The 539,681-nt window shown below is 43.1% G+C and overlaps 14 protein-coding genes and 2 long non-coding RNA genes across 34 annotated transcripts; 8 read left to right on the top strand and 8 right to left on the bottom strand.

The window, feature by feature from the left end:
* Nucleotides 1–137,182: 137,182 nt before the first annotated feature.
* CDH5 (cadherin 5) lies at nt 137,183–168,635 on the top strand. 3 transcript variants are annotated; one of them, XM_028739659.2, is made up of 13 exons: nt 137,187–137,386; nt 152,747–152,931; nt 154,170–154,369; nt 156,946–157,234; nt 158,691–158,807; nt 159,710–159,877; nt 160,884–161,071; nt 162,044–162,297; nt 162,763–162,893; nt 163,915–164,039; nt 165,380–165,488; nt 165,963–166,208; nt 166,460–168,635. In XM_028739659.2, the coding sequence occupies exons 2-13, from the start codon at nt 152,925–152,927 to the stop codon at nt 166,966–166,968; spliced, it is 2,343 nt and encodes a 780-aa protein (XP_028595492.2). In that variant the 5' UTR covers nt 137,187–137,386; nt 152,747–152,924; the 3' UTR covers nt 166,969–168,635. The 3 variants fall into 3 exon arrangements, with proteins under 3 accessions (XP_028595495.2, XP_028595492.2, XP_028595493.2); XM_028739662.2 differs by lacking the exon at nt 165,963–166,208 and having other exon boundaries at nt 137,183–137,386; XM_028739660.2 differs by lacking the exon at nt 152,747–152,931 and having other exon boundaries at nt 137,188–137,386.
* An 11,388-nt stretch (nt 168,636–180,023) lies between these two features.
* Nucleotides 180,024–226,548, top strand: BEAN1 (brain expressed associated with NEDD4 1). Of its 2 annotated transcripts, none has more exons than XM_028739663.2 (6): nt 180,024–180,328; nt 194,597–194,672; nt 198,833–198,952; nt 215,099–215,308; nt 216,085–216,217; nt 223,163–226,548. In XM_028739663.2, the coding sequence occupies exons 2-6, from the start codon at nt 194,666–194,668 to the stop codon at nt 223,515–223,517; spliced, it is 825 nt and encodes a 274-aa protein (XP_028595496.2). In that variant the 5' UTR covers nt 180,024–180,328; nt 194,597–194,665; the 3' UTR covers nt 223,518–226,548. The 2 variants fall into 2 exon arrangements, with proteins under 2 accessions (XP_028595496.2, XP_028595497.2); XM_028739664.2 differs by lacking the exon at nt 180,024–180,328 and adding an exon at nt 182,622–182,705.
* A 3,941-nt stretch (nt 226,549–230,489) lies between these two features.
* Nucleotides 230,490–235,419, top strand: LOC114601986 (uncharacterized). The gene is made up of 2 exons (XM_028739665.2): nt 230,490–231,025; nt 233,281–235,419. Exons 1-2 carry the CDS (start codon nt 230,693–230,695, stop codon nt 234,715–234,717), a joined length of 1,770 nt encoding a protein of 589 aa, XP_028595498.2. The 5' UTR covers nt 230,490–230,692; the 3' UTR covers nt 234,718–235,419.
* A 5,900-nt stretch (nt 235,420–241,319) lies between these two features.
* Nucleotides 241,320–256,858, bottom strand: TK2 (thymidine kinase 2). 2 transcript variants are annotated; one of them, XM_028739667.2, is made up of 10 exons: nt 256,577–256,857; nt 253,015–253,052; nt 251,051–251,125; nt 249,288–249,341; nt 248,225–248,314; nt 247,097–247,170; nt 244,489–244,577; nt 243,574–243,653; nt 242,276–242,356; nt 241,320–241,991 (listed from the first exon to the last, which is right to left on the bottom strand). In XM_028739667.2, exons 1-10 carry the CDS (start codon nt 256,749–256,751, stop codon nt 241,893–241,895), a joined length of 855 nt encoding a protein of 284 aa, XP_028595500.2. In that variant the 5' UTR covers nt 256,752–256,857; the 3' UTR covers nt 241,320–241,892. The 2 variants fall into 2 exon arrangements, with proteins under 2 accessions (XP_028595500.2, XP_028595501.2); XM_028739668.2 differs by lacking the exon at nt 242,276–242,356 and having other exon boundaries at nt 256,577–256,858.
* A 1,253-nt stretch (nt 256,859–258,111) lies between these two features.
* Nucleotides 258,112–265,325, top strand: CKLF (chemokine like factor). The gene is made up of 4 exons (XM_028739669.2): nt 258,112–258,405; nt 260,126–260,284; nt 263,030–263,125; nt 264,777–265,325. Exons 1-4 carry the CDS (start codon nt 258,343–258,345, stop codon nt 264,882–264,884), a joined length of 426 nt encoding a protein of 141 aa, XP_028595502.2. The 5' UTR covers nt 258,112–258,342; the 3' UTR covers nt 264,885–265,325.
* Nucleotides 265,326–267,596: 2,271 nt separating this feature from the next.
* CMTM3 (CKLF like MARVEL transmembrane domain containing 3) lies at nt 267,597–291,907 on the top strand. Its single transcript, XM_028739670.2, has 5 exons — nt 267,597–267,980; nt 276,569–276,724; nt 279,175–279,270; nt 280,517–280,637; nt 281,019–291,907. Exons 1-5 carry the CDS (start codon nt 267,858–267,860, stop codon nt 281,045–281,047), a joined length of 525 nt encoding a protein of 174 aa, XP_028595503.1. The 5' UTR covers nt 267,597–267,857; the 3' UTR covers nt 281,048–291,907.
* CMTM4 (CKLF like MARVEL transmembrane domain containing 4) lies at nt 284,470–321,283 on the bottom strand. Its single transcript, XM_028739687.2, has 4 exons — nt 320,608–321,283; nt 301,536–301,712; nt 294,512–294,610; nt 284,470–292,146 (listed from the first exon to the last, which is right to left on the bottom strand). Exons 1-4 carry the CDS (start codon nt 320,791–320,793, stop codon nt 291,973–291,975), a joined length of 636 nt encoding a protein of 211 aa, XP_028595520.1. The 5' UTR covers nt 320,794–321,283; the 3' UTR covers nt 284,470–291,972.
* Nucleotides 321,284–326,292: 5,009 nt separating this feature from the next.
* DYNC1LI2 (dynein cytoplasmic 1 light intermediate chain 2) lies at nt 326,293–348,341 on the bottom strand. Of its 2 annotated transcripts, none has more exons than XM_028739686.2 (13): nt 348,187–348,341; nt 343,618–343,691; nt 342,997–343,113; nt 341,573–341,803; nt 337,745–337,908; nt 336,959–337,052; nt 336,030–336,165; nt 334,827–334,938; nt 332,728–332,787; nt 332,127–332,168; nt 330,934–331,051; nt 329,982–330,098; nt 326,293–329,497 (listed from the first exon to the last, which is right to left on the bottom strand). In XM_028739686.2, the coding sequence occupies exons 1-13, from the start codon at nt 348,315–348,317 to the stop codon at nt 329,391–329,393; spliced, it is 1,503 nt and encodes a 500-aa protein (XP_028595519.1). In that variant the 5' UTR covers nt 348,318–348,341; the 3' UTR covers nt 326,293–329,390. The 2 variants fall into 2 exon arrangements, with proteins under 2 accessions (XP_028595519.1, XP_077787845.1); XM_077931719.1 differs by having other exon boundaries at nt 343,614–343,691; nt 348,187–348,201.
* A 3,056-nt stretch (nt 348,342–351,397) lies between these two features.
* TERB1 (telomere repeat binding bouquet formation protein 1) lies at nt 351,398–374,866 on the bottom strand. 10 transcript variants are annotated; one of them, XM_028739677.2, is made up of 19 exons: nt 372,304–374,862; nt 369,771–369,869; nt 369,214–369,324; nt 368,990–369,118; nt 367,388–367,519; nt 364,291–364,351; nt 364,083–364,195; nt 363,849–363,971; nt 362,607–362,750; nt 362,056–362,187; nt 361,198–361,323; nt 360,606–360,769; nt 359,066–359,433; nt 358,537–358,601; nt 356,203–356,283; nt 355,363–355,533; nt 354,431–354,543; nt 353,861–354,070; nt 351,398–351,744 (listed from the first exon to the last, which is right to left on the bottom strand). In XM_028739677.2, exons 2-19 carry the CDS (start codon nt 369,802–369,804, stop codon nt 351,718–351,720), a joined length of 2,304 nt encoding a protein of 767 aa, XP_028595510.2. In that variant the 5' UTR covers nt 369,805–369,869; nt 372,304–374,862; the 3' UTR covers nt 351,398–351,717. The 10 variants fall into 10 exon arrangements, with proteins under 10 accessions (XP_028595510.2, XP_028595515.2, XP_028595511.2 ...); XM_028739678.2 differs by lacking the exon at nt 351,398–351,744 and adding an exon at nt 351,961–352,425; XM_028739682.2 differs by lacking the exon at nt 353,861–354,070 and having other exon boundaries at nt 351,399–351,744; nt 372,304–374,860.
* A 1,417-nt stretch (nt 374,867–376,283) lies between these two features.
* On the bottom strand, nt 376,284–392,337 carry NAE1 (NEDD8 activating enzyme E1 subunit 1). Its single transcript, XM_028739683.2, has 20 exons — nt 392,199–392,337; nt 390,751–390,854; nt 390,605–390,665; nt 389,992–390,022; nt 388,537–388,608; nt 387,773–387,852; nt 386,801–386,910; nt 386,047–386,156; nt 385,294–385,356; nt 384,349–384,412; nt 383,169–383,260; nt 383,012–383,071; nt 382,796–382,929; nt 381,877–381,952; nt 380,444–380,483; nt 379,800–379,886; nt 377,944–378,036; nt 377,530–377,644; nt 377,395–377,444; nt 376,284–376,742 (listed from the first exon to the last, which is right to left on the bottom strand). The coding sequence occupies exons 1-20, from the start codon at nt 392,264–392,266 to the stop codon at nt 376,633–376,635; spliced, it is 1,620 nt and encodes a 539-aa protein (XP_028595516.2). The 5' UTR covers nt 392,267–392,337; the 3' UTR covers nt 376,284–376,632.
* Nucleotides 392,338–392,415: 78 nt separating this feature from the next.
* Nucleotides 392,416–393,386, top strand: LOC114601996 (uncharacterized). Its single transcript, XR_003707849.2, has 2 exons — nt 392,416–392,531; nt 392,861–393,386. It is a non-coding gene; the product is annotated as an uncharacterized LOC114601996 (long non-coding RNA).
* Nucleotides 393,387–396,695: 3,309 nt separating this feature from the next.
* Nucleotides 396,696–409,065, top strand: CA7 (carbonic anhydrase 7). Its single transcript, XM_028741649.2, has 7 exons — nt 396,696–396,783; nt 399,106–399,303; nt 402,435–402,553; nt 402,945–403,040; nt 404,584–404,646; nt 406,101–406,256; nt 406,701–409,065. Exons 1-7 carry the CDS (start codon nt 396,744–396,746, stop codon nt 406,821–406,823), a joined length of 795 nt encoding a protein of 264 aa, XP_028597482.2. The 5' UTR covers nt 396,696–396,743; the 3' UTR covers nt 406,824–409,065.
* A 14,827-nt stretch (nt 409,066–423,892) lies between these two features.
* PDP2 (pyruvate dehydrogenase phosphatase catalytic subunit 2) lies at nt 423,893–434,472 on the top strand. Of its 3 annotated transcripts, XM_028739690.2 has the most exons (4): nt 423,893–424,059; nt 425,137–425,228; nt 428,210–428,275; nt 430,244–434,472. In XM_028739690.2, the coding sequence occupies exons 1-4, from the start codon at nt 424,015–424,017 to the stop codon at nt 431,898–431,900; spliced, it is 1,860 nt and encodes a 619-aa protein (XP_028595523.2). In that variant the 5' UTR covers nt 423,893–424,014; the 3' UTR covers nt 431,901–434,472. The 3 variants fall into 3 exon arrangements, with proteins under 3 accessions (XP_028595523.2, XP_028595531.2, XP_028595527.2); XM_028739698.2 differs by lacking the exon at nt 425,137–425,228 and having other exon boundaries at nt 424,036–424,059; XM_028739694.2 differs by lacking the exons at nt 423,893–424,059; nt 425,137–425,228 and adding an exon at nt 424,103–424,907.
* Nucleotides 434,473–450,740: 16,268 nt separating this feature from the next.
* LOC144328422 (uncharacterized) lies at nt 450,741–459,959 on the bottom strand. Its single transcript, XR_013393650.1, has 4 exons — nt 459,212–459,959; nt 457,128–457,228; nt 454,953–455,072; nt 450,741–450,977 (listed from the first exon to the last, which is right to left on the bottom strand). It is a non-coding gene; the product is annotated as an uncharacterized LOC144328422 (long non-coding RNA).
* A 4,014-nt stretch (nt 459,960–463,973) lies between these two features.
* Nucleotides 463,974–493,686, bottom strand: RRAD (RRAD, Ras related glycolysis inhibitor and calcium channel regulator). Of its 2 annotated transcripts, none has more exons than XM_077931721.1 (5): nt 493,540–493,686; nt 492,267–492,662; nt 489,417–489,490; nt 488,052–488,256; nt 463,974–464,179 (listed from the first exon to the last, which is right to left on the bottom strand). In XM_077931721.1, exons 2-5 carry the CDS (start codon nt 492,652–492,654, stop codon nt 463,989–463,991), a joined length of 858 nt encoding a protein of 285 aa, XP_077787847.1. In that variant the 5' UTR covers nt 492,655–492,662; nt 493,540–493,686; the 3' UTR covers nt 463,974–463,988. The 2 variants fall into 2 exon arrangements, with proteins under 2 accessions (XP_077787847.1, XP_028595532.1); XM_028739699.2 differs by lacking the exon at nt 463,974–464,179 and adding an exon at nt 486,075–486,987.
* A 17,939-nt stretch (nt 493,687–511,625) lies between these two features.
* Nucleotides 511,626–526,762, bottom strand: TPPP3 (tubulin polymerization promoting protein family member 3). Of its 2 annotated transcripts, XM_028739700.2 has the most exons (6): nt 526,615–526,761; nt 525,440–525,526; nt 524,009–524,089; nt 517,720–517,913; nt 514,090–514,243; nt 511,626–512,384 (listed from the first exon to the last, which is right to left on the bottom strand). In XM_028739700.2, the coding sequence occupies exons 4-6, from the start codon at nt 517,905–517,907 to the stop codon at nt 512,196–512,198; spliced, it is 531 nt and encodes a 176-aa protein (XP_028595533.2). In that variant the 5' UTR covers nt 517,908–517,913; nt 524,009–524,089; nt 525,440–525,526; nt 526,615–526,761; the 3' UTR covers nt 511,626–512,195. The 2 variants fall into 2 exon arrangements, with proteins under 2 accessions (XP_028595533.2, XP_028595534.2); XM_028739701.2 differs by lacking the exon at nt 524,009–524,089 and having other exon boundaries at nt 526,615–526,762.
* Between the last annotated feature and the right edge of the window lie 12,919 nt (nt 526,763–539,681).

Here is a 539,681-nt window from a genome sequence, read left to right as displayed (position 1 = left end):
CAACCCTCCTCACAGTGACAATGCCATGTTCCCTCAGCAGTATTGGAGACTAAGGGAGAGGTAAGCAGAGGAAGGCGGGCATCCCAAGAGAGCCTCTGAGGAGCAGTCAAGATAGACCAGGGCATAGTCTTGCTCTGCAGCAGCAGCCTGACACTTCTCTCCTCCTTGGCTTCTGATGCAATTTGTGCAAGCTGTAATGGGAAAGGGCATGTTGTGGGAGAGCTGTGAGGGGGGTTGGCAAGGTTAAAAGGCGTCGGGAGATATTGAGGGGGAAGGATTGGGAATGAAGTTATATATACGGTAAATAGTCTGAAATCAATGGTGGTTAAGCAGCTGCTGAAATAAAGTAACTAAAGACAGAATTTCTTTCCACTTTTTAAAAAAGGTAAGCTTACAGACCCAGAAAGGTCTGGACAAAACCCTCTCAGGAGGTCCCAAAAACAGATCACTGAAGGTGCCTTGTGAATCATTGAGGGAAGGGTCTTCTTTGTCTTATTAGGTGATTGCCAATATACTGTTCTGAGCCAAAGGCTGTCAATGAAGATGTGAAGATCCTAGATAAATATGTCACATCAGGTCTTACCGTACAGCCAGGTGGATAATGCACATCCCACTAGATATTGGTAGTCTACAACTTGCATCATCCCTGACTAAGCTGATGGAAGTCAGAGCCCAACAACAACTGGTGGGCACCATGTTGGCTATCCTCATGTTGGACTAGAACCAGGGAGGCCCAGCTTCAAGCCCACACTTGGCCCCTCATACTGGGTGTCCTTGGGTCAGTCACTTTGCTCCTCTTCTCGGTGTAACACACTTTGCAGGGTTGCTGTAGTGTAATCACGGGAGACTAGAATCCCATATGCCTCTCCAAGTTCCTGGTAGAGAAAGTGGAATAAAAATTTGGGTACCAACTTTATCACATTGTTGCATATTGAATTGAGGTGGAAGGGTCATAGAAGCAGACAGGTGAAGGCTCTTTAGGTAGGATGGAAGAAGAGGCGGAAAAATATTTATGAGATTAGAGAAACTTCTACATCATGTAATAAGCACTGGGCCTGGTATTCGGTCTCTGTTGTAGTTTATTATGCCACACATTTTTAAAGGTTGCTTCTTTCCAGATTTCCTTCTTAACTATCACTAAATATTACATTGTGCTGGGAAATGGGATTTTAGCAGCCATGAACACAGCTAAGCGCACTGACACCCCTCTGATTTGGTTCCCCCACCCACCCTCTTTTGCACTTCTAAAGAGCTTTGAGATCCACTGGGATGAAAGGGGCTCTCTAAATGCAAGCCACGGCTCCGGTCTCTGGCTCCTAAACCCTCGCTGCTTACAAGTGAAGTTGCCCTAATGATTAACCGGCAGTACCATGCTCATTTCTGTCAAAAGCCTTGCAGCATCACAAAGACAGGATTACGGTTTCATTCCATGATCAAACAGGAAGGTGAACTTGATTGCAAGACCAAGGGAAGGAGAGGGGGAATGGGGGGGGGGAGCCCTCACTCAGAGTGAGTTGCAAATCTCTCTAGACCATAGCAAGAGGATACCAGATACTGAGATTTTATAGGTATGCATATGGAAATCAATCCTACAACATAACTGAGATCTGTTAAGTATAGTAAAGGTAAAGGGACCCCTGACCATTAGCTCCAGTCGTGACCGACTCTGGGGTTGTGGCGCTCATCTTGCTCCATTGGCCGAGGGAGCCGGCATACAGGCTCCGGGTCATGTGGCCAGCATGACTAAGCCGCTTCTGGTGAACCGGAGCAGTACATGGAAATGCCGTTTACCTTCCCGCCGGAGCGGTACCTATTTATCTACTTGCACTTTGACGTGCTTTCGAACTGCTAGGTGGGCAGGAGCAGGGACCGAGCAACGGGAGCTCACCCCGTCGCTGGGATTCGAACCGCCAACCTTCTGATCAGCAAGTCCTAGGCTCTGTGGTTTAACCCACAGCGCCACCCGCGTTCCTTAGCTAAGTATAGTAGCTAAGGCTAAATTCACATGTCCATAACTTGATTTTCCATAGAGCGGAGAAGGAAGTGTGCATGTGTTTTCATTGGTTGCATGTGAGACTGAGTGAGAGAAAGAGGTGTCTTCTTAGATGCTCGATAAGACCTGATTTAGTTTTAATAAGCAGCAGCTCTTGTCAATACATTGCAGGTTGAGTGGAGGAACCAATCCCATACTGTGTACTGTGTCCAGGAAATCCTGTTGACTTCCTATATCTCAATATATGCCATTACAGTAAGAGCTAGAGTTCACTTCTTCTTCTTTTCCCCTCTGAAAGTTGGCCTAAATTTACATCAATATGTATAAATTAGCATATGTAAAATATATGCAAATTTGTAGTAGGGACCTCTACCCCAAGTCTTTTAAGTACCTAGAAATACCCCACACTGGGGGTCTCAGGCAAGGATGTGTGTCTTCATCACCCACCTGCTTCTTTTAACTGGAGATACCAAGGATGAAACCTGGGACCATGCGCACACAAACTGTGGACTCTGTGCCTTAAGTATTGTCCTGTCTCCTTTGTGGATACTTGGAATCTGTACTGTCAGCCACAGGAATTCTCAGTCTCTTTATTGCTACTGTGGCAGACTCACCTTTCACCATGAACTGTTGTCACTGTTGTAGTTTTTATCAGACTGTCACCTGCTGGACAATCATGTCTTCTTTTTAGTATTGTGCAAGTCTTATTTGTCTTGTATCGTTTCATTTTAAGCTGGTCCAAGTCTGCCCAGAGGAAAATGTTGTTGAAATAAATAAACAAAATGGACGCTGACTTCGGTGCTAGCAATAATTGTTGAAAAGCAGGGAGTGAAGGAAACAGACATAATCAATCAAACATAATATTTCTTTTCTAAACTGCATATGAATGGCTTTTAAACTTCCAAGCAGTGAATTGCCACGAGAGTCCTGCTCCCATCTATATTTACAAGTAAACAGTCGGCACCAGCCTATTAGATCTCTCATCTGTGTCCTTCTAGCTGGATCAAGCAGTGAAGGGAGAACAAATTTTTCATGGGTGATGTCACCTCCATAGACTCCAGATACCTAAATGCTCACCCAGAGATGTTCTGCAAAGCCGCGGAAACCACTTATGGTGGCACAGTGATCCTTCAGATAAATGTGTGCCCTTTTCTGCGCACTCAGTAGATGCTGTATAAAAAGGTTTAAATTGGTTTTAAAGTTCTGCCTAATTTAACACCTACTGCAGAATGCAACTTTGACTGCCCTTACGGTTAAGAAAAACAGAAGTGTTGCTAAGCCCAGAGGGCATTCTTGTACATCTTGCATACAGTTGGATTATAAAAGAAGGAAAGAATAAATGGGGAAATGAATTGCATATTTGTGGATTAAGGTGTCCAAAGACCAAGAAGGACAGAGCTCCTGTACCTTTCATTCTTTTGCAGAAGTGACAGGTTGGCAGGTGCAGTTTGTTGTGCAGAAGAGGGATAATAAACACAGATATAAGATTCAGAAATTACTTAGCAACAGAATAACATAAGGCTTCGTTAGAAGCTTGATTTGACTCAGGGGGGTACTGGCAATACAGTTCAACTCAGGAGGGGGAGAAAAGACCCTGGATATCATTCTTAATCTACCATGGGGCTCAAGTAACCAGTGCTAAAGCTATGTTATGCAAAGCAAATTACCTTTATGGTACATTGCATCTTCCCTTATCCACTCCACTCCCATCACTTTTAAAAATATACTGCGCAGGACATAAAAATCTATGAAAAGTACAAACTAGTTACAGATTCTGAAAGAAAGCTGTTTCTTGTCCATGCTGCTGTTTGAACAAGTGTCTCTGTTTATATGCTGAGACAGGAAACATAACAACTCGACTCAGTTCTTCCGTACCGTCTCACTCATGTTGCTGGCGATCCCATATATCATCAAGAAAACATTAATCCATTTAAGATGCCCAGGGTGAAATTCTGGCTAATATACAGACAAATGAGAATGGACAACAAAATCTACAGACTTGGTTAAAGGTTGCATTTGAATCTTCTGCAGTCCAAAAATCTTAATGAAAAAAGCACTTGAAATCGAGCATCACTTTAATGCAACACAAATGGCACTCAGGCAATCCAGTTGGGGTCCCAAGGTGCCTCCCCATGAGAAGGGCTTTGGAAGTGCCAGTCAAAGCAAACAAGAAAGGCTTTGAGTTCTCTCTTTCTCTCTCTCTTTTTTTAAAAAACACAGAGATGGATTGAGCATGAAGAACTGCCAAAGGCAATGAATTTCAGATCGGAAGGGGAGAGGGAGCTAAAAGCAAAGTATCCAAAACAGGATCTCAAGTTTCTGAAACCAGGAAAAAGTATTCTATGATAAACTGTAATGCAGGGAACTTCAGGCCCGGGGGCCAAATAAGGCCCTCCAGGTCTCTCTATCTGGCCCTCAAGATTCTCCTCCAGCCACACACCCTGCCAAGCACCTCCGTTCACCAATTCTGTTTTGCACCCTCCTTGAACGTTTTTGCCTAGCTGGAATGTGTGCTTGAACACCTCTAGTTTGGCTGTATTTTTTTCTGCTCTAGGAAACACTTAAACTGAAGAAGAAGAAGAAGAAGAAGAAGAAGAAGAAGAAGAAGAAGAAGAAGAAGAGTTGTTGTTGTTGTTGTTGTTGTTGTTGTTGTTGTTGTTGTTGTTGTTTGGATTTGATATCCCGCTTTATCACTACCCTAAGGAGTCTCAAAGCGGCTAACATTCTCATTTCCCTTCCTCCCCCACAACAAACACTCTGTGAGGTGAGTGGGGCTGAGAGACTTCAGAGAAGTGTGACTAGCCCAAGGTCACCCAGCAGCTGCATGTGGAGGAGCAGGGAAGCGAACCCAGTTCACCAGATTACGAGTCCACCGCTCTTAACCACTAATTTTTCTCTGCCATACAGCGGATAAAAGTGAAAGAGCCCTGTTCTTCCTCAGTGCCGACACTAAACTGTGCAAGAACTCAAGTTAAATGAGTTTTAAAACCAGTTATATTACTGTAGGCCTATTGGTCTTAGGCTGGCAATGCTTAGGGGAGCAGGGTCAAAACAGATTGAAGATTTACAGTGAGCTGGGTTCAGATGCTCATGCTTGGGTAAATTCAAGATTGAATTGTTAAAAAGCAAGCAAGGTGTTCTAAAAGCATTTGTTGTCACTATTTATTATTTATACCCTATAATAACTACAGCAATGTTATCAGGACAGATCAAAGAGCCACCTTTCTCTCTTTTATTTTTAGCTAAAAGGATTTGAGCCTTTGACATGTCCTCATGTACTTTGAATGTACTCATCTTTGTGTGTGGAGCACTACCAGCAACCCACGCCCCAAGCTCCCCACAATGGCATTTTTCTAAAACATACACAGAGGATAACACTGGTCTACACTGTAGGGTTGTCATAAACTACACTCTCGGCACCATAATATTGGTGCACCAATACTGGGATACTTTGCAGGGCTGAGACAACCTGTGATTTCTCAACCACAATACTTCCTGCAATACAGATACACTAATGATTTGTATTTACATTAGCAGAGTGGGTTTTTTTAAATGTTCACAAACTCAGGGGGGAAATTGCATGAAATTAAACCTGAAATAGAATGAGCATCAGCTCCTGTTTTCACTCCTACTTTTTTCTTTTGAGCAGACATGCTGTTGTAAAGTCAAAACTACACTAAAATCCTGGGTTTCTCAGTTACTTTCTCTGGTCAACTATCTACCATGGAAGAAGAAGAAACCCCTTCAGAATGAACCAGTAAGTCCTTTTTCCATTGTTTGAATCTAGAGAGAAATTCTACAGTGACACATCCACCAAAGAAGATCCCAAAGAATGAAGCAACAATTCAATTCTCTGGAGAAGAGATGTCCTAGGTCTTTCTGGAACCCTTTCTGGGGTCCTCCCTCAGGGTTGTATGACCCTCAGGTTGAATCACAGCTTTGACTTCACTCATTGGCTGAAAATACTGAACAGTGGGAACAATCTCACAAAGGAATTGGGTTGCATAGCACATTTTGCCTCATAGCTTTTGTTCTAAAGGGACTAGAGACGCCCATATCTCACACAAAAGGGGAGAAGCTCAGAGTCTGGACCATCTACTGGCTCTAGGACCAACATGTGTGAAACCCGTACAGCTTGCTGGGTGGGCCAGAGCTGCTTTGCTAGCTTCCTGGCAGGTAAGGAGGTTGGTGCAGTGCAGCCAGACCAGTGTAGCCAATCCAGGGTTCCTACCAAAGTGTTAGCACCATGCTGACTTCCCCACCACCTTGACCCTGCCTCCCATTAGGCAACAGTGACCCACCTGCTGAGAAGCTAGCGTAGCCCCCAGCAAGTCAGTTCTAGGACCCCCTATAGCCCTCCCTCTCAATAGCCCTATTCATCATTTACCTCCATCCTCCATTCTAAGCCATTGAAGATATATTGGCCGAGTCATCTCAGAGTCTCTTTGCCAAAATAAATAAATAAAAGGAAACCAGTGCCAGTGACTTGCCTTACAGCAGGTTGTTGCAAGGAGAAACAAGCAAAGACATGTGCATTGCTTTGAACCTTTAGAAGCAATGTGCAAAGGAATAAGAAAACAACTTCAAAACAATGAAGGGAAACCTTGATGCCATTTGCAGTATGGATTTCAGCAGTAATAATCCCAGCAAGGGGTAAAGGCCCCTCTTTGGTTTCTCCATGATAAGATTTATGTACACCTACAATCAAACTAGAGTGACTACTTATATACATTACCAAAACAGAGGAAATGTGCCCATTGAGAAGGGACAAAGGAGGACATGGGTTTACACAAATTTTGCACATAGAAACATGTGTGTATAGAGGTAAATATATTTATTTGTTTTTACTTATTTAGCAGAATTTGTATAGCACTTAACTGTAAATAAAACTTCCAAGCAACTTACAAAAAATATAAAGTATACATTAAAATTGTCAATCAAATTCAGTGTTAAAAACAAGTTTATAAAAAAAAGCAAACTGAATAAAATCAGCAGTTAAAAATATACATTCTAAACTCAAGTTACAGATAGACTTTATATGTCTGGGTAAACATAACTACACATAGAAGATTTTAGCAAGCACCAAAAAGAAAACTGCAGAATATGCCTGCCTGATGTCATATATGGGGTAATATGAACCTTCAGATAAACTGTTCCCAAGCTGTTAATGGATGTATACACTAATTATAGCCTAATAGTCCCCTTGAAGTTGGCTCAGTTAACACATTGAAAGCCAGCAAGGATGTTGTACGCCAGGCATCCCCAACCTGCAGCCCTCCAGAGTTTTGGCCTTCAACTCCCATGATCCCTAGCTAACAGGACCAGTGATCAGGAATGATGGGAATTGTAGTCCAAAACATCTGGAGGGCCAAAGGTTGGGGATGCCTGTTGTAGGCTGACAAGGTCTCACTCCCATCAGCTGTCATGCTGCAACACTATGCACTAACTGCAGTTTCAAGACCAAGCACAAGGGAAGCCCTCACATAGAATGCACTGAAGTGATCCAAAATACTATAATTTAAATAGAAAAACAATAATCTCACCTAGTGTGGAAGATTGAGAGCAGGTGATCTATGTGCCTGCTCAGCCTGCTGAGCAACAGTTGCTAAATGTTGATGGACAACTTCAAGAGCCTTCCAGCTCTCCCTTCTTAAGGTTATTTATCTTTAAACCAAACTTTTTTTGTATTGGACAGCCCTCAAAACAGAGGTCACCTTCAAACAGAGGACTGTCCCCTGTAAAGTAGGACACATATCCACTCTAACCAAAACACACACAGCAGTGAATGGCAACAATATTTGTCATTAGTTTTTTTATACCTCACAGTAAGCAACCACAATATTATCAACACAGATTTGATTGACATTTTTGGTATACATAGGAAATTTAGGCAATAACCACATATTACTCCAATCAAACAAGACAGAACTGTGTACACAAAGGTCCCAATGCATATTTCTGTCCATATCAGGATGTTCATCCAAGTCCCACTGATCTGACTGAGTGACTCTTTTGAGTAAATGAAGTTGCACACTCAAGTTTTGACCCACGAGCAGTGGAATGTAACTTATAGTGCATGACTAACAGGTGAGAAGTTGTCAAGAGCCACTGAGCTGGCCAGAAACATAGGTACTCCTAAGAAATGAATGAATGAGAGTGGAACCAACATTTTTTTAGAACATCTATTTGAGATTTTTCTCATTCCTTAGGAAAAATACACTTTGCCAAATTTTCTTCAGATATTCTCTACATTTTTTGTGCCTGCCACCACCACCACCCCACACACAAAATGCCCAGACATGACTCTAGGTCTGAGACATTGTAGAAGATGCAAAATGGTGGTTAGGCTGCCAACACAGTTGCTGTGTAATGTTAAGGGATCTGCTCCAAGTAAAACATAAACAGAGATGGTCCATTTCAATAGTCACCCCATATTCTCTGTCAACTAATAGGCTGGAGAATTTTAAGAGGCTGTTCTCTCACATGTCTAGTCTCGATATAGCGCGCGCACACACACACACACACACACATCCTCCAGATAGCATTCCTTCTTGCTGATAATAAATGGCAACATAAGAGTTCTGGAATTGAGCAAAATCCAATATTCACTGTGAATAATATAATTTGTTCTGCCTATGACAATGGAAATGTTTTTCATTATAGTATATTGTTCTTGGATGGTTACAATTTAGATTAATTAATGGAGCACTATTCCATTTTCTATTCTTTTGTTTAAAAGCAGCCCATAGATTAACATATCGCTCATGAATATTCAGTTGTTCACTCACCCCTAAAAACATCTTTAAAAATTAACCAGTTGGAGTTTCTTCTTCCTGTGTTGGCAATTAAGCATGCTGATAGGGTAAATCCTGACCTTGAAGATGGCTGTGCTATCACAGGACAGCTGCATTAACTACATTCAAAACAGGAAAAAAACATGCCTGTGATGTGAACAGTGACCTTTCACCTTGCAAGGCTTTAACGTTCTTTTAAAAATAATTGGAGAAGCTGAGCATCTAATGGGTATGGAAAAGGTGTGAGCACACGAAAAGGCCACAGCCAAACTGAAATCTTTTAAATATGAAAATCATTCTGAATTGCAGAGGATTTTCAGCATAGTTTTTGTTTATGAGCTTTATATATACATATGAGGGACACTGGTGGTGCTGTGGGTTAAACCACAGAGCCTAGGACTTGCTAATCAGAAGGTCGGTGGTTCAAATCCCCGCGACGGGGTGAGCTCCCGTTGCTCGGTCCCTGCTCCTGCCAACCTAGCAGTTTGAAAGCACCTCAAAGTGCAAGTAGATAAATAGGTACCGCTCCAGCGGGAAGGTAAACGGCGTTTCCGTGTGCTGCTCTGGTTCACCAGAAGCGGCTTAGTCATGCTGGCCCCATGACCCGGAAGCTGTACGCCAGCTCCCTCGGCCAATAAAGTGAGATGAGCACCGCAACCCCAGAGTCGGTCACAACTGGACCTAATGGCCAGGGGTCCCTTTACCTTTACCTTTATCTACAGATGAAGCTTCAGGGTATTGAATGTAATGTACTGAGGTCCCTGGGAGGGTCCCTACACCTCCTTCTTTAAGATGGCACCACAGGAGGTTACGGAATAAGCCACACCTGATAGGCATCTTCTTGTTCCTTTCATTGCCACTTAGAGTAAACCCACCCTAAAATATCTGAAACAATCAGTAACTGCTACCACCAACTGAATTAAAGAGCAATAGGGCTCTTATGTATTACAAAGGAGAGATCTAACAGGAGTATCAAGTTGTAATTCCATCAACAGGGCCATGGCTCAGTGGCAGAGCACAGTGTATGGGAAACAAGCAAGGAAGAACCAGCTGCACAAATATAAGATGGGGGGGGGGCACTTGTCTTCCTACTAGTACAAGTGAAAAGGATCTAGGGGTCTTGGTGGACCACAAGCTTAACATGAGTCAACAGTGTGATGCAGCAGCAAAAAAAAAAAGCTAATGCTATTCTAGGCAGAAGTTTAGTGGAGGTTGTTAAGCAGAGGTTGGATGGCCAACTGTCTTCGATCCTTTAGTTGAGATTCTTGCATTGTAGGGGATTGGACTAGATGACCCTTGGGGTCCCTTCCAACTTTACAATACTATGATTCTTTGCATGCAAAGAAAGACTCCGGTTCAACCAATGGCATCTCCATGTAGGGTTGGGAAAGATAACTTAGATGGATGTGCATATAAATGTGCATATTTTAGGTTAAAATACATAATGAAATGTGCTTTTCTTCAATACTTCTAAAATAATGCAAATTTGTGTGGATACTTTTTTCTTTAAAAAGATTCATATGAAAACAGATATGGCACCTAATAGACTGGTCTTAACAGCCCTTCCAATTACTACCCTAGAAAGGCTGGTCCTGGTATTAGCCAAGTAAGCAATAAACTGTTTACTAGCCTACAGTTTGAACAAACTAACTCACCCCGTATATGTTTCTAAGGGAAATAATTTCTATGTGGAAATATTTGTTTTATGAGTATCCATAATTCCACCATTCCTTATTATGAAGGATCTTTTCCTGAATGTAAAGTCTTTATTTTTATCTGTATTTCTTGTACTCTAGTCTACTGATCACCCTGCACCTGAGGTTATAATTACAGCTTTGCAGAGACTGCAGCTGACTGCAAGGGGAGGGGGAGGAGGAGGATGCTATCAGAAAATTGTGAATTCAGGTGAGCACTATCAGCAGGGAGCCTTACATACGTAGAAACAAAAGCCCCGTTGTTATGCAAATGTTCCTGTTTAATGAGCAAATGAAAAGGATATATGACACCACTGAACTTCCTTATTCTTTTTTTACATTCTTTCAGGGGTGCTGTTGCGCAAATTAGAGCATTTATAAGTTACCAGGCAATGTGAAAGATTGTGACCTCTGGGTTTCCCATCCCTTCTATGCTTGAACCTCCCTCTGCTGAATAAAGAGCACAGTTTGACAGTAAATATGGGCAGCAAATATCAGACATACCAACAGGTTGCTGGACTACCAAAGTCATCATTTGCTGTTTGTGCTTGTTGGACATGGTTGGTAACAGCAGCAGCAACCGTTGCAAAGAAGTTCTGCAATGATGAACAAGCTTAGGATCTCCCTCTGGGACAAGAGAGAGGCAAAGTTCACTGAACTGCATATAGGAATGAACCTCATTGCTTGTTTGTAATGCATTACTTTGTTATTTTGTAACATTTCTCTTATTGTAACTAGTATTTAAGGCTGTTCTGCAGTAAAGCTTTAAGGTGCATTCTTGTGGTGGAGAGAATTCATTTCTACACAAGGTCCAGATCAGGGATTCTGCTGAACAACTGGAAGAAGGAAGGTGTAAGGGGAAGCCTAATGTATTCTGACCTCTTAAACCACACCCCAGCCACAGCTGGTGGCAGTGAAGGAGCTTCAGAGACTACTTACTTACTTACTTACTTACTTACTTACTCACAAGTAGATGGACTCTCCTGGGTCTGTACACTCATGCTGTGTCATCATACTTATATTGTGTCATCACACTTCAACCTGAACCCAAATATTTTCTCCATGACACATTCAAGGGCTGGTGGAGATGTGCTCCACCTCCTCCTCTGACAGTTCCAGGGGCCTTCCATCGGATACCAGCCCAGAAGGCCCCTCAAGGGAATCCTCAGCACTAGACTCATGGGGCCCTGCCTGCTCCTCAAGATCATCAACCTGTGGGGTGTCCAGTTTGTCCTCTAAGGGCCCTGTGCCTGGTAGAAGTTCAAGGCTAGATATATTGTCCTTCACGTCAGGGAACAACATGTCTTGAGCCAACCCTGCTTGGTAGCAAAAGTTCTAAGACCAGGAAACCAGATATAAAAGAAGACTGGGTTCCTTATTCTTTATGTTTAGTAGTTGTGAAGAAATGCATATTTTACTACTCACTCCTGTGTGACAAGCTGTTAACTGGGGAAGAAGAAGAAAATGGCACCCCCCCCCCTTTATACAGCTATTAAAGATATAGGATCCCTGAAAACCTTTGCATTTGGTCACCCTAAAATGGAGGAGGAAGTGCACATGTGGTGAGGCAAATAAAGTGAGTACCCTGTTGCAGTTTAGGATTACAGATGAGTCCTAATTCTGAAAAGGTTGAAGGCTACAAGCCATAAAAGAGTAGGGACGATGATCTCTCAGGGATTAGTTATATAGAAAGGGAAACACTGAGGGGAAATCACTCCACAGCCCCTTCTTTGTGGTGGGATTAGCTGGAAAGGTTAGACTGTGCATTATCAAGTATCACTCTAATGATGTATCAGTGCATGGATTTTATCAAAGTAATCTCGAGATAATAAGGCATTATGCAGGTTTGATGCACACCAGGTCAGCCAAAAGCTGCACTTGCAGATAAAGGGAGTGAGAGCATACTGGAGCCACACGCCAGAGCTTTAAAAATCCATTAATTTTTCAATGATTCTGAGACTTAAAATGAAGATAAGATATGCTCTTCTACATATTAAACTACAAACCTAACTTATCAGACCATTTATTGTTTTTTTTCCACAACTGATGTGGATGAAAATAAGTTATTGACAACTGTCATGATCCACAAGTGTGTCCACCACCAAGGAGGGGTACTGGCCGAAACAAAGTTCCTGATTCCCCAGGCAGGAAAGACATGGGAGTGGGGCAAGGCAAAGTAAGGTAAGACAAAAAATGTGACCTTATCCAGGTGTGGATTCAAGTTCACAGGCAGAGCTTTTGCATCAGAAGACATCTAAGTCTGCTCTTTTAATTTGGGTGGGGGAGAGAAGTGTTTTGGATTAATAGTTAAATGTCAAACATGTGAAGGATTAGGCTGCTGGTAGGAAAGCTCTTACTCCATATGCTGTTCTGAGGCCTGTCCACCATGGCAGATATGGAAGGAGTCAGGACTACTTCAAAATCAGTCTTATACGGTAACATTAGCCTATCAGAATCATGCATTGGTTCAGAGCATGGTCAGAGCTGCTTCCCTGAAAGTCAGAGAAAGAAGGAGCATCACATACAGCCACCATGAGCACAAATCATGAATGCACAATAAAAAGGACATCTGGAACAGCCCAGAGAAGTAAATCCTGGGTTGGGTGAACAAGTAGTCTGATGAGATAAAAGTATCTGTTTTGTTTCCCACAATGGGATAAAAGCAGCTGAAGGGGGGGGGGGATTTGGAGGTGGAAAATTGGCAGGGAGGGTTAAGTTGCTCCTTCCTCCGCTGTGGCCTCCTGTTGGAGATGGCAGCCTTGATGACTGCTTTAGGTTAAAAAGCAAAGCAAAAAACATTGGAGCAAGGGAAAACTATGCATGATTACCACCATGTGTCATTTGAACCTGTTTAGAAGAGACGGTAACGGGGTGTTCCTGGAGGATTTGGCATCCAGCCTAGCTGAAGAATTGCATTTCAGATCCTTTGCACTTCTTCCTGGCTGCTGCTTTTCCTATTTTGTTTTTATTACTGTGGGGTATTCTGCTTTTATCTTTGTTTCCTTGAAAGGTCACCCAGGAAAGTGAATACAAACTACCTTTGCATTTTACTTTATTTTTGCCTCCTCCCTTATTCTCCAAAGCAAGCAGGCATAATAAGATTACATTTAACTATTTGCATAACACTTTTGTTCACCAGCTCAGAGAGGCTGGGGAGAAAACAGACTCTTCAAAACTCTTCTCTTCTTTTTTTTCTTTTCTTTCTTTTTTTTAAAGAAAAAAGTCCATTGGATCTATTTTCTTTTATTTATTCCAAAATCGGTGGTTCTGTTGTGAGCATTAAGTCAACTGTCACACTAAAGTAAAAAATCTTCATCTGACTTTGATAGCCTATTCTGCAATACCTTGTCCTTCTGCATTTAGCATTCTGCACCAGTTAGAAGGATAGGAGAACACCTTAAAGCAGGAGTGGTGAACCTGGAGAAAGGGGCTGTGATGTAGGGAGAGATGAAAGGGCCAGATAGTAAGGTCTGGGGGCCATATTTGACCTCTGGGCCTGTGGTTCCCCTGCTTTGAAGACTAACGAATTTATTATGGCATAGTCATTTCTAGACTGCCATCTACTCCATCAGATGTATCAAGAGCATCCTCAATTGCATGTAGAATTGGGGAGGATGCTGGTTTGCTCCACATTTTGGAGACAACCTTCCAAGTTTTCTCCCCTCAAACCCACACAGGTCAGAACTTTGATCTGAATATTAAGCCATTTAATCAATGGACTGAATAGTGCAAGGGTCTGCACTGTACTTATGAGGTCATCTGAGGGCCATATTTCTTTTGATTCAATTACCCAGAAAGTGGCAGTGCATTACTGGGAGCAAAATACCTGTGGCCCTCCTGAAGTGGATTCAAATTGCTAGCCTCAGGCCAGCATGGCCAATTGTTAGGGAATATGAGAGTTGTAGTACAGACTCATGTGGATTCCCACAGGTTCCTCAGACTTGTTTTAGTGAATGCACCCTTACGAATCTTTGGGCTTGTGAAGACCTCCTTGCCTCTTTCATGCATGAGAGGAGAAGATATAAAACATTCACTTTGGGACAAACCATGGTTTCCTGAGTTCATGCATAACAGGAAACTGAGGGTTGCTCTAAAGCGAAAGCAGTAGATTTGATCATTGAACATGAAGGAAGAGGGGATCGTGAGGCCTAAGCAAGCTCATTTGCTATCATCTGAAAAGGGACATAGTCAAACAGTGAAATTTTGCCCCATGTTACAGATTAGGGTTAAGGGTGGGTTCCCAGTCTGAAAAGGTTGAAGGCAAAATGGAATCAAAGATGTATAGCTGTACAGTATTTTCCTTCCTCCCTTTTCTTTCCTTTTCTGTGCCTACTGATGTTGGTCACACCTGTCTGAATGCACAGCCTAACTCTTTTTATACTCTCTGGATCTTCTTGGCAAGAATTGTGATTCTTCCCAGATCTGACATAAAGCAGATTGGTTTCATAATAGCATTGAATATTAAGTACAATTCTGGCTAGACATCTAAATTGCCAAAGGGACTAGGAGACACCAAAGAGCATGCCAGACTGGCAAACAGAATATATGCAGAGTAGCCCTCTGGAGCAGAATAAAATACTTAATGCAGAAGAAGCAAAAAAGAAAAGAAAAGCAACCACAGAAGGTTAAGTATAACCACAGCACAACAGTAGACGGGATAAATGGCACTTTTGACAGGCAGTATATTTGGAGAAATGAGACAATTAGACTGTAGTGAGTGAGTGATTAGCTGTTTGGAATAAAACAGAAGTTGGCTTTCACTGGTGGCACCGATATTGTGAAATGCACTCCCTGCACCCGGTGGGTGTTGCTAGAGACCCCCTCAGTACAGTGGTACCTCGGGTTAAGTACTTAATTCGTTCCGGAGGTCCGTTCTTAACCTGAAAGTGTTCTTAACCTGAAGTACCACTTTAGCTAATGGGGCCTCCTGCTGCTGCTGCGCTGCCAGAGCACGATTTCTGTTCTCATCCTGAAGCAAAGTTCTTAACCTGAAGCACTATTTCTGGGTTAGCGGAGTCTGTAACCTGAAGCGTATGTAACCCAAGGTACCACTGTATTGGCATTCCACCAGCTCTTGAAGACATACCTGTTTAGGCAAGCATTCCCCTGAACTGGAAGATCCTGATCTAATTGTTTTAATTGTTCTGTAAACTGTTTTAATTGCTATGCTTCTTAGTGGACTTGGTTAATTGTAAATTTTAATTATGTATGGATTTTATAATTGATTTTGTGCTTTTAAACTGCTTACAAGCCATCGTAGCATTAAGCTGTAGAGATGATAGATGATAGATAGATGATAGATAGATAGATAGATAGATAGATAGATAGATGATAGATGATAGATGATAGATAGATAGATAGATAGATAGATAGATAGATAGATAGATGATAGATAGATAGATAGATGATAGATAGATAGATAGATAGATAGATAGATAGATAGATAGATAGATGATAGATAGATAGATAGATAGATAGATAGATAGATAGATAGATAGATGATAGATATTTTCTTACAGTACTTGGCCAATTGACACTGATCTACATTTGAAGAACACCCTCCCTATTCACCCAGGCATTTGATGCCTGATGGAACTCATCAACCTGGGAAGGTAGTCCATCTAGGAGAAGGAAAGCTCTGGTGCTAAACCTCTGCTGCCTTGCAGGTTATCTCCAGGAGAAGAAAAGGCTAAGGAGTAAACCGTGCATAAATCCAGAGTGGAGTCCCTAAGACAGTTGCATGGTGCCTTGTACCCCTTCTTCCAGCAACTCCTGCAGCCAGGCTGGTGCCAAACATATAGCTCTACTTTCCCTTGGACCACATCAGTGAGGCTGACAAGGGTCTTGTCATCTGGGCAGCCCAGGACCTCCATACACACTGCCCAGGCTTGCGCCCTGGGGAGGTCATTTCAGTGCTGCTAATGCGGTGGTTTGACTTCACCTCCAGAAGCACACTCCATTGTCTCTCAGCACAGATGGATGCCAACAACTGCTCCTGGCCTACAGGTATGTGAGTGCTTTAAATGTTCATCATTGTTTTTAATTGTTTTAAATATGTCCCCCCCCCCCTTATACCATTTTACTACTTCACTGTTTATCACCCTGGGGTCCTTTAATAGGAAGGGTAGGTTGCATTTTTTTAACAACAGAAGCAATTTTCCCTGAAGGTTATTTATAGATGGCCTAAAGAGGCTGTAACCCTCATGCATGCTTACTTGGAAGCAAGCTCCATTGAACTCAGTGGGATGTTCAGCATGCAGAAGATGGTGCTGCAGATTATTCTGCTATCCTGTATCCTCAAAATCAGGTCCTACTTCCAATGCTCATTGCTTTGCCCAATGAGATTTATGAATGCAAGTCACATTCTACAATGAGGTAGTCTTCCTAGTTACCCATGCTCCCCTTCCCCCTTCTCTTTCAAATTGCTTTCAGTGGAAATCTCCATAACAATACCCTAATTGCCCATATATTTATTCAGACTGGACATTCTTCATTATTGCATTTTCTTGCTTGTGCAATTAAAACAATTAGCACTGCCCTGGTTTATTTTCCTCTTCCTCAAAGGAAAGCTGAACTGGCATTTATTCCTAAAATATTGCAACATATGTACATGTCTACCTATAGGATTATATCAACTAAGTGCTACTCAAACCCATTGAAATTAATAGACCTTAGTCAGAAGTGTTAATTTAAATGGGCCTACTCTGAAACTGGGACGCGGGTGGCGCTGTGGGTTAAACCACAGAGCCTAGGACTTGCCGATCAGAAGGTTGGCAGTTCGAATCCCCGTGACGGGGTGAGCTCCCGTTGCTTGGTCCCTGCTCCTGCCAACCTAGCAGTTCGAAAGCACGTCAAAGTGCAAGTAGCTAAATAGGCAGGAAGGTAAACGGCGTTTCCGTACGCTGCTCTGGTTCGCCAGAAGCGGCTTAGTCATGCTGGCCACATGACCCAGAAGCTGTATGCCGGCTCCCTTGGCCAATAAAGCGAGATGAGCACCACAACCCCAGAGTCAGCCATGACTGGACCTAATGGTCAGGGGTACCTTTACCTTTACTCTGAAACTAACACTGAACACCACCCATAGCAACAGACTTATTTGGGTGTTCAATCCCTCATGAGATTTAAATCACATAAAGGGGAAGGCTTACTGGCCTTGCCCCCACATCCCATCCCTATTGTGCTTGAGATGAATGTCTGAAGCAGGAAGCCTGTTCTCTGTGCATTCATCAACCTGATGCCCTCCAGATGTGCTTGACTAACTCGCATCAGCTTCAGCCAACACAGCCCCCCATGAAATTTATAAACTTGCATGATCAGGATTGTGAAGCCCAATGGCAGCATGCAGTGCTTTTTTTCTGGGGGGACGCAGGCGTACGCATACCCCTAAGCATTTTGTGAATGTAAGTTTTGTCTCATTGAGGGGCAGTATTTCAATATTAGTAGGAAAATGAGAGTACCCCTAAACATTTTTTTAGAAAAAAAAAACACTGGGGGCATGGTACAGCATTCTACACCTGGTTTGGGGAATTATTATTATTATTATTATTATTATTACCCTCTCAAATTGTAAGATCCATAAATTATGGAAATTCAGATGGCACGGTGCGCTAGAAGCTTTAATTTCCTAATAACATTGGCTGGTTAGGATAACAAGAGTGTTAACTGCTAATTAGGTTACAGAGTGGATATAATAACAACACAGAAAATGTTGATGTGTTCATGGATTCTACACAGTCCTTTGATACCTATTACTTAAATTAGCTATGGTCACTTGTATCCCAAATTAGCTAATAAATCACAGCCTATTTGTGGTCTGCAAAGCGTACACAATTATAAAACGCTCTTGGTTTTACAGCATATATTCCGGAGCTGAGCAGTAAAACAAAGTCAGTCAGACTTCAGCTGTCTGAGTGGGCATCTCCATTCTACAGTAATTCCTGCTTCATTTGGCTTTATAGCTTCACACATTTTATCTACACTGAAAGGCTATCTCAGTGAGAACATGCACTGTTTTCTGATATAAATTTAGCTCAGTTCTTCCTAAAATATACAGCCACTTTGAAGGTCACTGAGTTCACAGTCCCACCCTTCTCCAAACATGATTTAGCCTGTGAAACACCCAGCCTGGATCCAGCCCCAAATCAATTAAGAGGCAGGGGTAACATTTAATTAGTTTTTTTTTTAAAAAAACAACAACTAATGAAATGCATGGTCAGGAGGAGAAGTGGGAAGGAGAAGATGCTAGTCCCATTCCCCGCTCCTGGACCAAAAGCAAGACGGTTAAATCCTGTGAGGAACATTCTGGCAAGGCAGACCCCTACAGACTTCCTGCCCATGTCCCACCCCCTGATCACTCCAGACAGCCTCACCTGAGCCAATCCAGTGCTGTCTCAACCCCTCCAGATTGGCCCAGTTTGGCTCAGGCCTCAACCAAATCCAATGCACAGCCCTAGAGTCCTATCTGAGGGGCCTTGAATCAAAGAACCTTTGGATTTGATAAGATTCTGTGGGGTCAGGATCAACCTAATACATTTTGCTATCTGATACGAAGTACAGGATGGTTTGTGTTCCTCTCACATTCCATGTACTATGTACCAACCAGACAGGCAATGGGATTTATTTACTTTGAGCATTTGTACGCTACTCTTCAGATGAAACGGCCCCTAGAGTGGCTTTCGTATAATCAATTAAAATAAGGCAGTCCCTGCTTGCAGGCTTGCAATCTTAAAAAAATAAAAATACAAAGGACAGGGAGGGAAGAGAGAAAACTCAAACAGTTGTTCTTATAATGACCAGTTGACACAGTTCAGGAGTAGGAGGTTCCTGATACAGCTGGTCTTTCAGCAAAGCTGATGGAATGAGCTCTGCTTTCTGCCTCTCCCACTGATAGAATCTGCCTACAACAATAGCAGCAGGATACCCTTTTCCACTTGAGGGAAACTGGCTAGCTTAGAGGATGCAGATCAGGCTGTATGGTAAGACAGGTAACTCTGTCTGCCAACAATGTACCACTGCTCCCCACTCCTGGATGGGCTGGGTTTCATGTGGTGCTTAAGGTACCACCTTTCCTTCAAGGATGGGAACCATTTGGCCTTGGTGTCAGAGGCTGAACTCACCTTTCTTAGCTTTGTCACAGCATCCCAGCTCCTCACTCCCAGGTGGAAGGCTTGGTGTACATCTAGGGCTTGGTGAGCTCCTGCTCCCCAGCTAGGACACGACCCTGATAGGCTAGAGCTCCCTGTTGAAGATAGCCCTGTTCTTTCGGGTAGAGAATTCCTCCTAGTAGTTAAGCAATTAATAGGCAGTATTCTTCCTTTATTTTGACAGGGAGACCATTGAGGCTGAAAGATAATAACTTCCTGACAACCACACAGATCATGAGTCCACCACAGGGGTACGCCTTTGAACTTGGCTGTGAAGGTCAAGTTCAAGATTTCACACATTTTAACATGGTGCAAAACTGAGCTACCACATCACCCCAACCAGCAGTGCCCTGATACTGGCATGCAGTGCATTGTTCCAGCTTGCTTGCCACATGTCACAAAAATGTTTTGGGAGTAAAGCACGATGCGCATTCGACTTGAATGTTGTATTCATATTGCTTTTTGTGAATTAGATATGATATCATCCGAAGGGCACGGGATTTATTTTTGAAGAAGAGCCTGTGGATACTTATTGGTCTGTGATTTTGTTATCATCGGCTACAAATACTGCAGGGAATGGTTCTCTCCCAACTGTTTTTATTCCTTTTTAGCAGAAATACATTGCACCAGTGGCAGAGGACACGATTATGCGACAGCAATGAATGAAGCCATAATTCTGTTTACCAGATATTACTTACACTAGGAGAACAATTGAGTGTGATCATTGAAAGTGACCATGGGGATTACTGGGAGACATTTACTTGAGCACTTTTATTACATTTTCTTTATAAGTCTTTATTGAGCCAAGGCATACGACAATAAAACTGGATTATGTTTTTATCTTCTATTTCAGTATAGAGTTATAAGGTTAAATATTAATAGTTTTTTTCTCACCAGCCTTAAAATATCTAATTATCACTAAGCAACATTTATTATATTTGGAGGGGCTTATCTCATATTTTGCTGATTTTTTTATTTAGAAAATACACTACTCTAGCTATAACCACACTACTGGCATGTTCTGTGATGTACACTAGTAGTTTTTAAGCTGTGCTCAGGGCAAGCATTCTTGGACAGCTCTCTTGATCCCCTAACTCTTGCAGGACCATTGTTGGTGCCTGCCCTTGGGGCACCTTGGAATAACAGAATTGTAGAGTTGTAGAATTGGAATGGACCCCATACAATGCAGGCTCTCAACTAAAGCATCCATGGCCACCCAATCATTGCTGAAAAACCCCCAAATCTTAAAATTATTGAAATGCTCCAGCCATCAAGTGGGTCTGAAAGCGACCATTTAAATCTCCCACAATGCAGTTTCATTCTGACTCGTTGTTAGAAATTTAATGGATGCTTGTTAAGTTAGCATATGCAAATACCATACAAACCTGTGTGCAAACCTCTGTCCTCTTTTTGGTTGTTGTTGTTGTTGTTGTTGTTGTTGTTGTTGTTGTTGTTAGGGTGATGGCTACCCTGGCAGAAACTCCTCCTTAATTCTTTTGTTTGTTGCCCAACTGTGCACACATCTACACACATGCACAGATAATTTTCTCCAGTAAAGTGGCAGAGGCTTTACTCTGTCAGAAATCCAGAAAGGCTAAGGACACCCCAGCAAGGTGGAACCCCAAAACATGGAAATCTCAAACACAGAGACAACTGTTCCTTAGCCTGATTGCGCCTGTGTGAAAAGAGTTGTGAACTCCTGGTACACACGCCATGTGTGAACGAATAGAACTTTTTGCCATTTTGTGTTGGGTTTGGAGTTGTAAAACTTGGGTTGTATGATGGTTGCTTTTTCCTTTAAAGGTTCTTCTGCATAGGAGGGTCAAAAGTTAAAGGTACATGGGGATGTTTTGCTCCAGAAGGACAAAGGAAACTTCCAATTAAGGGGACATAGAAACTTAACCAAGATACTGTTCTCCTCCTGATTGGTTAAAAGGTTGGGAGGGGAAGTGAAAATATTGACTGTAGGTTAAGCTAGGAAATAGGATACTAAGAAAGTTATGGAGTCAAAAACCAAGGAGTTAGAGTTGAAAAGCTGCAAGTAAATAAGGAGAGACAATAATTTCCATCTCTCCCTAAAGGGCAGTACTACGTTTGTGTGTTAATTGATTGGTACCGCCACCCCTATTCAGCATTCAGCAGGTAGCAGACACCACCAGGCTCCAGGATCAACAAAACAAGCAGCCTCACAAGATGCTCAGCAATAGTGCTTCAGTTCACTTTCCTGCCTGCACTAAATGCCCATTGCAATTCAAATCAAAAAGACCAGACCTACCAGAAGCCAAGCAAATTAAGGACAGCATGGAGTAACTGGGAAAAGGTGCACCCAAGGCCAGCTAAGGAACACCCCAAAACTTCTTATTCATCTCTCAAGGGCTTAGCCAAGGATGGGAGGGCAAATGCTACCAATAAAGAAGAGGGTAAGCTCAGGGTGGCATTGCCGATAAAAAGTGCCTGCCAGTTCCCAAGCTGATTGGCTCAACAGACTCACATGTTCTCTTTCCTTCATACCCTTCGTCCTTCACAGGGTGTGGGGGGGTCTGCTCCCATCAGAAGGACAGGAATGGCATTCTATGTTCAGTCTCTGGAAACATCGGACTCTTGAACCTGTTCCAGTACATTTCGTTAAGAGAGCCTAGCAAATGATTTAAATTAGTTCCAAACACAACTAGTTTGCCTTCAGCTCTTGAGATAATTAGTGTCAAAATATTTAGCACCCTATCATTCAATACCTATAACATATGCTGCAAGACTGGCATCAATAATTAAAAAGTAGCTGCAACTTTACAGTATTGTGTGTGCGCGTATGCTTTCTACAGCAATTGGCTTGGATTTCTTGTTGTTTTACAAGCAAATTGCTCATTAGAAGCAAATGCTGTGTGTCCATAAATTTATGCACTAGGGACTGGAGAGTACATCTTGTGCCAGATTTTGAAATCTGGCATCCATAATGTTTGTGGCTCATGTTTAAGGGGGTGGGACACAAATCATTTGTAAAATATAATTTAGCCGAGGCAGGGGGGAGAGAGAGAGAGAGGCCAGGCAAGCCTCTTTCACCCAAGTAATGGCTGGATGTGCCACCTGCTTTCTCTCATCCCAGGTAAGCTTTTTTGAGGGTGGGACAGGGGAAAGGAATCAGCCTGGGGGTAGGGAAGGAAGGAAGCTGAAAAGTGCCCAATCACCCACCCAGAAGGATTGCAATTCATTTCAGATCCCACAGCTTGCTGCTTTTCATAAACAGTCTTTCCCTGCTTGTTTCCTGACCTCCAGCCCCCACACTGGAGCTGTTTTTTTCTAATTACAGTTGATTATTATTATTATTATTATTATTATTATTATTATTATTATTTTCTATCCCGCCCATCTGGCTGGGTTTCCCCAGCCACTCTGGGCGGCTTTCAACAGAACATTCAAAACAGAATAAAACTTCAAACATTAAAAACTAAAAAGGGCTGCCTTTAGGTGTCTTCTAAAAGTTGGATAGTTGTTTATTTCCTTGACATCTGATGGGAGGGAGTTCCACAGGGTGGGTGCCACTACCGAGAAGGCCCTCTGCCTGGTTCCCTGTAACCTCACTTTTTGCAGTGAGGGAATCGCCAGAAGGTCCTTGGCGCTGGACCTCAGTGTCCGGGTAGAATGATGGGGGTGGAGACGCTCCTTCAGGTATACTGGGCCGAGGCTGTTAAGGGCTTTAAGGGTCAGCACCAACACTTTGAAGTGTGCTTGGAAATGCACTGGGAGCCAATGTAGGTCTTTCAAGACCGGTGTTATATGGTCTCAGCGGCCATTCCCAATCACCAGTCTAACTGCTGCATTCTGGATTAGTTGCAGTTTCCGGGTCACCTTCAAAGGTAGCCCCACGTAGAGCACATTGCAGTAGTCCAAAGAAAAGATTTATGAGAATGGATTTTAAGTTATGGATTATTAAAAGTAATAGTTAGGATAACAACTGTAAGATTAAGAGATGAGTTTTGAAAATCATTAGACGTTGTTGATGGAAGTCTCAGGCTAAAATAGCCAAAATGTTGTATAAGATGAGATGAGATGTTCTGTTTGGAAAATATATGTAAAAACTAATAAAATGTATATTTTTAAAAAAGCAACAAGTCATCTCTACCTAGGCTCAGCTACTCGTGACATAGGATGCTGCATTGTCAATAGCCACTTACCACATCATTGCAGCTACGCATATCCATAAGGCATTAGGCTGTGATTTTTAACTAATATGGAGGGAAAGCCTCCCAGCTCAATGGCTATGAGATCTATTGATTGATTATCTCTGTGATTAGCATGTTCTTTCCTAATATGACCTATTATGCTCTATGGAAGTTCCTCAGGGTAATTCAGTTGTAGGTTAGGTTTACTGAATTTATGAGAAACTTCCCACAACAGAAAGACCCAAAGTGGATTGCAACAAGAATACAACATAGTTTATAAACTGCATATTAAAAACATAGTCAGGAGTCAAAACATCCCATCATTGGCGCTGCCTTAGGGCCCAGGAAAACAAAAAAGTACTTTCCTGGTGCCAAAACAACGAGATTTTTTAAAGCATTTTGTGAGAAGCTAACAATAGATTCACATTTGCTCACTTGCAAAATTACTATTTGTGATCAGATCAGACGAATCTTTATTTGAATCTTTATTTGAAACTACAAGAAAGAAGATTCCACCTAAACATTAGGAAGAACTTCCTGACAGTAAGAGCTGTTCGACAGTGGAATTTGCTGCCAAGGAGTGTGGTGGAGTCTCCTTCTTTGGAGGTCTTTAAGCAGAGGCTTGACAACCATATGTCAGGAGTGCTCTGATGGTGTTTCCTGCTTGGCAGGGGGTTGGACTCGATGGCCCTTGTGGTCTCTTCCAACTCTATGATTCTATGATTCTATGATTCTATGATTCTATGAATCAGCCACTAGCCATAGCAATGAAATAAAATACAATGTACTGAAGATAGAGGTAAAGGCTTAGCTATACAAAATACATTGTACTATTTGTGATCTTCTGCCATCATCCAAGAAGGAAAAGAAAATGCAAGTGAGAAGTAGACTTTGGGGAGGGGAGGAATGGTTCCATTCTAATTTTTATGAGAATCTGCCTAATTCGCATTCGATATAAAATTTATATATTACTTGATTGTAAAAAACAACAACCTCAAAAAAGTTTACAAAAATTACAGAACAATGAAATTATCAGTAAAAAAACCCCAACCAGTTAAAAACAACAATTTAAAACCTTCAAAGAATCATTAAAGTCAACGATAAATTTAAAAACACATGACAGCATTTTATTATTGTAATATGTGTGAATCACTTAGTCATTTTGTTATTTTAAGCAGTATATAAGCTTTAAAAATGAAATGACATTAACATTATGTGATGTTTCTCCAACCTTTGGAAGTATGAAATGTTGGTTTGGATGATTCTGGGCTGGCACAGAGATGCAGTGGAAAATATTTTCCCCTACTTAGTTCAAAATAGATGGCCCTGAATTATGCCTCCACAGAACTGTTTTAAATTGCTGCTTTCCTTCAAGACTTGAAACCCTTCTTCTTCTAGTTAGTGCTTCAAAGATCTTTTGGAGGTCTATATGGGCCACCTACTATTCCTCTAGAGTAAATGTTCTCCCTTTTATTACAAAAGACATTTTCTTTAAGTTAATAATAATAATAAAAACCTTCCCATACAAAGGGGCAGTAAGGTTTTTTTCCTTCAAAGGGATGAGTTCTTTGGCAATCCCTTTAGAAATCAAAAAGAAATTGCTGTAACTGATCTCTCTTTTCTGCTCCTGAGCCTCAAGCGCAGCTGCCAGTTCCCAATACAATTGGTCTTCTTGCAGTTATGTTAACAGCATTCATGACAGAGGAAAGCAAGAAAGAAGGGAGGGGGCGGTGGAAGAGGGAGAGAGCCAAGGCAATGCTGTAATGCCGCATGAGTTTAAAGACAGGCACACCATGATGCAGTGTTTTGTTTGGAACACAGGTAAGAGCAAGAGACTCAAGGGCGGGGCTAGATCAAGACAATTCCCAAGGCAAAATGGCAGAGGATGGGCTGAATATTCCACTCTGAGATAGATAAAGTAAGCCAGAAATAGGCCACATCCACATAACACATTTAAAACACTCATATACTACTTTGGCATGGGTTTCCCCCAAAGAATCTTGGGAATGGTAGTTTGTTAAGGGTGCTGACTCCTTATTCCCCTCACAGAGCTTAAATTGTCAGAGTGGTTTTACAATCCATCCCTTTTCCCAGAGAACTCTGGGAATGATTTACCTGTGAGGGGAACAGGGATCTCCAACAACTCTCAACACCCATAGCAAACTGCAGTCCCCAGGATTCTTTGACAGACACCATTACTATTGAAGTGACATCATAATGCTTTAAATTTAAGGTGCAGATGTGACCATAGTTTCTAGGCCCAATTCAAAGTGCTCGTTTTGACCTATAAAGCCTTAATAGCTCAAGACTACAATACCTCAAGGACCGTCTGCTCCCATATGAACCGAGCTGGACCCTGCAATCATCATCTGAGGCCCTTTTTTGGGTGTCTCCCTCACGAGGTGGCAACATGGGGATGGGTCTTTTCTTCAGTGGCGTGTTTTGCTTTTGTTTTATTACATACTTTTTATTATGTAGTTTGCATTTTTATGTTGTGAACCACTCTGTGCTCTTCAGAAGGTATACAAATTTAACTAACAACAACAACAACTGTTGTAGCATAATGGCTAAGAGTGTGTATTGTCAGGAGCTCGTCCTACACTCGAGTAGGACCCTGGCAGAGACACATGCCCGACTGGCATGTTCTCTCCCTCCTGGTCGATCATTCGGGACTTCAAAAGCTTTCTTCAGCCCGAACATCACAGCGACCGATGCCAACAGACATCGGCACACTTAGGGATCTGCAGAGTCTTCGCAGTTTGCGTGACAGACCCCAGCAACTCAGCATTTTGGCTAATCTACTTTATTTACATATAAACACACACAGAGCACTGCAACATGGCTCCCTCTCTCTCTAGCATCAGACAGCAAAGAGAAAAAACAAAGGACAATAGTCCCACTTCACAGAACACAGTAACACCAACATCCTGCCTCCGTCACTTCCCACTCTGTGGAGTCAGAACATATACCGTCATGTGAAAGACAACAATCCTATGGCTGAAATCACAGAGCAGGAATTCTAACATGTATCAGGTGTTTTGCCAACCCTCTAAAGCAGGGATAGGGAAGCTCTTTTCAGCCTAATGGCTGCTTTATCCTCTGGGCAACATTCTGGAAGGACACATACCGATGGTGGGTGGGCCCAGAGGCTAAAGTGTGTGGAACTACATTTTACTTTTGTATTGCATTCTTACACACCCTCTCTATCCTTCATCCAGACAAGCAAAAGGTGTTATCAGAATTCAAGAATGCATTGCAGCCAAGCAAAAACACTTAAGGGAGGCGTGAAGAAAAGCTGGTGAAAGGTATGACCTGGAAAGAGGGAATGTGGCTAGGGATGGAATGTGTCCTGAAGAGAGTTCTGAAGGCTGGCTAGAGAGTCCTGGGGGACCACATTCCACTCCCAGGCCTGAGGTTCCCCACCTCTCCTCTATGGTGCGACAAGGTTCCTCTCATCATACTACACTAGGGAGCTGTCCAGCAGAGCAAGAATAGAACCAAGGCAATATCCGTTTAAGGAATCATCATATTAGGAGCTGGGTAGAAGGAAATGTTTAAAAGATGACCCTGTTACTTCACTCGTTTCTGGAGCATCGGTTTCGGTTGCTTCTCCAGAATAGGGCACAGGTAGGAAAGTTATTGTTCTCATTAGCGCTGATTGCAAATCCTGTTGGAATCAGCTGCACTCAGCACGAATCATCCATTTGGTGCTGACTACAAACTCTCTTCGCAGCCCAAATTGAGTTCAAGCCGGGATGCAAAGGAAGGAACTGGAAGCACACTTGAGAGTGCACTCCCAATTATTTCCTTTGAAGATGGGTCACCTGGCATCATAGTAATGTCAGCCAATTGACAGGTGGGCAGCCCCACCCATCTGTCAAAGTGACCCATAGAGCAGTGTTTCCCAACCTTGTGCCTCCAGCTGTTTTTGGACTACAATTCCCATCATCCCTTGCCACTGGTCTTGCTAGTCAGGGATGATGCGAGTTGTAGTTCAAAAACAGCTGGAGGCACAAGGTTGGGAAACACTGCCATAGAGGGTGGGGGAGCAGAGGATCCACCCCACCTGCTGGACATTGTTCACCTCTGGTGTGTATGAAATGATGATACAAACTGAAGGGGAAAGTTTTCTATGAAGCTAACCTGTACAGGAAGTTGCATCCAATTAGTGGAGCTATTCCTATCCCAGCATTGCCTGGGGTAAGTGGTTACAATCAATACCAGGTTCTTCAACTTATAATGTTTGGTTCCATGTTCTCTATCCATTGATTTACCTTTGATGCCTCAATCAAACTGTTGTTTATAACAACAGCAACTGTAGCTAATCTCTCAGAAATAATCAGATTAATCACAGTAAGCAGTACAGAAACCTTGTTTTGACTGCTTCTACCTCTTCAGGGACAACAAACTTCATTTTCAATGTGAGAGAGGGAGAAATATTTGGTTTTGTCTTTTGAGTTTTGTCTTCTTCAAAGTCCTTCATTATATGTTCAATATGCAAGGTTCCACCGCAACCACAATCACTTGAGAGATTTGCAGTGGATATGGAACTCTTAGCCATATTTCTTAACTTTTTTAAAAAAAACCCTAAATATTATTAAAAATAGGCATACAATGCTCCAAAAATCACATAAACATTTTGACCAGCTTATTCAATTCCATAGGTAAATGCTATACATTGTAAACCATTATTTCTAAGATGTCATTTGGCACCTCTTCCAGCCCTTCAATTTGATGATTCTTTTATTCCAAATCTTCTCTTTAAAAAAATGAAATGGGGGGCGGGAATCTTTTCAGCAACTTCCAAGACAAAGACATTCACATCTTAAGTTCTCTTTTTAGGCAAGGAGAACTAAAGCAAAGCAAAGGGAGCCACCTTGAGCCATAAGGATGGCGAATCCTCCAAAATCCCAATTTGGACATTACCAACTCTAGTTTTGTACTGTTTTTGATTTTGGAACCAATCTAGGTCACTGCTCTTACAATGACTCTTAAGAACAGAAGACATGCAACAGCACTCACCCCTCCTATTGTTTCCAGCAACTGATATACAGAAACATACTGTGTGCAATAGTGGAAGCAGAATATAGCCATCAGGATTAGAACCCTTTTTTTTTTAGGGTTCTGTGTCCACACCTGCCAATGAAGAGATGGCTGCCAAAGGGATTGCAGGGTTTAAAACAGGCTCAAGAAACTGTGGCCTCTCAGTTGTTGTTTTACTTAATCATCAATCAGTCCTAGCCATCATGGACAACAGTAAGTGAAGTTCTGAAGTGCAGCAACATCTGGAGAACCATAGGTTTTCCATCTCTGGTTTAGAAATTAGAGTGAGTTCAAAGGGGGCAGAAGTTCAAAAAACTCCCTCCTCCAGTCTCAGCCCTTCCCTATTGATTCCTACCCAGCCAGATTCTAAACACATGCTCGCGGAGTAAAGTAGGAGAAAGCAGGTGGGAAGAAGGTTGCAGGAGAAAAGCAGGGGGTAAGGGCGAAGGGAAGTGTGTTCATTTAACCTGATTCCTTCCCCACTGCACATCACCACATCTCTCAGAGCTTTAGAAGCAACATGGTGCAAGCCTATCTTACATTGTGTCCAATTATGCCTCCACACACAGGGAAACAAATCAAGAAAGCCAGCAATGCTGCTCCACGTTTTGGAAGTCCCAATCTCTCTTTCTTTTTGTGGTTTTCTCTGCTTCCCCAGTCCAGTCTTGGCTCAGCATGCCTTTTGAAACCAGACAAGGCTTGTCTCTTGCATTAGCAGAGATCAATCTTGAGTTGAGAAATCCATTCTTGGAATTGACCTTTTGAAGTGGCAGCCATGGAGTCTTCAGGGAAACCTCTCTTGGTTCCAGAGCTCTGAATTCAGCCCAATCATTCAACGACATGATCGAGGGCACAGAAAGAGCAAAAAATCCAATTGCCGTTCAGGGTGCCGGCAACTATTAAGCTTAGCGAGCACGGCTAAAGCTTCAGTTGTGCTTTTGACTGCAGAGCTGATAAATAACTTTCCAAGTGTAATTAATAATCACAACAGCCTGTCCAGAAAATGGAAAATGAGAAGGTCAAGGGCAATGATTAATCCAAAATATCCCCTAATGTACCAGACTCCTGTGGTCATTTTAGCACATGTTCAAAATGGTGATGTGCTCATTCAGACTTCCAATTGCCTTAAAGCAAGAGTACAGAGCTTATGCGCCCCCCTCTGATGTTTTATATTACACACATCAACCTCAGCTAGCATGACCAATGGAGATGGGAAGAGCTGTGGTCCAGGGGTAGAGCATCTGATCTGCATGCAGAAAGCCCCAGGTTCAATTCACTGCATCTCCAGGTGGATCTGGAAGATACCTCTGTCTGAAATCCTGGAGTACTGGTTCCAATCATTATAAACAATACTGAGCCAGATGGATCCTAATGGTCCGACTCGGTATGAGGCAGTTTTCTGTGTTCACGACATGAAAGAAGATGCAGTTCAGAAATATTCTTATTACTCTATGAACAATAATCTGTGTATTGGGGGACTCACCCAGCACTGCATTAGTAGAAGGCAAGAACAGGGCATCTCAGAAGTGTTTCTCAGAAGTGCCCCTCCATTTTCGTTGCTGTTGTTGAATGGGTGAAGGAGGGACCAGCCCTTTCCCACCATGTCCACTAGATCCACCCTCCTCACTTTCATTCATCTGGCAGCAGGTCTGAACAGGGACCTTATGCACCTACTGTACATGTGTAGACCCTGTGCAATCAAGGTTTCTGACGGCATGATTGAGAGCCTGCACCTATAATACTTAGTACGAACCTTCCCAAATCACTTTGCCCAAGAAACTGTGGTAGTGTGAATCCCCTTACTACCGTATTCTTTTCAATGAAACTTTGCTTTTTCTTGCTCCCTCACTGTCTTTCTCATTTTCCCAAATTTCAAGCCTTCTTCCTGTGATTTTTTTTCTTCTTCCCTGCCTCTTTCTGTGTTAATTCTTATTTTCTCTTCCCTCTTTCATTTCATTTCATTCATTTTGGGGATGGGCAGTATGCTGGCTGCTTGGGCGGGGGTCAGAGCTTAGAATAAACCCCACTTACACTCAGGGACGTGGACTTATAAAAAATATTGGGGGGGGGGGAAGCTCATGAATAATAAATAAGCTCATGAATATGCAAATAAAGTGGCGCCGCCTCCTCGTGAGCGAATAGGGGAGAGCGTGCTGCGCCTATTAATCAGCTCCAAAGGAAATTGGGTGGAGCTTTTGCTCGGGAGGGAGGGCAGGAGGCATGCAGCCCGCCCCCCCTGTGCATTTTGGGCTGGGGGAGGGGCGGCGATGGCGCTCTGCTGGAGGGGCGCCGGAGATTATTGGGGGGGCGGAGCCCCCCCAAACGAATTTTTGAGGGGGCTCGGGCCCCCTCAAGCCCCATGGAGTCGGCGCCTATGCTTACACTCCCATATTTTATCCACCCAATGCACACATAAGAGTGTAATAAGATGGTGACTTACAGTGCCATCCTATGCTTGTCTACTCAGAAGCAAGTCCCGTTTTGTTCAATGGGACTTCTAGATAAGTTGATACAGAATTTCACAGGATTCAATCCCACAGACATGCTTATTTGGGGCTGAGGAGCTCAATGGGGCTTACTTCTGAGTAATCCTCTACACACTTTGGAGTAAGAACCGCTGAATTTAATGGATCGGACTCCTAAATATATATGTATATATATATATGCATCGGGGACGCGGGTGGCGCTGTGGGTAAAAGCCTCAGCGCCTAGGGCTTGCCGATCGAAAGGTCGGCGGTTCGAATCCCCGCGGCGGGTTGCGCTCCCGCTGCTCGTTCCCAGCGCCTGCCAACCTAGCAGTTCGAAAGCACCCCCGGGTGCAGGTAGATAAATAGGGACCGCTTTATAGCGGGAAGGTAAACGGCGTTTCCGTGTGCAGCTCTGGCTCGCCAGAGCAGTGATGTCACGCTGGCCACGTGACCCGGAAGTGTCTCCGGACAGCGCTGGCCCCCGGCCTCTAGAGTGAGATGGGCGCACAACCCTAGAGTCTGTCAAGACTGGCACGGGCAGGGGTACCTTTACCTTTACCTATATATGCATAATTAACCAAGTAATGTGGAGAGGCAGGGTTTAAACTCTAATCCCTACACTAGCTGTCCTCAGAAAGTTATTTACACTCTCAACCATTTATTTGGAAACCTGAAAGTTTAACTTAACTGGGAAGCTTAACTGGCACTGACTGAGCTCAATCACTGAGCTCAATTTCTCTCACTTTCCTTCTCCCTCCCTCTGGCTTCCTTCCTTCCTTCCCTCTCGCTTTCCTTCTCCCTCCCTGAGATATCCGTGCCCCCTCCTGCTTCCAGGCAAGCTCCGATAGGTAGCCTAAAGCCTCCCTTCACAGCTGAGAGATCCCCCACCCCACTCCTGCTTGCACGCAAGTAGGAGTTGGGATCAGGGCTGCTCTGATAGGCAGCATGAAGCCTCCCTTCACAGCACTGGGGTCAGGGAAGGGGGAGGCAGCCCGGAAGCTGCGTCTTAGAGCCCCTGCACCACCATCATATGGGGACTTCCCATTGCCTTGGCCACCTCCTCCTCCCCCCTCCTTCCCATTCCCCCTCCTTCCTTTATGATCTTTCTGCAAGACCTGGACGTTCAAGAATGGAAGGGTGTGGGTGGGTGTGCATGTGCGTGTTTTGGGTTTTTTTGCATTGCACAGAGTTCACTTCTCCGCCCCCCCCCCCAAATCAGACTTCAGGATTTTGGTTTATTATTTCATTACATGATCGACGCTCGCCCTCCTCCTCCCCAGCTGCTGCTGCTGCCGCCGCCGCTGCCGCCAACACATTCCTTTCCAAGCCCCCCTCCCCTCGTCGTGCCTTTTTCCTCTTTAATAATCATCATCTCGCCCGCTCTCGCCCTCCCCTCCCCCACATGGTTAACTGTTAGGGGGAACTCTGTGCTGGGGGAAAGGAGAGAGGAGGGGAGCGTCTGGGTTTGGGAGAGGATGCACGCTGGGGAGAGGGGCGAGGAAGAGACGACGGCGGGATGGACGACGGCGGGGAAGAAAGAGATGACGGTATTTGCAAAGCGCAAGTTCCCCGAGAGCGCCAAAAGAAGGGAACAGTCCAACTTTGCTCCCGAAAAGCTCCCGCTGGAAAATTCCCGCACAGAAAAAAAGGGGGGGAGGAAACAGAAAAAGAGAAAGTGCGGGGGGAAGCAAACCACCTCCATGGGCGGGCAGCAGTTTGCCCCGCCCCGGTGCAATTTAGCCTTCGTTCGCCACTGTCTCATCCTGGCGCCCTGCCACCGCGTAGAGACGTACCTGAGTCCCGGACTCCCGCTGATGGGCGCCCCTGATGGGCGCGTGCCGTGGCGTAGGGCACCACTAACCCTAATGGGTAATACGCCCCTGGTTTGACCATACTGCGGGAGGCAATGGAAGACAGGAGTGCCTGGCGTGCTCTGGTCCATGGGGTCACGAAGAGTCGGACACGACTAAACGACAACAACAACAAATATATATACTGAAAGCGACCTATATGCTAACCTTTCAGGCTTTCTGCTGAATGCAGATGGTCAAGAAGATAGTAGACATGGCCCTGATACCCCTCATTATGTTCTGGAAACATGCTGAAAGCCACCTTTGAAAAAGATTAGATTCCCTTCCATAACAGCCTGCCAGGGAAGGATCAGGGAGAAGCTGCCATGACCAAAAGCTCCCATATATCCCCTGCCTCTTTGCAGAGCAGGTCTGCCAGCTGCAAATGAAAACTGTGTCTGCTGGGAGGAAGGTGTCTCTGGTTCTGACCCTCCCTGGAACTTTATAATTTCCATCCAGATTCGTGTGCCCCAAGCAGATTCTGATGTGCTCCTTATTGAGAGAGACTAAACCATGTGAATATCTGAGGGTTATGAGTACTATAACCTGAAAACCACCCTGATATTGATGTTCTAAAGTGACGTACCTCACATTGCAAAACCCAGGTTCAAATTCCCTCTCAGCTATGACGCTCACCTGGTGACCTAAGTCCAGTCACACCGTCTCAGCCTACACTACCTCACAGGGTTGCTGTGAAGATACATTGAAAGGCATGAACCTGATATGCCACCTGAGTTCCTTAGAGAGAAGACAGGTGAAAATAACACATAAGCATAAGGTACTGCCAAAGAAAATGAAGAGAGATGCCAGACGGTATATGTAATCTTTGGTGTAATAGCAACCTCCCAGAAGGTCTTTGAGAGATCACTGTCAGAAGAATACCAGGCAAGATGAAAGAGAATGAAAGTAGCCAGAATGACATAATGGGAACTGGTGGGGAGGCCACCCAAGAGATGTGCAATCAGTTGGAGGGAAGGAAAGCTCCAGTTTAATTGCATTTTATTATTTTATGATAGTGTCCTTCGGGATCTTTTTGCATCAGATGGTAAGGCTGAAATAAAAGCAAATGAGTAATCCACGTCCGCAGTGGGGCTTGAAGCCCAGTCTTCCATCATCACAGCCTAACTGGTGTACTTAATAGAACTGGAAGGGACTTTGGTGGCCATTTACTTCAACCCCTACTCCATGCAAGATCTGCAATGCAATCTACAGCACCCCTGACAGATTGCCATCCAGTCTCTGTTTAAATGCCTCCCTCGAAGGAAAGCCCATGATATCCTGCAGATGTCTGTTGCCCTGCTGAACACCTCTTGCCATTAGGAAGCATCTTCTAATGTTTTTTTCTGCCCCCCCCCCCCATCATTCTGCTTCCCTTCGGGCAAGGCAGAATGTGTCGCATGCAGTTTTCCCTCCATTTGCAGTGTGCTTCAATTGGAAAATTAGAAGAAAGTAGGTGCAATCCAACAGTGTCAACAAAGTTGTCTTGCTGTTGAGCTCTTCAGCAATGCCGGAGATGCTCTTGACAGACTAAGACTTGGGAGAGCAGGGTTCAGATTCCTACTCAGTCATGGGCCTGCCACTGACTCTCAGTCTAACCGACTTCACAAGGTGATTACGTAAATGTGGAAGGGGAGATCTATTTATGCCACCTTGTGCTGTTTGGGGGAGCAGTGGGATAAAAAAGCATTAAATAAACCAACAAATAAATAAATTACCAAATTACAGACAATCAGTTTCAGTGTGCTGGGCACATTTACACCACTTGTTACTTTTTTCCAGGATGATGAGGAACCATGAATGAGTATTCTTTGGGTACCGCTCTATTCTGCCTTGGTCAGACCACACCTGGAATACTGTGTTGAGCTGTTTGGCTTCGGTCAGTCAACCAGCTACAAATCCACCTAACAGTTACCTCATTCAACCCGTATTTTACCAGCTTCCTCGTAAGAATATCATGGGGGGCTTTGTCGAAAGGCACACCACTCCTGGGGGCTTCTGGGAGTACTATTGGTGGTTCACTGCCACTTTTGTCCTTATGGGCCAGCTACGTACACCTTCTCCCAGGTTCATTCCCTGGAGCCAGTATTGTGCAGTGGTTAGATTGCTGGACTAGGACCTAGGAGACCAGAGTTCAAATCCCCACTCAGACATGGAGCTCACTGGGCAACCTTGGACCAGTCACTGCCTCTCAGCCTAACCTATCTCACAGGGTTGTTGTGGGGATTAAATGAGGAGGGCAATAACCATGTTCCTTGGGAGAGAGAGAAAAGTGAATATAAATGCAACAAGTAAATAAACTCCAGTTAAAAAGGTCAAGTATCAAAAGATGACAAAGACTTTGGCCTGAGACTAGAGCCACTATCAGTCAGAGTTGACACTAGTGGGCCAGATGATGTGGTATGAGATACTACCCTGTGTTCCTGCCAGAGAACAGTTAGTTAGATAGTTATTTATGAATTCACTTCTTGGTGGGGAGGAAAGGAGAGAGACAAATATCCTTCCTTCTAGGGCACAAAATCCCTTATGAGGAATGGCACTCCTAGAAAAATCACTGTGGTAACTTGTCTTCCTGGAATCCTGTTTCCTGCAGAAAGTAAAGGGGGAGAAGACAGTTAAGATTATCTGTCAACTACCTCACAACTTAAAGGAGACAGCAGTTGTGGGAGCAAAGTCAGTGCTAAGAGGGAAAGTGTTTTCTCTTGAAGATTTGTTGCACGACAGTTAAAATAAATGTGCTTCTAAATGCCATTTGAAAAACCGTGTGACACACCCTTCATCATAAAACTGGCGTGGTATGGCCAGGGAGAAAAGTGGGAGTGAGAATGCGTTTGGCAATTCTGCTACCTTTCTTTCCCAAAGCCATACACTCAGCGCCATCTCTCTCTCCGTATGACAAACCTCCATCTGTTATTTACCAGTTTTCACTGCCATCTCTTTCCCAATGGAACTTGGGAAGGAAAGGCTGGTGACCAGGTTGAAAATTCTGTTAGTGGTCTTAGCTAATAAAATTATTATTGTTGTGATTATGATTATTACTCTCCCTTTCAAAGAGTCACGGTTCCTAGAGTTCTCTAGGAATAGGGAACAACTATGAAGCCCTAAATTCAATGGTCGAATGGTCAATCCTTCTTCATAGGGAACTCTGGGAATTGTAGCTTTCTGAGGGGAATATGGGATTTCGTAACAATTCCCAGCACCCTTAAGAAAGTTTCCAAGGTTCTTTGGAGGAGCCATGCTGCTTAAAGTGGTAGGATACTGCTTTAAATGGGCCCCCTGGCTGTAAAGGCAAGCCCTTCCTCACCCACAGATTCTGAGAATTTGCCCACCCACCCTGAATATTGCCAGTTTTCCCCAAGACACCTTTTGGGGGAAGTGTGTGATTTATGGGAGGTTATTAGGTTCTTACATTTAAGCTCAGGAACAGGAAACCTCAAGCTTGGGGCCTCCAGACCTCTCCATCTGGCCCTTAGAAATCTCCCTATACCATACTCCCTACCCAGGCACAGCCCCAAACCCAACCCACAACCTTCACTGCCCCTGCTTCGCAGCCTCCTTGAGGGTCTTTTGCCTAGCTGAAACACAATGTGATAATGCCTCTTGCTTGGCTGGATGAGGCCTGAAGAAGGGTGTGTGTAGAAAGTAGCCTACTGTAAAATTCATGTTCTTCCTTTATCCACTTTTGCCTCTGGCCCCGCCCACTACTGGCATGTGATTCTCAGAAAGCTCCCAAAAGGGAATGTGGCCCTTGGGTCAGAAAAAAAGGTTTCCCATCTCTGCTTTATAATGTGTGTGTGTGTGTGTGTGTGTATTTCTCTATATAGGTTGTAATGAACAATGAATTCTTTGTGCATGGAAAACAGCTGAGCTTAATACCTTACAGATCTCTCAAAGAGACGTCTGTCTGCTCCCAAATGAATTTTTCCAAAGCGTTGTTCTCCTTTTCGGGCTGTATGCTTTAGAAGCCTCCTGTGGGTTGGAGGAAGTCAGAATGAATTTACACTTTTCCCTACTCCCACCAACCCTCCTCCCTCTTTGTGAGCTTGACAATTATCCCTTTTTATTAGAGAGTGTGGCTGTGATTTAGAGAATATGATCCTGTTTAATACAAGTGAATTTCATGATAAAAGCTCTTCAGGTAACCGAGGCATAACACACACAAAAAGAATAGCTCTTTTCTTTGAATATACAAGCCTTTCTTCCCTACAAGAACATTGTCACTTTATCTTAGTACCTGCAAGATTTGCTCCCATGTCACAATGACTATCTTTCCTCTCTTACATGCTCTTGTGGCTTTTAGAAAGGAAACAAAACCTTATCACTCTAAGAACTACCCAGATTGCATAGGTGGGGGGGGGGAGTTATAGAATGGACTTTTGGGGTGGGGATGGCAAAGTGAGGATACAGTGCCGTTCCAAATGTGACTATAAAGCCTTTGGATTTGTTGTTGTTGTAGTCTCTCTTTTTTTTTTTTAATGCATACTTTTTTATTAGTTTATACCAAAACAAACAGAAATAAAAAAGTTCAACATCTTATTTTCACAGATTTTTAGCTTTTTGACTTCCTTCAGCCTCTCCACAAATCATCCATAATCTTCTTTTATGAAGTTACGCATTTCCTATTTTATATTGACATTGTTTACCTCAATTCTTCCATTTCTCTTTAGACAATACTCCTATCTTTTCACAGAGCTCCTTTCAACCCCACTAGCGTTATCTGTCCTTCACTTGTATTTTCCAGGTAATCTGCAAATTTGCCCCAGTCATCAATGAACCTTTGGTCTTTTAAATATCTAATTTTCCCCGTGTTGTAGTCTCATTAAAGAGCGAAATTTTGCACTTCTGAAATTTCCTCACTGCAACATCTGAGAAGTGTAACACAAACAGATATTACATTTCAGACGTTGAAAGTACAACTGTCCCTGCCAGGGGTTTTTTTCAGGGAGGGAGGCATTCATGATGAGTTACAGCACCTCTTTTTCTAGAAAAAAATAGCACTGCTCAGACCATGTCCCCCCAGACATCAATTCTGTCTTTGAAATCCCAAAAATGCCCAGAGAAATCCAGGTGTATGGCAGCCCGAAAGAAGGCATAGTGTATTCTTGGAGGATCAAACTTATTCTCTCCTCATGCTCCCACCTCCCAGCATGGCAACAAGGAAGAATTTGGAAGCTTTCGCTTCCATTTTTTATTAACCACCGCATCTTGTGTTAATTTGTCTGAAACAAACCAACTTCAAAGTGTGGTTTATGAAGCTGCCTTCTTTCAACAAACCATAGTTAAGATAAGCACAGTTTAGGGCTTGCACCTAACACTAAACTGTGGTTAACTGGTGATAACTGTAGCATCCACAATGCATTCACTGTAGAAATGATGATGTGAGAAGTTGGGGGAGGGGGGAATCACAACAACTGGTTTGCCCCTGACCCTTAATTATTTATCACAAATTATGCTCAGGCTGTTATGCACATCAAACAACACTACTCATAGCCACATATTGCACAGTTGAAGACTACATCAATCAAGGTGTGCTCATGCAAGATTCTGTTTACAAGGTCCAGTCAGTGCATGGAATGTTGTGACCTGCAGACATGATCCCATCCTCCTTCCACATATTCACCATGGCCATCAGTCATAGAGGCTTTAGTTGAGATTGCAGGGAGTTGGACTAGATGACCATAGGGGTCCCTTCCAACTCTACAATTCCAGGATGGTATGATTTCTATCCTGTTCCACTGCCTGCACAGCTAATTTGATTTACTTAGATCTAATTTGATGTAAGGCAGGGACAGCTAATGTCAAGCCCTCCAGATATTGTTTGGGCTACAACTCTCATCATCCCTGACCATTATCCATGCTGGCTGAGGCTGATACAAGCTGTAGTCCAGCAACATCTGGAGAGCAGCACATTGACTACCCCTGACTTAAGTTACAGGTGTGTCTCCATCCAAGCTATTCTCAAGATCCGTATACTGTTTGTGTTTGGGAGGTCAAAGTCATGCATGTAATTTTAGCAAATCACCAATCTTCCCTGAGTTCTCTCTCTCTCTCTCTCTCTCTCTCTCTCTCTCTCTCTCCAATAGCTTCATCTGCAAAGTGGAATTTTACAAAGAGCAGAACAATCGAAAAAAGGAAGAAAACCAACTCTACAAAGTTCATGCTGCCTGAATTTAATTGGAACCATTCCTCCCTGCACTATTTATCAACAAAGAATCCTGTTTCCCACTACTCAGCATGTAGCCAGTGCCACTTACTGGAGTTTAAATGTTCAAGGAGTGAGCACTGCCAAAAATGACCGCATTACCCAGATACTTTCCTGCATCTCATTAACAGAGTTTTCATGTGAAGGGGGAAAAAAGAGCAACGTTTGATTTTTTTTTCAACTTGGACACAGGATGGGATTGCAATAATAATGGCTGTCAAAGGCATGAAATGCCCACAAGGATTTGGTCAGAGACGTTACAGATGGAAATATCTACATGTCCTGCCAAAATACCCACAAGTAATCTTTTTAAAGTTTAGAACCTCTCTGTCTTGCTGTGTGTGGGATACAATAGTTCCTAATATCTGGCACGGGGAGAGGAAAGCCTCCAGGATACACTGGGGTGGGTGGCTTAGAGCATTGGGGGGATTTCTTTCAAAATCTTTCAATATAGTGCTCCTTTGTCTGAAAGAACGCTACAGTATTCCAATCTAATAAGCCAAAACCACAGTTAGCTAAACTGTGTCTCAACCCTTTTTGTGGGGAAAGGAGGGGGAGTACTTCGCAGCAACAGACTTCTTTTCTGTGTTCTTCATGAATTAGTTCATAAGAACCCAGCCACACTGGAAAAGAAGGGACTTGGGTTTGGGTGGAGATTTTTTTAATCGGGTAGGTGGAATCAGACCTAGAACTAGGGTGGAGAACGTTCAGATGGTCATTTTCCCTTCTGGGAAGGACCAGAGGCAAAAGACTTCTGTTTGTTTTTATGAGGTCAGTGAGATCAGACCTTAAACTTGGAACCTTTTTGAGACTGGGGGTCCCATTCCCTTCTGGGTTTCCTTCCAAGGGGCACATGATAGCTGTAGATGTGGCCAGAAGCAAAAGGCTTAGTCCTGGTGAGGTTGGCAGGAAGATGGCGTAAGATATAGAATAAAGCCTATGGAACAAGATTTAATGCTTTAAGTTAACCCTAAGACTGGGACACACACACCCCTTCCACTTTCCTGAAAATATTCTACCCCAGGAAAAATAGAGGGGTTATTTTCTGCTGCTTTCGGTTGGAGTAGGCTTCCTCTGAAATTTTCAAGAGAGGGGTTGCGCAACTGACCTTACTGCATCTCACCAGGAAGCTTTGCAGAGAACCTCATGTTGCTTCCAGCCAGCCATACTTCTCAGAATGCCTTGGGGTCAGTGTGGTGTAAAGTGACATGATGTGCTGCTGTCAATGGCGACTAACCCTGATTGCTATGTTCTACCTCCACTGTCAGAAGCACTATGACTGTGGAAGGATGTGTGGGTCTAGAACTGGCCTCCACAGTCACTTATGGACTCCCTTTTTAAAAAACTTGTTTATGGAAGACAATCTTACTTGGCTGCGAGTGATCACCAAAGAAGAAGAAGAAGAAGAAGAAGAAGAAGAAGAAGAAGAAGAAGAAGAAGAAGAAGAAGAAGAAGAAGAAGAAGAAGCAGCAGCAGCTTGCAGGAAACTGTAGGAAGGGAATGTGCTCTTGTGCTCATGTCCTGTTTGTGGTCTTCCTAAGGGCTTCTAGTTGGCTCTTGTGAGAACAGGCTGGTGGACTGGACAGGCCATTGGACTCCAGCAGGCTTGCCTTATTTTCTTATGACACTGAGCCCAAGGTATTCACAGTGCTGGATCTACATACAGCCCCGGGACCCCCAAGCCAGAAATGCTTAAGGAATGTAAGCCTTGAAAAAATGCCAGAAATGTGTGGCAACCTTTGTTGCTGCTGTAAGAATGCTGGTTTTACCCCTTTAAATATTTTTAAGCAGACTCCTCTCTGCTTATAATGGAAGATTTTTATACCTGAATAATGCATCTTCTTCTAACATAAAGGAACGGCATGGGGTATCTAGCTGTTTTAATAATCCCCCTGAGGGCACAACATTTTCTTTTCCCAATTGATTCTTTTTGTCCATTCTACCCACACAACTGCAGTTCAGACAATTCCCTTTAAAAAAAAAAAAAAAAAAAAAAAACCATCTGTTTTCACTTCTATTGGCAAAATAGAAAGCCTTTGGGGTCATTTGTTTATTACTGAAGGCGCTCTTGAAATTCACAATTTTGCTGAGAGCACCAATCATCTAAGAACTATGGAAATATCCAACAATTCACACAGTAAAGAACTGATTGCTTACGTATCAGGCAAAGTGTCAACATACTAAGAGTGAAGACAGATAGGCAATATCAAGGCTGCATACACGCTATACATTTAAAGCACATTTCACCTGAAGAATCCAGAGAACTAGTTTGTATTCTTTGGAATATGTTTTAAATGTATGGTGTGTACACAGCCCAAGTATGGAAGAATTGGTTGAACACTTATCTTGTCAATGTCTACTCAGACGTAAGCAGCACTTAATTCAGTGGGAGTTACATCCAGGTAAAACGTGCACTGGACTGCAGCCTTTGTCCATCATATATTGTTGATGAGCAACTCAGAAATCTCTCATTTGAGTCTCATTTCTGATTATGTCCAGATTGAATTGTGGAATATATTCCTCATTATATGCTGTGAAGTTCAATTTCAGTGCAAGCTTGTTGTACATTTCTCTATCATTACTGAAGTGGAGACAGTATTGGTTGGATTTGCAGGAGAGAGGAAAAATTGATTATTGACTGGCAAACTCCAGTAAGAACATCATTAGATTAACTTCAGCTAATGCAGAGTCAGCCACTAAATCTTGCCAAAAAAAAAGTCTCGATATTTACACAATTGACTTTGGACTTGACCTGTGTGATGACTGATAAGCTCTTGTTAATGCTTTATTGATAGAAATGCTTTTGCTTATTTGTTTATTTATTTATTTATTTATTTATGAATATTTAATTCTTATCTATAGCTCAGGAACTGTTGTATAAATGTACCATTTCCTTTCGGTTATGTCCTGCAACACATACACAACAAATTACTATGAAATTTATCAACGGTTGCAAAATATATGTGTGATTATCTACTGAGAGAAGCATATAAAGAAGGGCCAGGCTTGGCTTGAAGATGAATAGGTGTATAGGGCAGCTGCATACTTAGACATTCCCATTCCCTAACATCTCCTTCCGTTCAACCATGTTCTGACATCTCAACATGAAACATTTCTCTTCTTTTGCCCTGCATTGATTGTGTTGGAAGTAAAACAGCAGGGATCATTCAGTTTGTAACTTAAGGGTTAACTCTGTTATCAGTAAGTCTGCCAACCAAGGCTGTGTGTAGAGGTGTTGCCATTTCCTCCAAGAGAGCAAAGGATCATTGGCCTCTTCTACCTCCCAGAGCAGTTCAGGAGAACTAATCCCATGCTCCATTGCAGAAAATCATTCACTTAGGCTGCAATCCTAAAACCATGTAGGGTAATCAGCATTCACCAAAAGCTGTATGTTGAAGATATCAGATGCACCTCTGTGGGGAAGGAGTTTCACAACTTCAGTTTGCAAACACATACACACACACACACACACACACACACACACATATACAGAGAAAAAGATAGCTCCATCTGAACATTCATATCCATTTTTGTGCATATTTTTTCTTCATTGTATGCATTTTTACACGCAGTTTTTTCCCCTAACAAACATTTTTGCAATCAATGAACATTGCTTTACCAAATAGAATGCATTTGGGGGGGCACCACAAATTCCAAAAGATAGTAGTGCTTTGGTCAGTTTATTAGCTCAGGAAGGGCAAGTTAGGTAGGTTTGCATCAAAATATGAATGGGACAAAAAATTTCCTCGGCCCTAACTTCCACCAATGGTACACTCCTTCAAAAAAATAGAATCACTTAAAATAAAATCCCCTGAAAATTCAGCTCTGCAGCTATTCAAGACCTGGCAGCTCTTGACCCCTAAAGAGCGAAAGCTGTTCTGCATACATAACAAAAGAGTCTGAAACAGTCAATTGGAGTGCTTTAATTTCTGATGTAGTAAATAATTTCAACATTTAGCAAAAAAAAATGCGGGGTCGGGGGAGTGAGAGAACCATACGAGCTCTTAATATCTCCCATCATGTCTTTTCAACCTCTTGCTCTCCTAGCAAGAAGGGCCTTTGGGTGGGAGAGAGATGAAACCTAACTAACAGCAACCAGTTAGAAGTAAATGAATCAAAACCATTGATCAATAATGGATGAATTCACTGGCTGGAAAGATTTCCAATACAGGCTCTGGGGGCAGAGGGGCAGCATGGGCAATGGACAATGAGCACTGCCTGTTTCTTCTTGCTGACCAAAGTGAAAACTGAAAAGGCATTTTTTAATAATAATAAAAAAAATGTGTGCAGGCATGCTAAAGAGAAGCCTCTTAAGCAAGTTCAGCTATCCCCATTTGGAGTATGTTTGGTCCTAGCTGGCATTTAATTAGCATCCTGCCATTTGACAAGGTGAAATGCATCCCCCCCCCTTCCCACTATAGCAAACAGAGGGCTTAGACTCCAAAGACTCTTTAAACTCAGGCATGGGTTGTTTTGGCGGCTTCCTCCCTGCGGCAAAACCAGTCGAGACATCAAAGGGTGGAACGTCTCTCTCTCCAAGTGATATAAAACAAATAATTTGGAAACAGTTATACTCTGTGAGATTAAATGGCCCTGGATGGCAAATTAATTCTTTCAAGCGACAAAGTGACAGGATCCCTCACTTTCTTTGTACTCAACCTCAGCAGTCACAGGTCTGACAAGGCCCTACCCTCTCAGGAAGCTATAAAACACAATGATGGATTTTGGCATGTTTGTATAGATGGCATGCATGCAAATGATGTGTTTGTTTAGAAGCACTTCCTACTTGTTTGAACTCAGCATTAAAAATAAATACATCCTTATGTAACTTAAGGAAAAACGTTTTAATACCAAGCAAAATAACTCAGCGGGGGACTTTCTGTCATCTGCACTAGGGATCCCAGATCAAAATCTCGGCTGTGACACTTGGGAGAGAAAGTGTCTGAAATAAAGAACATTCATTACGGTTCTATTTAAAAAGTGATTCAAGAAGAACAGAAGAAGAGTCTGACTGGCGCAGAACAAAACATGGGTAAGGACCGTAGCTAAGTGGGAGAGCGTATTCTAGACAAACAGAAGATCCCAGGTTCAATTCTTCACATCTCCAATTAGGGCTGGAAAAGATGCCAGTCTGAAACCTTGGAGAGCCACTTCCAGGAACTGTAGACAATCCTGAGATGGATGGGCCTGGGAATAGGCCTCTTCCCTAAACGTAGCAGCAGCCACACACTCCAAAGCAACAAGTTCTGCCATAGTTTATAGTCTCAACTTTTTCACCCTCCAAAAGAGAAATCAATCACCTCAAGAAGTTACCTCCAGGAAGTCCCGAAGCAGAACTTGAGGGCAACAGTCTCTCCCATTGTGGCTCAGTGGCGTAGCGTGGGGGGTGCAGGGGGGGCCGGCTGCACCGGGCGCAACATCTGGGGTTAGGGCAAACCCTCAGGTTAGGGGGCGCAAATCCACGGGTTAGGGGGCGCAAATTACTTGCCTTGCCCCAGGTGCTGACAACCCACGCTACGCCACTGTTGTGGCTTCCCAGTAACTAGCGTTCAGTGGCACAATGCTGCTGAGCATGGAGATGGCATCCAGCCATCACAGGTAGATCAATCCTTCATGGCATTGTCTAGTCATCTAAGCCAGTAGCCATATTGTGGCAATGAATTCTGCAAAGCAATTCTGCACTGTGATAAGAATAGCCCTGCTTGATGACACTAAGAGGCCCATCTCGTCTAGCATCCTGTTCTCACAACAGCCAATCAGATGCCTATGGGAAACCCACAAGCAGGACCTGAACGCAATAACTCTCTCTCCCCACTTGTGATTCCCAGCACCTGGTATTCAGAGGCATGCCACCTAGAAACTGGAGGAAGCACATAGCCATTATAGCTAATAGCCATTGGTATCCTCCATGAATTCATCTAATTCCCCATTTAAAATCATCCAGGATGTGGGTCTTGTGATAGTGAATTCTGTAGTTTACCTAGATGCTGTGTGACACAGTACGTCCAAAAAGCAACTTGCAAAAACCCACACTGTAGGGAGGAAGAACTTAAATAACAGCCTGATTGCTGTTTGGGCACTCCTGCCCATGTGTTCCCCAAGACCCCTTCCTTCCCCACAGGAGAGCCCATCTCATGTCTTCTCCCAAGTGAAAGCTATATGGCAAATTAAGCTTCAGTGTGAGGAAAATTTTATGAATTTGGGAGGGTAGCAAGGATTTTTTTCTTTCCTCTGTTGAACAACAGCCCCCAACTAAAAGCCTTCCACAGTCTTCAGCCAAGACTGGGAAGAGGACACTTCTGAGAAAAATCCTACATCATGAAACTTCTGAACCAGATCGCTACCCCGAAGGGCACCAAATATTTATCCATTGACACCATTGCGAGACCACCTATCAACCCAAGTCTTCTGGGTGGCTTCCCAAGAAACCAATAGTACACAGAGATACAGCACATTAAATAAATAATCAATCCCACTACATATGTCTTTAAAACTCAGAACCAGCGTAATGAAACATTACCAAAACAGCTTAGAAATAGACTAACATAAAATTAATATGAAACCCCACCTTAAAAACAGAAGAAGAAAAAGTCTCTTCTGACTACACTAAAGAAAAAAGGCATGTGAGAATTTAAATTTAATTTAAATTTTAAAAGGGGTCTTCACCACCACCACTTTGCAGGGGACAAATGGCCCCATGAATGGGGATATTCCACACACTTTTCATTTCTCTTCTATGAAGTACAGCAAAACTCTGTTTTTATATGGTATTTGTTGCTTTCCTAATAAGGAGCTTTCGAATACAACTGATTTGGCACTGGTGTACATGTGTAAGTCGAATTTGACATTTGCCAATCAGAAGCACATTCTTCTGAGCCTGCCATCAGCTGCTATTTGAGGGAACATTGTGCGGTAATTGTTTTAAATGCTGACAGTTTTAATGGGGGCCGACATGTTGCCATCCTACCAGTTATATTATTAGTGTCGGCAAGGAGCCATTTAGACTTCAACAGTTATTTTGCCATTCAGTTCTTGCTCTTTGTTTCTGGATGGATGGACAGTAAGCTGTAAACACATTTCTGCAATGCTGTCTTAACACAATTACAGTGTGCAGCCTTGACTGGCTGCATGGGGTGGGGGTACTGTTATTTGTTGAAAGCAGAACTCCGGAGGTAGAATCTTAGCTGGTGGCAGTCAGAAACCAACGCAGAAAGTCAATCATTGTGAACTGTCTATGGGGAATTAAAAATGAACTGCTGCGTTGTTGTTTTTCTTCTCTCTCTTAAAAAAAAGAAGAGAGATCTTGCCAATTCACTGCATTTATATATCTCACTTCAATTCAGTCTGAACCATTACGGATGGGCAACTCTGTCAATCTTGGTTTCACTCACATTCTCACTTTTCTGAGAAGTGCAATTCTCTACACTTCCACATCAGTGTGCTTTTCTTTTTCTTCAAAAAAGTTGTCATGAAAATTCATCAGCACGTTATTGTAATTTACCCCCTAATATACACATTTTTGTATGTGGTATGCATTTTTTTGCAAAGCAATGCCCCCCTAATACATTTTATATGTTATTTCCACTAATATATACAATTTTATGCATGTTCCACCCTAGTGTATACAGTTTTGTACATGATCCTTTAGAAACTGCCTTGCAAAATCCAGAGAAGTATGAATTTTGAGAGATGGCTGTGTTTTGGTTCCTGTATTGTTTCTGGAAGTGCAAATTTGGTAGGTTCTCCCCCATCTCTAACCACAACACAAGATTAGAAATCACTGGATTTGGCTCCAGCAATCTGTGACCTGGTATTGCTAAATCAAGTAGTCCTGTGACCACGGCCAGGGGCGTCAAAAGGTGGGTGTGGGGGTTGCGTTCTGGCCCGAGTGTCATGCCTAGGTAGGGTGACAAAATCCCCCTGGGAGAATGTGCATGGCAGTACTCACACCCCCAGTGGGCGAATTTTAGCGATTGGCGCAATCATTGTCATGCAAATCCGCCCTCTGATCGCGCAAATACACCCAGCGATCAACATGGCACCCCCCTGCGGGCAGTGCTCGCACCTCCCGGTGGGTGGCACTCACATCCCCAGCAGGAGGTTTTATGCGATCGGTGGTTAGATGTTCGCGATCGGCGGCCGGGCGTATTTGTGCGATCAGTGGGCAAATTTTCACGATGACATTTGTGCCAATCACAGAAATCTGCCTGGGTACCCTCCCTTAAAAAAGCTCAACAACTCTGGGCAACGTTCCCAAAATTGCAATGTGGGGGGGGTGACAAAAAAAATTTCGCACCGGGTGCCACCTGACCTTGCTACACCTCTGACCATGGCCACATCAAAGGAGTGGCTTACACACCAAGGTGGGGACAAAACGAGAAGAAAATTAGAGTGGTATGGATGGTACAGCCCAGCACTCTGAAGAGGATGCAAATTGCCAACTCCCCTAGTCATCAGTAAAGGGAAGAATGTACTTTAGTTAAATGCTTGAGTGTACACATCATTTTATGGTTCCCCCTTAAGGTCTTTCATCTTCTAAAATGGAGATTCAAAGACTTGGTCCATCTACAAATACCTCTTAGCATGTATAAAAAGTCACCTGCACCTGATTCTGAAAACTTCAAGATCAGGCTCAACTCCATCAAAAGAAGAGGGGAAGAAATGACATCTCGCCTTTTCAGCCTAACATAAATAAAAGCTGACATTTTATTTCAAGCGCAAGTCATCATTTCTGCAGATGAAGGCACACAGAAGGAAGAGGAACATAACTGTCCAGCTGGCTTATTTTTGATGTTTGCTCTGCTTCCTCAGAGCAAATTCTAGATCCAGCTTGCCATAAATGAATGATGAAAGGCCTAATAGTGAACTGGAACCACCATACAAATATATACAGGCAAGAAGCTTAAGTAAATACTTAGTTTAAAATCATGTCCCTCTTTGCCTACCATGTTACTTCATGTCCTGTATTCTAGTGCACAAACTCTGTGGGCCCCTCCAGACTGATATTTCCTTGTGAGTTATTCTGCAACATGCTCTTTAAACAATAACAGTGCACTAGTGATGAATTTATTCTGTGTTAGTTTATTCTGCAACATTTGCGTGCTGAGGTCACCCAAATCATCCCTACCCCCAATAACTCACACATCACACATAATTTTTGTTTAAGGTTTTTGGCATAATTTTGGCCACAACTTTTATTATCATACAAAATTGTGAGTGGTTGCGTAGGCATTGGTTATGACTAGCTATCCCCCCCGCCTTGGGGGATAGCACTGACTCCCGGATTCCAGCGTAAGTCAGTGTGGAGGAACAAGCAGGGCAACTGGGGCTGCGTTACAGACCCTTCAGTTCCTCCCTGCCTGCGCCTTGGGGTCTTACACGGCCCGCACCCGATTCCAGGGGTTTGGACAAGGGGATGGTAAGCCCCAGAATTCCTTTAACGGAATTCCCATTCCGCAGCAGCATTGGAGGGGTAGGCACAGCCAATCCATACCCCTCCACCAACCAATTTAACCAATGCCTAACCGCCAACCTTACAAGTTGTGACGATTTGCTATGTAGTAGGCAAAACCCAATTGGCACACACTAATCAGCCAAAAGGAAAAATTCCTACTAGGCCCCCGCACCAAGGCGGACGACCCCATGACAGGCAATAGCAAGGTCAGAGCGAAGCCCAACAAGGGAGGGCGGGCGGGTGATCCGGTGTCCACAGCGAAAGAGAAAGGAACAAGCTGTGGACCCAGTATAAATAACCTCTGACTCCACCCCTTAATTGGCAACATCAAATTTACCCCAGTAACAACAATCACCAATCAATTCAATTCCCTTGCAACAGCCTGGCTGGCAACTGAGGATGTTTTGTCTGGCCCCATCCGCAACACGTGCTCTCTCTTTAATGAGAACACACTTTCCCCTATGCTACTGCATTTCTGCTTTCCAGGGGGGCTACAATGCAACAAAAGTGAAACAAAAAATAAATCAGGATATTTGTAATATAAAAAGTCCTGGGATTTCATCAGGACATTACATGATAAACACTGATTGGAAATGAAGCAGTTTGGCCATCCCAAAATGATTCCAAAACACACAGTATTGAAAACAGAACATGTGTGATTGGTCCAGTAGCATCATGAGTGTGCAATAAAAAGGATATTTACAGGGGACCTATAGATGCTTATACAGGAACTCTTGCTCAGCTCCCATTCCTTTCAACACAGTTTGCATGGAAGAATTTCCAGGTCAATTGCGTCTAGTGCATACTTTTCTCTGGCCAGTCCAGAATAGTCTTCTGATAGTGATCCAAGCCATGTACCATGTTTGAAAGGCTAAAGGAGCATAAACAAGTATCCTTGGTGGTTTCTCCCCAACTTTGGATCTGCAATCCTTCAGAGATTGTACAACTTGTAAAAAAAAAAACTCTATCTGGCGTGGTTTTATTACATATGTAATATTGCATGAACCTGGTTATAGGCCTCCAAGAACATTGGTGATTTGTGGAATGATGCCTTTGCTTAAAAACTGAAATGACTTTAAAGTTAAATATAATTACATCTGGTCCAAGGGGGGTGTTGTAAAAAGAAAACAAAAAAGTCAGCTGTGTCTGGATCATTGTTTATGACTGATATATATTGCAAATAAAGAAAAACACAATGATAAAAAAGATGGGCAAGGATTTTGAGCCACACATAAGCAATGATTCTGTTGCTTTAAAGAACAGAGCTATCCAACATCTTGAGAATCTATTGTTTGCCTCATGCCAAGGTAATAAAGATTATGAGCTCTTCAGTTAAGTTTGGGCGGCGTATTAATATACCTCACAAAGCAGCATGATTGCTTTTATGCTTCAAATGCTCTTGAAGACATGTGCGTTTATGTATCCTATTGTTTCCTTTAATAATCTCCTAAGGAAGAACTGTTAGGTCCTTGTGCTAGAATGAAAGGCTGGGCATCAGTGTATAAGTAGAACATATCTAATATTTACCAGCATTATTTAACAAATACAACACTTTTAAAAATAGTGCAATTTGCTGCATTAGTGGCTAAATGTGGCTAAATGTCCACAAGTCCTAGTGATTAAGAATGCAGCAGATTGCACAGATGCTAATTAAAATAACTAAGCTCTATTTCTTTTTCCTAACCCTTTCACGTTTTTTTAATCTTGATATTAGTCTAACGTTATCGAAAGTAAGTAGCCATGAGTGAATTTCCCCAGGCTTTAATTGAACTGTATCAGATTAACCCAAACAATAACATAACATAAAGAAGTAGCTTAATTAGAGACAGTCAGAAGAGTCAAACCTCATCATGCCCCTACCCATTGATCCCCCATGACTCTCTAGCCCTCCCCTCTACGAGCATCTCCATTCCTCTCACCATTTTCATATCCCAGTTCATTTCTGGGCCCCATTCCAGGTTCTCACACTAGCATTTAAAGCCCTAAACAACTTAGGTCCCAAGATAGCTGAGACTGCCTCCTTCCCTCCATACCATCTTGGGTGTTAAGATGAACAGAAGGGCCCCATTTGGTAGTTGTGGGGTGGCCCAAGAGACTAATTTGTTTCGATTGCTTTTAATTTTTGAATTTTATATGGTGGTAACCTGCTCTGGGCCCTGCTAGTGAAGAGCAGGAAGGAAGAAGGAGGAGGAGGAGGAGGAGGAGGAGGAGGAGGAGGAGGAGGAGGAGGAGGAGGAGAAGAAGAAGAAGAAGAAGAAGAAGAAGAAGAAGAAGAAGAGGAAGAAGAAGAAGAAAACACAAATATGAGACTAAGGCTTCAATACTGTACCCACACCTGTGGAAGTTAGTCTCCCTGAATTCCATGTGACTTTCTCCTGAGTAGACATAGATGGGTTTAAAGCATCCCCTCCCAAGAATCCTGGGAATTATAGTTTACTCCTCACAGAAACTACAATTCACAAACCTTTTAAAAAACTAGACTTCTCAGGATTCTTAGGGGAGGCTATAGCGGTATGATATGCATGCAGCCATACACTGACTCGTGCTGTAAATACAAAAGCAATCACCCACAAACTCATGATGTTTTCCAGTGTGGTTCAGGTTAGCTCCTCTCATCTTCACCCTATCCTGGATGTTGACTGTACCAATCAATCAAATCAATTACTCACATCAAATTGAATGCAAATTAACGTAATTGTCTATTAACGCAAGTAGCATCACAGACAGAACTCATTTTGATTCTCATTGTGCTTTTCAGTATCGCAAACTGGGTGTTAAGCCTTGTCAGCCTGCAACGTCTTTTCGGGAGAGCAGTGACACAGATGCTGCCCCCAAATTGAAATGCCAAGCAGCAAGAAGGCTAAGAAACCCCAAGAGGTTTCTGCCACATTTAACTCAAGCCATTGGTATTCTGCTTAAATGCTCTTAAATGTAACAAACAGAATGGGTGATGGCAGCTAACCCAAGTTAATAGGCCAAGTGTCCATCAGGACGTCTCTATTCCTCTGGCACTCACATTTGTCCCATGGTTTTCCTAACCTACATCCTCCAACACACACCACAAATCACATTTCAAAAAAGACCACCTTTTTACTCTCAAATAGATAAAGATCTCCATTCAGCTGTGTTGCCAATTGATCCTTGGCACGAGGTGGAGAACCATTCCTAAGAGATATCGCAAGGGACCCTTTGCCCGTGCACCTTTGGCAGCAAAGTAGCCCAAAGAGCCATTGAGAAGGATGGAAGGCTGGTGCATGGAAGTAATAGCAAGCAGGAAGTGGCAGAATGAAATGGGTGAATGAGCACCTCCCATTCTAGCGCATTAAGGGAATAACAGAAGTGGGAGAGCAAGAGCAGAATACAGATGAAGACGACAGACAGGTGGCTCATGAGAAGCCAAATTGCTCTGTGATTTGATCTAATGGGCAAGTGACAGGTGCAGGAGAACAGCAAACGGGTTCAGGAACCAGTCTGATGAACTTGGAAGAGGGAGGATTGGGCAGCGGCAATATTTAAGTCTTTATGTACAATGGATTTCTTTTCACGAAACATACAGCGCACCCAAAGATTCTAATAGGAGAGGTGTTCCCATGTTACATTCAACGAGTGTACAGTCTGTGTACCTATGTACACAAAAAGTCAAGCTGCCCTCTTATTCACATGTAGCATTCAATGAGTGTGCAGTCTGTGTACACAGAAGTTGAGCTGTACAAATCAACAGATCTTTCAGACACACACGAAAAGCCTGCTGGATCAAGTCAATGGACCATCTAGGGCAGCATCTTGTTTTCACAGTGGCAAACCAGATGCTTGTGGGAAACCCGCAAGCAGGATTCACGTGCAAGAGCACTCTCCCCTCCTGTGGTTTCCAGCAACTGATTTTCATTACTGCCTCCAGCTGTGAGGCCATAGCACAACCATCATGGTTGGTAGCCATCGATAGCCCTCTCCTCCATGAATTTGTCTCTACACAGTTACATGTGTGTAGAGACACTACACTTATTCCTGTGTTCAGCGTAATGTGTGAAGAAGCCTAATGCATCTTCAAAAGATACTCAATATTGAGCTTGTTTTATCTATGAAATGTATCCACTTTATCCCTTGAAAACTGGGAGGCTTACAGCTTACGCTGGGCAACTGAGTTAAAGCAGAAGGGACGGGATCTTCCCAAGAAACCAATTATGCATCAGCATTCCTTTGCTTGTTGTTTTGACTCCATCTGTCCAAGCACCTTACAAAATGTCAAGGCAAAGACTTGTGGCAGTGCCTTCCACCACAATACCTCCTTGAAATTTTAACAGCACAATGCTTTACACCTCCACATGTAATATTCCTGCAGGGTAATCATACAATCATTATAAACACACACACAGCCTCACAGCCTAACTCGCAGCACCCAAGGAATAAGTCTGCTTTGTCAGCTCCTGACACTGCCTAATACTGAGGCCATCCAGCTCAGCATTACCTTCACTGGCTAGTGGCAGGGAGGCTCCAGGATTTCAGACCAAAGTCTCCCAGCCTTACCTGAAGTTTCAGAGATTGAACCTGGGACCTTTTGCATGCTCTGCCACTGAGCTATGACCCTTTCCTGAAGGACATAAAATCTCCATGTTGCAGATAGTAAATAGATCACTTGCCCATTAGATCAGTTTGAAGCAACTGGAAGCATCAGAACTGACTGCTGTGTCCAGGCCCATGGAAATATTATTCAAACTTTTACTGGCAAAACTTTCTTCAAAACAGAATTGAAACATCAAAAATATCCGTACAATATCCTGTACTGTCCAGCTCAGGCTCAGCATCTTACAAAATATGAAATAATCCAAACAGATCTGTAAGCAAAGGTCTTCCTCTCTCTCTCTCTCTCTCTCTCTCTCTCTCTCTCTCTCCTTCTCTCTCTCTCCAGCCTGCTTTCCAGCTGTGAGGCTGTTTGCTCTTGGAGAGCCATTATTACATGCTTTGTTCTCTGTTGAGTTCAGAGGAAGACTAACAGCAACCACCCTTTCAAGATGGCAAATTTGCAACTCAATACCTTCATCATATGATCAAAGGTTCACTCTCAGTACAGAATATAGAAATAATCAAGAGGTAATCATTAACTAGTTACAGCTCAGAGTCCTTTAGAAAAAAGTGTCCATTGGTGGGGGGAGGGACAATGTTAGCAATACACATTTAGCCATTTTCCATTTTAAACCTTCATTAATACATATACATTTTTCATTTCTGTGTGAATTAAACCATTATACTTAACACTCCATGCTTACATGGCCACAACCTGCACTCAATATAAAGGGACAACACTCTTGCCCAGGACAATTTCCATTTTAAGCTACAGTTCAAAATGAAGAGTAGTAAGCCTCAAAAAGAGTCCAGAAGTTCTTGTAGGCAGCTCTCTCATGGAAGACGGAGCTGCACTTTGGCACCTCTCAATGCAAAGTTCAATCTCTCTGGACAATTCAACTGGACAGCTGGAAGCTGGTTCAGCTTATCCTCTGTAAGTAAATGATGCAGAATCCCTGTTCTTGCATATCCACAGCAGAGGAAAGCAGTTCATTTCTGTCCGAGTCTGAGTTTCCTCTTCCCCCACCCCCATTTGGTATCAAGACAGACAATAATATAGTATTTAGACTTCACTGAAACAAAAACTGACAACATGCTATACAGCAATTGCCTGCCATGCTCTCTTTCTCTAACCACCCTTATGGTCTTCCACACTCCAATTTAGAAGCACTATAAAACCTGTCATAGTTGATGAGAAGTGCCACAAAGCTGCAGTATCAGCAACTTGTATCATCAATTGGAATGCTGGCAAATCCACAGTGGGACACCTTAACTGTCAAGCTGTGGGCTGATTCCCCCCACCCTTTTCCGGATTTATTGTCAGAGAGTGTGTGTGTTTAAGACTTCCGTGCATAGCTCAAAACTTTGTGTGTGTGTGCATATGTACTCCTCTACTGGATGTAAGAACTTAAGAAGATCCCTTCTGAATCAGTGCAAAGCCTCTCTTAGTCCAAAAACTGATGAATCAATCAATTTAAGTTTCTCACATTTTCTCATTTCTCCAACCTTAAATTCATGTTCTCCCTATTTCTGCATCAGTTATTTGGTGATTATTATTTTTTTAACTGCTCAAAAAAAATTGTCAGCATTTCAGTGCACATTTTGCAAGCAATTTCCCCGATATAATGCATTTTTTAATGTTGTTTTCACTAAAACATGCATTTCTATGCACACTCTCCCCTAACATATGCATTTATGTACACGCTGATTGAAAAACTAGGTTGCAAAATTCAGAGGACTATGAATTTCGAAGGATAGCTGTATTGCGGTTCATATTTTGTTTCAGATAATGTAAATGAGGTAGTTTCATATTGAAATGTGAACCAAATTGAATTTCTCCCTCATACCCAGCCTCCTGTCTCTCACAGTGAGCCATTTGCACATCCCCACCAATCCATACATCAGGAGATAGTGGGCCACCAGCAGCCACCTTTCTGGGGGGTAGCAGCTATCCATTCCCCGCCACAAAATACTCCTCAGAGGGGGCAGTCTAGTAAATCTAAAAAGACAACAGGAACATAGGAAATTGCATTATACCAAGCCAGAGACTTGGTCTATCTAGTACAATATTGTCCACACTGATAGGCAGCAGCTCTAAAGGGTTTCAGAACTTCAGGGGTTCGAAGTTTAAGACAAACTAAAAAAAAAAAAAATGAAGCAGGAATGGAGGAGAAATTTCCAGAGGGAAATACTAATCCTAGAGGAAGAGCAGAAGACAGACAGACAGACAGACAGACAGACAGACATCAAAATGCAACTTTAATTGGGATTATACACGTTGCCAAATTTTGCAATACAGCCTTGGTTTAAAAAAGTGTGCCCCAAAATGCATATTTTGCAGGAGGGAAATGCATACAAAGATACATATTTTCAGAAGAAGAATGCATTCAATTTAAATGCATTTTTATGCATTTTAAAAACTGCAAAAAAGTGGGAAAGAACAAACCTGTTAAAGAACACGTGTGAAGTTGAGTTGAAACAGAAAGAGGACTTATAGCAGTGAGGCAGGGGGAGCCTGTGGCTCTCCAAATATTGCTGGACTGAAACTCCCATCATTCCTGGCCATTGGCCATGCTGGCTGGTGACAGGAGCTGCAGTCCAACAATCTCAGGAGAGCCACAAGCGCTCTCTTCTCTCTCTCTCTCTCTCACACACACACACACACACACACACACACACACGAGAGAGAGAGAGAGAGAGAGAGAGAGAGAGAGAGAGTGTGTCTCATTTGAAGGTGATACAAGTGTTAGACAGCCTATTCCTAAAACTTTGGAGTAGACAAGAAATATATTGAGATGAAACACAGCAATCCTAGCTGGGACAAATTCTTTGAAAAGTGTTGATCACTGAGGAATAAATCAGCTCAATAGTAACTTGCTAATGATGGCCATCTGCAAATCCTACCCAGCAAAGAAAAATGAGAGCACTATCAGCAGTGATACTTGTAAGGTGGAATGGTTTGGTTGACCAGATTTTTCTTTTTCTGAAGATCTAATTTCAATCCAATAAAATGATGGCCTCTTTGAACTCAATTACCATATCCATACCTCCTTTTGACCTCAAGGGAATAGTGTGCTATTAGAGTTTGGTATTACATCCTCCATTGCATAGATTCCCTCCCCTCCCCCTTTTATTATTATTTTTTTTACAAAAGCCTTCCCCTTTGGAAAACTTAAACTGGCCATATTTAGCAGCTGTTTGCTCTAGCTGACCTTAATTTAATCTAGTTTTTACAGAGGTATTGCTTGGGGGGGGGGGTTAAACATTCTTGTTGCTAACCATACTCCTTCTAATTCTGGGCCCCTGAGAGTTTCCCAGCTCACAGAGGGGAAATTCACTTAGTGAAGCGCCATTGGAGTTATCATTTTATATATATGCATATAATTGATTTGTAATTATCATCAGGGAGGCAACACTAGTGCTAACCTAATTGTAAAATATATCGTTCCTTTCAAGTCTTAATGTATCGCCTCGAGTGAGCCTCACTTAGGCTCCGACAGACTACAGTAAATAGACTGACAGCAGGAAGCCAGGGAAATAGAGTTCCCCACCTCTCAGCACAATAAAAGATGTTCTCTTTTAGACTATTGTTCAGTCCATTAGTGTAATGCCTGGATGTTTTTCTCACAGTGGGATGCAGACCAGGTGTCAGGGCTTCAAAGCAAGACCATATTTTGCAATAAAACCCAACTTGCTGTAAATTTTCTACCATCTGTTCGTCTCTGCAATAAAGAGAATTGCTGTCTCATCTGCATTTTCTTCTTGGTTTCTCATATACATGCAACATTCGTTTACCCCCAAAGTTTAGTAACAGATCGTCCAAACCCCACAACACCAATTGAAGGAGTGAGTTATTTGGGCTTGTTGCCTTGACTTATGAACATTCTGATGTACTCCATTTATCAAAGTACTGATAGATAAAATCTGCATTCTGCAATCATAGATTGAGGTTACCCCCTGGCTGCCAGTTACTGAATAAGGACAGGCAGGAGGGAGGCAACGGCGCTGGTAGAGATGGGAGGGAGGGAGGAGTTGAGCTTACCATTTGCCTCAGCAGAGGAGGAGGAGGAGGAGGGAGGAGAAAGCAAGGCAGGAATAGCAGCATTTTTCCTTGGAATAAGACACAGTCGCTTACAGTATTATTAGGGCCATGTGGCAACCATAAGGCATGATGCTGATGCTCCTGCTGTGACGATCCACCAGCAGACCAGATCGCCCAACTTCTGGGTGGCACAACGTCTAAATGCCAGTTGCCAAGAGTGGGGTATCTGTTGCCTCAGAGCCCTGCTTGGCCACCAGGAGACGCAGAAATGCCAGACAGATCTGAGCAGATGCTCTGGTGGGTGGTCTTTGTTTTTATTTTTATACTGTGAAATAATTTTGCCCTGAGACCTGCGGTATAGGGCAGCATACAACTTTAATAAATAATAGTAAAAAAATAAGGAACATTTGAGACTATGTGTGAATGCCTCATGTACTCTAAGCCATGGTACAGCAGCTTAGAGTGTCTTTATTTCAACCCAGAATAAAACTTTGTAATTTCAGAATTATGGCACAGCAGCTACAGCTGAGACCAAAAATGTTTCCTTTAGGTTCTTTATCAATATGAAAGCTCTAAAAGGAATGTTCGCTCATTAGCATACCATGCAAACTCCAACAAAAACATAGCCTATCCCCATATTTCTGTGATTCAGATTCACAGGTTGCAGGCGTCCTTAGACCTAATATCTCTACTTAGTCATTCATTCAAAATGTTTATATGTTACCTTACTGCTTGACAACAAACTTCCAAAGCAATTGACAGTAAATTAAAATACAATAACCATGAAGCATTTGTTTAGTTTTTAAGGGCAATGGTAACTTTGAGAAATGATTATTTAAAATATCCTATTGCCTGTCTGTTGGTTTTCTAAAGCTTGTATATAAAATGAGAATGCATATTTTCACTCATTGGGAGAGTATATGGTTAATTTGGAGTCCTAGCAAGTGCTCCAAAGCTCATAAAACATGGAAGCATAGGCATCCAGTCACTGCTGATGTGATTAACTGCACATCTCTTCCTGGGGTCGGGAAACTTAAAAGTTCTAAACTTCCTTGAGCAGGTATCTCAAGGGGAGGAGTGCATGATTGACAAGGGAGGTCTTTAAAAACAGATAGACAGCCAAAAGGTAGATAGACCAAGGGGTGCACAACCCTAGTAAATATATAGTGTAGGTACAAGGCAGAAAGTTAAGTACAAGGCACAGTGCCGGTAGAAAAACATGGTTCCAGCAGCTCTTTAAGTTAGGAACTGAAGCTTTTGCACTGAAGCTGCTGGAACCACACTCTGTTGGGAAAACAGGGTGTTCCTTGTGAAGAAGACCTTACTCATGAGGATACATTGACTCTCAAAGAGTCTATCCCTGAAATCTGCCACTTCTCCTTATAGGGCAAGTTTCCATCTGCTTTTGGTGTTGCCATCACTCAAGAAGGCTCCATGCCCATTCAGTCTCAGTTTATGAAGCTGAACTATCTTGACAAGCCCTAGCCGCCTTATCTGGGAGTCCTGACTCATCCTATTGCTGAGTGTTGGGCTGGAGCCTGGGTTCAAATACCCACTTAACTCAAAAAGCTTATTTAGTGATCTGGGGAAAGTAACTATTTCTTAGCCTAACCTACCTTAAAAGTTATTATTATGAGAAAAGGGGCTAGGGGTATGGACAGCACCTTGAGCTCCTTAGAGGAACATGGGTAGGACAAAAAAATGTTATGAATAAAAGCCAGTGTTCACTGTCAGTTTTTAAAAAGCTAGAAGAGAAATTGACAGCATATTTCCCTGCAAAAAGAATACCCAAGCCACTCAAAGCTAAGGAATAGCTTACAAAAAAGGGGGGTGGATTATAGTCCAGTAGTTTTGCTGGGATAAACAAGAAGGCCTCACACCAAGAGTCAATGATTCACTGATGTATCATTAAAAATCCACTACACCTACACATCAATTGTGTTGCCTCCAGATATTTCCTGACCCAAACAGCTGGCTCTCTTCCTACATGCTTTTAAAAGAAAATACTTGGCTGCAAGCCTCCTCCCCTCGATACCTAACCAAATATCTAAAACAGAACATCCATTCACAGAAAAGTATTGATAACATTTCACTCAGGGGATCCAGTTAGGGAATGTCATTGTCTACTTTCCATCTTTCAAACCGCATGTGATTGTACTGCAGAAAGACCTTACATAAAGACAGGAAGGTGCTATTATTACATTGAAAATGGGCCTATATACTAGCCAAGCTCCCCAGTCCAAAGGCACAAGTCCCTTTGCCTCGTCAGCAACAAGAAAAGCAAATGTTGCTGATAATGTTGCTCAAATGGTCGTTAAAAATTACAAAGCTGGAGGAAGGCACTGTCCTGTGCCCAGTTCTCATTGAGAGAGTAAACCTAACTCTAGGGAAGGAAGATCTAAGGTTTTAAGGCGTGCTTTACTTTGAAATAAAATTTTATGAAAATGTTATATTGCTGGTATTTAACACCATCAAAACTAGCAAAAATGCATAGAAATAGCTCAAGCAGTTGTTGGAGATGCGGTGAGGCAGAAGGCACATTGTTACATATGTGGTGAAAGTGCAGGAAAGTAAAGGAATTTTGGGAGATAATTAATAACAAACTTTAAAAGGTATTTAAAATCTACTTTACAAAAAAAAAAACAACCCGAAGCCTTCCTACTAGGCATGATAGGCACAGACATCCCAAAAATATGAGCTAGCTAGAAACTGGAAGGGAGACACAATCCTGACCAAACTGGAGTGGGAAGCAAAACTGCTGGAATACACAGAGTTGGCACAAATGACGGGGAAACTAAGAGACCACATGGAATAAACATTCAGGAGAGAGTGGGACTTGTATAGAAAATATCTCCGTGAGAATTGTAAAATATGACTTTCATTGGCAGGTCTAGAATGACTGCTACAGAAATATAGAAAACTACAGGAAAATAAAATAATGGAGATTGATTTAGACTGATAAAAGTGTGACATGTTAAAGCATTTAGGATCCACAATGGGGTGATGGGAAGTCGTTATAGAAATTGTGTATAAGGGGGGATAAAACTAAGAATATGGGAATGTGTACTTTACTTTTTTTGAATGTATGCTTTCTTTTTGAATTATCTAATTTTCTCTTTCCAAAACAATGTTCCAATCAAAGTACAGTCACCTTTCAAAAGTCATACTTATTCTGCATTTTGCAGTGCAGTTCTGCAGCCAAGTAAAGTGTCCAAAAAAGCATATACTATGTTAAAATGTGCATGTAAATGCATATGTCAATGGATACAACATAGAAAATGCATTACATCAGGAGAAATTGCTTCACAAATGTGTGTCTTAGGCAAAATTCCTTCCAAATGCTGAAAATTAGGAGAAATTTGCACTAAAGTGCTGGTGAATTTTTATGAGGACTTTTTTAAAAAATCACAAAACGGGTGTGGAAATGTGAAGAACTGAACTTAAGATTGGAAAAATGTGAAACTGAGTGAAACTGAAATTGATAAATTCATAGACTCCTAAATATGAGGCAGTACAAAGACTTCAAAATAGCATTCAGTAATTACAATGTGCAAAATAAGGCAAGCTGCGCATGGCATGTTCCCTTTGCTTTTAAGCGCATATGCACTTAATGGCAAGATGCTTCCACCCATCACTCACTCACTGAGTTCTGGAGACTCAGATCCTGCTTGGGACATTCCCAGTGGATTCTTTTGCCCACTGTGGGAAGCAGTTTGCTAGAAGAGATAGGCCTTTGATCTGATCCAGGAGGACAAGAAAAGTTTTTCTCCCTCTTTCATAATATTAGAACCTAGGCCCATGCACTGAAGCTGAGCAATGGGAGATTAAGGACAGACAAAAGAAAGTACAGTGCTACCTCGGGTTACGTTCTGGAGGTCCATTATTAACCTGAAACTGTTCTTAACCTGAGGTACCACTTTAGCTAATGGGGCCTCCCACTGCCGCTGCCGCCGCACGGTTTCTGTTCTAATCCTGAAACAAAGTTCTTAACCTGAAGCACTATTTCTGGGTTAAAGGAGTCTGTAACCTGAAGTGCCTAGGACTTGCCAATGGTCGGCGGTTCGAATCCCCGCGGCGGGGTGAGCTCCCGTCGTTTGGTCCCAGCTCCTGCCCACCTAGCAGTTCGAAAGCACCCCCAAGTGCAAGTAGATAAATAGGTACCGCTTTATAGCAGGAAGGTAAACGGCATTTCCGTGCGCTGCGCTGGTGCTGGCTCGCCAGAGCAGCTTCGTCACGCTGGCCACGTGACCCGGAAGTGTCTTCGGACAGCGCTGGCCCCCGGCCTCTTAAGCGAGATGAGCACGCAACCCCAGACTCGGACACGACTGGCCCGTACGGGCAGGGGTACCTTTACCTTTACCTTTACCATTAACCTGAGGCGTCTGTAACCTGAAGTGTCTGTGACCCAAGGTACCACTGCACTTCATCAAATAGCACATAGTTAAACTGTGGAACTTGCTCCCACCAAAAGGAGTGGTGGCCACCAATTTGGATGGGTTCAAAGGAGAGTTAGACAGGTCTGTGGAGAATAAGGCTACCAATGACTACCAGTCAGTAAACTCCTGAATGCCATCTGCTCGAGATCACAAGTGAGAGATTTCTATTGCCCCCATGTCCTGCTTGTGGGTTTCCCAGAGGCAACTGACTGTCTCCTGTGAGAACAGGAGTCTGATCCAGCAGGAATGATCTTATCTGAGGTTTCAGGGAGGATACCTGAGCATTGTTCTGGGAACTGACATTGTGTGTACCTGGGAGAGTGCATGTGTAGACCAGACCTTAATTGTCACACATACAAAACTAAAAAGCCAAAAATGCTTTAACTTTTCCTCATAGTGGAGGTGCTTTATAAATGTCCCACTAGCCTCAAATTCAATAGAACTTACAAGAGCTTTCAGCTAACGTTCCACTGGGACCGAAAGAAATCAGGAGGGACAGCCTGAGCAGTGATAGACAGCGAGAGAGACAGAGCCAGGAATTATATTTTTCCTTCTTTCCATAAGCCACCTCCATAACATAAAATATTTGCGGCTGATGGAATGTCAGGTATTATGTTCCTACACAGAAAATTACATCAGTACTCACAAATACGCTATCCCCCAGCACAACCGCAACACACTACAAATAGAACATCAAGGCTGCACACACGTACAAAAAAGGGGGGGACGCACTTACACACATACCCAGCAAATCATGTTGCAAAGCTGCTGCCCCCAGTACAACTGGGAAGATTTCAGAACCTAAAGTCATCATCTGTCATTCATGAATATTTTATCGCGTATAGATCTCTGAAGGAATTTTATTACTGCTCCATTCCAAGTAATAGATTAGGCCAGATAGTGCTCAAAAAAGGGCTTGCACTGGTGCTCTGAGAAATGGCAGGAGACCCGACAGCCTATTATCTGAATTCTAAACTCTGCAATGTGTTCAAGAGGCACGTTGTGAAGGCCTAACAAGGCAATGTAAGCACATGGATTTGTAGCTATCTCAATTATGGTTGTAGGAAAACCCACCACAGGGATGGCAAAATGGCTTTTACTGTTGCTGTTGAATAGAAGAAAGGATGCTTCAGGAACCCAAAATAATTTCTGTCTGAGTCAAGCTTGCTGTGAAGATGATTATGATTATGATGATGATGATGATGATGTGTCTTTATCTGCCTGTCTGTCCCATTTGATTAGTGACACATGCTACTGCAATCTCCATGTGATTGTCCCATGTGGTGATCCACTGAACTTCATGGGGCAGCAAAGAACTCCCAGACTGACTCCACTCACCCAGGCTCACTATTATCTCTTAGGGCAGAAAGGAGTAGCAAAGGGCTTCCTTTTGGGCCAAAGGTTTTCTGAGCAACAAGGTCTACCTGAGCTCTTATGTAGGGATTAGGGAATCTCTCGGCCTCCAGATGCTGCTGGACCAGAACTCCCATCTTTCCTGAACATTGGCATGGTTGGTTGAGGGTGATGGCAGGTGGAGTCTAACAAAATCTGGAGGGCCACATGTTCCCCATGCCTACTGTGTTTCTGGTCTTGCCCCTTTGACCTGACTTGAGCCTTCTGGGTTGCCATTTGATCCTGATTGCTCTTTGGTCCTGAGTCCTGGCCAGTGACTCTTTAGGATTCCAGACAGGAGTTTTTCCCCCAGCCCTGCCTGGAGATGCTGAGAATTGAATCTGGGACTCTTGGCATGTCAACACTTCCTCCAAACTTCTCTCTCCCATCAAGACACATACATGATAATCTGGTGAGAGCACAGTGAAGAAAGGAAGGAGATCTTTCTCTTGTAGGCCCTGGTATGCTCTTTGGGTATGAACACCAAGAATGCTGTGAACTGCAGTTTTCCTAAAAGTATTGTTACAAGAAAACTCAGTTCCAAACCAGAAAATATGCAACTCAGTGACATCACTTCCTGACAGTAAATCCCATGGAATTTATGGGACTTTCTTCCAAGTAAACATGAATAGGATTGAGGTGTAAATCCTCTCCCATGTTGTACCTTCATCCAAATATTTTTTAAGGATTTTCAACACAATGTGGACAACAACAACAACAACAACAACAACAACAACAACAACAACAAACTCTGCCAATCTGAAAATGCCATAGCCTTGTCTCGGCAGCCCCAAGATCCAATGTGCTCAGAATAAAAAGCAAGATAGAGATGTAATTGCTTTGCCTGTTACAACTCACTTGTGCATCATAGATTTTTTAATATCCTGCAAAACACATGTACTGTGGAAAGGAACCAGGTGAGAGCCATAAACACATGTAGTGTTATTTTTCTTTATGATAGATACTAATGGGGAGCTCGAAATGAAGGCTTAGGTTTTTAAATAATAATCAATTGCAGCCTTCCTGCTTTTGTTTATTTACCATGAGAACAACTCTGGAATGGCCGCATTGCAGGGCTATGTATAAGTTATTGTTAGCCATAAAGGGAATGGCTGGGCAATCAAAAGCATCCATTCACCCCCACATTTGTAGTCTTGTCTGCCTCTGATGCCTCCCTCTTTGCTAGTGCAAGTTTGGTTCCCCTACTGATAACATTATAGGGCCTTTCAAATGTTAAGTATTGGCATAATTCTACTGCAACTGAAAACAACCAAGATTTTTGGAGGGGAGAGTGAGTTGCTCAAGGCCTTGGGCAATTCACTTGCTATAGTAGAAAAAGCAAGCAAAGAGGAAGAGGGATGTTGGAGAAGTCCAAAGGGAATGAGAATAGCTGATCTTCACTGATTTGTCCCATGTCCAGAATGGAAATCAATCCAGTAAACCTGATCAGTATTTGCTGCTTTAGCTGCTTTCACCCCACAAACAATACTTTTACATTGTGTTTCCTTTGCATTGAATGAATGTGGTAGAATAATGCAATTACCACATAATTTACATACATAATGTAGGTTACATAATTTTGCCACAGCTAACAATGGGACAAATAACCTGGTTTGGAAGATGGCCTGCAGCAGAGTGGAAACAGTGCTGCATGTGAAAAATACAGGTTAGGGTGAAAAATGCTGCCTTCTTACCTCCCTACATATGCCCCTAATATGCTTAATATGTTGTTCTCAGGAAACTCAAGAGTTCTTCAGATGTTCTAGTCATCTGCAAAACCAACAGACAGTGAAAATCATCAGCCAGGAGCCTTCTCTACTCATGAAGACTCCCAGCATATTTTAGAATCTGAGAGCAAGGGCAGGGAGCCTTAGGTCTGACAGCCAAAGGTGGTCCTCCAAACCTCTCTATCTGGTCCCTGAGACACTCTCTATGCTACACCTCCTTCTCAACCATACACCATCACTGCAGGACACAGCTCTCAACTACTCTCCTCCCCACCTGCAAGTGCTTTTGCCTGGCTAAAATGTGTCCATGATCTCTGATAATGCCTGTCTGTATGGAGAACAGGTGTGTGTGAATGTGTACAGAAACTAGTCAACCATACGAAAGTAAAATTTGCATTTGTTGCTCTGCCCACTTTTGCTTCTTGCCCTGCCTGGATAAATATAGAAGGTAGCTACACTTTAATGCTGCAAGGGATGGTGTTTTAAACTCTGCAAACTAATTGTTTAAGGGAGGATAAGCAGTAAAATAATACATCCTATCCTGCCCACAAATCCATCCAACATTCATTGCTAGAGAAAAATCCCTTCATTTGCTTGCATAGATAAAGGCCGACTTATTGATCATGGCTGCCTTTCAAATTGCATTTGTAGCAAAGTGCCATTCTATAATGATGCTACATTATTAAATTAGGGATTTTAGAGGTCTGAACAATACCTGTAAGGGGAAAAAATAGATCTATCTCAAGTTGTAATAAATGGAATTAAATCCACTAAGTTAATTCAGAGATATTAGCTATGGGAATGTCTCTCAAACTTAGTTCTGAGGACACAAACTTAATTTGATAAATCTGTTGTGAAGCAAACAATTTGTGGGTTTCAGACAGGTTTTCTACAGATCCTTACTGGGATATGATTAATTAACTAAGCCCGAGTGGTCTAGGACAGTTATAAGCTGAATCTGTACTGCAGATCTGAGAGAAATGGGGACAACACACTTATCAGTACAGATCAGGCCCATTGTGGTAGATTCTTGATCACATCAGGGGCGTAGGAAGGGGAGGCAGTGGGGGAGGTCGGCCCCGGGTGCCATCCCTGAGAGGATCGCCCTGCCCCCTGGGCGGATTGCCCCACCCCTGGGTGCCCAAGCAGCTAGCTCCGCCGCTGGATCACACCAGGTCCAAGAATCACATGGCCGTTAGTCCTGTTTCATTCATTTAGTCAGGCAGTAAATACGGAGTCTTTTCAATGATGGCAACTATCCTGTGAAATTTCATTCTGAGAGATGTGCCTGTGCACCTATGTTTTTTTTAATCCAGTTCAGTAATTTGAAAAACTCATCTGTTTTTGTCTTGCATTTAATTGAAGCTTTTATTGTACATGCTTCTAATGGTACTCTCAGGAGTTTGCTAACTCAGCTGTTGCATGTATAGCTGTTGTTGACAACTCAACCCAGGTTCAAGGTTTGTCCAAGGCAGAGACAAAGCCACTCCTGGGGGTTGCGAGGCACAACACAATTCTCCCTAGCCAAGGTAGAGCCGAAGTTCTAGTTCCTTGGAAAAGAGGTAACCAGAGGTTACCTCTCCTGAGCAGTACAGCATAAGAGTCTCCTACTCGACTCTGCTTCTACACAGAAACGGAAGAAACAACACTCAGTAACTCCACCCGGTTACACTGAGAACTAGCAGAGACTTCCTGTCTCATGTTTAGGGACATCACATGATGTCAACAATGTAGCTGCCTGCTCGCAGCTGGTGGGAACTGAAATCCCAATAGATATCTCTCCCAAACTTTACTGCATTGGGTTTATTTAACCTGCATTAGATTTACACAGGCCCTCTGTCTTACCCAATAGCAGTGTGTACTAAGTCATCCTTTTGCTTTTCACAAAAACATATTGCATGGGTAACCACCTTAATAAAAATATTTTGTGTCATGGATTCACGAAGTGCTTTGGTCAGTTCAGATTCCAAGCTGTTCCTTAACCATAATGGATGTCTTAAAGATTTCACATAAATTACTGTCTTCATTTAGCTTCAGATAATCAAAGAGTATAGCATGAAATCATTTTGCAAAATTGGTCACGTTGAATAGTCATCATCAACCAGTCCTCTGATGGGTTGCAGTCCAATAAGCTCAGAATGATTTAGTTCAGGCCAATAGACTGATGAACAGCAATGTGCAGGAACCAACATTTTTGGGGTATTAAATGTGATACCTCTAGTAATTTAATAATCCATCTGTGTACTGGACTTAGATCAAGGGGACCTGGGTTCAAACCTCTACTCAACCATGGAGCTCATTGTGTGATGCTAGCCTACTCACCAATGAAATTTGAGCAAGCCATTGTAGCTAAGACAATTTATGTTTAGATCTTACATTTCTACTTTGGAATTTAAGGTGACATAAGATTCCCAGGTGGTATTTCAGAGCCAGATCTGCTTAGCTTCAACAACTGCTTCTTGTACCTTTAGATAAGAGATAGTGAATCTATGGTTGTCTTCCAGCTCTAATCATCCTTCTCCACTGGACATGCGGTCTGAGGCTGATGGGAGTTGGAGTCCAATAGCACCTGGAGGACCACAGAATCCCCATCAGTGCTTTAGGTCATACCCTTGAACCATGGATAGCACTGCCCCTATTTATTGACCCAGAAATCCTATCAGAGCATATAATTAAGTAACCCTCCTTCAACCAAACAGAGGTTGCCAGTACTTGCATGCACCGAATGTCAGAAAACTGAGCATCTCTGTCCCTTGTTTTCTTACCTTTTGGTATATCTTGTACAGTGGACCCTTGGGTTACGCTACCTTCGGGTAATGTAATCTTCGGGTTGTGAAGGCGGCAAACCCAGAACGTGGCAAACTTCATGCATGCACAGAAGCGGTCCTCCGGTTGTGAAATTTTCGGGATTTGGCTGGGCCTCCAGAACAGATCCCGTTCGTAATCGGAGGTACCACTGTATATTTTTGAGCTTTTTTGTTACAGAAATCTTTAGAAATAAAAAGGTGTGGAGGTTCAAGGAAATAAAGCATACCCACTTTTTATTTACTCTGCTCATTTACAGCTGGTGAGCCAAACTTTCTTGGCTACAACATGCCTCAGCATGAGTACAGAAAAACTATAGTTTTTCTGACATATTGGCTCAAACACTAAACAACAAATGAAACTGCATGACAAGAATGAAATGACTTGCTTTTATGTTACTGTCGGATGAGGGAGCAGCTGGATTTATATGTGTGTGTTTTTAAAATGAGTCTGAGCCTATTGCCAGCATCTTTGCAGGAAGGATGGATAGATAAATGGACTTTCATATATTGTGAGCTAGTTTCCACAGTACAATGTGCACCAGTGGAGAACTGTACAGAGTACAATTCTGGTGTTCTTTGCACCAGGCACCATCTGCTGGAGCATTTGCCAGTGCTTTAAGCTTGGCGGGTTGGAGAACAATTCTGCTCAGCATCATCTGACACATGGTACCTTTGTTAGGTACACTAGCCTCAAACAGTGAGTGGCCCCAGCTTACCCACTGACTTTCATGGCTCAGCAGGGATGTGAACCCAGGCCTCCCCAGCCAAAGTCCAGCATGCTAATCATGTCATTCCCCCTTGTGAACTCACTATGCCATAACTCTTGGATGGAGACAGCTGCCAGGTGGATACAGGTTCTTCTTTGACTTTCATGATGAGCTCTTGCACTTCAAAATGTATCACTACACCACTGTTACCTTGGTGTATCAGCTATAATGGCACCAGTAGATATATTACCCCTGTGTGGTACTCACAGTGACAGCAAAATCATGTCCCAAGGTTCATGTTTGCACATTTCAGCTGGTTTCTGCTCGGCACATCTGCCTTTAGAAGCCATTTCTTTCTGTGGTGAAAGCTTGTTGTTTCAGTTGTGTTTTCAGCCTGCTGAAGTAATGCAGCAAAGCCATATAAAGCAGCAAGGGCATTTACATCATGGGGTGAAGCCTGAAAACTACCAGATTTCACTGCAACTAATCTAACCCAGGCGTGGAAACACTGCAGAGAGCAGCTTGAACTATATCTGGATCTTGTCTTGGAGGGGCATGAACAAAAGTTACACAAAAAGGTTTCTTCTTATATGAGAAATGGAGCAAGAGTATGCAAGCCGAATTCTGCACCAACAGCAGTTTTCAAACCATCTTCAAATGCAGCCCCACATATAACACATTGCAGTAATCCAACCAGAGCATAGACAACTGATGTCCAGATAGAAGTGCAGCTGGACCACCAGTTGAAGTTGATGGAAGACACTCCATGCCACAAAGGCTACTTGAGCCTCAATAAGCAGAAATGGATCCCGTCCTTCCTCCCAAAGGAGCCCAGGGATCCAGAACATGAATCACATATATTATTTATCCACTTGCTTACATTTCTATCTCAACTTTCCACCAAGGAGTTCTAGGTGATTTACATAGTTCTTCCCATCTCCATTTTATCAACAACTCTCTGGGTTAGGTTAGTCTGAGAGTCAGTGGGTGGCCCAAGGGTACCCAGTAAGCTGATTGGGGATTTGAACCCCCAGGTTGTAGTCCAACATGCAAATCACACTGACTCTCATAATCTTTCCCCTGTTGCCTGTTTTCCCACTTTAAAAATACTCCCCCCCCCCCGACTACAATATTTGAGAGGCAAATATTGATGGTGGGAGATGATTTAGACTGGGAAAACAAGCATCACAGAAAGGTTCAAGCATATACATTTGCCTGCTTTAGCCTACTTCAAGGTTCTATAGCACTGAAGACACAGTTTCTGATTTTGTGTGGCCTAGCACTTTGACTTTCCTCAGGGGCTACGTCATTAGTTGTTTGCACCAGGCAATCCTATTGTCCTTAATTTTCCTCAGCTGGCAAACTGAGACCATGGACCTTTGGAAGCATAAATGGCTTCATCACCTGAACATCAGGGTTTTGTTTGGGTGAAGGGAATACTGGAACTCTCCTGCTGTCCAGATGCTAACTGCTCCTGGGGCCTTCAGGGACCCTGCTCTCCTTTCTTATGGTTCTTTATCTTTAAACACACACACACAGCATCCACACTCACTCCACTGCTCCCCATTGCGCCATCTCACACCTGCTTTGAATTAAAAGAAAAACCTGCAGGGGTAAAGTTGCACTCATCTGCATCTAACCTTTAATTTGGTTCTAAGAATAAAGGCAAAGCCAGATCTCAAAATAGAGGGAAGGAAGTCAGCCTTAAGATATGGCATCTGTATTCCCAGCTAACATGTTTCTCAAAGGAAGAGGTCAGGGTTCGGACTTCTGAGAGTCCTGCCGTATCTTCAGATGCTATCTGCAGAAAATGGCTACAGCCTGCCTACCAGCTTACTCACATTATGTAGATTTTACATCTTTAGATAGCCAGTTTTCCCTTTTCAAGCAAAATGTGTTCCATGCTTTGTTTACCGCTGTGCTTTTCCACAGTGAGAAGATTTGTGTGCCATCCGCCCTCTGCACACCCTCCTGTTGCTTAGAAAGGGCTTTTGCATGCAAGTATTGCATTTCAATAAAAGTCAGATCATTCTCTGCCCAAGACAAATTGCAATTGCCAGAAAGCCTTGCATAGGGTTGTTTTTTTCCCCTTTTCTTTTTTTCCAATTTCAGCTTGAGTTTTTGTATGACAAATCCTAGGCTGATAGCCTCTTTCCCTGCACAAAATATATGGCGCTGGCTATAAGTCTTTAAAAGCCTTGATGTATTCCACCCCATTAGTTTTTATGGTTGAATTTATGTTGTATTACAAAGAGATGTGCTGAACTGCCTGAAACTACAGATTTGCCAAACTATCCAAAAATACTTAAAAGAACAAGCACATACACACAAAAGAGAAAAGATAAAGTTGCAATCCTGGCCAGCCTATAGGCACCTAGTCCATTTTGCCACTCTTGTCACTGGCAATAATAATTATTTTATTTTATTTTAAGTGCTGTAAAACACATCCAACTGAACCCGACTTTAAATCACACTTTGGCTGGGTGCTTAGAGAACTATTGATTTGAAAATGCAGCAAGTGCACACCAGTGACTGATACAGCCTGACACAGTCTGGCCTGCCCCATCACTCACAGAGATTCCATCCTTTTGGTGCCTTACAATATGCAATTCAACAATCCCCTCTGTGCTGGCTCAAAGAGAGGAAAGGGGAGAGGGAGAGACAACCTCTGCATAAATGCTTTAGCATGTCAAAGCCAGCTCACAAAGGAGTTGTTCTCCCCTCCAAGAAGCAGCTTCATTAGCAGCATAATAGATCATCTACCCTTATACTGGTTTCAAATACTGTCAAATTAGGTTTATCTTCTGAACAGCTCATTCAAAATGAACATTGCTAGTCGCCTGAGCCCTTACATGATTATAATTAAAAGGGCAATGAGAGGTACACCTCTAGAGGAGAAACACCAGAAATTAAAGTCGGCTTCAGAGTGATTGCAGCCTGGACAGCTCCATGCATAATAGAAATTACAGGGCAGAAACCTGCAAGTCTGTAGTGTTCCTCATGATGTGTGGCAACCATGTTCATCTTGTCTTCAACATGGGCCACAAGGAGTCATGTCTTTACTTGGGTCTATGAGGAGTAGAACATAGCATTATAAAAAGATGAATAGTCCCTTAGATATTTGTTTAAAACGTTTCAATTGTATACTGTCTAAATCCTGTATTAACCACCCCCAGAGTATTCTGATGGTATCAATAAATGTTCCAAATAAATCTACATCAGGCTTCCTCAACCTCGGCCCTCCAGATGTTTTGAGACTGCAATTCCCATCATCCCTGACCACTGGTCCTGCTAGCTAGGGATCATAGCTAGGGGACACCAGAGCACAAGTGGCCTAGCTAGGGGACACCAGAGCACAAGTGGCCTAAAAGTATGATTCCTATAACTTCCGTAACTTGTGAAACATTCACATGGATCTCACTAACATGCCTTGCTACATTCACAGATCTGTCGGAGCTCATCCTCTGGGCGATCAGAATGCGGGGCCATAGCTGACTGGCAGAGCAGCTGTTTTGCATGCAGAAGGTTCCTGGCTCCATCACCTGGAAAACTTAGAGAACCATCACCAGTCAGCATAGATAGTACTGAACTAGATGGATCTATGTGCCAGCTTCCTTTGTGCCTAAATTGTTAATAAAGTGTCTCTTCCAAATTACTATATGGAACCTGGAACATCATGTTGAAGACAACTATGGTAACAGGAGTGAACTACATTGTGTGAAGATACTGAATAGTTGAGGGCTGCACATGCTTTACCTCTCTCACAGGAGGCAGCTGAGGAATGGAGTAGGGTAAAGTTTAAAACTTTTTTTTTCCCTTTCCGTGTCTCTCCCTTCTCATTGTACCCAAAGAATGTACCCACTGAGGCTATAAGGTTCCCTTCCCCTTCAGCTCTTTGATACCATTACTCTCAACCCTCAAGGTGTATTCTCTTCCCTATATGTATAGCTTCTCTTTTCATAACATGAAAGAGAAAGCCTTGTGCATGCAGAACTGTGGGTCATGGCAGTGTTTGTAGATGGCAACTCCCTGGTCTCAAAATGGTATATAACCATCATAATTCAGATTGAAAGTCACCTGTAAAGAGATACCCAAGGTCCATTATCAAACAGCCAAATATGCTGGCCAGATGCTTCGGCTGGAAGACAATTGCATATTCATTCCCTTTTCTTGAGATGTATATTTTTACCGTGTCATAAACAGTTTTCCGCAACTCTACATCATGGTGTTCAGATTCACTCCAAATTCAGCCTGTTCAGGCTTCAGAAAATGAACTTTTAACAAGTAGCAAATTAAAATGTCAAGACCAATCATACCGGAGCCTTGTTTACAAGATGGTTATTATTTTGGTTTCCAAGGCCTAGAAGGTTTGTCTTTTCGGGAATTAGCCAGCTACTGTTATCACATAAAGAAACTGCACCCGATAACATTCTCTGGCTTTCTGACATCTCAATTTAAATTGCAATCTTCCTCGACCAGGCCACTGTGCTTCCCAATTCTGAAGCCTTTCAGAATCAATTTCAATAAAAATGTGCCGCTCGGTGCTGGAGGCGAAGCATGGGACTAGGCACCCTCCTAACAGATATTTATTCGTTTAGGCCAGCCGATGTGAGGTGGGAGGAATGACCTTCACGTTCTGCATTCAGCACAAGAAACCGTGATCTCCACAGAAGATGCTTTTCCCTGAACTCAGTAAGCTTTGCAGGATCCTAAGCCCTACTTTCTCTAGTTTTAAGAGCACAAACACAATCCACAAACATTAAAAAGACTAAGCTTTCGTAGAATTTTCATTAGGGGTGAGTTTCCTCTTCCAATTCCACAACAGAAATAATTCAGAGGATCCAGATTATTTTGCTAAATGCCCTCCAAATGTTCAGCAACATTTGGTTCCAGAGGCTATGGAACCTGTATTTAAATGTTTGACTATGGGCATTCCTTGCTTGCTAAAGTGGCCTTGTGTTCCACAGAAGAGGACAGGCTTCTACTTGAAAGGCTGTTAAAGCACAGTTCTCTGTTTAAAATGATCATTTGAAGCCCATTGGTACCAACTGGGTGGAAAGCAGGGAGCGCACCAGTAGGTGGAGCCAGAGCCAATGACAGGCAGAGCCAACTAATTCTTCCTCCTTGCTGCCAAGTTCTGCACAGGAAGCAGGGCCATCTTACCTGTATGCACTAGGGGTGCGGGGCACCCGGTCTCCGGTCTCTCAGGGGCACCAGGCTGAGAGTCCAGGGCCCAAAAGTTGAGTCCAGGAAAGAGCCCACCCGTCGGTCAGGTTCTTCTGCTGTGGCGGGCTCTTCTGCTGTGGGCGGCTTTACGCCGCGAGTTCGAGGGCGACTGAACCAGCGAGACACTGAGGTGGCTGGCTGACTCTGCCCTCCTGCGCCCCTGGGACTGGGCAACTAGGGGGGCGGATCTTTGCACCCCAGCGCTGCATATGCTTAAGACAGCCCTGACAGGAAGCACTGAGACTAAGTAGAAGGAAGTTGACAGTCAGCTATACATACCTAGACTGGATGATACCAAGAGGGCTGGCTGCAGGCAAAATGAGCTTGGTGAGGCAGTGCCCCCATTTGACCTAATAGACCAGCCTCTACTGATTTGAAGGACTGTCCAATCCAAGTCAAGTTAAATATAAAGAAATGAGATTAGGTAGCACCTGCACAGCAGGGCCTCCCTTTCCAATTTTGTAAGGTTTTTGTTTTTTTGTCCTTTGGAAGGCTCCAGTTTCCCCCTCACCCATGCTAAACCCTGATGCTCAGATGGTGCAGCCATCTAGCTTTCCAAAGATCCATGGTCTATCAGGGTGCATGTTTGCTAGTTGGGGGAAATTATGGACAAAACGATTGCTTGGTACAACAACTAATGAAGCAGCCCCTAGGCATATATTTTGAACTGTCAGCTCAGATGCTATGAAAACCCAGAATTAGGCTAAATAGTTTCATCTTTATCTTATTTATTTGAAACAGCCTACCTCAACCAAATGCCCACAATATGTTTTGGACAGCAACTTCCATCAGCCCCAGTCAGCGTGGTCAGGGTGAGGAAAACTTCTCAAATGCTTAGGGTCGAATCTGCATCCCTGGCATCCTAAAAAGGTAATCAGTTATCCCAGCTAGTGACACCTCCCTGCAGCATGCAAGTAAGGGTGGGGGGACAGAAACGCTGCCTAAACCTATAACCACTTACACAGAGCATCATACAAAGTGAGATTAGTGAACTTCAGTGGTTAATGCTAGAGGATATCAATGTAATGGACGTCTATGAAACTAGGCAGGATGACCCGATCGATAGTGAATCTCACTGGTCTGCATCTATGACCTTGGGAGCTCACAGTACTTAAACAAAACAAAAATCAAAGGGCAGCTAGAATTAAGAGCCTGTGGAATTGGGATTCATTTTTAAAAATCTGATTGCATTTCTTAGGACTTCAATAACCGCTGCAGATGGTTTCCCCACTACAAAAAATAATTGTCTACCCATTTGATTTTGTGTTATATTTAAGATTCCCAGGTGTGCAGACATGATTTTCATAGTTTCTTTGGTTCATACCTTGGAATGTTAACTCCATTCCAGTTTAGTTTCAGGTCTGGTTTTGAGATTGAAACAGCCTTGTGACCCTGTTAGAGGACTTTGTACTTGTTAGATAAATCAATATAGTGTGGCTTCAGGATAAAGCAGGGCCGGCCGGCCCATGAAGTGAGCTGAGGCAGCTGCCTCAGGCAGCAGAATAGCAAAAGGTAGCATGCCCTGCTGCCTCCACTGCCAGTGAAGCAGCAAAATATTGCAATATGCTACAAGATCTTGCTGGAACCTGCCATCACCACCACCACTTTGTGGTGCTGAGGAATTTTGGTTCTGCTCAATGGATGTTAGCCTATATAGGAACACATGAAGCTGCCTTATACAGAGTGAGACCATTGGTCCATATAGTTCACTATTGTCTACCCTGACTGGGAGTGGGGACTGGGATAGGGGACAATTCCCAGTCTTACCTGGAGATACCAGGAATCAATCCTGGTAGCCAGATGCTGTGCCGCTGAGCTATTGTCCTTCCCCTTCAAGGATCAATCTTGTTCCCCTTATGCTCTTTAATACCTACGTGACACTGCTGAAGAAAGTGTTGGGCTGCAAAGTCATCAGAATGCCAGTGGCATCTAGCTCTAGTGCTCATTTCAGAGGCAGTTCTTGAGTGAATGGGGGCTAACAAGTTAGTGTTAAATCCAGGCAAGACAAAGGTGCTGTGAGTCGGAAGGTCACCATTTCCAGTGGGTGGTTTCTACTTGGTCTTCGATGAGGTTTCACTTCCCGTGAAGATGAAGTACACAGTTTGAGAGCTTGGGTAGTAGCAGTACAGTTGTACATTGGTTCTCGAACGCCTTGGTACTCGTACATTTTGGCTCCCGAATACTACAAACCTAGAAGTGAGTGTTCCAGTTTGCAAATGTTTTTTGGATGCCAAACATCTGATGCTGCTTCCGCAGCTTCCAATTGAGTGCAGTAAGCTCCTGAAGCAAATCGGAAGCCACACCTTGGTTGTCGAACGTTTTCGGAAGTCAAATGTCCTTCCAGAATGGATTATGTTTGAAAACCAAGGTATTACTGTAGTGCATTCCATCAATTTTGGCCAATGTGGCAAATTGGGACATAAATGGAGAAGTTGCACTTGGCCATAATAATCTATGCCCTAGTCACTTCTAGGCTTGACTACTCTAAAACTGTGCATTCTTTCTGGGCTGGATATGTAGTTGTTATTATCACTAGTTCCATTAATGTTGAGGTTATATTGGGAAGTTTTGTACTGTACTTTTCTTACCACTGTTTATTTTTAATTGTTTTGTTTTATTTTATATAGCAAATAAAACCAGCAACAATAACAATTTACTACTGCTCATTTTTACTTGTGCGTAAGATGCCCTGAGACAGTTCTGCTCATAAAGGTGACCTATAAAAACCTTTAGATAAATAAACGTTGCAAGCCGATTATTGATCCAATAGTTTTTCTCCACTGACTGAAGAAATTTATTAAATTTAATTTCAGCTGACTAATTCCTATGTTGTAGTAACTGCCAGCTGAACCAAAATTAAACAAAAATTATTTACCAACTATACTGATACTCTGCCAAAATTGGGTAAATATTGGGGATGGAGATATCCAAAGGTATTCAGGCAGAGGCTTCGGGGGGGGGGTTAATGGCCACATTGCAAATTTCTGCTGAGACAACTAATTGGGGGGAAAGCCTTGAGTTTGAGCAAAAGTTTGGTGTGCAATAAAGTGAGGCTTGTATAGTGATGGGAAATTACATTTTGGGTTACATTTGTGATGCCTGTTATGATGATCTTGCATTTAAAAAAGCTTCAAAATGATAGAGGGCTTAATAACCTATACTTGGAAGGCAGAACGTTGAGTGCTGTGTAGGACCTATTTCATGATATTCACTCTACAAGGCATTCTGCTTTGCACAAGGGGATTGCTGTTATTATTTTACAAGGAGAAAATAATGAAGACTGGGAAATTTTAAGGAAGCAAATATCTGGACCATGTACCACCTGGGTTCCCTGTGGTGAGTGCCTGAGGGCCCTGCTCTTGCCACCTACCATCTGGCCTGGGGCGGGGCCTGAAGCCTCATAAGGACTGTGTGCTGCTTGTTGCTGCTGCCCAGGAAGACTCCCCTGAGTGAGTGCCTGAGGGCCCTGCTCTTGCCACTTACCATCTGGCCTGGGGCGGGGCCTAAAGCCTCATAAGGACTGCTTGCTGCTTGCTGCCACTGCCCAGGAAGACTCCCCTGTGGTGAGTGCTTGAGGGCCCTGCTCTTGCCACTTACCATCTGGCCTGGGGCGGGGCCTGAAGCCTCATAAGGACTGCGTGCTGCTTGCTGCCGCTGCCCAGGAAGACTCTCCTGCGTGAGTGCCTGAGGGCCCTGCTCCTTCTTGCCACTTACCACCTGGCCCAGGGAGGGCCTGACAGGCCTCGCAAGGACTGCTCCTGCCACTTACTATCTGACCCAGGGTGGGGCCTCACAAGGATGGTTGTTGCCACTGATGCTGCTCCTGCCCAGGAGGACCTGGTGGGGTGCAGAGTGTGTTTTTTTAAACATGTTTTAACATGTTTTAAAATTTCCCTTTTCCTTTAGATTTTTTATATATGGGGGTGGGATGGATGTGTGGGTGGCTTGGGAATTTGTTAGATTTTGTTGATTTTGTAATTTTTGCAGTTGTTACTTGTATTGTTTTATTGTTTTATGGGTTGTTTTTGTTTTTTGTTTTTATTGTTTTAAGGTTTTATTGTTTTAGGCTGCAAAAGAATAACACTAATTGCCATCAATGGAGGCTACTATGAGGCCTGGGATTGCTACCGTGGAAGGGCGAGGGAGGTATGGCGGTGGGGGCAGATGTTATAGGCGAAGGGGATTGAGATATGGATACGCTCGTACCCCTTCCAATCTGCGCCCCATCCCGAGGGACGAGGGTAGGGTGAGCAAGGATTACTCACCTCCGTCACTGGTGCTGTGCAATCCCAGGTCTATAGGCAATAAAACCGCCACCCTGCGAGATTTCTTTATCTCGCAGGGGGTCGACCTGGCTTGTGTGACGGAGACCTGGGTGCACGAAGGGGCAACAGTTACCTTACGAGAGATGGCGCCCCCGGGTTTCTCCGTCCTCCACCAGTCGCGGACTGTGGGCCGGGGGGGAGGGGTGGCATTATTAATCCAGGAAAATTGTCCTTTCAGGGCTCTACCACCACCATCGATCCCTGGCATTGAATGTGTTGGCCTAGTGTGGGGCTCCGAGAAGAGCTTGGCTGTCTGGCTGGTGTACCGGCCACCTAGCGCACCAGCAGCCACCCTGTCAGGCCTATTGGAGGCGGTGGCCGGCTGGGCCTTGGAGTTCCCTAACCTATTGGTATTGGGGGACTTTAACATCCATGCTGATGCCACTCCCTCCTCACAGGCTCTGGACCTGGTATCTTCCATGGCGACACTAGGGCTCTCCCAGTTTGTTTCGGGCCCCACACATCAAGCAGGCCACACGCTGGATTTGATCTTTGGCGTAGGTATAGATGTGATCATGTCTCCTTCAATGAAGGTGCCATGGTCTGATCACTACGCTCTGAAAGCCAGGATTGACTTTCCACCCCCACCCTGCTTAGGTGGCGAGCCGATTTGGGCTCGACCGCAGAGGCTGATGGACCCTGATAGATTCCGCCAAGCCTTGCGGGACCTTGCTCCCCCTGGCGACTCATTGACTGAGCTTGTTGAGGGCTGGAATACCCAGCTCCTGGCAGCCATCGATGAGATCGCACCTAAGTGCCCTCTGCGACCCCGCAGAAACCGGGCTCCATGGTTTACCGAGGAGCTCCGGAAAATGAAGCGGGACCTCAGACGGCTAGAGCGAGTATGGCGGGGTGCCCGTGACGGAGCCTCAAGAACATCTTATAGGGCTTTAATGAAAACCTACGAGATGGCGGTGAAGGCTGCTAAGAAGTCATACTTCTCGGCCTCCATTGCATCCGCTAGCTCTCGCCCAGCGCAATTATTTAGTATAATCAGGTCTTTAACGTCCCTTGAGGGACAGCCAAATTTAAATAACAATTTGACACATAGCTGTGAGGCATTTGCGAGCTTTTTTGCAGAGAAGGTCTTGTTGCTCCGCCATGACCTCCCTGCCAATTTGGATACAATAAAGGAACTGGAGGCCCCTCGACTGTCCTCGGGTCCAGTATTGGACCACTTCGACTGGATATCCCCAGCCGATGTGGACAGACTCCTCCGAGCTGGAAAGCCCACCACTTGTCCTCTTGACCCGTGCCCGTCTTGGCTGATTAGAGCGTGTCCAGACGAGGTGCGGGCCCTCCTGGGGGATATCATCAATTTGTCCCTTGGCACGGGGACATTCCCAGGGGAACTGAAGGAGGCAGTGGTGCGCCCGCTCTTAAAGAAAACATCATTAGATCCTTTAGATCTATCCAATTACCGCCCGGTTTCGAATCTTCCGTTCCTGGGTAAGGTGATTGAGAGAGCGGTTGCTGAACAGCTTGGTGGGTTTCTGGATGAAACATCAGCTCTGGATCCATTCCAGTCCGGCTTCCGCGCTGGTCATGGGACCGAGACGGCTCTGGTTGCCCTAACAGATGATCTTCGTAGACAGCTGGATCGAGGCGGGTCGGGGCTGCTGATTCTTCTAGATCTGTCAGCAGCTTTCGACATGGTCGATCATGAACTTCTGGACCACCGCCTTGCCGACGTGGGGATCCAGGGCACAGTCCTTCAATGGCTGCGCTCGTTTCTCTCTGGTCGGGGACAGAGGGTGGCGCTTGGGGGGGAATTGTCATCGCGCCACTCCTTGGTATGTGGAGTACCTCAGGGTGCGATACTCTCCCCGATGCTTTTCAACATCTTTATGCGCCCCCTCGCCCAGCTTGTTCGGAGTTTTGGGCTGGGTTGCCATCAGTATGCTGATGACACCCAACTCTATCTGTTGATGGATGGCCATCCTGACTCGGCCCCAGACACACTGACCAGATGTTTGGAAGCTGTGGCTGGATGGTTACGTGGGAGCCGGTTGAAGCTAAATCCTTCGAAGACAGAGGTCCTGTGGCTGGGACGGGGCGATATGGGATTGGGGGGGCAACTCCCATCTCTTGCGGGGGCGCAATTAGTGCCAGCACCGTCCGTTAAGAGTTTGGGTGTAATCTTCGACACCTCCCTTTCCATGGAGGCGCAGATTGCAGCTATAACAAAGGCGGCATTTTTCCATCTCCGCCAAGCTAAGCAGTTGGCTCCTTACCTCTCTCGCCCTGACCTAGCCACTGTGATCCACACGACGGTCACCTCCAGACTGGATTATTGTAACTCGCTCTACGTGGGGCTGCCCTTGAGACTGACCCAGAAACTCCAGCGGGTGCAGAATGCTGCAGCGAGACTCCTTACGAGGTCTTCGCTGCAAGATCACATTCACCCGGTGCTATACCAGCTGCACTGGCTCCCGGTGGAGTACAGGATCAGGTTTAAGGTGCTGGTTTTAACCTTAAAAGCCCTATACGGCTTAGGACCCTCGTACCTACGGGACCGCCTCTCCTGGTATGCCCCACAGAGAAACTTACGGTCTTCAAATAAAAACATCTTGAAGGTCCCAGGCCACAGAGAAGTTAGGCTGGCCTCAACGAGAGCCAGGGCCTTTTCGGCTGTGGCTCCGATCTGGTGGATCACTCTGTCACAAGAGACCAGGGCCCTGTGGGACTTGACATCTTTCCGCAGGGCCTGCAAGACAGAGCTGTTCCACCAGGCCTTTGGCAAGGGCACAGCCTGACTCCCTCCTTCGGCAATCTTCGCGGAGCTCTGGCCCAATGGCTGCCAGTGGCTTGAATTAATTAATTTTAGAATGAATGATTTTAGAGTGTTGTTTATGTTGTATTTTTGTACTGTTTTATTGTTGTTAGCCGCCCTGAGCCCGGCTAAGGCTGGGGAGGGCGGGATATAAATAAAAATTATTATTATTATTATTATTTATTGCGTAATTGAAATATTTCTTGTTGACTTAATTCCCAAAGGATTCAACCTGCAATGAGGAATATGTTCAACTTAATGTCATGTCCCATAAGATAACAGAATATTTTTTATTTATGAGCATTGTACAAATATATCTACCAGAAGTATGCATCAGATTCAAACAAATCTCAAATCCTGAGCCAAAATGGGGTGCATCAAAAGGAAGTTGGGCTATTCAGAGGTAAAGCAAGATATGTGAAAGGCAATACAAGTCCAAACAGGGTCTGCTGAAGCTCACTGTGGTGCCTCAGCAGTCCATTAAAAAAAGGAAAGGGGGGGGGGGACCTGGTATGAAATTGTCTGGCAAACAGCCATTATGGAAACGTCACAAAAACTGAAGGTTGCAAGAGGGGGGAACATAATGTTTACACTGTATGGTATAACTTTTTTAAAAAATATACAAATGAAGCAGCACATGTATGAGAAGTACCTAAAGCATATTTAAGGTAAAGGTAAAGGTACCCCTGCCCATACGGGCCAGTCTTGACAGACTCTAGGGTTGTGCGCCCATCTCACTCAAGAGGCCGGGGGCCAGCGCTGTCCACAGACACTTCCGGGTCACGTGGCCAACGTGACATCGCTGCTCTGGCGAGCCAGAGCCGCACACGGAAACGGTGTTTACTTTCCCGCTTGTAAGCGGTCCCTATTTATCTACTTGCACCCGGGGGTGCTTTCGAACTGCTAGGTTGGCAGGCGCTGGGACCGAACGACGGGAGCGCACCCCACCGCGGGGATTCGAACCACCGACCTTTCGATCGGCAAGCCCTAGGCGCTGAGGCTTTTACCCACAGCGCCACCTGCGTCCCTGTAAAGCATATTTAGCTCACTCCTAAAAAAATTTAGCTCTGATTATTCTGTGTTCCCAAGTTGATTTATGGAAGAATCCATTGAATTGGTTTGCTGTAACCACCTCATTATGTACTGTAAAATAATTGTTTTGTATTTACCCCCCTAGTGATTTTCATCAGTCATGTTTTATGATTTATGTTTGTACCATTTTGCAACAGAAAATTTTATATACGAAAACATATATATATATATATATATATATATATACACACACACACACACACACACACACACACACACACACCACTCACCCCCAGTCATGTAAAAATCTGAAAGGGTACCTAATGAGGAGTTGAGTGCCCCATCTTCCCCTATTTAGAAGAGGGGGGTCACAAAGTGTGGTAGGTAGCCAATGCTAGTACTACTCAGAGCAGGCCTGCTGAAATTGAACCTAAATTACTCAGCCTTGTTCATTTCAACAGGTCTACTCTGAGTAGGACAAACATCAGATACAACCCCAAGTTTCTTCTGTTATAAGAGGTAGGTTTTGTGACTCATCCCTAAACCTTCTTCTTTTGTGGGACATTATACCTACCCATCCAAGTGTTCTTTTGGACACTGAACCCCATCCCCCAATGGCCAGATTAATTTTCAGGGTCGGCAGCAGCCCTCCGCTTGCCAGTCTCTAGTTGCAATTTACCCATTCTACCTGGACAGACAGAAAGGAAAAAGTCTGCATTGTGAAGGCTGAAAGCTGCTGCTTACAGTTTAGATTTCATACTGTTTGCACATTTGTTCTTAAGCAACTGGGGAAAAAATATCTCCCACCTCACCCTAAATAAATAAATAAATAAATAAATGGGGTGGCTTATCATGCTGAAAGCTAAGACTCACAAAGCAATTGCATATTATTATTATTAGTTTTCGTAAATGGGAATCTATTACATTTTACAAGTTCTGTTTCAGAGTCAACCCATTTGAAAAGCTGTCAAAACTCAAAATGTGATAATAAGTTATTATTATCTACCCAGCGGGTGGTGCCAAGATACTTGCAAAGGAGAGAGAAAGTATGGGGTAATTGTAGGATCTCTGTTATCTTTATCCTTTAAAAAGGGAGAATAGCTATTAAGATCTGGGTTTTCGAACAATAAAGCTCCCCACAGTTCGGCTGTGGCCCACTTTAAAGTAAAATGCAGCTAATCGTAGGTAATGCTTTAAAATTCAACAGTATTTTAAATAATCCTTTGTCTAGACATCAAACATCTCAGCATTGTACCCTGTAAAGCTGATGGATTTCTAGTTAAAGATTAAAACTTTAACAAACAAATAAATAAATAAATAAACACTGGCCACAGTTCAAAGAAATATCTCCAGTGATGCTGGAAGGTTAAAGCTATAGTATACTGTATTCATCTAAACCTCCAAAATCTGTAGTTTAACAGCTAAAGCAGTTAAAGGGCAGCTTAACAGTTAAAGCAGAACAAAGACCCATACAAAAAGGCTTCACGTGAGTTTCTTCCACAACCAGGTGCCAAAAATGTTTTTAAAAACCACTGTATTCACGGCCCCTCCAGGAAAAAAAATCAACTCAGCCTTAGCTAGTTAAGTTCTTTGATAAATCGCTACTTTTTTCATTTGCCCTGAAAGCCACACATATACCCACCCATAAGATGAAACCTAAGATCATTTACAGAGCACAAGGGGGGTCTCCATATGAAGCAGCAAGCCAGGGCAGTTTTTGAGGATTTAAAGTTTTCTGCCATTATATTTTATGGCAAACATTACTCGTCCCTTACTTTGTTTTGAATTAAACGCGACAACTAATATATCCTGTCCAAAAAAGTTGTGCCATTATAGATTGGAAGAGGGGTACGGGAAGAGGAAGCGGCAGGGGGAAAGTGTATACAGTATATTTCTTCAGGGTCATAACAAACTTTCTGAGTTGATCGTGTATCAGGAATGCCAGTTATAAACTTGTCAAGGCTGTTGCACAACCCGCACTGTGAAAAACAGGGAAAGCACGATAATTCATTTCACCAAGAGGTTCAACGGCGACACATGGCGTCCCCTTTATTTTTAACTCTGTCTGTGCTACATCCTGAACGACACACCAGAGAGTCAATTTAGCAGGGCGTCCAAAAGTGTGGGATGTCTGCCTGCAGGGAGAGAAGTGCGGGTGGGGGGAGCTGGGAAAAAAATAAGTTATAACAATCAATAAAAGTTGACAGCAGGAATAAACCAAAACCAAACTGACAAATCTCATATTCATGGCACTCTCGTAAGTTCTTATGAGGAGAGGCAATACCTGCTAAAATGGAACAGGAGCTCTCATCAAAATGAAATAGAGCAAATGACATCAGGCAGCACATGGTCGGAAGTAGGGCAGGTGGCTCGGAAGAACTTTTGTCAATACAAGTCACTCCCGTCACCTCTCACAGACTGTTTGTGGCAGTGAGTGGGACGGAGAGTAGCTAGGAAAATCCACTCACAGAACAGCAGCCTTTGGGTTTCATCTCGGGGTTGGCGCAGAACATTTCACCGCCTGAGGTGAAGCAGCAAATGGTGCCCTTCCCCCTCCAAGTCCAAGGCCAGATAAGTTATTTTGCAACTTGAGTAAGGGCCCCTCCAGGCATATCTGTCCTTGTGCATCTGTGACTATTTGCATGCATGATGCTATCAAGGTGGTTACACGTGATTCCCCTTTCAGTGCCATTTGTGTCTGCAAACAAATTTAGGTGGTCACGCTGCTTCATTTCCAGTCAGTGCATAACCTGTAACTTCCTGCTGAAATCCTGTAGCTTTTCTATACAAGTGTTTTCATGTGTTTTTTGTCCCACTTTCATTGTGCTATAGCAGACAGCCCTGGTGTGATAGCACTAGGGAAGCAACACAGAACAAAACACAGCAGAATAAATTCACCGCTAATGCACTATTATGGTATTAAGAGCATGTGGCAGAACAAACCTACAATAAAATACCAGTCTGCAGGGGCTCTAAAAGCAACTTGTTTCTTGCCTTTCATGACACCCAAAATCAGTTGCCTGAGGTGACTCCCTTACTCTGCCTAATGACCAAGTTGGCCCTGCTTTAACTTTGGCACACATTAGCTGGAAGAATTACCACCAAGAAAGTTATTCTGTGAGCACAACTAGGGACCAAAACAAGTTTATTATTCATTCCTTCTCTCCAAGAGAACTCTGGGAACTACAGTGCCAGAAAAGAAGGAGAAATCTCTAAGAGAAACTTCAGGACAAATGCTTACTCCTGGCCCTTCCATATCTGATGGTCTACACATGGCTCCACAACATTATATAATGTTAATCTGATCTAAAGGTCCCAAATATGAAATCTTGAATGGCTGGGTGAATGTGAACCCATGTTTGTCAGGATTTACTTACCTTATGAAACAGTTACATAATGAAAACCAACTAGCACTATTTTCTCACTGGGTTTAATGAAGTCTCACAATTCTGCCCCTGCTCTCCCCCCCCCCCCCTCGCTTTCTTTACATGTGAGCCAAGATAACATAAAGTATGGCACATAATCTATGCTCATTATGTACTGGATCCCATATTCCCTACACAATCAAAACTTCTATTGATTTCAAAAACAGGATTCTCACAACATCAGATCTCCAGTGTGCAGGTATTAATCAAATAAGGATCTTTACCCAAGTTATATTAATCAAATCTTTAACAATCATAGCATGACATAGTCTCTCAAGGAAGGCCATGAAGCACAACTGATTAAGTAAAAAGCTGAATGTTAAATGATGGTGGGGGGGTTTCACACAGTGGGTCTCTGGTGCATCTCCCCCTCAAAGGACAAGCCAATGGTGTTCAGACCCACTATACTTTCTAATTGAGATATCCGACACTTGGAGTCTGGATAATGAGTAACCGCAAATATATTGCAGAGGTCTGCACTCAAGTGAATGAGTGAGAGTCTCCTGTGCCAGAAAATCAGTTCAGCGATAACAAGAATGCTCGAGTGATTTTTAGGCAATTCTGTTCAGCATGGGCTTTTCAACCAGTCAGGGATGGATATTACACAGATGAAAGGAGTTGTCAATGCTTGGTTGAAAATGCAGAACACCATTCAGATTTTAGTGGCAATAATAGCACACAAAACAGGCCGCAGAATGGCCAATCTTGTGTTTGCAGGGAAGCATCTGCATATGGAAAGCAATTTACTTCTGTTATCAAGCCATGCTTTATTCCAAATTAATAGAAGACCATGAACCATGACAGTAAAGTCATTGCCCAGAATTGCTTGGTCTCTGAGCGCACACACACACACTAACCGCACGGCAGGGTTTAAATTTCAAGGTAGGACCAGTAGGGCCAAGCCATTCCACCACATTTCCAGTATAGAGGCTACCCATCACTTGAGATGTTGAAGAATTCTGGCGAAAACAGAAATGGGAATGGGAATTGCTGGTGTTCGCTTTTTCATCCAAAAACCAGAACAGAAATCAATCCGGTGAACAGTCAGTATTTGCTGTTCTTGTTGCTTTCTGTCCACAAATGATACATCATCGATTATGTACCTCCATCCTCCATTTGCGATTTGTTTCCTTTGCACTGAAATGAATGGAGTGAAATTATGTAATGACAGCACGATTTACATCATTTATATAATTAACTAAATTGCATAATCACCACAATGGACAGTGAGGCAAATAACATAGTTTCTGGCAGATGAATCGCAGCAGAAAGAAGACAATGGTGCATATGATGAATATAGAGCGGAACAGAAAGCAAAGCCCTACCTATCTCTTTCACCAGTTCTGCTGACTCCCATTGGTTAATAAAATGATATAACTAGTATCAATATAAGGGATCAACATTTTGCTCCTTTTCTTTCCTCTGTGTTTTCAATGTTTTTCTTGTGCTGTTCTTCAGTCCCTACCACCTGAGCTTAAGGCATTACGGAAAGGGCTGTGCTAGGAACAAGATGGAGATTTGGCATTGTGTTTCATTCAGCTGCTGTTTGTTTACACTATCTAGGACAGGTAAGTTTTGAAGAAATAACATTTGTTTACACATCTTTTCTTGGGAACCATTTACAGATATATATAGTGTGTGTGTGTGTGTGTGTGTGTGTGTGTGTGTGTGTGTATTCTTGCCAAATACAGATTTTTCTATCCATTTAATCACTGTTTTATAGCATTATGCTTTAAAAATAAATAAATAGCAGTAAGATCCAACAGGGCGAATTATATGCTGATTCTTTGTTAAAGTAAGCATCTGGTAAGTACACTCCTGCCAAGACATGCTTTAAGAAAAATAAAAAGATCTTTTGGATCATAATTTCATTTTTCAAGCTTTCCTTCTTCCTATGCTGCCAGCTGCAAAAATACAATGTCTTCCATACCCAGGAGACTGTCAGTCCTCTCTCCATCTCTAGAAGCCTCCCACTATTGTGCACTGTCCATAGGTGAAAGGGCCACCCAAGAAATCAAAGCAAATTTAACCACTGCTACCAGGACTAGGAAGGGATGCGGGTGGCGCTGTGGGTTAAACCACAGAACCTAGGACTTGCTGATCAGAAGGTCGGCGGTTCGAATTCCCACGACAGGGTGAGCTCCCGTTGCTCGGTCCCTGCTCCTGCCCACCTAGCAGTTCGAAAGCACGTCAAAGTGCAAGTAGATAAATAGGTACCACTCCGGCAGGAAGGTAAACGGAATTTCCATGCGCTGCTCTGGTTCACCAGACAGAAGCGGCTTATTCATGCTGGCCACATGACCCGGCCAATAAAGCGAGATGAGCACCGCAACCCCAGAGTTGGCCACGACTGGACCTAATGGTCAGGGGTCCCTTTACCTTTACCAGGACTAGAATCAGAAACCTTTGGATTTGTGTGTAAGTGTACTGGTATGCAGAGTCACCAGGGCTGCTGTTCAGAGCATCTTTCTGAACTGACCCTAACAAGAAGGGCTAAAAAAGGACGTCCTATTTGAGTCAGGACTTCCTGTCTTCAGTGGATTTTAGTTTGCTCCTTGGTTCCAACTCCTGGCCCCTTTCTTCAGATCCGATTCCTGAAATTATACTACTGGTTACTGTTTCTTGTGTTCATTTTGTCACATTTCTCCATTAAGTTGAGGGGGTTTTTAAGCAGTGTTTTTTCAGGGGATACTCAAGTAGCAGCATCTCTTTTTGTTGTTGTTAAAAAGTGTGGCACTTACTGTAGCAACTTCATGGTGAGTACGGGCACCTATTTTTCTAGAAAAAAAGCACTGGGTTTAAGTCCTCATGAAAATTTGTCAGCATTTTAGTGCACATTTCTCTTAATATGCACATTTCTGCAAAAAGACAGTGCATTTGTGTATGTTAGTTTCACCAATATATTCATTTTTAAGCACACACCCCTAATAAAAACACTTACTAAAACATATTTGGTGGGGGCAGGGAGTTAGACAGCTACAACAAAATTTGCAGAAACAAGTATTTCAATGGGTAGTTGTGTTTTGATCAGTGTATTGTTTTGTGAAATGCAAATTAAGTAGGTCTGCATTAAGATGTGAAGCAATCCAAATTTCACCCCATCCCAACCTAATTCCTTAGCTCCCATGAGGGATTTTTGACCAAATGGTCCCAGAAACCAGCTTGAAATCCTCGTACTTTGACCAGCTGTTCCCTTTGTGTAGTGTGTAAGGAATCACACATGACACTTCCCAAAGGAAACCGGTGTCCCTAAAGGCAGGCCAGAACATCCTGCAGCTCAGGAAAGGGAAAGCAAATCTGATTGATGTCAAAGGGCAGTAAGTGAAGAAATACAGATCTTTAAGACAAAGCTACAAAAGCTGGTCACATGCAGACTGAATTCTCCTCCAACAAACAACCCACTGCAGCTTCCACTTACAGAGTTCATAATTGTTCTGGGAGGTGCATTACGAAGTAATCAAAATGATAACAATTCTCAAAAATTACAGTGGGTTGTAGGGAAAGATTAAACAGCTTGGTCTTATTCTCCCCGGGAAACAAGAGACTTAGCAAACACTGAATTAACATTTTTTAATATTGTGAAAGGGAATTAATAAGCACTAACCACAAGGGAGAAATGTCAGGCATTAGAACTATAAGCAACAGGCATTCTGCAGTTGTTTGGGAAGAGGAGTCTTTTCGTTTTCTCCACATGGGTGGACTATATCTAAAGGTAAAAGTAGGACATTCGTGAAACAATGCATGTCACTTGACTTCTCAGTCCTTTGCTCACTGCTAGTGATGGGAGAACCCCAACCCACCATGGGGTTGATTTGTAATTGGCTCATGCTAGGGCCTCGGTTTGTAGGCAGTGGTCCAGAGTCAAGAGTTCAGAACTAAGAGCTAGGACCAAAGAGCAATCAGGATCTGAAAGCAAACCAGAAGATGGGACTGGGCAACAAGCCAGGAATCAGAACCAAAGTGCAATTGGGGTCAGAGGGGAAACCAGAAGACAGGCTCAGAAAACAAGTTGGAAGGCTAGAAGAAGCTGGAGTACAGAACAGAGGGAGAATCAGTTCAAAAACACAAGGTACGCTCTCGCACACGTAGACCTTGTTACTCAAGGTAAGGCTTCCTGTCCAGGGGGAGTCAATGGTCAGCCAGAGTGGGTGGGCCAGGCCAGATTTTTCCTTAAGAGCTACATGGCTCACCACATGGTACCCTGGTCAACAGAAGTGAAGTTTTCAAATGATTATTGTGTTTTGACCAGTAACTTCTGAAACCAGCAAGGACTTCTCACCTCTATTATCAGCTTCAAGCCAACAAGATCACTGTCCTCTACGTGTTACTCAGAAGAAGAGGAGAGAGCAAGCATGGTGGCAGGGGCCTGCAAGGCCAGGCATTAAGCCACTCGCCCCTAAAGCCATGCAGCCCTTCCCTCCTATCTCTGTGCTGGCCATTATTTCTGCAACTTCCAAGGAACACACTTTGGAAATCACACAGCTCCAAAATAAAGTTCTCTTAGTGTGTAATCCAAAGCTCTTTGAAAGCACTGGGAACCCTTGGGTTTCAATTGTGAGACTGATTTCTCCAAAACAGTGCCTCTGAAGTGGCCTTAGTGGGGATTTTGATTAGGCTTTAATTAAGGAATTAATTAGTTTGGGAATTTTTTTCTCGGAGCCTTCTGAACATTCTGTTCCCTTGTGCCATTTTGAACCCACATGGCTTTGATAGACTTGAAGCTTATCTCTTAAGTCTATATGCTATACATCTGAGTGGCATTCATGGAAATACCTGCCGGTGAGAACATAAACCTATCAAAGATTTTTAAAAAACCAAGAATGTGCTTTTGAATGGCCAGGCTTTAATTGAATTTCAGGCCTAGTTTGTGACTGTGTTTCATTGTGTATGTGCCGTAAAAATGAACTGAGCCAAACAGAAGTATTTCTATTGGGGGGGGGGGTGTTAAATATAAATATATATATATCACTTTATCTTGATGTAGGAATTGGAGATCTTTAACCAACCCTTGTGGGGATTTTTCCTAGAGATTTATGGAACCCATTTCCCCAAATTAAAATTGAAGATTCAGATATTCATTTAATATTATCCCAACAGCAATTCTGTTGCCAAGTACTTCTAGTAATGAAGAGTAACTGCTTTCTTGGTTTGATCTCTGCGTTTAAGGCAGCTCATCCTTGGCAGAATATTGGCTGCTGCACTCTGAAACATGAGCAGGAGTATGGAGAGGTGGGGAGGCGCTGTCTTAAATTTCGAATGCATTCTGTTGGCTTGTTCTTATTTTATTTTTTGCACTTGATAAACCAGCAAAGCACTTGAAGCCGCATTCAATAAAAACAAGATATGGGGGAAAAAATCATTTAAAAAAGAGCATAAGCAGCAGAACACCAAAAGGAGCCTGATAAATAAATAACAAATAATAAATAATAATTGTATTACTACCCTTCATGCAAAGATTCACAACATAAAAATACAAAATGAGAAGACAGAATACATAATAAAACAAAAACAAACCAATACCTGCCTCCCACCAACACATTGTGTGAGAGAATGGTTGTGTGGGTGTGGGTGTGTACAGAATGCATCAAAATTAAGGTCTACTTAAATAAAGATGTTTTCACTAGCTCTCAAAAAATCAAAAAGGAGTAGGCTAGGTGGGCCTCCTGGAAGAGGGAGTTCGGAAGTCTCAATAAGGCTCTGTCATGTGACCAACAACCAGTGGTAGCTGGTGCATATTGGTACTGGTAGTTAGTAATGGTGGGCAGACTTTCCTGTACGAAACCAAGCCCACCACCACTAGTGACCCCAAAATGCGTGGATGCAGGGCTAGGTTTAATGGTGAGGCCCATTTGTGGACTGAAAACAACAAGAACAGCAAACACCAACTGTATTCACTGAATTGATTTCCATTGGTTACAAGTATGTGTCTGAACCCACATGCGTGTCCAGCACTCACATGTATTCATACACACACATGCTGACACACAGTCACACACATAATGCCATAAGGGGAAAAAGAAATGGGAGATCATACAATGCATCCGTATATCGCCCACCCTATAAATAATATTATTTATAAATAAACAATAATAACAAACATTAACTATACAGTGTTACCTTGGTACTCGAACGTAATCTGTTCTGGGAGTCCGTTTGACTCCCAAAACCATTCGAAAACCAAGGTGTGACTTCCGATTGGCTGCGGGAGCTCCCTACACTCAGTTGGAAGCTGTGTCAGACGTTTGGCTTCCAAAAAACGTTTGCAAACCAGAACACTTACTTCTGGGTTTGCAGCGTTCAGGAGCCGACTTGTTCAGTAGCCAAGCCATTCGAGTACCAAGGTACCACTGTACTCAAATAATAAACAAAAAATACTCTGACCCACCAATTAGCAGATAAACAACTACCTCCCCACTTTTAGCCTCCCTGCGGCACCCAAAAATCTGGAGCCCAGCAGTGGGTGAGTCCAGCATCTTTTTCCAGGGATGTCTAGCATCTCTTCTATTTGCATGTACCATGGGTTGCTTTTTTTAATAATGCAAATAGCATCCTTGGTGAGGACTGATAATTACCAAAATCTCAATAGGGACAAAGAGGAAATGTAACCCTTTCGTCTCCTTGATAAGGCTCAGAAAGTATTGTCTCCCCTAAAACAGCTATTTGCATTGGGAATACACACATACACACTCACTTATTCCATGAAGTACTAAAATATTATTTCCCTTGCATGGAGGTACAGTGATCTGGAAAGCTCCAGATGTTGATTTTCTCTCTGTTTGCCATGCATTTGTTTATGCTGTAATGTAGTAAACTGTAAAGATCTGTAGAAATTTAATATCTGGCTTCCTCTGTACTGTACTAGCCTAACTTCCCTTAGGCTATTAATAATTGTGATCCATTCTGATGGATTATTATTTTTCCTGATTTTTTCATCCTGGCTTGCCAATTGTATTTTATTATTCATTTTACAGCTTCTACTTGTCAATACTGTGTTTTATTTTGTGACGGCATGTTCTTGGTTATGCCATTAAACCCACACCTGTGCTTCTTTCTGATGGCTTTGTACTAGAAAGAACCTGGGGAGCCTTGTTTGATTAGAATTGTGTGCTTTGGTTCCAATTTGCTTCTTTTCTTTGTTCTCATATACATCAGAAAGCAATGACCTTTCTGTAGAACAGCCTTCCTCAACCTGAAGCCCTCCAGACAATTTCAGCGTCAACTCTCTCATCCTGGACCATTGGCCACAGTGGTTCAGGCTGATGGGACTTATAGTTAGGGGTGGGCAAATCTGTCAATTTCACTTTCTCATTTTTCCAATCCTAAATTCAATACTCCACATTTCCACATCAGTTTGTGATTTTTTTTTAATGTTCTCATCAGCATTTCAGTGCGAATTTCTCCATATATATAATTTCTGCAAACCAATTTCCCCTCACATATAATGCACTTTGTATGTTACTTTCCCTAATAATGCATTTTATGTACACTTTGCCCCAGTATATTTCTTTTGTACACATTCCTTGGCTGGAGAACTGCACCTATTGAAAGCATCAGTCCACCTACCTCAGTATCATCTACCTTGCTGGTAGTGACTTTCCAGGGTTTCAAGCAGAAGTCTTTCCTATCCCTACCTGGGGATGTCAGAGAATAAACCTGGGACCTTCTGCATGCACACTCAGCAACATCTCTTCCCCTGTTCAGTTCATATTCTGCAACAGAAATGCCTTGGTGTAGTATAGCCCATACATTCTTTCCCCCCAGACAATGGCCATCTGTTTGGGAACAGCTTTCCCCAAAGGCCTGCTTGTTAAAAACAACTTTTCTGGAGTCAGGATGCCGGCGAGAATTACTTCCAGCCAAATTTCTGTGGGTCTGCATTGTTAGGGAAACCTATTATGGAGTATTTAAAATGACTGCCGGAATGTAATAAAGTGCAGTGGCTTTCCTCGCTATCATCACTATCTTGGGTGCCAGTGTTAATGAAAGGCTATCACACCTTCAACTCTTAATTCTCACATCCTGTTGTTTTGGGGGGCGGGGGGCGGACTCCAGTCAGCAGCTCTTTCCCCCTTAATGATTTCAGCAATTCCATCCCCTGCCTGAAGCCTTCCTCCCACTTCAAATAAATAAATAACCAATAAAAACCTTCAGGCTTGTTCATAGCAAAAGCAGGCATAAGCTTAACTAGTTTGGCAACAGGGAATAGAGAACATACACTCCAAATGTCCCCGATTACAAGGGACAGTTTCTATTTTCTAGTCCCTATCCATCATAGATCGCGACCCCTGTTTCTCTCTTTGGCAATTGCCTTAATATTTTGCTAACAGAGGCAAAAATTTAGCCCAGGCATCCCCAAACTCGGCCCTCCAGATGTTTTTTGGGACTACAATTCCCAGCATCCCTGACAACTGGTCCTGTTAGCTAGGGATGATGGGAGTTGTAGTCCCAAAACATCTGGAGGGCCAAGTTTGGGGTGCCTGGTTTAGCCCATCCCCAGGATCTCTAAGAGTTAAACATCTGAGTACAGTTCTCTATTTGAAGCGTTATCTGGTCTAGTCTCAAGGAGACAAACATGGATCTCCTCCTCCTCATTCACCTGCCCTCATTTCCATATGTTTTCTCTGCAATCTGGGCCTCTGGCTAACATTTCTTAGGAACATGAGTAGTTGCCTTATACTAGCTCAGTACAGTGGTACCTCGGGTTAAGAACTTAATTCGTTCTGGAGGTCCGTTCTTAACTTGAAACTGTTCTCAACCTGAAGCACCACTTTAGCTAATGGGGCCTCCTGCTGCTACCGCACTGCTGCCCCACAATTTCTGTTCTCATCCTGAAGCAAAGTTCTTAACCCGAGGTACTATTTCTGGGTTAGCGGAGTCTGTAACCTGAAGCGTCTGTAACCCAAGGTATCACTGTATTTTTCATATATCTGGTTATGGGAGTTTCTGACTATGGAATTGCCAGGTCTTTCCAACGCTACCTGGAGATGCCAGGTTTTGAACCCGGCACCCAGGGCAGGCAAGTCAGATGCTCTTGCACTGAGCCGCAGCCCTTCCAAATAACAGGGATGTGTATGAACATAGGAATCTGCCTCGTTTCAGGTCAGCCCACTGGTTCCCACCCCCACCCCCCGACCATATGAAAATTGCTGGTGGTCTTGGCAGACCAATTACTGCTTTTTCTGCCTGTTGTAGCAATTGTATTGTGCTGTGATTTTTAATTGTATTTTTTCCAAAAAATCAAATTGTAATCCAATAGAATAAAATAATCAATAAAGCTCAATATGAATAATTAATACCAACATGCCATGGACCTCATGAATGGAACTCATGGTCCACCGGTCTTTGGACCATGTTTTGAGAACACCTGGTCTATACTGACTGACAGCAGCTCTCCAGAGTTTCAGACAGGAATTTTCCAAGGCTTACCTAGAGATGCTGGGACTTGAGCTTGGGACCTAATTTATGCAAAGCCTGCATTCTGCTGTTGAGCTGTGGCCTCTCTTTCTCCTCCTTGCAAATCAGTCCATAAGCTGCTTCCATTTCACTCTAGTATCTTCTCTGCAGAAAAGGTGGGCTGCCCTTCCAATCATTTTAGCTGCAAAGCTAGTCCAACTGCTAGTGTCTATTCCTCTCCTCTACCCGTCCCCCCAGCCTCCTTCTCCATTTCTTAAACAAAGCAAACACTTAAATAAGCCACCCATGAGAAATTCCTTGCAGATGATTTCCAGAGATCCCACACAATGATTTGAGGGCATCCAGTCTCCTCAAACTTATCTTGGCTAAAAATATAGATGATCAGCATGTTTCGGCCTTGATATATGGCAGAGCTGACAACCTAAAATAAGACATTTTCCCCCAGCGTGAAAATAATACAAGGATTTATGTTGACATCATGCAATGCTTTCCCTATCACAGAGATGATCCTTTTGCCTGGCATAGATTCAGCGAATACGCATTTCAGCTTTGACATAAGGCTGCGTATATAACCAGCCTCTCTATGCATGTTACCATGAACTATGTTTTTCCCCCACTGGGATTCAGAACTATGAATACCTGCAGAGGAAATGTTATCTCTCCTTTAAAAAACAACAAAAAAGCATTTCAATGCTTTGCTGCAGATTAAGAGAGACATCTTATCCCTGAACATCTGAATTCAAAAAACTATGCTGAGGCAAGTAATTATTGAGGGTTCAGATCTTGAACCTAAGTCATCCAATTCTACAATAGTTGCTCAAATCCTGGTCAATCAAGCATATGGACCTCCAAAAGGAATGCCCTGCTATTATCCTAAGTAAGATAATAGGAAATGGCCTTGTAACAAGTCAGGCCATTGTTGGGATAGCTAACACAATGCCCTTCTGGATGTTGTTGGGCAGGCATAGGCAAACTTCGGCCCTCCAGATGTTTGGGACTAAAATTCCCATCATCCCAAGCTATCAGGACCAGTGGTCAGGGATGATGGGAGTTGCAGTCCTATGACACCAGGATGGCATCAGTTCTCCAAAGTTTCCAAGTTTCCAGACCCTGCCTGGAGGTCTAACAGTCTATATTTCCATGCTTCGCTTTACTGCATATTTTATTATTTTAAATCTCTGCTGAGGTTCTCTCACCAAAAGGTACTTGCCCCACACTTGGATTCTGGCATCCAGGGAATTCTTTATTTTTTCCTTGAACAAACAAAATTAATATTGGATATTTATTAGTTCATAATCCACACTTTCATAACAATACATGAGATGGTATACAACATGCAAAGTATAATAAAATCAGTAAAAGTATCCATAAAAACTATTTAAAACAGCAATAAATACTGATTAAAAGGAGAAATGCATATGGTGCAGGCATGTCTAATCAATACTGTTTTCAGAAGACATCTAGGAAGACAGGGGTCGTTCCTCCTGAACATCTACTGGTTCTACCACACTTAACAATGGCTTGGTCCCTGGCAAAGGCCAATCAAACCTCAGGGACTTGGGGAAACCACCAGAAGTGCCCCAACAGAGGAGCTCAGTGATTTAGATGGAGCATAATGGCATATAGTATAAATTGTGCAGACTAGTCATCACTGCTCTGAGACCCTTCCTGCTTCCTCTTGGCATTCTGACCATCTCTCACCTCTTTCTGGATAGATTTTGGGACAAATTCTGAAGCTTGCACCCAATATCTCTGTCACCTCACATACTTCATTTGGCTTTGATACTGTATTTGAACTTCCAATGGGGTCCCTGACTTTCCCTTGAACCTATGCTCCAGCAATCCAGCTTTCCCGTAGACAGTTCTAGATCCTGCAAAAGCCACCCTGTAAGGTATGAATAAGCTGCTCCCATGCAAAGCTGAAAGCTAGACAAATGATAGGCAAAAGATATACATGTTGCAACTGTTGGATATTATGACATGCTCAGCTTTCAAGATGATGTCATGCTGCAGAACACTATTTGGGACGCAAGCATTATAACCTCCACACATCAGGTTTATAATATGTCCACCCCACTCAAGACCACAAAGCCTTGGACAGCCACTTTGCTATATACAGTGTGGCCAAAATCAACATTTAATTTTAGTGAATCACTGTGGGGAGTTACCTTTTTATCAAGGGTAGATGGTGACCATAGGGACTGGTAGGGCATAAGGCAGGCCCCCATATTACATATTCGTTGCCAGACCAGGTGACCACTGCCAAACGTGCCAAGCCCCACACCTACCTGCACATCTAAAATATAACAAAACATTTTGCTGCTGGAAAAGTTATGAAGCAAGAGAAAAGGAACCAACCAAGGATGAATTACATTTTGGAGGCCCTCCAGGTGACAAACAAGTTATGCGCTGTGCATTCAAGGCCCAGATGGATTTCCTAAAAGCTGAGAGTTCTTTATATGCTGGAAGGACTATTTTTACTCCTTACATATTGAGCAGACAGTCATAAGCCCACATGTTGATCTGAAGAGAGAACACAATCTGTGATAATCAGCTCATTGGTATTCTTACAGCTATCCACTGCCCTCTATCACTGCGTACCCTCTATCTACTGAATTCCATCGGGGATCAAGAGCCCATGTGCAGCCTTTGTTTGGAGGCTGAATCAACTGGAAAGAGAAAACCAGTTGGAAAAGAGAGCTCCAGTTATATAAAAGAAGATGTGGGGGATGTGAACAGATAGGATTGACTGTTTAAAGCAGAAAACAAGAAAACAGAGGCTGCCAAAAACAGGACTGCTCTCTTAGGTCCCATCCACACTCTTTATTTAAAGCACTATTATACCACTTGAACAGTCATGAAGAATCCTGGGAAATGTAGTTTGTTAAGGATGCTGGGAATTACAGTTCTGTAAAGTCAGCACTAACAACAAACTTCAATTCCCAGGATTCTCTGCAGCTGTTAAAGTGGTATAATGGCACGTGTGTGATGTGGATGGGATGCTAATGGCAGTGAAATAGTTCTGAATAGTGGTGCAGTTAGGTAAGTTTTAAACTCTGGACTTAATGGTCTTGGGTGGTACCTCACCTACTTCATATTAAGCAGAGCTTTAGACTTCTGTGCTGGTTGTACCATTCCACCTGAAGCTTTAAAAAAAAAGTGCTGCTCAGCTTCCATGGGGCGTTACCTTTTTATTTGTTGTGGCTATTGAGATTGGAAGGCTGTAGGACAAGAGGTCAATAGTAGGTGAAGCCAGAGCAGGCACAACCACAATGGCAGGCACCACCACAGCCAATGATAGGCAGAACCAATTAATTCTAGTTTAACCCCCCCCCCCCTCCTCTCTGCTGAGTTCTGTGAGGGCAACACCAAAAATAAGGATGAGGAAGCCAAAAGCCAGTGCCCTCTACACCGGTTGTAAGCAAGAAGACAAGAGGGAGATAGAGCGTTGACAGGCAGTGCCTCACTCAATCTAATAGAGCAGCCTCTACTGCTTTTTATGTCCTGAGAAGAGCTACAATATACAATAGCACTATACTGTACACTTCTAAATGCCAGCTTTCAAGGAAGGCAACAGGGACAAACTGTTGCCTTCTTGCCTTGCTTATAAACTTCCCAGAAGCACCTGGCTGGACACTGATGGAAGCAGAATGCAGGACTACACAAACCAGACTTCCCAGCCTGGTATTCTCCAAATGCTTTGGGCTACAACTCCTGTTGCCTCTTCATGGTCACTGCTGCCAGACAGTGGGCAGCTCATAGCAGCTGCTGGAGAGTATCCTGAACCCCTGGCCTACCAGGCAGCAAGTCAGTATGTCAAGTCCCCAACCCAAGGTCAATCCACATGTCCAAAGCATAGTCCGGCAGAGATCGTGGAGCATCCAAGCTGAGACACATCAACATCAGCAGTTGAGCAGGCACAACACCTCAGCTCTGCTGCCCTTTTGTACTTTGCATGCTGACTGCAGCATCTGGGCTTGATGAGGTATGTGACCCTCACCTGTTCCAAGCTTACTCCAGCTGAGGAATCACACACCTCCTCCCAGAACCAACAAGAACCAACTAGTGGGCCCACTTGGGAAACAGGGGCTCCTCTGGTTCTGGTGATGGGTCCTGCTGCTCTGGTTCCTGTGCACTGACCCCCATCCCCTTGACATCCTCCATCACCCCATGAGTATTTCCCACACCAATCTCTCCTTCCCCATCCCCAGCATTCCCTGGTGTGTCTCAGTCCTGGCTACGCCCCTCGCCAGAATCTTCTTCTTCCTCCCCAGTGTCCAGCAAGTTCATAATAGAGAGCGGGTGAGGAGGAAGAGAGTCTGCCACCGCCAAGGCCTTCCACATGTGATGCACTGGCCTTGAGGTGTAGGCAGAGGGCAGAGCCACCCTGGGGGGAAAGAAAGTGGGGGTGAAGTGGAGCACAAGGAGGTTTTGCCTGCTGTGTCCCGTTGGTGTAGTGGTGGTGGAAATGCTCTGCAGGGGGGCACTAAAAATGGGAGGGTTGGGGAGGGTCAGTTGGGGGGGAGGGAGAACTGTCCCTATTTTCATCTGAGGAATGTTGGAGGGTATGTGCTATACTATACAGTGCTACCTCTGGTTACGTACTTAATTCGTTCCAGAGGTCTGTTCTTAACCTGAAACTGTTCTTAACCTGAAGCACCACGTTATCTAATGGGCCCTCCCGCTGCTGCTGCGCCACCACCGCACAATTCCTGTTCTCATCCTGAAGCAAAGTTCTTAATATTTCTGGGTTAGCAGAGTCTGTAAGCTGAAGTGTATGTAACCTGAAGTGTATGTGAGGAACCACTGTACTGCATTAAAAGTTTAAATGTTTATTTGATTGCCCTTGAATCTTCCCATCACTCTTGTCATCCTCTTTGATGGCCTAGGGCAGTGTTTCCCAACCTTGTGCCTCCAGCTGTTTTTGGACTACAATTCCCATCATCCCTTGCCACTGGTCTTGCTAGTCAGGGATGATGGGAGTTGTAGTTCAAAAACAGCTGGAGGCACAAGGTTGGGAAACACTGGCCTAGGGGAATGTGTGGAGAGATGAAAATTCACGTTGCACATATTGTATTCCTTTACTTCTGTAATCTATTTTAAAACACAAAAAAATAAAGATTGGGGTTTTTAAGAGAGGGAACATGTGTGTGAGAGAAGTGACAGTTCTTCAGTAGATACTCTAGGAAGAAACCAATTCTCTCAACCCATTTCAGCCTAGGTTCAACTCCGGATTTGTGACAAAATGGGCTTTCATTGCCCTGATGGATGACCATCTTAGGGAAAGGACAAATGTAATCCTTTTGTTCTTTGTTGATATCTCAAGAATTTTGATACCCTTGACCAGGGTACCTTCCTGGAGCACCTCTGTGAGTTATGAGTTAATGGCATTGTTTCACAGTGGTTCCACTCCAACTTAAGGGGCCAGGTTCAGAAAATAGTATGAAGGAGGATCAAGTGTCTTCCTTCTGGCATTTTCATTAGGATTTTCTTGAGCGGGGGGGGGGGGGATATCAACTTGAAGTAGAGAATGGAATTTAAGTTTAGGAAAATGAGAAACTGACAGATTTGCCCATCCTTACTTTCAGTTGAGTTTAGCCTCTGGTTCCTGCCTTTCAAACCAGAGTCCTGTTGTCAAAGGATGCTCTATTGTATAAACAAGTCCATATCATCTGCAGCTCCCAGAATTATGATCCAGATATCAGAAAAAAATTAATTTGTAGCAGAGCATTCTTCATGAAAAGAAAAGGCAAACCAGAGCTTAAGCAACTTTATTTTGATTCAGAAACATTCTCCAAATCCATTTGGAATGTTTATTTAAGAGGAAACTCTGCTAGCAATTAGAAACTGAGCACAGCATTAACTAACGTTCCCGAATCAGATTTCTAGCATAACCCATAATATCTACCCTTAGCTATGCAGATCTCTTGATACTAACAACATAGTTTTCTCAGGAAGAACTCCTTAAAATTCCTTGGGATTTAGTTACATCCCTTTCTTGAGTAATAGAAAACACAAAACTTAGTCACTACCCTACAAACATTAGTGCTTTGGAGGGGGGAGAGTGATATAAACCACAGGTCAAGAGTTCAAGCCTGAAGCACAACTGGGAATGTTCCATGTGTACATAATTGGCTCCAGACTCTGAGTGCTGGTTCAAAGTATATTTTCTTTCCTGCCCAACATCAACAGGTCTCATTTCCATTCATTTGGGATTCCAGACATTCACAGCAGCTGATACCCAACGAATCCAGCAAAATCAAGTCTCTAGCTGCTAAAACAGCCAACAAAGCATTTTGTGTTGACACAAATTCTATTGGGTTGGTCATCGCAAACATCAAGTGTCCAATTAACCATGGAACCCTCCGGGCAACCTATTTGTTGAGCATTACAAAAACTTATGGGGAGGTTAGATTATATCCAATCTTTGTTGAGCATTCATTCCAAAATTGGCTTGTGGGGTGATTACACAACAATGAGCATTCATAGTGTTTTGCTTGCAGAGTGGCTATACATCTTTCCAGTAATCCTTTGTTTGTCTCATGCTTTTCAATGCATTTCCCTGTCACTTTCCAAACCGCAAAAAGTCTGTTTGCATACTTTAAGTGGCTGTGCCACTTTAATCCACTTTAATGATGCAAACCTACTTTATTTGTAAACGATCAAATAGCTTCCACAAAAGTCAGCAGTTCGGAGGCTGCCTGCGTTGCCAATGTAAAAGAGACTAGCTTTCTTGCAGTTGCACAGCAATAGCACGTAGTCAACAAGCACATAATGGGTGTGAACTATTGTTTACAATAGGTATGAAAAATTGTTAATTTTTCAGCACATTAAAAATAGCAAATTTAAGAAAGAAGAAAAAAGGAAGGAAAACCAAAGGACGAAAACCCTTTAGGATAAGTAATCATCAGTACATCCTAAAATTAAACATATAAGTTGATACAAGTTATCCAAACATTCACACAAAGTTGGTGTTTATAGGAAATATGTTCAAATTTAACAAAGGTGGTAAGGTCCTCAGACTACTGAGTAATAGAGAGTTAGTGTTTATCTTTACAGGCTCAAAGTGTAAGTCTCTTAGCTGCCATGCGGGCCCACAAAATCCACTTTTGTTATTCACAGTTAACATAATATATATACTACTTGATTATAAATAGAACCTCTAGGTCTGGTACTCCACAAATGGCAAAGATTTCTGCCTAACGCTCCCAATCAAGTTCTCTATACTCATTCTGTGCAGATTTATGAGCTTGACTGGGTTAAATATATATACACAGATGCCTAGATGTGCATAGTTTAAAATGCTCTTTGTGCAACAAAACATGTTATAGTATAAACTTTTAAGGAAAGAAAATGGAAGCCGATTGCTCATTGCTCATGTTGCTTTTAGGAGAGAGGCACATAGATATGTATCAAAGCGGCATGAGATGTATCAGAGGTAAGGAGGTGCATCTTAAAACCCTAAATTCAAATGAGCCTACAACCAGGGACATGAGATGAGTACTCAGGAGCTCAATCTGTCCCATTAGTTTTTGGTGCTTCTGAAAACGCCGAGGATCCCATTACTTCGCTCTTGTTTTCCCCTGGTCCTGTTTTTAACCCAGTCCTGTGGACACAGGAACGCTGAGTTAGCTGCTAAAGGGGGCAGTTGTAGTCTGTACACCCAGCCCTGCATGGCATTCTGTACACACAGAATCACAAAAGCAAGCTGCACCCATCTCTTCCCGTGCTGAAGATCCCATTATGCTCATAAACTCATTTTAACCACAGTCTCGCTTTTTAAAGAAAATGTTAATATGAATCACATGTTAAGTCAGCTAGACTCCAAATGGCCAGCAGTGATATTTGAGCTCACTTAAAAGCAGCCTCAGCACATAAAACTCTCCAGGTGTCAAAAGATGATCAAATAAGCACACCCCAGAAAGCTGTAATTAAAACAAGGAACATGATCCAGCTAAGAGAGTCATAAAGCAACCTGGGGGGAAATGTATATGAATGAATGCATCAGAAAAGAATTTTTCAGCTGCGATAGTTGGCCATGCGACGCGCAGAGCTCTCATAACCTGAGGTTGCATATAATCTTAGATGGAAGTATAAAGTATGCTTGAGAAATGAGTGGTTCCAGTTTGAATGTGGAAGTTAAATGGAAGGAGAGAATGCAACAGGCAGTATTAGCATTTCGGTCTGATTGCAAAGTTTCCTACAGACGACCTTGAGAACATCTAAAGTCACCTACAGATACCTCCTTCACCAGAGCATTTTGATCATTGTTTGTCCTATCTCTGCCTGGGACTCATGCAGATCTTTATAATAATACTGTACTATTTTTAAAATCCTTCCGAAGATGCATTGGCCTCAGAGTTAGGCATCCAGCATGTCCTTTTCCATTTACACAGTAGCTTAGACACAAACCAGGAGCACTAAGCACCAAGTACAATAAATCACACTCGAAGGACGTAAAACAATTTATCTGTCATTTTACATCACCAGTTAGAGGCATACATTTTTGTTTCCAGCTGAAAATCTCTATATGTACACACTGCTTAAATCAAAACTGCCGAGTGAATTTGGCCACGTTTTCTCGAAGAAAAAAATGTCTGCAAGCATTTTGGAGACGGGGTGAAAATCAGATTGTTAAACTGCATTTTGTTCCCATTTATAAAATGCTACAGTTTGACACTGTCATACATTTAGAAATTTGGGGGCTGATGGATTGAGGAAGGGACTCCCAATACTTTGCTGTCAACACTTTCCCAGCTTGTGAAGCGGTAAAACATGAACTCTATAACTCTACTGCCCTCTGCTGATACTTTGGGCATTTTTCTACCCTGTGCATATTAATAATGATAATTAAGCAAGAAACCTGGTTTTTTAATATATATCAGTGTCTTATGTTGCTAAAACATATCAAACCATAGTCTGATAAAATCAAAGCCGGACTCCACTATAAAATATATTAACATACTATACTGCAAAACTATTGATTTTTAAAGTGTAGGAAATGTTCAGATTGGGGTTTGAATGTAACTCTGAGAGCGAGAGAACTTAATAGGCTGCACCCTCTGATACCACCTCTCTAAGTGTCCCTGCATTGCATTTAGACCTTGGGCATACAGCTGGTGCAATCAATAATGACTTTAGCAGTAATAATAATACTGCTGATTTAAATAATGATGATGATGATGATGCTTACTAGTAGGGGGCTGAAACTAAATATATCAGCGCACCCTCCCTCCCTGCAAGAATGCTCCTATTCAGAATTTGACTCAGCCATGTTTAACAGAGGCAGATGCTTCAGATAGCAGTTTGCCAAAGTGCTCTCTGAAGTACCTTACCACCTCTGTTAAATCTCATTGCTGCTGTGTTTAACAAAGGGGTGTGTGTGCTTCAGACAGTGTTTTGGCAAAGCACTCCCTTCTCCTTTAAGCAGTTTTGGTGGTTCACCTGCCACCTGCCACTTTCCTGGGCCACAAACTGCATCATGACAACAGCCTTACATTGTTATGTATATAGGATGGGGGGAATAGGTGGTCCGATCATCTATGTTTCATAGGTTTTTCACAAATATGTTCATATTTCATGGACAACCAGTAACCACTAAACCTTACAATCCAGTTGTAAAAACAACATAAAGCTCTCTTCAATCATTCACCCCTTATGCAATGAGAGCAGTCGCTCACTGGCCCTGTCCTCCCTCATCAAGTTCCTTGCCAGCCTCAGCCCTCACTGTCTACACATTGGACACATATGTGCGTAGATAGGCTCCCAACACCGCTTAGAACCTTCATATTTATTCCCAACCCATTGGGGGAAAACTATTGTTGGAAAATACTGATTGACTCTGAACTTGTGTCAGTACTGGAAAGCTATAGCTTGACTTAGCAGTACAGGAGTGAATTCTCCTATTCACACAGTATCTCTTCACTCCTTTGATTTAGTGTGTGTGTGTGTGTGTGTGTGTGTGTGTGTGTGTGTGTGTTTCCCCCATTCATATTAACACATAGGCGACAACCCTGCCAAATGTGCAAAAACCATACTAGCACTACAAATTAATGCCTGCAAATGCGTGCAGCACCATGAGGGGAGAAAACGAGGACACGGAACACAGCTGTCACAAAAGCAGGCTGCAGTCTAGAGAGTCGAGCTATACTCATACAAGCGGCTGCAACAAGCTTAAAACAAAAGAGCTGCAAATGAAAGGGTTGTCAGCTTTTAATTACGAAAATGGACAGGAAATCAGCACCCTTCTTGCAGTCACCCACAGTTGTTGAGTCAAAAAATGTTGCCCAGACATTTGATGGTTGAGAACTTCACTGTACTCCCAGCTGCCCTGGACTCCTTTGGTAGGAAGGATGAAACATCCATTTAGACAGACAGACAGACAGACAGACAGACAGACAGACAGACAGACAGACAGGATAAATGCACTCAAAAATCATCAAAGATTTTTCTCTGTGGGTTCATGGCAGGCATGGGAAACCTCAGGCCCAGGGACCAAAACGTGACCCTCTCTAGTCTCTCTGCCTGGCCCTGGGGACTCTCCAGGCCTATTTTGCACCCTCCCTGACTGGAATGCATCTGTGAACTCTGATATTTTCTCACGAGCTCGAAGCACAGGGGAAACAGAGCAGATCATCCACCTGCTGTTCCTGTTCTGGACTTCCACACATCCGTTGGTCTTTTGTGAACAGGGAGCCTATCTACATATAATTGGTATGCATGTACACTCCAAATAAATTTACAAGGGAAAGTGCAAACTGGGGGCAGGCAAGGAAAGCCACCAAGATCCTGTTCCCTCTTTCATGCACTCATGGTACATGCTTCTGGGTCATACTGAAAGGCCTTGAATTCACAGCCCATGTTCCCACAGCTGTCTACCAAGAGACAGAAGGAGGCCCTCATTACCCAGCAGAAGACTGGTGAAAAGACAATAATGATATGTACAAGAACATCTATGAAGAAACTGATTATTGGCTTTATTGATGCACTTGGAACATTTATGTTCTACCTAAGGGGAAACTACTCAAGTGCTGCATATCAGGAGATCAGATAACTTATCTGTTTAAAAGTGCAACCTTTTTGGCCATCATTGCTAGCACTTAACCTTCTCCTCTGCCATAAAGTATATATTCAACCCTACTACAATTGGAAACAAGGCACAGGCAGTGGAGATAATGTGAAGCTTTAAAGTAGCAGGGGAGGACACCATACCACTGATGTTACGCTCCCCTGCCAAAAAAAAAGCTCCTCCAAAATTTTCTGTCCCTGAAAAATCAGCAAAATGCCTATGTCTGAATTATCAGAATGGATATGTCTATTTCTGACGTGTACCAATTTCACATGTGTGTTCATTCAGAATTTTATCCCAGTATATGCATTTTGGTACATTTTTGGAGCCAACAATTATATAGCAAAATTATTGGCCTATTGTTCCATCTGATTCAGTATTGTCTACATGGACTGGTAGCAGGACTTCAGGGTTTCATAAGAACATAAAATATGCCTACTGGATCAAGCCAGCATTCTGTTCTCACATTGGCTGACCAGATGCCTGTGACATGGGCACAACAGCACTCTGCCCACCTGTGATTCCCAGCAACGGGTATTCAGAGGCACGGCCCTTGTTACTCTCCCCATTACACCACACTGGCCACTCCATGCAGCATTCAGTTTCTGGACCATGACAATAAATATTGCCTTTGAAGAAGTTGAAACTCAAATCCAGTGCCTGGACAGAAACTTACTAGCTGACTAGGGACCAGAGGGCAGCATATACAGTTCCCACAGCTACCAAAGTCCAAAACAGCTAAATATCTCCTTCTACAAGAGCCCATGGCTCATAGGGGCAACTCAGCAGTGTCCCAATAAAAGGCTAAGTCAGGCACACTTGCAGAACCTTGGAGAACACCCAATGCCCTGCTGAGATAGCTTTACCAGTTGTCGTCTGGCAAGTCCCAGACTCTAGCTGAAGCTTTGTATACATACCTGTGGTTCAGTAAGCCCTGCCTCTCTTGCAGAACTGGCTGGCTGTGAAAGGGACATCATCTTAGTCTACAGCCTTTGGTTCCTGCAGGCCTGGGAAGATAAGGGTCCTATGGTAGGGTCATCCTCTAAAACAGAGGAGGATACCCAGGCTGTGTCCTCCTGTCAGGAGGGTTCCAAAGGTGGTCCTGGCAATTCTCCTTCCACCCACCACCACACCGCAAAGACAAAGATGGTGCTTCATCCTCCCCTGAGTCCTCTGTTGCACAGTTCATGGTTTCTGGGTTGTGGGTCATAGCTTCAAGCTAGTACAGTGGAACCTTGGTTCCTGAACAGCTTAGTTACCTGGAAGAAAGTGTTCCAATTTCTGAACGTTTTTTGGAAGACAAACGTCCAGCGTGGCTTTTGATTGGCTGCAAGAGCTTCCTGCACTCAAGCAGAAGTTGCATCTTGGTTTTGGAACAGTTTTGGGAGTCAAACGGACTCCCGGAACGGATTAAGTTTGAGAACCAAGGTACTATTGTACAGCCTTTTCCATGTTAAAATGTAAAATTAGAGTGTAACTAGTATTTTGCCACTTTCTTTCAGGTACAGTGGGACCTTAGTTCTCAAACGTAATCCGTTCTGGAAGTCTGTTCCAAAACCAAAGCGTTCTAAAACCAAGGTGTGCTTTCCCATAGAAAGTAATGCAAATTGGATTTATCCGTTCCAGACTTTTAAAAACAACCCCTAAAACAGCAATTTAACATGAAATTTACTATCCAACAAGACCATTGATCCATAAAATGAAAACAATAAACCATGTACTGAAGTCACACAATCAATCAATCAATTAGTAGCTGAACTGGGTTCCACACAGTCACACACCCAAAAGAAGAGCCGCAAAAACAAAAACGCAAAATAAATAGCAAAAAAAGACAGACCTCAGTGTAACACTCAAATCAACAGCGTAACACTCGAAATAGAAGTGTGGCACTCAAAACAGAGCATGTTCGGCTTCCGAAAAAAGTTCGCAAACCGGAACACTTACTTCCGGGTTTGCAGTGTTTGGGTTCCAAGTTGTTTGAGTACCAAGGTACCACTGTACTTATAAGCCAATGCTTTATGCTTGTCTCTGCATTCCTTCCACTTTTCTTCCTTTGCATTGCCAAACACAAATTATTGTTATGATTCTTTTTTTTCCCCTCCCTCACTTCATTTTTGGAAGGAGCTCAAATTAATGCAGGTATTTTGCTTAGCAGTTGCTGCAGTGTAAACTTCCGATGAGCCTTTTTACACCAATAACATCTCTGTTTGTGCACAACGATTAATGTCAACACAGCTCTGTGGATTGTGTTTGTTAATTAACTGCCACTGTAGAGCTAGTAGGCAGAGTACAAAACAAGGTGTTCCTAATAGTTATTGCTTTCCCCTTTAAAGAAAAAAAATCCAACATTCTTTGGCAGTTTTATTATTCCTATGCATTGTTTAGTTTTAATCATTAGCAACAACACTCCACAACTCGGTGTTTGGGGCCTTGTTTTCTTTCACCAGAGCTGAACTAAACAAGTGTGTGTGTGGCCACTTTCTGGCTGTCTCTGTTTTGCAGATGGGATTCAATTGTATTCCAGGAAAACTAGGCTGGGCAATAAAAATGGATTTGGTGCTCTTGTGCAACAAATCTGAATAATAATAAAAACAAATCGTGAGGTTGTAGCCCACATTAGCCATAATAATAATATTATAATAATAATTTATTATTTATATCCCACCCATCTGGCTGGGTTTCCCCAGCCACTCTGGGCAGCTTCCAACAAAAGATTAAAAATACATTAAAACATCAGTCATTAAAAACTTTCATAAACAAGGTTGCCTTCAGATGTCTTCTAAATGTCTGATAGTTGTTTATTTCTTTGACATCTGATGGGAGGGCGTTCCACAGGGCACGCGCCACTACCGAGAAGGCCCTCTGCCTGGTTCCCTGTAACTTCGCTTCTCGCAGTGAGGAAACTGTCAGAACTGCCAGAAGGCCCTCGGCGCTGGACCTCAAAACTAGGCCCATTGAAATTATTGGACAATGTATAGTCTCATTCATTTCACAGTTCACAGTTGCCTGGCTGAAACCCATAGTCTTTTAGGATGAATGCTTAGTGAACAGGACATCTGGAACAGTGCTGTATGATCCTCTCTCATGAAGGTGGCTCAAAATGCATCTATCCAGGGTCAATAAGTTGCCTACAGAGGGGGCCATAACTCTCTGGCAGATTATGATGATTCCATTTTATATCCCACCTTTCATTCAGGGGGCTCAAGGTGGCATGAACAATTAACGTCTCCTCCATCTTATTCTCACAACAGCCCTGTGAGAGGCTGAGAGGCCGTGACTGGCCCAAGGACAGCCAGAGAGTTTCATGACTGTTGGGAGGTTTGAACCCTGGTCTCCCAGTTCCTAGTCCAACATTCTAACCACTATGCCACACTGGTGAACATACAGTTTGCTCTGCCAAGTTCAATTGATAGCCTCTCCAATTCAAAAAGGATGGAAGACCACTATTCAGGGGCAGAAAACCTGCTTTGCATGCAGATGGTCCAAAGTTCAATCTCTGGTGAAAAGCACGGATGTAAACACCTCTCAGTGCACATATGTGCCAGTTGTCTCTAATTGCTGGGGATGATTCCATATTTCTGGTACAGTGGTGCCCCGCAAGACGAATGCCTCGCAAGATGAAAAACTCGCTAGACGAAAGGGTTTTCCGCTTTTTGAGTCGTTCCGCAAGATGAATTTCCCTATGGGCTTCTTTCGCAAGACGAAATGTCTTGCGAGTTCTTGCGAGTTTGTTTCCTTTTTCTTAAAGCCGCTAAGCCGTTAATAGCCGCTAAGCCGCTAAGCCGCTAAGCCGCTAATAACCGTGCTTCGCAAGACGAAAAAACCGCAAGACGAAGAGACTCGCGGAATGGATTAATTTCGTCTTGCGAGGCACGACTGTACTGGCACCTGGACAAACTGTATTTGCATTTTGCCTACTTGGGGAGCAGCTGTAGCAATCAGGACTGGAGCCCCGTGATCCCAGTTTCAAAGAGAAACTCCTTCTTCAACCTGTAAGTTAACAAAGTCCCACACTGGGTACAAGTTGAGGCTTCTGCTGAGCTGCTCCGTCACTCTCTTTGGGTTGGAGATATGAAAATACATCCTTAATTGTAACTCTGTATTCACTTGATGTTTTTGGAGTACCATTCATTATTGGAGTACTGCTTGTAATGCCTTGTAATAGCGGGTACATTGTGACAAATACATTTGTTGTACTTTGTTTGCTACGTATTGTGTTCGGCCTGAACCCCTCTCTTTTCTATTAGTGCATGCTTTCGTAGGTTCCTTCATTTTGGGGCAAAGTCTGGCAGCTTTGTATCTTCAACAGCTTTCAGCACTGTACTTTCCTGTAATAACTTGCCAGCTTAATAAGGGTGCTGTGGAGAGGATCCTTGCATAAATCACTGCAAAAAAGCAGATAATATAATGTCATACTGCCCTCTGCTGAACCCAGTAATATCCAAGTTGTTTTTGCATGTCTTATTGTCACCAGTCTACACTGATTGCGTGGTTGGTTCAGTTTATACTGTTCTGCTCATCTCACTTGCCTGAGTGGTGCTTACCTGGAATCGCACAGTGCTTACCTGTTCCTTGTTTCCCTTTGGAAGGGAGTCACTGGAGGCTTCTTGGCATTTGGTAATATATGACTTTAATTTGGCTGTGTTTTTGAAGGTTCTCTCAGTTCACATCAGTTGGAGACCCAAGAGGCCTGCACAGTGAGGATGCTGCCTAGAACACTCCCCAGAATCCTCTGCAACACAGAGTGGTATGATGGCAAATCATTCCCTCTATTTATTATCAGTGTTCACCAGGCTTACAGGTATCCCACAGCTTGCAGAAGTACAAAATATATTTAGCAAAAAGCAGGGAGATCCCCAGGACAGCCCACTGAGGAATGAAAATACTACCGTGGTCATGGAATGATGCCTGCTGGGGGGAAACAGAAAGCTGGAGAGGGATAGGATGACAGGAATCCTATACAACTGGGTCAACTGAAGAGCAAATACAGTGGTACCTCGGATTACAGACGCTTCAGGTTACAGACTCTGCTAACCCAGAAATAGTACCTCAGGTTAAGAACTTTGCTTCAGGATGGGAATAGAAATTGCACAGCAGCGGCGCAGCAGCAGCAGAAGTCCCCATTAGCTAAAGTGGTTAAGAACAGTTTCAGGTTAAGAACGGACCTCCAGAACGAATTAAGTTCTTAACCCGAGGTACCACTGTATGTCAGTTTCAGTTTCTCATTTTACCAGTCTTAAGTTCAGTGCACCACAGGCCCATATCTGTTTACAAAACAAACAAACAAAAATAAAGTTATTATGAAAATTCATCAGAATTTTAGAGTGCATTTCTCCTAATGTACACATTTTCTGCAAAGCATTTCCCCTTAATATACTGCATTTTTTGTACACTATTTGCAGTAATACATGCATTTTTATAGCATATGATTTTTTTTGTACACAGGATCTGGCTGGAGACGTATATTGCAAAATTTGTTTAAGTGCAAATTTAGGACAGCTGTGTTTCAGCCTCCATATTGTTTTGGAAAGTGTGGATTAGGTATGTTTGCCTTTAAATGCAAACTTAATCTTTTTTTTTTTTCATCTCTACCCCAGAGAAAACTTTCAAAAACTCTTTGTGACACACCTGAGTTCCCTGGTGTGTATGCAGGGGTTCCACAAAAGCCAACGTTGATAGGAAAAATGGCTCCCTGAAGACAGAAAGTTTTAAAATGCACTGCTGTGGACAAACAAGAAGTGAAGTGGTGTTACAATGCACAAGGAGAAGAATGAGGAACACAATATGTTCCTGTTTACAGTCCTTAGAATTTCACTGTTCACTTTTTTGGGTGGGAGGGGTTTGCAATCTTTACATGAGCAGACTTTGTTCATGTACAGCTAAAAGGACAGGATATATTCTGAGCTATTTACAGATTTACAACTACTTCATCCTCATTTTTACAGCTGTGCATTCCACAAAACGAGCCCCAGTCTCCAACAAATCTGTTGTGGTTAAGCCCTTTGAAGGCAATCCCTCCCTCCCTTTCTCTCAGCTGAGCCATATATCTGAGCAGGTAAAAGTGTACACACATTTAAACACTTAGCAAACATCAGCTCTAATCAGAGACATAGCGCTCAGAACAGACAACACCAGTAAATGTCATTAAAACTCTTTTTATAGCTTCGTCTGGTACATATTCCCTTTATTGTCAATTACTGTCCATGGTTGACATGTGGTATCTTTTCACCTGAAGCAAAACAATAATAATGCCATGCGCGCACACACACATGTGTGTGGGAGCATTCTTATTATTTTTTTAACCATGTGGAGTCAGAGCAACCTTCTGCTTTGGCAGACCATGTTCCCCTATTTCTGACAAGAGATTTTATTTTTATTTTTCTGATTTATTTTTAGAGTGTCTTTCAGCTGATGTTTTCAGGGTGGTTTACAAAAGATACCAACAAATAAAACATAAAAATCACAAAATGGCAGCAATTAGGGATAGAATTCTCTGAGAACCTTGATTTCAGGCTTATTGAGCTTTATCCACATGGATTTTGTTCTAATTCCTGTCTCAGTTCTTGATCTTGATGAGAAACTAAGGGTTGTCTGCTATTTTACCAGTGCTGCTAAAAATAGGAGAAAATCTTGAATAGTATATGCATGCATTATTTCACATGCATTATTAGAAGTATAATACACCCCATGTTTCCTAAAATAACCTGAACATAACCAGATGAAACATGTAACAGCTTAAAAACACCTCTTTATTAATGCATACAGAATTATGTTGCAGAAGTAGAGTGCTGTATGGGACTTAATTCTTGTACAGCGGTACCTCGGGTTACATACACTTCAGGTTACATACACTTCAGGTTACAGACTCCGCTAACCCAGAAATAGTGCTTCAGGTTAAGAACTTTGCTTCAGGATGAGAACAGAAATCGTGCTCCGGCGGCACAGCAGCAGCAGGAGGCCCCATTAGCTAAAGTGGTGCTTCAGATTAAGAACAGTTTCAGGTTAAGTACAGACCTCTGGAACGAATTAAGTACTTAACCCGAGGTACCACTGTACACATATGAAGTTGTATCCAACTAAGTTCTACTTGGAGTAAATCCATTGGAATTAGTGGAATGAAAAAAATGGAAGCCGTGTTACATGTAACATACAAGTACAAGGTGGAACAAAAAAATGACATCTCCTTACATCCCTCAACTGGACCCTGTGCCTATGAATCAGCTCCTAAAGCAATTGTTCAATTAGTTTAAAGTTGTTCTGAGCTTCATTCTCTGTGAATCACTATCCAAAGTCCCCACTCGCAGAAAAACTTTATCCAAAAAAAACTCCTCAAAAAGTTGGAGGGAAGAAATATGGGAAGTGATCTGTGCTAATACAGTACATAGTGTAATCTCTCTTTCCCCGTTCTGCATCTTTGAAAATAAAAATGTAGAGATGAAGGCACCCTGAGGCAACCTAACTTGCACAGCTTGCATTTTTCCAAGCAAGCTACAGCTTCACAGTGACCTTGGAGATATCTTTTCAGCTGAATGAACTTCTCTCCATCGTTCTCCCTTCCTTGCTCAGGGTGAGGACATCCTTCTTTCATTAAAATACTGTCTTCCACGCCATCTTCTTCTGCTTTGATTCTTATTCTGCTCTCAACCTTGAACATGTCCACTTTTGATTTCTTTGTTTCTTCCCAGAGAAGAACACAAGAATTGCTGCCTTTTTCTTTTTCCTGTAATGTTGTGACTGCAATGGCACATCAGATATTTTCTCTGATGCATTTGCAGTGCAACGGGATATCTTCATTAGCAATGGTGTGGAGAATTTTTGGAGGTTCAGGGAGCTTTCTGGATCAGGACTCTTAGTGCACGGTGGCGGGTGGGGGCTGCTTTTACACTCTGCTCCCCACTGCAGTTCCAGACCAGCTCAGTTGGGCTGTTGACATGAAATGTGCATGAGAAAAAGCCCCCATTACTTTAAAGAAGCCAATTTCATGATTAAGAAAGTTGTGCAGGCTTATTTTAATGTCAGGCCCAAAGGAAATGTACATACATTTCTAACTTATGGCTGGGATCATTGAGGAACTTCTGAATGGAGGGGGCGGAACAGTGAAATCTTTTCCTTTTTTCTGCCTGCTACAAATGTGAGTTTCTGTGCAGAACACTGTTTAGACAGCTCTAAAGTCAAAAATTCATTAGCTAATTGTTGAAGTGAGATAACAAGGTGCTAAACTGCTGAGTTGGTTCAGGTTGCCAGTCTCCAATGTTATTTTTTCCCTTCAAAGTGTTAATATGTACTTAAATATAATTTACCCTGTCAAGTAAACTGTCTTGGCACAACGAAATGTGCATATTCTTTTTACTGTGGTTAAATGTTGTCGTATATGCCCATCAAGTGGGATGCGGGTGGCACTGTGGGTTAAACCACAGAGCCTAGGACTTGCTGATCAGAAGGTCGGTGGTTTGAATCCCCGTGACGGGGTGAGCTCCTGTTGCTCGGTCCCTGCTCCTGCCAACCTAGCAGTTTGAAAGCACGTCAAAATGCAAGTAGATAAATAGGTACCACTCTGGCGGGAAGGTAAACGGCATTTCCGTGCGCTGCTCTGGTTCACCAGAAGTGGCTTGGTCATGCTGGCCACATGACCCAGAAGCTGTACGCTGGCTCCCTCGGCCAATAAAGTGAGATGAGCGCCGCAACCCCAGAGTCGGCCACAACTGGACCTAATGGTCAGGGGTCCCTTTACCTTTACCTATGCCCATCAAGCTGGTCCCTAATAAGTAGTGCACCAACATACCTATGACAAAAGCTATGCGTGGCCCTAACTGCATACCGTACTTCTGCCCTTGAGTCAGTAGTAGCCTGCAGGGAGGGAGGCAGCACACCTGACCTCCTGGCATCAGAGATACTGCTATTTATTTAGAAGGAGAGGGGCAAGACATCCAGCATGTGAAACCCAATCCATATCAGAACCCTAGAGTGGGAGGTGCAGACGGGGTTTTAACCGTTTGTCTCTCACTGCAGTCCTGATTCAGATCTGAGGGGGACTGCATCTGAAATATATACATTGCAAATAAAGTCTCATTCATGTCAATGTGGCCTTTTTTATGTTTTGCAATGCAAATTGCATGCATTGTTCCCCCTCCACAAATCCAGATCAGGGCCACAATGGAGGGGCCAAAGGGTTGAATTTCCCATATCCCCTCTCATGCCAGGGTTCTGATACAGACCAGGGCACATGAGGGAAATTAGTAGAAGACCCTCTGCACTCAAGAGCCAACTGCACATTAAGGTCATGTGTCACTTAGAAATCATACTCAGCCCTGTGTTCCATCACAACTTCTAAGGTCCATCAGGATCACTATGGCCACAGTCATGAACTACATTTAAAGTACAGAACTACAATACTGTACTTCAAGGGACGCAGGTGGCGCTGTGGGTAAAAGCCTCAGCGCCTAGGGCTTGCCGATCGAAAGGTCGGCGGTTCGAATCCCCGCGGCGGGGTGCGCTCCCGTTGTTCGGTCCCAGCGCCTGCCAACCTAGCAGTTCGAAAGCACCCCCGGGTGCAAGTAGATAAATAGGGACCGCTTACTAGCGGGAAGGTAAACGGCGTTTCTGTGTGCGGTTCTGGCTCACCAGAGCAGCTTCGTCACGCTGGCCACGTGACCCGGAAGTGTCTCCGGACAGCGCTGGCCCCCGGCCTCTTGAGTGAGATGGGCGCACAACCCTAGAGTCTGTCAAGACTGGCCCGTACGGGCAGGGGTACCTTTTTTTTACTGCAATACCACTTTTAATACTCATGGCTTCCCTCAAAGAACCTGGTGACTAGTTTGATAAGGATGCTGAGAATCCCTATTCCCCTCACAGAACTACAATTCCCTGAGTTCCCTGGGAAGAGGGATTGGTTGTTAAACCTTCCGCCGCTTTTTATTTATTTGTATTTAGAACATATTTATAAACCGCTTAATAATAAAACTCCAAACAGTGTACCTAAAACAATATAAAATTAACATCAATGAAGCTCTCATGAAATCAGCAAATGTTAAAAACTAGGATACATTATTGAAATGATGTATCTGGAGAGGCTTGTTGAAATGAAAATGATTTTTGCAGGCATCTAAAATGGTATAGTGAGGTGTCATCCCTAATGCCAATTTTGTATTATTATTATTTTATTCTCTGGCATTTCAAGGCTTTCTTTGCTATTCATTATACATTTCAGCTCCCTTTTTATTGTTTAATTGCCACTTGAGTTCCCTGCCTTTCCATTTTTTTCACCTTTTGCACAATGCACAGAGATGCTATTGATCATCTAGCCAGTTTAGTAAATACATAACTGTGATTGCGAACAGAGGTGTTCTGGAACAGTTGCCTTCAACCTTTTCACACCTTTAACCCAAACGTGCATTTGAGGATTCACTTCTTAATTTCCTACCATGTATTTGGTAATGCTGCTGTCATGACCCACCTTACATTAGGCTGAGACCCAGTAGTGTATCCTGTTGAAGAGGATGGGCTCTCCTTACTGCAGGCTAGTTGCCGAGAGATGGTAGACAGTGGCCTCTGAGGCATAGCTGCCAACTTACAGATTTGAAAATAAGGGACCAGCAGCCTCAAAAATAAGGGATCAGCATCCAAAATAAGGGATTTTCAGGGCACAGGTATGTCCCCAGGCAATGTGGCCGATTTGATCGGCACAAGGCATGCAAGCTCCACTCCCCAGTCGTTCTTAGACTCCTTATTGGGTGAGCAACGCAGCCAAGCAACACAGTTGGAGCCTCCCTCCTCCCTGGCCGGCAGGGAGGGAGGGAGAGGAGCTTCTTCCTTTGAAACCCAGGAAATTTAAGGGACATCATCAATAAGGGACAGCAGCGGGACACGGCGCTGGGATAAGGGAGTTTCCCGCCAAATAAGGGACAGTTGACAGCTATGCTCTGAGGACATAGAAAGTTGTTGGAGAAATAATTACTGGGATTGCTACACTCTAAGGGACATTCCCAAGTTGTTTGGGACTGCCAAGTCCTCTTTTGCTCCATGCTTTCCACCATGAATAGGCTGCTTACTCCAGTCCCAGGACTCAGCTACATTAGTAAAGAAAAAGCGCATTATATGAGTTACGACACTATGACACCAGATGGCACTGTGGAGTCCTGTCTTTCGCCAAAGGGAATTCCCCTTTATGAAGTTTACAACACGTTTGAGTGAATCGCTTTTTTTGATGTGTCTAGATCCAGCCCCAATTGCCTCCAGCCCCAAACCCCAGCATAAATGCAGGCCCTTGATCCTTCATACCAGGGAGTGGTGATCTCTTTCTCACTCATTTCAAGAGCATTCTGCTGTTATTTATCCAGCCTAGTTTTAGCACATGCTTTTAGGAAAACGCTGCAGGGTGTTGATTCAGTTCTCTTTTGGAGCACTCCGCTGCTGCATGTCTCGCAAAACTCCCAAGGACCAGATCAAGCCAACCTTTGGGGCTTCCAACTGTCTCTTGCAGCATTAAGTAAGTGAAGGGAGTGAGCATTATTAATTCACTCGTGGCTGCCGTTGCAGATCCATTTTCACTTAGCTCTTGAAGTCAATGTAAGTCATGCAGCTAAAATCCTTCTCATGGCTTAGAAACTCCACAACACCCCATAGTCTAAATTACCTTGGCTCTCTGCCAGCCGCTTTAAATAAAGGAAAACTGCCGAATACATTAGCACCGTAGAGCCCCATGCTTCTTGTTTACCATGGAGGCTGAGCGCATCATTTGCTTCAGCTGCACACAATTTATTTTTATTTTTTATTTTTCTTAGGTCTGCTTATTAAGGATGCTAGTAACACTCCCAGCGGGACTAGCAGATATTACCTTTCATACTTCACAAAACAAAAACACAGCCGTTTCAATGGCTGTATTCATTGTTTCCAAAGGTCTTAACACTACCAAATCCTTCAAAGCCACAAGGCCAGGCCTGGACAACTTGTAAGCTCTGGAGCAGAACATAGTCTATTAGCCATGAATGACAGCCCAGCGTAGGTTTGATAAGCCCTCTGGTTCGGCTGACAGCAGGGCCAGCCCTGTCCCAAAGGCACACTATGCAATTGCATTGCGGGGGGGGGGGGGGCAGAATGCCAAGTGTATCTGCTGCATAAGTGACTGCATTCCATTCAGGGCAACCTTTTAGTGACTGCGTTCCATTCAGGGCTACATACTAGTGATGGGCAAGGCCAGAGGCCAGAGGGAACAGAGCAATGAATGTAAACTTCACCTTTGTACATTAGACTCATTTCTACACACACTTGCACACCCCTCTCTATTCTCCAGCCAGACAAGCAACAGGCATTGTCAGAGTTCAAAGACACATTGCAGCCAGGGCTGGTGAGGGGTGTGGCCTGGGGAGAGTCCCAAGGGCCAGAAAGAGAGGCTGAGAAGGTCTTCTTCGGCCCCTGGGGCCTGAGGCTGCCAACCCCAAGGAAGTGAATACCTCACCTACTTTTAAGTTTAAAGTCCCAAATACCTTGGGACATAAATACCTGAAGGAGTATTTCCTCCCACACCAGTTTGCCTAAGAGGTAAGCTATTCTAATGAGGTTCTTCTCCAAGTAGCCCTAGCTGGTGAAGCGTGTTGTGTATGTACAAAGAAAAGGGCCTTGTCTGTGGTGGCACCCCACTTTTGAATACCCTTCCCTGGGGAATTCAGCTGCTGCTACTACAACCTTTTCTGCACCAAGTAACAATATCAACCCAGCTATTTTGAACTTGTGTTATGAACTCTGTTTCCTTAATCATTTTGTGGTTTTGCATCTCAGTTTCGTTGATTTTTATGGAGGATGTTGTGCTCTGCAGGAGCGACCAGTGAAGACTGGTGGTGCCATGGATCTGGTCTCCTGGAAGCCGCATTGCTGCTGTGTACCAGGAAGGTGTGGAGGTGGGACAGGGAGGTAACAAGGTGAGGATGGTGGAGACATTTCTGGTTGGTTCCACAAGTGTGGCTGTACCACCCCAACCTCACCACCAACCTGCCCCCGGCCACCCCATTCTGATAAGTGGCTGTGACACTGGTGCCAGGTGGAGAGGTCCACTTGGCACTGCATCACCAGCAACCACTCCTTATGTTATTACATTGGTTTTTATATTTTTGTGCACTGCTCTGGGATGCATTTGTATATAGACTTGGGTTTAGATTTCTTTAAAAAATCAAAAGCAGCCACCAGGATGCCCCAGTTTTCCTGGAATGTGAGTTAATAGGACAAATATATATTGAATCTCAGTGATATATATATATATATATATATATGCAGGTTTTGGTGTCCTCGGGTATCTTCCCGTGTAAAAGATGGGGTGTCTTTTACACGGGAAGACACCCGAGGACACCAAAACCTGCATTCCTGTACCCGTGAAAATCTACGAAAGCAAATATATATATATATATATATATATATATGCAGGTTTTGGTGTCCTCGGGTGTCTTCCCGTGTAAAAGATGGGGTGTCTTTTACACGGGAAGACACCCGAGGACACCAAAACCTGCATTCCTGTACCCGTGAAAATCTACGAAAGCAAATATATATATATATATATATATATATATATATATATATATATATATATATATATATCTTTGCAGCTTAATAAAAACTTCCCCCAGATTTCTTGGAAGAAGAACAGCATCATTTTTTTTGCTCTCTTTTCTTTTTTGCAATTCAGAGAAGTGCCATTTGTGTACGGCTCTGTAATCTGTACTTAAAGCAGCTGGAATGCATCTGCCATAAATCTTTTCAAATGTTACAGTCGGAAGCTAATCCTGGGCATGAGCAGAAACCTTAGAAAAACCTCAGAACTCAATATGAAAGTCGATACCGATAGATTCCATTACCGAAGGCCCTGGCAGCCTCCACCTGCCAAGGAAAACAAACTGGAGTATGGAAATTGAATCCTTCTCCAGCGGTATGTCACCATCTGCTGGCAGATGAGCACCACCAATGCAAATAAATCACTCCATTCTCATAAAAGGGATGCGCACTGCTCACGCACACGCCTTTTCCCACATATGCAACAGTTTTAACTCATTCCTCAATCCAGCTTCAAAGTCTATTCTACCTCCAGGGTAAGAATGGATCACATTTAATTGAGTGGAATGTGGTGCATTTAAAACATGGAACATGCAGACATATGGGTCAGCTTAAGCCTTGCTAGCACAAGAATCACAGTTATAAGCATGATCCAATATAATGACCTGCCTCTCAAAACCGCAGTAGGTGATCACAAAATGTGAGCCTATGTTTCATGACGGATCTACTCACTGGCATTAAGAAAGAAAGAGAAAACCCTGGGATAGACTGAACACAGCCTCTCGCATGTGCAAATCCTCAAGCACTCATCTTTTTCCTACTGTACAGGAGAAAACAGCCAATACAGAGAAAAGGTCACTTTCATTCTTTGAAATAATTAAGTAGAGCACTGCAGAAACCGTTTGATGGGATTTACTGCAGAGATTGTGTTTAAGTAACTATCCGAGTAAAGGTATTAAATCAAATCCACATATACTCTGAGGTTAGCATAAGATCCAAAGGAAAACATGACATTCCCCACGCAAAAGGCTAGCAGTACTGTGTTTTCCTAAATCTTCAGGCCAGCAAAGACACACAAGGTTTTACTTACTTCTCCTTAGTTTTGTGAGAAAGAAAATTGGTTTTCAGAGACAAAACGATCCAAACCTTTCTAGGAAAAACTATCATACAAGATCAACATGGCAGGCATGTGCTATGGCAGCTTAGAGAAGAGGTAAGGAGCTTCAGGACCAAGGGTTGAATGTAACTTTACTTGGGTCACATCCCTCACCAGCCCTGCTGTGCACCCACCCCTTTACCTCACTAGAGTGCATGTTTGGATAATGAATAGAAAGGGGGGGTGAAGAAAATAGTCCATAGTATGAAGGTAAAATATGTTGGCAGTTTGGGTACTGAGAAGAGTAGCTGACTTCCAGCTTTCAAGACTATCCCTGTAACTTTATCTCTATATGGACCTCTCTCTATCGCTTTGATGTTTATAGTAATAAACCTGAGGTTGCATCTGACTTGACAACTCCCTGCTCCCCCTCACATTCTTTTTCTGGACTTCAAGGAGAAAGGTCATTTTGAATTTATACTCCTGAGAACAAAGGGTTCTTTCTTTCTCCAACTAGACAGCTAGCCAGGACTATAGAACTCTTTCCTATCAAGAATATACTTCCTTTAATAAACATAAGCTTTCTTATTTTACACCAAGTCTCAGTTTGATGACCTTTCAGCTGAAGGTGTGCTCCAAGCAAGGATTTGTTCAACTGAAGTTACCGTAACTTCTGCTGCTGCTGCTGCTGCTGCTGCATATACAGTGGTACCTCGGGTTACATACGCTTCAGGTTATATACGCTTCAGGTTACAGACTCCGCTAACCCAGAAATATTACCTCGGGTTAAGAACGTTGCTTCAGGATGAGGACAGAAATTGTGCTCCAGCAGCGCGGTGGCAGCGGGAGGCCCCATTAGCTAAAGTGGTGCTTCAGGTTAAGAACAGTTTCAGGTTAAAAACAGACTTCCAGAACACATTAAGTTCTTAACCCAAGGTACCACTGTAAACTCCATTTGCTAACAAGATCCACTTTTGCCTCTAGCCCTGCCCAACATTTTTTTAAAACAGTTGAAAAGAGAGGCACCTACCTTCACAGTTATTAATTTCCAGGTTGCAGGTTATTAATATGTCAGCCATTTAAATAGTTGACAAGAGGACAATTGGGAGTTGGAAACTCTTGCTGATTTAACCCCGTCACTGTGAGTTCTACCAGTAGCTCCTGATCGACCTGTCACCCACTGCTGGTTTAGATAAGGTTGCACTATAAAAGTGGGGAAGGTATGCAAATTCTTGGAAGGCATGTCTAGTGACAGCTATAACCCAAGTAATTACATGGATTCCTAGTTTTCACGGGCAACCACCCAGTATCAGATGTTGGGATCAAAAGGGGGAGTTGTCCTCACCATTGTCTCCTCCAGTATGGGTGCACACCCACCCATAATGCATCATAATTATGGGCTATTGCTGGCTCACAAGAATAGCTACGTGTTGTCAATTAACACTTGTGATAGCTAGAATGGTTGCAATATATCTTTCAGGCAGCAGGTGGTGGTAGTACAGACAGATCGTGGTGACATTTGTGTTGCTGATGCCACAAAACTGAAAGGGGGAGTGGAACTGTCATCTTTGGCAATGCTAATATTTCTTTTTTAAAAAAATAAATCTGTAGCGGCTGGCTTAGGAACACAGGAAACTGCCTTATACCAAGACAGACCATTAGTCCATCCAGCTCAGAATTGTCTACATGGACTGGCAGAAGCTCTCAAGGGTTTCTGATTGGGGGTATTTTCAGATGGGGGGGGGTATTTTCAGTATGTATTACTTGGAGTTGCTGAGGATTGAACCTAGAACCTGCTGCATGCAAAGCAAATACTGTACCACTGAGCTACAGCACTTCCCTTGTGACTTTTAAAGGACCAATCTGTTGATCCAACACAGCTGATCCTTTGTTTCTATTCTTCTTATTTTATGCACAGCATAATCTACAACACTGGTTTAAACCTGACATACAGTTAATAACATATTTCTAGGCAACCAAAGCTTAAAGCAAGAATGACTTACCTACTGATTTGGAACATATTTATGCCACAAAGGTATATTGATTGATACCATTTTGAAACTGCTGTGACTTTCCTTATACGATGGATGGAGACTCTGTGGCCCTCCAGATATTGTTGAATACAAGCTCCCATCATCTATGAACAGTGGATGTAAATAGTAGGCCTTTTCTGAACACAACTGAGGAATATGTACAGTTGGTGTAAGTGTAGGAGCTAAGAATGTCAGAACATCAGCCCTCCTTCTGCAATATGGAGATAGTGCTGTCCTACCTTACTGTTGATGGCAAGGAAAAATAGGTATATAAAAGGAGAAGTCCTTGGATGTTAAGATCCAGGTTTGGAGCTGGTGAGAGGACACCAGCAGAAATTTAAAATCAGCCTGGAAATATACCGTATTTTTCGCCCTATAGGACGCACCGGCCCATAGGACGCACCTAGATTGGGGGGGGGGATAAAGAGGGAAAATTTTTATTTCCCCCCCCCCCCAGGCGCAGGGCTGGAGTGGGGGAAGCCCGAGCTTCCCCCAACCCCAGCCCCCAGAACAGGCTGCTCTGCGCAAGCCGGGGGAAGGCTCCTGCAGCTTGCGCAGAGCTACCCGAAGCCCCGGCGTGACTGCTGATCACGCTGGGGCTTCAGGATAAGAGGCAGCTCTGCGCAAGCCGGGGGAGCCCTCCCGCAGCTTGCGCAGAACTACTCGAAGCCCCAGCACGACTGCTGATCACGCCGGGGCTTCAGGATAAGAGACAGCTCTGAGTAAGCCAGGGGAGGGCTCCTGCAGCTTGAGCAGAGCTACCCGAAGCCCCGGCGCGACTGCTGAGTGCGCCCGGGCTTCGGGGTGCAGGCAGCTCTGTGCAAGCCGGGGGAGCCCAGCGGGAACTCCCGCGGGCTCCCCAGGCTTGCGGATAGCTTCCTGAAGCCTGGAGAGCGAGAGGGGTCGGTGCGCACCGACCCCTCTCGCTCTCCAGGCTTCAGCAAAAGCCTGCATTCGCCCCATAGGACGCACACACATTTCCCCTTCATTTTTGGAGGGGGAAAAGTGCGTCCTATAGGGCGAAAAATACGGTAGTCTGTTAGGCCTTTAAAATATGCTCTTGTGAGTTACGTTTTTCCCCTAGCATAGAAAAACACCACACATTTGGAAAGTTAAAAATAGTTTACTTACAAATTCTTTGAATGTCAGGTTCATGTGCTTTTCATCAGTCAGAAAACACAGGTGTTACAGCTTGGCTTAGTTACAGTGATGAAAGTTCCTAAATTATTGGTATAGGAACACAACAATGGCTTGTAACAGCCATGCGGTCTGAGCTGCAGCAACCAACTCAAACTCTCTCCACACACTCTGCTTCTTTGATAGACTGAAGGGGAAGCAATGGGCTTGATTACCTTCCTCACAAGATGAGGAGAAGTGAGATAGCAAAGCATAGCAGGACAGCTAAATCTATGGCATTAACCTCTTCATGCATGAATTAGACTTAAGCATGTTGTAGGGGACACGGGTGGCACTGTGGTCTAAACCACTGAGCCTAGGGCTTGCCAATCAGAAGGTCGGCGGTTCAAATCCCCATGACGGGGTGAGCTCCCATTGCTGAGTCCCAGCTCCTGCCAACCTAGCAGTTCAAAAGCACGTCAAAGTGCAAGTAGATAAATAGGTACCGCTCTGGTGGGAAGGTAAACGGCATTTCTGTGCACTGCTCCGGTTTCGCCAGAAGCGGCTTAGTCATGCTGGCCACATGACCTGGAAAAACTGTCTGCAGCTCCCTCGGCCAGTAAAGCGAGATGAGCGCCACAACCCCAGAGTCGTTCGCAAATGGACTTAACTGTCAGGGGTCCTTTACCTTTTTATGTTGTAAGGATTTAAAATGTGTTTGAGCACTTCGCAAGAGCTCAGGACGTAACATGCATTATCCTTAAAGATATCCTGTAAGTATATCCCCCCCCCCCCCCGTGCCCCATATTGCAAGATGTGACATACTGTGGTTCAGTGGGCAAGGTTGGCTACCATGAAGTGAGTTCATGGCAGAGATGAGAATCAAACTAGGGATATATTGATTCACCGCTCAGTCTCTCAGCCAGTTTGTTGCACTCTGCATGAAGGCCTTTCAGTGAATGTGAAGCTTCAATTTTTCAAAGATTCAAATTTTCTAAATACAAGATATTTGTTATTTAATGCATCCTCAGATTAAAAATATTTATGACCCCTGTGGATTTCACCAAAGTTGGCACTTTGCCACTTCACTTTCATCGCAAGCCACCAGTAAACTATTTACAGATTTCCCCAAAGGATCAGCCAGTCAAACACGAAGATGACTTAAGCTTGTCTCATCATTTGCAGCTGCTGTCGGGCGGATGAGTTTTTTGTAATAAATAAAAAGTCAAGGCCCACAGATACTTCTGGCATCAGCATCCAGGAATTTATTTCTCTGATGTGAATAACAATGGCACATCTGCAGACTGTAAGGAAATATAAATAATGGGAAGGGATTTCTGGAGAATTTGTCTACATCTGTACTTTGAAGCCACTGAAAAATGTTGGGAGTTGACATGAAAACCTGAACATACACTGTCAACATTGCAGAATCCCTTTGAAACAGCATCTTATGCACTTGCTATGTGTTAGCCCAGTCCTTCGTTAACAAGGGAGAAGCTTGTAGTGCCATAAAGATGAAAACAGTGTATTATTGAATAATAATAAATAGTATTTTTTATAAAAATAAATAGAAACAACAACATATAAGCCTTTAAAAGTGCCACACGTATGTCTTAGGTAAAGGTAAAGGTACCCCTGCCCGTACGGGCCAGTCTTGACAGACTCTAGGGTTGTGCGCTCATCTCACTCTATAGGCCAGGAGCCAGCGCTGTCCGCAGACACTTCCGGGTCACGTGGCCAGCGTGACAAAGCTGCATCTGGCGAGCCAGCGCAGCACACGGAACGCCGTTTACCTTCCCGCTAGTAAGCGGTCCCTATTTATCTACTTGCACCCGAGGGTGCTTTCGAACTGCTAGGTTGGCAGGCGCTGGGACCGAGCGATGGGAGCGCACCCCTCCGCGGGGATTCGAACCGCCGACCTTTTGATCGGCAAGTCCTAGGTGCTGAGGCTTTAACCCACAGCGCCACCCGTATGTCTTAGCTGTATGCAAAAGGCTAAATGCAGCCAGCTACAGCTCTGAAAACTGGTCAGAGCCTTTCCCAGTTGCCAGTGATTTGGAAAACACATTTTGAAAAGTTCATTTTGTGATTTCTAAATGTTCACCTACATATGCAAAATGTAGGTGTAATAAACTCATGTATTAAACAGGGAACACTCAACCAAAGTACAGAAATGGCTCCACATCAGAGAGAGGCAGTGTGGTGTAGTGATTAGAGTGTTGGACTAGGACCTAGGAGACCCGAGTTCAAATCCCCACTCAGCCATGAAGCTCACTAGATGAACCAGACAGAGGGCCTTCTCGGTAGTGGCACCCACCCTGTGGAACACCCTCCCTTCAGATGTGAAGGTAATAAGCAGCTATCCTATCTTTAAAAGACATCTGAAGGCAGCCCTGTTTAGGGAAGTTTTAATATTTAATCCTGTACTGTTTTTAACACTTGATTGGGAGCCGCCCAAAGTGGCTAGGGAAACTCAGCCAGATGGGCGGGGTATTAATAAATTATTATTATTATTATTATTATTATTATTATTATTATTATTATTATTAGGCCAAGCTCTGCCTCTCAACCCAACTGACCTCACAGGATAATATGGAGAAGAAGATACCTTTGTGTGCCACCTTTGTACGCCACCTTGAATTCTTTGGAAGAAAGGTGGGATTAAAATAAATAAAATACATAAATATCCCAGCTGAATATGCTGGGATGCAAATAATTGAAATATAATAGAGGGAGCTGAAACAAAATGTTGAAGTGTGAACTACTTCTTTTCAGGGTTCTAGCCAGCCAGCCATTCCCTATCCCCTTCTTCATGGTATTCCATGGCAATGAAGCATGCTCAATCCTCTCAGGTTGGCTTGGGAAAAAGCTTCACCATTACATTCTTTTCTCCACTACTTCAAATCTTAGGCTGCATTACTTTTACTAGTTACAATGCTGGGGCTTCTATCCTGATTGCTAACATTTCTTTTACACTGTGGTACTTTGCTGTGGAACCATGACTTTGTGATTGATATACCATATTTTAAGTGGCAGGAAAGAACTGTATGTCAGCATACTGCTTCAAATTTCATCAGCACAAAACTCCCAGGGTTTTCCAAGCTGGTGGGGTTGCAAATGGATGGCTGTTGTTGTTTTTTCTGGAGACAATAACAATGGGGGGGGGCAGCTAAATCTCCACTAGATTTCCAGAAGTGGCTTCAGTGTCATGTGAAAGATCACATAAAAGTCCAAAATGAACAGGCACGGAAACATTGTGAAGATGGAATAAAAGGCTGCCCTTGGTATTTACTGTCTGCCCCAGGTTGACTACATAGCACCTGAGTTTGCTAGTCCTTCTCATCTTAGGGTAGACCCACATTGGCATCAGTAAGGCTTCTCCCTCCAGAAGTGTGGCCAATTTCCTCCCACATCACTGTGCTATAATTTATACCCCCATGTTTTTCACTACTAAATGCATTACAAGCCTAATGTACAATACCTGACAGAATTCAGAATGATTATGAGTATTTATAGCCATCTTGCCATGGAAAGATCAGACATAACTTACAATTGGCAAGGCTACAAAACGTTGATAGCCTTCCAATCAGCCTCATTTGTAATCCGATGGGAATTCATTATTAGAATTTTAGCTTGATGGTATTTGATGCCACACGCAACTGCTCTTTAGCTCATTATTTTTAGGGAAGCTAATGGCAAGAGAAGAAAAATGATAAGAAAGAGATGCTGTGAGAAATCTGCTAGGTGCGCTCATAAAAACAAATATGCCTGTTCAATTTCTCATAAATAGGTACAAGTCAAGCAGGATATGCACAGGATATGCTAATCCACACCTCAGGAGCCCTCTGCCACCTTCCCCTTGCCTGTCAAGGGCCCACCAAATTTACCTGGGGCAGGAGAAGGTGAGGCAATAGCAAAGGCAATGGAAAAGACTCTAGCTCCTTGGCAGAGCATCCATCAGAGATGGGGAGCCCATGACCTTCCAGATGTTATTGAACCACAACTCCTCTCATCATTGTTCATTGGCAGAGAAAAGTGCTCAGTCACTTTTAACATCAAAAAGGGCTGATGCCTGTCTGCACCCACCAAAAGAGCAAGCCAAGTAGACTCAGGGATGTTGCTGGTTTGCCAGAATCTACAGTTCCTATCAACCCTGGCCATTGGTGATACTGAAGAAGAAGAAGAAGAGAAGAGTTTGGATTTGATATCCCGCCTTTCACTCCCCTTCAGGAGTCTCAAAGCGGCTAACATTCTCCTTTTCCCTTCCTCCCCCACAACAAACACTCTGTGAGGTGAGTGGGGCTGAGAGACTTCAAAGAAGTGTGACTAGCCCAAGGTCACCCAGCAGCTGCATGTGGAGGAGCGGAGACGCGAACCCGGTTCCCCCGATTACGAAACTACCACTCTTAACCACTACATCACACTGGTTCTCCATAGAGAGGTCCATCATACTGTCTCCATCATACTGGCTGAGTCTGATGGGAGTCAGAGTCTGACGACATCTAAGGCGCCTCAGGTTCCCCAGCCTGATCACAAGGGGGACTACAATTTCCAGTGTTTCCAACAAAAATGTGAAGCTATTTGCATCAATTCCACTGGGGAGGGAGCCCTCCTAATTCATAAACCTTGAGCCAAGGGCCACATTCCATCCTAGGGAGCCTTCCAGGGGCACCAGGCTAGAAGGAGGAAATGGGCAAAGTAATGAATGCAAAATGTACCTTTATAGAATAGGCTAGTTTCTACACACACATACCTTTGTGTTCTCTATCTTGCAAACAAGAAGCATTATCAGAGTTCAAGGACATATTCCAGCCAGGCAAAAACTCTCAAGGAATCCAGGAGGGTACATAGCAGGACTGGTCAGGGGTGTGGCCACAGTGGTGCTGCTTGGCAACCTGGCTTCTTTACACATTTAAAGAGTCAGAGGAGATCTAAGGTGCAGCTTGGCAACTCTACGAACAAGGTGGGGGAAGCAGTTTCAGTTTCTCTCGCTTTCTCATTTTACCAATCTTCAGTTGCCCACCTTTCCACATCAGTTTGCAATTTGGGGAAACAGGAATTCTCATGAAAATTCATTAGCATTTTAGTGCAAATTTCTCCTAGTATACACATTGGTATACATGTTTGCCTATTATGCACAATTTCCCAAAGCAATTTTTTTCTACTGCACTTTTGTAATTTAGTTTCATTTTATGTACCTTTTGCACTAACACATGCATTTTTGTACACTTTCCTTGGCTAGAGAAGTGCATTGCGAAATTCAGGGAATTTCAAAGGACAGCTGTGCTTCAGGTTTAGAAAGTGTGAATCAGGCAGGTTCACCTTTAACTGTGAAGTGAATAGAATTTCTCCTCCATCCCTAGACAAAGTATAAGGCAGCTTCCTAGGTAACAGCCACACCATGCACTGAAAGCACTTGGCTCTCCCCCCCCCCCCAAGTATCCTGGGAACTATAGATTGTCCCTTACAAGACTGCAGTGCCCAGCACCTTTAACAAACTACAGTTCACAGAATTCTTTGGGGGAAACTGTGTGCTTTAAATGTATTGTGTGGATGTTGATTCTGATTATTTTGCCTTTCTAAGGTCAATATTTGCCAAAAGGATTGCAGCTGTCTCTTTAGCAATAATCTCTTGCCCCCAGCAATGAACTGTATATCTGTTGTTATCCACTACCGAGATAAACATGACCACAGACCACAGCCTCCAACCACAGACAAATACCCATTCTACTATATACATTGTTGTTGCTGAAGGCTAAGTTGTAAGGCAATGTTTGAACACACCCTGGGCTTCAGCTCGCATTCTTATGACTTCTTAAACTTATGCCTTCCCATGAGATCTGTCCTACGCTATGATGGATCCAATGTGTTTTACTCATTTCCTTAAGCCTTTGTTCACTTCCAAAAGGTGGGGCTACATTTTTGAAATGCTGGACTTCAGGCAGACCTGAACACTATGTATGACAAGCCAGCAGGCGAAGGTAGTTATTGCAGCTAATTGAGAAGGCAGATTTGACTGAGTCAGGAATCCAAAAGGGTCAAGAAAAGTGCATTAATCTATCTTGATAATCTAAAGAATTTGGGAATTCAATACCCTCTCAACATGCATTCTAGTTTAGACTTCGCAAAAAGATTGCAGGCTCGTGGGCATAGCCAAGGGGGGGCAGGGAGGGGCATCTGCCCCTCCAAATCAATAAAAAAATACATAGCAAACAGAGGTTCTGCCCACCCCCCAACCAAAGGTCTGCCCCTCCTAACGAAAATCCTGGCTACGCCCATGTACAGGCTAATGTAATTAACACAGAATGCTGCGTAGAAGCTTTCCCCTTATTCTGAGCAAAACTTCAGAAAACACATGTCTAAAAAGGGATATGGAGAGCTAGTGTAGCATGGCAACTTAAAGTATATATGTATTTCAAACAAACTGATTTAATATAGGCATCTCCTCTTTACATTCCTTGGGGAATGAAATTCTGTGGAGTGCGTGGGGACCGCAGGTCCCCTGCCATATTCTGATTCCAAACACTTCAGCTGTTTATAATTCACAGGAAATTTTGCGTGGCAGCCCTAGTGGTACGATACTGATCTGCGTTTGTGCTAAGGATATGTTTCTCTCCGATGTGTTTATGTCAGCCTTCCACAACCTGGTTCCCTCAAGATGCTTTGCAACACATCTACCACCAGCTCCAGCTAGGCAAAAATCAGAAAGTATGGAAGTGACAGTCCAGCAACATCTGGATGGCACCATGTTGAGGAAGGGTGGTTTATACAGTGCAGGGATGGTAAAACCTTGGCTCTCCAGATGTTGCTGGATTGTATCTGCAGGGCCACAGGTTCCCCATGCCTACCCTTAAGCATCACTGGGAAAGTGTCTGGAGGATCCGAGCTTGGATACTAGATATATACTGTATGTGCAAGCATGCGCAGGTGGGTGTGCAGTATCTGTGTGTCCATCTATCTATATCTATCTATATGTGTGTGTGTGAAGGGAAATGCTAACTATATTATTTGAGTGTACAGCAACAACTAGAGGAAATGTGACTTCTGCATTTATTGATGGGTTGTATCCAACTAAGTTTTACACAACGAAGAACCATTGACATTAATGGACATAGGTTTGTGACACTGGATACAACCCAATATTTTGAGTACTGCTTTAAAGAGTGATTGTAGCAAATGCCTTCCTTCCTTTCTCTTTCTCTTTCTCTTTCTCTTTCTCTTTCTCTTTCTCTTTCTCTTTCTTTCTTTCTTTCTTCTTTCTTTCTTTCTCTCTCTCTCTCTCTCTCTCCCCACATGCCTCTCCAAATTTTCTCTAATGTACCATTCTCTAATGTAATTTTAAAAAATGAAAGAAAATACATTTTGAGGAACAGGGTCAGAGGTCTAAGACTCGCTAAGCACAACTTCACCCTGCACAATGTTTTGGGAAGACAGGACATACAATGTGTTTCCGTCCATTTATAGCCAGCCTGGAGATTTGTATACGGAGGAAATCCTCTTGATAGAAACCCCACTGGACTCAAGCACTGAGTCTAACTGCTTTGCTCAGCAAAGGAAACAAGGAGTTCCGTTCTTCCCCAGGCCTTTCTGGTGTTGCCAAGGCCACTGAAGCCATGTGTCTGCAGCAAAAATGTTAAGAACTCAGAGAGACAACCAAATGGGATGATGAGCATTGGCTACCCCTGCACTGTCTAGCATTGGGTCCCCAAACACTTTGCTACTTTCACACAGGATAACTGCCTTACAAACAAGGATTTCTTCACTGGATTAGACCCAGGTCCATTTGCTCTTTGTTCAACACTAGCCAGCTGGATATCTCTAAAAGCTCAGAGCCAAACTAGATGTTACTTTAATTGTTAGCAACCGCAAGTGTTGTTTTTTTTCTTCTTTTCCTTTAAATCAGCATGGGGTCCCAGTTTGCAGTGGAGCCACATTGCACAGAAAGTTTTAACTTTTCCCTCCTCAGCAAGTTTCAACACACATACCCCTATGCCACAGTTAGAATCACACCTCCAAAAAGCTCAATGAGATGAACACCCACAGGCTCTCCAAATGTTGTTGGACTCCACTGCTCATCGATCCCAGCCCAGTGGAGGCTGGTCCATTAAGGTTAAGGGGTTGCCGTTCCACCAACCTAAGCCCGCCCCCACTTCCCTGCTTTCTTACAACCAACCCAGAAGGTCACATTTGATGCCAGCTTCCTCCTCTTCTCCTCTTTCTTAGGCTCATTGTTACCATTGTAGAACTTAGCAGGGAGGAGGATGGAGGAAACTAGACTTTGTTGTCTCTGCCTGCAGTTAGCTATGTCTCCACCCACTGCTGGGCTCCCCATCAGTCCCTATGTGCACCAACCACCACTGTCCAACCTGCATGCCCAGTGGTCAGAGGTGATTGAAATTGCAGTTCTACAATGCCTGCATATCCACAGGTTCCCCACCCCGTCCTGTGAGTTCTGTGGGGAAGGAGGGGGAAGGAAGCACAGATGTAAAGCTTATAGCAGCCTTAGGGGGATTCAGATGGGGGGAGCAGAGAAAGCACAGGAAAAAGAGATTAAACCCTTCCTGCATCTTCAAAGCACCCCACAGCGCTACTAATCAGTACAACAATAACATGGGGAGATCCTAATCATCTCCTGCATCCTGCCTGTTTTCTGTGCATCAGGGATGGGAAGCCAATGGCCCCCACAGATGTTGCTGGACTCCAGCTCCCATCAAGCTCCACTCAGCACAGCCCATGGTGAGGGATGAACTATTATTCCATCACATTGTCATTTTACGATAGCTTCATCATCACAATAACAATGCAATGAGACGTAAGAATGTGTATATTAGTCAAAACAAATACACGTTTCTTAGGATATGTTTGCCCTGAAATGCTGGTGATTTGTTTAAAATAAAAATAAAAATTGTTGTGGAAATGTGCAGAAGTGAGTTTTAGAATGGAAACATGAGAAACATGGAGAACGAAATTAACAGATTTGTCCACCCTGAGTGGGAGCAGATTATTGTTGACTTTTATTCCCAAGCAGGTTACAGGTGTGAGGACGCAGTTCCAAACGAAGACAGCAGTAAAGAGCAAAGGGTTAACCCACCTACCCCCACACACCCCAACAATAGGGATCCAACAACAGGGACCCAATCTAGATCGGGATGCTCTGCACCTATTTATTTTTATAAAGCAATTGCTAATTGAGCAAATGGTGGTGTTGTTCACTTTGATGGTACTTCCACCTTAAAATTTCCCCGCTTTGCAAAGATGAGCAGGACTTATATCTGTGAAATAAATTAAAGAATTTTTAAAAATTCATTTTGAAAAAGAACACTCTTTGCTGAGGAATCATGCAGTTTTAATGTCTAGCAAATCTCCTTACAGGAAACTGAATTTGGACCTGCTCTAGGATATAATCAACACTTGGTGAGAAAAGAGTAACTGGAAGTGACCGGCATCATTACCCGATTCTGATGCAAGTTCCTTGAAACAATTATAATGTTCTGACTCATGAGAACAAGGAGGTTTTTTTGTACACTGTTCAGTTAAGATGTGCCATTGCTCCATCTTAGCCTTTATATATAAATTTCTTTTCAAGGCATTAGATTACTGACGTTATTTCTTTTTTCTTAAAAAAAAGACTCTATTAAGGTTCCATGTATGCACATGTAAAAAGAGTAGGCATTCTGCAGTAGATTTGGAGAGGGGGTGGCAAATCAATCCCTCTTCCCGGGGAACTCTGGAAATTGGAGAACTTCCCTGCTCTAAAGTAACCAACTACAGTGTACAAAAGCATAGTATAAAGAACAGCAGGTGAGCTTCCAAGACGGTCATAAGGAAGCAAAATACACTGGATGAAAAGGGCAAGGATGGCTTGCCTTAAAATAACACGCACAAAAACCAAGTAGCACTCCGTAAGTCTTAGCTTATGGCATAAGGTAAGTGAGAAAAATGATTTAAAAACCTTATTATCAATGGAATAGCAACTCAAAAAGAAAAATGATCTGCAGATGCAAGGCCAGGAGCCGTACATGTATAATTCAGTGATGTTGTGCTTTTGCACTGCATATTTATTTGCTTGGATTTTAAAAAAAGGTTTTCTAAAGTGTACCTTCTTTTGTTACATGGGGCGGTATCCCACTAAAGAGCTCCACTAGCACAAGGTCTGTGCAATGGAACTTCACTGCTGTCTCGTTTTTCCACACAACCCCTAAATCTGTTCTGGGGGTTCCCACACACACACCTCCCAGAGCAGATTTAGGGGGGCACAGGACATCCACAGGAAGAGGAGAGGGCAGGGGAGTCCCACTGCTCAGCTAAAACTATTTTTCAGAATGGTTTAGCTGGATACCACCCATGGATTCTATTAAAATCAATAAGTATACAACATTAAAACAAACAAACTCAAAGCAAGGTGTCAGGGGTTCAGGAGCAGAGGCGAGGGCAAGGGAGGAAACAGAGAGCGAGGGGGAGGAGTCCGAAGAAAGGATGAGTGATGACGACGACCCGAGATCTCCGAGTCTTTCCAGTGAATCGGAAGATTCACAGAAAGGAGCGCCAGTGGCCAGAGCAAAGGGGGGGCCTAGGGGGACACCCCAGGAGGAAGGGACCAGCGGGGGTTCAGAGGGCAGCAGTTGGAAATCGGGGCCAGCGTCCCCACCAGAGCGCAGTGGAGAGGAAGGACGTCAGGGATCGAGCCCTGGCAGCTCGCAGCAGGGAGGAGGGCATGAGTCAGGAGTGACCACACCCCCATCGGGGAGCGAAGAAACGGTCAAGCGGAAAGTGGAAGGCTGGGCGCGCGCGCCAAGTTCAAATGCACAGGAAGGCGGTGCAGTAAGCAGCCCGGAAAGGGAGCCAGGTCCTAAAGCCCAACGCAAGGAGACAGGAGGGTCCGGGGGGTCAGCGTCAGAGGAGTCCCGGAGGGAGGAGACCACGGGGGGCAGAGGGACCCAGAGAAGGACGGTCAGGCGGAAAAGGTGGAGTAAGGCGAGGATATTAAGTTGGTGTACGAGGGGCGGAGATTCAGACGGAGCTTCGCCGGTCTAGCCATAAGACGTAGAGTTGCACGCAGCAGCTTGGAAATGGAAACTGTAACTCAATAAAGACTTTTATAAAGCGAACGCTGGCTAGCGTGATCCTCTGTGAGCTGGGATCGGGGAGCAGCTCTGACACAAGGTAATAGATCTCAGAAATCACAAGGCTAAAACTATTCGACAAGAGAATAAAATAAATTTTAAAGGCTTGTGCAAACAGAAACATCTTTACCCAGCACCAGAAAGAGCGGCCACATTCACACCATTCATTTAAAGCATTATTATATCACTTTAGACAGCCATGGCTTCCCCCAATGAATTCTGGGAGCTGTAGCTTGTTATGGGTACTGAGAGTTATTAGAAGACCCATATTCCTCTCACAGAGCTACAATTCTCAGAGTGGTTTAATGGTCAATCTCACTTCATAGGGAACTCTGGGAATTGTAGCGCTGTGAGGGGAATAGGAGTCTCCTAACAACTCTCTTTGGTGCGACGTGCTTGCAGCTCAGAACACAGACGTAGCCTGGATCAATAACTCAACCCTTGCTGTGTTGCATTCAGCAAAATAACTTCAGCTCATTATAAGACATTCAACATCCTTCCTGGATTCCTCCTCTCTCCTCCTGGAATCCCAGCCATGTACTTTCTTATGAGGAAACTTAATTGTAAACAACCTCTGCCAAGAAGGCTTTGAAAAATGTTCCCTCATTAGTTGCTTAACCTTCCTGAATAATAGATGAAACAGATTTTTTAAAAAGTGCAATTCATCTTTAGGGCTCTGTGTCATAAAAATGTAAAATAATGTAAGCAGAGCTCAGTCATCATGAATGCAGTGAGAAAAAGCAGTCCCTTTATCCATTTTAAGCTGTAGTGAATAACAGAGGTGAGAGATTATCTAACTCAGGATTGTTATCAAAGTTGCCTATAAAGAGATGTGGTTCCTTTGGCTACATTTATTATAACAGAGCTGTGAAGCCTTCAAATTAAGCTCTTTTTTCCTTGTCTATCCCCAGCATTGCATAATTATTCTTGCATTATTTAAAGAAGACATCCCATTCCTGCTTAAATGCAGCACTGGAAGAGTCTGGTTTGGATTTCCTACTGGTTTTTAAAAGGTTAACAGCAGCTACCACTGAAGTGGGGAGTTCATCTGATCAGGACTGTCACACTCCTTAGTGGTTAGCTAGTTTAAACTCTGGACTCTGGGCAGGGGGTGCTCCTTAGATCACATTTGCTTTACTGAAGGGCCACGATTCTTCATAGGCAACCTTCTGTGGGCCACATGCCTGTGGTGCATAGGGCCAGCCATAAACAAGAAAGTGGATGGTGCAATGGGCGTGACTCTTTCCTTTGTTATGGTGGGCTATATCAGAGGTAGCTCTAGCGACACAGAGCTTCTGGAGCACTCCAGCAGGCACAAACACTACCGTGTGTAATGGGAGAGGCAAGGGGCGCCAGATTTGGGCATCACTTGGGGCGCCACAGAAATTTGGGACGCCAAGGTCTGCCACGAGCTACATTTCCAGCCCTTCCCCTCACAGAACTACAATTCCCAGAGTGGTTCAAGAACCAATCCTTCTTCCCAGGGAACTCTGTACAGTGGTACCTCGGGTTAAGTACTTAATTCGTTCCGGAGGTCCGTTCTTAACCTGAAACTGTTCTTAACCTGAAGCACACTTTAGCTAATGGGGCCTCCTGCTGCTGCCACGCCGCTAGAGCACGATTTCTGTTCTCATCCTGAAGCAAAGTTCTTAACCCGAGGTACTATTTCTGGGTTAGCGGAGTCTGTAACCTGAAGCGTATGTAACCTGAAGCGTATGTAACCTGAGGTACCACTGTATAACATTATGCACCATGTGGAGAAAGTGAATGAGGAGAACCTATGTTCATTCTCTCTGAATACTGGAATTTGGGGGCATACAATGAAGCTGAACTTTCGAAAATTCAGGCTAGTATTTATTCACACAGCACATACTGTAGTTAAGTCATGGCATTTGCTCCCAAAAGATCTGGCGACGGCCACCAACTTTGATGGCTCAAATAGAGGACTGGATAAATGAATGTAGGATAAGGCTGTCAATGGCTATGTTCCACCTCCATTGTCAGAGGTTGTGTGCCTCTAAATACCAGTTGCCAGGAATCACAAATGGGGAGAGGTCTGTTGCACTCAGGCCCTGCTTGTGGCCATCTGCTTGGCCATTGTGAGAACAGGATGGTGGACTAGATGGGCCTTTGGCCTGATCCAACAGGGCTCTTCTTATGTTGTTAAGGCAGCTCCCTTTGTTCCTCTCAGATTTCTAACCTTATACTCATGGTGCATCACTATAGAGAAATGCATTTTGGCTGCCGCATCTGCCGATGGACTGCAGTGTTTAAACTGACCCTTAGCTTGCCAAGGAAAATTGAGGAAAACGCAGGCCTCTCTTTCAGGGGTCTAATAAAAGTCGGGTGTTACCATTCTTACATTGTACTGATGTTAGATGATGACAACGATCCTGAAGTCTTTCCCCCACCCCTCTCCTGTGGCCTGTTCCCTGCGCTGCCCCTTTTGCGACTAGCTGGCTGAAGGTAAGTTGAACCAGTAATGAGTCAAAAAAAGTTTTTATCTGGTTTCCTCCACTCCCTTCTCTCCCTGGCATTAGTAAGGCTTGGAACAATAACAGGATGCAGGATGGGAAAAAGGCGGACACCCAGCTGGGAAACCTTGGAGACTGTAAAGCTGAACACTCCCTGTATTGCTTAATGCAGTGAAATAACGGATTACACTTAGTTCTTTATATTCACTCTACTTTATCCAATTGAGGCTTGGAGGCTGATTTCGGATTCTCCCTGATTTGGAATAAAGCCCAGCCCAGGTAAGAAACGTGGTCTTTGGGGAGTGAGGAAAGAGAGAATTGTTCTTGGGATTTTTAAATCTGCTACTTAGAAGCAGCTTTGTCAAAGTTTGGTGGACTAAGGTTCCCTTTAAAACATTAGGGTGGAACTTTGGCCCTCCAGATGTTGCTAAACTACAACTCTCATCGGACCCAACAGGCATGGCCAATGGCCAAGGATGGTGAGAAGTGTCGTTCGGCAACATCCAGAGGATCAAAGGTTCCCCACACCTGCTTTAAAGCTTCCAATAGTCCAGGATGTACTTTTACAACAAGCTAGCTTTCTTGATCCTGCCATTGTACACCAACTGCATTGCTGGGGAGGACTACCTGGAGTTGCCTTAACAATCTCAGATGGCAAAGCGGAGGATTTGTGTTTTTGAGAAAGGATGTTCAGGTCAGGTCACCAAGAACCCAAACAGCTGCCAATAAAAGTTTAACAAGGAAATTGAGGGGTGGGGGAGAGAAAGATGTTCAGTTATCCAGTGTGTACCTGGAGAGCCTTAATGCAAACGTTTCTGTTTGAGAGACAGGAAAGCTTTCCCCAAAGAATGCTAGGAACCATAGTTTGCTAAGCATGCTGGGAATTGTTTTGTGAGGGGATTAGCTGTCTCCTCACAAACCTCAGCAGCCAGGGAACTGCAGGTGGTATAGGCATGCTTCAAATGTATCCTGTGTGTGTGACCTTAGAACTAATATATGCCTTAAATTTTGTCATGTGGATCGGCACCATGTAGCTGATTTATGTTAAATGAAATAGCCTGAGTTAGACTGGGCCCATAATATAAAGAATGAGGGATGGTGAGTGGACTGGGACCACAGCAGCAACAAAGACTTAAAACCACCCTTCCCTCATATCATGGTCCTGATCCAGCTCAGGGGAAACAATACCAGCTATTTATTTAACAAAAATCATCCACATAACACCAAACTATGTGTAGTATTCAATTAAGGTTTACTCAAAGTAAGCCTATTGTAACTGATGGGCCAAACCTAGTCATGTCTGTTCATTTCACTGGGTCTGCTATGAGTAAAACATATTTTTGTACCGCCCTATGTAAAAAACATAATGTATACGTTGACACTTGTCTACTGTAAAAGTGTCAGATTTTCTTTCTAACAAATACTCTGCTAATATGTGAAAACACGGGCTGTAACTTATTGCTGAACATATGTAGATGAATCAGAAATAAGACTTACAGAGTCAGATACATATGTGTATATATTGGCTGTTCTATCAAAAATTGATAAAAAGGCCTTGAAAGCTTGCTTTGATATCTTACTGGTTTGGGACAATAAACTGAGGCACAAGCCAGACAAGATGGAATTGCTCTTAACAGATGTTTCATCTGTTGAGTGCTGTTCAGCCTTTTCTGGTGCAGGCTGCACTCTCCCTAAAGCAGGGGTGTTGAACTGAGTCTGGCTAGTAAACCAGACCTTGACCTCTCGCAAGCCTTGTTGGTCACTTTGAAAGGTGGGCAGGGTTGACAAACTTGTCAGTCACTTGACATCACCATGATGCCAGGTGAAACTTTTTAAACTTGTTTTCATTTGAAATCAAGTCAAAAGGGCAAAGTCTCAGGGGGTTTCAGGTTCTGCCAAGCAGCTGATGCGTGACACCTGCAAGCCCTGCTTTAATACATCAGGGAGTCATGTCTTTACCTGCCTCATATCTGACAAAATATATGATGTCAGGATAGGTAGGCATAGCTTGGGGGAAATGGTCTTTAGAAGGCTTAGACTTAGACTTGCAGGACAGAGGTGCCCAGCCACCACGCTTAAGGTTCAGAAAGGATAGGGAAGAGATTTGGTTCAGACTTCCTGAAATAGGAGAATGAAAAATACAGCTAGTATTCTTCTCCAGAATTTTGCAATGTAGTTTTCCTATCCCCAGAAAATATGTACAAAGATGCATATAATAGAAGAAACATGGAACACATATATATGTTATAATAATATACAAAATTGCATTGTATTAGGGGAAATTGCACAAAAATGTGAATATTAGACAAAACAGCCTACAAAATATGTGTGTATTAGGATGTTAGTATAATGCCTTATAGAGCAGTTGTAATGACGACTAAGAAAATGCACAAAAAATACTTAGAGCACTGCAAAGACCTATGAAGTCTTTTCTCTATTGTTAAATACATATATTTTAAAAACTGATATATGTTTGGAGAAAAGGGTTCTGATTTGTTTTTAGTTCTCAGATGAGCAATTCACTTTGTCAGGTTTTGGGAAACGAGAACACACATCAGCCCAGAATAACTGGTTAGTTTCACGTATGCAAAGTTCCAAGTTGTTTTAGGGTTCAAACATTCATGTGAAGATTATAGCAAAAACTGTACAGATTCAAGTATGAAGCTTAATTTATGTAGGAGCAGGAAGATGCATGTATGCATTGAATAGGGTTGCCAGCTGTTCAGACCCCAAGATGCAAAGGGGCAAAGAGCTTGTGAGCAGAGAGGTGGAACCTGGCAGATCAAGGGGCCCCTTGTGGAATGGGGCAAAGTGGGGGTTCTGTGGGGGCAAATGACTGCATGTGGAAGGTCAAGGCAAGATCTTCACCATGCCCCATGTCATGAGGGTGGAGCCTGATGGGGTGGAGGAAGAGGGAAAAGCAAATGGCAAACATTCTCAAACTTGGCAGAAAATAGCAGTCTTGACTCAGAACCTTCACCCTGAGATTTTACTCCATTCCCTGGAGAGCCCAAAGGTCAGACTACACACTCTGGTCCCTTCCAGATGACCTGTTTATTGAACCTCCTTCCTGATTTGTTTACAGAGAGATCATTGGCTACTTAATGAGCATTTGCTCTCATTTGTTTACCATTTGTTCACCATAGTGTCAGAGCAAGTGTTATCCCACACTTTCTGAGGCATTTTCCTATTGCTTTCCTTATGACAAAAAGTTTATGGGGGGTGGGTTGTGGGGGCTGTTTCACAAGAGCTGCCAATCAGTTTTAATTGCACAATTAGAATTAGCTGGTACGTGATCAAAAGCCACCCCAAAGGAGTGATGGCATGGAAATACCTTGTGTGTCAAGAAACTGAGGAGACCTGGATTCAAATCCTCACGCAGCCATGAAGCTCCTGGGTGACCTTGAACTGGTCATCCTATCTCTCTCTCAGCCAGGTTTGTCCTGAGGATAAAGCGCGGAAGACCTTGTACACCACCTTGAGCTCTTTGGAGGAAAGTTGGGGTTCCATAAATAAAATAACAGAAGAGATCAAGGGGTAAACTTTCACTTAAACAGTTAACAGTTTGCAAAGAGCTTTGCCAAGCTGAATAGACTTGCCTCATATCCTGCTTTTGTTGAAGCAAAATGGAGTAATTGAAAACAGGATATATGTAAAGGGATTTGTATAGTCTTTTTAACCTTTGGAGGCATTTTTGATGGATTGCCTTTGCCAAGTTGAATTGTATGAACATCAGATACTATTTAAAGAGAAATCCCTCTCTTTCTTCTCTTCTCAAGAAAACAGAAATCACATGGCTTCCTAGCACAGTGGTAATTGGCATTTGAGTGCCCTTCTTCAACAACAGAGGGAGGAGATGTTATTTGGGTGTTTGTTTGCATTTGTTAATTTATGCTAGATGGGGGGAAAGCAGAAGCAGGTTGACTTTCTTGCAGAACAACAAACTTGACTGCAAAGTGCAGGAAAATCTACAAACATTCCCCTTCCTTTTAGGGTACCCACATGTTCTACTTCAGTTGTCTATTTGAAAGTGTTGCCTGTTTGAATTGCTCGAAGTCCAGTCCAGCACCAGTTTAAAGAAGGGAGAGTAAGTTGCTAAGTTGCTCACCAACAATTAGCACCTGGATAGCAAACAGGGGTCACCTGACCACAGACTTCCACACTGTGGCAAGAGGTATTCATAAATGACTTGATGGGTGGGGCAGAGCTGCTATGGCAGCTTTCCAGCATGTGGGTGGCTTGTGCCTCCCAGGAGAAGGAGGGGTGAGGCGATGGGGAGTTGGGCGTTGTGCAAGCGCACCAGCAGGAGTGCCAGATTGCATTTTACACCATGCTGACCTCTCCACCCACTCAGTAAGCAACAGTAACCCACCTGCTGGGAAGCTAGCATAGTGGCTCTGCCTCATCTAGTGAGCAGCTTTTGGAGGCACTGTTTTGAATGACAGTAATTATTTTTTCCATTTCTAACTCTCCATATGCATTGGCATATGCAAATTGTATGTAGACCTGTATACTGTCTTGTCCTCTTTTTTTGATGGTGCATAAGTAGCCATCCTTGAGTGATAGCAGTGAGAGCGGTGGGGGGGTAGGTTCTTACAATGCAATCGATTTGGCTGGGTGTACATGAATAATGGGTGTGAACCACACACACACATATTCCTTTTCAAGCTAGGCATAGTCTGAAAGAACATGAAATAGCTGAACCTAAGCAAGTTTGAATTTGGTTAGAACCTGGATGTACAACTGCTTGTTATGTGCCCTGAGTTTGCTGCCTTGAGTTCCCTAATGAACAAACTGCACAAACCATTGCAACCGAAACAGATAACCATGGTCAGATTTTGGGACAAGCATTCATGCTTTAGTAACCCCCAAAATGGACTTCTTCCATTCACTCTACATGAAGCAGTCCTCTATAAGCATCCCAGAAACTTCACTTGGAATAAAATGCCACATCAGACTTCTCACTGGGTGGAGTATTTCACTCCAGTATCATTCAACCTGTCTTTGCAACATAAGCACTTAAAGCATAAGAAAAAGGAGCACGTGATCCTCCAGAAGTTGTTGGTCTGTGGTCAAGGATTAGGGGGATTGTAATCAAGCAATCTCCAGAGGGCCACAGGTTCCCCACCCCGGAAAGGAGAGCAGTCCTGCTGGATCAGACCCAGGCCTATCCAGTCCAGCATTTTGTTCTCACAGTAGTCCACCAGATGCATACAGGAAGATAACTTCTGACAAGGAGTAGGAACCGCATCAAAGAAAAAAGGAGGGCATATCCAGCATTTCCCCCCACCTCATTTTCTGACTTCCTCTATGCTTATCTGTACACAAACAGAGAAATGTGAAAGCCTCCTTATCACTTGGTGGTGCAAGGAAGTTCCACCAGTTACCCTGGTGCTCCACGGGAGATCATCAGTGCTCCTAAGAAACTATCTTATATTGAGTTGAAGCATCTAGCTCAGTATTGACTACAGGCAGTGCTCTCAAGGGAGCACCCCCAACCCTACCTAGAGATGCTGGGGATTGAATTTGGGGCCTTCTACACCCAAAGCAAATGCCATACCACTGACAATGAGATCTTCCCACTTTTTTCCTGTTGAGGTTGGGGGGAGTTCTAGAGCTATGAGCTCCTGAAATCTGACCTTCCCTCCTCATACACCACTGCCTGCTAGATTAGACTAGAGGCCTATCTAGTCCAGCGTTCTGCTCTCATAACCACCAATGGGAAGCTGGCAAGCAGGACATAAGAACATAAGCAGAGCCCTGCTGGATGAATCTGCCAGTTTTAGTTCTCTTAGTTTAATATCCACATGAAAATTTCCCAGCATTTTAGTGCATGATAAACTCATGCTGGTGTGTAGATTTCACTAATATGCATGTTTCTACTAGCAGTTTCCCCTAATTTCATGCACTTTGCATGTTATTATTTCTATTTCCCCTAATATATTCATTTTTGTACACATCATTTGGCTCAAGAAGCAATCACAAAATTCAGAGAAGGGCGAATTTTGAAGGATCCCTGCATTTCAGTTCACATGTTGTTTTGAGAAATGTGAATTTAGTAGCTTTTCGCTAAAATTAGAACAAACCTGAATTCCCTGCCCGATCCCTACCCAAGCTACATTAATCCATTGTCTTTGTCTTGCCAGGGATAGAATAGCGTGACCTTTAGGTCTCCCATAGTATCCATTGAAATCACTGGAGTTTCCATTCTTCTGCCATCTGCAGGAAGCCAGCCATCTGGCCATCCTCTGCCCATTCCTCACTTCCCAGTCAGCTCATGGAAACCTTCTGATAGCATAGAGCTGGACACGTCCACAGAACACGTCTGCAGAGTCAGGGTCACAGTTTCTCATTCTTCACATTTTAAACTCAGTTCTCCACAGTTCTACAGCAATTTGAGAGTTATTGTTATTTTTTAATCCTCATGAAAACTCGCCGGTAGTTTGGTGTGTATTTCTCCTTATAAACACATTTTTGTATGCAGTTTCCCAGTATACTCATCTTTGCAAGCAAATTCCTCTAATGTAATGCATTTTTTATGTTATCTTCATGGATATATTCATTTTTATGCATGCTTCCCCCTAATATATGCAGTTTCAAAAACATTGGTTGGTTGGACAAGTGTATCACAAAATTCAGGTAAATGCAAATTTTGAAGGATGACTACATTTCAGTCCTTGTATTGTTTCAGAAAGTGTGGATATGATAAATTCACCTTTAAATGTGAACTGAACCCAGTTTCTTCCCCATCCCTACTCCTGAAGAACCTTTGTGAATGGTGAGATGTGGTCGTTACAGACTAACCATTTGCTTTCAAAAGATCGATTTTGTAGAACTATTTTGCAAAGCCACTCCAGCTGTGAACTTTCTTCCTGGCACTCAGCACACTTTTTGCTGTGCTCAGAGCTCTTGGGTGCCAAAAAGAACTCAAAGTGAGTGGAGATGGAAAACAATGTGATCTCATGAACAGTAAGAGGCTTGCAAATTGTTGGCTGTTGCCCTCTGTCACCTCTGTGCCAAACTGTAAATGTTGTATCTTTTTCTAGCTCGCTCCCAACAACATCATCCAGGCCAAGAAATCCTAATAAGCACAGGTTCTATTAAGGATCTGAATGTGAAAAGTGTTCCCTGCTGAAATAAGTAAAACTAAAAGCAACTGTGTGATCATAGAAGTAATTAAAGCTATGAGGCAACTCATAGCTAGTTTACAACATGGTATGGGCATTTCCTTTGCTAGGTCATATTTATGTACTCATGAAGCAATGTGGGTACAACAGGACCACACATTTAGATCCATCCCTGAGATCATGCAACCCTTCCCAGCTTCAAACACAAGGAAAGGCTAGGGTGAATCTGGACCTCAAAAACACATTGAAGGTTTAACAGTAAAAATACTTTCCTCGTTCTATCTGTTAGCAAAGTCACTTAATTAACACAGAGAGTCCACAGAGAAAATACCTGCTATCATTTTACTGAGCAAAACTGGACAAAAACAGAGTATAATTTGAGGAGGAAGGAACAGAGAGGTTTTGTCTTTCTTTCTTCAGGCCTTGCAGAGAAATTTAATTCAGTTCACATTATAAGCAGAATTTATCACATTTGCACTTTCCTAAATACTATGAGAAGTGAAACATAGGCTTCCACTGAAATTTGCACTTATTCAAACTTTGTAATGCAATTCTCCAACCAACCAGTGTTTACAAAAATGTATATATTAGGTAAAAGTAGGCATAAAAATGAGTATGTTGATGAAAATGACATACATTACATTTGGAGAACTTGCTTGCAAAAATGTGTACATTATTCAAAACTGCATACAAAATGTATTTATTAGGAGAAATTTGCACTAAAATGCTGAATAATTTTTATGAGGATATTTTAAAAGAAAATGTGTAAATTGCTGCAGAAATGCAGAGAACCAAATTTAATGTTGGAAAAATGAGAAACAAGGAGAATCAAAACTGCCAATTCCTTCCATCTCAATTCCTTAGGTTCATGGTTCAATGAAAACATAAGAACCCTCTTTAATTAGGCCAAAGGCTCATCTAGCTCAGTATCCTCTTCTCATAGTGGCCCACCAGAACTTTGATCAAGACAGTATTCCATTTTCAAATTGTAAGATCTGTTTTATTTGGGGTGCAGGGGAAGAGAGCTAACCAAAAGGAAACTAAGACACCTTGAACTTTTTTGACATGTTGTGATAATTGCAAAACTGCTTAGTGCAGCATTTTATGGAATGAACTAAGATGACCATTTCTGCTGTTGCTTCAAAGTCCAAAGGCACTAATACTCATCTGGTGGGTGTAATTCTCTAGCAGAAGCAACAGGATAAGGTATTGCCATTTCTCATTTTAAATGCCCTTATTTCCTATTTTACCTGGTTTAAAATAGACCTTGCATGAATGTTGTATGCACTCCTAAAGTGACTATATCAGGAATGACCCTTTTTGGTCAAAGGTAGAAATAATTACCTCTAGTAATTTTTAAATAACTAGAGGTTCTTTTAATGCACACAGAGAGCTAGATGATGTTTTCTTCGTAACTTTTGATGGTCCATAATTATGAGCTAATCAGACATGCCTGATGTGGAAGCTGGAGAGAAATAATGTGGCAGTAATAAGAACTCGGTAACTGGAGACTGAAATCAAAATAGTCACTGTTGTAACACTGGAAGGCGTGATACAGAATCTTCTTTCCAGGGTTGCCTCTAGACTTTCATTATTTTGCACTGGAGCTTAGTTTTGAGCACTTAAAGTGGAGTGTTCGGTCATCCTGGGGCAACATTTCTACTTTTAAAAAAGGACTTTTGCAGTTAGGACAGTGACAGAAATGTGCTGAACAGTGGGTGATGAACAATTTATTGTGCTACAGCCTGTATAGTGAATGTAGAAAGAGGTTGATTCTCCCTCTAATAAGAATTCTTCATGGAAGATCTCCTGAAGATCTCCTGTTTTGCTTATGGGATGTTTCCTCTAGATCACTGAGTAGTTGCAATAAATAAATAAATTCTGACTTCAGTGAGGTTCAGGAGAAATTTTCTGCTGGCTGCTTGAGAGAGAGGAAGAGGAAAAAATGGAGACTGTAAATGCATCTGCTTTAAATTGTTTTAACTAGTCATATGTTTCATTTGTGCATCTAATTTTATTGATCTGTGACTGCTGTAAACAATTCACTTAGTTAAGGAGAAGACTGTAAGCACCATGCAAGCAAATCAGGATGACTGCTCATTGTCATATAATGTTGCAGCAAACAAATCATAATGAGCTCTCAATAAAGACCGGATATAGTACAACTTCTGTGTAAGCCTTGGGCAAGCAAATCAGGATGAATGCTTGATTAACAGGTTGCCTAGTGAAGCTCTGATAAAGGTTGGATATGTCACTCTCTGTGGTAAAGGACCACAGATCAAGGGCTTCTCAATAGTCCACTTCTTTACTTGAGATGTGGCTTGGAATTCTCACCACCGACCAAGGTTGTAGAGAGATGCAAGTGTCTGTGTGTATTGTTCAGTTTCCTTGGAATGAGGGACAGCAAAGACTGTGGTGTCTTTAGGATATATGGTTTATTTGCACATATTTACAGCCTGAGTGCTCACAGATCAGGTCCTCCCTTTAAGAGGGCTCATGTTGCGGTGAGACCTGGCAACCAAACCCTGTGTTGTGGGTGGGTTTGATTGAATAGCCACAACACCCAATTGGTAGGTCCCTTGATGCTGGGTTTAATCAGGCCAATGGGACGCAAGCTAAATGGATCAAGGGACCTATATATAACTGCACGTGACCCAGAGCTTCCTCTTTCGGTGCATGCATCGGAACACCCGTCCACCTCTCCCTATATTTAGGACTGTGCGCTTGACCTTGCTATGCCATCATGTGTTGTCTGTTGTTGGGACAGGGGCACAGCAGGCATTTTCCCCACTTGGCTGATTGGCTGGTGCCATTTGGGTTTCACCTGCCGCGTAGCAAATCGTCACAACTTGTAAGGTTGCAGATAGGCTCTGGTTCAGGTGATAGGGATGGGGGAACACTCTCGCCATCCCTATGTGAAGGGTATTCCATTAAAGGAATCCAGGGACTCAATGTTTTGGTCAACCCTTTGAGGGGGTTGTACCTGTGCCTGAGTCCAGGGGGCATTTGGGTGGTGGAGATAGCCTGTTCCCAGCCTTCTGCTTATCCAGGTGTTCACCCTAGGCTGACCTATGCTGGTGCCCTGGGTCAGCACTACCTGCAATGGTGCAGGGAGCTAGTCGAACCAGGGCCTATGCAACCACTCACTTGCTGTAATCAATAAAGTTGTGGCCTAAATTCTGCCAAAAAACCAAACCAGAATTTGAGTCTTGTCTGAATTTATTTAAGGGGAAGGTTTAAAGGTCTCAACATGCAACATTAACACCCCAAGAAGTTCTTGCTTCTCCCATAGCCACAGCCTTGGATCCCAGAAGAAATCAGGCATGACTCTGTCTCTCAGCTGCTTCTAGCCTCTAGCTTGCACACACCTCAGCTGGGACTTTTGTCTTTCTAACTACAAGCCAGCTGGGGGAGTGAGGTACCCATTTCCCTTGTGTCATAGAGACACTTCCTTTGCCATCTTAATGGCCCATACTTAGACCATTACCTCACCAGGAAGCTGGCCTGCCTATTTCAGCAATTGAATCCTTGTTGGATCCAGGAATTAGAAGGGACTCAGGCATAAAGCCTAACCATGCGCCACACAACACTAATACAATAAGGTAGTTGCTCAGGTTCATAGTAAAACACAATCAAGGCCAGTCATTGCACTAGCTCTAGCTTCTGAACCGCCTTCAATGGCAACTTCTTGTAAAGCACATGATAAGAGTCAATCCTTGAGATCACCTGATCATGAATGAAAGCACTACCAGATCTCTGGCATCGTGAATGGAGAAGGGGACTGAGGAAAGTTGCATGTATAAAAGCTGATAGAAGACTTTGGTTGGGTGAGAGGATACAGATGAGGTGCAGAAGTGTAGTAAGAGTTTCTTTGCTCCTTGGCATGGTGTTCCAGAAAATTTGCTTACCACAGCAATTTCCTAGTCAGTTGATGGCCTTCTGGATACATACAGTATATCCCAAATGTCCTGTTATATGTTTATGTCTGAACCCTCATACATGCCCAGCTTGCATGAGAACCCTAACATACCCTTTTTGATGAGAAACAGAGCGTTGTATGTGGAAACAAAGGTGCATTGTTCTAAAAGCATGAGTGTTCCAACCCTTATACCCAAAAAAAGAACTTTCCACAGCAAGAACTAACAAAAGAATTATTACAAGGAAAGGAGAGTAGGCGTACTACAGAGACAGTAAACCATGTGAGATAAACATAGACATATACACCATAGCAGCATTTTACTGTAGCTACATTCCTAGCACTCCCGCTTAAGGATAAAAGACCTTAGGAGCCTAAGAAGCATAAGCATAGAGAGTGAACATGACGTGTGTTATGGGACTCATGAAAAATAGGGATAGAGGCAAGATTATACCTTATCTAGGAGGCTCTGGACCAAAAGTCAGAATGAAGATTTCTATATCTGTGAGAATTAAGCTCTAACCTCTGAAACCATCTGTGGTCTTTGCCTCCTAGATGGGTCATAAGGAAAGGGTTAAATGAGTGTGATGTGACTGGCCAGTGGGAATGCAAGGGGAGGAGTAAAAAGTTAGAGTGGGGGGTTTTGAAAGTCAATTGAGGTTTAGGAGTTGAAGAAGGAAGAGGGAAGGTTAGGTGTGGGTTGGTAGAGCTGTATTGTGTGAGAGAGAAATTGTTAGGTGGAGTCAGATAGATAGTTGGGGATAATTAGTTTGAAGTTGTTAGGAACTAAGATTAAGAAACTGCCAAGAAAAATTAACTGTAACCATAAGCTTGTTCCTGCATTTTAAAAATAAACTTGATTATTTGTTAATGTTAACAACTGACTGGACTCCGTGTGTCCCCATGAGATACGGGGTGGTGGCAGCAGAAAAAGCAATCGCAGTGGTGGCACAGGGTCAATAAACCGTCAAACGTCCAGGGACCCTGTGTGATCGCCACACCATCACCTTGTCAGGCAATAGAGATCTCGCCCTTTCCTTGGTCTGATCTCCAGCAGAGTGCTAAAACTCAGAGAGGCGTGAAGTGGGGTGGAAATTGTTAGAGTTTTAGGGTGCTGCCCGAACCTGTGCAAAACCTGTCCTTGAACATGATTTGGGGTCTCATATACTTGCATGTAAAATGGGGGGGAAAGTGCTGACTTGCAAAAGGGGACAGGAAAAGATTCCTTTCAACTATAAAGTTTAATGATTGTTCCTCAAGATTATCATGGTGTCTATGGAGGTGAGCAGGGCAAATTCAGAAGTTCGGGCAAAACAAGCTTTATCTTGCTATTTCTAAGTGTTATCAATTAAGCCTTAAATGGAATCGGTGTTTGTTTGAAATCCAACTTACAAATCCCTGAGGAAACTGATTAGCAGGTTTTCCTGGTGGCGAAATAGTTTATCAGTATATGCTTCCTTGCAATCAGTCAAAAAGCCTGATGTTTCATTCTGCATCACAAGCAGGGTAAGGGGTCACTGAGAGGTTGATACTTCAATATAGCACAAGCAAGATTGATGCCCTGATCCATAAAAATGAACCAAAGAAAAGTCATATCAAGTGTCCCTAATTTCAGCCTAGTGAAAGTTAGGGACAGAAAGCAAGACAAAATACTGTTTAAGACACACACACCCCCGCCTTAGTTAAAATGCTTGGGAACTTCTGAAAATAAGAACCTTCCAACATTACAAAATGTATCCTTACATTAAAAAAAACCAAAAACTGAAAGGACTCTTTCAATGAAAAAAAAACCATCGAACTCCTTTGTAAATGCAAGCAGAAAATTGGTTTCTTCCAGTAATAGCATTCTATTTATGTTAGGAATTGCAATAAAGCCCTTTGTCTATATAACATAAATGCATTGTTCATCCAGTCATAGATGCCTTGTGGTGGAGAAAAAAGCACATGTATCTGAAAGTGTCTTTATTATCTCTTTTAGCTGAGTATCATGAGGCTTCACTTACTGAAGTAATATTCACTCATTATCCAAATCCTTTGTCAACACTAGACTGGTAGATGAGATTGTAACCATGCATAAATGGAAATTAATCAAGTGTGGTGCCCATCATATGTAAATTCAGGGCATGATCCACAGCCTCCTTCTGTGTCTTTTACAATACCAGCATACCTTTCCCAACCCTCACCTGTACAAGACTATAGAATAGTCTTTGTTTTGCTCATGTCTGTATAGGGATGGAGGGGGAAATTCAATTCAGTTCACAAATAAAAGCAAACTTACCTTGTTCACACTTTCTAGAATAACACATGAACAGTGTTACAGCCATATTTTGAAATTTGCATTTCTCCAAATTTTGGAATGCAGTTTCCAGCCAAGTAATGTAAACCAAAATGCATATGCTATGGTAAAATGTGTATGGGATGCATATATTTGTGGAAAATAATATACAAAGATGTGTTATATTCAGGGAAATAGCTCTGCAAAAAATTGTATATCAGGAAAAACTACAGACAAATGTGTTTATCAGGAGAAATTTGCACTACAATGCTGGTGAATTTTCATGAGGACATTTAAAAGGAAAAATTGCAAAATGATGTGGAAACATGAGGAACTGAACTTGAGAATAAGGCTATCAATGGTTACAAATCCTGATGGCCATGTTCTACTTCCACTGTCAAATCTCTGGATACCAGTTGCTGGAAACCACAGGAGTGGAGAGCAGTGTTAAGTTCATGTCCTGCTTGTAGGTTTCCCATAGGCATTGGGTTGGCCACCGTGAGAACAAGATTCTGGACTAGATGGGTCATTGGGCTGCTGTCAGCATGGTTCATGATATGATAAGTCCTGCCCTGTCTGAAACAGGTCTTTAATTTGATCCAGCAAGGACTCCCAGCTCAGTGGCAGAGCTCATGTGTTTTTTGTGTGTGTGTGTGTGTTTTTTTTAAAAGGTCTTAGGTTCAGTTGTTCTAATCTTCAGACAGAGGTGGGAAACTCTGAAACCTTGGAAGGTTGCTGTCTGTCACTGTAGATGAGAGTGGGGAACCTGAGGCTTGAGGACAGCATGTGGCCCTCCAGGATTCTCTGTATAGCCCTTGGATTTCCCCAGGTCATAGCCCTCATTTGTCCTGCTCCATGCCCTCTGAGTATTTTTGCCTGGCTGGAAAGTGTCCATGGACTGTGATAACACATCTCTATTCAGGGAAGCAAGGAAGGGGGGCCTTTTGCATGACTGGAATGTACCCTACTGTACAAAGTTAGGAGTCCCATCCATTGCTTCACCCACTTTTGGCCACCACTGGCATGTGCCCCCCAGAAGGCTGCCTATGAGGAAATGCAGTCATTGGGCTGAGAAATGTTCCCCACCTCCACTGCAGCCAATAACAATGTAGGTGGACCAGTGGTCTGATTCAGGGCCCTTCCAGACTTTCTTTTTATTGCACATTCATGATTATTTGTACTAATGACATGATCCTGTTTTTAATACTATTTGCACCTGCAAACCTTTGGGGATGATCAGACTGATTCACTTCAAATCAGTCCATATCTGATAACTTTCTGCTGAGATCCCATAACTTTTTATACCACAAATATGGAGGGGGAAGGGGGTTGCCCCACGTTTGTTATGCTACAACCCCTCCAGACAGCAATAATGCAATAGCATTGGGGAAGTGTTGCAGAACAAACTAGAGCAGGATAAATCCACCGCTGGTTCTCTACTGTGTCAATGACATGTTGCAGAATATACCCACTGCAACAAAACACCAATATGCAGGGGCCCAGAGTATAAGCCAGCTTCCTGTGTTCTCAAATTACTGGCAAGAAGGGATTTGCAAGTGGAAACATGCACGTTCCAAACTTTTTGCTCATGATGCAAACGTTGTAATATTAGAGGAATCTTGTGGCTGGTTTGGAAAACCTCAAGAGAAATGGTATATTGGCGTCAGCAAACAAACTGTTCCAGGGAAGAAGGGGCTGACAATCCAGTTCCCAAAAGTCAAGAAGAGACAAACGTATTTTATCTGGCGACACAAAGTCTGCTCAAAAAAGCACTTGGAGGAAGTGAAACCCTTTGCAAGTTTTCAGAATGTAAAAAGAAATGAATGTGAAGGAAAGGGGCAGACGAGAAGTACTGTGGCCATCTTTTCAATGATGCAGGGAAGCTGCCGTTTTTGGGGTCAGATCATTGGTCCAAATAGTTCAGTACTGTCTACACAACCTGCTCATCTCCCCTTTGAATTGAGGATGTCCTACACACAACCCACAGCCACCGGTGCCCAGCATCAACTGCCTGAGGCAGCCACCTCACTGTGCCTAATTATAGGACTGGCCCTGAGGTGGTGTTTCATAAATTATAATCAATAAATGTCACCTGGTATCAGGCATGTTTGCAATGAGAATGCAGTGATGTGAGCTTAGATAGACCACTACTTCCACACCTGATAAAACAATGCAGCTGCAACCCCATCACACCCATGATTCATCAAAATCTGGGCAGGTTAAGGTAATCCCAAGAATAAAGGCTCCCATAGTATTTAGATGTATTGTGATATACCAGGGTCCTCCAGATATTGCTGACTACGGCTCTCTTCATTTCTTAGCACTGGCCGTGCTAGCTGAGCCTGATGGCAGTTGGAGACCCACAATAACTCACCACCCACAAATTTCACGTCCCTTCAATTAACTGAATTCAGTGTGGCCTCACTCTGTTGAACCATCAGATTTTGGAAGCCCATAAAACTCCAGGCTGGTTCAGACACTGCCAAGAGGTGCAGAAAGATGGCAGGTGAGAGACCAGTGCTTCAGTTTCCTCTCTTACTGTAATATATTTAGTTATTAGTTCACTTAAATTGATTGTTTGTAGGCTGTTTTCCAAAAAAGCTGCCTGAAATACCACACACCCTTTGCTATTTTACATTGCTGTTTATTTATATGCTGCCTTTTGACCAAAAAAAGGCCACCAAGGCAGCTCAGAAAGAGTAAACAAATACATGCAAATACAATAATGCAAATGCAAAATAATACAAATGCAAGTGATACGATTCAAAGCAAAATCTTAACATTTCAAAAGTATTAAAAACCCAGCATATCTGTGTTCCTGCCAAAAAGAAATACTTAAGCAGCAGCTTTGCCTTATAAGGGTCAGTGAGAGCCAGTGTGGTGTAGTGGTTAAGAGCGGTAGACTCGTAATCTGGGGAACCAGGTTCGCGTCCCCACTCCTCCACATGCAGCTGCTGGGTGACCTTGGGCTAGTCACACTCCTCTGAAGTCTCTCAGCCCCACTCACCTCACAGAGTGTTTGTTGTGGGGGAGGAAGGGAAAGGAGAATGTTAGCTGCTTTGAGACTCCTTTGGGTAGTAATAAAGCGGGATATCAAATCCAAACTCTTCTTCTTCTTCCCAGGCAGGGGGAGTGGGGCAAGGCAGATAGAAAATCTGCTTGAAGGCTCTTTTGGAATTTTCTGGTGGAATATGTGGTGATTGCCACCCAATGGATAGTTGTAAGGGATTAGTAGAAAAGTTCAAGGAGGAGGAGGCTATCATTGGCTACTAGTTTTGGTGGTGATATACTACAGTGCTACCTCAGGTTAAGAACTTAAATCGTTCTGGAGGTCCGTTCTTAACCTGAAACTGTTCTTAACCTGAGGTACCACTTTAGCTAATGGGGCCTCCCGCTGCCGCTGCGCCGCGTGATATCTGTTCTCATCCTGAAGCAAAGTTCTTAACCTGAGGTACTATTTCTGGGTTAGCGGAGTCTGTAACCTGACGTGTCTGTAACCTGAAGCATCTGTAACCCGAGGTACCACTGTACCACCAAACTTAGAGGTGGCATGCTACTGAATAGCAGCTACTAGGGAGCAACAGTGAGAGAGGGCTATTGCCCTTATGCCCTGCTTCCCAGAGGCATCTGATTGGCCATTGTAGAAGCGGGATGCTAGACAAGATAGGCCTTCAGGTGCATGGGGAGAGTTTCATTGGAAAGACCCCAACAACATCTGTAGTCATTGTTTGTATTGCTTTACAGGGCTTTCTTCCACAGAGATGGCAAGATGCTGCCTTCTCCTGCTTTCTTTGATGCTGGTTCCCACTAGTGCTCGTGGAGAAGATTTCACAAGGACTGCTGTTAACAGCAATATTAACAAGCGCATAAAGAGAGAGTGGATCTGGAATAAAATGCATATTATCGAAGAACACAATGGGACTCTACCACATCATGTTGGGAGGGTAAGAATATATTTGTTGAATTTCAGTCCTGCCCATCCTCCCAAATGAATGTAATTTTTACCCTGTTCTTTTACAATTAACAATTGATGAACCATCAATTCATAGTTCAGTTGTAAAGGATGTGCTTTATATGCAGAAAGGCATAAGTACAATTCCTGTTGTCTCCAGATGAAAGAAACTATCAATGGCTACTAGCTAGGATGGCTATGTTCTGCTTCCATGGCCCAAGGCACTTGCTGTGAATACTGTTGCATGAAGGTCTTGCTTTTGGGCTTCCCATAGGCCTCTGGGTTGGCCTGTGCAAGAACAGGATACTGGATCAGATGGGTCATTGGCCTGATCCATCAGGTTCTTCTTATGTTCTTACAAGCAGGTACCAAGTGATGAGGAAGATCTCTGCCTATGAGTTGCAGATTGACAAATTGTCCAGCATTGAATGAAGTAGCTATGTTTTTCCAAATTCCTTTTCATTTCTGTTGTCTGCCTGTGTGCCAGCCTCTCATCCAACCTGTGGCTGCTGTTGCTGAATGCCAGCTCAGCTCTGAGAAGACCTCACTCACTCATGATCTGATTATGGATGAGGAGGCCAATCTGGTCTGTATCACTGAGACCTGGGTGCTCCCCTGTGTATTCAGTGCAGTATCAGGGAGGGGGAGTTGCTGTGGTCTATAGAGATTTTCTCTCCCCCTTCAAACTCTCTGTCCAGTTTGGGGGGAGATCTAGAGTGTGTGTTCCTGGCCCTGGGCAATTGGGACAGATTGGAGATTCTGCTGGTTTACTGCCTGCCTCACTGAAGCTCAATCCACATAAGATTGAGGAACTGTTAGTGGGTGGTTCCCTACACCAGATGGCTGGGATGTTGCCTACTCTTGATGGGGTTGTACTCCCTCTGAAAGAGTGGGTATGCAGCTTGGGGGTCCTTTTAAATCCATTGCTGTTCTCAGATGGCCTTGGTGGCTTGGAGTGCCTTCCATCAGTTTCAGCTGGTAGCCCAGCACCACCCCTATCTTGACAAGGATAGCCTAATGTTTGTCGTCTATGCTCTGGTAACCTCTAGGTTGTACATTATATACATTATACACAGGGCTGCCTCTGGGGGTGGTTTAGAAACTTCAACTGGTGCAGAATTCAATGGCCAGGTTTCTCATTAGGGCAAGACAGTTTGAGCATATAAAACCAATCCTGACCCAGCTGCTCTGGCTGCCAATTAGTTTCTGGGCCCAATTCAAAGTGCTGGAATTGACCTATAAAGTCTAAAATGGCTCAGGACCACGATGCCTCAAGGATGTCCTCTCTCCATATGAACCAACACTGAGATCATCCTCTGAGGCCCTTTTTCATGTGACTCCTCAACGAGAGGTCCGGAGAGTAGCAACACATGAACGGGCCTTTTCTGCGGTGGCTCCCCACTTGTGGAATGGTCTCCCAAGGGAGGCTCACCTGGTACCTTCCTTACATATCTTTACGTGTAAGGCAAAAACATTCTTATCCCAGGCCTCTGGCTAATTAAACAATTTATGGCCTTTTAAACTGGGTGGGAAGGGATATTGTTTTTGTTTGTTACTATGTTATGCATTTTTGTGTTTATATATTGGAAACAGCAAGTGATTTTCAGATGAAGGGCAGTATAGAAATTTAATAAATAAATAAAATAAATAGAAATAGAAATTATTCAGCAAACATTAAACAAGCAGTGCACACCACAGCAGTTCCAGGAAATTATTTTGCCCATGAATCTACATGAAAGTACCTAAAGCCATGAAAGCTGGAAATCTATCATTTTCTACGAAGCCCTAGTATTATAGCACTATGACCTTTCTGCAAAGCTTAGATGCATTTGTGGGTCTGAGAGGTAACACAAACATGTTGAGAAGGAATCAGATATATGCTGTTTCTTTCTCGGAAGACGAATGAGCAAACATACAAAGGAAGGAACTCTCTTTGGGGACAATTCCAGGAAAAGAGAGGAAGTTTCACCATGTCCTACAGAACAAGCTCACATTAGCAGACAGTACTTGTTGCAGTACTCACAGCCTGTCAGGCAAATGCACTGATCCAGAAAGGTCCCCTTCACTTCACTATGACAGCCTGACAGAACCCTGCTAACATTCAGGGAGATGAAAACATACAGCTGCCTCCATCAAGGACAGCATCAAACTCAGCAATGAACACCATCTGAAAAGCTTTGCCTGAGTCACATGCAGTTAATCGAGGGGATTTCATAATGTACTGTTCCATTGACTATATTGTTGTATGCCACCCCTATCTCCATGCAGGACAAGACTCTAGGGGTTCCAAGCAGCTTACCCAGGGTTTGTGTTTTCTTTTGGAAATGGGGAACAGCAAAGACTTTGGTGTCCTTATATATATATATATATGGTTTATTTACACATATATACAACCTGAGCAATGGGTTTTATGAGTCCCTGGCCATTGGCTAGGCTTCTTATGGCTTCTGGGAGTTGTAGTTCAGCAACATCTGGGGACTGTGTTCCTAGGATTCCTTACTGACTGTCACAATTTTGTTCTGCTTTCACATTTTAATTCTTATTTACAGACTTTGTTATACTTTTTAGATCACATCAACCATCAGGAATCCCAATGCTAAATACGTTCTTGAAGGGGAAGGTGCTGGGACTCTGTTTAGAGTGGAAGACAGCACTGGAGATGTGTCTGCAAATGAGAGGCTGGACCGAGAGAAGAAAGCTGAGTACCACTTGAAGGCTCACATTCTTGACCGTTTCACCAATAAGTCATTGGAACAACCCTCCGTGTTTCGTATCATAGTCTATGACATCAATGACAATGCCCCAGTTTTTGTACAAAAAGTGTTTAATGGTTCTGTCTTGGAAATGTCACCACTAGGTAAGCTCATCTCTCTCTTTTAAAAAATGCTACTGTGCTTGCATGCAAAAAAAGGGTACCTTAACAGAAACTAGACACAGGGAGTCACTTTTTGCCCAAGGGACAGATTCAAACCTAGCCAACCTAGGACCCTAGAAGTTGTTTCTCTGCCCAATAGCAGGCAAGGCTAGAAGTGAAAGGGGGGGGGGGACAAAAGTCAGCAGGTTGAAAGGCCAACAAAGCAAAAATACCAGCAAAACAATTTTTTTTAATGTGCATATTTTTTATTTATTTTATTTTATTTTTATGTATTCTGAAAACATTTTACATATTCTTAAATTTAAGTCTCCATTAAGGCTTAGTCTTTAAAGCATCTAAAATGAATGTAAGATACATAAAATGTTAAGTTTAACCAGGGGAAAGCCACAGATAACGTTGAAAGTGACAGGACAAATAAAAATGATAGATGGGTAACATCAAATGATGTCACATGATTGGCAAGTGGGCAGAATTTGCTAGAAATGGGTTCAGAGGCCGGAGGTTTCCCACCACTAATATAAATGAAAAGAAGCATAGATCATCCAGTTGCAGTAAGAAAGCTAACTCTCCCTTAGTTTCTTACGCTGAATACTTACAGAAACAGACCATGGCTCAGAGCCACTCTAGTCATGTGGAGCTAGCCGTGTGCAGTGATTTATGGCCCTGGATGGAGGTTCAAGAGACATCTAGCCAGCTCAGCCAAGCCCAGATTAGCACTTAGATGCATAATGTTCTTTGAGAGCTTACACACACACACACACACACACACACACACACACAGTGCCCACACTAGATCCCTGGTCTGTAAGTAACCTCTCCCTTCTCTTAGTTAACCCTTTCCATCGTTGACTAGCCACTTGTATGGCTAGCCCCAAAATAGCTTCCTCTTTCACCAAGCCTTTTAAGCTGATATCTTTCCCAGTCTACATCTGCACTGGAATTGTTTTAAAGATATTTTTATTGTTTCATCACTTGTTTGTCACCCTGGGCTCCTTTGGGAGGCAGAGCAGGCTATATATTTATTTGATTGTTTAATTGAGCATTCTTGTTATAACCAGTGTGGAGTAGTGGACTAGAGTTCTGGACCAAGAGCCTGGATCAGTCACTGTCTCTCAGCCTGGCCTACCTCACAGGGTTGTGGCAGTGATAAAATGGGGAGGGGGAGGAAAAACTGTGTACACTTACATGGCCTTGAGTGCCTTGGAGCAAATGTAGGATAGAAATGTCCTAACAGCAGCAGCATTAAATAGGAGGGTTCAAAGTGGTGAGGGAGGAAAAGGTTTGTCTCAGGAGAGTCAATTTTTCACACCTCTTTAAGCAGATTCATCATAGTTCTTGTTGGCAGTTTTTTACACGAACAGAATCTAAACACTAATAATTAAGTATCATCTTTTGGTATCTCTCCCCCCCCCCCCCCGCTTGCTCTCGCTCTCTCTAGGAACATCAGTCACCAAAGTGACAGCTGTAGATGCTGATGACCCCACAATTCTTGGCAATACTCGTGTTTCCTACAAAGTTATTCAGGGAAACCAATACTTCAAAATAGATGATACTGGTAGGTATGATATCAATAAATCAGCTGGTGAAAAGTAATCCTGACAGACTCAACTCCTCCCAATTCAGGAAAGCTAGTCCTGGGAAGTCTGAGATCCATAAGTAGAACAAAGCACTCTTATTGCTCACACTAACAGGCAAGCCTGAGTAGGAAACGTCTGTGTAGAAGTCAGGCCACACCACATCATCTGTCAAGTCAGTTTGTTCATCTTTGAGAACTTTCAGACTCACTGTGAAATAATATACTTCTGCATACCCACCTGCTGAGTCTTCCAAGCAAACAGAAACCAATGCCTTTTTGACAGGAGTGCCAACTTGGCCCTGCAAACATGGGTGCCCGGGGCTGTGGGTGCCATGCAGTGTGCATGGCCCTGGCACTAAAATTATGGGTGCCCAGCCCCTTCGTGGGGAATTTTGTGGGAGCTCAGGCACTCAGGGCCCCAGGGAGTTGGCACCTATGCTTTTTGATGGTCCCATTTAGCTTCCAAACAAATAGATATGAAACCACCAAAGTTTGGGATTAGAAGGATCTTTGAAAAGTTCAAAGGATTTCTCACTCCCTCATCTGCTGATGAGGAGCAAACAATGACAGCTGGCTTTTCTAGATTTGAAGCAGGTAGGTAGGTAGGTAGGTAGACCACACCACACATAAAGTTTACCTTGGAAGGATGAAAAGGGAGAAGAGAATACTGCCTTGGAGAAGACTGCTGGACAACCAAAACTGGCAAGTAGTGACCTGAGGGAGGGAGTCAAAATTCTGTTAACTGTTTTTAAAATTAAAAATAAATGCTAAATTAAAGGCAAGCAGTAGAAATTTAGGTTATACAGATTAATAGTAAAAAAAAAAAGTTGAGGTGATAGATGAGGCAGATGCATGTTTAGCTTTCTTCTTTTCTTTTACAGGAACAATCTACACAGCTGTACCAGATTTGGACAGAGAAAAAACCCCTGTTTATACAATTGTGGTAGAAGCAGTGGATGGCCATGGTCTACACTCAGAAGAATCAGGCACTGCTACAGTCCGCATCTCACTGACTGACATCAACGACAACTTCCCAACATTTAGGAAAAGTTAGTTTTGCAAAATCAATGAATTAAATTTGATGAAGCCATCTGCTCCTAACTCAGTTCATGGAAATTGAATGTAATGCAGTGTGGGTTCCAAATCTGACTAGATATTTAGAATGTTTATGTATTCCATGACAGCATGTCAGACCACTGATGCATCCAGTACAAAATGTCTACACTGTCTGGCAGTGGCTGTCCAGCGTTTCCAAGCAGGGCCACTGCATACTGCTAGGCAGAGTAGACAGTATTAAGCTAGATGAATCAATGGTCTGACTCTTTCTATGGGTGTTATGCAATTCTACTTTTACTCAGAGTAGACCCATTGAAGTTAATGGACACGCCTAACTTAAATTCATTAATTTCAGTGGGTCAGCTCTGAGTAGGACTAAGTTGGTTACAGCCCTGTGTTCCTTGAAGCTAACACAGCCTTCTGTCCATGCCACCAACTGATACACCATCATTTCCCATTCATTCAGTGAAAAAAAGAAAGAAAGAATGGGTGGGTCTACAGCAGACAGTTAGATTTACACACAGAAGCTACAGTTTAGGGCCTCAAATTAGAAGGGGCCTCTAAATGCAAAAATATTGAATTTCAAGTTTTACATAACTGGTTAAAAATAAACAGGCATATTGCAAGTGGGGATGTAAGAAGGCTGCACTTTCTGTTGTGATCTGTATTTGTCACAAACAGTGCTGTTTCCATTCTGCTGCAGTTTGGTTTCTGCCAAATATTCTGTTATTCATCATGTTGTCCATTATTTAATGTATGTTATGTAAGCTACTCCAGGGGCACCCTGTTTCCAACAGCTGATCCATATGCAGCCCCTTAGCTAAAAGGATACCCAGGCCTCAGAGCATGAAAACACTCAAGATGGCCACACATAAGGCCAATGCCACACAATTTAGTGATAAAAATTGAAATGAGAAAAATGATGATCCTTTTGTTAGCAAGAACATGTGTTCTGATTTTCCTTTTATTCCAACATACTTTTATTTGTTTGTTTTCCAGAAAACTTCCATTTTGAAGTCCCTGAAAATACCAGGTTAGACGGTGAAGTTGGCAGACTGGAAGTTGAAGACGTTGATGAGCCACAGAACAGAAATACAAAGTACAGTTTTGTCCAAGGACCTTACCAAGATACCTTCAGAATAGAACCAAACCCCTTCACAAATGAAGGAATAATTAGACCTAAGAAGGTATGGTGATGATCAGTGTATCATTGTTTACATCAGGGGTGGGGAATCTTTGTGAGCCCAAGAACTACCTTCCCTTAATTTTCTGGGAGCACGTGCCCATGGTTGGTGGGGCCAGTACAAAAGATGGATGGGACAACCACTTTCTCACACACATCCATTCATACATCTAGACACATCCAGTATACCCGAAGGAGTGTCTCCAACCCCATCGTTCAGCCCGGCCACTGAGGTCCAGTTCTGAGGGCCTTCTGGCAGTTCCCTCACTACAAGAAGTGAGATTACAGGGAACCAGACAGAGGGCCTTCTTGGTAGTGGTGCCCACCCTGTGGAATGCCCTCCCATCAGATGTCAAGGAAATAAACAACTGTCTGACTTTTAGAAGACATCTGAAGGCAGCCCTGTTTAGGGAAGTTTTTAATGTCTGGTGATTTATCTTTTTTATTATTATTATCATTAATTCTGTTGGGAGCCACCCAGAGTGGCTGGGGAAACCCTGTCAGATGGGCTGGGTATAAATAAATAACATTATTATTATTATTATTATTATTATTATTATTATTATTATTACTACTACCCACTGTCACACAACAGGCTAATAATTGACTAAATAAATCTACATGGGTACAAAACTTCCAGAAGAGTTTGCAAGAGTTTCCATTAAATTAAATTCCAGGTTCATTCCAAAATGGGCTTTGCAGACCAGAAATATAAATATAACTCTCTCCATAGGAGCAGGACCACAGCTCAGTGGTAGAGCATCTGCCTTGCATGCAAACACATCGGGTTCAATATCCAACATCTCCAGGTAGCACTGGGAGAGACCTCAGTCTCAGACCCTGCAGAGCTTCTGCCAGTCAGAGTAGATAATAGTGACCTAGCTTCCTGTGTTCCTAAATATTAAAAAAAATGTTCGTTGTATACACAGTGTCCCTTTTCATTGTGTACTGATAATGTTCGTGTGTGTGTTTTTAGCCACTGGACTTTGAGAAGGTATCCTCCTACAAGTTTGATGTTGAAGCAACTGATGCCGACATTAACTATGCATATTCCAGAACGAAAGGTTCCAAGAGTATTGCAAGTGTAACCATCAAAGTTCTCGATGTTGATGAACCACCTGTCTTTTCCCAACCTTTCTATATATTTGAAGTTCAAGAAGAAAGTGACATCAAAAAGGTTATCGGATCTGTGTCGGCACATGACCCAGATAGAGCAAAACGGCAAATAAGGTAACAGAAAGTTTCTTCTGTACCCAAAAGGTGCTCAGTCAACTGAGTTTGCATCCCTTGCAACAACACTTTATCCACAATACAGCCCATGATAATGTGTTGAAGAACTGAATTGTTATACTGTATAATGCAGGGATGAAGAGCCTATGGCCCTCCAGATGTTGCTAAACCAGAGACATAGCCGGGTCAGGGCCAATGAGGCCGTGGCCCCAGATGCACATTTCTGATGGGGCACAACTAGGCGCCCCCATCACATGTGACTGGGCCTTTGGGGCTGGGGCAGTGGCAGAGCCTCCTTCTCCTCGCGGTCGCATGCCCTGGCCCTGAACTGGCCGTGAGGGAGGGAGAGAGCACCATGCCTCATGTTTCCCTTCCAACAACTCATCCCCCAGCCCCAACTCTGTCTCTGCCTTGGCTCCTCCTCAGATACTACTTTGATACCATTTTTTAATGCACCCTACACAGATATCACATCCTGAGATCCAATTATTTCAAAATATCCACCAAGGGACATATTTTTGCCTTGAAGCCTTTGGACAGGGAAGAAAGTGCCTGGCATAACATAACTGTGGCAGCCAATGAACTGGAGCAAGACAGTAAGTATGAACCTGTGTCACTAGGGAATTTGACAAGAGTGAGGCACCCACCCTCTTCTTTGCAGATTGCAATAAGCAGGCAAAATACAAGTCCTCCCTCTTTGAACCTTTTTGCTGTTGTAGCCATGCCGTGAAAGCCATTCTTCAGTGGGAACCATCCCAAGGCCTTGTGCCAAGTGGATGGCACCAATCATGAGGGTCTTACTATTCTGATTCACTCCCCCACTCCTTCAATCCTGTCAAGGATACGATTTTATGTGAAAAAACTATATTTGCATGATAATACAGCATCACAGAATGCAGAGAGGGAGGGAGAAATTCAAATCAGTTCACATTTAAAGGTATATCTACCTAGTTCTCACTTTCCTAAACTATAGCTATACAACCATCCTTCAAAATTCACAGTTGTTTGAAATTTGCAATGCAGGTTTCCTGCCAAGAAATGCTTATAAAAATGCATAGAGTGAGCATAATAAATGTGTGTATTGGTGACAATGCCATACAATAATTGCTTTGAAAAAATACATACATTAGGTCCTGCTTACAAAAATGTGCATATCAGGAGAAATTTGCACTGAAATACTGGTGAATTTTCATGAGAACGTTTTTGGAGGGGGGAATCACAAACTGATGTAGAAATGTGGAGAGCTGGACATTAGACTGGAAAAATTACAAACTGACAGAAACTAAAATGGATAGATTTACCCGTCCCTACGTGGAATGAACCATCTGAAAAGCAGATTTCTCAGCTCTCTGCAAGTTGCATCCAATGGATACTAGAATTGGATACAACCCTATGTGAGCCAAAACCCTGCTTTTTAGGATTCCAGATCGCATGCAGATAGTCCTACGCAAACAATTGTACATTACACATGGCAGTTCTCTGCAGACATTCTTACATGTCTCAGAGTTGAGGCATGTAATTCACTCACTGCACTGATGTAATGTGAATACTGGTTGCCTCTATTTGATTTCAGATGGATGCCTGATTGATAAATCTGTGATTTTCTTCTTGCTTCAGGAATTGTGCCCAATCTAGAAACCCACGTACCAGTTTACATTAAAGTTACTGATATAAATGACAATGCACCAGAATTTGCTGATGTTTACAATCCTAGAGTGTGTGAAAATGCAGCACCAGGAAAGGTAAAGTATCAGAACCAAACTGCTAATACTACTCAGCCGCACAGACCAGCAATCCTTGCCAGGATTGAATCTTCCCATTTTGCCCCCCTTAAACCTATGTGCAAATCAGAACACTGATCTGCAGATATATTCTCAGAAAATATTTCCCAAAATTAAACCCCTTATTAAGGAAATGTCTTTGGGGTTCTTCAACTCCAAGAGTATCGTTATTAAAAATGCAACTGCAAATAAAACAAGGAGGATTTGGTATTATATCACCAAGCTTATTTATTGAGAAATACTAGAAACTTGAAACCCAAAATTAGTGATAACTTCCCAACTTGGGCAACCCTAAAATATAGATGTATAGCTCCTTTATCTTGATGGACTGCACTAGGATCACAATATATTAAAACCCAGGATTCTCCTGAAACAAGATTGTCAGCTAGAAAATATGGAACACAAGGTCTAGTAAAAATTGACTGATTTTCCTATGCTAAACTGACTTTGTGGGGAAATCCCACTTTAAAAATCAGGGTGGGGTGGGGAATGGTAATATGAAAGAACAGGATGAAGGCAGGCATATTGACTTTAGGCCAATTAATAGATGAGAATGATGAATTTTATACTTGTGCTATATTAAAAGAAAAACACCACCTATTTGATTCAGCCCAGTGGCAATATTTGCAGCTGCACCATATGCTAACATCTTTATTTGGACCGGCAGCTTTTACAGCATCTAATACACCTAAGATAATAAAACAATTGGTTAAATCCTTTCAGATTAAAAAGCCAGTGAATGTTTTCCACAGATACCTGGTCTCAATTAATCAATTTGACATACAGCATCTGAGAAATGAATAGAATAAAGAATTGGAGGTTCCTATTCTACCTAAGCAGTGGGACAATAATTTAGCTTCTATAGTTAATGTTTTATACAACAAAAATAATATTAAGAATCTATTGCCCTTAGTTTCAAAACTGTTCACTTCATATTGTATCACAAATTCAAGTATTTTTATATTTTTCTTTAATATTTGCTTTTGCTTTTGTTTTGTTCTTTTTCTTTTACTTTATTTTCTCACTGAAAATTTTCGATAAAATATACTAAGAAAACACTGATCTGCAGATGAAGCCACATAATCAACAACTGTACTTATGAGGTGCTTCAAGGACTGGCTCTTTCTTCTTTTTAACCTTTTACACTGCTCCACAAAAGCCCGTGGCTGTGTGGTACAATATATTTTTCAAATTGCTCCCAGGGAGTGACTGTACCTCATAACATGAAGTCCCTTCCTGGGCAATTGTTTGAGGGAAAAGATGGCCCTGTATATTCACAACAACCTTTTCAATTCCTGTAGACTGTTATCATGATTTCTGCTGTGGACAAGGATGAAATGTCACCAGGAGTGAAATTCAAGTTTTCCTTGGTGTCTGAAGAGAGCAACTTCACTCTAATTGACAATCACGGTACGTTTCTGTGGATTTCATGAGATGGCAAAAAGGAAACATTGTGTGAATGTTAACTAGCCATGCTCCAAATACAGCTTCATGGTTTGCTTGTCCCTGTTTATAAATTATTTAGGGATGTCTATATATTGTATTGTATATATTGTATAATCATTTATAGAACATTTCTAAACTGCCAGCTCATTCAAAACTATCATGGTGATGTACAACACAAGCACTAAAACATCACATAATTATAAAATACAGAACAAATAACCAACACTGAATCAAACTGATTCTCTAAAACTGCTAATTTCCCAAAACAAACCACTCCTGTATAGTAGAAGTCTTGATGACTCCTGGCCACCCAGACATTTTCTGGGTTCCTTAAAAGATTGCTTCACCTCAGGAGCCTCAGGAGCAGATGGCTGGCATTCCTACAAGGCAATCACCATTTGAGATTATCACTTAATGAGACGCTATTGCCTTCCTCAGATAGCACAGCGAATGTCACCGTCAAATACGGACAGTTTAATCGGGAACTAGTCAAAACCCATTACTTGCCTATCATCATCTCTGACAACGGCTCACCCCAGCAGAGCAGCACAAACACCCTTGCCATCCATGTCTGCAAGTGCAACGAGGAAGGGGACTTCACTTTCTGCGAAGAGCCAGCAAAACAAATGGGAGTCAGCGTCCAAGCACTACTTGCCATCTTGGTCTGCATCCTCACCATCATTGGTAAATCTACTCATAAATATTCACATTTCTGGCCTTCCCAGGGGAAAGGGGAAAAGACCCCTTATATTACATATAAGGAACGTAAAGGGGTGGCAGAAAGGGATATGAAAATGGAGTAATTTTGCTCTTTAAGGTCATGCGGTAGCAACCGTTCTTCAGAGATGGTTACTTCTCCCACCTTGCCAAACCTCAGGTTGAATCATGCTTGTTTTGCTTCTCCATTCTACAACTAATTTATGATTTGTTTGCAGTGATTATGGTGCTAATAGTTATGAGGAAGCGACACAGGAAAGACCTGAACATTCTCAGGAAGAATGTGACGGATATCCATGAGCAGCTGGTGGCCTACGATGAAGAAGGTGGTGGTGAAATGGACACCACCAGCTACGATGTGTCAGTCCTCAACTCAGTCCGCCAGACCAGCATGAGGTCACCGAGGATGACCATGGAGAACAGGCCTTGCGTGTACTCCCGTGTACAAAAGCCCCCAGGAAATGGGATCTCGGGCACCGGAGAAATGGGCATTATGATTGAGATGAAAAAAGACGAAGCTGACAACGACGGGGATTTGCTGCCATATGACACTCTCCACATATACGGTTATGAAGGGGCCGAGTCCATTGCAGAATCCTTAAGCTCTTTGGGATCAGGATCCTCAGACTCTGACATCGACTATGATTTTCTGAATGACTGGGGTCCCAGGTTTAAAATGCTGGCAGAGCTTTATGGGCTGGAACCCAGTGAAGATCTTCTGTACTGAGCGTTCTGTATTGACAGGTTCCCCCAGCCTCAGCCACAGACAATGTGGCTGAGAGAATGTTGGTTCAGAAGACGGAACCAACTAGCAATTCCTGCATTCCCAATACCTAAATCAGCTCAACATACTTTTTTCTGAGCAGGTTTACATGACCAGGATGATAGACAGCAAAAGCGATGACTTTTGAGCACTTCAGAAGGGACTCCATGAGCATATTAATGCATCCTGCACATGAGGGAGGACTCTGATTGGGCCACATAGAGTCCTTTCTGGTGCACTCTGACACATGTATGAACAGCAAGGGCAGGGCTAGATCCCAAGGCACACACACATTTTGAAGTGTGGCTCTTTCTTGCTTATTTTAGTTACTTAGAATATCTGCCCTTTTAAGTCAAAGCCCACCCATGATTCTGGAAGGAACAATTTCCAGGACTTCAGGGAGTGCAAATTTCCTAGTCTCGAGTGTAGGCTTCATTTGATTGCAACTTCCTTTATGCATGTATATACAGGCTAACTTTTTATTCATTTTTTAATGCTCTTTTTTTCCTTTTCAAACACAGCTGAAGAAATTCAGCTGCATCAGGGAACTTTTCCAAGTTACAAGCCTCATTAACTGTGAAACTATCTTAACACTTTTCTTCTTGCTGGTGCCCCCCACCCCTTCTTCCAGGTACTGTAAACATGGATATTTCAAGCATTTGATGCTTCCAAAACACCAATAGGAGATTCATCACTGATTTGACCATTCCAAAACTAGCCTAGACCTTTCCCAGGTGCTGTGTTGCCTGTTATCCAGTGGAGGCTGGTGTCCATTGAGACTGGAAGAGCAGAAGATAAGGAGGCCAACAGTAGGGGGCACTAAAGCGAGTGATAGGAAGGGCCAACTAATTCTAGTTTTATCCCCATTCTCCTCTCTGCTGTGTTGGACAATGGCAACTCTGAGACTAAGGGTGAGGAGGCTGACAGCCTGGGCTACCTCTTGGACCTGTGAGGAATAGCTAGGTGGGGGCCAGCTGAGGGGGCAGTGCCCCACTTGCCCCAGTGGACTAGTCTCCATTGCTGTTACCTCCTCCCCCAGTCTACCTTACGACTGTGCCCAAATGTCTACTGCTTCTTCAGCCGCCAAGTTCCCCCCCAACCATTCCCCTTCTTCTGTTTACCATGTTGTCTAATGAAGACTTCTTTATGAAAAATTCCAAATATTGCCACCTATTGTGTGATATTTTGGTTGCCCTCATACAGATTTTCTTTTTTTCTAATGGGCCAGCATGACTACCTTTACTTTTTCTGTGAGCAGGGTATACTCATTTTCACTAGCATGCAAAATCCAAACTATACATATAAGTATGATTCTACTAAATAATGTATGGCTATTATTTGTTTAACAAAATATTCCTACTAATGAAAGTAGTTGGGTGTAATTAATGTATGTGATGTTTAACCAGTGAGGTTAACTATAAAATCATTTAAAGCTATTGTAAGGCATTTGTAAACAATATCCAGTTTTTAAAGTGCCCTGTGATCCTTGTATTTTGTAATCTGTTTGTGTTAAAAGCTACTCTACTGTACATCAATGGTTTTTGCACTGGATAATTTCATTTCCTATTTAAGTTGTATGTGTGTATGTTGTGGGTGGGGAGGGTTACCTACATAAAAGCCAAATTCATGTATACTTGCATTTGTCTGCTCATTAGTAAGATCTTCAGGCAAACCTGTGGTGACTTTAGTGCATTTAAAAGCAGGGAAATCTACAAACCAGATGATAGTATCTGCTTATCAGATTGCTGAGGAACCACTTCTTCCCTTATGTTTGTATGTCACCCCCAAGGCATAAAGGGCTATAAATGTACTGAGGAATGGGGTGTAGCTCAGTGGCACAGCACATCCTTTGCATGCAGAAATTCCCAAATTCAGCCCCTGGCATCTCCAAGCAGGACTGGGAAATATTCCTGACTGAAACCCTGAAGAGAAACCCAGCCAACCAGCATCCACTATACTGAGACAGGTGGATTAATAGTCTGGCTCAATATAAGTGATATTCTTCCTGTGTTCCTAGAGCAGCACTCTCTCATTTGTTGGATTTGTCTTACTGTATGGCACACTTACCACAAAAAGTGCCTATCTCAGGGGTAAGCTCATTGAACTCAGGGGTGATTTTCTTCAAAATAAAATAAACACTCCGTAGCCTAGGGAGTGAAACATGGCCTAGTTAGCACACATTGTTCTTGACGACTTAAAAGATGCTTTGCGAAATAATTGCTAACATCCAGCATATTTGTCAAACAAAGTAGCAGAGAACAGCTGCTGAATTATGTTTCACCCCTGGGCACCTTTCGAAATAATCACTTGTGCGGGCCTATTTATGCCTTCCAAGGTGTCAATGAAAATTCCCTTCAAAGAACTGTGGCACACTTGTGGCAAAGAACTGTGGCACACTTGGTGAAGGCATCACATAAGCAAGGTGCTTGGAGCAATGTTCATGTGACCTATGTAAAAGGATATGGGATGGTGTGCTGTGTTGCAAACCCATCACAACCTCCAAATATTCATCAAAATGTTGGGTTGGAGCCTGTGCAGGTACAGCTGTATACCCTGTGTTTTGTAAGGGTACTATTTGCATTGATGGAATCTGCTAATGCACATTTCTTCCTGCATAGGCTCTGTTCTAACCTACCAATGAACACATTGTGATATATTGGTCACAAGTGAGACCTGATGGCATGGTCTTGTTCCCGATAACCATACATTTGCATATATGTAAATAGGGTTTGGAAAGGTAGTATATAAATGAAATAAATAATAGCTAACTGGCCATTTCTTTGTCCAGAAGATTTTAACAGTTCAGCAAAAGAACAGAACGGGCCAAAAAAACCTCATCCAGTTCTCCCATTGGCTATTCAGATGCCTACAAAAGCCCACAAGCAGGACCTGAGTACAACAGCACTCTCCCCACTTGTGAATCCTAGCCACTGGTATTTGGAAACATATTGCTTCTTTCAGTGCAGGTAGACCATAGCCATTGTGGCATGGCTAGTGGGGATTGTTCTCTTCAGGTGGTCAGTATCAAAGTGAATGCTCAGTCCCATTAAGGAAACATAAACCCCCAGTCCTGTTGTCATTAACATGATGGGCCATTGGCTCTCTTCAGGTCTTTGATAGTGGAATTAATTAAGCACACAAGAGTGGGGGGCTGCAGGGATGAGCATGCTAGCTCCATTAACTTGTGTATACTGTGGATCCAAAAATGGCTGTTGGCGGGGAAGAAGCACATCCACCTTACCCTTGTGGTATCCTTGCTGGGGGTCATGAGATTCTCTCCCCTAGGCAACTTAACAGAGAGATTGCTGTCTCCAATAACTTGCACAAGGACAAGAAAGAAAGCTTGTACCCCAGAAACATCAGGGAGGGGTGTTTCATCACTCCTAGTAAGGACCCTGCTGTTTCCTTCCTGCCCCATCAGGCTCACTGTCTACCAACCGACACTGTTGCTGCTCCACTTCAGTGCCTGCCCATCGCCTCTCCAGGTTTCTTTTGTGTAAACAAATACAGTGGTGCCTCAGGTTACATACGCTTCAGGTTACAGACTCCGCTAACCCAGAAATAGTACCTTGGGTTAAGAATTTTGCTTCAGGATGAGAACAGAAATTGTGCTCCCGTGGCAGCAGCAGGAGGCCCCATTAGCTTCAGGTGGTGCTTCAGGTTAAGAACAGTTTCAGGTTAAGAACAGACCTCCAGAACGAATTAAGTACTTAACCCGAGGTACCACTGTACATTGGGAAATCATGGATCTTGTTTGTAACATAAGTAATTTGGCCCTCAAACAGCCATGTAACTGAGTCTTCAGTGAAATCAGCATATATCTATATTTAGTTGTGGCATGTACACAAATGAGCAGCAGGTGGCACTCAGCTCCAGCAATGCCATAATTAAGACAACACACTTCTGCAGTTCTGTTCCCTGCCATTGCTTTTCGCATAGACTGAGTACACTGCCATCAGGATTGGATGCTTTCATGCATAGCCCTGCGCTGCCTCTAAAACGTGGTCTATGCATGCAGCAGAATGAAGTGGGAATGCAGTGGTAGACTTGAGGTGATAGAATGGCAGGTATCACTTCAGAAAATAGGGCAGAGGTCCAATTTGCTCCTCTAAGTTTTTGCTTTCTTGTTCATTTTAAAAAACAGAACTCCCTGCAAACGGAAAACTAGCAGAACAGGGAACAAGACTGGGCTAGACTCTTTCTTCCTAATCTCCTAGCTTTGAACAGGAAGGTTTTTATTTTTCTTTATGAGGAAGAACATTTAAAAATGGCAGTACCCAAATTTGGTCTGACATGGTACAATCCAGTCTGCCACTTCAGACAATGTGCAGTCTTGCCCTTAGGGACTCTGAGGCATACGGGCACTGGAAAGAGCTGTTCGCATTAGCTATGTACTCACCAAGACCCATATGCCAATAGGAGGCAATCCTAGGTCATTAACACAACGGGCCATTAGCAACTCAGTACTATTGGCACTGCTCATTCCCTTGCCTAATTCTGGGCCTAATCACAACAACTTCTACAGTTAAAGGACAAGATGTGCCATGGTTACTATTCTTTTTCTCTGTCCTCTCATGTGCTCATTGGGCAAGTGCAGGTGAATAGGCAACAACAGCAAGAAGGAGGAGGAACATCTAAGCCAGTAGCCACCTCTAGCTGGTTCACAGCAATGAATTCTGGAACAGTTCCAGGTTGTCTGACAATTCCCCCCACCTCTGCCAATGGGCCCTGGCAAGCTTACCTGGCTGCAGTGGCAGCACTCTGAGCAGTGCCAAGCACCTGGCTCTTGCCACATTTTAGTTTCCCACAACAACTCAAGAGAGATGCTAGGATGGGGGTATTTGGGAAAATTTAAGAAGTGTCTAGATCATGGGAGGGATGCGGGTGGCCTCAGCGCCTAGGACTTGCCGATCGAAAGGTCGGCGGTTCGAATCCCCATGGCGGGGTGCGCTCCCGTCGCTCGGTCCCAGCACCTGCCAACCTAGCAGTTCGAAAGCACCCCTGGGTGCAAGTAGATAAATAGGGACCGCTTACTAGCGGGAAGGTAAACGGTGTTCTGTGTGCTGCGCTGGCTCGCCAGATGCAGCTTGTCACGCTGGCCACGTGACCCGGAAGTGTCTCCGGACAGCGCTGGCTCCCGGCCTCTAGAGTGAGATGAGCGCACAACCCTAGAGTCTGCCAAGACTGGCCCGTACGGGCAGGGGTACCTTTACCTTTACCTAGATCATGGGTAGCCAACCTAAGGCTCGGGGGCCGGATCTGGCCCAATCGTCTTCTAAATCCAGCCCACGGACGGTCCGGGAATCAGTGTGTTTTTACATGAGTAGAATGTGTGCTTTTATTTAAAATGCATCTCTGGGTTATTTTTGGAGCATAGGAATTCGTTCATTATTTTTTTTTTCAAAATATAGTCCAGCCCCCCACAAGGTCTGTCTGAGGGACAGTGGACCGGCCCCTGCTGAAAAAGTTTGCTGACCCCTGGTCTAGATCCAGGTGCTTGATACTCCAGAAAAGCAAAGTTAAGGGTAGCCATAGCAGGTTTCATCAGCAAGCCCTGCCAGGGCATTGGATTTTTGTATGTTTTTATATTTGCTGCTGTTTTGCTATGTTACTGAGGCATCTGAATATAGACTGCATTTTTAATCAAGGCTTATATTGGCTTATATTTTGATCAGGTTCCTAAAATTCTAAAAATAATGTTTCTTCCAAGGTAGAAAACCAGCAAGCGGCTCCAGCAAGCAGCTGGCAAGCAAAGGGCCCCCTGGTTTATTGCGGTCATAAAAAGGCTGAGAAGCAGGTCACTGACCTTGCATGCTGTAGAGTACAACTAAGTTGTAAAAGTGGTAGGTAAATAGTAAGGTTTTGCCATTCGGCCTCTCAATATACAAAGAGTCATTTGCCTAAAGGTCAAAAAGGCTAAGCATCTGGCTGGCTGGTATTTTGGGAAGCGTTTTAAAAGCTGTTCCTTGTTTCTTTTTAAATTGAGATCCTTTTACTCTGCAAAGATTTCTTTTCCTTTTAAAAAGCTATATATATTATGTATTAAATATATTGGCTTAAATGTAATTATGCAAAGGATTTAAGAAATGCTAGATTCTTATTTCATATAGTTGTAAGAGTTGTATTTATCCTGAAATTAAGTCAGCCACCAGCCTAGCCCCCCTGCCAGACAAGGAGACGCCATCGAGCACTCCTGATATATAGTTGTCAGGCATTTGTTTAGAAACCTTCAAATGAAGGAGATCTTTCAATGTTGATGTGAAACTCAAGATCCTTGACATATGTTTAAGATAAAAATTTAAGATTAACCATTTGTTTTAGAAGGCAATAGGGCAAGGAGGGCAAGAGGTGAGCTAGTAATTAAGATTCCTTGTTGAGACACATGTAAGATATATTACTACTTATTTGTCATTTATAGATGTAACAATATATAGCTCTTTGTGTTCCATATAAGGACAGGAGGATATGGGTGTATCTTTTAGGATTGGTTATAGCAATCAGCCAATAGGAAATCCAACCAGGCTGATTGGACAGAGGCAGCCCAAGGAGGAGCAAAGGGGGCTGGATTAAGGGAATATAAGTGCTGGCCATAATGGCAGGAGGCCAGGCCAGAGCTTGGTAACCATATACCACTGTGCCTCTCATTTATTTGTCTGACAAATAAATTATTATTTTAATTTCTCTATTGCTGCATTGAATATTTCATTCCAGCTAAGCGTTAACCACAAGCAGGGTGCTACATTACTATGACTTTTTTATAGTATTTGTTTGAAATGTGTTCCTGCTTTCTTTGATGTAAACTGCTTTGAGCATGAATATTTTGTGGGAAAGTGGCAAACCAATAAAAGGACTGAATGAATGAATGGTACTGCAAAAGAGATAAAAAAGATTAGAAACTTCTGAGGGCATTGTCAAATCATAATAAAGGCAATCCAACAGGTCCTTCAAACTGAAAAACAGCTATATGTGAGCTTCATAACAAACCTTTGTTTGCAGATGATGCTGTTGAATTTTCAAGAGCTCTCTTGGTCTCTATAAAGGAATCTTGACCCTCTATGGGAAAACACCAAAATAAAAGTCTACGTCACTGCTTTTTTTCTGTGGATACTCAAGGGTACGCAGTACCGCCACCTTTTTTTTCTAGAAGAAAAGCACTTCTTTAAAGTGTGGCACTTACTGTAACAACTTCATGGTAAGTACCAACACCTTTTTTCCTAGAAGGAAAGCACTGGGCTACATAAAGTCTCCATGCCCCTCTGCAAATGCCTTTTCTTTCTTTCCCAGACTGCAAAAATGCCGTGCCTCCCATTTCTCTTTATATGGCGGTCCTTATCAGCAGGTCTTCATACAACACTTTCCCTCTGACACATGTGCCTGTTGCCACTGGCAGCTCCATACATTTTGTGTGAAAAACCAACAGGCATATAACTTCACATTTTTTTCTCCAAGGTGCCATTGGGTGCATTTTCTGCTTGCTGATACCTTTCAGAGCACAGTGACACATCTGTGGGAAGACCACTTGTTCCAAATGTTGCTGTATTTTTAAAAACAGGAGGCAAGCCCAAGTATCCCAAGTATATGACTTGCTGGAAACGGCAGGAGGGGAAGAAGAAGAAGAGTTTGGATTTGATATCCCGCCTTTCACTCCCTTTTAAGGAGTCTCAAAGCGGCTAACATTCTCCTTTCCCTTCCTCCCCCACAACAAACACTCTGTGAGGTGAGTGAGGCTGAGAGACTTCAGAGAAGTGTGACTGGCCCAAGGTCACCCAGCAGCTGCATGTGGAGGAGCGGAGACTCGAACCCGGTTCACCAGATTACGAGACTACTGCTCTTAACCACTACACCACACTGGCTCTCCAGTGGGAGAGTGCTGCTGTTGTGCTCAGGCCCTGTTTGTAGATTTTCCACTGAGGCATCTGGCCAGCTACTATGAGAACAAGATGGCGGACTAGATGGGCTGCTGGCCTGATCCAGCAGGGCTGTCCTTGTGTTCTTCAGAATGCCAAAACTGGTTCCAGCATAGCATTTTGCCTTATATCACACCCCATAGAATTATTTTGTGTGTGGATTAGGAGGCAAAATCTATGAACTCAAATTGTGTGCTGCATTCCTTCAGAATTGGCCTGCTAAGACTTCCTGAGTGACCTGCCACCCAATTTATCAGCAGTGCTGTTGCCAGTAGAAATGGGCGGGGGGGGGGGGACATACCACTCAAAGGCTGTCTTTGCAGCTTCCCCATTAGAGAACACTTCCTTCTTTTCAGCAGCGCTTAGGAAATTTCAGCAGAGCACTCAGGCACAGGGTCATCGAATCACAGAACTGTAGAACTGTACGTTCACTTCCTTTGTTTTCTTAACAACTCATACTTAGGCCATTACCTCACCAGGAAGCTAGCCTGGTTATTCCAGGAAATGAATCCATGCTGGATCCAGGAATTAGAAGGGACTTTACACACACCCTACCCCCACCCTAAACTCATTGCAGGGCAGCATATTTGGAGGTGAGGCAAGATAAAATGGGGGGGAATCACTTGTATCCTACTATACTTCCAGCACCCAATCTCCTTCTCCTCCTCCTTTTCACCACTTCATTTGTAAAATATCATATCAGTTTTGAGCCACCCTTGGATATTTTTTTGCCCCCCATAGCTATATTTTTGTTCTCCATGAAGGTCAGTCTTAATGCATTCAGCCTTTCAAGCATGGCCTTGTTTACCAACAGCCCTTTCAGAAAGTGCAAAGGATGCATTTTAAGTGTCTTATATCCAGTAGCTCTTGACATATGCTTTGCTCTCTGCTCTCTCTTTCTTTAGGCAGCATAAAGAGTTCTCAGAAACAATGGTTTTGCCCTTCTCCTTTATCCATCACTAAACCTTGACTCTTTCTTCTAGCAGGATTTTGTATGCCATGACCCTCAATGAGCCTCTTTGTATGCATCCTTTCCTTTTGGTCTTCTAAACCTCTCTCACATCCCTCTGCAAATGGATTGTCCATCGTCTCAATCTACTGGCAGCCCTTTAAGGATGCTATTCTCTCGTGTACCTAGGACCTCGGCCTTTTTGCCCTTCCTTTTTTCCTCCAAAATATAAAGAAGTCCTGGCTGATCATCTTACCACCTCTTTTTTACAGGTCAAGCTTATTTAAAACACATACTGTCAGAGGAGAAATGTGTGTCACATTCTCGTGAGGGAACTATGGACACTTCATAGCCAAAGCTGTGAAACTGAATTCTCTATTTCAGTTCATAACAGAGAACAATCCAGGAGAATACAAAAGGCTGCAAAGTTGAGTAACTTGACAGGCCATTTCTGTTTGGGGGGTTCTCAGAGTTTCATACCTGAGGATAAACTGGTTAGCTTTGAAATGATCTCCTTCAGAATTCTTTTTCTTCCACCTCTTCTGAAAATGTTCCCTTTCTCAAGTCCCAGAGATGCTAATGTGCTCCCTGCTTAAAATGTGTCATGAGTTGCATGCACTTAACAAGAGGCAAGGATGGCCTCCAGCAGTGTGAAATTCAGAGTCCCATCTTCCATTTAACCACCACAAAGTGCCAAGTGGGAGGTGATATTCTCAGTAGGAAAGCAGTTCAATGATTATTTAAAAAATAAAAAATAAAAACCCTGCTGGTTTATGACCAGAGTTAAGACTACCTCATGTAGGCCCAAACTCCACAAAGCCAGGAAATGAGAAGCTAAGGCTGCCACCTTAACAGATGTGCCAGGGATCAGCAGTGATGTGCAGTGTCACAACTTATGCTTTTCCTTGATCTTTCAGGCCAAAATCCAGATGAGCAGGATGGTGTCATGACCCCTGACTCTAGCAACAACCTGGACAGTCAGAGGCAGCAGGGGCATCAGGTAGGGAAGCCATTGTGCCTGAAACTCATGAACCCCTGTTCCCCTCACAGAGCTACAATTCCCAGAATGATTTAACAATCAGTTCCTCTTCCCAGGGAACTCTGGGAATTGTAGCTCTTTCAGGGGAAGAAGGGGCCTCCTAACAACTTTCAGCACCCTTAATTCTTTGGGGTACAGCTCCCAGGATTCTTTGGGAGGAGACATGGCTGATTAAAGTGGTACTGTGGTGTAAAGTTCAGTGGAGCCTCAATGTACAATTACCCATTTAGGTAGCAAACACTTCACAAACAATGCAAAAAGAGTGGACTGTGGATGCCACATTAAAAATCTTCTTTCAAGGCATTCCACTTGAAGCAGCTCTTAAAGCTAGTCCAGAATGCGACTGAGATACCTTGGATACAATTGGAGAACATTCCCATGGAACCTTCAATTTATGTGCTCGCGTTTCTGCATCCCTCCAGAGCAGCAATTAAAAAACTGGAAAACCCATTCTTGCAGGTTCCCTTTCAAGTCTGAAAACTATGGGAAGTGCAGCTGGCACCTGCAGTGTCCCCTCGTATACCTATTTTAGACCACCTAAGGTTCCGTTATACAGACAAGTTTAGGCATTATAAACAGTGGGCAAGAGCAGGAGTATTCAGGATACAGGACACTCTCCCAAGAGGATGCTCAATTACCATGGAAAATTTAAAGAAACAGCTTGGGAATATTTCAGCTAATTGGTTCCAAATGCAACAAATTTGTATACAATACATTCACTCATTTGTTAAATCCAAGGGCTTCGATCCCCGATGAAGTCTGAAGCATTAGGAATTAGATCTTAGAGTTTCAAGATGAAGCTTCTCTACTTTATAAAACATTATTGGACCTACAAATGGACACTGGGCAGAGTTTTAGGGAAGTGCTGAAGCCAACTTAGGCCAACAAATTGATGAACACAAATGGTGCTCCCACTGCTTACCATTTTGGCTAAATTGCAGGAAGCCTCTTTAAAGATCATATGAGGGCACTAGATGTCCCTATGCCTTTCAAGAGTTAACTACTTTCTCGCTCTTACGCTGGAGAGGATGTATTTTTAAAGGCACATTCCTCCACACGTGATGGGAGTGTCTGCTTCTTAAAGATTTCTGGACCCAAATTTTTCCATTGCCATCCATCATTACAGGGCAACATCTTGTACCCGATCCCAGGTTAGCCCTGCTGTCAATGCAAAATGATATCAATCAAGTGTTCAGCATAAAGAGTTGGTCTTCTTTCTTATGACAGCAGCAAGACAAATAGTTGCTTCCAGTTGGAGGAGGAAAACCCTCCCACCACAGAAACCTGGACCCAATAATATGTGCCGAACATGTAGCACTTATGGAATGCTCAGGTCACCATTGGAGGGCGATAAGAGGATTAACAAAGAAAGATGGGTTTGACTCCAAATGGCCTTGATATATATCATTTATTAATAATTGTACAGTAATCCCCCTCATCTCAGTTACAGCAGCCAGTACAGATAAATTATCTTAACATTTTAGATCCACCCTCTGGATGACTGCATACAAGACTTAACAATTGTACATGTAGGTGGCACTTTTTTGCCTGCTAGTTTGATCTGTTGATTTTTATTTTTTTAAATTCCACTCTTAGAAGAAAAAGAGAGCAAGAAACATTCATACACCTGAGATGGTGCAGCTGCGTTGCTGAACCAGAGCCAAAATATTGCAATGCCAAACTGATTTCTTTTTCTGGAATAGTCATATTAAAGTGGATAGAATCAGCATCACCTGAAAAGTTCTGAGTCATAGCTGGGGAACCAACTCAATCACCACAGAATAAATTTGATTTAAGTCCCACTGCTAACAGCATAGCATATATTTCCAGACTTAGATTCTTAGCATCATGCTGGGAACTAATCATTTCCTAATTAATGCATTGCTTCCAAACTGTCACTTTTGATAGCTGAAATTGCTTTTGATCGCAGGGCTATTTTCATCCAATGATTTCTTAGAACTGACCTAGAGAACACTAGGTAAAGAGAAAATAATGTAAAGACATCATTTTCATTGTGCATTCAGGATGGCTTGTGCCCACATGATCTCAGGGCAGTTAGACACAATCCCACTTTTTATACCATAAATATTCTAAAGGTTGTTGTTTTTGTCCTACTTTTAGCATCATAAAAGGTACCCAAGGGTCATCTAGTCCAACCCCTGCAATAAGGGAATCACAGCTAAATCACAGCTTTTGCTGCACAACAGCATGCCTCCAGGTGGCAATAATGTGGCTAGGTGCACACTAGACCTTTAAAGCACATTCAAAGCATATTATTTCCTTCAAATAATTCTGGGCAGTGTAGTTTACCCCTCACGGAGCTATAGATCCCAGCAACAACTGTTAACAAACCATAGTGCCCAGAATTCTTTGAAGGAAAGAATGTGCCTCGAAGGCATAGTTGTGTGTAATAACAATGGGAAAGCTTTGCAAAACAGCTGATAAAGTGTGTGGACAATCCAGAATAAATCTGTCATTAATATGCTATTCTTGTATCAAACACTGCTACTAACGCTGATAAAGTGTGTGGACAATCCAGAATAAATTCGACATTAATATGCTATTCTTGCATCAAATACTGTTACTAACGCAAGAGCCAGTGTGATGCAGTGGTTAGAATGTTGGACTAGGACTTGTGTCAATCCCCACTCAGCCAGGATGCTCACTGGGTGACCTCAGGTCAGCCACCGCCTCTCAGTCCCTAACCCATCTCACAGGGTTGTGGGGATTGAACGAGGACAGGGACCACCTGGAGCTCCTTGGTGGAAAACCTGGCATAGAAAGACAATCAATCAATCAATCAATCAATCAATGCTGCAGAATGCATTGGGAGAGGTGGACGGGAGGAAATCCACCTGTCCGGAGGGGCCCTTTTCTTTCTGCACTCGAGATGCTCACATCCTCCTTTCCCTGTGTCTAAAGGTCCGCTTTCTTCCTCTTCCTCCGGAGCGCTTCTACCCCAGCTGAGAAGGGCAGCCGAGGAAGAGCCGCTGCCTGGCGGGGAGGTGGGGGGCGTCCCGGCGCCAGTCCCCTCGGCGCGCTCCGCTGCCCGCCTCTTCTCCGCCACGTCGAGGCGCTGCTGCTACAGGCGGACCGGGCGGCTGAGCAGGCGGGCGGCGGGCTGGGCCCTCGGAGGGAGCCCAGATGCCGCGGCGGCGGCGGCTGCCTGCAGGCGCCAAGCGCACGGCCACGCGGGACTCTCTCGGCAGCCGGCAGCCCGGCGCCGCGCCGCAGCCACTGGGAAGGCGCTGCTGCCGCCGCCGGTCGGAGGTCACGGAGCGCCGCGTCCCGCCTCCGCCTCTTCGCCGCTGCTCTGGCCGGGCTGGCGGCGGCGAAAGCGGAAGTCTGCCTCTCCCGCCGCCTTCGCCGTCGTCGCCGGGCTGCAGCCGTCGGAGCGCATGGAGAGATCGGTCGCCTGAATGGGCTCCGGTAAGAGGCAGGGGACGGGGCGACGGATCCTGCGGGAGGGAGGGCGGGCAGGAGGTTCCCTCCCGGGGCTTCTCCCCGCCAGCCCACGCGGCTGTGCACTTGCACCCTGCATTTCCAAAGGCTTCCTTCCTCCATCCATCCTTAAGACGAAACCCACGCGCATCGTTCTTCCCGGGCGCGCATCCCTTGCAATGCCCACGCACCAGGTCAGCCCTCCTCAAGCCGCTGCTCTCCAGATGTTGTCAGACTCCAGCTCCCATCAGCACCAGCCAGTATGGCCAGTACTCAGGGATGATGGGAGTTGTGGTCCAAAACATTGGGTGGGGGCGCAAGGTTGGAGAGGGCTGTGCTAAATTTAAACGGGTGCATGTCTGTTTCATGGGAATTCACCTTTTGGTTGGGGAGGAGAATCTAGATGATTTTATCGGAAATAATATAACCCTTTCCATATTTTTGCACTCAGCCGGGCAACGTGGAAACGCAGGCAGGGTAGAAACAGCGCTCTGGAATGCAGTACTGTATGTCTAAATTTTTAGAGTATGGATTAAACCTCTTATTTTAACCACTCCCCGATTATGCAGCTCAAGTGGGTGAAAGGGAAAGCCTGCATCTCTGCATGGGGTGGGGGAAATGTGTTGCATGTACACCTGTTAGTCACATCTATGAATTGGTCTGTGTTTCCCTCCCTTCTTAATTGGTTTTGTATAGTTGGAGGGAGAGGAAGGGAGGAGGAGGAGGAGAGCACCTGTGCTGATGAGCATGTGGTGTCTAAGAGCCCTGCAGTGAAACACATCATTTTGGCACAATTGTGTCAGCGGCAGTGGGGTTTTCTATTGAAACTTTTAAAGCATCTGTAACACATTGCATGCGTAAGTACAGCTACAAAAGCATCTCTCTCTCTCTCTCTCTCTCTCTCTCTCTCTCTCTCTCTCCCCCTCATTTCCTGCTCCATTCCTGGCACAAGGGATGGGGCCACTTGCAGCGAGAGAGCAGATGGGCTTCTGTTTCCTACTTTGACATTATTTGATGGGAGGAGGAAAGAAAGACAATAAAATAATATTTACATGCTAATCGTTGCTGGGTGTTTTATAACTGCACAAATGGTAGCAGAAGGAGAGTGGGGGTTTGTTTTCGTTTTGGCAAACTTAGACAATTGCATTTCAAAACCTGGTATACATCTAATTGATTTGTTCTCTGCAGCCCCAGAGGGTGGGACTGGGTCTAATGGGCTTAGGTTACAATATGGTGGACTTCCATTGAACATAAGGGGGGGAATTGATGGGTAGAGCAGTTTGACCATAGAACTGGTTACCTAGAGGCATCCTGGGCTCTCCCACACTGGAGGCGCACTGGAACATGGGAAGCAGCCTTATATTGTGTTAGACTGTTGGCCCATCCATCTCAGTATTGTCTACACTGACTGGCAGCAGCTCTCCAGGGTTTCAGGCAGGAGTCTCCCAAGTCTGCCTGGAGACACCAGGGACTGAACTTGGGACTTTCTGCATGCAAGGCAGATGCTGTAATAAAATATTACAAGCACTATATGCAAGGCCCCATGCTTAACTCATCTTAAACAAAAGCAGGACAAGTCAATCCTCTGCATCAGCCTTGCTCAACTGAATGCCCTCAAAAAGGTGTGGACTACAAATGCCATCAGCTGTAGCTAGCAGGTCCAATGGTCATGGCTGGTGGAAATTGTAGTCCAAAACATCTGGAAGATGCCAGGTTGGGACAGATACACTGCATGCAATGATGCAGTTAGGATAATTTTAGGCTCTGGACTTCAGATTGCACTATGTATCAATTTAAAATGTAAAAAACCAAGCCTGTTGCATTTTGGGGGTTTTCCTGCTCATTCTGTTAAGCAGGACCCTGAGCTTCTGCCCCAAAGTATTGTCTTGATGATATCATTCTGTTTATATATTTATCTATTTATCCCTCTGTTGGGGAGCCCCTTTGTCCCCAGGACAAGGGCACTACTCCTCTTCTATTTTGACTGAATGTAGTGAGGGCATAAGTCAGGTGCATTTCCTGTGCAGGGTGAGAACCTGTAATTGGCAGAGGGTCGGTGTTCTCTGAGTGTGAGACAGGGTGCAAGTGTATGTCTGGGTGGGTCTTGTGTTCTTTTAGTAAAACTGTTTATAATGTGAGAGATACCTTCTAGGGTCACTGATTGACTGGAGTACATTTTTGTCAATAGGCTCCTGTTGTTTACATCATATGCTTGGGATGGAGGAAGGTGATGGTGTGACTGTTGCAAGTACTTTTGGGTGAAACTGATTATCTTGACACATTTCAGTTGGAGTTCAGAGCTGGTTACAGGACTGAATCAACTTTGGTCGCCCTGATGGATGGCCTTTGTTGAGAGAAAGGCAAAGTGAGTGTGCCCTATTACTCTTCCTCAGTTGCTTTTGGTGTCTTTAACCATGATACTGTTATGTACTGAAGTTCTCACCCTGGGCCAGCAGGGGGATACTGTAGATAGTTTTCACTCAGGTCCACTTATGCAAATAAGGAATTGAAAGTGACGTTCAGTGATTGGATAGTTAAAGAAAGTTGTTACTGTTGCTTTGTAGTTGAGCTCTCTCTATATATATTTTTGCAAAAAAATTATTAGTTTTTACAATATCAACGACAAACAAAAACACAAAACAAACAAAACATAACAAACATAAATCATAACCTTATTGAAAATAACAGTTATTTACTTTGTAAAAACGACTTCCTCGTTTCCCCTTAGTTGAATTTCATTGCATATTCTTATAACGGTTTTCCAAATCCCAATTTTGATACCCTTTAAATTAAGCATTAACATCTTTAAATCTTCTCCTTCTTGTATTAAACATATTATTTTATCAGTTAACATAAATACAATCCTAAGCCCATTAAGTATCTGGAAGCTATTTGCAGTTATTTTAGCTTAACAAATTTAGCTAAATAATCATTAAATTTCTTCCATTCTTCATGGTGTTCCTCCTCCTTCTGGTCGCGGACTCTTCCGGTTAGATCGGCTAGCTCCATAAAATCCGTCATCTTCATCTGCCATTCTTCTACTGTTGGTAATTCTTGAGTTTTCCACTTTTTAGCTAACAAAATACGAGCCGCAGTTGTGGCATACAAAAATAGATTAACATCTTTCTTTGGCAATTCCGAACCTGTTATTCCACGAAGAAAGGCCTCTGATTTCTTTATAAATGTATATTTCAACATTTTTTTCAATTCATTATAAATCTTTTCCCAAAAGTCTTTCACCTTGGGGCAAGTCCACCACATATGAAAGAATGTTCCTTCCTTTTCTTTACATTTCCAACATGTATTATAACAATTATGATACATCTTTGCTAATTTTACAGGAGTCAAATACCATCTTCATAATATTTTCCTTTAACAAAGTACATGCGGTGAACTTAACCCCTTTCTTCCACAATCTTTCCCAGTCCTCAAACATTATATTATGTCCTAAATCTCTTGCCCAATCTGTCATCACCGATTTAACCTGTTCATCTTTCGTATGCCACTCCAGCAAAAGCTTGTAGATTTTAGATAAATTTTTACCTTCAGTCTCTAACAACTCCATCTCCAACTTAGATTTTTCCAAGGCAAAACCACTTTTCTTATCCAATTTATACAATTCATTAATCTGGTGGTAATGTAGCCAATTTAGCTTATCTTTAATTTGCTCAAATGTAGTTGAGCTCTATATAAGCAGGTTGGCTGAACCCTTCAGCTCAGTGCTGCTCTGGGCCTGTGAATAAACAAGAGCTGTTTGAAGAATCGCTGTGTCGTCTGATATGTTCACCCACAACTTAACAGATACCTTCCTGAATTGGCCATGTGAGATGAGTACTGAGGCACTGTTTCACCAGGGTCAGTTTCAGAGTTATCACTGGGTGATCACTTCTTGGCCTCCTGGCAGCTGCATTGTGGGGTGGCACAGGGTGTCATCCTGTCCCTGTGTTTAACATCTACATGAAACTGTTTGGAATGGTCATTATGAAATTTGGTGTGAGATGTCACCAGTATACAGATAATCTATTTCTCTATAACATCCAAATCAGGAGAGGCTATATAATATGTTAACATTTCATACACCATATAGGAAAATAAAAGCAACACACCAGTTCCCTAAACAGTAACAAAAAGACATTAGCCATTTTCAGAGAATAAATTCACTTCCACTAAACAGCAGATAAAAACAAACCCCAAAAACCATTCACATCAACCCAACAGCATTCCCCCCCCCCCCTTAACCTTCCCTTTCCACCCAGAAGCCCATTGTCAGGCCAACTGCTGTAAATCAGTGCTGGGTGGGTCCAGGGTCCTCCAGGATTTGTCTGAAACCTCCCCTCTCCTCTCAGTGGGGAGCAGTGGCAAAGCAAAGCAGCAAAGAGAATCACAGTGCCATCCTAACCATGTCTGCTCAGAAGAAAGACTTAATTTAATCCTGTGGACATGGATCTTCCTTGGTAACTGGGGCTAGAGTTGCACCCTTAGCATGCTCACTTACACAGCCCACAATTGTCTCTGCCCCTATGAGGCCTTAAGACAGCAAATCCTTTGCCCACTTAGATGGGAGTAAGCCCCACTGAAGTCTCATGTCTTATGCCTGAGTAGACATGAATAGGATTGCCCTGTAAGAGAACAGAAAGCTGTGCACATTGCTCCCTAAAACAGGAGGCATTCCAAAATGTAAGTGAATGACTGGATTTTATTTCCACTCACTGGAGCGAATGTTTAATGGATTCCTAAAATCTGGCTAGTAAACTGAGTGGGTGTGCTTTGACAACGTCATGTACCACTAAATGACATCTGCTGTGCAAACCAAAACAAACTGTTATTAAGACTCTTCTCCCCCCCCCACACACACACACACCAAGTTCTTTACCTCCACCGTTCTCTTTTCTTGGGAAGCATTATCCATCTGGGAAGAGGCAGCCATTATTCCAATCAGCAAAAGTAATCTGCTGGTGTTTACGAATTTGTTTGCTCCAAAGAGTGTATGTGTGCATGTGTCCGTGTGGGAGATCAGTAGCTGCTTTAATAGTCAGCAGTTGCTGTACTCTGAGAACATTCCCTTGAAAATTCCCACAAAGAAATCGATCAGGAGAGGGGAGAGCAAAAGCCTTGCTGCATTCACAGAGCTGTTTATAAGATTGCCCAAACTTTTAGCCAGCTTCGGTAATGTAAGCCTAATTAAATAAAAGAAGAGAGTTTTCCACCCAGCCCCTCTCATTGAGCAGGGTTGTCCCAATTCACTGGCCATATCCCCTCCTGACAGTTGCCTGCTCTGCCTTAATAAGAAACTACAACTCTGTGTTTATCATTTATGTGTCAGTTAGGATCCCTGACTGGTTGCATGCCAGTAAGTCCCTTCCTCACTAACATTGTAGTCACCTGATGGACATGGCTAGCAGCAACATCAGTGCTGGGTGTGTGACCAGCAGGCAAGATCCTGATCTACTCCCCTTATATGTTCAGTGGACATATAGGTGTGTTGTGTGTATAGCCTGGTACTTGAAGACCTTTTAATGTATATGTGGGGTGTCTGTATCTTGGTAGTTTGAAATTTGCTATGCAGGCACACTTGCTCTTAGTACAGTGTGGCAAACGAAGTGTTGTCATCTTTCTCCCCTGCCAGGAGTTGCTCATTATGTCTGATTAGAAAAGCCTGTCTGTCACAGCAGATTACAATGGATCAAGTTAGGTGAACAACACTTGTGCCTTGGGCACCCTAGACCTGGGCAGGGGCACCTGTGGTCCTCCATATGGGCTACAGCTACCAACCATCATCCCTGATCATGGACCTTTGCCGGAGTCCAAACACATCTGGAGGACCAAAGATGGCCACATCACTGCCATAGAGTTTACTGGGTTTACGACTGTTTAGGTTCATTGACAGCAATTTCTTTCATTTGTAGCTGTTAGAGACTCGGGCTGGGACTGGAGAGGCCCTGGTTCAAATTCTCACTCAGCCATGAGGTTCAGTGGGTGACATTGCAGCCTCTCAGCCTAATCTACCACACAGGGTTGTTGTGAGAGTGAAATTGTGGGGCAAGGGGAGTCACGCACACTGCCTTGAACTCCCTGGCCAGATAGAAACAAGATTGGTTGGTCTGGTGGTCATTCAGGCTTGTGAAACCGGCTTTCCTGATCTGGAAGTGGAAACAAAAATAGAAGGAAGCAGATCATTTCTGCCCAGTGGCAGAGCACGCCTGCTTTGCATGCAGAAGGCCCCAGGTTTGGTGCCTGGCATCTCTGCATAGGTTGGGCAAAGGCTCCTGTCTGAAACTCTGGAGATCCGCTGCCAGTCAACATACACAATACTGTGCTAGATGGACCAGTAGTCAATATGGCAGCTTCCTGTCTTCGCTTTCTGGGTTGAATAATCTTCCTGTAGGTGTGAACGTTGTTGTTACACACAAAGGAGCCCAATGAGATTAACTGAGTTTACCTTGGCACGCTCTGAGTGGTGAATCTGCAAAGCCTATATTCCTCTATGATAGGTGTTTCTGAAGTTGAGAATGGGGATAGTGTGGCATTCAATAGAAGAGAGAGGGGGCTTTTAGGGTGGTTGCTACTGAATTTTGTGCATTGTCTTGAAACATATGCCCAGAAGGCAATAAAATAACAATAATAACAGTGATGATGAGGATGATGATGAGGATGATGATGATGAGTGTGAGTATGACTGCAAAGGTCTTGATTCACCCGAGAACCAGGGAATGACCTTGGAACAGCTATAGTACTGCTGAAGCTGGACGTTCACTGTCATCTAATAAATAAGTCCCATGAGCTCAATGGAACTGACTCCCAGGTAAGTGTGAATAGGATTACAGTGAAATCCTATACACACACATGATAGCCAGGGGGAAAGAGTTGCAGCAGAATATTTCTGCAGCTATTTAAAAATGGGTTTAGAACTTGGTTACCACCATTAAAGGCCTCTTTAAGTGTGAATGCCAAAGTGTGAATCTTAAAGAACGCTCTTATAAATTGTTATTCTGGTGGTGTCTTAGTCTATTGAGATCCAACTGAACTTTCCCTGGGGTTAATAATAACCGTTGGCAGTGTAATTCAATGCAAGCAGCTATAGGTCATATTTACTGGACATGTCCTAGGGTCATAACATTTGGAAGCTAGTTCTTAATCACATAAAGGAAATGGCATGAACCCTATCATTGAACCCTTTAACTGTATTATTTTGTTATGTCAGACCAATAATCCCAACAGATGATTAGAACATGCTATTCTTACAGCGGAAAGGAGACAATAAGCAAGAGGGGGAAGAGACATCTTGTTAATATAAAATTCTGTTATTGTGGATATGATCAAATTAACAAATTATGTCAGTGTTAGAGAACACAGACACAGAAAAAAGTTGAAGGTACAGGATTTCCTGCCACCATTTGCAGAACTGGGTGCAATTTAGAATCTTACATAAGATGATGATGATGATGATGATGATGACAAAATAGTACAGATTCATGTTGATTTATTTGCTGACTGGTGAGAAGGAAACAAAATATGATTCTTTTAAAATAATATGGACTAATATTGAATTTGTGTTTGCTGACTACATCAAGTCTTTATTTTATCATAAATATGTAAAAGAGGGGTGCGGGACCTGTAGCCCTTCACACCCTCCAGGCTCCAACTCTCATCAGCTCTAGCCAGCATGGCCAACAGAGAGGAATGATAGTTGTAGGCATGCAACCTCTTGAGGGATGCAGGTTTCCTGTCTCTGCCATCTTAAGAGGCATTCCTTCCTGTATGAGGAGGAATGCCAGGTAAGGATGGATACCTCTTATAAGAAAACAAATTCAAAACACAACTACATCATCTAAAACCAAACAAAGGATTTCCCCCCTTTCTCTCCTTGCTGTGGCTGAGTTGTAGTTCAGCAACAAGTAGTCCATTTAGGTTGCTCCCTGACCAAGAATGTGTCTCAGTTGCTTATTTTGGAACACTTGGTAGTCCTCAACATGGACTTTGTGTTTAATTTCAGTATGAGTTAGCTTAAATTCTTGACACTTAGGTCAGAACAGCATATTCTGAAGGAACAGCCCTGGTTTTGGGTGGTTTGCTCACTTGACCTCCCAACAACTTAATTGTTGCTCCTTGCTGGGAAGGAAAGGGCAAAGCAGTGGTGAGGTTGGCACAGCGCAAAAGCACCGGCAGAGCCAATTCAGCCCTCCTGGCAGTGTGTTTCTACCATGCCAACCTCCCTGTCACCTCTCCACTCTCTTTCCCAGTAAGCAGCAGTGACTCAGCTGTCAGGAGGTCAGGTGGGTGCCACCATCCACTATGGACTAGCCCTAATACATACAGATCTGCTTTAGTGTTTACTCCTCACAGAGCTACAGTTCCCAGTAGCCTTAAGAAACAGCAGTTCCCAGGATTCTTTGAGGGAAGCCATGGCAGTTAAAGTGGCATGACTCTGCTTTAAATGTATGGCATGGATGTAGCCCTGGGGATGCTGGCAGTTGCATCTGGGGTCTTCTACTTACTAAACAGCGGCTGAGTCCTAGTCTTGTCTTTCCTCGCTGTCTCCTGGTTCTGAGCTTTGCAGCATTTGCAGCACTTCCCTTGGCCTTGAAAGAAGTGGCATACGTGACTGTGAAGGGCAGAGCTTCTTAATTAAGCAGCTGCTGCTTAGCTCCCATGCTCTTAACCCATCTGGGAGCAGGGCCTTTAAGAGCCAGCTGAGAATCTTTCTACAAGGAATTCTGCCCCAGTTTTAGCACCTTCTTGATTAAATGCACGCAAGGCACTGCCCGCTCGACGCCCTTTTCCAGATCATGCCTGCTTGTACAGCTGGCGCCTGTGCAATCTGGGGCTCCAGAAACCGGAACCAGAGAGGCCAGAGGTTGAGAAAGCATTTAAGTCCTGCCCAACCAAATCCTTCATCCAGCAAGACAGAATAATCCCTCTGTAAGCTGGACGCTGCTGCAGGAAGCAACAGACATGTTTGCCCAGTCTGAGGCTTGCTCTGCTTGCTCCGCAGATATGTGCAAGACTTAATTTGGTCTGAGGGTGCCAGGACTCAGCACGTAGGACCAAATAAATATCTGGTATATCTAAAGCCTAAAGAGATTTCGACCAGGGCATCTTAAGGGCTGCTTTCATTTGTTCTGCATTTGAGGCCTCTTTCCAGGGGCTGTTGCTGAATGAACATAGAAATCTGCCTTACACCGAGACAGATACCACAGATCCATTTGGCCAGTCTGCACCAGGGTATGGCACTTCTGGCCTGGGGGCCAAATGCGGCTCTCCAGGCCTCTGTCTGGCCCTTGGAACCCCATGATACAACTCTCACCAAGGCCAGTCTACCCATGAGGCAAAGGGAGGCAGCCACCTTAGGCGACAGGTCCAGCAGATCCTGATGTAGATCTTTATTTCCTTCTTGTTCCTGATGTAGATCTTCACTCACCCCTTCTTCCCTGGGAAGGAGGAGGTGCCATTTTGTGGTTTGCCTCAGGCGCCAAAATGTCTTGGGCCGGTCCTGACCCCCACTGGCCCTACTTTCCACCCTCATTGAGTGGTTTTGCCAGACTGGCAAAAACAAGCAAGTTTCTCTTGCTCTGGGTGGATGATTGAGAGGGTTGTATGTATATGCATAGAAACTAGTCTACCGTATCAAGGTAAAATTAATGGTAGTTCCATCCACTTTTGCTGCTGGCCACACCCATAACTCACATATGGCCCATGGAAGGTTGTCCAGCAGGGAGTGAGGCCCTCTGGCTGAAACAGGCGCTTGTCCCTGGTCTATGCTGACTGTCAGCAGCTCTCCAGGGCTTTAAACAGAGATTCTTCCCCCAACTGTATCTGGAGATGCCAAGGATTGATGGAATCACCTCCCATACACTATATTATTCTAGGCGTCCAGCCAAGACTTGTCTCTTTCAGAAATCTTTTAGCAAATGTGATCCGGTTTTTATGGGGTCCAATTAGCTCCTGACTTTCATGCTGCCTGGCTGCCTATTTATTGTTCTGTTTTGTTCCACTTTCCCATGGGGGAGTGAAGTTGTTGCTCTGTCCTCTTGCCGCTTTTATGTATTTACCAAGGTGTACTGCCTATTTTCCCATTTTTGGATTTTATTCATTGTGTTCTTGGTTTCATCTTGAATTCATTTATTTACAATATTTCTAGCCCACCTTCATGAGCAGTGCCCATTTTTACCTGGTTTTAATTTTTTGTTTTTAAGCAATTTTTATTATTTTCGTTAAACATTGGGGGGGGGGGGAATCAAGACAAAACCACGCAAAGGTTTTTTCCCCTGTTACAAACCTGTCCCAAGCAAAGTACAGAAGCAGGGAAAGTATCTGCCAAAGCCAATAACTCCATCTTCCCATTGCCCCAAAGTCACAGCCTGTGCTGTCAAGGTCATTTGAGGGTAGCTTCTGATTGCCTTGCATTGAACTTGTGTCAAGGATGACTTGCACACTGTGGAATCTGCACAAGTCTAGCAAGTTGGCAGGAGAGGTATCAACATTTTGCCGGGCATAACTCCTTTCCTATTACACTAATTAGAATGTGGTCTGAGTCATATAACTGATTTTAGCTTGGACTGGCGGATTTGTCTCTTTGCTGTTTCTTTTCTCCTCCAGTTCGTGAGCAGCCAAGTAGTTTAAGGCTGCAATCCAATATATATAAGCCCTACCAAAAAGCAATGGGGCCTACTTCTGAATTGTTATGTATAGGACTGCCCCATAACAGAATGAAATTGCCTCCAAATGTTGTTGGACTCCAATTTCTATCAGCGCTAGCCAGCATGGTGATGATGGAGGCAATCTGGAGGGCACCAGGTTGGCAAAGACAGGTCAGGGTAGTTATACAGACCTTGTCCTCTTCCCTCAGGTACATCAACCATGATTCCAAAATTGATGCTGTTGCATAATGACAAGAAGTGTTCCATAACCTCATCCCCAGTGCCCCTTACCCTACCCTATAAGGGAAGATAATAACACAATAAAATTCAAAAGAGTAACAATTAATTGCATGTATATTCAAAATCCAATTAAACCTAGTTCAGTTGACTCAACAAAATTGATGAAATTGACCCAGTTTGATACCAGCTTTTCAAAGTCTGATAGTCATTTACACCTCCAGCAGCCTCCTGCTGCCCCCTGGCCTCTAGCCCACCTCCCAGGTAACCCCAGGTGGAGGTACCTCCCACTTTGGGAACCACTGTTCTAGAACCTCCGTTCCTCCTGCCATCATCATCATCATCATTTGTTAAATATTGCTTGTGATCACTGAACACTGTAAAAATGAGGCAAGGGGTTTTTTTTATGCATGGTGAAAGCTTGTGTGGCGATGGCTGTGCTTTCCTTTGCTTTGCAAGCAGAATCCATGAGCTGGGTTGGTGCCCTCATTTTCTTCAGTTTCTTTTCTTTTTTCCCCTTCCCTTCCTTAGTGAATGCAATTCCACTGTAGGTGTGAATCCTGTCACCTCTGGTAAAAAGTACAGCCTCCCTCCCACATTCCAGGTAGGGAAAATGAGCTGCACAGCACAGTGACTGAGAGAGAGAGACCCTTGTTCCACTTGCATGTCCTTCCTACATTGCCTTCAGTGACCAGGAGCACCACTCTGGACTGGCATTATAATAATAATAATTTTTTATTTATACCCTGCCCTCCCCAGCCAAGGCCGGGCTCAGAGCGGCTTACAAGCAATAATAAAAACAAGAAGAATGATTACAACTTAAAAACAAAAATAAAATACAACATTAAAATAATGGAACATTAAAATATTAAAATGTAGCCTCATTGCAGGAGGAGAAGGAAAAGAAAAAAAAGAGGGAGGGAGGGAATCAAACTGGCTCCAAGCCAAAGTCCAGGCGGAACAACTCTGTCTTACAGGCCCTACGGAAAGAAATCAGATCCCATTAGGAGCATATAAGCTACAGGCTGTGTATATTCTCAGTTGTTCCGTAGGAAGTGCAGCAGAAACACCCTGAGGGGTGGCAGAACCTCAGGACCAGGGGTGGTACTCTTCCCAGTCCACACTGCCTACCCAGAGGCTATGCACCCCATTCTGACCCTGCTACTCACACTTCTTGAGTATTTTGGCCAGAGTGGAATATGTCCTTGAATTGGGATTGTACCTCCTGTTTGCCTGTGTGGAGGATAGAGAAATGGTGGGGTATACATGGAAACCTCTGCACCAGTTGCTCACTCACTTTGGCCTCTGGCCCTGCCTGTGGCCCCCAGAATGTTGCCTAGGAGAGAATGCAGCTCTCTGGCTGAAAAATGCCCCCACCCCTGCTCTAACTTAAGAAGATTGAAGCAGATAAGTTGCACCATCCCCGCAGGACCCCCATCTCCTATGTAAGCCTTTTTGATAGCTAGGCTCTGCTTTTGCAGTCCTGCAGGCACAGGGGAATGCCTTTTTCAAGAGTGCCCTTTGCAGACTTAGTGATGTGCCAAACGTAGCTGCTTTTAAGGTGGCAAACGGCAGCAGGCTTTTTAATGCTTGATTTGTTGTTCTTATTGCCGTTCTTCTATCTTATATTGTGGCTTTTAGATGCTGCAGTTCTGTTTCTTTATATTGTTAATGGGGGGGTTAATCCCTTGCTGGCTTTGATGTTTTTAAATAACCATTTTTTAAATTGCAATTTGGATTTTACCGTTTTCATAGCCTATGCTGCCTCAGATATATTGGTGAAAAGAGTGGGGGAAACCTTTAGTCCTCCAGATGTTGCTCAGCTGCAACTCTCATCAGCCCCAGCAAGCATGTCAAGGATGATGGGCATTGTAGTCCTGCTACCTCTGCAAGACCAAAGGTTCCCCACACCTGCTTTAAATAATTACGTAGATATTTGGCTTAGGATTCAGCTTCCTGAGGGCCTCAGTTTAGGAATAATTGTGCAAATTTGGCTGTCTCTTAAATTATTAACATTTGAGAGGGGATGCCGTGGTTTGTTTGTTTGTTTAAATGTTATTAAAAGATTTATAAACCACTTTTCAGACTGAAATCATGTGGGGGACCCAGGAGGGTATCATGTGAGTTGTAAGAACAACCACATCTTTCTCTCTCCAAGGAAAGAGAGATGGATCTACCCTCAAAAGGGAGATCCAACCTTGGATACCCCCATTGAAAGGCTGCAGAAAAGTCCACAACTGGCTTCTCTCCAGTGTCAGAGGAAGCATTCTAGGAGTGATTAAGGGGTGTGCCACGAGGGGCTGTGAATCTACATATTCTCCTAATAGGCCCCCAACATGCTCCCAGTTTCCAGTGGGAGAGAAATAAATTACACCAGCTCCAGAGCTGGTGTAGCTTGTCTGCTTGGGGGGATGTGTTGAAGCCCTGATGGGCCCCAACATTCCCTCAGAATTTAGGGTTTGTAAACAAACTGGGGCAAGCATCCCCTCTCCTCTTTTGCATGAAGGAGACAGAAAAAAAATGCTTCTGATTTTTAAACTAACCAATTTCCCATAATTTCTGAGCTTGTTGGAACTGTTGTTTATTTAACCCAGGGGTAGCCAAAGTGGAGTCCTTCTGGTGTTGTTGGACTTCCAACTCCCATCAGCCCCATACAGTATGGCCAATAGTAAAGGATGATGGGAACTGTAATCCAGCAACAACTGGAGGGCACTAGGATGGGGGAAGCTGGTCTAAAGGGTGTGTTTACCCTACAGAGCCTGGTGTGCTGGCTCAGATTCTAGCACCAGAAAGATTCTGGCAAAATATACCTCAAAATACAACCCTCCTCTAGCATCCTCATATCCCAACATAACATCTGAACCAGTCCAGAATGAATCAACTGTGGCTTGCCTTTGAGCAGCTGAATCCTTCATGGGAAATGACTTGTTGAGAAAGCTCTGCAGCCCTCCAGAGTGTCATGTCCTTCACAGAGAACACTTTTATGATCCTTCCTGCACTCGTAGTCTGTATGGATTCCTAGAGGGATTAAGAGCATATTCCAGTTCCATATTGAACTGTGGTGTTGTTCTGCTCAGAGGTGTCTTAAACATCAGTCAAGGACTCAGCCTAGAAATATATATTGCTTGCTGAGGCTCAGCAATGACTCCAAAATGGTTATTATTTCTTATTAAATGGGAGGTGAGTGATTTCTCCTGGATGATTTGCTGTTTTGAACAGAAAGGCGGGGGGGGGCCAGAGGGTTCAGAGAATCATTTTTAGGATTTTATGCTGGTGCCCAGCTGCCTCACCATGACTAATACGGTCTTCATTGAAGCATGGAAAATGTTCTCAGATTTTCACACAGCAGATGTATCATTGCTGGGTCTCCTTCTTCCTTCAGATCCCTCTTCAAAACCTACCATTTCTGTAGCCTTTGGCTTTACCTGTGTTGTCCTCATCCGCAGCTGAAATGAACCGTAAGTACATAGAAATTTTCTCTGCTTATATTCATCCCTCGTTATCCTCAGCTTTCCTAGTCTTCTATTCCCATTTTTGCTTGTCACCCAGTATTTTCTTTCCTTTGTTGTCTCTCCTATTGATTGAAGTGTGTAAGACTGCCGTAGTGTCCTGACCCATAGCAGTAGCCATCACTGGGGAAAAGTGGTGGTGAGAAAGAGGCGGGACTGGCCAAATCATCTTTGTGCCTGGATGAGGTCAGGATTCTGAAGGGTGCTGAGTTGGGAAACAGAAGCAAGATTTTCAGGACCCTGGACAGTGATCCTACAGTGAAGAACAAGAGGAGCAAGTTGCCTCAGCAATGGCCTGCAGCACCTTCCACAGCTTTACAGTCTCCCCTGGAGGATCAAGACTGAAGCCACACGTTCTGAGAGCACCAACTGACCATTGCTCTAGTTGGCAGGGCTTGAGGCTGCCATGATATAGTCCTTGGAAGCTGTTCAGAACTTTCTTCATCTTCAGAGGAGTTGGTAGTTCCTTGGCAAAGGTTAATCATCACAGATCAGGGAGCCATGTGCAGAATCTGTTGCTGACAGGTTTACTGGAAATGAGTTAGGTTCATCTTCTCCTTGGAGCTACTATTGCTTGGGGATCCTTGAGTCATCTGGCGCAATTGTACCTGTGGTACCACATTGCATCCTACAGAATGTCAGAGAGCTGTAACCTAAAAAATGTGCATTTTCCACTGTTGCCCCTGTACTATGGACCACCCTTCCATCATTTGCTTCTGATGTATTGTAAAGACTTGACTTTTTGCTCAGGCCTTCATTGACCCTTAACAACCCTGTTGTTGTTATTTACTTGTTTGGATTCCCTGCATTCCTATTCTTATATGGTTTTTGTACTATGATTTTACTGGTTTTATTTTATCTTCCTTTATATTTCAGATTGTTTTAAATGTTATACACCCCTTAGAGGTTTTAAAATATTAAGTGGTGCTTTAAAATTATTGAATAAGTAACTACATTTTGTCAGACCTTTTTAGTTCTTAAATTTGTGTTGATAAAGCTGACCAGTTAATCAACTCAGCACTGTGATTCTAGTTGGTCCCCAGGCATAGGCAGCTAATTTAGAACTTTCTGATATTCTGCACCTGTTGTGAATTGATTCAGGAGAACGTATGTTTCTGGGTCACTTCCTGCTTGCCTCCTTTGAGGTTGCCTCAGCTTCCTCTGCCATCAGATTCTAAACAAGTCACTCTTTGTGCCTTCTGTTCCCTTAAATATCATATCATTCCCCAGAGCCCTCCTCTAACACTTCCAATTAATACAACAGAGACCTGTTTTGATAGCTTTGGTGCAATTTTATTTTCAAACACAGCTTCCATGTACTGTGAAGCCAAAGAGCATTTTATAATAAGGAGAAGGTGGGGGTGGGAAGGAAAGCGGCTGCAACAACAAGAAGGTGAGGATTTTTTCATATGGCTTTGGAAACTAATCAGGTTATTGCGCAGAAGAGACATGAAGCAGGCAAATCCTGAATACGATACGATTTATATCAGCAATAAGATTGCATACTGAGACGAGAAAAGGGCCTTGTGAATCCATAAAAATGGAATATTCCTATTCAGGGTTATAGCTAGCTCTGCTCTTTTCCAGGAAACTCCATTCCATCCCCCCTATCCAGTTTTCCATCTTTTGCTCCAACAGCGACTCAGCATTCAGTGTCTACTGAACATGCCCAGTCATCATTGGGTATTAGATTTTTTTTTTACCAAATAAGATTTTTGAGATCTCTGCAAAACTTGAGGTCCCCCCAAGTTTGCTGATATCTCCCTCTTGCATGGATGGCACTATTTTACCTACATAAGGATCCATACTCATCCCTAAACTTTGCAAATAAAGGGAATTGTTGTAATCTGCACTTCTCTGAGCAGTAGGAAGTTCTAAAGATTCAGAGGGTCAGTTTCCTAGTGGAGAGATGAGTACTAGAAACCTGAATTGTTTTTGTAATGACTAGCTGCTGCTTTGTTGAGAAGGGAGAAGGATGCTTTTTCAGGACTAGCTGTGTGTTCTGAAAAGCACGTGTTTTTCTGTGTTGCTGCCTGCTGCTCTGCTGATCAGCCTGCGTTATTAGAAACCTACAGTTTGAGCAGGTGGGAAGCAAGCGGAGACATAGACCCTGTGGTTGTCTAAAGCAGCACCAGTCTTTCCAAAACAACCTTCATAGCACCTCAGTACTGTTTCTTGCCAGCTAGCAATAAAGTTCAAACTCTCCCCACCAAAAAATAAATAAAACCTATTGCAGACTGGAATATCGTTTTTCACTTTGGGGCCATCATAATATTTGTGGACGCTAAGTATTTGTGGCTACTCAAATAGTTGTAGGTTAGTTAGTAAGTCTGTGGGCAGCTATTTGTAAGACAGTCTTGTCTTGGGGGTTTTTAATATTCCTGTAAAGAGTGCTAGATTGGGGTACATATGTTGTGTGACTTAGAGGAGGCTGAGTTGACACTGCCCTTGTTGGGGAAATGCCCTTGTTTCCAAGATTCTGACTTTTAGATACCTGCCACTAATGACTTGGCTGCGCAGAGAACGTTTATCCGCCAAGTGCTAAAAGCACAGAAGCCAAACTGATCTCATTATGGGTCTCAATGCAAAGCTGGGCCTCCAGGTTTCTGCAAGCCTGTGGCTGCCTAAGCCATACAAAACCAGCGTGTGGTCAGAGGCAGTGATATTTGGGGAATGCATTGGGGGTACTGACATCTTCTGCTGGAGCAGCTGTATGGAGAATTGCAAATCACGAACAATTACGCCTAACTGCATGGGCTTTGGGCTATGAAAGCTGACACAAAGGCCTTGAATTAAATAGACTGGAAGAGAAACAAAAACCTGATTTAGGCAGCCTGCCTTTTACATGGCTGGCTGAAGGCTGGGCTACCAGTCTCCTAATCCTTGATTGCAAAGAGCAGTTGGTTTGTGGTCAGCCTCTCGTTTATTTTCACTTTCAAATTATTCCATTACATCATCACATGGTGCCAAAGTATTAAGAGAGGAAGGTGGCCTGAGCCCAGGGGGTGGCAAGGATGCTGGTATTTATTTGATTTATGTATATACCACCAACTCATATAATTCCACTCTACCTAAGGTATTTTTCTTTAAGTTCATTGAGTCTGTTCTGAGTGGGACTAGGACTGGATACATTCCAAAATATTGGGATATCAAAATGAATTCCCACCCAAGCCCACCCTAGAAAAACTGGCAGGTGCCAAGGGCCCCATGTGCCCTTTGCCTTCCAACTGCCAGCGAATGTTGGCAGCAGAAAACAGGGCCCAGCTGTGAAGGCTGAGCCAGCCAAGACAGAGATGTGATTTCTCTGTCTGCCTGGGGCTTAAAGAGGCAGGGAGACAATTTCTGAGACTGGTTGCTCCCCACACCCTTCCCTAAGAATATTCTGTGGCAGGGATGAAGTACCGTACTTTTTGTTCTATAAGACTCACTTTTTCCCTCCTAAAAAGTAAGGGGAAATGTGTGTGCGTCTTATGGAGCAAATGCAGGCTGCGCAGCTATCCCAGAAGCCAGAACAGCAAGAGGGATTGCTGCTTTCACTGCGCAGCAATCCCTCTTGCTGTTCTGGCTTCTGAGATTCAGAATATTTTTTTTCTTGTTTTCCTCCTCCAAAAACTAGGTGCGTCTTGTGGTCTGGTGCGTCTTATAGAGCGAAAAATATGGTACCTGTGGCCCTGCAGAGGTTTTGATTTCACTGTGGCCTCCCATCACCCGTGACTAATGGCGGTGGTGGTTGGCATTCACATTTTAATGTAAACATACCTTTCTCGTACTTCCTTTAAAAAAGTGCAAATTTGGATAGTTAGCTGAGATTCATTTCACACATTATCTTTCCAAATTTGCACTTTTTTGAATTTCACAATGCCCAAGCTTAGAGACACAATTCAAATTAGCAGAGGTTTGCTTGAGTCCTGCACTGTTTTCCCACTGACTGATAAAAGGAAAGGCAAAGCCTGGTTTTTGCTCCTGAGTTGTGTGGAAAGACAGCAAAGCAAAACTCTCATCCAAGCAATGAGTCTTGCAAAGATCTGAGCCCTTGTTAATGTACATATTTCACTGCTTGATCAACCTGCCCCTGCCCCCTTTTTTTCCTTCCTCTCTTTTCCCCCCAGATGAAAAGGGCATCCAGCCTTGCAGAAAGGAGGAACTTCAGTGCCTGCTGAACTGCCTGCGTTGCCACTTCAAGAAGAACTGTGGCAAAGACTATGGGTCCATCAAGATCACCTGTTCAAGTGAGTAATCCTTCAGGATATTCTTCAGTGGGATCAGTTATATTCATACTGACCAGGCCAGAGACCTTAGATGGGTCTGGGTGGTTTGATAGATTATTATTATTATTATTATTATTATTATTATTATTATTATTATTATTATTCTCTGCCCATCTGGCTGGGTTCCCACAGCCACTCTGGGCGGCTTACAGCATATATAAAAACACAGTAAAGCATCAGACATTATTGCCATTCATGTAGGTATGCATGTCTACGGTGGTTGGACTTCCCTTTGAACACTGTGAAAGGGTTAGGAAATGTATTGAGAAGAATCATGGCACAGCCCCCCTTGGACCATACAGCTTCAAAATGCTAGGATTGCGTGTCAATAATACCCTCCACTAGGAAAGTTAGCACATTAGAGAGAACTCGTTCTAGGCTAGCCTAACCTTCCCCATAATCTGTTAACTGCAGCTGCCCCTGAGCAGGGAGCTCTTGAGACAGGGGAGCATTTAATTATGTGACCTCACCACTTTCATCATTCTGAAGCCACGCACCCAAATATGGCTGTACCATGTGATTCTTCTGAAGTTGTAGATCATCCCCCCCCCCAAAAAGGCAGTTAAACAGTGGATTTGATCCAGTAAGGGTGGAATCCAGCATGAAATTTCAAGTTAACCAGCTGTGTGCATGATGAAGCACATTGGTCATGTGTTTCTGAGCGCAATTCAAAGTGTTGGTGCTGACCTTTAAAGCCCTAAATGGCCTCGGCCCAGCATTTCTGAAGGAGCGTTTCCACCCTCATCATACAGCCCAGACACTGAGGTCCTCTTGTGACGGTCTTCTGCTGGTTCCCTCACTGCGAGAAGCGAAGTTGCAGGGAACCAGGCAGAGGGCCTTCTCGGTAGTGGCACCCTCCCTGTGGAACACCCTCCCTTCAGATGTGAAGGAGGTAAAGAACTACATAACTTTTAGAAGACATCTGGAGGCAGCCCTATACTTTTGCTTGGGTGGGATGTTTTAATCTAGTTTTTAACAAATATAATTGTCTTTTAGATTGTTCTTTTTATGCATCTATGTATGGGTTTGTTTTTTGCTTGAAATATCCCTATCGTTGACAGGAAGACAGAATTCAGTATGGAGTGTGCATGGCTTCAGCAAGACAGCAGGTGTCAGCTGAATCCTCCATGTGCTACTCACAAGTAAACACTTTACTGCATAATGAGTCAGGCACTTTTGTAATAGGGTCAATTAATGGTATCTGCAACCAGCTGGCAATTTTAGAGAGCACAGCACTGACTGACTGGGATTCCTCTCACATCCGTAAAAGCACATTGCATGCCAATTTCTTCCCCATTGTATTACTCCTCCCCACTCCATCCTTCCTAATTCTAACATTTGTTCTGTGCACTTAAGAAAAGAGCGTACTTAAGGGCGAAACTGCGTGAGATGTTTAATGTGTCTCTGCAATTAACATGCACCCAGGATGGGGATGTAATGTAAATTGCTTCAAATGGAAGGCAGCTGATAATTATCAGGATCTCTACAGGGGAGGGGCAATGCAATCTTTTCCAGCAGCCAGTTTAAGGAAATCCCTCATCTGATCCTGATATTTGCATTGGGAGGAAGTCCTTCATTGGCCATTTCTGGAACTAACAATGCCAACTAACAATGTGGGCTTTCAGGAAGAGATTTCCTGGTTATGTGAGTCCAACCTTTCAGGAGTTATGTCAGCAGGTCTTAGACCCGAAGGTTTCCTTGATGGGTGGATGGCCAAACTCTGCTCACATATTCTAACACTTGGGCAAGTCCTCACTATCTGCCTCACTTCCTTGTGTTAGAACCAACCTACAGGTTCAGGGAAAGCATAATGCAGTTCTGGAACTATAATGCTTTCAGAAGTTAGGGATGGCATGTTTAAATAATGGCCTGTTTTCATTTACCTGGTTTGCAAAGTATTTTGCTAGTGTAGTGTGGTGCTTAGGAACATAGGAAGCTGTGTTATACTGAGTGAGACCATTGGTCCACCTAGCTCCATATTGTCTGCACTGACTGGCAGTGGCTCTCTGGGATATTAGATAGGGTTCTTTCCCAGCCATACCTGGAGATGCAAGGGATTGAACCTTCTGTATACAATGCAGATGCTCCACCCATGAGCTATGGCCATTCCCCATATAGCACTTTGGAGTGGAGACCTGAGTTCAAATCCTCATGTAGACTTGGAGCTGATTGAATGAGCTTGGACTCATTACTTTCTCTCAGCCTAGACTCCCTTACAGGGGTGCTAAAGGCTTAAGGTCCAACCCTTGTTGGCCTTGTTGTTTTCAGATATTCCAGTTGGTTAGTACCAGGGACAGAGGCTTTTTTGTGCTGGCCCTGTGATTCTGGAACTCTCCCAGAGAAGTTCTCCCATTTTAAGACCGGTGCTGAACATCTCTTCTTTTAAACTCTGGGAGGCATTTTATAATTGTCTTGTGCTGTTTTAAATGATTTTGCTAACTTTTGTATTGCTATACTTTGTATTTCTTTATCTGTAATAAGTGTGTTTTATTATGTTTTATATCTTTGTAAGTACAGTGGTACCTCAGGTTACAAACACTTCGGGTTGCAGACTCCGCTAACCCGGAAGTAGTACCTCGAGTTAAGAACTTTACCTCAGGATGAGAACAGAAATTGCGTGGCAGCAGCGGGAGGCCCCATTAACTAAAGTGGTACCTCAGGTTAAGAACAGTTTCAGGTTAAGAACGGACCTTCAGAACGAATTAAGTACGTAACCAGAGGTACCACTGTAATTTTGAAACAAATATTTTGAAATAAAGAACCTTGAACTATTTGCACAACGTGTAAGAAATTATGGAATTCATTATCACAAGATGTGATGAAGGGCAGTAGTTTACAGGACTTCTTAAAATCATGGAAGGGATTTTCAGGGAAAGGGTCATTGTTTAGAGAAAGATTGGTTGCTTTGTATGCCACACAGCTCAGTTTATCAGGAACCGTCTAGTAAGTCAAAATTCAGGAGATTTAGAACACAGGGGTGCTGTCCAAGAGGGAACAGAGGCAAGAAGAGATGTTGCTTCCGCACTGGTTTGTCTTTATTTGAGCAGCTAAATGGTTGGTGTGGCTGCCCCACCACTTCTTGGCTTGTAATCAGGGCCCTTATGCAGAACACTTGAGGAATCAAGCATCCTACTCACAAGAAGAGTTCAGGGAGTGTCCTTCTGCTGCTAATGGACCTTGTACCTCCATACAGACATGCCACTGTGTCTTTGCTTAAGGTCTTAATGAAGAGGTAAAACCAGTCAGGGTGCATTGGTTCCTCCTGACCTGAAGCTTCTTTGATGTTAGGTATCTTCCAAGGTGAGTTATTAATCTCCACTGACTCCTGTGGAATCCCGTCAGTGCTAGATCTTCCTCTTTTCCTAAGGTCTCACACGCTTCAAGGCTGGTCCTGCCAGGAGACATGGTGGGACATGACCAGTTGCTAAACAGAACCTCTGTGTATGGGGGCTTTATATAGCTGAATACTTCCTTCTGGGAAGTGGGCCATGAAGTGATGATCCCACTTCCACGGCCCACTTATGAGGATGATGCTCTCAAGCATCATCTGGTTGGCAGCTGAACTGAATGCTAGCCTACAGTGGCTGCCAACCTTTTTTCTATAAAGAACCACAATTCCTCAGAGGTAAGCTGTCAGTCTGCATGCTGACTGTGGGTGGGGCCAAAGTCAGGGGTGAATGGGGCTACTCCCTTCTTCTTTTTCTGCTCCCCGTCTCTGTCTCCCTCTTCCTCCCCACTGAGCAATCTGCTGCAAGAGGGACAGACTGCTCTTGCTGGATGACTGGTCTCTTGCAGGGGGCTTTTGTCCTAGGGTTGCTGATTGCACACACCTGTTATACTAGACAAACCTTTGTCTGATCCAGCATAGCAATTCACACTTCCTTCTTACACACACACGTCTTCTCAGAAGCATGATTCACTTTGGATTTGCTAAGCCAATCTATCATATTGCTCTGTGGATACTTTCTGTCTAGGCTGGAGGACAACTCATGCTTTCAAATGCCTTCACTTTAATATAAGCATGTCTTCCGTGTCTGCCTTTGCCCCTCTCTGAGAATGCATTCATACATGGATGACTCAAAGAATGAATAGGTTTTCCCAATATGCCAAGACATCTGGGAGACATTGGGTGGGTGGGTGTCCATGTGAGAAAGAGACATTGCCAGGAGAAGGATGTTGGCAGTGCATCACCGCAGCTGAGATCGGAAGCAATTTCCAAATTACCCCCGGTCTGCTGAGTCATTAACGCCTTAACCTAATATCCTGTATTCATTTATTTAATGGCCAGATGAAAGGAAGTGATGGAGAGCATTTTGTTCCGGCTTTTCAAGGAAGCCAGATGACCACAGTGTCTGCCGAGGAAGTCAGTTGCTACAATGGGAGCAGTTCAGGAAGGCGAAATTGGCAAGGCGATTCATTAGATGGAAATGGAATGCTAACAGCGAGTTTAAGAATTGACGATGCTGCTGATGATAATGATGATGGGGCAGTGCTACTCTCCAAACAAAGTCTTAGGAAAGATGAGACTTCTCTATACTTCTTTATTTTGTACACATACAATTTCCTGCCAAATACTATAAATAACCCGCGTAGGAAAACCTTGATTCCCCTCTCCTCCTGCCAGTTGCCCAGGGTTGTAGTCACTGTTGGTTCTACTCTCAGTAGACTCTTAAAATTAATAGCCATGGTTAACTTAGGTCTATTGTTTTCAATGGGTGTCTTCTGAACAGAACTTAATTGGGTACAGCCAAGTGTCTTGCTACCAGTGGACCCAACTTTGGGAGGAGAATGGTAGTTTATCTTCTACTGACTTCTTAGAGCAGCCTTCCCCAATCTGTAGCCCTTTAGACTACAACTCCCATCAGCACCTGTCAGTGCAACCTCTCTCCCTATGTCAGTGCATGATGGGCATATGAACACATGGTTTTGAAAGCAAAATTTGACTGTAGCATTGGCTTCAGTTAGTAGTGGTGCCCACCCTGTGAAATGTCCTCCCATCAAATGTTAAGGATATAACATTTAGGAAACATCTGAAGGTAGCCCTGTATAGGGAAGTGTTTTAAGGTTTAAGGTTTTATTATGTTTTATATATGTTGGAAGCTGCCCAGAGTGGCTGGGACAACCCAGTCAGATGGGTGGGGTGAAAATAAATTACTACTACTACTACTATTGAAGAAGAAGAAGTAGAGTTTGGATTTGATATCCCACCTTTCACTCCCTTTAAGGAGTCTCAAAGCGGCTAACAATCTCCTTTCCCTTCCTCCTTTCCCACAACAAACACTCTGTGAGGTGAGTGGGGCTGAGAGACTTCAAAGAAGTGTGACTGGCCCAAGGTCACCCAGCCACTGCATGTGGAGGAGCGGAGACACGAACCCGGTTCCCCAGATTACGAGACTACCGCTCTTAACCACTACACCACACTGGCTCTCCATATTGAAGCTGATATAGCACTGGATGAATGTGATCCTGCAGCGAAGACCCTGTAAGGAGTCTCGTCGCAGCATTCTTCACCTGCTGGAGTTTCTGGGTCAGCTTCTAGGGCAGCTCCATGTAGAGTGAGTTACAATAATCAAGCCTGGAGGTGACCGTTGCATGGATCACAGTGGCGAGATCAGGGCGATAGATTTTATAGTAGTATAAAATCAAGGCTTTTTTTAAAAAAAAAGTTGTTCGGATCTGTGTTGTGCCAGGGTTATGTTGAAGGGGGAAACATTTGCTTTGTTTAGCTGATAATTTAGCAGCCTGTCTTTCATTGTACATATTCATGTCTTTATCAGCATTGTTCATGTCTTAAAGCTTATATAACCAGGAAACCGCGTGGGGGGAGGGAATGCGTAAGTGTCATTTATCGAGAGACAATGAACCTCATTCTATCCACTGTCTCATGTGAACTTTTGTGCAAGGACTGCATGCCTACAGGGAAAGTGAGAGATTTTGTATAATGAGGCACAATTCTTGGCTCTGGATTTTTGACATTTTGAGCCAAAGTGAAGATAGATTATACAGTGGTACTTCTGGTTACGAACTTAATTAATTCCAGAGGTTTGTTCTTAACCTGAGTTACCACTTTAGCTAATGGGGCCTCCTGCTGCCACCTCACGATTTCTGTTCTCATCCTGAGATAAAGTTCTGAACCCGAGGTACTACTTCCAGGTTAACAGAGTCTGTAACCTGAAGTGTTTGTAACCCGAGGTGTTTGTAACCTGAGGTACCACTGTACATGGTAAGATCTATTGTTGTAATCAGATGCAGAATCTGAAGGCCTTGGTTCTTTCCAGTTGTTCCAGTTGGTTCATTCCAGTTGTCCCCCCCCCCATACATACAGGTGAAGACTGGGAGGGGCCACACCTGCTAATTATGTCCTCAGTGTCCCCTAACATTCAGCATGATGTCTGAAATGGTTTTCCTATTTCCCTACAGCTGTATTGCATAGGCCTACTAAAAATATTAAAGATTCGTGATTTTCTGCTCTACCATATTGAGGTTTTGTCTCTTCTTCTGCTTCCTCTGGTGCTTGGTGCCACTAGGACCAGCCCTATCACTAGGCAGAATGAGGCACCTTCCTCAGGCAGCAGATGCTGAGGGGCAGGAAGCAGCAACAAGTATTGAAGAAGAGAGCTATATGTGCTGTGCAGCCTGCCCCACATCCCCTCAACCAGGAGTAGGGAATCTTCTTTAGCCCAAGAGCCACCTTCCCTTCTGGGCAAATTTCAGGGGAGAGGGGGCAGGGCCAGAGGCAAGATTGACTAGAGCAATAATTGTGGCTTTTGAATAGTGACTATCCTCCATCTGGGCAGGCAAGAAGCATTATCAGTCTAAAGACACATTCCAGCCAAGCAAAAACATTCAAGGAGGGTGCAGTGCAGGGCTGGTGAAGGGTGTGGCTCAAACGGCCTGAGGTGAGAGGTCTGGAGGGCCTCATTTGACACCTAGGCCTCAGCATCCCCCTCTCTGCCCTATACTCGCCAGCAACAGACAAGAATGCCAGCCCCTTACAAGAGCTGAAATAAGATTTAACTGCCATTCCTGTCTTTGCCTCAGGCAGCAAACTGTCTTGAGCTGACCCTGGGTGCTTCCTTTCCACCACCACTTCCCTTTCTGAACAACTAGGGGACCCTGCCTCCCCTGCTTGCCCTCAGCCTTACTTAGATGTTGCTCCTCCCTTGCCCTGCCCTCCATGAGCCAAGAGTCAGCCCTGATAGTCACCTGTCTTGCCAACCAGCTTTTATTCAGAGATTTTCAGTGGTTCGATAAACTCCTTTGGGAGACTCCATGTGAGAAGGGGTCATCTGAGAAAACTCCTTGCTGGAACAGGCAAATGTATTTGGGGGGGAGGAAAAAGATGTATATTGTCAAAAAAGACAGCGTGCATTAAATTCAATATATTCTGGGGCGTCACACCAGTTGAAAAATTCTTCTTTTTTGCTTTTTTGTCTTTTGGTGCTGCTCTGCTTTCCCTTTCATTTAGAATTTAGCTAAAAAAAGAAACATGAAGACAAGAAAACAGAGATCTCTTGTAAGATCTCTTATTGTAATTGTTTCAATATTCACGTGCTATTAATTGTCTATATAGCCAAAACGGTATCACCCACACAGAGGAGGAAGAGATCAGTAGGCTTGGGGGAATCAAAAGTTTGCAAAAGTACAACATCATATTGCGGGGGTGGGATAAGCCTAGTAAGGAACAAGCATGCTCATAGCATTTTGCTGTAGAACCCATTTGTTTGTCTACTTTTTAAATGTGATTTTCTTCATCTGCACTGAATTCATTATGGTGCAAGCATAGCCCAGAGTGACTAGCTCAAGGTCATCCATTAAGCCTCACAACTGAACAGGGACCTGAATATAATTCTCCCCAATGCACGTCCTTGCAATCTATCCACTTTAACAGGGGTAACCATTGTCGTGCTCTCCATGCGTTTTGGACTACAACTCCCATCGTCCCTGATTATTGGCCATGCTGGCTAGGAATGATGGGAGATGTAGTCCACAACATCTGAAGCACACCATCTTAGCAACCCCTGCACTACACCCTTACAGGGGACAAGAAAAAAGAAGCAATGGCTCGGAAATTCTTCTGGCTCTTCATATGAATTCTGGTTGGTTGCTTCCTAGATTGCCAGAAGCTGCCTGTATTAATTTTCCACAGTAACAAGATTCCAACTTGCTTGTCTCAGTCTATGTACAGAGAAGCTCAACAGGAGCATTTCCTAGAATGGCCCTTGAGTCACTGTTAATTAGAAGTGAGCATTTTATCCCAGGCATCTTCAAGTTGATCACTCTTATCTTTTCATTAAGCATTTGATTACAAAGTGGAGGCTGAAATTGCAGTTGAGCAGAGAACTTATTGATGCATAGCAGATGCGAAGGTGAATTTCAAAAGGACCCTTGGGTGCTAAACAGAACAAGCATAAATGAACAATACAGCCAATAACCCTGACAAAAACAAATAGGAAGGGCCCAGATTTGTCAAGTGGCATCAGCTCACATAGCATATGATCACGCCGGTGAAGTTGGGATTGCCCTTATTTAGTCGTCAATCAGTGTCACAATTCCCTGCATGGGAATTCATGTGCAGAAGCTAAGAATGTGGCTATGGAGGTAGAACTTATCCTGAAAAATAGGAAGTTGTTGTGATCATATCTGAAAAGATGATGCACAGGATTGACTGCATGATCCTCCAGTGTGACTTGTAATAATTTTTGCCCTTCCCAGTGTGCTTTTGCTGTTTGTCACATATACAGTAGCCACTTTATATGTGGCATTAGCTTCCCTTATAATAGAAAATGTGATTGTCTCAGGCAGGGGTCGGCAAATTTTTAGTGGCTTGGGCCGATTCACGGTCCCGCAGACCCTGCAGTGGGCCGAAGTGCACGTGTGTGCATGCATGTGCAAATGCTGTTTCTGGCGCTCCTTCTGGCACAGAGGAGGCGTGCGCAGCTTCCCATTGGCTGCAGGAGCTTCCTGCAGCCAATGGGAAGCTGGCCAGCATCGCGGAATGCAGTCCCAGCTCTGCCCTGTGCCAGTTTAGTGCAGCGCACAGGAGCCAACTGAGCAGGCGGCGGGGGTCCATGGGCCGGTTAAATGACCCCCATGGGCCACTTGTGGCCCATGGGCCTTAGGCTGCCGACCCCTGGTCTCATGCCTATCAACAGAGCAGTTCTTTGATGCCCAATCCATTTCTGGACCCAACTCAAGGTGTTGGTTTTGACTAATACAGCCCTGCATGACTTGGGACCCCCACTACCTAAAGGATAGCCTCTTCGTATATGTATCTTGGCTACCCCCTAAATCAATAATAGAAGCCCTCCTTCAAGTGCCCCCTCACTCTGTCGGGTGGCTACAAGGAACAGGACCTTCCTGGTTGTGGCCTCTCAGCTATGGAATACGCTCTCTCGGAACCTTCTTGCATCTACATTAATATATTTTTGGCACTAGACAACAACTTTTTGTTGTTGTTCACACAGTCTTTATAGGGTGAACATACTGTTTCAGTTTTGTGGTATTTCTAGTTCAGTATTGAAATAATTTTATTCCCTGTCAGTTGAATTGCTTTGTGTATCCGCTCTCATGTTTTTATGACAGCTAATGTGTTTTAGAGTTGTCTTGCAGTGCCTCAGGTATTGGTTTTGGTGCACAGTGGGTTGTATTTTTTTTAAAAAAAATTGTTCAGCTGTAGTTTTCATCTGCCTGTTGTTCAGAGAACATGGCTGAAGCCTTCCCCAACCTTGTGCCCGCCAAATGTTCTGGACCACAACTCTCATCAGCAAAAAGAACTGTCCTGGCTGCCAGTTGCCCTCCTTCTGTGTATCATCAGGCTCTGGGAAAGAAAGTGTGATGTGGGGGTCACAGTGCAGTGTGGTCCATCTAGCCCTGCCCATTGTCATGCTACCCAGGGCCTGCATTCTACAAATGTTGGATGCAGCTCTGTGTGCATCCACATGTTTTGTGGGTAGAGTTTGTCCACCTGAGGAGGGGCTCTAATTGGGCAGAGTCCTTGCTTGCATTGTGGAACATCTGTATGCGCATAGAATTCCTTCAAACCATCCTTTGAACATCCAGGTGATAGGAGAACATTATGATCTGTGCAAGAGTCCCCCACAAGCCTGCTCCATGTGTTCATTCAGCTTGTGGAGGGGTTCATGTAGAAATCCCTTCTTTGATATCTCTCTCGATCTCTCTCTCTCTGAGGGTACAATTTTTTTCTTCGGAATTTAGGGGTGAGCTTATCCAAGAGATATCTTTGTATCTCCTCCTCTCCACATTGTTTTGTTTAAAATCCAGTTTGAAGTAGCATTCTGAAGAACTTGAAAACTGGCTTTGCTGACTCGGGGCACCAGTCACTAGAAATGGATTATTACGCTCTTTAGCCGCTCAGCCGTTTTGATGGGGTTTGTGCAAGCGAATTCCCCAGTGGACTGAGCCCAAGAGAAAATGCAAAGTAATTTAGATCACACAAAATGAAGGTTATTTGGGTTATCTGGTGATGAAAATTAATAAATGATGAGGTAAAGCATAAACCTTTTAACCTCTGAAGCTCAGCGAAGGGAGAAATAACTTCAGACTTCTACTTAAACCCTCACAGCGATATTAGATGGGGTTTTGAAATTTTTATGGAATGTACACCAACCAAAATTGTACTATAAACAGAGACCAAGATAAAGGGTAGAATGCAATAAATAGCACTCAGTGAAACTGCTGAAACACTATCCTTACCTCAACCATGACATTCATTTTATTTATTTAAAAGCATTTATAAACCACTTAATGTTAAAAAAATAATTACATGGTTATAGTCTAAAAAACAAACAATGTGTCATTAAAACATTAAAACAAAAACATAACCCAAAGCCAATAAAAGAGCAGTATAGAAATGCATAAAAACAAATAAAAGGGATATAATAGAGGACTCAGACACATGACACAGGATATGAACTTATGAGTTGGGGAATACATGGGCAAAAATTGCAGATCAGCTTTCTCTCTCTCATTTCATTCATGCAATATTCATCAAAAGTAATCACTTCTTAGCTAAACGAAACAAACACCGTACTACTTCAAAGGGCCAAGAGCAACTTAATATGGGAAAATAAAGCTCCAGAATATTTGCCAAAGTACATCCTGCGCCATAGAGAGATAAGATCAGGAATGTACTTTGGCACAATAATGCAACACAGCTTTAACTTCTGAAAAATTGGGGAAAGGAATTAGATAGAACAGCATATCAAAAACATGAGCATGCCTCACAAGGGCTTCTTGTAGGTTTGTGGTCAAGCGGTTTGTTCAGGTTTGTTGGTTTGCCACTGAGGAAGGCTATTTGGTAGAAATGCATCTGGCTATGGAAGACTGACTCTAGCAGATACCTGTCTAGTGCTAACTATGTATGTTATTCCACCCCAGGGTGTACAGATTGGTCTGAAAACAATAAAGCATGTTTAGTATGCACATCTAATAATATATTTACATTCATCCATTGGCTGTTATGTATTGTGAATGGTGCTGTAACCATTGACTGCTGTTGGCTTATGTCACTCTTTCTGGCTTGCATGTTCCTACCCATAATACTATTCCATTTCTACATCAACCTGCAATTTCTTAATCATCTCAAAATGTTTAAATGCAGATTTTAAAGGTGTTTAAACATTTAACCTAAGAACGTAAGAGGAGCTTGCTGGATCAGACCAGAATCCTGTTTACACAGTGGCCAACCAGATACCTGTGGGAAACCCATAAGGAAGATTTGAGAAAAGGAGACCTCTCCCCTCCTGTGGTTTCCAGCAGCTGGTATTGAGAAGCATTTCTGCATCCAAGTGCACATTCAGAGAAGTGCAAAATCCAGTGGACAGCTGAATTCTGATCTGCACATTAGTCCAGAAATTACAGATCAGACCATTACATTTAGGAGTTCACGTATATCAAATTCCTGAAGCATTCCTCCTCCCAGCAGCCTTCTGATTTTGTGAACACAAATTCTTCCTGCACATCCGTGGAATAATTCATCTGAAGACTAAGTGCCATCCACACTGTCGGAGGTTAAGGCTACCGGTCAAGATTGTTAAATGCAATCTCTAGCAATGCAATACAAGCAACTGAAGACCAGCTTCTAAAGAACTATTGTGGGAGAGGGGGGTCTATTACCTGCACATCTTCCTTGAGGCCTCTGGTTGGCCATTGATCCTATAACAAGGAAGTTCAATCTTCAGTTATGGATCAGAGAGAAAACTTCCTGCTGGTTTCCCCCTTTACAGAGCAGATCTTGTTTCAGCATGCAGGTTGTGGCCGCAACGTTACTGGTAATAATATGTGCATCTTGGTGTATAGATGATTAATCAAAGTTGTAATGAAAGCTGGTGACAATCTGCTTTCCACATTAATGTTGGCTTGGTAACGCATCACAGTAACAGCCTGTGATAAGATGTGTTTGTGTGTATTTATATATATGTGAAACAAGTAGAGCAGGTTTGTTAGAATGGTTGACTTGCTTATTTTTGGTGCTCACATATTTTTAGAACAAAACGAGTCAGAGTCGGGGGGGGGGGACGCAACGGTGTGCCGCTGCAGTGAGTCAGGATGACATTTTGCACATCACAGACACTACCCAGTTTCAACATTGGTAAAAATATTTAAAGAAACTGTCATGTCAGCACTAGAGAGGAAATATTACATTTATCCTCCCAGCGTGCAGTTTGGTGGAGGAGGGGAAGCTGGCACCCTTAATACATCAAATGGGGGCAATATTGTTGTATAAGGAATGCAGAGAGGACATGTATAGGGGGCACAGCTGAAAATCATTTGGTGAGATTTGCCATGCCCCAGACCTCAGACATCTCAGATAGTAAATATAAGGCAGAGGGGACTTCTTACCTGGAGTTTTTATCTGCCATCCATTATTCGCTTCTGGATTTCTCTGAACTGCATGGTTTCCATTACTCATTGTACCAGAGGCTTTGCTCCAAAGAGTTTTAGGCAATAGATCTGGAATAGAGAATCTCAAGTATCACATTCCTTTCTGGACGCCACATGTTAGCAGCGGGGAAAGGCAAGAGTGGGCAGAGCAACAAGCACATTCCCTCCCCCCTTCTAAAGTAGGCTAGTGTCTCCATACACAGATTGACACAGCCCTGTCTATCCTCCATCCAGACAAGCAGGAGGCATGATCAGAACTCAGTGACACGTTCCAGCCTGGCCAAAGCACTCAGGGAGCCAGACAGGGCATGGGGAGAGTCCTGGGAGCCAGAGACAGACACCTGAAGGGCTACATTTGGCCCCTGAGCCTGAGATTCCCCACCTTCTGCAATAGATGCTCAAGGTGTTTTTTCTTCAAAGTGAACGGTGAATAAATTAGCAGTGCTGTTCTGCCTCTCCTTCATCCTTTAATCAATTTGAATTTTTGTTTTACTGTGAGACTTTACAGTTGAACATGCAGCAAACACAGCATGAGAATTTTACTGATGAGCCAAGGATTTAGTCCTTACTGCAGAGCCTAATAAATAGTGAATAATCGCTTTCTTTTTTAAAAAAGATAGGTGCACTAGCAAAGCGTGCTGAGGAACACATTGTTCACTGACGACGTTCCATCTTTTATGCAGCAGAGTAGCAAAACGCCATTCAGTGCCAGAGTCAGAGGAAATGAGGCCATAACTAATGTCGCCAGCGATCATTATGACAGGGGCCATAAATTCATACATGATCCTTCCTGTCTTATTTTGCAGACTTCATAAAAAAAAAAAACCTGTAACACTTTGGGTAGATTTTATTTCTCTTTGGTAGCTGAGTTTTTGTTTTAGAGTGGGACTTTTTCAAACCAATGTATATGTGATTTCGAAAGTAAACAGAGATTTTTGAGGTGAGGGTAGATTAGGGCAGAATCTACTTACAGCACAGCAAAGATGAGCAAAACTAAAGAGGCATTCAGGCACCACTATTCAATTTTCCCTATGTCCCCTAACCTAATCATTTTTGCATCGTATGTGATCTTTCACACGACATATAGAAGCCACTTTTGGAAATCTAGCAGAAGTTTAGCACTCATGTCCATGTTAATTGCTTCCAGAATAAATCTGTTTGCAACCCCATTAACCCAGAAAAATCTCAGGACAAAATTTGGGGCAGAATATTCTTTCCTGACTTCAGGTGGGCCAGCAGAAACCACTACTGATGTCAACAAACAAAGCCACCCTGACCTATTCACTGGAATTATTGCAGTGGCTGGAAATGGTTTATGGAAAGGGACCTGAAGCCCCGTTAAAAAAGCTTGCATGAGTTCAGAATGGTTTTTCTGCCGGAGAAAGGGGGCGAGGGGCAGCATCATACACCATGTGCCGCTTTGCCTCCCAAGTGATTTGTTTCGCTGTAGCAATATTTATCATCTTGATGAAAGATGCCCTGGCTCTGAAAATTGGAAGGGTTTTTTTGTTTTGCTTTGTTTTGTTTACCTGCTTAATTTGAAGCAGCACCTATACAAGGTACTGTGACATCAACATAATAACCTGAAGCCAGAGGCATCTGAAAAGATTTATTTCCAGAGCTCCTTTGCGGTGACACGCTTTTTTGCTTCTGACATTCTCAATTTGCAAGCCGCTGGTGATCCAATCTGATTCCTTCTGACTCTTTAATAAGGATGTCAATGCACCAGGCGGAGGCCATTATCTGATAGCTGCATGGAAATAAGAGGCAGAGTTAGTGATCTCAAGGGGTGGCCAGCTCTTTCGCCTCAAATGAGCTAGTCAAGGTCACCGGAATGGTAGATTTTCTGTCTATTAGCTTGTGTCATACGTCCTTAAATATATCCCTTTTGAGTGCATCTGAGGAAACGTTTATTAATTGCTGCATGGGGTGTTAATGCAGGGACTTAGCATAATAATAATTTTAGGCTGCCAGCTGCACATTACAGGTGAAATTGGAATGCAAATGGAAGCTTACAAATCACCCAGGAGACGGTGTATCACAGCCTAGGTAAATATTACTAACATCAATGGGACTACTTGTGAGTAAAATTGCATAGTTGCAAAATGGGATATTTGGCTATATCTTCCCCAGGCACCTTTGTTAAGCAGGCTAAAGAGAACCCATCACTGGTGGCCTTATTTTCACAGGGTGTGTAGCACGAGGGATGAGGGATTGTGTTGTGATTGGCTGTTGAGATCCATCATATTCTGAGTTCTCGTGAGCCACTGTGGACATATCAGTGGGGTGGAGGGAACTTGGTAAAATTCATTTCTGCTTCTTCCATTGCCTCCTATGGAGTTGAATTTCCTTACACCTTTCCTTTTGGTGGTGTCAATTCCACCTGGTTACATGAGCACTGCCAGTGGCCGGTGAGGGTTTGGGTGTGATGAACCTGTGTCTGCCCCTCACTGCACCCTTTCCCTGAACTTGTGCACTCCATTTTCATCCTGTTGGGTATATCCCATTGGTGAGCAGCTTGACTTCCATAGGGATGTGGGTTTTATGTTAACATGGGCTCCTTCGTGTGTCTGATCAAAACAGTAGCTCTTTGGAGCAGATGGGCCTACTATGTTGTAGTATGGGATGTGGGAGAAATTTGGTTCAGTTTGCATTTAAAGGTGAACCTACAAAATCCACACTTCCCAAAACAATCTGCAGACCAAAACACAGTTATCCTTTGAAACTGGCACTTCTCTGAATTCTGCAGTGCCATTCTCCAGCCAAGTAACATGTACAAAAATGCATATACTGGGGTAAAAGGTGGATTAAAATGCATATATTTGTGAAAATATCATACAAAGATGCATCTTATTGGGGGAAATTGCACAATTGTGTGTATTAGTGAATGGACTTTAGCTGGTGGTGGGTGACTGTAGCTCATTGGTAGGGAATCTGCTTTTAATGCAGAATGTCACAGGTTCAATCCCCAAGTGGTAAAAAAAAAGTGTGTATTAGGTAAAATTGCATGCAAAAGTTCATAGGAGAGAATAGTTGTTTTTTCATGTAAAAAAATCATGAACTGATGTGGATATGTAGAGAATTGAACTGAAGACTGGAAAAATTAAGAACTGAGAGAAACTGAAATAAACCAATTTGCCCATCCCTACCAGTAGTATCGCCTCAACTCTCCCTCTTCCTCTCTTCCTCACTGGTGTGTAGCAATTTATCTGAACCAGACCATCCCCATCACTGAGTTTACCCACTTCACTGAAGGCAAGGCTGACACTAGCATGTCGGATTCTTCTGTGCTGGTAGCTGGTGTAGTGATTGGAGCAGTTCTCTTCCTTTCCTGCGTGGCCATCATCATCGGCAGCCTGCGAAAGAATAGGTGCTTTCAACATCTCCAGCTGAGGAGGGACGCCAGTTACAGTAAGAGGACTGTTCTGATTTTTTTAATAACTTCTTCAAAAATATAGATGTTCTGCAAACGTTTCCAGTGTGTTTTCCCACCAGCCCCTTTTTATTCTGTTGCTGTCGCGCTTAGTTAGCAAACCTGATACGGCAGAGCCAGGCTTTGTGTGTTTGAACAGGGCCTTTCCACTAGATGGAGTGATGCGAGAGATTTGGGGTGGCATGGAAGGCTACAAATCATTGGTTGTTTGACTTATTGCATTGTACTCCCAGGGAGAAGCACTTGTAGGATTTTCTGCCTCAGGTGCCCAAATAACTTGGAAAGCATTGGGTACCAGTGTGCTTAAAATGTATGGTGTGTATGAGACCCTAGCGGCATGAAAATAACCTGGGATTGGTAGGGAAAGGCGTAGAGACCAAGGCAATTCACCAGTTTCCAAAGATGATTTAAGAATTTCATCCATTCAAGAGCTCTCAGTCACACATGCTCTACAGGGGTCTGGTTATCCAGAATGGTTTATCAATCCCTCTTCCCAGGGAACTCATCAATTGTAACTTTGTGAAGAGAATAGAAGTCTGCTAACAACTCTTGACACACTTAGAGTTCCCAGGATTCTTGAGGGGGAGTCATGGCTGATAAAAGCAATATGAGAATGCTTTTTAAAAATGGGTGGTGCAGATGTGATCTGTGGGGGGGGGGGTTTAGGTCTGAAAAGCAGCATACAAATAATTTTTAAATCTACAAAATGACTGCTTATGGTGTTGTGGGACCAATATTTTCTCCTTTCTTCCAGCTCCAGAATGCTTCTACGGTGGCTCAGTTGGAGAACTAAGATCCAGTTGCATAGAGGAGTTCCCTCCAGCCTTCTATTTCAGCACTTACGTAGAGACACAGGTCAATGTCACCTGCCCCGACTCACCTCCCCAGTAAGCACCTTTCGAATGCATTTTTATCACTGGGATGAATGGTGTGGAAATGGGAGCTCTGCTGGGCTCAGTCCCAATGTTCTTCCACCAGAATATGCTCTCAGCATTGAGTGTGGGTGAGAGACACAGGCAGGGTCTCCAAACCCCAGTGGCTGCTATAAATGATGTGGGAGAAACAGGTGATGGGAAGGCAATAAAGACATACAGGTGGAAGTCTGAGCTGTGAGCAGTGATGAGGGCAAAGGCAAGTTTCAGGGATGGAGTGGGACTTAGGTCACATGGTGCATTTGAAACACATTTATACCACTTTTAATAATCATGACATTTTAAGGGTGCTGAGAGCTGTAGTTCTGTGTGGGGTAAACTACACTCCCCAGGATTCTGGCAACCTTGAAATTATTGGCTATAATAAAAAATACAATAATTGAAAATATTAAATTATTACAATTTTATTTATTAAATCATTATATTTGTATAATTTATTTTAAGAACTTAAAGGAAACAAAAAACTTTTTCCCCCAAATGTTTTTAATAGGTTTTATCCATCTAAGGCCTACTCAGAATTGAGGAACCAGAGCCTAGGTTAGCCATACCCATTTAACTTCAGTGGGTCTGCTCTGAGTAGGACTAGCATCAGATACCACTCAATGTTTTTAACTGGTTTGAGGGGGTTTTGTTTCGTTTTTTGCTTTGTTTTAATTGTATCTTTTGCTATTTTGTTTTTTTGCTGCCCTGGACTCCTTTGGCAGAAAGTGGGGAGAATGGACGTTTAATAAATAAATAACTGGGGTGGCTGTAGCTATCTTCCTTTTATAGATTTCCATTTGTTGCTCTTCTGCTGAGCACACGGTAGTTACAGCAACGTGTCAGGATAATAGATGGTCTCTCTCATTTAGCTCTCCAATACAGTGGTACCTCGGGTTATGAACTTAATTCGTACCGGAGGTCCGTTCTTAACCCGAAACCATTCTTAACCTGAGGCATGCTTTCTCTAATGGGACCTCCCGCTGCTGCCACCGCGCAGTTTCCATTTGCATCCTGGGGCAAAGTTTGCAACCCAGAGCAACTACTTCCAGGTTAGCAGAGTTTGTAACCCAAAGCATTTGTAACCCGAGGTACCACTGTAGAACAGGGTTAAAAGGACTCAGAAATGAGGCTGCCTGAACAGTGTAGGGGCCCAGAATTATTTTGGGCAAAGGCAAAGACACATTATACCCAGTGCTTTTTTAAAAGGGGGTACTCAATGGTACGCAGTACCTGCACCTCTATCCTTTTTTTAAAAAGATTATGCCACTTCTTTTCCTTCTCCCCCCTCTCCCTGCCTCCAAGGAACCATCTGCACTACACATTTTTTAAGCCGTATCATCCCATTTTCAACAGTCATGGCTTACCCCAATGAATCCTAGGAACTGTAGATTGTTTTGGGTGCTGAGAGTGGTTAGGAGACACTTCTTCCCCTCACAAAGCTACATTTCTTAAAGTGGTTTAACAATCCATCCCTCTTTTCCCAGGGAGCTCTGGGAATTGTAGGCAGTTCAGTGTTCAGTTGCCTACTGCCTCTTAACAGTGAAGGCAGAACATAGCCATCGTGACTATAAGCATTGTAGATACAGCTTCACTAGATCAAGTACCATGTAAAGCAGCCCTTCCCAAGTTCCTCTGGATTGTACCGAAGGATTTCCATGTTAGGGATCTGAGAATCCACCCTGCTGCTTTTAATGAATAAATAGCATTAGCTTTCTGACAGCCGTAGATTTTTCATTCACTAAAAATAAATGGTGTGGGTTTTTAAAATAATAATGATAATAAATTAATATAATATTTCCCGCCTATATTCCTCCAAAGGAATGCTTTTCAAAAGTGCTCCCATGGATGAAAGCATTATGTTGTAGAAGTTGATGAGTAAGAAATGGATTTTTAAAATAGTTTTCTGAAGGTGGAAACTGAATGCATAGTTTCCAAATCACCAACAGAGCAGAAGAGGTATGCCTTGTGTCTCATATTCTCTTTGGCAGAGGTGGGCAAGAAAAACAAAAGAGGAAGGCTGAATGGTGTAATTCATGGCACTGTCTGATGAATCGATTAATAAGCACAATCAGTTATTTAACTACAGTTTTAGAATGAATAGATATCCAGTTGGAGCTGTTATCGTATGAGAAGGGCAAGCTGACTTGTCTCCTCTGGACAGCTTGAATTCTTAAACGAATTGTGTGATTGGTTTTTCACTCCACTGATCCAAGATGAAGATTTGAAACAGAGCAGCATCAAATAGTAATGAAAAAGCCACACACACACACACTACTTTATTTATTTATTTATTCATTCGTTCATTACTGACATCCTCAGGTCCAAAATTGAAAACCCAGAGTTTGTTTTGTGTTATATGCAGGGAGTAGGGTTTTAATACCGAATTGCAATATTGTTTTTCAATTTTGCTAAGATCCCCTCCATTTTATGAAGTAATACTAGCCGAACAACTAAGGGCCAGTTCACCACTTTTGTACATGCAAACTGTACATTGCTTCTCAGGTCTGCAACTGCATAACTAAATGGGGCTGTCAGGTCCTCACCCAGAAATGATCCCTCCAGGAATGCTAAAGTGGCAGGTATTGAAACAGGACCGAAGTCACTGTATGGCAGAGAATTAGCATCTTCTAGGGTTTAAGCCCTTGCAAGAGACAGATAACCACTCAACAGTTTGCAGGATGAATCTGAGCGTGTGTGTGTGTGTGTGTGTGTGTGTGTGTGTGTGTGTGTGTTTCTGAAGAACGTCTAGGGCAGAAACACTATTTATATAAAATTCTAATTGGGAAATTAATTTATGAAAGATGCCTTAGGGGTGTTTAATAATTTAATTGCTTTGATGTACAAATGACTGAAATCTCATTTAGGACTCAATTTGATTATCTCTCTAGATGTATCCCTAATCGGTTCTCACACTAAATTTAAGGGAATTGCTACAGCTCTCATTTGAGTTTTATTTCTTTATCTTTTTTAAAAATCATAATCCTGCCATGCTCACAAGGCAATCAGATGGAAGCCATGCGGTCAATTTGTCTTGACAACCCTAACTAGATGGTAGTGATATCTATAATCGTCCCTTTAGGTGAATTAATGGCTTTCTCATGGACCCAGGATCTCTGTGAGCATGGCAGATTTATTTGATGTGAGAGGTATTTTTAAAAAATGGCCGATGCAAAGTGGTGGTGGTGGTGGTGGTGGTGGTGGTGGTGGTGGTGGTGGTGGTGTTGTTGTTGTTGTAAAGGAGGGTTCAAATGATATCCGGCTGCCCTTCATCAATAGTTTCTGTTTTGTGCTGGTGCAGTTAATGCTTCCAGGGGTCTCAAATTCTCAAAAATTTCACAGAACATCTGTTACAACTGTTTCCATTAGAGTCTCAGTAAAGCCGGCTTGGGGACCTGCACCCTTTCAAATGTTGCTGACTATAGCTGCCATCATCTCTAACCATTGGTCATGCTGGCTGTGGCTGATTGGGGGTTGGCAGTCTAGCAACATCTAGGTCACATCCACACAATACTTTTAAGTCACTCTAATATCACAGTCTTGAATTATTCTGGTAATTAATTTATTGTGGGTGCTGGGAATTGTAGCTCTGTAAGGTCAGCATCCTTAATAAACCACAGTTCCTAGGATTCTTGGGGGGGGGAGCCATGGCTGTTAAAGTGATATGAGTCCTTTAAATATATGGTGTAAGTGAGATCTTTGAGCCTGCAAAATAAAACTGCCATCATAAAGTCTGTAGCATAGAATCCATCCCAATTCCCAGTCCCAAAATTCAAAATCTGAAAACCCACATTCTGCAACCAACCTATGCAAAAGCAAAAACGATTTTCAGTGTTTCATTCCTTCTGCCTTAGAAGCAGATGGCAAATGCAGCTAAAACTCAGCAAAAGAACAATAATGAAAAGAATCCAAACTGAAGACAAAACAAAAAATGATTCAGACAATAACTTTTGTTCCACTGACTTTATTGGCAAGATAGCAAGATGCTGAGTAACACTGACTTCCTCTTCTCCCTGCTACAACTGTGAAATGAAAAGGTTATCATATGAGCCTTTTGAAGCCTTGTTCGGTTCATCATTGAAATATTGTCCTAGGCTGTTACTGTCTATGCGAACTGGCCATTGACAGTGAGCCTGGCACATAAACCCTTCCGGAAAACATCAACGTCATTTCTTAGCTTGTACTTCAAAAAGCGTCAGGATCATCCTTCCCATTTGTGTGACTGGAGAGTAGATGCTCCGTAGATCTCACCAGTTCTCTAGGATCTCTCAACTCTATGCTACCAGAAATGGGGGAGATCCTGACTATGGATCTCAGGTCTGGTTTGAGCCCAAGTGGAGTTGGATTTTGTATGCTGTACACACAAACACACACACCAACTTCTTAGAGCATGCTCCATGTGCTTTCTGGTTATCATGATTTCCCTTTACTAGTTGCATGAAAAGTTTTCTGTTTGTTTGTTTATATACTGCTTAATTCCAGAATAAGCTTCCAAGGAGTTTACAAATATAACAACCAATTACACAAAAATTTGAATATAAACATCCATAATTAAAACGCACCATAAAACATTCCCATTAACATGTTATAATATAAACATCCATAATTAAAATATGCAATGGAACAATCCCATTAAAAGAGCACAGCAATTAAAATAGGAAACTCGCATCAGAAGATCAAGGGGATGCCTGTGTAAAAAGGAGCATCTTCAAAATTTTCTCTCTTCTGTGTTCTCAAGATCAAAACTTACGAATTTCAGCCTCTTTCATGTTGCCTAGGTGGGTGGGTGTGGGGTAAAGTCACTTCCACTGAGACATGACAAATTACACTGCTACTACAAGCCGCCAAGATTGGAATCAGGACCGGCTATGAACATATATCGTAGCTGTCTATGTGCTGGGTAATTGATCCAGCTAGTTCAGCACTGTCTGCCATAGATTGAAACAATTGTCTAGGCTCTTGGGCAGAAAAGGTCTTTCTCATCACCTTGCAAGGGGATGGACCAGATGATCCTCAGGGTCTCTTCCAGCTCTACAGTTCTATTATTCTACCTACCTGGAAATGTCATGGCAATGGAAGCTGGTCCATGGGGCCAATTGGGCAGAGCCCCACCAACCTCAGTGTGCCCCCAGCCAGCTCCCCATATATCTGCCTCCTTTCTTACATCCAGCCCAGAGAGTGGCACTGCTCATCAGCCTCCTCCTTAGTCTCAGTGTTGCCTTTATAGTCTCAGTGTTGCCCCACCTGCCATTGGCTCTGGCTCCCTGCCTTCCACCCTACCAGTCCCAGTGGGAAGCTGCCACCACTGGGCAATGGATTGAGCCCGAGACCTTGCCAGTATACATAGCATGTGCTCCGTCACTGAGATATTCAGTTCTGAGATATTCAACAGTTCTGTTGGAAGCAGCAACTCCCACCCACCTCTCACATACATGTATATTATAACGCAATGCTGTTTTTAAAAAAGGCAATGGTAATGGAAATCTGACATCTTTTCATGGTAGGGTTATTAGAATCCCATCATCTCTTTAAAATTACAGTGAAGGACATTTAACCTACCATTCTGTCACCTGGTGCCTGGGGGTTGGGGTACGGAACCTAAATTAGCATGTTTCACACAGATAACAGCCCTCTAGCTCAGTGAAACTAATTCTGGAGATCCTTTTTTTATGGACTCTTTGATAACTTCTTATTGTGGGCTCTTTAGGAAATGGCACAGCATCCTTGTTCCTGATATATTCCCAGCTACTTTTGTTGCAAAAATGCTTGCCTCGTCAACTTTGTATTCCTCTAGCCCCCCACTTCTTCATCCTATCCTCCCACCCCACTCCTGACTTTCTTCAGGGGTCTTCCTTGCCAGCTTCTGAAATGCATCCTATGTTTCATTACCTCCAAAAGGTATATCTGAGCAGTGTTCACAGCTTTTTGAAACCTTAATTGTGCATTAGAAACCAATGAAGCAGACTCCTTACTCAGGAGCCCACAGGGAGTGAACATTTGTATGTTCAGAAAGCATTAATCCTGCATTAGCCTCAAGGTTACGGACTGCAGTGAATTAGAACAGCTTGGTTTTGATTGCTCAAACAAGAATTATAACCCCAAGACTGCATTCCTGTGCATACTTACATCACTGTCATCAGTGGGACCTGTAGCAAAATCTTGCAGTGTGGAGTCTGTTTCCCCCAACAACAGTCTGCCCTGCATTCCAGTGGTCCTCATTGGGCTGTTTCAGGAAATTCTCCCCAGCTGATATACCTCCCTCTTTTGTGCAGACGGTGTCATTTTAGTTTTTAAAAAGCAACAGGACACAGAGCCTGAACATCAGAAATCAATAGTAATATTTGTATAGCCAGTGTGGCTAACCTAACACTGAAGTAATCTGCTTCTTGTGCCTTGGTATTGGAGGGTGGGGATTCAGTACAGATCATATTTGAAGGCAAACCTACCAAAGTTGCATTTTCCAAAACAATATAGATTCATAACACAGCCATCCTTCAGGATTTGCCAAATTTTGCAATGTGTACAAAAATGCATATACATGCATGTACATAAAAACACATATATTTGTGAACACAACATACAAAAAATGCATTATATTAGAGGACATTGCTTTGCAAAAAAAAGTGTAGATTAGGTAAAACTGTGATTATTGGGATAATTTTTTTCCAAAATGCTGCTGAATTTTCATGAGAATTTTTTTTAAATTACAAATTGCTGTAGAAATTTGGAGAAATGAATCTAAGCTTGGAAAAAATGAAAATGGACAGTTCTATCCCTCCCAACCTAAGAGCAAGTGCTATGAATAGATAGGCCATCTGCTAAAACTTTTCTCCCTGTTTGTCATTTCTGCTTCTCTTGTAAGCACAGTTCTCCTCTGATATTTATGCGGCAAAGCTAACCCGAGGCTCTGTTTTCTTTCAGCTATGATGAGTGTGTGGGGCCTGGAGCTGTGCAAATCTGTATTCCTACAGATGACCCTCCGCCTTACTCCCTGATAGACCCTTGTCGATGGAATGACTCCGCTATAAACATTCCCTGGGAAGAAGAGGTGACTCCAGGGGCTGTAGGAGAAAGGGATGCTGGGTATTTGGCCGGACTGCAGGGCCTGCCGCAACCCATCCCTTCCATTTCCTTATCCTCATCATTCCCAATGGAAGCTGCCCCTCCCTACGAAACTGTTGTGTGTGAACAGAACATCCCTATTCCACTGGTCCCACTGGATTTACTGAAAACCTCTACGGAACACTATCAGACTTTTTTCAACAGAATAATGTAAAAGGGCAATGATTCCTGACCTGTGCTTCTGAAGGAATCCTTCAAGACTAAGAAAGGGTGATAACCTGGAATGATAATCACCCACCTACCAATAATACTTAACAAAACTTTATCTATTTTCTACTTGTGGATTTTGTTTTTACAGGAAAAAAATATGAAAGTTTACCTTCATGTTTTAGATTGTTCTTCTCCCCCTGAAATGTAAAACAATAAATGCATCTACTAGGGCAGTGGTTCCCAAAATTTCCTCCACACCCGATGGACCACTTGACAATCTTAATGATTGTTCTGCGTATTGTAGCAACTGAAATGCTCTGTACTAGATGCTCTACAGCTTTTAAATGTATTTTTATTGCTTCTTTTCTTTATTGTAGCATATTGCAAAATAAAAGAAGCAATAACAATACCATCAGAAATCAATCTGGATATTTAATGCAATGGATGTGCCATCTCCCGTCTTCAACCACAAATCCACAGACACACCTGAGTGAAGCTTGGTCCATGGACCACAGTTTGGGAACTCCTGTGCTAGGGTATCTCCTGTAGGTCTTTTTGTAGCATTTGAAAGCACATCTGACTAAAATACTTCTAATGTAGATGTATGTCATACGGTCAAACCTAGTTGTCAGGTTTGTTACAGTGCTTTGCATGTCTTAGAACAAAAGGAATATATGATAAAGGGGTTGCATCTATCTTTTTAAGAATTGTTAGTAGATGTAAGCCAGTGACTTAGTAATAGGAGAGGATTCAGTGTTTCATTTAGCTGTAGAGTTCAGCTCAAGAGAGATAAAAATATATCCTTAGTTTGTATCAGAATATCCCCATTTTATTAATAGGGAAATGTTTGTGTATTTAAGAGAATAAGACGGGAGGCTTCCCAGTTAAATTTCTAACTGAGCTAACCCAGTTCCAAACCCAAATATTATATCTACTTTCTGTCACAAACCTTTTCCCCTACCCACCTCAGTGATCAAGCTGTTTGGGGAGATTTATTGTGATATGAGACATGATTATTATGTTGCATACCAAAGAACTGGAAAGCAAAAGAAAATATGCATTTCCCTATTTTTCTGGGAGAGGTCTTACTAAAAAGAGGCATGTGATGCAATCATTTGAGTGCTGAGTTTGGAATATAGAAGAGCTGTGTTCAAATCCCTTCTTATTTCCACAGCTTGCTAGGTGGCCTTCGGCAAATTGCTAGCTTTGTAGCCTCTTCTCCCTCACAGGATCACTGGGGCTAAAAAGCAGCTCTGATCTCCTTATTTTCTGCATAAGACCAAGGTACATCTAACCCAACATTTTGTTTCTGACAGGGACAAATCAGCTGTCTCTGACACGTTCACAAGCAGCCAGGCATATAGGTGATGGATTGCCTTGCCTTATTGTGTCCCTGGTGTCTACTATGCAAAGGTATACTGCCTCTGCTTGTGAAGATCATGTTTAGCAATTGCACCTAACAACTACTCAGAGCCAAAGTAGAGTTGATGTTAAATGTGTATTTGCATGTAATGTGCAGAGTTCTTTTTTAAAAATGCAAACAGTGTCAACTTGGAGTGGGGTTGTAGCAGCTGATGATTATCAGGGTCACAGCAGGGGTGGAAGGGTGATTTAACATTTTCCTCCACTGTTGCAGTCTTGGGGGAAATCCCAAAGCCAATATTTGGGCTGGTGGGGGAGGGAATGCCAATAGAGCAGGCATAGGCAAACTCCAGATGTTTTGAGACTGCAATTCCCATCATCCCTGACCACTGGTCCTGTTAGCTACGGATGATGGGAGCTGTAATCCCAAAACATCTGGAGGGCCGAGTTTGCCTATGCCTGCAATAGAGTATTGTGCCCCCCTGAGCAAATCAGGTCAGGAGTTGCAGAACCACGGACAGCACCAAGTGAGCAGACAGCCTTTTTACAGCCTCTGCTCCCAGACTACCTCCCCCAAGCTCCACCCTCTTGTAGATAACTTTAACTTCTTAAAGGGCCTACCCTCTGGCCTGAAGACAGGCACTCATCCTCCATTCCATCGCCTCCCTTTCAGTGTATGCTCTACACTGCTGGACCAGTGACCATCAGGAGGCACTGGATTCCTTAGGCTCAGGAAAAGATGCTAGTGGAAGTCCTGGCTCTGACTGCAGGCCCTAGTATTAGAGAATGGCTCCTGTCTGGCAAGCTTGGGGGGGGGGGAGATCTCCTGATCTCCAAGAGCAGGCTCAAAACTGAATCTAGTCTTCCTCTGTAGCTGGAGGGCTTACAAGTCTCCATCAAGTGAGCCTTGATCACTGCTGGACTCTGAGGTCATGACAAATAGCAGCTCCAGAGAAGAAGAAAAATTCAGGAAGGAAAAGAGTAAATTCCCCACTTGAGACCTGCTACCACCCCAATACTTATCAGTCCCTGCCCCAAAGCTTTATTTGAACCTTTAAAAAAAATTCCTGTATATTAAATGCCAATTTTAACATCATGTCTAGCTTGGCCCTCAAATTTCTCCAGTTGTCTTTATAAAGCAATGAAATGCACAAATCTGACTGGAAGGAGCCAGTGTGATATGCTGGACTAGAAACTCGAGAAGATGCAGGTTCAAATCCCTACTCAGTAGTGAGGCTCCCCCGGTGACTGTGAGCCAGTTGCTCACATCTCACCTACCTCACAGGGATGTTGTGAAGGTGGGAACGGTGCAAAAGAGACTGTGCCCAAGTTCCTTGGAAGGGCATCCAGATAAAAATGTTGTTTGTTGTTGATGGATGGTGATTAACAGTAACATGCAATCTAAACCCCGCAAAGACATCCAAATTATCTCATAACCTTGCTCCAACAGGTATCCAACAGGCAAGCGTTTTTCAGATGGTGTTCCAAAGAACTTTGGGTGTTCAGAAGATTATCATGGGCTCCTCAATGGGTCATGGATTCACTTTCACCAGAAAAAGGTTCTACTTCGTTGCAGCACCAGAACTTTGGAAAGCCCTTTTACAAGCTGTTTGTTTATCCCTCTCAGTGATAGAATTTTGTAACCAAGTAAAGACAGTTTTATGCTTCCATGACTTCGGGACTTAACCCCCTCTGGTGCTTTATTTTTGCTGCCTTGTTATTTCTCATATATGATTCTGTGAGTATGGTCACAGCCACACAATCCATTTAAAGCCCTCTTATACCACTTTAATGTTTCCACCAAAGAATCCTGGAAACTGTAGTTTGTTGAGAGAGTCCCTAACAACTCTTAGCACCCTTAACAAACTACAGTTCCTAGGAATTGGAGGTGGGAGGGAACCATGTATATGAGTTTTGAATGGGTGGTGTGAATGAATGTGTGTGTGTGTGTAGCAATTTTGATACTGCACTGTTTTACTTATTGGAATCATGTTATTTGTTCACCCCTTTGGGAGCGCAAATTGAAAAGTGGTCTACAGGTTTTAGGGGGAACCTCAGTCAAAATGCCTTCTGAGTGACCCATCCTCCTCATGCTAGTCACCCCTGCCCTCTCCCTCTGGGCCCAATCTGTACAATTGCCTGGAAGGAAAGGGTCGGACTAGTGGAAGCTTTGCTGCTCCATCTTCTCCCTTTTGTCATTGTGTGCAAGCTGGGGGTAGGACAGGTGTCCATTCATCACACATTCCCTTCCTGTGTTTCCTTTCATTAGGGAGTAATAATAATAATAGTCACTTCTGGTGATGGAGCTATATCAGTCCACCAGGGCAAAAACAGAAGAAAGAGGCTTGTGGCACCTTAGGGACATTGGAAGCTGCAAAGCAATGATGGCCTTATATAGATCTATGGCCAAGATCTCCAACAAATTGACAGCAAGACACACTCCTTCACTCTTCCCAACAATTCTGCTGCAATGCAACAATAGCCAGGCTAGCCGAGCTACCATTGGACCAGCCCCGCCCTCCCCCCCACCCCCCATTGCCTGGTTTGACTGCCAGACAGTGTCCCCTACATCTATTGCTCTGGCTGCTCACACATGCCTGGGTGAGGGCCATAGGGAAGGAACATAGCTCAGTGGTACAGCATCTGTTCTGCATGCAAAAGGACCCAGGTACAAGCCCCAGCATCTCCAGGTAGGACTAGGAGAGACCCCTGCCTGGAAGGCCACTGCCAGTTAGTGTAGGCTATATTTAACTGGGTGGGCCAATGGTCTGACTCAGTATAAGACAGCTTTCTACGTTCTTATCTTTCCCAGAACAAGGCTTAAACAAGTGGAAGAAGGGGGGTAATTGCAGCCAGTTCTACCTTCCTTACATGGTGTGGCGAACCTCCACTGGTTTCAAACACCAGTGTGTTTGGATCTTGCCTGTTTTCATTCATAGTTTTCACTCTGAAGTGTTTTCAGTCTAAAATACTCTTCTCTTTGAATCTTGGATAATTATCAGATCTGGAATGTGAAAGCCCATTTTTGTATTTCTATTGAAGGGCAAATGCATCATCACGACTCCTTAAGGAAATTACGATTATTAATTTATAAATGATGCTCGAAAGATCCATCCTGGTACTTTGGGGAATAAGGCATTTCTGCTCTATAACATTATGGTGTTGTTGATTGCAACTCAAAAGTAATCACAGGTCAATTCATGGAAGACTCTTGAAGCAGCTGTCTAATTAGATCATGAAAGCAAACACTTATCTTGCTAACTTGACATGGAGTAGGATTTGGCAGGTGGTTGAGATCTGGAGTCTTTGTGGTATGCCTTACCCAGAGTTTGCCTGACTCACTGTACATAAAATCACTGTACCTTAGAGGGGCAACTGCAGACTTTTCTCACCATTATATTGCAGCAACAGGGAAAATCGAGCTAGGCAGATAATAGTGAAATTCTCAATAGAGACATCATTGCAAAGCCAGTTTTTAATCCTAACACTAACGGTTGTGTACAGTGGTACCTCGGGTTAAGTATTTAATTCGTTCCGGAGGTCTGTTCTTAACCTGAAACTTTTCTTAACCTGAAGCACCACTTTAGCTAATGGGGACTCCTGCTGCTGCCGCACTGCCGGAGCCTGATTTCTGTTCTTATCCTGAAGCAAAGTTCTTAACCTGAAGCACTCTTTCTGGGTTAGCGGAGTCTGTAACCAGAAGCGTATGTAACCTGAAGCGTATGTAACCCGAGGTACCACTGTACAGCTAAGTCATACTCAAGAGTAGACCCACTGAAATTTTAATGGGGCTTAATATAGTCATTTCCATCACTTTCAATGGGTCTCCTTGGAGTAGAGCTAACATGGGCAACAACCCTCAGCCCATGAGGGCCACCTCAATCTCTGAGCAGTGAGAGACTCCAGCAGTTCCAAACACCTACCTAGGGTTCAGTTTCCTAGGAATTAAGGTCAGTGGAGACTCTGGTGTCTTTGGGATATATGGTTTTATTTACACTGAGCACAGGATGGAGGGGCTTACAGCAGCTCCATAGATATTGCTCCCCCTTTAGGTTTCCAGGGGAGCCCCAAAGTCCAACACAGTGCAAGCAAATCTCTTTGTGTGCAGTTTCTGGCATTCAGCTTTTTAGCTCATGCGCACAATAACAAGAACTCTGGCCAGCCAGGTGAGGGGAATGTGGGGAAATGCCCCACCTATCCTGAAGAGCACCACCACTTAGCTCATTCTGAGATGCTGATGAGCACTTAACTGGCCTGCTAAAGCCATTCCCTTGACAAAGGGAGTAGTTTGGCAGGCTTCCTCGCATACATTCTGCCTTTACAGATACCAGATGGAAGGCTTGGAAAGAGGCCGAAGGTTTCACGGAGACTTACCCTCCCAACTCATAACAATATTTTGCACCTGAAGCAGAGTAACAAAGGGTCCTCCATTTGTTTAATGCCCTCCCTGGTGAGGTCCATCTGCCTGCTTCATTATTAACATTCAGGAGAAATTTTTAAACGTCCCTATTTATCCAGGCATTTGATGGATGAAAGACACTGTTCCTCATAACGCTGAAATTATTAGCTGTGACAGTATGTGGTTCTTAGATGTTTTAAATTGTTTTTGAAAGTTTTGAAAGTTTGTTTCATTTTTAATGCTAGTGTTTTATTACTGGGCTCCTTTGGGAACTAGGATGCGGACACAAATTTATGAATTAACATAAAATAAATGTTGAATTTTGCCTAGGAACAACAAATAGGGTTGTAACCAACTAAATTCTACACAGAGCAGGCACATGATTTCCTCCAAAGAATCCTGGGAGGTGTGTTTTTTTAGGGTACTGTAATGGGAATTGTCTGGACCATAAAGAGGGCTGATCGCCGAAGAATTGATGCTTTTGAATTATGGTGCTGGAGAAGACTCTTGAGAGTCCCATGGACTGCAAGAAGATCAAACGCATCCATTCTTAAGGAAATCAGCCCTGAGTGCTCACTGGAAGGACAGATCCTGAAGCTGAGACTCCAATACTTTGGCCACCTCATGAGAAGAGAAGACTCCCTGGAGAAGACACTGATGCTGGGAAAGATGGAGGGCACAAGGAGAAGGGGGCGACAGAGGACGAGATGGTTGGATAGTGTTTTCGAGGTTACCAGCATGAGTTTGACCAAACTGCGGGAGGTAGTGGAGGACAGAGGTGCCTGGCGTGCTCTGGTCCATGGGGTCACGAAGAGTCGGACACGACTAAACAACAACAGCAACAATGGGAATTGTAGTTCTGTGGGGGTAAACTACAGTTCCCAGGATTCTTGGGTGTCGGTGGGACGACATGTGGTTTAATAAAAGTATTTTGAACATATGCTGTATACACAGCCGGAAATCAACAGGCGCAAGTTGGCATCTCAATAGGTTTTACTCCGAGTTAAAAAAAAAAAAAAAGTTGAATGCCACTTTCCAGCGTCCACTCTTCAGACGCCCAAGAGCGTCAGACACCATCCCAAGCGGCTCTTTTCACTTTCGTTTTGACGCGCCTCGAATTCCCCACCACTTCCTGATTCGGGTCGGCAACAAAGTCCTTTTGATCCACCCTTGACTGACAGCCGGCGTAGCCAGTTAAATCCCGGGCAGATCAATGAGCAGGCCAATGAAGAGGCTGAAGCAGGGCGAGCTCCGATGTAGCCACAACTTCCTCAGTCCGGATGAATCCTTAAAAGTGCTCGGGCACGTTGTGTGTTTGTACCTTAATTTTTTTTATATAAAAAAACAACCACCCCTCTTGCCCTTATTTCAAGGGAGAAGGCGTCGTCTCCGCCTCCCGCGCAGGCTGGCTGGGCGCGATGAAGAGACCCGCGGCCGGGGCGGGCGCCGCGCCAGAGCTGCTCCGGGACTACCTCGCCTTCTACCGCGCCAACGGGGCGGAAGGGAAACTTCTGGTCTGCAACGAGGCGGCCGTGAAGAGCCGCGCGCGGCGCCTGCTGGCCTCGGAGCCCGGCTTGGCGGGGGCTCCGGGGGGCTTCGACGTCGCCGGCCTCGCCCAGAGCTGCCTGGCGGCCAAGGGGGAGACGGGGGGCGTCGTCTTTCGGAAGCTGCTCAAAGCCTTCGAGTTCCTGGAGCTGATTTGCGTCAACCTCTTCCTCTCCCCGTGGAGGAAAGAGATCAAGTCGCTCAAGGTAAGCGGGCAGCCGGGTCCCCTTGGAGTAGGCAGCAGGGGCAAGCTAAGGCGGTGCCCTCCAGGGGTCGCTGCCCTAGAGGTCCCATCGACTCCAGCCAGACATGGGGTGGGGGAAGTTTGTTTTATTTTTGCATTGTTACCCCCACTCTTTCCTCCCAAGGTGGTGTACCTGGTTCTTCCCGCCCTATTGCATCCTCACAGCAACCCTGTGAGGTAGGCCGAGGTTGAAGAGGCAGTGGCTAGCCCAATGATCACTCCAGTAAGCTTTGCAGGAGAGGGGGGATTTGAACATGAAAGCATACATCTGAAGGCAGCCCTGTTTAGGGAAGTCTTTAATGACTGATGTTTTAATGTATTTTTAATCTTTTGTTGGAAGCCGCCCAGAATGGCTGGGGAAACCCAGCCAGATGAGCGGGGTATAAAGAATAAATTATTATTATTATTTATTATATTCAATGCACATTTAAAGCGCATGGTTTCCCCCCCCCCAAAAGAATCCTGGGGTCTGCAGTTTCCCCCTCACAGAGGTGTCCTTACTAGCATCCTTGACAAACAACAGTTCCCAGGATTCTTTGGGGGAAGTCCTGTGCTTTAAAAGTGTTTTGGGTATGCTTAAATGTGGCGTGTAGAACTGCCCTGAGCCTCCCCATTCCTTGTCCAATTCTCTCCACCCCCTGCATTACATCATCACAGCAACCCTGTGAGGCAGGTTAGACTGATTGGCCCAAGGATCACCCAGTATGCTTTGCAGCTGAGTGGGGATTTGAACTCAGACCTCCCTGTCCCTAGTCCAACACACTAACTATTCCAACTTCTTTGTAGGACCACAGGTTGCCGCACCACTGTTCCCCCCCCCCATGTTAAATATTCACCTTGAGGGAGGGAAGGTAAAGAAATCATCCTGGGCAGAAAGAGGAACTTAGAGGGAGGGATTGCAGAATTGAAGGCGGAAAATAACCAGGTGGGGTGCCTTTCATTTCACACAAAATTGGCACACAGTGAAAAGTGTGCTATTAGGATTGTTTTCAGGGGCACCTTTTCCTCACTGTCATGGACCATTCTAATAGGGTTCAGGTCAACTGCTCCATTTCACAGATGGGTTTCTCTGCCTTTCTTGGGAAATCCTGTCATTTCCTAAGCTGTGCTATACCTGCATAATATATTTGGTGACTTAAGTTCTATTTATTGTACAAGCAGAATGTTGCTATGTTGCAAATCCCTATCCACAAACTTTTGTAGACTCTGGAAAATTATCATTAGACAGGACTTATCCTTGAGGAAGCCATACTGGTTCTTTTTCAGCAGCACTTGTCCTTCTGCATACTTGATAATTATCTATTTCCACCAGTTTTCCCAGAATAGGGGTGTTAAGATAACAGGTGTGCTAATTTCCTGGATATCTCCCTTTTCCCAGTGCTGTTTTTCTAGAAAAATAGGTGCCACTATTCACCATGAATTTGTTACAGTAAGTGCCACACTATTTAATAAAAAAAGAGGTGCCAGTACTGCGTACCCTTGAGTAACCCCATGGGAAGCACTGCCTCTTCTTATTTTAATGGTGATACATTGCTCACTTTTCAGTCCTCTGGTGTGGAAGATGTTCTTGGGGAGACAAGGTCATCTTTGTTAAAAGATGGGCAATTTCACATTTGAGTCCTTTTAAGAACTTTTTAGTGGATTCAATCTGAACCAGGTGATTTGTTTGTTTGTTTTTAATTTGTCCATAAGGCCTAGAACAGGGGCCACCTACCTTTTCAGAACAATGGGCACATTTTGAATTGGAGTGCTGGGGGAAGCAGAGACAGGGAATCTGTGTCTCTCCAGATGTTGCTGGATGACAGCTGCCACCATCTGTAGACCATTGGCCATGCTGGCTGGAACTGACAATACCCAGTTCCAACAACATCATTGGGGGGGGGGTGTCAAAGGTTCCCCAGCCATGCCGTAAAGAAAAACAGGAGTAAGGAAAGGCTGAAGTTCCAGTAGTCATTGGAAGCTGACAGAGTGGATCCTGTAGTTTGTGTGGTGTGAATAAGTACTTTTCTTTTGTGTCCTGAATTTTTCAGTATTCAGATGCTAAGAATTGTACTTGGGACCTTCTACATGCAAAGCTTGGGCACTAACACTGAGCTATGGTTCTTCCAACACTGTAGAGCATTGTATGGGCTACAACAACCCATAACAGCACTGAGTGCTTGGTTTTCCCCATCCATCTTGTTTCCTAACATCACTCTTCTCCGCTCCCCTCCCCAGACTTTTACAGGAAACTTTGTCTACTATGTGCAATCTGTTCTCCCAGAAGGCGTAGTAGAAAAGCTACTGAAGGAAATTGGCTACGTTGCAACTACCACCACAGAGTTTTCCCTGGCCAAGAAGCTCAGTGAGGAGGAAACAGAACAAGCTGCTTTTGAAATATTCCTTGCACGAATCCAGTGTGAAGACCTCCTTGAAATTGCAGAGGATGTAAGAGACAGCGATCTGGTGGATATCCTACAGAAGAGAAGAGCCCAAAACCATTGCTCTCCTGAAGATAACCTAGACAGAAAGCACTGGCCCTGCCAGAGAAAGGAATACATGATTATTGGAGGAAGAAGTGAGATGCTTGATCTTCAGCAGACCCACAGCAAGGAGGCCTCTGAAGAAGCTGGAAATGGTGGGCAAAGAAATGAACTTTCTCTCAAATTGACTACAGAAGAGACTCCACTGGCTGCTTCCAAATTCACAAGTGAGCAAAATGCAAGCCAAGCCCAGGGAAGTGCTTTGGCAAACTCCTGCATCAAAAGCTCCGATAGTGAGGATTTCTTGATTAAATACAGCGACATTGTCATTGCGCAAAAGCCGCTCCACTTTGCAGAGCCCCATCCAAAAGCCTCAGAGGACAAGACTCAGAACACAGGACTCCCTGGGTCAAGGCGGGGCCCACCAGCAAATAAACCATGGCCACTCACTTTCCTTTCTCCTGGTGCCAGTGGCCCCCAAGCCTTAGCCATACTTAATGATGTTGCTTTGGAAGGCGAAGTCCCTTATGGCTACAGGAGCCAAGAAACCTCTCGGGAAACTATTGAATCTCAGATCTGTGATGCCATGAGCTGCCTTGCAATTCATGGATCAGATTCAACAGACCAGCCAAAAGAACTGAAAGGGAACACTCCGCAACACAACAATAAATTCACAGCATGTGACAACGCAAGTAAAGAGGGAACCTGTGACTCATCCTTGGCTAATCTTAAGGAAGATGGTGTAGAGTGTCTTGTGTATCCCGTAGAGGAAACAGCAGGGCCAGAATCCCTAAGTAGCAAGAGAGGCATCCAGGAACTGCAACATTCTAGGATGAAACTTTCAGACCAACCTGGTGGGGATAGAGAGGGCTTCACCGTTGACCTCTACTCATCAGAGCTCTTCTGCGATATCGCTGGGTGCAATTGTCCCACAGGTGGTTCAGGTTATGAGAGACTTCTGGTAGGCATTCCGGGAGCAGGGGAAGCTGCGGAGTACCTTAGGCACATGGGTGAACCACCCGACTCAAGTTGTATCACCCACCCTGAGGTTGGGTATCATGGCGGTGCTCCAGCAAACATTCCGTGCAGAGGGGAAGGATGTCACTCCTCTTTTGCAGACTCCGATCATTGTGTTGTACCAGTGAATGAAACTAGCCCAGAAGGTTATGTCATTATAAACAAAGATGATTAAGAAATTAGTCCAACAAAGCCTTCTGCATCCAAACCGCAGGTGGTTTCTTGAGAACGGAGGGTGTAAGTGGTGGAATGCCTCGTGCCAAGCAGCTTCCTTCTATGTCATTCCACAACCATCAATTGCCTTTAGTGGAGTTTAGAGGAAAGCAGAGGAGGGCAGAATAAATCTATTGAGGTACAATAATAAAGCAGCCAAATCCTGTGCCTATTTATTAAGTACTCGACTTAATTAAGATCTACTTCTGTGTACACTTACGTAGGACTGTACTGTCCTATAGCAGGAAAAAAGAACACTCACCTAAACCTTACTGAGATATATATCCCATTTCAGTGCCATGATGCTCCCTTTCTCCTAGTTAGTCCCAATAACATTACTCAAGACCATTCTGTGCTTGTGTGCCCAACAAAGATCCCTACAAAAATCAATAGGTACCTGCTAAAAATCAATAGGTACCTGCTAAGTCATAAACTCCCAGCCCTCTCCTCCTCACTAATTGCACGAACAGCTGGATTTAAATTTCAAGCAGAACACAGACTGTGTAAGTGAAATGAGTAGACTTACTAAAAAGAGGTGGCTTGTCAATGTTTGCAAACTGGTGGGCCTCTGTAGAAGAATAAAATATTTCTCTGCTAAACTATTTCTGAATCAATAGGGGTGGGGAGTTGTTGGGGGTTTTTTGGAATAAAAGTGTGAAAATGATTTTCTCTCCCTGTAATCTTTACAAAAGTAAATGCAACACACACAACCCAAAAATGTTAACACAGAAGCCAATGGGAACCTATAGGTTTGTGGAGCCAGGCTATCAGAAGCAGTCCCAGCAATCCTATCTGTATTTTCCAAGTGGCAAAATGGATGCATCCCAGAAAGTTGCAGAGAACAGAAAAATGGGCGAAAGCTCATACAGGTTTTAGGAACTAGAGGCTGCATTAACCCCTGGTATGTCTGTGCAGCTGATGGGGTCCCAGGCCTTGGCTGGGTTTATTGTAGACTCCTGCCCTTTAAATTTTTTGGCACACTGCTCCAAGCAGCTGGATTTAGTTGCTGTACTCATTTCCCACAATGACCCTGATATAGTGCTACACTGAAACGTTGTGGGAAATTAAAGTGGCAGCTTGCAACCAACACCATTGCCAGGTCAACTCTTGACAGCCAGTCATGGCTACATAAGCAGTTGCACTCCCATCTAGGAACACAGGAAGCTGCCTTAGACAGTGTCTGACTATTGGGTCTATCTAGCTCAGTATTGCCTACACAGATAGGCAACAGCTCTCCAGGACTTTGTGAAGGGCTCACAGCCTTGCCTGGAAATGCTGGGGATTGAACCTGGGATCTTTGGAATACAAAGCCCATGTTCTACCACTGAGCTATAGCCCTTCTCACGAGGGGTCAGTCTCCATAATAAAGATGCTACTGTTTAGTAAAGGTAAAGGTACCCCTGCCCGTACGGGCCAGTCTTGACAGACTCTAGGGTTGTGCGCCCATCTCACTCAAGAGGCCGGGGGCCAGCGCTGTCCGGAGACACTTCCGGGTCACGTGGCCAGCATGACATCGCTGCTCTGGCGAGCCAGAGCCGCACACGGAAACGCCGTTTACCTTCCCGCTAGTAAGCGGTCCCTATTTATCTACTTGCACCCGGGGGTGCTTTCGAACTGCTAGGTTGGCAGGCGCTGGGACCGAACGACGGGAGCGCACCCCACCACGGGGATTCGAACCGCCGACCTTTCGATCAGCAAGCCCTAGGCGCTGAGGCTTTTACCCACAGCACCAACGGCGTCCATGCCCTTCCTACTGTTTAGTAGGAAGGGCATTATGGAATGTATGTGACTGGCATAGCACTGCATTCTAATATGCATGGAAGACCACTGTAAAACACACACGCAAGCAAGCAAGCAAATTCCATACGAAGTCCCAACGTTGGAATTAAAGAGAATGCAGATAAGGGGCTAGATTGGGGATTTCGTCACTGACAATTCACATTGCTAAGTCACCAGGTAATGAACATGCGCATGTGAACTGGATCTTGGGATCGAATCCCAGATGACATTTCAACCCAAGTAACATATGAAAGTTGACTGGTGACCAGTGTTGTCTTTTGGTTACAATTATACATGTTTGGAAAACGTTGCATCTTTTACGGTTTTTAAATCTGGAACATGATCGCAATGTTTCTAGGCTAATGTGACATAAATCAGGTCATTTGGCAATACCATTAAACTAGCTAATTATAAATTCCTTGGACGGGCATTTGGATTTTTATTCAGTCTTATCCCAGCTCAGAAGTATATTTGAATCAAATCCCAAGAACGCTTCCTCTAGGGGTTTGCTGTGGGTTTTTTCCACCAGTATTTCAAAACTAGCCCATTCATCTAAGAGAGAGTTAAGATCCGTTATACCTCAGAAATCAGTGTTCCAAAGAGAATAAATTAAGCAAACTGCTTTAAAACTGCTCTGTTTAATATAAATAAGTATTCAAGAGATGTCTTTAAACAGCACTAGAAATTTAATGAAGTAGTAGAAGGAATGTTAAAATGTTTTTGAGACATTGCGTTTTCAAAACCCTGCAGTTACTTTCCATAAACACTCTTGAAAAGGTTTACACAGATTATGTAGCCATCTGGACAAAAAACATTAAAAAAAACAAAAACCAAGCAACTTATACTCTTGCTCCAATGCTATGGGAGTGTGTGTCCCAAGTGGGATATATTCTGTACTGGAAGTATTTAAAGTTGCACCCGCACTCACACTTATTTCAACTAGGCTTAGGATGCCAATGAAGGACAGAATCTGTACAGTGGTACCTCTGGTTATGAGCTTAATTCATTCCGGAGGTCCGTTCTTAACCTGAAACCGTTCTTAACCTGAGGTAACCACTTTAGCTAATGGGGCCTCCTGCAGCCACCACGCTGCCAGCGCACAATTTCTGTTGTCATCCTGAGGTAAAGTTCTTAACCCGAGGTACTACTTCCAGGTTAGCGGAGTCTGTAACCCAAAGTGTTTGTAACCCGAGGTACCACTGTATAGGAGATCTGCACACAGTATGCAGTTTAGGCCCAGGCTATCTGAAGGGCTGCATTCTCATGAGATCTCTGAGGGGAGGCCCTACTCTCACAGTCCCACCACACGAACTGGCACATTTGGCAAGGATGCATAAGAGGGCCTTCTCGGTGACTGCTCCCAGATTTTGTAACTCCTTCCCTAGAGAGGAGAGACAGGCTCCCTCCTTGTTGTCCTTCCACCAGCAGTTGAAGAGCTTTATTCCGGCAGGCTTTGAGGAACTAGCTGTTTTTAAGAAAAGGGCTTTTAATACTGCAGTGCTGTTTTTTTAATATATCGTTTTAATTCTACTTTTCAACTATTTTATATGTTTTTTAGCATTCTGAGTTTTATCCGTGTTTGTTTCAATTGTTTTAACCTGCCTTGAGTCCCAGTTTTGGGGGGGGGGGGAGGCAGGATATAAATAAAACAATGACTGCATTTATTGTCATCATGTTAAAACACACATTTACAAAAGAGCTTAAAGCAGTACACCTGTGGAGCCCGGCTCACAATGGTGCCCTAGATATGTGCTTTAAGTTTAAAATCTTCAGGGCTGGATCTAGACTAAAGCAGCCATCCTATACATACTTGCCCAGCAGTAATAGAAATGACATCTAAATCGATATGCCTAGGATGCTGCTGCAGATGAGTTGCACTTAAATCCCATTGAAATCAATGGGACTTAAGTGAGTCGTGACTAGCTTTGCACATTGATATCAACAGAACCTTAAGTGTGGATCCAGCCCGGTGTACTCAGACATATTTATATGTAACATCTTTCAAGAACTCAATGCTCACAATTCCCAAGCCAAACGGAGGACATAGATGATGCCTTCCTGGAACAGATGGCCAAGCATGCAAAAGGAAGGGAGATAGTAGTAATGGGGGACTTCAATTACCCGGATATTTGTTGGATGTCAAACTCTGCCAAGAGCATAAGGTCAAACAGATTCCTCACTGGCCTTGCAGACAACTTCATTGTCCAGAAAGTGGGAGAAGCAACAAGAGGAACAGCCATTTTAGATCTGGTCCTAACCAATGTTGATGACCTGGTTAGTGGGGTAGAAGTGGAAGGATCATTAGGCACGAGTGATCATGCTCTTCTGAAGTTTACTATACAGCGGAAAGGAGCAGCCAAGCATACTAGGACTCAATTTCTTGACTTTAAGAAAGCCGACTTCATAAAACTTAGGGAAGTGCTGGGTGAAATCCCATGGACAGTAATACTAAAAGGAAAGGGAGTTCATGATGGCTGGGAGTTTGTTAAGAGGGAGATAGTAAAAGCACAACGTCAGGCAATACCAATGAGACGGAAACATGGAAGGTGCCTAAAGAAGCCAGGGTGGCTATCTAAAGAACTTTTAACTGAGTTAAGATTAAAAAAGGATGTGTACAAAAAATGGAAAAGGGGGGAAACCACCAAAGAGGAATTCAAACAAATAGCCAGCACGTGTAGACACAAAGTCAGGGAAGCTAAAGCACAGAATGAACTCAGGCTTGCTAGAGAGGTTAAAAGCAACAAAAAAGGCTTTTATGGGTATGTCCGTAGCAAAAGGAAGAACAAAGAAACAGTGGGGTCACTCAGAGGAGAAGATGGTGAAATGCAAACAGGGGACACAGAAAGGGCTGAACTCCTCAATGCCTTCTTTGCCTCAGTCTTCTCCGATAAAGAAAACAATGCCCAACCTGAAGAATTTGGAGCAAATGATTCAGCAAAGGAAACACAGCCCAGAATAACTAAGGAGATAGTACAAGAATACTTGGCTAGTTTAGATGTATTCAAGTCTCCAGGGCCAGATGAACTGCATCCAAGAGTATTAAAAGAACTGGCAGATGTGATCTCAGAACCACTGGCAGTCATCTTTGAGAATTCCTGGAGAACAGGCGAAGTCCCGGCAGATTGGAGGAGGGCAAATGTTGTCCCTATTTTCAAAAAGGGGAAAAGAGAGGACCCAAATAATTACCGCCCAGTCAGTCTGACATCAATACCAGGGAAGATTCTGGAGCAGATCATTAAGCAAACAGTCTGTGAACACCTAGAAAGGAATGCTGTGATCACCAATAGTCAGCATGGATTTCTGAAAAATAAGTCATGTCAGACTAACCTGATCTCGTTTTTTGACAGAATTACAAGCCTGGTAGATGAAGGGAACGCAGTGGATGTAGCCTACCTTGATTTCAGCAAGGCATTTGACAAGGTGCCCCATGATATTCTTGTAAAGAAGCTGGTAAAATGCGGTCTTGACTATGCTACCACTCAGTGGATTTGTAACTGGCTGACTGACAGAACCCAAAGGGTGCTCATCAATGGTTCCTCTTCATCCTGGAGAAGAGTGACTAGTGGGGTGCCACAGGGTTCTGTCTTGGGCCCGGTCTTATTCAACATCTTTATCAACGACTTGGATGATGGACTCAAGGGCATCCTGATCAAATTTGCAGATGACACCAAACTGGGAGGGGTGGCTAACACCCCAGAGGACAGGATCACACTTCAAAACGACCTTGACAGTTTAGAGAACTGGGCCAAAACAAACAAGATGAATTTTAACAGGGAGAAATGTAAAGTATTGCACTTGGGCAAAAAAAATGAGAGGCACAAATACAAGATGGGTGACACCTGGCTTGAGAGCAGTACATGTGAAAAGGATCTAGGAGTCTTGGTTGACCACAAACTTGACATGAGCCAACAGTGTGACGCGGCAGCTAAAAAAGCCAATGCAATTCTGGGCTGCATCAATAGGAGTATAGCATCTAGATCAAGGGAAGTAATAGTGCCACTGTATTCTGCTCTGGTCAGACCTCACCTGGAGTACTGTGTCCAGTTCTGGGCACCACAATTCAAGAAGGACACTGACAAACTGGAACGTGTCCAGAGGAGGGCAACCAAAATGATCAAAGGCCTGGAAACGATGCCTTATGAGGAACGGCTAAGGGAGCTGGGCATGTTTAGCCTGGAGAAGAGGAGGTTAAGGGGTGATATGATAGCCATGTTCAAATATATAAAAGGATGTCACATAGAGGAGGGAGAAAGGTTGTTTTCTGCTGCTCCAGAGAAGCGGACACGGAGCAATGGATCCAAACTACAAGAAAGAAGATTCCACCTAAACATTAGGAAGAACTTCCTGACAGTAAGAGCTGTTCGACAGTGGAATTTGCTGCCAAGGAGTGTGGTGGAGTCTCCTTCTTTGGAGGTCTTTAAGCAGAGGCTTGACAACCATATGTCAGGAGTGCTCTGATGGTGTTTCCTGCTTGGCAGGGGGTTGGACTCGATGGCCCTTGTGGTCTCTTCCAACTCTATGATTCTATGATTCTATGATTCTATGATTCTAATTCACCAGGGTTCTGCAAACTAGGTTGGCAATGTTGACAAAACTCCACAGGAAGCGCAGGTGCCATTTGCCGGCCATTGCTTCATCTCAGTCAAGGCGCAATTGACAAGTTCTTGCCCTTCCCTCCTCCTTTACTCTCTGGCAACCAAGTGCTAGCTAGAAAAAAGCACTAAAGCATGATGGCAACTGCCTCTCTCATCCCTTTAAAAGCCAAGGGGAGAAAAAACCCAGCAGTGACACCACAGCTTCCTATTCCTTGAAATAATCATCAAATAGGAAATACATTGTACATATACATCCAAGTGGAGACGTGATAGGTTTTGCAAGGTTCTTACAGTTAGAGCTAATCTAGACATTGCAACAGTCCACAGTGGAACTGGAAAGAAGTGTGAAACCAAACCCAGTGCTTGATTTTTCTTCCCAACTCACAAAAAAAAATCCTTTAAGTAAGAGTAAGATTTGAATATACATGGACATTTCAGACAGGCCTTCTTAGAAAGCAGTCTTTGACATAGCTTTATAATAGCAGCAACATTTTGGAATAATAGAAGTTGTCAGTGTATAACTACAAGTGAAGATGGAAATTTATAACAAAACCTGTTTTTCCCTAAGTTCTCATTCAACATAAAAGGTACTTTACAAATCACAAGGAGTGTACAATATTGCATCCTACCAAAAAAAAACCCTCATAATTATTATTCAGAGAAAGGATGTAATGAAGTGTGCATATAACATTTTTTTTCCTCAGGTCTCCTCCTTAGAACTGGTTTCTACAAGCAAGAACTGTACATTAAGGGAAATCTGTTTCTATACACAATGCTGCCTGGTGCAAAGGGTTAATATTCGGTCCTGATTCTCTTCGTATTTTTCCATCATATCCTGTAGGTCGTGGTCAGCCTGAAGCACCTTCGAAAAGAAACCAAACATTTGAAGTGTGTCATTCAGAAGCTGTGGGTGATGTCATTAAACATTGTATTGATGCGAACATTTAGGGTGGCTTTAAAGACTTAAGGAAGTGCAGACATCCCTGCTCCGTGCAGACATCAAATGAAATTTTCTCCAGCTTCCTGGAGAGTCAGTCAAAAGCTTGAAAAGCCCTGGAAGTTCAGCTGGGCAAGGTGTGTGTGCTGGCATTAAACCCCAAAAGAGGAAGGGGTTGGCTTAAAAACTCAACATTAATATATACTTACAAGAACCGGGGAAGGAACTTTGAACATTGTTTGTTTAATGAGCCACTCTTCATAGAGCTGGTGAATAGCTGCTAAATATTCCTGTCCAAAAAAGGAGAAAATATTTTGTTTTCTTTACAATATATGAGGGACCTCAGGTCTGGGAACCAAATGCAGCCTTCTGGGCCTTTTTATCCAGCCCTTTATTTGGCCAAGGCCATCCTCCTCACTGCTCTGTGCCCTCCCTTCTAGGCTGGAATATGTCCCTGGAAGTACGATAATCCTCTTGGATTGAGGCCAACGAGTGGTGTTTGTCTGGCCACACCCAACATCCGTATGCAGCCTCTGGAAGGTGTCCCATGAAAGGGAAAAAATTCCCCCACTCATGCAGTAGACACAAAACTCTAGGACACAGGTGGGGAATCTTTTTCGCCTGTTTAGACTCCTAGGAGCTGCATGCCAGCAATGGGTGTTCCTCTCTTCATCCATTCTCCATCCAAGCAAGTGGGGGAACCCCCCTCCCCCTCCCTTGCACACTCAAAGCTGGCCACCAGAGTACTCCATGCTCTGGTAACATCCAGACTAGTTTGCTGCAAAGCATTCTATGTAGGGATCCCCTTGAAGACGACTCGGAAATGTCAACTGATCCAAAATGCAGCAGCCAGATTACAGGCTGTGGTTCCTTTTAGTTGACATATAAGCTCAACTTTAAAACAGCTGCACTGTTTCCAGGCCCAATTCAAGGTGCTCGCATTGGTGTTCAAAGCCCTCAACGACTCAGGCCTCAAATATCTGAAAGACCACCTCCTTCACCACAGACACTCTTGGGTGCTAGTCAGCAGAGGCAGCCATCTTGATTGTTCCTCCACACTCAGCAGCTTGGGGGGGGGGAGAGACAATAAAGGGCATTCTCTAGAGCAGCCCCTATGTTGTGGAATTCCCTTTCTACAGAGGCACATCTGGCAATTTCATCATACAGTTTTCAGCAAATGCTGGAGACGCATTTCTTTACCCTGGCCTTTTGACACCCAGGATGTATATTTTTAGGACCCACCCAATTTTATGTGATTGTGAGTTTTCGTTAATATGTTTTCTAAACTGTTTTCAATGTTGTCTTTTAATTTAAAATGTTGAAGCCCGGCCTAGGCCCTTGGGGTGAAGGGTGAGATGATGATGATGATGATGATGATACACTTCCACACAGAGAGAGAGTTACATCCATCCCCACAGATCTCTCCCATGCAGCAATCTGGTGTGGTTAGCCTTTAAAGGCCCTTTGAGTGAGTTCATTCCAAAATGCTGGAAGACTCCCTCCTTACCATAGGAATAACCTTTTCCTCTTCCCTGCATCTTCTCTTCAGTCTCTCATAACATGTCTCAGGAGAGGTCTGTAGATAAACTGTCATTTAAAAGAAAAAGAAAGGGGTTTTGAATGGTCAGTCCTGCTCTTGAAGGCTCGGAGACAAGTTACATTTCTGGCTTAGAGTTTAGGAAAAAACCTACACCCAGCCTATCGGGTATCTCATTTACAAATCTAGTATAGGTATCAGCTTACAGACATTTAACTTGTGCACATTCAGCTTTACACATTTGGCTTTTCTTTTCTTTTCTTTTTTTACCAATGGGGCAGGCATCCAAGAAAAAAAAGACTTTGGGAATCCCACCTGACTTTGAACCCAATGTATTTTGACTAAACGGGATTTTGGCTCTCTGCACTATCCCCTGGAACATAATCCCCGCACAAGTTGAGAGTCACTTGTATTATTATTTATTAACTTATATATCACCTAATGTCTAAATAGGCTTTTCAGTGTTTTACAAATCTAGAGAACGTCAAGAATACGGACGCTTCGAAAGCAGTTTACAAGTAGCATTAAAATATATTTTTATCAAACAAAACAGAATAAGATCAATATGTAAAATGTCAGAATGCTTCTCACAGGGCAGCAGAGGAGGGAAGGGAGAGTTCACCTGGATCAGGCCCTAATGTCTTCTCCCCCCCCCCCCTCCTCCCTGCCTCACAGTGATCCTGGTGGGATGAGAGGAAAGTTCAGGTAGAGGAGGCTTAGAGGTGGCCTTTACCTCTGCCCTTCTTTCTCCAAGAATCCTTCCCACAGGATAGTTGATGGCAGAAGTAAGCCTAAATTGCTACCACATCTGGCCAGCTCAACTAGTAACCTGGAGGCAAAGAAAGCGATTGGGGGGGGGGGGCTTCCAAAGCATAAACACTTTACCTATTAGATCAACTGAAACATCCATGTTCTTTATGATCCACTCAAACCATTCTGTCAATACCACGTAATCCACCTCCGGCATTCTCCCACTGTAAAGAAGAAACACATAATATGGATATATCTGAGGAAATGTACAGAGCTGTGCAACTTAAATAAAAAATATTTTTAAAGAGAGCTTTCACTGTTATACAACAGATGGTGCCATCCTGAGGCAACACACACACACAATTTGCATCTGTCTCCTTGGAAACCCTCACTGTAAACCAGCAATGACTTCTAACCAAATCACAAACGAGCCAAAATATTTCTATACAAGCTGACTGGTGTATCAAACACGTTCACTGGATTGATTTCAAACAGGTCTGAAAGCAATACTATCTGCAACTATACACAATTTATGTTTCAAAATCCACAAATGGAGGTGGTGTGGAGTAATTTTAGGGTTTTTATCCTCTTCATCTTTAAGTCATCCTCTATTCCTTTCAAAAGCCTTAAATATTCTGAAATGCTGATTTTCACTGTTTATTTCATAAAACTTATTTATCACTCAATAGTTTTAAAAAAAACAGACAAACAAAGAGGTTTACGAAAAGAGTAAAACAATAAAATTATCAGTAAAAACAGCTATTCCAAACATTAATAATTAAAATGAGTGATAAGCTAAACACAGATTAAAACACATTAATATTCTGCATATCTAGGTAGCCTTGTCTAAACAAAAATGTTTTTAGCTGGTGCCAAATCTGACGTAAATAGGCAGGGAGTTCCAAAGGGTGGGTTCTGCCACATGAAAAGGTCAAGTTCTTACAAATGCAGAACAAGCAATCTGTGGCACCTACAACACTGCCTGTTCCATAGATCAAAGCAGTCCCAGTGGGCATATATGGGGTAAAGCAATCTCTCAGGTAAGTTGGTCCTAAGGTGTTAAGGGCTTGACCTTGCCCTGCTAGCAGTCTAGCAGGCTAGCCCTAACTAGCCACCAGTGCAGGTCTCTGGGCACACGCACTAAGAGGGTCTCTCTCCTGTCAGCTATTGTACTGCAGCATTCTGCATCACCTGCAGCTTCTGAATCAAGCATAAAGAAAGATTAAAACACATTAGGTTTTCTGCATTGCAGCCTGATGCACTGAATCCAATAAATCCATTACTTCTTTCCTGAAGTTAAACACACAAAAGCTAAACAGGCCATTCCTCAGTTCAAGACCATTTTGCTGCCTGAGGCAGACAAGATAGCACAACTCTCTCCCCACCCCCTTAAAATCAATGTACACAAGCCAAAGGGACAGGTAGTTAAATATTTCTGAGGATAAGAGAGCACATCCACTGCACCCAAGGGCAGTAGGCTAGTTTATGAGGTATAACAAAGCCTGTGTGGCATTCACAACATTGTTCTCCGACATCTTACGGTTGTTGCCTGCCCCTTGGCATCTGCTGCCTGAGGCAGCTGCCTTGCTTTGCCTAATGGTAGAGCCGGCCCTGCCAACTCTCTTAAGGCAATTTTGAAAACAGTAACAATATGTGCAGGCTCTAAGCTCACACAAGACTATCAGCAGGCTTGCATGTTCTGCCCAATATATAAAAAGCAATGCAAATGAATGTTTTAACATGCAAACAAAATAGCAAGTGTTATTCGCCCACCCCCACCCTGCAACAGACCATGGACAAACACCGAACTTTTCTGATTTATTTTTGCATAATAAAACCAGCACGTTTCAGAAAATCAGCAAAGAGACTATGTAGCACAGATGCCACCTTGTGGATTAGCAGGCAGCTGCCTTTACCCCTTCCAAAGAAATGCATTAATTCTGGGGTCTTTTCGAGCAGGAATATAAATTCCTGTTCAGCACAGAGTCACATGACAGCATGGCAGCAGCAATAGCAGCTAGCATGCACATTTTGGCACAAGGAACTGACAAAAATTTGCCCGTCATTTGTAGCCACTGTGGGTGGTAGGCTCCAACTGAGAAGCACATGTTCTTGCATCAGGTATCCTTATTCAGAATACACTAGTAGGACCTGCAACAAAATGCTGCCGCGTGGAGTGCTTCCTTTCTAAGGCTTGTAGCCAATCATGTCTTCCTCCATTTTACTCAATTCCACCCATCCCGTTTTCTGATGTCCCCACCCCCAATAGTCATTCAGTAGCCACTGAAACTATTCAGTTCTCATTGGGCTGGGGGTATTTTTAAGGGGAGGGGAGGAGTTCTGCCCTAAAGGATTTTTCTGTTAAAAGTTTTGGTATGAACCTCTGCAAACCTTGCCATTTCCCTAAGGCTGCCATAGCCTTCTCCATGTGGGTGGGTGGTATCATTTTGGCCACATAAAGCCACAGCAATCATGCCTGAACATCAGAAATATTCAGAATCTATTTTGCACATGACATTAATCTTGAATCTCAAGAACATAAAAAGGAGCAGGTTTCCACCTTAACCTTTACTTGGCATCTGCATCAGCAAATAAAAAACACACCATGCTGGATCGAGGTAGTTAACACAATACAGCAAAATTTCAGATACCCAATGCAAGACAATAAGCTAAAAGCATGGTTCTAACATTTCAAAATGTAAACACAAGCCAAGAATTTTTTTTAAAAAACTGGGTACTGTACCTTCGATAAAGGTTTTCTACAAAAATGTATTTGGCGCTGTGGATTGACCTCTCCATCATTCTAATGGGTGAAATCTGCAAATTGAGAGATTTCAAGAGACATTTAGCCATTTCCTTCCCCGTGTCGCAAGGGAGGGCCACACAGTATTGATACAAAAACTGTAACAGGAAACGGATTACGAAAGGCAGAATACAATACTATTGTGGGGGGCGGGAAATGTCATAGATTCATGAAAAACAGCTATATCAGGAACAAGATCAAGAAGCATGCTCTGACTATTTAAAACCAGCCAATACTTTTATTTTTTTTACAGTAAAAGAAACCTATAGGACCACGGCAACTTATTACTCTTAAAACAAAACAAAAAAAACTACCTGAAGCAAATGAATAGTCTGGGTCCATTTAAGGGCTTAAAGGCAAGGGCTTGCAAGGCCAACCACACTCTTCCTGGAAGGAAGTTCCATAGTTAAGGAGCTGCTACTGAGAGGACACCATCCCTCATGCCCACCAACCTGTGATCATAGTGACAGAATACAAGAAGGGCCTCTTAGACCACAGGCAGTGTGGTGTGCATCTCATTCTACAGAGCAACATAAGAACTCTGTTGAGGGTGCTGGTTTTAACTGACTTGGCACCTAGGAACTTTAAGGACCTCCTCCTTCTTCCATATATTTCTTTCTACATGATATCATATGAGATCTTGTTCCAAATGCCACAAGAAGGCATTACCAGGAGCAGGGCCTTTTTATTTGTGGCACCCATTTTACGGAATGCCTTTCCAAAGGAGATCTACCAGGCCCCCCAAAAATGGGGATTTAGAACAATATGTTTGTTTGGATTTCTGGCCTTCCTGACCAATTTCTGACCTTTGCACCGTAGGCTGCATTCCAGCCAGGCAAAAACCAGGTGTTTTTACAGTCCTACGCATCATTCCATCCAGCCAAGCAAGAACCATTTCCACCAATTCAAGGACACATTCCAGCCAGGCAAAAGCTCTCGAGGAAGGCACAGAGCAGGACCAGCAAGAGGCAAAGCAAGAGATCTTGAGATGCGCATTCAGCCCCAGAGCCCAAAGGTTTCCCACTCCTGGTCTAGTGTTAAAAGAAACAAATGTAGTTCAAAACCTACCATTGGCTTTATATGCTGGTCCAACATAGTCAGCTGCACGTAAGTCTGCAACGTTATCCCCCAGCGGGATGCGTCTTGGTACATTAAGCCCTGAAAGAAGGAGAAGCAGCATTGCTTTCCTCACTATTTTTATTGCATTTTCACAGTTAGAATAATGTCTGGCAGCATTATCACAAAATAAAGTGAAGCCGTATGACAGCTTGGAGATATATATATAAATATTACCTTGGAAATTATTGTTTCAGTGATTTACAAGTAAACTCCGTTTCTAGATAGATCTATTTCTTGTGATTCCTTTGCTCATAAAATAAAAGAGTTCTTGGTTTATTATTTATTCATTAAATTTATATTCCAGGCCTGCCTCCCAAAGGAGCTCAGGAGGCAGTACAGAATAAGCAACCATCTTGATCCATCCATAACAATGCTGTATGGTAGGAGCTCTTGAAGATTCCCAATGAGCTGCTGTGGAATGTCTGATTTTAATGAGCTCCAAGTCATAGGAACATAGGAAGCTGCTGTATACAGAGCGAGACCACTGGTCCATCAAGTTCAGTACTGTCAGCTGCCATTGGCCCTTCAGGATTTCAGACAGGGTCTCCCCAAGTCCTTTCTGGAGATTCTCAGGATTGAACCTGGGACTTTGTGCATGCAAAGCAGATGCTCTGCTCCTGGGCTACAGCCCTTCCCTATGAATCCAAAATCAGATAACCAAGTAGGGCAACCTTAGGCACATATGGCATATCATACTCCATAATACCTTTTATTATCTCCTTGTCAAATGGATTATATTTACTAGCAACTCCAGGAGATGAAGCAATGGCACGGTCATTTTGTTTAGTGGGCGCAACAATTAAGGTAGGACATGGGACGTTATCTATTCAAAATTTTCATTCCTAAACCAAGTAGCTGAGACAACAGCATTATGAGAGCAGGATCACAGCTGTGCTTTATTTTTGTTTCAAATCACCACCATAACCCACATTATGTTCAAACAACAGAACCATGCCTATGAAACAACAGTAACTCATTATTTTGGTATTATTATTGCTATTAGATAGCTTACCAGAGGGTTATGACCACGAACGTTCCTCCATTTAGATACTGGTTCAGTCAACACCTGAGTGTGAAATTTATAAAAATTAAAATGAATGATAAAACATTTTTAGTTTTGCTTAATTTGTTATTAGCTCTGGCTCTTTCTTTTGCGATGCTGCCTTCAGTTTTAGCTGGTTTGGGTGACTTGCTTTAATAATGGGAGCATTTTTCGCAGGGGTTGTACTTGACCGCATGCTTTGAGTGACAGGCACTCTATCACTGAGCCACAGCCTTTCCCCAAATTCCTAATTCAATCACAGAGTTGGCAAGGTCCTTGTAGGCTATTTAATCCAACTGCTTGCTTGATGCTGGAAATCCAGGGGCTATTCAGCCTGAAATGAACCCACTGCTGGGTAACTGGTTCCATTCTCAAACAGCTGTTACCATCACAAAGCTTCAATCAAAAATCTAACTTCCTGTAACCTGCGCTCATTAGATCCTCTCATTTCAGACAGTCTCTTCCCTCTTTAATGCAGCAGCCCTTCCAGGGGCTGAACTTTCTGGAGATTGGGGTGAGTCACTGTTGGTGTTCTCCCCATGGCTAGATTTGTGGCTTGGATGCACCAGGAGCCATGCAGTTAGTGCTGGTGGAACTCCCTTCTGGTTGAGGTCAGACAGGCCCCTTCCCTTCTGGCACCTGCTGAAGACATTTTTATTCCAGCAGGCATGGTAATTAATGTTTGACTTTATGGTTTTAATGGATTGCAATTTTTTGTATTGTATATTGTAATCTGCTTAGATGCTATTGTAGAAGAAGCATATACAGTGGTACCTCGGGATGCAAACGGGATCCGTTCCAGAGCCCCGTTCGCATCCCGAACAGAACGTAAGACACAACAGCGCGTCTGCGCGTGCCACGTTTTGCCGCTTCCGCGCATGCATGTGACATCATTTTCACTGTCTGTGCATGCGTGAGCGGCAAAACCCAGAAGTAACACGCTCCGTTACTTCCGGGTCACCGTGGAGCGCAACCCAAAAGCACTCAACCTGAAGCATATTTATCCCGAGGTATGACTGTAAATGGTTCAAATAAACAAAAACTCTGAAGAGTGCTGTCATGTCCCAGCTTCAGTCTTCTCTTCTCTAAGCTAAACATAGCCACTTAAGGGCTGCTTCTGCAAGATACTCAGGATCACTTAACAGTTAAAGCATAATTCATATGTGATAAGAGATCCTGTGTTTGCACTCCATTTGCAGCAGATTATGGGTGGTGGGGGGGGTGGAATGTAATGTAATGTATTCCTGCCTATTTCGCTTGCTAGCCTAGAGGCTGCATTGGTACAGAGGAAGGCAATTTTAGTCCCTGCTCTGTGTAGCTTTCCAGGAAAACCAGTTCCCATCTACTGGCATTCACCAACATTTTATTTATGAATGAATGAATGAATGAATGAATGCAAAGAAATTTAAGGGATAAATCTGAAACCATATCCTAAGCGTGCTTAACTCAAAGAAACTTATCAGGGCTTCCTTCTTCATTAAACGTATTTTGGATTAGAACCTGACTTGTGTCATACACACCATTCATTTAAAGTACAATGTTTGCCCCTGAAGAATCCTGGGGATTGTAGTTTACCTGTCACAGACCAACAATTCCCAGCACTTTTAAACGACAATTCCCAGGATTCTTTGAAGCAAGCCATCTGCTTTTGATGTTCTTCAAATGCATGGTGCGGATGTGACCTAAGATCAAACATCATCAGAAAACTTGTGTGAAATCTCAAAACACATCACCTCAATGCTGGTATTTTTGGCAAAATAATCCAGGCATGTTGTCTTCCCGCTTGCAATATTCCCCTCGATGCAGATCTAGTAGGAGAGGTGGGGGGAAACAATACACAATACTAAATGTCAGCAAAGAAAAGACTTGCAAAGAGAAGTGCTGCTCAAAACTTTAGTGGAGGAAAAGCTGAGAAATGCATTCCTCCCCTAAGGAGAATGTGAATAATGGTACAAAAGTAAACTTCTCACCTCTGAGAATTCTACACTTTTCTGTACCTATCTTGGCATCCATAAGTTACCTTATTAGAGTTAAAAGAGACCAACAAGTCACTTCCGTGTTTTTGCTTTAACTTCTCTCCTCTTCTGAATGTATATTTCACAAGTGTTTTACAGTTGCACATGTTGCAAACGGAAAATGCACTGTTTGGTTTTCTGAAAGCCATGATGAGCAGGGAGAGCAATCTTAATCCCTGATCCACTGCACTTGAGTGGGGCTTAGGATGTGGAAGAGATTTCTCTGCACCCAATGATACTGTGGATAGGGTAGAAGCTACCACCAGCAAAAACTTTGCTGTCAGTAACCAGCATGGCTCCATGAAATCGGGTGTTTCAGAGACAGAGAGAGAGGCAAGACCTGGGCAGACCAAGGAGTCACTGCATCCTAAGCCAATTCAGCCACCAGCAATGGACCTAATCCCAGACCATTCTGCTATGCCAGCTTGGAACTAGAGCAGTGAAAATCAGCAATTTTGCTCTCCCACATCAGGCTCACAATCCTGCAATCTTTTGCACATGTATAGTACTGTTTCACAAGGTTTTTTTTTACATTGAAGTCTGTGGTAAAAGGATAGTTGAGTATTTTGTATGTTCTTCCAAAATGTATCAAATATAATATAGGAAGGGCTGCAGTCAATAGGTAGGGTCTGAGTCCCAGTTCAGGGCCTGCACTGGAAATTCTACTAAGCGCCTAACACAAGCCACGCTCTCTCACCACCTCTGTCACCCCAGCTGTAAAATGGAGATAACTATACTATCCCGCTTTATACTTGATTTTTAGTGTGCGTTCATACACGTGGAGCACTTAAACCTTTTCAAAACACTCCCGTTACATATCAGACAGCTGCTGTCTCTACTGTCTTTTCAGCACCTGTTGAAGACTTGTAAAAAATCTTCCAACAGGTCTCCTATGCAGAGATTTTTATCCCAACCAGTATCTGTATTGATCTGAAACTGGTTTTATGCATGCCATGGTTTTAAGAGTTTGTATAGCTGCAATTGTTTTTATATGTTTTTATTGTATTGTGGAATCACTTCTGAGATGCTTCAGAGGAAGCGATTTGGAGTTTTTTTTAAAATAAATCTTTATTAGTTTTCAATTTATTATAGAAACATGAAGAAAAACGATAACAAAAACTCAGTAATATAGCCAACTAAAGGCACAGAATACAAAACCTATGTTAAATAATAACACCCTACTTAAAATGACAACATCCGTATTTCTCCAGGAACACCTGGGAAGAGGTACCTGTAAATCTGAAACTAAACTATCTGAAATAAAATCCCACCATACTGAGTAGAAATGATCAGGATCTTTCTTTCCCCTAGAGAGTTGTAACTTATGTGTTATTTTTTCCTGCAATAACTAAATTCCAGAGATTTTTATACCATAAGGATATAGTCAGATCTTTTTAAACGATTTCCACTGTTGTGCTATAGAGATCCGGGCAGCTGCCAGCATCTATTTCAAAAGTTCTTTTTGGCTAAATGCCTTCATAGTATTTGTCCAGTCCAAATATTTAGTAAGAATTAATCAACAACAACAACAAAGTACAATTATTTCCATCCCTTAAGACTGAAGGTATTAAAAGCTAAACTAGTACTTCTGCATTCAAGTGTGTCTTTCTATGCATTTTATAACTATCTCAAATATCAATAACATTGCCTTTATTGGGGGGAGTGGGAAGCCTTATACTTACAACTGTCTTCTTCCGTACTCCATTTTCCATGTGTTTATCTAAAAAATAAACAAACCACTAGTTAGAAAATTAACCTTGACAATAAGGCCACATACACACCATACATTTAAAGCACTATGATGCTATTTTAAACAGTTATGGCTTCCCCCAAAGAATCATGGGAACTGTGGCTTCTTAAGGTTGCTGGGAGTTGCCATGAGACCCCCTATTCTGGTCAGAGATATAAAATTACTTGAGTTCCCTGGGAAGAGGGAATGATACACCTCTCTGTGAATTGTAGCTCTGTGAGGCAAAATAGGGATCTCCCAACAAATCTCAGCACACTTAACAAACTACAGTTCCCAGAATTCTTTGGGGGAAGCCATGACTGTTTAAAATAGCATCATAGTGCTTTGAATGTTTAGTGTAGATGAGGTGCAGCTCTCTCAGCTTAAACTACCCCACATGGTTATAAGAATAAAATGCAAAAAAGAATCATGTACACCTTGAGCTACTTGGATGAAAGAGGCAGGACAAAAAATGTAATAAATAAGACAATTTAAATCATTCTATTACTGATGTTCAAGCCATGAGTGCCATTGCACATGGAACCAATGCAGATCAGTAGCCTTGGTTTGCAGTAGTGTGTGCAAAATATGATGGGAGGACATCCTAAAGGCATCCAGAACAATCAAGTGAGGGCTAAGTATGCTCAACGGCCACAGAAAGCTAACTGTTGGGGAGTAGAAACAAATAACTAGGTGGGAATGAAGTATCTTCAATGGAAGCATTACACACTGCAACATTTTGCTGAAGGTCCCACTTGAAACAGTTCATTCAGCTTATGGTATGTATTGCCATGTTATAAGTAGTGGGCAGCCACTATGTCTCACTGGTCAGAAAACATCACATTTAAGGACTTAGGTCTTTCAACTTAGGTCTTTTGTGCAAGGAGAAAAGCAGGTATGGTCTGCTGCAAGAGCTCTTTTTGCCAATGCAAAGCTGCAAGTCATACTTTTGAAAGGCACACAGGTGCAACACATTCAGCTGCACAGTGCAAGGCCTCCACATATCAGATGTTGAGAGAGACAGCTTGCAGCACAGGAAGGATGTGGTAGAGGCAACACTATGTATACTGCTAACAACAAGACAAAAGACTCACATCGTACAAGAACAACACCACCAAAAGGCATTATCAATGTCACAGACTAAAGCAAAGTCAAGTTGCTAAACAACAGATTATTCAAACACACAGAGAGAGGTGAACACTCTTGATGGCTAAATAAAACCTCTACGTTCTGAAGGTATATACTTCCAAATACTACTTGCTGGTGAATGGCAGTGGGAGAGGGTTATTTGCCCATGTTTGTGGGCTTCGAGGAGGTATCTGGTTGGCCACTTTGAGGAACAGAATTCTTGACTAGGAAGACAGGTCTTTGGGGTGATTTAGCAGAGCTCTTCCTAACACACACAGTACAGTCCTTTGTCAGTTGCATCTCCACTGTTTAACTTTCCATTTACAGGGAGATAGCAGGGGGCAGGGGCAATAATTCAGGCCTAGTTATTTTCCATGTGCATTCTCTGGTGATGAGAGGTCCATGAGAGGACTGTACTGAAGGCCTAAATACAGCAGAAACATAAACGAGCACCACTTGTCATGGAGCTCAACCATGATCCCCAGGAGCTGTAGCTAAACCCACATTCCTAAGTGTGAAAATAGGTTGAAATTTCTGAAACTCCCACCAGAAAAAAGTTTCAGCACAGTCAGAACACTGCAGTTCCCCGTTGGGGAAAGTCCAGTGCTGGCATAGCAACAACTTTTGGACCTTCTCATACATGTCAGAGCCAGTATATTCACAAAAGCCAGTACTGTTCGGTGCAATCCTCCTGTGTCAATCTTAAAGGGGCAAAATTAGCTTGAGTAATCTGCTTAAGAGCAGATGCCAGAGAGGAGAGTGAAGAAGAGCTAGTCTTCACAAGAACAACTTCCAGAGCAGGTTTACAGTCAAGGAATGAGGGAGGCCTCCAGCAGCACTCCACTCCAGAACCCTACAGTAGCAGGCTTAGATGTGAGAGATAAATTTACCTGCTGATGAATGGTTTGTGGGCTCCATCCCCTATTACTGACAGGTGCTTTAAAATACTGTGATTCTCTCTCTCTCTCTCTCTCTCTCTCTCTCTCTCTCTCTGTGTGTGTGTGTGTGTGTGTAAGTGTGTATAAACAGTCCAACAGATAGATTGGAATCAAGCATAACTATATATCTCCCCTCTGCCTGTTTTCTGAGAAGACAGGTATTTTGGAAAACTGCTTCCAAAGACGTATGCCTATCTCCTAATGATGTCTACCCATTTTTTCCCCATTCCACCCTACATCTTCCATAGGGGGAATTGGGTAGTAAATACTTTCCTGCAGAAATCTATTACAGGGCAGTATTAAATAGAGTGCTTCAAATACTTTTTCAGAAGCATCTCATGATGCTATATTTTGTTGCACATCCAACTTGTGAATAAGAATAATTATCCATTCAGCAGATACCTATATCTGTGTATATTACTTTTCTTTCTTTCTTTAGACCGAAGGATTTTAGTTATTACATTTGTGCATCATGAAGAAGAAGAAGAGGAGGAGTTTGGATTTGATATCCCGCTTTATCACTACCCGAAGGAGTCTCAAAGCGGCTAACATTCTCCTTTCCCTTCCTCCCCCACAACAAACACTCTGTGAGGTGAGTGGGGTTGAGAGACTTCAGAGAAGTGTGACTAGCCCAAGGTCACTCAGCAGCTGCATGTGGAGGAGCGGAGACGTGAACCCAGTTCACCAGATTATGAATCTACCTCTCTTAACCACTACACCACACTGGCTCTCATGACCCAAGTTTATAAAGAAGCTTCCTCATTTTTTTCAAGTCACTAGCATTTATATGCACAACCAGAATAGAAAGTAAAATGGTATAACCACTGTATGTTTTTTATCTGTACAAAGGGAAGTTGAGAAATATCACCAACTTTGATCTCTCTCAATATAACAGAATTTGTAATTTGTATCCTGCTTAATTGTAAATAAACCCTCTAAGGAGTGTGTTTATGCACAACCCAGGTCCCTTGACCCATTTTGAGTCTGTGTGATATAATACTTCACACAAAACACATGCTAAAGGGGAGTTGTTGGAGCGGAGGCAGAAACTGCAAGTATTCGAAGAAGCAAAACCGAAGGTAACCATTACACATTACTGCAGAATCAGAAATAAAACACATTTCAATTCAACAGAGCTTCTTCCCGGCTAAACTTACATACAGGTAGTGGCATGTATCTACAATAGTCCAGGCATCAATTCAAATCCACGTGCTAAAACAACATTAACAGCACGACCCTAAAAGTGTCCACTCAACAGGAAGGCTCACTGTGCTCAGTAGCTACTTGAGCGCACAAGAACTACAGACACGGTTTTGCATCTTCCAAACCAGCAAAGGAAGGTTTCTGATGGAAAAAAGAACAGCGTCTCCGGATTTTATTTGTTTTTGGGTGTTTTTAAAAAAGCATACTGATTAGACATGCAGGGGACTAAACTAGGAGCAGACCTACAGGAAACGTCTTGAGAAGATCCAGTCATGCAGCGGGAGCGCGGATCTCTTTGCAGAAGCGGCTCAGGCTTTGCGGGCCTGCCCTTCCAGGTGCAGAAGTCGCAGGCGAGCCGAGTCCCTCGCGCGTACCGGGAACCTAGAAGGGGCGGGCGGCAGAGCGATTGCAACAACCACATCGCCCATGTCCGGAGGCAGCTCTCGCAGGATGGTGCTAGATGTGCAAAGCCAAGCGATGCAGCGCCCGCTTCCTTCCGCCTCTCTTGCCCCTGCAGACCGTCTACTTCCTGTGCAAGATAGTGACGCCTCCGCCTGCTCCCGGAGGCAAGCGAAGCATTTGCAAAGCGGGAATTTTAAAGGCGCAGCAGGGCTTGTTGACCATCGCAATCTAAGCTGTTCGCGTCGGGGAGGTGGTGTTCCATTTGACACCATCTGGCCTTTCAAACGATGATGCGTCTCCCTTCTTCTGTCGTCCGAATGCATCTGTCTGCATTGACTAGGGCTGCAAACCTATGTACGCCTCCCTGCGAGTAAGCCGCCCCATCGAGCAGACTGTTGCTGTCACTTCGGGCGCAGAGTGAACAAGAGGTTCCCCTCTGCACGCTGGAATTTGTATCCATATGTTGTGGACTTACGCGGTTGAATGTGGAATGCAACGTAAACCTATGTACTGTATTTATAACACTGACTGAATGGATACTCAGAGCATACAAGCACCACTTCAAACATTACCAGCCCCGAGCGTGAAAATTTTTTCTTCGTGCATTTAAAGGACGTGGCTTTCCCCCCAAGAATCGTGGCAACTGTCGTTTGTGAAGGGTGCTGAGAATTGTAGTTCCGGGGGGGACGACTAAAGTTCCCAGGATTCTTTGGTGGGAAAACCATGTACTTTAAATGTACGCAACAACACACGTGTACGCAGATATCAGGAAAGAAACTCGAAGATGCTTTTGGTCAGGTGTGCTTTTTATTTGGGATTATTAACCTAGCAAAAAAGCATTGTTGTAACAGTCTTGTGGCAAAATAAACCCTGATGTTCCTCTTCTAAGATATCTCCAGGTATTGAACATGAATGGTTTTGTGTGTCCAAGTTTTAAAGCCAAACCTTTTGGCTTCCGCCAAAACCCCATCATTTGATTCAGACATCAGAAGAGACGGAAAGAGCGGAAGCTGATCGATTTTGCTTTCGAAAGGTTAGTGTGTTTTGTTAGTCGCTCTAATCAATTTGGTTTTGGAGATTAACATCCTTTATATATATATAAAGGATGAAATATATATATATGCCCAGTGGTGGTTTTTAGCCGGTCAACCTAGCCATATTAAACATTTCATGTTGTCAACCGCCCTGTGATTTTCGGGTGAAGGGCGGTACATAAACGGAATAAATAAGAATTGAAACTGAATTTAAATTGGGCTGTTATGCTGCTGAATGAAAAGATAACAACAGGGCATTGAAATAAGAAGATACCATTGCGCCCTTTTTTTTTTTTTTTTAACCATGCTTGTAAATGCCCACACGCCCTGTGACGTAGCATTACTCCCCTCTCTCCCTGGTCCCCCTGCCTCCATTTTTGATCCTCGCCGCAACACCCCTGCGAGGTGGGTCAGGCGGAGCGAGAGGAACTAAGCCAGCGGCTCAGCCCAGCAACCGCAGGTGGGGCCTTCCGTCAGCAGCGTAGCTTGGGGCTCGCGGGCGCGCCACAGCCTAACCGGCGCTCTTTCCGGCACCGCCCGCCCGCCCGGCGCTTCTGCTTCTCCTCAGATGTGACCATGGTGGAAGTGAACTACCTTTTCCTGCACTCCGTGAGGGGAGGCCTCAAGATTGCCCGCATGGTATGAAGCCAGGCTGAGGGGAGGGGGAGGGGGGAGCTGAGGTTAGATTTAATTTTTTTTTTAAGTTTTTAAAGCCTTGGCGTGTGGTGGTGGGTCTTCATATGGGCCTCCCTGCAGTCTCTTTGTAACCTCAGGGGCTCGACAGTGAAGCAAGAACAGAGGGGGAGGCTGCCTCTGAGCTTGTGCAGAGCGCATTCACTTTAAACCCCAGGATTCTAAGTTTTGGGAGGGGGGCGTGGAGGGTAATGTTTCCAGATCCCTGGCATCTTTGCCTCTTCTATTTACAAATTAAGTGCCCAGTAAACAAATTGCTGTATTTGTGTATCTGAAGAAGTGTGCATGCACACGAAAGCTCATACCAAGAACTAACTTAGTTGGTCTTTAAGGTGCTACTGGAAGGAATTTTTTTTTTTGCTGTATTTGTGTGAGAGCACATATATTATTATAATTATTATTATTATTGGAATTTATATACTGCCCTATACCCTGGGGTCTCAGGGCGGTTCTCTGAGGTGGTGAGTGTGCTACTTGCATATTTATATGGATGTTGACAAGTTGGTTCATGCCTATGAGGTGACTGCTGTCAAGCGATGCCACTCTGCCCTGTGTCTGTGTGCCTTAGTTTAAGTGAACCTTCAAAACGTTTAACTTTGTTTTAGTGTTGCTTTCCAGCTCTTCTCTTTCACTGTACAGCTGGAGCAAGGGGTGTTCCACGTTTGTCATTTTTAAAGGAACTGGAAAATTTCAGCAATGCTGATTTTTGCCTCTTGTAGCCAGCCATCTATTTCCACTTCTCTGGATGTCACCCTGTTAAACTCAAATAGGACCTGCTTTGGAGTAGCTTTCTGGTGTTCTGGTGTTACAATACAAGTGTTGCCAGATATTTATTTATTTCCATGTATGAATCGCTTCTCATAAAATATCTCAGAGCGGTTTCAGAACAAGAAGACCAGCATGATGTTTGAAAGATGTTTGAAAATGCTTTTGTATGTAAACACAGTATCAAATCCAATACAGATATAAACTGGAATAACACATACGTTCTCTCTTATCTGACTATTAGAATATATGTGTTTGTGCGTGCACTGTTAAATCCCACTGCCTTATTATGATTATTTAATTCTTTGGGGCAAACTAGATGATAAGTGAATTCACTGAATATGTTTGGCGTTTTTGTTTTCTAAATAGCTGCATCTAGTCTGAGGTTTTTGCCACATGACAAAAGTAGCGTTCAAAACCATATGGCAGCTGTTTGTGTTCTTCAGTGCACACACATGCACACTTCTTTGGGGACCCATGTATAGAAGTCTCTTGTTTTGAGGAGGGGAAGAAAACAGTACACCTCCAGATCTTTGAATCATAGGGAAGGCAAGTTGTATTCAGGCCCATTTTAAAGACACACTATAGATCCAGGGTTTCCAAATAAAACATTGATTGAACAAATACCAAATTTTAAATTTATAAATTACGGTAGGATTTTAAAGCTCGGGTGTGATTATTTTAGTAACTTGAAGGTAATAGCTCAAGGATAGAACAACTGCCTAAAACCCTAGAAAGTCACTGCCAGCCATTGTGGCAAACAATACTGAGCAAGATGAACCAGTGGTCTGACTATATGACAGCATCCTATGTAAATAGTTTTGCAACATTGGAATATTTGTAGTATGACTATGTATGTATGCATGATCCTAAGTCAATATTCTGTCTTTCTTTCTTGCAGCTTGTAGCTTTTATGGCAACCATCTGTTTTGCAGTTAACAGATCTCATGAAGCATTTTTAGCACTCGTGATCATTGAATTTGTCATTACTTTATTATTCTTTTTACTATATCTGCTGAATCTGCAAAAAAAGCTGAATTTCTTTTTTTGGCCCTTGGCTGTAAGTATTAATGTGCACAGATTATTGTTGTGTATACTTGCCTTGCAAAAGTACAAAACCAAACGGCAGGAATTGTGCTGGTATTTCAAACTTCCGCCCTTCCATTTCCAAAACAACTGTTGGGAGTAGGGAGAAGCATCCTCCTCCCACCTGTCCTTATTACCACAATCCAAGACAGTTATTAACATTCAGACAAAAAAAAAAAAAAGCTACACTATTGAATACCGTACAGCAAAATAAGAAACAACAAAATGTTATATTTTCAGTCCTTTTAATTGTTTATTTATTTTTAATGCAGTTAATTCAATTTAAAAACAAATTGAACTGAAGAGTACATATATAGAGGTGGTTTTAAACTATTATTTTGGGGGACTCTGGGGGTGTTGCCTCCCCCCCCCCCCCAGCCTTCTGAGGACAGAGATGTGGCCTTAGGGGAATCAGCAGTAGATCTAGGTTCAAGCATCACTTTACAAAATATTGGGAAGTATCTTAAGTTCTGCTCAGAACAGACCCATTGAAATTAACGCTAAGTTACTTAGAACTAACATTGGCTACAACCTATTGTTTTGCTCTCTTTCTGCATCCTATGGCAGGGAAGGAAGTACTTAGCATACCTTGGGGATGTATTTGATTATGTTGTTGAAACAGAGATTAGGTTCAAACAGATCTCTTTCACATAGAGTATTATATTTGGATGTAGGTGATTCACACATGTATATCTCCCAGGCTGAAATCCTAAAGACACATTTGCAAAAAAGTAAGTTCCACTGAACACTCTGTGATTAATTCCATACATAGGATTGCACTGCATGCCGATAAGACATTTTAAGCATATACTTTAAAATGTAAAGCATGAATGCTACAAATGCATGTTTGCAAAAAGAATTACACTACCAGGGAGCAAATAGAGGCAGTACCTCCCAACTGATCATACCTTCACCATCTGAAATGTGTGAAATGGCCCTCACATCTGTTTGTATTGCAGGTGAAGTCCATATGATAGGAAAACTATGTACAGTTTAAATTGCAATGGCAATTAAAATCACATAAATGCAGATGATTGCTTGGTGATGCAATCACTAAGTGCTGAAGAAGTGTGTGTGAAGTTAAAGTCTGAGCTTGTTATTTTATTTTGTGCATCTTATTCTAATCAATAATAATAATAGTTCACCGCCCTTTTTTGTTTGAGGCAACATATTTACAGTGTTATCTATTACAAAAGTGAATATTGTGCCTTTAACTATCCTACTTGGCCCCTGCCCAACAATATGGTTCAGTATTGTTAGCTTAGTTAAGAAACACAAGGTTCTGTAACCTACAACAGAATATGCAGCAGAGAAATGATAGCCAGAATCCTGCTTGATTGTGTTTGATAAAGTAAAATAATAAATACTTAACTGACCAATCACATCGGTTCTGCCCCACCAACAAAAGTTCTGCCCCCCAACTTAGTCCTGCCCTCCCAACAAAAATCCTGGCTACAGCCCTTTCCAGATTCAAGGGATGTTCTGACAAAGTCCCATCCAGGGGTCTTTCCCAATGTCTGTGGGTTTATCAGCACCATCATCACAATCTGCAGGCTATGACTGTGAACTATCTGCTATTTTAAGTTTCTCATATAGTACCACTGTGGGCCACTGCTGGGAATTTAACATGGCAGATGGTTCACTCACCCACTACTAGGTAGGGTGTTGGACTAGATGACCCTTAAGGTCCCTTCCAACTCAACAATTCTATGATTCTATTAAATAACAAAATCCCTGATCATGGATCTCCCATGTAATGTCTAATTTGAACCTGAACGTGCAGATTAGAATCTGATGAGCGGTTCACTTGGGGATTTTTTTTATTTTTATTTTTTGAAAACAATGAACTCTGAACTCTACTGAGACAGCACTACTGAGAGAAGGCCACTTGGTGTCACTGTTGCTTGGATTAGGATGTCTATCTCTTTGTACTCATCTTTTGAGAGAGCATAAAATGATTAAAATAATGTAGATTTGCCATAGAAGTCTTCGTTGCTGTCCAACATAGGATTATTTGAATTGAATACGTATATTTAAGATTGGCACCAGTCAGATTAAACTATAATTAAAAAGTTTAAATTATTCCCCCTGCAAAAAAAAAAAAAAAATCCATTTTTTCCCCTCAATAAACAAAGGTAAACCTGGGGGGGGGGGGGAATACAGAAAAAGAGAGCAGAGAAATGTGGTCAAAAGATGAGAGAGTGGTAAGCAGAAAGGGGAAACTGAGCCTGTTGCACACCAGGTGGTGATGGGGTTGAGCCTTCTTTGAGTACTCAGACTCTGTAATTCTAACCCCCTCAGAATGCCCCAACTTTGATGGGATTTGGCACCAGGTTAAAACGTGTGTCTTCTCCTGGGCATATGGTGATTGCAATCTAGGCTATTCAAGGTCTGAGGAAGTGTTGAAATACTGCAGTTACATGTGATGGTCTCATACCTAACTGATAATTTTAGTTTTTTAATTGTTTCTTTGCATAATGTGTTGTTCTATTATATTTTGGTAACTGCTGCATGATTCTTTTTTGTAAATAAGGAACAGTCTAGATGTTTTGATAATATATAAATATCCCTTTATCTTGGGTGCCAAAATAACTTTCCTGGCCTCACGTATGTACTATGCACCCTGGCTTATAGGATGCCATTGACTACACAACCTCAGGTAGCAAAATGCCTGGTCCTGGAGTCAACATTAAGCCATGTAATTTGCTATGTTTTTCAGGATGCTTTCAACTCCCTGGTGGGGGCGCTGTTTCTCTTCATTGTGGGACTGTGTGCAACAGTAATAAAAACCGTAGTTGAAACTTTGGTTGGAGGGGTAAGTAAGAGAGTCTGGATAGTATTGTCCCATAGAAATGAAAGCCAGAGGAGCCTTTCAGATGTGACATTCCCAGCTTGGTAGACCATGGCTTGCAAAATTATGACTGCTTTCAGACACTATTTTAATCATTTTTTCTGACATTTACTTACTTGATAATGTTTGCTTTTATGTGATCTCTCACACAATATACAAGCCAGTTTTGGAAATTTAGCAAAATCTGCTCATTTCCATGTTAATTGTTTCCATTTGCAACACTGTTTGACCTGGAAAATTGTGGGGTGGAATTTTGGGCAGCATCCTGGCCACTAGTCATGTCACAAATTTTGGGGTGGTATTCCAGCATATATTCCAAAATGTCTGTCCAGGCATTTTCATGGGTGAATCCGGGGGGGGGGAGGGAGTGCGTGCATGTGCATGTGCATAAAGGGTGGGGGCTGATAGCATATCATTCACTGGTGTCATGGTGGTGTCTCTTGATCAAAAAACCACAGTTCCATAATGTAGTGTAAAAAGAATGTTCTTACTGGGACAGAAGTGCTAGCATCATAATCAGGAAAACCAACCCAATAATCCCCATATCTAAATGCACTCTGTGTTCTGACTCCAGCCATTGGTTAGAACTTTTCTCCTAATACAAATAGCTGGTTAGGACAGATCTAAATCAGGACTATAGTGAAGCATTTGAGTCTCCTATCCCAGGCCAGGATCATGATTGGACCTCCCACACCTGCTTTTTACTCTTAAAGAAAAATATCAGCGTGTTTCTAATTGCGTGAATGGAATTACATCTAGTTTGGCACAAGTAACAGTGAAATCAATGGGATTCTGCAAAAGTTAATAATTTCATTCAGTGAGTTGTTATTCTGCCAGTGGAGCCAATAATAGTATTTTCTGCATTAAAACGGAGCAATGGCATACCAGTTCATATCACGTTTCTTATATGAAAGAGAAGAATATAATTTACATCCAGACTTGCCAAGTGCAATGGTGCCCAATCAGTTCTGTTAAAGTAGGTATGTTATCCTTCTCCACCATCCCCACTTGTCTAAGGTGCAACTACAGTGATACCTCTGGTTGCGAATGGGATCCATTCCGGAGCCCCATTCGCAACCTGAAAGGAACGCAATCTGCGCACCCACGGGTCGCGATTCGCCGCTTCTACACATGCACGTGACGTCATTTTGCGCTTCTGCACATGCACAAGTGGCGAAACCCGGAAGTAACCCTTCCCAGTACTTCCGGGTCGCTGCGGGACACAACCTGAAAAAACGTATCATGAAGCAAATGTAACAAGAGGTATGACTGTACTGTATCCCTATTTTACCATGGTCAGAGTAGCCTATTGAGATGAGTAAGTATTGGAGCCTACTGGAAGAATACAACTGATAGAAGTCAGGCAAGGTCAAACCGGAGACGATTTCCCCAAAAACGTTGGGGCAGAGATTACTTTATGGAACACAAGATAAAAAGAATACAGTTTTTTTCATCTATCACAAATTAAACATCAAAATTGAAATTCACAGGACAGGACTCTTTGATGAGCTGTGGCAGATGCTGTAAACTAGGCACAGGCTGTTGCTGTGATTCAATAAAGAATAATGCCCAGAACATTTTACTGGCATCTGAACTACTTTCTTTTCATTTGCAGGTGTTTTGTCTGATCCTGTGTGCTCTCTGCATAATAGATGCTGCTTTTCTTTTGAGGAAGATTACATTTAACCAAGGAGCACCAGCGGGGGATGATGATAACAATTAGAATGATCAATGGTCAAAGTCTAATTTATAAACATTTGGAAAGCCTGTTGAACAATAGGCTGCTCGTGCCAAATTTTATTTATATTTTTCTAAATCTGAAGAGCATGTAACGAAAGTCAAATTGATTTCAAAGAGAGATTTTAAAGTAGAAGCTTAACTCTCCCAGGAAAGTGAGCAGGGTTCTGAAAACGTTTTTGTGCTCTTAGATTAGAAGAAACATATTTATGAATGTTAATATATAGTATTCTCATGTACTACTTTTCTAAACTTGTTTACCTATTCACCTGTATGAGCCATCTTGAATTAAGAATAATCCTGTGAATTTTATGGAATACCAATTCTAACCAACATTACATTTCAAATTATTATCAGATGTAGCTTTATGAACTGGTTTGTGTTAATGTTTTTAATTAAAAAAAGCTTTACCTGTAATAATACTGAATCATAAGTGTACTGTATATTGTTGAGCACACTCCCAATTTCCCTAAAAAAGTGCAAGGGTGGGTTGCACTGAAGGGTTTTATTTTTGAGTAAACATACATAGGATTGCAATGTAAGTTTATTTTTCCTGAGAGAATATTGGAAAGTCGTGAACTTTTTGTAATGCAGGGGTGGGGACCAGGATTTGACCTGCATGCTATTTTCTGAGCTCCCTACATCCTCCAACAGGCATTTAGGACTTCTGCTGAACCCTATTTAGCCAACAGAGTAGAGGTTCCCCATGCCTCTTGCATTGTGTGCTTTCCAGGCAACTCCCTGTTTGCCGGTAAGAGTGTCTGTATATACAGGCGGCGACCATTCTGCATGCGTCCAATTGACACATGACCACCAACACATAGAGCTCAGTGGAAGCAAGCAGATTCCTAAAAACCAACAGCACAAGCTCAAAGAGCAACACTGTAGCCAGTCAAGGAGCCAGTTTAGTTAAGTATACAGTGTTAGACACAAGCCATTAGTGGGTGACCGCAGGCCAGTCACTCAATCTCAGCCTAACCTTCACAGGAGGCACCATGTCATTTCCTTACATTCTGTTTTGGCCAAACAACCCAAGATCAAACCATTATTGCTGATCCTGGTTTGTTTCGCTCAACCATAGTTAAAACTCATCATAGTTCCTTCCTACTTTGGTCAGAATGACAATCTGCTGTTAGCTTAAAGGGAAGTAAGGTAAATGTAAAGACAAATGGACTTATGATGTCATGGTTTCATGAATTACTGGAGCCTGCTTCTTCAGATGCATGATACCTGCCATCATGCATCCAGTGGCGTCTATAAAAACTTACATCATTAATAATAGTAGTAGTCGGACCCTGCCCATCTGACTGGATCGCCCCAGCCACTCTGGGCAGCTTCCAGCATACAGTGGTACCTCGGGTTACATATGCTTCAGGTTACATATGCTTCAGGTTACAGACTCCGCTAACCCAGAAATATTACCTCGGGTTAAGAACTTTGCTTCAGGATGAGAACAGAAATTGTGCTCTGGCAGCACAGCAGCAGCAGGAGGCTCCATTAGCTAAAGTGGTGCTTCAGGTTAAGAACAGTTTTAGGTTAAGAACAGACCTCCAGAACGAATTATGTTCTTAACCCGAGGTACCACTGTATATAAATACATTGTAAAACATTAAACCTTAAAAAGCTTCCCTATATACAGGGCTGCCTTCATAAGTCTCTGCCCTCCCTGCCCCCGAGTAACAATACTTCTGTCTTGTTGGAATTCAACCTCAAACCGTTAGATGCCATCCATCCTCCAACCGTCTCCAACAGGACATTCACCACCTTCACTGGATCTGCTTTAAATAAGAGGTAGAGGTAAGTCTCATCCGCATACCCAGCCCAAACTAAGTCTTCATGCCATTGTTATTTTTGCTGCCAACAGGGTGTGACTGGTGAGAAAGGGCTGCTTGTGAACATTCAGAGTCATCTATATCACATCCTCACCATATGGTAAAACAAACTCTTAAAAACCACTACAAGAGTCACTGCTAATCCTGGGAAGTGTCATTTGTGTGGGGTGCTAGGAACCAGGAGTGTCAGCTTAGCCCCCTGACCATGGGTCCCAGGGCTGTGGGTGCCATGCAGTGTGCATGGCCCTGGCACCCAAATTTGTGGGTGCCCGGCCCCTTCATGGGGAATTTTGTGGGTGCTTGGCAGTGGCGTAGCGTGGGGGGTGCAGGGGGGGCCGGCCGCACCGGGCGCAACATCTGGGGTTAGGGCAAATCCATGGGTTAGGGGGTGCAAATCCACAAGTTTGGGGGCGCAAATCCACGGGTTAGGGGGCGCAAATTACTTGCCTTGCCCCGGGTGCTGACAACCCACGCTACGCCACTGGTGCTTGAGCACCCTGGGAGTTGGCAGCTATGCTGCGAACTGAAGCTCTGCAAAGCCTGTACCCTTGTAATCACAGTTCCAAGGATTCTTTGCGGGAATTCAAGACTGTTAAAGTGGTACAAGCGTGTTTTAAATGTACCGTATGGAGGTGACCGCGGCTGTTGGCCGCTGGGTGCTAGGAAACAGGGACCAGGTGGATCTTCCATCTCTGATGCAGCAAGGGTCTTCGAAGCAGAATTGCCGCAGGGCGCAAGCTCCCCGAGGATCACGTCCTGGGGTTTGCAACAGCTGCGCACGGACTCGCCTGAGGAAGTACTCCCTGTTTCCAGCAGCTGCACGAGTCGGGGGCGGGGGTCTCCTAACGTGGCGCCCGCCCGGCTCTTCGTCGGAAGGGGCGGGGCGCACGAGATTGCCGCGCGGCAGCGGCTGCTCGGCAGCGTCCCCAGCTGTAGATTTGGCAACCGCTGAGGAAACTTTTTTTTTTCCTTCGGCTCGGCGTTTTCTGCCCCCCATTTCCGCAGAATCAGGATTTCCGTTTCCCTCCCTTTGAAAACGAGGAAAAAAAACTCTCACAAACTCGGCGGGGCGCGCTGGTCTCCGCTCCTGGCTAGGCGACGCCTCGCTCGGATCCGCGCAGCCGAGCATGGAGCGAGCCGAAGCGGAGGATCCCGAGTCCGGCGGCGCGGTTCCGCCGGGGGCTCGCCTGCTCCTATCCTTCAAGGAGTTTCTGAGCTCCCGCAAAGGGAGGCTCCTGCTGGCCGAGGCGGTAAGATGGGGCGCGGAAGGGGGGGCGGGGGCGAATGCATTGCAAACTCGAGTCAAGGGCTGCGCGTGGGGAAGGGAGGCGGAGAGGACGAGGAAGTGGGGCGGCGGCGGCGGAGAAACTGCAGGCTCTGCTCGCAATCTCTCCTGGCAAAAGGCTTCCACGCCGCGGGAAGTTTGCCAGGAGCAAAGGAGGGAAACGAGGTCGGGTTCCTTTGCCCTGAACGTGATCCTCTCCCGCAGCAATCTTTCCTGTGCCCGTGGACTCAGAATCGAGCTCTGTCCAGTGGGCGCTTACTCGCAGGTAAACCGTGCGCGCTGGATCGCAGCCTGAGGCCCTTGGGAAACCAGGACTGGCTCCAGCAGGCGTCCTGTAGGATTCGCCTAGAAACGAGGATTTCCCCCCCCCCTGCCTCGCAGGGACTCCGATGGTGGCCACCACGCCCACCCCGGAGGGGAGAGGGAGAGACAAGAGAAGGCACAGGCCCGGGCGACTTCTGTACTAGCAAAAACAAAGAACGAGGCTTCCGGCACCCTGGAAGCTAAGCAGTTTATTACGGCGCAAACGCTTTTCTGGGCTAGAGTCCACTTTGGAAGCATGAAGTTGCGGATGTGAATAGCACTCGTGGCGTTGGGGTTGTAGAATAGTGACGTATGAGGGAAAGGAACTGTATAAAGTCAAAGAGATAGTGAGGACGGGGGTTATTAACGGTGGCCTTTTCCAGGCTGGCTGTATGTTGCAACCGAAATCAGTTTGCATCCTGTCATATTCAAGTTGAGCAATTAAAGTGGATTTGGCTCTCTTGGGCAACGAATGTGCTTAGCACCCCCACCCCCACCCCACAGTCTATTTAAGTTGAGGGGGAAATACAGTGGAAACCGTGGGATAACATTTGGTTGACATGAGGTCCTGGCAAACAAATCAGAATGAATGCTCAATACAACATTGGATGTGCCTATAACAGTCCTAAGGGCTGGCCTGGCATGGACTGAGGCAGCCACTTTGAGCAGTGAATTCCACACAGGTGTGGTGTCCCACCGCCCTGGAGAAGTGAGCAGAGGCAGCAGCTTCTGCTGAGATGTGTCCACAAAGTACTGTGGCACAACCCTGGTAAGCAAGGCTTCAGTGGGGGTGGCAACAGGAGAGGCAGCGAAACAACAGGATGAGCCACCCCTGACATCCCGCCAAAGTTTGTGCAAACGGATGAGGATTAATACTCAGCAACCAGGCCTGGAAGAAAGCAGTGATGGTACACAATGTAGGCAATAACACAAATCCTATCGTGGGTAAGTTAATTAACTCACTGTAGCCTGATAAGGTATGACTATCTCATTTAAAACCACAAATGATAGCATTCAATCCCTTGATAAATTCAAATCCAGCCGTTTCAAGTCTTCCATTGAAGTTCCTTTGTTTGAGAATAGCTGCATTAAGGTTATAAGACCTGGTTTAAAATAGCTTCCTTTGCTCAAGTCTCCCCTCATCCTGCCCTTAGAGCTTTTTCAGGGCTGCGGATTAGCTGGATATTCATACCTGGTGATGCAACTTTTGAGAGGGATAATAATAATAATAATAATAATAATAATAATAATAATAATAATATAATTTATTATTTATACCCTGCCCATCTGGCTGGGTTTCCCTAGCCACTCTGGGCAGCTTCCAACAAAAGATTAAAAATACATTGAAACATCAGTCATTAAGAGAAGAGAAGAAGAAGAGTTTGGATTTGATATCCCGCCTTTCACTCCCTTTAAGGAGTCTCAAAGCAGCTAACATTCTCCTTTCCCTTCCTCCCCCACAACAAACACTCTGTGAGGTGAGTGGGGCTGAGAGACTTCAAAGCAGTGTGACTGACCCAAGGTCACCCAGCAGCTGAATGTGGAGGAGCAGAGACACGAACCCGGTTCCCCAGATTACGAGACTACCGCTCTTAACCACAGGGCTGCCTTCAGATGTCTTCTAAATGTCAGATAGTTGTTTAATTCTTTGACATCTGATGGGAGGGCGTTCCACAGGGAGGAACTTTTCACACAAAAATTGAAAGGGGCAGAGTTTTGGGTGCTTTGTTGATTGTTCTAGCGCTGAGATCTCTTCTAGGGAGTCTCCTAAAAGCATCTCCCATCTCTCTCTCTCTCTCTCTCTCTCTCTCTCTCTCTGTGTGTGTGTGTGTGTGTGTGTTGGGGTGGGAATATATGACATAACTTTTACAAAATGATGTGTCTTGTACTAGATAGAGAAAATTCTATCGCTGCCTCTCCCAAAATCTGGTGTTAAGTGAGTCATCCAATGAAACTAAATTGGCAGGAGATTCAGGGCGGACAAAGAAAAGGACTTCTGCACAAATCACATAATGAAATTATGGGATTCACTGCCACAAAATGTGGTGGGGATCAGCAATGCAGATAGCATCAGAAAGGGGATTCAATAAATTCACAGAGCTCCATCAGTACCTGTTTAGTCACACTGGCTACCTGGGACCTCCTTGGTTCTCATGGGACTTGGTGGCACTTTTGGGGGAGAGGGCTATTACCTTTGTGTCCAGCTTGTGGGCTTCCCAGAGGCATCTGGTTGGCTGCTGTCAAGTTGTTGGACTAAGTCAGCTGTGGCTCTTAAGTTAAGGTTACCAGACGTCCCTGTTTCCTGGGGACAGTCCCCGGATTTACAAATCAGTCCCCATACAAAATCCATTGAAGTTGAAAAGTGTCCCCGGATTCATTGAAAAAAATCTGGTAACCTTGTCTTAAGTTCTGATGCTTTTTCCAACCCCATGGTAGTGGTGAGGAGACTCAGGGACCTCCAGGCCTCTCTGTATGGCCCTCAGAGCTCTCCCAGACCACACCCCTCAGCATCCCTGCATCATGCTGTAAGTGTTTGTTGCCTGGGTGGAGTATATCCTTGACCTCTGCTAGTGCCTCTTATCTGTGTGGAAGATAGAGAAAGAGATGTGTAGAAACTGCCCTACTATAAGAAGGTGAAGTATACATTTATTGCTCCATCTACTTTTGATTCTGGCTTTGCCTTCTACTGGCATGTGCCTCCCCCCCCCCTGAATGTTGCCCAGAAGGGAATGCAGCCCTCAATCTGAAATAAGGTGCCCACCCCTGTTATAAAGTTTCAGCATCCAAATTCCAAAGTTGGCTGCAGAGTGGTAGGGGGGAGATGATTGAGCCAATCTGATTCAGTTCTGGTGTGAAGCCTGGAGACAAACAGAGCCTTTGTTTCTACCCTTTCCTCTTACCCCTTACAGGGTCACTCCATGAGCTTGGTGTATGTAAGAGGGCAGGCAGGTGGCTGTGATTAGTAACGCTGTGATTACTAAGACCCAGCATGGGTTTCTCAAAAATAAATCACTCCAGACCAATCTGATTTCTTTTTCTTTTTCTTTTTTCTTTTTTGATGGAATTACAAATTTGGTGGATCAGGTAAATGCTGTGGACATAGTGTATCTTGATTTCAGTAAGGCTTTTGACAAAGTTCCCCATGATATTATCACGAGGAAGCTGGTAAAATGTGGGTTGAACGAGGTAACTGTTGGGTGGATTTGTAGCTGGTTGACTGACCGAACCCAAAGAGTACTAATTAATGGTTCCTTGTCATCCTGGAAGGGACGCGGTTGGTGCTGTGGGTTAAACCACTGAGCCTAGGACTTGCCGATCAGAAGGTGGCAGTTCGAATCCCCGCAACGGAGTGAGCTCCCATTGCTCGGTCCCTGCTCCTGCCAACCTAGCAGTTCGAAAACACCTCAAAGTGCAAGTAGATAAATAGGTACCACTCTGGCGGGAAGGTAAACGGGGTTTCCATGCACTGCTCTGGTTTGCCAGAAGCAGCTTAGTCATGCTGGCCACATGACCCGGAAGCTGTACACTGGCTCCCTCGGCCAATAAAGTGAGATGAGCGCCGCAACCCCAGTTTCGGCCACAACTGGACCTAATGGTCAGGGGTCCCTTTACCTTTACCTTTTGTCATCCTGGAAAAAATCGACACGTGGGGGTCACAGGGTTCTGTCCTGGACCCATTGTTGTTCAATGTCCTTATAAATGACCTGGGTGAAGGAATTGAGGGGATGCTCATCAAATTTGCAGATGACACCAAACTGGGAGGGGTAGCTAATGCCACAGAAGACAGAATCAGAATTCAATATGACCTTAACAGATTGGAGAGCTGTGTGCAAGCTAACAAAATGAATTTCAGTAGGGACAAATGTAAGGTTATGCAGTTAGGCAGGAAGAAACAGATGCACAAATACAGGATGGGGGACACCTGGCTTACTAGCAGTACATGTGAAAAGGATCTAGGGGTCTTGGTGGACCACAAGCTTAACATGAGTCAACAGTGTGATGCAGCAGCAAAAAAGCTAATTCTATTCTAGGCTGCATCAACAAAAGTATAGTGTCCAGATCAAGGGAAGTACCGTAATAGTACTACTCTATTCTGCCTTAGTCAGACCACACTTGGAATACTGTGTCCAATTCTGGGCCCCACAATTCAAGAAGGATATTGGCATGCTGGGATGTGTGCAGAGGAGGGCAACCAAGATGATCAAGGGTTTGGAAACTAAGCCTTATGCAGGCACTTGAAGGAGCTGGGTACCGTATTTTTCGCACCATAGGACGCACTTTTTCCCCTCCAAAAATGAAGGGGAAATGTGTGTGCGTCCTATGGTGCGAATGCAGGCTTTCGCTGAAGCCTGGAGAGTGAGAGGGGTCGGTGCGCACCGACCCCTCACGCTCTCCAGGCTTCGCACACCTCTCCGCAAGCAGCGGGAGCCCAGCGCTGGGCTCCCGCTGCTTGCGGAGAGTTGCCTGCATGCCGAAGCCTGCGCGCGCTGAGATCAGCGTGCCCAGGCTTCGCGGACCTCTCCGCAAGCAGCGGGAGTGCTCCCGCTGCTTGCGGAGACTTGCCTGCATGCCGAAGCCTGCGCGCGCTGAGCTCAGCGCGCCCAGGCTTCGCGGACCTCTCCCGCTGCTTGCGGAGACTTGCCTGCATGCCAAAGCCTGCGCGCGCTGAGCTCAGCGCGTCCAGGCTTCGCGGACCTCTCCGCAAGCAGCGGGAGCGCTCCCACGGCTTGCAGAGAGCTGCCTGTTTGGGGGCTGGGGTCGGGGGAAGCTCGAGCTTCCCCCGCCCCAGCCCCGCGCCTGGGGGGGAAAAATAATTTTCCCCCCTTTATTTCCCCCCCAAAAAACTGGGTGTGCCCTATGGTCCGGTGCGCCCTATGGTGCGAAAAATACGGTATGTTTAGCCTGGAGAAGAGGAGATATGATAGCCATCTTCAAATATCATAAGGGCTGTCACATGGAAGATGGTGCAAGTTTGTTTTCTCCTGCTCTGGAAGGTAGGACTTGAACCAATGGCTTCAAGTTACAAGAAAGGAGATTCCGACTAAACATTCAGAAAAATTTATGACAGTAAGAGCTGTTCAGCAGTGGAACAGACTCCCACTAGAGGTGGTGGACTCTCCTTTCTTAGAGGTTTTTAAACAGAGGTTGGGTGGCCATCTGTCATGGATGCTTTAGCTGAGATTCCTGCATTGCAGGGGGTTAGACCTTGGGATCCATTCCAACTCTAGGATTCTGTTATTCTCTTGATGTAGTTATTTCCCATTTTTTGTTTTCCCCTTCTTTGTCCTCCTCCTTTCTGCCCTCCCTTCTAATACAGACGTCACAAACAGTTGTTGACAATGACTAGCAATTTCTTGCGCAAGATTTGCTTTTTCTTCATTTGCTGTATTTTTCTCTAATAATTATTGTCTCTGCCAACGTGGCTCACATCAAAAAGAAAGAGGGAGGTGGAGACAGGCCCAGCCATTCAGTTTACAAACGAGAAAGACAAGGTACGCAAGGAAAAAGGGAGTGGAGGGAAGAGATAGAGGCAGGGGGTCAGTTCAAGGCCAGAATGTTTGATGTATCATTGGAGAGAGCAGTACAAGGCACTGTGAAACATAATTATGTCCGGTTCCTTTTATAAGTTGCATGAATAACTGCGTAGATCCTCACCTACCTGCACCATCCCATGTGGCAACACGGAGGGGTTACTAGATGTGAATTTACCTGTGGATTGTGTTGCTTAGTGATCATGGTATCACAATGGGATATTATCTTTTGCGTTTGTGCATTACCTCTTGAATCGCACTGCAACTTTGTTTGGTTTGAATTTAAAAAAGAACAAACCTTTAATACATGGGGAAGCAAAGGAAGGTCAGAACGCAGGGGTGAGCTACGAGAGGGTCTTTATATCCAGTTTGGGCCACGCTGATCATCCCTTGTTGCTGTTCTTGCTTGAACAGCAATTGGTAGCTCGTTTCTTTGGCTGATGGACAGAGCCAGAGTGTGCTTTCCCTTGGCTTCTGCAGCCCAGAACAGCAGGCAGATGGAGCCGGAAGTCGGAGGAAATGATCTCCTTGCAGCTGTTCCTTCTTTGACCAATGGATGATGCCTAGCTGGCCTCCCCCATGCCATGATGTGATTCCTGGGAGGCAGGCTTCCAGTGGCCCTAAGAGAATCTACCTCAGAGTGTGCTTCCTATCTGCTCTCAAGTCCCAGAGCGATAAAAAAAACCCTACTACCTGAGTTGCCCACCTTGCCATCGCCATGCCATTTGGAACTCCAGAAAGGAAGGTAGATGACATATATGAGAGTGTGCATATATGAGAGTGTGTGTAACACAAGGAATATAGCTTCAAATATAGGCCAGGTTTAAAGAAGCAGCGATATAAACACCCCCTCCCCCCAGCATCCTGTGTTCATCACAATCAGCGCTGCATCCATTCTGCAACCATTTGGCTTCTGCCATCCCCTAATGCTGAAAGTAATGTAATTAATTATATAATCAGTTTTAGTGGAATGGAAATGTCAAAAACGTTGAAGAAACAAGTGTCATTTACATTTTTTTTAAAAAAGATAGCTAATACCACTCGCATTTGCTTATGTGGTTTTTGTTCCTATAAGACAAATCATTTCCAGATTCTAAATAAAGCATGTTGTGTTACTGTTTCTGAAAACAGTGTGGCTCTTCTTTCCTCAGAGTAAGCATTTGCTGCTTTGCATTGCTTGCTTGGAGTGGTTTAACAAATCTTTAAAAAGGAGGAAGTGCTGTCTGCTTCCTCTACAGAGATTCCTTGGAACAACTGAGCAGAATAAAATTAAGATAGACTCGTTTGCTTCCTGCTGTCTCTCCTGCAGTGTTTACTCTGAAAAAAGTTCCCCTGTGTTCAGTGGGCCTTGCTCCCTAGTAAGTGAGTTTAGGATTGCAGCCTTAATCTTGCTTTGCCATAAAAATGACATTGTTTGGAGGTTTGTGCTCCTGAAGATGCTTTAGTTTGCCATATGTGGACTTCTGTATTTTAGAATTGGAATCTACTGATCAATCTCTGGCTGATTTCCAGGTAGACCAGGCAAGAGTTTCAGATTTCTGGGTTTCTTTTAGCAATACTAACTTCCCAGCTCTACATTAGGCTGATGAAACGAAAGCAGTTTGGAAAGGGGGAAGCAAGGAATGGATGTTTGCATGAAAGGGCTGAACTCCATTCTGAGACTCAAAACCAGTTCTTTTGCTGAGTATTAATGTTAATACAACATGTCTTTTGAATCTTTGGCTCTGATTGGTGGATATTGGAGTTCTAATAAAGAAGGCAGGTCTTGTAAGCCTGAAATGGGCCCAGCCCTGTTCTAAAATACAACTTAGAGAGAAGTGCAAGAGAAGCCCCAAATAGTGGTGGATTTCTACTGGACTGTCTGCACATCATTCCACTTTGTTGGTTGTTCTTCAATATGACTGTGTTATTCCCATTTGGAAGGGTACTCTTGCACTGTAGCACAACGAAAGCAGGACACAAAAAAACCAAACAGAGAATTTGTGGTATGAAAAGTGACAGGATTTCAACAGGAAAATATGGAACATGCAGTGCCGGATTTACATATAAACTAGATAAGCTATACCTTAGGGTTCCACTCTCTTGGGGGCCCCAAAAATATTTAAAAGAAAACAGCAGCAGTGTTTTGGATTTGATATCCCGCTTTATCACTACCCGAAGGAGTCTCAAAGTGGCTAACATTCTCCTTTCCCTTCCTCCCCCACAACAAACACTCTGTGAGGTGAGTGGGGCTGAGAGACTTCAGAGAAGTGTGACTAGCCCAAGGTCACCCAGCAGCTGCATGTGGAGGAGCGGAGACACGAACCTGGTTCACCAGATTACGAGTCTACTGCTCTTAACCACTACACCACACTGGCTCTCTTTTCTGTTGTGTAGGTTCCTATTTGTATGTGCAAATGGCTTTAGATACCTATTAAGTCCATAAATTACCATATAGCATATATTAAACATTAAAAACAGTGACAATTTGTTGGTGACAAATGGCAGCTGGACATATAAAGAGCCCCATTACCTTCAGTAGCTTAGGGCCTCATCAAACCTAAATCTGGCCCTGGGGATATGTCCCTATCTGCCAGCACAAATGGTATTGATTGTGTATAACTGCCCCAATAATATAATGAGCACGATTTGCAATGAATTCTGAATAACAAGGGACGCCTGGAGGAACCCACATGCCCTGAGCTCCAGATGACCAATAATGTTCTCCTTTGTGTTGCAGGTGCTGTCATTCATCATCTTCATCTGTTATATTGCCTCCTCTGCTGGGTCTTTCCTGATTGTACCACTATTAACTCTTCTGGCGGCCCTGTGTTTTTTCTTTGCCTATTCTTTAAAGCTTAATGAGAGGTTCAAAGCAGTCTATTGGCTTTTGGCGGTAAGCGTGCGGACACATGCGATTAATCTGAGTCGAGTCAATGAAATGGTGGTTGGGGGGCGGCGGGTTGCCAGTCACTGTCTAGACTGGGCAGTAGGGAATCTGTGGTCCTCCGGGTATTGCTGTCTGGAACTGAGGGCAATTGGGAGACTAACAGCTTCAGGAGAGTCACAGGTGACCATCCCTGCATAGCCTTGGAGTGAATATCCAAGGTTGGCAAGGAAGATGTGAAGGAGGGGCACATTTGAAGTGAAAGAATGATGGGTAGCTGGGAATTTTGGGAGAGCCTGCAGTGTTGATGGGCATAACCTCCTAGTATCATGACTGCTTTAGCGCCCAGCTACCACAGGCAAAAACCTGCCCATGTTGTCTCCCAGGATGCTTTGTTGTGCCAGGCTGAAAGATTAATCTTGTGCATAGCAGTCACTGTGTACCATATGAAATCTCTGAGGTGCACATCAGTGTGTCTTAAACTGTTCAGCTGTTCATCATTTGTCAGTTTTGTTACTGTGTTTGGATGAAATCTAATTTTCATTATTGCCATCATCGTCAGTTATCACAACTACAAGTGGAACGTGCAAAATGTTGCCGTGTGGAATGCTCCTTGTTCACTGTTCCAACCAGCTGCCCTCCATTCCATTCGCCCTGTGACCACTGACCATGCTCAATCCTCACCGAGTGGTTTGGGGGGTGGGCTGGTTGCTGCCCACTTAGGGGGTTTTCCATTAATATTTACCATATATCCAGTGCTTTTTTTTTCTTTAAAAAAGGTTTAGGGGTACTCTCATTTTCCTACTCATATTGAAATACTGCCCCTCAATGAGGCCAAACTTAGATTCACAAAATGTTTAGGGGTATGCGTACCCCCAGAAAAAAATATATATCCGCAAACCTTGGGATTCCCCCCAACCCACTGGAACTTCCCTGATGTCTTTCAGAGGTTTCATTCTGACGGCAAATCTGTTGTCACTTACCATCAGAGCTTATTTTTAGATGGAGTGAGTATTCATAGAACATAGTGGCTGTGCAACTGAACCTCTGCAAATAACTCACTAGCTAGCCTTAGACCAGCCACTCTTCCCTGACCTTAGTCTTCAGAGATCTTTGGGGAAGTCTCTCTTAGTGGTCTCCTTGGCTCAAACACATGGCTTGCACCCACCAGGAGCCATGCATTCAGTATGGTGGGCCCCAGTTCTTTGGAACCCCCTCTCAGCCAAGTTTAGGCATCCCAACCCCGTCCCTGCTTAACTTCAGGTGTTTGACAAAGACTTTCCTATTTTAGCAGGCAATTAAAGGTATTTTTATGTTTCTAGGGTGAATTTTAATTGTTCTCACTCTTTGTATGGGTTTAAAAGATTTTATGTACACTTAGAAATTATAAATATATAAATACCTTAAATAAATACTAAATAAATTAAAACTGTCTTCCTCCTGACTTAGCCTATCAATAGTTACTAGCTGCTCCTGAAACTGACCACTAGGTGCTGCTCTGGCCCCAAACAAATTCCCTATTTAGCAGTGCCATGTTTGAACAATGCAAAGCTGCACTCCAGCTTAGTTTCTCAATGACAGCATATTATTTCCCATCAGCCTCTGGATGTTTCTTCCTGAGAAGCTGCTGTGAGAGATACAAGCAGCAGAGCTAGGCATTTGCTGTAGAAACCCAGTGAGGACTTGGCCCTAAACATTGCCCCATTTTATAAAATACATAATAGGATGCTCTCCAAACAATTGTAAAAGGGAGAATTAACAATAAAACATTCTCCTGAAAAAAATTACACAAGTGTTATGCGGGGAAACTTCTCTACTAAATTTCAGTGGATTTCAAGGTAATGAAGCAAAGCCATATGTGTTGTGTCAAAAGAAGGCTCTCAAGTATGCGTCTGTGAATCAGCTTTTGTTTCAAAAAGCACCAAGCAGCTTTTCTTTTCCTTTTAACCCAATGAATTGTCTCAAACTAAAAGCACCCAGTGGCACAAATCAAGAATAGACATTGTCACCTGCACAGTAGTAACAATGGCATAGAAAGATGATACTGTAGGTCTGCTTTTGTGGAAATTCTGCAACTGCACTGCGGGGGTGAGGTCTGAGTAACGTTAGGTCTATGAACAGCAACTGTGGACAGTTCTCAGCATGGTGCATAATAGCAACCTCTTTCTGATCTCCAAAGGATTTCAGATTCTTGAAGGATACTTGAGGAGCATGTGCATCTGGCTGAGACATCCAGCGCAAAACCTAAATAAACCTCATATGCAGTTGGGTGCAGAAGCTTGATTGCATCCTGTTAATAACTTGGTAGAGCCGCCAGTGTTGAGCTAAAAGTGATTTGGGGCTGTCAGTTGACTATCTGGTTTGCTCCAATTAAGGAGATATGTGTTGTGCATAACCTTGCCACCCATCCAGCTTAAAACTTCATCCCTAACCTGATTTAAAAACTCTTTGTCTTGCAGGACTTTTTATGTGGCATCATTGCTGCTATTATATATTTTGCCATCTCGATTGCCGCAGTCTCAAAATATTCTGACACAGCATCCAAGGCAGCAGGAGTAAGTTGATGTTTCAGGCTGGTTCATACCTGGGAGTTCATGATAAGGGGATAAATTCTACCTACCTACCTGGTACTGATAGGTGTTTTGCATCCATTCTATGCAACTAAGATTAAACACCCAAAAACGAAGGAAGATCTATTGAATGGTATTGAGATACTCATACAAAGGAACAGCTATGGCCATCGTAATATAGAAATAAGAGCTGTGGTATTTAATCTATTAAAAACTTCTGATCACCTCACTAATCTTCCTGCCATCTCCCCCACATTAACCCCCTAGAGCTTTCCCTTCCTACTAAGCTTAATGTTCACCTTTCCGACCCCATTTCTAGAGCCACTTTTCTCTATTCTGCAGCCTCACCCATTTTCACCTTCACTCCCTTATCTATGCTTCCCTTGCCCCTCCTTTACACAAGCCTCTTACATCCAAACAAGCGCCATGATAACCTCCTGCATCTTCATCCTGTCACACAATGCAGCTACTAAGCACCCTTTTCACCCTCCGCCCAATTAATGAAGCTCCGTGGCCACTGCTGTTGTGCAGCCTGCCTTCACAGTTGCTCCCCTACAACAACCTGACTTCATGCAAATGCAGAATTGCGGTGCAACACAACAAATCTTCCAGTGGGGCTGTGTGATTATATTATTATGCTTTATTATGTCAAGAGGTGTTTTGCAATACACCCACACCCATATGTGTGTGTGTGTCTGCACGCATGCTTCAGAACTACAGTTTTTACAAGAGCTGAATTCAACTAATGTTTATTTCTGATATGACTGGATATGTTTTCCTTACACACTCCCACCCTAAGAAAAAGACCACTTTGCAGAATTTCTTCTAAATATATTTTATTTCATTTTTGCAAAAAAAAACACCACAAACCCATACCCTGGAATGTCCCTCCAATTTCTTTGCCTGTGATTAGGGTGGAGGGTTTTGAAAGGTCACTTCCACACAGTTCTAGTCTTCACTCAGATGTAAACCATGTTTTAATTGTTAATATTTATTTAAGTTTGATAACAGTCATGCTCAGAGTAGATTCACTGAAATCAGTATGACTTTGATGTGACCCTTTAAGTACCTCCTCATGAGGACCAGAAATGCTTGAAATTCACTAAAATAGGGACACACACAGCAGCTGATGCCAGCAGGGAAATGTTTTCAATAAGCTGTTCCTGCACAATTTTTTTCCTTTCATTCATGCTTTCAAAAACTGTGCTTTTCAAAACCTTTTGCTCTTCAGGTGCTTGGATTCATCGCCACAGTTGTCTATTGCGTTTACGTCTACCTAACCTTTAATGACCTGATGACATATCTCAAGCAAGGAGATTCTTCAGATGCCCCTGAGCCACGTAAATCAGAAGGTAGGTACAAACCAGCTTTGCATTGCCATCAGCCACAGATCCAAGCTCATTTGTGGGCTATATTTGCAATAGATGTAGATCTGCAATAGATGGGAGCAAGCCTTCTCTCCAGTATTGCTATCCTCTGTTTAGAAGCTAAATAAATAATAATAAAAACAACCCTCAGCTTCTGTATTTAGAATAAATGATCTGGCTGTGTTCTGCATCACACATTTCAAATTCCAATTTTTAAAAAAGTTATAGGAATGATGGGGTATTACAAAAGATGCCACGGCATGGAAGCATGGTTTGTTGCAAATGCAATGCATTTATATTGTGCACATATAAAATAAGGCCCACCCCAACCCTGACATTTTTATTGACAACCTCTCTCTCTTTCAGATGATGACTCGGATTCAGATTCCGACTGAAGCACCAGTGCCTTGAGAAGATTGCAGAGCCAAAAGGGGAGGACAATGGGCACACTCTTCTTTTAGCAACTGTAACCTTTTTATGAACTTTTTATTTCCATTGTACAGATCATCACCCAAAGCCACTGCTGAGGATATGCTAGTCTCATGAAAGACTTCCTCAGAAAAACTGCTGCTGTTTGAGCCTGGATATGTTTTTCTCTGTCTTTTCTCATTCAGCACTACAATGTACTGTTCAGTAAATTTTCTTAACCTTTTTTTTAAAAACAGACTATAATCAGGGTTGCGTACATTGATGATTGCATCAGACAAACATGAAACCTGTTCAGTACTGGACACAAAACTCTAAACCAGTCTGAACTTCAGCACTCTTTTAAAACATCAATTCCTTAGATTGAGATTTTAAGCTAGAGAGAAAAAGGAAATATGAGAAATGGATTTTGTGTGTGTGTGTGTGTGTGTGTGTGTGTGTGTGTGTGTGTGTGTGCTGGAGACCTCTTTATTACTTAATAGATGCAGGAAAAAGGCTATGAAGAAGACATATTTCAACATTATTGATGCTTTACAGTACATGCAGATGCATGGAAGCATCCCATTGTTTTTTGTTTAGGAAAAGCAGCATTAGAAGAATGACTAAGAGAAATAGGGATACTTAGTTTTGTCTTACCCACTATTTCTGAACACCATATGCCTTGTCTAGACATAGAGATGCAAGGTTCCAAAGAATTGGCTTGTGTTTTGTTTTTTTTAGCAAGGGTTGTGGAAAATAGCTGGAGAAGGGAACTTATCATACTACATATGATAAGCAGGTGAGAAAGTGGATAAGTGTCGCAACTTTCACCACATTATAGTCCCCCTTCCAACACTTTTTGTCTTTTGAAGACCAGCTTCAAAGCTCTTGCACAATTAGTATGCAAGATGTAAGTACATACAGTGGTACCTCAGGTTAAGTACTTAATTCATTCTGGAGGTCCGTTCTTAACCTGAAACTGTTCTTAACCTGAAGCACCACTTTAGCTAATGGGGCCGGAGCACAATTTCTGTTCTCATCCTGAAGCAAAGTTCTTAACCCGAGGTACTATTTCTGGGTTAGCGGAGTCTGTAACCTGAAGCATATGTAACCTGAAACATATGTAACATGAGGTACCACTGTGTTTGATTCATGGCAGTAGGCTTCAGGGGTGGCCTATTTTGCTGAGTTGGGTGGCATGTGCTTGGGTTTCCTATAAAGCCTTTGTTTGTTAATTTTTTTAAGTCAGGCTGTAGGTCAGTGGTAGAGCACATGTTTACTCTCTATTAAAAGGATTACAGCGGAGTCAAAAAGACCTCCTGCCTGGGTACCAAACTATCTAACTAAAGGTTTTCAAAAACACAAGTAACATCAGCAAAGCAGCCCACCCCACCCTGCCGCTTTTGCTTAATGTTATCAGAGCATGCTCATTGTGGGAATCTAACATTTTCCTCCTATGTTGTACTCCTGCTGCATCGGGGTAGACTTTGCAGCATTAGATAAGATCCATGGCAACTTCATGTACCTTCATTTTATATCTGGCTTAACAAATAAGATAGGCAAGGATATGTAATGGTGATTTATTTTCAAGCAATGAATTGTTTTAGAGAAAGCAGGTAAGGATGCTCAATATCTGTTATTCTTCCACTGTATTGGACTTTAAGCAATAACAGCAAATGAGATCTTGGCAGTGACAATCTAAAGGTGCATCAACTTTGTCCTTGAGATGATGCACAAGAAAAGTTTGAATTTCTATGGGGGGGGGGCAATTACTATGCTTTTATGAAAAGAGGATAATCTTAACAAAACAGAACTGATATGAACAGGCCTACACTGTTTGAACCAAAGAAACAGTAGGGAAACATGGTTAACTAGGATGCAGTTTTCCTCTAAATCAGGCATCCCCAACCTGCAGCCCTCCAGATGATCCCTAGCTAACAGGACCAGTGATCAGGGATGATGGGAATTGTAGTCCAAAACATCTGGAGGGCCGAAGGTTGGGGATGCCTGCTCTAAATCAACTGTTATTCAGTTTACAGAAGTGCATTTGAGGAGGTGGAAAGGAGAATTGGAATCTGCTTTTAATGTGGTAGCTTGAATAATTTACCCAAAAAAACCTACAAGCAATAGCGTTCCTGAAGAACGGTAATACAAGCTGGAACAGCACTTGTGGGGCAAAATCAACTGGGTACATCCAAGTGAGAAAAAGAAGTCACAAACAGCTGCATTGTTTTTAAAGGGAGCTGCATCAATAGCCCATCCTTAAACTGTGAGTTATGACTATACATTGCAAGCCTGTATTTCTTTTTCCACTTTTTTGTCAACTAAAAGGTTAATCTGTTTTGTATTTCCTTCAACAATGTATTTCTACACAGTATTTACCACATATGATAAGCCACAATATATTGATAGAGTAGTTTTGTAGATACATTAAGACCGGGGGGGGGGGGGGATCCTTATTTCAGTGACTTTTGCTAGCAATGCACTAGAGGTACTTTTTCCAGGCTTGAAAGTGACAAAAATACTGCCCTCTTGAAGGCTGGCTCCTTCACAGGGTAACTAAGTGTCCTGTCTTAGTCTAGCGCATGGGCTTGGGAGTCTTGAAATGGGCATTTTATATTTCTGTCTCTTTTTACAGACACTTGAATGTGATATATATTTTTTTAATGTGTCTTCACTTGACTTTTTAACACTGCATGTCAAAGCTGGGACAGAATTTATGAACCATGCTGGAATAAACTTCATTGATATTAAATGTGTAGCCTGCCTTCTGATGTCTTTTTAAATCTTCTAGGAAGCTCTCACAGGGTATTCACAGGGCACAGAAATACATTTGCATCTTGGGACATTAGCATCTGGAAGTGAGCAGGACAGACCCTTGGTTTTTTAAATGCCCCTTTTCCAAAGCAGATATTTCAGGAGCCGGCTATAATTCTTTCTCTACCCCCCCCCCCTGAAGGGTCTTCGGGAGGCATTTAACCCATTATATTTATGTAAATAAAGCCACATGATGGTGTGCAAAAGGTTTATTAGATTACATTTATTGAGTTTATATCCTGCCCCCTCCACCACAAGGAAACCTGAAAGCTCAGCATGCACACAAAGTATCCATGGGGTCATGAATAGCCACCGGAGGCGGGGTGTTCTGTGTTCATCTCCCAACCTCTGTCACCATTGCAACTTTGTGACACTGTTGCAGATTTGAAGAACTGCACTTTTGCTCCTCGTGGGTTTTGTACAGTCCCTTGGACTTCATTGATACTTATGCAAAAAATGAATCAATGGCCATTGCTTTTAGTCAATTTTGCCTGAATGGTAAAAGTTCTCAGCATCATTAAACTATTCAACAACTCACTTGGAGGTGGATTAAAGTGATATGTCATTTGAGGAATAAGACAATGGATGGCACAAGTTGCTCCTATCCATTTATTAAACAAATCCTTTACGATGATTTCATACAAGATTAGGATTCAGAAAACCTATGGTTTTCTCTACATACAAAAATACAGATTTTTTAAAAACACTATGAAAACAGACATGTACCATGAGATTATCTTTTGTAGAGCTCAGTATCTTGGTGTATCAAAAAGAACAGAGGAAATATTAGCATTGATCAAAACAAGACAGCCACATTAAACTGTAAATTACCAATAAAAAGTCATGCCAATATACAAAGCAAAACTTACAGAAGTACACCGCTTAAGAATAAATTTTAAAACGGACAAGATCAAGCAGCGCTTTAGTGATTGCATTCAGTATCACAAGAAAAGTAAAAAATCATTACTACAATCCATCTTGAAATTTATAAAATGTATACTAATATTGCAAATTAAAAGGAAGTGCATGGCATACAGCTATCACTTGTCTCCATAATGATTTCAGGACCAGTTGTACTAAATTTTGGAAAGGTTTCACAGCACATACAGGATTCTGCACATATGGAACCAAAGGGGGTCTGTGCACAGGAAAGCTTCCTGCATACCCCAGTTAAATATTTTTTTCTGCTAAACCAGGAAGGCAGAAGTCGTCATCTGAATGCAGAGCAAAGTAATATAATTATGGTGCAAATCTCTTTTGTTAGTGTAAAGGTGCTGTGATTTGCAGTGAAAGCATCTAAGGAAACTGACTGATCTACATGTCAGAATAAAACATTGAAGGCCTAGGTAGGATGAAAGCCACTTTCTTCTGAAGTCTGCAGCAAAGCCTGTAGTGACTGCAACAAGATGGCAACTGGAGCAACTTTCTAACCTCTGTTCTTAAGCACATTTACTGTAAGTTAAGTCCCAAGCATTTCAATTATTATTGTTTGTTCAGAGTGTGCTTGGTATTGTACTCTAGGCACATGACTAACCACAGTTATTTGGAAGTAAGAATATTTAAATCCTTGGGACTTGCTTCCAAGAGTGTTTAGTGTGCTGTATACCAAGCAATGGGTTCTCTTAACTCTCTTCTGTACTTAGCTGGAATGTCTGAGTTATTTCACAGTACCCAATAAATCAAGAGAATTAAGGGCAGCTGCATGCTACCAAAAAGAAAACTGGATCCATTCTACCTAATTCAGGAATTGACCGATTCAAAAAGTTAACTCTTGAGTTAACCAAAAGATTCTTCCGCAACCATTTGAGAAGCCCACAATTTGCATTAAATTAAACATTTATAAGCAAAAAGTTAATAGCAACTTTCTGGTTTTAATACAAAGAGTATTTCACTTACTAGATAACTTAATATTTGAAAGCAAACTAAAATTTCGAGTTCCAATACACAGGCTTCTATGGTCACAAATCTCATCCTGAACAAGAAATATCACAAAATGCAACAATGTTTTTGGTCACCAGAGTTTTGGTTTGTGAAACAGGTCTGCTGGAACACAGCATCAGTCAATGGGAGGGGAACTGAGACACAGATTGCCACTACTTGGGGTTTGAATTTCCATGTCTAGCTCAAGTTTACTGGATTTCAGAGACAGTCCCTTAAAAAGCAAGATGTGTGGAAATGCAACCTTACTACATGTTTGAAACTGCTTTAGGAGGAGGAAAAATGACCAGTTCACCCACTAGTGCTACTTTCAATGTACTGCCTTGGGTTGGCACATAAACTGGGTATCACTCCTTTACTGCCAATTTCAAATTGGTTCCACCACTAACCAATTTTACTTTCTACGTAGATTAATTGGGGTCTTCAAAGCGCCTATACTTCCTTTAAAAAAACCTTTATTTTGGACATGACAGCACAATTGGAGCATACCTTTCAAGTCCAACTGGAAAGCAGAGTACTTAAGTGCATATTCCAAAAAGAAGCCTTGTTATTTCATTAAGGCTGGTATTTAACAGAAGCTTAAAGAAACTACAATTTATGAGCCATTCATGGTTACAAAAATAGTGTTTGTGTGTAGGATCTTAATTTGACTGAGCACGCACACACACGCGCACACAAAGGCACCCTAGGTGAGACTGTGTCTTGTTCATCAACAGATATGAAAAGGCATAACAAGTGTCAACGTCTCTAATCCAAACTGGGATGATACTATGAATAATAAATATACAGTTTACCTTTTCAATATTGGTATATCAGTTACTTAAACTTCAATATATACAAATAGGTTCCATCCGCAATAATGCAGATGTGAAATTTGTCCACAGAAGACAACTTAAGTGCATCAATTATTCCAGGGTGTCTAGGTGAATGGGGGCTATCCAAGAGTCACTAAATCTGATAACAAATATATGCATTCTCCCCCTGCAAACTTTCACCAAAAGGTGCACTAACGGCAGTGCAGGAGTGCCCTAGGTGTTCATAACATGCAACAAGGGAAATACCAATACACATTCAAGTCTGAAACACTGGACAAATGAAGACAGTATTGAAAGGCAACATTGAAAACTAAGATGTTACAGTGTCTACTGGCCCTGGAAGTGTCAGGCTCCATCTAGTTTTACTGAAATGTTTAGACAGAGAAGTCCTCAGACGGCAATAGAAAGTGTCTGTGGCACACAAAAGTGATTAGCCTCCCATAATAGACAATTCAAGCTATAAACATGTGTACTCAAAAGTGTCTCACTGAGTTAAATGGAGCTTACGCTCATGTCTGTAGGTATATGATTGCAGCCTAAGCCACATTAAACATGGCTTGTTGGCAGAGCTCATGACTCCTGTCTTACCAAAAGGCCCACTTCAAGAATTGAGAGATTTCATATTTGCAAGTGAAAGACATTTTAAAAAGTTATAATCTAAGTCTTTTGCTTCAGAACAGCCTTGCACTCTTGAACTTGAACAGGACAACTCCAGAGTAAAAGATCGGTGGAATGTATAGAAAAAAGGAATCAGATATTTCCTTCAAGCCATCTATTTATGTGCCTCTCAAGACATTTGAATTAAACTGCAACAGAGGTGAACTGTATTTTACAAAATCATCTGCAGCTGTTTTTTAAAAAGTAGATCCCACCCTTTTGCTTTTCACCTAGAGGATATTAGCACAGCTGTAGGGACCAGCCCTAACTATAGAAGTTAAAACTCCAAAAATATCTACATGTTGCATGGGGTACTTACGTCTTCATAATTAACTACAAAACAAAGGCTGACAGCAAGCTTTAAAACAGACTAACTTTCCATGAAAATCATAGGGAAGAAATTAACTCAATATTGAAATCACAAAGTCCTATAATATAAATATAAGAATCAAGGCTACTGTACAAACTATGCATTAAAAAAACCTGCTTTTGCCAAGTTTAAAATGATGCATACTTAAAATGTGTAAAAGCAGGGGCGAGGGGAGAGAAACAACTGATGTGGTCTAAAAGGCATGCGAAAGAGTTATTCAGATACTATCAACTACTAAAAGGAATTCAGCCACCCTTCCAGGACAGATTAAGACAGGCACTATCCCAGATGAGTGATTAACATATACATAAACCGGGTTCCAAATAATATCACACTTTATAAAGTGGATTGTTTTGTTTTGGACACAGGTTCAGTCATGCTTTTGAAACAACATAATAGGGAGTGAACCATTCCTACTAGGGCAAATGAATCATTTTCACCAAGAATCCATATTGGAAGGAACACAAAATCTGATTCTCTATAGAATCTACAGAGAGCAAATCAAGGGATACATGGTTAATCTCTTACATCAGTGGACACTCCCAGCACCGTACAGATCACAACATTTAGCTGGACAGGTGAGCACATATGCATAATGGAGTGAAAAATACAATAAATTGCTGTACTAGAATATACATACATATGACAGTCACTCAGACACTGTCACTTGCTGCATTTTATTACTTAAAATCTTAAGTTGTGGTGATACTGAATTTAGTCATACTCATAGTATACCCACTGAAATCAATGTACTTAAATCCATTTATTTCAACAGGTCTGCTATCAATATGACTTTGCTGGATAGCATACATAGGCTATGAAAAGGACACTAGATCTCTAAGGCAATATCAAGTATCCCTGTTCTCTACCACAACTTTAAATCCTGTAAACATTCAATCAAGAGTCATCTTTGTACAGATCATACTCACACTCCCAAACAGAACTGCGACTCACAAGGCATTAAGAAACTTCCTTTCAACTTAAGCTAAACTTGGCTGAAAATGAAATAAGCAAACAAATCTCATAGTGCACAAGGCTTGTGCAGCTGAATCAGTTTGCCCTTAAGCAAGCACTTTCAGAATAATGTAACAAGTTGAATAATGTTTGCAAACGTGAAAGAAAATGTCCAGTTTTTATCTGCAAGTTCTTCAGATATCATTGTCATCTCGTTTTCCTATCTCTCTATATAATATTTGTACTGGTCTGACATCACACTGTGATGGGAGTCCAAGTCGCTAAGGTGTGCAAGAGGCACATGGGCTGAGCAGTGACTTGGATATCAGCCCTTACAGAATTTCATCTCAGAGTCTGAATGGATCACCTTAGGAAGAGGATGGTGGGTTGGGAAGATGCTGCTATGACCTGCCAAGGGGAAGCTCTCTTCTCTGGCACTAACAGAGGCTTTGTCTGGCAGTTGAGAAAGACAGAGAAAACTGGGGAGGGGGCACATTGAGGTGCAAAAATTAAGCAGGCAGGGGGAGAGGTTGTGATCCTGCATAGGAAAACCGAGGAATAGAGAGGAGGGTTAGTGAGCTGAGCAAGCAGGGAAGTACTACCTAGTTTTGACTTATGTACTGTGGACAAAAAACTAGAGAGCTCTCATCACTGCCAATGGGATCTTAATGTCAGACTCCCTCACTAGCAGGTCATATTACAAATTGCTCTTGAAACTCCACTCAGTTTCAAAAACCGATTGCCAAGCAGCTTGATGATTTGCTATTCAAGCAGTGCAAGGTCAAAGGACTTCTTGAAAATATGGGTCTATGTGCATAATTCTTGGGATCACTGCTTCTGCGTCTAATACTCCCCTCTCTTCCCCCCAAAATCAAATAAAATCCTAAAAAGAAAGCCTCGTCATAGTATCAGGGACACTGCAGGGGAAATTCAGAACAAAAATGTTCTTAAATGTGTGTCCAAGCAGTCTGTGCTTCAGGAATGCCTGAATTTCATTGGAGCATATTGTCAAAGCATACCATAAAATATACAATCTTTTTATATTAAATATGTACCATCACACCAAACCTATCCCTTTCAAATTACAAATGTGTCTCCAATCTAAAAATGTATAGCTATTCTTTGGTCCCAAAAAATACCACTAGAACAAAAAAATGGTTTTCTGGTAGCTTGAGTTCTTTTTCTTATTTTTAACAAATTGGGCAGAAATCAGAATACACCCTTGTTATTTGAGGAAATCAGCCATGGCAATAAGCAAAGTACTCTTGCATTACACAACTTTAAATAAAAGTTCCCATTCAAAAAGTAGAAGTTTATATGCTTTCAAAAGGTTCTGGGATTATTACTAAAATATAGCTCTGCACATGACTAATAAGTCAAGTGACTGGCATATCTTATACTGTTTCTGCTGACAACAGGACCTATGCAGAGGACTGGATTTCCCTCCAGCCACTCCAGGGACAGCCCACAATTTTCAGGCTTATCTCCACCGCCTCAAGGAGTTCAAAATAGCTTTTTTGAAAAACGGAAGTCAATGCATTCTTAGGATACTGAATCTCACCCCAGCAGCTGGTGTTGAGATCATACACAGCCTTGGACAGTCCCAATTTTTACTTTTATTTTTACTAATTTTTCCTTTTATTTTAACATTTACTTCAAGTGTTAGGAAAAATAAAGGATCTTAAAGGCTTAAATATGCTTTTGGGATCCAGAAGATTAGAGGGCTCACCAATATCATGCAACATGGTCAACATATATAAAAATGGGGACTCTCACGCTCTACAATCAGTGACATTCAACAGACATTCACAATTCTACTTCCTAGCTTTCAAGGTGCATACACAACTGTCCCAGGAATAAGTGTACCTCCACTGATAACTGTTCATCATCATAATGGAAACATATTGAGAAGAATTACTGATTTTATATACTCATTTTGTGGCTGACCTAAACAACAGATGCAAGAAGCATGAAGCAAGAAGCTAAAGAGAGATTCTAATGACTGGTTCCAAATCCCCTACCCACAGAGTACATTACTTTCCCCATGAAACACTGCTGGGAAGATTGAGGGGAAACCGGAATTATATAGAATGGTATGTAAACTAAATGAACCACATAAATGCTACTCGGCAAAGTAAGTCTTCATCTGTGGACAATTATTCAAACATTTTGTAGATCTGCTCTCATGCCTAAAAAAACCTTACTATTCAGATAACTTTAGCAAAATTCATAAAAAGATTCTAATTCAGAAAATAATGCAGAGCAATCTGGATAATCAAAATTTGAAGTCAGACACACTCTCAGGGTCTGTAATTACAGTGGTACCACAGTTTTCGAACATCTCTATTGATGAACATTTCGGTTTTCGAACGCTGTGAATGCTTCGGTTTTCAAACACGCCTTGGAAGTTAAACATGCCATGCGGCTTCTGCTGAGTGCAAGATCTTGAGGCCTAGCTGTCAGCTATTGAGTTTTCAGTTTTCAAACATTTCAGAACTCGAACGGTCTTCCAGAATGGATTACATTCGAAAACCGAGGTACCACTGTATATAGTTTTAGGAATATTGCAGTATGGATATGAACTCAACACAAAACAACCCTGACCACAATCGGTTTTCCTATGGTTGAATGTAAGAGGAACAGAGAGGCTCAATACCAACTTCACAATATTCCCTTGCAAAGTGGGAAAGGAAATCAATGTGTAGTGTATTGAGGTGTTACATCCCAGTTCATACCTGGTTGTGGTCACAAATGGAGTGGGCTTTGTGTTTTCTGTTTAGCAGAAAACTTCTTTTCCACCAGTCAATCCTCGAACTGGCATGAATGGCTGTTGCAGATACACAGTGGAACTGTAGGAGTGTGAGAACTAAAGTTAATTGGGGAATCTAGTTAAGGGAACATACACAGTGGCTGTGTAACTCAATACCTGATTTATGTTATTGCTATCTCTTTCCCTGATGCACTATGTCTACGGTTGGAAACTCCATTTTCAAAAGAACAATCTTTTGCCAGTTCTAACTATCATATTTCTACTGGATGGTGGGAATGTAGACTGAATACCAATCTTCTCTCTGACTCTGCTAACTCAAAGTACTGTGCACCAAGACAATTCTTCACTCTCATGTATCCTTCTCTTCATTTACCACATTTATGGACAAGTATCTTCATTTGAAAAGTTCCGCAATTATGGCCTTCATGCCAATAATTTCTCAAGTCCTCTCTCTCTCTCTCTTTGTACATGCAAATGCTCACGGCCACCACATGCTCCTCCTTTTCCTATAAAAGTGAACATTTATTTTTTTTAAAAAAAGTCTGCAGGCTTTTATTTTACTTCTTCTGGGAAATCCCATTTTGCATGAGATTTTCACCCATCCAGACGCTGAATCTCTGGGCGATGATCCACTTCTCTGGATTCTGTCCGAGCACGCATATAATCACTGGTCTGCCTTGTGTTTTGTTGTCGGCTGTTAATTCTCCAATTTTTAACAGCTAAAAATAAATTCACAGCATAAACTGCAGTTGCCAGAAAACCAAATATCTAAACAAAAACAAAAAAGGGAAAGGGAAAAGAATGACATTTTATTTAAGTGACTAAGAATTTAGTAGTTTTATACAGAAATATTGCAGCTGGTTGTTGGCTTTTATGTGTGTTGACTTTATACCTTCAATTATAATTACATAGCGTACATTTATCCTTCATGCTACTTCAAAGTTCTTTAAAAACAAGCCAGACATATTAAGTCTCTTCATTTTGTTGACTGGGTAATTAACTGCTTGCCTTTTTGGAATTGTCTATCTTGCTGGTACCTTTAATAAAGGGAGATCCATTGATAAGACAATAAGGCACAGCACCTGAAAATTACTAATAGGACTTCTCTAGAGACCTAAGTTAAGGAATCCAGACACCCCAACTGCTTCCACTTATAACAACAGGACAGTCATTTAAGCATTGGAAAATGGTCGATGAGCTGATGTCATGCTAGATAGAATAAAAGCCTTTCCCATGCAGCTGATGAAAAATTATCCAATCATAGATTTGTTAATCTTTAAGGTGCTACTGTCATTTGGGGGTGGAGAGTTTTCCTTTATTACCTAGAGCAAAATTTTGCCCCTGAAACTGGTGAGTGGAAGGCCAAGAACTGCATGTCAGTGGGCTTGGGAGGAGCCAGCAGTAGACAGACCCTCCTATATACTTATGGGGAGGATGGGCATAGGTAATGTTAACCCTCACCCTCCCAGGTACCCCCTCCCTCACAATCACATTTTCCCAAGCTGGCGGTGGAGGGAATAAAATTTACATTGCAGCAGCAAAATTCAGCAGCAGTACTGATTTGGCCGCGAGGTTTGTGTTGGGTGCCTATATGAGCCACAGTGAAGGCCATGAATTGGCAACATATGACATAGAACCTTCCTGCCATTCTCTGCAATGCCTAAGAATCTTGCACTTTTAAAACTCTTTAAAATTTGCTGAAGAATTTTCAGGGGTTGCAGAAGAGCCATAGCTCATTGTTAAGAGCATCGGTTGTGAATGCAGAAGGCCCCAGCTCAGTGGCGTAGCGTGGGGGGTGCAGGGGGGGCCGGCCGCACCGGGCGCAACATCTGGGGGGGCACGCTCGCCGCCTCCGGAGTCTCCGAAGAGCCTCGGGCACAGGCTGTAGCACCAGGGCCGCGGCCAAGAAGCCAAAGCTGAAGAGCCCGCTGAGCGCCGCGCCCAGGCAGAGCGCGCCGGGAGGCACCACCGCCAGGGCCCGGCGGCAGCCGCAGCACCTTGCCACCATTCCGCCGCCAGACTTGCTCGCACAGGCACGGCCGGCCGCCGCCGCCGCTGCTGCCTCTGGCGGCGGACACGTGGAGAGAAACAGCGGCAGCCGAGCGGGAGACTCTCCCTTTCTCACTGCAACACTCCGGGGAGGGGGCGAGGGAGAGTCAGGTGGAAACGCACGCGCGCCCCCCAAGCCGCATCTTCGCGGGGGTTGTGGGGCGAAGCTGCCGGGTATTTGCGCCCCAAATTGGGGTGACCGCAAAAAGCCACCCTGCCAGCAGCAAGCTTCAAGGTCAAAGGCTCCCTTCGAGGAAGCTGCGATCCTCTTTCCAATTAAGCCCCACCCCCACCCCAGCTCAGTTCAGTGGGAGGTGGATTTCCCGGGTCTCTTGTCCCTTAGAGGGCGCCTCTCATCATCCCGCCATTCTGAGAGCAGGGAGGGCGCCTCTCAGGAGACTTTCCCCTGCATTTGCTTTCCCGCTCAGGAAAGCGCGCGCAGCCCCGGCTGGATCTGCAACTCTTCTGGTGAGCGAGGTTTAAACCAGAGGCAGGTGCTCCTTATTGGACGGATGCCTGGAAGAAAAAGACCCCGCGGTCTCTTCCTTTCCTTCCCCTGCAGAGACCAGCCACGTCCCTCAGCTGAGGCCGCCTTGCTTCTCAAAAGAGCCGGTCTACTACAGTTCGTGGTTGCATGGGGGAGCGCTGCTTTCCTTGCAAAAGGCCCCCAGGTTGAGTCGCCGGCACCTCCAGCTATGAGAGGATGGGGGCAGTGGCGTAGCGTGGGGGATGCAGGGTGGGTCGGCCGCACCTGGCGCAACATCTGGGGGTTAGGGTTAGGGGCGCAAATCCATGGGTTAGGGGGCGCAAATTACTTGCCTTGCCCCGGGTGCTGACAACCCACGCTACGCCACTGCCCCAGCTTCAACCTATTGACGAGACTAGCATGTCGAAGTTAACATCCTATTAATAGCCTCCTCACTGCTTGCAAGCTGACTAAAAAAAAAATAGCAGGAAATGATGAATCTTCAGAAAAAGAAAGTTGAGCAAAACATGCAATGCTGTTTAGCACTGTGAAAAGGATACAAGTTAACCGGTTATCTTTCCTATAAACTAATGAAAATAAATTAACATTGTTTCTTACCACAGCTGCAATTTCTGCTCCTTTGTTATGGTTTAGAGCAGCAAGTACTACAGATGCAATGAAAAAGAAAAAAGTGCAGAGTCCAGTATTGACCAAATCCTATTAAAACAGAATTAGGCAAGTTATTTCACAGTGACAATGTCTATGTGACTGGTTGAAAACAGAACAATTTTAACAGTTTGCACACAATATATTCTTTATGCAAAAGAGGTAATGATACAGAATAACACATATTATATACACCAATAGATAATGACTGCACTATAGTTTAGGGCCTGGCACTGTAATGAACAGGGAGGGAAACTGCTAAGAAAACAAGTAAAGCTTTCTGTAATTTGTTTAGAGCTTCCTTCCATTCCAAGTGATGAACCTTTGTGCAGCATGTCTATTCAGCCAAAACTACTGTTCTTTCTTCAAGCCACAAAAATGTTCATGACCGAGCTATAGAGTATATATAGATTTATTTTTGACTGCTAGCTCTCTGGAAATTAGAAAGTAACTCACATGTCTGCCACATGCATCTGCTGCATTATATAATACAGGATATATATACTACATGCTGACTTTTTATTTGCATGGTACAGGATCTGTGTTGACATATATGAATATATCATTTCACACAGTGAAAGAAAAAAATTTAAATGTGTCATTTTCCCTGAAACATAACAAAGCTTTCAGAAACTCCTGCAGTTCAGTTTCATTGACTTGCTGTTACTTAGCAAAGAAACTCAAATAGTTTCAAGCTCAAAGCTTTCGAAACAATCCCAACATGCAAATAACAAAAACAAACAAACAAAATACATAGAACAAACACTCAAACTGATCATAATTTACATATGCCGTTTCTACCACTGCCAACAAATTTGGTGCTCCGGTTAGTGATACAGACTGTATTATGGATGCTCTCTATCACAAATACAAACTTCAAGATCAGTTTTCTCCCAGCCTAATGTTTTATGAACAACTTAAAGTCCTTCAGAAAGTAAAATCCAGGGGTTCTCAACTATTAGCTTAGGCACACCAAAATGGAGAATAATAATAGAAATACGTTTTGGGTTCAAATTGGCCATTTCCTTGAACATAAACCTGTGAATTAGGTCAACATGCAGAGATTTTGGGGTTGTATGGACATATGTTATTAACAACATAGTGAACTGATGAAAACTGAATGCAACGAATACAACACTATTCTCAATCTCATGCTCAAATAAGTAGAAGACTTGTGTAATCTGTACATTCACTGAAACAGATTTTTCTGTCTGCAAAATATGTAATCATACAAAGGAAACAAGGAATCAAGTTTGCATTATTGAAGGCTACTATGCCTTTGAGCCTTACTGTTCTGGCTTGAGAACAGGGCAAATCAATTTGATCCCCAAGCAAGCAAATAAGAAGAGAAAGTTCTGTCTACAGCATATAAATGCAACTCCTTAACAATGTATACAAGCATCTCACCTTCCTCCTTCCAGGCATGCTTAAATTGCTTATTCAAACCCACAGAATGTTGGCTTCAAGTTTTACCCAGACTATGTCCTGACACTATGGCACTTAAGGACTTAAGGAAAGTAACAGTTCTGATGTCTACCAGAAAACTTCAACCTGTTGTACATAGCATGAATGGAGCTGGACTGGAATTGTGCAACCTCACATTAGGGGGTTGAGGACTATTGCTCAAATACTAATTCCCCATGGAAATTTAATACTTCGGGGGCTTATTCAGAAAGATGATACTTAAAAATTCTTCTAAACCAGTTCAGTTAATTAAAAAGAGATGAGGTATTCTGAATTATGTCTCAGTGCAGGCTTTACTATGAAATCTTGTAGACAACACACACACACACACACACACACCACACAGATGAAAGAAATTCAGTTGAAATAAGAGCAGCTTTGAGACAGCAATTTCTTTAGTAAAATAGTTCCAGGATAGAAGAGTCTGCAGGACAATCTAGGAGAAGATTCAAAATCAATCTAAACTGCAAATATCCTTTATCTCATTCATAACTGATTTAATGAAAACTGCAGTTTTCTGTATCATTTCAGGTCATCATGCTCCATCATTCAAGAAGTCTTATTAGCTGCCCCAGTCAAAAGGAAAGCAGTGTCTAAAGAGTTATGGATGGAAAGAGTTATTTTATTTTATTTTATTAGTTCAGTGGGCAAACTTTGGTCAGATACCTAGGCAATGCCTCCAAAACCCCAAATTACAAAATAATTCCCTAAGTGCCAGTTTCTTCAAGTGTTGGCAGACTCTGAGCCTTTCTATCCAGCGGCTTCATGTGTTTATTTTACTTGGGCAGGCAGAGTGTTGGCTATTGAAACAAGACTGGGCTTTCTGAGGTGATACAAAACAAAAGGAAAGGAAACTTTTCTGGACAATGCAGAAACTGAACTCACTGTGCTAAGTTCAGAAAGACCAACATGATTATTTGGTCTCGTTCCAATGTCTACCAAGAAGGACAGGCAGGAAAGTTTATACAGGAATGAAAAAACAAAACCACAAATATCCAGGATACTGCTTGTTGATCTGTTATACAAAAGCTCTGTGGAGTATTCTATCAAATGTAACCATCTACTGCATATGGTTACACTAATTTTTAAAAAGTTACCTTGCTAAGGAAGATTAGCTCAGATAGACTTCATGTAAAACGTATGCTACGTTACCTCACAGTGACTGAAGGTGCAAGCATTAGTGAAGATTAAATATATTATGATATGTTATCTGCACATTTTTAATGGCTAAAGTCAAGAAATTGAACTATTAAAAGCCAATTATAAATTCCAATTTATTGGTAACGTGATTTTGGTAGTAACAAGGGAACATTTTTCCACTTATGAAGGGAATGCCCTCTGGCATCCATATTCTGGCCAGATGTTTTTGGAGAGAGAGAGAGAGAATGCCCTATTCAAGCCTCCCCACAACTTGCCATTTTGAACTAATGGAATGACCAAACAGCAATTTTCTGATCTAAGGAATGTGGATGCTGGCTGCAGCAATAACTTCTTTGGCCCAGAAATGAAAGATGCTACACGACTTAAAACTTCTCGTTGTGGTACAAGAATTTGCAGACTCTGGCTATTGCAGAGAAAATAACATTTCTAGGCTGTTCGGTAGGGTTTCATTTCTTATATGTCAAATTCATAAAAGCTTAACATATAGCACGGGTTTTGGAGGAAAGTGTAAGTAAACCAACTGGCTGAAAATAAAGGCAGATGATATAGTTGTCTGCCTCATTCTGGTGTCCAGGAATAAGATTCTTGTGGGGCTTGTTACGAATAGGCTGCATGTGCTTGCAGGTTTTCCAGTTCATAAAAGAAATAAAGAATCTTCCTGTTCCATTAGAATAGAAGGGTAGAATACAGTCCATCCACAGCATTTGACAGACTTCCAGTGCTGGCCTATGCAGGAAGGCCTACAACAATACAGAGGCAAGTTGCCAGCAATATAGAAACAAGAACAAAAATGTTCCTTTACAAATCTTAGATCTCTCTTTCTTGTATGTGGTGAAAGCTACTAATGGGCAGAACTTCTTATCCCCAACCTGCTCTCCTGTTTCCCTAAAGCAAATGCTGGAATTCCGCTGAATTAGAGAAAAAATAATAAAGGGTTATCCTGAGTGCAGGACAGCTGTCTCCCACTCTTGAATAGCCCAGCCTGTCTCCAGAGACAAGAGGTTTCTTAGCCAGTATTAACCTCTTCGTTGGTTATTTTAGATACTGACCACTGGCCAAGGGACATGTTAGATCACTTAAATGCCAGATACTGCATTTAAGGGCAGAAATATACAAAATCTCTAAGCAGCTGACAGTTCTGAACAAAAATATATAAATGGGTTTTTTTCTCTTGACACCGGCAAAGGGGGAAAAAAATTTTTTTCCAGTCTTAGTTCCACATACGAGGAAGGATGCTAGGAATCTAAAAACAAACCACTTCTTTCATTAGCCCATATAATTCTAACATCTACAACCAATGAAAAGAAAGTGTTCACTATAACAAAATAAGTCTGCACATTGCTTTGATGTTAGCTCCTAGGGTATTTATATAATACAATACATTTCACCTTGGCACATTTGGTCATTTAAAAAATGCAGAGCTGCTGAAGGTCAATGGCCAAAACTTTCCATTACAATATGGAACAGGGAACTAAGCTGATTGTGCAGGTCACAGAATATCATTTAGAAACTCTGAATAGATACAGCAATTTTCTTATATGCATGGCAATTATAGGTCTTGTGTTTATGTTAGACATAAGCCAAGAGTCAAGCACATTTAACCAAAGCCAGAACATAATGGCACGGCATAACAAGCTTTCATTGAAATTATCGTTCCATGCTCCCATATACAAAGCTGGTTGAAGTTCTATAGAGGAAGAACAGAAAATAAAGGACTAAATGGAACAGACTGCAACAAAAGGATAAGTAAGTATATTTTATTGAAAGATTCTGAAGATGTCCACAATGACTTTTGCTTCCAGACCTTCATTTGAAACACAACATCTCTCTCGTTGAGCTATTTCAGCAACCTAGGCATCTGAAATCACTAGTGGTTAGAGCTACCTTAGGATTCTCTTAGATATGGATACCAAAAAAAAATTTAACATGGAGTTAAATAAAAAATGTATTGCAAGGGGTGATTATCTAGCTTGGCTCATGACAAAGAACAGTCCTCTGTTCACTTCCCTTATTCCTGATTTCACATATTTCTATTCTATGTGACTGGACCAACTTCTTTGCCACATAATGTACTTTCCTTGAAATCCTCACTCAAAATCAGTAATTGCTTTCCAATGCTAAGTCAAATTTATAACATTTAGCCAAACCATTTGTTGTCAGAATCTTAGTGATTGAAACTAGATATCACCCTGTGCACTATTTCAAACAGGATCCAGTCAAGCCAATCATATGGGAATGGGAAAGGGCAATTATAATAACTAAAATACATAACTTGATTCTTTTCAATACATTTAAGCAAGCAGTATGAGTGACTATAAACTCATCTGAAACATGTGTTCAGATGCCCATCACATTCCTTTACGCTACTTGCACACATCCTTGCAGAGTTGATCTATTTGTTTTATTTAACAAAGGGGAAATTTCCACTATCATTTTCCATACTCTCATAGCAAAACTATCAGAGACAGGAGTATGACTTATCCACTCTTTCTCTGGACGCATTTTTTTCAGTTTTCTTCCTAGCATGCCATACTACAGTCCTTTACAAGCTTCACCTTCCATGTGTTGCATTTTGAATAATATTTCAGATGGCATGCAATTCCTCAGTTAGGATGTAAATGGGATCACTGCTGCCAAATGTACAACATTTCTCTCTTTATTCTGCTGCTGCCAGAAAGTTGTGAATACTCATCATGTACAGTAAGACAAAGGAGGCAGAACTTCAAAATACAGTGTTCCTTAATCCAAACAGGAACAGAGATTAAGGATCACTGACTGGCCTAGTGATCTAATTTACTGTGGCCAGCAGCTGAGACAGACTCATGACGCCACATGGTTTTTCCCCTTTCAAAGGTTTTCAGCATGTACACACAATTCAGGATACATACTAGAAGGTGGAGTACACACTCCTTGGCCTACCAGAATCCAAGAGATCAAGGAACCAGTATTCCAACCTGCCAGTCTCTCATGCATACCCACAGAAAGGGTGGGAGGACAAGTGAAGTAAAATAATAAGCTACTGAATGTATCCGTTGAAAGAATTGCTCTGGCTGCATATTAGCTATCGGGCCAAATTCAATGTACCGGTTTTGGTGTACAAGGCTCTATACAGCTTGGGGCAAAGATACATGAAACATAATACCAGTCCTTATATGCTCAATTGATCACTGTGCTCTGCAGATGAGGGCTTCCTGCAGATTCCATCTATACAATGTAGGAATTGGGACTTTGGTGTTGTGTCACCCACCCTTTGGAATTCCCTCTCGTTGAATATGAGACAGGTGATATCTCTGTTGTCTTACTGGCACCTATTGAAGACCTTCTCTCAGCATGCCTTTTAAATTGAGATCTTTCCCAGTCAATTATGTATATTGTATATTGTTTTAAATGTGTTATAATTGTTTTAGCATTTGTTGTTTGCCACCCTAGGCTCATTTGGAAGAAAGAAGGGATATAAAGGTAGGGTCAAGAGGAACCTAACCAAAAGTTCAAGAAACTGCAAAGGACCAACAAAACCCATTGAGATATCAGAAGAGAGTAAGGTGACTTTTTGGATTTGCCTTATAGGGATTCTAATGAATTCTAAATAGACTGTGTGCAACAATTATGTGAAATTTATGCCAAAACAAAAACAGTGAAATCTGTGGCCCCTATCAGTTGCTTTCCACATTCTGGCTCTGCTCCTGTGTCTGACATGCAAGCATGTAGCAGGGGAAACTTTTCCTACTACTTATCTCCTTATCGGGGGGGGGGGGGATATCCCCAGCCAAATGCCTGTCTTCAAAAGAGTACAAGAGCAGGACTTGTGAAAACAGTGGCAACCCTATTCCTAAAAGAATGTGAGAAAGAAGATAAATGCATAAAGCACACACTTCCAACTTCCAAACTCAGAAAAGCAGGTTAATCCCAAAATATGACTGTTTTTAGAAGAGGGATTGATGGCCCACAGATTTACAGATTGACTCTACCTTGTAGTATGCACTCAGTTCATATTTAATTTTTTAACCATTTGTAAATATAAAGTACAGTATTAAACAAAATCTGCAGACTATACTTTCCTCGGTTGTGAACAATAAAGACTAGCATTGAAGGAAAGTCTGCATTATGCAGGGGAGGGGGATGATTTTACACACAATTTCAGCTTTATATACTTTATCATCCAATATTTCATAATCCTTATTGCACCAGTGGGGTTCACTTTGAATATAAAGCAGCACATGAACTCTACTTGCTGCAAATAACATTTACCAACGGTTTCAAGTTTCTGTACAAGGCAAGCAGTGCTTGAAGTCTAAACTTCAAATGTTTATTCAGCTATTTTTATAAAGTGAAGGTTTGGATGAAAACTTACTGTAATGTTCCAGTTGATCTGTGGTATTCTTGCATGGAGATTTAGACTGAACATAAGCAACAAAACTCCAGTAACTACCGATGCACTACAGCTGACAAATTCAAAGAAATAAAGGCCTTCACAAGGGGAGCATACCATGATGGTTTCTATGCAGATGAAGGAAATCAATGCCAAAACCTACAGGGAGAAAAAGTGGTAAAATATAAATAGTTCTGTAACATTCTGAAGACGGCCACAAATTATCCTGAAATGTTCATTGGGAATTTGATACTCAAGAATGTGCAATGAAACTTCAGTAAGATTCACAGTTTAAAAGAAGAAATCAACACAAGATGCTTGTCTCACTCATATACCAAAGCACATTTTAGTACTAAAATAGCAATCCTGTGCACACTTACTTGAAAGTCCTACAGAACTCAGTGGGTCTTGCTTTCAAGTAAACATGCATATGATAAGGCCCAGTTTAGTGATCCTGTGGCCATCCATATGTTGTGGGGACTCCACCATCAGTCCCAATCAACTAGGCCAATGACCAGACATGATAGTAGTTGGAGTTTACCATCATCATCTGGAGGGCCACAGGTTCCCCATCCCTAGCTTAGGCTGTAAATCTATCAAAGTAGTATTGGTACTGGTCCATTTCTCCTACTATAAAGAATATGCTTTTCATTCTGGCTTTTAAAGGCATTTGGGGGTTCAGAATAGTTAGCAACTAAACTTTACTGAGTAGTACTATGAAGGCCTATTTCAATTCAGCAAAACTATACACAAACAAGACTAGGAAGAACCTAAAGAATTCAGGTATATATTTGGGAGGCTAAAATGAGATGCAAGGAGATAAGAGCTAAATAATGCACTGTGTCTCTTATTCTCATTTTCTTATTCTTAAAAGGGGGCAGAGGTATAACAATCTCTCCCCTGGTTGATATGAATATGAAAGTGATCTTACCCGACTTTACCCAAGAGAAGTTGAATGTAATTGAAAGAGATAACAAATAATACTATAACTAGTATTGCACTGAGGTCAGTAGTCAAAATGTTACAGACGTTAATTTAGATTTCACTCCTTTCCCCGTTCCCAATTCCAAATTGGTATCACTATAATCAACACAAATCAGATCTCTCAATTGCTCTCTCACACAACTTTCTAACGCTCCTCAGAGCTATAGAAGTAAGATTTGTTTTGAGTTCCACCAGATCACATCAAATGAAGGGGTCCTTAATTTCAACATGTGTGACAATTGTTTAATTGTTTAATTGTTTACTGGGATGGCCCAGAGGCAACGAGTGGCAGTAGCAGTGTAAAAGGATACATCTTGCCAACAAGGTGTGGTTGCTAAACCTCAGGAACTCACTCAAGGGGCAGTTAGCAGGAAACAGGGATGTATTCTATGCTTGGTCCTTCTTCTACTTTCTAGGCCACGAGGTGTTTTTCGACCCAGACTTGGCCAGCATGGCCCATGGTCAGAGATGGTGGGAGCTGTAGTCTAGTAGTATCTAGGAGACCACTGGTTCCCTATCCCTGCTCTAGGCCTTTGCTTCTAAAAGATTCCATGACTTGGTGTTTCAGAGTGTACTTGAACCAACAGTACTAGTGGTTCGGGCCCAGGATATCTAAATGAGGGATGTGTCCTCTGTTAAGTCCACTAGCAGTAGGCCTGAAAATGTCCCCCTCTCCCTCATTCCCATTTAATCAGAATTTGGCTCAGTGAGGTCATCTGCTCTTTTCATATTTTGCTGCCATGTTGCAGAGCAACAGAGTGACTAGAATCAGAGATATAGTAAGGAAAGGTGTGGGATTCTGACAACATAAGATCCTCAAATATCTTCTTTGCATACCAGTGGGAAAAGATGGGGGTTTCTATTGGACCGACAAAGGTTGCTCTAAATGTGCACACCTGGATTTCCAGCATTAACTTTCCTCACTTGCATTTCTCACATGTTCATGTCTCCTGACACCTGAAAATCAATGTTCCTTTTCAATCAATACAGTTCATGAGTTCAGTTGCAAATCTTTGAGTAATGTACATGCAGGTCCTGTTATCCGAAATTTCAGTTATCTGAATGCAAATAATTATACCCAAACCTCACTACACTGCTTCAGATACCTGAACAGCCACTTCCTTGCTTATTCTTGTTTTGCTGGTCGGCGGCAGCCATTTCAATAGAAAACCATGGAGGGAGGGAGGGAGGTTGGCCACATCACAGATTAGAAATGTTCCCATAGAAAATAATGGAAACCATCAGTTCACAAATTATTTTCTGGAAATGCATTGTGTTCAGCTAGTCGGATCTGCTTGCATGAGTAAACAACATGCTCTTTACTGGAGTTTGGACTTGGAGTTTGGGAGTGTCCCAGCATGCTATAAGACAGATGAAAACATCTCTGTCATTGCCCCCTATTTCCCAGTAGCAATCTCACTTTTCTGTCACCTGATAAATCATTGCCCTGGTTTTGTCTGTATTTTTGCCTTTTTACAGAATTACAGGGCTGGAAGGGACAACAGAGGTCTTCTAGCCCAACCAATGCAGGAAGTCCATTGCTATAGGCAGTCATCCAGCACTGCTTAAGCATCTCAAATGAAGCAAATTCTCCCACCTTCCATTTGTTCTACTGTGAAGGTTCTTGTTACCACTCCGTAATTTCCGTAATTTTTGGCTGAAATTCCCTTTTCTGGTTATTTGAACCTGTAGGTTTGGGTCCTACTCCATCCTTCAATCTCATTCCATCAGGCTGCCTTAGTGGGGGTGGGGGTGGGGAGGCCAGTGCTTATTTCACCAGCTTTGCCAAAAGACCAGCTCCATCAGGCACCTCCTATCCCTGAACTTTTTCTTGCCAGTTGGTCATTATACTACTATTTAAGGAACGATTTCTGAGTTTGCTTACTTCTTCTTCCCTTGTGCGTAGTGGTTTTAGATTGCAAGCTTGTGGGCAGGGACTGCTTTGTTTTAATAGATTGTAAGTAAGCCACTCTGAGAGCCTTTTTGGCTAATGAGTGGAGCACAAATGCTGTAAATAAATAAGCAAGCGATCCCAGGACTTTCTCCTACATAAGTGATATGCCAAATACAAGATTGTTGAAGAGTATTCCATCTTAATCTACACCACTAAATTCTACCCGAAAGAAACCAGACCCAGGGCAGAGCACCTGCACACATTAAAGGAGAGAGAGGGAAGATAATGCAGAATTATTTCTTTCAAGATAGCAATCTTATTCTGACCATAGTAGAAATGATCACCAGACCTTGCAGTTCAGGTTCACATGAACATAGTAAAGCTGAGAAATTTGCATCATGTTATTGCCAATATATGCTCCTGAAACATGGATGTAGTATAAGTTGCAAAACACCGCCCCTGCATTTCTCCAAATCCCTTCATAGTACTGCAGCCAAAATAGTTTGCCCTAATATTTTGTCATACTGCAAAACAATGTTGCAGAACAAGTTTCTGCATTTAAAATGATAATGTAATCTTATTATTTAAAAAAGGGAAATCAACTAATGAAAGCTTCAATCCTATGCACACTCATTCAGTTCAATAGGTTTTTTCCCAGTAAACATGAAAAGGAACAGACTGGAAATGAATTGTTGCTGCACAAGATCTTCTTGGCAAATTGTCTATACTAATTATGACTGTCAGCATTTAAGAAAAATGAAGAGAATGCATTGCAATATGTATTCAACCTCAACAGAAGACTTCATAAGGAAGAAAATTGCTACCACTACATTTTCTCTATTAAATATCAAATTTGCTGTGTTTTATTTTTTGATAAATCAAGCAACATAAGCACTAAAAATAGTTCCCTCAAGATTTTTAAAAGAAAGAAAATAGCTTTCCTGTTTATCTGAAGAGGCCCACAAAAAGACTTATTGTGTGGTTCAATCACATAATTACTTATGATTTCACAAAAACCACTGAATAGTGAACATTTTTCCTGCTTAAGAATACCCACAATATTTTTGTAAGAATATTACACTACTAGGATTTATTACTTAAACCAGTGGTACAGTAGAAGTAGTCATATACAGCATAGATATAGGTAAAATGCTTTTACACCTCCTCAAAATACACCCAAAGACATTTTTTAAAACCCCACACATTCAAATTTAGATTTATTGCTTTCATTTAACTTGGCCAATTCAATAGTCTAAATCTAAGTAGGCCTCATTCCTTGTAAAGCGGGTGCATTTCTCACATCTAACACAGCTGGCATAAATACAAATATTTCAGTAATATGGCTTCAGTGCATCCCTGCCTCTCCAAGAGGAAACTATCTTTCATCACAGCAAAAATATGATTAATTTTCCACCTGGCATCACTAGGGCTGGATTTGCACATGTCCATAGGTGCACTTTTTTATTCTACCCGTGGAGTCCTCTGTCAGGTACACAGGAATGAAAGAAAATGAGTCAATCCAATTAGTTCCTGTAATACATCAACAGATTCCACACCCCTGACAAAAAGCACCTACATGTGTTATGGAGAATTCCTTTTTACAACAAAAAACATGGCACAGTCCCGCTTACTGTGATGGCCTGGGATTCCGATTCAGAGAGTGAACCGGAGGAATCCCAGCCGGCACAGGAGTCCCCGCCTCCAGGGCCGGCTGAACTGGGGCAAGGCCTTGATTCTGAGGAGCCTGCACCTGTGCCAGATCCTCAGGAGCAGGCACCAGGTGAATCCATTCTGGCTCCAGAGGTGGTTGAGGACTCAGTGCCTACAGGTGAGTCTCCCCCTGGGCCCAGTAACCCTTCAGCCTCTCCTGAACTGCAGAGGCTTAGGGCAGAGAGGCGAAGGGAACTGGTTTCTCCCAGGAGGAGTGCTCGCCTTAAGGCCAGGAGAGGCGGGGCTCCTGGGGGCCAGGACCGCCCCTGGCCTTAGAGTAGATAAAGGCCAGTCAGCCCGGTCCCAGGTTGCGAGAGCAACGTCGTTGTTGAGTACCTGTGCTTACCCGGACCCAGACCTGATCTTCCAGTGTTCCTGTTCCCCGCCCGGCTTCCTGCTTCTGACCTTCCAGCGTTCCTGTTCCCCGCCCGGCTTCCTGCTTCTGATCTTCGAGTGTTCCTGTCCCCGCCCGGCTTCCTGCTTCGGACCTCGCCTCGCACCTTGTGAACTATTTCCAGGCTAGTGACTCAGGACTGAACTTTGACTACGATAACAGTAACCTTCCCCCCGGGACCAGCACACTTACTTTCAGTGGAAGCCTCACAACTGTTTTGTGATGCAATTGCAACATGTGAAATTGTACCAGCCAAAGAAAAAATGTTAAATATCTTTAGTGAGGCAAGCAAGACAAAGCCCAAAACGTTCCAGAGGGCTGCCTGCCATATCAAACACTGTCATGCATGGCTGCTGTTTGATAGTGGGGAAGCAGGAACTAAATTAGTTACATGGGCATTGTTGTTGCTTTATTCTGACGAATATGCTTCTTCACTCTTGTGACTTTTAAGTTAAGATTTCTTAATAGTTCAATCATAAGTTGTCATACTTGATCTACCATCCTTTGAAAAAAGTATACAACTAGTGCAAATATTAACCAACTGTTGCTTAGCAGCTGTTTTGCCAGTTTGGCCATTCAGCTTGTGATGAAGTCTGATGTTGCCCTGTGGTAAATAAGTCGGCATCCTCTTGGGGGAAATTTTCCTTTCAACTACACCAAAATTAGCAACCATTTAAAAGTATTGTTGTCATATTGCTGATGAAGAGATTAAATATATAATTATGTAAGAATATCACCTCTTAGAAAATTATATTTAAAATAGGATTGCATTTGTAAAGTGCTATTATTAAATTTTTATATACATTTATATGCATTTATTGTTTCTAATTAACCGTACACTGTGGAATCAGAGGCATAAGTATGCAGAGAAATACTGTTCACATGTTCTTGGATATTATAATAGTCCATGTCACCAGTGCCATTGCCCAATCTGATGGTGATGATGATTCTGTTATTTGCATTTGAAACATAAACATGTGTTCTTCATTATAAAGTTTGTCCAAAGCATAAGGTATGCTGATGAATGCTGTTAACTACATGTAAAATCTAAGTATGAATTTTTATTTTCAACACAACTCCTCCCCCACACTTTGAACAGAAACCTCTGAAACAACTTTCACCGAGGATAAAGTGAGGTAACTCATAACTCCTTGTAAGCCATTTTTGTTGGATCTGTGGTAGGCTCTGCATTAGCAGTGAAGTTATATTTTGCTGTGGCTCTATAAGCTTATGAATGTAAGCACAAGACATCTCCTTTCTCCCCCTTAGCCACTTTTGATACAACAGGTTTTCTTCTAAAGTCCCCCCCCCCCCGCCCTTAACGAATGATATTTTAAGTAGAGAAGGCTTTCAATGTTCCAGTTTGTATGTACAGCAATGGAGGCAACAGAGCTGAAACATTAATTCACACTTTTTCTTAGCTTTAAAACCCACTGATGTAATGATGAAGAACAATTTATTGCCGCATGCACAAGCTTTGGATTCATGTGTTTCTTCCTCCAGTATGGCTATGAGGAGATCAGAAGCTTTCAATTTCAGCGTTATGCCCAGGACTGAACATACTGTAGTTATACCCAACTGTGGTTTGTCTGAAGCTGACTTTAACTAACTATAGTTAAAACTAACCACATTTTGTCTAGATTTGGATGTAAAGCTTAACTGATTATTCTAAAATGGAAAAGAGACCTTTCAAACTATTCCTCCCGGTCACTGGAGGGGGAGTAAAGGTAAAGGGACCCCTGACCATTGGATACAGTCGTGATCGACTCTGGGGTTGCGGCGTACAGCTTCCGGGTCATGTGGCTAGCATGACTAAACCACTTCTGGCGAACCAGAGCAGTGCACGGAAACGCCATTTACCTTCCTGCTAGAGCGGTACCTATTTTTCTACTTGCACTTTGAGGTGCTTTCGAACTGCTAGGTTGGCAGGAGCAGGGACCGAGTATTGTGAGCTCACCCCGGGATTCGAACCACCGACCTTCTGATTGGCAAGTCCTAGTCCAAAGTTCACTGTGGCTAGTTCCTTTAATGATAAGCCATAGTTTATTGTTACATCAGAATGAAGTCACACAGACTGAAGAAGAAACTCAGCTATGTCCTTAGATTAAGAACTCTAACTTTATACAGGAGTCTTATTTTAAGATTTTTCTTAAGTAAATAACAAGTATTCAAATTACATTGCCAGAGAAGGAAAAGTATTTTAATGAGAAAATAATCAGGAGCACAGTGTGACCTGAAAGGACCCCATTATACAAGAATTTTAACAGCTCAGATAAAAGTATTCACAATCCTAAGAATCCAGAGTTGTAATCTGATGGCCCCCTCAGTGCCATGCCTTAAAAGGCAAAATGGTCTAGACATACCAGAAAAACAGAATCTTACAAGAAAAGCAAAAAAGATAAAAAATACTGGCCACAATACTAAGAGCACTCTCAGTTATACAAAAAATGCTGAGTAGTTTCAAGCTTGCCCTGCCATTTCCTGTGCCAGCCCCAAACTCTGTTAAAAGCACCATGCGAAATAAATTAATAATAATAATTTGGCCAAAAGGTAAAACAGAAATTATCAGGCTTACTAGAGGTTTTGGTTTCTCCTGTTAAACCGTGTGGAAAGGCACAAATATCAAGTGGATATCATGTTTCAATTACAATTTTTGTATCTAATACAAAGTCAAACATTGCTTTCTAATTATAGGTATAGATGTGGATCAGGGCCAGGAAGTCCCTAAAACAGAGGAGCCATTTCTAAAACTCAGTACTGTCTTTGCATATTTAATGACTGCACCAGCACTTTGAATGAAATACAGTGCACGAAACTTCAACAATCAGTTTTTGCACTCATTAAATACTGAGCTTAAGTAAATACCAGAATTACTGTTTTAAATAAATTTAATTTGAAAGAATAACTGATCAAGATGCGACTCCATACATGCTCCAGGAACAGTTGTTTACAAATAAGTTAACTAGAAACAACAAGTCTAAAAATAAAACAAAAATGTTTTTTGGACACAGTGTGTTATCTCTTAAGAGATAAACACCTGCAAACACACACAAAAAACAACAACTGATGGTCCAGATTCCAAATGATTTAGCCTCAAGATGAACTGAGATACATCTCTGAGGTCCTTCTGGGTTTCGATCGTTCGGGAGCCAAAACGTTCGAGAACTAGGCTGTTTGAAAACTAAGGTATGACTGTAGTTGCACCCAGTAGTTTTGGAATGCCCTCCCAGCAGATGTCAAAGAGTTAAACAACTATGTATGGTAACTTTCTGTAGACATCTGAAGGCAGCCCTGTTTTGGGAAGCTTTTATGCTTTCCCCTCCTGTATTTTTGTTGGAAGCCACCCAGAATGGCTTGGGCAACCCAATCAGATGGGTGTGGTATAATAAGTAAATCATTATCAGTTATGGGGCTTTGTTGTTGTTGTTGTTGTTTAGTCGTTTAGTCGTGTCCGACTCTTCGTGACCCCATGGACCAGAGCACGCCAGGCACCTCTGTCCTCCACTACTTCCCGCAGTTTGGTCAAACTCATGCTGGTAACCTCGAAAACACTATCCAACCATCTCGTCCTCTGTCGCCCCCTTCTCCTTGTGCCCTCCATCTTTCCCAGCATCAGTGTCTTCTCCAGGGAGTCTTCTCTTCTCATGAGGTGGCCAAAGTACTGGAGCCTCAGCTTCACGATCTGTCCTTCCAGTGAGCACTCAGGGCTGATTTCCTTAAGAATGGATGCGTTTGATCTTCTTGCAGTCCATGGGACTCTCAAGAGTCTTCTCCAGCACCATAATTCAAAAGCATCAATTCTTCGGCGATCAGCCTTCTTGATGGTCCAGCTCTCACTTCCATACATCACTACTGGGAAAACCATGGCTTTAACTATACGGACCTTTGTTGGCAAGGTGACGTCTCTACTTCTCAAGATGCTGTCTAGGCCTGTCATTGCCCTTCTCCCAAGAAGGAGGCGTCTTTTAATTTCGTGGCTGCTGTCACCATCTGCAGTGATCATGGAGCCCAAGAAAGTAAAATCTCTCACTGCCTCCATTTCTTCCCCTTCTATTTGCCAGGAGGTGATGGGACCAGTGGCCATGATCTTCGTTTTTTTGATGTTGAGCTTCAGACCATATTTTGCGCTCTCCTCTTTCACCCTCATTAAAAGGTTCTTTAATTCCTCCTCACTTTCTGCCATCAAGGTTGTGTCATCTGCATATCTGAGGTTGTTGATATTTCTTCCGGCAATCTTAATTCCAGCTTGGGATTCATCCAGCCCAGCCTTTCGCATGATGTATTCTGCATATAAATTAAATAAGCAGGGAGACAAAATACAGCCTTGTCGTACTCCTTTCCCAATTTTGAACCAATCAGTTGTTCCATATCCAGTTCTAACTGTAGCTTCTTGTCCCACATAGAGATTTCTCAGGAGACAGATGAGGTGATCAGGCACTCCCATTTCTTTAAGAACTTGCCATAGTTTGCTGTGGTCGACACAGTCAAAGGCTTTACTTTCAGTTAAATGTGCCTGATAAGAGTGTCAACATTATAGCCTGATCCTTTGCATTCTTCTTTGGGAGTAAGTTTCCATGTGTTCAACCATGAATGGGACTTAACGCTTAAGTAAGTATGCACAGGATTCCAACTTTAATATTTCAATGCAATATTTTAGAATGAAAAGTAGTTTGATTTAGTTGCTTTTTAAAACAAATTGTAAAATGGCAAGTCTTTGCAGACTAAAAGAAACACTTATTGCTTTTGAACTACAACTATATGTTACTTCAGCATAGCAGAATCTGAGGAGTTTCTTCAAACTTAATAATCCAAAAATGGGGCAACAAAAAACAGCTTCCGCCTATATTAGGTTATGTGGGTGACGACTCTTTCCCTGTTCATTTTGATTTTAGAAAAGTTTATATTAGCGGGAGTCAGGTATACAGAGAAGTGAATTAAAGTGGCAGAGAAGGTGATAAAAGGGAGAAAGTGCACAAAATAAGAGAAAAACTAACAACTAAAAGTGCTCAAAAGTTTGACCAACAATACATGAAATATTGGTTCACTTGTACTGAAAAAAAATATAGTATACCAACACCTCAATGAGTAATATATGGTGAGACATTAGCACTATTCACTAAAATATCAAAAGTGAAAATGCAGGGGATCCCAAGTACCTGGTTAGGGGTCTACAGTGGGTCTCAAGTGTGAAGACCGCTGCTGTAGGGGATGACCAAACATGATAATTTATGAGTCAGGAATAACAACAACAACAACAACAACAACAACAACAACAACAACAACAACAAAAACACCCTTATTTTCTCTCTTAGCTAGAAAGCTATTGTATCTTTTAATTTCAAACTGAAGGAAGCCTTGTAAAAACTTGTCTGCCTGGTTGACTGTGGCAAGTAAAATACAATTAGAGGTGACAAGGCAAGGGATTTTTTCCAAGGTTGAATTTGGAGAGCTTATCTGCACAGCTAATCATTTTACTAGGAGTGACTGTTTTTCCTTGTTTGACAACTGAGCTCCAGCAAATACACTAAGGCTAAGATCTAGCTTAAAATATTCTCCACCAGAAAGCTACAGAAAGATAGCATGCCTGATTCTGCAACTGTATCCAAGAGTTTGTTTCAAAAGGGGGGGGTCAGTTTGAGGGTTGTATTCCCTTCTGTGTAACCTTTTGGGGGGCTACATACCACTTCTAGATGGGACCAGAAGGTAAATTAGGTGGAGCAACGAATGTAAATGTTACCTTTGTAGTAGAATAGTTTCTACACACACACACCCTCTATCCTCCCTCCCTGCAAGCATGAGTTGTTCAAGTTCAAGGACACATTCTAAAAATGCAAAAACTCTCAAGAAGGCATGAAGAGGGTCAAGTGAAGGGTGGGGCCTAGGGCCAGGGAGGGTGGGGTACAAATGTATTATTATTAGGGAAAATTCCAAAAGCCAGATAGAGATGCTTGGAGGACAACATTCACCCACCAGGGCCTAATGTTCCCTACACCAGTCTATAACAAAAAAAGAAAATATGTGAAAAGTATTTAGTTCATATCCTTCACTCAGATCTTCTCTGTGAAGCCCAAATCCTTAGCATTATATCCTATATCTTTCAGGACCTTTGCTGTTTTTATTATAGCAAAATACTCTTTCATTTTTGTAGCATATACTCTCAATTCCATGTTGTAGTTAATTGAGATCAAAAGGGCAACACTTTTTCTTCCTGAAGGTTCTCAAAGTAATTAATTCTAGTAAGTTGTAAACATGTCCAAGAGGCACTACAGGATAATATGCTATAATTTGAAGATTCAGGTACTTAATTGCATAGTTACCAATCCACAGAAGCATCAAGTCTCAAAAGCTAAAGCAACAAATAGCCACATAAAGCTCAGTTCAACTGCTGACTGCACAATCTCATTCAAGTACAGGGCAAAAAACAATTAAAGGACAATTAAATAGGCTACAAAAATCCCTAAGTATGGCAAAAGTATGGCTAAGTATTGAGGGATAGCAAAATAATAGAAGGAACTGCACTAGGGCTACATGAAAGAAGTTAAATAAAGTAGACTTTGTTTAAATTATCTGAATAGATGCTTAAACCTTTTTCTCTTTCATATTATATTATATTCTCATGATTCCTATTCATTCTGTAATAGAATGAATAGGAATCATGAGAATAGAATGAACAGCAACCAAGTGAAGAAGCTGCTGTTTGTGGAAATTGAGTGAAATAGTGGAAGTTAAGTGCTTGGGATGAAGATACAACATTGGGACTCCAAAGAGGTTGCTGGGATGAGGAAAGCAGCCTAAGATCTTGTGGATTTCATCCATATGAAGATATCTCCTTTAGATGCAGACATACCAAAGCAGGAAGGGGAAACTGTAGCCCTCCAGATATTGTCAGACTCCAATTCCTATACACCTCAGTTTTCCCAACCATCATAGTTAATCGTAACTTGTGATGGGAACTGTACTCTAGTAGTATCTGGTGGGTCATAGGCTCATCAGTATTTTCCTAAAACACAAACTCAGAATGCAGAGAAAGCATATTGAAACTACTTCTATTCTTTCTTGACTTTCACCCATTCCTTTCCCAAATGTCTCACTCATTAGAGCATGACATATACTATTTGACTCAATTGCACAGATCTCAGGTCAAACTAATAACTCAACCAGAAGTGGTTCTGTGCCAGCAACATCTAAACATCCTCTTTAACCCTTTGCTTACTGCAATATTGAGCCATAAATAAATAAATCCAAAGACCACAGTCATAGTTGTACGCTATGTCCCTTTCCCTAGTTTCAAGGAGCAAGAGTTCTCTTTAAGAAGCACAGAGTCTAGGCTTGTGGAATGCAAACTTTAAAATCAAATCAATAAGAGGCTGAGAGGACTCCACCTATTTGAGGTTTAGAGATTGTCATTAACTTTGCACAACGAAAATACCTTGCCAGCCAAAATGCCTGGCTGCATGGCCTACACACATACAAAAGCAAGAAGTCGGGCAGAGAAAGAGAAAGCTTTGTGGCAAATTACTTCAACATGTTCAATATACCAGCAACAGTATTTTCTACCAGATAACCTGTAGCTAACAATTCAAAACAGGCACTCAATGCTACAGTCTATAGAACATGACATGCTTTAGGGAAGTAATGCACTACAGGAGATATTGATAAGTGCATTAAAATCCTGGACTGCTCAAATAATAGCTCTTGACTGTGGTTTGGACACACTCAGAACACTTCAGCAGCTTTTTCAAAGGACTTTTGAAAAACTACCTTCTACCCTTGGCTGAAACAAAGCCACACAAATGTGTTTCAAATTATGTCCCAAAAGTACACCCTTCCACTGGCTGGTTTATATATATATATATATATATATATATATATATATATATATATATATATATTCCCTACAGTTTTGAAGCTTCCCGCCATAATGTTTAAGCCATCTGCCAATAACATGTCAGAAGGCCTCCAAAGCTGTAATAGTACTAACTATATCATATTTTTTTCCATTGGGTGAGGAGGCCTCTAGCAGATCTTTTCCAAAAAGATCACAAATTTCTAACAAAATAAAGGTATGAAAGATACAAATTTCCACTTGTTATTTCTTTAGCCACCCAAAACAAGTCCAAATGAATCCTAGAGAACACAGAAAACACTGATGACCGAGGCATGCACAACTTGTTGAGAACCCCTGCAACTAGAATATCTCCTAAACTTCCAGTATCAATCGTTTCATTTGCCTAGTAATCTTAAATCAAATGGTGTCAGTGAAGCCCAGTTAACACCCAGGGTATGCCCCGGATTAAGACACTAGACTGCAATTTAGCAGAAGATGCAGTTTTAATTTTAACCAGAACAAGGCAGCTTGCATGTTGCTTTTGACAACCAATAATTTGGTTCTGATACATTTGGAGATCACAGTAAGAGTCCCATTCTGCTCTAAAAATAATTTCATATTCTTCAATCACAAACCTTGCATTTCACAGCTCCAAAAGCAAGCTACGCAGTCACGCATTTCACACCATTTGCATGGCTTCACAAAGTGGAAAGATGTGCACAATGCACATCTGTCTGTGTTGTGAAGGGATAAGAAAAACAGGAGTTGGATTCATGGAAAAATGTTGAACTCAAGGAAATGGGTCATATGAACAGTCAGTGAGACACTGACGGAAAGCTATTACATGAGGAATGATTCTCAACTGAGCCCTGGAAACCCCTATCTGATGGAATATTCACAAAGATCATTTCTATTTTCAACCACCAACTTGGTATGAAAAATAACATTATCTAACTGTCCCAGTTTGCACACAACATTAAGCCAAACCATGGCTAAGTTATCGTTGTGTGAGCATGCAGGAACTCAGAGAAAACTGCAATGCTTCACTCTTCACCTTGTCCCACAACTAGTGCACTTCCCAGAGCCATCATTACATCCCAACACCAGCTTGTAGTTTATCTCCTGTAGATAAACCATTAATGGTAAGTCAAGAACAAAACTTGCTTTTTCTGGATCAAGACAAATCATGACCCTGGGTTCTGACAGAATTATTATTATTATTATTATTATTATTATTATTATTATTATTATTTATACCCTGCCCATCTGGCTCGGTTTCCCCAGCCACTCTGGGCAGCTTACGACACATATAAAACATAGTAAAATATCAAACATTAAAAACTTCCCGATATAGGGCTGATAAGCCAACCATGAAGCTCTCAATAACATAGCAGCAGCAGAACCAGGGGAGGAGCAAGGTGGCCATGATTTTTCCTGTGGGTATCTGTATGCTCATTTGTTTATGTCTGCTCTGCTCCCTGATTTAAATGAATATTTGGTATGAAGAGGCATATTATGTAGAAAGGCAAGTTAAGCGTTACAGAATTAACCAAGTTCTGAATTGCCACTGAAACCTTTCTGGTCTTTTATGGTATAAAAGGAAGCCACACAGCTACTCCTTCCATTTCACATGCCCTGAAATTTTCATTGATTAATGCTTCTGACTGCCAAGTTTTCATGTTTTGCTCCTTAAATATAAGGGCTATAAACTTATTATTTAAAATGGAAATACTCAAAATTCTCCTCAGATAACTGCACTCCATGGTCACAGTAAACTCTGAATGACGTCTCCATCAGTACCCATTTAAAAACATATATTTTTGTGGCATGCTGACACAATAGTTTCAGCAATCCCAATCTGTATAAATCTCACATTTTGTTTGTGAACTCTCTGCCGCTGGTCTGAGTTTAAATAAGATGTTAAGACATTTGTTTCACTGCCTTTGAAAACAGTTCAAAAACTGCAGCTCATACCAAATTTGGCAGCCAGTTTATTAACTGGGACCATGCTGTCTGAGCACATAAACACCAATTCTAGCTCAACTACACTTGCTGCAAATTTGTTTCTGAGCCCAATTCAAAGTGCTGATTTGACCTATAAAGCCTTATAGAAATGTCTGAAGGGTGGCACTAATAGACTGGGTCTTTCCAATGGTAGCTTCCCTACTTATGGAAACACACCAACCTGTCATCTAAGAGGTTTCTCCAAACATACACAGATCCTAAATTTATTTTAAACAAATGGAAAACTTAGCAGCACTTTAAAAAACACACCAAAAAACTAGTAAACCAAGGAACCAAGGAAAAGGAAAATTGGGCCTTTAGCCATCCCGTATCTAAACAAGGAGTAAAATTATCTGGATCACACATGTATTTAAATACCACTCTAATGAAATTTATGCAGAATGCTTTTTTTTTTTTTTTACAGTAAAGACAAATTCACACAACTAGAGTCTCCCATTATCAGACCCTACACTATTCTAGGAATACAGATACAAATAAATTATATGGGTGTGGCTACTGATATGGTTCCTTCAAACATGAACAGTGTCCTAAGTGACCTTCCTATTCAGGATACATTCCAGTGACCATCCAGAATGCTTTTATGTCTCTTGCTAAAGCTAAACACAGTTCAAGCCCCACAACTGGAATAAGAATTCTGAGTATTAAAATATGCAAATTTATAGGGCCGTTTATACATTATCTGTCCCTATAAACAGCCTAACTGCAGCTTTTGTACCAGCTGAAACCTCTGGACCAGGCCCAAGGGTAGCTGCACAAATAGTGCATTGCTGTAATCAAGTCTTGAGGTTACCAATACATTAATCACGGTGGTCAAGCTATTCCAGTCCAATATTAGCTGGGGTTTGCTTACGAGCCATAACTCGTAAAATCACCATGGTATGGTGTGCAATGGGAAGAGAAAGTACACAAACCCAAAGTTCCTGGATGATTATGCATGCAACACAAAACTATGGTTTACTGTCAGAACATTTTTTTTGTGCTCCTTTGATCTGTGCTTCTGAGCTTGAAATGTAATTTTAAAAATAGCCTGTATTCCAGCAGCACATTGTTTAAACACACCGATAAGAACAGTGGCACCTAAGCAAAGCACACAAAGACAAGCAACACTAAGCCAGTCTAAATACCCTCTCTCACACACATATCCTTTTGCCAATTACATTTACATCAAGAGACACATGGAAGATAGAATATGGACACAATGTTAGGATATAAATCTGAAGTGCCACTAAAAGGTTACAATTAGCAAAACACAAAATGGCACCAAGCCAGGAAAGCAGAAGCTAATGTTCACAAAAATAAACAATACTATAGCAGACTCAAGACACCAGATTTTATTTTAAATATTTTATATCACTATTTTAAAAAATCAAAGCAGTTCACAACATAAAAACATACACTAAAACCATTTTAAAAAAAATTAAAATATCAGAATTACTTTGTAAAAAGTTAGTAGAATTCAGTGTTAATGATTAGGATTAGGTGTGTTTTCAGGAAATGTCCAGAGCATGCTACTGTCATTGTTCCCAAATAATTTGGGGGGGAGCATCCCAGAGGAAAGGTACCACCACAGAGAAGGCCTGTTTCTGACAGGTGGCAATTTGCAGTTCATGGCACAGCTAACAAGGTGTCCCATGAAGATGCAATTGGTCTATACATGAGGAGGCAGTTCTGTACGTAACCTGTAACTTTAATCACATTCTGTACTTTTCACGTTTAATAATCATCTACCACAACTATTTTTATGACTCCCAACTTATACTATCATCTTTTATGCCAGAAAACAATGGGGGCCATCATAACTGATTCCAGCCACAGAAACATTTTGAAGTCACACTGCACTCGATCCACATGGCTTGTGATCGTGCAGATAGATCAACAATTGTCTGATCACAGGAAAGTACAAGTCGGCAACCTTGATTTCAACCCTTGCTAAATCAGCTGATCTTATCAATGCTATGATCTATCAGAACAAGGATATTGAGGCTTTTTTATCACAAAGAGGCTACAATATGTCAGCTTGTGCTTTTTAAAACAATAGTTTCTCAAGAACATATTTAGTATGTAGAAGGCACTACCCTTTTCCCCTTTAGATTACAAGCTTCTTTTGAACACCTACATATGAACCACCTGACCAGTATCTGGCAATGGTATTTAAAGGCAGAATTTTAAGCAAAGAAATATTCTACAAGTGTTTGCAAAATGTATGTAGATGGAAGTCAAATTAAATACCCCCCAACAGCTGTAGCCATAAATGAAATTTTCCTGGTACTTCTAACTCCTCCAAATCAAAGGGCCACAGAAACATGAAGATAAAAGTATTTTAATGGTGCAGTTCTGTGCAACTTACATGAGAGTTTTACTGAACTGGTACTTAATTCTGAGTAAGCATACATAAGACATATTGTGGCACAAGTCTTTATAGATCAAAAGACTACTAAGTAGATTAGTGGTGGGAAAACTCTGACCTTCCATATATTGTTGAACTACAACTCCCATCATTTATAAGCATTGGCTATGCTGGGTTGCACTGACAGGACAACAACATGTGGAGGGCCACAAGTTCCCTATCCCAGAAGTAGACTGGGTGCATGTCACACTTAAAAGACTAAGAAGATGACAGGAATCATTGGGTCAAGATGAGAAATCAGACCATGCAAATATATGCAGCCAACACACCCTAGAAAAACAGGAAAGGGTAAGAAGATGGAACAGGTGACCTTCTAACATCTAACTGCTGTTTTTTCATCCAGTCACAAAAGGTGACCTTGAAAGATTACATAAATCATCACCTATCATCTAACTGCTTGCTCCCTTTCCCTCCCTAATTCAAATTCTTGCCCAACAGGATAAACTCTGGAAGGAATGGTGGTACCATTGCAGAAAAGATGGGGAAATATGTATCCTTCCCAAAAAAGAAAAAACTTAAGTAACAGTCAAAAGAATAGAAAGGGAAAGGCCAGTGTTACCTTACATCAATACATAGTTGTGAAATTTGCCTTACATTTAAATCAGACATTTTCAAAGAGGGATGATTGGGGCAATATAGAATGCTGCATTTATCCTTCCTCTCAAAAGGGGCCAGACAGGTTTACTTCTCTAAATCTAAGTCTGGTAGCAGTTGACAAAAGAAGCCTTAAGGAGCACCTTAAAGACTAAGTGATTTTATGTGACAGAAGCTTTTGGGAACTAGCATTTTATCTGATGCAAGAAGCATTATCCTCAGTTGCCAGAGAGACGCCAGCTGTTGAGGAATGTAAGCAGTTTAGCTAAAATAAAATACATGAACTGCACCTTATGCATTTCATGGTCTTTTGCTCCATTCTTTTACAGGGTCTTCTATGCTCCCTCTCCCCCAGGTATGTGTGTATTTGCATCCCTCTACCAACTGGATAACACATCATGCATCTGAAAAAAAGTGTGTGCTAGTCTATGAAAGCTTCTGCCACAATGAATCTGTTACATCTTTTAAAAAGTTATATCTATAATCTGCCTGTTGAAACAGAAATCCCACTGAGTTCAATGCAATGCAATCCTGGGAAATTGGATATAAGATTGCAGCCTTAAGGTACCCCAAGATTCTCTCCTTTTTTGTTGGCATCTGCCTAATACATTATTCATTTCAGCTATTTTTATCCCCCATCCTCCAGCAACAAATATGGCTAACAAGTTCAGCTGAGAAACCCAGAGTGTGTCCACCACCTAAAAAAAAAAAAGATTTTAACAACCACCTTAGGAGGTAGATCAAGCTGACTAGCCCCAAGGTCACCCAGGGAGCTTCAGTCCTGATTTGGCACTCTGTAACTACTACTATTACTACTATTCCACTCGAGGCTAACCCTGTGGTATTTGGCTGGAGTGGTAACAGCACATCTGGAGCCTCCAAGCCCATTCTCTAAATATGGGAATCCGCGAGAGTCTCTCTGAGAGAATCTTTTGGGTTGAAAAAACAAGCCTTCTCCACTGGAGGGGGGCGGGGGTGGGAACAGCAATCACCATGCTATGTGGCCATGGCTCAAAAAAAGAAGGGTGACCCACACAGGAGGGCTACGTTAAACCCAAAAACTCTCGTGGGTGTGTGTGTACGTGTGTACGTACACACGCGGACACACACGTTAACCTCCGTGACGATAATAATTAGAAACAGCGATAAGGAAAGGCGAGCCCCCCCCCCCACAGACAGACTGCAAACGACCCCCCCCCCTCGCCGCTCGGTACCCACCACCTGGGCGATCTTGAGCCTTCCGAAGGTGCCCCTCAAGTAATCGGGGTCGCAGCGGAGGCCGCGCAGCCCGTGGCCGTGACTGACGGGCTCGGTGGTGGGCTGGTAGGGGCTGCTGGCGCCCGAGATCATGGAGGTGCTCGACGCTTCCCCGTCGAAGCCCTCCAGGTCCTCGGCGCGCCTCATGTCGCGGTTGCTGCTGCTGCCTCCTCCGCCGCCGCCCTCCTCCTCCTCCTCCTGCGCCTGGGGTGGGGTCGGGGCCGCCTGGGAACTTCGGCTGGCAGAGGAGAAGAGGAAGGGGAAGGTCTCCTCCTGGCTTCAGGCAGCGGGCGGGGAGGGCGAGGACAACAACGGCAACGGCGGCGGCGGCGGCGACAACGCCGAGGAAGCGGGAGGCATGTTGGGTCGCCGCCGCCGAGGCTGCCGAAGCGAAGCGGACCGCCCTGCCCTGCCCGCTTCGATCCCGTCCGCCGCGGGCGTCTCCCCTCCCCTCAGGCCGGCCTTCCGCCTCGGGAGCCCCACAGCGGGCGGCGTCGCCTGGGTCTTCGCTTCCCGCCTCTCTCACGAGGTGAAGCTGCAGCCGCGGCCACCAGAGACGCCGCCGCCGCTCCCGCTGCCTGCCTGCCTGCCTGCCTGCCTCTCTCCCTCCGGGACTTGCCGCTGCTCCTCGTCGGCGGAAAGGGAGGGAAGAGGAAGAGGGAAAGCCCGCCCTGAAGCGGAGTCAAGAAGGGGCTCGGCTGAGGAGGCGGCAGCCGCCGAGGGCTCTGCCCCCTCAGGGAAGGTCCTGAGCTGGACTCAGGCCCGGATCCTGTGGGGAAGGCAAGGGCTGCGCAGAGGAAGGTCGCCGCCGCCGCCGCCTCGCCATTTCCTCCCTCCCCGCCAACCGCGAACGCGAGGTAAATAGGGAGAGAAATAGGTAGTGACACGCACGCACACAAATATATAGATGCACAAATACACATACACAGAGAGATTTTTTTATACAGTACACTCTTTCCCCACATATTCAACAGTTAATTTGGGGGAGGCGGGGTTCACCTGTTGAATTCTTAGGCGCCAGATGGAGCAGAACAACGACGCATCAGTCAGCTGCGTCCTGCAAAGTTTTCAAAAGCCACAAATACTCTCAAAGGTATTTGAACACTTAACATTGAAAATGCTGATACACTGTTACACCCCCACCCCAGTCTCCATGAACAAGTCAAGATTCCAGTGGTCCAGGCACTAACCCCAAGGTTTATATTTCCTTTGAAAGGAAGGCGCAGCAGAGATGTCTTTATGATACGTGGCTTATATACAACCTGGAGAGACACGCAGCGTTCACACTCCAAGAGGTTCTTGCTTCTCCCATGCCAGTTTTGGATGCCACCAGAAATCAACCGTGGCCCACTGCTCAGCTTGCTGCATTTTAAGGGCTGCCACTTTTCTCTCCAGCTTACCTCCAAGCCAGGTGCAACCCTAAACCACAACCCTCCCTCCAACTCTGGCGTTTGTCCTGCTAACTAACCCAGAGCTGACCCCATTGATAACTGCCAGAGAGACTCTGCCTTTTTAATGGCTCATCACCTTGCATTTTGTTCTTTGTGATGGCTCTTCTCCCAAGTGATTTCCTCAGCACAGAAAAACTAGTTTGGCCTAGATTTTGATACTGCTAAATTCAGTGTCTTGCGGCCTCTCTTAATAAGGCAAGCATTGATTAAACTACAATACCCACTAGAACCTGAAAATTATGGGAGAATCTGGCACCCAGGAATTTAGGGGAGTCAAAGCACCCACCCACTAACTCTTAACAATATGAGTCAGTTCTTCCTGGTTTTTTGTTGTCTTTATCCAAAGGGAAACCTGCTTTCCTTTGCATCCTTTGAAGATGTCCTTTCATGTGTTTTAAGGCCTTTCTATGCTCAGTAAGCCCTCACAGCTGCAGATTAGAATGCACATCTTATTGGAGGAACAAGTACTAGCCTACTTGGTTGATTTTCCATCTCACATCTGTAGTGAAAACTACTGCCAAGGTGGGTTTTCAGTTTCCATGTCAAAAGGGAACCTTGCATGAATCAGAGATACAACACGAGTTTTAAAGTATTAACACCCCAGTTCTAAGCATGTTTACTCAGAAGTAAGTCCCACTACATTAAATAGAATTTACTCTTAGGTGCATGGGATTGAAGGTTCAGTATTTCCTATCTATCCAAGAATGTATAACCTGTAAAGTATTCTGGGATCTGCACATTTGCAGCAAATGGCAGAATAGCCTTAAAGTGATCTTTATGCTCTTGAATATGATCTTAAATACAGGAATGCAGCTGGAGTGTGTAAAGTGTAACCCAGCCATTTTATACAACAGTGTTTTGGTTTATTAAGGCTGCATCTTTTTATGTTATTTTTATATTATGGTACATTGCTGCAGTAGTTTCTGGCTGTGAAGCAGTTTATAAAGCTACATCTTAACCAAAAGGCCAAGAAGCAATAAATCTGCAAAATTAATTCAAATAAGTTTGGGGTTTTGGAACACAAGAAGGAATGTAAATCATTACGGTTTAAATGGACATAAAATAAAACCTTGCATTAGATACCTGAAACTGTGGGGGGTCACTTACAGTAATGAATTTTAAGACAGAGAAATTCTGGAACAAATTTCTGAAACATGCCTTTGTTATCCTTCCTTATAATTACAGGAATTTAAGGTGACATGTGTGAGAGAAAGACAGATATAGAGATATGAAACATTAAAAACCCCCTGTAAAATTAACATTGGCAGTAAAAGCAAGAAAGCTCACACAAAAAAACCCAGAACTGTCACAGCATTAGATTATACATTAAAGTCTGGACAAATAAAAAGGTCCATGGTTACCCCATAAAGCTGTTTTAAAAAAGAGATTAGACAAATTCATGGAGGTAAATGCTATCAATGGCTGCTAACTATGGTGGCTATGCTCTGCCTCCACTGCCAGAGAATTATGCTTCTGAAAACCACAGGAGAATGCACTTGTGCTCGTCTTGCTTGCAGGCTTCCTACAAGTTGGCCACTATGAAAACAGGATGCTGAACTAGATGGGCCATTGACCTGATCCAGCAAGGTCTTCTTATGTTCTTACCTAAGTTATGTAAATCTGCTTCAAGTTCCTTATATCCAAGATCCCATCAGTTGATATACCAAGTTCAGTGTAATGGACTTCGAGACAGCTTTTCCTTTTTCACTGCAATTTTTTTTAATCAAGCACAAGGCAAGAATAAAAGGCTACTTGAGCTGCTGGCAAAATAGCTTATTTATTTCCTGGAAAAAAATTCTTGAAAGCAAGATATTTTTGGCAAACTATAATCTCTGGTTCCCTCAGTTGGAAACAATTGAGCATACAGGACACGCTCATCATTGAAAAAAATGCACATTTAATAATAATTTTAAAAACCCTTATTCCGAGTATATACCCTTTTATAACATCTGATCAAGAATGAATCCAAATATATATCGCCTAGTTTAAAATCTGGGTGTAAAAATCCATAGTTAATAGGTTTATAAATATTGGGAAAAGGTTTGTTTGTTTGTTTAAAAAGGTTCTAAAGCCTGGATGCCAACAGAGATGAAAGCAAAACAGTCACACCAAAGTGATGCAAAGCTGACATGGGTGCTGCTGTCATTTAGGAACGATCAAAGGCTGCCTGATCTAAATAACTTTCACTTTTCTCCTGGGCACATTGCATATTTATGAAGACTTTTTGTATTGCGTTGCAGAGGACATTTGTGATTTCTACTGCCCTGATGTTTAAAACTACACAAGTGATAAACTCCAAAACACCAGTTTCTTCATTTCTTGTAACTCTTGGTGGTTTAGCTCAGGACACCAGCAAGCAAAAGGCTAGGCGCAAGACTAGTTTGCCAGCACATTGTGATCTGCTTTGTATCCTGAAGGTCTGATGGTCAATTCCTCCAACATCTGGAGGGCCACAGAGCTCTTCTATGCAATCAGTCTATAGTCCAATGAAGTATAGTGGAAATAGGATAAAGAAAGGTACAGGTGTAGCAAAACAAAAATTTATGAAATCTGTTTTGGAACAAATTATATGAAGAACCACCTTCCCCCAGATGAATCTGCTCACACACTGTGCTCCAGATCAGAGTTCTTCCTCCATGTCCCCTTGCTATCAGAAGTTTAGTTGAATGGAACATTATTCATGACCTTTATAGGCACCCAATTTGTGACATTTCATTTCCCGGCAAGCCCAATTGACTCCTTCCTTAATAGTTTGCCAATGAATTGTAAATAATATTTTATTTGGCCAAGCCTTCATTTGGACTTTTAAGTATTCTCCGAAGTAAGTATATTTTAGCATGCTGTATACATGTTTTATTTCATTTATTGTATTTTGTTTTTGAAATCGTATGCCACTTTGGAAACTTATTTGGGCCAAAAGACAAAGTAAAAAACAACTGGATAAATAAAATGGGTGATGTTTGTGAGAAGCTAATTCAGAGGTAGCCAATGTAGTCCAAAACAACTGGAGTGTACCACAACCCCCCCTGAAGCCCAGTGGTTAGGGAGGGTGGGAGTCCATAACATCTGGAGAGCTCCATGTTGGCTATCCCTGGGGTAGTTCATTCTGTTGCTCTGGTGTGATGTCCTGAATAACTTAACCAGCACTACATAATGGGCCCATGTTTATTTGCCCTATGTTCAAAAAGCAATAGACACAATAAGCTTCTGAGTGGTTTCTCTCCCCACTCTCATTACGGTATATCTAGCTTCACAATGTGAGACATACTAATCAGCAAATCAATCACCAAATCAATCTACTCATCTTGTCTTTTCATGCTTCAGACACATTTAAAAAAAAAATTCTTGAATGCTGCATGCCTTAAACTTAAATGTGATTTCAGCCATCTGTTTGTTTGTTTGTTTGTTTTAAAAAGAACAATTTCAAAATACAATATTCTGCTCTGGGGAAAGGGAGTGAGGTTTGTGATGTCTCAGTTCCTGCCACTCAGTTCAATAAGTAGAAGAAATAGGATCACAGCAAAAATCCCCCAACAAGCTGATGTTAAAGCACCAAAAAGGGCTTAATAAAAATGTAAATGTATACAGGAAAAGTTACCTATATGAAAACCACAGTACTTTATATTTTGTATCTAAACAGTAAACAGACACCCTTTGTATGTGATCTTGTATAAATGCACATGGTCCATCATTATGTATGTTAGGGCTAAGGCTTCTTTTGAAATGCACATCTTTTAGACTGAACAAGCTGATTCTCCTCACTTCATCAGTGTTTCAAAGGAAACTGTATTGTAATGCTTGTGATTTGTCCTGAGTGCTGCTACAGTCCTGTTTACTAACAGCATTTCAAGCTACAAAGCTTAACGCTCACCACCTAAACTACTGGTATGTCATTATCCCCACCCATTTTTGTCACCACCATCAAAATTGTTTGGGTCTTAGGTCCCAGGCTGGTGGTTAGTCCCCCCCACCCACCCATCCCAGCTTTGTGAGAAGCAGTGAATTAACTCATAGAACAAACTGGCAGATTGTCACAATGGCTCAGCCATTAGTCCTCTCCAAAATGGCCGTTATTGTGCACTGCAAGGCAGCCATACAAACAAATTATTGTATATAAAGGTCAAAACATCCTTTGCCTCAAACCACAATTTCAGAACTGCCCTGCTTAGTAAAAAAAGCAATTCAACACTGGTAAAGCAGTCTTGGTTGGTGTTTATTGAAGCCATTAATTAAAGAACATGTCCTCATTTTTGCCAGCACTAGAAAGCAAGATTCCACATGACTGCACCTGGTTAAAGCCATACAACTGGACTAAGGGTTGTGTTGGATACATCTGCAGTCCTCATTGGAAGTTAAAAACATCAATAAACTTAGTCATATAGGAGAGTGAACTTTCATTTACAGCATGGATATGGTTAAATTCAGTCACTTTCAATGTAGTTAAATTAAATAAAATACAACAAGTTCTGTTCAGTTTAAACAAGTTTTAAAATGCCAATAAAAAGTGCAAACTTTAAAAAAAAATCAAGCAGCATAAACATAGCATTTTGATGGAGGGCCAATCCTTAATCCTTTATATTTGCCTTCTCTCTTCAAGTTGAATAGATTATTACTTTAAGTTTTAAACATGAACAGTAGATGCAATCAATATACCGTATATAAATATAGCCATGTAATAATTTTAACAGTCTACCATACAAGTGTATCCTGAAAAATAAAGTTAATTGTATTTTTAAAATGTAAAGGCTTTTGCAGTTTGGCCTTTGGTTCCAATGCTTGAGAACACCAGAAAAGACAACTGTGCAGCTTTCCAAAGTTGCTAGACTTTGGCAACCAAAAAACACTACATTACTTACAGCTTTCTTCCTTTGAGAAACTAGGAGCATTCACTTGCAGAGTTTCCTTAAGCACTATCCGAGTAGAGGTGGGAAATCAACTTCTGTTTGGATCCAAGCACTCTTTTGCACAACTGGAAAGTGGTATGTTACTGGCTTTTGCTCATTTGCAGCAGTTCTAACATTCATTTTATGAAAATGAAGAAACAAAAACAAAAAAACCCCAGTAGCCACTTGTACACATTATTGATATACAAAGTGAATTATCTGCATAAATGACAAAAACATCAACAGAAAGAGGCAGTTGTGTACTGAAGGCTTGCATTGGAACCGCATACCATCACAAAACACTTGCTTGTCCAACATACTTGTTTCCAATATATTATGCCTTATCTCTAGGCAGCCAAAATCAGCTCCAGCCTGGCCAGCCAATCATAAGGCTGGTTCTATGCCTTTTGCACGTGTGGCAAGGAGATTGAGACAGTGGTAAAGTTCCCTATGCTAGAACTCAGCATGAACTCAACCATCCCAACATGCCATGCACTTATGCATGGCATAAAATGTGCAGCTGCCTAACAGTATAATAAAGCTGCATGCCACAAGGACAGGATGCAAGTCACATCTGCTAGAGTGGCCACAGTTTTCTTTAACATACTTCTGGCAAATCATATGCCAGCAGAACCACACACCAAATTGCCCCAACCACAACTCGTCAATTTAAAATACAGGCAACTGTGGATGTAACTGAGGTTCTGAAATTATAAAAATGTAAAAAAAGGAAAGGAAAACAACAACACATAACTGGCACAAGTAAACATGCTTTTAAGTTAATGCAAGTAAATACTCTTAGCTTTCTAGATAGTGTTAGACAGACTTACAAAAACAAAGAGGCGGCCTCTTGATGTAACACAGGGTTTGCAATTACATCCAGTACTGTGTTAGTGGTCAATTCATTCTGTATATTTAACAATATATATATGTATGTATATATAAATATTAGGGGTGTTCTATTCAGAAACAAGATTCAGCATAACACACAAATCCTTATCAATAAAAAGTAAACTCTGCATAATTCATACGGTGGTTTTTTCCCTTCTGTGTGTTGATTACAAAGATGTTTAGTACTATAACGCAAGGTAGTGTTTCTTTTTCAAATATATCGTACAGAAACTCAAAAGTGCCATTTCAGTTAACTGTGGGAGTCTTTCATAGCTCAAGCTGGCCATGGGTAATTATTTGAGTAGCAATGAGGGACAATTGTAAGATTCCTTTCCACATTTAAAAGGCTACACTAAAGGGCTATAATGATGTCATTAGTTTCTATGTTTTAACTATGTAAACCTACAAACACGAGTAATTTACTGCAAAGTGGAACAAAAATTTTGGGAGCCTATAAGAAAATTATTACAGGTTTCACAAACCTTAAGGCAGGACTGAGTTTTCAGCTACTAAAAGAAAGATTTGTATTTCATAACACATTTCATCATGGGAAAGTGATATGTCACTCATTGCTCTTAATAGGCCATGTGATTGGCATTTAGAAAAGGGAAAAAAACCCAAGGCAGAAGCTATGAGAAAACAGGATTCAAAATTATACATTACTATAAAAAGTTACTGAGTTATTCAAAGTAAAGTCAAACAAACAAAGACTGTTTGTACTACAGTGCACAAGAGGTTCAAGCACCTTCCAAAAGACATCAGTCACTGTGCCAGGCACTTGGTCTAATCAAGCTTCTCCCTGTGTCAGCTGTGACAAAAAGGGCACCCACCACATTTCATGTAGCTTCTTGTTAAAACAAAAAAACAAAAATGCAATTTATAACAAGAAAAATTCCCATGATACTCAGCATATAAGCTTTGGACACTTTCCAATTGTAAAGGCTTTTGTTTTTAAAACATGATTATCTGATCTCTATTCAACACAGGATGTATTAACACTGCTTTTCTCCAGTCTGTCCAACATACTTTTCACTTCTGAGCCAGATCTTGCACTTATTTTAAATGCAGCATCTTACACTCTCTTCATCTAACCATCACTCTACTACACCAGATTCTCTCCAAGTATAAATATGTTTTGAATGGCCAACTCCAGTATACTTGGAAAAGGGGACTTCGTTCATCCTTAGTGCCAGCAGCCACTGGTGGCTTTTCAACAGGAATCCCGCATCTCACTTCTCTGTGCTCTTCCCTAGGAATTGCAGCTGCACCTTGTTTGCCACCCAAATCAAGAGAATTGCCCTATTTATATTCTAAAATGGTTATCTTAAAACAGAGGAATTTTATATGCAAATCTTCCTGAATGTGCACTTGATACTGGGACAAGCCAATGAAGGTTAAATTTCATTTCCCCCTGCCCCAAGAAAAACTTATAGCATCTGCCATAGCAGAGAACTCCTGGTCTTATCAGATCAATGTACATAGTTATTTGGTCATTTACATATGCAGGTTCAAGCATTAATCAAGCTTCGTTCTCTGTCGGAGAGGAGTTGGTCGTTACCATAGAGTCTGGTTTGCGAGTCATTCTATCCAGTTCTTCTTGGACATTCGTCAAAACCGTTTTTTGCCCTAAAGAAAACTTGAGGTTACTATTTCAGCCAAAGCACTAAAATAATAAAACAGTTGCAAACATGCTTTCTATGTCGTTGTGGAAGATTCTAGAATCACAACAATAAGCAGAAACCAAGGTGTGGATAATTTAGACTGGGAACGGCTTAATTCTCTGTGAGACACAGCTCCAGGATCATTTATTTATGAAAATATTTGGCTTTGACATTAGCCAACCATCCATGGATTTCAGTATGGTCTATGCAGAGTAAGTTAATATGGAAAAATATTAATGCTTTTAGAAGCATAGGAAGCTTCCTTATACTGAACAATCTGAGTATTGTCTACACTGACTCGCAGCAGCCCTTCAGGGTTTCAGACAGGTGACATTCCCAGGCCTACCTGAAGATGCTACAGATTGAACATAGGATCTTCTGCATGCAAAGCAGATGTTCTACCACTGAGCTAGGGCCCCTCCAGTGCTGCATTAGGCTCCAGACAGTACCTGATTTTTTGGCTGTGGTCTGCACTCCTCCGGCACCAGGACTCCCAGGAGAGCCAGTCTTTTTACTCAAGAGACTGTTGAAGAAGCTGGCTAGCACACCTTCACTTGCAGCGTTATCTAATTAAAAGGAGGGGAGAAGTTTAAAACACACAGGACCGTGGCAGATTAACAATCCTTTATGTTCAAAATATACGAAAGGCATAAAATGATGCATGGGAGGGAAATGAATGTTACAAAGAATGTAATTCCTAACTGGCATATCAACCCATTCCCTTTTCAAAGAGGTCTATACAAAAAATTAAACATATTTAAATACAGTGCTACCTCAGGTTACAGATGCTTCAGGTTACATACGCTTCAGGTTACAGACTCTGCTAACCCAGAAATAGTACCTTGGGTTAAGAACTTTGCTTCAGGATGAGAACAGAAATCGCGCCGCGGCAGCCCGACGGCAGCGGGAGGCCCCATTAATCATAAGGTTAAGAACAGACCTCCAGAACGAATTAAGTTCTTAACCCGAGGTACCACTGTATATTGTCTTATATTTTATTCCTGCTTCCCAATTTACTGGCTCTTCTAGCAAAACTGGTCATCACTTCCATTCAGAAATAAAACTGTCTTCCTTGTTGTGTCCTAAATTGTGTCAAGAATATATTAAATCCCATTACTTCAATAGTCAACGAAATCTGATTTTTTCTGCTATAATTATATTATTATTATTATAGGAGATTATTATAGTTATATTATTAAACTATGGATACAAGTATTGTTCATAATTCTTTCCATCCCTGATAACTTAAAAAACATTTTTAAGCCCCAACAGCTGCCCACTGAGTATGCCACATGAACATTTGATTTTATCACTACATTAGTATCTGCCTTTCATCTAACAAGCTCTGTGTTCCAAGAAAAGATTACAAACAAAATAGGTTGTTTAAGTTGCCGTGCATACTTTTAATTGTTGGATCTGGCTTCTTAACAGATGCTATTGGCGAGGCACTGGGGACAGTGACAGGGCCTGCCCTGCCCTGGGGTCTTGGTGATCCGGAAGGCCCTCGTGCAGGAGATTCCTGGACAATCACAAATTGCAACAATGCAATTAACAATAAAGAAAAAAAGAGAAAAAATGCAACTGCTAAAGTGTACTCCAGCACTTCTTTGCTCAGAGATTCCCAAATTACACCAGTGAACTTCTCCAGATTAAAGAGAATTGAGGAAGCAACAGCAATTTATATTTTGTAAAAAAAAAAATAGCAGCTCTCTGCAATTTAAAAGTAAAATTTCAATTTCAAATCTAATTGCATAAATTACTTTATGTTTGGGTTTAGTGAAATATAAGGAAAACTGCTATCAGTTAAATTTTAGAGATTCCACTATTTTTGAGTGATACTGGCTGCGTTCAGACATAATGTTAATCCACAGAGTGTGGTTTGTTTAAAATATGACTAATTTACCTGTGCATGCAGTTTGAGCACTCCCACTCTGCTCCTCCCTTCCTCTGCTTCCTGATCATGGCTAGTTTGGAGAGAAATAAACCACAAGCACTGCCTCACACATAACACTAAGCCTGTTGTTTCATAGTTTGCTTCCCCACTCAACTAAGGGTGAAGTGGGAGAGCTTAAACTGCACACACCAACACACAGCTCATGCACAGTTAAACAAAGCATTCTTAAAATGAACTGTACTCCAGAGCTTACTGTTACATCCCAATGCAGCACACTAAGTTCTCAGAATGGGTTCCCCCTGCAGTGTGTTTTCTTTCTTTCCTCTTTTTAAATGTTCAACCTCTTTACACATACACAGCAGACGTCGTTCTCAGACTTTATTTAGTAGCTTGTGCTTCCCTAGTCAATTGCCCATATATCATTTTGAGAACTCTGGAGTTTGCTGTAGAAATTGCATGTTTTCAATGATACCCCATTTATCACTGTAAAAAGTTTGTCAATTTCAAGTATCAATTTTTGGGTATATCTCAGGCACAGATTTGTAAATACATTCAGCTGGCAAAATTATCTATTAACATAGTGTAACAAAATAGCAAAACACCTTCAGTTGCTTGGGATACTTTTTAAAATGTTATGCATAAACTGCATGCAATATTCCAAAAAGATACTAAGCAAGCATTCCTACAAACACATACTTACAGAAGCTCTTGTAGGTGTGGCTGGCTGCTTGGCAAGGTGAGACTGAAAAAGAACAAAGAGCTCTTAAATATACTAGGGGGAAATGACCCAAAATTTAAAAACGTGTGGCAATGATGCTATCTTGTGAACTTGAGCTTAACCTTACTCAATGTGACTCTGGCACTTTTACAAAGTTATTCGCAAATGATATCACTAGAGGGCACCAGAATTAAACAGGAAAAGAGGTAGGATTCTGCAGTACAGTTGCATCACATCATAAGTGGGGGTTAAGATCCAAGAGTCATGTTTATGCAAAAATGAAACTGTTGATATAGGCTTCTCAATGATGCTATGGAATTCTTCATGCTGTTGTTAAATGCTTCATGTGATAAAGCTGAGTCGCATCTTATACACATGCAAATTCAGCTCAGCTGCAGTCCATTTCAGCCTTTTTCTTCTGCCAGCGTCTCCCTCTGCCTCCCTCCTTCTGCTGGCTTCTGCCAGTCACTTATGTGGAGGAGTGAGGGGAGGCAGTGGAGACATAGGAGAGGCCTCCCCAAGGGATTTCCTCCCCACTTGCCAGCAAAGGAAAAGTAATTTTGGCTATATGTGATTTTCTTACCTGCTGCTTCATAAGAAACACTTGTTCATCTTCTGCTGCAAGTTCTTTATCATGAACTAACTGATGAGAAGAGGAATAAAACACAGAAAACTTCATTATAAACCAAAAATGGTTGCACAAATTGTAAGGGGGGCATTACCATGAAAAGTTGTCTATACAGTAAATTATTCCTTCAGTGTCCTAATAATCTGGGATAATTCCTACTCTCTGCTGTCTGACACAAGTTATGTAGTAGACGTGTGTGTGTGTGTGTGTGTGTGTGTGTGTGTGTGTGTGTGTTTACATGCATGCAACTCCAGTGAGGGAATCCTGCAGCAGGCACAGCCTGAGAGAATATCTTCCTAGCAGCAAAGATATAGTACCACAGCTGCTATGCCAACGTTCCCACACTTAGAGCCCCCTCAATGTTTTGTGACTCCAGTTCCCATCAGCCCCAGCCAACATGGTCAATGGTCAGTTGGTGGGAGCTTTAGTTTGAAAGATCTAGAAAGCGCCATGTTGGGAAGGCTGTACTATACTAGCCATGGAAGCTACAGGAAGGCAGGGAGCATGTGGAAGCTTCTGGCCACAACAACTCCTTGCACTTCTTTCTGACTCCTTTCTTGCTTGGCTGGTTTCAGAAGGGGGAGGGCAAGAAGCTCTGCTCAATTAGTACCCCAATTAGTATTCAATTCTTGTTGGATTAGAACCCCAAATCCATTAGGTCCTTAAACACATAGCAGCAGTAGCAGGCTGTTTGCTGGTTAAAGAAATGATTTCCAACTTGGAGGGCTTGAAGACAGATTCAGTTTAGAAGTGTCCTCCACCCCATGTTCCCCCCAAAATACAAGACACCTTATCCATAGACTCAATAAGAATTTAACAGATATGCTGTGAATATGTCAAGAATTTTTCAGAACAAAAACTTTTATATGCAAAGTCACAAATACAGTGGTGCCCCGCAAGATGAATGCCTCGCTGGACGAAAAACCCGCTAGACGAAAGGGTTTTCCGTTTTTGAGGTGCTTCGCAAGACGATTTTCCCCATGGGCTTGCTTCGCAAGATGGAAACGTCTTGCGAGTCTTGCGATTTTTTTCGCTCCCCCCCTTTTTCTAAGCCGCTAAGCCGCTAATAGCCTTTTAGCCGCTAATCCGCTAAGCCTTTAATAGCCGCTAATAGCGCTAATCCGCTAATAGGGTTGCTTCGCAAGACAAAAAAACCGCTAGACGAAGAGACTCGCGGAATGGATTATTTTCGTCTTGCGAGGCACCACTGTATATATATAGTCTGTGACCTGGCCTCCTCTTGTGCATCATTATTTTTTAAATGTATATCGATAACATTCCCTAGGCAGTTTACAAAATTTAAAAGGTAGGGTGGTATTCAACTAACTCATCCTCAGAGCAGACCCCCTGCAAACTGTGGACTTGGAAGTCAATTAATTTAAATGAAGCTACTCCAAGTATGACCAACGTATTTTAAAATATGTTGATTTAAACATCAAGATTAATAAAAATCCAGGACCAGCTGTTCTGCCAGCAACTCCATGGGAAATTATGATTTAGACAGAGCTGATCTACTGGAAGAGGTTGAGCCTATGCATTTGGGGGGGGGGGGTCCAGACTGCAGGTCACATGCTAAATCCCCTATCATCCTGATTCAATTTCACATAACACAACCCCAAATACACTGCATACATACACCAAATACACAGCAAGCAGTCTACAGCTAAAGCTTGCACCAGGATATTTAGAACTACATTAATCAATTTTCTTCTACTCATAGTTCATTGGATCCAAGCCACCATTCTTTTGTCTCGTCCCATGTACTACAAAATGTACTACATTTTGTCAGGGATTGAGAGCTGTGTTTTGTTTGCTTTTGAAACCTTCTGCATTAGTCCAATCAGACTTCAGTACACCTGCCTCACTGCAGTCCCCAAAGGGTTACAAATGTAAAAGGAATACTGTAGGCTAGGCAAATAAATGAGGGTGGCGGTTTATAAAGTCAAATTAATGGCTTCGCATTCTTACCATGGCTCAGGATACTGAATTCACTGTAGTGGTTACTTACAGCCCTGCACACTTGATAAAGTAATGTATAATTCAATGGTGCTTACCTTTCTTACAGGAGGTTTTACAATGAAGTCTTCATATGGATCTTCTGGTTTCACTGTTGTGAAGTTTTCATGTAGAATTGAAATTTTCTTTTCATTGTCCCAGCCAGCAGGTCTAGCAAGAGAAAGGATTCATGTCAGCACATCAGCACATCCTTTTTTTCAGAAGTACAGAATAATGGTGACTGGCACAGGTACATTTTGAAAATATTTGTTTAGCTTGCCTTTTCGCATTTGAGAAAAATACAGAAAAGTGTTATTACACTGTTGTACATTAAACGGGACATTCTTCATTCTCCCACAAAGCAAAACTGTCCTCAATGAAGAAGTATAATGCTAATTCACATTACTGTGAAATGCAGGAAACCAAAAGAGACCAATTCCCTGGATCACCTTACAGTCAACTGAAAGCACTACAGCACATCTCGGTGCACTGGCAAACACACACTCAGCAGGAAGATGGAGCCAATCCTGGCTCTAAGTGTACCTGCGTTGATCACATTTATACTTTTAAAACTGTGCTGTGTGAAGTGACCTTACAGCTGAAGAACTGCACCTATGCCTAGAAGGCAAGGATGAATTTGGTGCAACCTGCCACAAAACCATCACCCCTTTCCTTATGATCATTTGTAATCAGATGAGCCCTCAACTCCTTGGGGAGGAAGGAGACAGAAATATAACACACAAATGAACGTATGGTTTGTGTTGGCATTGGCCTTTATATTGGCCAAATATCCCAAAGAGAATGTTATGTGGAGTCATATTAGCTTAATTTTTCCTGAGCAGCACTACTATCCTTGCATGACACACCTGTGGCAAAAGACATTCAGGGATGGAGAAGCACCAGAGCAGCTTATTCCACTTCAATGGGAAGGGGAGATACTTGTCTCCTTGCAGAAACAACAGCAACTCCACATCAGATAATATGACCTGGTGCTTCAGAAAAGCAGTTCTAAAGTTCAGGCAGTAAATATGCAATCCTGAGTGTTCTTATTGGAAAGGAACTTCCATTAAATCAACGTAGACTGATTTCTGGCTAGCATGTTTAAGAGTTGTATATATATTGTGCTATCTTATTTATATTTAATCTACAACAGTGTCTCCTTTTCATCCATCAGCCCACCCCCCGACCAAAATCTTATTCTCAAATTAAAGGGGATTTTCAAGTCTTAGTGTAAATGTACAAGAAATTGCTCTTCAACTCACATGAAAACTGCATCCTTTTCTACCACTAAGGCAGGTGTGATAAAATGAAAGCCATATGTTTTATGTACAATGTACTTATATAACAAATCAAGATTCTTTTCCTCTTTAACTGATGAATAGATCAAGGCTGCACCATCTATTAATTTGCATTAAGGAAAACTTCTAAAATGTTATTAAGATCAATTGAAATTAATCTGCTAAATTTGCATTTTATGTTTTTTAAACAGAGCAAAGTTTCCAGAAATGAAATACTTGAAATACTGTAATGGGATGGGTCCTATGTGCAATTCCTTAACTTGAAATGGGCTGTACATTTCAGTGTCTAATGAAATATAAAAGAGAGCTTGAAAGTAAAAAAATTAAGGTGGCAACATGACTAAATGCAATCTGCTAGGTTTAAACAGAAAGTGCCATTCCTAAGTGATCCACAGTATTTACTAATATATGTATATATCATATAATACGTGTATTAATTCCTATTTATAATTAACTAATTGTACTTGCAGCACAATTCTATGCATGTCTACTCAAAACCATGACCCACCATGTTCAATGTAAATATGTAAAAATGGAGCAAGCATGGACATAGTGGGATTTAATTCTGTATCAACATGCAGAGGATTGCACTGTTAGTTGTACATAAAAAAATAATCTAAGATTGAGCAAATTTATCAGTCCTTAAAGGCTGCCACGCTACTACTGAAAAATAAAGTGTGGAGATAAAGTGTTCGTCTTTACGTATGCAGGACAAAAAATGAAATATACAGGAAACAAATGGTTTTTTTCTTTCAATAATGGGAAAGAAATAGCAGACTCAGACCATAAATTTGGGTTGAGATGATGGCATACTGAGCTTTATGTAAAGTAACAACGCTCAATATGGCACTGTTTTTTATTCCACTACTTATGCTCAAGTAAGAAAAAGATACATTGTAAGCAGAATCTACGAATGTGCGACTGAATGAAGTCAAAATGTTCTTCTCTGTAGTCAAGTTCCTTTTCTAATACACTCATTGCATCACACTGAAAAAGAAACACAAAGAAAAGTATTAAGAATTCTAAAAGCCTGAAGTGGAAAATGTGTGCAGAAAATACACACTTTTGCATAAATTAGTGTTCAAAGCAAGCTTGGGTTGGGGTCATTAAGCAAAATACTTCAAAAGCCAGATATTGCATACTATCGAGTTTGGACAGACAAAATGTCTTTTATTAAAATATCACAAAAGCACACATTTAAACTTCATAGACATCACATACTTTAAGACACCTTACTCCTCAGCTTTGAAACAAATGCAGAAAGGTGTTTTAATTTGCATATTCATGCTTCAGAAGATAAAAGTTTACAACTATTGATCACACTTTAAAGTTTGGGGCTTTTCTGTGGTGTGTGTATAAGATCTTCCATTCTCTGAATTTAACTGAAAGACATTTTACAGATTTGAAAATATGGATAATAACTAATAAATATGATAATAACAGAGAATCCTGAAGAAAGAAATGGACTGCACTCAATGCTCTTCCCAGGCATACTAAAAATCCAAATGTTTTTACATAAACACACAAATACTGACAATTACACTCTTTTAAATGGGCAGTGACAAACACTTGCAATGTATATCAGGATCACAAGAAACGCAAGAGGGCAATAAAACATATCATTAGCAATAACCAAAATACTTTCCAAGAATTGCCAGTAAACGAGAGCTCAAACTTACCTTTGTACAAACTACTATCACAGGGATGCCGAGGTTGTGAGTCAGAACATTATCTCCAAGTGGTAGAATTACATTTTCATCATCTTGTCCTGATGGGCCTCTTCTCTGCGGTGACCCCTGATACCCATCTTCAGGTTCTACATATTCCTGAAAAGCCTTCACAACTATGATAAAAAAAGAATAGTTTTACATGTAATTATAAAATACTTTGGGTGATATACAGCACTGGGTGAGGGTAATTTCTCATTCCTGCCCCTTCCACTTTGGAGGGTCCCTCAACCTTTTGGAACCTATCTGGTGGGCACACAGAGCCTGGAGACGAGGGGAGAGAAGAGGGAATTCTCTTTGCTGCCAAGCACCACTTGAAAATCACTCTTTAAAGTTATGCAAAGGGGAATATGTTTTGAGGTTAAGCAAAATGTGGAGGTTCAGTAAAACTATTTATTGTTTTTTAAGCTATCCTTCATCCTTTTGGATACCAGGGAAGTTTGCAAAATAATCAAACAAAAATACAGAAGAGTTACTAAAAGATTAAAATGTCTAAAAGAAATTACACTCATAAACAAAATCAGTACAGAAGAAGCAACATATCAATTGTGAGATTCCAAACAATGTTTACCTCAGAGGAGAAGATGAGTCTTCAATTGACCAGCTAACTGACCAGGAAGGGCTAGGTAACAACATGCAAAAAACTCGGGATCCTGCTCTATGGTTCCCAAAGAAGCCAAGGTGCTTTTAAAAAGGTCTGAAGTTAGCATACAAATCCTGACTTGTATGGGAGAAACAAACCAGGATTCCTCCCAGGTTCCCACATTGCAACAGGCTAGCAGTTCCTGGTTAGTTTTACCCACCTGCACAAAGGGTGGGGGAAGTGAACCAGCTGGATGCACCAGCATGCTGGTCACTCACAGTAAGCCAGGATCAGCCAGGAATCCTGGCTTATTGTGAAATGCAAATGCAGCCTTTAACTTGCAAGTTTTCTTTTTAGCATAAAGCAACACTCTCCCCCTGCATAAATTATGCAGGGAAACCGCACCATTTCAGAAAAAAACTTAACATAGACTTTGAAATGGTATTCCATTAAACATGTTATCACTAATTAGTAAATGAGCCTTGGCAACTCATCCAACAGGCCCCACAAGCAGAAGTGAGGTAGGCATGTGCTGGAATGCCTTGTGACACTGACGCTGCTGCTGCTCTCCTTCCTTAACCCACAGGGGAGGCAAACAGAGCAGGTAACAGTTAAAATCATGGGCAAGAGTTAAGCACAGCTACTTCTCTTGGAGCAATATTTGCATTCCACTGCTGTGGAAAATCAGGGAGGCCTGGTAGTGTGGACTGGGAGGGAGGGAGGCCTCTCAGACAAGAATTGTCCACTGGCAGCAGAGATGCATGTTAGAAATAAGGTGAGTGTCCGAGCCAAGGAAGGGCTGCAGCAATAGGATCCTTAGGCTGCCCTTAGTTGCTGCTTTAGGTACAATGATCCTTCTATGGGGGAAAAGCACAGAATCAGCAATGCTCTGCCCTCTGCATTTTTCAGCAGTTTACTTGGCAGCTTCCATTTCAGCAAAGGAATGAACACCACAAAAACTGCATGAAATGTGACAATGGGGAGACACAGAAATGGCCATTTATTTTGCTGAAGCTCAGAAGCAGGCATTGACTTTGGTCACAATAGGCATCATTGGCACATGACTTGCCTCATGAGACAGATATGGAGTGACGTAATCCCCGATACAAAATGTACTTCTTGGTAGGAAGAAAGGGATTATTTTACCCACTGAATTTGATAGGATCCTCTTGGTTTAAAAAACTGCACAATACAGCTTTGACAGCCACCTTTTACATTGTCCCACTAGTTTAAAATGAGATCACCGTTAATGGTGCAAGTCTGCAAAAGCATTGGGAAATTCTTGTCAGATTGCATTTCTTTACATAGAAGCAAAGTGTCAGAAAACTTTGGAACACACAGTGAGAAACCATTTCTTTCAATCAAACTTGCTATACTATGAATGAACTATATTTTCAGGAACATTACGGCATGGTGAAGAGAGGTTCTCCCAAGTTCCAGTAATAAGTCCAACCCTGTGCAGTGGAAAAACATTCCGGCACAGTACCCCTTAACAAGGGAATGTGCAATTAGATACCACGGTCTCCTATCCTGAACTATCATCTATTTAAATGACATTTCTATTGTGCACAAATTCTGCATAGGTATTTTCATGAGCACACTTTCCACCTCATTGCATTAATATATAAATACAGATTCAAGTTTTTAATATAGCAGCCAACTATGCATACCTGAGGGCTCACACAATGAAGAATACTAAGTAGCAACTGTGGTTCTCCTTACAGTCTTTTTATCAACTTGGGGTATTATAACCTTGAAATTGATGCTATCAGTGACAGGAAAGCCAATACTACAGGATGTTTATTGGTTTCACAGTTGACTATCTTTAAATTATGCCTGTTTCTGGAATTCAGCAAACTGCCACTGTGCAGAAATGTTCCATACCTCACTCTGACGGTCCTCAAAACTTACAAGACTCCTGCATGCATTAACTGATGACCCATGATTGCTCACATGTAAAAACCTCAAGTCATATTCTCTTAACTGCACTTCTCCCACCTCACAGGGGTCTACCTTTGTTGACCAAGCATGCTGAAGCTGTACAATCTGAATATATTTTAGTAGGGCTTGCACAGATAGACCATCAAAGTCTTCTAGATGTGGAGATACTTTAAGAACCAGACAAGTTCTATTATTTGTTATCAATCCCCCCCCCATGTATGTGTGCATATGTGCACATTGCTCTGAATTTAATAGTCATTATTACTTACTAGTTTATTGCTCTTATGTACTCTCTTAAATTTTGCAATGGATTTTATTATTATTGTAAGCTGCTCTAATAGCCAGTTTTGGCTGGAAAATGGAGTAAAATAATAAACAATCTCCATGCTAACCAACCTTCTTGCCAGAGATTTCTAAAAAATATTTAGCAACATAAGCTCTTGACGATGTTTGCAAGTAATGAAGTCAGTTTCTTAAGCAGCTTTCAGTGTGTCTTGCTCCCCAAATATATGGTTTATCTATATTATTCCAAAGTCTCCACACCTTGTTCTGCAAGGATATGGAAAAGAAACTGTATTTGATTTGTTTACAAATCTCAGAGTTCTCACAATTCCAAACTCTGTACAGTGGTACCTCAGGTTACAGATGCTTCGGGTTACAGACTCTGCTAACCCAGAAATAGTACCTCGAGTTAAGAACTTTGCTTCAGGATGAGAACAGAAATCGTGTGGCGGCCACGCAGCAGCAGTGGAAGGCCGCATTAGCTAAAGTGGTACCTCAGGTTAAGAACAGTTTCAGGTTAAGAACAGACCTCCGGAAGGAATTAAGTTCTTAACCCAAAGTACCACTGTAATAGGAATGACATTTTACAAGTCACTTGTGCATTAAATAAGTCCAAAACATATGCCCACAGCCACAATCCTCACCAAACTATCTATGTTGTTTCAATTCATGTGCCAATTCCAAACTCTGTACTAGGAATGAGAATTTACAAATCACTTGTGCATCAAACAAGTCCAGAACATATGCCCACAGCCACAATGCTCACCGAACTATCTATATTGTTTCAATTCATGTGCAAAGCCTAGCTGAAAGGAAGACTCCCAAACATGAACTGCTGGCAGGGAGAATAAAGACAATGCTAGGCTACATGACCACTGGTGGGTTACAATACGGCAACTGCATATGAATTTAAAAGCAATCATCCCAGAAAGTTGTAGGGATACAAAATAAACTTTCAGTCTCGCATTACTTACATTGCTGTTCCATATCTCTCATCTCTTCAGGGGGGATTTTCAGCTTATCAATATGTTCACGCAATACACTTGCCCATTTCTGTAAGGATTCCATAACAGTCCATGGTCTAGACATATCTGCCACAAAAATGACAAGGGTCTCTTGCAGCGATTCTGCTGAAACAGCGAATTTCAAGAGCCCCTTATGGTACAAGTCCCCATCAAGAATCCAGACGTTACAACGGGTCTGATCTGAAAGGAAGGAGAGATGTTCTCATTAAGAAATAATTTTCCACAGTTGTTATTATTAGCATCACCACCTATATACTTGGCATTTTACAAAGAATGAGAAGACAAGTCCTTAATTCCACAGGGACACCTATCTCAAATTTGACACAAGTGAGACAAAAAAGGAAGAGGAAGGAACTGGAACCAGGATCAAGCAAATAATAGTATATGTGTGTATTGCAGTCACACACTTTGGCTTAGCTACAATGGATATTAGGACTAAGGGTTACTCCACAGCAGTGATGGCGAGCCTATGGCCCTTGAGATGCTGCTGGATTACAACTCCCATCACCCTTGATCACTGGCCACACTGGCACTGGCTGATGGGAAGTAGAGTCCAGCAACATCTAGAGGCTCAGGACTATTCCAAAGGCTTCACAGAAAAAGTGGTTTTTTAAAGGAGGGATTTGAAAATAAAGGAAGGACATGTTTAGGCAGAAAGAGCGGAAGATCAAGGTCATTTCAGGGAGCAGGAAACTTGATGGTGTTGGAGCTGACTGAGAAACAGTCACAAATATGAGTATGCCAAGATATTAAGAGCAGAGAGATAAGAAGTGGATAGCCATGGAGGATTTTCAAGTGAGGACAAAAGTCTTGTGCAGTATCCAGGAGGGGATAAGAATTGTAGGGATTTAATGAAGGGTATCACATGGCTGGAGCAAAAACAGAGGTGAATCATTTTGGGAGCATTTCTCAACATATAAAGAACAAATGGATTAAATTACAGCTGCAAATATTATTCTGGGTAGTGGTGCTCACCCTTTGGAAAGCCCTTCCATTAGATGTTAAGGAGATGAGTAATTATATAACATTTAGGAAACATCTGAAGGCAGCCCTGTATAGGGAAGCTTTTTAAGGTTTAATCTTTTACTATGTTTTTATATATGCTGTAAACCACCTAGATTGGCTGGGGCAACCCAGTCAGAGGGCGGGGTACAAATTATTATTATTATTAATAATAATAATAATAATAACTATTACTACTATTACATATATTCACATGGGACTAAGCTCTGTTGAACACTGTTGAGACTTCATTCCATGTGAACATGCATAGTCAGAGGCTTTGAGAAGGCAGTAGAAAAATCAGCTGCCCTTTAGAAGAGGCCAGCCTTCAATTTTAAGCACAAGACATGCAAGTAAGGCAAATACATTACCATCTCTGTCTTCATCATGGATATTTAGGTACAGGTATTCCAAGCCTCTTCCTTTCTTCCCATGCTCTGCTCCTTGGATTTTAGTCATTAGTGTTGTTTTGCCTGAGCCATCATCACCTGCCAATAGGTTTAGAGGGCAGAAAACAAACATCAAAAAGCTCATCTCTTCCAGGAAATGATCAAGCCTCCGAGCTGAGAATTTAGTGGGTGCTGGAGAAACAACTCATTTATTCTGTTATAGGGTAGTAAAACAGCCCCATTACAGGAAAGAGAGACTCTCTTGGTTTCAGCATCACAATTCACATTCATAAGCTGAACTTACTTTTACTTACTCTACAAAAAGGTCACATTTGCATCTCTAATATTTTGAATGTATCTTCTTAAGGCTATTAACATGCACCACAAGCTCTTTTGTCAATACATTAGATCTAAGATATTTTGTCAGCACAAAAAAGATACAAGATCAACTTTAGCCTGGCTAATATTTTATTACATGCCTCCAAATAGGCTGTGTACTAAATTAAACAGCTCATTTTGTTCTATCAGTTAAATTTGTTTTAAAAAGTAATCCAGTGTCAGAATTCCCATAAGAATCTCCCACTATTACTCACTGATACTTACCAAAGACAAGAATATTTTTGCCTGTGGGTAATTTAGACCTGGATCGTGTGGCAACTTCACTCAGTATTGAGTGCCTGCATAAAACAAGTTCACTTATTAGTTTATCTGAGACATAACACAAATCAAATGAAACAAAATAACTGTCAAAGGGCATTTCTGTGCAAGAAAGGTTTATGTATTTCAGGGGTGGAGAACCTCAGGCTCAGGGGTCAAATGCAGCCCTCCACAGGCCCCTCTCTCTTGTCCTTGGAACTCTCTCCAGGCCTGCCACTATCCCCAAGCCACACTGTCATCAGTCCTGTTCAGCGCTCTCCTCAAGTGCCTTTGCTTGGCTGAACCATGTCCTTGAACTGTGATAATACCTCTTGCTTGCCAGGATAGAACATGGGAGACAGTCAGGTTGGATGTGCAAGTGTAGAAACCTCTGGCTTTTGCATGGCTGGAATTTAGCCTCTTGTACAAATGTAAGAACTGTGTCCATTGGTTTACACACTTTTACCTCTGGCCCTGCCCTGGCACACAGACCATGGGCCGAAAGAAGACCCAGAAGACATCAACCTATCACTCACCAGGATCATCCGCTGACTTCAAAGTCAATTAAGTCAGGAGGAATGAGACCTTCCAGGTGCCATATTCCAGCAGTGGATGGGGCAAGAAGCAAAAGTGTACAGAGTAAGAGATGTAACTTTTACCTTCGTACAGGCTACATTCCAGCCATGCAAAAGTCATAGGTTTCTGTTCACACACAGACACTTCTCCATCTTCCATCCAGGCAAGGAAACAGCATTATCACAGTTCAATAATACATTCCAGCCAGGCAAAAGTACTTGCAGAAGGTATGCTGCAGAGCCTGTGAAGGGTGTGGCCTGGAAGAGGGTAGGGCAGCCAGGAGAGAGTCCTGAGGGCCTAGAGGGGCTGTATGTCCCTTACCAAGTGAGCTTGCTTAGTGCTCCTGCATGTGTACAGAGGGCCAAACTGAAATCCACTGATTTCACAATCCAGCTCCTGCAGCCATCCCTACATAGATACAGTTGTGTAGTGCAAAAGGAAGGTGGGTGACATGGCCAGGGTTTTGGATTATGTTCCCAGATTGTATAAAGGCTCTATGCTGTTGCCAACATTTTTTTTTAATAAAGCAACCATTAGGTATGCATGCTTGTTCAGGAAATGTACAATGTACAAGGAAACTTTCTTTAAATCAGTTATGTTATATGATTCTATGTAAGTTGTCTTCACTTAAAATTTATTTCAATACAATCAGAAAGCTCAATCCACCAGTTTCGGCCTATAATGGAAAACTACAATGACTGGAACACTAAGTGTGATGAGTTATGTGCTGTTTTTGTCTATGCAGCACTGCAATGACACTTGGTAGCAAAGGTGTTTTTGGAAACCTGACCTCTCATGAAATTCTGCTACTCTGAAGACAGCTGATTCACTGCTGATTGCTCAAATGATAGTAGTATATTTTAAGTCCACTAATCTTGTTAGTTTTGCTTAATAAAGTAATTTTTTAAAAATCAAAAAAATACAACTTGTTTAGTTTCCAGTTTCACTTTAGTTACTGTGGATGAAATTTCTGGTTTTGTCTGTTTTAAATAGATATACACATATATCTTCAAGAAAAGCAGAACTCACTGATAATGCTGTCTAATTCCACTATGCAGGGAGGGGGCTATGCTACTACCGTCAGATTCTTTATTACTACAACTAATGCTTTCCTTAAATATTGAAACTCAGTAAAAAAAAAATATTTCAAAAAAAGAGGGGGAAGAGAAACTGTACTACCGAGCACCACTATTCTGAAGGGAATTTTCAATGTATTCCTAATTGTGATATACTTCTAGCAATATGTCAGCAGACCTGTTTCCACCAGAATGCAAACACAGACACTCATGGGTAACAGATGCTCAAATCCCTAGCCACTTAAACCTCATTAGCAATGTGCACATTAGCCTTTCCTTTATCCTCACTTTAAATTCTACTGAGTGGCTTTGCTAAAATTCTAGATCTTCTCCTAGAGCACAGAAGTGGAGTTGGAAGAGACATTTTTAGGCCAGACTGCCAGGTTTGGCCAACTTCTACAAAACATGTAGGGTTCCAGTAGCAGCTGAAAAACAAGAGTAAGCATCTGTCCAAATAAATAAGACCATGTCATACTAAATCACTCAGATTGCACATATAAAACAAAACACAATAGCCCTATTAGTATTTGTTTGTATAGATCTGATATACTCTCTCTTGCTCAGGAGTACATCAAGTTATAATGCTATCTCCTTCACAATAGTAAAATTCCCCCAAGAGATAAATCAGTGGCATTGCTTTCAGATGCTCTCCACTGCAAGAGGCAAAATCAGAACCCATAATGCTTCAGTGGTCACAGAGCATATCTGATACTGGAAACAGCCTCTCTGTATATCACAATGTAACTATTACTACCTATTCCTATAAACTCCCAAGGGAAGTTACATAATACTGTTAAAATATTGTGCATATGCCAACACCTGAGCATAAACAAGAATAAAGGGAGCTCCCAAGCGGAGCATGAATTTCTGTAGTGTTTGCTGAGGGTCAGTTCTGCAACTTGATCTTGCAGTCCAACAAACACACACATTTATTTATAAAGCTATTTATAGACCACACCTCATACAAAATTCCAGAGCAGGTTACAACAAAATATACAAAAGAGCTAAGATACAACCAAAAACAATACAAAATAATCCTAGAAATGAAGACTGGATACAAAAGGTGCTGCACAAGAGAGAATGTGTGGAAACAATAGTTGATCAATATAGGGTATTTTTTTATATAAATTAAGCTATTTTACAATGGGGCTACAGAATCTCAAATATATTCACAGGAAAAAAATGATTTCATAATAATTTAGTTTAGTATTTGCACCTCTCTTTTCTATTAAAATAAAAGTCAAAGCTGCTTACAAGAAAATATAATGCCATAATTGATTTCTCCAAGTTAAGAGCATTATGTCCAGTTCTGGGCACTACACTTTTAAGAAGGATATTGACAAACTAGCATTAAGAGGATGACAACCTGGATGGTGAGAGGTCTGGAAACCAAGCTCTGTTTAGAATGGTTGAAAAGTATGTTTAGTTTGAAGAAGAGAAGGGGAAGTATAATACCAATCTCCAAATAGCTAAAGAGTTGTCACATAACAGATGGAGCTCTATTGCTCAAGAGGACAGGACCAGAATCAATGGAGGGAAAATGCAGGGAACAAAGATTTCGTCTAAATGCTAGAGTAATTTTCATATTGGCAATAGACAGTGGAACCGACTGTCACATGGGGAAGTGGGCTTTCCTAAGCTAGGCATATATAAAAAACTGGACAATCAATGTCAGGGGTGCTGTAGTTGCAAGATCCTGCACTAAGTGGGGAGGGCTCCTAGGTCTCTTCCAACTCTATAATTTAAAGGATTTTTATTTTTAATTTGACTGGCACTGCATTTTCAATCTACTCCATCTTCTAAAGCCGCCAAGATTTTATAACCCAGCCTATCAAGCAGGTGTCTGTGGGCAGTTCTGCAGCATTTGAAGAGTCCTTTGTCAGAGTGCTGTAGTTGATTCTACATTAAGCAGGTGTTTGGGCTAGATATCCTCCAAGGTCCCTTTCAATTCTATAGATCTACAATTGAAGAAAAGTAAGACCAGCACTAGATGCTTCAGAGTTCAGCCTGGCACAATATTCCTGGACAAAAGCTGTCAGGCTAGAACCACACATTGGTTTAGATATTTTTCTCCATTTAAATAGATGGGTCTGAGTGTAGGAATGTTGTTTTTAAATATACCAAGAGAGTAGGCTGGGTGAAAATACAAAGTGCATCCACTGCTCATCTAAACCACCATCACATGAACACTTGAGAAGTCAGCCCTGCTAATGCATGGGTTTCTGCTGCATTCACACTGAAAGTAATCATCAACAAAGCAATCCAGAGCCTGTCATTTTATCTCATTAGCTTTTTCAACAACCATGGCTGCCAGCTAGGTCAAGATTAGGGCTGCTGGCATCGCATTTTAAGTGGGCACAAGAGGGTAACGCTGCATTTTTGTTCCTGGGCCTCCATGGGGGGCGGGGAGGTCCCTGCTGCATAATCCTTCGATGGAAAGCGGGGGTGGGGTGGGGGACAGAGAAGAGATAATCCTACTTGAAAAGGGATGCTCTGCACCCCACCGACACGTAGCTTCTTGGCTTCGGTGCCTACATGGCTCACATCTATGCACCCTTGTAATTGCACAGCGGCAAAGAGACAGGGAGGGAGAAGCGACCCTTCCTACCCCAACCAGCCCTTCTTCCTCAAGGCTCATAACTGCACGAGGCGCCCCTCCCAACACTAGGCAGAGCCGGGCTTGAGCTGTCAAAGAGCCAAGACCCGGCGGAGCCCCGGCAACGGCTGCTCCCGGGAGCACGGAGGCTCCGAGCCCACCGCTGAAGCCCAGTTCCCGTCAGGACTGTGGAAGGCAAACAGAGCAACTGCTGCCCCTCCCTGGCCAATGCCAGCCCGGCAGCCAGGAGCCGCCAGGAGCCCAGGCCAGCCTAGCGCGGTTCCTCACCAAAGGCTCTGCCCTTCGTCCTCCTCGCTGGCGAACTCGGCGGCCACGGGCCCGTCCGGCCCCAGCAGCTTCTTCTCCGCCAGCACCGGCGCCATCTTGCCAACGGCAGCCACCACAAAGAGTGACCTCATCCGCCCAGGCCCCGCCGAGAGGACCCCGCCTTTCCCACGCGCAGCGCCGAGGACCCCGACCGTCCACCCCGATGCCGGGTCGCCGCCGCCGCCTCGGGGCCCTTTCTCAGCGCCCGACTCTCGTGGGCACGCTTGGCGCCTCCAATAGCGCCTTCTCCGTGGGCCAAGCGGCAGCTTCAAGGCGGCGCTCCTGCCCGACGAAGGGACTGGCGCTTCGTTCTAGTCAGGCAGCGTCCTGGACTCCTAAGGAGCGGTACCATATTCTGGACGATGAGTTCAAGCTTTTTGGGGCCGCCGCCCAGTGTTTGTGCGGAACAGGGACACCTAGCGGAGACGGGGAGCGGCGCAGACTCTGCCGGCTACGCCCAGGCTTCGTAAAAGAACGCGGCGCAATTGTCGAGGCAAAATTGATTGGAAAGCTTGCATGTTCACAAATTGTGTATCGCATCTACACTCATAAGTGGAGTCTAGGGAGGGATGCTGTCACAGATGAGGGGTTGCCCCAAAGGTGCTGAAAACACCAGTTTCTGGGGAACAAGGGTGGGAGGGTGCTTCTGCGCTCGTGGTGATGTTTGCAGGCTTTCCTTAGGCATCTGGTTGGCACGATGATAGCAAGCTGCAGGGCACTTCTTAGGTGAACATGCAGTGTATGGAACAGCAAATACTGTTGGCAGTATGGAACAGTCGCATCATGTCATAACAGATAGTAAGGTGCGAATTCAAGCCTGAGTTAAGTTTGTAAACTATACAGGCAAAACAAAAAAAATTCCTTCCAGTAGCTCCTTAAAGACCAACTAAGTTAGTTCTTGGTATGAGCTTTCGTGTGCATGCACACTTCTTCAGATACACTGAAACAGAAGTTGCCAGATCCTTCTATATAGTGAGACGGTGGGGAGGGGTATTACTCAGAAGGGTGGTGGGAATGGGTGATTGGCAGATAGTTGTGATGAGCCTGTTGACGACTCTTAATGACTGCAATAGGTCTTACAGGAAAAAGCAAGGGGTGAGAAGGTGAAAAATGGCTTTGTCATGTATAATGAGATAAGAATCCAATGTCTTTGTTCAGACCAGGTCTCTCCATGGTTTTAAGTTTGGTAATAAGTTGCAATTCAGCAGCTTCTCTTTCCAGTCTATTTCTGAAATTCCTTTGTAGTAAAACAGCTACTTTGAGATCTTGTATGCCTGTAACTATACAGGCAAAGTTCTTAAGGCAGCTGTCAAAAATTTTAATGCACCTGATTTGAAAATTCACCCATTTGATGGAAGGATTTAGAACTCAGGTGACGACTTCACCTTTTGACTGGGCGCAGTGCCAGCAAACATCACAACTGTCCCCGTAGGTAGGCTTGTTGATCAGAACTATCCCTGTATGCAGCAGGGCATATGGGGACTCAGACCCATAAATGGCAGCTTCTGGCCTGGCAGAGTTCCAAATCTTGGATCATAAAGCCAAAGCCCACCACAGGTGGCAGGGCACCACCAGCAGGGCAACCCAGAGGTTTTTGCGTAACTCCCTATATGTCACCCTGCAAGGCTAACTGTAGGTAAAGAGGTGACCACTAAATGAGAATTAAGGATTGCTCACCAGGGTTAGAGGCTGGCCTCTGGATGAATGCCACATGAAACTGGCCTTACTGACCCTGTGCAAGAATCAGGTTGAGCTGTATACTTACTACAGGGAGCAGGGAAAGGGACCAAGTTCTAATATGTATTGTGGCAATTCTTATATTCTTAGAGATTATCATCTTGCATTACTACTTCACTTTATTATAATTGCACCTGAACCTTTGGAAACCTGGACTGGGCACTCAGCTACACTGGCAAAGAAAAAATGCTTTATGTGCACTATTTATGCATTTTAACACTGTGACATCAGATGGCATTGTGGAGTTCTGTTTTTGCTAACCCGATTTCTCATACATAGTTTGCAGCATGTTTAACTGAAACGGTTATTTGATGTGTCTAGATCCAGCCTTGAAATGAACTTCTTTTTCTTGTTCATTTCATAGCAAAATATTTCTCAGAATTTGAGAGAATGGGGAGATATTGGTTGTAGAATATATGAGTAAAATCAGAGGAGAGATAGGAAAAGGGGGTTGCCTATGGTTATACTGTAGCAGTCTCAGGGGGACAGGTCACTGGAGGTTGGACATAGCAGATAAGGAAAAGATGGGATAGATAGGTGACAGATCTATCTTCTGATTCTTCTCCCAGCCTATAGGATCTATGTTGCTCCATCAACCATCTGTTTAAAGATTTTTTAAATATCAAGCAGTAAAATTAATGCTTTTGAATAAATAAACCATTCAGCCTGATCAAGTCTGCAACCACACACAATTTAATCTTGGATGAGGGAACTAACCTAGTATGTATTACAGAAACCTGGGTGGACAAGTTGGGGGTGTGATTGCTCTTACCCAGTTCTGTTCACCTGAGTATTTGGTTCAGAACCAGCATAGACTGATAGGGTGGGAGTTGCCATGATCCACAGCGATTCCATCTCCTTCACCAGGAGGGCCCATGTGTTTGGAGAACAGATTTAAATATACTGGATCAGAAACACAAAACTGGGATTCTACTGTTATATTATGCACCCCGCTGCCCAAAATTATCCCTGCCCAAGCTAGCAAAGTTGGTTTCTGGGGTGGTACAGAACCCCAGCACTGTTGTTTTGGGGTATTTAAACATTCAAATGGGGACCACCTTATGTAGAGCTGTTTGGGACTTCATGGCCACAACCATGGGATTGTCCCCATACATCACTGTCCCAATGTAAGTGGCAGGACATGTCCTATGCCTAGTCTTTGTGACAGGGCATTTGGGGATGGTGTTAAGAACCCTTCCCTGATATTCAAATGGTCCACACATGAAGACTGAATCCCTGAATGCTCTGGAGGATTTTCTAGCTGATAGATGGTGATTCTGTTGGAACTCAGGTTTCACTATGAAATGGCAGGATGGAAAGGGTAATAGTGACAATGGCAGGGAAGGAGAAAAAGGGGGAAACCAGTTATACCTTAAATGCTTTTTTCCACTGAGAAAGTGAAATGCCCTAATAAACACAAAATGCATATTTAAAGTATAATGATAAGTTTAGCAATAAACTTGTTTTTCATTTGTGTAGCATTTTCATATTTATTTTTAAAGAACATTTATATCAAAGCAAGTAAAAATACTGTAAGATAGAATAGTTACCAACTTTCTTGATTATACATATTGATAAATTATATTCAAAATAAACTTACTGATTAAGAGGACTTATAGCACACAAAATAATCAAGTACAAAATGGAGTACTCTCTTTAAAATAAAAATACTTATTACATTTTAAACAAATGAAAAAGAACCAACTTGTATGATGATCCTGTTTCCTTGACAGAATACACGTAACTTATAAGATGTCATATGTTTTTCTCATTTTTATTTTTCTGTGAGAGAAAAGAGAAAAAAGGTAACTAGACAAGGCAAATGTCAGAGCATTGGCACAGACAAATATTTGTTATCAAGTTGTGATTCATATGGCTATACAGGCTGGACATATCAGGTGAGATGAAGGTGTGTGAGAGAAGAATATGGCTTTTTTAGAGCTCCAGCTCTGTCGGTACTTTATGTTGTGTTAGCAGTCAGAGTCAACATTTGCTTACCTGACAATTTATGTGACCCTGATAAGGGCGGTTTCTGCCATATGTTAGCTGCATGACCAACTGAGGAGAAAGCCAGAACCAGTTGCACAGAAAAGCAGAGCTGCTGGGCTAGTTTTGGCAAGGGACATCTTCAACTGACAGCACAGCGGACTTTCTTGTATGGAGAAGAAAATGTAAACTGGGTGCAGAGGAGTGGGAAGAGCTCCCAGGCTAGTTCTGGGAAGGAGGCATCCCAGGCTTGGAGCATCCACTTGTCAGGTGGCAATAGTAGTTTTGTGTAGAAAATTTCACAGGATGCCACAGTGCTGCTTTACATCTTGAATAACTTCCATCACCAAAGGAGAAAGGAACACTGGGCATAATTCCATTAAATGGGTGGAGCTAATCCAGGCCCTCTCAACAATTGTCTCATTGCTACAGTACAGATCAGGTGTCTCTGACTCCCAGTCAGTAACATTCTCCCTGCTGAAATACAGAAGGTTCCATTGGTATTGGCATTTCACCAACTCTTGAAGACATACCTGTTTGGACAAACATTTTCCTGCTATCCTGATTTGATCGCTGCTTTAACTGTTTTAGCTATTGTGCTGTTCTGATGGGCTTGCTTAGGTATATATTTTAATTATGGATGTTTTAATGTAGTTGTTGTGCTAATTATTTGGATTACAGGTCGCTGTATTTTTATAATTGGCTTTATAGTACAGTGGTACCTCTGGATATGAACAGGATCCATTCCAGAGTCCTGTTTGCATCCAGAGCAGAACACAACCCGCGTCTGCACGTGCGCGGGTCGCGATTTGCCACTTCTGCGCATGCGTGTGACATCATTTTGACCATCTGCGCATGCGCGAGTGGCGAAACCTGGAAGTAACACATTCCGTTACTTCCGGGTCGCCGTGGAGCGCAACCCGAAAACGCTCAACCTTAAGCAACTTCAACCCGAGGTTATGACTGTGTTCTTCTTATTTTGTTGGCTTTTATTCGCTTGAAAATGGCTGCTTACCTGGTCACAGGGGTGGGGGGCTGTTGCAGCCTGTTGCGCCAGGCCCCTCCCCCTTGGGAGCAACATCAGGGCTATGCAGCTGGCTGTGGGGGAATTCCCAGGCCAGCCACAGGAGATTGGTGGGCTTTCCCACCATAGGCTATTTGATTCCTGGCCAATCCAGCCAGGCCAAGTGGAGCTAATACGCCCAACCCCAGGACAAATAAATGAAACATTTATTTTCTTGAGAACAGCCTTGGTATTTCTTCTTGAAATGAAATGTACTATCTAAATGCTTTTATGGTAATGGCCTCATTGTAATGAGAGCCAGTGTGGTGTAGTGGTTAAGAGCAGTGGACTCATACTGGTGAACTGGGTTTGATTCCCTGCTCCTCCACATGCAGCTGCTGTGTGACCTTGGGCTAGTCACACTTCTTTTAAGTCTCTCAGCCTCACTCACCTCACAGAGTGTTTGTTGTAGGGGAGGAAGGGTAAGGAGATTGTTAGCCACTTTGAGACTCCTTAGGGTAGTAATAAAGCAGGATATCAAATCCAAACTCCTCTTCTTCATTGCTTATAAACAATAAAATTGATTGAAGTACAATCAATTAATATTATTGCAAAATACTATTGAGTCCCAGCGATGATATTTGGGTTTAATATAACCTTACTTTCATAGTTTACACTTACAGAAGTAAATGGCTACTTGGATTCAAGTTCTGGTTTTTACTCAGTGAAAGCCACTCCCATTGTAGGGGCAAGTGTCATTATTTGCGTAGTCCTGCCTCCAACAATAATGGATAACCACCATCCACTGAAGAGAAATAATTTTCAAAGCCAGCCCAATGGTTCTTTCCTTTCCTCTCATCCTATCCCAAAGGTGTAAAATACTAGCACAAAATTAATCTGAAATATTACCTGTAAGTGGCAGTATTTCTTAGCAAGGTCAACATTTGTCCTTCCCTTCTGAAACGGATAAGTCCATAAAATTAAATTCCAATGATGGCCCATTTTCTTTACACCATCCAAAAGAAATCTTATTTCTTCTGATGTGAAATTTTTCCTAGTTCTCCGTTTGCTTTTTTCAACAGCTGCTGCAGGTATATCTGGCAGATGAATACTGGTTTCCTGCATCATTAATGAAAACAGTACACATTTGGCAGATGTGCCAGAGCTCAATGGTAACATGCATACAAGGAAAAAAAGAAGGTCCTATGCTCAGTCCCAAGACGAACACAAGCATTGTACAGGTATGTATTTCCCCAAAGTGGGGCTACCAGAGCTTTGGTTAAACTGTTTGTTTGTTTGTTTGTTTATTAACAATAGCTTGTGGTTTATGGATAGCCTTTCACCAGTTATGAATAATATTTATCAGTGTGCTGAGGCCGGGTCTCAGTTTAGGCATTAACACAAATAACACTGTCATATGTACTAGAACATATACACAAATGTTAACATGCAGAACATTTGCCATTGAGGTGTCCATACCCCATCTTTAAATGAGAAAGTATGATCTTCATTCAGATCCTGGTCTCTAAGCCTGTGTTTCTGTTGGATTATTTGTTTCTTTGAATATGCATCCTGTTTTGTTTGAAGATCTGCTGTTTGAAACAAAACATTTGCTTATTTAAAATTACTGAAAGTTATGGAAGACAAAGGGCAGAGCTAGATTTCATGAGAGAAATGCAGGGCTCCCCAAATCCTGTGTTTTCCATCACAGCTATGGGGAACTTTTGGCCTTTCATATGTTGCTGATCTATGGCACTGGCTGTGCTTGCTGAGGCTGATGGAAGTTCAGCAACATCTGGAGGGTCAAAGGTTCCACATACCTGCTTTATCATTATGCTAATGCTGGGATAGGCAGCCTTTGTGGGGCAGATTTCGTGGGCAGGCTTAACCCTTTTCCCAGCTGCTGAGTCTCCCCTGCAAAGGTATCCCTGGACATGTTATTTTACTGGCCCTCCCCCCAGGTTTCATAATTAGTAGAAGCCTGGTTGCAACAAAAAATGAACCAGGGAGGGCTCTGGGAGGAAATTCAGCTAACTTGGGAGATCTGTGATTGAAGTCAGATGACACATCCATTGAATTGAATTGAATTGAATATTGACATATATTTGCATTCTAATTGCTTCTTTTATTTCTTACATTTTATTTTATTGTATTTTGTTGTATTATAATTTAAATTATATGAAATATAATAAAATGCAGTATATAAAAAATTAAAAGGCAATAAATATATACCGGTAATTAAAATTCATACAGCGTATTGCACAGCATATTACAATTGCTGCAACAGGCAGAAAAATCATTAAGTGGTCTGCCAATACCCTCAGCAATTTTCAAGTGGTTGGGGGGGGGGTGGAAATCACTGGGCTTGAGCATGCTCCACATGAAATTTTATGAAAAATGATTACTATTACCATAACAGTCTGTAGAAGTATTCTTGCTAGAGATAATAGATCTTTTTATCTTCTTTTTATATTTCAGTTCAGTTTCTAGAGTAACTTTGTGTTGTTCACATAGATATTGACAAGACCGCAAAATCTTGCTAAAATTTCGGCTGTTTAAGGGAATCCCTACTGTTATGCAACCTGAAAGATATAGAATATTACTAAAATAGCATGTGACTCTTTAGAAAAAGCATTTTAAAAAGGATTTCAGGCTGAATTTTTCATATCTGCTTTTAGTAAATTGTGATTTATATATTCTGGTCTTTCCAGGTTTAACATCAGTAAATCTAGCAAGTACCTTTTGGGAATTCATTGGTAAACCTAATATTGAACCAGTAAATTGAATAATAGAATTGTAGACTTGGAAGTGGCCTTGGTATTGCTCAAATATTCAAAATTGTGGAGTGGGATCCTTCTTTGCTTAGATTTCCAAAACAAAATTGCTAATTTTTAAGACACAATACAAAGTGATTGTGTCTTTAAATGTAAAAAAAATTCTGGTATTTTAAAGAAAAGAACTACAGTGGTACCTCGGGTGAAGCACTTAATTCGTTCTGGAGGTCCGTTCTTAACCTAAAACTGTTCTTAACCTGAGGTACCACTTTAGCTAATGCGGCCTCCCTCTGCCGCCACGCCGCTGCCACGGGATTTCTGTTCTCATCCTGAAGCAAAGTTCTTAACCCGAGGTACTATTTCTGGGTTAGCAGAGTCTGTCACCTGAAGTGTCTGTAACCCGAGGTACCACTGTATCTGTTAGTGTCTAGAAGCCTAATTTAGGCTTCTTACAAAACTGAACAACAACAAAATCACCTGTGCACTGAAACTCCGCTATTTTAGAAGCAGACAGATTACAGTTTATCCTCCTGCTTGTTATTCTTGAACATAATGGATCTATAAAAAAGAAATGTTATTGGATTAATATGAAACATATGGTTAAGAATTCAGATGTTATGTATTTTATGTAGTTATAGACAATAATAACACAAAATTAAGATAAAGATAAAAAAGAAGCTGCTAAACTAAGTTATTTAGCCAGCATACCAGATGAAATTTCTAAGGCATTAATTTGTTCAGTTGACAGTGATGCAGGAGCATGGAGTCCAAGTCCATAGCACCTAACATAGTTTCCAGAACTTTATTACAATGTGTTGGAGGGACACACAAGTACCCCTTTAGGTAAGGTGGGTAGCCAACAAAGAAAAGTCCAACATTATGTCTCAAAATTCTATTTATAAAATGACACCTGTTAGGGTACGTCCATTATAGCATCAGCCTTAGCATCCAATTTTCAGCTTTGTGGAGCTTGAGTTACTATGACAGCCTTAACTCTGGTCTTAAAATAATTGAATACAACTGTGCTTATATTTTAAAGGCAACAGACATTTATATCATGAATAGTTTTAACAATAAAAAGTCATACTAGATTATGAAATTTAAGACAAATTCATCATTGAATATGTGATGGAGTAATAGTATTATTCCACACGGGCAAATATGTAGCATGCTTGGACAACATATAATGAACAATATACATATAACATATTGGCTTTGTTTAGATGTCATGCTAAACCATAGTTTAGCACCACATGCATTTTAGCACAACATGCATAAGCTATAGCATACCTTGGTCTCACACACTGCCTTCATTTTTTCATGCAGCCAAGGATGAGTTTGTATGCTTTTGCTTCTGCTTTCAGTTAAACACAGATTGCCATGTCATCCATACCTGGAATTGTGGTCAATACTAACTATGCTGCTTAGTTTCCAACAAGCCAGCATCATAACCTGTGGTTTGAAGTTGGTATGTTTGTAGTGTATCTTGATTTCTGTAAGGCTTTTCACAAAGCCTCTCGTGGTATAATTGGGGAGAAGCTTGTAAAATGTGGGCTGGATGAAGTTACTGTTAGGAGGATTTTGTAGCTGGTTGACTGAGCAAACCTAAAGAGTGATCACTAATTGTTCCTCATCATCCTCGGAAAAGTGTGACAAGAGGGATGCCACAGGGTTCTGTCCTAGGCCCATTGTTGTTCAACATATTTATAAATAACCTGGATGAAGGTACTGAGGAGATGCTCATCAAATTTGCAGACACACCAAACTGGGAGGGGTAGCTAACACTGCAGAAGACAGAATCGGAATTCAGGATGACTGTAACAGTTTGGAGAACTGGGCTATGAATTTCAAGAGAGACAAATGTAAGGTTCTAATGACCAGATGCACAAAAATAAGATGGACAACTGTGAAAAGGATCTAAGGGTCTTAATAGACCACATGATTAACATGTGTGGTGCATGATCAACAGTGTGATGCAGCAGTAAAAAAAAGCTAGTGTCCAGATCAAGGGAAGTAATAGTGCCTCTCTATTCTGCCTTGGTCAGACAGCAACTGGAGTACTGTGTCCAGTTCTGGGCACCACAATTTAAGAAGGATATTGACAAGCTGGAATGTGTACAGAGGAGGGAAACCAAGATGATCAAGGGTCTGGAAACTAAGCCTTATGAGGAACAGTTGAGGGAACTGAGTATGTTTAGTCTGCATAAGAGGAGATATGATAGCCATCTTCAAATATCTAAAGGGCTGTCACATAGAGGACAGAGCAAGCTTGAAGTCCTGAACCAATGTCTTCAAGTTAGAAGAAAGGAGATTCTGACTAAACATCAGGAAGAACTTTCTGACATAAGAGCTGTTCAACAGTGGAATGGACTCCCTTGGGAGGTTGTGGACGCTCCTTCCTTGGAGGTTTTTAAGCAGAAGTTGGATGGCCATCTGTCATGGATGCTTTAGTTGAGCTTCCTGCATTGCAGGGATGGGGGTGGATAATTAGATGAGCCTCAGGATGCCTTCTGACTCTATAGTTTTATGAACCACAGTTTGTTGCTCCAAACAACACAACAAACCACTTTTAACCAAATGTAAAAAGCAAAAGGTTTTGACTGCTTCTTTTGGCTATGCAGGAGAGGAGAGAAGGGACCAAGTGCACAAGCCCAAGGCTTAGCATGATGTGCAAATGCAACCACTAAGTATGGTATATGATAAAGATATATATGTGCTTATTTTTCATCCAGTTTAAAATAAACTAATTCCTAACAACGATCAACTTAGTAAAATGTCAGAAATTGAACACTATTGATTAACTGTACCTACCTGTATTTTGTACCAGCTGAGTTCTTCTTTTACCTGCAATATCTGTCTGTTTACACAATAATTCACTAAAAGGATAAGAAAGACATTCTTAAAACTTGACCTAATATATATTTCATTGTGTTGTATCATGCTTCTCGACCCCCACAATTTCCCACATTGCACTGCAGTGAATAATGCTAACCAGGGAAAGGGGGGCATGTTTCATATCCACATTGAAGCTTGGGATAATTTTATTTATTGCCTGCATTTAACGGATATAAATCATTTTCTTACACTTCGCTTCAAATAAAAATTATCAGGGTAGCTTCCACACATGAGGCTATTCAGTAGCCATGAAGTTCAAAAGCCAAAAGTAAAAGGTTTCATTTTGAAAGAGGTCTACAGCTCCCTATATATTCTAGATGGAATTTCAGTCCATTAGAGTTCATGACAAAGTTTAATAATATTAAATGCAGTTTGCTAATTTGATTCACAATCAGGATTTAAAAGTATCAATTTAAAATTGTATGTAGGATCCACGATACAATACCTTAGTTGTACTTCAGACTTGCTAGATTCACCAACGGTGTTTTTATCTGTAATATGTTTATGTTGGTGGGTCATGTTGGGTGTCCTCATTTTATCAGCTGCATGAAGATTAAGTTCATTTTGACTGACTGATGCATCAGTTGGATTCCTATTGGCAGGCTTTAGAAATTCATTCTTTGAATAGTCTTTTACAAATTTAGTAGCAATCGGTTTAGCAGACATAGAATCTAGTAATTGTTGGTTCACTTCTGTATGTGTTATGTCACTTGAATTTGGCTTGCTTTCATTTTCTTTAAGATGCATAGGGGTAGTCTGCAGGGTCACTTCTTTGGGAATATCATCAATTAATATTTGTCTTCTCACTTTTTTCTGTGTTTAAAAAAAATAGCAATTGAAGGTCATACAAAATACATCCAGTGGGTGGGGGAGGGTGGAAAAACATGGCTACTTATATTGAAGGTTCAAGGCAGGGATGATCAACTCAGGGAGTTGACTTGACCTAGTTTCACACCTAGTCGTAAAAGCCAAACTTTGTGGATTAGAATGAAAACATCACTCACACCCCATTACTTCTTTCCTAATCTTATTTAACATTTCAGGTATGTATTTTTTCTGTTGAAGTTTCCTTTAAGTTGAAGTCAATTTTAATTTGCTGAACTCAGTTCTTGTTTTGACAATTGCATTTTGGTTCCACAATTTTAATATTACTGCATATATGCTTTGAAGCAAGAAGTATTTGTCAAATTCAGGTCAAATTGTTGTTGTTGTCTTTTCATGCTCAAGTCCCTTCAAAACAAGCAGCTGAAAATACTGCATAAAAACAAGACTGGGGCATAAAAATAATGAAACCTAAGAAATCATCCAACACAAACAAGACTTAGCGTTCCAAAGCATTTCAGAATGTGTAAACAGATAAGGAAGATGTTTCTTCCTGTGATATCCTAACCTTCACCAATCAAATTAAAATATTTTTAAAAATTAATAATTCACTATTGGAAATAACTGGAATTAAATTACTGAGGGAAAGCATGTGATCACAGAAGTTCATGTTGAATCACCATGACTATGTGGCTGAAGATGGGGGAGCAATAATTTTACAGGTGGGTAGGATATTTTATCTGAAGTACTATAAGTAACTGAAATATGTTTGCATAACAAAGAATGGTCATGTTTGTGAATTTACACAAGCTAGGAATACTAGAATAGAAAAAAACATCTTTAGCTAAAAAGTGAAGCCAAGACAGGATGGAAGCTTGAAAAAGGTGCTATTCCCCACAGAAGGCATACCATAAACCTGTTTTTGCTAGCCCTACCTTCTGGACTGACTGGGAAGAATAACCCAGATGATGATATCCTCCTTCCACCACAGGAAAATAGGGGGGGGGGGGGATTTAAAAAAAAAAACTTACCAGACTTATGCTTCCCTTTTTATAATTCACTCAGACACCATTTTCTTGCATAGAACTATTCCTCTGTTTTTAACATACTGCATCCGTTCTTATTTTTTAAAAAAATAAATAACCCAAAAAACAAAGAACCACCTGTTGTTGGTCATTTTCAAGTCCTTCGATTCTACGTAAAATTTCTTTGGCTTTGTCCCAGTAGTCTTCAAGGATCATCTCTCTGTTCTGCCAATCAACCTTCAACTGTTCTGCATCATCCAGTTTTAATGAATGTTTTCCTAACTTCAGTGACAACTTCTCAGCTTTAGGAAAAGTTAGAATAAGGCAAGGTAAGCTGGCTTTATAAAAACAAAATTATATTTCATGCTACATGCCAAAGTCTTAAAATATCGGCTCCCAATGAGAGTGACTTATTTAAGATGTGTTTTATTTTGCCTTTTACATCTCTCTGCAGTATCTAAAGGACCTTATACAAATACAGCCCCAGACATACTTCCTTCATTAATATTTCTGCTTCATCAAGGGAAGATGGAAGCAAGAAGAGATCAAATTAACAAGTAGAAGAAAGTGGGTAGGGAATCATAGAACAGAAGTTGATGATCTCTAACCTGGGTGAAATAGGAAATTTTGCAGACAAAGCAAATGGGCAAGTGGCTAATGAGCAAGAAGATATTCACAAATCTGCCCTATAAGTTTTTTAAAACAGTAATGAAAATAATGATAATCTTACTGATCTGTTTGCAATTTTGCAGCACAAAGGTGGCAGCCTTATTTAGTTCTTCATCCTGCGATTCAGTTAGTGCCTGAATCATAAGTGGAAGGCCATTGTTCTTGACCAGAGCAAATTGATTTTCCTCTAAAAAAAAAAAAAAAGACCATTAGTTTCTTGGAACATATTTGTCCAAACTGTACAGTTATAATAGTACCTCTTATCATATTTGGAAGAATAAGCAATAAAATTACAATGGGATAAAGTTATATTGAATTTTCAGCCCAACTTCAATTAGTCATATCTAGCTTATTTGCATACGCTCAGTAACATGCTGTAGTGTGACTTCATTTACATGAATCTGTCCTATTAGTTTTAATGGAAATATTGCATGGTGCCTTTTTAAGGCTTCAGTGTTAAAGCAGAAGTTTATACTTAGCTACCACTAATAACTCTAACTTGGCTTTGACAGTTGATTATCAGAATTTTGTAGAAGTTCCTAGATCCTGCACTAGAAATAACCACTAATGAAAAAGGTGCCTAATCATAATCCTATTTATAGTACAAACCTAACCATGTTTACTGAAAAGTAAGTTTCACTGAGTTCAATGGGGCTTAGTCCCAGGTAAGTAGATATAGGATTGCAGCCTAAATGTAGTAAGTTTCAAAGTGATGATTTTTTTAATTTGTTATTTTATTTCAATGAGGGATAAAACAGCTTGTTAAAACCAACCATGCATTACTCTAGCAACATCAGGTTTGGTATCTTCATAGGTTATGATTAAGCACAGTAATTGTGCTCTGGAATTCTAATACAAACTGCATTTGAATGCAACATCTAACATGTTCAATTTAAGAAAGACAGAACCAGTATCCTACCGCAGCCATCTGTACAATGTCCAAGGGTAAGTATAATACTATTTTTTTCTCCCGGATCCAGATGTTTGTAAGAAAGCAGTGTTAGGAGATTTGGCACAATATTATACCTTGGCAGGTTAATTCCAACAGCAGCTATTGGTACAAAATAAATTTAAAAGGAAAAAACACCCATTAAACTCAACATGCAGTAAAGAAACATACTTTTATAGAACGCCTGTCCCATCCTTTCTTCCAGTTATCTCAAGCTTTCATCCAATACCAGGTACAACACTTAACTACAAGATTTGTGAGGACTGGGAATTAGAAGAACTTGCAACTCCCTTCCTCTTCTTGCAGGATCCTTAACTTATTTTGATGATATTTAATGTTTGTCATGTTAATAAATAAAGTCAGAAGCCAAGGCAGATCCTGGTAATATAAGTAATGAATGATCTGAGAGTAACTAATCCTATAGGGAGGCATGGACCTAACTAAAGCCTGGATGCACCCTTACAAGCTTCACTTTCTGATATGATATTTATATAGAAAGATATTTCAATCTGTTCACTCACAGTTATCGGCAATACAGGCATCAATCGTTTTTGTCACCACTACGGCAAGTTTCGTGCTTGCAAGTGAATTGTGTCTCAATTTCACAAGAAGCTCATCCAAAACAGCTAATCCACCAACAGAAACAAAAAATTGCTGCATTCTTGCTTGAAGAAACAAAAACAAACCATAACAATTACCAGTCATGCTTCTCTCATAGTTTGCTTTAAGCTAAAGTTCTCCAGGCTTTCTGTCAAATGCAGAAGGTCTCCAGTTCAATCCCAAGCATCTCCAGGTAGGGCTGGGAAGGACCCCTGTCTGAAATCCTGGAGACACTCCAATGCATGTAGATGATACTGAGCTAGACAGATCAGTGCTCTGACTCAATGTAAGAAAACTTTTGTAAATTAATTTTAAGAGAAATTATTCACAAAAATTACTTTTATCATGATCTCAATTCATCCCTTCCTCAAATTGTTTCCTGCAGCAACTATTCCATCTGGTTATTACAAACCCTCCAGCATTTCTCAGATGAAAATAGGGACGTCTTATTCCATAATAATAATTTTACTATTTACATCCCACCCATCTGACTGGGTTGCCCCAGCCACTCTGGGTGGTTTCCAACGTATATAAAAACATAATAAAACATTAAACATTTTAAAACTTCCCTATACAGGGTTGCCTTCAGATGACTCGGAGGTCAGGTAATTCCATGCCCTCCAAAATTTCTCTGATAAAAATAGGGACATCCTAAGGAAAAAGCAGGACATTCTGCCAGCTTCTGTAAATCCGGCATTGTCTCTGGAAAATAGGAACACTTGGAAGGTCTGCTATTATATAACAGCGGGTTATTATATAAAGAGCTGGTACCTGAATGTACTGTTTTTCCTCTGAGTTCTCTGTTTTGTATCAAGACTGAAAGCCATTATTTTAAACTCTAAACTGCCCTGAATGCTTTGGTAGAAAGGCAACATATATATATTTACTATTTTAACAAATGAATATATAGTGATTTCTAGAAAATGCAATACAAGCTAGAGAGGATGTGTCAACACACTGTGCCATGGAAAAGCCCTGCCCTCCTCTCTTTAAAGCAATACCTGGCTCCACTGAAAGTTCTAGAATTTGAAGATGATAATATCACCAAAGTAGTTGCCCTATTTCTGTGCAGAAGGTGCATGAAATTAAGCACTAGAAATGGCAAAAGAAATCCCAGCAGGCTTTTCACTGAAAAATAATGTGCTGTTACAATAGATACTTACAGTTATTTGCAACTGTGAGCCCAATGAATGAACATACTGGGCGAACTATCTCAGGCTTTATACTACTTTGCAGCCAGTCTTTTGCATGAGGAAAAACCAAACTGCAAAATTTCTGATTCTCCTCTGTTGGTGACAAAACAATGACACACTTAGATCTGCATTGAAAAATACTTGTATTTTTCCTCAGTGTCATCAAACAAATAATGAAAGGAAATGTTTAACAAAAAAATTTACCATTCTGGGGATTATTTACACTTGCACAGAGGGCACTGCAAGTTGAAGACCACAGATGATATTCGTTAATTTTTTGATCCAAAAGTTTCACATCACATACTGAAAGACTTGTTCTGTTAGGAAATTAAAACAAAAACATAACAAATAGCAATTAAAGCTTGGGGGAGGAATTTTCAGTTTAGTACATCATTCTTGCTTTATTACTTACCTGAATAACTGAAGCAGAGCATTAAGGCAACCAGACTCTCTTGCACACATCTGCCCACGCCCTATAAAATGACCACATTTTGGCATGTAAAGATTTAAAATAAAATATATGAAGTATTTCAGATATCAAGCAATCAGTAATTCAGTGAAATCTTAGAACTGTTTCACACATTATGTGGTATGAAACATGCTTGTCACTGAGGGCCTCTTTAGACACTTTTTATTGTGCCTTCATGACAATTTGTGCTCATGATGCTAGCAGGGTGGTCATAAGTGATGTTACTTTGTGAGGGATAAACTACAGTACCTAGAATTCTTTGTGGGGAAAAGGTATAGCGTGTACACAGCATGGTAGCATTGGGGAAGCATCTCAGAAAAAACTAAAGCAGAATAAATCAACCAGTAATGCACTTTATTGGGTCAAGGATATGTTGCTGAACACACCTATAATCAATCACATGTCTGCAGGGGCCCTGAGTATGGAATAGCAGCTAAACTTAAAAATGTAATACATGAAATATATAGACCATAATGATTTATGCACTGCTAAAGCTGAGCATCCATAGTTCTTCAGGCACTCTGTCCACCAAATCTAAATCCTTAAACCTGTGGTGGACAGAGTGCCTGAAGAACTATGGATGGAGGCTCGTAACATTGTACAGGAGGCAGCAACGAAAACCATCCCAATGAAAAGGAAATGCAAGAAAGCAAAGTGGCTGTCCAACGAGGCCTTACAAATAGTGGAGGAGAGAAGGCAAGCAAAATGTGAGGGAGATAGTGAAAGATACAGGAAATTGAATGCAGATTTCCAAAGAACAGCAAGGAGAGACAAGAAGGCCTTCTTAAATGAGCAATGCAAACAAATAGAGGAAAACAACAGAATGGGAAGAACCAGAGATCTGTTCAAGAAAATTGGAGATATGAAAGGAACATTTCGTACAAAGATTACCATAATAAAAGACAAAAGTGGAAAGGACCTAACAGAAGCAGAAGACATCAAGAAGAGGTGGCAAGAATACACAGAGGAACTATACCAGAAAGAAATGGATGCCTCGTACACCCCAGGTAGTGTGGTTGCTGACCTTGAGCCAGACATCCTGGAAAGTGAAGTCAAATGGGCCTTAGAAAGCACTGCAAATAACAAGGCCAGTGGAAGTGATGGTATTCCAGCTGAACTATTTAAAATTTTAAAAGATGATGCTGTTAAGGTGCTACACTCAATATGCCAGCAAATTTGGAAAACTCAGCAGTGGCCAGAAGATTGGAGAAGATCAGTCTACATCCCAATCCCAAAGAAGGGCAGTGCCAAAGAATGCTCCAACTACCGCACAATTGCACTCATTTCACACGCTAGCAAGGTTATGCTTAAAATTCTACAAGGAAGGCTCAAGCAGTATGTGGATCGAGAGCTCCCAGAAGTGCAAGCTGGATTTAGAAGAGGCAGAGGAACCAGAGACCAAATTGCAAACATGCGCTGGATTATGGAGAAAGCTAGAGAGTTCCAGAAAGACATCTACTTCTGCTTCATTGACTATGCAAAAGCCTTTGACTGTGTCGACCACAGCAAACTATGGCAAGTTCTTAAAGAAATGGGAGTGCCTGATCACCTCATCTGTCTCCTGAGAAATCTCTGTGTGGGACAAGAAGCTACAGTTAGAACTGGATATGGAACAACTGATTGGTTCAAAATTGGGAAAGGAGTACGACAAGGCTGTATTTTGTCTCCCTGCTTATTTAATTTATATGCAGAATACATCATGCGAAAGGCTGGGCTGGATGAATCCCAAGCTGGAATTAAGATTGCCGGAAGAAATATCAACAACCTCAGATATGCAGATGACACAACCTTGATGGCAGAAAGTGAGGAGGAATTAAAGAACCTTTTAATGAGGGTGAAAGAGGAGAGCGCAAAATATGGTCTGAAGCTCAATATCAAAAAAACGAAGATCATGGCCACTGGTCCCATCACCTCCTGGCAAATAGAAGGGGAAGAAATGGAGGCAGTGAGAGATTTTACTTTCTTGGGCTCCATGATCACTGCAGATGGTGACAGCAGCCACGAAATTAAAAGACGCCTGCTTCTTGGGAGAAGGGCAATGACAGGCCTAGACAGCATCTTGAGAAGTAGAGATGTCACCTTGCCAACAAAGGTCCGTATAGTTAAAGCCATGGTCTTCCCAGTAGTGATGTATGGAAGTGAGAGCTGGACCATAAAGAAGGCTGATCGCCGAAGAATTGATGCTTTTGAATTATGGTGCTGGAGAAGACTCTTGAGAGTCCCATGGACGGCAAGAAGATCAAATGCATCCATTCTTAAGGAAATCAGACCTGAGTGCTCACTGGAAGGACAGATCGTGAAGCTGAGGCTCCAGTACTTTGGCCACCTCATGAGAAGAGAAGACTCCCTGGAGAAGACACTGATGCTGGGAAAAATGGAGGGCACAAGGAGAAGGGGGCGACAGAGGACGAGATGGTTGGATAGTGTTTTCGAGGTTACCAGCATGAGTTTGACCAAACTGCGGGAGGTAGTGGAGGACAGAGGTGCCTGGCGTGCTCTGGTCCATGGGGTCACGAAGAGTCGGACACGACTAAACGACTAAACAACAACAACAACAACAAAGCTGAGCATATCCTTAGAAAATATAGTAGTTAAACTTGCTTAAGTACCTGTGAATAGCAGAAGAAGAAGAAGAGTTTGGATTTGATATCCCACCTTTCACTCCCTTTAAGGAGTCTCAAAACGGCTAACGTTCTCCTTTCCCTTCCTCCCCCACAACAAACACTCTGTGAGGTGAGTGGGGCTGAGAGACTTCAAAGAAGTGTGACTGGCCCAAGGTCACCCAGCAGCTGCATGTGGAGGAGCGGAGTCGCGAACCCGGTTCCCCAGATTACGAGACTACCGCTCTTAACCACTACACCACTCTGGCTCTGGCTCTAGCAATAGGATTTATAAGCACATTTCTGTGAATGTAAGTCTAATTGACCTAATTGCATTTAATATTCATCTGGAGGCTACTCATCATAATTTAAATTGTGTTTTTGTGTGTGTAACTGCAATTTCCTTACATGCAGCGGGGGGGGGGGGGACGGGGACTTACTGTTATTTGAAACCAGTGCTATTAAGAAATAAACAGACATTCTTTTCAAATTCACACTGGAATCGTTATTAGTTAGGTGCCTGTAAAGGTCTTCAAATGATCCAGAAGTGCATAACGTCTGTTGGCAGAATACTGAAACAAAATAGATATTCCTCTGAGAAATTTATGTGTTATATTACATTAAATTTAATAAAGCAAACAGAATCAAACTTTCTTATAAATTCTACAATAATTGTAGGTATCTGTATCAGTCTGTTGGGGGAGAGGGATTCAAATAATAGTAGCCCTTGGAGATTAAAAAATGCAATGTTGCCATTTTAATGACAGAGTTGTGTCCATTTCTTCTTTTGTATAGACACTGACCTATTTCTACTGACTGCCAAAATATCTTTTGGCTACAAGGTGGGTGAAGCTCAGAGCAGGGGACACTTAAGGAACATATGTAACAGTGGGGGCGAGACATTTATACACAACTTGTCCCAGTGCTGTTCAAAATCTAAATGAACCCACTGGAAGTGGTTATTTTTGGTACACTGATGACACCTATCTCCGTTTCTCTATATTATCTGAATGTACAAGCCTTTAACTGATGTTTGGATGTGGTGGTGTGATAATGAAGACTGAATCCTGATAAGATGGAGACTCTATGGACAGAGGCATCCTTCCTGGTGGGGCAGAGCCTCAGTGCTAGCTTCCTGCCAAGAGTGCTGCCACTGCTTACCAAGAGGGGAAGGGGCAAGGCGGCAGGGAGGTCAAAATGATGCAGGCACACTGGCGGAACCAATCCCAAACTTCCACTCATGAACGTAAGAAAATAAGCAGAGCCTGCTGTGCCAGGCCAATTACCCACCTAGTCCAGCATCTTGTTTTCATAGTGGCCAACCAGATGTCTGAGGAAAACCAGCAAGCAAGACCCGAGCACAAGAACATTTTGCCTTCCTGTGGGTTTCCCACAACTGGTATTTAGAAGCATTATTGCCATAGCCTTGTCTGCTGTTTTCAGTTTTGTTTCTCAAACCAACTTCCTGCTGATTAGAGTCCTTAAGATGTTCCTAATTCATCCCTAGCCAGGATGTGAACACTTTAGCATAAGGTAAAGAATCCCTGCACCATCAACCCATAAATGAATGAAACTGCACTGATGTGAACAGTTTGTAGGGAAAGAGCTGTGAAATGCATAGGAAATGGGGGAAGAACATCACTGAAGGTGGCAATGTGAACACAGCCTAAAAGTGTTTTTTTACCAGTTTTGGCTGGTGCACCTGTTCCTGAATAAGCACAGCTTGACCACAGGAAGCTATATATTCGTAACCTCAGTATTGGATTACTGCAATGTGCTCTATGTGGGGCTGCCCTTAAGATTGCTTCAGAAGCTGCAGCTAGTTCAGAATGCCATGGGTAGGTTGAAAGGGGAGCATGTAATGCACCTATTGAAGAAGCTGCACTCATTGCCATTTTGCTATAGAGTCAAATTTAAGCCTTTGTTGTTAGTATATGTACTTGAAAACTATAGTCTTTTGAAAAAATGAAGCAAAACACGAAAACTTAGTATCTTCAAATGTGATAATATAATGATATGAAAAGAATACAATTGTGCATTACCATTATTCTCAGCTAAACCTCCTAATGTAAAGAAGGCAGCTTCCTTTACCATGCTGTGCACGCTTGACTTTGCAAGGTTATATACAAACATCAAACCACCTATTTCTCGAAAATAATCACTTGCATCACCTAGAAAAGACAGAAACAATGGGGAATGTGTCAACTTTTAAAGGAATATATTTTAATAAAACATGGAGCAATGCAACTAGAACTCAACATCTTACTGTTTTGTTGACAGGCCGAATAAATAGTAACCAATGCCTCTTTCTGAGTAGCAGGATGTTCCATTTGATATTTTAGACATTCAAGTAGTAAATTCAGATCAGTTTTCATCTCTATAAGGATAAAGCAAATAGTTTTTCAAATTATTTTACATACATTTTATTTTCATACACAATTAAAACTGCTGATTAATTAACAGCCAGAGTCCCATTACCCTTGGGCAATCCCAACAGAGCTGGCTCAAGAGTCCAGTAGAATCTGTGCTAGCCCAGCCCGGCCCCCTTTCCCAGCCCCCCCAAACCACATTTTGGGAGTTTCCACTGGCTAGCACCAGTTAGGTGAGCACATTGAGCACTCCTCATTTATGGGGTTTCTCAGTGACATATGTCAGTGGAGTCAGTCAGTTCTAAGCAGAAGGACATCTCCAACATTGTAGATCAGGTGCTTGGATCTCTGCAAAAGACTATATCTTTTTCTTACTTCCATTTGAAGATTAGCCTTGCAGACTGCTAAAATAATGAAAAGTAGCATGGATATAAAATAATTTTGGCATATTTACCACATGGTATTTTCTGATCTTTTCCATTTTCCATTTTGACTGTATTATTTTCCTTAGCCTTTAATTGCAAAACAGAGGAGGGGCAGTTGTTCACTGTCTCTGTTATCAAAGCACAATTTTGGATTTTTAAAAAGAAAATTAAGGAAAGTAAATTCAGTTTAATAAAATCTAACATTTGTATTAATGTTGATTACCACTTCTACAGGAGCACAACATACTCAAGATCACCTAACATGCATGCATAATATACGAAGAGATGAAAAGTAAATAATTTTTATTCACCCTTCATGGATGGTGTGGCACATCTAGTTTATCAGTGTTTAGAACCAAACTGAGGAATTACTCCAAATTAATTAGCACATACTGCAAATAGATAATTTTATTTACTGTATTAAATTTTTCCCCACCCTTCTGTCCATATGAACCTAGAGTGGCATTAAATCTACTAATCTAGAAACAAATTTGAGATTATTAGCATCTTTATTGAGTGTTTTGAGAGAAACAAATAGTTTCTAAAAGTTTCTGTTAAACTTCTGGAACTAGTGTCTTTGCCCAACCCACTGGCAAGTAAAGTTGTAATTATTTTGAAGACCATGAAGAACAAGAGCTGGCAAAAACAAACTTTAATCTCCTGAGTTTGTACAGCATATTACCTCCACAATATTAAATATAAATAAAGTGCAACATATTTTACAGAGACAGTAACCATTTCGTTGCATGGGGGGAGTGTCCATCAGTCACCAAGAAAAAGAACAGAGGGTCTGTTTATGTTATGGTATAAGTGTTTGTAGAGCAGAGGTTACTTCCATATTATTGAGGTTTAAATAATAACAATAACTTTTACAATAAAGAAACAAACTTTTTTTTGTTACTCTAACTGGATTCATGTACCATCTTGAGAACGTTCTCAAGTTAAGCTCTTGTGTTCCTGAACTTAATGACTTTAAGATTTATAACTGATTGACCATGAAGTTTACTAATTCTTCACTCATCTATCTGAGAGAAGCCTGTCGTCTCTCAGCCTGACCTGCTTCAGAGGCTTGTTCTGAAGTGAGGCAACCCATATACACATTGCCTTGTGTGGGGTGGGTGGGGTCAAAACAAATAAGTGAATATTCCTGCATTGCAGGGGGTTGGACTAGATGGGGGTTGGGGGTCCCTTCCAACCCTACAATTCTCTGAAACACAAAAATAATAAAAACATGTTCGGAAGGGTAGCTATGAAAAGTCCTCTGCAGCAAAAAAAAAACAACCAGCCATGTCTTCTGGCACTTTAAGGATGTGCAGATTTATCATGATTCACATAATAATGCTGTATGGAATAACATGGGATTGTAATTCTATCTTTTATATTTACTCGTGGTGCTTTTAAATGCGAGGAAATAAACGAATACTTAGCAGGGAAGGAGCAAGAAAGTGCCAGCGACTTTCTTCCTTTTCCCCTTTCTGACAGGAACCTGCCCATGGGCGTAGTCAGGATTTATCTGGGATGGGGGCGGGGGCAGAACCGAGTTATCTGCCACGCGATTAGTCAGTTGCCAAGAATTTCTATTTATTTACTTGATTTAGGGGTCCCCCTAAATGTACGCCCATGAACCTGCCGTTACGCTCAAAAGGCGTCCGAGGTTGAGGGGGGAAGAGGAAGACGTGCCCTGACTGACACATCACTATCGTAGCACTGGCGGCGCCCCTCTAAGCAGAAGAGGCTTCTCCTTTTCGCAGCCAAGGCGACGACACTCCGCTCAGTAAAAGGAGATACTCGCTAGCTGGGAAGCCTCGCAAACGCCGCCCGCCACCCCCCACCCCCCCCCCCCGGGCGGCTAAACCTGAAAACTCACCGGCCGAGTTTTTCCCGCCTAAATGAAACTCCGCTTGTGAGGAGAGGTGGTGGGCGAGCGAAGGAGCCGCTCAGCCCGAGCGAGCGCCGCCTCATTTATTACCCCCTTCCCCCGGCACGGTTTGCCTCAGCTGCGGCGGCGAGCCTCCGGCTTCATTGCTTCCTTTGGAGCTGAGCGCTCCCACCTGGGCCAAGCGGGCTTCACTCTCTCCAGCTGGTGGGCCGCCTCCGATTAGGGAAATAAAACACTTGTCATAACCAGATCATGAGATGGATATTAAACTGAGGCTGCAGTCCGAAACATGCTTTACTGGAGAGAGAAAAAACCCGTACAAACCTATATACAGTGGTACCTCAGGTTACATACGCTTCAGGTTACAGACCCCGCTAACCCAGAAATATTACCTCGGGTTAAGTACTTTGCTTCAGGATGAGATCAAAAATTGTGCTCCGGCAGCGCGGCAGCAGCAGGAGGCCCCATTAGCTAAAGTGGTGCTTCAGGTTAAGAACAGTTTCGGGTTAAGAACGGACCTCCGGAAAGAATTAAGTACTTAACCTGAGGTACCACTGTATATGACTTAAGGCTTCACAAGTCCGATGAGGTGTACTTTGCGTGTAGGATGGAATGACCTATCATATAAAATATACTACTGCTTTTCCCTTCAGAAATCTTAAAAGGTGTGGAACACCCTTCACCTCAAAACGTGCTTTATGGCTATTTCTTCTTCAGTATTACTTTTCTGGTGGCATCCTCATCTCTTGAGACTTGAGGGGTCAGAGGCTCCAGGCATCCCCAAACTCAGCCCTCCAGTTGTTTTGGGACTACAACTCCCATCATCCCTAGCTAACAGGACCAGTGGTCAGGGATGATGGGAATTGTAGTTCCCAAACAGTTGGAGGGCAGAGTTTGGGGATGCCTGGGTCAGACTCTCCAAGAGACTCTTCTGCAGTCAGCACTCTCATCTAGATTAATTTTTTTTTAATTGGGAGATTGGGAATGCTCTGAGATGTAAATGGGTACAAATCAAAATCACGTTAGTACAAAATATCATGTGTAGTACACACACTAAGAGACCAAAAAAAGTCAGAAATGAAACATTGGAACCTCCTTGAGCCCATAGGACAGAGCTAGTTTTTCTTCTTAGTAAACCTGCCACACCTCTAATCACACCCCTACCGTTGTTACAAAGTAGGTCACATTTCAGAAGGACCAGCATAGAATTAGCTAGATTCAATTTTTAGCCTACATTTAGTCCCCAAAACTCAAGAGTAATGGTTTCCCTTCTCTCCCCACACCTCAGTCTTACTCCATATTTAATGTCTTTGGTAAGGTTACCAGATTTTTTTCAGTGAATCCGGGGACACTTTTCAATTTCCTACTAAATAGATGGATTTTGTCAGGGGATTGATTTGTAAATCCGGGGACTGTCCCCAGGAAACGGGGACATCTGGTAACCTTAGTCTTGGGGGATAAAAGTCCCAGGGTAGTTCTCATCCTGCCTCTGAACACTCACTGGAAGTGCCCCTGAAGCTTAACTTTCAATGCTGAGGTTTAGGATCAAGGTGTCAGAAAGTAAATTGTTCATTTTACTTGCTAGCCTGTGCCATTATTTTTTTTTTAAAAAAATTGTTTGTGTTCCCTCCCCATCAGTAACATTTACCATAAGTTTCATGCCCTACTATTGAGCTTCAAGAGGCATGGAGTGGTGCAGTTTTAGAATCCAGACACAGCTCTGGATCTAAGCCTGTAAAATCAACACCTGTTTTCCAGTATTTTAAAACCACAAAGTCACCCCACATATTTTTTTCAGGAAGGGGGTCACTTCAGAGGTGTGTTTTAAATATGGGAATTATTTCACCTCAGGTCAGACTTCCAGGTCTACTAGTTGGTGAGGAAGTAATTAATGTGCCATCCAGCTGTATTGGTTTGTCCATAAGGTGTACAAGTAATGCATGCACATGCACAAAGGTGCCTAATTCACATGAACAAAGATCACACATGAAAATGCCTCCACTGAAAAGCAGGGTGAGGCAATCCACAAGCTTTGATCTTTATTGGGTTGTTTTCACACATTTATTTTAAACACCAAGTGATAAAAATCCATATGTGAACACAAAGGAGCCACCTCTGCAACAGTGATAAGTTCAATTCACACAAAGCACTGGAACTGCAAGCAGATGGTAAATATTAAAATCTCATAGAAACCTGCTCACCAAATAAAACATTTCATTTTACCTACTTAGTATGCCTTTTGCTTTAACAGAGCCAATACTATTAGCTATAGTTGACATGTCCAGCATGCCACAGCACCAAATCACTGTTTGGCTTACATGCATGAGCCCCTTCCTAGAATGCTGTTTCAAAATTGACATTAAACCCATGGAAGGGATTATCCCAAATCATATACTGTACTTCCTTGTTTTTGCCTGCCTGTAAATTGGGTAGTGAATAATATGTACTCTTACATCACACTAGATCAGGCTTCCTCAACCTCGGCCCTCCAGATGTTTTTGGCCTACAACTGCCATGATCCCTAGCTAGCAGGACCAGCGGTCAGGGATGCTGGGAATTGTAGTCGCAAAACATCTGGAGGGCCGAAGTTGAGGAAGCCTGCACTAGAACTAAAATCCATGTCAATTGATTTGCAATTATTTTAAACTTGCCTTTGATCCCATGGAGCCTCAGGACAGTTTAGAACAATCTTAAACTAGGGCACCTCCTCTTGTACAAAGTAACACCAATGTACCTACCAAGTATGATTCCCCACCACCAATAAATCCAATTCTTAAGCAGTCTCCTCTAATTCACTGGAACTAATGCTAACATGATCACGTATGTTTGTACAAACCATCTTCAAGTCCAAGTCTTTCAACTAATCCCAGGAAAACATATTTAATCCTTTCCCCAGCAACATTACAGATACTAACAACTGAACTATTACTATAAGTAAAGCAGCAGAAGCAGTCAAACAAATATATTGGGAAGACCAAGAACAGCAGTTTCTAAAATTGCTATTACTACACATTCTCTTCCAGAATGCTTTAAATCTTGTTCATAGTTTAATATATTAATACAGTGGTACCCCGCAAGACGAACGCCTCGCAAGACGGAAAACCCGCTAGACGAAAGGGTTTTCCGTTTTGGAGGCGCTTCGCAAGACGAAGTTCCCTATGGGCTTGCTTCGCAAGACGAAAGCCCATAGGGAAATCTCCGGGACAGCGGGGAAGCGCCTCCGCCGTCGCCCGCCAGCATTTTAAAAAGCCCCGGGACAGCGGGGGACTTCTCCGCTGCCGGGGCGATCTTAAAATGCTGGCGGGCGGGAGCGAAGCCTCCGCTGTCGCCCGCCAGCATTTTAAAAAGCCCCGGGACAGCGGGGGACTGTTTAAAAGCCCCGGACCATGCCCCCCGCCGCCCGCCATCAGGACCATGCCCCGATGCCGGTGGACGGGCGGGAACGCCTCCCCCCGCCGCCCGCCATCAGGACCATGCCCCGATGCCGGTGGACGGGCGGGAACGCCTCCCCCCGCCACCCGCCATCGGGACCATGTCCCGATGCCGGGGGCGGGGCCGCGAAGCCTGGGCGCGCTGATCTCGGCGCGCCCAGGCTTCAGCATGCCGGCATCTCTCCGCAAGCAGCGGCAGCGCTGCCGCTTTTTGCGGAGAGGTCCGCGAAGCCTGGGCGCGCTGATCTCGGCGCGCCCAGGCTTCAGGATGCCGGCATCTCTCCGCAAGCAGCGGCAGCGCTGCCGCTTTTTGCGGAGAGGTCCGCGAAGCCTGGGCGCGCTGATCTCGGCGCGCCCAGGCTTCAGCATGCCGGCATCTCTCCGCAAGCAGCGGCAGCGCTGCCGCTTTTTGCGGAGAGGTCCGCGAAGCCTGGGCGCGCTGATCTCGGCGCGCCCAGGCTTCAGCATGCCGGCATCTCTCCGCAAACAGCGGCAGCGCTGCCGCTTTTTGCGGAGAGGTCCCCGAAGCCTGGGCGCGCTGATCTCGGCGCGCCCAGGCTTCAGGATGCCGGCATCTCTCCGCAAGCAGCGGCAGCGCTGCCGCTTTTTGCGGAGAGGTCCGCGAAGCCTGGGCGCGCTGATCTCGGCGCGCCCAGGCTTCAGCATGCCGGCATCTCTCCGCAAGCAGCGGCAGCGCTGCCGCTGCTTGCGGAGAGGTCCGCGAAGCCTGGGCGGACAGCTTTTGAAGGCAGGGGGGGAGCAAAGACTTTCGCCCCCCGCCGGCCTTCAGAAGAGGTCCTGGACCTCTTCTGAAGGCCAGCGGGGGGCAAAAGTCTTTGCTCCCCCCTGCCTGCCTTCCCGGGAGAGCGGAGAAACGCAGCGCGTCCCGGAGGGCTTTTGAATGCAGGCGGGGGGGGGGGGCAAAGACTTCCCCCCCCCAGCCTTCAGAAGAGGTCGGGGGACAGACTGTCCCCGGACCTGGTCTGAAGGCGGTTTCCCTAGGAACGCATTAATTGATTTTCAATGCATTCCTATGGGAAACCGTGCATCGCAAGACGAAAAACTCGCAAGACGAAGAGACTTGCGGAACGAATTAATTTCGTCTTGCGAGGCACCACTGTAATATTCAAAGGTGCATTGTGCGTTAGTGTATTCATTGGTTTTTTAAAAATCCTCTTTCTGAACAAAAGCAGCTTACGTTGAAAACAACACTCCATATTATTTGCTGTACATTTGCTTCAAAGAGGTATTTATTTAACACATAGGTTAAGAAACACTTTTTGGAGTGATATGAGCAGGCTAATAGCAATGGTCTGTATTGGGTCCCACTCCCAATAGCACAGAAGAAAAATGCTGCTTACATCTAAAATAATACGATGGTGATAGTGATGACAGTCAACCTATTCCAGTGCCTCTTATTACAATACAAGATAAAAATATTTATTACAGTTCAAAAGAACATTTAATAATCGGGAAAAATTACAAAGAAGGGAACTTGGCAGCAAATATAGCAGCAATCATTTACAGAACAAACTGCAAATTAAATGCAACCACAGTTTTAAACAATGTACTGTGCTTAGCCTATAACTTGAATGTTGCAGATGTCTGTGACATGCCATTGTAAATGTAGGTGTTATTAAAAATGACAAATTGTTTTGTAATTATTTTCACAGCCTCTTGAGCAGCAGCTCCTGTAAAACAGCAGGGGAATTGGAAGAGGAAGGAACAAAGTTAGAACTTCATAACTCAATTGATGCAATACAAAATTGTTTTTCTTCAACTGCCACTTTATGCCAGTGAACTGAAAATAGAGCATAACAATTCCCATAACCAACTTCACTCAGTGGTAGAGAGCAAACAACTTATTACTTTTAGGACATTTTTATACTGCTTTATATATAGACTCTTCAAAGCAGCATATAGCAAAATCCATGAACCTTGTTAAATAATATCTGTAGTCACATTAAAGCAGAGTCTACAACACGTTTCTTACCTTGAACAATGTGTACACACTGGAAATATTTCAGTTTTGGAAATGATATAGATTGTTTTTATCATGGCTGAGTCAAATACACTACTATCTCATATCTTGAATTCTACATAGCATGTATTCCAAATACTATATATTCCAGAGACATTTTAATTTTGACAAGTAGGTTTAAAAACAATTCAAAATGAACACTTCATTGTGCACCTTCCATCTCTACAAATCTATGATTCTATTATTCTTACATCATTTTTAAAACTAGTGTTAAAAAAGAGAATATAAAGCTGTAATATTTTTTCACGTGCTAATAAGTGTACAGCTAGAGAAGAACTGGTTAAAATTATAGTATTTCTTACCTCCCAAAAATGCTGCAATCATATGTGGCTCAGCAGCTCCATAGCGACAACTACACAGGAAAAACAACATTGTAAAATTTGTGATACCAAAACAAAACCCAGGAAAACTTTATTTTTATTTTATATAGTACTTACAATTCATGAACGTAATCATCCTTCACTGTTACAGGTAATCCATATTCCTGAAGAAAACTGTTGAGGCAAGATTTCAGTTTTCCAATGTCGTCTTCCACTTGATAATTATAAACACCTGGAAATGATTTTTTAAAATTGTACATAGATATAATTTTTGTAAGAGAAGATATTTTTTTAAAAAATAAAATGATTTACTAAATCTCTGCAATCTAATTTGTAAAATATATAGAGGCATAATAATGGTATATGCCTCAACCACACAATTAATCTATATATTTATGAACACAGAATATTATTAAGGTTATACCCTAGGGCCACTTAAGGAAATTTTCAATTTATTCAATTTATCCATTGTACTAAACACATATTTTGCTAACAGTGTTGCAAACTGGGCAATATTAAAATCAAATTTACCTGGGTATCTCCCATGGTGTTTAAAGAATCTATCCACAGCTCGTAACATTAAGTACAGCACCATCTCACTATCAGGGTTATCCATATGGGAAACTTTAAGGGAAAAATAGTGTTAATTGTGTACCAATAAGCTGAAGAAAAGTGTTGCATTGCTTTTATAAAAATCCTAAAATCACCTGAACTGAAATTCATTTTCACAAGAAATTGGTTACACAAACATCTCTGTATGGTTTGTGAATTACAGTCAACAGACATAAATGTGTTTGACCAACACTGGCCTTTGGGGACCCAAATGCTGTGATAGGTACTGCCTAGTCGCTAAGGTCTATGTTTTGGGATAAGTGCTCAAGAGGGTGGTTGCCACCAAACTTCAGCTCTTGGATGAAGATGATTATCTAGACCCATTCTTGGGTTCCAGCACAGTTTCAGAACGAAAATGGTCTTGGGTCTCTTTAGATGGATGACCTCTGTTAGGAGAAAAGGAGGAATGAAACTCAGTAACATCCCTTGGATATAATTAACCATGGTATTTCGCTAGAACAGTTCTGTGGCTTGGGTGTCAGAAGACACAGTGGTTCCACTCCAACCTGCAGGGTGGATTTCAGGCAGGTAGTCTTGAGGGAGAGCTGCTGGGTCTCTGTGAGATTTCCCAACATACAGTCATGTCTCCCATGCTATATAACATCTGTATGAAACTGGTGAGGCCATCAGGGGTTTGAAGGCAGGGTGCCAGCAATACACTGATGACACCCAGCTTTGTTCTCCTTGGCATCTGACTCAGGTGTAGTCTACAAGTTCTTGATTGGGCTTGGATACTATGGTGGGCTGAATAAGCTGAGACTGAACTCCAACAAGATGGAGTGCCTGTTACAGCTTTGGCTGATTTGTTGGCTACAGTCATTCCTGGACACGGATAGCCACGCCACAGTGACTCGTGCACTGGAAGCCTCCCAGATAGATAAATGACTGTAATGTGCTCTGCATGGTGCTGCCCTTGGAGCTGGTCTGGAAGCTGCAGCTTATGCAGAATGCAGCCACCTTATTACTGAGTAGATTGGAATACCAGGATGATGTTAACACTGGTCCTGAAGGAGCAACAATGACTACCCATGTGCCACGAGGCAAGATGCTTGTATTAATTTATAAAGCCCTAAACAGCTTGAGAGCTAAATATGTACCTTCTCTCCTGCTGGTGAATTAAAATCTGGGGGGCGGGGAGCCCTGTTAATGTTTCTACTTAGGTATGATATCTGCTATTCAGCAACCCATTTAACAGCCTCCACTGTAGAGCCCCAATTGTGGAATATTCTCCCTCTTAAAATTCATTATTGGCTGTTTTGTTTTCTGCTCTGCATGTTTTCTGCTCTGATTTATATCACTATGCTGCTGTTACATTGTATTTTAGTTCTGTTGTGTTATATCTTACCCTGGGCTTGTTGTGATAAGAGGGTTAAAATGTTTTAAAATAAACAAAGGGAAGGACCAATCATGTGCCTAGCATTTGAGGTTTTTCCCTGAGAATTTCCCCTGCTAAGTCAGCATGAATGGTTCATGTATTTCTACAGATCTAACAAAATAATTTCTGAAATTTGTTTTCACCAAGAAATAGCAAAAGCAAGTTGCACTTTCACTCCCTCCCCCCTCACTGCTGTAACCATAAGGTACAAAGATCAAAGCTACTTTGGGGCTCACACATTTCCCCATAACTAAGATCCCAATTCCATTTCCCATGTTACAGCAGAAACAAAGGAAACAAAAGCATGACATAATCCCTTTCAGGTCATTATTTTCACATCACTGTCTGCAGATGAAAACACAATAAAAGAAGACTGTAGATAATAAAGTCATGTCCTTACTGATCTCATCTTTGTTTGAAGTATTCAAACCATACTCTTCAGAAAGAGATCTACACCGCACGACTTGAAGAAATGCTGAATTAGTGCCTAAATAGAGTTGGGAAGGGGGATAAGAGAGAAAAGTATGTGTAATGAAGGGATAGCATTTTTAAAAAACAAAAACAACTAGCCCTTGAAACCTAATAATTTTAACAAAAAACAAAACAAAACAAAAGGATAAACCTGGCAATTATATAAAATTCACTGAGTTATTTTCTAGTGGCTTTGTAAGGATTTGAACCTCCTGGTCTACAGAAACTCTAATGTGAGATGCTTCAAACAAGGATAGATTTTCTCCAGCCACTAGAATGACACCAAAAACTCTGTAGAGACGGAAGTTTTTATGCATATACAGTCATGTGAAAAAGAAAGTACACCCTCTATGAATTCTGTTTTACATATCAGGACATAGTAACAATCATCTATTCCTTAGCAGATCTTAAAATTAGGTAAATGCAACCTCAGATGAACAACAAATGACATGTGTCATGATTTATTTAACAAAAATAAAGCCAAAATGGAGAAGCCATGTGTGAAAAACTAAGTACACAGTAACAAAGACAATGTAACACAGTATAAACTGAGAGAAAACCATGAATACTTACAAAGTAGTCTCAGTTCTTTCTGAGAAATAGATTCTGGTGCCTATGAAATAAAGTGTCATGTTAACATGCCAATTCTCTTAACACAATTGTTTTTAAAATGTTTATTAGATGTTTGAAGTCACATTTATTTAAGTAGAATAATCTTATTAAGCAGCCACTTTCTACTAATTCTGCATTGTCATAAGAATAAGTAGCAAATAAGATAAGAAAATTGAGGAATATTGCCCTGATTCAGTAAGACTGACAGTGTTTAAGAAAGTGTATGCTCAATATAAATTTGCTGCTTTGGTGTAAACTGCTTTGTTGCATTATCTGTTTAAAAAATGGTATTATGTGGTAATGATTTTCTAGTGGTGAAATTTCTGCTGTTGGATGAGCTGCTCCAATGTTACAAAAGAAAAAAGGCTATAGGGAAATAAAGACATTGATCGCTGTTCCCACTGGATGCCAGCAAGAGAAAAAAGGCGGGAAAGCATAGGGTGGGGGAAGAGTTTGAGTTTATTTATTTTTTAACTTTGAAGGGGGAAAGAAAAAAATAGGCAGAAAAAATAGGAAGAATCAAAGAACTGGCAAGGTAAGAATTAAAAACAAAAACATAGGAGTGAGGAGCAGTTTAAACATATTCTGTTTAAAGGAAGGAAAGGAACTGGAGTGGAGGCAAAGACTCAGGAACTAGTTGATGCTTTGGTACCATGTGGCCCTGCCTTAGGAGAGTGAGTATGTTAGCCCACACTTTACTGGATGCCTCCATCACACAATTCCTAGAAATTAGAATCTTCCATGAATTTTCACGGCTGTAACATTCATCCCAGTCACAATGAAACAAGGAAAGTCACATGAACAGTGGTGTCTTTTAGTTAAAGGCTCCATACCAACACGGGATGCGGGTGACACTGTGGGTTAAACCACAGAGCCTAGGAGTTGCCGAGCAGAAGGTTGGTGGTTCGAATCCCTGCGACGGGGTGAGCTCCCGTTGCTCGGTCCCTGCTCCTGCCAACCTAGCAGTTCGAAAGCACGTCAAAGTGCAAGTAGATAAATAGGTACCACTCTGGCGGGAAGGTAAACGGCGTTTCTGTACACTGCTCTGGTTCATCAGAAGCGGCTTAGTCATGCTGGCCACATGACCCAGAAGCTGTACACCAGCTCCCTCGGCCAATAAAGCGAGATAAGCACAGCAACCCAAGTCGGCCACGACTGGACCCAATGGTCAGGGGTCCCTTTACCGTTACCATCCCAACACAATATGTTAATTTATCATTTTTTAAAAAATCTACTTGCAATTATCAACAGTTCTGTCGCTCAAGTACAAATCTGTGAGTACAGATCATTAGCTCTTTGGATTGGGTCATTATATAGGAGCCACTTTCCATGTTAAGATAGAGAAGGGAGATTAAAGAGAAGGAAGATTCAAAACATAACTTTCATTAGCTCACCTTGCCTAATGACTGGAGCAGCTTGGCAGCATAGTTAGCCACAGCTTCGGCGTCTTTCTTAGCTTTGTCACGATATCTTTTTAAAAAGGGGCAAAAACGTAAAACTTCAGTAAGACCAATTCCAGAAATCAGTAGGCTTCATCTACATCAATATTCATTCTCATGTTACAGATTGTCAAAAACAAATGGAAAGACAGGGACTGCGCCAGCTTCCTAAGATCTATTTGTATCAAAATTGATCCTTAGAAGGTCATTATTACTTTATATGTTTTTGTGCCGAAACAGGAATCTCTGTACAAAACAGGCATGTGAGAAACGGCCACTGAAAACTATTAATATTGTCATCTGCTTGAATTCACTTATCAGGAAGATGAACACAGTTAAGGGAACAAATACCTTTATGGCTAAGTAGTTAGTGGAATGAGCAGCATTCTAAAGATTGTAGTCCCAGAACTTACTTCTGAGAACTGCCCTGTAAGTGAACTACAGGTAATGGTGCATTGGCAATTCGTTTGTGGTTGAAAAAAATACTATGGGGGGGAAATACACATTTGGTTCCCTTTTATTGAGCTCTGAAGGAAGAAATGCTAGAGATCATGGAACAACAACAAAAATCATTCAAATCTACATGTGCTGCTATACCCTGTCTTACACTGTCGTGTCACCCATGCTGATATTGCTAGTCCAATTGGATTCACAGTCCCTAAGAAGGTGGCTGACTTTCCTTCCCTGGAGGTTTTCAAGCAGAGGTTGGACGGCCATCTGCCATGGATACTTTAGCTGATATTCCTTCATTGCTGTGGGTTGAACTAGATGACCCTTGGGATCCCTTCCAAGTTTACAATTCTATGATTTGGGTGTGTGTGTGTTATCATTCAATGTTTAATATAATATAAAGCGAAAAACAGACAATACTTACATATTTTGCAGCTTGATAAATTTACTAGAATCTGCTATCATATCTGGAATTGTGCCCCGGACAGGTAAATTTCCTTGACCCTCCTTTGCCACAAATTCCTTTACAGCTCGAACCAAGATCCAAAAGTGTGGACTCTTAAGGGTAAACAAAAATATCACACTAACTTTTTCTATTTAGATAAGCAGAATACAGTAGCAAGCTGTTTGTGTTTAGTACCTGCTTTGAAAGAGTGATACAACAATCGTCACTGAAAATGTCTTCAATACAACCTGGTATCTAAAGGAGGGTGGGGGGAGAACAAATTTAAGCAAATTTTCCAACAAAGGATTCAGTAATTATGCGGCTAGAATACTGTGGAGGAATCTTATTTTACCTTAGTAGCAGCTACAGCTGTGTTCACGTTTTTAATAGCTTCTTCAAAGTTTTCTTCATCTTCTAGGCCTCCATTTTCATTTTTTAAGATTCCTAATAAGAACAGAAAAAGCAGGACTTTAAACATAGATGATCATTATTATTTAGCTCCTTAAAATTCAAGTGACTTTGTCAGGTTCTCTTAAAAGTTGATACTTTGGGCATTTTTATGTAAATTGCCTTGAGATAGTTAGTGGCTTATAAGATTAATACATTAATGATGGTGATGATAAAAAATAGTAATACCATTTATACATATTTTACATGTATTCTTAAAGCCTAACAGAGCTCAAGATAAAGCTGCAACGCTAAACCATAGTTTAGTTCTACATAGATGAACCTCCGAAGTGAAGCCCCTGCTCACACACCTCCCATACCCCCATACGGCTGGGAGGAAGATTTCTGCTTAGTTTTGTAGTGCTGTGTACAATCTAGGTATCCTGATTTAAAACACACACAAAATGGTTATTTAAACAAGACAGCTTTATAAGCTGTATTTTGAAGTTGGTTTCCTTTAGAAACTAGGCATTACTAGCTTTAAATAAGGACCCCTTGCTTGCAAGCAATGCTAAGCGGAGATTCTTTGAAAGTGAAACTAAACTCAGCAGCAGGATAATATAATAATAATAATTTATTATTTATACCCCGCCCACCTGGCTGAGTTTCCCCAGCCACTCTGGGCGGCTCCCAATCGAGTGTTAAAAACAATACAGCATTAAATGTTAAAAACTTTTAAATTAAATATTAAAATATTAAAAACAGGGCTGCCTTCAGAAGTCTTTTAAAAATAGGATAGCTGCTTATTTCCTTGACATCTGATGGGAGGACATTCCACAGGGCGGGTGCCACTACTGAGGATGAAAGGGTGTATGAGAGCCTGATGCTTCACTCAGACTTGTGAAGGCTCATTCAGATAGTGCTAAGTCCTGGGTTAACTCATGAGCACCCCGACCCGCTTGATGCTACAATTTTCATGATCCCTGACCAGTGGCTATGTTGGCTTGGGCTGATGAGACTTGAAGTTCAAGAACATCTGGAAGCCATAGGTTAGGCCCCCCCCCCGGGCCATATTAATATATAAAAATGTATTTTAAAATCCTGCACATTTGGTATATTGCTAATAGGCTCTTGCTTGACATTACCTTGCCTAATCATCTCTCGGAAGGCTTCCTTTTCTTTGTAGTTCTTAGGCATCTGTCCACTGTTCTAAATAGAAAAGTTATATATGTGAACTATGTAAAAACATAGAGCGGCCAACTAGCAAGGGAGTATTGAGTATGCATCTGTGTTCCAGCAAATAGCAGAAATTGTTCTTTGGGGCACTATTTTCCATATTTCTAACTATGTCTGACCAGGGGTAAGCTATCCAGGCATTGATGTTCTTTTTAATTTCTATAAAGTGAAATCTTTACTTGTTTTAACATTTACATTAAAAGCAATCATCAATATTTAACAAAAACAGCAGCAGGATCTCATGGTTAATCAAAGACAATATATCAAGGCAAGTGCAGTTGTGTACTGGTATACAGTTGTGTACTGGTGCAGCACCCAGGTACAGAATCATACAAGGTTCAATTGAGCCCTATCACCCCACACACACACTCCCCAGAATCCAGGCCAACCTGGAACACAAATAAGGCAGAAAATGGGGTCTGAATAGGGATATGGGAAGCGCATACAGACCTTCAATTGCCTGAAACAACTGCCTGCCCATGAACGTACATGCTGAAATTGGTGGGTGAGGGATAAAAGAGAACACAAGAGAATAGGGTATTACTGAATCCCGGGAGGATTCCCATGCAGGTACTTTGCCTATATGCAACCAGATTTTAAAAAATATTTTTGTTCCAAATAAGTATCTCTGGAGAGCACTCAACTGGTTTGCTTTTTAGCTGCATATCTACACACAATCTGGCTGCTTAAATTGAGTTGGTCAGTAGGATTTAAGCAGCCAGGTACACACCAGACTGCAGCCTCTGTCCTAAAACATATAATAATAGCACTTAAGCTTCTTTGAGAAGCTTAATTTCCATAGTGCTGAAAAGAAAGCACCAATATGTTAGAATATTACCATGGTGTCTACATACTTCATTATGCCATTTTTCTAGATACTTGGATATAATCACAATCCATGGAATGTGGCTGTGTTCCTGCAAATGCAAAATTATACTTGTTTTAAACAGATGAATACAGCAGCCCTGAAGCATGGAAGCTGTTGAACTAAGTACAGGTTCAAGGCACCACAAAAATTCAGCATTCAACAAAAAAGATAAATTAACAGGTGTCATTAACATACTTGCAGCATCATTCTTCCAATTTGTGCAACAGATCTGTAGAACCCACACAACTTCCTCAGCTTTATGAGTTTGCATGTGACTTTGCAAGTTGCCCATTAGTGAAGACACAGAATTTTCTTCTGGTTTAAAATCCCAACAGCATTCAGGTGTGGCCATAAAGCCTTAAATAATATGATTTAGTTATTTTGAGCTATTCAATGCTTCTCGGGCTAGTTGCTGTGGTTTTACAATAAGCTTATGTTAGAAGTGTATGGAGAAGCAAACCTGTAATGAAGGATCTGGCTCAAAAAGTATGCTTAGCATTTTTTTCTTCAAACAGGCCTCACACTGCTTATCTCATGGAATTCTACTGCAGCATTAAATTCTTCAAAATAAAACCAGAAACTAGAATAGGTGAATTCACTGAAAGTCTCAAACTCAAAGCACTATATTTAAGAAGAGTCTTTCATAGGCATTAGTTACAGCCTGTAAGCCACTTCTCTTAAAATGATTGTGTGGATTGTCTCTAAAGCCTGCACCCATATTGCTAGAGCTTATACTAACCTTTTTCTCCATATGATCCAAATCATAAGACTGAATGTGTTCCTTCAGTTCTGGAAAAGGATTGTCCAGTCTCAAATCATCCAATGCATTGTCTGGGTGAGATTCCACAACTATCAAAATATTGAAGGAGATTTTGATTTGAAAGAAAAGTTGATGGTAAAATATTCAACTTCACATGCTATTTATCATCATGGTCCATCTATCTCAGTGTTATCTACACTGACAGGCAGTTTTCTAGGATTTCAGACAGGGTTTTCTTCCAGACCCACCTGGAAATGCCAAAGATTGAACCTAGAACCTTCTACATACAATGTGGATGCTACCATTGAGTAATGCCCCTTCCCCTCTGAAAAAACCTACTATTTGCTGGAGAAATGGCATACAATAAAAAGTAGAGGTGGTCAGATCTACAGCTTGGGACTGGATTTTACATCTAATTTTGCTACCAACAAGATGAACTACATGATCATAATCCATTTCTATATTATTATTTTTTTGTATGAAGCACACTGAAGTGTCTCAAAAAATCTGTCATGTTATAATAACATTTTAAAAGATGGGCATGTATAAGCTATAAGGCAGAAGTGACCAACATGGTATCTTTCTGATGTTGTTGGACTACAACTCCCATCATCCCTGCCCACTGCCCACACTGGCTTGGCCAATACAAGCTGGAAACCAACAATAATTGTAAGGCACCATGTTGACTACCCCAACATAGGAGAAGCTCTTAATTATTAAATGAATCTCTTACCTGGGTGTTCTTTAATAATGATTCTCATATATCCTATTAATCCATAAGTCCTACAAACTAATAGCGGAATGTTATAATTCCAAAGGACTTCGGCAAGCCTGAGTAATGTACTGAAAAATATTAAGATATGGAGTCAGATCAAGAGAACAGAGAGAGAGAGCGCTCTATTGCAAAAAAGAAATCTTTTTTTCTTTAATAGTAGTCCACAGCCTATATTTCTGTTGAACATAAAGTTAAGCAATCACAAAAGTTATTTAAACCAGCACCTCAAGATATAGTGTATCTTAAATAATTCAAATTTATTGTTTTAAGTATATTATGAAAAATAGCGAGCAATGTAGCAACTTTTTCTGAATCTTTATCAGAGTATAGAGATGACTGAACTCTTTTCATTATCAAGATGCAGGCCACAAATCAAGTAGAGAATTCCTTTATAAGGAATGGTAGGTTAACAAGTTGATTACCACAGCATATGTCCTTAGGGCCAAACAAAGCATTTAGAAACAAATGCAGCACTGGGAAATCAGACTGTTGTTTCTCTACTACAAAGCAAAGGGCAGAAATAATTTATGCACGTTCCCTTTGCAACCCTCACTTCGTTCCCAGACACGCATTTTCTGGGTCGGGTATGGACAAAACATCTAGGGAGAAAGGTTGCAAGGACACAATTTCCACTCCTACCCCTTTGCAATACCTAAGGAACTCAGGTTTCTAGTACATCTAGTTTGGCCCTTATCTAGTGAATATCCCATCCAAGTGTGTATTTTTTTTGTTTCAGTGGAATGGCAATAGCTAGAGGAAAACACAACTTAACTAAATGGAATTGTGCTCAAACATAATGGAAATCAATTGGATGTAAGCATTAAAAACAAGGATGACAAACTAGCTTTCTCACGTAATTTACATATTCACTGAAAAAGCCTGAAGAATATTTGCATTTTACATGATAATGTTAATTTGATTCTTGCTTACCTCTCTGGGAGTTGAGTTGCAATCACTATATTAAACCGGCAGAAAAATGAAGGATCATTGTCCAGAAGTTTATCTGGATTCTTAAGAAAATGCATTAGACACATACATATTAGATCATAAAGCAATTACACATAGAAATATTAAACATTAGTTTCACTTATTGGGCTAAGTGTATGAATTGCAAACTTATTTTTAATATGCACATATATATAGGACTACGGTTAACTTAACGCCCCCCCCCCCCCAATTTAGGATTTTCCTAAATCCTACAGATATGAACAAATCAACCCCTGGAATTTTCTGTGCCTTCCATTCAAGCATCAATCAAGGCATCAACCACATAAACATAGCAGTTACCTTATTCACCCTGCACAGAACAGTGATAACTGTATGACACAATTTGGCCAAGGTTCACTGTCACATGCACACTCTTTAAAGCTGCATTAACAACTGCCAAGCTCACCCTACTTTTGGAGTAAATCTATGTTCTGCTATAATATCAATTCACACAACATGAACAGGGTTTGCTATTTAAAGTGTGGCTGGTGATGCCTTTTCACATCAGACCTTTCCACAGTGATGACAAAGGGTGCTGTGGAGGAGGCAGGATGCTACACAACTCAGCTGGCTTGGCTACCATTTCCCTTCACTTGTAATTCTCCAGTTGCATGCCATGGTTATAGGTGGCATGCACATGCAACCTTCTCTTTTATACTTCTCCAATTGCCAACACTCCATTATACACAAGGATGTTTGCTACAAACCTCTTCCACGAAATTTCCGGAGACATCATTATTCAATTCTTGTAGTAGTTCTGTGGTGCACTGGGCTCGATTCTGTTTAAAAATAACAATTGGAAATATTAGACTGTTATGACTACAATACTATGCATGCTTACAAACTTCTCTCACAAGCGTGTTTGGTGGGGATGCAGAGAGGGGTGTTCCCTCTCCTTGCTGGCTCTCTCCTTGTCGTCCTTCTTTCAGTAGGTGAAGACTTTCTTGTTCCAAAAGGTTTTTAGGAACTGCCTGTTTTTAATGAAATGGCTGTGCTGTGCTGTTTTTATTGCAGTTATTTGTGTATATATAGTTTTGATTCTCTATCAACATTTAATTGCTTTTAATGACTGTTTCCCCATCGCATATTTTTAGCTTTTCTTATTTTTATCTGTAAGCTGCATTGAGTCCCTGTCAGGGAAAAAGGTGCGTATTGATACTACTGCTACAATTATGGTGGAATTTACACTTAAATCAACATACAAAGAACTAGATCCAAGGGCATCCCCACATAGAACACATTAAAGTAACCCAGCCTCAAGGTTACCAACACATGGAGTGGTCAGGTTATGTATTGCTGATGAAAAGTGGTGCAGAGAAAAGAGGACAATGGAATTTGATGTGGGCTCTACTTTCTCACAGGCACTAGCATAGTTAGAGGGGGAAATGACCAAAGTTCTGTTTGGGTAGAACATGTTAACCTTTGCATACAAGCAGGTGGCTAAGAAGTCTTAATTTTGAGTGAACTAATTAGAACAAGTCCTTCCAAGCATTTGTCTGAATTTGTAAGGGTTCTGATTGGCTCTTACATAATTTGCAATCTGTTTCTGTATTTTAGTCATATTATTTAGTTATGTGCTGCAATTCTGTTCACTCCTACCTGGAAGTAAATCCCTTTGAACTCATTGGGAGTTACTCCTGAGTAGACATGTATGAGATTGCACTGTTAATCTCTTTATTATGAAAGAGAAAGAAAAATATATTTCACTAGGTGGGTCCAATGTACTGTTAGTTAGTTAGTTAGTTAGTTAGTTATTGTTAATCACTTTCCATGAACATGTTTCAAGGCAATGTACAAAACAGAATGAAACAGCTTAAAACAGCTAAACGTAACACAGAAAACAACAACAGATAATTTTTAAAACACCCATGGCAGAGACCCATTCATTCACCTGTGAAAGCATGTCAGAACAAAAATGTATTCAACTGTTTCTGGAAAGTGCAAATAGTGAGCAATTGTCATATCTTTGTTCCATAGAACAGGGGTTGCCATACAGAAATCCCTGCTCCAAGTTACTGTGGAGTGGGCTTTTGAGAACTTTGGAACTTTAGGAGAAGTTATCCTGTAGACTACAGTGACCTACTGCATAGATAAGAGATAAGGTGGTCTCTCAAATATTACAGAGTCACTTTCCTAATACTGCACATTTAATATTTTCTTACCTGGCCAATGCTGCTTCTTTGCAGGAAAAAACTAGAAAAAGCAGAAAAAGCAACCACACATTTCAGAGTTTTAACTTGATGAAACATTTCTGGAAATAAAATATATCACTTTATGGAATGTACTCCAAGAAAACAGCCCAACCACATTTCCTCTCTCCAATAAGAATGTTCTTGTTGGAATTAATATTTTGTATTTTTGTAATTCAAGTGATTATGGCCCTATCAACAGCAGAACATTGAGACAGTGGAAGAATGCAGGAACAGGACCCAGTCAGTCCCAGTGGGGCTTACTCCAAGCACCAATTAATTTATCAGTGCTTATAACAAGTCTCACTTGCCAAAGGCCAACCAAGAGCACATTCCCAGTTGTTTCTGCATAGCCACATCTTTACTTGCCCCACACTCTACACCACTGTGCTCCTCAGAGCCCCACTGAATTTCCCCCACGTATTTTAAATGGTAATTTTGAAATAGGCCTGGTACAGACAGAACATTGCCCAACCTTCCGATCATATAGTTTAGAGGTCAGCAGTGTCCCTATGGGTTTGCAAGCACCTCACCTCCCACACCTAAACACGCTCCTTCATTTTCAGAACTATGGTGCACACATTACCTATTGCCAACATCTTCACCGGTGACTTGATTCCCATCAACAATTGTAAACGATCCAACACCTTGAAGAAACAAATAAAAATGGTGTTTACACCAAATTACAACTTTTCTACTCAATGAAAGTTGCACATTTGTTTTTATTTATACCTGGAAGAACTAAGTTTTTGAGGATCTCAGTTCCTGTGGCCGTTGCATTTATCACACAAACATGTGCAGATTCTAAAGCTTCTTGTCCGTGGTCACCCCATAATCTGCAACACAAAAACACAGGCATCATCAACATTCCTAATTTTGAGAGAGGATACATACAAGAAATTGATGCATTGATGAAGGATGGTTCAGAACATCACTGTTAAGTGTTGCTTCTTTATATAAGCATGGAACTGCGTATCTTTAAAAAACAACTAACAGATGAAATGAGAAGTGGCTAGTCTTGAAAAAGGAACAGGACAGAAACTTTCATATAGTAATTATAGTGTTAGACCAAGATTGGGGAACAAATAGCTATCCTGATGATGTTGGATTCTCGATTCCCAGAAGCCCCAGCCAACATGGCCAATAATCAGGGATAATGGGATGTATTATGGAGGACTACAGGTGTTCAGACTTTGACTAGAAAGATCCAGGTTCAAAATCCCTTAAAACTTACTAGGTGGTCTTGGACTATGCACCATCTCTCAGCCTCATCCACCTAATAGAAATACTATGATGATGTGGCCCTGAACTGCTCAGAGGAAGAGCACAATACAAATCTGTCAGAGTGATAGAACAATTGGCTAAGAGAAGAAGAAAGCTTGATTTCTAACAGACTCAAGTTATAAAATATTGTAAGGTTTTTGAGCGCTTTAAGGAGGTTTGTAAGCATTATTTGTAATATTTATACAGTGCTTAAAGCTCCAAGGAACTCAGGCTGATGTGAACATAGGTCTTCCCCTTCCATCATCATAACAAGCCAGTGAAGTAGGGTACACAGAGAGCTTTAAACCTGCACACACAGCAAAGTGCTCCTTTGGGTCAGAGGCTTTTTGGCTGTCGCTGGGAACAATATAAAAGATACACTAGAACTTGCTAGGGAAGAAGATGCATCTGTTAAAAGTGAAGCGAGTCCCTGAGATGTATACCTGGCATAGGAAGGAGAGAGATCTCTGCTGGAGGTGGGGTGCACCTGCCCAGCGTAAGAAGCCCCCTGTCACCCACTGAGCTCCATGGCCAATGGGAGATTTGAACCTGGGTCTTCCCAGTCCTGAACAGCCGCTGTAACCACTAGACACGCACTGCCTTTCTAAAAGTTTGTTAAAGGAGCTCTTCGCTTTTGTTTTTAAGCCCTAGGCTTAGCCAACGGAGAGAGGCCTTGGGCGGGAGGAGATGGAGGGCGTCCTGGCTCCGGTACCGCCGAGGAAAGTCCCCTGAGCGGCGACTGGACCATCCTGGGGGCGCCCCTAGGAAACAGCCAAGGAAGGATCCTGCCCTGGCAGAGCCTCTCCAAGCCCCCTGCCCAACCCGCCTCCCTGCAAGTGGCAACGCGAGGCGGACCGTTCCCCCTGCGCTGCGACCAACTAGCCCTCGTTCTCCTCCTCCTCGCCCTCCAGGCCGACCTGAGCTGCCGGTCGTAGCGCTGCTCCTTCAGGCTGACTCTGCCCTGCTGCTGCACCGTCGCCGCCATGACGCCCCTTCGCCGAACCGAGGACGGTCCTCTCCGCCGCACTTCCCCAAGCCTTCCTGAAGGGGCGCAAGAATGCTCAGCGTCCGCCAACGCGCTTGCGCAAGCCGGCAAGCTCCGCCGGCAATTCGCTGCTTTTGCTTGACGGGCAGGGTCGCTCGTCCCGCCTCCTCCCGCGGCGCGACGCTTTGGTGGATGGGAAGTCGGCTGCTGGTGCCGCGGTCAGCGTCTGTTGCTGTTTACTGTGGGATCGGCGTGGCTTATGCGCGTAGGTTCCCGCACACCTTCCTTGGCATCCTCCTCCCAAATAAATGCGGCATCGTGGATTTGCCAGTAATATGCGATTGAATCCCACTGGAGAACAGCGGCAGCCTAGGAGCGCCCTGTCTGATAAGGAAAGTGGCGAGGATGGGGAAATGCACCGGAGAATGAGAGAATATTTGCTTTTATGCAGGGCGCTTCTCGTTGGACCATGCCTTCAGTGTAGATAATACAGACCAACGGTCTGACTCGTATAGGGCAGCTTCCTATGCTCCTCTCAAGCGCCATTATTTTGTATTTTATTATGTATTTCGTGCTCTCATTTTGTATTTTTAGGTGGTGAACCGCCCTGTGATCTTCGGGTGAAAGGCGGAATACAAATTTAATAAATACTAATAATTTCCTGGTGCACATCTCCATCATTTATTGCAGAAAAGATTGGTGGGGAGAGAGTAGGTATGTTGCGCAAGAACTCCCAATTGTACAACTTCAGTTTGTTGGCATGTGACTAAATCCCACCTGAAAGTAGCAACAACCTGGAAACACCCAAAATTCAGTTGGGTTACTCCTAGTGCTAAATAGGTGTGAATGGTATGTTCACCTTACAGAGCAGTCCTATGTAAACCTGTTCAGAAGTTATGAGCTCCGTGGGAATTCCCCTCTGCAACTTTAATGTTATAATGGAGAGATGATTTACTGCAAGTGAATGTTTCCTCTTTCCCAGCTTTCTTATCTCACATTATGCTTTTTTCTGGCTTTGTATTTGCTGTGTCAATACTGTACATTCTTCCCCATTCTGGGATTGTAGCAACGGTTAAGTATTTGACATTCTGCTTATTGAAATAAAATGGCAACATTTTAAGATTTATTGTCTTCTGTGACTACCCTATTGTAGATAGTCTGGAAATGGATCACTATTTCATAATTCATATCAAAAGAACACTGGTACGGAAAGCATATAGGTTAAAAATATTGGACATAATCCCATTTAATGCAGTGGCTGAATTTTTTGTTGCAAATACCTCTCTCCAAGCACATACTTTTTCATATACATGTATTTGTATTCCCCCTCCAACTCTGTATGGCTTTTTGTTTATTACAATGCAATCCTGTATATGTCTATTCACCAGTAAGTCCCACTAAATTCAGCTGGATTTACTCCCAGGTAAATGGGCATAGAATTACAGCCTACCTTTCTTTTTTTAAAAGTGCATTCTCATTCTGCAACATACATTTAAAGTTGCAGTCCTATTCTATTTATCTTCATACTGAATGCAGTGGCACTTATTTTGGAGTCAACAATCACTTAATTTTTATTAAAGAAAAATATAACTGAATAGAAGCTAATCTCTAGATCACATTTGTCCACCTTTTGAATGGTTTTTACATATGCTTTCAGATATATAACTTAACAACAGAGAATTTGATTGGCCTCCTTTACGTTAGTGCATAACATCAATTGCAGCTACGGTTCTCCTTACAGCTCTTGAGAATGTCAGTAATTCTATTGTAACCTAAGGGGAGATACGCTGTACAAGGATAAGATACTATTTCAGAAATGCGAGTGGGGAGAATTCTTGAGTAGAGAATATTTAGCACAACCAGTGGGTGTTCTGTTCAAGACTCACTAAAACAAATGGAGGCTGGCTGTGTAAGACAACTACCGTTATTGGGAAGTAAAAATATATTCTTTTAAAAGTGGTTCTGGAGCAATTATTTGACAGATTAATAGGGAGCATAATCCAATGAGATACTGTTCTACACAAGCAACATTGAAATGCATGGTATTCCAGCCCCTTGATCATTTTAGTAGCAATTTTCTGCACTTTTCCCAGCTCTACAATGCCCTTTTTGAGATGCAGTGTCCAGGATTGTACACAGTATTCAGATATGGGGTTAATTGAGCTAGTTTGATGGGGCATAGTGCTAGCACTTCTGCCCTTCTTTCCAATGCTCCTTTTACACTGCAATACCGCAGGTGGCGCTGTGGGTTAAACCCGTGACAGGGTGAGCTCCCGTTGCTCGGTCCCTGCTCCTGCCCACCTAGCAGTTTGAAAGCACGTCAAAGTGCAAGTAGATAAATAGGTACCGCTCCGGCGGGAAGGTAAACAGCGTTTCCGTGTGCTGCTCTGGTTCGCCAGAAGCGGCTTAGTCATGCTGGCCACATGACCCGGAAGCTGTACGCTGGCTCCCTCGGCCTATAGAGCGAGATGAGCGCCGCAACCCCAGAGTCGGTCACGACTGTACCTAATGGTCAGGGGTCCCTTTTTACCTGTTGTGTGATGCAACTGTGGCTATACTGCAGAAGATCACTATATCGCCCAGGTTTGTTCATGTGAGCAGCGATGACACGAAAACAGTGGGGAAATTACCATGTAAAACTCCAGTGATTTGCAAAGTTAATGGAATTGTGCACTGATTTTTTTCTGGAAACACAGAAACGAGCACTTAAAGTCTTTTGGAATCCACTTCTAGATTTCCATAAGTAGCTTTTGCATCATGTGAAAGATGACATAAGATGCAAAAATTAAATGGTAAAGGAACTTTTGGAGGATGGAATAAAATGCTGCCTGAATGTAGCCTAGGAATGATTGTACCATATATTTGTATAAAGGCATGATAATACCCTCAGTTTTGTTTCTGATTCCTTTCCTAATGATGAGCTATGGAATTCACTAGATGTAGTGATAACTGCCAACCTGGACAGCTTTAAAATATTGGACAAAACCCATGAAGAATAAGGCTGTCAATGGCTAGTAATGATTATAGATGCAATCTTCCCTGCTGGATTGCACTTCATATCTGCTTCCTCACATATTTCAGAGGTTCCAGGTTGAATGCTGTTTCTCATTAACTTTTTCGGTTATAGTGACTTATTTTATCATGTGTCACATAAGAGATAACAAATATAGAAGGAACTAACCTTTCACTACCAAGTTAAATTGCCCCTCCAAGGACAGGCCCCAAGTGGGGGACAAGAATCAAGGTTCTCCCTTTTACTGCACAATTGTACATGTAAGCCCCATTGAGTTCTGTGGGCCTTACTCCCAAGTAAATGAGTATAGGACTACAGCCTTCTACTTGCAGGATGCAAATGACTGATGGAGCATTTTCTCTGTTTTTAGCTATGCTGGTGGGCCTAGAAATGCTTCACATGTTTCCAGGCAAAACTGTCAATTTTGGTTTCTTTCAGTTTCTAATTTTTCCATGTCAGTTCATGATTACAGTAGTATCTTGGTTTGCAACTGTTTTGGATTACAACCATGTCAAGCCCTCCCTGAAGTGTGTGTCCCTTTTTCTGGATTACAACCAGTTTTTTTTTGGAGGCCCCATTGGCGGAAGCGCGCCTTGGGTTACAACCTGTTTTGGTTTACAACCGGACCTTCGGAATGGATTATGGTTGTAAACCAAGGCATCACTGTACTATTATTATTAATAATAATATAAACAGGGGGGCTCTAGGTGGTTCCACCTCCCTAAAAATTTGGGCGGAGGTTCTGGGAAAAAGCATTCTCTTTTGGTGACTGATGATGTATCTCTTTACCCTGGCCTTTGCCACCTGAGATGTGTGTTTTCAAGGCCCACCCTATTCCTGTGAATGTAATATGTTTTAACTTTTTTTAAGATGCACTGATGAGATGCACTGAATCTACCTATGTTGCACACAATAGTTGTTGCATCAATAGCCTTTATGGAAGACCAGCAAAATGAAAGGAGCTGTGTGTGTGGCATTATCTATTAACAACAGCAGCAGCAACAATATTTATATCCTGTCCTTTCTCCCAAAGGAGCTCAGGGTGGCAAACACACAAGCAATAACAAATTAAAACATATAAAGACAATTTCAATACAGATGCAGATCCAGAAAGATCTCTACTTAAAAGGCTCATTGGGAGAAGAATATCTTCTGTAGGTGCTGAAAAGACAATAGAGAGAGCACCTGTCTAATATTTGCCACGAGTGAATTCAAAAGGGTATGCATGGAATTCCAAATCCCCCATCACAAACCCCAGTCTAACTGGGTATCTCTTTTTCTGGGATCATATTTTAAACAGTCCTAGTTGTACACAGTGGACTCAGGAGCAGGAACTGCTGCTGCTGCTGCTGCCTCTTTAAGAGACTGACACTGTCCCACAAGTGAGCTATTATAAAGGCAGGTAAGCTGCAGCAGCTCGGATTAAAAGAGCTGGCAGCAAAGCAGAACGAATCCGCCTACATAATGACCGGTCATAACTGCTGGGGATATGGGCAGAAAGATGGTAGGTTATATGCAGACCCTTCCCCTTCTGCTTTGAATCCATCCCATCCTTTCTCTGCTCTTCTGCTTATTACACTTATTGCTGTACTCCTTGCAGATGCCGACTGCATGCCATCTTTCCTAGAAAATAGGCAAAGTGCAAAAGGCACTTAAGTGGTTAACCAATAAGCAACTGTTCAATTATTGCTCGGAAGAGCCACAAGATTCATTGCCTTTCTGCATGCTGGGGTCAAAGCATAACTTGCCTTTGCAGCATCTTCTTGTAAGTTTAGTCTTTATTAGAGAAGTGCAAAGACACCAAGTCTACTGACCTTTATTCATGACCTGTGCCCCTTTTAAGGGCCTTTCCAGATAACCTGCTAGTCAGCAATATGTACCTGCATGCCAATCAAACATTAGTCGGCATGCAAATGGAAAATGGGGTAGCCTTTTTGTGGGAGGAAAACTGGAGAGAAAATGCATGCTCTAGCATTGATCAGGGAAAAGTGCACAGCATTTAAGCAAATCTATAGAAAACACAGTGGTACCTCAGGTTAAGTACTTAATTCGTTCTGGAGGTCCATACTTAACCTGAAACTGTTCTTAACCTGAAGCACCACTTTAGCTAATGGGGCCTCCTGCTGCTGCCGTGCTGCCGGAGCATGATTTCTGTTCTCATCCTGAAGCAAAGTTCTTAACCTGAAGCACTATTTCTGGGTTAGCGGAGTCTGTAACCTGAAGCGTATGTAACCTGAGGTACCACTGTAAGTCCTCACAAAATGACTGAGTGGAGGCAGGGGAGCATAGCAATTCTGGTGTTTACTATTATTTAAAACGGCTACTTGGCTACTTCTGTCATCAGATTGTCATCAGGAGGGTGAATGAAGGTAGCCCAAAATGGCATTTTCATGGACCAATGGTGGAACACATTAGAGGTTTGCATGCACAAGATCTCTGGGCAAATGTTTGGCTTCTCATGTGAAAGGTTTTCAAATAACAGGCCTGGGGAAGATGTTTGCAGTGGAGAGCCTCTCCCAGAAAGCATATATGTGCTGAACTAGATGGTCCAGCTACCTCAGTGTGAAACAGCTTCATGTGTGTTCACTGTTCAAAAAAACACAACAGTTCACAGAAAAACTACGGGCGTTAGAGAATGATGCTAGGAAAACACAACACAGCTGCCCATGGAAGGAGCCATATTTCCAAGGCAGAGCAGCACGTAATACTTTGCATATGTAAGATTCCAAGATCCAGTCCCTGGCATCTCTGGGGCACCAGTTGGTAGGGAAGACCTCTGTTTGCCAAGCAATGTAGACAATACAGTACATTGGAGATGGAGCAATTGTCCTTCTGCAAGCACTAGCCTCTGCAGCAGGGCAGGCAACGCTAACCTGCTTTGTGTGCAGGGTTTAGGCTGACTGGGCTAGCAAAGCAGACATCCAGTGTCACTTCAGGAACGCTTAGCCTGAGACTGAGCCCTGTATAGGAGCAAGAGTTCTCTGCTTTCAGTTAAAGGGCCTCAGCTCCGAGGGAGTGGCAGAGACTCTGGTTCTACGGGAGCTTCTGCAATGGAGTCCTCTGAGTCAGTGTAATGTCCTCAAGTCGTAGAAGCATTGGCTCCACTTGTGTGGAAGTGCTGCTGGGACTGCATGCAATTCCCCATCTCACTCAGAATCCTCTACCTCATCTCTTGAACGGAGCATGCATGCTGACAGTGGGCTGTTGCCCAAGGGAAGGGGTGCAGAACAGGTGTCTCCCAAACTATGCCCACCGGCTACACAGAGACTGGGATGGTGTTTGTGCACGTGCCACACAAATGAAAATATTGAGGCTCCATTCCAGTTCTTTCACAAAAGTCAGGGTTTTTGTGGTAGAATTTTTTTTATTACATTATTCCAGAATACTAGCTGAATATTGGCGATGTCATGCAGCAGCATGCCAAAAAAATCTGGAAAAAATACACAGCAACTATGCCACTAGAAATGGTGTGTTCAGAAAAGTCCTTAGCTGCTGCATTCTGGAATTGTGCTCCAAAAGCAACACCTGCAGGGCTACAGTTCCCCACCCTGGTGTAGGCAACACTGAGCAAGATGTACCAATGGTTCTAATGACTTTTGCCTGCCATATTTCACTGAAGTTACCCAGTCAGTAAAATAATGTTCTACTAGTCTGATTAGTTCAGGTTTTTCCATATAAGTCTTACTGAGACAAGCTTTAGTTTGCCCTCTGTAAATGATGGAAGGCAGTACTCCAAATCCTTCTGAGGATAAATAAATAAAAAGCCACCTCACAATGTCTGAAGGTAAGAATGATGTAACAGTCTTTCCCTTTTTCCTTCTCAAAGGACCTCCTGAGTGGTACAAGTCCTACCCCATTGCCCAAGGAAATCATCAGTCTCCAATTGATATAATTCCCACACAAGCCATTTATGACCCCTGCCTGAAGCCCCTTAGCATTTCGTATGAATCGTGCTCATCCATCGACATCTCCAATAATGGGCATTCAGTCATGGTAGACTTTAAGGATGTTGATGACAAAACAGGTAAGTGGTGCATGTTATGTTCAGTGAGGGGGAGGTGTCAACTAAGTTCACATTTAAAGCTGAATCTGTCAAATAGGCACTTTCCGAAATAATATGAGAACTGAAATACAGCCATTGTTCAAAATTCATACTTCTTCAGAAATGCATGTATTTGGGGGAAAGTGTGCATAAAATGAATAAACTAGTGAAAATAACATTGAAAAATGCATTATGCTAGGATTGCAAAAATGTCTTCAGTAGTCAAAACTGTACACAAAAATGTGCTTCTTAGAAGAGATTTGCATGAAAAGGAGAGGAAAGAACGATGTTTACTTTCCTCTAAGCCCCTTTGGTAGAGAAATGATATTAACATGTAACAAACAATTCCCTCTATTTTCAAAGCGCAGAGTTGAGTGTGGATCATTCAGGGGCCAAAATGGCACCATCCATGCAAAAGGAGGGAGGTAGCAGCGAGCTTGGAGGAACTATAAAGTTTGCAGAAGTACCAAACATTATTTAGAAAAAGAAAGCCTGAATGGGGAGGTAAGAGCAAAAACAGTCCAATGAGGATGCCATACACTTAAAGCCTATTGCTTCCCAGTGTGGTGTAGTGGTTAAGAGTGGTAGACTTGTAATCTGGGGAACCGGGTTCGCGTCTCCGCTCCTCCACATGCAGCTGCTGGGTGACCTTGGGCCAGTCACACTTCTCTGAAGTCTCTCAGCCCCACTCACCTCACAGAGTGTTTGTTGTGGGGGAGGAAGGGAAAGGAGAATGTTAGCCTCTTTGAGACTCCTTAGGGTAGTGATAAAGCAGGATATCAAATCCAAACTACTACTACTACTACTACTACTACTCTTCTTCTTCTTCTTCTTCTTCTTCTTCTTCTTCTTCTTCTTCTTCTTCTTCTTCTTCTTCTTCTTCTTCTTCTTCCCCCAGAGAATCCAGGGAACAGTGGCTTACCTCTCGCAGAGCTGCAATTCCCAACAACCTTCACAAACCACAGTTCCCAAGATTCTTTGAGGAAGCCATGTATGGTATAGATGTGACCACATGTTCAGTGGCTGCAGAACACAGGCTGGCTATTAGAGAACAAAATGGAAAACCAAGTGGGATGGAGAATGGAACGGAATACCCACACTGCAGCATTTTACTGCAGGCTCCACCTGAAATGATTTCCTTGATTGGTGATTTTCTTTGGGAAAACAGCACAAGGAGAAAGAGTTAATCCTTCCCTTCTCTTCCACCATCACACCCACAATCAACTCTCTCTATACTTGGGGCAACACTGGAATTAGGGAAAAAAGCCAGATCAATCAGATACGTGGGACAGAGGAGAACTGCTGGGGAAAATTTGCTGGCCCATTGAATTTGTGTCTGTGGGGAGCAGAAGTGCCCCACATTTCTTTCGTCTGTGCCTACACACTGGTATGGTGCTGTTCCAGGTTTTTTCCAGCCGGGAAAGATGCCTTAAAAGCTATAGTTACAGAGTAGCTGAGTCTCCAGTGACAGGTGAGGAACGTCCATGGTGCCATTTATCAAGTACAGTATTAAGTTGCAGCCTTTGGAATACGTAAGACTTAACTTGTGAAGAACAGTAGTAGATGCCATTCAGCAAATTCTTCATTTACAGTGGTATTTAGTGACAATGAATGGGGCTGTAATGAATCCATTCTCACTTAAGCTCAAGTAGGGTGCTTCTGTGCTGCAATAATGCATGAGGTCAAATCCATGGCTCAATATATGCTTGTGCATTATACGGCAGGGGTGGGCAACCTGGGGCCCTCTTGATGTTGAGCTCCTCTGTCTGCCCCAGCCAGCATGGTCAGTGGTCAGGGACATGGACGTAGCTGGGGGGGGGGGCAGGGAGGGGCAGCTGCTTCTCCTAAAGCAATAAAAATACATAGCAAACTGAAGTTCTGCCCCCCTAACAAACGGCCTGCCACCCCCCAACAAAAATCCTGACTACGCCCATGGTCAGGGATGATGGGAATTGCAGTCCAACAACATCTTGAAGACCTGAGGTTGGGGAAGTCTGGTCTGCGATATAACAAGTTCTTCTAGTGCACACTTTCAGTTTGCACTGGGTTGTCATCACTCAGGCTTGGCTCCAGGTGTGTCCTCTTGGCAGGGTGGGGGTGTCTCCAACACAGAGGCGTAGCTTGGGGGGTGCAATGGGTGCCACACTGCAGGGGGCAGCACTTACCACAGTGCCTGCAGTGCGCCCTCTGCCCTAACATCTTGTAGGAAGCACTGCAGCCCAGTAGCAGAGCACAAGCTTGACATGCAAAGGGTCCCAAATTCAATCTCTAACCGGGAAAGACTCCTGCCTGAAATCCAGAAGAGTATAGACCAAGCATGTCCAAAGTCCAACTTCAACCCTGGTCGGCCCTCACACATGTTCACTTCATCAAATCTAGCCCTCTTTGAAAAAAGTTTAGGCTCCGCTGCTATAGACAGTACTGATCTAGAGGTTGATATTTAGGAATCTCTCTCTAGCTTTTGGGGTTGAATTTCTTTGTGGATTTATTTAGTTCATTATTTAGTTCAAACAGTAGATGGCACTGTACTTATCTATATCTGGATGGAGTCTGGCATTTTCTTTTACTGCTCTGTTCTTGTTGAAGAGAGACTGTTTCTCTTCTCTCTTTTTTGTAAGCAGTTTATAAGAACCTTGCGATGTCAAGAATATGCTGCCTGGGTTTCCTTGTTTTCCTCCTCCCTCCCTGTACATTTCCTTTCCCTTTCCGTGCTGTGTCTTTTTAGACTATCTATCTATCTATCTATGGTATCTGAAGAAGTGTGCATGCACACGAAAGCTCATACCAAGAACTAACTTAGTTGGTCTTTAAGGTGCTACTGGAAGGAATTTTTTTCTTTTTAGACTGTAAGCCTGAGGAGCAGGGACTGTGCTTATAAATCTGTAAGCAATTCCAAGAGCCCTTCTGGCAATGTGAATACTATCTGTAAATAAAACAGATACAGTATTGCAAAGACGTCTTCAGTGCTCACTTATCGAAAGGAAACCAAGCCTTGTATTGTTGCACCTGGGACTTTTCCAGGTTAGAGCTATTGAGGTGGGTGGAGGGATGTATAATATGGTCAGGTTCATGGAAGCCAGTTGCCAGTTTTCTGTCTGTCTTCTTGGTTGCAGCGGTCAGTGGAGGGCCACTGGAAGATCCTTACCGGCTGAAACAATTCCATTTTCATTGGGGGGCAAGCCAAGACTCCGGATCAGAGCACACCATCGATGGCAACCCTTTTCCTTGTGAGGCGAGTCATAAATCTTGGATGTCTTTTAAACCCCCCCCTTTTAATATACAATATATATTGCACTGGGGTTGCAGAGAAAATCATAGGATGTCAGATTTCTGTGGTCTCCAGAAATCACCCCAGCGATAGAGAAGCAGGGCCAGCATCAGTGCTGATTTCGGGTGAGATCTCTCCCAAAATTGGCACAATTTCACTTGAAATCAGCACTGATGGAGCTGCCACTTCTCCATCAGCAACTGATTTGGCGGAGCATGTGGTGCAGGCAGCGGTGGCAGGTATGACGGCCCTGGTGGCAGTGGGAGTGATGTCAGGGCAGCACTTTCTGTTTTGCCTCAAGTGACGGAACGGGGTGTGCTGCCCCTGAATACTGATGTTTGACTTGTCTCCCCAGCTCCATTTAGTTCACTGGAATGCCAAGAAATATGTGACCTTTGAAGAGGCAGCGGCAGCTCCAGATGGCTTAGCAGTGATTGGTGTTTTCTTAGAGGTAAGAGCCGCAAAAGTTGTTGCACTTAGAAATATAGAAGTGTAAGGTTGGAAGGGGCCGCTAAGATCATCTTGTTCACCCACCTGCAGTGCAGGAATCACAGCTGAAGAATCCCTGATTGATGACCACCCAACATCTCTTTAAAAACCTCCCATGAAGGTTTTTATTTCCTTTAGTGTGTGTATTTTAAACTTTTTATTATGTGTGTGGCACCACCAACGTGCATGACACAGTATAAGAAGACCAGACTTTGCCATGAGGAGCTTAGTCTAAAATTCAACACAAGGGAGAGTATAGAGCAGAGGCGAGCCTATGGCATGTGTGCCAGAGTGGGAACACGGAGCCCTCACTCCTGGCACACGCGCCATTGGCCCTGTTGTTTTTTCCATTTGTGCTCGCACTCCTTCCCACACTACTGCATGCATCCACTGCTTAAACCAGCAATTGTATTCCGTGATTGATCTGTTTTTCAATTGGCTACGGCAGTGGCTGTTTCTGATTGGGTGTAACAGTGTTCATTATTTGACCCTCGTGATTTTTTTCCTGCACTTTTTCAGTGCTGCATGGTAGTTCCCAGCTAGTCAGGGAGTGCGCCCGGCGGGAGAGGGGAAGAGGGAGGGAGATGGCAAGAACTGTGGTGATTTTTCTGTTCTGTCTCTCCCAAAAAAGCTCAGCAACTCTGGGCACTTTGCGATAAATAAGTGGGTTTTGGATTGCAGTTTGGGCACTCGGTCTCTAAAAGGTTCACCACCACTGCTATAGAGGGTGGTGATAATGAGATGCATTCAGCTAAATTGTACACAGTTAGAGGCTCTGGCTGCTTAAATACTGTACCATACTTTTAAAGCACGTTTAAAGTACATGGCTTCCCTGAGAGAAGCCTGGGAATTATAATTTGCTAAGGAAGCTGACGGTTGTAGGTCTGTAGGAGTAAACTACAGTTCCCAGGATTATTTCAGGGAGCTCATGTGGTTCAAATGTATGGTGTGTACACAGCCTAAGTTTCAGCAAGGGATGAGGTTTAAGGCAGGGATGTAATGTGGCCCTTGGCTTAATTTCTATACAGTAGCTACAGTATCTGTTCAGAGCTCTGGCAAGTCTGACCTGTCCTTCCCCCAGCAGCCTAGGAAGAGAGGAAGGAAGGAAGTGGCCCCACCCACTGCTGGCAGGCAACTCCAGAGAAGATGCAGCCCCCAAAAGAAAAAAAGGTTGTCCATCCATGATCTAAGTCTAGAGGTCGTACCACAGAAAAAAGAGGCTTTGAGGAAGGATTTGAGGGAAGGAAGAGAGGGGCAAGTGTTTTGGAAGGCAGGAAGGACAGAAAAGGAGAAAGAGTAGAGTTGTCCAAGACATCCGGGAACCTCAAAAGACTCTTCCATTTTTCTGGTAGCATTTTCCAGGCACTTGTTTCAGTGTTTGAGGGGGAAATAAAACGCTGAAAAACAAAGCAGTGATAGAGAATGGCAGCTCCTGGTTTGTTGAAACTCTTCCCTTTTTTTGCAAACCCACATTCTTAGGCATCTCTCTTGTTTTAAACTCTTAGATTGGAGAAGAACATGCCAGTATGAACAGATTGACAGATGCCTTGTACATGGTCAAATTTAAAGTAAGTTTAAAATACAAGTGCAAAGTTCGTTTTGTGTCATGGAAGACTGTTCAGAAACCCCAATTGGTCTAGAATGTGGCAGCCATGATGCCAGTGGGATTGGGTTGGTGGGGCACACAGGAGAGATCCTTCTCAGTGGCTGCTCCCAGATTTTGGAACTCCCTTCCTAAGGAGGCCAGATTGGCTCCCTCCTCACCGTCCTTTTGCCAGTAGGTGAAGTCTCTTTTATTCTAACAGGCTTTGGCGAACTGACTGTTCTTAAGGAAAGGCCTTTCAATAGCGCTGTACTGCTTTTACTATCTGTATTTTAATAGATTTGTTTTAGTTCTATTATTGTTTAATTGCTTTTAGACTATTACATTTTGTTTTTAGCATTTTGTATTTTATCTATGTGGTTACAATTTGTGTAAGGCACCTTGAGTCCCAGTCTGTGGAAAAGGCAGGATATCCTTATCACCATCCCATTACACCTCTCCCATACCCATTGCATTGGTAACCAAATCATTTCTGTGCTCAGGGTACTTCAGACTGTCACTGTTTTTGGGTGGGATTCAACCATACACCAACAAATGCAGCTTGTGCAACAAATCTGCTTCCCCAAAAGATAAATCTTGATCAACACTGATGGGTAAGTCAGCATGGTGTAGTGCAGGGGTCTGCAACCTTTAAGACAAAAAGAGCCACTTGGACCCGTTTCCGAAGGGGAAAAAAACTGGGAGCTGCAAAACCGGGAAGGTGACGTCGGGACGGTGCATGACTAACGCACGCACCACCCCCATGCGACGTCACAGCCAGTACAGCGCCCGCCACAGTGGGGAGTATCAGGGCGCACAATGCGCCTCCTCCCCTCGCTAGTCTCTGCCCTGGAGCCGCGGCAAAGGTGTAAAAGAGCCACATGCGGCTCCGGAGCCACGGGTTGCAGACCCCTGGTGTAGTGGTTAAGAACGGTGGACTCGTAATCTGGTGAACCGGGTTTGCATCCCCGCTCCTCCACATGCAGCTGCTGGGTGACCTTGGGCCAGTCACACTTCTCTGAAGTCTCTCAGAGATTCACCTCACTCACAAGTGTTTGTTGTGGAGGAGGAAGGAAAAGGAGATTGTTAGCTGCTTTGAGACTCCTTAAGGGGAGTGAAAGGTGGGATATCAAGTCCAAACTCTCTAATTAAATGACCGGTGAAATTAATATGATGCAATGCTTCCCATAAATATCTCTCCACCTGGAATTTTGCGAAGTCCTAGTCTTACATGTTAACCACTACACCATGATGACACGTCGTGTATTTTTTTCAGTTCCCTTCTCCTTTTTAGCTAAATCCAATATTTGATCAGCTATTGGACAAGAGCAATAGCTTTGCTTTGCTTTTGCAGCGTCCAGAATGTTTTGTAAAAACAATTTAGTTTGTACCTTTAATTCCTACTTTTAATTTTCTAATCCATGCCCATGCTTTTCTCAGGGAACCAAAGCCCAGTTCAAGTCCTTTGACCCAAGCAGCCTCCTGCCCTCTTGTCTCGATTACTGGACATATCCTGGATCCTTGACAACACCTCCTCTTAATGAGAGTGTGACCTGGATAGTGCTAAAGGAGACCATCAGAATATCCGATAAACAGGTAAATCGTGGGTAGCAGAGGGTGAAGGGCTGTCCTTTTTTGCACAAAGTGCCCATGCTGTCTGCTCTTAAAATCCTGGACACCACACACACAAAAATGCTATTTTATTTAGGAACATATACGAAAAAAACCCCAAGAAGGGAGAGAAGCAGCCTTGAAGTTTCCCATCAGTCGTTAGCACCTGGACAGCAGACTGTCATGTCACCTGGTCATAGTCTCCTTCTACAGTGAGATAGATTGCATTTCTGTGTTAATTTATTTATTTCTATATTTGCAGCTATCAATTAGGATATGCAAATATCATGCAAATCTGTGTCCTCTTTGGTCCACTTTTTGGGCAACATGTAAATTGCCATCCTAAATCCATTTGCGTTTTACTTTCTTCATGAGCTCTGGCGTGACCGATTTTCTTAAACAATAATATCAGATCCCCTGAATTTACAGATGGAGAAATTCCGTACCCTGCTCTTCACCACAGAAGAAGATGAAAGAATCCAGATGGTGAATAACTTCCGTCCCGCTCAGCCTCTTAAGGGAAGAGTGGTTCGTGCTTCATTCAAGGCTTAAGGAGGTGTGCGTGCATGTAGGAGAAATAACAACTGAACCTCAAAACATCCAAAGGGCTTCAATATCGGCAAACAAAAGAAAATGGATAATAGACCCGCAGCTTAGAAAACCATCTCAGTGGAACTCTTGAACATCCAAAGTATTGGATCTTAGCATGGATTAAATGAAAATATAATGTACCATGCCCGTGCTAATCTGGGCTCCCTTCCTAAGTACTGAAAGTTACTTTCTGTTATTATTTTTCAAAATAATACCTGGGACAGTCCTTATTTTGCAGTTAGGTCTCTTGGAGCAAACTCCTCAATCTGTCATTATCTTCCAATGAGAAAAATGGTGGGGGTGTTGTGTAAGGTGTCCTGGGAACCTTTCCCCCCGAAGGCTGGGATATAAACCCTTAAATTAATACAGTGCTACCTCGGGTTAAGTACTTAATTCGTTCTGGAGGTCTGTTCTTAACCTGAAACTGTTCTTAACCTGAAGCACCACTTTAGCTAATGGGGCATCCTGCTGCCGCCGCGCCGCCGGAGCCTGATTTCTGTTCTTATTCTGAAGCAAAGTTCTTAACCTGAAGCACTATTTCTGGGTTAGCATAGTCTGTAACCTGAAGCGTATGTAACCTGAAGCATATGTAACCCAAGGTACAACTGTAATTAGGCTTTGGAAGACAGGGGGTGGGCATGGTCCTTATTATAAGAATCATCTTATTGAATCTGTTTGATGGACACAACTTCAAAATAAGTTTCTAGCCTTCAAAGTAGCAGAGAACAGTGTATTGAGGGCACAGCTGAGGGCTCAGAAAGCAAAAGGTGCCTTTGGCATTTACAGAATGGGGTTCTGCTCCCTATAAAGCTACTTAAAGCAGTCCACTTAAACTTTTGCAAACACTAGATTCTGGGAGTAGCCAAAGTATTGCAACTGGAAGAAACTGTTCAGATAAAGCATAAAAATCTGACTCTGCTGATAAGGGGCAACAGATGAGTTACTCGCTGAATTTAGGTGACTAGGTGTTTCAGATCATTGTAATTCTACTGAACATTCTGTTTTATTCATAGTATAAGTAAAGGGCCTGGCTGGAACAAAATGTTGCATTGTGGAGCTCTCCTGTTCACTGCACCTGTCAGCCAGCCAGCCAGCCAGCCATGCCCTCCTCCACAACGCTCCATTCCACTTCCCCTCCCACCCAGTTTTCTGGTCCATTCCACTTCCAACAGTAAGTCAGCATTCTGTGCCCACTCAGCATGCTCAGTCCTCATTGGGATTTCTTTGTGTTTTCCTCCACCCAACAAGCAGCAACACCTACGGCTAGGGATGGAAGAGAAATTTAATTCAGTGTACATTTAAAGCTGAATCTATAAAATTTGCACTTTCCTAAACAATATGCAAACTGAAGCACAGCTATCCTTTGAAATTCACACTTTTCCAGATGTTGTGATGCAGTTCTCCAACCAATAAAAATGCATTTATTAGAGGAAAGTGTGAATGAATATGATGGTAATAGTGAATATAACATACAAAAATGTATTATATTAGGGAAATTGCTTGACAAAATGTTTATGCTGGTCAAAACTGCATATAAAAGTGTGTGTTTTTAGGAGACATTCACACTAAGATGCTGATGAATTTTAATGAGGATTCTTTTTAAAATGGCAAATTACTGCAAAAGGTAGATAACTGAATTTGAGATTGGAAAAATGAGAAGCTTAAAGAACCAAAACGGACAGATCCTTCCATCCCTCCTTAAAGCCTCAACATCAGAAATAGAAGGAATGATGAATGCAGGCAGATTCAGATATGGAAGAAGGGACTCGCCAATGAGCAACTGAACAGGCATAGCAGACACTGCACTGGCACAAAGTTGTGCCACACTAGGACAAAAGGATGAATGTCTCCTGATCAGTTGACTGTCATAGTCCAAAAATAAAGTAGCAGGAAAACTTGGGAAATTGCAATGAAAAGTCTTGCAGTTTTTCTGATTAGAATTAACAAGACACCAGGGGCAATATTTTTTATAATCATAGACGTTTAATAGTTGTGCTCTTAGGTATTCTTATAGCAGTGAGGCCTATAAAAAGCAAAAGGAAGTTTTGCTTGACTGAAACTATGGGTTGCTTTGTTGCTCTTGACTGAACTCCATTGCCCTTCATGGTACATATATTTTTGTTCCAGTCGATCCTCTTCAAAGTTGTACCTGATGTATTATAAATCTGACTTTGCACAATAAAATAAAAAAAGTTCAACTTAATTGTAATCTACCCTCACTCATTTTCCTGCTGATCTATAATGTTGATGCTGTGATATAATTCCGAAGCTTCCGTCTCTTCATCAAAATAAATGAGAAATGGGGGAGGGATTCAAGCACATACCATAAATTTAGGTTTGTGCAATTGAAGTGGATTAAAGTGTTCTGCTGCTCTAGCACAACAAATTCACTTAAAAAACCAATCTGACTTTTTGCCCTTTGGAAACAGGCAAGAAAATGCATTGAAAGTTGTAGGATTAACAAATAACTAACAAGAAGATACAGAAACACTTGCAAGCAAATCATGAAGAATAAATAGACCTGCTGGGTCTGCTTGAAACGGGAAACGCAATAGTACCTGCTTAACATTTCCCTAAAGGGAGATGGGGAGACACAAAACTGCAGGCAGACTTTCAGGCTGTGCCCACACCAGACATTAAACACATTGCGCCAAAGAATCCTGGGAACTGTAGTTTGTTAAGGGGGCTGGATATTGTAGTTCTCACAGTAAACTAGTATTCATTGGGAGGGGTGTGTGCTTCAAATATGTAAGCAGCTGTAGTTTATATTTCTGACATTAATGTTCATCTCATAAAGAACCCTCTTAATTAAAGTTCTGAAGAACTGCAGGGCTCCCGAGTTAGAAAACCTCAGCTCTGTCTCCCCCACCTCCCATCACAATGGCTGTTACATTTTATGAACATGAAAAGATGCCTTATACTGATTCAGTCCATTGGTCCATCTTGCTCAGCGTGGTCTCACAGCCCTTCTTAACCTTGTGTTCCCAGATATTGCTGGCCTACAACTCCCATCATCTCTGATCACTGATCATGCTAGCTAGGGATGGTAGGAGTTGTAGTCCAACCACAACTGGGGACCCAAGTTAGAGAAAGGCTGGACTCCGTGCTGACTGGCAGTGGCTCTCCTGAGTATCAGGCAGGGACCTTTCTTATCTCTACCTGGAGATGTTGGGGATTGAAGCTGGGGTCTTCTGGGTGTAAAGCACATGCTGTGCTACTGACCCATGTCCTTTCCTACCATGCTCTTTTAACCCTTGTTCCCCTAGGCTCCAGACAGACAGCCACTGTCTCTGCTATATAGGTGACTTCTGTATACTGGAGGTATACAGCAAGTACAGTGGTACCTCAGGTTAAGTACTTAATTCGTTCCGGAGGTCCGTACTTAACCTGAAACTGTTCTTAACCTGAAGCACTTTAGCTAATGGGGCCTCCTGCTGCCGCCGTGCTGCCGGAGCATGATTTCTGTTCTCATCCTGAAGCAAAGTTCTTAACCTGAAGCACTATTTCTGGGTTAGCGGAGTCTGTAACCTGAAGCGTATGTAACCTGAAGCGTATGTAACCCAAGGTACCACTGTACTCACTAATAGAAATGGATAACGAAAAAGCTAGTTTGCACATGCCATCTAGTGGCCTTGGTTGACCTAGACAGCAATTTTATGCCCTTACAGTGGTACTTCTGGTTACGAACTTCATTCGTTCTGGAGGTCTGTTCTTAAGCTGAAACTGTTCTTATCCTGAGGCACGCTTTTGCTAATGCGGTCTCCCACTGCACACAGCATCTGGCGTGCAATTTCCGTTCGCATCCTGGGGCAAAGTTTGCAACCAGGAGCAGCTACTTCCGGGTTAGTGGAGCTCATAACCTGAAGCGTTCGTAACCAGAAGTGTTCGTAACCAGAGGTACCACTGTATTTGAGAGTAAGTCCCCATGTATGCAATATATTTAAAACAGCCTCATACCACTTTAAACAATCATGGCTTTTCCTCCAAGAATCCTGGGATTCTTTGACCATGCTGGTTGGGGCTGATGGGAGCTGGGAATCCAACAACCCCTAGGGGGTCACAGGTTCCCCACCCCTGCTTTTTGAGGACAGAGATCAATCCAAATTGGGGTTGTCTGAGAACCTCCTTTGTTCCAGAGAATTCACAGCTAGCTGTACACTTGTAACACTTGAGACAATATTGAAAGTTGCTTTTGAATCCTTTCATGTGCCGAGAGTTGAAGGAGGTGTTGCTAGACATGCCGTCTCTCTTGTGGCACAACCGGCGATCATGTGGGGCGCATTCCAGGTGTGACTGATCAGGAAATGGGTGCAAGTGACAAAGTACAGCGAGGCGACTTGCACCGGTGGGGTTTCAAAGTTGCACAAAGGTTGAGGAGATAGATACAACATGAAAGCAATCCAGAGGCTACACGATAAGGCCATATGATAAGTCTCTTATCACATAGCTCCTTGTAAAGGCTTTCAGCAACACCCTTCTTCACTTCTGAAGGTATTTCAGGTCATTCTGGATAATAATAAAAAATACTGTGCTGTGCCATAGGCAACACTTGCACTTCTAAGTTCCCAACGTACTTGCTGGGAAATGAGGACTGTTGAAATCTTTGAAGGTTCTCTTTCAGTAGGGATGGCGCAGAAATTCAGTTCACATTTAAATGTGAACTTACCTAACTCACACTTTCTGAAGCAAAATGTGAACTGAAGCACAGCCATCCTTGAAAATTCAAAAAGGTTTCCAAATTTTGCAGTGCAGTTGTCCAACAAAGTTATGTGTTTGAAAATGCATATACTAGGATAAAGTGTGCATTAAAATGCTTATGTTAATGAACATAATATACACTGTATATTGCATTGTATGAGGGAAATTTGCTTTGCAAAAATATGTCTTTTAGGTAGAATTACATGCAAAAGCGTGTGTATTAGGAGAAGAAATCAGCACTGGTTTCATGAAGACTTTTTGAAAATAAATAAATTGCAAACTGATGTGGAAATGTGGAGAACTGAACCTAACATTGTAAAAATGTAACATTGCAAGACTGATTGTTTCACTCATCCACACCTTTAAGTGGAAATAACAGAAACTAGGCCCTGCATCATTATTACCAGGGTTGAGGTGACCCTCAGCTATGTCACATAATGAGTTGTGAACCAGCAGTGACAGAAAGAGATACTGGGTTTGTGGTGGATAGCTCAATGAATATGTTGGATCAGTGTGCGAGTTGCTCTAAAAAGGTGGATTCCATGTTAGGTAGGTATCATTAGAAAAGGAATTGAAAATAAAAGTACCGATATCATAACGCTGTCACTTGGCTGGACAGTGTATCAAGCTAGGAAAAGAAGGTTATGGGAATAGCTGCCACTATGTCAGGCTGTATGTGAAGTGTGAATACTTTGATGAGTAAAGGAAGGTAAACAAGTTAATACCAGAAGGGTATGTAGCTGGTGCATATGCATGGAAGGACAGGGAATTAAACTTACCGGGACTGAAACTAAAATGAAAGAGCAACTCAGTAGTGAAGGAAAATAAAGTTCTATTGTGACCACTGGCACTTAGATGCAATATCTTGTCCCTTCTGTATTTACTCTGTTGGAAGTTTGTTTGCGTTTCTGGGACCACAGGATTTGCTCTCTGTTTTTTATTCTCAAGGTTCAAAGGTAGATTCTGCTCTAGTAAAAGTGGATAATGTTTTGCTGTGACCTATGGCTGGCACATAGAGCCAGCCTGTCTGGGTTGCCCATTCTCATATTTATGGAAAAATTGGCCTTGTGCATTTATTAAAATACTAATCTGTCGGTAACTGAGTGTGACTGCAAATTTACAGCTAGAAGTGGTACTGGACGTGTCCACTGCCTGCAGTAGGGAGTGTGTCGTGCTGTGGTCTAAACCACTGAGCCTCTTGGGCTTGCTGATAGGAAGGTTGGCGGTTCGAATCTGTGCAATGGGATGAGCTCCTGTTGCTCTGTCCCAACTCCTGCCAACCTAGCATTTTGAAAGCACACTAGTGCAAGTAGATAAATAGGTACCACTGTGGTGGGAAGGTTAACAGTGTTTCTGTGCACTCTGGCTACATTCACAGTGTTTCATTGCGCCAGAAGTGGTTTAGTCATGTTGGCCACATGACCTGGAAAGCTGTCTGTGGACAAACGCTGGCTCCCTCTACCTGAAGCGAGATGAGCGCCGCACCCCATAGTCACCTTTGACTGGACTTTACTGTCCAGGAATCATTTACCTTTACTGCCTGCAGTAGGGTATAGAAATGTGGCGATAAATGACTGCTGGAAACTGTTCCTCCTGTTTATTTAACATTTATCCTGATTTACTTGCACAAAACTTATGCAGAGGTTAGACTGCATCAAAGCTATACAGTACTGAGCATTTGTTATTATTTGTTTGGGGGAGGTTATACAAACCTGTCCAATTTGCACTGTCTGAAATAATACACAAACAAAAGCACAGCCATCCTTCAAATCTTGCACTTTTTTGGATTTTACAATGCAGTTCTCCAACAAAAAGATTTATAAAAAAATGTGAATGCTAGAGTAAAGTGTGCATATATTAGTGAAAATAAAATGCATTCTTTTAGCAAAAACTGTGCACAAAAGATATGTACATTGGGATAAATGCACACTGAAAGGCTGATGAATTATCATGGAGACATTAAAAAAATATTGCAAATGTGGAAATGAGGAGAACTGAACTGAAGATTGCAAAAATGAGAAGTGGAGATAAATGAAAATGGACAGATTTGCCCATTCTTAATCCTGATTTGCATTGAGGGTTTTTATATACCTACATGTTTGAGTTCACCATTTCTTCCTTCTACACTTTGCAGTGCATTCCTCCATCACTCGCACAACTGCCCCCCCCCCCAAAAAATCTGTTTTGTTTTTGTTTGTTTGTTAATTTAGATTTGTTGTGTTAGGGCAACAGAGCATGTTAATCTGCTTTAATTGCGCAAACCTAAATCTACTCTGTGTGCATAAATTCTTTCTGCAAAATATTGACAGTCTGGAGGCTGCATGTGTCCATGTAGCTGTTGGCTCGCCAGACGCCAAAGAGGGCAGGGCCCCTGCACTTTCAGCAGCTGTGTAGAAATTTGAGCCTGTGGAGCTTGTCATGTAAGCTGCACCCATTGAAATTTCCCCTCCTCCACAGTTATTAAAAGTGCATGAGCTCTGTCCTCTGTTGCTTCTGCTTGCCTCCAAGGTAGCAGTAATTCAGGCTGCAATCCTATACAAATTTAGCTAGCAGTAAATTCTGTTGAACTCACTGGGATTTACTTATGAGAAGACATGTATAAGATTGCATTTTTAGAGTTGCATCCCTTCCCCACCGCCTGTCACTGCCTTTGAAATTGTTAAACGAGAAAGTTAGGGTGTGTGACTTAGGGTGGAGTAGTATGTAACTAGTTTTGTCCTGGGCAGAAATATTTCAATAGATTGGTTCTTTCAAAGGCATCCTCCTCCCTGTCCTCTTTTTTAATGCATAGTTTGATATTTTTCAAAACAACTGTACAAATAATGCAGATGACATGTTTATATTTTTATGGAGGATAATGTGGGAATGTAGTTATTTGCAAAAGGTAAGTACAAACATATTTTTCTTGTCTAGCAGAACGCTTCTTTTTTACATTGGGCTTGGTGGATATCTTCTTTTATGAACTACACAACCCCCCTGCCACAAAAGTTTATTTACTACAGTATTGCCGTTAGCTCCCGAATTGCCTTTTGTGTTTTCCTGAATATGATTTATTACATATTTATGGAAACGGGAAGGGGCCTTTTTGGATGAGTAACGTATTTTTCCTTGTATAACTTGTTTAGTCGTTTAGTCGTGTCCGACTCTTCGTGACCCCATGGACCAGAGCACGCCAGGCACTCCTGTCTTCCACTGCCTCCCGCAGTTTGGTCAGACTCATGTTTGTAGCTTCGAAAACACTGTCCCACCATCTCGTCCTCTGTCATCCCCTTCTCCTTGTGCCCTCCATCTTTCCCAACATCAGGGTCTTTTCCAGGGAGTCTTCTCTTCTCATGAGGTGGCCAAAGTATAACACCCCTCCATGTATAACACCCCTCCATGTATAAGACGCCCCCTATTTTGGGGGACTTGAAATTGAGAAAATGGGGGAAGATTACCCGGAGTTGTTGAGCTTGGGGGGGGGGGAGAATGCCCAGACAGCGTCTGTCCCCTTGCCCGCCCTATTGCCGCAGCACCTGCCAATCAACACCAGTCCTTGCCGCAGCCACCAGTAACACAACCTATACCCAATGACAATCTCCAGCTTGTGGCAGCAAAGCGTGTTCTCACTAAAGGAGAGCACGGGTTGCGGATGGGGCCGAGCAAGACACCCTCTGGGTTGTCAGGCAAGTTAGGCTCAAGGGCTCGAACTAGATTGGTGGATGGAGTTGCTGGGGTAAAATTGATGTTGCCAATTTTAGGGGTGGGATCAGAGATTATTTAAGCTAGGGCCACAGCTTGTTCCTTTCTCTTTCGCTGTGGACACTGGATCTCCCGCCCTCCCTCCCTTGATTGGGCTTCGCTCTGACCTTGCTATTGCCTGTCATGGGGTCGTCCGCATTGGTGCGGGGGCCTAGTAGGAATTTTTCCTTTTGGCTGATTAGTGTGTGCCAATTGGGTTTTGCCTACTACGTAGCAAATCGTCACAACTTGTAAGGTTGGCGGTTAGGCATTGGTTAAATTGGTTGGTGGAGGGGTATGGATTGGCTGTGCCTACCCCTCCAATGCTGCTGCTGCTGGGAATTCCGTTAAAGGAATTCTGGGGCTTACCATCCCTTCGTCCAAACCCTTGGAGCAGGGTGCGGGCCGTGTAAGTTCCCAAGGAGCAAGCAGGAAATAGCTGAGGGTCTGTGTCGCAGTCCCAGCTGTCCCTGGTCTTGTTCCTCCACACGCTGACTCACGGGAGTCAGCGCTGTCCCCCAAGGCGGGGGGGACAGCTAGTCATAACCAATGCCTAAGCAACCACTCACATTTTGTATGATAATAAAGTTGTGGCCAAAATTATGCCAAAAACCTTAAACAAAAATAATGTGTGATGTGTGAGTTATTGGGAAGGGTGTCTTGGGGACCTCAGCACGCAACCAATCCCACATCCCCAAAATGCACTAACCATGTATAAGACGACTCGAAATTTTGAACTTAATTCTTTAATAAAAAAAACCTAGTCTTGTACACGGAAAAGTACGGTAAGTTGTTTATTTCCAACAAGCTCCTGGCTGTCTTGTTTACCTTGCTCAATTTTCAGTTGAAAAGACATGACCCTAATGAGAAATGAGTAAGTTATCTGTGTGTTTCCTGAACGCTGAGTTTACTTTTAGAGGAAGATTTTATTGTCTGAGCAGAACCCCTGCAGGTGATATTAGACTTTGCTAATAACCCAGGATTAGTGTGCTGATCTTTACATTAAGAATTAAGAAGTTGGAATATTTATTCATCCCTTTCAGGATATGTCTAAGATAACAACCACCACCAGGGTCAATATAGTTCATTTAAGGGTATATTTTATATCAGGTTATGCCCCTTGGTGGGGCCCCTGCCAGCTTAGCCCTCCAAGGCCTGGGGGAGGGCTGCCTCCTGCTCTGCAAGGTCCTGGTTTAATGTCAGATCATTGCCCTTACCAAATTTACCATCCTGCTCCATATTTAAATATGAGTGTCTAAAAATCGTGACTACGCCGGAAAACATTATGTGCCCAACTTCAGTAAAACAAACATCAGATCTCTGAAGATGTCAGCATTTCTGTGCACTATGGATTGTATCAGTACAAAATTTCTATTCAGTGTTAAACATGGGTATTGGTAGTTTTATGTAACTCAAGGACGTGGACCAGGAGAAGACTGTGGATGCTATTGCCAGTTTGGTGCAGTTTAGGGTTGCCATACGTCCAGATTTACCAAGATTTCCAAGGTGAAATTGACGTCTGGGGGGAATTTCTGAAAGGCAGCGCTTTTTTCTGGATCTTAGGCAAGGTTTTTACCTTTTGAAATCCTAGTTGTGCTTGGAAAGTTTGTCTTTAAAAGGGATTTGTTCCAGTTCCAATACCATTCTCATGAGGTCAACCTGGCAAGGCTTGCTGGGGCAGGTTGTTGAAGAAACAAAAGTTGATAATGGCCTGGTTTGTTTGATAATGGCAAGCCATGACAGTGCAGCCTCTGTAGCTTTTGGGGTAGGATTACTGTTGGTCTGGTGTAAACAATAGAGAAATGTGCCTTTTGCAGTGAGCTTGAGAAACTGAGGTTGCCAGGGTGATGGCGGGCAGGGGCGGGATACTGGAAGCTGAAGGGGAGGGGTTGTTTGCTGCAAGTGCTGCTGGGAAGGATGGAGAGCAGAACTCCATGTGGGGACTGAAGGGCAGCAGCTATGCTGGCTAGCTGGAGCAGGCTGTTACAGAGAGACCCGGGGATGGCACTTAGGATGCCTCTGAATCCAATGCTGAGCTGCTAGGAAGGACAAGTCCTTCAGGATGTGAACACTCTGTAATCCCTCCGTCTAGGTGCAGGTTGTATATATGTCCAAGCAGGTCATATATCATAAAAACACCACAGTCTTTGTTTTGCCTCATTGCCCCCAAAGAAAACACAGACCCTGGCAAGCATGCCTGATACCCTTGGAATCTTGCACTGCTGATGGAGATGGGGTGGCGAGTTATTACTCCAATAACTTCTGTGTGCAGACAGCCCTGAAATCTCCCCTCCAGTTCCTACCTACAAATCTTTTTTGGAATGATGTGTGCTTTTTATAGAATTGCCCTGCTATTAATTGAGGTTAATCACAGAGACTTATCTATTTTCAGACAGTTCACTTCCAGTAAACTATTTAAGGGAGTAATCTGGATTAACAACGTAGTATAAATGAACACTTTTGTTGAAATCAGTTAAGTAATAGCCTGGCAGGTAAGAATATGAGCTGTGAGCCAGGAAGCTTTTGCTTCAAAATTTCGCTTTAGTCATGGGCAGATATAATGAAGTCACTATTTCTCAGGTTCAACCCCCTGTCTTCAATATGGAGATAATAAGGCCTGCTCCGCAAGGGTTACTAAATACATGTTTGCATTGCATTCAGGAGTAATACGTGTGGCTCTCCAGATGTTGCTGAACTACAACTCCCATAACTTATTTATTTATTTATTTTTAATTGTACTGCAATTTCATTTAAAAATATCAAAGTAATTTACAATCATTATATCTATACAATAAAAACCACATAAAGTGGGAAGCTCACTTTATGATCAGCTAAGTATTACAGATGATGTTTTCATTATTAATTAAGTTAGCTATATTCAAGAAGATCAAACCTATCCATTCTTAAGGAAATCAGCCCTGAGTGCTCACTGGAAGGACAGATCCTGAAGCTGAGGCTCCAGTACTTTGGCCACCTCATGAGAAGAGAAGACTCCCTGGAAAAGATGGAGGGCACAAGGAGAAGGGGACAACAGAGGACGAGATGGTTGGACAGTGTTCTCGAAGCTACCAGCATGAGTTTGACCAAACTGCGGGAGGCAGTGGAAGACAGAAGTGCCTGGTGTGCTCTGGTCCATGGGGTCACGAAGAGTCGGATACGACTAAACGACTAAACAACAACAACAATATTCAGGGTTGCAGCCTTGGTTGAGAATTCATTGGTCAGTAAACTTTTGCTCACTTCATGCTGGTTGTACATAGGCACAAATGATTTCAGTATGGAGAGCGGGGAGATGACATATATGATGGTGGAGAAAGTGAACTGGGGAATTCTCTCTCTCCCTCTCTCTCTCTCTCCCCCTCTCATAACACTGATGGGGTTCATCCAGAGAAATTGGCAAGAGAAAGTACTTCTTCACACAACACCTAATTAACTTGAGGAATTTGCAGCCACAGGATGTGGTTGGCTGGCTTAGAAGGCTTTAACGGGCTTAGACAAATTCATGGAGGATAGAGCAATCAGTGGTTATTTTCCACAATAGCTAAATGGAAATATCCCAAAGGTTACTGGGGGAGGGCGAGGATGTAGGAGAGCTTTGGCCCCCTCACCCTGCTTATGGTGCTTCCTAGAGGCACCTGGTCAGTCACTGTTAGAACAGGATGCTGGACAGAGACTTTGTACATCATCATCATTATTCACAATTTATTTATTCTTTTAGCAATTATCAGTTCTCAACAAAACTAAATTTAAAAAAATCACCTCATATCATGTTACGCAAATAAATGTAAATTAACATAAACCGGAAATATTTCTTTTAAAAAATTCAAAACCTACATGAATTTGCTTTTGCAGGACATATTTCCTTGACTATATTGTATAAAAGCCAGCCAGTTTTCCTAGAATGTGTTTCTGTATCCACTTGCCATTTTTGCTCTGAAACAATATTTTTGCCATTATAGCCAAATCCCAAACATTATTAAGCCATTCTTCCCAGCAAGGGAGTAATGTAACTTTCCAGTTTTGTGCCAATAACATCCTTGCAGCTGTTAATAAATAGTAAATTTCCTTATTTTTTTTAATAAGATAAATGACATATAGTTCAGCAATATCAATACAGGATCTAAGAGTATTTCATATATCAATATTTTTGTCATCAATTTAATAATCACCTTCCAATATCTTTCTGAATAACTACATGGCCACCACATATGTCCCATTCTCCGTTTTGCACCCCCCAACATATTGTTCGGAGTTTGGTGGAGGTTGAAGAACTGGTCAGGCAAGTTTCTTTGAAGACAAAGACCAGTTGGCCACTTCAGTGCCTGGATGAGAACTTTAAAGGGATGAGCTGGGTTACGATTAGCTGTGTCTACATGAGCTATCATAACTGTTGTTACTTAAAGTTTTCAGCGGTGGTCCCCCACTTGTGGAATGCTCTCCCCAGGGAGACACACCTGGCACCATCTTTTGTTAAAGGCACCAAAGACCTTTCTCTTTGCCAAGGCTTTCATTCCTTACTTTTTCAGGGATAGGATCTGTCTTCTATCTCTTCTCAAACTGTGGGTCCCCAGATGTTGTTGGACTACAACTCCCATCATCCCTGAGCTCTGGCCTTGCTAGCTAGGGGTGATGGGAGTTGTAGTTCAACAACATCTGGGGACCCACAGGTTGAGAAAGGCTGGATGGGATCTGACTTCTATCTGTACAAATGTGTTTTTTAGGCCTTTATGAATTATGTTTAACTGGTTTTTAATGTAAGTTGCCTTGAGTCACTTTTGTGGAAAAGTTTTTAACAAATATAAACAACAACATCACCAAGTGTTTGCTGATAAGAGGACAACATATTCATGCTAGTCACCAGACATTCAGCATTATCTGAGATCAGTCTGTGGGTAAAAAAGACTTCCAGCATTTATTAGATTTGGTCTGTCCTCCAGGTGACTTTCACACAGTACACTTTGTTCATATCTATTGTCTGTCTGCTTGAGGCAGACAGCTACTGGAATGATACAGGTCAATGGGCAGGCACTGTGTGGAAGAACTTTTCATTGGAGCTGGAGATTTTACAGTGATATTTGGGTATGTTTCTCTCTTATGTACCTTTAAAAGAAATGAAGGTGGTTTAAGGTAGTTGTTCCTATCTGTGCTGTGGCTTTATGCGACAATCTCATGCTGTACTTTTTAAAGGAATGAATATAGGAAGCTGCCTTACTCAATTGGAACATTTGATCCATCTTGCTCAGTAATAGAAGTGGGAATCCAGGGTTTCAGGCAGGTGTCTGTCCAGCCTGTCACAGAACGAATCACTTTTGGAAACTGGGGTTGTTAGGCTTTGTTATCAAAAGTGTTATAATTGTGTGTGGCTTGATCTCATGGATCAGCACAGCAGTATTACTGGAAATAAACACAAACTGGACTGCCATCAGCACTAATGAATTTCTTTGCCCACGAAAAGAAAGAAAAAACACTTTGCACTTTTTGACTGATTAAATTTTTATTGTAATTGTACCTTACATCAAAAATGGTTTGTTAAATGACAAATGGAAGAAAACTGAGTGCATTGAAAATGTCCTCTTACCTAAACATCCTAATATGCAATAACAACAAAGTGTTTTGTTTGGCATAAGCTTTTGTGGATGAGAGTCTACTTCGTAAGTTGTGTGACCCTAACATGCAGCTATTACAACAACAGTATTTTATTATCTGGTGGTCTGTTACTCATACATTATTGGTTGTATGCAACTCTGAGTAGACCCATTGAAATTAATACACACGACTAACTTAGGTCAGTTCATTTCTATGGGTCTACTCTCAGTAGAACTTAGTTGGAATGACCCCAGTTAGTTTTGATGTGGCTCGTGAGTGTCCATTGCAATTTCCAGGTTAAAGAAAAGGTTAAAATAGAAGGTTAAAGAAATATATAAAATGCACAGGCCAGAAGCAAACAGGACCACAGTACAGGAACAATGCTATTCTACCAGCTGGATTTATATGCTTTTATAATTTTATTATAAAAAGTAAACTATTCTCAAATAGATAATATATTTTATGATTTTTGCCTTTTATCTTTACAGATAGTAAATAGACTTGGCCAGGAAGTGTTCCTGTCCTTGAGGAATGAGCTGAACACTTACTGGTAACTGCCACCACCAATATTTTATATATGTAGACAGTTAGTTACTGTTTAACTCTGTAGTTTCTTAAGTTTGCTTCTGATTACCAATACTGTGAACTTCATCACAAGAACTTCAGTCTTGGCTACGTGCAGTAACTACCACTTGCAACCCCAGCCCTTTTACTATCTAAACCTGATGATTATTTAGCAACTCAAGTTGTGTGGGGTAGGAGTGAAAACACCTTTCCACATGGTTGCAGCACATTGTCAGCTTTTAAGCAGCTACTGTATGACTACCACTCATCACTGAATACACCCACAGAGGATGTAGAATATGTGGGTAGGAGCTTCATGCCGGAATGATGTCTCTTTTTAAAAAACTAAAATTAAAATGCACACACTTATAGTTAAAAGAGAAACAAATAAGCAAGAAGGGTAAACCAAAGGTTAGTATACTATCAATATAAGGTTTACCCACCCTACAATGCTTACTGATGACATCTTTAAGTTACTTTAAAGGGTAAAAAGTCATGACGCCAAAACTTTTCTTTATGCTACATTTTATGCAAAAAGGCACCACCGACATTTACAAATGTTGGATGTCATGGAAAAAACCATGTTGCAATTTGCAATATTTGCAACTGCCTCTGTAATAAAGTTCAGACTGGGGTTTTTCCATCATAACTACAGTACCAACATCCTTTTCCTCTCCCTTCTTCTTCCTCCCTGCCTTTACTGAACTTTTGAATTTCATGCCTATTTGACCTGTTTATCTTCACACCACCAGCACCCATTCTTTCTGATGATAATACTTCACCATGTGTCAGAAAGTAAAAATGCCATACAAAATTTGTTATGTATTTATTACACTTAAAGCCCACCCTTCCTTCAAGGAGCTGAGGGGTGCATAAATGGTTCTTCCCTTCATTTTCTCCTTACAGCAACCCTGTGAGGTAGGCCAGAAGCAAAGATAAAGAAACGTGCCCAATGGCTGGGTGGGGATTTGAACCCCTCTCTCCCAATCTTCTCTAACCACATCACGCTGCCTTGGTTAGTTTTTAAGCTGCCACAGAATACTCATCGCTTATCCGGCTTGAAAAAAAAGCTCTGGTGGGTTTGAACGTTTACTCTCTCCTTTGTGAACTTTGAGATAACACCCAGAAAGAGGCCTTGCCACTGCAATCTTTAAGGTTAAGACTTTCCTGTGTGCTATGGCTTTTTAATGACGATGCATTTATCTTCATATATATATATATATATATATATGCAGGTTTTGGTGTCCTCGGGTGTCTTCCCGTGTAAAAGTTGGGGTGTCTAGGCGACGTTTCGACGAGGTCTCACTCGTCATCTTCAGGCTGGTGCTTTCGGCTTCTTGTTACTGGAACAGAGCAGGATCTCAGTGTTTGAGTTCCTATAAATACTGTCGAGGAGGTGTGGTGTATAGCCTCCAATGTTCTGGGCAGAGAGGAAGTTCCCAGGCTAGTGTGCCTTTTCTTCCTCTCTGCCCAGAACATTGGAGGCTATACACCACACCTCCTCGACAGTATTTATAGGAACTCAAACACTGAGATCCTGCTCTGTTCCAGTAACAAGAAGCCGAAAGCACCAGCCTGAAGATGACGAGTGAGACCTCGTCGAAACGTCGCCTAGACACCCCAACTTTTACACGGGAAGACACCCGAGGACACCAAAACCTGCATTCCTATACCCGTGAAAATCTACGAAAGCATATATATATATATATATATATATATATATATATATATATATAATTTTAAATGTCCAGTAGCACTTTAGAGACCCACTAAGTTTGTTCTTGGTATAGGCTTTCATGTGCATGCACACTTCTTCAGATTTGATGTTTGATTTTTAGCCACTGTCTTTTGGGGTTTTTGTTTAACCATTTAGTGTTTAGCTTTTATTGCATTTTCTTTTTATTGTAGACAACAGAAGAGGAGCCTATTGGCTCTGGCCAGTCACACATCTAGTTCAGCATCCTGTTATCACAATGGCTACCTAGACACCTCCCTGGGAAGCCCACCAGCAAGCAGGTCCTGGGCTCAACGGCTCTGACTTCAGCATTTTCCAGCACCTCTGACAAGGGGAGAGCAGACCAGAGCCACCAGAGGTTTAGTAGCCTAATGGGGTCTGGTTTGGATAGCTGAGACATGTCAATAAAGTATCATTAGGGTCCCCCTAATGGGAATTAAGGCGGCCACCGTCCTAAGCACAACTTTCCTTGCCCTCCTCTTTGCTCCCGAGTCCTAATGTTACCATTAAGCCTCTCAAGGGAGAAAAACAGGCCTTTCTATGGCAAGGCGGAGCAGAACATCCGCTATAACGCACACCCCAGGCCTGGCGCGAAGCAGGCAACAGGTCGCTGGTGATCCGTATCCTTCACAGCCGTGGGAGGGAAGCTGGGCGGACGCCAAGCACTTGGGGCAGCGTCGCTCGAGGCCGAGGTGAGGCGAGGACGCGGAGGCAGCAGCGTGAAGGCAGAGAGGAGGACCTCGCCGGGCGGCGGATCACCTCGCATCAAGCAGGCGAACGAGGCGCGGCGACGGACTGGGGGCGGGCGGGGAAGGCGTGGGGCGACCATGGACTGATGGGGCAACTGGCATGAACGGCGGCGGCCCCGATCCCTGCCTCTGCCAAGCCAAGCGGGTAAGGGCGTGCTTGGCGTCCTGCGGGAGTGGAGGAAGAAGACGAGCTGGGCTGGGCTGCGGGAGGAGGAGCCGAGCCTCCAGAGTCGGAAGCAGCGGCCGCCTTTGCCTGCTGCAAGGAAGCTCCCTTTGAGGAAGGTCGCTGGGGCTTACTTCGGAGCAGACGGGCGTGGGGTGGTAGGAGACAAGCCCGGAGTCTTAGGTATAATAAGCACACGGCCACAGCCACAACCTTCAAGGGGGCTCCCTTCCGAGGAGAAGTGGAAATGGCCAGGACTGTGCAGGGCTGGTAACAACGCGGGTTGTCCTGCTCAAAAGGAAGCCCCGTTAAGGCAGAGGCTTACAACCGGTGCCAGCGCACCAACCTCACAAAAGCTAGCGGGGTCTACTCCCGAGTAAGCGTGCACCCGCCGTGGAAGGGGAAACTGCACAATGGACGCTTAAGCCAATGGGACCTGTTCCTTAACTTCACACGTTCACATTCTAAAGGCATTCAGGGCGCACTTATTGCGCCCGCGCGCCCCTCTTTCCAGCAGACCAGCATGGCTGGGCGGGGACGGTCCGCGCCTAACACGCGCCACTTGGCTCCGCCATCGTCGCCTCACGCCCCTCTCTGCAGCCAATCGCTGAGCGTCCTGGGGGAGGAGCCGAGCTGGTCCTCCCCAAAGTCGTCAGCTTGTCTTTAGTATGTTACGGGCTGAATTGTCCAACTTGTTCTCCGTGTAGCGGAGAGCTGCCCAGTGGCCAGGAGAGGGGGCGGGGGGAGGGAACCAAAGCAAAATGAAATCTATCGGCGCGGCTCGGTCTTGTCTCTCTCAGAGGTTTCGCTGATGTGTAAGAAGTCAGCAGGTAAAACGAAACGCTGTTTATTTGCAATTCTTACCTGTGATACATTTCAGGATCTGATTTTCTAACTTTGCCACCTGTTAATTGCTGCCGTAGATCAAATGAATGTAAAAGGAACCGTTTTGAAAGCTGGCAACCCGATTCCAAAACTTTCCAAAATTTTCTAGAATGTCAAGCCGTATTCGTAGGAGCTCTCTTAACATTTGATCCCTCCCCTTAATTTTACTAAAAGCATAGTCCCTGGCAAAGAAGGGAAAAGAAATACCGAAATTCTCAGGAGCTACAGTTTTGGGGTGATCTTCTACTGTTTAGAAATTCAAAGAGGTAGGTTTATACTGTTGCTGTACTTCTCCCAGTTCCGGCCTGTTTAGCAGTGGATTTAGGAAAAGTTCATTTATTCTGTTTTCAGGCTTTGATCTTAATGGAGGGACAATGTCTGTGTTTTATTTGCTTGGATTAGTATAAATGTGAATATATAAAGTTGCTATCCTAACCTGGGAGAAAACCCAACTGGATTCAATAGGACTTTATTTTGAGTAGCCACAATTAGGATTGTGCTGCAAGTGTGTAATCTTCTCATGGGGGAATGATTGCTCTGTCCTTGCTTAATTTGTTCCTCCTTCATTTTCTTTTTAAAAAAACTTTTGTTGGAAATTTTTTTACTTTGTTGAACTTGCTGATAGCTCTTTGACAACATGAGGAAAAAGTAAACAGACGCCATTGCAGCTAAACTGCAACCAAGAAGAGAACCACTTTGATCAAGTTCCAATGTAATATTACCTTGGCTGATCTATTATGCAAACAATGTGAAGTTTATGGTGATAACAACAGTATTCTGGCAACATGCAATGTTGCTGTAACTGGTCTTGATATTAAATAAATTTGCAGCATAATCCCATTAATGTTTATGCAGAAGTAAGCCCTATTAAATTCAATGGTAAGTGTGGATAGGATTGAAATCTTAAATGCTGTTCATTTTTGGAGAATTAGCATTGAGGGTATTTGATTCATTGGGAATCCATGAGGATTTACAGTGTGCTAAGCTTCCCTTCTCCCCTTGTTGGGGGTGGAGAGAGACAGATCAGGGAAGGTTGATGGTAGCATAGCATAGGTGGTTATCAGACTGTCAGCTATCAGACTGGTGGTTATCCCACTGCGCCATGCGCTCTGAAACTGAGCACTGTAGTGCTACAGAGGAGTGAAGTTTCAGAGGTGACTGTGTAATTAAGCCCCAGTCTGAACAGTGCAGCAGGGGAAATGGGATTATCTCTTTCTTCATGCTGTTTCGGATGGTTCCTTTTCTGTTGTTGAAGGATTGGGTTAGGGGGTAGAATTGGCCTCTAGGGCCAATTTCTGCTTCCACCCCTATTGGCTTCATTAAACAAAACTGGTCTCTCCATGGGTTTAGTAGTTTACTCCTCTCACATTTTCATTGTCAAAACTTTTATCTTCTAACATTCTTACAGGAAAGCTTTTAAATATTTTCAATCTTTGAACTTCTTTCCCCAGCAAGCTTTCAGAAATATTTATCCCAGATGGTACCTGTCTCTGATTTGAATTGATTTTCTTTACGTGCTGTTGTTGCTTTAAGTTGTGTGTGTGTGTGTGTGTGTGTGTGTGTCTGTGTGTGTATTAAACTGTTTTTATATATGTAACTGTTTTATATATGCTTATCACTTTGCGATGCCTCATAAGTGAAATAAAAATAATCTGTCTTGCTCTCCTCCCCCTTGTTACAAAGTAATATTTTTATGCATACCTGGGGAGTTGAATGCCAGTGCAGAAATCCTAAGCTGTAGGTAGCTTTGTTCAACTGATATACTAATTGGCATGGGACCACCAAGTTTGCTGTTAGAGGAAATAAGAGCTTCTGTTCTGAAAGCAGTTATAAATTATTTTGCATCCTTCTTTTTTAATCCCCTTATTTATTTTGATTTTCAGCAGGTTTAGAAGCAGGACGTTACCTGTGCTCAGAAATATAGCTGGGACATGTATTATTAACAAGGCAAATAAATGCCAGATGTTTTGTATCTCCATTCTCTTTGGTTATATAAACAGAAGGAAACCATATTGATTGTAGGTGGGAGAAAGGGAAAGTGACAGAAGGTATAAGGAAGTGGGGGAAGGAAAACAGTAAAACAGAGAAACAAAACACCACACATCTTGAAAATATACAGGAGGAAAGTCAAGCAATTGTTGTTCTTGTGAAAAGGGAAGTTCACAACTCCTGCCTTCAACCGAAGTACAGTGGTACCTCGGGTTAAGTACTTAATTTGTTCCGGAGGACCGTTCTTAACCTGAAACTGTTCTTAACCTGAAGCACCACTTTAGCTAATTGGGCCTCCTGGTGCTGCCGTGCCACCGGAGCACAATTTCTGTTCTCATCCTGAAGCAAAGTTCTTAACCCGAGGTACTATTTCTGATTTAGAGGAGTATGTAACCTGAAGCATATGTAACCTGAAGAGTATGTAACCCGAGGTACCACTGTAGTGGGTGGGCCAGTCATTATTGGCAGTGTGGAGGTTAATCTAGCACACCCAAATTTTGGCTTAAATGTTTGAAAAGAGATGGGGGCACTGGCTCTGCTCTGTGACTCTTCAAAATCCTCAGCCTTGCCATCAGAACTGGAGATGGTGCCAGTTTATTTTAACAACTCTGAGCATTGAGTGTCTTCTTTATTAGTGCACCTTTCCTTCTCTCTTACCTGCAGAAGGGGTGTGTGTGTGTGTGTGTGTGTGTGTACACACACACACACACACACACACACACACACTCACACACACACTTAATGGATTTCTTACCTTTCTTCACCATAAGGTCTTGGGGCATTATTGTAACAATATTAAAATCAGACAATTTACAATCAGAATAATTAGGTGGATCTGATAGACAGACAGACAGACAGACAGACAGACAGACAGACAGATAGTGTCAGGAGTCCCATCAGTCCCACAGCATGCTGCCCCGCCATACTAGAGAAACTAAAGTAATACACATGGTTTGTAGGTCCAAGCTGGCAATCTTTCTTCCTACAGAACGATCACTGCATGTTACATCCAGCCCGGTCAAAGGAACCTTGTGTTATATATTCACAAATGCAATATATCATGAGCTGTTGATGAGGCATTTATCTGACACATGTAATAGTTCATGGGCTGCATACCTTCCTGTGCTTAGTTAACAAATTACTTGGAAGGCTTATGAAAGAGAAAAATGTGATTGGTAAAGGGAGTGCAGGATTTAATGTTCCGATTCTGATTATGTTGATAGATATATATATATTAATTGTCTTCTTTACTTCACAGTTCCTTAAAAAATACCATTCTTGGGAAATGCCCAGCTGTTACCCAGGATAGGACAGTCTCCCGATTGTAAGTGCATATCTGGAAAATTTTTTTTTTTAAATCATGCATGTAGAAGTTTTCTGTCCTGAGACTACCCTTTTACAAGCAATAGGACCCCAAACAAAATCAGCACCTTAAGCATGCACATTTGTAGCCTGCAAAGCCAAACTCCGCTTTAACAACTGTGTATGGTGATCACCAGAAGTTTAATGAAACCTTTCTTTTTGCTGAATACATGATAATATAGACACGGAGTCACCAGGCACCTTACGTAGTCCTTCATATGTAGTTAGTGGACTGTGTTTGGTTTGATGTGTTTGGCAGAGGTGTGTCTGGCACCTTAACTGTACAGCTTCCAGTGACTGTTGAATACACACCTCTTTACCCTGACTTTTGACACTTGAGGTGTATATTTTTAGGAACCCCTTTATTTTGGTGATTGTAAGTTGCTTTAAACTATTTTTGATACTGTGTTTTAATGTTGTAACCTGTTCTGGGGCCTTAGGGTGAAGGGCAGGTAATTATTAATAATAACTGTGTCATGAGCTATGTAGGCTTAGGACTGGAAGAACAATAAAAGCCGTATTTGATGTTGTTGTTTTTTCAAGAGAGAGAGAGCAGAGAGGGGAGGGAAATTACAAGCCAGTTTCTGATGCTTCTGTTGTGAGAACAGCCAGACATGTAACTACAGCTGCATTCTAGATTCATAAAGCAAAACTCTGGATACTAGATATATTCAGTAAAAAAGAAAAAAATTAACAGAAGAACATTTTAATAGTTTCAATGTAGCTGCCTGTTAAGCCAATAAAGCTCAGTGTTTTGTCTGCTTACCTAGAAAGAGAAGTTTGCATTCATTCTCTAAAGCAAGAGGTGTTTAACGTGCCAGACAGTTTTTGGATGGTGAACAATGACCAGTAGCAATTCCAGTTATGTCAGCGGTGGTGCATGTTGGTCAAAGGAGTCGAACAGAGTGTAACAGAAAACTAAGATTAGAGCAACCTTAACGGCTCTGTTCCTGAAGAAAGCCAGTTTGAGTGATAGTTTCCAGGGCTACTGGCATTCTTTTCCACCAATAAGCTAAGCAAACCCCCTTTACTGCCACCTTGACACCACTCCCTGCCCCCTTAAAAGAGTTAGAAACAATCAGTGAGCTCTGTAACCTATTCCAAGGCTTATAAACTCAAAAGAGTGCTTTTGTACTATGCAGATTGAGCATATACTTTCATTAGGCTAACTCATGATTGTTTCCAAAACTTCCATACCTACTTATGCTGAGAGAGTGACCTCAAACATATTGACTCTGAAAAATGCCCCATTGTTTTTAGTGAGACATTACTTAGTCCCAAGTGGCTGTGCCTAGGACTCCAGGTAGAGAGAAGCTAGTGCAATAGAAGGCATTACTTCACTTAGTTATTTTACATATTTCATGCTAGCAATAGGATTAAGCAGAACTTCTGATCCTTCTTGGAATAATTACACGAGGTATTACAAAATAGGTGTCATGTCTGGGGTTAGTTCAGTACAAGTCCTCTCAACCTGAATGTACTCCAGTTCATTCATAGCCATTGAGAGTAGATTCCAATTGGAAGATAGCATATTTCGGATATGAAACAACTCTGCAAAGGGTTGGACAATGCGGAATATATTTTTGGCATGTAGCCTATCACTTAGAAATAAACACTGAAAACAATCCTGAGTGTGTTGGCATTTGAAAATGTAGGGTTACTTTTAAGTAAATGTGCTTTTAACATTAGCATGCCAGGGTGCATTCCACCAACATCTAAAGTTGTCAGTTTCAGAATCTGCTTAACTTGCTACTAAATTCTAAATTTATAAAATGCACAAATTATTTATAAATTTATGATTAAGTTACAAAACAAATTATTTATTTATTTATTCTCAGTGGTCTCTTGGTATAAGTCACAGCATGGATGTTAACATTAAGCATTGTTGCCTTTTAAAAAATAATAATAATAGCTTTATTTTTACTTGTAGGCTTTTCAAATTGTCCTGCTTTAAAGCAGAACCAGTTCTTAAGATGTCAAGTACTATGACCTCCTGGAGTATCATCTCGGCAAGAAACATTATCTCCACTTTGCATGGAAAAGGACGTTTGTATTCCAGGTGCTTTTCGAGCCAGAACAAAGTAGCATGGAGGGGTTTGCTTGCCAAAGACTCCTTTTCTTCTTTCCTGTCAAGTTGCAGTTGCTGCATGGACAGCATCTTCACTGTGAGAAAAGCTTTCAGACACACCTCCACAGAAGAAGAAGACTTCTCCTTCCACCTGACACCATCACAGATAAATGAAATCTTAAGGGCTAATGAGTTGTCCTATACAGTACCTGAATTTGATGGGAAGAACCCGAGCTCAGTGTTGAAATTTGAGAGTAACCACTTGGCTGCCAACGCCCCAAGTGAAGACCGTAGAAGTGCAGCTACATGTTTGCAGACCAGAGGGATGATGTTTGGAGTCTTTGATGGCCATGCAGGCTATGCTTGTGCACAGTCGGTCAGCGAGAGGCTGTTTTTTTACATTGCTGTTTCTCTTCTGTCTCAACAAACGCTGCAAGAAATCGAGTCTGCCATGGAGTCCATGAAACCAGTTCTGCCCATTCTGCAGTGGCACAAGCACCCCAACGACAGGTTCTTTCATGAGGTCGCCCCAATGTATTTGGAGCAGCTCAGAGTTTATTGGCAAGACTTGCTGAACCTGGACATGGAGCCATGCCATACTAAGAAGGATGCACTGATCTATGCATTTAAAAGGCTGGATTCTGATTTCTCTTTGGAAGTCCAGGCTCCCACAGAAAACGAATTGGTAAGGAACATAGCTCTTCAGGTGGCTTTCTCGGGCGCAACAGCATGTGTGGCTCACATCGACAGTGTTAATTTGCATGTTGCAAATACTGGTGACTGTAGAGCAATTCTAGGGGTTCAAAATAAAGATGGGATGTGGTCCGCCCTCCCTCTTACTGAAGACCACAATGCCTTCAACAAACTGGAAGCTTTAAGGTTAAAAAGTGAACACCCGGCCTCTGAAGAGGATACTGTCATTGTGAACAACAGGTTGCTGGGAGTTCTTATGCCCTCCAGAGCTTTTGGAGATGTCAGATTTAAGTGGAGCCAGGAACTTCAACAGAGTGTGCTAGGAAATGGTTGCAACACGGAGGCTTTAAACATTTATGAGTATGCACCGCCAAACTATCATACACCTCCTTATTTAACTGCAGAACCTGAAGTCACGTACCACAAAATAAGAAAGCAGGATAAGTTTTTAGTGATTGCTTCGGATGGGCTGTGGGACATGTTGAGTAATGAAGAGGTGGTCAAGCTTGTTGCCACGCATCTGCTTGGAGACAATGCCCAGAAAACGCCACTTGCTTTTAAGAAACCAGCCAACCTAGGTTACATGCAAAACTTCCTTCTTCAGAGGAAGGGCAGGCACATCCGCTCCTATGACCACAACGTGGCTACCCACCTCATCCGAAATGCCATTGGCAATAATGAATATGGAGAGATTGATCCAGAGAGGCTCATGGCAATGCTGACGCTTCCTGATGATGTAGCACGGCTGTATAGGGATGACATCACAGTTACTGTGATATATTTTAATTCAGATATAATTGAAGGTTACTACAGAGATAACGAATAATGGACTTGTTTTTATGAACTGTACATGTTCTGTGGACCACTAGGGATTTAAAAAAATATTAAATCCCTAGCAATACCATTGTGCAGAAACTCCCCCTGTCTTGTCTTCAGAAGTCTTATAGTGGCTCTTTTAATGAAGAATTCATGTGAAAATTCTAATAGCCTGCTTTGATTAAAACAGCTGCCCCCAACTATCTAGACATTTTGGGACTACCAACTTCTATCATCCCCAGCTGGTAAAGACCTGCTGGATGGGGCTGATGTGAATTATAGTCCAGAACACCTGGAGGGTCCCAGGTGGGGGGACAGCTGGGGTAAAGCAATGCAAAATTATTTATTTTAGTAGAACAAAGATTGTAAGACATCTTGGGCGGAAAGGGTATCCTTGTGCCAAGGTGGATGAGAGTGAAATATGCTGCTTGTTAATCACAGCCATAAACTCAAGTGGCCAAATATCATTGCCATTGAAATTCATGGCAAATTTCTCTGTGAACTGAGAGCACTTACACTGAACAATATTAGAAAAATGCGCTAGAATGGTGGACAGCACTTTTCCTTTGAAGGCTAAGTTGCAAGATAGCCATGAATGCAAATACTGTATGGCAGGTGAGGAGGGGCTTGGTCTAGGTGTGCCCCCAGGACTGATGGTTTCCATGGGAAAGTCTGCTAGGTACTATTCTGGTACAAGATTTTTTGAAATGCATAGTAGCTGAACAAAAGGGGCACATATTAGAAAAATGTCTTAGGAAATCATGCATAATATTTCACTAAGACTCACTTCCAAACCAGCATGATAAATCCTTTGCATTTATTCCTGTAGGGAACATTTGTTTCACAAAGCAGTGTAGCCATTTAAAATAAAATGTCAGTTTGATTGGCTCTCCTACTCAGCTTCCTGCAGCGCCCTATTTAAAATATGAAAACTAGCTTTCTTCTTATTCTGACTGTGAGATTGTTTATGCACTAGACTAATTGCTGCTTGAGCGCATTTATACTGCACTACAGGGATTCAAATCTCTTGCTGACTGCTTCTGCTGCCATAGTACCAATTGTATATGTGCCTCAGAGCTTCTCAAGCCTATGGAAATGTTGTCCTTTTTAAAATACCTCAGAAGCAATTGCTACTTTTAGTTATGTTGCACCCTTGCAAAGCATATGGCTGAATACTTCTAGTTTTCAGAAAGTATCCTTTCTAATACCTTTTAATGTGTCTGGGCATCTGGATCTGCTATCAGTGCAACTCATGTCTTTTGAAATAAATCATTACCAGTGGAAGCTAACTATTTTTGGCTCGTTGGGGAACGTATTCTTTTAATAGCTTAAAAATTATACAATGATATTTTTTCTTTTCGTTTTAAGAAAAGATGGCTGAAGTTTTGTTTGTAGGCCATATGGAAATGAAGTTTTGAATCTTCATACAGTGCTCATTGTTTTATGCGTATTGAATCTTCGTGAAGAATGCTTCCTAAAGAGCCTCTATTTAGTGTTCTGTATAGTTTGAATCCTGCTTTCAGATAAGACCTTACCTAACCAACTGCTCACTTGAAATCCAATTCATAGTTAACAGTTGCATCCTTCATTCAAAACCATCAGATAAAGGCACATTTAATACACTTCAGTCTATCACTTAAAGAATACAATGGATTTGTACTGGGCAATGAACAATCACACAGGTGGAATTTTCCACTGTGAGTCAAAATTGGGACTTGTTTGGAGGCCACATCTGACAGTACAAATTTAAAATCTTAAATGTCATGCTCTGTACAAAGAAATGTGGGCAGGTTGGGTGAATGGCATGAGCGACAATTCATGACTTAGTTTTGATGTGGATTAGAAATAAGTTTTGTCTCTTTCCAAGTGATAAAACTTGAGGCTTGCAGGAATGCCTTAACTCCATCAAATGTGAGGAGTGATATCCTTTTAGCAGACGCAGATTCTAGCTTCAAGTACAATCTCTTAATACCTGAGTAGAAGGGTTTTCTTATCATTTTAGTCAATTGTGCATAAGTAAGATCGCTAAAAATGAGGCTCTTTCATGTCAGCTTCAAAAGAAATGGTGTGTGTTATTTAAACACACTAACCTTTAAAAAAAATGTTTACGAAGATTGTGTTGAACTGTACTTGTTAACTGGCAATTACTGTTTAAGAGACCACATTTGTGGGTTTTTCCTGTAAAAACAGACTTAGCATGTATTTATAACTGCTGTATGCCTGCTATAATTTAGAGTGTGAAAATTAATATTTAGAAATTGTTTAACAAATATGCACACTATGCAGTTGGCTGCACATTCTACTCTTTCTGTAGCTGCAGCGATACAGTTGATTGCCATTAACTACTGTGCTTCTGAGGCAACTTGTGAAATTCCTCAGGCTGCTGTTACTTTTCAGGAGCATGTGACTTACAGCTTTCCCAAGTGTCAATATGACACTTCATTCCATGCTTTTGTTTCTGATCTAAACACAACTCCTTGCTGGCTTACCCTCCTGGTGTATCTGACCCACTGAATCAGTTCGAAGCACCGCTGCTAAATAAATGTATGTTTCTGTTCCATCAATTTGGATCATGTCCAGTCCCACCTGAAGTCCTTTGCCTGTTATTTGATTCGTGATTCGTTCCTGTTATTTCTTTTTCACTTGCCCATAACTCTGTCACTGACAATATCCTACCCATTAAATTTCCTTGCTTGCTCCATCTATTCTGTAATAGCTCCTCTGTGATCAAGCTCCTGTCCTTCTTGTGCTCCTGTTTCTGTGACTTCTGTCATGCTATCACCTGTCAGCAGTATAAAACAATGTCTTGATTCACACCTAATGCTACACCATGGTTTATTAAGCTAGAGTTTATTAAAACATGGCTTAGCATGTGTTAATCCTGGCCAGCGGCTTAACTGGTGTTTCTACTACCAACAAACTACAATCTTAAACCATGCTTTATTGTTGGCTTATGAATCTTACTTACTGTTTTAACTATGGCTTGCCATTACACAGCAGCCTTAACTATGGTTTGTTTGACCACCATACACCCCCCAAACACTAGTCAAGCTACAAAGGCACAAGGCAAGAGCAACATTGGTGAAACAAACCACAGTTTCTTTGATCATGTGTGGGACAAACCATTGTAAACTTGCAGTTTGTGCAACAAACCATGGCTTAAACTAATTATGGCCGAGTGTTATGTGTTAACCAGGCCAATGACCTCCTTGTTTGACAAGCCTACTTCCTGTCTCCTAAAGCCTTCCTCAAAACTAGTTTTACCAAACAATTTCAAAAAACATAAGCTGGTCCATGTTGCCCAGTGTTGTCTGCTCCATCAGTGGTTTTCTAGGGTTTTTCTCAGCCCTCTTTTGAGAGCACTTTTAACAGAAGAGATGCTGGGGATTGAACCCAAAACCTTACACATGCAAAGCATATACTTTACCACTTAGCTATGGACTTTTCACCTCTGTTGTCTTGCTCTTCCCCACCTCATTTACTGCTTTTCTTGGTCTGTTTGTGATCTTGTCTCCATTTCTGTATACTGCAGTGTCTTTATTGCACAGTATAAATTCTATGCAAGGATGTCATTTTTGTGCTGTATACACCTAAATATTTAGTAATGCAAGCAGATACAGCATAAGAAAATAAGAGCAGCCCTGCTGCATCAAACCAAAGGCCCATCTAGCACAAACAGGGTCCTGCCAGGTACTTCTGGGAAGTTTGCAAACAAGAAGAGCGCAATTGCCACCTCTTGTGTTGTGCCTGGTATTCAGAGCCATGCTATGTCTGATACTGGAGATAATATACAGCCATTATAACCAGTAACCATTGATAGCCTTGTCATTCATGAACCTGTCTGATTCTTTTTAAAAAGCTGCCTTAAGTTGATGCTCATTGCTGCATCTTGTGGCAATGAATCCCAGAGTTTAACTATGTGCTATGGGAAGTACTTTCTTTGGTCTGTCTCAAATCTTCCAACATTCAGCATCGTTGGGTGACACGAGGTTCTAATATTATGAGAGAAGGAGAAAAACTCCACTTTCTCTATACTTCTGTCATGGCCTCATTCACCTTTTTTTCCTAAACTAAAAGCACCAGATGCCGGAACCTTTCCTCAGCTGTATACACATCACACATTTAAAGCAAAAGACTTTCCCCAAAGATCCCTGGGAACTGAAGTTTTTACCCCTTACAGAGCTTCAGTTCCTAGCACCCTTGACAAACTACAGTTTCCAGGATTCCTTGGGGGAAGCCATGCACTTTATATGTTCTTTAAATGTACGGTGTGTACACAGCCCTCATAAAGGAGTAGTTCCAGACCCCTGATAATTTTGGTTGTCTTTTTCTGTATCCTTTTTTCCATTCTACAATATCTTTTTTGAGATGCGGTGACCAAAACCGTACATTGAATTCTAAGTACAGTTGAACCATAGATCTTTATAAAGGTATTGAGATAATGGCAGTTTTATTTTCAGTCCCTCAGAGGCAGGTTTAGAGGAGCGTGACTGGTTCAGTTGCACTGGGTGCAGAGCCTAGAGGGCACCACAACTATTATTTAGAATGGAGCATGAGAGGCAGGGGGCAAATTTTGGCGTTGCACAGGGTGCCGCTGAAATTTGTGACCCCAAGGTCCACCACTGAATCCCTTTCCTAACGATTCCTAGCGTAGAATTCAGTTCACCTTTTCTTCACACCTGCTGCATATTGGCTCAATGTATTTATTGAGCTATGAATTACAACGTTAGTCGCTTTCCTTGTTAGTCACAACTGGTTCAGATGGTGACACTAAGCTGCGTAACTCCAATTCTGCAGGGAACAGGAGTTGTACAATTCGCACAAGAAATGTTTCCAGTATATTCTGCTCTCATAATCCATTGTTGCTTAAAATCAACTAGGAGAAAAGGTTATATTTTCAACAACATTATGTAGCAAAGAACAACAATTCAAGTGCAGAAATCAACATTTATCAACTTGATTGCAATACTGCTGATGTGCCTGTTGCAAGGGGAAATATATTTTATTTAAATTTCTATTTTAAAATGTTGGCTATTATACTGGTAGTGTTAAGCTAGAATGTTAGTGCTCTGGTTTGCAAAGCTGAAGAGAAAATATGATTAAATGTGTATACTTAATATATTTACATACTTTTCTAAATTGTAAATATTGTACATTTGGGAATAAAGGTATATAATTGGGACACAATGTATTAAGAAATGTATTTGACTACTTTGTTCAGTGTTTTGAACACTGGTGTTGAAATGAAAATCAGTGTAATATACTTTTTAATTAATGGTTCTGAATTGAATGGATATGAATTATCCTCCTAGCCTGCCTCATTTACAAACCACTTAAAAAAAATGTAACAGCTTGAAAGCGAAATTAGGTAGAGAATGAGATCTTTGGCCTTTCTTGAATTAGATTACCACAGAGAGAGAGAGATTCTCAAGAGAGGATAAACACGCAAAATCACAATAAAAAACCAAAAGCAATCAAAAGAAGGGAACAACTAGTTGAAGCTATGCAGCTATGCTACAACCCAGAATAGGAACAGCTAATGTCGGGAGAGTGGAACTCGTTCTGTTCTTGGGATCCCAGTTTATATGCTTGCTTTGCGCAACAAAGTCTGAATGTCATTGCAAAAGTAACTGTTAAGTTGTGGGTGAACATATCAGACAACACAGCGATTCTTCAAACAGCTCTTGTTTATTCACAGACCCAGAACAGAACTGAACTGAAGGGTTCAGCCAGCCTGCTTATATAGAGCTCCACTACAACACAACAGTAACAACTTTCTGTAACTATCCAATCACTGAACGTCACTTTCAATTCCTTATTTGCATATGTGGACCTGAGTGAAAACTATCTACAGTATCACCCTGCTGGCCCAGGGTGAGAACTTCAGTACATAACAGTAACTATACTAGTCTCTTGAAAATTTTATCTACAGGTGTCCTTCAGTTTTCATCATGCAATGACTGAATAAGGATGTGAACTCAAAAGAACTGCAGGATCTTAAACCCCAGTGCTTGATCCTAATACTACAAGCCCAGGCTGTGCTTTCTTGACAGTTATTCAGCATTGCTTCACATGTTCCAGAATTCAGTTCTCTTATACTAAAAAGAGATTCTGGGGCTGTTGCATGGTATAAGGCTGCTTTGGCCCCAGCTTTTCACACCTCCCTAACTGAGAGTTTGCTGCAGGAATGTCCTGCAACCATAAATATACTTCAGTACACATATGCATGGGCATTTCAATACAGCCCTGCTGCTCAGTGTCACTATAATACGGTTGTGGGCCTTGCCATTCTATTGTGCTAAGGGAAAAGAGACCATTTTGTTGTTGTTTGCATAACTTGCTAGTTGATGGTGGAGTTGAACCTACATACTTAACCTGCATGGTGAGAGCAGAAACAAGCAGTTTGTGCTGTCTGAATTTGGTAAGGCAGAGCTGGTTAATGAAATGCAGTAGGAAATGGGTGAGAAAGGTGTTAGGAGCAGCCGGATCTGTTTGCAGCTGCCCCATGTGGTGCATCACTGAATTGCCAGAAGTAGTTTCTCAGTAGTGATGGGGAAATCTGTCATTTTCATATTCGCTTTTTCCTCCAGTCTTCAGTTCTCCACATTTCCACATCAGGTTGCAATTAATTTTTTAAAAAGTCCTTATGCAAATTCATTAGTATTTGAGTGTGGAATACACATGTGAATGCAATTTGGTCTAACTAGAGTTGCCATATTTCAAAAAGTGAAAGTTGAGCTTTTTTGGGGAAAAGTTGTTGAGCTTGTTGAACACACACTTTTGTACAGTATAATTTCCCCTAAAATAATGCATTTTTAAAATGTTATTTTCACTCATACATGACACTTTACCCAAGTATATACCATTTTGTACACGTTACTTCGCTGGAGAACTGTATTATCAACATTTAGAAAATCTAATTTCAGAGGATGACTTTGTTTTGGTTCTCATATTATTTCAGAAAGTGAATTAGGGTGATTCATCTTTAAATGTGACCTGAATTAAAATTCTTCCCCATCCTTTCTTATCACTTAAGTGCCTTTAGGCCCTTGACTGACTCCCCCACCCAGACTGGTCATTGGAAGAAGTATAGAAGGGCTTCCTGTTCCAGCTGAGCCTTGTTTGCCTGAGCTCTGGCATCTTTTGTATTCTTAGTTATTCTTTGGACCTGACTTCTGGCTCGCTGCACAACCCCATCTCCTGATTTGCCCTTTGGCCCTGAATCCTGACACTCTTCAGTCCTGACTTCTGGCTGATCCAATGGCTCTCATTTCTAGTCACCTGGCTTACCCCAGACTGTTATCTACACCCCATGTTGCTGCTTTTGGCCACTGATGCAGCATTCTCATTTTATGGCTGTCCTCTCTGCTTGCTAGTTTCCGGCCTGCTGTTTCTATTTCTGTATATAAGCAGATTATTATTTTAAAGCATGAGTCCCTGCTTCCCTCTCTTCCCATGGAAACCAAAGTTGCTCTGGAATTTTCTTTCTATCCAGGAAGTGAGATGAACAATCTGTTTCATCCAGAGATTGCTTGATTATTTGTTTGCATGTGTGAGTCACCTCATAACCTAAATTCTCTATGTAATGTGCAACCATTAAGTTTCTAAAAGGAGCACACCATAACGTAGATTAATATACACAACCTGGTCTAAAAAGTTCCACAGCAAACAGAGAATGAAATAGCATATCATACTAAAACAACCTAATCATATAAAAATAACTAGAAGGGGGCTAAGAACTGTTCAGCTGCCATTAAAACAGAGGCCAGGAGAATGTAAACAATCTTAAAGAATTATGGAATCGAAGAGCTGGAAGGGATCCAAAGGATCATCTGGTCCAACCCCTGCAATACAGGATACTAAGGGTGCTTTGAGACAACCTGTTTCCTGATTTTTTTTGCAGTGAGGTTAAGTGACATTGCAAGAAAGCAAGTATTATTCCACACTTCCCAGTGCATTTTCCCATCACTTTTCTTACCTGATTTTGTGGGAAGCTGGTTTGTTGTGCATGATCTTCCAAACTGTTGCAATCGCACAACCTGAATGCCGGCATGTGACTGAATCCCACCTAGAAATAGCGATAGTCTGGAAGTGCCCTCAATAGCCTTCAAAAAACAATGTTAAAATGGAATGTTAAAAGGCCTCAGAGAGGCCTTGTAGAAGCTGGAGAGGACTCTCCAGGGTCAGTATTCCACCTGCATGGGACAACTACAGAGAAGGCCTTCTCTTTTGTAGCCACCCTCAGGTTGAGGGGCACTTGGAGAAGGACCCCAGTAGCTCATAGGTACATAGAGGCATTTCTTCACACACTGAGGTCCGAAGTATTATCAGAGTCACTTTACATAATGCACATGGAGTCCAGAGAGAAAAGAAACTATACTTTTCTGGATTAACTGAGCAAAAATGGTAAATAGCAAGAGGAGAAATAAACATAGGGGTTCTGTCTTATTGATAGGTTTAGTTGAGAGCAGGGAGATATTCAACAACAGGCACAGGGGGAGACTTCAGAACAATCTAGGAGATCAGACCACTTTGCAAGGATCATGCCACTCTGGCTGCTAGGCAACAAACACCTACTAACTGAATGATCCTTGCTGCTGCTCTTCCAGTGCTCAAGCCATGTAAGGTTTTATTGAAACCAGCTATTTGAACAGGGTCTGGATGCAAACCGGACGCTAGTGAAAGTGAGAAATAAGGACTAAAGCTTGGAGGAACCTAAGAAATGAGAGGAATGTGGTCTCATTTGTACTTTCTGTGTTAGCTTCTTTATACTTTGCCATTCACAATAGGATAATTGTAGTGGTGGAGGTGGCTTGGTGAGCAATTGTCCTTTATGCTATTCACAAAGAGACAAATTTATAGATTTGTCAGGGATGGAGGTGTTATTATGCTCTCACTGTCATTATGTGGTGAGTGAGCTAATTTAATACTGCTGAGTAAAGGTCCAACATAGTTTAACTCTTTGTCCAGAGAAGAGGCAGAGGATGTTTGGTATGTTGTATTTAAAATATATATCCTGATTTATAATTTAAAAAAAGAAAAGGAAGTTTATACAGATTTAGGGTCCCTCCAGATGGGTGTGTTACTGCATGTGTATTCTGTAACATGTTCTTGACACAATAGTAGGGCATTAGTGGTGGATTTATTCTGCTTTATTAATTGTTCTGCAATGCTTCCCCAGTGCTCCTACAGTATTGCTCTCGAGGGGCTACAGCACAACAAATTGAGGGGGGACTCCCCCAGAATATTTGTGGTATGAAAAGTTATGGTATTTTAGCAGGAAATTGGGAATGAAGCAGTGCCCCCTCCCAAAAATAACCTCTTGCAGGTACATGACTGTTAGCATCATGGGCACAAATCATAGTGTCCGCCTGCACACTAAGCAATCCCTTCCCTTCTTTACATGTTAGAGCAGCAGCCTGCAAGCCAGTTTTCCATGAGAGCATCTCCCAGAGCTGCTGCGTCATTTAGGGGGATCGTTCTCCTGTGGCTGAGATCAGTTGGATAGTAAAAAGCATAGTAGTAATGCTTAGTATTTGCATAGAGCTTTCAAGTATCAAAAGGGCTTCACATATATTATCTAATTGCATTCCAAGTTAGTATTACTATCCCCCATAATGAAACTCAAGAACAGAGGGTGAAATGGGCTGGCTTAAGGGCACTGAGTGAGCACACTATAGAGGAGAGATTAGAACTGGGGATTCCTGACTTGTAGGCTGCGTACACTTTACTGCTTACTCCAGTGCACCCCCACCTTTGGTGTTTGATGCTGAGTATGCGTGATGTTGGGATGCAGGTGGCGCTGTGGGTTAAACCACAGAGCCTAGGACTTATCGATCAGAAGGTCGGCGGTTCAAATCCCCGCGACAGGGTGAGCTCCTGTTGCTCGGTCCCTGCTCCTGCCAACCTAGCAGTTCGAAAGCACATCAAAGTGTAAGTAGATAAATAGGTACTGCTCTGGCGGGAAGGTAAACGGCGTTTCCATGTGCTGCTCTGGTTTGCCAGAAGCGGCTTAGTCATGCTGGCCACATGACCCGGAAGCTGTACGCCGGCTCCCTCGGCCAATAAAGCGAGATGAGCGCCGCAACCCCAGAGTCGGCCACGACTGGACCTAATGGTCAGGGGTCTCTTTACCTTTATGCATGATGTTAGCCATCAACCATAGATATCCTCCAGCTTCTTGAGAGCTATCCCTGTTGGATGTGCTTTCCCTCAGACCAGCTTTTGAAGATAGAAAGTTATGGTGAAGCTGGGTTGTGTACATTTCAGGTAGCCATTGCACATGCACAGATGACAGAGTTAATGAATTGGAGTTCTCTGCAGACAAACAAATCGGCATTGGGTGAAGACATCTCTGCCCACTCTTTTGGTCTGTACAGCAATCTAAGAATGTGAGTTGAAACGCAGCAGGGGGGGAATGACCTCCCTGCATTTCAAGCCACTACTATGTGCAAAGCCTAGACTAGCCCTATGGCATTTGCATGATATAGCAGTGGTGTGGGATGAACCCACATAAATGTAGATGCTGTGTATCTCATGGCCATTTCAACAGGGCCTTATAGTTGCAGACTCTGGCATGTTTTATGGTGTTCACTTGCTCATTAGTATCTTCTGGGAAGATCTTGAAGATGGCATAGCAAGGTCTAGCCACAAGGTGTCAGCATTTAATTTGGCATGGGAGAGGTTCACAGAGAATGGGCAAAGTAACCTTTCAGATGGCGCAGCTAGAGGCCAATTGACACTTCACTTTCAATTCAAGTACAAAATGTACCTGTTTCAAAATGTCCGAAAAACACCCATGCTGCAGTGGAAAATGAGGAAGAAGAAAAAAAGCATGCATGTGTTGCAGTGAATAAGTAGACTTGCAATAAACAGGGGAGGAGAACCCAGTTTTCCTTCTTTCCATATTGAGCTGGCACCTGTGTTGCCATCACCAAACTGGCACCCTATTTGGCTGCCACGTGTCTTACTTGATAGTGGGATCACTTAAAGAAGTGTCTTCATTTTAGACCTTTGTACATGGGCAGATTGATGTGGGAGAAGATGGCAATCAAGTATGGTCTACCATTAGCGGGACGCGGGTGGCGCTGTGGGCTAAACCACTGAGCCTTTTGGGCTTGCCAATCGGAAGGTCGCCAGTTCGAATATGCTGATGGGGTGAGCTCCTGTTGCTCTGTCCCAGCTTCTGCCAACCTAGCACTTTGAAAGCATGCCAGTGCAAGTAGATAAATAGGTACCACTGTGGCGGAAAGGTAAACGGCTTTTCTGTGCGCTCTGGCTTCAGTCACAGTGTCTCGTTGCACCAGAAGCAGTTTAGCCATGCTGGCCACATGACCCCGAAAGTTGTCTGTGGACAAACACCGGCTCCCTCAGCCTGAAAGTGAGATAAGCGCTGCACCCCATAGTCGCCTTTGACTGGACTTAACCGTCCAGGGGTCCTTTACCTTTACCTAGATAGATCATTAGTCTGATCCAACGCGGCTCTGCTTACGTTTACTGATGTGTGTTCACTATGTAATGACATACTGTAATCTGGTATCTGCTGCATAATTTCACAACTTGTAAAATGAATATATATTTTTAAAATGGGGGGTGGGATTCTGCTGGCTGTGCAAGAAAGCTTGAAAATGTGTAGACAGCAAGGGGAGGCTAGTGACTTGTGAGAATACCAAGCATTAGGGATAGTCCTATGGCACCCTGACAGTTTCCTGTCCTTTTCCTGGGGCTGGATTAGTTTATAGGCTAAATATTCTACCTCAGGGGGTAGGCAACAGAAGGCCAGCTTTAGAAGCAAAATGTTCTCTGCACGCAGAGTTTTAAAATATTTTGTTTTATTTTGGGCCACAGCCTTCGCTACAGATTTTGTTTCATTTTATTTGTGTGCTTATTTTAACCCACCCAGAAAGGAGCTTTTTTATTGTTATTCCTGAACCGCAGCTCCCCAATGCTACACCCTAACATGATTGCTTAAACACAGGGGAGTTTTTAAGCTGCTTGCTATACAGCATTGGATGTCTGGAGTCTGTAGTTTGGGAACAAGACATCCTGCACACATTGGTCACGTCCACACCATGCATTTTAAACACACAACACCCCACAAAGAATCCTGGGAACTGTCGTTTGTTGTGGGTGCTGCAAATTGCAGCTCTGCGAGGGGTGAACTGTTGTTGTTGTTTAGTCGTTTAGTCGTGTCCGACTCTTCGTGACCCCATGGACCAGAGCACGCCAGGCACCTCTGTCCTCCACTGCCTCCTGCAGTTTGGTCAAACTCCTGTTTGTAGCTTCGAGAACACCGTCCAACCATCTCGTCCTCTGTCGTCCCCTTCTCCTTGTGCCCTCCATCTTTCCCAGCATCAGGGTCTTTTCCAGGGAGTCTTCTCTTCTCATAAGGTGGCCAAAGTATTGGAGCCTCAACTTCACGATCTGTCCTTCCAGTGAGCACTCAGGGCTGATTTCCTTAAGAATGGAGAGGTTTGATCTTCTTGCAGTCCATGGGACTCTCAAGAGTCTCCTCCAGCACCATAATTCAAAAGCATCAATTCTTCGGCGATCAGCCTTCTTGATGGTCCAGCTGTCACTTCCATACATCACTAGTGGGAAAACCATGGCTTTAACTATACGGACCTTTGTTGGCAAGGTGACGTCTCTGCTTTTTAAGATGCTGTCTAGGTTTGCCATCGCCTTTCTCCCAAGGATCAGGCGTCTTTTAATTTCGTGACTGCTGTTGCCATCTGCAGTGATCAGGGAGCCCAAGAAAGTAAAATCTCTCACTGCCTCCATTTCTTCCCCTTCTATTTGCCAGGAGGTGATGGGACCAGTGGCCATGAGCTGTAGCTCCCCGGATTCTTTGGGGAATGATGCTTGCTTTAAATATGGGTGAAACGTGTACAGATTAAGTCCCATCAGAGCTAATGGTACTGAACCAAACAAACTCTGTCCAGGTGGCCACTCACCTTTCACCCAAAAGGAGGAAATCTTTTGACCCACCCCTTCCAAAAAGACCAACATTTGCATATGCTGATTTATGTATACATACACACATTAAGAAGTAATTGCTATAATTTAAAGAAATAGATACATCTCTCCATAGTTGGGGGGCTGTGACAAGGTGACCTGTGTGTCTGCTCAGTCCGCTGTTACGGTGCAGATCCTCCAACATCTCAGGAGGGCAAATTGGGACACCTCCACACCATGTTGCCTCCTCCGCCACTGCCGCCTCACCTTGTGTCACGCTAACCTGAGGCATCCTTAGAAAGCCCATGCTGTGGCAGCCGCAGGAGGGCATCTTGGGTGGGGGTGCAAGTGCAAGCAACACCCCCCTCTCTCCGGGGCTGATGGGTGTTGTTGTAGAGAAGAAGGGTGCTGTGTTGGTGTGGAAGGGAAGAAGCTCTCCTGCCTCCTTCCCACTGCTACCGCATAAGCTGCTTCTGCAGCCCCTGTCCGCAGGCTGCATGAAATCGGGGCACCCCAGGGCAAAGACAGAGCCTGGGGTGCCTTCAAAGGAACCATGAGCATCCCACTTAAGATGGGGCGCTTGGAAGGTATGCTGGTGTTAACTGTTGCTGAAATTCCAAGAGGAAGCCTAAGCATCTACATGTGAGTAAGGGTCAGAGGTTTCGTGATGAAGTGGTATATAAATCCTGTCAAATAAAAGCTCCCTCTGGCTCTGTGTATTTATAAATCCTGCACTAAATGTCCTGCTCATGCTCCCTGCCTGGGATTGCAAGCGCTGCCATCCAGCACCTGGCAGGCTACAGCTGATATCAAGTTAGAGTCACTCAGCGGCTATGTGGTTCCAGGCTAAACTTGTGGTGCTTTTGTTCCTCATGTAACAGAGGATGGGCCTGTATTACCTTTCGCTCCATTTTCAATATGGAGCCATCTCTTATGCAGCCCAAAGAGTGCTACCCATACACAAAAGGGAAGTATCAGCAGACTCAGGGGAACCCCAGCATTTTCAGAAATATTTTTTTTAAATGTAGAAAACTCTGAGGAGGTAGACCCCAAGCACAGCCCAGTGAAGACACAACAGGCTCAGCAGCTGCAGAATTCTGCTGAATGTTGCAGGGGGAGGAGGATGGAATGGACTAGCCACAAGGTGTCAGCATTTGTTCGACTCCCGAAACCGTTTGAAAACCAAGGCGCGGCTTCCGATTGGCTGCAGGAGCTTCCTGCACTCAAGCGGAAGCTGCGTCAGATGTTCGGCTTCCAAAAAAGTTCGCAAATCGGAACACTTACTTCTGGGTTTGTGGCGTTTGGGAGCTGATTTGATTGGGAGCCAAGCCGTTCGAGTACCCAGGTACCACTGTATCCTGGAAGACAGCTAGGCTGACTGACTTGAAGCATGGACAGGCACACCATGCTGCAAAATTTTGTTGCAGGAGCCACTTGTAATAGCCTTAATATTGAGCTGGAAGGACTGTTTCTAGTTACTTTCATTTCCTTTTTTAGATGGGATGGTTAATATAATAAATTTTTTAGTTGTTTCTCTGCACAGGCTTTTAGAAACATTCTCCTGCCATTTTCATTGCTGGCTAGTAATAAATACTTAAGAGGGCTCCACTTGTCAATTCACCTTTTATTCATCCTGCTCACAAAGAGAAGCAGAAGAAAAATAATGTTTCAGAGAAAGAGGTAAAAAAATAATGTGTCATTTCAAGATTAACAAGTTTAGTTTCCAGCCTGTTTAACAATTTTCTGCTATTTAAATTTGGGGCAGGGGTTTCTAAGGTGCTGAAATGACACATCAAATTTCATGTAATTATATTTCATGTAAAGAAAATTCTAGATATGGTTGGAAATGCCAAGGAACTGGCTGTTTTAATACCTGCTGTAGAGTTTATGCTCAGAACTTTGGTGATGGTTTTGTATTATGCCAAGGTATAGACCAATCTGTTGAGTTTGGTCTCTCTCTGTTTCTCATTTTTTCCAGTCTTAAATCCAGTTCTCTACATTTTGTATCAGTTTTTTTTTTAGTTCTCATAAAAATACACCAGCCTTTTAGTACAAATTTCACCTAAAATGCACATTTTTGCAGTAATTTCCACTTATAATGCATTTTATATGTCACTTCAACAATATATAAATGTTTATGCATAATTTGCTCTAATTTACACATTTCTGCGCAAATTATTTGATGGAGAAATGGGTTGCGCATTTTGTAGAAGTGCAGCTTTGAGAAGTATGACTATTCTTTTTGTTTCCATGGAATAGAACCAATCAAAATGTCACAAAAATGTGACATGTTGTTAAGTTCTCCAGAACTCTTCATCCATGGGAAATATGTCCTGTAATAAATAAATGAATATGAACAATGCCTATTGTTCCACTATAGTCAATCACTTGCTGCCTGGAGCATGATTCAGCCACAGTTATGTACCAGTATCTTCTCCCTGGGAATGAATGGCATTTTAAAATTTGTCTGAATTGTTCCTGAAACACTTTCTTGTGAAAGAGTATGCTCATTTACATATTCACCTATGTAATTCTCTAAAAAGGAAAAAAACCCAAACTGCAAAAATAATTCAAAGCACTGTCATTCAACATTCTTTCCTTAGTTTCCCTTAGGAATGAAATTAACTAGACCAGAAGCTGCATGCAATATGGTCTAATCAATTTCACCACTCCATCAGATTGTATGGGAGACATAGCTGCAACTGGGATGGGAAGGCTCCCACTATCTCCCACTATATTAATCAAGTCATCAAGCAAATGGAACAACGTCCTTAAACTGGCATGTGCCAATTTGTGTTAATGCCAGCATAATTTCTAGACTTCATTATTCCTTCTCCTATTTACAAGTTTGTGGGTAAGCAGGCCTATTTACAGGCTTCCCATTTAAAGAGTAATTGGATAAATTATGGATGGAAGCAAATCTTACATTTCTGCTTGGCTATGAGCTCAAAGGAATAGTTATTTCGATCAGGCTTTGCTAGCTGCCATTTCCATTTTAACAATTTGGTCATAAATCTTAAATGAGCCAGAAATATTCACTTCCCTCTTTCAGCACTACTATCATCTCATATTTTCTGACGGAACTCCATAATTTTCTTTGGTGCACAAAAGATCTTGTTTTCTGCATTCTGCAGTGAGTAGTTGCTGGCTGTGTGTGTTTCTGTAGATAGAACCAAAAAGAAATTCCAGCTCATGATAGAAGAATATTGTCATTTCATCTGCAAAAGCTTGTCATTCACAAATTCCATTGCAACACTAGTTTTTAAGGGGCTTCAGTTTAGGAGTTCATCTTGAGTGAAGGAGCCTTTGGCAGACCTCAGAACGGATCAGAATGCATGAAGTGAACCTATGTGTGTTAACTCAGAGGTAAGCCCCATTGAACTTGGAGAGGCTTCAACATGCTTAGGATGGCAGCCTTGCCATGGTTTTCTGTGACAACACTCTGAAAGTGTGGCCAGATTAAAATTGTTTTTATTTCCTATACATTTGTTTTAGCTCACATCTCAAGCTGCAGAAGTCAGTGTCACAGCCATCTCTCCCCCCACTAAAGGTAGTGTGTGAGCCGACTACCGAGTAAACCAAAGTGATCTGAATTATGATCCACTGTTCCGGGCCAAGTTATGCCAGTTCTAAAGAGAGGCTTCAAATGACAGCAACATTATTCCCTTGAGCTGCCTACAGATGTACTTGTAGACAGGAGCGGCTGTCAGGTTTTCCAGTTCAAACTCTGCTCCCTTGTCTTCACTTCTGTCATGGCACATATACAGCTTCCCGGTCTTACGCTGTCCCATACTTGATTTAAGCACTTTTCATGTTTATCTCATCAAACTTTTCTTTTTAACACTTTGAAACCAGCTGCAAGAAAAGGGAGAGGTTGTGTCTTCAAGACAGATGTAAAGACCCGCCAATTAGTGCGGTGCACAATCTCGCTTGAGGAGGGAATGCGGTTTTGTGGATGGATGCAGGGTCTCTGCTCTGTGCAAAACTGGCTTCTGCTGCAAAACCCAAGAGCAGACTTCTCTTAAACTTGGTTTTGGGGAGAGGGTGGCTTCCACAATAGGCTCAGCAGTGGAACAATGTATATAACCCTAGAACACTCTATATCTGGCTTTACAGCAGGGATGTGGAACCTTTGGCCCTCCAGATGTTGTTGAACTGCAACTCCCATCAGCCTCAGTAAACTTAGTGAATGGTACAGGCTGATGGAACTGAAGTTCAGAAACATCTGGAGGGCTACAGATTCCCCCACCCCTCCCTTAGAGCTTCCTTGTGGCTGCTCACTTCAGCAGTGACGGTCAAAGAAAGAAACATGAAGTCAGGACTTCCAGGCAAAGGGCACATTCCTATAATCTTTATAGCACATGGAACACTGTTTCTTTTTATTTATTTCTTTCTGGCAGCAGAGGTGTCGGCCCTGATCTGTTTCCCAATTCTCTATGTGCCAATGCACTTCCCCGCTTGAAGAAGATATAAAGTGAGTTTACTGCAAAAGTACTTGGAAAATAGGAGAGCATTGCAAAATTGTTAACAGTAACACTGTTACATGAAGCCAGCCGTTCTTGCTCACAGGATGACCTGGTATGTTTGACACAGTGCTGACATTAGCAGAAATGTCCTGTTGTCTGTAAAGATGAGAACAGAGATCTTGCTATATATATATATATATATATATATATATATATATATATATGCAGGTTTTGGTGTCCTCGGGTGTCTTCCCGTGTAAAAGATGGGGTGTCTAGGCGACGTTTCGACGAGGTCTCACTCGTCATCTTCAGGCTGGTGCTTTCGGCTTCTTGTTACTGGAACAGAGCTCTGTTCCAGTAACAAGAAGCCGAAAGCACCAGCCTGAAGATGACGAGTGAGACCTCGTCGAAACGTCGCCTAGACACCCCATCTTTTACACGGGAAGACACCCGAGGACACCAAAACCTGCATTCCTGTACCCGTGAAAATCTACGAAAGCATATATATATATATATATATATATATCATAACAGTATGTTTAACTATATATATATATATATATATATATATATATATATATATAGTTAAACATACTGTTATGATGATGATGAATTTTACCAAAAAGCACTTGACACTACTCAATAAATGAGGATACAGTTTGCTACAAAAACAGTTAGTGCTTGCCTTGGTTCTTTTGACTTCAAACATATTTTTGCTTTGGGCCATACTTTTGAAATTCAGATTATTCAGAAAGTATTAAGAATATAGACAAACCAAGAATGACTTGGTGTCTGTTAAATGTAGTGAGCAAAAGGAGCATGTTTGTAAGTGGAATGTCCTGGTAATCTGATACATAATAGCTCTGCTAAGAGATCTATTTATGCTGGTAATTGGAAAGAGAACTGGGGATTCCCCTTAATGCAGTAAGTAAGGGGGAAGCCATGTGCTTTTGCTTGCTAGAGATTTTCCAGAAAACTCTGCAACAGCTGACCGGTGTACATATTATACCTATGACTAAAACTCATCAGTTTGAATTAGGGGTGGGTGAATCTGTCAATTTCAGAGAACAAGGAGCCAGAGATCTTGTTGTTTCCAGCAACTAGAAGGCTCAGGAGGGTTATCTTACATACTTTGAGCTCCTAGTCCAGGGGTCTGCAACCCGCGGCTCCGGAGCCGCATGAGGCTCTTTTACACCTTTGCCGCGGCCCTGGGGCGGATACTAGCGAGGGGAGGAGGCGCATTGTGCACCCCAACACTCCCCACTGTGGCGGCCGCTGTACTGGCTGTGACGTCGCATGGGGCGGTGCGTGCGTTAGTCACGCACATTCCCGACGTCACCTTCCCGCCCGCCCGCTACATTGTAAGGGTACGCTGTACGCTGGTCACTGTTTTGAAGGGGAGTGAAGAACACACACACACACACAAAAGGTAACTTGTTAATTTAACGTTTATTTCTATGAGGAGGAGTAATTCTGAGGGGTCAAACAAAAATAATAAAAAAGTGACAAAAAAGTTATTTTTATAATGACAAGTTTTGCGGCTCCCAGTTTTTTTCCCTTCGGAAACGGGTCCAAGTGGCTCTTTTTGTCTTAAAGGTTGCAGACCCCTGTCCTAGTCCATACCCCTAACCAAAACTGCTGGTAGTGATGGATTTGTCTTCACGTTACTGTTGTGAGAGAGACATAAAATGAAACAACCATAACAAACATTGTGGTGTTTTATTTTCACATTGAATGCTCCCCAGAGTGGGGCCTTGGACCTTGCCACTCCTACTGAAAGGGTGCCCTGTGTGCCTGGAAAGGTTGTAGGCTGCTGGGCCAGAGTAAATGCATTCTTGACCACAGTTAACTTTGACAGACAGTCCCGAGCGATATATGTGAAAGTGGTCACAGGCCAACGTTCACGAAAGTCTCCTGGGCTCTTTGCACCAAAAATAGCTCACTGTTTTTATATCTGAAATCAAAGGGTTGCTATTAAAAGCCTTCCCCGCTAAGCCAGAAGAGTGTCTATCCCGTTTTGTTAGTCAGGACAGTTTATTTTGGTTGGGAGTGTTGACACCACCACTTCGCAGGGAGGCAGATAGAAAGGCAATCAGCAGCCTGCAAACACCAAAGATAAACAGTACAAAGGACACAGTGACTTCCACGTGAGTCCCTGAAGCTGTCCTGATTCTTCATAGTATTAATGTCTTTCAAATGACACAACATTCATCCCTCTTACTTTGCACACTTCGGTGCCAGTTTGTTTACCTGGATGAGAGGGGAGAAGAGAGATGTGCAAAAAATGGCTTGGAAACAGTCTAGCATCTGTTAGCCAATCAGTAAGAGTCTCCTGCTTAATTTCCTGTGGGAATGGCAAGATGGCTGCCTGGCTGCACTTTCTAGGCAACCACTAAGAGCTTTGAGCAAATCTAGACATCCATGGGGGGTGGGCAACCCTGCTTGTTTCTTGATGTGTATGTCTCAGCCTCCTATAAAGCAGAGGAGCCAGATCAAGGATGGGGAAACTTGGGTCCCAGAAAGCATGGCCAATGGCCTACAGGATGATCTGGAGCATCATAGGTTCCCTACTCCTGAGCTAGATCAGAAGGGATATATGGGTGGAAGAGTCTAAACCCTCCTCACTGAGTTTTCCCATGCCCCATTGCTTCAGGCATTTTTCATAGAATCATAGAGTTGGAAGAGACCACAAGGGCCATCGAGTCCAACCCCCTGCCAAGCAGGAAACACCATCAGAGCACTCCTGACATATGGTTGTCAAGCCTCTGCTTAAAGACCTCCAAAGACGGAGACTCCACCACACTCCTTGGCAGCAAATTCCACTGTCGAACAGCTCTTACTGTCAGGAAGTTCTTCCTAATGTTTAGGTGGAATCTTCTTTCTTGTAGTTTGGATCCATTGCTCCGTGTCCGCTTCTCTGGAGCAGCAGAAAACAACCTTTCTCCCTCCTCTATATGACATCCTTTTATATATTTGAACATGGCTATCATATCACCCCTTAACCTCCTCTTCTCCAAGCTAAACATGCCCAGCTCCCTTAGCCGTTCCTCATAAGGCATCGTTTCCAGGCCTTTGACCATTTTGGTTGCCCTCCTCTGGACACGTTCCAGTTTGTCAGTGTCCTTCTTGAACTGTGGTGCCCAGAACTGGACACAGTACTCCAGGTGAGGTCTGACCAGAGCAGAATACAGTGGCACTATTACTACCCTTGATCTAGATGCTATACTCCTATTGATGCAGCCCAGAATTGCATTGTCTTTTTTAGCTGCCGCGTCACACTGTTGGCTCATGTCAAGTTTGTGGTCAACCAAGACTCCTAGATCCTTTTCACATGTACTGCTCTCAAGCCAGGTGTCCCCCATCTTGTATTTGTGCCTCTCATTTTTTTTTGCCCAAGTGCAATACTTTACATTTCTCCCTGTTAAAGTTCATCTTGTTTGTTTTGGCCCAGTTCTCTAATCTGTCAAGGTCGTTTTGAAGTGTGATCCTGTCCTCTGGGGTGTTAGCCACCCCTCCCAGTTTGGTGTCATCTGCAAATTTGATCAGGATGCCCTTGAGTCCATCATCCAAGTCGTTGATAAAGATGTTGAATAAGACCGGGCCCAAGACAGAACCCTGTGGCACCCCACTAGTCACTCTTCTCCAGGATGAAGAGGAACCATTGATGAGCACCCTTTGGGTTCGGTCAGTCAGCCAGTTTCAAATCCACTGAGTGGTAGCATAGTCAAGACCACATTTTACCAGCTTCTTTACAAGAATATCATGGGGCACCTTGTCAAATGCCTTGCTGAAATCAAGGTAGGCTACATCCACTGCGTTCCCTTCATCTACCAGGCTTGTAATTCTGTCAAAAAATGAGATCAGGTTAGTCTGACATGACTTATTTTTCAGGAATCCATGCTGACTATTGGTGATCACAGCATTCCTTTCTAGGTGCTCACAGACTTTATCTCCCACCTTCCAATAACAGATGCACCCTGCAGTGCATGGATAAAGGGAAGGGGGTAGCTGGACATGATGGCAGCAGAGGTGAGGGCCCAGGGGTGCAGCTCTGCTCTTCTGCGCCCTACGATTCAAATCATGTGGTATATAACAAGTGAAGAAGGAAAGGAAGGAAGGAAGGAAACTTTCTAAATCAGGGATCAATGCTGGGGAGAAGGAACCTAGTGGGGTGGTGATGGCAGCAAAGACCATTATTAGGGAGGAAAATGTTAATTCAGGGCTTGGGATCCTGTGCCCCCCCCCATATGCTTTTAAAGGCAGGCTGATATGCATGAAATAAGTAGGTGAAGCTTTTCCTGGAACAGAGAAAAGTAATGGGGAAAGCTTTCCCTGCTAAATTATCCACATATCAAGAGCAGAGCTCATTTAAAAGGTGGCAAATCTACAGGTTAACATATAGTTCTTGACCAGCTTTTCATTAACCTGCTCTTTTAAAAACTGCATTTATCAGAATTCACTGAGTAGAAGCGGCGGTGGCGGGGGGGGGGGGAAGGACACCCATAATAAAGCAAAGGAAGCCTAACAACGGTAACCAACACTACACTGCAGAGGTCTTTTCAAAGTGGAGCTCCTGCCAAGTTTCCAGGGAATGTGTTTGATAAGGGCTAGCCAACCCTGTGACCTTACTAAATATTAGCCTAGTGTGGGAATAGATGACACATGGTGCTGATTCTGAGTAAGAATAGCAACAATGCTTACTTTACAGTAGATAGCTAAAAATGGGCTTGCTTCGCGCCTTGGGTAATTAGGCCAATGCATACTTAAAAAATGAATCTGTGAACCAGGAAACAGGATTCAAAAATAAGATGAAATTTATTTATTTTTTGCTGAGTCTAAAATGAGATTCATTGGACCATCTGGTCTAAACCTCTTCCACAAAGTAGGCCTAAACCTACTCACTAGTTCTCCACAGCTCTTCCAAAACATACCAGACTGAATAGGCAATTTGGGAAATAGCTGCCTCCGAAAATTCAAATTCTAAGTAATCCATAGAGGGCATTATACCCAACTGTGATTGGAAACATTGTACCCAGAATGTGCATCAAACTGTTATGGAGGGGATTTTGCAAAACAAGACATTTATATCCCTCTGTGGTGGGAGCGCCTACAGGTAGTGAATTTTGAGGAACCAAACACCAAAACTGGGCAAAAACCCCCCAAATGTTTTTCTTTCTTTCTCTTTCTTTCTTTCTTTCTTTCTTTCTTTCTTTCTTTCTTTCTTTCGCAACATGGATTAATTTTATTTTTTATACCAATAGACAGACAATACCAGCTCAATATGCAACAGGGGTGTTTTTTTTGGGGGGGGGACATAATGATTTAAGTGAGAAATTTTTGATCAATTTTGTGTATGATGCCTGAAGTCCCTCTGACTGATTAATATAGGAACATTATTTGTCATCTTCCTCCCAAAACACAAAATAATACTATGTTAGCTCAGCTGTCATGCCATCACAGTTGGCAGGCCTGGTATTGGTATTTCTGTTTGATACACATAAATCGTTGTAGTTATCAATAAAAAAAATGAACTCAGATATGTATTAATTTACATGTATATGTCATCATAGAAATCCCATCACAGAACTCAAGGCCATAGGCAGTAGGGATGGAATAGAAATTTGATTTAAAGGTGAACCTACCTGATTTGCACTTTCTGAAACAATAAATGAACTGAAACACAGCCTTCCTTTGAAATTTGCACTTCTGTGAATTTTGCAGTGCAGCTCTTCAGCCAAGCAATGTGAACTAAGCTGCAACTGCTAGGATAAAATAAATTGCACATGTTATTGAAGATAACATGCAGAAATGCATCACAAGAGGGGAAATCGCTTTGCAAAAATGTGTGTATTGGGCAAAATTGTCTTTTAAATGTATCTATTAGGAGAAATGTGCACAAAACTGTTGATAAATTTTCAAAAGGCCTTACACAATTGCAAACTGAAAACTGGAGAACTAATCATAAGATTGGAAAAATGAAAAATGAGAAAAACCAACATTGACAGCTGTATTCACCCACCTCAAGTCTAGAACGGGTTTTGGAAGGCTTATGCATCTTGAATAAGGGGGCATTCAACCCTCCTATTTCTTGGCTGGTGACAGGAAAAAAGCCCCCCATGGATCCTGGCCCTCCCTGGAATTTTGCATTCTCCATTGATGGAATTCTGTGTCCCACATGAAGGGGCTTCCACTGGTTTAAGGGATTCCTGGCAAAAGTTTCCAGTGAGCTGAAGCTGTGTTGATAACTCAATCCTTCATTGATTATCCATTTCTGGGCTCTCCCTGCAGATCTGTTTGATTCTCTCTCTGCCTGGTTCTCTTGGCAACAGGAGTTAACCATTGTGAGTGAACTTGTGACGTAAGATTACAGAAGTACAATCTGTTCTAGTGGTTATATAATAGCTGGTCAAATGGCATGGGCTGCATCTGAGACTATTCAGATTCATCTTCTCAACAGCCCCACAATTTTATCATCAGATGAATCTAGACATTTACAGCATTATTCATACATGATTGCAAACAGCATCCGTTTGTACTGAAAGAATCCTTCATTCCCCATTCAGTTTTACACCCCTCCACAAAAACAACACTGATGATTGGGGGGGGGCACACGTAAAGATGACCAACTGTGATTAAAAGTTCCATTAATTATTCATCAAATTTGCATCCTGCTCTTCTCTACAAATTGCTCAGGGCAACACATGCAGAATCATGGTGCAATCCTAATCATGCTTATTTTGAAGTACCCTCTTTTGAATTCAGTGTTGCTTACTCTCAGGGAAGCGGGGTTAAGAATGCAACCCTAGCCGTTTTAATTCTCACAACAATCTTGTAAAGCAGGTGTGGGGAAACCTCTGGCCCTCTATATGTTGCTGAATTACAACTCCCATCAGCCCCAGCAAGGATGGCCAATGGACAGGGATGATATGAGTTGCAGGTCAGTAACATCTGGAGGGCCAAAGGTTCTCCACACTTGCTACAGAGTGATTTACTCCACAGCCAATCAGAGAGCTTCACAGTAAAGCACTGAGGAGGGCTTAGCCCTCCCCCTCCAAACATACCATTTTCCTTATTAAAATCCAATGCTGAAATCAGGGGGCATGGGATGTGTGGAGAAATATACGGATGCCAATTTTTCCTAGCTGGGGAAAGAGAAGCATTGGTGAGGTGATTTCAGATTAGAAGTATGGGGGGGAGGAGAAGGGTTAAGCCCCTCTCTCTGGTCTCTAGAGTCATGGTCCTAATTCAAACACTTCCCTACACCCAGTGGCAGAGGAACCCTCTCTGGCAACCGGGGCAGGACGCCAAGGGGCAGGGGGAACCACCCGGAGACACACACGCAACATCTGTATGGTCTGTGCATGTGCAGCATCCCGTACAGAGTGTGCGCGCACGATGCCATATGAGCTGCCACTTGCATGTGGCATCCGTACAGGCTGCCGCTTGCACAGCGACCGTATGGCCTGTGCATGTGCGACATCCCATATGGAGCGCACACACGCAGCAGCCTTGTGAGAGGCAGCCCATACGGACACCCATATGGATGGCACGTGAGAGCAGCAGCCCGTACGCTCACTGTGCGAAAGGCAGCCCATATGGACGCCCGTACGGACAGTGCACGAGAGCGGCAGCCTGTACAGACACTGTGCGAGTGGTGCCCAAACTGACTGCACACGCCCTCGGCCACTCTACCGCTGGGGGGAGGCAGGGGCCATCTTGTCAAAACCCCCCACCAGAGTGGCACCCGGGGTGGCCCGCCCCCCACTTTGTATGCCCCTGCCCACACCCCTTGTAGCCGCTGTTAATTGTTCACAGACCTTGTGTTCCACCAGTTAAAACTGTTCCGTTTGTAACAGCAAAACATGCATGCTTTCTTGTTTTTAAAAATCGTGTTGCAGCTGTCAGAACTTTGGGATATCTGGTTTATAAAAGAAAATAATTATCAGATCTCATTATGGTAATGTGTTTTGTATGCACTTATTTTGGTATTATCTTGTATTTTATTTTATTGTGTGCATGTGTCTGGTCTCATGTGTCAATGAGCAATAAAATAACTTTGGAGCTTACTGAGTTGGAGGGGGTGACCTCTATAGTGAGGCTCCTTCCTTTTGCTACAGGGGGTGGTGTCTGCCTCTTCAGAAGACATGATGAAGAGGGCCAGTCACGACTCTCTTCCTCCTCTCAACATCTAGCCCAAAGTTTCACCACTCGGGGGAATGTGTCATTCATTAAAGTCCTAGAACATTGCCACTGCTGCTAGGCTTCTATTAAGAATGAGCATTTCCTTATCTAATTTGTATGGATGTTGGTGTACTATGCGTGGGGTTTTTCCATTTCCTTTTTCTTTCCAAGCAGATATCTCCAAGGCCTTTCCCCCCCAGGCTTGGACTATGCATTTATTGCTGTCATAATTCAGATACACTCCCCCACCCCCACTTCATTTTCAATCCTTTAAACAGAGGATCATAGAAGCAAGGCTAGCCAGCCCAACGCTGAGATGAAATGAGCCAATTGTTTCTTGCGGAGCTGCAAATGGCACGCTCTGGCATCCTGTTCACCTCCTTCCTGGGTGGGCTAGCCAACCAATCACCTCCCCAGCCAGCCAGTGAGGCCAGGGCTCAACTTTTTGCTTCTACATCTTCCTGCCTGCCTAATCCTTGCTCCTTTCTCAGAGTGAGGCATTCTGGGTGAATTGGCCTGGAGGGTGCCTGTGCCTCTGCTATGGTTGGCTGCGGTGGCCAGAAAGGATGCTTAAACTTAGAAGTAGAAGTAAATTAAAGTTGCAAGTAACTTTTTAAAAAAAGGAATGGGGGGGAGGCATCAGGGGCAAAGCAGAGGATGCCACTGCTACCACCACAAAGGGGACAGGTGGCAGGAAAAAAAGTGGGATGGCAGGTGAGAGTGAATCAGGAGTAGCATTCTAATAAACCAAGATAAGCCAGCAAGCCTGGCTTATTGTGAAAGCTGAGTTTAATTGCTATTATCTATTTTACTATATTTGGCATGCTTAGTTGAGTCTAATCCTGACCTGAAGGCAACCCCCCCCCCCCCGCGTTCCTTTCTGCTTAAGTTGTACACTGGTTTGTTCAGTTTTGTCCCTTCTGGAGTGCACCACACCGGTTACTCCTGTTGCCAAACCAGGCAAACTGTGAAACTTACGTGCTGCTCTGGATCCCCGAACAGGTTACTTTCCTGGTAAGTAAGACACCTGGCTGCATGGCAACATGGCTTTTACTTACAACTGGGCCACAGTGTTTCACATGCTTTGAGTCATTGTCTGAAAGATGCTTAGCAAGTGCTGTGCCAAAACATTTGCTTTTCTCACTCCCCTCCACTTCCATTCGCACTCATTTGCCAAGTGCCCATGACTGAACTCCTCATTAATTGCATTGTGCTTCCAAATTACCAGCTGCGAACACTGACGGAAGCTTTCGAATGGCTTTCTAACAGCTCAGGATAAACAGATTCTCTCAATGGGACACAATGAGGTAAATCCAGCCTAAGCCTGGCCCACTGCATTCAGTGATGCCAAAAATTAAACTCGTGGACATATGCTTTGATCTCACAGCAGTCCTTTGTATCAGGATGGATGGATTTAAATCAAGGCAATTTAAATAAGCCAGAAGCGAAAATAAGTCGCTGCAAGTCATTGATCTGAATTTTTTAAAAATCCACTTGTACTTTAGATACCTATTAAATAGAAGTGCATACAGAAAGTGCACACTAATTGCGTGCTATAGCTGTTAGAGACAAATGGATTGATAATGCAAGTACAGAGAATAAGCCAATTTGATGAAATCAGATAACACCTATGCATAATGTGTCACCCACATGGACCAGGGCAGAGCATGCATTGGGAGCCTCAGGCTCCAAGCATCTCTCTCCAGTCCTCGGGACTCACCTCAGATCACACTCCTCCCCAGCCCTGCTTCGTGTTCTCCTTCAGCATTTTTGCCTAGCTGGAATATGCCCTTGAACTCTCTCCATGCTTCTTGCTTGCCTGGATGGAGGATATGGAAGTGGGGGTGACTGGGGGTAGAAACAAGCTTCCTGTACATTTATTGCTCCGTCCACTTTTAACTTTGGCTGGCATGTGGCCTGCAGCCTGATTACACACACAACTCTGTGCTTTGTCCTTCTCATGAACAGCCAGGTAAAGAAGGGGACCCACCCATTTGCCCTCTGGCACAGAGCCACTTCCTTTCTTACCTTAACAACCCATTCTTAGGGCTATTACCAAGAAACTGGCCAGGCTATTCTGGTAATTGAACCTTTGCTGGATCCAGGAATTAGAAAGGACTCAGGCATACAGCCTAACTACCCCTCAACTCACAACAATATAGACCCAGGCTTGCATGCACACAGCTGAAACTTTGCATGCCTTTTTGTTATGGTAGTTCTCACTGCCAAAGAGACAAGCCACTGATCAGTTATAAAATGGTTTGTCTCTTTGGCCGTGGGAGCTGTTGCTGTCAGCATAGCAAGCAAAATTCTAGCTATATGAATGGTGCTCTTCTACAAGCCCAATGAACTGGGATTCATTATATCCCAGTTATAATAGACACACAACGCCACCCACGTTTATATAGTGCAATCTCATGGTGGTATCTAGCAATAATTTATGCAAAAGGCCTTAGTATATTTACCTGTATTGACAGTGGCGTAGCGTGGGTTGTAAGCACCCAGGGCAAGGCAAGTAATTTGCGCCCCCTAACCCGTGGATTTGCGCCCCCTAACCCGTGGATTTGCGCCCCCTAACCTGTGGATTTGCCCTAACCCCAGATGTTGCGCCCAGTGCGGCCGGCCCCCCCTGCACCCCCCACGCCACGCCACTGTGTATTGAGGATCATCCTTACAATGCACTTTGACTGATGCGCCAGAAAGGGATGTTGAGTTTGTTGAGTAAGCACCTTCAGACTTTGCATAGTAGAACTGAGCAGGGATTGCTCATTTTGACAAGCACTGCAGGTAGGAGAAATTCAGGCAGCACAACAGTGTGCCAGCCAACCTGCTCTGAGCTGTTCATCTAAAGATCTCCCACTGATAAATAAGAGAGGTGGAGGTGTCAACTAGATAAGCCAAAACAGTTCAGCAGAGGATGCTTAGTAGGCATGTTATGACATATCATATCCTCCAGTGTTTCAGAAATGCCTTCCTCATAGCAGAAAACCCTTTCTATTTGCTTTTCTGCTTTCATACTCTTGTGCCATTGCCTCATTCATAGCCAGATTGCTCAGCACTGGGGACTGAAGCAAGGATCATGCTTTGGCAGGGGTGGTAGTGCAGGACCTCATGAGGCCTTGGGGTCAATGGCTCACTTCCAGTCCACTTTGAAAGCCTTGGGACCTGTCATACATCCTTCACTGATCAAAGCCAATGGCAGAGGTGGTTTTGAGTGGCCAGGTATCATACTGGACAAAGGGCAATCTATTTCAGGGGTTGGGAACCTCTGTTCATCCAGCTGTGCTGAACTACAACTTTCATCAGCCCCAGCAAGATGGTCTAAAGCCAGTAGTTTAGCACATCTGGATGAACACAGGTTCCCAACCCCTGAAATGTAATGTACCGTATTTTTTGCACCATAACACTCACTTTTTTCCTCCTAGAAAGTAAGGGAAAATGTCTGTGTGTGTTATGGAGGGTATGCCTACGGGTGGCATTCCTACAGATTTTCCTCCTCTAAAAACTACGTGCGTGTTATGGTCGGGTGCGTGTTATAGAGTGAAAAATACGGTATATGTGTTAATACACAGCCTTAAGCATGTTCATTTAAGTAATATGGAAACTCCGAACTTGCCCAAAAGCTTGCTGAATTCCTTCTTAAAACATATACCTATCAAGTCTTGGAACAGACAAACAAGAAGTCAACTTGTGTGGGCCAAGGCAGAGACGAAACTTTGTTCATAAATCTGAAGGATCTTGCTAAAACTTGTAAACTTTTACATGTTGAGAAGGGAGTCCAGAAAAAATATTTGCCTTATTTAAGGTGTTACAATAAATCTGAGGATGGAAAAAGTTTAAAAATACACACTGTGCTTATATATCTTCTCCATTAATGGTTGTTCTTTTTACCTCTCACAGTTAGGTTCATTTGTTTAACTGCTAATTGCTATTTTAGCAAAATAGATGGAAAGCATTTTTCATTCAGGCCCTAATCTCTACAGCTGGGGCAGGGAACCTGCAGCCCTCCAGATGTTTTTGGACTCCAACTCCCACCAGCACCAGCTAGCATGGCCAATGGTCAGGGGTGGTGGAAACTGAAATCCAACAACACCTGGAGGACCACAGGTTCTTCATCCATGCTATATGGTAATAAAATAAAATAAAAAGTGAGTTTTGTGCTACAAGTAGAACTTAATAGTGGGTGCTTAGAGTTGCCACCTTTTCTTGGGCTTTCTCTCATGTGTTTAGCAGCAGCAGACTGAGCACACAAAGGATGTCCATCTGCTCTGCCAGCTGCACCATTACTTTATTTTCATGCTATAAAAAGCTTCACTGAATAATTTCCACAATCTCCTGCACAAGAGCCAAATCAGAATATTAAAGGTGCCAATTCTATACTCATTCAGAATGACAAGATTTAAAACTAAATTAAACCATTTCTTTACATATAGTACATTTCTATACCACTCTTCCATCACAGGGCAGTTTACAAAACAACTAGTTCTCCCTCTCTGAATAACTGAGAGGACTTCCAAACGGGGACTCAATATTGTAAATATGTCAGTGAGGTATCCCAAATGGGTCATTGGGAGCAAGTTTTGGTTGGTTTTTAAAAAGCCTATTGGACCCCCGCCCCAAAGGGTCAATTGTTATTAAACAGGGGGAACGTGGTTAGCATTTTTGTGACAATGTTGTGTAGATGTCAAAAAACACTTGATTGCATGAGAAGCTCCTTTGTTTGGAAGTTGCCTTGAGCAGCAACTCCAGTGGGTTGTAATGTGAAGAGGATCTTTTGGTACCTGTACCCAGAAAGTGACTATTAGGGAAGCTGCATTTCCTTACCTAGCTCCAACAACAACCTACCTTCAGGCAATTCTTTCCATCCTGATTTGCCTGCCAAGGAACCACTGCAAAATGGAGAGAATTGTGCAGTGTCTTCAGTCTAGGCAGCCACATGAACAGTTCACAGTAGGCAGGAAAAACAGCTGTTTTTTTGGCACTGAGGTGAATTGGAACTGTGTTGTGGGAAAGGATGGGTCAACTCTATTTCTTTATTGCTGCGGTTTTTAAATTAGCAATTTCCTATTGCTCCTTTTAGTTGCTTAAAATAACGTTATACAAATGTGGTACTGAACTCCCAATGTCTTTTTAATACCATTGTATATTATTGGAATTATGCTTTTCTTTTTATTATAAGCCACCTTGAGAGGGCTGGGTCCAAGAAAGCATATTTTAAACAATTAAAATAAACAAGCTCCAGTACCATGTCCCCACCAAAAATCACCTCCTCCCCAAACTTGGGGGGTAAAGGGTTAACACTCACCACATTAGTCACATTCCCAATCCATGTAAGGTTCCCTTCAGCGGTTTTTTGTGGGGAGTGAGAGTGGCCCATTCTTGTTTCATTAAATGAGAAACTCTGCTAAATGTAAGGACAGTCAACATCAAGATGGCCATCTGAATAATCTGTCAGGAGGCAGGTGCTGAAATTTTGAAGTCAGCTTCCATTCAACTGTATTTGCCTTCTTACTTTTTGTTACTATGGAATTTTGCTGGAAAACAACTCCCCAAGCCTTTAATTTCCTTAGTTGGATTGGTTGCAGCCCAAATATGTGACTTGGTGTCCTTTCTTGACTTCGGGGGGGGGGGGGGAGGCTGGTATGAAAGCATAACAGTTGAAAATGGCTTTGAATGTGACTCTTAAGTGCAGCCTGTCACTATTAAATGGGACTGCAATTGGGCTGTAAAAGGACAGTTTTGATCCTAATCAGATGTAAGCAGTTTATGCAGAATGGTAAACCTGCGTTCTGGTCAGGTCAGCATTCTGGCCCTAGTTTGGAGTGAGGCATCACTTATTTATTTATTTATTTTGGACTGCTCTTTTGTGCAAGCATGCTAGATCATGAAAGGTGTAGCTGCACATGTAAACAAATACCCATGGACATCAGGTTTCTTGGCTTGGAGCAACAAACACAGACACACACACGGCTGCTGTTTTGTGCAAATCTGGTAGAATGAGAAACTTCTACTTTGGGGGGGGGGTGCTTACAGGTAAACAGATACCAGTGTGCATATTCGAACAATGACAATCCCATCTCATTATTTTATATACAGCACATATACTGTGAAGTTGCAAAGAAAGCAGAAATCAAATGCCATTATGTTTCTAATGCTAGTTAATAATATCCACAATAACTACTTCGGCAAGCAAACATTTTCACTGCAGGCTTTTGGCCATCCACAAGTGATTGGCAGAAATAGACCTTTCCCCCATAATAGTAACCACTTAGTTCTGTTTTTCTGAGCCATGCCATACTAGCCTGAGTCTGCCTTGGAATGTTGCCTTTGATATTAAAGTTCTTTCCTAAAACTGCAAGCGAGAGGGTCCCATTCGAGTTACTATATGTATTGAGGGAACAGTGCTTTGCATATGCTCAGAGCCGCTGTTTCCTTAGTATAGCATTATATTGCTTTTCAGTCCCTCTTTTCCACAAATCAGAGATATTTAGATTTCTTCAAGACTTGACAGAGGTACTGGAAAGGATTGATTTAGAAGTCAAAATAAAGTTTGATATTATATGAAGATGATCTATTTTATTGATGCAGAGCAGGCTGGAAGCAGGATACTGGGTTACATGGACATCTGTCGCCTCCAGCAAAGCTCTTCTGTTGTTGTTGTCAACTATATTCGTATACCGCCCTATACCTGCAATTACAACACAAAATCACAATATGAAAACACAAAACACATAATAAAACAAAAAACAGCCCAATTTAAAAACCCTCCCTCATATGTTCTTATATCTCTATACATTTGTTTTGCAAATTCTGTTGCAATGGCTACCTTAAAATCAGAGACCCTTGTCCTGGCTTAAACCTTTATTATATGGGAAATGACATCATCTGCAATAGATCGGCTATTTCCAAGGAACGGAGCAGCGCAGCATCAGGCACATTAGCAGGTTAGATCACAACAATTTATTCCCATAAACACTTCAGTGATTCATCCCCCGCGTGACGTCACCGTCGGATGTGCTCCAGCTAATTCAGACTAGAACGTTCTCCCTTTTCAGCCCCTGTCTGATTCACACCTGTGTCTGACACAGGGTTTACTATTGTCGCTGTCAAAAGAAGTGCAGCAGAGAAAAAAATGTGGGCAATTTGCAACAAATTGCTTGTATCATATCAAGTCTCAGTCATTCGGCTGGCAGCGTGTGTCTGGATGGAACGCTCGGCTTTTGCATTTTCTGAAGCTGGCATTGCTTCCTATAAATGAGAAATATCCAAGAGGCTAAAGATGATGGTGATGACACACCTGGAGAATGGATTGACTTGGGCGCAGGTGGGTAGTAGCTTGACTGGGCGATATAATGAGTCATTCTGTGATTTAATCAATGAGGTTAGTATGTACCCAGTGCTGGGTTGATTGGAACAAGGAAGAAGGAGGGAACCGATGCCTCATAGCAGAAATGGTGTACTACGAAGGCAGGGAATCTTCTTTATCCCAAGGGCCACATCCCCTTCTGAACAACCTTCTGGGGGCCACATGACGGTGGTGGGCGGGGCCAGAGGCAAAAGTGGGCAGAGCAACTAATGTAAACTTTGTACAATAGCTTAGTTTCCACATGTGTTCACACACCCCTCTTTCTCTCTCTCATCCACCCAGGCAAGCAAGGTGCATAATCAGAGTCAAGGACACATTTTAGTAAGGCAAAAATGCTAGAGAAGGGTGTGAAGGAAGGCCAGTGATGGGTGTAGCCTAAGGAGGAGGGATTTGGATGTGGAGGAGGTATGAACTCAGGAGAGTCACAAGGACCAGCCAGAGAGACCTGGAGTAGGGCTGGGTGATGTATTGATATACCACCCCAAACCGGTTCGAAGTCCATATCGTACTATTGGTTTCATAGTTTTTGACCCGGCAATATATTGTGAATCATGATATATGTGTGTGTGCTATGCAAAAAATCACAATGTGGGAAAAACCGTGAAGCTAGCCAATGCCCCTACATAGCTCCATGCTTATTTCAAACATTGTTATATAGCAGTATATTGTGATTTTTAGCTGGTGATATATCGCAATGTTGAAAACCAGATATCGTCCAGCCCTAGCCTGGAGGCCTGCTGTAAATTCTCCATCCTTGATGTGCTATAATCTAACCTGAGGCCAAACTTCAGAGAGATCTGGGGCCAAACTTCACAGGACATAGAAGAGCCGTGATTTCATGAGAATTTGTTTCTTAAAGCAGTTGCAGATGTGCTCTGATTTTGATAAGCGCAGAGGCGCTGGTGGAGGAGTTGCTGAATGCTTTCCCTCCATTTCCTGATCCAAATTGCCCCCGTCCCAAGCTATTTATTAGGAATAAAATGCAGGACCACTGCTGCTTCTCTGATTACCACCCCCCACAACACACACACTGTTTTAAGGGCAGGGGGAGGAATCAGGAGACCCAACTGTGGATTGCCCACTTCATGCTTGGTTTGATCCTGTTATGGAATGAATACTTACTCATCTTACTCTCCTCGTCCCTCATTTCCTATAAAAGCATTCATCCTATTAAGAATGTAAGAGGGGGAATGTGTGTGATGGTACATTAGTGTTCAGCAGAAAATGGTTAGCCCTGAACCGTGCAAGATTAGGAAAAAGAGGACAAAAGGAGGAAGATGATTGAATAGGCCTGCCCAATTTGTAACAAAGGACAGCAAAGAAATTTGGTTCAGTTCTAGCTTTGATGACAACCTACCTAATTCACACTTTCTGAAACAATAGTAATGAACCAAAGTACAATTATCCTTTTAAATTCTCACTTCTCTGAATTTTGTGATGCGGTTCTCCAACCAAATACTGTGTACAAAAAGGCATTACAGTATATTGATGATAACAACATGCCAAGGTGCATTATATTAACGACATTTGCTTGCAAAAATCTGTGTTGGGCAAAATTGCATTCAGGTAAGTATATATTCTGGTTTGCCAGAAGTGGCTTAGTCATGCCGGCCACATGACCCAGAAGCTGTATGCCGGCTCCCTTGGCAAATAAAGCGAGATGAGTGCCGAAACCCCAGAGTAGGCTGCGACTGGACCTAATGGTCAGGGGTCCCTTTACCTTTAAGTATATATTAGTATACTAAAATGCTAACAAATTTTCACAATGACTTAAAAAAAATAAATTGCAAACTGAACCAGAAATGTGCACTTCAGACTGAGAAACTGAAACAGGAATTGATAAATTCACCCATCCCTGCTTTTTGCCTGTTAGAAGTTCTCCAAAGTCTCCTGTCTCTCTAGCTTTTTAGAGTTTGTGGAGAATGTCAGTACGTGTACTTGATCTTTCCAAAAGCTTTTGACAAAGCTCAGTGGTGACTGGGACCCACTGGAACTGGTAGGGCAGAAGGGAAAGAAGCCAAGAGTAGGTGGAGCCAGAACCAACAACAGGCAGGGCCTACCATAGCTTTCCCCAACCTGGTGCCCTCCGGATGTCATTGGACTACAGCTCCCATCAGTCCCAATAAGCGTGTCCAATGGTCAGGGTTGTAGCCCAGCAAAATCTGGAGGGTACCAGGTTGGAGAAGGATGGCTTTCCACCTTAGTGACAGCCAAGCCAAAAACTCAAGGTCTATCAATGACTTTGCTTAACACAGTAGGCCCACAACAAACATAAGCAGTTCTTTGTGAAATAATGTGCCATTAGATTATGGCATGCATTGGCATAAGATGTGTCAATGAATGCTGACCTCAATGGCTTTACAGAAAAAATTCATCAAATTCCTGGAAAATAGATCTACCCAAGGCTGCCAGCCAGGGAGGGCTGAAGGGAACATTCATGACCAGAAGCTGCATATCTCCAGTCAGCAGGTCCTTGCGGCAGATGACTGAGGACGGCTCATGAGCTTCTTAGGGGAATCTGGTTGGCAACAGAGCCAATCTGATCCAGCAAGGTAAGCCTTACATTAGCACCAGGTCCTTGATGGCATAGAGCTGAGCCTGTTCAGTGCATTCCCAGGACAAGTGGCTATTTTTGCTGCTTTGATTCACATTGCTGTATGTGCCAATATATTTTCAAGGAAGGACTGTTCTGTTTATCTGGCTGCAGCTACCAGCCTTGTGCCAGGAACTAAAATAAAACAAAACAAAATACACTCTTCTCTCTTTTTTTTAAGCAGCAGAACTGTAACGTAGTTCACGGTCTTGCTTTTCTATTTATTTCTCCTTCTTCTTTCTTTATTTAACTGTATTTTTATCTAGTTTCACCCAGTGAAATGTGGGCATGTTTAAGGGGGTGAATGTAGCGTAGGAGAGGCTTAGCCTCCCTCTGCACTATAAATTTAAAGCACCATGATACAACATTAAACAAAGAATCATGGGAACTCTAGTTTGTTAAGGGTGCCAAGGGTTTGTTGGAGACCCCCCAATTCCCCCCCTCATAATTCCCTGAGTTCCTCAGGAAGTGGGACTGAATCTTCAACCACTCTCAGAATTGTACCCTGGACCTTAGTTGCTCAGGGCTTTATATGTTTGTTTGTTTATTTTAAAATAATTTTATTAAAGATTTCTTAGTTTACAAAAGTACATGCATTGTCTCTTTTTTCAGGTTGTGTTTTCTACAGGTTGTGTTTCATTTGTTGTGAGACATTAGTGTTGACTGCACCATAAGGTTGGGAAGAAAAGAGGGGGAAAGAGGGGGTGGATCGGCATGGGAAAGCTTCTATTCTTTGTTGTGTGGGGTTTTGTGTCAGCCTTTCAGGGCTTTACTGTATAAAGGAACACATGGACCTTGGACCTTGTCCTACAGCTAGCCTTGCACGACTTGGATCTGCTCCCATTAACTAACTAATGCTTTCCCATTGACTCTCTTACCTGTGTATGCACCATCATAATCAAGAACACTAAAAGTACTTCTTCTGGCATGCCAAGTAGACCATTTATTGCTGGAACCTCAAGGTAATTGTTCCCATCTCTGCTTCCATAAATAACTTCAGGGAATCCTATCCCTCCCATGGTGGCAGCCAGGAAGCAGATAAACAAGAAGAGTTCTTACCGAAGTTGTTTATTCGCTATTCACAGAGAGAGAGACGAAGGAATGTGGTCTCCTTTTGTTAATGGCATTGCTCCAAGTAAAGTCCCACCTCCTCAGTCTCTTCTATTCTACATCACCCCTGCACTGGCTGACCTGTGCTTTCTGCCTCTGAGCTTTCTGTTCTACTACTCTCAACGCCTGGTCCTAGGGGGTCAGGAATGTTTTCTAGAGACAATGAGTCGTCAGCTGTCTCTCCCCTGCTGCTGCTTCCTGCTGCTCTCCCAATATTTCCCAGCTTCTCCTCTCTGCAGCTTCTGAACTATGACCTTCTGCAAACCACTGTTCTAAATCTATACTGTCCTCCTCTTCTCGGGAAGGTGCAGGAAGAGGGTGGGGGCGGTTCCCTCCATTCCTCCTCAGTCCAGTCCCTGACAATAACCATGGATGTCCAACTAGCTATTCCCTCAACGCTTAGCAGCATTTGATGGTGTGCATAAAATGTAAAGGCCTCCCATTCTTCTGTATCCAAATCATCCTTCCAGTGTCTTCATGGTAACCATCCACATTCCAAACAAATTCTATTGGGCCCTATGTTTTCACAGTACCAATTTCCCACTTCCTTAGATTTGCACATGGGGATTCAGAGTTTGGAGTTACTCACTGAAGAGCTGTTCAAGCTTTCAGCAAATGTCTTTTAAAATGGAAAGTGGGTGATGATTCACAGCCCCAAGTGCTAATGCCTAGCTGCCATGATTAGTGCCTCATAAGGGATGGAAGCATAGGAATTTTACAGTATTCACAGTTTGAAATTATGAGTAACTTCAGGGTCTCAGGCTGAATCAGTAGGCATTACTTAATGCCCATTCCTTCAGCAACTCATAAGAATGATATAGTCTTGTTGGCTTCTCTCACGGGGAGGGTGCTGCTTTATACTGATTCAAGCCACTGGCCCATCAAGTTCAGTGTTGTCTACACTGATTGGCAGTGGCTCTCCAGGTTTCAGAGAGAGGAGCTGACTGGAGATGCCAGGAATTGAACATGGGAAATGGTGTGTTGCTTTTGCAATAGTTATGCCCTGATTGAAATGAGTAGCAGGTTCCTCACTGACTTACTTGGACATCAGAGCTCAATAATGAGAGCTTGGGGAAAATCCACCCTTTATCCTGATTATAGTTGTCTGCATATGAGAGCAATTGAACTCCAGGATACCTTTTGCAATGTACTGTCAGCTTGCCAAGTGCAAAACTGCGAGATGTCAGCACCCTTGTAGCAGAGCTCCCTGTGAAAGCAGAAAGATTCTGGGCCTGGATGATAATCTTCACATTCTGTCCACAATCTGTCATGTATATAAGGAATTATTCAGGAAGCTTAAATGCTGTTCCAGAATGAGGTTGAGGGCCACTTGCAAACTTTTCAGGAGATGGTGCTGGATGCAGGTCCTTGGGCAAGATTGCTGCCATTGCTCCCTTGCTGCCATTCAGACGGGGCACACTGGGTGAGGCAGATCTGCTACACTAGTTTCCTAGCAAGTGGGTCATTTCTGCTGGGAGGGTTGGAGGGGGAGAGGCGGCAGGAAGTTTGGTGTGGTGCAAACACACCAGTGGGGCCAGTCCAGTGCTCCTGCACTGCACCAGCAGTGTTTGCACCGCACCAGCCTCCTTCTGCTGCCTTGTCCCTCTCCCTCCCATTAAGCAACAGTGACCCACCTGTCGGGAAGCTAGCTCTGCCCCATCTGCTGCCATTATCACCACCTCCTCTTTCTCGTTGCTATTACTCCTTGATTGCCTGGCAGAGAACCATTGAGCAAGCAGGCAGCGGCACAGTTACTTCTCCTTCTCACCACCACTGTGGGCTGAGCCAGAGGCATGTGAACAGGCAAGTTGCAGTGGTGAAGAAGAGGAGCAGGTCCAGGGAGACTTGTCAATTAGCTTTGCTGGTTTGGTGGCCCTCGGCAGATGCCCAGTCATGCTGAGTCTTGATGCCAGCCCAGTCAAAAACACATGGCTGGATACTGCTGAGAACAGGGCCACCGCACCCACGAGGCAAGCTGAGCAAATGCCTCAGGTGGCAGGATCCACAGGGGAAGCAGTTCCACAAAGAGATATTTATTCCCCTCTTGTTCCTGATGTAGATCTTGACTCACCCCCTTCTTCCCTGGTGGGGAATGGGTGGGGGACATTTTGTGGGCCGCTCCTGATTAGGAATAAAAATGCTAGATTAGCTAGACCAGTGACCCTATCCAGCAGGGCTGCTCTTATGTCCTTTAGCAGACCTATCTGCACAGTACATTTTAAGCAGGCTCACACCACTTTAAACAGTCATGGCTTCTCCCAAAGAATCCTGGGAACTGTAATTTGTTAAGGGTGCTAAGAGAATCACCCCATTCCCATCACAGGACTGCAGTTCCCAGAGTGGTTTAACAATCAATCCCTCTTCCCTGGAAACTCTGGGAATTGTAGCTCCGTGAGGGGACTAGGGGTGTCCTAACATCTCTCAGCAACCTCAACGAATGACAGCTCCTTGGATTCTTTGTGGGGCGGGGGGAGCCAGGTTCGATACTACTTAAATGTGTAGTGCGGATGGGGTCATAGCTATACTTAGACAGACCTCTTTTCCATCCACTCTAGTTCTCTCTATTCTGATTAGAAGCAACTCTTTAAGGTCTCACAATTGCTCTGAGCTTTGCAAGCTGAAATCCTTTTAATGGAGGTGCATTGGCGAAGAATGGTATAGTGTGTAGATGAGGGAAGGAAGAACCTTACACAAATAGCTCCCAGTGCAGAGCTAATGTGTGATGTAATGTGAGACACATGCAAAGATTCTGCAAGGGAGACTTCCCATTCTTTTAAACCAGAGCTTTCCAAACGTTTCGTATTGGTGACACACCTTTTAGAAATGCATCATTTTGCAGCACAGTAATTCAGTTTCACTAGCAAACTGGAGGTTAAACTGACCTCTTTCCAGACCCAGGAGGAGTGTGGGAAGCATCTGCACAACAGGCCTACACTGCAGCTGACACACTAACATATCGCGACACACAGTTTGGAAAGCTCTGTTTTAAACAAAGAGTGTTGCTTACACACACAAACATCTTTTCTTGCAGGTGACCTCTAGCACCCAGTTTTATCACTGCCTTTTAAAACTGTGGGTGTTTATTGAATTGCATGGTACATTATAATACTTACCTGCCAACTTTGTACCTTCGACAAATCCGCACCATATATTTAAAGCACATTCAATGCACATTTAAAGTGCATGACTTCCCCTGAAGAAACCTGGGAATTTTAGTTTTCCCCTCACAGTGCTACACTTTCTAGCACCCTTGACAAACTACCATTCCTAGGATGCTTTGGGAAAAGCTATGGGCTTTAAATATGCATGGAATTTGCATAAATATATGGTGTGGAGCTGTGTGCGGTCTTTTTTGTCTTGTTTTAAAATTTATCTGCTCTTATTTTCTGTGTTGCTTTTCTCTGTTTTTAAGCTGTTTTGTTGTACATCACCTTGAAATTTGTGTGGAAGACAGCATCACCATCATCTTTCCCTCTTTGGTGGTACGTGTGTTGTATGGGGAAGTGATAGCCTTTGCTTACGCTGTTAAGTACACTTTACAACTCCTTCACTTGCAAGGGGTGTACAGGACATTTCAAATTAGAGAGTCTGGCATTTTGATGAAGGCCACATTGTGTGGACACTGCAAAAAATGTACATATATGAGTAGCACTAGGGCCACAATAAGCTGCTGTGTGGAAGTGCCCTTTGAAAATAACAGGACCTAAATATGCTTAACATTGATGGGTCCACATCCAGCAATTGTTTTGCTCCATTGCTAAGAATAATTAGAATTAATCCAAAATGCCAAGGCTAGTTTCCTTTTCGGGGGCTGCATGGGATATTCTAGATGCCCACACAGGCAAAGAAAAAAAATATCAAACCAGGAGCAGCATTTTGCCTGGCATCCATTTAGCAGGCGAAAAGCCAAATCGTTTTTGCAGATTGATTTTAATCCCAAATGGAATAACAGCAAGCTAAATATACCAGCAGCATGAAAAGGGAGAGACCATAAGCAATGAGATAGCATGAGAGATGATGAATCAGGCCAGGAATAAACTGCTTTATTATTTATTATTATTTATTTGTTTATTTGTTTATTTAATGACAAAGCAAGCTACAAACAGCTCTTGTTTTTTCAGATGCAACCTTGGTGAAATACACCCTGACACTTGACTAGGCAGAAATAAGTCATTTCACCTCTGGGTTTCCAAAGGAGTGCATAACAAGGCCAGCCCTTCCATTGGGCACTGTGAAGCAATCAGCTCAGGTAACAGATCCTGGGGAGTAAACAGTAGGAATGGGCAAATTTGTCCATTTCAGTTTCTCCTTTTTTTCCAGTCTTAAATTCAGTTTCCATTTCCATGGAATAGATTGCAGGTTTTGTTTTAAGTCATTGCGAAAATTCATCAGGATTTTTGTGCATATTTCTCTTCCTATATTCATTTTTGTATGCAGTTTTGCCAACCGTACACATTTTTGCAAAGCAATTTCCCCAAATATGCATTATGTATGCTATTTTCACTAATATATGCATTTGTAGGCACACTTTACCCTAGTACATGCATTTGTGTACACATTACCTGACTGGATAACCGTACTGCAAATTTCAAAGACGTGCAAATTTCAAAGGATAGTTGAATTTTAGTTCATGCATTGTTTTGGAAGGTGAAAATTTAGCTAGTCTGCTGCCACAACTGTGAAGATAGACCCTGCCCAATCACTAGCATCAAAGTAAGATTGAATGTCTGTCTGCCAGCATTTGATTTCACATGAGAGACCACCATCTTATCCTTCACCTCAGGCAGCAAAATGCTGTGGGCCAACCCTGGGAGAAGGTCGGGTGCCAGCTGTCCCTAACAGCACCTCATTGATACAAATTCCCTCAGTCTGAGGCTCCCTCTGCACCATACATATAGAAAGCTATCATACAACTTTAACAGTCACTCTGGGATTTGTAGCTCTGTGAGGGGAAGAGGCATCTGCCAACAACTCTTGCCACCCTTAACAAACCACAGTTCCCATGATTCTTCGGGGGAAGCCATAACTGTTTAAAGTGGTATCAGACATAGTGCTTTGAATGTATAGTGCTGATGGGGCCTAATTTAAACACTGATACATATTTTTATGACCACTAATGTATGTCTTGGATGCCTTTGTTTAAATGGAATGTCTTTTACTGGGTGACTGTATTCCCAAACTATGTCGATGTACTTGTGTTCCCTTCTTGGGATGGTGCCTTTCTTCTGTCCGTGGAACGAGCAGAGAACGCAATCGCAAAGAGATGTTTAAAATAAGAAATTTATTCTGAGTAATCACCCATTACCGCCTCCCATTCTCGTTCCTAAGTATTCTCATTCCTAAGGGAATCCCTTCGGAGTTCTAGTAAACAGAAACAACCTTCAGACGCTGCCTGTGTAAACTGTCCTGTGATGGATGGAAACTGGAGAGCTTTACAGGCAGCATTTGCTAAAGCGACAGGAATGTTGAAGCAATGGCGGTCGAGAGATTACTGTGCTGAAGCGCCTTTACAGACACAAAGCCCATCACACTCTAAAAACAGCAGTGACGGGATTTGCATAGAACAGCTGTGTAGCACTGAGAACTGTCTTCCTCGAGTAAAGAGATTGAGCATACAATCTGAACTTTTCCCAATCGACGGATCGTCTGCAATGTGCTCTACAATGTTTGTGTGCTTCCAGAGGCCAGTTCCTGGCTTGTGGGGGTCTTGGTAAACCCTGATTTCCAGTTTACCAGGGCCTGCAGCCAGTGGCTTAATGACCTGATATGCCACCCAACCACATTATGGCTCAGGCCCTCCTGGGTAAAATGCCCTCTGGCCCCTCCTCACCCATTGGTGGGTCCTACTGGAGGTGACAGGCAGCAGTGCTACAAACAGTGCTGGGCTGCTTCCATTCTAATTTTCCACAATGCCCCAGACATTGGAGAAGCAGCAAATTAAAATGGTGCCTAGTTCCATCAGCCTAGTGTTGCTCAGAGATCGGGAAGTGGGGGGATCTGAAAGGGGCCTCAAGGCAGGCAACAAAAGCAGTGGGCCATGCCAGTGTGCTGTGGCCCTGGCAGCTGCCCAAGAATGCTGGCTGCAGACGCCAGCCCTGCTGCTTCCCACTTAAGTGGTAGGAAATTCCAGGAGTTGTTTTTTGTAGGGTCACTTTCCATGGGATGAGAGAGAACACCAGAAATCTGTAATGTTTTGCAACATCTGCAGGTCGACAAATGTGCATCAAGAGCATGAAGCAGCAGCATAGAGGCAGACCATGCTTAAAAACATTTTAAAAATGTTTCTTCGTGTTTTTTTTCTTTATTATTAAATTTCTATCCTCTTCTTCTTCCTAAAGGAGTCCTGGGCAGCAAACAATAAGAGATAAAATAATAAAAACATAACAACTCCACTTAAAATGCTTATGGAAAGAGGAAGGCTTTTCGTAGGCACCAAAATGACAACAGAGATAAAGAGACACCACCATGCCCCCCCCCCCACAGCTCACTGAAGAACACGGATGGAAGCACCTGTCAATTTCTGTTTTCTCAGTTTCTCATTTTTCTAATAATAAATTCAGTTCTCCAGATTTCTACAATGATTTGCACAATTCAACAGCATTTTAGTACGCATTTCTCTTAATAAACACATTTCTGTATACAGTTTTTACTAACATGCACATTTCCCATAATACATTTGTACATTATTTTTATGCACACTTTCCCCTGATAGGTGCATTTTTGCCAACATTGGCTGGAGAACTGCATCGCAAGATTTAGGTAAGTACAAATTTTGAAGGATGGCTGTGCTTTGGTTCTTGTGCTGTTTCGGAAAACATGAATTGAATAGATTCACCTTTAACTGTGAACTAAATTGAATTTCTCCTCCATCGCTAATGAAGATAGCATTCTTAGTGGCTGTGGAATGCTGACTAACTGGTGGAGCGGTCAGCAGAGGGATGGAAAACCTGAACAGTTCATTTCTGGTCCCATTTGTTCATGAATATTAAGTGGGACCTTCATATGAAGAAGCAGAATTCCTCTGAATACCAGATGCTGGAGGAGTGAGACAAACTGGGAGCAGCTGTTGCTGTCAGAGCCCTGCTTGTGGCCTTCCTGGAGACATCTGTGAAGGTCAGGATGCTGGCCTACAGGGTGGCTGTTTGGTGTGCCCCAGCTTTGCTCTTAAGGCCACTCCATTATTTGCAGTCCAGCTTTCTTGTTCTTTGCTTTTGAGCTCGTATGTGACTAATGTCCTTTTCAGCACCCCTTTAGTGTACTTTTTCCAATATTCTGACCACAACAATAATCCTTTCATAAGAAGGAGGTGTAAGCTCACAATCCCTTTTCTTAAGTGGTTGTCTCTCCCGTTGAGTTCAGTGGGCACATTTTCCCTCCAGAAATTATGCAACAATAAATTAAGTTATTAAGCGTTGAGTCATTTGGAAATTTCAAGTCAAACAATACTCTTTTTAATTTCCAGGGTATTATTCCCATTGCGGTCCACCAATCTTAGGCCCTCAATCAAACTGTTTTATTGATGGATAATATAAATGTATTTATTTGATCTAGATGCCTCTGAGTCTGCTTCCATGCTTTTAGTCTGAATCCTGAGGAAAGTAAGAAAAGATTACAGAGACTTTGGTGGCATCTGGTGCATAGAATAACCATAACACAGGACTGGCCCTACTGACCTCACAGAGCTACAATTTCAAGCACCCTTAACAAAATATAGTTTCTAGGGTTCTCCGTGACTGTTAAAGTGGTATAAAAGCACTTTAAATGTATGGTATGGATGTGACCTAAGATTCCAATCCAGCCACTTCTGTATGTGGAATGGGGATGGGCGCCATTTTGTCTTTCACCACAGCTAAATGTATTGGCCCGGCATATTAAAAATGCATAAGCATCATTATTATGAATTTTAACAAAGAGAACCTTAGGCCGTCCTCTGCCACAGCTAGTTTTGACGAGCTGGCTCATGGCAAAGTCTGCAGTTCCTTATCTGCAGAATTCTAGAAGGTGTTAGTACACATTCACTATTGTAGTCAGCAGCTACTTAATTACAATAAACTATGTCATAGTGAGGGAACAGAAACATATGCCTAGCAGTGGGAAATGGAGGACAGAACTGTTCTTATTTAGGTGCCCTTGGATCATTTGTAGAATTCACGGAAACTGTACAGCCCTCCATATAGCAACTATAGCAATTTCAGAAATCAGAGGGAAAACATACTTGAATGTTCCTCACATTCAGAATTCTTTAGTAGGGATGTGGGATAACTTTGATTCCATTCACATTTAAAGGCGAACTTGCTGAATCCACAATTTCTGAAACAATATATAAACTGAAACACAGCCATCCTTCAAAATTCAGACTTCCCCAAATTTTGAAGTGTAGTTCTCAAGCCAAGAAATGTGTACTAAAATGCATATACTAGGGTAAAGTGTGAATAAAGATGCATATCTTAGTGAAAATAATACACAAGAATGCATTATATTAGGGAAAATGCCTTTGCACAAATGTGTGAATTGGGAAAAAATGCATGCAAAAATGATGTGTATCAGGCAAAAAAAATTGGTGAATTTTCACAAGGGCTTCTTTTAAAAAAAACACACCAACAATGTGGAAATGTAGAGAACTCATTTGGGTTGGCTTATGCTGATGGAAGTTGTAGTCCAACATCAGGAAGCAGCACCTTGGCTACCACTGCTATAAAACCTTCTTTCTAACACACAAGGTTTCCGTGGGTAAGGATGGGTGGATCTGCCATCCATTTTGATTACTCTCAGTTTCTGATTTTTTCAGTCTTGACAGATTGACCCAGCAATGGAAATGTGTGTTAGGGAGAAGGTCGATAACAATGGTAGCCAACACAGTGTTCTTCTTGTGTTGTTGGACTACAACTCCCATCAGCCTCAGCCAGCATTATCAATGGTTAAAGATAATGGGAGTTGTATCTGACTCCAGCAGCATCTGAAAGGCATTGTGTTTGCTACCCCAGCCTATATTCTGGTCTTTTCCTATGAAGGACCTGAGATATCATTGAAATATATGAGTCTTATATGCATTCTAAAACGCTACTGCAAGGGCTGTACCACATTATTTTTCTGTAAGTAGCCCTCATTTCCAAAATTAGCTACCTAATAACTAGAAAGCATACCCTTGGCATTGTCCGTTTAAGTTGTTTCCTGATACTTTTATAGTCATAGCTGAATGCCAGAAATACAGAACAGCCTGAAATCTACTGGCGTAACACTGAATTCAAGTGGGTTCTCTGATAGGCTCTTGATGTGTGGCTGATGTACACTTCTTTAATTTTTTTCTTACATCAAGCAAAACACTGGCTAATGTACCATCTGAAACATGAGTTAGACATAGGCAACTATGCAGATTGCAGAGTCCCACTCTCTAATTTTCACGGTGAGGTGGTGGTGGAAGAGGGACACTTCCTAATTGAAACAAGCAAAGCTAGCACCCTCAGCAAAAATATTGTAATTCAGTACCATGGTTCAGATTTACAAATCAGCTCACGGTGGCAGTTAAACAAATGCCCTGAAACTACTCTAGCCCCAGTTTGTTATAAAAAGCCAAAAAACTTTTGATGTTTAAAAATATACTGTGAAGTTTATCTGTCAAACTAATGATAGAACAGAGCAGCTTGAGAGAGAGAGAAACCTTCTTTTAGCCTGCTTATCTTCTGCCTGACATTTCGCCACCAAACATCATAAGCCAGAACCGACCGAACCGCCATCTACAGCAATGGAACAATCTGTCACATGGTTTCTATATTTTCCTCTCTTGTTTACTGCCCAGATCTCATCTAACAGCCAGTTAAAAAGCAAGGTGCTAATCCCAGAGAACAAGGCACTCAACTTCTCACATCCACACGTACTGTTCTGCATGGGAAGGGAAGGAGGAAGCAATGCTCAGGGAGCGCCATTGTATTTGCTGGTAGGGTTCCAATTCCTTTCTGTCTGCTGTCGATTCCTCCCCTGCACGCCCCCCATTCCACCCAGGCAAAAGATAATCTCTTAAGTTTCTGCTTCTTATGCAAACACGGTATCATTTGTATTAAAGCAATGTCCCTAAAGAGCTGGGGAGAGGAGAGGGAGGGAGAGAAAGCGTTGCATAAAAAGTGCATGCCTTTCGAGCTCTTTTAAAAGCTCTTGGACAGTGCAACTGGGTGGCTGGGATTGCCAGCGCAACAACACCTCATTCCCAGGGATTCAAAGCATCACAGGGTCCCATTATCTCAGTCTCATGGTAAAGGCTGGTAGGGCATGGTGTTCCTCTCTCTGGCGATCTGATATCAGATGGTTGATCCGCTGCTTGGTAGGAATGCATACACTGCTTGCCTCTACTTATGCTCTACTACTGGTATATTTGTAAATAAAAACAGAGGTCACCGACCTTTTTGGGCCAGTGGACACATTTGGAGTTTTCAGGAAGGGCACCAGTCACAAAATGGCCGCCGTGGAGTATGCGCCACAATTAAAAATGCCTGCTATAGCACATGACATAACACAAAATGGCTTCCACATCTTCAAACAGAGCAGACAAAGAGACAAGGAAAACAAAATGGTGTGTCTTTGCCTGTCCCCAAGGGGGAAAGACCCCTACATGAGCCACCGCCACACTCACAAGGGAAAGCTCTTTGCACATCTTTGGGTGTCCATGTATAGTTTATTTTTGAGGGAACAATTACTGAGGCTTTTTGTGGGCCCCACTAGAGGCACTGGTGGGTGCACTGGCAACTGTGGGCTCCAGGTTGGCAAAACCCTGCCCTTGGAACTTCCATCTGCTTGGAGGAGCTTGTGACCTTGTCATGTTTTGGTTGGTTGTATTTGATTGTGAACTGCCTTGGACGTTCGGGTTGCGAACGTGATCCATGGGGGATGCACGTTCGCAACCCGCACCATCCACAACCTGCAGCAGCACGTCTGCGCATGTGCAGGTTGCGATTTGGTGCGTCTGCACATGCGCAAAGCACGATTTAGCACTTCTGTGAATGCGCAGCTGCCGAAACCTGGAGGTAACCCGTTCTAGTACTTCTGGGTTTCGGCAGTCCGCAACCCAAAAAAACGCAACCTGAAGCGTCTGTAACCCGAGGTATGACTGTATAGAATATACCGTAAATTACAATAAACAAATAAATATGTGGTTTTATTGCCTCTACGGCCACAGCTCAGTGATAGATAGGAATAGACAAATCTTCTTGTGGTTTTGAGTTTTTCCTCAGTTTCTCATTTTCCTAATCTTAAGTTTAGTTCTCACATTTCTGTGTTGATATTATTATTATTATTATTATTATTATTATTATTATTAAAGTCCCAATCAGAGTTCATCAACATTTTAGTGCACCTTTGTCCCAATATACACATGCTTACATACAATTTTGCCTGATATTTGCATGGTATGTTATTTGCACTAATACATGTGCACGCCTTAGTTCCTCTAACATATGCATTTGTATACCTATTATTTGTCCAGAGAACAGTTCAGATAGTTTCAGAAAGTTCAAATTAGGTAGGTTTGCATTAAAATCCTAACAAAGCCAAATTTCTCCCCATCCCTAGTGGTAGAGTACCTGATTAGATGCAGAAGGCCCCAGATCCCTTTCCTGGCTTTTCCAGGTTGTGATGGGAAAGACTCCTGCCAGAAACCCTGGAGATATGCTGCCTGCCATTGCTTGCCCTTCATTCACATGTCACCATATGACAACGTTAATGCCAACGTTAAAGCCTGCCAACATAGAACACCTCTGCTCAGAGATCTGCACGGGGAACCCATTAGTATATAAAGCCCTTAGCATATTGAGACCAGCTAATGTGTGGGATTGCATTACCCCACTGTTACAGGTGCCAGATAATAATATTTTTGGGTGGCAGCACCTATGGAACTCCCTGCCTATTGACATCAGGCAGACCCCTTCACTGTCCTCTTTTCCGCTCTTGCTTAAAACATTTTTATTTAAGCAAACCCATACAGACATGCAGAAATTGCATGTGTCTTATTTCTTTTTACCTGGTGTTGATTTTAAGCATCTTTTGATAAATATATATATTTAATACCAGTTTGCACCTCTTTTATTAGTCAATCATTTTAATGTTTTATTTTATATTTTGGTAAACTGCTTAGCAGTTTTCTTGCAATCAAGTGGTATATCAATGTTGTTAAATAAAATTAAAATAGAGGGAATTTTGATGTGGCCATGAGAGACTTAAGCTGTCAAACCATCCCAAATGTGCTCCATGTTGCAGCTGGGGGTTAAAAGTGTGTCTGAAAACACTGAAGATAGTGGTTTCAACTGGTAGGTGTTCTCAAAGGGGGAAATGGGGCAATTTTTTAAAAAAGAAAACCCACCTTGAAGAGAACAGCTACATGCAGCAGTTAATTAAAGCACCAGTATACCAGCAATGGAAACAGCCAATACTCCACTATCAGTCTTCTTTTATCTTTACAGCTGTCTGTATTGACGTTATAAAAGCCTAGTTAGTTACTGGGGTGGGGGTGCCAGAGAGAGAATGGAAGCCATATAATGGCAATGTTCTAAGCCCATGCTGGAAATTGATTCATGAAAATACTTATTAAGTAACAGATGGCAACTGCAACTGCCAATGGGGGGAAATATTTGTCATTTTAACGGAAAACAATGAAGTCTATGTGGTTATTAGGAACTGAATTCATTTTTAAAAATTTTTTTACCAGGAGTGTGCCTTATGCAATATAGTCTCTTGGCAGGGAACAGAACATTTTAAACATTTATTTGTTTATTGTTTCTTCTAAGTGCTGCATACCAGCAATATTTCTCTGTAGCTATTCAGAATACAGTTGCAGGACCTGCCCTACCATTAGGCAAAGTGAGGTGACCGCCTCAGGCGGCAAATTCTGGAGAATCGGGGTGATAGCTTCTCCCTGCCCTCAGTTATTCCTTCTGAGGAATACCCTCTGGAGTTATACCCTCTGGATGACAGAGCTGGCAGAGCCTGAGACCTTTTGCATGGAGAGCACATGCTCGACACATGAGCTACAGCCATCCCCCCCAAAGTCCCCATGATGATCTGCTACAAGGTGAGTATAATGCTCCTCCATGCAGTGGCGAATAAGAAGCTACCTTGTACCGAGTCAGACCAGTGGTCAGTCTAGCTCAGTATTGTCCACACTGAGTGGTAGCAGCTCTCTAGGGATTCAAGCTGAGGTCTAGAGTTGTCATGGACTGAACTGGGGGCCTTCTGCATGCAAAGCTACGACCCTTCCCCAAGATTAAATAAAATTCTTTTTTAATGAGCAGCATCTTGTTGAAACCTGAATCAAAACCACAAGAAGCACTGAAGGTGATTCACAGAACAGCATCGACAGAAGTAGTTGCAATGTCTGTTGTTGAAACAAAGGTTTTAATCATTATAACCTGTGAGCAAACACACACACACACACACACACACACACACACACACACCCCTCTAAGTGGGTCAATGGAATACAATAGTGATTTGATGACTGTTCTTTCACTGGGGAGGAAGGAGTGAGAGTTCTGACTGTGTGTACCTGTGCTATCATCGGAGAGCCCTGCATGTGTCAACGTGTGTAGGCTGGTGTTTTGTAAGAGTGTTCAAGTGTTCCTGGGTGGGTGTATGTGGGGAAAAGATTCCCCCCCCCCGCAATATACACTTCATAAGCTTGTAATCAATAACTTCCTACTAAGTTACCTGCTTGCTTTTTCACTTTTACTTGGAAAGGGATTTTATGCAGTCCGTTGTCAATATATTGTTGTATTTCTATCTGCCAGGGCTATGGTTTTGGCCCTGAGGCTTTGGGGTCATTTTCAGGGGCCCCAGGAGACATGAAGATGGCTTCCCCTTAGGGCACAGATGTGCTAGACCAGCAGTGTCACATGCCTACCTGTCACACATGGAACTTGCACGTGCAGCACCAACAGTGATATAAATAATCTGTGCTTGGGAACAGAGGAGTGCTCTGGCCTCATTGTTGCAGACTGGCTGGACAGAGCAGCACACGGAGCCCGGAAACGTGCTTTGAACATGCTTTTGAAGACATTTTTTTTTTTGTTGAAGAAGGCTTTCCCTGAATAAATGACAACGACAATGACAGGATAATAATTGCATAACTCACAGAAGCCAACTCCAGGGAGCTGTGGGTGCTTAAAAAGGTAAAGGGACCCCAGTCATTAGGTCCAGTCATGGCCGACTCTGGGGTTGCGGCGCTCATCTCGCTTTATTGGCCGAGGGAGCCGGCGTACAGCTTCCGGGTCATGTGGCCAGCATGACTAAACCGCTTCTGGCGAACCAGAGCAGTGCACAGAAACGCCGTTTACCTTCCCGCTAGAGCGGTTCCTATTTATCTACTTGCACTTTGACGTGCTTTCGAACTGCTAGGTTGGCAGGAGCAGGGACCGAGCAACGGGAGCTCACTCCGTCACGGGGATTCGAACTGCTGACCTTCTGATCGGCAAGTCCCACAATAATATAATTGTGGGGATGTGCACCCACAAAGTCCATGAAAAAAGCCAACAGGTGGCAGCAGCGCTGCCTCCAAGAGAGAAGCAGTTCAGCTCCACCCTCTGCAGCCAGCATGGGAGGCACCGGGGGGGGGGGGGTTGGATGTGGAGGTATAGTCTCTCTGCCTCAAGTCCAAGCCCCTCCCACAGACAAGGGTGCCTCACTGGCTGCGGAGAGGAGGAAGAGGAGCTGCTACCGACCGTTGTAACACGGACATGCGATGTCACACGTACACGCCTGCATGTGGTGCATGTGATGTCCCACGCACTACACACAGGTGTGTGCATGTGATGTTGCATGTCTGTGTTGCGGCAGCAGGCACCCATAATCCTGAGGATGAGATGACACCCCTGGCATAACTATAAAACTGGTTTTCCTTTCTTTAATTCACTGTGTATGTACTCCTTTCAGTTTTATCTTACCTTATTGCACCCCACTTCTGTAACTTTTTTTGCCATGAAGGAGATTATGAATCTGCAAAGAGAAGAGGTCTTCAATTTTCTGCCCCAGAAAAAGAAAAAGAAAACAATGGAGGAGGAAGAAGCTTGATTGCCTTTATCCCATTTCCCAAATGAGATTTTCCTATATAAATTACCCTGATTTCTTATTTTTAATTACAAGTGTAAAGTACTTTGACCACCTGAAAGGTGCAACCTAAACACTTGTATTGTTTGATTTCAATAGGAATATTTAGCTGATGACAGCCTCTGTTCCTGACAAATATTTTCAGTTCAAGAGAGTTTTTCAAGAGACCTATCCATAAAAACCGAGTGTGATTTACAATGAGATGTATTCATGAGCGCAACCATTAACTGTGTCCTTGAGGAGATCCTGCGGTCACACTTGCTCTGCTGCGTTATTGCAACTGACGCATTGTAATATATTGCACCATGAGAACAGCTGAGCTTTAAATAGTGGCTTTGCAGCATATGCTGCCTTATACTCATTTTTAAAAAGCATTTTCAACTTATCACTTTGGAGGTGGTGGGAGCAGCTGGAGCTGGCTGTGTCTCCAAGAAGAACATAATCATGGCCTCCCCATTTTGCTCCCAAAAGCTTAACGGGAATGTAAAAGAGAGAGGGTTATAGCAGCTGAAACTTTATTTTCTAATCCTACCAATAGCTGAAATGAAAGAACAGGTTGAAATTGTGCGTAACAAATAAGACTGAATGTCCAAAAAAAAAATGTCAAGAGTATCATTTCTGCACAATCCATTGAGTGTCTGCTACGTGGATGAGGAGGGCTAACTTGTTCCTTTTGCCTGAATTCATTTGAACCTCAACAATGGCTATTAGGCTACCTGTGTGGGGCTAAATTCAGAAGGCCTCTCTGCCATTGTTGTATTTTACAGAGCCGTTCTGTACATGCCAAGTCAGACGTAAGCCCCATAACTGGACTAGAATTGTAAATGGAGGCTGCATACACACTAACCTGTTTGGATAACAAAAGTGTAGTTTTTCTCCACCTGGAATTATTTGTGTTCACCCTCAACATGCTGCTTTCAATCAAGATTGATTCTATTTCTTGCTGCCTGGGTGTGCTTACTTGGAAGACTTCTAGAAACCCTCACTTGGTTAGGTTAGGTTAGGTTAGGTTAGGTTAGGTTAGGTTAGGTTAGGTTAGGTTAGAGAAAAGACAAGTAAAAAAAAATTCTGCATGATATGGAGAAAATGATAGAGAAAAGCATTTCTCCTTCTCTCATAATGCTAGAGCTCATGGGCACCCATTGAAGCCGAGTGCTGGAAGATTCAGGGCAGGGAAAAGAAAGGACTTCTTCATGCAGCACTTAGTGAAAATATGGAAAATATGGAACAAATTCATGGAGGAAAGGGCTATCGACTGGCTGCTGGCCATGATGGCTGTGCTCTGCCTCCAGTCAGAGGCTTCTGAATACCTCGCTGGACCCACAGAAGGAGAGAGTGCTCTTGGGCTTACAGCTTTCCCACAGGCAGGGAACATTTCCCATGTTGGCAGGATGCTGGACTAGATGGAGCGTTGGTCTGATCCAGCAGGATCTTATGTTCATATGTAATCCACGCTTCTCCCACCTTGTACATGCCCCAGGTGAATGAAGGAAGTGGCGGTTGTGATCTTGGTATGTGATCTTGGATGCCTCCTACATCACCAGGATCACTTAGGTCTGTTTACAAATGGACGCATTGCAGGATAACACAGACGCAATCTGCAATGAGTGTTCATTTTCAGAATGAAACTACTTTCTCAAGATGCGCTTTTCATGGGCAAAAAAAATAGGTGCAATAGATCTTCTAGACTGTTCATGAACTACGTGGGGAAAAACCAGTACTACTCTGTTTCTACTCAGCCCTAGTTTAAAGAGGAAAGCATCCTTAGGAAGCTGCAGTTTTGAATGGAAGAGTGGGAGAAAGAAATGAGAGTGCAACCCATGCCTTGCCAACTTGCTGTTAATTTTCAGGCTCTTCCCTTGCTACCTCAGAGTTCCAAAGCTTGAGTATTGAATATCAGGCCCAGCATCACCACAGAGCACCTGAGGCCCAAGCACCACAGCAGGTTCCACTACAGTGCTGGTGCCTGCTCACTCAAACATGGAGTCAGCCCTGTTTGCAATCATAGATATATATCCATAGCCCTATTATGGGAGGAAGGCAGCTTGGGAAAGCAATGGAGTATGAAGAAAATCAGCAGGGAAAGAGTGCAATGGAGAGGGAGAGAGAGAGAAAGGGATTTTAAATGAAGCACACCTTGATAAATTGTTCAAAATAGCAATTTATCAAGGTGTGCTTCATTTAAAATCAACAATAATCCCTCTGAGGCTTACATGTATTTGCATACAACTACTGGAGCTCCCCTAATTTAGGGGGCAAGCTACTGCATAAAGATTTGTACTCCCTTGGTCTGCCGTTTTCTGTTTGGTTATTAATTAAAAATAAAAATCTGCCAACTTTGAATGCTATGATATGCTTTTTGGACACTTTTAAAATACCACTAGCTCTCCCAATGCCTTTACTATAAGAAAAAAGTAACATGATAACAGATTATAACCAGAAATACTTTATTATAAAATCTGCATGTAAACAATTTAACAAATTAAACAGAATGAAAGTGCAAATTAAAACTTCAAAAAACTATATTTATTCTGCATTTTTTCCCTTTCACTCATCCAAATGCGCTTTGAATGGCCTTATACCAGCCCACATTTAGTTTTTAAAAGATGATTGCTTTTTAATATATTTACCAAAGAGAAGAGTGTACGAGCCTGCGTACATGTATTCAAGTTTTGCTCTGCAAAGGAGACAAGTTGATGGTGATACATTTTGCATTTTGTGTGTGTGTACCATTGTCCATTCTTATCTTTGCATCCCTGGTGTCCACAGGACAGCTGGCAAATATACACAGTGAGAATGCAGGCATACAAAGCCGCTAAATGAAAATTAGTTCAGTAGCTTGCACACACTGAAGCTTATAAACCGTTTTACCCATGAAGACACAGTATTCTTACTTCCAAGTCTTGCTTCGGAACTGTAAGGCATCAAGGAGCATATTTTTTCTTCCAACTGTGCAGCTTTGTGTTTTCAAAGTCCTTTCCCCCCCACACACTTTCAACAGTCAAAGGCATGTTCACAACCCACGCTAAACACACACAGCATCTGGTCCTGCTGAAAGCCATTTTTTAAAGGACTGACAAGTCGTGGCAGGATTTGGATTTGGCCTTGAATGCCATCTTCTTGTTATTCTTGGCTACAATTCTCCCAAGGAATCGCTTGGCCTTCTTGCTGATGCTCTCCCGCCTTTTGGTGTTAGCCATCCGCCTGGCATTGTCTTCTTTGCTGTCTTTACGGAGCCGGATTTGCCGGATGATCCCCTCAAACAGGTCCTTGACGTTGTGATGCAAAGCAGCTGAAGTCTCGATGAATTTGCAGTCAAAGACAACAGCACAGGCACGTCCCTCTGGAGGGCAGAAGGAGGACACCAAATTATTTAAAACTGTGACGTGCCAGCAAAGCACATGCTCTCCTCCCGAATATTGGTGGAAAGAGATTACACAACGGTTGAAAATCATAGGGTGGGAGATTATCATTATTCAATTTGTTACCCACCAGTCCTAGGTTATGGAAAACTAAAATTCAATATTAAAAACAGTTAAAACAAATTACAGTCACTCACAGGAATAAGATACTAGAAACACTTATCTCAAGTGTCAAATGTTGGTGCAAGTGTGGACGCATACATACCTAGGAAACTGCCTTATGCTGAATCAGACAATTTAGCCATCTAGCTCAATACTGGTAAGCATGTCTTGTAGTGTTTCAGGAATCTGCTTGGTTAGATACATGGGTATGGTCTGTAGCTCAGTGATAGAGCATTTGCTTTGCATGCAGAAGGTCCCAGGTTCAATCCCCGACATCTCCATATAGGGCTGGGGATGTCCCCCATCTGAAATATTGAGAGCCTCTGCCATTTGGTGTAGATTGTACTGAGCTAGATGGACCAATGGACTGAGTCAGTATGTTCAAACTTGTAGCCAACCTCTATAGGGTCAGGCTGCCAGGATTACAGTGCCTAGGTTTAGACAACTTACTTCAGTGACAAATGGCTGGTTCACACACAAACACAAGCATCATTTGACTTCTTTACACTGGATTGGCACCAGAGTATGTGAACCGGCTCAATTTCCTATATATATATTGCTATATTTGCTATATATTGCTATGTTTTCAGGGATCCTGCCTGGGATTAGATCTACAGTGGTCCATTGGCACATGGAAGTCATCATTTGTATCTTGCAATCAAACAGTAAACATGCATATGTGAAACCAGCCCCCACAAACACAGTGTTGGGGCTTTCACATCTCCTGCATTCTGCCCCCCACCTCTCTGCAGCAGTGCAAGTTGAATTCTTGGTGAGCTCAGCGATTTAGGAAACTCTTCCCAAGAATCACTGTTAGAACTCCACCAACTCCCAACAACAAAGTGCCCAACACTTGAGTTTATATTAGAAGAAATTAACTTACCATCTACGGAAACTTCTCGTGATCGGACCAGGTCACTTTTGTTTCCTACGAGAATTATCGGAATGTCCTCCGTTTGTCTCGCTCTTCGTAGCTGAATTCTCAGCTCAGAGGCCTTCTCAAAGCTAACTTTGTCCGTCACTGAGTAGACGATAATGTAAGCATCCCCCATTTTCATACAGTGGTTCTGGAGCCATTGACTATCATCCTACAGTCAAAAATAGGAATAGAGAGGTTTGTACTGAACAAAGTAAACATTAGGTTAGACATTTTTTACTTGGTAACTATTTTAGCAACTTGGGGGAGGAATCATCCCACTGTGGGTCAAATTTTTTAAGTAAGCCACTAGACCTCATGGCCAGGGAAATGGATGTTGTACAATCAAAACACTTTAAAAAAATTAAAGTTCTTCCAGCAAATCCCCACAAAAGGGCACTCCTCTACCTGCCTGGTATATATGGGCCTGGGCCAAACCAAGGTGGCTATATGCCAGGGGTAGGCAACCTAAGGCCCAGGGGCCAGATACAGCCCAATTGCCTTCTTAATTCAGCCCGTGGACGGTCCGGGAATCAGCGTGTTTTTACATGAGTAGAATGTGTCCTTTTATTTAAAATGCATCTCTGGGTTATTTGTGGGGCATAGGAATTCATTCATATTTTTTTCCAAAATATAGTCTGGCCCCCCCACAAGGTCTGAGGGACCACAGCTGAAAAAGGTTGCTGACCCCTGCTTATAGTTCAGCAATATGCAGCAGCTCAGATATTCCCCAGACCTGCACTGGAGGCAAGATATGGAAGGGACCAAGAAGGGGTAAGAAGGCACAGCAATGCAAGCATTTATAGTACTGTAGTATGGCAGGGTGCACACTGTGCCTTTAAAGTACATTCAAACATATTCCCTCCCCAAATAATTCTGGACACTAGTTTGCTATTAGTTGCTGTGAATTGTAACTCTGAGGGATAAACTACAGTGCCCATAATTTGTTGAGAGAAAGTGTGTTTTGAATGTGCTTTAAATATATAGTGTACACACAGACTTAAGTTTGCTACATTCAGATCTTTGTGCTTTTCTGCTTTATGAACTGGTTATCTGTTTAAAGATATTACTAATTTAGACAGAATGCTGCTTAACTTGTTGCAAGCAAGCACTAGAACACATGAAAATAATTTGGGCCACAAAATGGGATACAAATCTATGCAGTGCTTTTTTTCTTCAAAAATGTTTAGGGGTACTCTCATTTTCCTACTCATATTGAAATACTGCCCCTCAATGAGGACAAACTTAGATTCACAAAATGTTTAGGGGTATGCATCCCCCCAGAAAAAAAGCACTGAATCTATGTAACATTTAAAGTAAATAAGGCCTCACCTGCTCCCAAATGTCAAACACCACCAGAGAAGCTTCCTCACCATCAACTATGATAGATCGGTCATATGTGTTGCCTATAAAGGAAATTAAAAAGACATTAGGATAACATAACCCCCCCCTCTCAAGATTCATAGAATTGTAGAGTTGGAAGGGACCACAAAATGTTTATTGTAAGATATTTGTTGGATTAAGAGCATCAGAGAGTCAGATCCAAAATCCAGTTAAGACAACTCCATGGGACTGTAACTCTTAAAATGCTTTTCAGCAACCATGCTTAATATTACATCTAGTGCAACATTACGCATGTTTACTGCAAAGTAAGACTACCAGGAGAGTAGCCATAGGGTGGTAGGATTTGGGAATTTAGCTCCATTTGAAAATCCTGGGACTCTAGTCAAAGCAGATGTGTTTTAAGACTGAGGTGCCAAATCAGTTGAAATATAAAACAGCAGCTTAACTGTGTAGTTAAGCTTAAGCACCTGAACAAACTAGATGGTGATACAACTCCTTATCTGGTGCATAAACAAAGCAGCCTCTGCCATCCTTGTACTGCTTCCAATTATTATCCCTTCTAAATTTATTGTTGTACAAACAGTTCCAGCACAGCACTTGATGGGAAAAGGACATGGAATGAATGCAATGCAAGCCATGCTTTAACATTTATTTTGCTTTATTCAGATTTGAATGGGAAGAAGTGGTGGAGGTGGCTATTCAACTATTCAAGCAACAACAACCAAAGTATGGAAGATAAAACACACACAAGGCATATTTTTCAAATAACAAAATGCAGCAGGCAGAATTTGAGCTTCCTTCAATCCACTTTTTTCAGTCAAACAACAGACACATCTGCCATATCCACAGGTGTGGATTATTATTTTTTTAATCTGACTATATCCTTATGGTATTAATTTAAAAAAGCCTCTGGAATTTAGTCAATGCAGAACAAAAATAACACTCAAGGGACAGGAAGATCCCAGTATAGTGGGATTTTATTTCCTATAGTTTAATTTCAGGTTTACAAGCATCTCTGCCCATGTCATTCAGAGAAATATGGTAGTCATTATTTTAGACTGGGTGTTGTTAGTTAATATGCTTAGGTTTTGTATGTTTTGTCTTTAGTTGGATACAGTATTTTGGTTTGGTTGGTTACTTGTCTCTGTGGTTCCATAATAATTTGAAAACTAATAAAAATAAATTTCTAAAAGGCAACAGTTTTAATACAAAACTTTATAAGTAATTCCAAGTTACTTTCCAAGTAATTTTACATTAATCCAACCCCCCTGAATATTCTCCAACAAGTTCCCCCTCCCCACCAAAGAATCATTTTAACTTATTCTACAGCAGGTGTGGGGGATCAGTGACCCTCCAAAAGTTGCTGGCCTTCAATTGCCATCAGCCACAGCCAGCATGGCCAATGGTCAGGGTTGAAGGGAACTGAAATATCATAAAATCTTAGGGGGGGGTCAAAGCTTCCTAGAAGCTGTGCCCCTTCAGTGTCCTCAGCACCATTGCTAGGGAAGCACACAAGTATTGTACGGATGTCTGATGTTGTCAATGCTAGAGTTCTGTGTTGTCAAATGAAACAGAGTTGGCCTGAACGCAACTCTGTTTTACACACAAAGAGAATGGGGTGGGGACAGGAATTTGACATTTGACTTCTTTACACTGCACATGCTTCCCCCATTTTTCTGTTCTCTTTTTATTACTTCTCCCCAACTAAACCAGGGAGAAACCCCACTGGTGCATATCAAAATAAAGCAAGGGATTAAGATCAGGTGTTTCACATGACACACATGTATGGACATTTCAGCATACTTGTAAACTTTGTGTCATTTTGAAAAACATTTTTTTGGGGGGCAGTTTAATACTCTTTTTCTTCTGAATTACATATGGGGGAACCATAATCTTTGCAGTGCCTTGGGTCTCTAAAGATCTTAATCCACCCCCACACATAGTACAGTATTACCATGAGGAATTTGCTACTACAAAAGGGGAAGTGGACACCCGCAGAGATGGCTTCAAAGAGAGGCAATAAAAGAATCATGATGAAGGAAGAAAGCCTATCAGCTTGTGGGCTTTCCAGAGGCACAATCTGGTTAGCCACTGTGGGGAAAAGGATGCTGAGCTCTTTGAACTACTGGACTGATCTAGGAGGGCTCTACACGCAGAAGGTCCCAGGTTCAGTCTCTGGCCTCTCCTGGTAGGGCTGTGAGAGACTCTCTATCTGAAACTCTCGGGAAGCACTGCCAGTCAGTGCAGACAATACTGAGCTAAATGGACCTATAGCTCTGATGATTCCGTATGCTGCCATTCCCCATGCTCCTAATTCGTTGAGGAAGTTCCATCCCAGCATTGATGCTCAGCATCTCCTGGGAGGGCTGGGGAAGACTCCCTGCATGAAAACTCTGGAGAGCTGCTGTCAGTCAGTGTGGACAATAATAAGCCAGTAGGTGGTCAGGCTCAGTATAAAGCAGCTTCCGATGTTCCTTGATTCATGGACATGCGGTGGTGGACTGATCCATACATTGCTCAGGCATACAGCCCTCTGCAGATCCATTTCCCCAGCAGATCTCCAGATCTCCTGCTACCTTTTGAATTTATTTAGTATTAATCCATTTCTATCCTGCCTTTCCCTCCGACGAGCTGGACGTGGCGCACAGGATTCTCCACTCACTTTTGATTTTGTCATCACAACAACCCTGTGAGGTAGGTGAGGCTGGCCCAAGGTGACCCGGGGAGCTCCATGGTTGAGTGGGGATTTGAACCCTGCTCTCCTAGTCCAGCCATTGCACCACGCTGCCCCCCGTCTGCGCCCCACCCCCGGAGTCTGCCCCTTTCCGCCGCACTCACCAGCTTCCTCGGCATCCGGGCAGTCTTCCACCCCTCCGAAGATCCTGGCCAGGCTGGTCTTGCCCACGCCGTGCTCGCCCAGCAGGATGACTTTGTAGAGGTTGCTGTCCGAGTCGCTGCCGGAGGAGATGACGGAGTCGGAGGAGTCGGACGCCCAGCCCTGGCGGTGCGCCTCGTCGTCGTCGGCGGGGCTGTAGGAGGTGCAGCGCATCAGCTGCGAGAGCTCGCCTCGAGGGGACGGCGGCAGCGACGCCTGCAGCTCGCGCTCGTCCACGGGCATGCTGCGCCGGTGCAGGTGCTGCTGCTGCTGCAGGTGGTGCGCCGCGAAGGGCGTGCTGCCCCGCCGCTTGTCCAGGTACCTCAGCTTGTCGCCGCGGTTCAGGGTCATGGGGGCGCCTAGGCAGAGCGGAGGAAAGACGTTTCAGGGCGTTTACACGGCACTTGCCGGTATAAGCGCGCGCCCGCCCCCCTTCTTGGCTACGGTGCGCCTCCCTTCCACACTGGGCGAGAGGCACGCTTTTAACAGGAAAGAGGCAGGGGCGGACATCACAGCAACACTCTCTCTAGCTCCGAACTCAATCCGGAGTAAGCGGGACACTCCAAATCCACACACTCACAGTCGCGAACAATGCATTGAGAGAGTGAAAGAAGCGACTTCTCGCTCGCTCTCTCCCCCAAAGGATATCACGGGCTACTAGTCACGACGGCTATGTTCCGCCTCGCCGTCGGTGGCCCGAGGCGATGCCTCAATGCTGGACGGGGCGAGAGAAGGGCTGCGCTCCTGCCCTCCTTGCGGGCTTCCCAGAGGCGTCTGGCTGGCCACTTTGAGATCAGGATGCTGGACTTGACGGGCCATGTTAGCCTGATCCAGCAAGCGCTCCTTATCCACAGGAGAACGAACGCCCCTTCCTGCGCGGTTCCATCCCTAATCCGGAGCAGAGTTGCCGACCCATGCATGACAGAGACGCAGAGCAAAGAAACGAGGAGAAAGAAGCTCTTCCACGACTCTCGCAACTGCCTGGTGTGATCGTCTCTCGAACGCACAACTGGGTGGGAGTCTCTGCCGTGTCCAGCTCGGGACAGAGGCAGCAAAGCGGATTCCGCCCCCACCAAGTCCTCGCTCGACCCCTTCCGAAAGATCCTGGTGAGCCTGATCGCGGGATGCCCCCCCCCCCAATCCTCTGCCCAAATGCAGCGGGACTCTGCCGTCGAACAACCGCCCCCCGATTCCCCCAACGCCAAAAGTTACCCCGCCTTAACAGCCAGTCCTTACCTTGGAAGTGATGTTGCTAAGGGAACTGGGTCCGGAAAAGCGCCTTTCTCTCGTACTCCCTGTCCCCACTTGCCGCTGCGTCCCCTCAGTCCTTCCCAGCACTGAGCGATGCTCCGCTTCTGTTCCCTTTCGGGGCTTCTTGGCGCCCATTTATGCAGCTCCCGAGGGTTCAGCCCCGCCCCGCGAGTGACGTCGCCACCAGCTAGAACCCAACCAGGTTCTGAATTAGAATTCCAGCGCGGCGTCTCCTTCCCGCCCCCGACGGCCCGGAGGGGGCGCGCAGAGGTGCCAGACGGGAGCTGGGTGAGTCACCGCCGTTTTTACCCCCAGCGGAATTGGGGATCGTCCCTGCTATTTTTAAAAAATGGATCGAAAGAAGCATATGCCCAACCATAAGCCGGCAGCAAGCGGCAACGAAATATTATTATTATTATTATTGAATATACAACCTTTCTGAGTTACACAGCTTGCTTGGCAGACAGAGTAGGTACCTACGAGGTCCCTTGCAACTCTGTAATTCTTTTGTTGCTATGTTTAACTGCACAGAGCCCATTGGCAAGCAGATATAAATGACACTATTTTTTAGTTTTTTTTAATTGGAAAACAAATATAAAATCTAAGGATGCAACAAAGTGTGTCGAATTCCATGACAAACAGCTTCTAAACAACAACATGTTAGGAATTCTGCCATTTAACCATTTCCGATATTCCCTTAATTTCTTTATAATTGCAATAACTGAGAATGAGGTAGCTTTAAAAGGCTGGTGAAATCATAAGTCTTAATCACCATTTCATATTTATAAGGTGACTAGAAGTCTTTAGTCAGCATAGACAGATCACAAGATGCAAACCAGGTTAAGAATATATAACTGCTTCACCCTGGTGCCCAGCAACTGTTTAGGACTCCAACTCCCATCAGTCCTAGCAAGCATTGGGGTTGATGATAGTTGTAGTCCAAAGCTGCTGGAGGGCACTCGATTTGGGGGAAGCTGCAGGAGAGGAAGGGAGGCTGGCCCTTGATTTGTACCTGTCCTGCTGCTGCAGATTGACCCCAGAATGAGAGAATACAAGTTGCGTTGCATACACACAAAGTAGTGTTTCTCAGCTGCCAGGGCAATCCCCTGTGAGTTTACTCAGAAGTAAGTTCCACTGTGTCCAAGCAAGGGGAGTCTGTGCATAGGATGGCAGCCTGAGCTTTTACAGCTCAATTTTTCTCCCCCACTCATAATACTCAAACTCAGCTGAATTTTGGAAGATTCAGGACAGTCAATAAGGTACTTCTTCACATACAGTGCATAGTGGAATTTGCTCCCACCAAATGTAGAGACGGAAACCAACTTGGATGACTTTAAAAGAGGAACAGAGGATGCTATTTTATATTGAGCCAGACCATTGGTCCACCTATCTCAATATTGTCTACCCTGTCGACAGTGGCTCTCCAGAATTTCAGACAGGATTCTCTCCTAGCTGCCCCCCCCCCCCCCCGCCTGCAAAGTTGAGGATTGGGCCTGGAACTGGCATGCTCTGCCACTGAGCAATGGCCCTTGCCAGTTGGGATGATACACATTCATTGAGATTAAGGCTATCAGTGGCTGCTAGTCATGATGGTGATGTTCTCCCTCCACTGTGGAAGGCAGTGTTGAAGGGCTTCTGAATATCATTTGCTGGGAATCATGTAGAGAAAGTGCCATTTTACATAAGTCCTGCTTGTGGCCTTCCCCAAATGCATCTGGTTTCCCAATGTGAGAGCAGGACGCTGGACTGGACGGGTCTTTGGCTTTCACCCAGCAGAGCTCTTCACATATGGGGCATGACTTGAGCTTCATAGCTATTTTTTAATCATCATAGGGCACTTTTGAATTGATTAGGAGAGTCGGTCTTATTCCCATCTCAATGCAGGGTAAGAGCTAGAGACTTGGTCAGGGACACAGAAAGAATCTGATGGAGCAGTTTACCTTTAAGGAAACTCTAGGAAAAAGCGTTCCGATTTCCTTGACAGTTAGCTTGCAACGTCACCATCTTTTTGCAACTTGACAGCTAGCTGCTGTTGCTGAAGTCATTGACTCATCCCTGGTGCTGTTGATTCCAGAATACATCAGGCTGGAGCTGTTGTCGGGGACATTGCTCAGGGGCACAGCACCTGCATGGCTTGCAGAAGGAACCAGGTTCAATCCCTGGCATTTCCAGGTGCGGCTGAGAGAGACTTCCTGTCTGAAACCCTGGAAAGCCACTGCCAGCCGGCATGGACAGTGCTGAGGAAGATGGACCAATAGGCTTGACTCCATATAAGGCAGCTTCCCATGTCCCTATGTCAGGGCTTTGCAATCAGCTGGATGTTGGCACTTGTAGGTGCCACCCATCAGCTGATCAACAGTGCTTGCATAGCACCACCCCCTTTGGCCCGACTGCATCCAAACCTGCCCCTGATGTCAGGTGTAGGACAGGTGGGTGCAGCTTGGCCAAAATGGCCTTGTGGGCTAAATAGGGAGGCCTGTGGGCCAAAGGTTCCCAGCCCCTACATTAGGACAAAGCAGCCCTGTGCCAGTCCAAATGCTGGCACTCCACTGCTCTTTGACACAGGGTGGAACTAGGATAGCAGCAATGGGACAGGTGGGTGATTTTAGTCTCTGGACTTAATGTTTCATGGGGAGATGGGGACTCTTTCATGCACTTCCTTCATACACTTCCTGCACAGCCCTGCTGTGTTTGGGGGCCCTGATGGCACCTCTAGTTTCCACAGCCTTAAAAGAATGACTAGATCTGGATCCAAACCTACATGCTCACATATTTACAGTATGGTATCTTCTAGCTATAACTGGAGTGGAGGACTAGACCTTGGTAACCATCCACAAGCCCCTTTGACAGGTGGGCAGACATATGACACCAGGTGAACGTAACTTCGGTCTCTGGCTGCAAGTGCACTCTCAATTCCTGGCCCGGCCCATGCATGAGGCAGGGTGAAGCTGCCACCTTGGTCAGCGGAAGCCCTGAAGCAGCTTCATGCCCACCTCTGATGCCTCCGCTGGTGGCAGAGATGGCGCAGTGGGATGGCACTTCGTTCCGCCTCAAGCAGGGAAATGTGATGCTCCCGACCCTGCCTGATTCTTTCTTCACAGCAGCTGCGGCTAAAACAGGCATGGGGAAGGTGGGCATGGCTCACAAAAATAGCCTGGTGGGCCAACCTTCTAGGCCTAGGAGGCCGAACTAAGCCTGTGGGCCAGAGGTTCCTCACCACAGATCTATAATAAGATCCCAGCTGCCTAAGAGACTGTCTGATTGCCCAGTGTCTTTACTGGCATGGAAGGGAGAGACAGTCTGAAAGCTGCATATACATTAACATATGCAAAATTTTATGCAAATACACACCCCTTTGTTCTCCTTGCTGGCAATGCACTTCCTCTTATTTGGCAGTGCACAAGTAGCCATCTTGCCACAGCTACTGTCTGGGGAAACAGCTGAGCACTGGATTATGAGGGCAAGGACACACTCTGCTAGGCCTGGGGCAGACGAACGCTTCTCATTTTTCAAGGACTCACCCACCTCTAGGCTACCTTTTCACCATTTGGTGGGCATGTTGCTATTTACTAGTATTTATTGCTTTGCTCCTTAGCTGCCTTATCGCAAACACTCCTACGAGGAGATTATAAATTGGCCCAGTATGCCACGGTGGGATCATTTCAGTCCCGTTCGCCTGACTGATTATGGCGAAGAGTGTTAATGTGACAAGGAAAGGTCACAGGCTGCTCTCAGCAAGAGCCCCTCGGCCTATCTCTCAACAAAGAGATGGTCTTGTCAGTTAGAATTAGTCGGAGCCACTGGTAAAGTAGGTGAAGACGGCATTCGCTCCACTGAATCAACCAGGGATGTCACCTTGCCAAGCTGTTCACTTTTAACAGGCAGGGTAAATTTCGCATGAACCAGCATACCTCCACATGTGCTTCTAACAGGGCCGTCCTATCCATAGGCGCTAGGGGTGCGGGGCACCTGGATGCCGGGCTCTCAGGGGCGCCAGGCCGAGAGTCCGGGGCCCGAGAGTTGAGTCCAGGGAAGAGCCCGCCCGTCGGTCGGAGCACCACAGCAGGCTCTTCTGCTGCGGGCAGCTCTGTGCCGCGAGTTCGGGGGCAAAGGAGCCAGCGAAACTCTGAGGTGGCCAGCCGACCAGCTCCACCCTCCTGCGCACCTGGGACTGGGCAACCTGGGGGGGGACACGACCAGGCGGATCTTTGTACCCTGGCGCCGCATATGCTTAAGACAGCCCTGGCTTCTAAACATACCCAGGATTCCCAGTTGGCTGGCAAGTGAAATTCAAGGCGGTGGAGGGGGTGGGGCTTAGGTTTCTTAGGCAATGCCTCTTACCAAAGAACCGCCCTGCCTCATGACATCACCAGTTACAAATTCAAGTATAGCCTTAATGGGCAGCAAGTTCAGGAATGTATGGAAGAAGTGGGACTTGCAAGAAAATATGGCAACAGTTCTTGTTTCTTGTTTATGGTGCCAGTCAGCCTGTCATGCCCTCCGTTGAGCTACGCTGTTACATTCTTCCACCTTCCTGTTTTTCTTTTTTCCCCTCTTAACAATTAGCATTCTGGGCCCACTGAGCATGCTCATTCCGAATTGGGCTGCCTTGCAGATGTTCTCCTCCCACTCCATTAGGGTCATTTATCCCCACCCCTTTTTTGGGTACTTCTGCAAGCTTCAGGCCTAGCTGATTCTTACGTGCAGGCAATGCAGTTTGTCTATATAAACATCAGAACTTATGAGTCAGCACCAGAAATCTATCATAACATGCAACACTGAGGGTTCAAATCCCCCCTCCTGCCACAGTTGATTAAGCAACTACAGCTTGTAGGTGGAGGTTTTTTTTAATGTAATTTTTAAAATGGCATTAAATTAGGAGGTTGCCATTTGTGGGGGAGCGGGAACTGTACCAAGGCAAGAGCTGAGATAATAAAGGCTGGAATTATTGGTAAAATGGGGAACATGAAAACAGAAAAGCATAAATTAGTCTTTCTTTTTAGCAATTACTGGTTTTGATTATTAAATTGTATTTTTTGAATGTCACCTAAAAGGCACATTTGTTACATTTTTACGAATGTGCAAATTTATTACATTTAGTCAATGACTTATACCTTCAGTTAAAAAGAAGTGAATGAGTCAACCAACAAGAAGTCAATAATTGGTTCCCAGTTTTTCAAATTCCTAATGTTCTACATTAAAAAAAAAAGACGCATGAAGTTCAATCACATGCATCATTATTCAGAAGTAAATCACATTCAGGTTGCATAAAAATATACATGCAAACAAATCAGGATTTGTTGAAGATCTTTCTCCCATGAATTAAAATTAGCTTCTCCCTGCATTTGCAATACATTTCGCAGACTGATAAGTGAATCAAACATTCATTCAGTAGTCTACCGTATATCACTCATTGCACATGAAGTATGCAGGTTATCCAGTTTTTTGTTTATTAAATGATTCATGTATGTTTCTTCAACTAAATGTGCAACTGAGTATCCCATCTTAAAATATGTTGAAATGCTGCTTTGGAGAAGAAGGGGGGTGCAGGTTAGTAGCAGCATCACTTCAAGCAAATCAGTGCTGTGCACGACCACCATCTGCTATAAATATGCTGTTTCAGGCAGTGGAGAAACCGTATATCTAAACTTAAGCTGGGGAGTGCACTTCCACTTCTGTATCTGTATATAGCCTGCATGTTATAATCTCTGTCCCAAGTCAATGTGCTGAAAACTGCAGTCAGGGTGCTCTGCTTTAACAGTGGATGCACTAACAAGGAGTGGGAGAAACTAAAATTTGAAGGAGTCTTCGGTTTGAACAGCTGTTCTCTTCAAAGTCTGGTTTTACAGATGAAGGACCATAAGAAGGAAGAGCAGAGATCTTGCAGTTGCCCATCTGCAATTAGCACCCGGACAGCAAATGGAGCAGGCACACACATCGCCTGGTCACAATCTTCTCCACCATACTGAATTTTATTATAGTTTCATTCAAATCACACTAATAATGTCTAAGCATGCATCTATATATAGAAATGAGCATATGCACAGGTATGTCCTCTTTTATCGTTAGCCAACCAGATGCCCATGAGACGCCCACAACAAGGAGCAGAACGGCACACTCTCCTCCTGCAATCAGTATTCAGAAGCCTCTGACCATGGAGGCAGAGTCTAGACTCCAGAGCTCTGGTGGAAGCAACTGCTACCTGCCTCACCTTGCTGCTGCCTGTCCTGCTTGAGTAGCAGCAGTCATGGCTCCTGCAAAGGGAGATTGGGGCTGCCTTAAAGGGAAAGTCACAGCAAAAACTGTCCTGCCCAAAGTGATATAACTGCACAGTTTGAAGTGACTGGAAGCATAGGAACTGACTCCTTTTGGAAGAAACCATTGTCCAGACCCATAAAAATATTACGCAAAGTTAAATGCAGAGCTTTCTTCAATAACATAACAAAGTACATCAAATGATACATACAAACATCCAGACAATGTCTTGTGCAGTCCAGCACAGGCTCAGCATCTTAGAAATAAAAGATAACTCCCAAAATCAAAACGGTGTCTCCCCCATTTCAACCTTCCTTAGCCTGCCTAAGGCCTTGCAGCTTCTAGGAGAACTTCGTTCACTCTCAGAAAGCTTTGAAAGCAAGAGAATTTAGACAACTCCCTTCAAAAGGGAGATTTGCATCCAAATACCTTTGTCACCTTATCTAGCTGCTAGAGAACAATAACCAGTTAATTATCACCTAGTTAAAGCTCAGAGAGAGAGCTCTTCTTGCTGTCCTTTGGCTTCAATGGAATCTCCCTGAGTTAAACCTTTTCACCAACACACCATTCCCACTTCAGTGTCAATTAAATCACTTATACTTAACAAGCAATCCCAGCAGCTCTTCACTGTGATATGCCAGTGGCCACCCTCTATTGTGTACTCAGAACATGCAATGCCTTGCAACAGACTGACCGCCTGGAATACATCTGCATGGACCTTCTGCCTTAAGGGTGGCAATTATGCAGTTGTTATTAAGCTCCCCCAAAGGCACTTATTTACCATTTCTGTTTCTCTAGCATGAATTGGCCTAGTATTTTCTTTATTAATTGCTTGTGTGTGCATCGGCCCCATTGTGAGATTTAACATAAGCTATTGGTTACACATTTCCTTGGAAACCAAGAGTTATATAACTGTTCATTTCTATAGATGGATCCTGCATCTTGAACCACTTATGATGTAGCACCACATCATTTTTAGTGCAGTTGGACTTGCACTACAAGCAGTGGTGGCTGGTCACTGCCCCTGGAGGGACAGCCAAGGGGGGGGGGGTCACTGGAGGCAGGACCACAGGGGCCACCAGAGGTGAGGCCAATTTGTTCTGGTTTTATCCCCATCCTCTTCCCTTGCGAAGGTACTGGTGGCTATGTTCTGCCAATGGAGGCAGCAATGCTTCTGAATACCAGTGACTAGAAATCACAGAATTGCTCTAATGTTTGTTTCCTGCTTGAGGGTTTTTCATTGCAGTTTCTAGTTGGCCACTGAGAGAACAGGATGCTGGACTAAATGGGCCCATTGGTTTGATCCAATGAGCTATTCTTGTCTTGTTAGGTACCATGGGCATTGTCATAGAACAATTGCTTTTCATCTAACTAAACTCAGTCCTGTGAGGCAGGCTAGGCTGACTCTGTTTTGACAAGACACCAGTTTTTTAATATTCCATTTGGTAGCAGAAAATAACTTTACAAAAATCATTCAAAAACTTGCAGAAGCTGCCTCCCCACTCCCAAATGAGGATTGAGCACACTCCGTACCTATTAGGGATGTGGAAGAAATTCTATTCAGTTCACATTTAAAAGCAAATCCATCATATTTACATTTCATGGAATGATATGAAAACTGAAACACAGCCACCCTTTGAAATTTTCACTTATTTGAATTTTGCAGTTTGGTTCCCCAACCATAATAAAGTGTGCATAAAAATACATACAAGCATGCATAAAACTTGGGGAAACTGCTTGCAAAAATATGTACATTACTCAATAATTAGGAGACTTTCATACTAAAAGGCTGGTGAATTTTCATGAGGATTTTATTTTTAAAAGATCAGAAATTGCTGCAGAAATTAGAGAACTGAATTTAAGATTGGAAAAATTAGAAACCAAAAGAACTGTAATTGACAGAACTTTGTATGCCTAGTAGCCATGGAATGTTGAATGTCTGTTGGAAAAGAAAAATTAGGATAGGTTGGAGAGAGAAGGGCGTATCCAGAAGAAGAAGGAGAAGGAGAAGGCAGACTGGAACTTTAAACAGGAGCCCTCTTATTAGGAAGTGATGATCTTCCAACATTTTGTTGCTGCTCCTTCTCCTTCTATCTATTTACTACTCAAACACTTGCCTTGGGGGGCAGTGGTGGTGGTGGTGGGAACTGGATGCAAGCAATTGGCAAATTGCTTGGCTGCCAAAGTGTTTAAGAGGCGAGTGTGTCATAGTCTAATTTCAGATACCTGTTATTTTTAGCCTTTAGTCTGATTTATTTCTATTTGTTTATTCTGGCACATTGATCCTGATGAGATGCCGTGGTGTCAGAATTTGGGAAGCCTCTTGGTGCCGTGGAATTTGAGCAGCTGATTCATGAGCAATACTGGATGTGGTCACCCATCTGCTCCTATTAGATTTCACGTTTGGAATAAATTCAGAGCATGAGCTCAGGGTTGGGGTGGTTTTTCTCCCCGCCCCCTCCTCCATTACTTTCTCCTATACCATTTCAGGGTCAGAGCAAAGAGTGCAGCGTTCCTCATCAGTACTTTACGTATGGGTGGCATGCTAAGAATATTGTTGCAGTTACGTAAGGGTTGCATTCTGGATTACGTGGACTGGGTGTGAAGACTGTGCTAGGGGATGTGCATTGGAATTGTACCTTCGAGGCCTGCTTGAAATCATGGGAGTCTGCATCATACCAAGTCAGACCCTTTTGGCCATCTAGCTCAGCACTTCCAGTCCAAGGGGAACCCCATTGCACATCCCCTTGTGCGCAACCTCAGAGGGATGACATGCCAATGGTGTGGGGGGCCAGTGATAAAGGTGGACAGAGCAATGGATGTGACTCTTAACTTTGTACAGTTGGATAGATTTCAGCTGTATGAAGGTAGAGCTTTCTACACACTTATATCCACCACATGCACACATTGTCCATCCAGACAAGGAGGAGGTGGCATCAAAGTTAAAGGACACTTTGCAGCCATGCAAAAGCACTGCAGGAGGGTGTGGAGCAGGGCTAAGGAGTCATGTGGTCTGCGGAGGGTCTTCAGGGCCAGCAAGAAATGCCTGAAGGGCATTTGGCCTCCGGCTGTGAGGCTCCCCACTGATGATCTACAATCAGTGTTCCCCAGCCTTGGGCCTCCAGCTGTTTTTGGACTACAACTCCCATCATCCCTCGCTAGCAAGACCAGTGGTCAAGGATGATGGGAATTGTAGTCCAAAAACAGCTGGAGGCCCAAGGTTGGGGAACACTGATCTACATGACCAGGAAGCAGCTCTTCAGGGTCTCAGACAGGGGTTTTACTCAGACCTAGATGGAAATGCAGGTGATGGGACTTGGGACCTTATCATAGGTGCCAACTCCCTGGGGCCCTGGGTGTCCGAGCACCCGCAAAATCCCCTGTGAAGGGGCCAGGCACCCACAGTTTTTCACACCAGGGCCATGCACACTGCATGGCGCCCACGGCCCCAGGCATGCACGGTTGCGGGACCAAACTGGCACTCCTGGACCTTATTTCTCTTAGCTTAAACTCACATAATTGGTTCTGTGCCGTCAAGGGAGCATTGGGCTCCGTTTTCTCAAACTGTAGCTGCTCCTGCTCCACTTTCTGAAAAGGAAGGGATCTGTGACAGTAGTTTGGTGGTGTTCGCTGTTCAAAGAAAAAAAAAGGCAGGATTGCCAATGAGCAAGCCCAAATCTTTAGTTCTGCCCTTTGGAGTCCTTTGGGTCCCAACCATTATTTTATTATATTTATTGGAATAATTATCCTCTCTGACCTTTTCAACTAGCTAATCCAGGGAGGGCTCTTAGCAACAGTTCTTTTTCAGATTGTCCAGTGGTTTAAAATGAAACTCTCTGTAGACATGTTCTGTGAACACATAGATTGGGGCAGAAGCTACAGCCACAATGATTTATTTATTGTTTTATTAGTTGCCTAATGCAGGGCAGCTTCTAAAAAAAAAATTAAATTCCAAATTTAAAATATCAAATCCTACACTCTCTCTCTCTCTCTCTCTCTCTCTCTCTCTGTGTGTGTGTGTGTGTGTGTGTGTGTGAATGATTCCATTTATGGCTTCCCATAAAATGTCTCAAAGCAATTTCGCTGTAAAAGCATCAACAATAAAATCAACTTAAAACAATTCCAGCTAGAGATGCTCCAGATACAGATTTGTAACAAATATGTTTATTTATTTGTGCATCGGCCCAGCTAAACAATTTCTAGACCTCATAATGAACATGAGGAGGCTGCCTTAGACAAAGTCAGACCAGTTGCTGATGTAACTCAGTACTGTCTACACTGACTGGCAGTATCCCTCCAGAGTTTCAGGTAGGAGCTATTTCCAGCCCTACCTGGAGATACCAGGGACTGAATCTTGAAGCTTCTGTATACAAGGAAGATGCTCTACTACTCAGCTGTGGTCCCCCACAAATCCCAGCAAGGATCTCAAATCCCATTCAGCAAAGTTCATGGTCAATGCGGAACCAAAACTTGAGTTCTCAAGCTTTAAACAAAATGTTAAGTTTGGGGTATCACGGCTTATGTCAACCTCCAGAAACAAGACATCGCCGTGAGTCAGCCCAGGGGGACTGATATTCTTTTTCCAATCAGCCTTCTGTGCTGTCAATCAAAAATGCTTCCCAGATTCCAGAGGCATATGCCATTATGATTCAATGGAATCTTTCATGTGGAGGTTTTTATTATCCTCGGTCAGGTGGGTGCCGCAGGAAATTCTTGTTCAGCATTCTCATGCGCTGCCTCCATTTGTCGTCCAGCTTGATGAGAGGGGCTTTCCAGCTGCTGCCCGCATTTTTAAAAATACAGCAACATGTAAGCGCCTAGATATTTATACAGAGTTTTAGGGGGGAAATGAGGTGGTTGCAAGTGGGACATGAGAGTCCTTTATGGTTTCAAAAAGAATTACACTTCAAGATTGGAAGGATAAGCAGCCACCATCCATTATGCAATTTGAATGTATGGTATATCATATTGCTGTCAATCAAGCTTAGATATCTATCTGGACATCTGGATTGCCTATTTTAATGTTTATATTTATATCAGCAGGGAGTGCCTGGCACTGCCCAGGAATTTAAAACATAAAATGAACGCCCAAAATATTGTGATTTTAAAATAGATATTGTAATCTGTGGGTTTTAGGGCTCTGCACACATATGTACACATGCACAAACACCAACTCAGGGCTCTGACCTGGGGAACAATTTGTGGGGGGGGGAGCTAATTAGGGTTAATTTGGTCCGCCATCTCGATTAAAAATGGCACCCAACATGCAAACATAGATGAAGACCGCCATCCCCACAGTGGGGAACCTTGTGCCGAGTTTGGCAGCGATATCCCCAGAAGCATCCAAATTGGCGCAAGTTAGAACCACCACGCCAGATTTGGCAAAGAACCACCAAATGGGGCAACAGTGCCTTCAGGGGTGTTCCAGTTGGTGTGGTTTGGACTGAATATCATCAAGCAGGGATGAGAACGTCAGGCCCAGAGGCAAAACGTGGCCCTCTAGGCCTCTTTCTCTGGACTTTGAAGTCTCCCCAGGTCGTAGCCCTTCTTGGCCCTGCTTTCTCCTAGCTGGAATGTGTTCTTGAACCCTGATCCTGCTTCTCATTTAACTGGATGGAGGATAGAGTGCCTGTAGAAACTAGCCAACAGTAGAAAGTTAAAATTCACATGTATTGTTCCCCCTACTTTTGCCACTAGCTCCGCCCACCACTGTCATGTGGACCCCAGGAGGTTGCCCAGAAGGCAATGTGGCCCTTGGGCTGGAGCAGATTCCCAGCTACTATCATAAAGCAATGCTCTAGTTTGTAGTTTAAGGATCTATGTGCAGGGAGTGTGCAGCAGCTACTTTAGTCATCAATGTCTAAATAATTGCCTACAAAATAAGCACAGATTTTTTAAATTTTATATTAATGTGACTGCTCACATTTTACGTATTTGCTCCTGCTGTGAAATTTATGAGTAAAAGTTATTCAGAGGCAAGAGCGGCTATTGAATTCTGTGCCTTCCCCGCCCCTCTTGTATTCAAGACAATTAACAGCTGAGCAACATGTCACCTGATTTTCTAGCCTTCTAAGGGTGATGGATGTCAGTATCTAGGCAACAACAAATAATGCCAGCTTTTGCCAGACAAGGCTGTTTGAATTGATCATGCTCACACACAGAGGACATGCCTTTGCCCATATAAGAGCATGCTCACGGAAAAACGAAGATATCAGAATGACAACATTTGTCTTCACATTGCCTTTGGAAGAGACGGTTCATTTTAATGGTTGAGTTCTGGACCATACCATTTCAGGCTGAAGGTGCCTGACTGAGCTTTTAGAGTTCTTTTTAAGAGTGCCAAATAGCATGCAGCCTCCGTAGCACTTGGGAGTGATCTACCTAATTCATACTTTCCAAACAATACACAAATGGAAAACAGTCCTTCAAAATTCAGACTTCTCCAAATTTTGTAGTGCAGTTCTCTAGCCAAGTAATATGTACAAAAATATATATACTAGGGTAAAGTGTTCATAGACATGCATATATTTTTATATATAAGCACACACACGCGCGCACGCACACACACACACACACACACACTGCATTGTATTAAGGTAAATTGCATTTCAAAAATGTGTGAATTAGGCGAAAATGTATATGTCTGGGGAAATTTGTATTTAAAAGCTGGTGAATTTTCACATCTTTTTTTTTTTAGAAAAAATCACAAGCTGATGTGACAATGTGAAGAACTGAAGATTGGAAAAATGAGAAACTGAGAGGAACACAACCGGTGGCTTTGTCCATCCCCAGTCACAGATCTGGACTTGCATTGTTCTGTTTTTCTCCCTCTATAAGCAGAAAGGCTTATTTTCCCTCTGGCCCCTTTAGATTCTTTCAGTCTCTGTTGTGCATAATGACAGAAATGAACATTAATTCTGATTCACGTAAACCTCCAGCACCATCTGCTGGTGGGAGAATCTGATAGTAATGATAGGTTTCTTTCTACATGACCAGCTTAAAGGTAAAGGTAAAGGTACCCCTGCTCGTACGGGCTAGTCTTGCCAGACTCTAGGGTTGTGCGCTCATCTCACTCTAGAGGCCGGGGGCCAGCGCTGTCCGCAGACACTTCCGGGTCACGTGGCCAGCGTGACATCGCTGTTCTGGCAAGCCAGCGCAGCACACGGAACGCTGTTTACATGACCAGCTTATCCCTGCGCAAAGTCTGCAGGGAGCACAGACAGCACCAACTATTTACTGAGCATTCATTCTGGTTTGTTTAGAGGGAGGTCAGATGCTGTTTCATCAAGCCAATGTTAACCCACACCTTCCAGTGCCTTTCTGATCACTTTTCTGATCACAAAAAAAGTCACATTTAGAGTTTGACCACCAGCCTCTTTTCCCCACTGACCTGCATCCTGCTGGGTCCAGCTGACCAGTCTGAAGGCTACTCACCTTGGTCAGGTAGTTTGCCTTTCTCTTGAATGAACTTGGAAAGGCTCAGACTGGTTTTGCTTCCTGTGAACAAGAAGCTAGCCCCTCTTGTGCCAAACTGCATGAGACGCCAGGATCTCATGGTTCACTGAAACAGCAATTACAGGAGAGGGAGCCATTCTAGGCCAGAGCAAAGGCAGAGATTGCCTTTCCAAAGCTGTTATTTGCACCATACGAGTATTACAGGGATGACAGTGGATGAATCTATTTCTCTCATTTTCTGATGAGCATATGGGGTCGGTGTTTGGAGCGGAGTAGTCCCCCTGGTGCGGAATACATCATGCTCTTTCTGGAGTAAAGGTAATGGTAAAGGGACCCCTGACCATTGGGTCCCGTCGTGGCCGACTCTGGGGTTGCGGCTCTCATCTCACTTTATTGGCCGAGGGAGCCAGCATACAGCTTCCGGGCCATGTGGCCAGCATGACTAAGCCACTTCTGGCAAACCAGAGCAGTGCTCGGAAATGTCGTTTACCTTCCCGCTGGAGCGGTACCTATTTATCTACTTGCACTATGATGTGCTTTCGAACTGCTAGGTTGGCAGGATCAGGGACCGAGCAACGGGAGCTCACCCCGTCGAGGGGATTCGAACCGCCGACCTTCTGATCGGCAAGTCCTAGGCTCTGTGGTTTAACCCACAGCGCCACCCGCGTCCCTTTCTGGAGTAGTTTGTCCCAATGTTCATGGGGCATTAAACCTTTAAACCAGCAGATGGTGCTGTTGTCTGTTCTGCTCCTTTGGCTGTATCCTCAATCTGCATCACACTTTGTCGCTAACAGATGAAAGTGCTATTCTCACTTTTTCAGCCTCTCTGCTTATGCAATTTTAAAAGCATGTTTTCCAGGCTGCTTGTATAAAAGAGGCAGGATAGCTCCCACCAAACTGGAACTGCCAATAGCTGCCTCTCCCATATAATGCCGGCTGCAGGATATTGAAGAAGGGTGCTCTGATGTAGTATCCTTAATATCCTCAGGGCCCCCGTCAGCCAGGAAGACGCAGGACATTAAAACACAGAACTGTATTTGGCAGCATCCAGTCTTCTTTGATACACTGTCCCAAGCCTGCCATCCTCAGACAATGACCCTTTTCTCACAGGACCCTTAGAAATGCAGATCAGGCCTCCTTTTGCTGTCTTGAAGGTCAGCAACCTTGTATGCAAGCGCTTCCTGAAAAAGGGCATCTCTCCCAACCAGCCATGAACAGTGGCAGGACCAGCCCTACTGTTAGGTATAGAGTGCAGCTGAGACATCGGGCGAAGATGGGAATGGAGGCAGATGTTGGATGATGGAGGTGTGTGTGTGTGTGTGTGTGTGTGTGTGTGTGTGTGTAGGATGGACATGTGTCCTACTTCACAGAGAACGGTCTTCTGTTTTCGAGCGTCATCAGGGGGCAGTCCTCTGCTTGAAGCTGTTCTCTGTTTGAGGGCTGTCCAGCCCAAGTCTGGTTTAAAGGTAAGAAAAGGGCAGCGGGAACACCTGGCTGGCAGTTAACAGCACCTGGACAGCAGACTGAACCCACCAGTCAACTGGTACCTCCCCCATGCAAACTTTGTGCAAAGTGGTATCTTTTTTGGTGATGCTATCCTCTTTTTTAGCAATGCATAACTGGCCCCCTTATCTGGCTGCAGCATGGCTCAGAAGCTACCCTATTGCCCTCATATGTGTTGGTAAACACTACTCTGTTACCAGAAGTAGGATTCAAACCTGATTAGTTCTGTACATGGAATGGCAGAATGCCATCTAGGCCACCCCAGGCAGTCATGTGTCTTGAGCCTGTCCTGAATTGTGTACTATCGAGTGCCTGAAACAAACCCACCCATTTTGTTTCTGCAATCCCAGGCAGGCAGCCTATGTATTCCCTGGTGGGCAGTCATAGGTAGCCAGGAGGTCTACATTTAGATGGTAGTTCCCAAGTTTGCAATAAACTCTTATTCAAATTCTGTGTCCAAATTTGCTTCTGGAGGAGAGGCAGCAGCTAGCAAACAACTTAATTCCCTCTGGGAAAGGGGGTCTGGGCTGCTTGAGGTGGGGCCATAGCTCTGCGGAAGAGGACCAGCTTGGCACACGAAAGCTCCCGCGTTCAATCCCCACCGCCCCCAGGTATGTCTTGGAAAGATTCCCTTCCTGGAACCCTAGAGAGCTGCTGCCGGTCTGTGCAGACAACACTGAGCTCAATGTACCATGAACGGTCTGACAGCTTCTTATTTCATGTTGAGCTGAGCAGGGATGGTGGGTCAGCCATCGCCTGACATTCCTCTCAGGAGCCTGCGCTGGGAAAACTGATAAAGAGAGACAAATGTGAGGGAGAAAATAGCAGCAAGGCCATAAAAATCAGCGGCTGAGATATTGGCCCACACAGGCTCCAAGAGGCCTGGCAGGAAGCCATTTCCGTCGCAGGCAGAGAATTCCATGCTGGCTGTAAAACAACATCGCTACTCAGCTGGTGCGACTCTCCCAGCCCACAGAAATATCTGGACTCTGGGAGAGTGGGTGCCTGCAACACTCTTCCTGAAGAGACAGGACACTTAGGGGGGCTGTTTGCTTTCTCCCCCACCTCAAGGTGAGAGCACTGGGACCACTGGTCCATCTGGCTCCGTATTGTCTACTATAGTGGTTGGCAGAAGTTCTCCAGGATTTCAGACCAAGGGACATTCACAGGCCTCTCTTGAGATGCTGCAGATTGAACTCAAGGCCTTCTGCATCGTGCAGAGCAGATGCTCCAACACTGAGCCCAGTCAGACTGGGTTAAAGGATACACATAGTGGAGATACATTCTGGAGCCCAGCATAGGAAGAACATAGGAAGGTGGCTTTTACCAGTTCAGATAATTGGTCCATCTGGCTCAATATTGTCTGCACCGACTGGCAGCAGCTCTCCAGGGTTTTAGCCACAGGTTCTCCCAGCCCCCATAAGGAGATGGAACCTGGGACTTTCTGCATAGCCAAAGAATGTGTTCCACCATTGAGTAAAGATGCAAGATCTCTGGCCTTCGTGCCACTTTCCTCCCCCACCCTTACACGACCCCCAATTCTCTAACAGGTGGGGCTGGGGGCTTTGGCACCCGAGGGAAAAGGAGCCACTGAACACATACCTGGTCTAGCCTACAGCAGCTGGGAAGCCCCTCCCCAGATGCAAACTCAAAAGGAGGGATAGGGATGGGGTTCAATTCACACTGTAATGTGCACCAACCTAATTCACACTTCCTGAAGTGAAGCACAAACCAAAATACAGCTCTCCTGTGACATTTTCAGGTCTCCAACCAAAGAACAAAAATGCATGTACTGTATGAGCCAGCTTACAAAAATGCATTCTCTTAAGAAAAAATCGCTTACAAAGGATGCATGTATATTAGGTTGAATTGTGGACAAATTAAGAAAAATGTGCACTAAAATGCTTAAGAATTATTAAGGTGGCTTTTTTTAAAAAATCACAAAGGGATGCAGGAATGTGGCGAAACTTGGCAAAAGGAGAAAATAGGAGACATCAGAATTGACAGATTGGCCTATCCCTATCCAAGAGTCAGGCATGAGGCGGCCTCCTTCAGCGGCTTGCCATCCTTGCTTCAACTGCAGGAGAAGACAACAAAAACCGTTCTGTTGAGGTCTGGATCACATGCAACGGTATTCCAACACAGTTGGGATCCCAAGGGCATTATTTTATGTTGAGAAGCTCTGACTCAGTAGTCTCTTTACCCAGACCAAGAAGATCTCATACCACCACATCAGTTTGTGATATTTTTTTAAAGTACACATGAAAATGCATTAACATTTTAGTGGAAATTTCTCCTGATACACGTTTGCAAGCACTTATGAAAGCTTGTAGCCAATGTTAATTCTACTCAGAGTAGACCCATTGAAATTAATGACTATCAACTAACTTTGTTGGAGGCAAATACATGCATTTCCCCATTAGTGCAAATTTCTCCTAATACACATGCATGTATGCCGTTTATCCTAATATGCGAATTTCTGCTGGGCAGTTTTCTCTAATACAATGCATTTCTAACATTATTTTCATGAATATATGCATTTATAGACATACTTCACAGCAGTGTATGTATTTCTTGGCTGGAGAACTGCAAAATTCAGACAGGTGTGAAGTTTGAAGGACGGTCACTATTCAGTGTGGTATTAAACAGATTTGCCTTTACATGTGAAATGAATCAAATTTCCTCCCTGTCCTTCCTGCCCTTTCCTCCTGGGTTTAGCTGTGCCCACCAATGGCATGGTGCCCCCAGCAGATACCCCCCTGAGGGAATGTGATCCTCCATGGGGTGAGGAGTTTCCCCACACCTGCGTGCAGTGTTTAAAAGGGATCAGCTACCTTGTCAGTTGAGGAGCAAGATGATTGTGAGTAGTACTTTTATTTTATATACTGCTTTTCTGATACAATCAAAAGCGGTGAAATGATGCCGTCGGAAGCACTGGGGTCCCCTGCAAACAGGAAGTAGACATCATCATGGGTTGGAAGAGCCAGGGCTATGAGGAAATGCTGTTAGAAGCCTGGGAAGCCATCTTGTTGCCCTGACAGAAGCTTTGTGGCCCTAGAAGCTGCATGACAAAGGAAGCTTTCCTTTTATTTTCTCTACGGTGCAGAAGACTCCCATTATTAGCACTAGTGAGGAAAGCAGTGGGGAGGGGGCTGGTTAGAGTGAGGTAAGGGAGACATTTGAGGTGTAGAGGCCTTTGGTAGGCTGCGCAGGCGGGTGCCGCAGATAAAAGTCTGAGTTTGTGTAACTTTGGGAAGCGAGGTGCGTGGCCGGGTCACACTGCAGCTGCATAAACCATTCAAGGACAGGCACCCCTTCCAGCTATTGCTCTGGGGCTGGAGTGAGGCCGGGCAGAGCCAAACCCCCACGAGGGCAAGGGGGCGTGTCATTAGGGTGGCCCTTCCTTCAAACGGGTGCGGCAGCCGCTCCTATTTCTTCACTTTGGCATCGTAAGTGCCAGCATGCTTGTAGGCCGAGACGTAGCCGCTGTTGTCCACAATGTTCTCCCGTCCGCTCTTGCCTTTGCCCTTCCCGCTCTCGTCGAAACGTTCCTTGTGGGAGCCTGTGTACTTGGACGTGTCGGTGAGCCTCTCCACCGCGCCCACAGCCTTGGCTTTCTGCCAATCACAAAAACAAGGGAGGGGGTCAGAACCATTCTTTGTTCAGCAACAACTACCATCACCCCTACTTCGGAACATGGCCTCCACATCACCTCCACCTCCTTTACTATCTACTAGGCAATAATATGAGGAGCTGCTTTGTACCAAGTCCAACCACTGGCACATAGAGTAAAGGTAAAGGGAACCTTGACCATTAGGTCCAGTCATGACCGACTCTGGGGTTAAGGTGCTCATCTCGCTTTATTGGCCGAGGGAGCCAGCGTACAGCTTCCGGGTCATGTGGCCAGCATGACTAAGCCGCTTCTGGCGAACCAGAGCAGCGCACGGAAACGCCATTTACCTTCCTGCCAGAGCGGTACCTATTTATCTACTTGCACTTTGACGTGCTTTCGAACTGCTAGGTGGGCAGGAGCAGGGACCGAGCAATGGGAGCTCACCCCGTCGCGGGGATTCGAACCGCTGACCTTCTGATCAGCAAGTCCTAGGCTCTGTGGTTTAACCCACAGCACCACCCACGTCCCTGGCACATAGAGTACCACTGGCTTTACCAACAGCTCTCCAGCATTGCAGGTAGCGGTCTTCCCCAGTCTTGCAATTTGGAGGCTCCTTCAAGTGGCACATAAGAGCCCTCCGGGATCAGACCAAAGGCCTATCCAGCTCAGCGCCCTCTACTCACAATGGCCAACGTTATTTCTGTAGGAAGCCCACAAGCAGGACATGAGCCCAGTAGTGCTCTACTGGAGACTGGCCTTCAGAGGCACACTGGCTTTGATACCTGAGGGAACATAGCCATCATGATCGATAAGTCTTATTCTCAATGATTTTGTCAATCCTCCATGAGGGCTGCAGGTATTAAACCTGGGGCTTCCCATAGGAAAAAAGGAGGTGTATTGGATGTGGGGTGCTTACGGAATTCAATTTCTATGAGTTCCAAAGCAGACTGACTTGAGCCATACCTGCTGTACTATCATAAAGACTGGAACATAGTTATCCACCCTATTTTACACTTCGCTGAATTTTGTGATAAAGTTCCCGGCTCGGAAAACAAAACAAAATGCCTTAAAATGCATATTAAAATGTGTACAATACTTTTCTTCTAGAAAAAGGTGCTGGTACTGCATTCCCTTGAGTACCCCTCAGAAAAAAGCACTGGACTGTACATAAATACATACAGTGAGATAAAAGATGTATATAAATGTACAATTTATGATAAATTGTGCATTGAAATATTATTTATAAACAAAATTCCATACTGCTTTCTTTTTTGTTAGTTAATGGGATAGAAGAGGTTCATAAACGATCACTTGTGGAATTGGAAAAGGACTGATCTGTCCAGAAGTACTGAGAGTGAGTTAAGCCCTACCATACGAGAAAGCTGCAATTCACTACCAGAATGCACACTTTGAATACAGACATTTCCTGGTACAATTCACAGAATCTCCAGGAAAGGCTTGGGAAACCCTGGAGAGCTGCTCCTAGTCAGTGGAGTTCAGGTGGGGAACCTGTGGTCTCCAGATATTACTGGCTTACAACACACACCATCCCAGGCCATGCTGGCTGGCGCTGATGGGAGTTGGAGTTCAGCAACACCTGGAAGGCCACCGGCTCCCCATCCCTGTCCTAGGCCCAACCTGGCCTGCTTCTGGATTCCCACCAGGAGTCTGTTCTGCTTCTTCCTCCAGCACTGGCAGCAGTTACTCACAGTGACGCCCACGTTAGTGGGTTCTTTGCCTGCCACCAGCTGGCAGATGGATTCATACGCTTCCTCTTTGCTTTTGTCCTTAAACCTCTTTGGGGCCAGCTCCTCCAAGGCCTTCTTGAACTCCTCATAGTTTATGACTCTGGCCGTCTTCCCTCTGGAACAGAAAAGGCACAAGGGACTCAGGAGCCAAATCGCAACCACCTTTGCTCCTCTGACTCATACACCGGGAGTGGGGAACCTTCTTCAGTCTGAGGGCCACATTTCCTTCTAGGCAACTTCTAAAGGGCCATAGGTCAGTGATAAGTGGGGCCAGACGCAAAAGAGGGTGAGGAATGAATACAAATTCTACCTTCGTACAGTAGGCTTGTTTCAATACACATTCACACCCCTTAACCACCTCCTTCCAGGCAACCCCGAACCATTATCAGAGTTCAAGAACACATTCCTGCCAAGCAAAAGCATGCAAGGAGGGTGTCCTGGCTCCCAGTTGCAGAAGGACAAGAACTTGCAAGTTCCTCCCATTGTTTAGCTGGGATTTGGTTCCGGGCAATTTCTACCACTCAATCTATTCCTGCTCTCTGAAGCAATAGAGCACAAGTCCGCTTCATCTTTTACATGACCTCCCTTCAGATATTTGAAGACTGCTATCATGTCTCCTCTTAATCTCCTCTTATCTGGGCTAAACATACCCAGCTCTATCCTGGGTGTCAACTTCTGGACAAGCTCTAGCTTGTCAACGTCCTTACAGAAGTTGTGCCATACAGAAGTGGACATGGTACTCCAGATGTGCTGTGACCATTGCAGACTAGAGTCCACTTCATCCTATGTAGTCAGGCCAGGCCGGACTGTAGTCCACAAAAGCTTATGCCATAATGAAACTGTTAGTCTTTAAGGTGCCACAAGAATCTTTGTTGCTTTTAAAAAAAGAGACTGTGTACACATTACCAGCTTAAAACACAGCTAGGTCGTTCTCAATTCAGACTGAAGTTGGTTTGGAGTGTGTAGACAACTTAAACATGGCTACATCTCTGAAAATCTTGCTATATACCAGCTAACTAGCTAGAATAACTGAAACATTTGTCTAAAAGTCCTAGAGACTGGGTAGCTGGTGGCAACACCTATCGGTGCTGAATGCTAACAGCTTCTGCAGCAAACTGGCAGAAATTGTCAAAAAGACCTCAACCCCCCAGAGAGGAAAGGTATGTTTGGAAGGACCACAAGAAAGGTGCTTCCAAACCAGGCCCACTATCCTACAAGTACCTGTCTTCACTCTGATTTTTTGCATGCAGGGAAATATTGGGTGTGTGAGAGAGCACTTAGATATGGAATTCCTCATTTGTGGCTTTAGGTGACGCCATCCAGAAAATAGCTTTACTTATTGATTCTGTTGCCTGCATAAACCAGAGGCAGGGGAACTTTTTCAAGCTGGAAGTCTACATTCTCTCCTAGGCAGCTTTTTGGGGGCCACATGCCAGTGGTGGCCAGAAGCAGAAGCAAAAGAGGGTGGAGCAATGGAGATTGATTTTACTTTTTGTACAACAGGCTTGTTTCTACACACACACAGTTCCCTGCCTCCAACCCCCATCCAGACAAGAACGAGTCGTCATCTGAGTTGCAGGACACATTCTAGACAAGCAAAAGCAGTCCAGGAGGGTGCAAAGCAAGGCTGGAGAGGGGTGTGGCCTGAGGAGCCAGAGAGACTTGGAGGCCACATTCAGCTTCCCCATCCCTGGTATAAGCTGAGTTATGACCAGACTCAAGTTCAGAACAGGTGACACACATGCCAAGAGCTTTCCCCAAACCACTAACTGCAACCATTCCACACACCTCTGAGAAATGGGGCTTCTGGTGGTTAAGTCACACATTAAGCTTAATGCACAGCCAGGCATCTATGTCTCAGTTTCCTTCAGAAGCTGGGCCTGTCCTGGGGTCACAAGTCTACATATTACACTTGTGTGCCACTACGACTGTTTTTTTGTTAAATTGATTTATAGCTGCAGAGGGCCTTACTTGCTGTTGAGATCACTGCAAGCCCAGAAGTTAGGTCTATCACTTCTCTCCCCAACTGTGATCCCACCAATATTATTATTTTTTAAATCCCCTTCCCGGCATTGCTACAAAGAGGGAAAAGATATACCTGGTGGGCTGGCCCAGCTCATCTCTCTCTTTCTCTCTCCCCCCCCCCCACATTAAACTGTAGCTGTCGCTGCTGCAGCCAAGGTGGTTTCCATTACAAGAGAGTTACACTAGCAGCAGTCAATAGCTGTTTGTTTTTTATTTTTGCCAGGACCAAAGGCTTAATTTCTCAAACAGCAGCTGACATGGAGCAGTTCAACAGTACAAACAAAAGTGTTCCTGCCAATATTGCTGAATCAAACCGGGACAGCACCATTGAGCAATGCATGCTCAGTCTCCCCAGAAGCACAGATGTGAAACACAACAATGCCAAACTGAAGCCGGCATTGAGCCAAAGAAGCTGTGTGTGTGTATCTTTTTAAGCTGGTGCTTGGCATTGACACAGAAAGCTAAGCCTCTTTTTTGTGGGTTGGACTGTTTTCTGCTAGGTTTGTAGTCTGGCTACAGACATGGTTTTTGAACATGTGCAGAGTTTCTGTCCCTTGTCGCCAGTAATGCAAGTCATCTGGAAAATTATGTACTGGAGTAAAGAAAAAAATTTTCACTGCCCTTAATCAGTTGAGATCTGGTTTATCTATTTTACTTATATTTAGTAAACAGATAAACATGTGCTGTGTTATTTTTACAAATGTGTTATAAAAATATCTCAAACATTTTTTCCAGAAGTCAAAAAATAGATTAGGAAGGTATTTGGTTAAAGTTATAAATCTAAGCATGTTACCCCTAGGGAATAAGCACCATTGAGCACAATGGGATTTCCTTCCTAGTCAACATGCATAAAATTGTGCTGTAAGTATTTGACTTGAGGGGAGTGGGGTTCAACAGGGCATAAGAAGTTGCCTTATAACAAGTTAGACTATTGGTACACCTAGCTCAGTGTTGTCTATGAATTTTCCAGGGTGGGAGTGGTAATGCTATGGGACCTCTTCAACTTGTATAGACACAGACACAGACACACACACACACACACACACACACACACACACACAAAACAACATATCTATGCACATTCTGTATAGTATGCATAGGATGTATATTTCTTTCTGGAGGTGGTTGAAATGACCACAATGGTTGTAACAGCAAATAAAATTGAAATTGACATAGCTTAGGGCCTCAGCATGTCTTAATGAGGCCTTGCTTGGCAGGCATTTTTTGTGCCCTATATTAAAACAGAAAATATGAATGGAAGTCTGAGGAAGGGCTGTAGCTCTGTGGAAGAGCATCTGCTTTGTATGCAGAAGGTCGCAGGTTCAATCCCCAACATCTGAGGCAGGTATGGGAGGGAAACCTGCCTGTTAGGGTACCAAGGATCTGATTTAGTATAATGTTCCTATGAATTAGTTCATTGGGCTCTTGCTTCCAGGGTCAGGGCTTCAGTGCTGTGGCAAAGACTTGCCCACGGGTTTCCGTCCCATCCGAGTCTCCTCGTTTTTGTAAATTAAGAACCAACACGAAGCAAAAGCAGAAGGAAGTGAGATGGAAGCAGGCACTTACTTCACCTTGCTGAAGACAATGTCCACATCTGTGCTGGTGACCCCTTTGCCATCAGTTACTTTGCAATCCTTACACAGTTTGGCCCAGTTCTTGCCATTCATTTCTTGCCCTGTAGCTTTGGTGTCACCGTAGATGGCAAACTTTCGGAAGCTCTCCTCCAATGAAGCCATGTCTGTGCTCTCAGCCATGATGTTCTGTAAAACGCACAGGGGGCTGCTCAGATCCAAGCAACAGGCATTACGTGTGCCATCATGTACACATTTCCTAAAGCTCCTCTAGACATTTCCCCCTACCTAGGGATGGTGGAATCTGTCAGTTTCATTTTCCCCTCATTTATCATTTTCCCCCCAAACTGGAATTCAGTTCTCCACATTTTCACAGCAACAGTTTGCAATTTTTGTTAAAAGCGGGGGCGGGGGGGGGGGGAAGAGTCCTTAAGACAATTCATCAGCATCTTAGGGCAACTTTCTCCTTATACACATTTTTGCAAAGCAAATTCCCCATATATAATGCATTTTTATATCTTGCTTTCAGTAATGTATGTGTATATATGAACACTTTACTCTAGTATATGTATTATAGTACACAGTAATTGACTAGAGAGGTGTATGGGGTGCTAGGGGTGGGGCAGTGCCTCTGGTGGGGGATATATTGCACTCCTTTTGGAGTCGTTTGTTCACTTTTGGTCCCCTGTCTGCACTCAGCTCTAACCTGTGGCTCCTAAAAACATGTAAAAAAAGCATGTAACAGCGGCTACACCCCAGGAAACGACTTTGACTGGCTGGCTAAACGAAGTGAGGGTAGCTGTCAAATGTTGTTGTGGTTGCTTGAGAGTAAACAGGCAGGACTCCGACCTGCCTTTTACAGGCTTTATTCTTGGTGCAAACTACTTACAGTGAAGAGCGTCGTAAGTTCATATCTGGCTCAATCGCTAGCAGAATGTGGTCTGTTTTTGTACCTCCCCCAGCATAAAAGTCGCGTCACCCCCAGCCTTTTCCGCCTCTCCCCGCGCCGAAGACTACTGCGCAGAATGGGCGCTGGCAAGGGCGCGCTTCCCGCCTCTCCGGCTTGCTCAGGCTCAGTGTTAAGGCTCTCCCTAGCATCCTCTGGCCCCTGCACTTCTTCTCCACTGGAGATGGGGCTTCCCCCCTCGCCGGAAGAGGAACTGCTTCGCAAGATTTTCGGAAGCTCCCTGTAACACAACTGCCCTTCCATCTCTTGCCTCTGAGCTGATGGCAGTTCCCTGACAGTAGCCAACGTATCTCAATCCCTTGGTGGAGACAGACTCCGGTAGATTGAGTAAACGAAACCAATACTGGGTTCAAACAGTTAAGAAGCCAGTTTCTGCACATGCTGTAGAAGGAAGAGAGGGGCAGATGGGACTTGTCAACCTAGGAAGATAACCTTTCTAGAAGAAGGAAAATCCTGGTCCTAAACCTCCACTTCCTTGTGGGATATCTTTGGGAGAAGAAAAGGCTAAGGAGTAAACCCTACACAAACCCAGAGTGGAGTCTCTAATACGGTTGGATGGCACCATGTACACCTCCTTCTGGAAACTGCTGCAGCCAAGCTGGTGCCAAACATATTGTTCTGCTTTCCTTTGGACCATATCAGTGAGGCTGAGAGGGGGGTCTTGTTATCTGGGTAGCCCAGGACCTCCATATACACTGCTCAGGCTTGTGCCCCAAGGAGGTCATTTCAGTGCTGCTAACTCAGCGGTTTGCCTTCATCCCTGGAGGCATGATCCATTGCCTCTCGAGACAGACAGATGCCAACCACTTGGCTAGAGAACTGCATTGCAAAATCTGGATAACTGCAAATTTCCAAAGGATTGGCTGCGTTTCAGTTCACAAATTGTTTTAGAAAGTGTGAATTAGAAAAATCCACATTTAAATGCAAAGTAAATTGGATTTCTCCCTGAGCTCCATTGTTGGTCTTAGTGCACTGTCTGAACAGATTTCTTGGTTCCTGAGATAAATCAGGGTATCATAGATAGAGCACTCTTCTCAAACCTTCTGTAGAAGCTACTGGCGTTTTCAGATTTATCATAAATTTTCCCCCTACTTCTGAAGTTCAGTATGCGAGCACCATTGTTGTCATAATCAAAAAAACCAGCACATGGACAAGAGGAAAGTGCAGTATGTTAAGGAAAATCGCTTTGCAAAAGTTGTGTGTTGTAGGCAAAAAGGTGTCTATTAGGAGAGATGTTCACAAAAACGCTGATGAATTTGCATGAGATTTCCCCCCAAGTTTTAAAATTTATTTTTGCAATCATCTATGCAAATGTGGAGAACTAAACTTAAGATTAGAAAAATGAGGAAACAAGGGAAACCAAAATGGACAAATTTGCCCATGCCTAGCAAGAGCAAACGTACCTTCCCAGCAAACGCCCTGGCTTGCCCTGTGTCAATGCCAGCACTAACTGGAATTTCCCCACACAATTATTAACTCAATCCACTGCTGCTTTGGGGAAACACTGTCCATTTCTCACGGACATTTACCCTCAGCTATCCCCTTGCTCAGGCTCCCTTCCAAGATCCACCCATGCCCGGGGCAGGCTATTAGGGCACTAGCCAGCCTGGGGGGCCTGCCAGGTCCAGGATCTTAGTTACGGCCTGACATTAAACAAAAACAGGCATGTGGGCTTGGCTGCTGGGGCGGCCACAGTTTGTGTTGCCTGGCGACGGTTGCTAAGGGCGGGTTGTGCTACTTGGACGTGGTTGCTCTGGGGAGGATAGTGTGGATTAGCATATGTACTTAACTCCACACTAACGGACATAGACATGCGTGTGAACTTTTCTCCCTTTCTCTCTCTCTCCTTAAAATTTCTCCTCTGCTGGATGAAGGTATCTCCTGGAAAGGAGCAGTGGAGCTGCAAACCCTACCGAACAGAAGTCACAGCCACACTTGGATGTACATGAATCTGCATGCACCAGAAATATAGTGGTACCTCGGGTTAAGTACTTAATTCGTTCCGGAGGTCTGTTCTTAACCTGAAACTGTTCTTAACCTGAAGCACCGCTTTAGCTAATGGGGCCTCCTGCTGCTGCCATGCCGCCGGAGCCCGATTGCTTATCCTGAAGCAAAGTTCTTAACCTGAAGCACTATTTCTGGGTTAGCGGAGTGTGTAACCTTAAGCGTATGTAACCTGAAGCGTATGTAACTTGAAGCGTATGTAACCTGAGGTACACTGTACGCAGCAGCAGGTGTACTGGGTGCACAACTGCAAAAAAAAAAATAATGGGCACAAATTATGCAGGTTTGGCAATTTGGAAAAGTGCAATAACATGTAGGCATATTAAACTATGGCTTTTTAAACTATGGCTTTTTTAAACAGATGAAGGGCAGTATAGAAATTTAATAAATAATAAATTAAAGAATGATGATAATGTACAGCTGTGTACTTATCCAATTGCAGAATCCTTGACTCTGCAAATGTGGAGAGCTAAACTCAGTGTACCTTGGTCAGTGTGCTTTACCCCTGAGGCACACATGCGGTAACCCATGTGAATAGCCACTCATAATTTAACTTTTTAAAATTATTTGCTGCAGCCCTCATCTAAGAAGCTTGAAGCTCAAACCTATATGTGTTTTCCCCAAATGTGCATCATTTTATACTTTACTTACATTGAACCTTACACTCCTCAAAAAGCTGGTTTGAAGGCTCCCTCTCCAGCAGAAGCTTTATGCATGTCTTACATTTTAATGTTGTAAATTTATTTTATGTTGTAAACGGCTACATTGTATGATTGAAAGTTTTCCTTTTATTCTCTGTTGTCCTTTTAAAGGCTTTGGCTATATACAATAAAACTGACTGACAGACTTGCGGCATGTTCCATAATAGATGCCCCTTTGACTGAGATTTAGGTTGACCGCAACCTGTGGGCCCCACAATTTGTCTCCCTGGCATGCAGAGGTAGAGATGTTTGTACAGGTGAGCAAAGCAAACTGCAAGTTTTCTCACTTTTCACACAAAAATTGATATGCATGCACCTAAGATTGGCTGAGACTCCCTTACTCACATAGGAGCCCTGATTGGTTGTGAGTCACAGTCGCAGCCAATCAGGGATCTTCTGCTAGACAGGGAGCCACAGCCTATCAGGACTCCCTGGTACACGTCCCTGTGTGTTTAGGGATAAATGCTCTGGCTGCAGTTTGCTCTCAGAGGGCATCTGTCTATCCCCACAGTCAGAGACATAGCACACAAAGAGCTGCACTTTAGGGACGCCCACTTGCCCTTCACACTCTACATGTTTACTGTGCGCAACGTCAGTTGTAGCCACAGCAAACATGATTGACACATAAATCGTGAAGCACCCAGGTAGAGGGCAGCAGCTCTTAATCCTTGTATTTATTTAATGTATTTATTTAAAACCAACCCTGCCTTTCTACAGTTGCTCAAGGTATGTATGGATTCTTTCACCATTTGGCCAACGCCTAACTAAGTCAGTCATTATGCTTGGCTTGCTAGTTGCGTCTTCTTCAGAGATCTTAGCTACACAAATACACACATACACAACTTACGTGGGCAACACAGAACAACAATCTGGTTCAATTCAGACAAGATATCACATCCATAGTTTGTGCTGACTGTAGTTTAGAACCTAAACCACCATTTCTACTTCCAAAGCTACAACAATTAAACTATGGTTTAGAGCTGCTTGTCTGCTTTCATTTCACGCATTCAATCCTGCCCAGAAGGTCCAGCAGACTCTCAAGGCATGGCAAAGGATCAGGGATGATGGGAGTTGGTGTCCTATAATATCTGGAAAGCAAGAGGTTCCCCATCCCTGCTATACAGTTCCTGGCACAGGAAGTACCTGGTACTACTCAAAGTGAAACCCTAAAGAAATTGCAACCTTTGGGGAAAAGGAAATATCTGTCATAGCAAAGCCCCCCACTGATTCTTCTTCTGCATGGCTGCAAACTTAAGTGGCATCAACAGTCGGCATGATAGGGTCAGTTCAAGTTAAAGAAAGGACCCCACAGGGGCTGCAAAAGTCAAAGGTATATCAGAGCTCAACCAGTGAACATCTAACTCCTCAGCTGGGAGGCTCAAGAATTTTATCCCGTCTGCATTTTTAAGGAAATTGGCCTGGCCTGCACTTCTTAGACAGAGGGTTCCTCCAAACTGGTGTTTTTCCCAGGGTGTATTTCCAACATGTCATTAATGCAGAAATAGTGCTGGCTTTATACTGGAATATCCAAACATTGTTCCTCTTTTTAGTTGCTCTGTGAATATTCCCCAATGTTACCACATAGTGCATTGAAGGGCCTCTCCGTTGGGCCCTTGGAACTCTTGCCTGGCGCACCCCCTCCTCAACCACACCTCTGTCTCCAGGTCACACTCCTCACTAGCCCTACTTCACACCCTCCTTAAGTTTCTGCCTGCCTGGAATGTGTACTTGACTGCCTCTTGCATGCCTGGATGGAAGTTAGAGGTGGCTGAGTAAGTGTGTGTAAAAATTAGCCTAATGTACAAAGGTAAAGGGACGCGGATGGCACTGTGGGTTAAACCACAGAGCCTAGGGCTTGCCGATCAGAAGGTCGGCGGTTCAAATCCCCGTGACAGGGTGAGCTCCTGCTGCTTGGTCCCAGCTCCTGCCAACCTAGCAGTTCGAAAGCACACCAGTGCAAGTAGATAAATAGGTACCGCTCTGGCAGGAAGGTAAACGGCATTTCCGTGTGCTGCTCTGGTTCGCCAGAAGTGGCTTAATCATGCTGGCCACATGATCCGGAAGCCATATGCCGGCTCCCTTGGCCAATAAAGCGAGATGAGCGCCGCAACCCCAGAGTCATCCGCAACTGGACCTCACGGTCAGGGGTCCCTTTACCTTTACAAAGGTAAAATGCACATTCATTGCTCCACCCACATTTGCTTCTGGCCCCTCCCACCACTGGAATGGAACCTTCAGAAGGTTGCCCAGGTGAACATGTGGTCCTTGGTCTGAAAAAGATTCCCCATGCACCCTTTAACCCCTGCTGTGGTCCCAGCTGGAATCAGACCCCCGGCAACTGCTATTTGCAATAGGAAGAAAGCTCCCACTGACTGAAACAGGAGTTTTCCTCTCATTCCAAACAACAGGGGATGCAGACAGAGGGTTAAAACTCGCTTCCCTCCACACCGTGGTTCCGATTTGGCTCCCTCTGCTCCGACCCTACACTGGCTACTTAGTGTAAAGCAGCCATCCCCAACCTGGTGCCCTTCAGATGTTTTGGACTACAATCCTTGTCCATTGGTGGGGATTGGGGAGAAATTTGATTTAGACTGTATTTAAAGCATACTTACCAAATCGCTTCAAAGCACTACGTGAACACAGCTATCCTTCAAAATTCACACTTCTACAAATTTCACAATGCAATTCTCCACCTATGTAATGTGTACAAAATGCATATACTGTAGTAAGCATGCATATAAATGCAAAGATCAGTGGAAATAACAATCATAAAGGCATGTTAGGCAAAATTACGAACAATAATGAGCATATTAGAATAAATTTGCACTAAAATGCTGATAAGCTGTTGCGGAAATGTGGAAAACTTGACTGTAAAAATGAGAAACCAAGAAAAACAGAAACTGACAAATTCACCCATCTGTCGGGGGTCTTCCCAAAGGGCACAGAAGATGGAGCAGCCTTGTGCACTGTTGCTTCAGAGTGCAGAGCACAAACTAATGGGTGGAAATTGCAGGAAAGTATATTCCCGATAAACCTCCGAGAAAGAGCTGTCCAGCAATGGGACAGGCTGCCTTGGGAGGTGATAGGCTCTCCTTTGCTGGGATCCATCCATCTCAGTGCTGTCTACACTGACTGGCAGTGGCTGTCTTTGGCTTCAGACCAGTCACTCCGTGTCCTACCTGGAGATACCAGGGAATGACCCAAAGACCTTCTGCATGCAAGGCTCTATCACTGAACTACAGCCAGCTTGCCTGGTGCAGTTTTCTATTCTGCCAGTTCAGCTGAACTGCTAGAAGCAGAAGCCTGAGAAATGATATCACCAAGCCAGAACAATGCCAGCGGCACTCAAAGGAGAGCATCTTGCTGGCCGCTTTTCTGCAAGCACGTAAATCCAGACATACGCAAGAACAGAGGGCTAAAGGCACAGTTGTGCATGATGCCAAAAGCACCTCTGTAAAACATCTCTCAGGCTTTTTGCGTGCATATGTGCATTCTCAACATCCGAAACAAAAATCAGAAGAGTCGCTTTTAGAAGCTGTATACCAAGTCAGACAATTTGTCCATCCCGCCCACTATTGTTTATTACTTTGACTGGCAGTGGCTCTGCAGGGTCTCAAGAGCTGTTTTTAAGTATGTTTAATTCATAATTTGAATGTTTTATATTTTTTTGTAAACCACCTAGAGGTTTTTGTACAATCAAGCGTTATAGAAATGTTTTTAAATAAATAAATAAAATCCATGCAACCTGAACCTTTAACTGGAGACACCAGGGGTTGATCCTGGGAAGCTGCTGCAGGCATCCATTTGGGATTATCACTAACGTTTAAACTGCACAGATGTTACAGTCCAAGATGGACAACTTGCCATTTTGTGCCTATTGGTCTGTGCTGGGTTTCTCCCAGAGGTTACTGAACTAGATGAGGTTCCAGTTTTAATCATGCTTAAAGGAGACCCATTGATTTCGATGTGTCTGCTCTAAGCACAACCAAGTCTGGATCCAACTCTGCATTTCTAAGCAAGAATGAACACACAAGACTCCTTACCACAGGTTAGTTACCGGTATGTTTCAACAGTTAAGAGGTCCCGGGTTGCAAATTTTAAAATTCATCAGCAGATGATGGGCGGAGATTCTAGAAAAGAACAGAGCAAAAGGTAGACAAAGCAATGTCAACTCATCCATGTTCTATGCAAAAAGAGATGGGAGGGGGAATCAATTTAAAGCATCAGGTGGGGGGGAAATCAAAAAGAAAAAAGGCTGCAGTTCAAACACACTTTTCCAGGAATAAGTCCCACTGAACTCAGTGCAGCTTATTTCTGACATGCAAAATTATGTTATGCAAATAAATAAATAAATTCCACTGGGAGGAAATAAACAGAGAGCGCTATCTTCTGCTTTCTATTCCACAATGCTGTTAACAACATGCATACCCTGGAACAAATAAAGAGCACCTAAAAGAAGCTTTATAGAGAGTCATGGGTGGATCTGCCTACTCAGGGTATGTGGTGCAGATCTAGTGAGTCAAATATTCATCAAAGCACAGCTGATGCCAAGCTAATTCCTCCATTTCCAGGTCTGCAGACACAACACAGGGATTCCTAACAGAGATTGCTCCCGTTGACAAGCTGCCCATTATCACAATCTGGTTAGTTAAACAAGCAGGGGAAGGAGGGTGTACCCGGTATTTATATTATACATGCATAGGGAACTAGGGAAGAGAAGGAATTATTCCGAATTAGTTAGTCTGGAGCCAAGTGACATCATCGCCTCGGGTGCAATGAAGAAAAACAGAGGGAGACCCCTCCACAAACACCCGCCTGGAAGCGGCACCCCCTGATGACCCTGCGACCGCAAACATCAAGCAACAGCCTCTCGGCTGTTGTTTACGTGGAAGTAAATAAATCCCATTGAAGTCACTGGGACTCCCTCCCGAATATGCATATAGAGAATCGGGATTGCAACCTTAGCATAGTGATGGGAATAAACGAAGAGATCGTCGGAGGTACATTGACTGAGAGGAAGGGAAGGAGCGGAATGCAAAGGTTTGGTCAGCATGCCTAGTAGGTGGATGCAGGAGGAACGGAGAGACGGGGGTTCCCCAAGCCTCCGGCTGCAAGAAGCCTGCATTGTCCACGGGGATGGGGATACCCCGGTTCCTCCTTACCCCACTCCGGATCCCCCTCGCCTGGCTATGCCTTACCCCCCGCGCGCGCTCCTTACCCGGCTTGCCTTCCACAACGCTGCGCCTTGCAAAAAAAGGGGGAGAAAGCCACCCCTCTGGCTCTTGGAGACGCGCCGCTGCCGGCGGGGCGAGGCTCGGCTGTTGATTCCCGTCTCCATAGAGACCCCAGTGACACAGCGCGGGGAGGGAATAGGAAGCGGCGGGGGGGGGGGGGCGTGCAAAAGCGAGGAAGAGCCAAGACACCTCCCTCCGGGGTAGAGGGAGGCGCAGGCGCGCTGGGCAGCCCCTCCGCCCGCCCCAACGTGGGCCTGGCGCCAAATGGGCCATTAGTGCGACGGTGAATGATGCTGAGACCTTGGGATTGTTGCTGCTGCTGCTGCTGCTGCTGCCTCCGGAACATTAGCGGGGAATAAATGGATGGCATCGCGGGGGGGGGGGGGGGCAGCAGGAGAGAGAGATGCTTATGTCATCCTGAAGTTCTCAGCAACCTTTTCCTGCGCGCCCTTCTCTTTTCCCAAAGGGAGAGGCTTAGCCCAAAGACCGCCGCCCCCCGCCTGTGCCAGGACTCTGAGCCCTTGAATTGTAGAGTTGGAAGGGACCCCAAGGGTCATCTAGTCCAACCCCCTGCAATGCAGGAATCTCAAGCATCCGGGACAGAAAGCCACCCAACCTCTGCTTGAAATCCTCCAAGGAAGGAGAGGGTTCACTTCGTGTGGGAGTCTGTTCCACTGTCAAACAGCTCTTACTGGCAGAAACTTCTTCCTCATTTCTTGTAATTTGAAACCATTGGTTTGGGTCTTAGATTCCGGAGCAGGAGAAATCAAGTTTGCTCCATGTGACAGCCCTTTAAGATATTTGAAGATGGCTATCCTATCTCCTCTCAGTCTCCTCTTTACCAGGCGAAACATACCCAACTCCCTCTCATCTGGCTTGGTTTCCAGATTCTTGGTCATCTAACTCAGTGACTGGCAGTGACCCTCCAGGGTTTCAGGTGGGAGAGACATTCTCAGGCCTACCTGGCGATGCTTGGGTTTCAACCTGGAGCCATGCTCTGCCACTGAGCTCTTAGGAGCTCTAAGCTCCTCTAAGGAAAGCAAGTGATTGCATGCATATCCTGCCCCCTCACCCAGCCATTTCGGCGCTTAGAAGTCACAGGGCAAGGTTTATAATGCAGTGGTAGAGCATCTCCTTTGCAGGCAGGAGGTCCGAGGTTTCATCCCAGGTAAGGCTGCTTGAAATCATGAAGAGATCCCTGCTTGAAATCATGAAGAGCCATTACCAGTCTGAGTGGATAAAACTGAGCTAAATAGACCAAAGCTCTGGATGAGCAAAGGACAGCTTTCTATGACATACAATTAAACCCCATGGCTTCCAGTGACAAAGCACCCCCACACACACACTGTGACTAGTTGTAAGGGGGCAGGCAGGTGGGGGCAGGCTGAAGACAGGCAATGTGCCACGTTTGCCCTGGTAGTGGGTCAGCCTCCATTAGACTTCGGTGAGACTTTTGACTCATCTGCCATTGTAAGCAGGAGACCTCTTTCAACCCAAGGGTTGCCCAGTAAGCAACCTCCAAGGGCCATATACCAGTGGTGAGTGGGTGGGGCCAGGTAGAGCGACAGGTGTGGCTTCTTTGTTCAACAGTCACATTATAAAGTATAATAATAATTTATTACTTATACCTTGCCCATCTGGCCGGGCCTCCCCAGCCCAGCTCCCAACAAAATATTAAAAACACGATAAAACATCAAACATTGAAAACATCCCTGAACAGGGCTGCCTTCAGATATCTTCTAAAAGTCAGGTAGTTGTTTATTTCTTTGACATCTGATGGGAGGGTGTTCCACAGGGCGGGCGCCACTACTGAGAAGGCCCTCTGCCTGGTTCCCTGTAACCTCACTTCTTGCAGAGAGGGAACCACCAGAAGGCCTTCGGCGCTGGACCTCAGTGTCCGGGCTGAACAATGGGGGTGGAGATGCTCCTTCAGGACAGACCCTGTGGCAGCAGAAGAGAACAGGGAACTCCAGAGGAACTGGTGGGGGGTTGTTGCTGCTGCCCCCTGGGGTGTTTGCTTCACTCTGCTTAATGGTAGGACCAGCTCTCAAAATAAAGAATTTAACAAAAATTGAAGTACTTTTGAGTCTAAGTACTTCAACAGCACAAGGCTTTTTACATGTCCAAATGAGTTCAGTGAGATTTATTTCCAGGTAAGTGTGCACAGGATTGCAGCCAAAGAGAAGACGTTTCCATCAACAGGAGATGTTTGTCTTTGGCTCCCACAAAATGTGTTCTTGTCCCATTACAAATCCCACACAGGACTATTAAATCAACTGTGCCATCTAGCAATCAGAAATTAAAAGCACTGTGTTACAAGGAGAGAGCACTTTCTTTGAACAGTCAGGATCCATTGATTAGCTGGGCTATTTTTTATCTGTACATCAAGCTTTTAAATGTGTGATTTATGCCATCTTAAATAAAAACGTTAGGTGAGTAAGCTATAGATCGTATCCAGGACTGTTTCTATTCCTCAAGTACAGAAAACATGCTACTGCTTACAATTCAGAATATGAATAACCTTAGATTCCTAAACATAACAAAAAACAGTCTTCCAGTCCTAAAGGTTCTGAAAATTACCTGCACATTTTTCAAGGCTGGTGAACACATCGGAAATGTAGGGGGATTTTGAATAGGATTTCTAGTGTTGCAGTTACCTGCTTGGGACTCGGCAGTCAAACCACTGGCTATATGCCTGTTCCCCCACACATTGGGATCCAATTCCCATTTGCCTATGCAGAGCAGAAGTTCCAGTTGCCCTCCCACATATAACACAGAGAAAGAAAGCACTAAAAGAGGATGCCTAGGGTTCACCCCTTAAGAGGTTTGCCTTTGCATCCCAGAGAAAGAGAAGCTTGTTCAGAGTAGTAGAGGATCTAAGGGTGTCACACTGGATTTTGCAAAGAAAAATAATGGGGTACAACTAGAACTGAGAGAAGCAAAAGAAGGACGATTTTGGCCTCCAAGGGTTCTAAAAATCAAATGGTGGGCTTGTAAAATACCAAGAAACATATACTCCAATGCATTTGGTTCAAAACTACCTTCAAGGGCACTGATTGCAAGTTAGATTCTCTTCTCAAGCCAATACGATCTTTATTTTCAGTCAGAGTTTCTGAAGAAGGTTGTTTTCAATCAAAACACTTTTTTTATTATTATTTTACAAATACTGCCTTTTATAATGGTCACTTCCATACAACCTGTTTATTGAACTTTCATCTTGATTTGTTTGTGGAAAATTAGATGAAGTTGTGCCAAGCAAGTGTTATCCACACCTTTCATTGCATTTTCCTATACTTTCCTTATTGCAAAAAGCACAATATTTGGGGGAAGTGGGCTTGTTTTGCAAGAGCTCCAAATCAGCTCCAATTAAGCAGCCTGGGGGTGTTGTATGACAGGGTCACCAACCAGCACCCTCAGGTGCTATAGCACCCATGAAGTGTTGTGTGTGTGATCTCCATAATCAGGACCGGCAGGACATAGCTGATTTCCCATGGTAAGCACAAGGTCGTCCAGAGGTAGCTGTTGCTCTTTTAAAGCCATCCAGTTTGTTGGCCATCACTGCCTCTTTGTTGGCCATCACTGCAAGTTTCATAGTTTTAAATGTAAAGATGTGCTTTCTTTTTGTCTCTCCTGAATCTTCCAGCATTGGAAGGCCCTGAATTCTAGTACAGTGGTACCTTGGTTCTCGAATGAAATCCATTTCGGAAGCCCATTCAGCTTCCAAAACATTTGAAAACCAAGGCACAGCTTCCCATTGGTTGCAAGAGCTTCTTGTACTCAGTGGAAGCTGCATCACACGTTCAGGTTCCAAAAAATGTTTGAAAACAGAAGCATTTACTTCCAGGTTTTTGGTGTTCAAGAACCGAAACGTACGACAACAGAGGCATTTGGGAACCAAGGGTCCACTGTATTATGAGAGAAAGATCTGGTTGACCCGTGTGGGAGCAGGATGCTGGCCTGATGGGCCTTTGGTCTGATCCAGCTGGGCTCTTTTGCGATGCAGTTTGAAAACTAAGGGAGGGGCCTAGTTGAAAATAGCACAGAGGGTTCTCACACTGCAAAGCTCAGATGAGCTGAGAAAGCGAACAGAAGTCAAAGGCTGCACACTGGCATTGCCATGGCTGGTTGACCACTGGGAGTGGTGGCCTGGCCTGGTTTCCAAACCCATGTGAGAGTTTTAACAGCTTCTATGCTATCCACAGAAACACCCTAACGGAAGTCAAGGCTGCAGCTAAGTTCACAAGGGGCTGTGCTTAGGTGTTATGCCTCTGGCTACCCATTGTGTAACTGTTTTGTTTAGGGCATGACACCGTTGTTAGGCAAAACCTGCACAACAATCAGCAACTGAGGCTGAGGCAGAGGGAGATGAGGACACAGACCTCTCCATCAGGTCAGCTAGGGCCAATGGAGGCTGTTCCATTTGGGCAAATGGGGCTCTGCCCTCAGTCTGCCTCCACCTGCCTGCCTGCCTGCCTGCCTTTACACTTGCATCTAGTCCAGGGGGTGGCCCAGCCTATCAGCTTCCTCTTCCTCAGGGTTGCCCCTTGTAGAACTCAGCAGGGAGGTGGATGGGGACAAAACTAGAAAGAGCTGGCTCTACCTAACCTTGGCACTGACTTCACCTGCTGTTAGGCTCCCTCTCTCCTGACCCACTAGTCCAAATGGTGACCAACCACCAATTGATAGGACTTATTGCCATCTGGCTGCTCACTTAGAACTGTCTCCTCCTGGGCTGTTTGACCAAGTCATTCTGCAAGTAGAACATTTTTGGGTACCTGAATGTTCTGGTTTTCCTCTTCCCTCCTCACCCTCTTTTTCTCTTCTGCTGTTGGGAACCTGAGGGCAGGGCGTGTGTCATAATTTGCTCTTTCTGCCTGGAAAAAATGATTGTGCCTGGCAAATCTTTATGTTTCTCCTTTACAAACAACCTAATAAAGGAGTGCAGCACGTTTTATAGCCCTGTTCCCTTCTAAATGAGCACCCAAGAACCAGAGGACTGGAACATTGACCAGAGGCGTTGGGAGTCTTTGTGATAGTGGCTGATGTCAGCAAGGAACAAAATGCACATTGGCTCATTCTTCAGTTCCCACAGTCAGGCAGAGGCTGAGCTGATGTGGCCGGAACTCCTAGTTCTGTGACCTCCTCAATTCCAGCTAATGGGATTCAGCTCAAGCTTCGAGTCTGATGGTGTCGCATGAAGGCAGCTGAACAATTCCCAACTGTGGATCTCTACTACTCTGGGACTTACAACACAACTTCGTCTTTCTCCTTGCCTTCTCTCCCTTGCTTATTCAGCCATGCAAGGGAAAAAGCTGCCCGCCCTCCCAGCCAGGCCTCCAAGCAGTTGTGGGAGCAGGGCAGGTCGTTTGTGTGACACACACCATCAGGAATCCAGAGGCTCCTGCAGCGGGAGACCAAAAGGGACCAGAGATATCTGTTTGGCCCCCATAGAAGGGATCTCCATGGTGTCAGGGAACATCCAGATCAAAGCGCTGCTGCTGCTGCTTCCGCCGTGGCCTCGCCTCTTGGACTGTGGGGGAGGGAAGCAGGCAGTAAGCTGGGGATGGGGTGGGAGAGGTCAATGGACGGTACAAGCCGTCACTGCCTTTCACATGCGGTATTGTTTCGCTCTGAATGGAGAGGATGCCAAGAACAGAACAAACAGGCTGCACAACAGAGGAGAGGAGAAATGTTTTCAGCTGTAGTGAAAGCAAAGGCGTCTCCACGGCAGCAGGCCCTGTGCAGCTAGCAACCGGGCAGGGCTGAGCCAACCCGCCCCAGCCCATCAGCTGCATCCCAGGGTCCCAGAGGTGTCACCTATGACTCTCAGCAGGAAGGGAAAGCAGGCATTCCCCATGCAAAAGGGCTCCCTTGGGAAATGACTCTCCAAGCTCATTCCCAGCTTAGAAATGGGTTGGCTCTGACCCTTAGGTGAACTCCCGAAGGCAGATCCATCTCGGCAGGACTGAAGGTTTTCTAATTGCCTAGTTCTGATCAGGGCTGTAGGGTCTCCTGTGAACCCCCACCATCAGATTAAGAAGGGATGCAAACGAACTCCATGTTGCGTGTTTAGCTTCATGTCATGTATACCAGTTACTGTATGTCATCCATTTAGAGCAAAAGAGGAAGAGTTTTCCTAAAGATTGAACTCAGGTTGGAGAGTCAGAGAGGAAGTTTTCACCAAGTGAGGCAAAGGGGAGCTGTGCTAATGCCCCTTTCATCATTTGGACTGCCCACATCAACTAGCTTTCTGAGCTTTTCACTAGTTGCTGCCAAAAATATGTCTAAAGATGTGGACTAGTCACTTGCTTTTGAATAAAGAAAAGTTGAGAGGATCAGGTTGCCAACTATAGCACTAGAAATCCACAAAGACACAGACTCTCCAAGGCATTTGCCATGCGATTGGCAGACAGCAGCAACTTTGTTTAACCATTTTTGAGGTTCAAGTCACTGTTCACCCCTCTCAGACCCTGATTTTTCAAACGTGGAAGGAGTGGCAGGTAAATAAAAGATGTTGAGATTCTCAAATCAGCAAGACCTATGGTTCTTGTTTTAAGAGGGCAATTTAAAGGTCTGTAAGTTGGCAGCAAAGGGACGTGGGTGGCGCTGTGGGTAAAAGCCTCAGCGCCTAGGGCTTGCCGATCGAAAGGTCAGCGGTTCGAATCCCAGCGGCAGGGTGCGCTCCCACTGCTCGGTCCCAGCGCCTGCCAACCTAGCAGTTCGAAAGCACCCCCGGGTGCAAGTAGATAAATAGGGACCGCTTACTGGCGGGAAAGTAAATGGCGTTTCCATGTGCTGCGCTGGCTCGCCAGATGCAGCTTTGTCACGCTGGCCACGTGACCCGGAAGTGTCTCCGGACAGCGCTGGCCCCCGGCCTCTTGAGTGAGATGGGTGCACAACCCCAGAGTCTGTCAAGACTGGCCCGTACGGGCAGGGGTACCTTTACCTTTTAAGTTGGCAGCATCCTATTTGAAAGACAGCTCTGTTTCAGGAGTGGGGGACCTGTGGCCCTCCAGATATTGTCGGACTCTATGTCCCATCAGCCTCAGGCAGCCAGTAAAATGGTCAGGAATGATGTGAGTTGTAGGCCAACAATACTGGGAGTGCTCCATGTTCCCACCTCTGTTCTATTTGAAGGGCTGTCCAGCCCAACTCCAGTTTAAAGATGGACAACCCTATGAAGGGAGACCAGGCATCCTTGAAGGCGCTCATCAAAAGTTTGCACCTAGACAGCTATCTGTGCTGCCACACAGGTCACCTGGTCACAGTCTTCTCCCACTGTCGTGAGATGTGTTGCATTTGTCTTTAAAATGGTGACCTTTTAAAAAAAATGCATCTATACATATAAATTAGCATGTGCCCATTTTATGCAAATCCATGCTCTCTTTCGTGACACTATATTCCCTCTTTTTTTGGCAGTGCATAAAGGTCCACCTTCCTTGCTGCACTTACCAGAATGAACCTCCCACACCTCTCCTGCCTGAAAAGAACTGGTTGTGCAAGTCTAGGGAAGATTTGCTAGCTGCCCAGAGACCTTAGTAAATGCAGCCTTATGCAAACTACCCATCCAGGACTCAGATTCTGTACCCTAACTCAGCGGTGCCATCAAGTCCATACTTTCAAGCAGAAGTCCAGAGTCCCACTCCACACCAGAAGGAGCAAGAGGGTTGGGCAGACACAGTAAGGCTTGCACACCACATTTTGGAAGAATACACATTACAGAGCCCCCTTGTAAGAGCATAGAATCTTAAACCTGAAGTTACCTAACTGCGCCTCTATCCTAACTGCACACCCACATATCATCAGAGGCAGCCCCCATATCCCTCAAGCTTGCCTCCTCCCAAACTGGTGTGTAGCTAAGCCAAGCCCACTTTCAGGGAGCTGGGCAGATCTTCCACTCCTGTCCTTGGCTGACAGTATAGCACTCTAAAGCAAAGCTTGCTGGTTTACACTGCCCTACAAACCAATTGCCTTAATTAGATTTCCCAGCAATGCCTTGGGCTTTGAGCCAGCCTGCGTCGATCGATCTGATGGCAGGGGAGGCCAGAAACAGCCAGATCTTAGGAGCTGCACTCAAAAGGTAGAACATACTGATGAGCAGATCAACAACCACAGCAGCATAGCTGGCTGGGGCTGATGGGAGCTGTAGCCCAGACATCTGGAGGGCACCTGGTTGACAAAGGCTGATCCATGGGGTGCACATCTGTCCTTCCACACCCTGTTCTCTGGTGCTTGGCGTAGTGTGGCCAAGTCACTCCCTTCCTCCTGGCTTGCTCAGCACAAAATCTAAGAGAGGTCTGCAGTCCTTGGGTGTGGTCTGTCAGCTAGCATCATGTTATATCTGGGCTAATGGAGATTCTATTATTATGCAGCTCTGATCCTATTTATCATACTGGAACACCACAACTTTTGTTTCAGCAGCGGCAAAGGGAGGCTAATGCCAGAAGCCATCTGGAGAGCATGCCCTGCAACATTTGTGGAATGGAAATAGGGCCATGCTTGTAAACACCCTGCTTCTCATGCCGAAGATTGCTTTGCGGGCTCACCCCACCCACTGCTGTTACACCTTGTCAAAGGACTCCTCGCTGTATGTCCTTGCTCTTTGCAGCGGTCCCTCCTGCACAGATTTCAAAGAGGGGAGATTTTTCTGTGCATAGGTTTTCAAGGGTACAAAATGCTATAAGAGCAGCTGAAATGCACCCCATTTGTATGCATGCACAACTGCATAACATTGCAAGCAGGGCCAGCTCTATCATTAGGCAAAGTGAGGTAATGGCCTGAGATTACAGATGCTGGGGGCAGCAGGCCCCTTGGTGTTCCTCCTAAGCTGTGTATGTTACATGGCCTGTCCTACCCCCAGCCCCCCACTCTGCAACTAGCCTGCTGCTCCAGATGTAGCGGAGGATGCTATCTCATCTTCGGTGGTGAAGTTGTACGTATCTTGCATTGCAGATCCTGGATTGAGCAGGTGTTCGACTAAATGACCCTGAAGTTGTATTCTCACTCAATGATTCAGAATCTAAGTGTTTTGTAGGATTGCAGCCTTAACATCTATAGCCCTGTGGGAGAGCCTGCAACTTAAATAACGGCAAATTTAGCAATTCACATTGAGAAAATAGGAACAAGGAACCACAAAGGAAACAAAAATAAGGACAGGGGCCAGAAAACGGACTTTTACCTGAGTAAATAGGGACCTTTGGAATTTAGAAGCGTGTAAACAACATTTAATCTCTTTTTCTGGAAGCGCTTCCCCCTTTTTAATATAGGGATGCATTTCTCCATAGCATTTTTAGCCCCCTCTTGAAACAACAATCTCCCAGAGCAACTTGCATAAGATATATGAAAAATGAATAGAATTATGAATAATGTATAATTAAATTAGTAAAAACAGGCCATTTAGAGACAGTCAGTGAGAGCTGGCTCCCTGTTCCTCTCTAGCTCACAGGGCAGCTGGTTCTAGAACTGGTTGAAATTATTCAATGGTAAAGGAAGGGCATTCTGCACATGCTCAGATGCCTTCTCTGGCATTCAAGTAAGTTCTGCTCATAGTGCCAGTAGGGAACCTTATTTTGCAGGGGAGGGAAGACATGAATTTGTGCAGGAAGCCCAGAGGGAGATGATTATTACACAGCACGCCTTCTATAACACCAGTTGCTACAAAACACTAGCACTGTCTACTGGGCTCTTATGCAATATATATACCTGGTATCCACAGCAACTCCACATGTAAGATTGCAACATATATGGGGGAAGAGCTGCACCCCACCACCAGGAGGCAACATAACATTGCTTGGCTAAACCTAGTCATTACCTGAAGCCAGGTTCACTGTCGTGATGGAATGGTGAAAAGGGAGTGGTACAGAAGCAGCATCTTCCTGCAACCATAGCTGAGCATGCAGTTCCCTTCAACACACAGTGGTGTCATTCCTTTTATTTCCAATGTTCAGGCTACGAGTGCTGTTGCTTAAATTGCCAAAACAGCACTGCCCATGTAGAAGAGAGAGCTGGTAGCAGAGTTGGGAAAGGATCCCAAGATTTGCACAAATAAGCTGGTGGAAAACCCAGAACACAAAATGATGGCTGACTGTTGGGGAGGAAATGGGGAGGAAGTGGTGGTGGTTATGGTTGGAATTCTGAACGGGAAATGCTTTGTCCTACAAGAATTTCTTGGCAATCCCACTTGTGAATTCTGTTCAACCCCAGCTCAGAAGAGAATCAGTACAGTACAGTGGTTAGTTTCAACCCAGGAGTAGCAGCTCACTGAGTAACTTTGGAGCAGTCACCATCTCGCAGACTAATTGACCTCAAAGGGTTATTCTGAGGATAAAAATGAAAGTGGAAAGGAGCCATGATGGCTGCCTTGAACTCCTCAGCAGGGAAAGGATAGGGGTGCACTGATTAGGGTGGCAAACTTACATATCACAAAGAAAGAGGAAATGCATCACACACACAAAAAGAGGATGAAAGGAGAAGCAGAATTGCATGTGCTATTTTAGACATGTAAATTGAAAAATAATTAGTACAATTTAATACTGTACCTCTCACCACCATAGAGATTGTGACTAGGCGACCTACATGCATGCACAGTGTGCTGTCCAGACACTAGATATGGATGGGCAAATTCAAGGCCCCTGATCTCCCTTCTTAGGATTCATCTTTAAACTAAACAGCAGCCCTTCAAACAGAGGAGTGTAAAGTGGAACACAAAGCAACCCCATTAATGACTAAATATTCTCATTGTTCCATGGAAATTAAGAATAAAGAGACTTCTACTTCCTTTTCAGCCTTTAAAAAAAATGGCCATGGAGTTCCCAAGGCTGTTCCACATTTAAATGTTCATTACTCAACAACTTGCTGCAGTTTCCATTAAGCTCAGTTGCCCCGTGGAGACCTACAATTGTGCCGGTGTAGTGGGGTGGATGGTCTTGAAAGGCCACAGGAGCAAGTAACTGCCAATATCTTCCTAAGGATGGCAGGAGGCCAGCAGGTAGTTTCTGCAAGCACCCACAACAGCCAAAGAGGGAGCATAAGCCCGGTTAAGTGTCACGGAAGAGAGTCACTGGAGCCAAGGTGGAGGGGGGCACCCTAGGGAGATCTGAAAGGAAATGAGCCGATACAAGTTAGACGGCAGGCATCCTGCAACCTTGTGGGGCAGCTGCTGGATTCCTCTTGGCAGCTGAGCACAGCAGGGGGAAGGAAATGAGACACTGAGCTGGCTGGCTGAGAGCAACTGCTCTCCAGGGGCAAGCCAAGGGCACACAGCAGGAGGGCAACCAGCAAACTCTAGCTAGGCCCCTGGCTTTCAGTGGGCACTTGCCCTGCTGTTTCATCCACACAGCACATTTTACAGGCTTCAAACAAGCTCTCTTTCCCCTTGATGCAAGGGATAGGGACACCTCACTCCCATTGCGCTCATCTGCTTTGGTCAGCATGGCTAAGCCTGCTGCAGTGTGCAGCTTTTGTGAACCTGGTGCCTTCCATGTTTTGAACTACAACTACAGTGGCTGTGCAGTCCAAAACAACTGGAGGCACCAGCTTCGCAAAGGCTGCCCTGTAGCGATGTTGGCAGAAATATAGGTGCTGCCACCACCTCCAGCATCAGAACAACAAGAGGAAGGACACAGCCTCAAACGGATTTCTCCAAAGGGAGGGGGAAAGGAGGAATCTGGAGAACAAGAAGTCGTAACACACTGAAAGGTGGACGGGAAACCATCTCTGCTCTGGTCTTGGCTGTAGATGTTCCTATGAAGCCACCTGCACACAGCACATCTCAGAGAGAGACTGGCCAAGCAATCCACACCCTACACAATCTGGCAGCAGCAACATGCACAGTTTTTCATTCCAAACCCAGAAAGGACCACTTGCTTTTGTCTTAAATGTCTTCCAGATGCCTCTTAGGGGATTAGAGAAAGGGAAGAGTGCTGTGGCTGTCAGGTTTAATACATCAAGCAACGCAGCACACAGCAGCAGCAGATGCAAGTAGAGTTCAGGGCTCTGGTGCACTTCTGTTCAGAGTCTGCCCTCTAGAGGCCATTAGAGGTTTCGTTTTGTAAGAGCCAACAATGCACAACTAGATCTGACAGTGGGAGATCTGGGATTGTGAGGGAAAGGGAATCTGGCTGGGACTAAGGCATTGTGGGAGGAGGTTAAAAGTTCCCTTCCCTTCCATTTTCCAGATGAAAATCATCACCCAAATCACTTTAAAGCTGCTGTTTGGTCCCTAGAGACCACCTGATTAGAGAGCATGTAGTACTGGTAAAGATTACTCTAGATTCGTAATCCTTCAGTTTTGACTGCTGCAAGTATTGGCTGCTGTAGGACTTACAAGCCTGCTCTGTAGATTACTTTAATTTGCAGATTTTGAAGACTGGTTATTCTTCAACACATCTAGAACCAGGACTTAGGTTGAATGTTGTATTATGAGTCATTTCTAATATGCTGAACATATAAAGATGCCTTATACCAACATAGACCATTAATCCATCTAGCTCAGCACTAACTCTGACTGGCAGTTCTCCAGAAACTCAGGCAAAGCAGAATCACTCCCATCCCTGACACTGATATCCTTTTATTCAAGATGCCAGGAATTGACCCCCAAGAGCTTGTGAATTGAAACAAATGTGCTCTCCTACTTGAGCTGTCCTTTCAGAAGACAAATCTGATTTTCTTTCTACTGATAATGATTCCCAAATGTTCTCAGTAGAGATAAAATCAGATTTGTCCTCTGAGTATTTAACTAGTTGAAAAGTGAAGTTATTTGAAGAGGTACTGAAGGGCTGATGGTACCCCCGCCCAGAAAAAGGTTACAACATTTTCAGAGCGGAGGGGTGCTGCATTCAGGATCCAACCGAATGTGCACTGAAACATTTTGGGCCTCTAAAGAGGTAAAACTGCTGCTCATCCTCACCAAGGCACAAAAGTCGGGGTGGAGGTGGAGAAAAATATTTAGCAAAGAGCATAGAAATGTTTTTTTTTTTATTGTAAACAGAGCTGTTCAAGGAGCCCGAGAATATTGCTGCGTGAACATCAGAAGCTGCTTTGCAAGAGGCAA

This window comes from Podarcis muralis, chromosome 7 (assembly GCF_964188315.1).
Source record: "Podarcis muralis chromosome 7, rPodMur119.hap1.1, whole genome shotgun sequence".
Taxonomy (NCBI): domain Eukaryota; kingdom Metazoa; phylum Chordata; class Lepidosauria; order Squamata; family Lacertidae; genus Podarcis; species Podarcis muralis.
The sequence above is the reverse complement of the archived record's forward strand: the minus strand, read 5'-3'. Positions and strand labels throughout refer to the sequence as shown.

Bases quoted from the DNA above. Each gene is read 5' to 3' on its own strand.
- CKLF (XM_028739669.2), top strand. From the start codon at position 258,343: ATGGTGGAAGTGAACTACCTTTTCCTGCACTCCGTGAGGGGAGGCCTC. The intron at 258,406-260,125 runs GTATGAAGCCAG...TCTTTCTTGCAG, and splicing joins GCCTCAAGATTGCCCGCATG to CTTGTAGCTTTTATGGCAAC. The intron at 263,126-264,776 runs GTAAGTAAGAGA...TTTCATTTGCAG, and splicing joins TTGAAACTTTGGTTGGAGGG to GTGTTTTGTCTGATCCTGTG.
- PDP2 (XM_028739690.2), top strand. From the start codon at position 424,015: ATGAACGGCGGCGGCCCCGATCCCTGCCTCTGCCAAGCCAAGCGG. The intron at 425,229-428,209 runs GTAGGTTTATAC...TTTACTTCACAG, and splicing joins CTGTTTAGAAATTCAAAGAG to TTCCTTAAAAAATACCATTC. The intron at 428,276-430,243 runs GTAAGTGCATAT...TTTTACTTGTAG, and splicing joins GATAGGACAGTCTCCCGATT to GCTTTTCAAATTGTCCTGCT.
- TERB1 (XM_028739671.2), bottom strand. From the start codon at position 369,804: ATGGAAAATGGAAAAGATCAGAAAATACCATGTG. The intron at 362,751-363,848 runs GTAAGTATCTAT...TGTTTCTTCAAG, and splicing joins GCTCACAGTTGCAAATAACT to CAAGAATGCAGCAATTTTTT. The intron at 356,284-358,536 runs GTAGGTACAGTT...TCTTTTTTATAG, and splicing joins TCAGCTGGTACAAAATACAG to ATCCATTATGTTCAAGAATA.
- TK2 (XM_028739667.2), bottom strand. From the start codon at position 256,751: ATGTGGTTGTTGCAATCGCTCTGCCGCCCGCCCCTTCTAGGTTCCCGG. The intron at 248,315-249,287 runs GTAAGCTATCTA...TCCTTCTTTCAG, and splicing joins TTCGTGGTCATAACCCTCTG to GGCTTAATGTACCAAGACGC. The intron at 241,992-242,275 runs GTAAGTATATAT...TTCTTTTCGAAG, and splicing joins AAGTTCCTTCCCCGGTTCTT to GTGCTTCAGGCTGACCACGA.
- NAE1 (XM_028739683.2), bottom strand. From the start codon at position 392,266: ATGGCGGCGACGGTGCAGCAGCAGGGCAGAGTCAGCCTGAAGGAGCAG. The intron at 390,666-390,750 runs GTATAAATAAAA...TGTTTCTTCAAG, and splicing joins CAAAAACTTAGTTCTTCCAG to GTGTTGGATCGTTTACAATT. The intron at 385,357-386,046 runs GTTAGTATAAGC...TTGCATTTGCAG, and splicing joins TGGATCATATGGAGAAAAAG to GAACACAGCCACATTCCATG.
- TPPP3 (XM_028739701.2), bottom strand. From the start codon at position 517,907: ATGGCTGAGAGCACAGACATGGCTTCATTGGAGGAGAGCTTCCGAAAG. The intron at 514,244-517,719 runs GTAAGTGCCTGC...TTTCTGTTCCAG, and splicing joins ATTGTCTTCAGCAAGGTGAA to AGGGAAGACGGCCAGAGTCA. The intron at 512,385-514,089 runs GTGAGTAACTGC...TGTGATTGGCAG, and splicing joins CCACTAACGTGGGCGTCACT to AAAGCCAAGGCTGTGGGCGC.
- CDH5 (XM_028739659.2), top strand. The intron at 157,235-158,690 runs GTAAGCTCATCT...CGCTCTCTCTAG, and splicing joins CTTGGAAATGTCACCACTAG to GAACATCAGTCACCAAAGTG. The intron at 164,040-165,379 runs GTAAAGTATCAG...CAATTCCTGTAG, and splicing joins AAAATGCAGCACCAGGAAAG to ACTGTTATCATGATTTCTGC.
- CMTM4 (XM_028739687.2), bottom strand. From the start codon at position 320,793: ATGAGGCGCGCCGAGGACCTGGAGGGCTTCGACGGGGAAGCGTCGAGC. The intron at 301,713-320,607 runs GTGGGTACCGAG...TTCTCCCTGTAG, and splicing joins GGCTCAAGATCGCCCAGGTG to GTTTTGGCATTGATTTCCTT. The intron at 292,147-294,511 runs GTAAGAAACAAT...GTTTTTGTTTAG, and splicing joins GAGCAGAAATTGCAGCTGTG to ATATTTGGTTTTCTGGCAAC.
- BEAN1 (XM_028739663.2), top strand. The intron at 215,309-216,084 runs GTAAGAGGACTG...CCTTTCTTCCAG, and splicing joins GAGGAGGGACGCCAGTTACA to CTCCAGAATGCTTCTACGGT. The intron at 216,218-223,162 runs GTAAGCACCTTT...GTTTTCTTTCAG, and splicing joins TGCCCCGACTCACCTCCCCA to CTATGATGAGTGTGTGGGGC.
- CMTM3 (XM_028739670.2), top strand. From the start codon at position 267,858: ATGGAGCGAGCCGAAGCGGAGGATCCCGAGTCCGGCGGCGCGGTTCCG. The intron at 267,981-276,568 runs GTAAGATGGGGC...TTTGTGTTGCAG, and splicing joins GGCTCCTGCTGGCCGAGGCG to GTGCTGTCATTCATCATCTT. The intron at 280,638-281,018 runs GTAGGTACAAAC...TCTCTCTTTCAG, and splicing joins TGAGCCACGTAAATCAGAAG to ATGATGACTCGGATTCAGAT.
- DYNC1LI2 (XM_028739686.2), bottom strand. From the start codon at position 348,317: ATGAGGTCACTCTTTGTGGTGGCTGCCGTTGGCAAGATGGCGCCGGTG. The intron at 337,909-341,572 runs GTAAGTAATGCG...TTTTTATCATAG, and splicing joins GAGAGATATGGAACAGCAAT to TTGTGAAGGCTTTTCAGGAA. The intron at 334,939-336,029 runs GTGAGTTGAAGA...TTCTCTTGCTAG, and splicing joins GAAAAGGATGCAGTTTTCAT to ACCTGCTGGCTGGGACAATG.
- RRAD (XM_028739699.2), bottom strand. From the start codon at position 492,654: ATGACCCTGAACCGCGGCGACAAGCTGAGGTACCTGGACAAGCGGCGG. The intron at 489,491-492,266 runs GTGAGTGCGGCG...TTTCCTTTATAG, and splicing joins CCCGGATGCCGAGGAAGCTG to GCAACACATATGACCGATCT. The intron at 488,257-489,416 runs GTGAGGCCTTAT...TTTTGACTGTAG, and splicing joins TGTTTGACATTTGGGAGCAG to GATGATAGTCAATGGCTCCA.
- CA7 (XM_028741649.2), top strand. From the start codon at position 396,744: ATGACCGGTCATAACTGCTGGGGATATGGGCAGAAAGATG. The intron at 399,304-402,434 runs GTAAGTGGTGCA...TCTTGGTTGCAG, and splicing joins GGATGTTGATGACAAAACAG to CGGTCAGTGGAGGGCCACTG. The intron at 404,647-406,100 runs GTAAGTTTAAAA...TGCTTTTCTCAG, and splicing joins TGTACATGGTCAAATTTAAA to GGAACCAAAGCCCAGTTCAA.
- LOC114601986 (XM_028739665.2), top strand. From the start codon at position 230,693: ATGAAGAGACCCGCGGCCGGGGCGGGCGCCGCGCCAGAGCTGCTCCGG. The intron at 231,026-233,280 runs GTAAGCGGGCAG...TCCCCTCCCCAG, and splicing joins AAGAGATCAAGTCGCTCAAG to ACTTTTACAGGAAACTTTGT.